This window comes from Stomoxys calcitrans, chromosome 4 (assembly GCF_963082655.1).
Source record: "Stomoxys calcitrans chromosome 4, idStoCalc2.1, whole genome shotgun sequence".
NCBI lineage: Eukaryota > Metazoa > Arthropoda > Insecta > Diptera > Muscidae > Stomoxys > Stomoxys calcitrans.
In genome coordinates this window covers 120,990,999-121,410,900 of record NC_081555.1, presented here as the reverse complement: position 1 = coordinate 121,410,900, position 419,902 = coordinate 120,990,999, and the positions used below count along the sequence as shown (strand labels likewise).

General features: G+C 35.8%; 2 protein-coding genes across 7 annotated transcripts; both read right to left on the bottom strand.

Moving 5' to 3' along the window:
- Positions 1-38,965: 38,965 nt before the first annotated feature.
- On the bottom strand, positions 38,966-165,504 carry LOC106081870 (innexin shaking-B). Of its 4 annotated transcripts, none has more exons than XM_013244124.2 (7): positions 164,579-165,504; positions 77,174-78,518; positions 51,210-51,364; positions 50,939-51,003; positions 40,084-40,250; positions 39,817-39,995; positions 38,966-39,737 (listed from the first exon to the last, which is right to left on the bottom strand). In XM_013244124.2, exons 2-7 carry the CDS (start codon positions 77,531-77,533, stop codon positions 39,545-39,547), a joined length of 1,119 nt encoding a protein of 372 aa, XP_013099578.1. In that variant the 5' UTR covers positions 77,534-78,518; positions 164,579-165,504; the 3' UTR covers positions 38,966-39,544. The 4 variants fall into 4 exon arrangements, with proteins under 4 accessions (XP_013099578.1, XP_013099579.1, XP_013099580.1 ...); XM_013244125.2 differs by having other exon boundaries at positions 77,174-78,515; XM_013244126.2 differs by having other exon boundaries at positions 165,046-165,504.
- Positions 155,364-402,030, bottom strand: LOC131997317 (GATA zinc finger domain-containing protein 10-like). Of its 3 annotated transcripts, none has more exons than XM_059368105.1 (5): positions 401,686-402,030; positions 257,915-258,071; positions 193,617-193,750; positions 187,408-187,597; positions 155,364-155,449 (listed from the first exon to the last, which is right to left on the bottom strand). In XM_059368105.1, the coding sequence occupies exons 1-5, from the start codon at positions 401,991-401,993 to the stop codon at positions 155,423-155,425; spliced, it is 816 nt and encodes a 271-aa protein (XP_059224088.1). In that variant the 5' UTR covers positions 401,994-402,030; the 3' UTR covers positions 155,364-155,422. The 3 variants fall into 3 exon arrangements, with proteins under 3 accessions (XP_059224088.1, XP_059224086.1, XP_059224087.1); XM_059368103.1 differs by having other exon boundaries at positions 155,365-155,502; XM_059368104.1 differs by lacking the exons at positions 155,364-155,449; positions 187,408-187,597; positions 193,617-193,750 and adding an exon at positions 239,483-240,818.
- Between the last annotated feature and the right edge of the window lie 17,872 nt (positions 402,031-419,902).

Sequence of the window (419,902 nt, the reverse complement as noted above, 5' to 3'; positions counted from 1 at the left end):
TCTTTGATATCACAATGGACTGAGTTCTACATACTGTTTGTTTTTTTCATCTTCATTTTGTTTGATTCCCGTTTCGAAGAAACCCATAACTAAGTTTCATCTATAGTGTCTACAATGATAAAAGCAACCTAAAAAATCATATTTTTAAGATATCAGTATCTATTGTCATAATAATATATCAACAGACTTGTAAAGGTGTACCTTATTCGCTTTGCTATCAAATACTTTAACCGTATTCTGTTTTGTTTACCAACTTCAAAATAAAAGCAAAACGTTACGTGTGGTGAAGCTTTTATCAATATGTGACAACCACCTTAAACGAAATTCTTTGGAAATAATCGCTTTAGGCAGAAATACTCATTGTATCCCTATTAAATTTGCCAACCATGCGTCCGTAATAAATCTTGATCGACTACCCTTTTTATTTCTATAAACGAACGAAATGAACGAAAAAATCTTATAACATTAATATGATTGGCGTTTTTTTATGCGGATGTAGAATACAGTGTTGCCTCTGATAAAAATATGTATGTATGTAGTACTTACTAAGTGTTGAAAAAGTATTTACAAATAATTACACTGCGGAACACAACAAAAAATAACAGAGAAAACGGTACAGATTATGAAAAAAAAGGCAAAAAGGGAAGACACGTGTTTCGGCATTTTGAAAGTTCACATCGAAAAGTAACCTAAAGAGAGGAGGTAAGTTCCTCCCTTCTGAACATTATTCTAAATCTTCGGCTTACGATTACTCGTAATCTTTTCATTTAAGGCATATAGTGTCTTCAGCAACAAATACTGCCAAGAATGCAAACAATACTCTTGTAGAGCATTTTGATCCTCAATCTAGTCTCTAAAGGGGTATTTTAAGTCCTTTAAACTCTTTGTGGCTAATCAAAATATTCTAAAAAATGTTCGCCATAAAATTCTACTATAGGCCACTGAATACACCAAACGTTGGGGTAGATGCCAGTAAAAATTGTAGGTAAATTTTAAAATAGTAATTTTTTAAGTTGGTGTCACATTCGCTTATTAATTTTCATTTTAGGAGAATCAATGACAAAATGTTCCTTATCAAATTTGACTATAACTCACTGAACAACAAAAATCAGTATACAAGATATATATCATGAAAATATCTATATCAATATTAATCTAAAATAAGGAAAAGCCGAACTTAATCAGCCGGGCCGAACTTTGGATACCCACCACCTCGGGTATTTATGTAAACCCCCTTTCGTCACTCTCCGATGAATATTGGATAACTTATGCACCAAAATTCGGCACGGACATTAAATGGTCTAATAAATATAAGGCTCTGTTCAATTTTGTAGAACAAAATATTGGTCTTATTGACAGCTATATCCAAATATAAATTCAGGTCCCAAGTAACTTTTTCAGACAATAAATCCGCTTTTTATGGAATTAAGACCGTAAATTGGAAGATCGGTCTATATAAAAGCTATATCTATATAGTCTTATCTTACTCATATTTGGGTTGGATGTCGAGAGGCTTAAAACAACTCACTATTTCAAATTTCACCGAAATCGAGTAATAAATAAAGCTTTCATTAACTCTAGACCCTTAATCGGCATATCGGTCTATATGACAGCTATATCAAAATACAATCCGGTCTTTACCATATTTGGGTCAGAAGGCGGGTGGCTTAAAACAACTCACTGATTTAAATTTCAGCGAAATTGGGTAATAAATTCAGCCTCTATGGGTTTCAGACCCTTAAACGGCAGATCGGTCTATATGACAGCTAAAGGGTAATTTTTTTGAGGTTAGGATTTTCATGCATTAGTATTTGACAGATCACGTGGGATTTCAGACATGGTGTCAAAGAGAAAGATGCTCAGTATGCTTTGACATTTCATCATGAATAGACTTACTAACGAGCAACGCTTGCAAATCATTGAATTTTATTACCAAAATCAGTGTTCGGTTCGAAATGTGTTCAAATTTTGACAAATTTTGTTCAGCGATGAGGCTCATTTCTGGTTGAATGGCTACGTAAATAAGCAAAATTGCCGCATTTGGAGTGAAGAGCAACCAGAAGCCGTTCAAGAACTGCCCATGCATCCCGAAAAATGCACTGTTTGGTGTGGTTTGTACGCTGGTGGAATCATTGGACCGTATTTTTTCAAAGATGCTGTTGGACGCAACGTTACGGTGAATGAACACATTTCGAACCGAACACTGATTTTGGTAATAAAATTCAATGATTTGCAAGCGTTGCTCGTTAGTAAGTCTATTCATGATGAAATGTCAAAGCATACTGAGCATCTTTCTCTTTGACACCATGTCTGAAATCCCACGTGATCTGTCAAATACTAATGCATGAAAATCCTAACCTCAAAAAAATCACCCTTTATATCTAAATATTGTTCGAACTGAAACATATTTGAGGCGGATGTCGGGAGGCTTAAAACAACTCATTGCTACAAATTTCCGCGAAATCGTGTAAAAAATAAAGTTTTTATGGGCTTCAGATCCCTTATCGGCAAATCGGTATATATGACAGCTATATCAAAATATAGTCCAAACTGAACCAAATTAAGTTCGGATGTTGGTAGGCCAAAAACTACTCACTGTTTCAAATTTCAGCGAAATCGGATAAAAATCATGCTTTTATGGGCTTCAGACCCTTTATCGGGAGATCGGTCTATATGGCAGCTATATCCAAATATATTAAGAACTAAACCATGTTTAGGTCAGATGTCGGGAGGCTTAAAATAACTCACTGTTTCAAATTTCGACGAAATCGGGTAATATATAAATCTTTTATGGGCTTCAGACCCTTTATCGGTAAATCGGTCTATATGGCAGCTATATCTAAATATAACCTGATATGCACCATATTTGGGTCACATGTCTGGAGGCCTAAAACTACTCACTGTTTCAAATTTTAACGAAATCGGATGAAAAATACAGTTTTTATGGGCATTAGACCAGTTATCGGAAAATCGGTCTATATAGCAGCTATATCCAAATGTGTTCCAATTTGGACTGTTCAAGAACTTAACCAGCGTGCATTAAAAAGACGTATCTGTGCTAAATTTAAGCTCAATATCTCAATTTTTGAAAGCTCTAGAGTGATTACAACAGACGGACGGACAGACACATGGACATAGTTAAATCGTCTTAGAATTTTACGACGACCCGAAATATATATACTTTGTAGGGTCGGAAATTGACATTTCGATGTGTTGCAAACGGAATGACTTAATGAATATACCCCCTATCCTACGGTGGTGGGTATAGTAAAGCATTTATGGGCATTAAACCCTTTATCGGCAGATCGGTCTATATAGCAGCTATATCCTTAAAAATCCTTGAATTACAGCAGAAGTCAAGCAAAATTTTAGCATACACTTATGCTTATAGACAGCAAACGCTTTTTTCCGCTTTTTAGGTTAGGTTTAAGTGGCAGTCTGCCATCAGACTCACTTAGACGTTTTCGTTCATTGTGATACCACAGGAACAGAATAAGGAAGATGCCTTCTAGTTCCTACCGTTGAACCATCCAGATCGCTTTTAAAAGCCCAATAACTTGCGAATGTTCACGTCCGCTAAATCAGACAGGTTCTCAAAGAAATGAGAACCTAAAGTGGAACTCCTTCTAACTGCTAGTGCGGGACACAAACACAGAAGGTGTTCTATAGTCTCTTCTTTCTCGATGTCCCTACAGCTTTTGCAAAAGTTGTTGCTGACAAGCTTCAGTCTGTCGGCAAGTTTTCCTATTAGACAGTGATCTGTCATGACGGACACAATGACTGAGACGTCAGTTCTAGCCAATACCAACAAAGCAGTAGACCTCTTCAATAAAAAATATAAAATTAAAAGGTCTTGATAACTTTAATTATTAAATCCACAATCGTTGAACGTTATAAATCGTTTTCATAGTAATTTAAGTATTGTCATAGTGTGGGGAGCCATCACTTATTTTGGTGCTTTAGAGTTTTTTCTGACATCCAAGTTAAAGCATATAAAGTGGTTCTAGATAGGGACTATTCAAACTCAAAAACATTTTAGAAGAATTGGGGTCGAAAATGCTTCATTTCATATGGCATTAGTAGTCAAATTTTAGATTTAACACCAAAATGTTATGGTCCTGAAGTGACTACCATTTTTTCCGGACTTAAATACAGTTGAACCCCGATTATCCGGGCCTTTATTAACCGATTACCGGCATGCTGTGTTGTACCTCTATTAACCGTTGTTTACCTCTATTATCCGTGTTAACCCTGCTTTCCCCTATTATCCGTGCACCATTAAAATTTTTTGATGTAAAATTCTGGGATTTTCGTTTTAATTTTTAGTTGAAGTTGAGTATCAAATTACATTCAGTCTGTAATTGAAAGTTACCCAGTCAAGGGGTTTGTTCGAAAAAGGCTCAAACTATAAAAAGAAAGAGATCGCAACGTTCTTTCAATACAGGAAAAATTGGAACAGAATAAAGATCATAGTAAATACATATCGCTGTTGGTTTGTTATCAAAAAAATATGATGTATACAAATTTGATTTTAAATAGTTTTTTGTAGATTTACTTACATGTTGTCAAATAAATATTTTGAAGGATTTTTTTTTCTATCGGCAACTCTGCTTAAATCAAAAATGAGGAAAAAAATTCATTAATATTAATTGTGCATAAAAATTGATTTTTTTACTTTTTTGCCAAAGAAAAAGAGCAATTCAGCATATCGACAATGATGCTGGTTCTCCCGAAAAAGCAACAACAATCAGCAACATGCTGATTGAATTTCGGGTATTGAAGTTTTATGTGATACTTTTTTTCTGACCTCCTCACATCATCGATCCATAAAAAGGGGCTTTATTAAAAACACACATACCCCACGCCATCAGATTAAATTTGAAACAACCGGTCCGTATACATGCAAACTTAATTGTAACCAAGGTGGAAGCTAAACACAAAAAAGGCACTTGAACCCTTACGGCTTTGGCCAAATATTCCAACAAGCTAACAAACTATGTGCGTTGTTGTTGTTTTTTTTTTTCCTTCAAAAGGCCAACAAAAAATTCATACCTGCTGTGCTGGGGCGCAAGACTAAGTAAAGAGTTCGTTTTCCCCCATTTATCGTTTTAGAACGAATGGAGTAATGGTCTGGCATTGTTAGAATTATTGAATTCAAATTGAAATTACCCTTTGGAAAGTTGGGATTGGGCTGACGGGGGAAAAGGCAGAATGGAACCAATTACCAATCAAACCAATGATTAATAGTTGCTGAGAGAAAAATTCCCCAATCACATTATCCGTAAGTAGCTTTCTCTTGAAGTGGATTTGTCTTGGTCTAGGTGCTTGGAAATTGTTATACAGTTACTTAAGGTCATGCTGCGACTCAAAAAACACTTGTTTCAATATTGGCCACTTGCAACAAACAATGATGGCAAACAACGTTTTGAAATAGGGTCATGCAGCATGATGCATTATGTGGAGTTTTTTTTTCCCTTTCTTTATAATTCTAATTAATGAGGCGTTAGAACTGTTGTTAACATTATTAGACCTTTTGTGTACTACTATTGGGGCTACATTAGAAATGATGACCAAGCGGAAATTTTCATTTTGTCTAGAGTGAGAGAGAGATGAGTATGTAAATGTTATGGCAAAAGAAAAATTATGGGCATGAAGTAAGTGAATGGTTGGACCTTTATTTTTTGGGTTGAGGAGGCTTGTCTCAGTTTGTTAAAGTTTGATTTGTTTCGGAACTTTGGCTTTTCGGGCAAAGAATAAAATTGTTGTTTTCATTAATATAACAACCAACATGTGATAGGGGTTATAGTAATCTTAACATTGTCTTTTCATACCCTACTTCGTAGGATGGAAGTTATATTTACTTTGCCCTAACGTTGCACTTTTTCTATGGCGAAAAAGTGTAACGTTAGGACTATACAATAAGTTCAGAGAACATGTTGTCTGTCATAGGCAGAGCGATCTAGAAATCCGACCCATTGACATACATATTAAATATGAGGCAGCCACTGCTGGTATGAGACTAAAGGTGATGCGAAAGTGGATTGAGGATGGCAGCAGCTCATACCATCTCGGTATAATAGAGGCGACGATAGGAAACCTAGCAGTAAGGAAAGAGGTTTTCGATCGGATATCTGAGACGACACTTGAGGTAGAGTGCGAGGCACTGCTGCCAGCGGCACAGTCCGACGGAGCCCTAGTATTGCCGTCTGAAAGGTCACGTTAAACGGATGGATCAAAGCTAGGGGAAAGAGTGGTCCTGAGAGTCTACATTGAAAACCCAGGAACTGAGATCTGCTTTAGTCTGCCTGACCATAATACGGTGATGCAGGCAGAGATTCGGCCGATCGCGGAATGGGTTAGGTGGTGTGGTATTAACGCGAGGACGTTGAATGTGAACATCTTTACGGACAGCAAACTGGCCATAAGGGCAATAACAGCCAAGATGATAAGGTCACGAACAGTCTTGGAGGGTAAGAAGGAGATTAACGCCTTCTCTGAGGATGGCACAATCCACATTGTTTGGGTGTCGGGCCATAACGGAGTAAGGGGGAATGAAAGGGCAGACGATTTGGCAGTGAAGGCTAGAGAACTGTCTTCGATAAACTTGGTTAACCCGAAGCCTCTCGAATCGATGCAGGCAGATTTAAAGGCGTAGGCGACAAACGCGAAACAGTCAGTGGAGAAACTCCTATTGGGTGATCCGGATCGTGAGAGGACGAGGCTATTACTGAAAGGATGTAAGAAGGAGGTCAGTATAGTTTTTGGTGTCATAACGGGACACATAGGACTACGAGCACTCTTATGCAAAATCAGTGCGGCTAGAGATGGCCTGTGTAGGGCATGTGGTGAAGATGATGAGACGTTGGAGCATGTCCTATATCATTGCCCGGCTTTCGCGGCCAACAGACACCGGTACTTAAAAAGTACAGAGTAAAAGATTTGATATCAAAAGTGATTTGATACCAAACGTGCTTCAATACCATACGGTATTGATAGTAAAGCAGCACCGCAGAATATCAAAGTAATACCGCGTTGTATGTATGATATATAAAACAATGAAATGCGGGTTAAAGTTGGGCAAAGCCGACGTTTTGATACCCTTAACCATATAGAGTACGAAGACTAAGTTGCCGAAATGAAAATTTACTTTAATTTTAAATGTAGAAATTCGACCAAAATGCCTGCAAATATGCAGTCATATAGGGAATTGGGGTGCAAAATTATGAAGAGATCGGTTGATAAATGCGTTTGCAAAAGCTCTAAAAGTGCAGGGAGATACATATATACCGTCTTACAAACGAACAACCCTTGCAAATTATTGATTTTTATTATCAAAATACATGCTCTCATATGAAAGTTCATAGTGTTCAAAAGGTGTTCAGCAACAATGCTCTTTTTTGGCTCAGTGGGTACGTAAATAAGCAGAATTGTCGATTTTGAAGTGAAGATCGGCCAGAAGCATTACAAGTGCTACCAATGCAACCAGAAAAATTACAGTTTGGTGCGGTATATGGGCTGGCGGCATCATTGGACAGAACTTCTTCAAAGATGATGCGAATCGTAACGTAACTGTGATTGATGAGATGATATCTAACTTGTTTTGCCCAAAATGCAAGAGCTTGACTTGCATGACATGTGGTTTCAACAAGACGGTGCCACACGCCACACAGCACGCATAACAATGGACTTGTTGAGAGACGAGTTTGATGCACATTTTATTTCACTTTCGATCACGACTGCTTAATTGGCGGCCTAGATCGTGCGATTTAACGCCTTTAGTGTTTGTGGGGCTAAATATTTATACAGACAAGCCTGCTTCAATTTACGCATTGGAAGACAACATTGCAGCATTTATTCGTGAGATACCGGCCGATATGCTGGAAAGTGTATGCCAAAATTGGACTAAGCGGATGGACCATTTGAGGCGCAGTCACGGTCAACATTTGCATGAAATAATCTTCAAACATTAAATTTTATGGACCGTAATATTGATTTTTTTTTTTTTTTTTGTAAAAATTTCCTATAGTTTTTAAAAAATCACCCGTGTGTTAGCATAATTATCCTTTAAAAATTTGGGAGTTAGAAATTGCAGGAGAGTAAGGAATTTTTGCTGTGGAAAAAAACTCCAGCAAATTTGCAACCTTTTATCTACAAAACTTTCCAAATGTTTTTCGGTCTCGTTTTTCGGCCACCGTAGTGCTGAGGTTAGCATGTCCGCCTGGGTACGAATCCTGGCGAGACCGTCAGAAAAATTTTTCAGCGGTGGTTTTCCCCTCCTAATGTTGGCAACACTTGTGAGATACTATGCCATGTAAAACTTCTCTCCAAAGAGGTGTCGCACTGCGGCACGCCGATCGGACTTGGCTATAAAAAGGAGGCCCCTTATCATTGAACTTAAACTTCACAAATTCGAACAGCCTTATTGCTGTGTAATATTGCCATATCTTTTAAGTTACCATACATATGTATATCCCGATTTTTACTTGTAGGGGGTTTGTAAGCGCTTTTATCAACCGATTTTCTCTAAATTTTGCACAGCATTTTTGTCATTACTCCCACAGTATAAACGGATTTTGGGTTAATCCGTGAAAGGATTTTGGATTGTAATGAAGGTTGATTCTACTATTTTCGATATTGGCTCGTGGCATTGTTTTAGTTGGGGTGCATCCAGTTGAATCTGGCTCTGAGTCGAGGGGGTCTGGCTGGGCAGTTAAACAGGTGACATGTATTGTGTGGTCTCTGGTCACAATCGGGGAATATATCTTGCATATCGGCATCAATCCTTCCTCTATAGGAGTTGAGGCGGCTGCATCTGCCGGAACGTAATTGAGCCAGAACTACTCTGGTTTGCCGAGGGAGGTCAATTTCTTAAGGTACAATCTGCAATCGTGTCTGCATGAATGTTATCAAGACCCGCTTGATATGCCGCTTGATCTAGAGGTTTTCTCTTATAGCACTTAATCTCACGATCTACGATCTCAATGCCGTCTGGAGGGAGAGGAATGGAGGATAGAATAGGGGAACTCCCTGTTTCACTCAACGGTGCTTCGACTTCTTATCCCTAAATTCCACCAATGACTGGCAACCACACAAATAATTCGCGACCCAGCGTTTCAAGCCTGGCTGAAAGAACGTGTTAGCGATGTCCGTGCCATGAGGACCGTCCTAGCACATGACCTGGGCTGATTGAAGCCACGGTATATATGTGTGTGCTATGCTGTCTCCGAAATCCATGTTGATGCTCGGAAATGGAATGGAAATTCTACAACGAAGAGTAATGCCTCAAGCGACTTTGCTACTGGTGACCAGACTTTGGTACTTTCCAGGCTTCAGTAGCGGAATTACTCTGCCCATTTTCCAGACATCGGGAACTATAATAGTGTTCAAAGAAAGATTGAGGACAATAGTAAATAATAGTAAATTCAGATTCTTCAGCATCAGTGTAGAGATTCCGTCGGGGCCCAACGGTTGGATGATTTGGCGCGACGGATGATATTTGTAACTTCAGCTCGGAGACCACGAATACGGCATATCTTTCCTTCTTGCCCTGTCAGTCTCGAGATGCACAATAAATTGACGGTTGAACAACCTGGCGCATCTCTTCGGATCGGTCACGTTTTTCTTTTTTCTTTTAATTGACTATGACAGAATATTTGTTCCACTAGCCGAACGTAAAATAGCGTTCCAAGTACTCCATTTTCTGCGCTCATTCTATAATCTCTGACACTAAGTTTTGAGGTGTCTCCCACCACTTGATCTTTCCTCGGGCTCTTGGTCTTCTTAATTTGCGTGTACCACCGTGTTTGCCTTCAAAAGACTCTTTGCTGGAACTTCATCCATTCTGACAACATGACCTAGCCAACGCAGCCGTTGTATTTTGATGCGTGTAACTACGACGCTCGCCTCCAGCCGCCCCTAACCTGGGAACAGACGTTGATATTGGCCATTGGTTATTTGAAGGTGCCAATAACTCGCCTTGTCATCTCGAGTATCATTGGCACTTAGTATTTAATTAAGAGCCAGAGCCACCTGTCTTCTCACTTGACTCCCCTCTCGAAAATCGTTGACTGCCCGCGGCCGCATTTGCAGCTACTCCGCATAAAAACGGAATTTTCCACCCGGTAACCCGGATGCCAGGACGCGCCCGGTTGCTTTCAGCTAAGCTTTCCGTGATAGCGATGGACACCACACAAGTCGGAGCTCAAAGTTCCAGCCTGTGTGGTGCTCATAGTTATCCCGTGTCGGGCCGGTCACGTTTACGTCGCCAAAATTGAATGAGGTCCTGTCATCCCGTCTACTGGGTTTCGAGAGTGACTTAACAGTAGATCACAGTTTGCCTGAACCGGTGCCTATGTTACATTGCTCCAAGTGTTCCAGCCACAAATTCCGCCTATGTTCGTTGACTACCCTGTTTATTTCCAGATTCAGATTCCAGACTTGCTGATTCTGGTTAGTGGGGTTCCACTGATTGCGCGGGGAAATTGGGCCGCACTTGGGGTATTCGACCGGCTGGAATATGGCGAGCGGCTGCTGCGTTAATGATGTCTCGGAATTTTCTCTCGGCAACTAGCACATCCAAGGGGGTGTCAGTTCACTGAAGCGACGATTGGTGTACTCTCTGAAGCCAGCCCAATTGTCCTTCTTCTGATTGATAAACGTTCGGCGCTCAGAGGTTATAAAGTCGGGTGGACGGTCAAAGGTGAGACTTGCCAGGATAAGTCACTCAGGAGATCAGGGGAAATACAATGGAAATGTCTGGCGAGCTGCTACTTCTCCTCGTAGTTCTAGTAGCGGCATCCTCATTTACCATGCAAAACGTGGAGCTTTCAATCTGCTCTGCCAAAGCTATGCCCCGCTGGTCATTACCTAGGAGAGAATGCCATGAAACGCTATGCGCATACTCTCAAAAGCAGTTGGATGTTATTTATTTTAGTTCTACTAGATCTTCGATAAATATTTGGAAGAACTATCTTTTTTGCCTTTCATCCATTCAAACAATTGTCAATTCCAATTCACGTTCACTAATTGAACTTCCATTTAAATATACTTCTCGATAAGAGTTGCGATGCTCATTGAAAGTAAAACGCCATTTAGAAATTCTTACCCATGACTTCACTTGTTTGAAATAAAAAAACCATTTAAATATTTTTTTATGTATATTTTTTAACAAATCGAAAAATTGTTTTTTTTTATTTTTTTATTTTTCTTTTCTTTGATCAAAATCATACAACGTTCTCAATACGTCTTTTATTTTCATCTTGTTTTTAATCATTTTTGTTACGCATTATTATATAATAATATTTTCATTTCTTGTTGTTGTTTTTTATAATTATAATAATTTATAATGTAATTTAATAATATTGTGTTGTTTTTTTTTTGTTTTTATACTTTTTATCGTTACCTTATTAACCATTGTTGTTGTTCTTCTGCTTCGTCTTGATTTTTATAATAGGTATGAGTTTTGTATAATTTTTTTTTTTGGTTTGCTTTTTGTTTATAAGTAATAATAATTGTTTTTGTTGTTGTTCTTGTAATAGTAATCAACTAATTGTATAAGTGTTGTTGTATGTGTGCAGTTTTGCTTTTTTCGTTTTTGTTTTATTTATGGGGGAGAGTTATTGTTTTCTTCCTTAATCTTGGTTTGGTTTTTTTTTTTTTTTGTTTGAAATAATATTTACAAGATACAAGATGTCTATATATTTGGTTTGGTTTTCCTTTAAATTTAAATATATATTCGAATTTTGGTAATTTATAATTGATTTTTAGCGTAAACTCCAGAGAAATTTTCAATGCGAATCCCAAGGGTAACAACAATAGTTGGAAGGCTGTGGAGCCTTTTGTTCTTTGGATACCTAGAAAACAATGATAGATTGAAAAACCAGCCTTGTTTTCTGCTATACACTTGTGTTGTTTTCCATTATTTTAGGATTTTGTGGGAGATTTGAATGGGATATTCTTTACATCTCCAGAACTCGTTTTGAAATTGACTCTTTTGTTTTGATTTTGGTTTGTATTATTTTCCATTATTGGTATTATTTTTGTTTTTGTTTTGTTTAACTGGTTTAAAACTAATTCGTTTGTCTGATTTTTATTTGTCGTTAATTTAAAATTGTTTTTGAATTTTTTATGTGTTGATGTTTATGTTGTTGTTGTTGTAATATTAGTATTGTATAAATAATTATTAATAATAAATACTACAATTTAATAATATGTTATACAATCCTGAAAATGATGTTTCCGTCTTTTATTTTATCATTATAAGTATTTTTATTATTATTTAAATGTGTTTGTTTCAGTTGTTTTTTGGTTTTTTGTAAGTTTTATTTGTTTTTTGGTTTTTGTTTTCGCTATAGTAACTTAAAACTAATCTTGGGGTTTCCATATGTCTGTAAATTTACCTTAAATGGTAAAATGTATAACATTACATATATGTGATGTTCATGATTTTCATGAATTTTCTTCATTTGTATTTACGCCTACTTTCATCATCCATCCACCATTCATCGTTTATTTTTTTTTTTTTTTTTGTTTAATTTTAAACTTATATAATATATAGTTTAAAATATTACTGGGTTTTTTGGTAATTATATTTAATATTGTTTTTGTTGTTGTTTTTTTTTTTTGTATATAAATATTTATCTTATTTGTGGTAATGGAAATATTGATGTCAACTTTCTTTTATTAATCTCACTATTTTTGTTTTAACTTTTTATGAATAAAACTGTTTGTTATAATAGTAATTTGTTGTTTTCCTTTTTGGTTTTTTTTACTTAAATATTTTTTGGTTTGTCACTCATTTTGAAAAATTTATATAACTGAGGACAGATGCTTCTTTTGTCGCTTTTTACTGCTTTTCTTTTAATGTTTCATTAACTATTTATAGCTTCTCAAATTAAAGCTTTATTAACCATGTTCGCTTCGTGTTTGAATATATAAACAAAATCATAAATTTATACTAAATTTTGTATTTTATTCTTTTAACAAATCTCTATAAATTTGAGTTTTATTTATATTTTACATATTTCTTGTCTTTAATAAAAAACTTGTTCTTCTGTTTTTGTCATAATTTACCTAATTGAGTGAGAAAAGTAGGAAGGAGCAGAATTATTGTGATTAGTTAGCTAATATTGTTTTTAATTTTCATTTGTTTCGGTAAGGTTTAGCAACTTAATTTTGGAAATAAAGCAAACGAAAGAGTATCAATACATTTGTTGGGAAAATAAATAGTCAGCCTAAAAGTATGCTACAATAGAAGATAAGGATTTAGTACTAGATGGATAATGACACCTTATAGTACTTGTAGTGCTTTGAAACTGTAAAATATCTAAATCCCCTTTACATGAAAGGAACTTATGAGTCATTTATAGCCTGTTTGTGGACGTCGAACAATAATCCAGACGAACAAACGACAATCGCTCGAAATCGAATCTTTTTCTATTTGTGTATGTCGAATTCAATTGTTCGCCAACACAAACGTAAGCCAATGTTTTCATTTTCACATGCTTACGATTTTGGGATTGTCATATGGTTGTTTCTCCAAATCTACTACCAATTGTGCAATTATGGTATGTACAATTGTGCAACTACGGTATGGTTTTCTTTATTTCAGCACAAAACACTATAAACATATTAAATTATGTTGTGTTTAATAAAAAATATATGGCATCGTCCATTGGCGTTTTCTTTCTTATCGGGTGAACAGGATCCCAAAATTGTAAAACCATCTTTAGATATAAAGCTCATAGAAGCTCTTATTTGTCTAAAAATTTATTTTCAGAAGTATGCTTTGGTGAGAGGTCCGTAAAGTGTTATATACAATCCTTTTTGGCCCTTTATTTTTGTCATAGAATCCGTAGTGGGTTCTTAAATGCTTAAACTTGTGCAATTTTATAATTTTACTTGTTTTTTTCGTTTGCAGGTCGAACAAACCCCAGCGTTCGACATTCACAAACAGGCTATTAACTTTAATTAGACATGAATGATTTCCAGGAATAATTTTTATTAATTTCATATTATTACGTGCTGTTTGACCATGAGAATGAATAAAATTGAAATGAAAGTTTATTATTGTTAACAGAAAGAAATTGTCAAAAGCATAGGCGGACCAGGCACAAAACAAACACACCATTAGTGAATTTCTCAGAGGTTCGTAAGGCCCCCATCTTCGCACTATCATGTTTTCCATGGGCCTTCCGTCCGCCGGCCTACAAAATAATATTGTTTTTTGCAAATGCAAATTTGTCCCCGAACATTCCATTAAGGAACAGGGGCAAACTTCTCACATTTCATGTCCGATTTAAGTTTAAGCTCTATGATAAGGGGCATCCTTATTATAGCCGAATCCGAATTGTGTGCCGCAGTGCGACACCTCTTTATTAAGAATTTTTTATGTCGTTTCCATACCAGATAGTACAGTAACTCACAAAGGTCGCCAGCAATAGGAGAGGATAACCACCGCTGAAAATTTTTTTCTGATGTTCTCGCCAGGATTCGAATCCAGTCGTTCAGCGTCGTAGACGGACATGCTTATCTCTACGCTACGGTGGCCTCCTCCTCAAATTCATCATTGATAGCACCTAACTATTTTGATCCATCAGAACATTTTCAACATATATTTGAGGAAAGAAAAAAAAACTGCCAATCGTAACTGCTTCAAATATATTCAAATAGAAGTCTGAAAACTTGGAATTTGGTTTGGCGACTAGCACTTTATCGAAATATGCTTCCCTAACAGTGACTAGAAATTCGCTGTTGCAGTCCATAATTAAATTTTTGTATTGATTCCCATACCATCTTGGAATATTCACTTCGCATCCAATATGATGAAATTGTCACTATTTTTCTCTCTTAATTCTTTCTCCCAATAATCAAATTTTTTTAAGAAGAGACTATAGAACATCTTCTGTATGTGCGTTTCGCACCGTCAGTCGAAAGGAGATCCACTTCAGGGTCTTATTTCTTTGAGAACCTGTCTGACTTAGCGGATGTGAACATTCACAAGTTGTTGGGATTTTTTAAGCGATCTGGATGGTTCAACGGCGAGAACCAAACTTATCACATTTTCCCTTTTTAATCCGCTTACAAATTTTGAAAGAGGTCAATGTTTCATCAAATTTCACATCTAAAGTCTAGTACTGACTTCGACTTTTCGTCCGAACAACTGTCAAAACGCATTATGAAATAATGGTGACAAAGAAAATGCGCAGAAGTGGTACGCCAATACAAATTTCGCTTAAATTAATTTCGCTTAATGTAATAAAACGCTCACGAAGGCCAAGCAACTCTGTTTCGTAATAACTTTTAGAGTTACTATCTTTGAAAATACATAAGACAATACATATCGTTTGATAGAATCTTTAATAAGGTTGTGTAAAGTGATTTACCGTCATAACATTTTTGACAATACGTGCCATTGCGGATGTGATTTTTATGTCTTCTAATATTCATTCTTTGTTTAGGGTTTTCCCATCTGTGACGTTATCATCGGGTACATTTTGACATCCTCAATATTCATGGGGTATTTCCACTTTTTGTTTTGGGCAAGTGACCCCACCTTCAATTATTTAGCCTTTAGCTGGCAAGATGGCGAGTTAATACCATGTAGTTTGTTGTTGCTGTTCAAATGAGACTACCTTATATTTGAGCGAGTGTATAGCTGCTTGCTTCGAAGAAAATTAATAAATAAACCACCTCTCACACTTTGACATTAGCTTTCACATTCCGACCAGCATTGCGCTATTATAAATTGGTTTTGGTTTCAGCTAACAATTGGATTGCTTTTTGCATCTGGCAACAGATACATTGAGTTATCCGCAAAATGGATCGTCAATGTGAATTAGCTTGGACGAGAACCATCAATTAGAACAATGACATAATTACCCATTATTAACAATATCCTCAACTTATATCTTAATTTTAAAGCATACCCTTAGGCACTAAAATATTAATCTATTAGAAAAAATTGCAGAAAATTAACAGAAAAAAATTTAGATAAACAAAAGTTGAATTTGGAATAAATTTGCTAATATTTTCTTTACTTCTTTTATAAAATGATACTCTCTGTGATTGGGGAAGTCTGTTGTTAGTGGGGGAAGTGGTTTTAATGGTTTCTGTGTTAATCCAATCGATTCAGATATGAATAAATTGGTCCCAATTAATTGAAGTTTGAATTAAAATAAAAGCAACAGGAAATTTAAAATTAAATGTTCGAACAATGAAATTGGTGTATGCAGGTGCATGAAAATAAGCCATATTTGTATTATTTATAAAATTTAACAAAAGAGAAAAGAACAAAATGGAAGATGTTACATTAATAAAAGTCAAATATATATATTTAGTTGATATTCAATTGTAGGTATAACTATTTCGCTTTTGCATATGTGTGTGAGTCTGAACTTAAGACTTTGTTAAGTTTCATTGCGGGCCTTGTTGCTGCTTAAGTTCCTATGTTCACATCAATTTTTCCATTTTGACATGATATCGAATTGATATTTCTATATACGCGCTGCATTTGTTTTTCTTCTATTTTTTTTTTGCTTTTTTGGAATATCCATTGACTTTATGATGACTTTGTTGTTGGTTTTTGTTATTATGGCTTGGTAGTATTAATGCTATTTAAATTCCTTCGTTTAGTTTACTTAATTTGGGGGGAGGGGGAAGAGAGATTTTAATATATTTTTTTTTTGTCTTAGGGGAGGAGTTTGTAGGTATTAATATGTTTTTTTTTTGTTTGTTGTCTTTATGGGTATATAGTGTATATTTGTTTTGTTGTAATATTTTGTAAGAACTAAATGTAGTTTGTTAATTATAATATTTGTGGTTTTAGATAAATATTTGCTGTTTCTGGTTTTGTTTAGTTTTTCTTTTGTTGGAATAAAATCTTGGGGTTTTCAATTATTCAGTTCTCTTCTGGTTTTTGTTTAAATCTCTTTTGTGTGTTGTTTTGCTTTTGAATAGTGTTTCGTTTCTTTTTCTCTTTTTTGCTTTGGGATTTGTTTAAAATTTAATGATATTGTATAAGTTGTATATTGGGAGTTGTTCTTGTTGTCGTTTATTTTATTGTATATGATTTTTTTTAAAAGTTGTGTCATTACTTTTTCTTGGATATTAATTTAAAATAAAAAAAAATCTTCTAATTGAAGGCAATCGGCGAATTTATTTTTGAATTCATTTTATTATGCAATTGGTTGTTATTTCTTTCTTTCTTTTGTATTATTATTTACTTTTTACATTTATTTGTTTTATATTATTTAAATAGTTTCATTATATGCTTGTGTCGGTCAAGTTGTTTGTTTGGTTCTAAAAACGAAATTAAAATTATAGTAAAATAATTAAAATACTTATGTAATATTTTATTTTGGGTTTTTCTATTTTTATATGCCTATTAGTATTTATTATAATTTAATGTATATTTATATATATGTGTGTATGTATGTATATTGTTTTATTTACATAAATTTTATTATTTCCTAATCACTAATTATTATATTTAGTTATTGCTTTATTAAATGTACTTAATTATGTATATTTAATTGAAGTTCTATATACAAATTGAATAAATTAATATGATATTTTAAGGCAGTTTTTTTATGTATTTTGTTTTTTATTCTTAAAAGTTCTCTTAAAATTGTTGAAAATTTAAAAGTTTTTAAGGACAAATGAAATCAAATTTGATTGGATTGGATTAGAAGAAAAAAGAGTGCTGATTGGGAAAATTAGGTGCAGTCATCTTTGTTTGTATTAAAAATATTTTTTTAAGATTTTTTCTTTAAATTTATGATCGATAGTTTGTTTTTTTCTTATTTGATTTTTAAAGAAATGGATTTCTAATATAAAAAAATTAAGCTGTTTTTGCGGTGCTTGGGTTATAAATAATATGTGATTTATAAATTGATAAAACGTTATTTCTAATCGAATGAAAATCATCAAGTTGCGGTTAGTTGTTTAGATTATAGTTGGTTGTATTTAAACTTTGGACATTTTGTGAAAAAAAGTTGCAACACATGGTTTTTAAAGTTCTAGGTCTAACTCACAATAGCGTTAGTTTTCTGAACTCACCTTAAGTTGAATAAGTACTAAACTTCAAAAGAGCAAATGTCTCATGTTATGCGGTTACGATACAAAGAGTAAAGCCACTATTGTTATTGCCCTTATAGTCGAATAAACCAATTTCGTGATTCAATATTACAATTAAGTTGAGGTACCAAAAATAAAGCGAAAATATCAGAAAACATTATAATAATTGAAAACCAGTAAGGAAAGGCAAAAGTCGGGTGGTGCCGACTTTATAATACCCTACACCTACCCTATAGGCACAAATTGGGAGCTATGTCTAATTCTGAACCAATTTTGATGGACCTCGCCGGTTGTTTTGAGGAAAGTTATTAAACAATCCGTATCACATTTCGAGCAAATATGTTCAAACTGTAACAACTACGGTTCACAAATGACAACATTATTGCAAATTACCCAAAATTTGAAAATATGGTACTCGTCGAGAAAAGCGTTATGCTCTTGAAGTAAAAATCGGGCGATATACGTATACGAAAGTTATATCTCAATCTGAACCGATTTCTATGAAATTTATCTATAATGTCGAGAAGCAATCCTTCCTGCCATATTTGGAAAGAATCGATTAACAAATGATCATTTGATTGCAATATTATTGCAAACCGGACGAGAAAAATCGAGCAAACTTTATAGAAATTGTGGAAGTTGTCGAAGAAAGCGTTGTACAAAATTTTGGAAGATTGGTCAATAAATGCATTTGCAGTGGCTCTGGGAGTGAAAATCGAGAAATATATATATATATATATATATATATATATATATATATATATATATATATATATATATATATATATATATATATATATATATATATATATATATTCATGGAAATTGGTCAAGATTTAGATATAGCTCGCATATATATATATATATATATATATATATATATATATGGGAGCTATATCCAAATCTGAACCGATTTCTATTAAATTCACCTGTAATGTCGGCAGAAATAAGAAAAGAAAATCTCTCCTGCCAAATTTCGAGAAAATCGGTTAACAAATGGCCATTTTATTGCAGTATTACTGCAAATAGGACGAACGAATATATATGGGAGCTATATCCAAATCTCCACCAATTTTTTTCCAATTTCAACAGACTTCTTCTCTAGGCCGAAAAACATGCCCATACAAATTAACATGGACAGACGAACATAGCTAAATCGAATCAGAAAGTGATTCTGAGTCGATCGGTATACTTATCAATGGGTCTATCTATCTTCCTTTTGGGTGTTACAAACTAATTCACTATGTTATAATACCCTATACCACAGTAGTGGTATAGGGTATAAATACGAAGTGCAACTATAAGTTTATTTTAGATTCATTCTTTAAAAACTGAATTTTCTTTCTGTTAGTCTAAACTTAAACACGAAGTGTTTCTCTATTATTCAAAATATGAACACGATGTGTTTCTTCTTTTTTTTTGGAATATTGGTGAACTATGAAAAAACTTTGTATGGTATATATCTTTAAATACGTCAGAAAAAAATTTCCCTTCACAATTAAGATTTTTTTTCAGTAGCTTACTTGGACCACAGAATGAGGTCCAAGTAGCTATAACCCGACTAAAGAACAACAAGGCAGCAGGAGCCGACGGGTTACCCGCTGAATTATTTAAGCCGGATGCGACATGCTGATAAGGCGTATGCATCAACTTATCTGCGCAATCTGGCTAGAAGAACGCATATCCGATGATTGGAACCTCAGCATACTATGTCCCGTACACAGGAAAGGAGACGAGACGGGATGTACCAACTACAGAGGAATGAGTCTCCTCCCCATCGCATACAAGATACTCTCGAGCGTACTGTGTGAAAATTAAAACCTAAAGTCAATGAGATATTTGGGCCGTAACAATGCTGATTTAGACCTGGTAAATCCACATAACAGATATTCACACTGCGCCAAATCCTGAAAAAGACTCGAGAAGGACAAATCAACAGCTACCATCTCTTTGTTGACTACGAAGCCGCTTTCGATACCCCTTTACGTTCAAAGGTATTTCAAGCCATGTCTGAGTTTGGTATCCCTGCAGGATGACACTTGCTGATACGCGTTCCTCAGTAAGAATGGGAAATGATCTCTCCGAACCATTCAATACCAAACGAGGTTTCAGACATGGAAACAACCTATCGTGTGGTCTCTTTAATATCCAACTGAAGAAGACTATACGAGATGCAGGTGTGAAATGGAGAAAGTTGGGAATCACAATTTTGAGTAATTTTGAATAACTTTATCTACCTCAGCACCGCCGTAACCGAAACGAATGACACAAGTTTTGAGAAAAAGCGAAGAATAATACTGGTATACAGATGCTATTTTGGACTAAGTAAGCAGTTTAGAAACAAGGCCACCTCTCGACAGACGAAGATTACACTATACAAGATATTGATACTACCCCTGTTGTTATATGATTCTGAGGCATGGGTACTTGTGAAAGCTCATGAGGCAGTGCTCTGAGTATTTGAGAGAAAAATTCTTTGTAAAATATATGGACCAGTTTGCGTTAACAGAGAATATAGGCGACGTATGATCCATGAGCTGTATGAACTGTATGACGACGATAGCATAGTTACACACTTAAAAATACAACAGCTGCGTTGGTTTGGTCATGTTGTCAGAATCGATGAAGAAGCTCCAGCAAAGAAGTCTTTTGAAGGCAAACACGGTGGTACACGCAAACCGGGAAAACCAAAGACCGATGGAAAGATCAAGTGGTGGGAGACACCGAGAAACTTTGTGTCAGAGATTTGGATTTGGATTTTAACCTTGCATTATATGTATAGTTGGCGGAGTCCATTGACCCAAATACTGCCAGAGTATCCAGTAAAAAAATTAAAATCCCTAAAAGTGGGTATCCGATCAATTGGTCAATGTTCACATATAAATTAAAATTCCAGGGTACAAAGTCATTGATTGAATAATATCCACAAATAAATACACTGTTATTTGGAACTGTACGGTATATTGTAGACCAACTTCCAAAAAAAACTTCATCAAACTATAGCCTCACGGCCAGTAAAACGAAAATACAGCCAGTAAAACGAAATTACAGTTATGTAACTGTAACAACACTAAACGAATGCAAACGATCACCAATATTCCAAACGAAATCCCAATGTGAAGTGACACAAATTCACTTTCTAGTTATAGCACGTTTACATTGAAGTTTATATGATTTGTATTTAACTAAATCCAAAAAAAATCCTGCCCGTTAACACTGCGTTTTTTGGTGATTTAAGTGATATACACAAGCGTACATGTTTATACATGAATACACGCTTCCACACACAATTGTTGACAACAGTTTGCATATTTGGGTATTTTATCGATTATTTAGCCATGAAATCGGGTTTATTTGGGATTTAATACTATATCCTGCAAAAATCGGACTAATATTTGTATGGTAAAACCTGCAAAAAACACGGAATTTAGCACTAAAATCTCGAAAAGGCCATAAATCCGGATTTAGTGTCTGATGTAAACGTTCTTTTAGATTTATCAGTCAATTTTACTATGGTGAGGAGGATTTTTTTCAATATTCATTTTTCCTTTTCGTAAGACAATGATTATTGATTCAGCTTTAAATATACAATAAAATCCGCACGGTTTTGAGCAATTTGTTCTACAGTTCTATATCCTTCAGTACATAGAAGATATCCTAAACGGCGACATTCACAACAGTTCTCAATAATTAAAATTCGGGTAAATTTACCATATATGCATGTTCTCGTGATGGTCTATGCATGGATCATCAGGACAACATGTCTTTAATATCTTAACAATATTGATATTATTGTGTTTTATTTCGCCTTGATCTTATTCTTGCACCCTCTTTCCCTTTACTAATGTATCCAGCAAAATCGCTCGCCGCTGCCTCCGCCTTTCTTCGCATCCATTGCAAATCGATCAATGCATCTTGTAAAGTATTGAACTCTTCAAAATAACATCTTTTTTTGTTTGTTTCAAGCAGTAAATAGTAAAATAAAGAGATTATGCCACGCTCTAAACGGATTTTTTTGAAGTTTCAACTTATAAAAGTGAACAATAGAAGGACTACTAAGAAGACTGTAGAACTTTTAAACTTAAGATCTTTTTCACAGTAATTAAAAAGTTTTAATTTTACTACCATTTAACAAACCAAAACAACTAATACCACAACGAATTTGGCCTTATAATTTTTAAATATTTAATGTGGAGTTATTTAATTATATGGAAGAACTTTTGTATTTTGTTCACTCAAGTGAAGGGTGCATTTTCACTGAAACTCACAACAAAACTTTAAGAATTTAAAGAAAAATATAACACACACAAAATTTCCTAATGTTATGGAAGACTGCTAGAAGCTATAAATGAAAATTGTGTTCACAACAGGATTTCAATACACTCATTTTATTTGGCTTCGAAAAGTCTAATCTCAAAATTAAAAACCAAAAAAATTAAAGGCAAAAATAAAAAACTCTAAACTGCCCAAAAATGATATTCTAACTTAAATGGCAAATCCTTGTCTTTGTAGATTTTATTTTTTTCTGGTTTTCTTTGTTCAATTTTTTTTCGTCTAATTATTGTCTTCTAAATTTCTTCTTTTTTCGGAAATTATATAAAACCAAAACTCGAAAGCAAAATATGCTTTCGCTTTATACCGATTTGAGGTTAACCTCATGGCCATGCTATATGCTTCGACTTTCAAATGAAATTAAGCTTTCTTTTCAGCATTAGCATTGCAAGCTTTTTTTTAATTTCAAGTTTGGCTTTATTTTCGTAGTTGCTTCCATAATTTGCATTTCTCCACATTGCTTGAGGGGGTTTGTTGTTCATTTAATTGTTGATGTTGTTGTTGTTTTTAATCTAATTTTTAAATTATAATAATATTTCAGCAAATTTGTTGTAGTATAATTTTCTATCTATAATATTTCATTAATGGTTGTTGTTTCTTGCGTTATTGGCAGTATTTTTTCTGTAATATTTAATATTTGTAATAGTTACTTCATAATGGCTGCTTTTTTTACTCTAATATTATACTATTTTACATTTGTATTCTGTTCGTATTATATGTTTAATAAATATTATTTGTCTAGATAATAAAGAGAAAAATAAAATACCTTGAGTATGTACAATAATTTGTCTTAAAAAATCTATTCTTTTAGGGATTTTTCATATTAAGGCTTCTAAACGAAATCATGATGTTAGACTAAAAGAATGTGTATGCAGTTTAATTTTTAGCTAGATAGATTCGTTTTGAAATGTTTGATTTGTAGTTTATTTTTCATTTAATGTTTACCTTATTTGCGTTTCCATCTTATAAAATTGACATAATTATTGTGTGTATGTATTCTTATGAAAAATGAAAATTATGAAAAACTAAAAGAAGAAAAACTTATTAAAAAGGAGTAATGAAAATATATGATGGGCTTATTGGATTATAATCATTTAAAATCCTCACAAACATTTCAATAAGGAAAGAATATAGGAAGTTCACCGATATGAATGATTGCTTCTCAATTTTAGGATAAAGTAAAGGGAAACCTTTACATAAGCGAGATCGAACGTTATGTTCGTGTTTTCACTATAGCAGGCATGCCAACCTATAAAACACTTTTGACCTCAAAAAACTGAGAAATATGGAAAAATGTTGGATCTTCTTTAATCTTATTACTACTACTACATTTCCCATGAACATTCCACTAAGGAAAAACGGAAACTTTTTTTATATCAATGAGTGCAGTCCGATTAAATTAAATCTTTACTCTTATTAAGGTTAGATTAAGTTAGCGATTGCTTTCATATATTTAGGGTTAAGTGAAACCCTTGTGTGCTGCCGTTGGAGCCTTTTGTTAAACCGTGACCTTGATGAGCACTTAACACAACAAGAACAAACTTTTATAGATACCATCTTCCCAGTAAGCATATGACTGTAAAACAATCAAGTCATTTATCAACATTTTTATAATAGGTCTATTCAGGATTCATTGAATAAGGTTAAGCCAAACGATCAGCCGACATACGATTTTTTTAATTTTTGACAGTATTGGGCGTTGAGGATATCAACTTGTTCTCTTTTTACATTCATTCTTTGTTTACATACCTATTCGATGACACTTTCAATCGCCAGATTTGACATCCTTAATGATCATGGGGCCTATCCACTATATGTTTTTGCGAGTGACCTAAGCTTCTATTAGAGGTCTATTAAAATGTTCTAGTTTTGAAGGACATTTTTCAGGAACATCGTGGAGAAGTTGAGAAAAGTACAGTCTAAACCGGAAAATTAAACGCTAAGAATACATCAATTTGGTCTCACTTATCTTTAATTTTCAATTAAGCGTGGTTGGGATAAGTGAAATTATCTTTCAGTTGAACATTATGAGCATAATTGGCAGTGAATTTTCACGTCAACGTACTAGTTATGTATGAAATAACTTGGGTTGAAAAAGAATACTGCTCAATAGAATACTTTAAAGTTTTAAGCCATCGTAAGCAATACATCAAAATTTATTCTTACGAATTTTATTAATAATGCGAAATTTTAAAATTGTGGATAGTTTACCATAGAAATAACTTTTTCACTTATGCGATTTCAGCTTCATATAAGAATGAAATTTTGGATACAAAACCTTTTTCAATTAAGCGATTTTCACTTAAGAGGATACAATTGTATTAAATAACACCAAAAATGTAGGATTCTGTCCATCAAATTTCACTTATGCGGGATTTTTCACTAAAACTTTTTATAGTTATGCAGTCCCGGCAGCCTATAGCTATGAGCATCACACAGGCTGGAAATTTGAACTTCGATCTGTGTGATGTTACGAGAAACTTAGCTGGAAGCTACCGCGCGTGTCCACAAGTTGCGGATAGTGGAATGCTCCATACGGTGTAGCTGCGACTTCAGTCGCGGACAATCAGCGATATTGAGTGGAGAGTCTCAGTGAGAGGCCGGGAGGCACCGGCACTAGCTTAAATATTGACGGCCATATTCACAAAACTTTATGAAGTCTTTAAATAGGTTATTTTGACAGTTCTATGAAGGAAATATGTCAAATAAGACTATTTCAAATCTACATTAATTTTTGTCAATAAGGCAGTGAGTGCCTATGATGCTCGATACGACATGGCGAGAATTGAATTGCCATCATGTTTCCGCGGCGATCAGTCGTATAGATCGAAACGAGTTTGCTTGTATATAAGAGCTTGATCGCAACTTTTACATGTAATTGTGGCTATAACAACAACAGTTATGCGGGTTTGACTGTACCGCCATACGGCAAGTAGTTGTACCGCAAATGGCAAGTTTGCGGCCATTTTAAAATTCTTGTCTTAATTGAGTGGGGGCACTGGAGCAGAAGTCTTTATAAAATTCCTTGGAATCGGGAAATTCCACAGGCTACTGGACAATGTTGTTGCGGCAGCGACGGCCCGATCACAATGTCACTACCAGCGTTGCCACTATAAAAAAATTTTTCCGACCAAAATTTAAAAAAAAACCTACAAAATTTCTTCCCAACATTTCTACCAACAAAAATTGAAAACTAAATCAGAATACACTCAATATTCTTGTTACTGTTATTATTATTTAACAGTATACGATCGTAAAACTGGCCGCCCCCAACTTTGGATACCACATGTTATCCAAATTTTGTTAATATTTGCGAAGAAGTAGTTTTTTCCGGGATTTGGTCTCTATCAGTTAAGAATGTTAAGGGGACCAAAACTAATCACTATTCGATATTTTGTCAATTTCGGAAAATAAGACAATCCTGATAAAAGACGTGACTTCTATAGGCTCAAAACCTTAAAAGAGCAGCTATATTTAAATTTAGTCCCATATTGACCATAATCGATCTAATCGACTAAATGAATATGCCCCCTATTCTATGGTATTGGGTTTAAAAATACAATTTCGATAAAAATCTACCAAAATCAAAATGTCCCATCCATTCGTTCAAACCCTTAAAATTGAAGTAAATCCTACCAAATTTGGTAGAAAAATCCCAAAACGGCAACGCTTGTCACTGCTGGCATGAACAGTTAAGTGGCGCTGAAGTCTTCTGCGTTAGGTCGTGTGAGATCAATACTGGCTAGAAGAACTTTTTCGAAATAGTGGAAGGCTGTCAGGCTCTGCTGGGTCCCAGACCATCAACGTGTGGTGGGGAAAGAAGCGGCCGACGAGCTGGTCGCGAATAAGGCGTGGACTGGAGCTGTAGGTTGTTAGGTGTCAAAGGTTCTGTAGCCGAGTAAGTCCAGAAACAGAGCGTCGCTCATCTTGGGGCTGACAAAGCATGAATTAGGACTGGTAATAAGAGTTCTGACAGGTCATTGTAACGTCAGGTCTTTAACGTCGCGCTGGGCGCAAGGACAGGCAAACTTCTGCAGGATGTGTGATGACGAAGAGGAGTTGGAGACGTTCGAGCACCTTTTCTCTCACTGCCCTGCAATTGTGAGAATAAGGCACAGGGTAATGGATGAACATCTCATTTCGTGCCAGGATTCTCTATAAGCTATTAGCACTCTTGGAAACTTCTCGCCGCGACGGTCAGAAGTTTTTCTTCTTGTCTTGCGTTAGTTTCGTTTTTCTACCCTTATTTGGTGTCTTGTACCGTTCTGTGGTGTAAGCTTATCGGGTTTGTCTCCTCCTTCTTCTTCTAGGATTAACACAATGGACATACACCCATGGAAGTAATCAAGCACGGTGTTGACACAGTTGTTAATAAAAGTGATTCAATACACAGATGTTATCGGATAAACCACGAATGTTCATTTTTTGTGAATGAAACTTACACACCCGTTCACACTAAAACATCGTCTAGGGAAAAGTTTTTTGAAGAATTGCAAAAAAATTTTGCCTGCTGCTCACTATTGAGGCTGTGTTCCATCCATCCATTGAATGTTTACAAATGATTAACCATATAGCACCGGCTATGTACATCAAATGTTTTTAAAAGTCATTTAAACTTACGGTTGGTATACATGTTGTAGGGATGATGTTCATAACGGTTGGTGCATGAAACAACAACGCGTTTTCACAAAATCATCCACGCTTGTAAACAATTTCCATCAACGTCTGAGCATGATAACGAAAACTTTGGTACTTGATTTTGCAAAGTCTTTTTTCTATCAGTGTAAGGGCTATCAGTGTAAGCGGCTAGTAACCGAGATTGCTAGTCGCGTGCCCTCCTAGCTAACCTTACCTTACCTTACCTTAAGATGTGGAGCAGAGATTAAAAAAGGATAAACACAAGTTTAGCATAATATTCCTAGGCAAGAAGTGAATAGTATGCATCTCACGTGGTCTTAAAAACGAACAGAAGTACAGTGAAAACAACTTCATATGGCTTCGTTCGGTTGAGGCATTGTTGTCATTCCACAAAGCGAAGAGGTCGTTGGAACCCGAATTAAAGAATCTGCAGGGTTTATCAATAAGAAGACAAGACACTAGATCAAGTCTCCTGCTACTACTTGTCGTGTGAGAAGCACAAAGCTATTTGCTTAAGAAGAGTTTAGGGAGTCAATCCTCTTACAAAAAAGTCTTCTATGGACTATAATAAAAGGACTGCCAAGCCGATGATTTCTCCACGAAACTCTGGTTTGGGGTTATACCATATTAGCGACACTTAACTACGAGTTCATGGGCAAAATTTAACTACGAGTATCATTCAGGCAATCAGCTCTTAGCTTCAGTACTGAAATCGTTTATTGTAGATTTGTCACTTTTGGCATTGCTATTTAGGGTTTATCTCTGAATCCACGCATAATATTCCTAGGCAAGATGTGAATAGTATGCATCTCACGTGGTCTTAAAAAAGAACAGAAGTACAGTGAAAACAACTTCATATGGCTTCGTTCGGTTGAGGCATTGTTGTCATTCCACAAAGCGAAGAGGTCGTTGGAACCCGAATTAAAGAATTTGCAGGGTTTATCAATAAGAAGACAAGACACTAGATCAAGTCTCCTGCTACTACTTGTCGTGTGAGAAGCACAAAGCTATTTGCTTAAGAAGAGTTTAGGGAGTCAATCCTCTTACAAAAAAGTCTTCTATGGACTATAATAATAGGACTGCCAAGCCGATGATTTCTCCACGAAAGTCTGGTTTGGGGTTATACCATATTAGCGACACTTAACTACGAGTTCATGGGCAAAATTTAACTACGAGTATCATTCAGGCAATCAGCTCTTAAATTCAGTACTGAAATCGTTTATTGTAGATTTGTCACTTTTGGCATTGCTATTTAGGGTTTATCTCTGAATCCACGACATCGTTTCTTTTAGATAATCCAGAGTGAGTAAATGAGTTTTTTGCAGTTGAGCAATAATGATATAGGTGATAGTGATGAGTAAGCTGTGTTCAGGGCTCTTACATAGTGAAGGTTTTTTGAGGAACCCAGATAACAGTGTTAGAAGAACCCTTAAAGGAGTAGTCGAGTGACTAGAGCCTTTAATTATCACACTGCAGTTTATTTGTAAAATCATGAGAAAGTGGTTGTTTGAGGCTTAATACGCATTGTGGATATAACAACATCGGTCCCTTAAGAAAAAGTCGGACGAAATTCTCTAGCTCATTTGCTTAGCTTAAATCAAATGCTGTTGTTCCATTTACATTGTTAACTCGTTTGCCGTTGTATAGATCGTCTGCGTGCAAATTGTGACACGGTTGGCAATGGCTTGACTTAGCTATCTTAGAATCTTATCAACTGACACATTTAGAGGTGAAAACGATATAATTGGGACACTATCGAATTATAGCCATACGAATTATTAATTAAATTTCAAAGAGTTACAGCTTGCGAAAACTTTTAACAAACAATTGCCAAGAATCCTGAAGAAACACATGAGAAATTTGCTGAAATGTTTATAATAGAAAAAATAATAAGCAAAAGTGGGTGATATTTTTTTGATTTATTTAAAAAAATAATTACATAAAATAAGGCAAATAAATTACATAGAAAAAAGTTTACACCAAACGAATTCTTTTAAATCATAAACAAAAAGAAAGATAATAATAGAAAAAAGAATAATATACAACAAAAACATTTTAAATAAGTAACTACATAGCTATAAGTTTATGATTAAGTTTTTTTTTTTTGGAAAATAAAAAAAAATCATTTTAAATTTAAATGGGGCTAGGTGATTTGTTGGGGTCAAATATTAAACTAATTAACTACATTAGAGTATATTGAGATTTACGTAAAGTTAAAGATTGCTGATAATATTTCGTTGTTTACTATTATTGCTCAAGTTTACTAAGTAATAATGATGAAACATCTTTCGAGTCAAGGTGCAATTGCGAGACAAAAAGAATAAATAGAAAGTTGTTTTTAGAAAAACCATAAACAAAAGACATCAAATGCTGTGAAGAACATATATAGGTGAAACAGAACAAAAGCCAAACTATATTAACAGTGTTAGAAGGGTATAAGGATTCAATTTGGAGTCTAGATTAAGAGTGAGTCATCGATGAATTCCTTAATAATTAGCTACTAAATACTAATGGCATTTTTTGTAATTTGGATTTTTTTGTATTTAAAAACTTTAGGCTTAAGAAAAAACCAAAATTTTATTTTTACTTTAAACCATTTATGAATATTAAAATAAGTTTACCTTTCTTGCTTGAAATCTTTATATTTGTTTACAACTAAGAATTTATGGCTAAAACCTAATGCGTCTTTAATTATCTAAAAATTTAAGTTTTAATAGTTTACTATTTTTTTGGTTTTTTTTTTCTTTCTCATTCTCATTGTTTTAAAACTCTAATTAAAACAGAAAGTCGAAATTAAATATTTTCGAATAATTTCATGTTGTTTTGTTTTCATTTGTTTTTAAGTGAAAAATATTTTATCAGGAACAAATCTAGGTTTTCATTTTTAATGTATTTATACAAATTTTACTTGTTGTTTTTTGGTTTTGTCATATATATAAAAAACTGAAATGATATTAATATTTTGCTTTTACTTTTCATTTGTTTACCCTAGTATATATATATGCATGTATGTATAACTATTTGTATTTTTAAATTATTATTATTAATATTTAAGTTTTAATTGTTCACCTAATTTAATGATATTTTGAGATTATATATAACTATTTGTTGAGGGTGTTTTCTTTAATTATTCTTTTATAATTATTATTTGTTCTATTTCTTCTTCAATTTTAATTTTTCAATAAGTTGCTAATTATTCTTTTTTGTTTGGTTTTACTATTATTATATTTATAATTAATTAATTTTATTTTTTGTTAGCACCTTGCTTTTATTTGTTGTTATATTACTTTTTGGTAAAATGTTTCTGTAAGTCCTGTACTTTGTTTTGCTTATTCATTTGTGAAAAATTAATTTGCCAGGATTTGTTTAATTGTGTTTTGTATACTTGGTTGGTTAATGGTTGCTGCTTGACATGTTGTTTCGATTTTTCTGCTGTATATGGCTTTTTGTCATTTTTATTGAATTTATTTCTACAATATTTATGTTGGCAGTGTTTGTTTATTTGTTGTTGTTTCGTAAGTGTTTTTCCGTTCGTTTATCTACTATGGATTCATTTTGTTTTAACATCGTCCTTAAAGAAAAGAAACTTAAACGAAAAGTTAAAAGCAACGAATAGCTAACAAAATACGTTTTAGCAAGTACCCTTAATTGAAATCTAAATCATAGCTCAGGTATTACTTAAATACAAAAAAAAAAAATTATAAAATCTATGGGAAAAATATTTTTACCATTTATCGAATTATCGTCATTTTAGTTGGTTATGGGATTACTGAAGACTTCGTTAAATATTTCGAAGATATATGGACGCATTGTTTGGCTGCTGAAATATACTTAAAATACGTTTGAAAATCTCTTCTTGTAGCAGGCTAACGCCATTACCTTCTATTTTCATAACATATTCTGTACACTTTTGTCAAGCACTTCTCATGTATGAAAAATTGCGAATCTTGCCCATCACCTCTTTGGAGAAAAGTTTTACATGGTATAGTACCTCACAAATGTTGCCAGCATTAGTAAAGGAAAACCACCGCTGAAAGTTTTCTGATGATGTCGCCAGGATTCGATCCATGCGTTCAACGGGACATGCTAACTTCTAACCTCTGCGCTACGGTGCCCTCTCAGGTATGTATTTCATTGATTTTAAAAGTTAATCTCGGTTCATTCTTTATTCTTCAATCATATTCACATCAACGCCCATCCTTCAGATAGGAAATTGAGTTCCATCTCACAGTTGTCTGAACTTTACTTTAAGTTCTCATTACAATATCTATACATAACTCTTTAGTTCCTATGATATCATTATGATGTCAATTATTGAAGAGAGTATGATAATCCAGCTTACTGTATATCAAAGAAATGTGTTGGAGTATAGCTTTCGCAAACTATTAACTATTACTGGTTATAGGAGGATCTTAAAATAGGTATGCAAGAAGAAACCAATGACGAAACTGAGCCAGATTTTTAGACAAAAAAATCACAAATGTTACTGAAATACTGAGTTTAAATGATTGCTGTGCTCTTGAGTAAGGCTAGAGAACTTGAGCAGCCCTTACCTGAAAATAGTTTCACAAGTTTATCCTAAAATTCTGTTTCTCTATTCATGATCGGTCTACTAGTTCCAAAAAAGTATTCAACTTCTGTTTTCCTAATTCTTTTACTTCTTTGCCACACGGAATTATTGTAGTCATTTTGGAATCCCAGGTTCAGTACAGTTCATTCAATAGTCCGCATTGTGCTTCACCCTTATTTATTATTTTTTTTTTAATTACTATTTCGAATGCTTTATTTTCTTGTTTTTGTTTTCGATTTCACTGGTTTCAGCGCTTATTGAATAACAAATCAATCGGATGAACAATTGTTTCTTTCGTTTTGTTTCGGGTTGAGAGCAATTCTTGCCATGCATGCTGCCGATCCTCCTATTAACTGATTTTTCTTGAACACTTGAAAGGCTTGCTTTTAACAGACCTTATAATCATTCATGGAAGCCAATTTCCAATCCTTCATTTTCTTTCAATACATTGATATTTGCAAATGTTCAAGCAAAAGAATGAAAAAAATGAAGAGTGGTAGAACATCAACTTGTTTTATTTTATAGATTCCATGCGTGGATATGGATATCAAGAAAACTGTCAATATAAAGGATGCTTTAATTTGAATCACTAGTTGCAATAGAAACTTAATGGCTATGAGATCATTGCAATATTGTGCGCCGAGTCACCTTTGCAAACATGTGCATCTTAAGTCTGATACTTTTTGTACAAAAGTAGTAGTAGTATACAGGAAAAGCAACAACAATGAGTTTATGAGGAATTACTAACCTTACACTCTTCTTTTAAACCGCAATGGTTCGGATCAGACTGTAACGTTTTCAAGGAGACTAAGCCTTTACTTACCGAGCTCTCTCGCGCTTAGGCGGAGAGAGCTCGGCATGCTGAAGGAGGATTGTTGCGGCCACAGTTTGATTCTGGGTGTAATGGTAGACTGAGGAGGATCTCCGACTACCTGGGACCAGTGCCGACTGAAGTGAGGGCATTCGTGATTCGTTTTCTTGAGGGGGACGAATGGAGGACGGATGGTTTACTTGAATAGGATGAGACTCAATCTACACAGATGGCTCTAAGATGGAGTCAGGGGCTGGATTGTGGGTTTACTCTGATGCACTCAATATCAGCATGTCTCTGAGACTGCCGGACGAGTGTACGGTCTTTGAGGCAGAGGTCTGTGCCATTTCAGTAGCCATAAAAGAAATTTTGTCAAGGGTCTTACCGCCCTCGAAACTCAGAATTTATGTGGACAGTATGGCGGCGCTCAAGGATTTGGGTTCGAGGATAGTAAGGTCGATATGCGTGGCGGACTGTTTGGAATCCCTGGAACAAGTGCGTCCAGCTACTGAAGCCAGTAGATGGGATGGCCAGTGCGGCGTCGGTGGCGAGGTAGGACACGGTAGATGGTTGCCGGACTGCGAAGGCGTTATGGACGGCCATCGAACAGAGCAGGACGAAGGAGTTGCTGGCGTTCGGTAAGAAGTCGATGAGTACTTTGACAGGGGTCATAACCGGACACTATGCCATAGGCCGCATGGCGGCGCGCATGGGGATACCGCACAATGACTTCGGTAGGAGTTGCCTCGATGAGGATGAGACTATTGAGCACTTGCTTTGTTCCTGTCGGGGTCTGCAGAGACGTAGGCTTTCCTTTCTGGGGAGCCGTTGCTTCTGTGATCTGGGTGAATTTGCGAGAGGATCTCCGTAGCTTCTGTGATCTGGGGGAACTTGCAAACATACCTCTGGTATCTATCCTGAGGTTTGGTGAGGGAACAAGATGGTTCCGACGAGGGGATGCCACAGGCTCCGGTGTGGGTAGATCCGTGCTTGGGTAGGGACGGGCGGTTTTTCACCCCCATCTCGGGTTTCTCCACTCCTCTTGTCTTTTTTTTATACACGAATATAACCTTTCTCTAGGGTACAACAATGGCACAAACTGGCCTCCGAGTGTACTCACCTTTGGTGGGCGACCCATTCAACCTAACCTAACCTAGCCTTTACTTTTTGAAGAGGAGAGCAAGAATGAAAGTTTTGGGATTATTTGTAGTATAAAGAAAGAGCTAGAACTTCTTTAGATGGTTAGTGAGTGGAGACGTTGATATTCCTACAATTTTCTTCACTACACATATCTATTTAAATCAGATTTTTTGTATTTTGTATTGCGAATAACAAATAAGTGCTAAAAATCATTGTACAATTTTGCTACAAATGCAAATTTGCTTATTAAGGAACAGGGGCAAATTTGGCTGTTATTTGAATAAAGGCATTATAAATTTCTTAGTTAGGAATTTTAATAAAGGTACTTGCAAAGCTTAATAGGCGTTTATTTTGAAATACAATTTATAAAATAATTTTTGTAACAAATATATTTTTTTTACCTTAACAAAAATAATTGTTTGACTTCATTTGCATGAAAAAACACAATGACATTATTGATAAAGTTTTCATTTTGTTAAAAGTTTTTTTGGCTCTTAAAGAAAAATCAAGTTTAATATCGTGAATGAAACTTTTTCTTGGTCTTGTTTTGGTTTGGTCTTTTAATTGCAATGCATAATGGTTTTCTAATGGTTTTAAAGTTATAGTGGTGTTATGGTCGATTGTTTCAACGTCATCAACGTCTTTTTTCCAATCATTTCGATCATCTTACAACGATCATCGTGGTTTTGTAGTTTTGTTTTGTTTTTCATTTGCTAAAAAAATGTATGCAATTGTTTATTTGTTGGACGGATATTAAATTTGTTTGTTTTTTTTTAAGTTTTGTATGTATGAAGAAAAAATTAAATATTAACACAATACCTACAAATCTTGGCAAATTTTTTTCGACTCATTAAGGTAGACTCTTCAGCGATGAGAATTGTGGAAAAAATAATATAACTACAAATAATTGCTTATGTTTTTCTTTTGTTTTAATTGTAACTAATTTTACAAAAAAAAAGAGTTCTGTACATTATATTTAATTTCGAAAATTTTTTACGAGATTATTGTTGTATTTGTTTTTGTTGGGCAATGGGGCAAGGTTTTGTTTTTCTTTTTCTTAAAAATGGGGCATACTTCTTCTTGTCGGGGTCAGTAAGGACCGTTTTGTTCGTTTTACTCGCCTTCTATTGATAATTTTAGGTTTTTTTCGTTTTGGTAATTTCTTTAAATATGGCATGAATTCAATGAAGTTGATTTTTTTTTAATAATTAATTTATATTTTATATTCTTTTTTTAAAAAAGGTATTTCTGTAATACTTCTTTTGTTCTTCCACCTTTCTTGAATGGGGTACTTTTGTTTGTTGTTATTTTTTTTTTATTTAGTTAAGTTTTAAGAGTGTATGTTGTATGTTTTTTGCCTATGCATGTATGTATGTTTTCGGGTGTATTTTGGTTTTTTTATGTTTTGTTATCTGAATATGATATATATGTTTATGCTTTTGTTTTTGGGGAGATTCTATCTTTCTTCCTATCTCTTTCAATATTTCTTTCCTTTTCGAATGGTTATTAGATGATGCGCGCTATTTTCTTTCTTTAATTTTAGTTTTCTTTTTGGTTTTTCTTTTGTGGTTGTGTTTGGTTTGTTGTTGTTTCAGTTTTGAATATGTTTTTGTTTTATTTAATTTAATTTTTGTTTTGTTTTTATTTTTTTGGTTTGCTTTATAATGATAAAATGGTTGTATTTCATTTTCAAGGATGTTGTAGTGGTTGATATTTATCTTTGTTCTTCGATTTCCTGTTTTCATTTCTTTTGTGGGGTTATTTATTATTATTTTTCACTTCGTATTGAGGGCTGTACGCTATTTTTTTATTTAAAAAACCTAAGTTTCTCTTATCGTTGTGTGTTCATATATTTCATTGTTTGTGGGCCAAATTGATTTTATTGGTTTTTTTCTTTTTGAATGCTAAGAAAGGTTGTAATAGGATTTTCCTTATCTCATGGAAGATTTTTTTGCTGGAATTATATAGTTTATCTTATATAATAAGCTGTTTTATTACAAAATTTTATAATCGAGCTGAAGAAGTTGTATATCAAAGTTGTTAGATTGAAATATTTACACAAGATAGTGATTTAAATGTCTGTAAAGTGAATAAGAAAGTTAGCTCCAAAGATTTAAATATTTAAGTAAAACATTGCAGATTCTTCCTTACTGGTATCTAGTTCCTATTAAAAATCTTTGAAAAACTCTTAAATGTCAAAAACAAGATTTCTGATTTCTGTGATCAATACTGCAGTGACACATGCTAAAATATTTACTGCTGCATAACTGTATTACTCTAGGTTACATTTCTGTATAATAAAAAAAAATTTGGTATAAGCCTAGTATTGACTCGACTTTTTATCCGAACAACTGTCAAAATGCATTATAAAACAATGGTGACGAAGAATATGCGAACACATTCCGTTGAAGTGGTACTGAGTTCTATAAGCCAAATAGTAAGGACAAGTCGCTGTGCCAATACAAATTTCTCTTCAATTGAACCAATCAACTCTGTTTTAATTATGTTGTCTTTGTTGTGGTGCTGGCAAAGATTGGAGTCTGTCGAATTTCGCATAATTTAAGTGGCATTTTCAATGCGAATGAAAGTCAGTACTAGGATATAAGCAAAATTCGGTTTTGTTTACTGTAGTCCCGGTAGTTTTCCAAACTCGTTGCTGGTAAGATTTTACTCTTAGGCTGAACGGTTACTTTCTACTTGCAGAAGAATCCCTAAATCGCCTTTGAAGTTTAAGGTACACTTTTTTTCGTTTTGCGTTTCAACTAGTGAACTGTTAGGGATAAAATAAAGGTATTCCTGAACCGATCTTTAAGTTGTAAACACTAGGCAACTCCCCAATAAACTGCCACCCTGTAATCCTGAAGGTTTGTCAAACTCGTTGCTGCTAAGATTTGACTCTTAGGCTTATTTCAATTGGAGATGAAATAAAGATTATCCTTTTTCTTGCAGATGAATCTTTAAATTGCCTTGGAAATTTTAGATAAACTTTTTTTCGTTTTGCGTTTTAACTAGCGAATTGCTAATAATAAAATAAAGATATTCCTGAAGCGATCTTTTAGTTGTAAAACTAGGTAACTCCCCAATAAACAGTTACCCGGATTTTTTTGTATTTGATTTACAACCTGCTTTAAGGTTTTTCGCTAGTAAATATATTCTTTCTACTTGCGTTAATCACCTCTTCTAAGCCTTTTGAGCTAAGACGGATGGTAGGAGAATTCTCTCAGAGCAATGATATTCTGCTATTAATACGATCTCCAAATGACTATGTAATATACTTTTTTCCCGAGAAATTTTGTGAAGAAGAATGAATCATGGATCATGAATATAGCAGAAGCTTACAGACTAACCATGCGTAACTCAAATTCTGAATATTACTTGGGAAAATTCTGAATATTACTTGGGAACCAATGGAAGATAACGCAGATTTAGTTGGATAATGTTCAAAATATGATGACTTTTATCACAAGAGGCATTGGCGAGTAATACCAGTAGGCTTAAACTGAATGCATTACAAAAAGCATTACTACAACTCTCAAGCGGGATGTTCCGTTATATACGGATTTACTTATGAAGGTATGCAGGCTTGTTCCGGTTTTCAAATTCTCAAATCGCAAAGAAATGTTTTGGCTATTTTTTCCAAGTCCTACTTTTTAACGAATGAAAGGTTCTTCTTACTATATGGAGCTTTGATAAGGATATGCATTCAAACATCGAAGTTGTAAGGTTCGCAAGGAATTGGGCAAAAAAATTCCTTTGTTTTGTATTTTCGAAAAATGAAACAGGTCTGATTGGATGTGGTTCATTATGATTATGAAAACAGGAACATTTTTTAAATCATGGTCAAAAAAGGGAAAATGAATCTACTTGTTCGAATCTAGAAAATGTAGATCAATTTTGTTTGCAATAAAAAGATACTTCTTAATTTAAGGAATCTGGTTGCTGGCTTTTATTGATGGCCAAACCTTTGGAAAAAATAACGCAATCGTGTAAAGCTAATATCTTTACGTTTAACAGCGTCTGCTAAACGTGTTCGGTAAACAATTGCCTACATTCCAACTATGTAAGTGTGAAACACCGATCATCGTGCCAATTCTGATCGGTTAGAACTACTGTTCGTCGACATCGATTTCTTTAAGTTAGTAATATATCAATCCAACGTTGGCTATAAGATGCATGTAAAATGAGTCAGTAGAAGAAACTTTCTGTAATGACTTCAACGAATACTTACTTACATATGCCCTCTTTAACTACGAATATTTAAGAAATCTGTGTTCAGATCGAATGATTTTTGGCTATAGATATTGTACGTCTTCAGTAGAAGAAACTTTCTGTAATGACTTCAACGAAAACTTAACATATGCCCTCTTTAGGTACGAATATTTAAAAAAATCTGTGTTCGGATCGAATGAAGATATTATACGTCATTGTATAATGGTATTTAATTATGCAGCAAATGCCATGTTGAAATTTTATTTTCGACTTTGGGGACACTTGCAGAGAATATCATGAAAATGTGTTCAAGACCGAAGCAAAAGAATCTAGTGTTTATAATAACTTTCTTTTTGTGTACCTGTTTTGTTTCCAACTCTTTAGGAAAAAATTAAAACAAAAAATTTTTAAAAATTTCCTATATATTTGAAAATTCTTTGGAGCATAAAAATTTTAAGATATTAATAAAAGTGTTGTAAAGTTTAAGTTCTCCTAATGTCCTCAGAAATATATACAAAGTAATGTTCCCTATTTTTCGAGATAATTCCCATCTTAGTACAACTGATTTTCTTGGCATTCAATGGGTTTTTATCATTTATCATTTTCTATAAAAAAAGGAATTTCTTTATTTTTTTTTTGAAATTTTCTCTTTTTTTTTTCTTTTGATAACTTGCAATAATGAACACATATTGTTGTTGTTTGGATTTTGCCTCTCTTTTTGTCATCTGTTTTTCCTTCGTGGTCTTTGTCAAAGTCAATGCGGCCAATACAAAAATGCAATTATACACCTGGTGTTGTCTCCAATTTTCATCATTTTCTTCCATTCCATTTTTCAGTGTGGTAAATTTATTGTTTTCGTTTTAAGCTTAAGGTTCTATCATGATTATAAAGTGTTAAACTACACAAAAGCAGCGGAGCCAGTGTGGTAAAAAAATGTCCTCAATTTTATTATCGTGGTGAATGAATAATGATCGCTGATCGCTAATGCTTCGATGGATCTCAACTAAACCTCTCTGGGGTCTAAGGCGCTGATGATCATGCATGCAAGGTTTGCCTGATTTGTTCTGATCTGATTGGATCTGATCTGATCTCATGATGATTGATCGGTGATTGTGATGGTGTTATTGTTGATCTTAGTACTATAATTGTTATTTTATTTTACACATTGCCTTTGAAAAAATAAAAGACAATTGTATGGTATTATAGATATTTATATATCGATCCTTAGCTTAAAGTGTTGATGGCATTTTAAAAAAACAAAAAACTTCTTCTGATGTGAATTTTCCCGTCATTTTAGCTGGTGTAGGAGCCCTTTGATGTGATGTGACTGTCTGTACTATTTATATATGTATGTATGCTTCTCAAGGATGGCAGGTTTGACCGTTGAAGGACTGGAGCTTGATTGGAGAATTATCTGTGGTCTTGGGGTTTTTTTTGTGCGTTTCATCCGTACAATGATTCTTGTAAGCTCTTTGTTTTTCTGTCCTTAGCCATCCTTGCGGTTGCTGTTGTTGTTGATTACTTGGTTTCTATTGATGTTGTTGAAATTGATGAAGTTGTTAATGTGGCATTCGGTTTCCGTTTTGTAAATTTTGCTAATAAAAAAGCAAGTTGGCAGCATTGTTTCTTATACATATTGATTTATGTTTTCATTTGTGTTTCTGTTTTTTGTGTGTGTTTTTTGGTATTTTTCGTTTCATTGAAGTTTTACTGTTTTTTTAGATGGAGACAACAGTTTGCATTTTGTATGGTTTCTAATACTCCCAATATCATGCATCCTGAATTTCGCCCTTTAGTCCAGGCACCCTGTGGTGTTGGTTATGTCCTAAACGATTGGCTAAATCCTGTACAACATCTCGAAATATAACCGTATCTATGTTTTCACCTAATAAATACAATAAAAACCAATCGCCCATCTTTGAACGACGAACGATTATTTCTATAGCGTCTCGACGCACTAACCTGCAAATATAAAAAAAGTTGAAGAAAAAAAATTAATTTCATAGGCAAATTATTTGAAAAGAAAAACACAACAACTTACCTAAATCTCATACGAAATAAGTACACCCTCATACGTGGTGAAAATATAATAACCACCCTGTATATAATTGTTAATAATGTCAATAATGTTAATAATATAAACCAAAACCAAAGGAAAATATATATTTTTTCATTAACAACATTTAATGGCAATATGCATATAGCATCATGTTTCTCCACCTATTTTTGTGAAGAAAAAAAAAAAATAAAGAAAAAAATATGGGAATTAGATTACGTTTAACTCATGAGGTGTTTGTTAATCACTCACCTCCCCGCTCGAACCATATTTAAAAAATGTACATTTGGTCATTCTAGGGAATATGTATATCATGGGATCCATACGGTCTTCCTGATCGGCCTCCATATATTGTATCACATCTAAGCCAAATGTCATAAATTCGCCATCGAAAAATCGATTCATAAGAAACATTTGACCTGAAAATAAGAAAAAGAAATATTAGTTAAAAGAGTAAAAAATTATTAAAGAATATGAATATAAGAAGATGAAATAATAAGAAATGGTGAAATTCCTCTAACAAATATCACGAAATACACATATTTTACAATATTTTATAAAAATTTCATTAACATCTAGGACCAAATTCCTTTTATTTGAGACCCATATTGTCTCGATACACATGTCGACTAGAGGGTTTTTTCAGTGTCAGTCACAATCCAAATTGAAAAAGAAAATAGAAAATAGACTGCATATTTGGGTTCTTTCGTTACATACTTGGGGTAGTATTTTTATGCCCACCCCCAAACGATCGGTGTATATTCACTCACTTGTCATTCCATATGCAACACAACGAAATATCCATTTGCGACCCTATATATGCCCTTCATTTGCAATTGGAATATATTAAATATATTATTATATAGTAAACTAGCAGAACCGGGCCCGCTCCGCTGCGCCTTCTTTAACTTTCTAATATCTTTTTAGGGTGAGAACACTTCGCCCTAAATGCGGATATCGAATTCGTGCCATTGCCTATGACGTTGAACGCGTTCGAATCCTGGCGAGAACATCGGTGTTTATCCCCTCTTAATGTTGGCTACAGTTGAGAGGTACTATGCCATGCATCCTGGCGAGAACACCGGTGTTTATCCTCTCTTAATGTTGGCGACAGTTGAGAGGTACTATGCCATGCATGGTTATTTAAAAAATTTTCCCCAAAGAGGTGTATAAAAAAAGGTCCTTATCATTGATGTGTGAGAATTTGCCCCTTATCGGTGGTAATGTTCTCATTAGGGGAGGGATGGCACCTCAGACATTTCGACTCAAATATAAATGTCAAATTCGTGCTGCACTTCCAAATCCCTTTAATTTGAGCCCCGTATTGCCATGACCGGTAAATATGAACCGTTTGGAGGGTGTTTTGGGGCTGGGTCGGCCACCGGCACTTTGCACTGAAAATAGATATCAAATTCGTTCTTTATTCCCAACGGAAAAGAAGTTCAGTTTAGGGGGAACTTTAGGGCGTACCCCAAAACACTTGGCTCCATAATTGGATATAAAATTCGTTTTCTACTCTCAAATACCTTTCATTTGAGTCCCATATTGCCATAATGGGTCAAATAACCCATTTGACGTATCTTAAGGAGAAAAAGCTAGGTGGTGCTTTTCCTCCTAAAGATATGTCAAATGACATCTCTTGATCTTGAATGCTAATTTTAATGTCATACTCGTAATCTACTACCTAATACCTTTCATTTGAATCCCATATAGCAATGGTCGGCTAATATACCCATTTGGGGGTATTTGGGGGTGAAGGACGTCCCATTACTTGGACCTAATGTTTTATGCCATATTTGTAATCCACTGCTTTATACTTTTCAGTTGAGTCCCATATTAACATTAACTTCGAATATATCTGTTTAGAAAAGTTTTGGGGTTGGGGGGGCCCGCTGGGGCCTTGGACCCAAATTTTAATACCATATTCGTTTTCTGGTGTCCAAAACCTTTCATTTGATACCCTTATTGTGCCCATCGGACCACTTTCGGATATGGGTGGCGTTTTTGGAGTTAGTGGGAGGGTCCGCCTCCACCCGATGTCTAAAAATTATATAGCCTAAGTTTCCTTCCAGATAAACGTACACAATCTATGAACATTTTAAGAAAATCGGTTCAGCCAAGTATCATATAGTCATAATAGGTCTAAAGGCGTTTGTGAGGGGTGGCGTAACCCCCTATACTTCGATATAATTTTGTATGCCACATTCTAAATCTACTCCCGAATACTTTTCTTTTGAGCCCCATATAGAAATGAACATGCAGTATGTCTGTTTGGGGGAGTTTTGGGGTTGGGGCGGCCCGATGGGTACCTAGACTCAAATGTTAATACCATATTCGTATTCTACTCTCCAATACCTTTCATTTGATACCTATATTGTCCCGATCGGTCCACTTTTGATTTTTGGTTGTGTTTTTGGCGTAAGGGGGAGGGTCCGTCCCCCCTTCCGATACCGAAAAATTATATAGCCTATGTTTCCTTTCAGACCAATCTACACAATATGCGAAAATTTAGAGAAAATCGGTTCTGCCGTTTTTCAGTCTATACGGAACAAACAAACCGTGTCCTATATATCCGTGATTGGCTAATGTGCCCATTTTGGGCGTTTTTGTGGCGGTGGAGTGACTCCCTATACTTCCACATGAATTTGTATTCCAAATTCGTAATCTACTCCCGCATACTTTTCATTTGATAACCATATTGTCCTTATCGGTCCACTTTTGATTTTGGGTGGTGTTTTAGGGTAACGGTGGAGGGTCCGCCCCCTTCCGTTATCAATAAATCATAAAGCCTATTCCTACTTCCCGATTATATTCGAAAAGAAATGTGATGAAATGTGTATTCTTCTCTTGAATTCCTTTCATTTGAACCCCATATTGTACCAATCGGACCACTTTTATTTTTGGGTAGTACTTTTGGAGTAAGAGGGAGGGTCCGTCCCCTTCCCGATATCAAAAAATTACATAGCATATGTTTCCTTCCAGACCAACCTACACAATCTGTGAAAATTTCAAGGTAATCGGTTCAGCCGTTTTTGAGTCTATACGGAACAAACAAACAAAACGGCAAACAAACACAAATTGAATTTTATATACAAGATATATTTGCGACCACATTCCTGATGGTCGTAAAAATCTAAGACGATCTAGCCATATCCGCCCGTCTGTCTGTTGAAATCAAGCTGAAATCTGTTGAAATAATAATAGAAATATTGAACTGAAACTTTGCACAGATTTTTTTTTGTGCATAGGCAGGTTAAGTTCGACGATGGGCTATATCGGACTATATCCGTAGCGCTATGACGATGAATGCCTGGGTTCGAATCCTGGCGAGAGCATCAGAAAAAAAATTTCAGGTGTGGTTTTCCCCTCTTAATGCTGGCAACATTTGAGAGGTACTATGCCATGTAAAACTTCTCTCCAAAGAGGTGTCGCACTGTGGCACGCCGTTCGGACTCGGCTATAAAAAGGAGGCCCCTTATCATTGAGCTTCAACTTGAATCGGACTGCACTCATTGATTTGTGAGAAGTTTGCTCCTGTTTCTTAGTGGAATGTTCATGGGCAAAAAATTTGCAATTTGATGGCAATTTTGAATTTCGGTGTGCCTCGCGGGAAGATATTTTGGAATGTTTTATGCATTTATTATCGGATTTCGTTGAAATTTGAAACGGTGAATTGTTTTGAGCCTCCCGATATCCGAATCAAATATGACCTTTCGAACTTTATTCAGTTAATGCTGCCATATAGACCAACTCTGTCAATTTGGGGGGTCTTTATTACCCCATTTCGCATTTATTACCCGATTTCGATGAAATTAGAAACAGGGACTTTAAAAGGTTTCTCGGCATCTAAACCAAATGTAATCAAAATAGGCTCGAAACTATCGATACAACTATGATAGTGGAGTTATTATAAAACCAGTAGGGAAGGGCAAAAGTCGGGCGGTGCCGACTGTATAATACCCTACACCTACCCTATAAGTACAATGTGGGACCAATATCCAATTCTGAGCCAATTTTGGTGGACCTCGGCGAGCAAATATGTTCAAACTGTGAAAACTACGGTTGACAAATGACAACATTATGGCAAATTACCCAAAATCTGACGAACGTATATATTGGAGCTATATCTAATTCTGAACCGAATCCGAGCAAACTTCTCAGATAATGTGGTAGTCGTCGAGGAAAGCGTTGTGCAAAATTTTGGCAAGATTGGTGAAACAATGCGCTTGCAGTGGCTCTTGGGGTGAAAATCTGGTGATATACATTCACAATGATATTCACCAGTAATATTGAAAGTCATAAGAAAAGGATTCTGCAAAATTTCGACAGAATCGGATAACAAATAAAGACTTATTTGCAATATATCTCAAAATCGGACGAAAAGATTTGAACCGATTTTATCCAATTTCAATAGGCTTCGGTTTTACCTTTTGGTTTACCAAACTTCTTATTTTAAATTATTTTGTATCATTTATGAGCTGTATTACATATATGATTTTGTTTATTTTCGCCCCATTTGATGACTAAAGTTTTAACTCAAAAAAAAAAAAAAAAAAAAAAAATATTCCTCAAACATTGGAATATTTTTTTTTTTAAAATATTTATGAATTTGTTTGTTTGAATCAACGGCCACCCTTACCTACATATACAAACATCTGACGATATCACATTGTGTAATTTATGAAAAAATAACCAACTTGCGTTATTTCAAACGCTTCAAATATCTACCATTAATCATTTTAATTGTCTTGCAAATGGTTTTCACTAAATAAATTAGGAAAAATAGCAAAATATAACAAAAAATATTATCCCTGGAATGTTGTATGTGATTCCTATATTAAAAATATTAATTGCCTATAAAATACTTGATCAATGTTGAATGGATATATGGGAGTATACAAATCATTTTTTTTCAATTTCAATTTTCGTTAATGGCCTGAACATCATTAAAAATCCACAGATGCTGCCATAATTTACAATAATAAACAAATATTGACCGAAATGTTGTTTATTTGCTTATCATCTCATTTATTTTCGTATTTTCTCCAGAATTTTTAGATATATGCTTAGAATTTTCGCTTTTGGATTTTATTTTTCAATTATATGAAATATACTCAGCAGACAAATATTACGAAGATTAAATTCTAAAAGAGGTGAGGGGTGTTTGCAAAGTTTCCTATAAAATAACTACTTAATGAACCGTAAATTCCAAGTATTACCACCAAATAACTACTAAATTTCCCATGAACTTTCCACTAAGGAACAGAGGATACTTCTCTCATATCAATGAGTGCAGTTCAACAAATGCCTTTCAGCTGTAAGATATAATTTTAACTCTGCCGGTTTAAGATCGTATCTGATGCAAAACATACTAGCTGCTTTATAACTTAGGATTCTTTATCACTTCTCGTTTCAACAGTGTTATATGAAAAATCCTCGTCGGAAGTTCAACCCATATGTTATTTTGAAATAAAAGGTAAAGTGTAACTCTTCATTTTCTCAGCTAGGATTTAGTGCTAGTAATTTCTTTATGACTTAACGCTTTTAACGGCTATATGGCTCTTTTTTAATTCCCACCAGCGAAGTACGGGGGTATATTAATTTTGTTACTCCGTTTGAAATATCCATTTCCGACTCTTTAAAGTGTTGATATTTTTTTATTCTAAGACGATCTAGCCATGTCCGTCCGTCTGTTCGTCCATCTGTCTGAACTTATGCTACAGTCTTTAAAAATGAATGTATTTAAGATGGACAATATCTTGATATAGCTTTAGACCGATCTGCCGATTTAAGGTCTCGAGCTTATAAAAGACGCATTTGTTAACTGATTTCACTAAAATATAGCACAGTGAGTTGTATAAGCCACCCACAATATTCTTTCCGAATATGGCAGAGATCGCACTATATTTGGATATATAAACCGATTCCCTGATTTACGGCCTTTAACCCATATTAGGTTCTCTGATTCCCCGCTTTTGCTGAAATTTGGAACATTGGCATGTTTTAAACTCCTCGATGTCCTTCTCAATTTTGTTTCTGACGCAACGTATTTTGAAAGGTGTTTTGGTGTAGAATCGAAACAGATATAAAAATTTGGCCCTTCGAATGAATATGTAGGCCGATGTAGAAACCAAGTACGAGTATTTGAGCGGCAACCAACATTTAAACAAATTTTCCGAGGAACACTCCATTTAGGAAGAGGGGGCACTTAATAATAAGTGCTGTCCGATTCAAGGAGGAGCTTACCTTTTATGGAAAGGTTTTGACATGACTGCCAAACAATTTTTTTAAATGACACATGAACTTACAAATGTCACCAGCATTAGGAGGGAATATCCACAAACAATTTTTTTTTTTGTTTTGGCCGATTTCGAACCCACGCGTACGGTATCATAGCCAGACATATATAACCCTGCGCCACGGTGGCCAACACGACGGACCCCCACACCAAACAAACCTCCAAAGGAAGGGCTCCACTGAATGGTCTATGACAATAAAGTTCGGAGCTGATATTATTTAGGCCCCAGGCAAATTGAATAAATGAATGAATGAATGATCAGGTTATAAATATCAAAATATTTGGGGAGGTCGCCAAATCTATTAAAAAAACGTTTCTAAATGTAGCGCACTTGCCCAGCTTATTATAATGGATTGGTATCCATTGGTTGGACATCTGGGGCTCCATGATACCTCAACTTAAGACCCTCAATAAACCGTTTAAACTTTAGTCATGCACGTATAACTTTATATTGCAAATTTGTCCACGAATTTTCCACTAAGGAACAGCGGTAAGTTTTTCACATCCCTCAGTTGCTTAAGATCATTGATAAAGGTTTAAAAGTTTAAGTGCTGTATGAACAATTTACGGCTGGGCGGTCCCACTTTCTAGAGAGGTGTTATTATAAAATCCTTTGGTCCTCTATGGCATTCGAGGAATCCATTCGGTTCGGAAACCGAAACCAAACGATTTAATGATGTCCGTGTTTCTGTCCGTCTGCCCGTGTGTCCGTCTGTTCTAATCAGGCTACAGTCTTTAAGAATTGAGATATTGAGTTGAAATTTTGCACAGACATATATTTCTTCCATACGTAGGTTAGGTTCCTGAGTGGGAAAATCGGAAAATATTTGGATATAGCTCACATATAGAGCTATCTGGGTATTTAGGGTTTTAAGCCCGTAAAAGCCGCAGTTTATGCCCGATTGAGCTGAAATTTGAAACAGGAAGTTGATCTAGAGGGCCCGATATTCAAACCGACTATGGACCATATTTTCATGTAGCTGTCATGTAAACCGTAACAGGAGCATTTGTTATCTGATTTCGCTAAAATTGGAAAATTTTAAATTTTAGGTCTCCTGACAACCATTGAGCTTAAACTTGAATCGGACTGCACTCATTGATATGTGAGAAGTTTGCCCCTGTTCCTTAGTGGAATTTTCATGGGCAAAATTTGCAATTTTGACAACCAACACAAATATAGTTCAGAGCAGACTATATTTAGATATAGCCGCCATATAGACCGATTTTGTGTAGTGCTCATAAAAGCCGCTGTTACTCCCCATTTCGCTGAAATTTGAAACTTTGAGTTGTTTTACATGGAGTTGTCGGACTATATTTTGATATAGCTGTCATATAGACCGATCTGCCGATTAAGAGTCTTAAGCCCATGAAAGGTCAGTTGTTTTAAGCCTCCCAACATCCGCCTCAAATATGGTTCAGATCGGACTATATTTAGGTATAGCTGCCATATTGACCGATCTGCCGATTAGGGGTCTTGAGCTAATTAACAGCCGCATTTATTACCCGATTTCGCTGGAATTTGACACAGAGACTTGTATTAAGCCTCCCGTCATACGATCAGCACATGGTCCAGGTCAGACTAATTTAGATATAGCTGTCATATGGACCGATTTTCCAATTTAGGGTCTTAATCCCATAAAAAGCGGTTTTGTTGTCCGAATTCGCTGAAACTGTGACTTGTATTAGAATTCTCGGGAACTCAATTAAATACAGTCCAGACCAGCCCCGATTTTCATATCTCAATGGATATGGCAGTGGAGTTGTTATAAAAAAGGATGGTTAATTTTTCCATGATGGTGGGAATCCAAAGTTCGGCACGGCCGAACTTAACACATTTTTACTTGTTTTTATGTAATCCAGCTGAAATTTGGAACAATGAGTTGTGTAAGATCCGTACATATCCTTCCCCAATACGGTGGAAATCGGCCTAATATAATTATAGCCCCATATTGTATGGTGTAAATGGCACCATATTTCGATGTAGTTGGTATGGTTGGTTTTGCCTGATTGGGTTGAAATTTGGTTTGTGAAGTACATGCATGTACCCTTAACGCCCGCAACAAATACAGACACATAAATATATATAGCCCATACATAAACCTATCCTCGGAGCAAAATTCTTGAGCAGCTGTGTATCTTTTGGGATGAAATTTGGAATTTGAAGTACACTTCTGGCCTACAATTAATACACACTAGCGTCCAGTCACCAACCACCATAGGATGGGGAGGTATATTGATTTCATTATTCTTTTGCAACACTTCGAAATATAAATTTCCATGATATGTAGAATACTCTAAACTATACCAAATACGTCAATACCATACCATATTAAGACATAGCTGACATATAAACCACACTTCCGATTAAGGGTCTAAAGCCATAAAAAGCGTATTTTTCACCTGAATTCTCTGAAATATGGAACAGGGGATTGTTTTAGAACCCTTGACATCCGTGCTGAGTGTGATAGAGATCGGACTATATTTGGCGATAACTGCATATAGCATATAGGTCGATCTTCCAGTTTAAGGGTATTGGCTCATAAAAGCCTCTTTTATTTCCAATATTAAGCCTCGGCATTCTTACACGATATAGACCGATACTGCAGTAAAACTTCTTGGGTTCAAAAATCTTAATGAAATTTTCATGCCATATATGTATTACCAATGGTGGTGGATAACCAAAATTTTACACTTAATAAGTTTTTTCTTGCTTTTGCACCCACCATCATTGGATGGGGTATACTTATCTAGTCATTCCGTTTGCAACACATCGAAATACTGGACTGATTCGTCCTTTCGCTGGTCGAAATTACGATATTGTTCGAAGAAATGAAGATATTCACTTGCACCGATACTTCTTATTTATGTAAGTCGTTGAGGATTGCAAATGTCGTTGGGAATCCAAATGCAGAGTTGGATTTTGCTCCCATAAAAACCGATCCCCGGCTTGGATTTCTTGATCCCCTAGTGGCCTCAATTTTCAACCGCTTTGACTGAAATTTACACAATGACTTCCGTCATTACAACCAACGTCCTAGTCAAGAATGATACAAATCGGTATACAGACTCATTTAAAAATCATATAAACTGATCCCCGGATTTGAACTATTGAGCCCCTAGAAGCCTCAATTGTTATCCGATTTAGCTAAAATTTGGTACGTGAAGCACATTTACGCCCTCCAATATTTGCAGCAAATCCAACCCGAATATGTTGAAAAATTTTTATAGTCCCATATTAACCGACCCCCGGACTTGACTTCTTATGCTCGTAGAAGGCTTAGTTTTGCTCAATTTGGCTAAAACTTGGTACGTGAAGTACACTGGCGTTCTCCAACACTCACACCGAATCCTCATAGGTTCATTAATAGATAAAGGCATAAAAACCTTTAAAGACCGATATCCCAATATGTCTTCTTGAGAACATACACCTCAATCAATATCCGATTTGATTGTTACAAAATAATTAAAATACAAACCGAGATTATTTGTGTAAATTAATAGTCCATGGTGGTGGGTACCGGGCGAACATAGCACAGTTTTGATTGGTTTTGTTTTTTTTTTATAGTATCGGCTACTGTTTTATTTATTTTATCTACATCATCAGTATTCTCTCAGTCTTCTGTAAAACAACTGTATCTGCTTCTCTCGCCTTATCCTTCAGCCTATACTTAATAAATAATTTCTCTCATAAACTGTTTAACCTTCTCATTATGACTACTCAAAATATGAATTATGGTGGACACATGGTTATCAGCCAACCTATCTCTGTAATACATTAAAACACCAGGCGTGATGTATTTAAAATTGTACCAAAATTAAAACAAACACCAGCTACAATCGCCTTATGGTGCACAATGCACAAAACAAAAATCAAGAAGATCAATAAATGTTGTGCGGTTAATTATGTTTATTTACATATTGGCTTTTTCGCGTATACAACATTCAGTGGTCAGTTTATAAAACAACAAAAAATTAGCACTAAATTTGTGCGATTGAGATTTGTTTATTTTCGTTGACTTTCAGACAACAGGCGCTGCAACAAAATAAAAACAGAAAATATTTTATTTAATTTTACGGCAGCGCGGTTGGCCAAAGACATTATGGACAAAAGCGAATGGTACAGTGGCATTTTACGAAAACAAATGTGTGAGAGAGAAAAATGCCTCTTTGGATAAACAGCTCGTCAATCGGCGATGGAAAGCTTATAAATTAATTGCTTGATAATGTAAAGGGAAAGTGTTGCCATTTAAGACAAAAATTTAATTTAAAATAAAGCCTTTGAAATTCTACATTTTTATTAAACGAGCAATCAAAAGATTCGAGCTCTAAGAATAACAAGTTATAAGATCAAACAAGGGCTTCAGAAACAGGCTGAATGTAAGAAATTTCATCGAGAATCTATCACATGCAAATAAGATTGAATATTTCCCTTTATTTTTTGTATTAATTCAAATCTGGCTAAAAAACACTAAAATGGCAACACTGCTGAGTAAATAAACAAACTCAATGTTATATTTGTTTGAAAAGCGTTAGTCAATTCTTTAGCGATTTCAAATTGAACACTCTGAGATGTGGTCATTTCAAATGGCTGACACTCAGATTCTCGCGTGCGTTTTTTCTTGTTTGTTATGTTGTATTGTGTTTTGGTGCGTCTTTGTTTATTGTGTACGAGCGATCACGATGGCATGGCAATTAGAATCTATTTTGTGTCTTCTTCGAATGATGAATATTGGAATAATTGCTTTTTCGCCAAATTCTTAGGAAATATAGACGAAAACTCACAAATTAGTGGTAGAAATTATTACTCACCTATCACATTGATGAGTGCTAACAACTCGCAAACATAGTATCTGTACGCCCACCAGTTGTGATATCTGTAAAAATTGATAGGATGTGAGTCGTTTAATGTTTTTTCATTTCTTATGAATGTCTAAATAAAAGTAAAATTTATTGAAAACGGAAATGACATTTGTTTTGGGCCATTGGGTGAGCGTGTGTTTTGATTTTTAATATCTGTTTGTTTTTTTTATTTTAAATAAAATTTTATTTAATAAGATAGCATTTAGGAAAGTCAACGTACCTTAGATTTTCCCATAAATAATCTAAAAGTAATTTCTTTTTTTGTTTTTTCTCGGCTTCGGAACAGATTCCTATATCTAAGTCCATGATAAGTGCATGAATTTTGCCACCTTCCCAAGACTTCCACAGCCATCTTGGTGTATAAAATAATATTGCCTGCAATGAAAAGAAAAAAAGTTATAAGAGTTATTTCAGAACGATTTAAAAGTTTGAAAAGTTTCAAAAGTTCGTTACAAAATCTTGAATAACATATTAAGGTCAACGTTGCGTATACGTTTCAGTGACTGTGTTAGCACTCATACGCATAGGTGGTCCATTAACTTGCTATGAGTATATTAGAATATTATAAAATATTTTACAAATGGGTAAATTGCTGGTTTTATTATTTTTTACCCTTCACCACTATTTTGGTGCAGTGTACTACAACTTAGTGCATTTGTATTTGATACTCAGAAACATGGGAAATAGATCCATTAATAAGTATACGGATCGACTCAGTCCGTTTGTCTGCACAGGTGGCAATTTTCGTCCTATCGCTTTTAAAATTTGTGCAGGCATCTTTTTTGGCCTGGAGATAAAACCTACTATCCTAAACTTGAAAATTGGAAAAAATCGGTTCAGATTTGGATATAGCTCCCATATAAATGTTCGCCCGGTTTACTAATATACGAATAATGTCTGTGTGTAGATCTTATTGTCCATTTTTGGATATTCTTCGGTCATAACATTTCTCTTCTACCTCTGGTGCGAATTACCTCCATGTTTCCTTTAAGGATTTGCTGTAAAATGTTATCCTTAAGTAATCCTTGCTATAAATTTCTGGTTTGTTCTTTTCTGAAATATTTGCAGAAATGTTTTCAAGTATACGTGTTTAGCCCGACTTTTACTTCTATCTCAACCGATCTTTCCAAAATTCCCAGAACGTTTTCTGGGAAGACGATAGACGTTAATGTGAGTAAATCGAGAGTGAATAAGAAGTCTACATAAAGTTCCGAAATTATATCAAGGAATTACACACCGACAAATGATACTTTGTGATGCCAACTATAATTTCCTAAAGGAATACAGCATCGAGAATGGACACGTTGCGATGCCAGCCATAATTTCCCAAATTCTTTAGCGTCAGCGTAGACGATAGACGTAAATGTGAGTGAATAAGGAGTCAGCAAAAGTTTAGAAATTCTATCAAGGAATTAAACATGTGATTCGGATATGGAAAGGACATTTTTCTCAGCTGTAAGATCCAAAACCTGATGACGGTATAAAAAGTATACTGCCTAGAAGGAATGTGGCCTGTGTAACATTAACTGAAAAGGCGGTAGGAGCTGATTGTTTGTCATTTGAGCTATTTAAGGTAGACGTATGCATCAGGCAATACGGCTAAAAGAACCTCAAACTACTATGTTTCGTATACAAGAAAAGAGGCAAAAGACAGAACACAGAAGAATAGGGGTTCTTCCCTTCGCACTTTCGAGCCTATTGTGGGAGGGATTAAAATCTTAAGTCAGCGAAATAATTGGGTGAGGTATTATGCCATGAAAAAAATTCTCTCCAAGAGGTGTCGCACTGCCGCACGCCGTTCGGACTCGGTTATAAGTATGAGGTCTCTTGTCATTGCTTAAAAACCTGAATCGGACTGCTCTCATTGATATGTGCGAACTTTGCTCCTGATGCTTAGTGGAATGTTCATGGGCAAAATTTGCCTCAGTCCGACCTAGACCTGCTTAATTCACCAAAGACCTAGTTTTCAAACTACGCCAAACTCTGGAAAAGACCAAGAGGGGAATATCGGGGTGGCATCATGTGAAGCGAAAGCATAATAAAAAGACTGTTTGACAAAATAATATATAACATTGAGATTTTGAAAATTGAGAATGTGGTAAAACGGATGCTGTGGTAAAAGAAAACGAATCCACTTTTTTTAGTTAACATTTAAGGTACCTGATATTTGTATATATTTATATAAATGATTTATTTGGGATAAGTCATTGCTAAGGTTAAAACATATAACTTTGGACTCTTCAGCAAATTTAATATACCCTCGACCATAGTATGGGAGTATTTTAATTTCGTCATTAGTAACACCCCGAAACATTAGACTTTTACCCCTTAAAGTATATATATATATGAACTACGGAGGCCACCATAGCGCAGAGGTTAGCATGTCCGCCTATGACGCTGAACGTCTGGATTAGAATCCTGGCGTGAACATTATAAAAAAATTTTCATCGGTGGTTATCCCCTCCTGGCGACATTTGTGAGGTACTTTGCATGTAAAAACTTCTCCCCAAAGAGGTGTCGCACTGCGGCACGCCGTTCGGACTCAGGAAGCCCCTTATCATTGAGCTAGAATTAAACTAGAATCGGACAGCACTCATTGATCTGTGAGAATTTTGTCGCTGTTCCTTAATGGAATGTTCATTTGCAAATTTGCATTTGAATTATTGAACGTCGTGACATTTAATGTAAGTCGATATATCCATGTCTGTCCGTCTGTCGAAAGCAAGCTAACTTTCGAAATAGTGAAATTTTGCACCAATTGGGATTGTAAATAAGCCAATCAGTTCATGTTTAGATGTAGCTTCCTTATAAACCGAAATTACTTCTTGAGCCTCAAGAGGCTGAAATTTATCATAACGAATTCCATGACATACGTGCCAAGAATGATCCGAATCGGTCTACAAGCTGTTATAACTGCCATTTAAACCGATCTTAAGATGTTACCTCTTTAACCAATAGAGGGCGTAACTTTTATCTTGATTTGGCTTAATTTTTGCACAATGATTTCTGATATGACCTTCAATGTGCGTGCTAAGTATGGTCTGAATCGGTATAAAACCTGATATATGTGGCTCTAATATAAACCGATCTCAAGATAATACTTCTTGAGACTCTAGAGGGCGCAATACTAATCCAATTTAGTTGATATTTCGAACACTTCTCCTATGACCTCCAGCATACGTGCCAAGTATGGTTTTAAACGGTATAATACTTGTTATAGCTTCCATATAATCCAATGTCCCTATTTTGCTCCTTGAATAAGTGTGGGTCGAAGTTCTTATTTGATTTACATATGTGCGATGTTCTGAATCGGTCCATAACCTGATACAGCTTCCATATAAACCGATTCCTTTACAGGGTGCAATTCTCAACCGATTTGGCTGAAGTTTTGGACAATGACTTCCATAACGACCTCCCCTGTCAAAACCTAGTATGGCCATAATCGGTTCATAATCTGATATAGCTCCAACAGCATAGCAAATAAAGAGATACAAGGCAATGAACTTGATAAGTATACCGATAGGATTAGAATCACTTCCTGATTCGATTTAGCTATGTCCGTCTATCTGTGCATGTATTCTTGGGTTCAAGGTACAGGTCGCATTTTTTGTGCGATTGTCATACCATTGTACAGAAGTCAATTTTTGGTCCAAGGACGAACGCTATGATTTTGAAAAAAATAGGTTCAGTTGTAGATAAAGCTCCCACATTTATCTTTCATCAGATATGGCCTTATAAGTCTTAAGTATCAACACTTTATTTTATAAAAATTTTATAAAATTTTGCGTGAAGTGTTTTTTTTTTTGACGTTCAAGTGTGTGCAACATCGGTTTAGATTTAGATATTTTTCATCCGATATGGCTTTTTAAGGCCGTAGAAACCACAACTTGTGTCAGATCCTTAAAATTTTGCGTGAGGTGTCTTATTTGGCGTCCTAGTATGTGTGCAAAATTTCAATCAAATCGGCTGCAGTAGCCACAATTAAGATCCTATCTTACAGTTCAATTCGATATTTCAATAGGTATTCAAAATTAAAGTCTGACTATGTATTAAGCGTAGTGCTCACGAAATGGGCACCAATCAACTCAGTTACAATGATAGTGTCTTTTTTGTGTGTTGTTGTTTGACTTTTGTTTGTTTTCTGGCAAAGAATAGAGTCCGTCGGATTTCGCAATAATATTGTAGGCATTTTCGCTGCGAATAAAGTCGGTACTAGGCTTAAAAGAAGAAATTTTATTCTAATTTAATTTGAAGTGTCATTGTAAAAACTGTTTCTACGTATATATTTTAGACAAAAATATTGTTCTATAACTCAATAAATTATACAAATAAAATCACAATTTCCATCTATCGCCATAATTTTAGTTCAGCTATCATATAAATAACACATCAAAGGATACTATCGTGACTGTTCTAATGACTGTAGACAGAATGTCTGCTTACTCGCAAGAAAATGTGTTTCCGTCCAATCTCAAAACTGTGACTAAATGCATACCTTTCAATAAATTGTCTACTTTTGACAATTTTATGTGTTTTTACGAAATTTTTGACAATTGTTTGCAAAAGAACTAATTTACGCACAAATATGCTCACTTACTTTAGCTCGAAGAAAAATATAAATATTGCTTCATATATAACGTCTACTATATATGTTTATCTTCACTCTGATTATTCACTCGTCATTATATATAGAATTAAAAATTAATACCGCTACGGTTCATTAATATCTTTGTGCTGTTATTCCTTCGCAACACAATTAGCATCGAAATTAATCTGCATATAGCTTCGTTGTTCCCAAATGTTATAAAAACCCTGAAGAATATCCATGCTATTAAACTTTGATATTTTTTTGGGTGAGGCTAACAGATCAACAGTGATGGCATGTCATAAAAGAAAATCTCTTTCTCTTGGTCATTTAATTGCCGAATAATCTCTTCGGAGGCAAGATATCAACGAGCGTAAAATAAAATATCAGCTGTGACTGCCGAGAAAGACGAAAAAACGATTAACACATATCGCAAATAGGACGTGACAAGAAAATATGACTGTAGGTGATAAATATCGTTGATCCAGTCTCCCTAAAGTGACAAATTAATAATAACTTGTATCGTAAATTTCAAAAGTAGCCAACAGTGTCTTTGGGCAGATGTGTATATGGCCGAATGTGGCTTTCGATTTCGTGATAGCCATAACTTTGATGATTCGTATGATAGTTTGAAGCAGAAAATTGCTGGTTGTTGTGGTTGATAATGGCTCCGTTGACAATGTTGACATTGGTGCTACGTGCTTTTGTTTGTGAAAATTTAATCCTTATGTGTGGGACGTTTAGGTAGGATCAAGTATGTCAAAAGTTGGTGTCATACATCTTATATTTCCTTCTTGAATCACTTTTGAACATAAATAATAATGTGTCTTAGCCTCAATACACAATTATAAAGGGTGATTTTTTTGAGGTTAGGATTTTCATGCATTAGTATTTGACAGATCACGTGGGATTTCAGACATGGTGTCAAAGAGAAAGATGCTCAGTATGCTTTGACATTTCATCATGAATAGACTTACTAAGGAGCAACGCTTGCAAATCATTGAATTTTATTACCAAAATCAGTGTTCGGTTCGAAATGTGTTCATTCACCGTAACGTTGCGTCCAACAGCATCTTTGAAAAAATACGGTCCAATGATTCCACCAGCGTACAAACCACACCAAACAGTGCATTTTTCGGGATGCATGGGCAGTTCTTGAACGGCTTCTGGTTGCTCTTCACTCCAAATGCGGCAATTTTGCTTATTTACGTAGCCATTCAACCAGAAATGAGCCTCATCGCTGAACAAAATTTGTCAAAATTTGAACACATTTCGAACCGAACACTGTTTTGGTAATAAAATTCAATGATTTGCAAGCGTTGCTCGTTAGTAAGTCTATTCATGATGAAATGTCAAAGCATACTGAGCATCTTTCTCTTTGACACCATGTCTGAAATCCCACGTGATCTGTCAAATACTAATGCATGAAAATCCTAACCTCAAAAAAATCACCCTTTATAAAGAAAATTCTCAAGTTATGTCTCACTGTCTGGACTGGATCTTTTTGTTTGAGTCCTTAAGTCGCCCACCCAAATGATTTCTAGTGTACTATATTTAATTGCAGAAAAAAAACAAAAGTCATAAAGTTTTTAATTGCATTTACCCCTGATGGCAAAAGTTGATTTAAAGTCATGCCACTTATGTGATGGCTGTTCTGCTTTGCCCGTATATTTTTTATAAAAAAATACCACTAAAATATCTCTTAAGTTTTATTCCATCAAATGCGGTTAATACTTTTGGCATTGGCTACAAATTAAAAAAATTTTAAATACCCCATGTTTGCAAAAAACAAGCACAGCATATAAAGAAAAATATATTCGTCTGGGGGTTAAAAGTTCATCTGATTTATGCCAAGCAATATGTTTTCTTATTTTAGATACATATACTCTGGTATTGTAGAGATTTCGAATTCATTTTAAAGGATTTATTTTATTGCCCAACGTATGTGAATATTAAATAAACATTAAGAACAAGTGTTTGTTTTCGAAATATTTAAACCAATGTGTTTGTATATTTGTGGCGATTAAAGTAGCACAAATCTAACTTTCTTTCCGAATTATTCATAAGATTCTTTTTTGAAAAATTTGTCACTCGTTATAGTATAACTCGTAGTAAAGGGTGATTTTTTTGAGGTTAGGATTTTCATCCATTAGTATTTGACAGATCACGTGGGATTTCAGACATGGTGTGAAAGAGAAAGATGCTCAGTATGCTTTGACATTTCATCATGAATAGACTTACTAACGAGCAACGCTTGAAAATCATTGAATTTTATTACCAAAATCAGTGTTCGGTTCGAAATGTGTTCATTCACCGTAACGTTGCGTCCAACAGCATCTTTGAAAAAATACGGTCCAATGATTCCACCAGCGTACAAACCACACCAAACAGTGCATTTTTCGGGATGCATGGGCAGTTCTTGAACGGCTTCTGGTTGCTCTTCACTCCAAATGCGGCAATTTTGCTTATTTACGTAGCCATTCAACCAGAAATGAGCCTCATCGCTGAACAAAATTTGTCAAAATTTGAACACATTTCGAACCGAACACTGATTTTGGTAATAAAATTCAATGATTTGCAAGCGTTGCTCGTTAGTAAGTCTATTCATGATGAAATGTCAAAGCATACTGAGCATCTTTCTCTTTGACACCATGTCTGAAATCCCACGTGATCTGTCAAATACTAATGCATGAAAATCCTAACCTCAAAAAAATCACCTGCTAGTATGTAAAGTGTAATACCAATGAAAATTGCTAAAATTTTGTGTGTTGAACTTTTACTTGGCAAATATGTATTTGCCACATAAACCACCACGGTAAAAACTTATTAAGTCGATTTTCATGACTTTTGGAAGATTGATATAAATTTCATCTGCACACCTCGAATATTTTTTCAAATCGGTTCAGATTTTTTTAAAGTTGTAATATAGGCAGATTACTGAGCACTCATTGTACGTGCGGGACCTGGATAGAGTGAACAGGGTGGCATTGAGATATATAAGTGGAACTGTGAATAATACTCAGACCAGATCCTGAGAAGTGTTGCTAGGTAAACAGTCGATTTACATATACGTCAGAAAATCGGTGGAGGGGACGCTGTTAAGGCTGTCGATCAAATTCGGAGTTTTCCTGCCATAAACACGGGTATACACGACGGGGTTATTGCTGACCTGCAAACTGAGTATCTTCAAATGCAAATTTTGCCCATGAGCATTCCACTAAGGAACAGGGGCAAACTTCTCACATATCAATGAGTGCAGTCCGATTTAAGTTTTAAGCTTTTTATAGCCGAGTCCGAACGGCGTGCCGCAGTGCGACACCTCTTTGGACAGAAATTTTACATGGCACAGTACTTCATAAATGTTGCCGGCATTAGGAGGGGAAAACCACCGCTGAAAATTTTATCTGATGGTCTCGCCAGGATTCGACGCATTCAGCGTCATAGGCGGACATGCTAACCACTGCGCTACGGTGGCCTCCTCGACTTACTATCTGACAAGAGTGAATTTTGTGGACAGAGGGTTACATGTGTTGATACCTACTTTGGCGGAGTGGTAGAGAGGCGGGTTAGGACGGCTATTTCCTTATCTACAGATGGATACGATTAGGCTAATTTTTATACGATTAGGCTGCATTTTTGTACAAAGTGTTTTGTTATGACCTGTAACATACATGGGAAGTATAATCTTAAATGGACTATAAATTTATATAGCTCATATATATATCCGCAGAGAACCAATCTGCGGATTTACCTTCACTAGTGGTCCAGAAGTTACTTACCGACGATGGTAATATTGGGATCAAGTAAAAGGAATTAGAGAGTGAAAAAAAAAAGCACAGCGTAACGTCCTTGGTTGAGCCAGTAACGCATAAATATAACAATGCCACATTACCAATACCACGGACGCAATCGAAATCTTACAAAAAAGGATAGAGGTACCTTTAGTCTTTTGGTCATAACATCGAAAGTTTAAACTAAAATTGTACATGTAGCATCTCAAGGCCAACATTGACATTGGAGTAACAAAAACCTTACTTGAAACTCAATTTACTGTCGAGATAACACTACCAAACATACAAATAAAACACTAATTTTAAATAACCTAGGCAACAACTTGACAAACACAAAGCTACCTTATAGTTTAAACCTTTCTTTTCAATATATAATCTGTCATTATAAATTTGATATTTTTTTGTAATTTATATGTTGTTTTTTATACCCACCACCATAGGATGGAGGTATACTAATCTAGTCACTCCGTTAGTAACACCTCGAAATATTGATCAAGGACCAAATAAAGAATATATATTATTGATCGTGTCGAAATTTGGATTCGAACTAGCCATGACCGTTAGTCACGATAGCGGTCGAACGCGTAGAGCTAGCCGCTTAAAATGTTGCACATATATTTTATATTAATAAAGGTCGTGGGGAGTGCAAATGGGCCATATCGGTTCAGTTTTGGATATAGCTCCTATATAAAGCGATCTCCCGATTTGACTTCTAGAGCCCATGGAAGCCACAACTTTTCTCCGATTTGGCTAAAACTTTGGCACATAATGTTCTGTTATGTCTTCCAAAAACTGCGCCAAGTACGGTCTTAATCGGTCAAGAACCTGATATAGCTCCCATATAAACAAATCCCCCGATTTGCCTTCTTGAGCCCATGGAAGCCACAATTTTTGTCCGATTTGGATGAAATTTGCACATTGTGTTCTATTTTGACTTCCAACAACTGTGCCATGTACAGTTTAAATCTGTGTATAACCTGATATAGATTCCATATAAACCGATCTCCCGATTTGATTCCTTGAACCCCTGGAAGCCGCAATTTTCATCCGATTTGGTTGAAATTTTGTACATGATGTTCTGTTATGACTCCCAACAACTGTGCCAAGTACGGTCCAAATAGTCAAGAACATGATGTAGCCCCCATATAAACCGATCTCCCGGTTTGACTTCTCGAGCCCTTACAAGCCGCGATTTTTTTTTCGATTTGGCTGAAATATTGCATATAGTGTTCTGTTGCGACTTTCAACAACTACGCCAAGTCAGTCCAATTCGGTTTATAACCAAATAGAGCTCCCATATTTCAGCAGAATCCATGGTGTTGGGTTCCCACTTACCTCTGAAACCAAGTTATTACATATTTTCTCTTTTGGTGTTATTCTTCAAGAGTTTAGTAAGAATGACTTAATCGCATGTATACGTTTGAGATGCTTAACATCTTAAGAGTTAATGTGTACATATTTAGTACCAAACATTTGACAATGTGCGAACAATGTGCGAAATCCCGATTAAAGGTCCTTGGTCTATGAAAACCTAATTTTTAGCCCTATTTTGCTGAAATTTGGCATAGCGAGTTAGGTTAGGCCCCTCGACACCGTTCTGGCTATTGTCTAGATCAAACTATGTTTGGGTTTAGCAAGCATATTTACCGATTAAGTTCTTGTGCCCATAAAAAGGGCATTAATATACCAATCTCCTAATTAAAGGTTTTGGACCTATAAACGGCATATGTATTACCCGATTTCGCTGAAATTTGGTATAATGATTCTTATTAGACCACTATATATCCTTTCCTTTATAGCTGGAAATTTGAAACAATAAGTTGTAATAGATCCCTAGACGTCTCTACCGATTTTGGTCCATATCGGAAATAATATAAATAAATATATGTATATATATCAAGTTCAGACCCGCTGTAGCCATATCCGCCTGTCCGACCGTCTGTGACTCCATGTATTTTTCGGTCGTATTTGTTGCCCGTTCATCACGAAATTTTGCACATGCCACTTTTTTGGCTCAAGGGCGAATGCTATTGATTTTGGTAAAAATCGGTTCAGATATAGATATTGCTCCCATATATTTGTATCGCCCGATTTGCTCTTTATGGCTGTAGTAACTACAATTTTTAAACCAATCTGCACAAAATTTGCCACGAATTGTATAGTTACTGATTTTAACCTATCTGCACGATCATCACAATCGATTCATCAAAATCGATTTAGATTTGGATACAGCTCCCATATAAATATATGTATCGCCCGATTTGCACTTATGTGGCCGTAGTAACAACAATTTTCAAACGCTCTGTTCGAAAAAAGTTGGTGCAGATTTAGGTATATCTCTCTTATACATATATCTACCGAAATTATAATTGAAGGGTAAGGGTAGGGAATTATAGACTTTTGCCTTTCCTTACTGATTAGTTATTTTAAATGACTTTTGGTTAAAGTTTTCAGGAATCATACTTCTAAAAAAGATTATTACAAACTTTAAACATTATTTTTTTTTTCTTATTTCAGTTTTAATTTGGATGTTTTAAATCAATAAAATTTATTGAATCGTCGCTTTAAAAGCCTAGATAGAGATAAATCCGCATCGTAGTAAAGATAAAAATATGTTATATAAGTCTGCAGGGTAAGTTTACAAAAATGTTTCTTTTCTAAAATAGCAATTTCATCCAAAATTTCTGTTTTTTCTATCCAATTATTACATTTTCATAAAAAATACCATTTTCCAAGGTCATATTGTGAACCCCATTAGCGGTTTCCATTAACTCTATTCCTGATGGTTAAATGAATGCATTAAATGCATGCCCAAAGACATTATGGCCATTATAAGTGACGACCCCCATTAACATTATCGCTAAGAACATCTGTGCGCCACAAGGCAACGATCATTGGTTACGCAGCAAAGCGAGTCCAAAGATCAATCGTCAGAATTTTTTCTGCAATGCCTTGAACAGTTTTATTCAAATTGAGCGTTGAATTTAAAAATTCTTTTTTATTATGAGCACGTACGTATAAGTTTTCGAAGAAAAAAACAAAAGATAAAAGGAATTTTCATTTAAGTTTTTTTTTTTTTAAGAATGTGAGGAATTGTCCCTTGGGGGTTTTTGAGATTCTTTCTAGTGTTCATTTAAATTTCCTTTTAAATATGCATTTTGCACTTCTACGTATGATGCCCAAAGACGGCGTGGTGAAAATAAGGCACACGCAAAATTATTGGCATCTATTCAAAGTTTGGGTGGACGTGTGTATGAAGATTTTCTGGTTCATTTGTAACTTTAAAATTTTTCTATAATTACATAGGGTTGAAGGCAATTACACTAGAGTACAAAACTTGGTATACCATTATCGATAAATTTCATTGTGAACAAAAAATTAAAAAAAATCGAAATTTTTTGAAATGTTGCCAATTTTTTTTTGGTCTGCTTGCGTTTTTTTCGGTCTTAAAATCTTATTGAGATTCCATTGCAGGATATTGTTCGATTCCAGACCACTTTGTTGTGCTTTTCTTCGAATAGAAAAGCAAATAGAACGTATTTGGTGATCTTGGCAATTTGGAGGTAAAATAAAAGGTTTTTTAAAGTGGACGAGGGTGATGATATATTATAAGGGTCAGCCCCCAAACTGGATATATTTACCGACTATGGCAATAATTGGTTTAAATTACACAGATTTGGCTAAGACCTACCATCTCAATACATTTTATTTATATTGCTAAAAACTTGCTATGGAGAAAAAATGGTGCTTATTTTGACAAAAAGTTGTTGTTGAAAAAACACATGACTAAATTTAACATGAAATCAAAATTAGTTAGTCAGCGGTAATTCCTTGAATTCATAAAATGTCATCAAAATTGCATTTTTATTCTATTCACTCTGTTTTCTTTTTCTCAATCTCCCTTGATGCTCTTCATTTCTCTTTTTCTTTTTGGATATGATTTTTAAGAGATATTCGAGCTTCGTAAGAGCTTTATCTTTTCTTACAGCCAGATCTCTTCGATTAACAATCATGCTTTTAATTTGGCTATTGGCCAATTTTTTGCCATACATTTCGTCTGCTTCCGCATGATGTTTTGTTTTTGCTCTTTTTGTGTTTGTTTCATATTCTTTGCTGATACAAATAAAGAAAAAATCATATTTTTCAGTTTCTGATGAGGCGGAGGGGGCAATCTATTTTGTGTGCCTCTCTTGCCCTCAGCCTATATGGACGGACGTATATATCGCATACCCGCTGATTTCCTTCATGATATATTGTTTACTAATTATGTTTAGATTAATGTTGTGCTAGTGATATCTTATTCGGATGTGATTCGTCGATTAGTCGGTTAATAAATTGAGTTGCCATTTAGGGATGTCTAATAGGATTTTTTAATTGAACTACTCGTTAGTTAATTTAGTTAAGAAGAAGATTTCTTAAAAATTGTATTCTGATAAGCATTAAAATAATATTATTATATTACTTATAATGGAGGCCACCGTAGCGCAGAGGTTAGCATGTCCCCCTATAATGCTGAACGCCTGGTTTCGAAACCTGGCGAGACCATCAAAAAATTTTTTTCAGCGGTGGTTTTCCCTCCTTATGCTGGCAAAATTTGTGAGGACTATGCCATGTGAAACTTCTCTCGACAGAGATGTCGCACTGCGGCACGCCGTTCGCACACGGCTATAAAAAGGAGGCCCCTTATTAAACTTGAATCGGACAGCACTCATTAATATGTGAGAAGTTTGCCCCAGTTCCTTAGTAGAATGTTCATGCAAAAAATTTGCATTTGCATATAACAACCTAAATTTAAGATTATAAATTCGCATCAAGTCTTTCAAATTTTAGTTGAAGTCTTGCTTTGTAGTCAAAAAAGTGCAATATTGAATAAAAAATTTTCCTCAACTCAACATTTCCTTATTAACAAGTTGCAAATATACAGTTAAATTCAATAACAAATAAAAACTCGCAAGTTAATCAATCAATATTATCAATACTTAAGAAAATTCTTCAGTAACGAATACATCAATTATAGGATGATAAATTGAGTAACGCGGCGGACAAATAATGACGTGAATGAATCCCCATTCATTATTAACTCAAAAAAGAAATATTGTGTTTGTTTCAAATCTTTTAACAATAATTCACCCACCTATAATTTTGACGTTCTAATATAAACACATGAGCGCTACCGAACACTGCACAAAATGCCTGCATCACCGATAATATTTATTAAAAGGAAAGCCTATGCTATCACCTCATATATAACAAAAATATAGTTTGTTATTGAAGTGCTAATAATCTGGAGAATTTTTAAGAAAATATTGAAACAAACGAAGAGAAATGTTTCTCCTCTTATATGTTTCTAAACAAAATTTTCAAAATAATTAACACCATAATAACCCTCCGAATAAGACGGCTCGAATTGATGGTTGTAAACAGTTTAGATGACAATTCGCTGTGTAGTGTGGCGTAGCAGCAGCAAAACAATAGACGATAGAGAAAATCCAAGCAACCGCATGGATTGAAATCAAAATGATTTTTTATAAAATATGTGTGTTTCGTCTGCGAAGAGTCATTAAGACGTCAAATGTTTGCAGACAAGGAAAAAGTGGAACCTTCCTAAACGATATGACAAGCTTCTCATATATTATTTGAAGAAGTCGAAGAGCGTTAAGTTCGGCTGTGACAAATCTTTGAGGAGGAGGTATACTTAATAAATAACATTTGGCATGGATTTTACCATGGATCGTTTCGCCGGTTTATATGGGAGCTGTATCATGTTATAGACCAATTCAAATCATACTTGGCATATATTTTACAATGGATCTTTGACCGATCTCCCCGAAATTTTCTACAGATTGATTTTTTACTCACTCAACTGATCATCAAAATGGGTTAAGATCCACAAGGGCTCCAAAAAATTTCGCATTTTGATAAAAAAAATTCGAAACACGAAACGTGCATCAGCCCTTTTTACCAGTGTTGTCAAAAAGATAATAGTTAAAAAATCACCCTGTTTATCCAAATCTGAACAGATATTTTTGATATTCATCAAGAATTTTCATTTAATTTTCCTTCCTTCTGGTGCTAAATTTCAATAAAATCGATACAGAAATCAAAGGGCTATTGTAATAAAGGGTGATTTTTTTGAGGTTAGGATTTTCATGCATTAGTATTTGACAGATCACGTGGGATTTCAGACATGGTGTCAAAGAGAAAGATGCTCAGTATGCTTTGACATTTCATCATGAATAGACTTCCTAACGAGCAACGCTTGCAAATCATTGAATTTTATTACCAAAATCAGTGTTCGGTTCGAAATGTGTTCAAATTTTGACAAATTTTGTTCAGCGATGAGGCTCATTTCTGGTTGAATGGCTACGTAAATAAGCAAAATTGCCGCATTTGGAGTGAAGAGCAACCAGAAGCCGTTCAAGAACTGCCCATGCATCCCGAAAAATGCACTGTTTGGTGTGGTTTGTACGCTGGTGGAATCATTGGACCGTATCAGATGCTGTTGGACGCAACGTTACGGTGAATGAACACATTTCGAACCGAACACTGATTTTGGTAATAAAATTCAATGATTTGCAAGCGTTGCTCGTTAGTAAGTCTATTCATGATGAAATGTCAAAGCATACTGAGCATCTTTCTCTTTGACACCATGTCTGAAATCCCACGTGATCTGTCAAATACTAATGCATGAAAATCCTAACCTCAAAAAAATCACCCTTTATAAACTTACAAATTTTCTTTTACTACACCTATAAGTCATATTTGCCGAATGTCATGAAGATCGGCCTATCCGTTGATTTAAACGACACTTTTGAGGTCAAATTCCCCACTGTGCGGAGTGCCGCATAGCGACATCACTTGGTGCAGAAGTTTTAACATGGCAGGATACCTCACAAAGCCACCGTATCGCAGAGTTGAGGATGTCCGCCTATGACGCTGAACGCCTGGTTTCGAATCCTCGCAGGAACATCAGCGGCGGTTAACCCCTCCTAATGCTGGCGACATTTGTGAGGTACTTTGCTATGTAAAAACTTCCCTCCAAAGAGATGTCGCTCTGCAGCACGCCGTTCGGACTCGGCTATAAAAAGTATGTCCCTCATCATTGAGCTTAAAATTTAATCGGACAGCACTCATTGATTTGTGAGAAGTTTACTCCAGTTCCTTAATGGAATGTTCATGGGCAAATTTGCATTTTTGGATACCTCACAAATGTAGCTAGAATAAGTAAGGAGATAACTACCGCTGCAAATTGTTCTGATGTTCACGCTGGGGTTGAACCCTGACCTTTGACGTCATAGGCGGACATGACTACACAAGTTCTTTAAGATACAACGTTTCAGTGTCAAATTGGTGATGTCCTTAAAAAGGCTGGCATGACAAACCATATATCGTCCCATATAAGGATTTGACCTGGAATCTATGGGCCACAAAGTAAATTGGGCATTTCAATTAAAATCTAATTCTTTCCCGGTTTCAGCAGCGGTATAACCCAGCTATTTTACAGACGCCGGGAACTTTAAGAGCATTAGAAAACAGATTGTGGGCCGTGGTCCAGCACTCGACACGGGACATCAATTTTTTTGGCATCTAAATATATATTTCATCGTAACCCAGAGCTGTGGTTCAGATAGTTGTGACTGTGATCTGTGAGTGCAGAAGTTCACCAAGCGGATTAACCAAATTTATTTATATTTCTCCTATTATCGACAAATAGTACATGGTATCAAGCATTAAGAAGATATTGTTGCTTGATGTGAAGTACAATTGTACACATACTATTACAATTGCAATCTTCCAAGTTTATTTCCTGGTTCCACTGTAAACTCACGCACATATATCCAGTCATCATACAAATATATATATTTTTAGACGCCTCATATGCCCACTGCTTCGATGTCTTTTATAATACTCTGATGACACTTACTTTAGAAACAGAGCGAAACAAAGATACTACTCACACTATCCTCACAACGTGAAAGATTGTGGAAAACCTAATTTTAGCCCGAAAACATCATCATGTTTTTTGTTGATTTTCAGCGTTTCTTTTACTTTTTGGGGATGATTTGCCTTCTTTTTGCCATTGTTAGAAAAGGAAAACTAACAACAACTACAAACAATATACCAAAATTAATTTATTGTGTAATTCTCAAAAAATTGTGACATTTTGAACTAGAAAACGTTTACAATGAGTGGGAGATCCCCTTGAGAAAGATTTTCGTAAAGACTTGGCGACACAGACACGAGAGGACACCCTTGCTATCTTTCCACAGTTAGTTAGTCTTTGCGTGAGTGCGTTTATCAGATTTCGTTGATGGTGGCGTTCATCATTAACAAGTGTCAGCTATAAATTTGGTAAATTAAGGAACGGAATTTAGGGATTGATGGGATATGGATTAAATGATCTCCATAATGAGATGTTAAATAGAACATTTGATCCTTATTGAGATCAAATTGAAGTTGAGTGGGACAAATATGCTTTGGTGTGGTATCTATGCAGTTCATATTTTACCAACATTGTTTGGGAAAGCCGAGGGAAGCTAGGGCAAGATTATAGATATAAGGGAACAAAAATATAGGAATGCCGTTTTTTGGAATTTAAAATAGTGCCTTCAAAAATATTTCCATCATATGCTTTATATGAAATAGTTTCAATTGAAAAAAGTTTTTGCTAAGAAAACTTTTAAGGTTTGTTGTGAAAAATATTTGAAGAACTATTTATTTTTGTGTTTTATAAACCATATAGCTGATCATTTATTAGCTGCCAGTGAGATAAACTTCAGTACATGTTATGCCTCCTAGATCTGAAAAGGTGGTGAAAACTACAGGGGACATTGATAAGTGGTTTTGTGGGTCACGAATTTTCCGCACAACTTGCTTTAGTTAGCATGTCCTAGGACCAAACCTAGGGCATCACAGGACTGTGACATTAATGTATTGTATATGCAAATTTATCCATGAATATTCCATTAAGGAACATGGGCAAATTTCTTACATATCATTGAGTGCTGTCAATTCAAGGTTTTAAGCTCATTGAAGACACAACTTTGAAGAGAAGTTTTTACATAGTAGCCATACCATGTTTTCAAACGGTATAGTTCATCACTAATGTTGCAAGGATTAGGAGGAGATAACAACAGCTGACAATTTTTTCTGATGTTCTCGCCAGAATCGAAACCAGGCGATCAGCGTCACGTGCGGACATGCTAACCTTTGCGCTACGGTAGCTTCCATTTATATGGCTGGGTCAAAAAAACAAAGTTTGATGAGAAAACCAGCAAGGAAAGGCAAAGTCGGGAGGTGCCGACCATGTATCGTAAGACCTCGGCAGATGTCTTTCAACAAGTTACAAGTATAAGGTACAAGTTTTGGGAAGAATGAATAATAAATGAGCTTGCAGTATCTCTAGAATTAAAAATCGGCGATTAACATATATGGCGGCTATATCTAAATCCGAACCGATTTATATAAAATTAACTTAATTTCAAAAGAAAAACCCTACTGCCAAATTTCGATAGAATCGGTTAACAAATGAACACATTGTTGCAATATTAGTCCAAATCGGACAAACATATATATGGGAGCTATATCCAAATATAAACCGATTTTTTCGAATTTCATCTCTTGGCCAAACAAGATGCCAGTACCAGAACAGACGATCGGATGAAAATTGCGACCTGTAGTTTGTACACAAATTAAAATGGACTTACGGACAGACAGTAAGAGGGGCACAGCTTAATCGAATCAGAAAGTAATTCTGAGTTAGGAAACGCTTAAACAGTTCCTGGTTATTCATTTCGGATGTTTCGTTATTTCGCTCCGCAAGAATTTTTCTGCAACTCGTAATAGGTCCTTATTATTGGAAAAAAAAATTAAGTTGTGGTTCCCAACTTTCTCCATTTCCTTTATCTGGGAGTTGATACCATGCATTTTGGTTTATCTACAGTTACTGCCAGACCCACTATTACTGATTCTCATTCGATTTTTTCAAGGCTGCAGTTACCACTTCTGGTGACCAGCCCATGTTATAGATGTCGTTAACATAGGCGAATGGGATGTGTTTTCTTGTGAGTAGTAGTGAGTCATATCTATGACATCTGCATCTCGTATAATCTTCTCCAACAGGATATTACAGAAATCACATAAGCTAACTCCCTGTCTCCCTAACTCCCTAACAGAGAGATTGTTTCCTATTTTTAACGAGGGACGCGTATCAGCAATCTTCATCCTGAGAGTCTTGTTAAGTTTGCAGGAATACCAAACCTAGACAGGATTTGTCTACAAAGCGTCTTTATAGATAACGAAGAGATTTTAAGAGTTGATCTGTCTTTTTCGGGTCTTTTCCAGCAGGTTTAGGTTTTAATCTTTCGCATTGTACGCTCGGGAGTACATGAAAGCGATTAGGAGAAGACTTATTCCTCTGCAATTAGTATATTCCGTCTTGTCTCCTTTTTTGTGTACGGTACATAGTATGTTGAATTTCCAATCATTGGATATGCATTCTTCTAGCCAGATAATACGGCAAGCAACTGCTCAGCAACTGCTTACGCCTTATCATCGTGTCGGCTCCGCTTTTAAATAGTTTTGCGGTCAACCCATTGGCTCCTGCTGCCTTGTTGTTCTTCAGTCGAGTCACAGCTACTTGGACCTCATTCTAACAAGGAGGTTAACATTCTTCACTATCATCAGGGATTGGTTGTGCGATATCCTCTACGCCGTCATTGTCGGACACAAGCAGCTAGAAAAAATGTGCTATCCATATCGCAAGCACACTATCAACATCAGTTACCTTCTTTGTCTCTGCAGGAAGGTGTACCTGAACCAAAGCCATCGGTTTGATGTTTGGATCTTTGGTAAAATTTCGCTCACACTCTCGTCTTTCCATTTTCTTTTTCGTTCTGGTGAAAAGACGTTTCTCATGTTTCCTTTTCTCCCGATACCTCTCCTTCATCTGAGGTCTGGCTGCTGATTGCAGGAGTGCTTTGTATGCCGCATTCTTGGTTTCGGTGGAATTTCAACACTTAGTCGTACCCTGAGTTTTTCGGCTAGGTTTTTGGTACCCAGGTACGGATTTCGCGGCATTTTCCATGGAGTGGCCAATGGATTCTCACTGCGCTTTCATCAAGCAATTTGATCAGTCGTGTGGAGTATGCCGTTGCTATCTGTGCAGTGTCAGATCGTCCTTTTCTCGCCATTCTTAAACGTGTGCGATACTTTGCTACAACAAGGTAATGATCCGAATCTATGTTTGCTCCTTGGATTGATCCTGATGGTATTGTGATCAATACATGTATGTTCATATGTGTAAATCACAATAACACGGATTACATATATATATATACCATTCTTTGGTTCAGTAAAATAGTTTTAACATCAATTAATGGGGTAGTCTGCAGAATATAACCAAACGAGGATTACCACTCACAATATAGTAGGGTATCGACCAATCTTCTTACTAATGACGTACACAAGAAACGAAACCAAAACGTATGTAAATTATAATGAAGCAAGATTACATATACTCAGCGAAATGGACATACAAACACACACACACACACACACACTTATAAATAAATATGCTATAGCAGACTAAATATTCGAACGCGACAATTATATGAAAAATATTAATGATCTAAACATTCAATGATAAATGATAAAATTGATCTATTCTTTCGGCACACACCGCTTAGAATAGGCGTCGTTATTGTCGTCGTCAGATGGTTGGCACTGACGGGTTTTCCCATTGCCAAACGGAAATGAATATTCTAAAAATCCATGACAATTATCTGTTTTTTTTTTTTTTTTTGAATATTTCTAACATAAAACAGGGGGATTTCTGACTTTATACAAAATTGTTTTTCTTTTATTATTTTAATTTAACTAAAGCATTTTCACACCGACAGAGAACGTATGTATACATTTTGTTTAATTTTTGGCCACCGTGTGATATATGCCAAAAGATCATCTGGTGCGACGCAAACTGTGGGGACAATGATCATTTTAATCATTAGGATTTGACAAGTTTCAATTTCAAAATTTCAAATTTGTGTGATTTGATGGCGTTTGTCATGCTTAAATATTTTAGCAATATCTTAGTTTGTTGTTGTCAGTTTGGGGCTTTGTCCGTAGGGTTGGCAGTGGCGACGCAAACGGTGCCGGAGATGATATTCGCGTCGATGACCAGTGCTGGCAAGGAAGATGGCAGTTTCATGATTTTCGCCCATCTAATCATGGTGACACTGTGGATCACATTGTTTATTGTGATGATAACAATGACATCAATGACGTTTTTGACCATACACTCTATACAGTAATTTTATGTGTGTGTGTTTGTGCGTGCGTCTGAAGATTTACGATTTTGTGTGTTTTATTTGTTATTTTAACAATGAATTGTCAAATGTTGATATGTGTGGTATTGTTTTCTTTACTAAAACATATGTCCCGTTGACCTTGACTATAAATATCGTACGTAATAAGTGAAATTCTATTCCAAATAGCATTTAATCATTATTGTAAGTTTTATTTGTATGTGTGTAGGTACATACATACTAAAACAATAAATAATATTTGGTATTGGAACCAATAGTTATAATAATTAATTCATTAAATATACTAAGATTGGGCATCTATTATAATTTATTGGTAATATATAGTTTATAGTCATATAAGTGAAGTTTTTCCAAAACTTAAAATGTGGTTTCCATCAGGTCAACGGGGAAGCTCTATATATTTCTAGCCTAACTATGAAAATTCAAATATTTTTCATCAAAAATGGTTTATACTTATTTCGTGATTCCGTTTGTTAACACATCGAAATCTTGATCTAAGACCCTATTAAGTATATGTCTGTTGGTCTGTGGAAAGCACGCTAACTTACGAACGAGTAAGCTAGGCGCTTGAAATTTTGCACAATTACTTCCAATAACTGAAGGTCGATTGAAATTGGAAATGCCATATAAGTCCATATTTAAATATAATTCCCAAGTAAACCGATCTCCCAGCTCTACTTCTTTAGCCCCTAGAAATCGTAATTCTTATCAAAAAAAAAGAAAAAACTAGTAAAACCAAGCAAGAGCGTGCTAATTTCGTCCGGGCCGAATCTTATATACCCTCCACAATGGATAGCATTTGTCGAGTTCTTTGCGCAGTATCTCTTTTTAGGCAAACAAAGAATAATGAATAGGAACTGTTATGCTATTGGAACTATATCATAACTTGATATAGTTCTATTAGCATAACATTCCGATTCGGACCATAAATGAATTGAATGCTGAACATTGTAGAAGTCATTGTGTAATATTTTAGTCCATTCGGATAAGAATTGCAAAAATATAGAAGCAAAATCGGAAGATCGGTTTATATGGAAGCTGTATCAAGCTATATATCGATTCAGACCATAACAGACACATATGTTGAAGGTCATGGGGTAATTCGTTGTAAAAAATTTCTGGCAAATCTTATAAGAATTGCGCCCTATTCAGACTCAAGAAGCCAAGATCCCAGATCGGTTTATATGGCAGTTGTATTAGGTTATATACCGTTTTGCGCCATACTAAGCACGGTTGTTGGAAGACATAACAAAACACCTCACGCAAAATTTCAGCCAAATCGGATGAGAATTGCGCCCTCTCGCTGCTCAAGAAATCAAGACCCAAGATCGGTTTATATGGCAGCTTTATCAAAACATGGACCGATTTGACCCATTTACAATCCCAACAGACCTACACTAACTAAAAATATTTGTGCAAAATTTCAAGCGCCTAGCTTTACTCCTTCGAAAGTTAGCGTGCTTTCGACAGATAGACGGACGGACGGACATGGCTAGATCGACTTAAAATTTCATGACCATCAAGAATATATATACTTTATGGGATCTTAGGCGTATATTTCGAGGTGCTACATACAGAATGACTAAGTTAGTATACCCCTATCCTATGGTGGAGGGTATAAAAATATATCGTGTGAGACAGGTAGCTATATCTTTGAGATTTCAAATAAGAGCTAAGGTATTAACAAATGTGCAAAATTTTAGGGCCCTAGATTATACGAGCTCCTTTTGCCAGGCCCCTGAATTTGGTCACCTCGGTATTTCCAAAAATTGTTCGGGCTGCCAAATCTTGGTTTGTAGTCAGATTTTCAAAATTAAACATCCCGCTTGAGGTGTGCAATATCTTTTTGGCTTTGAGTATATACAAGTTTCAATTGTTATACCCTACACCAACACTGTGGTACAGGGTATTATAACTTTATGTATGGTTATTCCCTAACTAATACTGGTTACATTTGTGAGGTATCCTGCCATGTCAAAACTTCTCTACAAAGTGGTGTCACCTTGTGGCACGTCGTTCGGACTTGGCATAAAAAAGGAGGCCCCTTACCATATTAAGCTTAAACATTAATCGGACTACACTCATTGAAATTAGAGAAGTATCCCCTATTCCTAAATCCTTGAAAGGAAATTTAGAAGTAGTAGCAATAAAAAAACACTACGTGCAAAATTTCAGCCGATCACAATTGAGACAAGAGCTCAAGATTTCAAATCGGGAAATAGTTCTGTTTGGTTTATATGGGAGCTATTAAATATATCATGTTATAAGCCGATTTGGACCATACTTGGCACTATTGTTAGAAGTCGTTACAGAACACTACGTCCATTTCCGCCCAATCGGATAAAAAATGCAATTTCTAGGCGTTTATAAATCAAATAGAGAGACCGCTTAAAATGGGAGCTATATCGAAATCGGAAGCCAGCGTAACGCAGAGGTTAGCATGTCCGCCTATGACGCTGAACGCCAGGGTTCGAATCCTGGCGAGACCATCAGAAAAAATTTTAAGCGGTGGTTTTCCCCTTCTAATGCTGGCAACATTTGTGAGGTACTATGCCATGTGAAACTTCTCTTCAAAGAGGTGTCGCTCTACGTCACGCCGTTCGGACTCGGTAATAAATAGGAGGCCCCTTATCATTGAGCTTAAATTTGAATCGGACTGCACTCATTGATATGTGAGAAGTTTGCCCCTGTTCCTTAGTGGAATGTTCATGGGCAAAATTTGCATTTGCATATCGAAATCTGAACCGATATTGCCCATTTGCAAATGGTTCACAATTTCAAGGAGATAGATACCTCGTGATAGACTAACACCTATGTCCATATTTCCGCACAATTTCTCATCTCGGGAGATACGCTTCTAAATTAAAAACAAGTGAAGCTTAATATACTTTCTATTAAATCAAACTTGAGGATTTTTCTTAATATTTTAACTATGGACACTTTATTATCCTTGATACAATATCCGATGTTCCAGGCAGTATGGATTACACCCTACTTGAGCCGCTTCTTGATAAAAAGTACTGTACCACTATTCCTGATAGAACCGATTGGAACTACTATATCCCTGGTAACAGAAGTTACACATACGGATGGTACCAAACTAGACGACCAGGTGGGCTTTGGGGTGTAGTCTGAAGATCTAAAACTGGTCATATCAAAAGGGTTACCCGACCACTGCAGTGTGTACCAAGCGGAGACCCTTGCAATTAAGGAAGTGAATAATGTCATTACGACGATTGGCATAAATATCTCAGACAGCCAGGCAGCCATTAAATCCCTGGAGAACGTATTTCTGAACACAAAAACCGCCCTCGACTGTCGCAGATCTCACAACGAGATGGCTAATGGATAGTTCAAAATTCACCTGTTCTGGGTGCCGGGCCATAGAGATATCTTAGGGAATTGAACAGCGGACGATCTTGCGAGACGAGAAACTACCCTACACATTCCAGGGATACTGGAAACTGTTGGTATGCCTCTAGCGACATGTAAGCCAAGTTTTCAGGATCAGGCCCGAAGGACAACCGATGTTAGATCGTCACAAAGAGGGGGTGTGAGCATTCGAAAACTATGTGGCCTAATCTACACTCGAAGAGGTCTACCGCTTTGCTGTCATTGGCTAGAACAGATGCCTCAGTAATTGTGTCCGCCATGAGAGGTCACTGTCTAATCGAAAAACATGCTGACAAACTGAAGGTTGTTAGCAACGACTTTTGCAGAAGCTGTGATTACATCGAATAAGAAGAGACTATAGAACAACTTCTGTGTGTGATTCCCGCAATAGCAGTCAGAAGGAGTTCCACTTTAGGCTCTCATTTCTTTGAGAACCTGTCTGATTTAGCGAATGTGAACATTCGCAAGTTACTGGGCGTTTTAAAGCGATCTGGATGGTTCAACGGTAAGAACTATAAGGCATTTTCCTTCTTCTGTTCCATTGGTATCACAATGAACGAAAACGCCTAAGTGAGTATGATGGCAGACTGCCGCTTTAACCTAACCTTACCTAACCTAAATTTGGATTGATTCTTATTTTACTTCATGGATGACTGTCCAATCAATATTTTTTTGAATTTTTTGTTTTTTAAACTAAACATGCTTACCTAAAAAATTATACATTTAAAGACGTTCCTATTTGTAAGGCTATTTTGCGTCTTTAACTACTATTCACTTTTGTCTTGTCCCAAGGTCAATTTCTTAACATTCAACAATATGTTGACCTTTATTTCAGATTTTTGTCTTTTATAATTAACGCAAATTAAGGATTTATCAACCTAAGATTTTTAATAAAAAATCCTTAATATGAAGGAAAATATTTTTCTTCAAATGGAATGTTTCTTAAAAAGTTGGAAAATATCTTTGAATTAAATTGGTTAATCTTTGGCTCGAATCTTTAAAATAAGGACAAATATTTTCTCAGTGTGAGACCAGATTAATATTGTAGACCACAAGCCGATTTTTGTAGGAATTTTTGAGCACTATCCAGCAAAAAAAGGATTTTGGAAATCGGACTAAAAATTAAGAAATATCGAGGTGGCCAATTTGAGGGGTCTGCCAAGAGGCTCCCGTAACATCTAGGTAGTTCATATGATCTCTGTAACACCTTAGGTTGAACCATTTAAAGTTTCAAAGAGATATCTACACTCTTTCTCAAACGGCAGTATAAATAAACTTCAGTAAAGTTAATATTTAGAAGACATGGCGTATAAGACTTTGTACTATACTTTAAATTGCCTTCGATTAATATGAGGTTTTACAAACAGGTGGACGAAATTAGTAAACACTCATTCAACTCATTACAAACAAACATTTTGGTATACACTAAAGACAAAATCTTTATACTCGTCAATGCAGAAAACATTAATGTCTTTTTATTTCTTTAAACTCTTTTTTTTATTACATGCAGCCCTAACGGACGCAACAGACCGATACATAAAAAAGTGTTCCCATATCATATCCACATGTTGCTTGTAGCTAAGCATAAATAAGACCACTTCCATTAAGGTAATTTTAAAGTTACTGCATCATCTTATCGAAAAATGGAACACATAAACATTTCTTCTATGCCCACTTCTTAATATGATTAAATTGCAAGATTTATAGCTGCAAAATTGCTGACTCAATTAAAGGTAATCTTTGCATTAAAAACAACTAAAGTCGTAAACCCCTGAACTCTTAATCTCTACAGAAAGGCATCGTTTGTAAATCTTTTCTCGAATAAACTTTTACCTAAGAAATAAACAAAAATAAAATATTATTTCATCATAAAGAAATAGATGTGACATTAAATGAGTCTGCTTTCGTGTTATCCAAAGTCATTCAAATACCTTAATGATCATTTATCATAAAAATGTCAAATTCCATAGGCGGTGATATATTTTAATAACTTAAGTGTTATTTCAAAAAAGCTAAAAACTTGGAATGAAATGAAAAAAAAATCACAAGAGAAAGAATCAAGGAAAGAGATTATAAGATAAGAACCCACCTGAAAAAATAGGCAAAAACACACCCACTGGTAGTATTTGTAATGCTTCTTCTCGTGCAAATCACCATCGGAATTTCCAATACCCGGATAGGGTACGGATATTCCTTGTTTCTTGTTAAAATAACTTTTGAGCGCATACGTGGAATGAATCCAACAGTATGTGTTGAGAACATCTTCTGGAATATCTTTGGTATGAACACAATCGATGGGATTACCGACATATTGGCGTGTGGTTATGATTAGGGAGAAGGACATCAATATCATCACAGTTATAGAGTAATGCAAGCGAAATACTGGAGAATCGGTTTTAACGTGACTGACCTTTATAAGGTTTTTCAATCCACGGAATATATCTAACATTGTTCGTAGATAGACGTACGGACACACTTACACACGCGATGCAGGAGATTGAGAGCCGGGCGTAGAGAACAAACGCAAGCTCTGTCGCTCCCTCTCACTCTCATACACATACACCCGCTCAAACACAGACACTCGTTGGCAGGGGAAAGCTTTAATAAGTGCAAGTTGTACTCGTTTTAAAGACGTTTTCTTTGGGAATAAATCTAAGCTGGGTTTTAAAAGTCTTTTTGTGATCTTAACCACTTTGGGATTATCGCTGTATTCTCAGGGACTTTGATAATTTTGGATACTTTCTTTTTCTAGGCACTTCCATAGTTAATTGTAGCCAACACAAATATTCGTTTTGGATTTTATTCGCACTATAATCTTTGTTGTCGTTACTTTTAAATCGTAATGCAATTATCTTGCATTTTTCCTTCAATTTCGTTGTTTCTGTTGCTGTTGTCGTTGATTTTGTGTATTTTTCAAATAAACAATTCAAATGGAATTTCAATACGGCAATATTATCGTAGCTGTCGTTGTGGTCGTGTTTGTTTATTATGTAAAAATTTGTTTGTTTGGATTTTATGGACTTTTGCATTTTAGTAAGATTTTCTTTTTTTACGTTTGCTGTTGTCTTCGTCGTAGTTTTGGTGCTGCTGTGAGGTTTTTGCTGATATTCACTTTGTTGTATTTTGTAAAAAGTCGTCTAGTTTCTACAAAATGGTATTCGTTGTAGTTTTTGCGCGTACTTCTTGCTGCTTGTATATGTTGTGTTTCCATGTGAATTTCACATTTTAATTGAGATTCTGTTCTTATTGATGACGCAGAATACTTGAAATTGTATGGCACAAAACAAGTGTATATAAGGCACTGCTATGCTCGTTTATTTCTTGGTTTTCTTTGATTATCACATGGTTTTAGTGTTTCCCTTTTGCAGAGGGGGAAACCACTAATAAACTGTATTTTACATTTATTGTTGCTCTTAAAGTTAATGTCATAACTGCTGAGCTCAAATAAATTTGATAATAAATTAGAACTATATATTTTTTCTTTTCGTAGAAACTTTAACTCTATTGAAGTTTATGGATAGTTTTCGATAAGCATTTTTTGTTTTGTTGTGTAACAGAATATCAAGTTTTGATTTTATTTTTTGGAGAAAATACAACGTCTATTCCAAGAGATTTACGAACATTTATAGGATTTGTTCTTTTTTCATTTATAGGATTGTTTTTTGCACCCACCACAATAGTATGGGGAATATACTTATCTAGCAATTGCCTTTGTAACACATAAATTCTTGATCATCATTCTAAGTCGATCTAGCCATTCTGGTCCGTCCGTTTTTCTCTCCTTTGTCCGCCTGTGGAAAACACGAAAGCGGTCAAACGCGTAAAGCTAAACGCTCGAAATTTTGCACAAATATTTCCTATTGATGTAGGCCGTTGATAATTTCAAATGTGCCATATCGGTTTAGATTTGGATAAACCTTTCATATAAAGTGGACCTTCTTGAGCTTCGAAAAGACGCAATAATTATCCGATGAGGCAGAAACTTTGCAATTAGGGCTTTGTTATGACTTTCAACAATAGTGCCAAGTATGGTCCAGAGAGGTGTATTAACTGATATGCAAATTTGCCCATGAACATTCCACTAGCATTCGGTTACTATTTTCCAACAATCGTGATAAATATGGTTTAAATCTGTGTATAACCTGATATGCAAATTGCAAATTTTGCCCATGAACGTTCCACTAAGGAACAGGGGCAAACTTCTGCAGTCCGATTCAAGTTTAAGCTCAATGATAGGGGGCCTTCTTTTTATAGCCGAGTCCAAACGGCGTGCCGCAGTACGACACCTCTTTGGAGAAAAGTTTTACATGGCATAGTACCTCATAAATGTTGCCAGCATTAGGAGGGGAAAACCACCGATGAAAATTTTTTCTGATGGTCTCGCCAGGATTCGAACCCAGGCGTTCAGCGTCATAGGCGGACATGCCAACCTCTGCGGTACGGTGGCTCCGTATAACCTGATATAGCTTCGATATAAACCGATCTCCCGATTTGACTATTTGAGCCCCCAGGGGCCTCAACGTTTATCTGATTAAGCTGTAATTTTGCAAGCTATATTCTGTTACGACTTCCAACAAAAGTGGTTAGTATTGTTCAAATCGGTGTATAATCTGATATGCAAATGCAGATTTTCCCCTGACCATTCCATTAAGGAACTGTCCGATTTAAGTTTTAACTCAATGATAAGGGGCCTCCTTTTTTATAGACGAATCTGAACGGCGTGCCGCATTGCGACACCTCTTTGTGGAGAAGTTTTTACATGGCTGCCATACCAAGTGATACAAACCTCACAAATGTCACAAGCATTAGGAGTGAATTACCAACGCTAAAATTTGTTCGCCAAGTTCTCGCCAGAATTCGATCTCACGCGTTCAGGTGCTACGATGGCCTCCTCTGATATAGCTCTCATATAATCCGATCTGCCAGTTTGACATTTTGAGCTCCTGGAAGCCGCGATTGTTGTCCGATTTGGCTGAAATTTTGCACCTAGTGTTTATTATGACTTCTAATTTATATGGTAAGAATTGTATAACCTAATATAATTGGTCTAGGTCTCCATGGTGGTGGGCATCTAGTTTGGTACTAGTTTTTTTATATCACCCTAGGATAAGGGTGCACTAATCTCGTCATTCCGTTTGTAACATCTTGAAATACTGATCTAAGACCCTATTAAGTGTATATATCCTTTATGGTTTTGGCATTCTGAGTCGATCTAGCCGTTAGTCCGTCTGTCGAAGTCACGGTAGCGTTCGAACGATTAAAGATATCTGATATTTTGGATATAACCCCATATATACCGATCTCCAGTTTGATTTTTTGAGCCCCTAGAAACCTTAATTTTCATACAATTTGGCTGAAATTTGGCTCAAAGTCATATGATATGACTTCCAATGTCCCTGTCAAGTATGTTCCGAATCTATATATAAACTAATATAAAACCCCATATAAAACCCGATTTGACTTCCTGAGTTTCTAGAAGCCTCAAATTTCATTCGATTTGGCTGATATTTCTGACTTTCAAAAAACGATTTCCGGATTTGATTTCTCAAACCCGTAGAAACCTCAAATTGCATCTAAGTTGGTTGAAATTTGCCACAATGACTCCTGCTATGACTTGCAAATTGACTTCTTAAACTCCTAGAGGTCACAATTTTCGCCTAATTTGGCTGACAGTTGACAAGCTATGACTTACAGTATCCGTATCAAGTATGATCCGAATCGGTCTTTATACTGATGTTGGCCCCCTGAAATACTGATTCCCAGATATGACTACCCGAAACCATAGCAACCGCACCCAATTACCGTTTGGATTGAGGTAAAAAAAATTTAAATACGAACTCAGTTAATAAAAGTAAATTTTTAAGCGGAATCCATAGTGATGGGTACTCCATGTTCGGCCTAGCCGAACTTAGTACTTTTTTATTTGTTTTTTCAAATATATTCTCAGCTTTTTGTGAAAATTAAGCATTATTTTTTTCTTTTTTAAAGCATATCGATATTTAAAAATGCTCAAATTGTTCATTATAAAAAACTAAACCAGTAAGGAAAGGCTAAAATCGGGCGGAGCCGATCATATAATACCCTGCAGTTATTAATTCAGGCGACGGATATAAATGGGATATTTATTTAAATCTGAGCCGACTTTGATGAAAATTTACAGACGTGTTTAGATCGCTAACAAACAATATATGCCGAATTACGTACAGATCGCTTGAAAATTATTGTTACTGTTAAATCGGGCGAAGCGTATATATAGAAGCTTTATTCAAATCTGAACCGAATTTAATGAAATTTCGCAATGATGTGCACAATCCATTTTAAATCTTGCGCACATCTGTTGTTGAGTTCCAAATCTCAACCGATTTTGATGGCATTTTGCACATATGTTTAAATCAAAAACAAAGCAATGCATATTTTGTGCAGATCGTTGAAAATTGCAGTTACTGCGGCTATTTAAGTGTAAGTCGGGCGATACATATATATGGGAGCCTATGTTCATCTGAACCGATTTCTATCAAAATCGATTGGAATACAAATACGATCTGTACCTTGATTTCAAGAACACATGGACTCACAGATGGACAGACGTACATGGCTACATCGAATCAGAAAGTGATTCTGAGTCGATTGGTATACTTTAAGATATGTCTGTTATCTCTCCTTCAAAGTGTTGCAAACAAATGCCAAAGTTATAGTACCCTGTATCACAGTGGTGGTAAAGGGTATACAATTCACAAGTAAATTTAGGTTAAGCGGTCCGACTATAAAATACTCTTTTCGATTTTGATAAACTTCTACAGAGGTATTTAAATGGCTGGTAAACCAAACTGCAACAAATTTTGTGATGTTCGTTTAAAAATCGTAGTAAAAATTAGCTTATAAGTGTAAATCGGAGAATTTATACATATGTATGGAAGCTATATCCAAATCTACAATAAATCGACTTCGATGGTTTAAAGCAATAAATACTGACGAGGAAAAGATCTGTTCGGTATAGAGGATTGCATTCATATTTGGAATAGCTGAGTTTAGTTTACGCCAATTTTCGGTATGGCCCCTACAAAATTTTTTTTACTTCTTAAGGACAAAGACGAAATATTAAATGAATAGGCACAGTATCCATATAAACCGGTCCACCGATTTGACTTAATGAGACCCTTTTAAGGGTGCTTTTGTATGTTTTTACTGAGGTACGAACCGTTTAAAAACCATATGCTTCAAGCAAGATTAATATTTTTCACATCCTCACAGAATTCCACCAAATATTTAACATAAAGCTAATTCGACGACATTTTAGTATTTGTTCTCCCCTAGTTATTTGAAACTTATTGCGTTTCAGTTTAAAATAAAAACTAAATTAAATTGATTTTAACTTCCTTTGAGACATTTCTCATCCATTAGGAAAAACTGTTTATATTACACCCACCACCGAAGGATGGTCATTCCCTTTACATCGAAATATCCATTTCCGACCCTATAAAGTGTATATAATCTTGATCGTCGTAAAAATCTAAGATCATCTAGCCATGTCCGTTCGTCTGTCTGTTGAAATCACGATTCAGTCTTTAAAAATAGAGATAAAGAGCTGAAACTTTGCACAGGCTCTTTTTTTATCCATAAGCAGGTTAAGTTCGATAGTGGGCAATATCGGACTATATCTTGATATAGCCCCCATATAGACCGATCCGCCGATTTAGGGTCTTAGGCCCATAAAAGCCATACTTATAATCAGATTTTGCTGAAATTTGGGACTGTGAGTAGAGTTAGGCCAGTTGACACCCTTCTTCAGTTTGGCTCAGATCGGACTAAATTTGGATATAGCTGCCATATAGACCGATCTCTCGATGTAAGGTATTAGGTCCATAAAAGGCGCATTTATTGTCCAATGTCACCGAAATTTGGGACAGCGAGTTGTGTCTTCAACATATTTCTGTAATTTGGCCCAGATCAATTCAGATTTGGATATAACTTCCATATAGACCGATCTCGCGATTTATGGTTTTGAACCCATAAAAGGAGCATTTATTGTACGATTTCTCCGAAATTTGCGACAGTAAGTTGTGTAAGGCTCTTCAACATATTTCTGCAGATCAGTTAATTTCAGATTTGGATATAGCTGCCATATAGACCGATCTCGGGATTAATGGTTTTGGATCCATAAAAAGCCAATTTATTGTCCGATGTCGCCAAATTTTGAGACAGTGAATTGTGTTAGGGCCTTCGACAACCTTCTTTATGGCCCAGATCGGTTCAGATTTGAATATAGCTGCCAGAAGACCGATCTCTCGGTTTAAGGCCTTGGGCCCATAAAAGGTGCATTTAGTGTGCGATTTCGACGAAATTTGGGACCGTGAGTTGTGTTACGCCTTTTGACATCCGTGTCGTATATGGTTCCGATCTGTTTATATTTGGATATAGCTACCCAAAAGACCAATATGGGGGCATAAATTATGCATTTGTCACCGGATTATGACGCCTTTTAACTTGATTTTGTACAAGATTCGCACTTGTATTCTTATAACGTTTATGACTATCCATCATTTTCGAAATTAATAACGGTTGTAGGATAAAGTTGATACTAACACCAAAAAGGGAAAATGCTTTAATTTAACACAATTACAATTCTTCTCGTTTCCACACAAGTTATATGCCTTTAGAATACAAGGGGAATTTCTAATTTGAATATTGGTTTGAAAATGGTGGACTTTTTTAACAGCACGCGGCACAAAATGTATTTCTAATATCAAAATTTGGACCATGTAGCGAGAACGTTTATACAATTATTTAATTATTAGTACACTCAATATATAGACTTTAGAATAATTGCCGTACTTATATAAATTAACATCACTGTTTTGTTTTTATGTTATCACTCAATGCCTTTTGTCACTCAATGTGTCTCTACTTTTGGTCAATATCTCTTTGTAATGTTTCACCCACTCATTTATTTACATGTAACTGTAGCAACAACAGGAATATGTGTTTATTTTATCACCAGGCTTTGAATACAACAACTAAGTCTAGTTTCATTTTTCATTATTGTAATCTTCTCTTTGACTCCCGTTAATGCAAATATGATCTGAAAATGTTTAAAATAGAGATCCACAAGAAGAATTTTGTCATTCTGGTTTTAGCTATCAAGCAATAAAGACCGAAAAGAAATCTAAGCCTCTGCGTCTTATTTAGAAAGGCAGTACCTTTAAATAAAATAATATTTTCTTTAAAATATAATAAAATTGAAGTAGTCCCGATTTGACGCTAGACGTCTGTCTGGGACTCTTTGGAATTATAATTAAATCGGTAGGCGAATTTGACGATTTACGTCTGTTCTGCCTCCAATAAAAACATAATAACTCCTCGCATCAATCTACAAGCTGAACAGTCTCATGTAACCCTTTACATTGGCGCCCAACAATAAAAATCCACAATTTCAAAATTTGTTTAGTTTGTAGTTGCTGTTTTGAGGAAGATTTAGTTGTTGCTACTTTTTTTCATTGCATTCAGTTCATTGGTTGTGTGTGTTAATTTCTCGTTTGGCATTTAAAAGCCATATTATATTTTGAAATATGATTCGACGAAGCCCTCGTAACACGCCCACGACTGCTAACAGTACGTCATCGGGTCAAAATCTTGGAAATAATCAATCTAATGAGGAAAATTCAAATACCCCAAGAAATATTCCTACGACCTTAAGTAACGCATCTGTAAGTCAAAAAGGTACGCCAAATCGTTCAAAAGGCGAAATTGAAAATTCGGCAGGTTCACGTACCACCACAAGCAATGTACCCTCTGTGAATAATAATATGGGAAATAATCGCCCTGGGGAAGTTTCAGATCTCGCGGTTGTCAATAACTCGATAAATATGTCAAATCAGAATTCTACAAATAACCAGTCGATGAGAGACGTAGTAAATCCTCCACAAATTCCTCAAAATTCAAATACACCTAGCAGTCGTAGTTCACGACCTACATTGTCCGCTCAAACATCAAGTATGTCAACCCACTCCGAAGCTTTTCCTGATAATTTAGAGAGAAATCAAGGCAATTTGTCAAGCTCCTTTAATTTTACTTTCACGCAAGATCAGTTTCATCAAATTATGAGTAATATGAACACCAAGCCCGAATCTAAGACAACTTTTGTGAATTGTAGTGCACGTTTTAATGGAGGACGTAATACTACCAAAGTAGAAGATTTTATAGCCACGATTCTTGTCTACAAAGAAGCAGAGAATGTGTCAGACACTTTGGCTTTAACTAGTTTTCCTTTATTGCTGGAGGGATATGCATCCACATGGTGGCAAGGAGTCCAATACGAAGCCAAAAACTTTGAAATGGCTATTGACCTCCTACGAAAAGCGTTTTCACCTCCTAAGCCCGATTGGCGAATTTTCGCAGAAATTACCCAAGATAAACAAAAAGTTTACGAGTCAACCGATGTTTTTATTTGCCGTAAGCGACGTCTGTTTGCCCAGTTGTCGGAAAAACTTACAGAAAACACAATGTTAAATATGATTTTTTTTCAATTAAATCTTTCGATAAGAGAGAAACTTTCGAGAGACAACGTTAGGAATTTCCAAGACTTACTTCAAAAAGCCAGAGATATCGAAATGTTTTTGGATGAAAATAAAATGTCAAGGCCTCGACAAGAGACCCCAGAGAAAATGAATATGCGTTGTTCTTTCTGTAGGAAAAAAAATCATACCATCGATACATGCTATAAAAAGATCGAATCAGATCGCAGGGGAACTAGTAAAGTGCAGGAGAATACTATCAGCTGTTATGGATGTGGTGCAGCAGGCTACTTTAGAGCCAATTGTCCCAATTGCAATAGTAAAAATCCTAACAATAGCCCAGAAAAACTAGATTTCAATTCGCTACACACCACCATCGTGGGTAGAAATGTTCCTACAGTTGGAGTAAATATAAATGGCATGGAAGGTGAAGCGTACTTGGATACTGCGGCGCGAACGAGTGTTGCAGGATACAAACTTTATCAAAAACTCAAGGAGAAGCAAGTAGGATTTCAACGAGTTTCAGCCGAAATAGTACTAGCAGATGGCATTCCTCATGAAGAAATTGTATATTCAACAATAGTAAATATAATAATAGGAAAGCGCCTAAGGAAAATTCGATTTATATGTTTGCCAAAAGCTATGGGAAATCGTACACTCATCGGCATAGATTTTTTGGAGCAAGCGAATATTGTTTTGGATTTGGCAGACAGACGCTGGTTCTTTAAGGACGAACCAACCAAAATATTTGAGTTTAAAATGAATCAACCAGATTTAGCGCGGTCCATACCTCTTACACAAGCAAACATTCGAGAACATGACTCTATCAATGAATATTTGTCTTGGTTTGAAGATTCAAGCTGTAAAACTCTGCCTAAAGACAATGTATGCCCAATATCGAGTTATTATTCCCCGAGGGGAATTAATAAAATATTTAAGGATAGTGTACCATCAGATTTTCTTCCTCAGGTTGACTCAGGTTTATTTCCACCTATGAAAAGGAAAAAGAGCTCTGAAACTGAGCCAATATTACTCAATTCCATTGATTTTTCGTTAAGAAATGAGGAAGGCATACATTTAAAATGCCCTGAAAGGAGAGAATTGGAGAAGCTATTGGCCAGTGCAAAAGACATTTTTGAAGATAAATCGGAAACAGTACCAGGCATTGAACATTATATAAACACTGAGGCTCATCCACCAATATCATGTCCTCCTTATAGATTGTCTCCAGCAATGAGAGAAAAACTAAAAAAAGAAATTGATGGTATGCTTAAGAAAGGAGTAATTTATGAAGGGGAATCCCCCTGGTCGTTTCCAGTCGTTATCATACCTAAGAAAACAGGAGACGTCCGTATATGCGTAGACTATAGGAAACTGAACGCAATAACAATTACCGACAAATACCCTTTACCTCGTATGGATGACCTGCTGCACGCCGCGAAAGCCACATCTTTTATGTCTACAATTGATTTGAAATCTGGGTACTGGCAAATCAAAATGGCAGACAGAGATAAAATAAAAACAGCCTTTACAACACCATTTGGCATTTTCTTATTTAATAGGATGCCATTTGGTCTTAAAAATGCTCCAGCGACCTTCCAGAGATTAATAGACAGATTAAGAAATAGCCTTCCGCAGGTTATAATATTGGCATATTTAGATGACCTTATTATATGTTCAAGATCTTTTCCTGAGCACTTGAAAGACTTGCAAATGGTATTCGATAAACTGAAATGTCTAAAACTGCAAATGAACCGAGATAAGTGTCATTTTTGCCGACCTGAAGTCAAATATCTCGGCCATATTTTGACAATAGAAGGTCTGAGACCCGATCCAGATAAAACTAGTGCGATTTTACAAAGACCACATCCAAGAAATTTGAAGCAAGTAATTTCGTTTCTGCAAACTTGCTCATGGTTTAGACGTTTTATTCCTGAGTTTGCAGAAATATCGAAGCCACTATCTCTATTAACCAAAAAGGGCATTAAATTTGTCTGGACTGATGAACAGGAAAAAGCTTTCAACAAACTTAAAATAATGTTGACATCTCCACCAATTCTACAACAAATCGACGAAAGCAAGCCCTTTAATCTAAAAACCGATGCCAGTGATTATGCGCTCGGAGCAGTTTTGATGCAGGGGGAGAAGGAAAACGAGCACCCTATAGAATATGCGAGTCGTCTATTGCTTCCGGCAGAACGAAACTATTCTACAACAGAGAGAGAGGCTTTGGCAGTCGTCTGGGCGGTAGAGAAATTTCGAGGCTATATTGAGGGATCGACCATTTCTGTTTTAACAGACCACCAACCTTTGCGATGGCTTTTTTCACTGAAATCACCAACTGGTCGATTGGCAAGATGGGCCTTAAAGCTGCAGTCTTATAACATAGTATTTGGCTATACCCCTGGTAAACAAAACGTTATTGCCGATACCTTATCCCGTCCCCCTTGCAAAAATGAAAATCACACAGATATTAAATGCGAGTGTTTCTCTATTTCTATCGATTTCCCAAGACAGGGAGCTGCCGAAGTTCGATCAGCACAGTTGGAAGATGTTGATATTAAAAAAATTATCGACTCCTTTGAAAGGGATGATGACAACATATTGTTGTATACTAATAGAGGATATCTTTTAGTAGAAGGAGTATTATACAGGTACTGTTCAGACCAGGACTCCGAACAAGGGCAATTAGTGGTTCCAAAGTCAATGCGGGCAAAAATATTAGAAAGATTTCATGACAATGAGCTGGCAGGTCACTATGGAATTGACCGAACCATCCAAAGAATTGCACAGCATTATTACTGGTCCGGTATGCGCGCCGATATCACGAAATATGTGAAATCATGTCTAGATTGTCAACGCTATAAATCGACCAATTTGAAACCAGCAGGCCTCATGCAAACCGTCTCAAGTAACCAACGCTTCGAAGTGATTGCTATGGATTTAGTAGGCCCGCTTCCACGAACGCAAAAGGGAAACCAATGGATTTTGGTAGTAGAAGATATTTGCAGTCGTTGGGTCGAGCTATTCCCGTTAAAAGATGCTACAGCAGAAAATTGTTCGAAGATATTGTTACATGATATCGTGCTGCGATATGGTGTGCCCCGACGCATTCATACAGACAATGGGTCCCAGTTCATATCGGCTATCATGCAGAAGCTAACCTATTGTCTAAATATTAAACAAACCTTTACACCAATATATCACCCTGAAGCCAATCCTGTTGAGCGGAAAAATAGAGATTTAAAAACACAACTTGCAATTTGTGTTGGAAAAGATCACACCGTCTGGGACACGAAACTTCCCATGATACGATTTGCGATGAACACAGTGAAATGCGAAAGTACCGGATATTCATCAGCCTACCTAACATTTGGACGAGAACTTAGAAGCCCTTTAGAAGCACACTTGGACCTGAAAGCCATAATTCTATCAGAAAATTTCATACCACAAATAACACCTCATCTTCTGAAAATGGCAGATGTTTTAAAAAAGGCAAATGAATCGGTAGAAAAAGGTCAAGATAGAAACAAAAACTATGTGGATTCTAAGAGAAGGCAGAACATCGATTTTAAAATTGGCGATAAGGTGCTGATAGACACACATATCTTGAGTAGCGCTGCGAAAAACATGACTTCGAAATTTGTACCCAAAAGAGATGGACCATACATAGTTACAAGTAAAAAAGGTTCATCATGTTACACCATATCGCTAGTAGAAAGTCCAGATACTCCGATGGGTACGTACCATACTTCACAGCTCACCGCATATACGGGACATGAAGATACGCCCATTTACCCGATAAGAAAAAGAGGTCGTCCCAAAGCTATAAACGCAACCACGTCACAAAATATAAGTAGCACAACTAGTAGAAATCTCTCAAAAGATAAGCAACAGAACTATTCAGACGCAAAAACAGCAGAAGATAGAGATACATCAGATAAAAATATCATCAATGGAAGAGTCCTACGACCGAGATCTACAAAGAATTGAACGCTGCCACATCGTCGAGACGTCTTCTGTGGCAGAGGGGGAGGCTGTAGCGAGAACGTTTATACAATTATTTAATTATTAGTACACTCAATATATAGACTTTAGAATAATTGCCGTACTTATATAAATTAACATCACTGTTTTGTTTTTATGTTATCACTCAATGCCTTTTGTCACTCAATGTGTCTCTACTTTTGGTCAATATCTCTTTGTAATGTTTCACCCACTCATTTATTTACATGTAACTGTAGCAACAACAGGAATATGTGTTTATTTTATCACCAGGCTTTGAATACAACAACTAAGTCTAGTTTCATTTTTCATTATTGTAATCTTCTCTTTGACTCCCGTTAATGCAAATATGATCTGAAAATGTTTAAAATAGAGATCCACAAGAAGAATTTTGTCATTCTGGTTTTAGCTATCAAGCAATAAAGACCGAAAAGAAATCTAAGCCTCTGCGTCTTATTTAGAAAGGCAGTACCTTTAAATAAAATAATATTTTCTTTAAAATATAATAAAATTGAAGTAGTCCCGATTTGACGCTAGACGTCTGTCTGGGACTCTTTGGAATTATAATTAAATCGGTAGGCGAATTTGACGATTTACGTCTGTTCTGCCTCCAATAAAAACATAATAACTCCTCGCATCAATCTACAAGCTGAACAGTCTCATGTAACCCTTTACAACCAGATGTATGGTATCTTCAAATCAACGCAATTGAAACAACCAATTTTTTGTTTCCAAAATTTATTTCATTAAATTTTTAATTCATAATATTGTGGGAAAATTTTGTGTATATTTCCATCAATATTTAACTACAAATTTTTACTTTTCTTCCAGATTTATAGATTGTGGTAAATCTTAACTATGTTAAAAGCTGATGCTGATTCTTCTACAATTTACCTATTGTCCTCGAATAGTATGTTTATAAATCTGAGGCTCTATCAAAAATTGAGTTCATATTGAGCCACATATGAAGTTTGGTTGAAGTCGGTAATTGAAGCCCTTTCAAAAATTTTTTAAGATTAAAAGATTATTTCGACATTGTAAACCTAAGATAAATTTTTATTATAGATTAAATAAAGAATAAAATGACATAATATTTATATTAAATGTTATACATAATAAACAATAAACTAATGTAAAAAATATAAAAAGAAATAAATACAATGAAAAAACAAAATTTGTGTTTTATTTGTATTCAAAATAAAAGGCATTTGCACAAATTTGACAAAAGAGTGACACAATTACAAATATACGAACCTTAAAAATTAAAAATATATTCTAGATCAAAAAGGCTGTAAATTCTACGAAAATACGAATTAGGACATCTAAACACTGTTATAAATAAGGTAAGATATACAAAAAATATTCAATGACAAACATTTTTGATAATATCAATTTTCATTTCTTATTTCAGTTTTGAACAAAGGGTATATCTAATTAAAAACAAAGAATTTCAAACACCAAAAATTTGTCTGATTTTAACCAAGATTGGAAACAAAGGCAAAATCAATGGAAGCGGCGATGAAACTCCAAAAATATTATCGTAAAAATTAAAAAAAAATTCGAGTTCGAAAACGCCCTAAATCCTTCGAAAATTCGAATTTCGACAATCTAAAAACTGTTCTGTATAGGGTGCACAATAAGAAATGGATTCGTGGACAAACATTCTTCAAAATCTCACTTTTGATTTTTTGTGTCATTTTTGAGCAAAGGGTATATATAGCCCATTGAAATTTTCGAATTTCGGCCATCCGAAAAATTTTTCGATTTTAACCACCATTGGAAGCCACGGCAAAATTATGCAGATAACAACACGAATTTAGTTATTTTTCGAAAAAAAAAAACGGCGATGAAACTTCAAAAATATTATCGTAAAAATTAAAAAAAAATTCTGGTTCGAAAACGCCCTAAATCCTTCGAAAATTCGAATTTCGACTCACTGAAAACTGTTCTGTATAGGGTGCACAATAAGAAATAGATTCGTGGACAAACTTCTTCAAAATCTCACTTTTGATTTTTTGTGTCATTTTTGAGCAAAGGGTATAGCCCATTGAAATTTTCGAATTTCGGCCATCCGAAAAATTTTTCGATTTTAACCACGATTGGAAGCCACGGCAGAATCATGCAGATAACAACACAAATTTAGTGATTTTTCGAAAAAACGACGATGAAACTTCAAAAATATTATCGTAAAAATTAACAAAAAATTTCGAGTTCGAAAACGCCCTAAATCCTTCGAAAATTCGAATTTCGACACACTGAAAACTGTTCTGTATAGGGTGCACAGTAAGAAATCGATTCGTGGACAAACATTCTTCAAAATCTCACTTTTGATTTTTTGTGTCATTTTTGAGCAAAAGGTATAGCCCATTGAAAATTTCGAATTTCGGCCATCCGAAAAATTTTCGATTTTAACCACGATTGGAAGCCACGGCAAAATCATGCAGATAACAACACAAATTTATTTATTTTTCGAAAAAAAACGGCGATGAAACTTCAAAAATATTATCGTAAAAATTAAAAAAAATTTCGAGTTCGAAAACGCCCTAAATCCTTCGAAAATTCGAATTTCGACAATCTGAAAACTGTTCCGTGTAGGGTGCACAATAAGAAATCGATTCGTGAACAAACATTCTTCAAAATCTCACTTTTGATTTTTTGTGTCATTTTTGAGCAAAGGGTATAGCCCATTGAAATTTTCGAATTTCGGCCATCCGAAAAATTTTCGATTTTAAACACGACTGGAAGGCACACCAAAATCATGCAGATAACAACACAAATTTAGTTATTTTTCGAAAAAAAACGGCGATGAAACTTCAAAAATATTATCGTAAAAATTAAAAAAAATGTTCGAGTTCGAAAACGCCCTAAATCCTTCGAAAATTCGAATTTCGACAATCTGAAAACTGTTCCGTGTAGGGTGCACAATAAGAAATCGATTCGTGAACAAACATTCTTCAAAATCTCACTTTTGATTTTTTGTGTCATTTTTGAGCAAAGGGTATAGCCCATTGAAAATTTCGAATTTCGGCCATCCGAAAAATTTTCCGATTTTAACCACGATTGGAAGCCACGGCGAAATCATGCAGATAACAACACAAATTTAGTTATTTTTACGAAAAAACGGTGATGAAACTTCAGAAATATTATCGTAAAAATTAAAATAAATTTCGAGTTCGAAAACGCCCTAAATCCTTCGAAAATTCGAATTTCGACAATCTAAAAACTGTTCTGTATAGGGTGCACAATTAGAAATCGATTCGTGAACAAACATTCTTCAAAATCTCACTTTTGATTTTTTGTGTAATTTTTGAGCATTGAAAATTTCGAATTTCGGCCATCCGAAAAATTTTCGATTTTAACCACGACTGGAAGCCACGCCAAAATCATGCAGATAACAACACAAATTTAGTGATTTTTCGAAAAAACGGCGACGAAACTTCAAAAATATTATCGTAAAAATTAACAAAAAATTTCGAGTTCGAAAACGCCCTAAATCCTTCGAAAATTCGAATTTCGACAATCTGAAAACTGTTCTGTGTAGGGTGCACATTAAGAAATCGATTCGTGAACAAACATTCTTCAAAAGTTCACATTGATTTTTGTGTCATTTTTGAGCAAAGGGTATAGCCCATTGAAAATTTCGAATTTCGGCCATCCGAAAAATTTTCCGATTTTAACCACGATTGGAAGCTACGGCAAAAGCATGCAGATAACAACACAAATTTAGTTATTTTTTCGAAAAAACGGTGATGAAACTTCAAAAATATTATCGTAAAAATTAAAAAAAATTTCGAGTTCGAAAACGCCCTAAATCCTTCGAAAATTCGAATTTCGACAATCTAAAAACTGTTCTGTATAGGGGGCACAATTAGAAATCGATTCGTGAACAAACATTCTTCAAAATCTCACTTTTGAATTTTTGTGTCATTTTTGAGCAAAGGGTATAGCCCATTGAAAATTTCGAATTTCGGCCATCCGAAAAATTTTCGATTTTAACCACGACTGGAAGCCACGGCAATACCATGCAGATAACAACACAAATTTAGTGATTTTTCGAAAAAACGGCGGTGAAACTTCAAAAATATTATCGTAAAAATTAACAAAAAATTTCGAGTTCGAAAACGCCCTAAATTCTTCGAAAATTCGAATTTCGACAATCTGAAAACTGTTCCGTGTAGGGTGCACAATAAGAAATCGATTCGTGAACAAACATTCTTCAAAATCTCACTTTCGATTTTTTGTGTCATTTTTGAGCAAAGGGTATAGCCCATTGAAAATTTCGAATTTCGGCCATCCGAAAAATTTTCCGATTTTAACCACGATTAGAAGCCACGGCGAAATAATGCAGATAACAACACAAATTTAGTTATTTTTTCGAAAAAACGGTGATGAAACTTCAAAAATATTATCGTAAAAATTAAAAAAAATTTCGAGTTCGAAAACGCCCTAAATCCTTCGAAAATTCGAATTTCGACAATCTGAAAACTGTTCCGTGTAGGGTGCACAATGAGAAATCGATTCGTGGACAAACATTCTTCAAAATCTCACTTTTGATTTTTTGTGTCATTTTTGAGCAAAGGGTATAGCCCATTGAAAATTTCGAATTTCGGCTATCCGAAAAATTTTCCGATTTTAACCACGATTGGAAGCCACGGCAAAACCATGCAGATAACAACACAAATTTAGTTATTTTTTCGAAAAAACGGCGATGAAACTTCAAAAATATTATCTTAAAAATTAAAAAAAATTTCGAGTTCGAAAACGCCCTAAATCCTTCGAAAATTCGAATTTCGACAATCTGAAAACTGTTCCGTGTAGGGTGCACAATAAGAAATCGATTCGTGAACAAACATTCTTCAAAATCTCACTTTTGATTTTTTGTGTCATTTTTGAGCAAAGGGTATAGCCCATTGAAATTTTCGAATTTCGGCCATCCGAAAAATTTTCGATTTTAAACACGACTGGAAGGCACACCAAAATCATGCAGATAACAACACAAATTTAGTTATTTTTCGAAAAAAAAACGGCGATGAAACTTCAAAAATATTATCGTAAAAATTAAAAAAATGTTCGAGTTCGAAAACGCCCTAAATCCTTCGAAAATTCGAATTTCGACAATCTGAAAACTGTTCCGTGTAGGGTGCACAATGAGAAATCGATTCGTGGGCAAACATTCTTCAAAATCTCACTTTTGATTTTTTGTGTCATTTTTGAGCAAAGGGTATAGCCCATTGAAAATTTCGAATTTCGGCCATCCGAAAAATTTTCCGATTTTAACCACGATTGGAAGCCACGGCGAAATCATGCAGATAACAACACAAATTTAGTTATTTTTTCGAAAAAACGGTGATGAAACTTCAAAAATATTATCGTAAAAATTTAAATAAATTTCGAGTTCGAAAACGCCCTAAATCCTTCGAAAATTCGAATTTCGACAATCTAAAAACTGTTCTGTATAGGGTGCACAATAAGAAATCGATTCGTGAACAAACATTCTTCAAAATCTCACTTTTGATTTTTTGTGTCATTTTTGAGCATTGAAAATTTCGAATTTCGGCCATCCGAAAAATTTTCGATTTTAACCACGACTGGAAGCCACGCCAAAATCATGCAGATAACAACACAAATTTAGTGATTTTTCGAAAAAACGGCGATGAAACTTCAAAAATATTATCGTAAAAATTAACAAAAAATTTCGAGTTCGAAAACGCCCTAAATCCTTCGAAAATTCGAATTTCGACAATCTGAAAACTGTTCCGTGTAGGGTGCACAATAAGAAATCGATTCGTGAACAAACATTTTTCAAAATCTCACTTTTGATTTTTTATGTCATTTTTGAGCAAAGGGTATAGCCCATTGAATATTTCGAATTTCGGCCATCCGAAAAATTTTCCGATTTTAACCACGATTGGAAGCCACGGCAAAATCATGCAGATAACTACAGAAATTTAGTGATTTTTCGAAAAACCGGCGATGAAACTTCAAAAATATTATCGTAAAAATTAAAAAAAATTTCAAGTTCGCAAACGCCCTAAATCCTTCGAAAATTCGAATTTCGACAATCTGAAAACTGTTCCGTGTAGGGTGCACAATAAGAAATCGATTCGTGAACAAACATTCTTCAAAATCTCACTTTCGATTTTTTGTGTCATTTTTGAGCAAAGGGTATAGCCCATTGAAAATTTCGAATTTCGGCCATCCGAAAAATTTTCGATTTTAACCACGACTGGAAGCCACGGCAATACCATGCAGATAACAATACAAATTTAGTGATTTTTCGAAAAAACGGCGATGAAACTTCAAAAATATTATCGTAAAAATTAACAAAAAATTTCGAGTTCGAAAACGCCCTAAATTCTTCGAAAATTCGAATTTCGACAATCTGAGAACTGTTCCGTGTAGGGTGCACAATAAGAAATCGATTCGTGAACAAACATTCTTCAAAATCTCACTTTCGATTTTTTGTGTCATTTTTGAGCAAAGGGTATAGCCCATTGAAAATTTCGAATTTCGGCCATCCGAAAAATTTTCCGATTTTAACCACGATTAGAAGCCACGGCGAAATAATGCAGATAACAACACAAATTTAGTTATTTTTTCGAAAAAACGGTGATGAAACTTCAAAAATATTATCGTAAAAATTAAAAAAAATTTCGAGTTCGAAAACGCCCTAAATCCTTCGAAAATTCGAATTTCGACAATCTAAAAACTGTTCTGTATAGGGTGCACAATTAGAAATCGATTCGTGAACAAACATTCTTCAAAATCTCACTTTTGAATTTTTGTGTCATTTTTGAGCAAAGGGTATAGCCCATTGAAAATTTCGAATTTCGGCCATCCGAAAAATTTTCGATTTTAACCACGACTGGAAGCCACGACAATACCATGCAGATAACAACACAAATTTAGTGATTTTTCGAAAAAACGGCGATGAAACTTCAAAAATATTATCGTAAAAATTAACAAAAAATTTCGAGTTCGAAAACGCCCTAAATCCTTCGAAAATTCGAATTTCGACAATCTAAAAACTGTTCTGTATAGGGTGCACAATAAGAAATCGATTCGTGAACAAACATTCTTCAAAATCTCACTTTTGATTTTTTGTGTCATTTTTGAGCATTGAAAATTTCGAATTTCGGTCTTCCGAAAAATTTTCGATTTTAACCACGACTGGAAGCCACGCCAAAATCATGCAGATAACAACACAAATTTAGTGATTTTTCGAAAAAACGGCGATGAAACTTCAAAAATATTATCGTAAAAATTAACAAAAAATTTCGAGTTCGAAAACGCCCTAAATCCTTCGAAAATTCGAATTTCGACAATCTGAAAACTGTTCCGTGTAGGGTGCACAATAAGAAATCGATTCGTGAACAAACATTTTTCAAAATCTCACTTTTGATTTTTTATGTCATTTTTGAGCAAAGGGTATAGCCCATTGAATATTTCGAATTTCGGCCATCCGAAAAATTTTCCGATTTTAACCACGATTGAAAGCCACGGCAAAATCATGCAGATAACTACAGAAATTTAGTGATTTTTCGAAAAACCGGCGATGAAACTTCAAAAATATTATCGTAAAAATTAAAAAAAATTTCAAGTTCGCAAACGCCCTAAATCCTTCGAAAATTCGAATTTCGACAATCTGAAAACTGTTCCGTGTAGGGTGCACAATAAGAAATCGATTCGTGAACAAACATTCTTCAAAATCTCACTTTCGATTTTTTGTGCCATTTTTGAGCATTGAAAATTTCGAATTTTGGCCATCCGAAAAATTTTCCGATTTTAACCACGATTGGAAGCTACGGCAAAAGCATGCAGATAACAACACAAATTTAGTTATTTTTTCGAAAAAACGGTGATGAAACTTCAAAAATATTATCGTAAAAATTAAAAAAAATTTCGAGTTCGAAAACGCCCTAAATCCTTCGAAAATTCGAATTTCGACAATCTAAAAACTGTTCTGTATAGGGTGCACAATTAGAAATCGATTCGTGAACAAACATTCTTCAAAATCTCACTTTTGAATTTTTGTGTCATTTTTGAGCAAAGGGTATAGCCCATTGAAAATTTCGAATTTCGGCCATCCGAAAAATTTTCGATTTTAACCACGACTGGAAGCCACGGCAATACCATGCAGATAACAATACAAATTTAGTGATTTTTCGAAAAAACGGCGATGAAACTTCAAAAATATTATCGTAAAAATTAACAAAAAATTTCGAGTTCGAAAACGCCCTAAATTCGTCGAAAATTCGAATTTCGACAATCTGAAAACTGTTCCGTGTAGGGTGCACAATAAGAAATCGATTCGTGAACAAACATTCTTCAAAATCTCACTATCGATTTTTTGTGTCATTTTTGAGCAAAGGGTATAGCCCATTGAAAATTTCGAATTTCGGCCATCCGAAAAATTTTCCGATTTTAACCACGATTAGAAGCCACGGCGAAATAATGCAGATAACAACACAAATTTAGTTATTTTTTCGAAAAAACGGTGATGAAACTTCAAAAATATTATGGTAAAAATTAAAAAAAATTTCGAGTTCGAAAACGCCCTAAATCCTTCGAAAATTCGAATTTCGACAATCTAAAAACTGTTCTGTATAGGGTGCACAATTAGAAATCGATTCGTGAACAAACATTCTTCAAAATCTCACTTTTGAATTTTTGTGTCATTTTTGAGCAAAGGGTATAGCCCATTGAAAATTTCGAATTTCGGCCATCCGAAAAATTTTCGATTTTAACCACGACTGGAAGCCACGACAATACCATGCAGATAACAACACAAATTTAGTGATTTTTCAAAAAAACGGCGATGAAACTTCAAAAATATTATCGTAAAAATTAACAAAAAATTTCGAGTTCGAAAACGCCCTAAATCCTTCGAAAATTCGAATTTCGACAATCTGAAAACTGTTCTGTGTAGGGTGCACATTAAGAAATCGATTCGTGAACAAACATTCTTCAAAAGTTCACATTGATTTTTGTGTCATTTTTGAGCAAAGGGTATAGCCCATTGAAAATTTCGAATTTCGGCCATCCGAAAAATTTTCCGATTTTAACCACGTTTGGAAGCTACGGCAAAATCATGCAGATAACAACACAAATTTATTTATTTTTCGAAAAAAAAGGCGATGAAACTTCAAAAATATTATCGTAAAAATTAAAAAAATTTTCGAGTTCGAAAACGCCCTAAATCCTTCGAAAATTCGAATTTTGATAATATAAAAACTGTTCTGTGTAAGGTGCACAATAAGAAATCGATTCGTGAACAAACATTCTTTAAAATCTCACTTTTGATTTTTTGTGTCATTTTTGAGCAAAGGGTATAGCCCATTGAAAATTTCGAATTTCGGCCATCCGAAAAATTTTCCGATTTTAACCACGATTGGAAGCCACGGCGAAATCATGCAGATAACAACACAAATTTAGTTATTTTTTCGAAAAAACGGCGATGAAACATCAAAAATATTATCGTAAAAATTAAAAAAATTTTCGAGTTCGAAAACGCCCTAAATCCTTTGAAAATTCGAATTTCGACACACTGAAAACTGTTCTGTATAGGGTGCACAATAAGAAATCGATTCGTGAACAAACATTCTTCAAAATCACACTTTTGATTTTTTGTGTCATTTTTGAGCAAAGGGTATAGCCCATTGAAAATTTCGAATTTCGGTCATCCGAAAAATTTTCCGATTTTAACCACGATTGGAAGCCACGGCAAAATCATGCAGATAACAATACAAATTTAGTGATTTTTCAAAAAAAAACGGCGATGAAACTTCAAAAATATTATCGTAAAAATTAAAAAAAAATTCGTGTTCGAAAACGCCCTAAATCCTTTGAAAATTCGAATTTCGACAATCTGAAAACTGTTCTGTATATGGTGCACAATAAGAAATCGATTCGTGAACAAACATTCTTCAAAATCTCACTTTTGATTTTTTGTGTCATTTTTGAGCAAAGGGTATAGCCCATTGAAAATTTCGAATTTCGGCCATCCGAAAAATTTTCCGATTTTAACCACGATTGGAAGCCACGGCAAAATCATGCAGATAACAACACAAATTTAGTGATTTTTCGAAAAAACAGCGATGAAACTTCAAAAATATTATCGTAAAAATTAAAAAAAAATTTCGAGTTCGAAAACGCCCTAAATCCTTTGAAAATTCGAATTTCGACACACTGAAAACTGTTCTGTATAGGGTGCACAATAAGAAATCGATTCGTGGACAAACATTCTTCAAAATCACACTTTTGATTTTTTGTGTCATTTTTTTCGGCCATCCGAAAAATTTTCCGATTTTAACCACGTTTGGAAGCTACGGCAAAATCATGCAGATAACAACACAAATTTATTTATTTTTCGAAAAAAAAGGCGATGAAACTTCAAAAATATTATCGTAAAAATTAAAAAAATTTTCGAGTTCGAAAACGCCCTAAATCCTTCGAAAATTCGAATTTCGACACACTGAAAACTGTTCTGTATAGGGTGCACAATAAGAAATCGATTCGTGAACAAACATTCTTCAAAATCTCACTTTTGATTTTTTGTGTCATTTTTGAGCAAAGGGTATAGCCCATTGAAAATTTCGAATTTCGGTCATCCGAAAAATTTTCCGATTTTAACCACGATTGGAAGCCACGGCAAAATCATGCAGATAACAATACAAATTTAGTGATTTTTCAAAAAAAACGGCGATGAAACTTCAAAAATATTATCGTAAAAATTAAAAAAATTTCGTGTTCGAAAACGCCCTAAATCCTTCGAAAATTCGAATTTCGACACACTGAAAACTGTTCTGTGTAGGGTGCACAATAAGAAATCGATTCGTGGACAAACATTCTTCAAAATCTCACTTTTGATTTTTTATGTCATTTTTGAGCAAAGGGTATAGCCCATTGAAAATTTCGAATTTCGGCCATCCGAAAAATTTTCCGATTTTAACCACGATTGGAAGCCACGGCAAAATCATGCAGATAACAACACAAATTTAGTGATTTTTCGAAAAAACAGCGATGAAACTTCAAAAATATTATCGTAAAAATTAAAAAAAAATTTCGAGTTCGAAAACGCCCTAAATCCTTTGAAAATTCGAATTTCGACACACTGAAAACTGTTCTGTATAGGGTGCACAATAAGAAATCGATTCGTGGACAAACATTCTTCAAAATCACACTTTTGATTTTTTGTGTCATTTTTTTCGGCCATCCGAAAAATTTTCCGATTTTAACCACGTTTGGAAGCTACGGCAAAATCATGCAGATAACAACACAAATTTATTTATTTTTCGAAAAAAAAGGCGATGAAACTTCAAAAATATTATCGTAAAAATTAAAAAAATTTTCGAGTTCGAAAACGCCCTAAATCCTTCGAAAATTCGAATTTCGACACACTGAAAACTGTTCTGTATAGGGTGCACAATAAGAAATCGATTCGTGAACAAACATTCTTCAAAATCTCACTTTTGATTTTTTGTGTCATTTTTGAGCAAAGGGTATAGCCCATTGAAAATTTCGAATTTCGGTCATCCGAAAAATTTTCCGATTTTAACCACGATTGGAAGCCACGGCAAAATCATGCAGATAACAATACAAATTTAGTGATTTTTCAAAAAAAACGGCGATGAAACTTCAAAAATATTATCGTAAAAATTAAAAAAAAATTCGAGTTCGAAAACGCCCTAAATCCTTTGAAAATTCGAATTTCGACAATCTGAAAACTGTTCTGTATATGGTGCACAATAAGAAATCGATTCGTGAACAAACATTCTTCAAAATCTCACTTTTGATTTTTTGTGTCATTTTTGAGCAAAGGGTATAGCCCATTGAGATTTTCGAATTTCGGCCATCCGAAAAATTTTCCGATTTTAACCACGTATGGAAGCCACGGCAAAACCATGCAGATAACAATACAAATTTAGTGATTTTTCGAAAAAAACGGCGATTAAACTTCAAAAATATTATCGTAAAAATTAAAAAAAATTTCGAGTTCGAAAACGCCCTAAATTCTTCCAAAATTCGAATTTCGACAATCTGAAAACTGTTCTGTGTAGGGTGCACAATAAGAAATCAATTCGTGGACAAACGTTCTTCAAAATCTCACTTTTGATTTTTTGTGTCATTTTTGAGCAAAGGGTATAGCCCATTGAAAATTTCGAATTTCGGCCATCCGAAAAATTTTCCGATTTTAACCACGTTTGGAAGCTACGGCAAAATCATGCAGATAACAACACAAATTTATTTATTTTTCGAAAAAAAAGGCGATGAAACTTCAAAAATATTATCGTAAAAATTAAAAAAATTTTCGAGTTCGAAAACGCCCTAAATCCTTCGAAAATTCGAATTTCGACACACTGAAAACTGTTCTGTATAGGGTGCACAATAAGAAATCGATTCGTGAACAAACATTCTTCAAAATCTCACTTTTGATTTTTTGTGTCATTTTTGAACAAAGGGTATAGCCCATTGAAAATTTCGAATTTCGGTCATCCGAAAAATTTTCCGATTTTAACCACGATTGGAAGCCACGGCAAAATCATGCAGATAACAATACAAATTTAGTGATTTTTCAAAAAAAACGGCGATGAAACTTCAAAAATATTATCGTAAAAATTAAAAAAAAATTCGAGTTCGAAAACGCCCTAAATCCTTTAAAAATTCGAATTTCGACAATCTGAAAACTGTTCTGTATATATATATTTCGAATTTCGGTCATCCGAAAAATTTTCCGATTTTAACCACGATTGGAAGCCACGGCAAAACCATGCAGATAACAATACAAATTTAGTGATTTTTCGAAAAAAACGGCGATGAAACTTCAAAAATATTATCGTAAAAATTAAAAAAAATTTCGAGTTCGAAAACGCCCTAAATCCTTCGAAAATTCGAATTTCGACAATCTGAAAACTGTTCTGTGTAGGGTGCACAATAAGAAATCGATTCGTGGACAAACATTCTTCAAAATCTCACTTTTGATTTTTTGGGTCATTTTTGAGCAAAGGGTATAGCCCATTGAAATTTTCGAATTTCGGCCATCCGAAAAATTTTCGATTTTAACCACGACTGGAAGCCACGGCAAAATCATGCAGATAACAACACAAATTTAGTGATTTTTCGAAAAAACGACGATGAAACTTCAAAAATATTATCGTAAAAATTAACAAAAAATTCGAGTTCAAAAACGCCCTAAATTCTTCGAAAATTCGAATTTCGATAATATAAAAACTGTTCCGTGTAGGGTGCACAATAAGAAATCGATTCGTGAACAAACATTCTTCAAAATCTCACTTTTGATTTTTTGTGTCATTTTTGAGCAAAGGGTATAGCCCATTGAAAATTTCGAATTTCGGCCATCCGAAAAATTTTCCGATTTTAACCACGATTGGAAGCCACGGCAAAACCATGCAGATAACAACAAAAATTTAGTGATTTTTCGAAAAAAAAAACGGCGATGAAACATCAAAAATATTATCGTAAAAATTAAAAAAAATTTCGAGTTCAAAAACGCCCTAAATCCTTCGAAAATTCGAATTTCGACAATCTGAAAACTGTTCTGTGTAGGGTGCACAATAAGAAATCGATTCGTGGACAAACATTCTTCAAAATCTCACTTTTGATTTTTTGTGTCATTTTTGAGCAAAGGGTATAGCCCATTGAAAATTTCGAATTTCGGTCATCCGAAAAATTTTCCGATTTTAACCACGACTGGAAGCCACGGCAAAATCATGCAGATAACAATACAAATTTAGTGATTTTTCAAAAAAAAACGGCGATGAAACTTCAAAAATATTATCGTAAAAATTAAAAAAAAATTCGAGTTCGAAAACGCCCTAAATCCTTTGAAAATTCGAATTTCGACAATCTGAAAACTGTTCTGTATATGGTGCACAATAAGAAATCGATTCGTGAACAAACATTCTTCAAAATCTCACTTTTGATTTTTTGTGTCATTTTTGAGCAAAGGGTATAGCCCATTGAGATTTTCGAATTTCGGCCATCCGAAAAATTTTCCGATTTTAACCACGATTGGAACCACGGCAAAACCATGCAAATAACAACACAAATTTAGTGATTTTTCGAAAAAACAGCGATGAAACTTCAAAAATATTATCGTAAAAATTAAAAAAATTTTCGAGTTCGAAAACGCCCTAAATCCTTCGAAAATTCGAATTTCGACACACTGAAAACTGTTCTGTATAGGGTGCACAATAAGAAATCGATTCGTGAACAAACATTCTTCAAAATCTCACTTTTGATTTTTTGTGTCATTTTTGAGCAAAGGGTATAGCCCATTGAAAATTTCGAATTTCGGTCATCCGAAAAATTTTCCGATTTTAACCACGATTGGAAGCCACGGCAAAATCATGCAGATAACAATACAAATTTAGTGATTTTTCAAAAAAAAACGGCGATGAAACTTCAAAAATATTATCGTAAAAATTAAAAAAAAATTCGAGTTCGAAAACGCCCTAAATCCTTTGAAAATTCGAATTTCGACAATCTGAAAACTGTTCTGTATATGGTGCACAATAAGAAATCGATTCGTGAACAAACATTCTTCAAAATCTCACTTTTGATTTTTTGTGTCATTTTTGAGCAAAGGGTATAGCCCATTGAAAATTTCGAATTTCGGCCATCCGAAAATTTTCCGATTTTAACCACGACTGGAAGCCACGACAATACCATGCAGATAACAACACAAATTTAGTTATTTTTTCGAAAAAACGGCGATGAAACATCAAAAATATTATCGTAAAAATTAAAAAAAATTTCGAGTTCGAAAACGCCCTAAATCCTTCGAAAATTCTAATTTCGACAATCTGAAAACTGTTCTGTGTAGGGTGCACAGTAAGAAATCGATTCGTGAACAAACATTCTTCAAAATCTCACTTTTCATTTTTTGTGTTATTTTTGAGCAAAGGGTATAGCCCATTGAAATTTTCGAATTTCGGCCATCCGAAAAATTTTCCGATTTTAACCACGATTGGAAGCCACGGCAAAACCATGCAGATAACAACACAAATTTAGTTATTTTTTCGAAAAAACGGCGATGAAACTTCAAAAATATTATCGTAAAAATTAAAAAAAAAATTCGAGTTTGAAAACGCCCTAAATCCTTCGAAAATTCGAATTTCGACAATCTGAAAGCTGTTCCGTGTAGGGTGCACAATAAGAAATCGATGCGTGAACAAACATTCTTCAAAATCTCACTTTTGATTTTTTGTGTCATTTTTGAGAAAAGGGTATAGCCCATTGAAAATTTCGAATTTCGGCCATCCGAAAAATTTTCGATTTTAACCACGACTGGAAGCCACGGCAAAATCATGCAGATAACAACACAAATTTAGTGATTTTTCGAAAAAACGACGATGAAACTTCAAAAATATTATCGTAAAAATTAACAAAAAAATTCGAGTTCGAAAACGCCCGAAATCCTTCGAAAATTCGAATTTCGACAATCTGAAAACTGTTCCGTGTAGGGTGCACAATAAGAAATCGATTCGTGAACAAACATTCTTCAAAATCTCACTTTTGATTTTTTGTGTCATTTTTGAGCAAAGGGTATAGCCCATTGAAAATTTCGAATTTCGGCCATCCGAAAAATTTTCCGATTTTAACCACGATTGGAAGCCAAGGCAAAACCATGCAGATAACAACAAAAATTTTGTGATTTTTCGAAAAAAAAAACGGCGATGAAACATCAAAAATATTATCGTAAAAATTAAAAAAAAATTCGAGTTCAAAAACGCCCTAAATCCTTCGAAAATTCGAATTTCGACAATCTGAAAACTGTTCCGTGTAGGGTGCACAATAAGCAATCGATTCGTGAACAAACATTCTTCAAAATCTCACTTTTGATTTTTTGTGGGTATAGCCCATTGAAATTTTCGAATTTCGGCCATCCGAAAAATTTTTCGATTTTAACCACGATTGGAAGCCACGGCAAAACCATGCAGGTAACAATACAAATTTAGTGATTTTTCGAAAAACCGGCGATGAAACATCAAAAATATTATCGTAAAAATTAACAAAAAAATTCGAGTTCGAAAACGTCCGAAATCCTTCGAAAATTCGAATTTCGACAATCTGAAAACTGTTCTGTGTAGGGTGCACAATAAGAAATCGATTCGTGAACAAACATTCTTCAAAATCTCACTTTTGATTTTTTGTGTCATTTTTGAGCAAAGGGTATAGCCCATTGAAAATTTCGAATTTCGGCCATCCGAAAAATTTTCCGATTTTAACCACGATTGGAAGCCACGGCAAAACCATGCAGATAACAACACAAATTTAGTGATTTTTCGAAAAAACGACGATGAAACTTCAAAAATATTATCGTAAAAATTAACAAAAAAATTTCGAGTTCGAAAACGCCCGAAGTCCTTCGAAAATTCGAATTTCGACAATCTGAAAACTGTTCCGTGTAGGGTGCACAATAAGAAATCGATTCGTGAACAAACATTCTTCAAAATCTCACTTTTGATTTTTTGTGTCATTTTTGAGCAAAGGGTATAGCCCATTGAAAATTTCGAATTTCGGCCATCCGAAAAATTTTCCGATTTTAACCACGATTGGAAGCCACGGCAAAACCATGCAGATAACAACACAAATTTAGTTATTTTTTCGAAAAAACGGCGATGAAACATCAAAAATATTATCGTAAAAATTAAAAAAAATTTCGAGTTCGAAAACGCCCTAAATCCTTCGAAAATTCGAATTTCGACAATCTGAAAACTGTTCCGTGTAGGGTGCACAATAAGAAATCGATTCGTGAACAAACATTCTTCAAAATCTCACTTTTGATTTTTTGTGTCATTTTTGAGCAAAGGGTATAGCCCATTGAAAATTTCGAATTTCGGCCATCCGAAAAATTTTCCGATTTTAACCACGATTGGAAGCCACGGCAAAACCATGCAGATAACAACACAAATTTAGTGATTTTTCGAAAATATTATCGTAAAAATTAAAAAAAATCTCGAGTTCGAAAACGCCCTAAATCCTTCGAAAATTCGAATTTCGACAATCTAAAAACTGTTCTGTATAGGGGGCACAATGAGAAATCGATTCGTGGACAAACGTTCTTCAAAATCTCACTTTTGATTTTTTGTGTCATTTTTGAGCAAAGGGTATAGCCCATTGAAAATTTCGAATTTCGGCCATCCGAAAAATTTTCCGATTTTAACCACGATTAGAAGCCACGGCAAAACCATGCAGATAAAAACACAAATTTAGTGATTTTTCGAAAAAAAGGGCGATGAAACATCAAAAATATTATCGTAAAAATTAAAAAAAATTTCGAGTTCGAAAACGCCCTAAATCCTTCGAAAATTCGAATTTCGACAATCTAAAAACTGTTCTGTATAGGGGGCACAATGAGAAATCGATTCGTGGACAAACATTCTTCAAAATCTCACTTTTGATTTTTTGTGTCATTTTTGAGCAAAGGGTATAGCCCATTGAAAATTTCGAATTTCGGCCATCCGAAAAATTTTCCGATTTTAACCACGATTGGAAGCCACGGCAAAACCATGCAGATAAAAACACAAATTTAGTGATTTTTCGAAAAAAAGGGCGATGAAACATCAAAAATATTATCGTAAAAATTAAAAAAAATTTCGAGTTCGAAAACGCCCTAAATCCTTCGAAAATTCGAAATTCGACAATCTGAAAACTGTTCCGTGTAGGGTGCACAATAAGAAATCGATTCGTGAACAAACATTTTTCAAAATCTCACTTTTGATTTTTTATGTCATTTTTGAGCAAAGGGTATAGCCAATGGAAAATTTCGAATTTGGGCCATCCGAAAAATTTTCCGATTTTAACCACGATTGGAAGCCACGGCAAAACAATGCAGATAACAACACAAATTTAGTTATTTTTTTGAGAAAACGGCGATGAAACTTCAAAAATATTATCGTAAAAATTAAAAAAAATTACGAGTTCGAAAACGCCCTAAATCCTTCGAAAATTCGAATTTGGCCAATCTGAAAACTGTTCCGTGTAGGGTGCACAATAAGAAATCGATTCGTGAACAAACATTTTTCAAAATCTCACTTTTGATTTTTTATGTCATTTTTGAGCAAAGGGTACAGCCCATTGAAAATTTCGAATTTCGGCCATCCGAAAAATTTTCCGATTTTAACCACGATTGGAAGCCACGGCAAAACCATGCAGATAACAACACGAATTTAGTTATTTTTTCGAAAAAACGGCGATGAAACTTCAAAAATATTATCGTAAAAATTAAAAAAAATTCGAGTTCGAAAACGCCCTAAATCCTTCGAAAATTCGAATTTCGACAATCTAAAAACTGTTCTGTATAGGGGGCACAATGAGAAATCGATTCGTGGACAAACATTCTTCAAAATCTCACTTTTGATTTTTTGTGTCATTTTTGAGCAAAGGGTATAGCCCATTGAAAATTTCGAATTTCGGCCATCCGAAAAATTTTCCGATTTTAACCACGATTGGAAGCCACGGCAAAACCATGCAGATAACAACACAAATTTAGTGATTTTTCGAAAAAAAACGGCGATGAAACATCAAAAATATTATCGTAAAAATTAAAAAAAATTTCGAGTTCGAAAACGCCCTAAATCCTTCGAAAATTCGAATTTCGACAATCTAAAAACTGTTCTGTATAGGGGGCACAATGAGAAATCGATTCGTGGACAAACATTCTTCAAAATCTCACTTTTGATTTTTTGTGTCATTTTTGAGCAAAGGGTATAGCCCATTGAAAATTTCGAATTTCGGCCATCCGAAAAATTTACCGATTTTAACCACGATTGGAAGCCACAGCAAAACCATGCAGATAAAAACACAAATTTAGTGATTTTTCGAAAAAAAACGGCGATGAAACATCAAAAATATTATCGTAAAAATTAAAAAAAATTTCGAGTTCGAAAACGCCCTAAATCCTTCGAAAATTCGAATTTCGACAATCTAAAAACTGTTCTGTATAGGGGGCACAATGAGAAATCGATTCGTGGACAAACATTCTTCAAAATCTCACTTTTGATTTTTTGTGTCATTTTTGAGCAAAGGGTATAGCCCATTGAAAATTTCGAATTTCGGCCATCCGAAAAATTTTCCGATTTTAACCACGATTGGAAGCCACGGCAAAACCATGCAGATAAAAACACAAATTTAGTGATTTTTCGAAAAAAAGGGCGATGAAACATCAAAAATATTATCGTAAAAATTAAAAAAAATTTCGAGTTCGAAAACGCCCTAAATCCTTCGAAAATTCGAATTTCGACAATCTGAAAACTGTTCCGTGTAGGGTGCACAATAAGAAATCGATTCGTGAACAAACATTTTTCAAAATCTCACTTTTGATTTTTTATGTCATTTTTGAGCAAAGGGTATAGCCCATTGAAAATTTCGAATTTCGGCCATCCGAAAAATTTTCCGATTTTAACCACGATTGGAAGCCACTGCAAAACAATGCAGATAACAACACAAATTTAGTTATTTTTTCGAAAAAACGGCGATAAAACTTCAAAAATATTATCGTAAAAAATAAAAAAAATTTCGAGTTCGAAAACGCCCTAAATCCTTCGAAAATTCGAATTTGGCCAATCTGAAAACTGTTCCGTGTAGGGTGCACAATAAGAAATCGATTCGTGAACAAACATTATTCAAAATCTCACTTTTGATTTTTTGTGTCATTTTTGAGCAAAGGGTATAGCCCATTGAAAATTTCGAATTTCGGCCATCCGAAAAATTTTCCGATTTTAACCACGATTGGAAGCCACGGCAAAACCATGCAGATAACAACACAAATTTAGTTATTTTTTCGAAAAAACGGCGATGAAACTTCAAAAATATTATCGTAAAAATTAAAAAAAATTTCGAGTTCGAAAACGCCCTAAATCCTTCGAAAATTCGAATTTCGACAATCTGAAAACTGTTCTGTGTAGGGTGCACAATAAGAAATCGATTCGTGGACAAACATTCTTCAAAATCTCACTTTTGATTTTTTGGGTAATTTTTGGCAAAGGGTATAGCCTATTGAAAATTTCGAATTTCGGCCATCCGAAAAATTTTCCGATTTTAACCACGATTGGAAGCCACGGCAAAACCATGCAGATAAAAACACAAATTTAGTGATTTTTCGAAAAAAAAGGGCGATGAAACATCAAAAATATTATCGTAAAAATTAAAAAAAATTTCGAGTTCGAAAACGCCCTAAATCCTTCGAAAATTCGAATTTCGACAATCTAAAAACTGTTCTGTATAGGGGGCACAATGAGAAATCGATTCGTGGACAAACATTCTTCAAAATCTCACTTTTGATTTTTTGTGTCATTTTTGAGCAAAGGGTATAGCCCATTGAAAATTTCGAATTTCGGCCATCCGAAAAATTTTCCGATTTTAACCACGATTGGAAGCCACGGCAAAACCATGCAGATAACAACACAAATTTAGTGATTTTTCGAAAAAAAAAACGGCGATGAAACATCAAAAATATTATCGTAAAAATTAAAAAAAATTTCGAGTTCGAAAACGCCCTAAATCCTTCGAAAATTCGAATTTCGACAATCTAAAAACTGTTCTGTATAGGGGGCACAATGAGAAATCGATTCGTGGACAAACATTCTTCAAAATCTCACTTTTGATTTTTTGTGTCATTTTTGAGCAAAGGGTATAGCCCATTGAAAATTTCGAATTTCAGCCATCCGAAAAATTTTCCGATTTTAACCACGATTGGAAGCCACGGCAAAACCATGCAGATAAAAACACAAATTTAGTGATTTTTCGAAAAAAAAAAGGGCGATGAAACATCAAAAATATTATCGTAAAAATTAAAAAAACTTTCGAGTTCGAAAACGCCCTAAATCCTTCGAAAATTCGAATTTCGACAATTTAAAAACTGTTCTGTATAGGGGGCACAATTCGAAAACGCCCTAAATCCTTCGAAAATTCGAATTTCGACAATCTAAAAACTGTTCTGTATAGGGGGCACAATGAGAAATCGATTCGTGGACAAACATTCTTCAAAATCTCACTTTTGATTTTTTGTGTCATTTTTGAGCAAAGGGTATAGCCCATTGAAAATTTCGAATTTCGGCCATCCGAAAAATTTTCCGATTTTAACCACGATTGGAAGCCACGGCAAAACCATGCAGATAACAACACAAATTTAGTTATTTTTTCGAAAAAACGGCGATGAAACTTCAAATATATTATCATAAAAATTAAAAAAAATTTCGAGTTCGAAAACGCTCTAAATCCTTCGAAAATTCGAATTTCGACAATCTGAAAACTGTTCTGTGTAGGGTGCACAATAAGAAATCGATTCGTGGACAAACATTCTTCAAAATCTCACTTTTGATTTTTTGTGTCATTTTTGAGCAAAGGGTATAGCCCATTGAAAATATCGAATTTCGGCCATCCGAAAAATATTCCGATTTTAACCACGATTGGAAGCCACGGCAAAACAATGCAGATAACAACACAAATTTAGTTAATTTTTCGAAAAAACGGCGATGAAACTTCAAAAATATTATCGTAAAAATTAAAAAAAATTTCGAGTTCGAAAACGCCCTAAATCCTTCGAAAATTCGAATTTGGCCAATCTGAAAACTGTTCCGTGTAGGGTGCACAATAAGAAATCGATTCGTGAACAAACATTCTTCAAAATCTCACTTTTGATTTTTTGTGTCATTTTTGAGCAAAGGGTATAGCCCATTGAAAATATCGAATTTCGGCCATCCGAAAAATTTTCCGATTTTAACCACGATTGGAAGCCACGGCAAAACCATGCAGATAAAAACACAAATTTAGTGATTTTTCGAAAAAAAAGGGCGATGAAACATCAAAAATATTATCGTAAAAATTAAAAAAAATTTCGAGTTCGAAAACGCCCTAAATCCTTCGAAAATTCGAATTTCGACAATCTAAAAACTGTTCTGTATAGGGGGCACAATGAGAAATCGATTCGTGGACAAACATTCTTCAAAATCTCACTTTTGATTTTTTGTGTCATTTTTGAGCAAAGGGTATAGCCCATTGAAAATTTCGAATTTCGGCCATCCGAAAAATTTTCCGATTTTAACCACGATTGAAAGCCACGGCAAAACCATGCAGATAACAACACAAATTTAGTTATTTTTTCGAAAAAACGGCGATGAAACTTCAAAAATATTATCGTAAAAATTAAAAAAAATTTCGAGTTCGAAAACGCCCTAAATCCATCGAAAATTCGAATTTCGACAATCTGAAAACTGTTCTGTGTAGGGTGCACAATAAGAAATCGATTCGTGGACAAACATTCTTCAAAATCTCACTTTTGATTTTTTGGGTAATTTTTGGCAAAGGGTATAGCCCATTGAAAATTTCAAATTTCGGCCATCCGAAAAATTTTCCGATTTTAACCACGATTGGAAGCCACGGCAAAACCATGCAGATAACAACACAAATTTAGTTATTTTTCGAAAAAAACGGTGATGAAACTTCAAAAATATTATCGTAGAAATTAAAAAAAATTTCGAGTTCGAAAACGCCCTAAATCCTTCGAAAATTCGAATTTCGACAATCTAAAAACTGTTCTGTATAGGGGGCACAATGAGAAATCGATTCGTGGACAAACATTCTTCAAAATCTCACTTTTGATTTTTTGTGTCATTTTTGAGCAAAGGGTATAGCCCATTGAAAATTTCGAATTTCGGCCATCCGAAAAATTTTCCGATTTTAACCACGATTGGAAGCCACGGCAAAACCATGCAGATAACAACACAAATTTAGTTATTTTTTCGAAAAAACGGCGATGAAACTTCAAATATATTATCGTAAAAATTAAAAAAAATTTCGAGTTCGAAAACGCTCTAAATCCTTCGAAAATTCGAATTTCGACAATCTGAAAACTGTTCTGTGTAGGGTGCACAGTAAGAAATCGATTCGTGGACAAACATTCTTCAAAATCTCATTTTTGATTTTTTGTGTAATTTTTGGCAAAGGGTATAGCCCATTGAAAATATCGAATTTCGGCCATCCGAAAAATTTTCCGATTTTAACCACGATTGGAAGCCACGGCAAAACCATGCAGATAAAAACACAAATTTAGTGATTTTTCGAAAAAAAAGGGCGATGAAACATCAAAAATATTATCGTAAAAATTAAAAAAAATTTCGAGTTCGAAAACGCCCTAAATCCTTCGAAAATTCGAATTTCGACAATCTAAAAACTGTTCTGTATAGGGGGCACAATGAGAAATCGATTCGTGGACAAACATTCTTCAAAATCTCACTTTAGATTTTTTGTGGGTATAGCCCATTGAAATTTTCGAATTTCGGCCATCCGAAAAATTTTCGATTTTAACCACGACTGGAAGCCACGGCAAAACCATGCAGATAACAACACAAATTTAGTGATTTTTCGAAAAAACGACGATGAAACTTCAAAAATATTATCGTAAAAATTAACAAAAAAATTTCGAGTTCGAAAACGCCCGAAGTCCTTCGAAAATTCGAATTTCGACAATCTGAAAACTGTACTGTGTAGGGTGCACAATAAGAAATCGATTCGTGAACAAACATTCTTCAAAATCTCACTTTTGATTTTTTGTGTCATTTTTGAGCAAAGGGTATAGCCCATTGAAAATTTCGAATTTCGGCTATCCGAAAAATTTTCCGATTTTAACCACGATTGGAAGCCACGGCAAAACCATGCAGATAACAACACAAATTTAGTTATTTTTTCGAAAAAACGGCGATGAAACTTCAAAAATATTATCGTAAAAATTAAAAAAAATTTCGAGTTCGAAAACGCCCTAAATCCTTCGAAAATTCGAATTTCGACAATCTGAAAACTGTTCCGTGTAGGGTGCACAATAAGAAATCGATTCGTGAACAAATATTTTTCAAAATCTCACTTTTGATTTTTTATGTCATTTTTGAGCAAAGGGTATAGCCCATTGAAAATTTCGAATTTCGGCTATCCGAAAAATTTTCCGATTTTAACCACGATTGGAAGCCACGGCAAAACCATGCAGATAAAAACACAAATTTAGTGATTTTTCGAAAAAAAAGGGCGATGAAACATCAAAAATATTATCGTAAAAATTAAAAAAAATTTCGAGTTCGAAAACGCCCTAAATCCTTCGAAAATTCGAATTTCGACAATCTAAAAACTGTTCTGTATAGGGGGCACAATGAGAAATCGATTCGTGGACAAACATTCTTCAAAATCTCACTTTAGATTTTTTGTGGGTATAGCCCTTTGAAATTTTCGAATTTCGGCCATCCGAAAAATTTTCGATTTTAACCACGACTGGAAGCCACGGCAAAACCATGCAGATAACAACACAAATTTAGTGATTTTTCGAAAAAACGACGATGAAACTTCAAAAATATTATCGTAAAAATTAACAAAAAAATTTCGAGTTCGAAAACGCCCGAAGTCCTTCGAAAATTCGAATTTCGACAATCTGAAAACTGTACTGTGTAGGGTGCACAATAAGAAATCGATTCGTGAACAAACATTCTTCAAAATCTCACTTTTGATTTTTTGTGTCATTTTTGAGCAAAGGGTATAGCCCATTGAAAATTTCGAATTTCGGCCATCCGAAAAATTTTCCGATTTTAACCACGATTGGAAGCCACGGCAAAACCATGCAGATAACAACACAAATTTAGTTATTTTTTCGAAAAAACGGCGATGAAACATCAAAAATATTATCGTAAAAATTAAAAAAAATTTCGAGATCGAAAACGCCCTAAATCCTTCGAAAATTCGAATTTCGACAATCTGAAAACTGTTCTGTGTAGGGTGCACAATAAGAAATCGATTCGTGGACAAACATTCTTCAAAATCTCACTTTTGATTTTTTGTGTAATTTTTGGCAAAGGGTATAGCCCATTGAAAATTTCGAATTTCGGCCATCCGAAAAATTTTCCGATTTTAACCACGATTGGAAGCCACGGCAAAACCATGCAGATAACAACACAAATTTAGTGATTTTTCGAAAAAAAAAACGGCGATGAAACATCAAAAATATTATCGTAAAAATTAAAAAAAATTTCGAGTTCGAAAACGCCCTAAATCCTTCGAAAATTCGAATTTCGACAATCTAAAAACTGTTCTGTATAGGGGGCACAATGAGAAATCGATTCGTGGGCAAACATTTTTCAAAATCTCACTTTTGATTTTTTATGTCATTTTTGAGCAAAGGGTATAGCCCATTGAAAATTTCGAATTTCGGCTATCCGAAAAATTTTCCGATTTTAACCACGATTGGAAGCCACGGCAAAACCATGCAGATAACAACACAAATTTAGTTATTTTTTCGAAAAAACGGCGATGAAACTTCAAAAATATTATCGTAAAAATTAAAAAAAATTTCGAGTTCGAAAACGCCCTAAATCCTTCGAAAATTCGAATTTCGACAATCTGAAAACTGTTCCGTGTAGGGTGCACAATAAGAAATCGATTCGTGAACAAATATTTTTCAAAATCTCACTTTTGATTTTTTATGTCATTTTTGAGCAAAGGGTATAGCCCATTGAAAATTTCGAATTTCGGCCATCCGAAAAATTTTCCGATTTTAACCACGATTGGAAGCCACGGCAAAACCATGCAGATAACAACACAAATTTAGTTATTTTTTCGAAAAAACGGCGATGAAACATCAAAAATATTATCGTAAAAATTAAAAAAAATTTCGAGTTCGAAAACGCCCTAAATCCTTCGAAAATTCGAATTTCGACTATCTAAAAACTGTTCTGTATAGGGGGCACAATGAGAAATCGATTCGTGGACAAACGTTCTTCAAAATCTCACTTTTGATTTTTTGTGTCATTTTTGAGCAAAGGGTATAGCCCATTGAAAATTTCGAATTTCGGCCATCCGAAAAATTTTCCGATTTTAACCACGATTGGAAGCCACGGCAAAACCATGCAGATAACAACACAAATTTAGTTATTTTTTCGAAAAAACGGCGATGAAACATCAAAAATATTATCGTAAAAATTAAAAAAAATTTCGAGTTCGAAAACGCCCTAAATCCTTCGAAAATTCGAATTTCGACAATCTAAAAACTGTTCTGTATAGGGGGCACAATGAGAAATCGATTCGTGGACAAACGTTCTTCAAAATCTCACTTTTGATTTTTTGTGTCATTTTTGAGCAATTTGAAAATTTCGGCCATCCGAAAAATTTTCCGATTTTAACCACGATTGGAAGCCACGGCAAAACCATGCAGATAAAAACACAAATTTAGTGATTTTTCGAAAAAAAAGGGCGATGAAACATCAAAAATAATATCGTAAAAATTAAAAAAAATTTCGAGTTCGAAAACGCCCTAAATCCTTCGAAAATTCGAATTTCGACAATCTAAAAACTGTTCTGTATAGGGGGCACAATGAGAAATCGATTCGTGGACAAACATTCTTCAAAATCTCACTTTTGATTTTTTGTGTCATTTTTGAGCAATTTGAAAATTTCGAATTTCGGCCATCCGAAAAATTTTCCGATTTTAACCACGATTGGAAGCCACGGCAAAACCATGCAGATAAAAACACAAATTTAGTGATTTTTCGAAAAAAAAGGGCGATGAAACATCAAAAATAATATCGTAAAAATTAAAAAAAAATTCGAGTTCGAAAACGCCCTAAATCCTTCGAAAATTCGAATTTCGACAATCTAAAAACTGTTCTGTATAGGGGGCACAATGAGAAATCGATTCGTGGACAAACGTTCTTCAAAATCTCACTTTTGATTTTTTGTGTCATTTTTGAGCAAAGGGTATAGCCCATTGAAAATTTCGAATTTCGGCCATCCGAAAAATTTTCCGATTTTAACCACGATTGGAAGCCACGGCAAAACCATGCAGATAACAACACAAATTTAGTGATTTTTCGAAAAAAAAACGGCGATGAAACATCAAAAATATTATCGTAAAAATTAAAAAAAATTTCGAGTTCGAAAACGCCCTAAATCCTTCGAAAATTCGAATTTCGACAATCTAAAAACTGTTCTGTATAGGGGGCACAATGAGAAATCGATTCGTGGACAAACATTTTTCAAAATCTCACTTTTGATTTTTTATGTCATTTTTGAGCAAAGGGTATAGCCCATTGAAAATTTCGAATTTCGGCTATCCGAAAAATTTTCCGATTTTAACCACGATTGGAAGCCACGGCAAAACCATGCAGATAACAACACAAATTTAGTTATTTTTTCGAAAAAACGGCGATGAAACTTCAAAAATATTATCGTAAAAATTAAAAAAAATTTCGAGTTCGAAAACGCCCTAAATCCTTCGAAAATTCGAATTTCGACAATCTGAAAACTGTTCCGTGTAGGGTGCACAATAAGAAATCGATTCGTGAACAAATATTTTTCAAAATCTCACTTTTGATTTTTTATGTCATTTTTGAGCAAAGGGTATAGCCCATTGAAAATTTCGAATTTCGGCCATCCGAAAAATTTTCCGATTTTAGCCACGATTGGAAGCCACGGCAAAACCATGCAGATAACAACACAAATTTAGTTATTTTTTCGAAAAAACGGCGATGAAACATCAAAAATATTATCGTAAAAATTAAAAAAAATTTCGAGTTCGAAAACGCCCTAAATCCTTCGAAAATTCGAATTTCGACAATCTAAAAACTGTTCTGTATAGGGGGCACAATGAGAAATCGATTCGTGGACAAACGTTCTTCAAAATCTCACTTTTGATTTTTTGTGTCATTTTTGAGCAATTTGAAAATTTCGAATTTCGGCCATCCGAAAAATTTTCCGATTTTAACCACGATTGGAAGCCACGGCAAAACCATGCAGATAACAACACAAATTTAGTGATTTTTCGAAAAAAAAAGGGCGATGAAACATCAAAAATATTATCGTAAAAATTAAAAAAAATTTCGAGTTCGAAAACGCCCTAAATCCTTCGAAAATTCGAATTTCGACAATCTGAAAACTGTTCCGTGTAGGGTGCACAATAAGAAATCGATTCGTGAACAAACATTTTTCAAAATCTCACTTTTGATTTTTTATGTCATTTTTGAGCAAAGGGTATAGCCCATTGAAAATTTCGAATTTCGGCCATCCGAAAAATTTTCCGATTTTAACCACGATTGGAAGCCACGGCAAAACCATGCAGATAAAAACACAAATTTAGTGATTTTTCGAAAAAAAAGGGCGATGAAACATCAAAAATATTATCGTAAAAATTAAAAAAAATTTCGAGTTCGAAAACGCCCTAAATCCTTCGAAAATTCGAATTTCGACAATCTGAAAACTGTTCCGTGTAGGGTGCACAATAAGAAATCGATTCGTGAACAAACATTTTTCAAAATCTCACTTTTGATTTTTTATGTCATTTTTGAGCAAAGGGTATAGCCCATTGAAAATTTCGAATTTCGGCCATCCGAAAAATTTTCCGATTTTAACCACGATTGGAAGCCACGGCAAAACCATGCAGATAACAACACAAATTTAGTTATTTTTCGAAAAAAAACGGCGATGAAACATCAAAAATATTATCGTAAAAATTAAAAAAAATTTCGAGTTCGAAAACGCCCTAAATCCTTCGAAAATTCGAATTTCGACAATCTAAAAACTGTTCTGTATAGGGGGCACAATGAGAAATCGATTCGTGGACAAACGTTCTTCAAAATCTCACTTTTGATTTTTTGTGTCATTTTTGAGCAAAGGGTATAGCCCATTGAAAATTTCGAATTTCGGCCATCCGAAAAATTTTCCGATTTTAACCACGATTGGAAGCCACGGCAAAACCATGCAGATAAAAACACAAATTTAGTGATTTTTCGAAAAAAAAGGGCGATGAAACATCAAAAATATTATCGTAAAAAATAAAAAAAAAATTTCGAGTTCGAAAACGCCCTAAATCCTTCGAAAATTCGAATTTCGACAATCTAAAAACTGTTCTGTATAGGGGGCACAATGAGAAATCGATTCGTGGACAAACATTCTTCAAAATCTCACTTTTGATTTTTTGTGTCATTTTTGAGCAAAGGGTATAGCCCATTGAAAATTTCGAATTTCGGCCATCCGAAAAATTTTCCGATTTTAACCACGATTGGAAGCCACGGCAAAACCATGCAGATAACAACACAAATTTAGTTATTTTTCGAAAAAAAACGGCGATGAAACATCAAAAATATTATCGTAAAAATTAAAAAAAATTTCGAGTTCGAAAACGCCCTAAATCCTTCGAAAATTCGAATTTCGACAATCTAAAAACTGTTCTGTATAGGGGGCACAATGAGAAATCGATTCGTGGACAAACGTTCTTCAAAATCTCACTTTTGATTTTTTGTGTCATTTTTGAGCAAAGGGTATAGCCCATTGAAAATTTCAAATTTCGGCCATCCGAAAAATTTTCCGATTTTAACCACGATTGGAAGCCACGGCAAAACCATGCAGATAAAAACACAAATTTTGTGATTTTTCGAAAAAAAAGGGCGATGAAACATCAAAAATATTATCGTAAAAATTAAAAAAACTTTCGAGTTCGAAAACGCCCTAAATCCTTCGAAAATTCGAATTTCGACAATCTGAAAACTGTTCTGTGTAGGGTGCACAATAAGAAATCGATTCGTGAACAAACATTCTTCAAAATATCACTTTTGATTTTTTGTGTAATTTTTGGCAAAGGGTATAGCCCATTGAAAATTTCGAATTTCGGCCATCCGAAAAATTTTTCGATTTTAACCACGATTGGAAGCCACGGCAAAACCATGCAGATAAAAACACAAATTTAGTGATTTTTCGAAAAAAAAGGGCGATGAAACATCAAAAATATTATCGTAAAAATTAAAAAAAATTTCGAGTTCGAAAACGCCCTAAATCCTTCGAAAATTCGAATTTCGACAATCTAAAAACTGTTCTGTATAGGGGGCACAATGAGAAATCGATTCGTGGACAAACGTTCTTCAAAATCTCACTTTTGATTTTTTGTGTCATTTTTGAGCAAAGGGTATAGCCCATTGAAAATTTCGAATTTCGGCCATCCGAAAAATTTTCCGATTTTAACCACGATTGGAAGCCACGGCAAAACCATGCAGATAAAAACACAAATTTAGTGATTTTTCGAAAAAAAAGGGCGATGAAACATCAAAAATATTATCGTAAAAATTAAAAAAAAAATTTCGAGTTCGAAAACGCCCTAAATCCTTCGAAAATTCGAATTTCGACAATCTAAAAACTGTTCTGTATAGGGGGCACAATGAGAAATCGATTCGTGGACAAACATTCTTCAAAATCTCACTTTTGATTTTTTGTGTCATTTTTGAGCAAAGGGTATAGCCCATTGAAAATTTCGAATTTCGGCCATCCGAAAAATTTTCCGATTTTAACCACGATTGGAAGCCACGGCAAAACCATGCAGATAACAACACAAATTTAGTTATTTTTCGAAAAAAAACGGCGATGAAACATCAAAAATATTATCGTAAAAATTAAAAAAAATTTCGAGTTCGAAAACGCCCTAAATCCTTCGAAAATTCGAATTTCGACAATCTAAAAACTGTTCTGTATAGGGGGCACAATGAGAAATCGATTCGTGGACAAACGTTCTTCAAAATCTCACTTTTGATTTTTTGTGTCATTTTTGAGCAAAGGGTATAGCCCATTGAAAATTTCAAATTTCGGCCATCCGAAAAATTTTCCGATTTTAACCACGATTGGAAGCCACGGCAAAACCATGCAGATAAAAACACAAATTTAGTGATTTTTCGAAAAAAAAGGGCGATGAAACATCAAAAATATTATCGTAAAAATTAAAAAAACTTTCGAGTTCGAAAACGCCCTAAATCCTTCGAAAATTCGAATTTCGACAATCTGAAAACTGTTCTGTGTAGGGTGCACAATAAGAAATCGATTCGTGAACAAACATTCTTCAAAATATCACTTTTGATTTTTTGTGTAATTTTTGGCAAAGGGTATAGCCCATTGAAAATTTCGAATTTCGGCCATCCGAAAAATTTTTCGATTTTAACCACGATTGGAAGCCACGGCAAAACCATGCAGATAAAAACACAAATTTAGTGATTTTTCGAAAAAAAAGGGCGATGAAACATCAAAAATATTATCGTAAAAATTAAAAAAAATTTCGAGTTCGAAAACGCCCTAAATCCTTCGAAAATTCGAATTTCGACAATCTAAAAACTGTTCTGTATAGGGGGCACAATGAGAAATCGATTCGTGGACAAACATTCTTCAAAATCTCACTTTTGATTTTTTGTGTCATTTTTGAGCAAAGGGTATAGCCCATTGAAAATTTCGAATTTCGGCCATCCGAAAAATTTTCGATTTTAACCACGACTGGAAGCCACGGCAAAATCATGCAGATAACAACACAAATTTAGTGATTTTTCGAAAAAACGACGATGAAACATCAAAAATATTATCGTAAAAATTAACAAAAAAATTCGAGTTCGAAAACGCCCTAAATCCTTCGAAAATTCGAATTTGGCCAATCTGAAAACTGTTCCGTGTAGGGTGCACAATAAGAAATCGATTCGTGAACAAACATTCTTCAAAATCTCACTTTTGATTTTTTGTGTCATTTTTGAGCAAAGGGTATAGCCCATTGAAAATTTCGAATTTCGGCCATCCGAAAAATTTTCCGATTTTAACCACGATTGGAAGCCACGGCAAAACCATGCAGATAACAACACAAATTTAGTTATTTTTTCGAAAAAACGGCGATGAAACTTCAAAAATATTATCGTAAAAATTAAAAAAAATTTCGAGTTCGAAAACGCCCTAAATCCTTCGAAAATTCGAATTTCGACAATCTGAAAACTGTTCTGTGTAGGGTGCACAATAAGAAATCGATTCGTGGACAAACATTCTTCAAAATCTCACTTTTGATTTTTTGTGTAATTTTTGGCAAAGGGTATAGCCCATTGAAAATTTCGAATTTCGGCCATCCGAAAAATTTTCCGATTTTAACCACGATTGGAAGCCACGGCAAAACCATGCAGATAAAAACACAAATTTAGTGATTTTTCGAAAAAAAAACGGCGATGAAACTTCAAAAATATTATCGTAAAAATTAAAAAAAATTTCGAGTTCGAAAACGCCCTAAATCCTTCGAAAATTCGAATTTCGACAATCTGAAAACTGTTCTGTGTAGGGTGCACAATAAGAAATCGATTCGTGGACAAACATTCTTCAAAATCTCACTTTTGATTTTTTGGGTAATTTTTGGCAAAGGGTATAGCCCATTGAAAATTTCGAATTTCGGCCATCCGAAAAATTTTCCGATTTTAACCACGATTGGAAGCCACGGCAAAACCATGCAGATAACAACACAAATTTAGTGATTTTTCGAAAAAAAGGGCGATGAAACATAAAAAATATTATCGTAAAAATTAAAAAAAATTTCGAGTTCGAAAACGCCCTAAATCCTTCGAAAATTCGAATTTCGACAATCTGAAAACTGTTCCGTGTAGGGTGCACAATAAGAAATCAATTCGTGAACAAACATTCTTCAAAATCTCACTTTTGATTTTTTGTGTCATTTTTGAGCAAAGGGTATAGCCCATTGAAAATTTCGAATTTCGGCTATCCGAAAAATTTTCCGATTTTAACCACGATTGGAAGCCACGGCAAAACCATGCAGATAACAACACAAATTTAGTGATTTTTCGAAAAAAAAGGGCGATGAAACATCAAAAATATTATCGTAAAAATTAAAAAAAATTTCGAGTTCGAAAACGCCCTAAATCCTTCGAAAATTCGAATTTCGACAATCTAAAAACTGTTCTGTATAGGGGGCACAATGAGAAATCGATTCGTGGACAAACATTCTTCAAAATCTCACTTTTGATTTTTTGTGTCATTTTTGAGCAAAGGGTATAGCCTATTGAAAATTTCGAATTTCGGCCATCCGAAAAATTTTCCGATTTTAACCACGATTGGAAGCCACGGCAAAACCATGCAGATAACAACACAAATTTAGTGATTTTTTCGAAAAAACGGCGATGAAACATCAAAAATATTATCGTAAAAATTAAAAAAAATTTCGAGTTCGAAAACGCCCTAAATTCTTCGAAAATTCGAATTTCGACAATCTAAAAACTGTTCTGTATAGGGGGCACAATGAGAAATCGATTCGTGGACAAACATTCTTCAAAATCTCACTTTTGATTTTTTGTGTCATTTTTGAGCAAAGGGTATAGCCCATTGAAAATTTCGAATTTCGGCCATCCGAAAAATTTTCGATTTTAACCACGACTGGAAGCCACGGCAAAATCATGCAGATAACAACACAAATTTAGTGATTTTTCGAAAAAACGACGATGAAACTTCAAAAATATTATCGTAAAAATTAACAAAAAAATTCGAGTTCGAAAACGCCCGAAATCCTTCGAAAATTCGAATTTGGCCAATCTGAAAACTGTTCCGTGTAGGGTGCACAATAAGAAATCGATTCGTGAACAAACATTCTTCAAAATCTCACTTTTGATTTTTTGTGTCATTTTTGAGCAAAGGGTATAGCCCATTGAAAATTTCGAATTTCGGCCATCCGAAAAATTTTCCGATTTTAACCACGATTGGAAGCCACGGCAAAACCATGCAGATAACAACACAAATTTAGTTATTTTTTCGAAAAAACGGCGATGAAACTTCAAAAATATTATCGTAAAAATTAAAAAAAATTTCGAGTTCGAAAACGCCCTAAATCCTTCGAAAATTCGAATTTCGACAATCTGAAAACTGTTCTGTGTAGGGTGCACAATAAGAAATCGATTCGTGGACAAACATTCTTCAAAATCTCACTTTTGATTTTTTGGGTAATTTTTGGCAAAGGGTATAGCCCATTGAAAATTTCGAATTTCGGCCATCCGAAAAATTTTCCGATTTTAACCACGATTGGAAGCCACGGCAAAACCATGCAGATAACAACACAAATTTAGTGATTTTTCGAAAAAAAAGGGCGATGAAACATAAAAAATATTATCGTAAAAATTAAAAAAAATTTCGAGTTCGAAAACGCCCTAAATCCTTCGAAAATTCGAATTTCGACAATCTGAAAACTGTTCCGTGTAGGGTGCACAATAAGAAATCAATTCGTGAACAAACATTCTTCAAAATCTCACTTTTGATTTTTTGTGTCATTTTTGAGCAAAGGGTATAGCCCATTGAAAATTTCGAATTTCGGCTATCCGAAAAATTTTCCGATTTTAACCATGATTGGAAGCCACGGCAAAACCATGCAGATAACAACACAAATTTAGTTATTTTTTCGAAAAAACGGCGATGAAACTTCAAAAATATTATCGTAAAAATTAAAAAAAATTTCGAGTTCGAAAACGCCCTAAATCCTTCGAAAATTCGAATTTCGACAATCTGAAAACTGTTCCGTGTAGGGTGCACAATGAGAAATCGATTCGTGAACAAACATTCTTCAAAATCTCACTTTTGATTTTTTGTGTCATTTTTGAGCAAAGGGTATAGCCCATTGAAAATTTCGAATTTCGGCTATCCGAAAAATTTTCCGATTTTAACCACGATTGGAAGCCACGGCAAAACCATGCAGATAACAACACAAATTTAGTTATTTTTTCGAAAAAACGGCGATGAAACTTCAAAAATATTATCGTAAAAATTAAAAAAAATTTCGAGTTCGAAAACGCCCTAAATCCTTCGAAAATTCGAATTTCGACAATCTAAAAACTGTTCTGTATAGGGGGCACAATGAGAAATCGATTCGTGGACAAACATTCTTCAAAATCTCACTTTTGATTTTTTGTGTCATTTTTGAGCAAAGGGTATAGCCCATTGAAAATTTCGAATTTCGGCCATCCGAAAAATTTTCCGATTTTAACCACGATTGGAAGCCACGGCAAAACCATGCAGATAACAACACAAATTTAGTGATTTTTCGAAAAAAACGGCGATGAAACATCAAAAATATTATCGTAAAAATTAAAAAAATTTCGAGTTCGAAAACGCCCTAAATCCTTCGAAAATTCGAATTTCGACAATCTAAAAACTGTTCTGTATAGGGGGCACAATGAGAAATCGATTCGTGGACAAACATTCTTCAAAATCTCACTTTTGATTTTTTGGGTAATTTTTGGTAATTTTTTTGAAAATTTCGAATTTCGGGCATCCGAAAAATTTTCCGATTTTAACCACGATTGGAAGTCACGGCAAAACCATGCAGATAACAACACAAATTTAGTGATTTTTCGAAAAAAAGGGCGATGAAACATCAAAAATATTATCGTAAAAATTAAAAAAAATTTCGAGTTCGAAAACGCCCTAAATCCTTCGAAAATTCGAATTTCGACAATCTAAAAACTGTTCTGTATAGGGGGCACAATGAGAAATCGATTCGTGGACAAACATTCTTCAAAATCTCACTTTTGATTTTTTGTGTCATTTTTGAGCAAAGGGTATAGCCCATTGAAAATTTCGAATTTCGGCCATCCGAAAAATTTTCCGATTTTAACCACGATTGGAAGCCACGGCAAAACCATGCAGATAACAACACAAATTTAGTTATTTTTTCGAAAAAACGGCGATGAAACTTCAAAAATATTATCGTAAAAATTAAAAAAAATTTCGAGTTCGAAAACGCCCTAAATCCTTCGAAAATTCGAATTTCGACAATCTGAAAACTGTTCCGTGTAGGGTGCACAATGAGAAATCGATTCGTGGACAAACATTCTTCAAAATCTCACTTTTGATTTTTTGTGTCATTTTTGAGCAAAGGGTATAGCCCATTGAAAATTTCGAATTTCGGCCATCCGAAAAATTTTCCGATTTTAACCACGATTGGAAGCCACGGCAAAACCATGCAGATAACAACACAAATTTAGTGATTTTTCGAAAAAAAAAACGGCGATGAAACATCAAAAATATTATCGTAAAAATTAAAAAAAATTTCGAGTTCGAAAACGCCCTAAATCCTTCGCAAATGCGAATTTCGACAATCTAAAAACTGTTCTGTATAGGGGGCACAATGAGAAATCGATTCGTGGACAAACATTCTTCAAAATCTCACTTTTGATTTTTTGTGTCATTTTTGAGCAAAGGGTATAGCCCATTGAAAATTTCGAATTTCGGCCATCCGAAAAATTTTCCGATTTTAACCACGATTGGAAGCCACGGCAAAACCATGCAGATAAAAACACAAATTTAGTGATTTTTCGAAAAAAAAGGGCGATGAAACATCAAAAATATTATCGTAAAAATTAAAAAAAATTTCGAGTTCGAAAACGCCCTAAATCCTTCGAAAATTCGAATTTCGACAATCTGAAAACTGTTCCGTGTAGGGTGCACAATGAGAAATCGATTCGTGGACAAACATTCTTCAAAATCTCACTTTTGATTTTTTGTGTCATTTTTGAGCAAAGGGTATAGCCCATTGAAAATTTCGAATTTCGGCCATCCGAAAAATTTTCCGATTTTAACCACGATTGGAAGCCACGGCAAAACCATGCAGATAACAACACAAATTTAGTGATTTTTCGAAAAAAAAACGGCGATGAAACATCAAAAATATTATCGTAAAAATTAAAAAAAATTTCGAGTTCGAAAACGCCCTAAATCCTTCGAAAATTCGAATTTCGACAATCTAAAAACTGTTCTGTATAGGGGGCACAATGAGAAATCGATTCGTGGACAAACATTCTTCAAAATCTCACTTTTGATTTTTTGTGTCATTTTTGAGCAAAGGGTATAGCCCATTGAAAATTTCGAATTTCGGCCATCCGAAAAATTTTCCGATTTTAACCACGATTGGAAGCCACGGCAAAACCATGCAGATAAAAACACAAATTTAGTGATTTTTCGAAAAAAAAGGGCGATGAAACATCAAAAATATTATCGTAAAAATTAAAAAAAATTTCGAGTTCGAAAACGCCCTAAATCCTTCGAAAATTCGAATTTCGACAATCTGAAAACTGTTCCGTGTAGGGTGCACAATAAGAAATCGATTCGTGAACAAACATTTTTCAAAATCTCACTTTTGATTTTTTATGTCATTTTTGAGCAAAGGGTATAGCCCATTGAAAATTTCGAATTTCGGCCATCCGAAAAATTTTCCGATTTTAACCACGATTGGAAGCCACGGCAAAACCATGCAGATAACAACACAAATTTAGTGATTTTTCGAAAAAAAAACGGCGATGAAACATCAAAAATATTATCGTAAAAATTAAAAAAAATTTCGAGTTCGAAAACGCCCTAAATCCTTCGAAAATTCGAATTTCGACAATCTAAAAACTGTTCTGTATAGGGGGCACAATGAGAAATCGATTCGTGGACAAACATTCTTCAAAATCTCACTTTTGATTTTTTGTGTCATTTTTGAGCAAAGGGTATAGCCCATTGAAAATTTCGAATTTCGGCCATCCGAAAAATTTTCCGATTTTAACCACGATTGGAAGCCACGGCAAAACCATGCAGATAACAACACAAATTTAGTGATTTTTCGAAAAAAAAACGGCGATGAAACATCAAAAATATTATCGTAAAAATTAAAAAAAATTTCGAGTTCGAAAACGCCCTAAATCCTTCGAAAATGCGAATTTCGACAATCTAAAAACTGTTCTGTATAGGGGGCACAATGAGAAATCGATTCGTGGACAAACATTCTTCAAAATCTCACTTTTGATTTTTTGTGTCATTTTTGAGCAAAGGGTATAGCCCATTGAAAATTTCGAATTTCGGCCATCCGAAAAATTTTCCGATTTTAACCACGATTGGAAGCCACGGCAAAACCATGCAGATAAAAACACAAATTTAGTGATTTTTCGAAAAAAAAGGGCGATGAAACATCAAAAATATTATCGTAAAAATTAAAAAAAATTTCGAGTTCGAAAACGCCCTAAATCCTTCGAAAATTCGAATTTCGACAATCTGAAAACTGTTCCGTGTAGGGTGCACAATAAGAAATCGATTCGTGAACAAACATTTTTCAAAATCTCACTTTTGATTTTTTATGTCATTTTTGAGCAAAGGGTATAGCCCATTGAAAATTTCGAATTTGGGCCATCCGAAAAATTTTCCGATTTTAACCACGATTGGAAGCCACGGCAAAACCATGCAGATAACAACACAAATTTAGTGATTTTTCGAAAAAAAAGGGCGATGAAACATAAAAAATATTATCGTAAAAATTAAAAAAAATTTCGAGTTCGAAAACGCCCTAAATCCTTCGAAAATTCGAATTTCGACAATCTGAAAACTGTTCCGTGTAGGGTGCACAATAAGAAATCAATTCGTGAACAAACATTCTTCAAAATCTCACTTTTGATTTTTTGTGTCATTTTTGAGCAAAGGGTATAGCCCATTGAAAATTTCGAATTTCGGCTATCCGAAAAATTTTCCGATTTTAACCATGATTGGAAGCCACGGCAAAACCATGCAGATAACAACACAAATTTAGTTATTTTTTCGAAAAAACGGCGATGAAACTTCAAAAATATTATCGTAAAAATTAAAAAAAATTTCGAGTTCGTAAACGCCCTAAATCCTTCGAAAATTCGAATTTCGACAATCTGAAAACTGTTCCGTGTAGGGTGCACAATGAGAAATCGATTCGTGAACAAACATTCTTCAAAATCTCACTTTTGATTTTTTGTGTCATTTTTGAGCAAAGGGTATAGCCCATTGAAAATTTCGAATTTCGGCTATCCGAAAAATTTTCCGATTTTAACCACGATTGGAAGCCACGGCAAAACCATGCAGATAACAACACAAATTTAGTTATTTTTTCGAAAAAACGGCGATGAAACTTCAAAAATATTATCGTAAAAATTAAAAAAAATTTCGAGTTCGAAAACGCCCTAAATCCTTCGAAAATTCGAATTTCGACAATCTAAAAACTGTTCTGTATAGGGGGCACAATGAGAAATCGATTCGTGGACAAACATTCTTCAAAATCTCACTTTTGATTTTTTGTGTCATTTTTGAGCAAAGGGTATAGCCCATTGAAAATTTCGAATTTCGGCCATCCGAAAAATTTTCCGATTTTAACCACGATTGGAAGCCACGGCAAAACCATGCAGATAACAACACAAATTTAGTGATTTTTCGAAAAAAACGGCGATGAAACATCAAAAATATTATCGTAAAAATTAAAAAAATTTCGAGTTCGAAAACGCCCTAAATCCTTCGAAAATTCGAATTTCGACAATCTAAAAACTGTTCTGTATAGGGGGCACAATGAGAAATCGATTCGTGGACAAACATTCTTCAAAATCTCACTTTTGATTTTTTGGGTAATTTTTGGTAATTTTTTTGAAAATTTCGAATTTCGGGCATCCGAAAAATTTTCCGATTTTAACCACGATTGGAAGTCACGGCAAAACCATGCAGATAACAACACAAATTTAGTGATTTTTCGAAAAAAAGGGCGATGAAACATCAAAAATATTATCGTAAAAATTAAAAAAAATTTCGAGTTCGAAAACGCCCTAAATCCTTCGAAAATTCGAATTTCGACAATCTAAAAACTGTTCTGTATAGGGGGCACAATGAGAAATCGATTCGTGGACAAACATTCTTCAAAATCTCACTTTTGATTTTTTGTGTCATTTTTGAGCAAAGGGTATAGCCCATTGAAAATTTCGAATTTCGGCCATCCGAAAAATTTTCCGATTTTAACCACGATTGGAAGCCACGGCAAAACCATGCAGATAACAACACAAATTTAGTTATTTTTTCGAAAAAACGGCGATGAAACTTCAAAAATATTATCGTAAAAATTAAAAAAAATTTCGAGTTCGAAAACGCCCTAAATCCTTCGAAAATTCGAATTTCGACAATCTGAAAACTGTTCCGTGTAGGGTGCACAATGAGAAATCGATTCGTGGACAAACATTCTTCAAAATCTCACTTTTGATTTTTTGTGTCATTTTTGAGCAAAGGGTATAGCCCATTGAAAATTTCGAATTTCGGCCATCCGAAAAATTTTCCGATTTTAACCACGATTGGAAGCCACGGCAAAACCATGCAGATAACAACACAAATTTAGTGATTTTTCGAAAAAAAAACGGCGATGAAACATCAAAAATATTATCGTAAAAATTAAAAAAAATTTCGAGTTCGAAAACGCCCTAAATCCTTCGAAAATGCGAATTTCGACAATCTAAAAACTGTTCTGTATAGGGGGCACAATGAGAAATCGATTCGTGGACAAACATTCTTCAAAATCTCACTTTTGATTTTTTGTGTCATTTTTGAGCAAAGGGTATAGCCCATTGAAAATTTCGAATTTCGGCCATCCGAAAAATTTTCCGATTTTAACCACGATTGGAAGCCACGGCAAAACCATGCAGATAAAAACACAAATTTAGTGATTTTTCGAAAAAAAAGGGCGATGAAACATCAAAAATATTATCGTAAAAATTAAAAAAAATTTCGAGTTCGAAAACGCCCTAAATCCTTCGAAAATTCGAATTTCGACAATCTGAAAACTGTTCCGTGTAGGGTGCACAATGAGAAATCGATTCGTGGACAAACATTCTTCAAAATCTCACTTTTGATTTTTTGTGTCATTTTTGAGCAAAGGGTATAGCCCATTGAAAATTTCGAATTTCGGCCATCCGAAAAATTTTCCGATTTTAACCACGATTGGAAGCCACGGCAAAACCATGCAGATATCAACACAAATTTAGTGATTTTTCGAAAAAAAAACGGCGATGAAACATCAAAAATATTATCGTAAAAATTAAAAAAAATTTCGAGTTCGAAAACGCCCTAAATCCTTCGAAAATTCGAATTTCGACAATCTAAAAACTGTTCTGTATAGGGGGCACAATGAGAAATCGATTCGTGGACAAACATTCTTCAAAATCTCACTTTTGATTTTTTGTGTCATTTTTGAGCAAAGGGTATAGCCCATTGAAAATTTCGAATTTCGGCCATCCGAAAAATTTTCCGATTTTAACCACGATTGGAAGCCACGGCAAAACCATGCAGATAAAAACACAAATTTAGTGATTTTTCGAAAAAAAAGGGCGATGAAACATCAAAAATATTATCGTAAAAATTAAAAAAAATTTCGAGTTCGAAAACGCCCTAAATCCTTCGAAAATTCGAATTTCGACAATCTGAAAACTGTTCCGTGTAGGGTGCACAATAAGAAATCGATTCGTGAACAAACATTTTTCAAAATCTCACTTTTGATTTTTTATGTCATTTTTGAGCAAAGGGTATAGCCCATTGAAAATTTCGAATTTCGGCCATCCGAAAAATTTTCCGATTTTAACCACGATTGGAAGCCACGGCAAAACCATGCAGATAACAACACAAATTTAGTGATTTTTCGAAAAAAAAAACGGCGATGAAACATCAAAAATATTATCGTAAAAATTAAAAAAAATTTCGAGTTCGAAAACGCCCTAAATCCTTCGAAAATTCGAATTTCGACAATCTAAAAACTGTTCTGTATAGGGGGCACAATGAGAAATCGATTCGTGGACAAACATTCTTCAAAATCTCACTTTTGATTTTTTGTGTCATTTTTGAGCAAAGGGTATAGCCCATTGAAAATTTCGAATTTCGGCCATCCGAAAAATTTTCCGATTTTAACCACGATTGGAAGCCACGGCAAAACCATGCAGATAACAACACAAATTTAGTGATTTTTCGAAAAAAAAACGGCGATGAAACATCAAAAATATTATCGTAAAAATTAAAAAAAATTTCGAGTTCGAAAACGCCCTAAATCCTTCGAAAATGCGAATTTCGACAATCTAAAAACTGTTCTGTATAGGGGGCACAATGAGAAATCGATTCGTGGACAAACATTCTTCAAAATCTCACTTTTGATTTTTTGTGTCATTTTTGAGCAAAGGGTATAGCCCATTGAAAATTTCGAATTTCGGCCATCCGAAAAATTTTCCGATTTTAACCACGATTGGAAGCCACGGCAAAACCATGCAGATAAAAACACAAATTTAGTGATTTTTCGAAAAAAAAGGGCGATGAAACATCAAAAATATTATCGTAAAAATTAAAAAAAATTTCGAGTTCGAAAACGCCCTAAATCCTTCGAAAATTCGAATTTCGACAATCTGAAAACTGTTCCGTGTAGGGTGCACAATGAGAAATCGATTCGTGGACAAACATTCTTCAAAATCTCACTTTTGATTTTTTGTGTCATTTTTGAGCAAAGGGTATAGCCCATTGAAAATTTCGAATTTCGGCCATCCGAAAAATTTTCCGATTTTAACCACGATTGGAAGCCACGGCAAAACCATGCAGATAACAACACAAATTTAGTGATTTTTCGAAAAAAAAACGGCGATGAAACATCAAAAATATTATCGTAAAAATTAAAAAAAATTTCGAGTTCGAAAACGCCCTAAATCCTTCGAAAATTCGAATTTCGACAATCTAAAAACTGTTCTGTATAGGGGGCACAATGAGAAATCGATTCGTGGACAAACATTCTTCAAAATCTCACTTTTGATTTTTTGTGTCATTTTTGAGCAAAGGGTATAGCCCATTGAAAATTTCGAATTTCGGCCATCCGAAAAATTTTCCGATTTTAACCACGATTGGAAGCCACGGCAAAACCATGCAGATAAAAACACAAATTTAGTGATTTTTCGAAAAAAAAGGGCGATGAAACATCAAAAATATTATCGTAAAAATTAAAAAAAATTTCGAGTTCGAAAACGCCCTAAATCCTTCGAAAATTCGAATTTCGACAATCTGAAAACTGTTCCGTGTAGGGTGCACAATAAGAAATCGATTCGTGAACAAACATTTTTCAAAATCTCACTTTTGATTTTTTATGTCATTTTTGAGCAAAGGGTATAGCCCATTGAAAATTTCGAATTTGGGCCATCCGAAAAATTTTCCGATTTTAACCACGATTGGAAGCCACGGCAAAACCATGCAGATAACAACACAAATTTAGTTATTTTTTCGAAAAAACGGCGATGAAACATCAAAAATATTATCGTAAAAATTTAAAAAAATTTCGAGTTCGAAAACGCCCTAAATCCTTCGAAAATTCGAATTTCGACAATCTGAAAACTGTTCCGTGTAGGGTGCACAATAAGAAATCGATTCGTGAACAAACATTCTTCAAAATCTCACTTTTGATTTTTTGTGTCATTTTTGAGCAAAGGGTATAGCCCATTGAAAATTTCGAATTTCGGCTATCCGAAAAATTTTCCGATTTTAACCATGATTGGAAGCCACGGCAAAACCATGCAGATAACAACACAAATTTAGTTATTTTTTCGAAAAAACGGCGATGAAACTTCAAAAATATTATCGTAAAAATTAAAAAAAATTTCGAGTTCGAAAACGCCCTAAATCCTTCGAAAATTCGAATTTCGACAATCTAAAAACTGTTCTGTATAGGGGGCACAATGAGAAATCGATTCGTGGACAAACATTCTTCAAAATCTCACTTTTGATTTTTTGTGTCATTTTTGAGCAAAGGGTATAGCCCATTGAAAATTTCGAATTTCGGCCATCCGAAAAATTTTCCGATTTTAACCACGATTGGAAGCCACGGCAAAACCATGCAGATAACAACACAAATTTAGTGATTTTTCGAAAAAAAACGGCGATGAAACATCAAAAATATTATCGTAAAAATTAAAAAAAATTTCGAGTTCGAAAACGCCCTAAATCCTTCGAAAATTCGAATTTCGACAATCTAAAAACTGTTCTGTATAGGGGGCACTATGAGAAATCGATTCGTGGACAAACATTCTTCAAAATCTCACTTTTGATTTTTTGTGTCATTTTTGAGCAAAGGGTATAGCCCATTGAAAATTTCGAATTTCGGCCATCCGAAAAATTTTCCGATTTTAACCACGATTGGAAGCCACGGCAAAACCATGCAGATAACAACACAAATTTAGTGATTTTTCGAAAAAAAACGGCGATGAAACATCAAAAATATTATCGTAAAAATTAAAAAAAAATTCGAGTTCGAAAACGCCCTAAATTCTTCGAAAATTCGAATTTCGACAATCTGAAAACTGTTCCGTGTAGGGTGCACAATAAGAAATCGATTCGTGAACAAACATTCTTCAAAATCTCACTTTTGATTTTTTGTGTCATTTTTGAGCAAAGGGTATAGCCCATTGAAAATTTCGAATTTCGGCCATCCGAAAAATTTTCGATTTTAACCACGACTGGAAGCCACGGCAAAATCATGCAGATAACAACACAAATTTAGTTATTTTTTCGAAAAAACGGCGATGAAACATCAAAAATATTATCGTAAAAATTAAAAAAAAATTCGAGTTCGAAAACGCCCTAAATTCTTCGAAAATTCGAATTTCGACAATCTGAAAACTGTTCTGTGTAGGGTGCACAATAAGAAATCGATTCGTGGACAAACATTCTTCAAAATCTCACTTTTGATTTTTTGTGTAATTTTTGACAAAGGGTATAGCCCATTGAAAATTTCGAATTTCGGCCATCCGAAAAATTTTCCGATTTTAACCACGATTGGAAGCCACGGCAAAACCATGCAGATAACAACACAAATTTAGTAATTTTTTTCAAAAAAACGGCGATGAAACATCAAAAATATTATCGTAAAAATTAAAAAAAAATTCGAGTTCGAAAACGCCCTAAATTCTTCGAAAATTCGAATTTCGACAATCTGAAAACTGTTCCGTGTAGGGTGCACAATAAGAAATCGATTCGTGAACAAACATTCTTCAAAATCTCACTTTTGATTTTTTGTGTCATTTTTGAGCAAAGGGTATAGCCCATTGAAAATTTCGAATTTCGGCCATCCGAAAATTTTTCCGATTTTAACCACGATTGGAAGCCACGGCAAAACCATGCAGATAACAATACAAATTTATTTTTTTTTCGAAAAAAACAGTGATGAAACTTCAAAAATATTATCGTAAAAATTAAAAAAAAATTCGAGTTCGAAAACGTCCTAAATTCTTCGAAAATTCGAATTTCGACAATCTGAAAACTGTTCCGTGTAGGGTGCACAATGAGAAATCGATTCGGGGACAAACATTCTTCAAAATATCACTTTTGATTTTTTGTGTCATTTTTGAGCAAAGGGTATCGCCCATTGAAATTTTCGAATTTCGGCCATCCGAAAAATTTTTCGATTTTAACCACGATTGGAAGCTACGGCAAAATCATGCAGATAACAACACAAATTTAGTGATTTTTCAAAAAACGACAATGAAACTTCAAAAATATTATCGTAAAAATTAAAAAAAATTTCGAGTTCGAAAACGCCCGAAATTCTTCGAAAATTCGAATTTCGACAATCTGAAAACTGTTCTGTGTAGGGTGCACAATAAGAAATCGATTCGTGAACAAACATTCTTCAAAATCTCACTTTTGATTTTTTGTGTCATTTTTGAGCAAAGGGTATAGCCCATTGAAAATTTCGAATTTCGGCCATCCGAAAAATTTTCGATTTTAACCACGACTGGAAGCCACGGCAAAATCATGCAGATAACAACACAAATTTAGTTATTTTTTCGAAAAAACGGCGATGAAACATCAAAAATATTATCGTAAAAATTAAAAAAAAATTCGAGTTCGAAAACGCCCTAAATTCTTCGAAAATTCGAATTTCGACAATCTGAAAACTGTTCTGTGTAGGGTGCACAATAAGAAATCGATTCGTGGACAAACATTCTTCAAAATCTCACTTTTGATTTTTTGTGTAATTTTTGACAAAGGGTATAGCCCATTGAAAATTTCGAATTTCGGCCATCCGAAAAATTTTCCGATTTTAACCACGATTGGAAGCCACGGCAAAACCATGCAGATAACAACACAAATTTAGTAATTTTTTTCAAAAAAACGGCGATGAAACATCAAAAATATTATCGTAAAAATTAAAAAAAAATTCGAGTTCGAAAACGCCCTAAATTCTTCGAAAATTCGAATTTCGACAATCTGAAAACTGTTCCGTGTAGGGTGCACAATAAGAAATCGATTCGTGAACAAACATTCTTCAAAATCTCACTTTTGATTTTTTGTGTCATTTTTGAGCAAAGGGTATAGCCCATTGAAAATTTCGAATTTCGGCCATCCGAAAATTTTTCCGATTTTAACCACGATTGGAAGCCACGGCAAAACCATGCAGATAACAACACAAATTTAGTTTTTTTTCGAAAAAAACAGTGATGAAACTTCAAAAATATTATCGTAAAAATTAAAAAAAAATTCGAGTTCGAAAACGTCCTAAATTCTTCGAAAATTCGAATTTCGACAATCTGAAAACTGTTCCGTGTAGGGTGCACAATAAGAAAACGATTCGGGGACAAACATTCTTCAAAATATCACTTTTGATTTTTTGTGTCATTTTTGAGCAAAGGGTATCGCCCATTGAAATTTTCGAATTTCGGCCATCCGACAAATTTTTCGATTTTAACCACGATTGGAAGCTACGGCAAAATCATGCAGATAACAACACAAATTTAGTGATTTTTCAAAAAACGACAATGAAACTTCAAAAATATTATCGTAAAAATTAAAAAAAATTTCGAGTTCGAAAACGCCCGAAATTCTTCGAAATTTCGAATTTCGACAATCTGAAAACTGTTCTGTGTAGGGTGCACAATAAGAAATCGATTCGTGAACAAACATTCTTCAAAATCTCACTTTTGATTTTTTGTGTCATTTTTGAGCAAAGGGTATAGCCCATTAAAATTTTCGAATTTCGGCCATCCGAAAAATTTTTCGATTTTAACCACGATTGGAAGCCACGGCAAAACCATGCAGATAACAACACAAATTTAGTTATTTTTTTCGAAAAAACGGCGATGAAACATCAAAAATATTATCGTAAAAATTAAAAAAAAATTCGAGTTCGAAAACGCCCTAAATCCTTCGAAAATTCGAATTTCGACAATCTGAAAACTGTTCCGTGTAGGGTGCACAATAAGAAATCGATTCGTGAACAAACATTCTTCAAAATCTCACTTTTGATTTTTTGTGTCATTTTTGAGCAAAGGGTATAGCCCATTGAAAATTTCGAATTTCGGCCATCCGAAAATTTTTCCGATTTTAACTACGATTGGAAGCCACGGCAAAACCATGCAGATAACAATACAAATTTATTTTTTTTTCGAAAAAAACAGTGATGAAACTTCAAAAATATTATCGTAAAAATTAAAAAAAAATTCGAGTTCGAAAACGTCCTAAATTCTTCGAAAATTCGAATTTCGATAATCTGAAAACTGTTCCGTGTAGGGTGCACAATGAGAAATCGATTCGGGGACAAACATTCTTCAAAATATCACTTTTGATTTTTTGTGTCATTTTTGAGCAAAGGGTATCGCCCATTGAAATTTTCGAATTTCGGCCATCCGAAAAATTTTTCGATTTTAACCACGATTGGAAGCTACGGCAAAATCATGCAGATAACAACACAAATTTAGTGATTTTTCAAAAAACGACAATGAAACTTCAAAAATATTATCGTAAAAATTAAAAAAAATTTCGAGTTCGAAAACGCCCGAAATTCTTCGAAAATTCGAATTTCGACAATCTGAAAACTGTTCTGTGTAGGGTGCACAATAAGAAATCGATTCGTGAACAAACATTCTTCAAAATCTCACTTTTGATTTTTTGTGTCATTTTTGAGCAAAGGGTATAGCCCATTGAAAATTTCGAATTTCGGCCATCCGAAAAATTTTCGATTTTAACCACGACTGGAAGCCACGGCAAAATCATGCAGATAACAACACAAATTTAGTTATTTTTTCGAAAAAACGGCGATGAAACATCAAAAATATTATCGTAAAAATTAAAAAAAAATTCGAGTTCGAAAACGCCCTAAATTCTTCGAAAATTCGAATTTCGACAATCTGAAAACTGTTCTGTGTAGGGTGCACAATAAGAAATCGATTCGTGGACAAACATTCTTCAAAATCTCACTTTTGATTTTTTGTGTAATTTTTGACAAAGGGTATAGCCCATTGAAAATTTCGAATTTCGGCCATCCGAAAAATTTTCCGATTTTAACCACGATTGGAAGCCACGGCAAAACCATGCAGATAACAACACAAATTTAGTAATTTTTTTCAAAAAAACGGCGATGAAACATCAAAAATATTATCGTAAAAATTAAAAAAAAATTCGAGTTCGAAAACGCCCTAAATTCTTCGAAAATTCGAATTTCGACAATCTGAAAACTGTTCCGTGTAGGGTGCACAATAAGAAATCGATTCGTGAACAAACATTCTTCAAAATCTCACTTTTGATTTTTTGTGTCATTTTTGAGCAAAGGGTATAGCCCATTGAAAATTTCGAATTTCGGCCATCCGAAAATTTTTCCGATTTTAACCACGATTGGAAGCCACGGCAAAACCATGCAGATAACAATACAAATTTAGTTTTTTTTCGAAAAAAACAGTGATGAAACTTCAAAAATATTATCGTAAAAATTAAAAAAAAATTCGAGTTCGAAAACGTCCTAAATTCTTCGAAAATTCGAATTTCGACAATCTGAAAACTGTTCCGTGTAGGGTGCACAATAAGAAAACGATTCGGGGACAAACATTCTTCAAAATATCACTTTTGATTTTTTGTGTCATTTTTGAGCAAAGGGTATCGCCCATTGAAATTTTCGAATTTCGGCCATCCGACAAATTTTTCGATTTTAACCACGATTGGAAGCTACGGCAAAATCATGCAGATAACAACACAAATTTAGTGATTTTTCAAAAAACGACAATGAAACTTCAAAAATATTATCGTAAAAATTAAAAAAAATTTCGAGTTCGAAAACGCCCGAAATTCTTCGAAAATTCGAATTTCGACAATCTGAAAACTGTTCTGTGTAGGGTGCACAATAAGAAATCGATTCGTGAACAAACATTCTTCAAAATCTCACTTTTGATTTTTTGTGTCATTTTTGAGCAAAGGGTATAGCCCATTAAAATTTTCGAATTTCGGCCATCCGAAAAATTTTTCGATTTTAACCACGATTGGAAGCCACGGCAAAACCATGCAGATAACAACACAAATTTAGTTATTTTTTTCGAAAAAACGGCGATGAAACATCAAAAATATTATCGTAAAAATTAAAAAAAAATTCGAGTTCGAAAACGCCCTAAATCCTTCGAAAATTCGAATTTCGACAATCTGAAAACTGTTCCGTGTAGGGTGCACAATAAGAAATCGATTCGTGAACAAACATTCTTCAAAATCTCACTTTTGATTTTTTGTGTCATTTTTGAGCAAAGGGTATAGCCCATTGAAAATTTCGAATTTCGGCCATCCGAAAAATTTTTCGATTTTAACCACGACTGGAAGCCACGGCAAAACCATGCAGATAACAACACAAACTTAGTTATTTTTTCGAAAAAACGGCGATGAAACTTCAAAAATATTATCGTAAAAATTAAAAAAAATTTCGAGTTCGAAAACGCCCTAAATCCTTCGAAAATTCGAATTTCGACAATCTGAAAACTGTTCCGTGTAGGGTGCACAATAAGAAATCGATTCGTGAACAAACATTCTTCAAAATCTCACTTTTGATTTTTTGTGTCATTTTTGAGCAAAGGGTATAGCCCATTGAAATTTTCGAATTTCGGCCATCCGAAAAATTTTTCGATTTTAACCACGATTGGAAGCCACGGCAAAACCATGCAGATAACAACACAAATTTAGTTATTTTTTCGAAAAAACGGCAATGAAACATCAAAAATATTATCGTAAAAATTAAAAAAAAATTCGAGTTCGAAAACGCCCTAAATTCTTCGAAAATTCGAATTTCGACAATCTGAAAACTGTTCCGTGTAGGGTGCACAATAAGAAATCGATTCGTGAACAAACATTCTTCAAAATCTCACTTTTGATTTTTTGTGTCATTTTTGAGCAAAGGGTATAGCCCATTGAAATTTTCGAATTTCGGCCATCCGAAAAATTTTTCGATTTTAACCACGATTGGAAGCCACGGCAAAACCATGCAGATAACAACACAAATTTAGTTATTTTTTCGAAAAAACGGCGATGAAACATCAAAAATATTATCGGAAAAATTAAAAAAAATTTCGAGTTCGAAAACGCCCTAAATCCTTCGAAAATTCGAATTTCGACAATCTGAAAACTGTTCCGTGTAGGGTGCACAATAAGAAATCGATTCGTGAACAAACATTCTTCAAAATCTCACTTTTGATTTTTTGTGTCATTTTTGAGCAAAGGGTATAGCCCATTGAAAATTTCGAATTTCGGCTATCCGAAAAATTTTCCGATTTTAACCACGATTGGAAGCCACGGCAAAACCATGCAGATAACAACACAAATTTAGTTTTTTTTTTCGAAAAAACGGCGATGAAACTTCAAAAATATTATCGTAAAAATTAAAAAAAATTTCGAGTTCGAAAACGCTTTTCGAAAATTCGAATTTCGACAATCTAAAAACTGTTCTGTATAGGGTGCACAATAAGAAATCGATTCGTGGACAAACATTCTTCAAAATCTCACTTTTGATTTTTTGGGTCATTTTTGAGCATAGGGTATAGCCCATTGAAAATTTCGTATTTCGGCCATCCGAAAAATTTTCCGATTTTAACCACGATTGGAAGCCACGGCCAAACCATGCAGATAACAACACAAATTTAGTGATTTTTCGAAAAAAACGGCGATGAAACATCAAATATATTATCGTAAAAATTAAAAAAATTTTCGAGTTCGAAAACGCCCTAAATTCTTCGAAAATTCGAATTTCGACAATCTAAAAACTGTTCCGTGTAGGGTGCACAATAAGAAAACGATTCGTGAACAAACATTCTTCAAAATCTCACTTTTGATTCTTTGTGTCATTTTTGAGCAAACGGTATAGCCCATTGAAAATTTCGAATTTCGGCCATCCGAAAAATTTTCGATTTTAACCACGACTGGAAGCCACGCCAAAATCATGCAGATAACAACACAAATTTAGTTATTTTTCGAAAAAAACGGCGATGAAATTTCAAAAATATTATCGTAAAAATTAAAAAAAAAAACTCGAGTTCGAAAACGCCCTAAATCCTTCGAAAATTCGAATTTCGACAATCTGAAAACTGTTCTGTATAGGGTGCACAATAAGAAATCGATTTGTGGACAAACATTCTTCAAAATCTCACTTTTGATTTTTTGTGTTATTTGTGAGCAAAGGGTATAGCCCATTGAAAATTTCGAATTTCGGCCATCCGACAAATTTTTCGATTTTAACCACGATTGGAAGCTACGGCAAAATCATGCAGATAACAACACAAATTTAGTGATTTTTCAAAAAACGACAATGAAACTTCAAAAATATTATCGTAAAAATTAAAAAAAATTTCGAGTTCGAAAACGCCCGAAATTCTTCGAAAATTCGAATTTCGACAATCTGAAAACTGTTCTGTGTAGGGTGCACAATAAGAAATCGATTCGTGAACAAACATTCTTCAAAATCTCACTTTTGATTTTTTGTGTCATTTTTGAGCAAAGGGTATAGCCCATTGAAAATTTCGAATTTCGGCCATCCGAAAAATTTTTCGATTTTAACCACGACTGGAAGCCACGGCAAAACCATGCAGATAACAACACAAACTTAGTTATTTTTTCGAAAAAACGGCGATGAAACTTCAAAAATATTATCGTAAAAATTAAAAAAAATTTCGAGTTCGAAAACGCCCTAAATCCTTCGAAAATTCGAATTTCGACAATCTGAAAACTGTTCTGTGTAGGGTGCACAATAAGAAATCAATTCGTGGACAAACGTTCTTCAAAATCTCACTTTTGATTTTTTGTGTCATTTTTGAGCAAAGGGTATAGCCCATTGAAAATTTCGAATTTCGGCCATCCGAAAAATTTTCCGATTTTAACCACGATTGGAAGCCACGGCAAAACCATGCAGATAACAACACAAATTTAGTTATTTTTCGAAAAAAACGGCGATGAAATTTCAAAAATATTATCGTAAAAATTAAAAAAAAAAACTCGAGTTCGAAAACGCCCTAAATCCTTCGAAAATTCGAATTTCGACAATCTGAAAACTGTTCTGTATAGGGTGCACAATAAGAAATCGATTTGTGGACAAACATTCTTCAAAATCTCACTTTTGATTTTTTGTGTTATTTGTGAGCAAAGGGTATAGCCCATTGAAAATTTCGAATTTCGGCCATCCGACAAATTTTTCGATTTTAACCACGATTGGAAGCTACGGCAAAATCATGCAGATAACAACACAAATTTAGTGATTTTTCAAAAAACGACAATGAAACTTCAAAAATATTATCGTAAAAATTAAAAAAAATTTCGAGTTCGAAAACGCCCGAAATTCTTCGAAAATTCGAATTTCGACAATCTGAAAACTGTTCTGTGTAGGGTGCACAATAAGAAATCGATTCGTGAACAAACATTCTTCAAAATCTCACTTTTGATTTTTTGTGTCATTTTTGAGCAAAGGGTATAGCCCATTGAAAATTTCGAATTTCGGCCATCCGAAAAATTTTTCGATTTTAACCACGACTGGAAGCCACGGCAAAACCATGCAGATAACAACACAAACTTAGTTATTTTTTCGAAAAAACGGCGATGAAACTTCAAAAATATTATCGTAAAAATTAAAAAAAATTTCGAGTTCGAAAACGCCCTAAATCCTTCGAAAATTCGAATTTCGACAATCTGAAAACTGTTCTGTGTAGGGTGCACAATAAGAAATCAATTCGTGGACAAACGTTCTTCAAAATCTCACTTTTGATTTTTTGTGTCATTTTTGAGCAAAGGGTATAGCCCATTGAAAATTTCGAATTTCGGCCATCCGAAAAATTTTCCGATTTTAACCACGATTGGAAGCCACGGCAAAACCATGCAGATAACAACACAAATTTAGTGATTTTTTGAAAAAAAACGGCGATGAAACATCAAAAATATTATCGTAAAAATTAAAAAAAATTTCGAGTTCGAAAACGCCCTAAATCCTTCGAAAATTCGAATTTCGACAATCTAAAACAATCGTGAACAAACATTCTTCAAAATCTCACTTTTGATTTTTTGTGTCATTTTTGAGCAAAGGGTATATAGCCCATTGAAAATTTCGAATTTCGGCCATCCGAAAAATTTTTCGATTTTAACCACGATTGGAAGCCACGGCAAAACCATGCAGATAACAACACAAATTTAGTTATTTTTTCGAAAAAACGGCGATGAAACATCAAAAATATTATCGTAAAAATTAAAAAAAAATTCGAGTTCGAAAACGCCCTAAATTCTTCGAAAATTCGAATATCGACAATCTGAAAACTGTTCCGTGTAGGGTGCACAATAAGAAATCGATTCGTGAACAAACATTCTTCAAAATCTCACTTTTGATTTTTTGTGTCATTTTTGAGCAAAGGGTATAGCCCATTGAAAATTTCGAATTTCGGCCATCCGAAAAATTTTCCGATTTTAACCACGATTGGAAGCCACAGCAAAACCATGCAGATAACAACACAAATTTAGTGATTTTTCGAAAAAAAACGGCGATGAAACATCAAAAATATTATCGTAAAAATTAAAAAAAATTTCGAGTTCGAAAACGCCCTAAATCCTTCGAAAATTCGAATTTCGACAATCTAAAAACTGTTCTGTATAGGGGGCACAATGAGAAATCGATTCGTGAACAAACATTCTTCAAAATCTCACTTTTGATTTTTTGTGTCATTTTTGAGCAAAGGGTATAGCCCATTGAAAATTTCGAATTTCGGCCATCCGACAAATTTTTCGATTTTAACCACGATTGGAAGCTACGGCAAAATCATGCAGATAACAACACAAATTTAGTGATTTTTCAAAAAACGACAATGAAACTTCAAAAATATTATCGTAAAAATTAAAAAAAATTTCGAGTTCGAAAACGCCCGAAATTCTTCGAAAATTCGAATTTCGACAATCTGAAAACTGTTCTGTGTAGGGTGCACAATAAGAAATCGATTCGTGAACAAACATTCTTCAAAATCTCACTTTTGATTTTTTGTGTCATTTTTGAGCAAAGGGTATAGCCCATTGAAAATTTCGAATTTCGGCCATCCGAAAAATTTTTCGATTTTAACCACGACTGGAAGCCACGGCAAAACCATGCAGATAACAACACAAACTTAGTTATTTTTTCGAAAAAACGGCGATGAAACTTCAAAAATATTATCGTAAAAATTAAAAAAAATTTCGAGTTCGAAAACGCCCTAAATCCTTCGAAAATTCGAATTTCGACAATCTGAAAACTGTTCTGTGTAGGGTGCACAATAAGAAATCAATTCGTGGACAAACGTTCTTCAAAATCTCACTTTTGATTTTTTGTGTCATTTTTGAGCAAAGGGTATAGCCCATTGAAAATTTCGAATTTCGGCCATCCGAAAAATTTTCCGATTTTAACCACGATTGGAAGCCACGGCAAAACCATGCAGATAACAACACAAATTTAGTGATTTTTTGAAAAAAAACGGCGATGAAACATCAAAAATATTATCGTAAAAATTAAAAAAAATTTCGAGTTCGAAAACGCCCTAAATCCTTCGAAAATTCGAATTTCGACAATCTAAAACAATCGTGAACAAACATTCTTCAAAATCTCACTTTTGATTTTTTGTGTCATTTTTGAGCAAAGGGTATATAGCCCATTGAAAATTTCGAATTTCGGCCATCCGAAAAATTTTTCGATTTTAACCACGATTGGAAGCCACGGCAAAACCATGCAGATAACAACACAAATTTAGTTATTTTTTCGAAAAAACGGCGATGAAACATCAAAAATATTATCGTAAAAATTAAAAAAAAATTCGAGTTCGAAAACGCCCTAAATTCTTCGAAAATTCGAATATCGACAATCTGAAAACTGTTCCGTGTAGGGTGCACAATAAGAAATCGATTCGTGAACAAACATTCTTCAAAATCTCACTTTTGATTTTTTGTGTCATTTTTGAGCAAAGGGTATAGCCCATTGAAAATTTCGAATTTCGGCCATCCGAAAAATTTTCCGATTTTAACCACGATTGGAAGCCACAGCAAAACCATGCAGATAACAACACAAATTTAGTGATTTTTCGAAAAAAAACGGCGATGAAACATCAAAAATATTATCGTAAAAATTAAAAAAAATTTCGAGTTCGAAAACGCCCTAAATCCTTCGAAAATTCGAATTTCGACAATCTAAAAACTGTTCTGTATAGGGGGCACAATGAGAAATCGATTCGTGAACAAACATTCTTCAAAATCTCACTTTTGATTTTTTGTGTCATTTTTGAGCAAAGGGTATAGCCCATTGAAATTTTCGAATTTCGGCCATCCGAAAAATTTTTCGATTTTAACCACGATTGGAAGCCACGGCAAAACCATGCAGATAACAACACAAATTTAGTTATTTTTTCGAAAAAACGGCAATGAAACATCAAAAATATTATCGTAAAAATTAAAAAAAAATTCGAGTTCGAAAACGCCCTAAATTCTTCGAAAATTCGAATTTCGACAATCTGAAAACTGTTCCGTGTAGGGTGCACAATAAGAAATCGATTCGTGAACAAACATTCTTCAAAATCTCACTTTTGATTTTTTGTGTCATTTTTGAGCAAAGGGTATAGCCCATTGAAATTTTCGAATTTCGGCCATCCGAAAAATTTTTCGATTTTAACCACGATTGGAAGCCACGGCAAAACCATGCAGATAACAACACAAATTTAGTTATTTTTTCGAAAAAACGGCGATGAAACATCAAAAATATTATCGGAAAAATTAAAAAAAATTTCGAGTTCGAAAACGCCCTAAATCCTTCGAAAATTCGAATTTCGACAATCTGAAAACTGTTCCGTGTAGGGTGCACAATAAGAAATCGATTCGTGAACAAACATTCTTCAAAATCTCACTTTTGATTTTTTGTGTCATTTTTGAGCAAAGGGTATAGCCCATTGAAAATTTCGAATTTCGACTATCCGAAAAATTTTCCGATTTTAACCACGATTGTAAGCCACGGCAAAACCATGCAGATAACAACACAAATTTAGTTTTTTTTTCGAAAAAACGGCGATGAAACTTCAAAAATATTATCGTAAAAATTAAAAAAAATTTCGAGTTCGTAAACGCTTTTCGAAAATTCGAATTTCGACAATCTAAAAACTGTTCTGTATAGGGTGCACAATAAGAAATCGATTCGTGGACAAACATTCTTCAAAATCTCACTTTTGATTTTTTGGGTCATTTTTGAGCATAGGGTATAGCCCATTGAAAATTTCGTATTTCGGCCATCCGAAAAATTTTCCGATTTTAACCACGATTGGAAGCCACGACCAAACCATGCAGATAACAACACAAATTTAGTGATTTTTCGAAAAAAACGGCGATGAAACATCAAATATATTATCGTAAAAATTAAAAAAATTTTCGAGTTCGAAAACGCCCTAAATTCTTCGAAAATTCGAATTTCGACAATCTAAAAACTGTTCCGTGTAGGGTGCACAATAAGAAAACGATTCGTGAACAAACATTCTTCAAAATCTCACTTTTGATTCTTTGTGTCATTTTTGAGCAAACGGTATAGCCCATTGAAAATTTCGAATTTCGGCCATCCGAAAAATTTTCGATTTTAACCACGACTGGAAGCCACGCCAAAATCATGCAGATAACAACACAAATTTAGTTATTTTTCGAAAAAAACGGCGATGAAATTTCAAAAATATTATCGTAAAAATTAAAAAAAAAAACTCGAGTTCGAAAACGCCCTAAATCCTTCGAAAATTCGAATTTCGACAATCTGAAAACTGTTCTGTATAGGGTGCACAATAAGAAATCGATTTGTGGACAAACATTCTTCAAAATCTCACTTTTGATTTTTTGTGTTATTTGTGAGCAAAGGGTATAGCCCATTGAAAATTTCGAATTTCGGCCATCCGACAAATTTTTCGATTTTAACCACGATTGGAAGCTACGGCAAAATCATGCAGATAACAACACAAATTTAGTGATTTTTCAAAAAACGACAATGAAACTTCAAAAATATTATCGTAAAAATTAAAAAAAATTTCGAGTTCGAAAACGCCCGAAATTCTTCGAAAATTCGAATTTCGACAATCTGAAAACTGTTCTGTGTAGGGTGCACAATAAGAAATCGATTCGTGAACAAACATTCTTCAAAATCTCACTTTTGATTTTTTGTGTCATTTTTGAGCAAAGGGTATAGCCCATTAAAATTTTCGAATTTCGGCCATCCGAAAAATTTTTCGATTTTAACCACGATTGGAAGCCACGACAAAACCATGCAGATAACAACACAAATTTAGTTATTTTTTTCGAAAAAACGGCGATGAAACATCAAAAATATTATCGTAAAAATTAAAAAAAAATTCGAGTTCGAAAACGCCCTAAATCCTTCGAAAATTCGAATTTCGACAATCTGAAAACTGTTCCGTGTAGGGTGCACAATAAGAAATCGATTCGTGAACAAACATTCTTCAAAATCTCACTTTTGATTTTTTGTGTCATTTTTGAGCAAAGGGTATAGCCCATTGAAAATTTCGAATTTCGGCCATCCGAAAAATTTTTCGATTTTAACCACGACTGGAAGCCACGGCAAAACCATGCAGATAACAACACAAACTTAGTTATTTTTTCGAAAAAACGGCGATGAAACTTCAAAAATATTATCGTAAAAATTAAAAAAAATTTCGAGTTCGAAAACGCCCTAAATCCTTCGAAAATTCGAATTTCGACAATCTGAAAACTGTTCTGTGTAGGGTGCACAATAAGAAATCAATTCGTGGACAAACGTTCTTCAAAATCTCACTTTTGATTTTTTGTGTCATTTTTGAGCAAAGGGTATAGCCCATTGAAAATTTCGAATTTCGGCCATCCGAAAAATTTTCCGATTTTAACCACGATTGGAAGCCACGGCAAAACCATGCAGATAACAACACAAATTTAGTGATTTTTTGAAAAAAACGGCGATGAAACATCAAAAATATTATCGTAAAAATTAAAAAAAATTTCGAGTTCGAAAACGCCCTAAATCCTTCGAAAATTCGAATTTCGACAATCTAAAACAATCGTGAACAAACATTCTTCAAAATCTCACTTTTGATTTTTTGTGTCATTTTTGAGCAAAGGGTATATAGCCCATTGAAAATTTCGAATTTCGGCCATCCGAAAAATTTTTCGATTTTAACCACGATTGGAAGCCACGGCAAAACCATGCAGATAACAACACAAATTTAGTTATTTTTTCGAAAAAACGGCGATGAAACATCAAAAATATTATCGTAAAAATTAAAAAAAAATTCGAGTTCGAAAACGCCCTAAATCCTTCGAAAATTCGAATTTCGACAATCTGAAAACTGTTCCGTGTAGGGTGCACAATAAGAAATCGATTCGTGAACAAACATTCTTCAAAATCTCACTTTTGATTTTTTGTGTCATTTTTGAGCAAAGGGTATAGCCCATTGAAAATTTCGAATTTCGGCCATCCGAAAAATTTTCCGATTTTAACCACGATTGGAAGCCACAGCAAAACCATGCAGATAACAACACAAATTTAGTGATTTTTCGAAAAAAAACGGCGATGAAACATCAAAAATATTATCGTAAAAATTAAAAAAAATTTCGAGTTCGAAAACGCCCTAAATCCTTCGAAAATTCGAATTTCGACAATCTAAAAACTGTTCTGTATAGGGGGCACAATGAGAAATCGATTCGTGAACAAACATTCTTCAAAATCTCACTTTTGATTTTTTGTGTCATTTTTGAGCAAAGGGTATAGCCCATTGAAATTTTCGAATTTCGGCCATCCGAAAAATTTTTCGATTTTAACCACGATTGGAAGCCACGGCAAAACCATGCAGATAACAACACAAATTTAGTTATTTTTTCGAAAAAACGGCAATGAAACATCAAAAATATTATCGTAAAAATTAAAAAAAAATTCGAGTTCGAAAACGCCCTAAATTCTTCGAAAATTCGAATTTCGACAATCTGACAACTGTTCCGTGTAGGGTGCACAATAAGAAATCGATTCGTGAACAAACATTCTTCAAAATCTCACTTTTGATTTTTTGTGTCATTTTTGAGCAAAGGGTATAGCCCATTGAAATTTTCGAATTTCGGCCATCCGAAAAATTTTTCGATTTTAACCACGATTGGAAGCCACGGCAAAACCATGCAGATAACAACACAAATTTAGTTATTTTTTCGAAAAAACGGCGATGAAACATCAAAAATATTATCGGAAAAATTAAAAAAAATTTCGAGTTCGAAAACGCCCTAAATCCTTCGAAAATTCGAATTTCGACAATCTGAAAACTGTTCCGTGTAGGGTGCACAATAAGAAATCGATTCGTGAACAAACATTCTTCAAAATCTCACTTTTGATTTTTTGTGTCATTTTTGAGCAAAGGGTATAGCCCATTGAAAATTTCGAATTTCGGCTATCCGAAAAATTTTCCGATTTTAACCACGATTGGAAGCCACGGCAAAACCATGCAGATAACAACACAAATTTAGTTTTTTTTCGAAAAAACGGCGATGAAACTTCAAAAATATTATCGTAAAAATTAAAAAAAATTTCGAGTTCGAAAACGCTTTTCGAAAATTCGAATTTCGACAATCTAAAAACTGTTCTGTATAGGGTGCACAATAAGAAATCGATTCGTGGACAAACATTCTTCAAAATCTCACTTTTGATTTTTTGGGTCATTTTTGAGCATAGGGTATAGCCCATTGAAAATTTCGTATTTCGGCCATCCGAAAAATTTTCCGATTTTAACCACGATTGGAAGCCACGGCCAAACCATGCAGATAACAACACAAATTTAGTGATTTTTCGAAAAAAACGGCGATGAAACATCAAATATATTATCGTAAAAATTAAAAAAATTTTCGAGTTCGAAAACGCCCTAAATTCTTCGAAAATTCGAATTTCGACAATCTAAAAACTGTTCCGTGTAGGGTGCACAATAAGAAAACGATTCGTGAACAAACATTCTTCAAAATCTCACTTTTGAATCTTTGTGTCATTTTTGAGCAAACGGTATAGCCCATTGAAAATTTCGAATTTCGGCCATCCGAAAAATTTTCGATTTTAACCACGACTGGAAGCCACGCCAAAATCATGCAGATAACAACACAAATTTAGTTATTTTTCGAAAAAAACGGCGATGAAATTTCAAAAATATTATCGTAAAAATTAAAAAAAAAAACTCGAGTTCGAAAACGCCCTAAATCCTTCGAAAATTCGAATTTCGACAATCTGAAAACTGTTCTGTATAGGGTGCACAATAAGAAATCGATTTGTGGACAAACATTTTTCAAAATCTCACTTTTGATTTTTTGTGTTATTTGTGAGCAAAGGGTATAGCCCATTGAAAATTTCGAATTTCGGCCATCCGACAAATTTTTCGATTTTAACCACGATTGGAAGCCACGGCAAAATCATGAAGATAACAACACAAATTTAGTTATTTTTCGAAAAAAACGGCGATGAAACTTCAAAAACATTATCGTAAAAATTAAAAAAAAATTCGAGTTCGAAAACGCCCTAAATCCTTCGAAAATTCGAATTTCGACAATCTGAAAACTGTTCTGTATAGGGTGCACAATAAGAAAGCGATTCGTGGACAAACATTCTTCAAAATCTCACTTTTGATTTTTAGTGTCATTTTTGAGCAAAGGGTATAGCCCATTGAAAATTTCGAATTTCGGCCATCCGAAAAATTTTCCGATTTTAACCACGATTGGAAGCCATGGCAAAACCATGCAGATAACAACACAAATTTAGTTATTTTTCGAAAAAACGGCGATGAAACTTCAAATATATTATCGTAAAAATTAAAGAAAATTTCGAGTTCGAAAACGCCCTAAATCCTTCGAAAATTCGAATTTCGACAATCTGAAAACTGTTCCGTGTAGGGTGCACAATAAGAAATCGATTCGTGAACAAACATTCTTCAAAATCTCACTTTTGATTTTTTGTGTCATTTTTGAGCAAAGGGTATAGCCCATTGAAAATTTCGAATTTCGGCCATCCGAAAAATTTTTCGATTTTAACCACGATTGGAAGCCACGGCCAAACCATGCAGATAACAACACAAATTTAGTGATTTTTCGAAAAAAAAACGGCGATGAAACATCAAAAATATTATCGTAAAAATTAAAAAAAAATTCGAGTTCGAAAACGCCCTAAATTCTTCGAAAATTCGAATTTCGACAATCTAAAAACTGTTCCGAATAGGGTGCACAATAAGAAATCGATTCGTGAACAAACATTCTTCAAAATCTCACTTTTGATTTTTTGTGTCATTTTTGAGCAAACGGTATAGCCCATTGAAAATTTCGAATTTCGGCCATCCGACAAATTTTTCGATTTTAACCACGATTGGAAGCCACGGCAAAATCATGAAGATAACAACACAAATTTAGTTATTTTTCGAAAAAAACGGCGATGAAGCTTCAAAAATATTATCGTAAAAATAAAAAAAAAAATCGAGTTCGAAAACGCCCTAAATCCTTCGAAAATTCGAATTTCGACACACTGAAAACTGTTCTGTATAGGGTGCACAATAAGAAATCGATTCGTGGACAAACATTCTTGAAAATCTCGCTTTTGATTTTTTGTGTCATTTTTGAGCAAAGGGTATAGCCCATTGAAAATTTCGAATTTCGGCCATCCGAAAAATTTTCCGATTTTAACCACGATTGGAAGCCACGGCAAAATCATGCAGATAACAACACAAATTTATTTATTTTTCGAAAAAAACGGCGATGAAACTTCAAAAATATTATCGTAAAAATTAAAAAAAAAATCGAGTTCGAAAACGCCCTAAATCCTTCGAAAATTCGAATTTCGACAATCTGAAAACTGTTCTGTATAGGGTGCACAATAAGAAATCGATTCGTGGACAAACATTCTTCAAAATCTCACTTTTGATTTTTTGTGTCATTTTCCGATTTTAACCACGATTGGAAGCCACAGCAAAATCATGCAGATAACAATACAAATTTAGTGATTTTTCGAAAAACCGGCGATGAAACTTCAAAAATATTATCGTAAAAATTAAAAAAAAAAACTCGAGTTCGAAAACGCCCTAAATCCTTCGAAAATTCGAATTTCGACAATCTGAAAACTGTTCTGTATAGGGTGCACAATAAGAAATCGATTCGTGGACAAACATTCTTCAAAATCTCACTTTTAATTTTTCAAAAATATCGTAAAAATTAAAAAAATTTCGAGTTCGAAAATACCCTAAATCCTTCGAAATTTCGAATTTCGACAATCTAAAAACTGTTCTGTATAGGGTGCACAATAAGAAATCGATTCGTGACCAAACATTCTTCAAAATCTCACTTTTGGTTTTTTGTGTCATTTTTGAGCAAAAGATGAGCCCATTGAAAATTTCGAATTTCGGCCATCCGAAAAATTTTTCGATTTTAACCACGATTGGAAGCCACGGAAAAATCATGCAGATAACAACACAAATTTAGTTATTTTTTCGAAAAAACGCCGATGAAACTTCAAAAATATTATCGTAAAAATTAAAAAAAATTTCGAGTTCGAAAACGCCCTAAATCCTTCGAAAATTCGAATTTCGATAATATTTTTGAAGTTTCAAACTGTTGAAGTTGAAAACTGTTCTGTGTAGGGTGCACAATAAGAAATCGATTCGTGAACAAACATTCTTCAAAATCTCACTTTTGATTTTTTGTGTCATTTTTGAGCAAAGGGTATAGCCCATTGAAAATTTCGAATTTCGGCCATCCGAAAAATTTTCCGATTTTAACCACGATTGGAAGCCACGGCAAAATCATGCAGATAACAACACAAATTTAGTGATTTTTCGAAAAAACGGCGATGAAACTTCAAAAATATTATCGTAAAAAATTAAAAAAATTTTCGAGTTTGAAAACGCCCTAAATCCTTCGAAAATTCGAATTTCGACAATCTGAAAACTGTTCTGTATAGGGTGCACAATAAAAAAAATCGATTCGTGGACAAACATTCTTCAAAATCTCACTTTTGATTTTTTGTGAAATTTTTGACCAAAGGGTATAGCCCATTGAAAATTTCGAATTTCGGCCATCCGAAAAATTTTCCGATTTTAACCACGATTGGAAGCCGCGGTATAATCATGCAACTGTTCTGTATAGGGTGCACAATAAGAAATCGATTCGCGGACAAACATTCTTTATTGATTTTTTTGTGCCTTTGTTGGGCGAAGGGTTTAGCCCATAAAAAAATTAATATTTCCACTATGCTTAAATTTTTCGATTTTTACAAGGATTGGAAGATGTGGCGAAATCATGAAAATAGCAATAAAAACTTCAATTTACAAAAAATAATTACTTAATATTTTCAAGGCGGCAAACGCAGTAATTTCCCCATAAGTTTCAAGTTTCGACAATCCAAAAACTGTTTTAAATAGGGTATGCAAGAAGAAATCGATTCGATTACAAACTTTTTTTGGAAATTTCACTTTTGATTTTTAATGGGATTTTTTTATTTTATCACGAGGAAATAACAGTAAAAGCGTTGTTCTACTTTTGATTTGTGCGTTGTTCATTATTTGCTATTTGCACCTATCTGTGGATGTTGTATTTGCTTTTATTCTCAGAGTATAATATTGTTAATTGGTTTGATTGAATGTTGGCAATTTTTCATCTTAGCACCTGTTGCATGTTTATAAAATAACCTTCTGCACAATTGTATATGGTTTCAGTTTATAATTGTAAACGGATTAGCAAACTTGATTACCTTGTGCTCAACATTTTCGAGTCGATCCATATAGAAGTGTGTTGAATGTAAGCACAAGCCTTTACACAATCTCTTTGTTCTGTTGTATAAAACTAGGTTGGTGTGCATTACTAATACATGCATATGTCAATTAGAGCAGTAGTGGGTGCCTGCGAGAAACAATGTTTTTTGTTTAAACAATATTTTTAATTGAAAGCATTGACTTTTGGATTTTTGGTCGAAAAAAAAATTAAAATATTTTAAAATTTTTTTGGCATGTACTCTCCTGGTTCATATGCATGAGTACGAAGTAGGATTCAGCTGAGTGTTCATACGGCGAGATCTAGCAATGATATTCATACGTTGTAGTACATACCATTGGCATCAGTCAGCAGATAGCCACACACTCTGTACTTCACAGATACCCATATTGAATGTTATTGAAATGCTCGAAAATTTATTTACTCAACGGGAGTGAGTTGTACGAATTTTGTGCTAGTTGTTCCTATTGATATGTGTTTCATTCTTCTCTGATTTGAGGCTCGATCGACTGACCGTTTATTTAGTTCTTTACTCTTTTTTTTTTGTTTATTGAAATAGTTTTTTTTTTCTTAAAATTTTGCCTGGAGGTTTTTAAGGCAGTGGGGTTGTTTTGGATTGTTCTAAAATATTTGGTATCTGGAATTGTTGCGTTAAAATGCTATTTTTAGTCATCCATTGTTTAGCTGGTGTTGCTTTGCTTGCTAATGTTGGTCTGTACCATTTATAGCTTATATAGTTGTTGTTTCATTATTATTCGAGGAAAAGGAATATGTTTGAGATATATGTCCATCCCACAAACACTGTTTGCTTAACTAATGCACAGTGTACTGAATTATTGAAGTTTAATAAGAGATTGGCATATTGCATATAGCCTAAAGTTCTAAGTAATCACAATTTCATTGGGATGAGTCTTTTTGGTGCCAAATTCTACTCAAATATAACTTGAAATATATAATGCATATGATCCTTTAACAATGGGATCAACATTTGAAGGATAAGGTCTGTGATTAGAAAAATTTTTTGAAAATTAGCATGACGACCATTGCAGCAGCTGCGAAAGTGAATTATCAGTTGCTTCCCCCGACAATACCAGACATAGGGCATAAGCCGTTCATTTATAACTTTGTGAAGTATTTTATTCAAGATGCTTATTTTAATATTAAGATCGTGTTTAAACTCATTAATTTATGCTTAAGTTAAGAAGTTTTTCTTAAAAAATGTTGCATATGTTATTCCATGCTACTGTGCGATCTCAATAGTCTCCCACACTTAAAAAACTTGCCAAGGTATGACGTGAAAATTGGTAACACAGTTCAATGTTTTCTGCTGTTAGGAAATATTTTTGCTTAAATTTATCTATGGAACACTTTTTACAAAAATAGAACAACGCATATTTTGAAAAAAAAAGCATTTAGGAAAACCAATAAGTTTATCTAAAACTTGACATTAGGATTTTTTACTCCATTTTCATAAAATTAGCAAAAATTATAAAGTAACAATTTTAAATTGATCTTAAGTTTTTATCACCTCCTAAAATAAATAGTTTCCACTATTTCAAATGAGTGAAAAGGAAGCAAATCCATTCAGATTTATGAGGTGTTACAGTTTTTCTGGTTACTCATTATTAGCATCAATTAATTAATTTTGCTTTGTATTTGTTTTTATTCATAATAAAAATATCTTAATGGGATTTGTTTACTTAAATCAATATGGTATTCATGTAGTTGAAATAAAGCAAAAAGTGTTGTATTTTCAATTAAAAGAAGGAAAAAAGAATTTTTCGCATATAAACAGCGATATTTAAAAATTAGATACCATTTTTCATTAACTGTGAGGGAAATTTTTTAAGTAGCTATTTTCTTATAAAGAATAGTTTTAATTTTTAATACTAAACAAAATTCACATAAAAGTGTTTCATTGTTGAGTCAATAGTTTACCTTTTAACCTTGGGTCTACGGAACTGGCAATTAAAAGTTGCTATAATTGTTTTGTCTCCATAAAATGTTTATATTTTATTGTAACTGCATACAAGCGATTTTATTTGTTAAAATATTACAAGAAAAAATAAAATTATAAAAAAGGATTAACACATCACAACATAAAAGTTATTTAATTTATGCATACATAACATTAAATTAATAATTATTTATTTCGGTTATTTATAAACCAAAAGCTGTTTAGTCTAAAAATAAAAAAGAAAAAAGCAATTAAAATTAAAACAATATCAATAAAAATCTGAAAAGAAAAATGCAAAAAAAATAAAAATAGTATTAAGAAATAATGAAATAAAAAATAAAAAGTTCAAATTTTATTTAGTTTACTGTTAGAAATGTAAAGTACAATTAAATATTTTAAAACAATAACCAAAACAAAACAAAAAAAAAAAAAAAACCAGAGCTGAAAAATGCAGCAAATTAAAAACATATGCAAATTCTTAGTTTAACTGTGACAATAACAAAAAATATGTCAAATCTGACCTCCTGTGTAATAAAGAGGTAAAACTTATATAAAATTCCTCTACACAAAAATACTCGCTGAAAAGTTTCTTTTCTGCGTCGACTTTTTGCTGCGTTGAACATAAATTTACTTTGCGTATTTTAAACTATATTTCAACAGTTTTCGCCTAAGTACCATAATGCATAAAAAAGCAAATGTAAAATTTTCAAAAATATATGAGTAACTTTTGGGAGGCCACCGAAGCGCAGAGGTTACCATATCCGCCTATGACGCTGAACGCCTGTGTTCGAATTCTGGCGAGATAATTAGAAAAAAAGTATAAGGGGTGGTTTTCTTTTCCTAATGCTGACATCATTTGTGAGGTACTTTGCCATGTCAAAATTTCTCTCCAAATAGTTGTCGCACTTTGGCACGCCGTTTGGATTCGGCTGTAATAGGAGGCCCCTTATTAAAATTTAGCTTAAAATTTTCTTCTCCTAATGCTGACATCATTTGTGAGGTACTTTGCCATGTCAAAATTTCTCTCCAAATAGTTGTCGCACTGTGGCACGCCGTTTGGATTCGGCTGTAATAGGAGGCCCCTTATTAAAATTTAGCTTAAAATTTAATCAGATGTAAGAAGTTTGTCCCTGTTCCTTAGTGGAATGTTCATGGGCAAAATTTGCAACTGAACTCTTGGGTCTTTGATATAAACTAATAACTCTGTAAATCTTTTCGCATAAGGAGCAATCTGAATGAATATGGTGGTATTAAGATCTTATTGGTCCAATCCTGTTTCAATGATTGAAATGTACTTTGAAAACTGAAATATTCTCCCGAAAACAATTTGTTAATACCATATCGCAAAATGTTAAAGTTAAAAATTTTAAAGCCTTCATAGGTCCTATCGGATCTACTACATATGAATTAGATTCGTACACTCCTCCTAAAAAACTTTTATTTGTGGCCTAAATTGCAATGATAGGTATAAATTCATGTATATCGATTTAAGGCATTTTGATGGTGAGCGGTCCACAAAATTGTTGTACACAATTATAACTGCCGAATTCATACTCTACTCTTTGATACTGTATATAAAAATGATATCCCCAGATATATTACCCCAAATTTGAATATACAATTTGTGATTTAATGTTATTACGGGTATATGCATTCATTGCAAGTTGTTGGAGAAATTGTAGCCGAATTACACATTCTTTGGGCGATAAAAAGTCTCGACTCCTTGGAAGTATCACCTGTTGAATTACAAGCTGTGTCCAATAGTGTGGCTCCTTGGCTTAGGGATATGTACTCTGCTAGTATCAGCATGTCGCATATTCCATTAGTAATTTTCATTTCAAAAGCAGAAAAACCTTACCATACGAAGGCGAATGATTTTCATTCCAAAAGTCTGACATCCTTTAGGCTAATGACTCTAGAGAGGTTGGCAGAAACTATCTTAAGGGAAAGATGCCTGGAGAGCACTGAAATAGCCCTACATAGACGGCTCTCTTGCTGTCAAGGAATACACAATGGTAGAATTTCTTGACATTGCGGGTGCTTTCAACTCTATAAAACCAACGTCAATCATGAGGAAGCTGTAGTTTAAAGGCATCAATACTACTGTAAGAAGATTTATTAATAACTTACTTAGATGAATTATGGGAGGCCTAGAATCTTTAGATCTATTACAAAGATGAGATAGCAATGGGACCACTAAAGGAATATAGCCTTCGCTACTTTGGAATATAGCCATTAACAATATATTATAGTCTCTGGAAGAAAAAGGTGTAAAAGTGGTCGCGTATGCAGATGACGTGGATGTTGCAGTTAATGGAAATATTATCGGCACTCTTAGAGATAAACTTCAGGAAGCGCTTCGCACTACAGCGAAATGGGCTACCGAAAAAGGTCTAGTCGTAAATCCGCTTAATAAGCACGTTGTTCTTTGAATCGGAAGATATAAATTACCCACAGTGGCACCTGTCGCCTTAGGAGGAAAGAATGCTCGACTTATTAAAAGCTCAAAGTACCTGGGTATTTTACTGAACTTACACTGAAAAAATATTTAACTTTAAAGATTGGAGTCAAAGAATAGCAAACTTAATTTAAACATGATAAATTTTCCAACTTTTTAAGTAAACATAGTAGTTAAAGAAGCAAAATAGCCAATACCAAATTGTTATTGGTTTTAGTAGCATATCATTATTAAATATTCCACCCCCTAATGAGCCAAAATAAAAAAAAAATATTGATTTTTTTTTTTGTTTTTAATTCCTTTATTTAAGTTAACAATTCTAATAAAATAATTACAAAAAATAATGATACACCGTGACCAACCTGGATTCTTTGTATTCAGCAATTGATTTTATACCCATTGATTCCCAGAAGACTGGGAAGACTGGAACTGGGGCAAACTTCCCACAAATCAATGAGTGCTGTCCGTTTCAATTTTAAGCTCAAAGATAAAGGACTTAATTTTTTTATAGCAGAGTCCGAACGGCGTGCCGCAGAGCGACACTTCTATGGGGAGAAGTTTTTACATGGCAAAGTACCTCACAAATGTCGCCAGCATTAGGAGGGGAAAACCACTGGTGAAAAGTTTCCTGATGTTCCAGTCAGGATTCGAACCCAGGCGTTCAGCGTCATAGGCGGACATGCTAACCTTTGCGCTACGGTGGCCTTCACCACGTTTTTACGCATATTAATCGTAGTAAGATATTTAATTATATTGAAACATAATTATTATAATATTTTGCGTCAATATTTTTAGTACCAAGCTAAACACTTTTGCTGCGATGGCAATAATACAAATTTGACGCAATTAATTCTTAATAGTTTCCTTCGACTGGTATCAAATTGATACAAAATGATATTAAAAATATTTGCCAAAACAGGAATAAAATAATACCAGGCGGTATTGGCAAACTACCGTCCCTTTTCTATGAGTATATACACCTGCAAGATAGCCATTGCCAACAGTTTGGGCTTAAACCGCGAGTCATTCACTGGTTGTGTACTGCAAATGTCAGACCTATAATGCTATATGGTATTGTCGTCTGGTGGACGGCACTTCAAAAGTCCGTCTACTGTATAATACTCAGCCGGGTCTTAAGGATGGATTGTTTGTGTTGTGTATCACAGCCGCACTGAGAACAACGCCATCTGATGCACTGAATTAATTGCAGCTAATGTCTCAGTTCTTGGTGCATATATACCTCGGGAATTATCGAGCAGAGGAGCTTGCGATATTAGGTACTACCGTAAACATTGCAGATGAACTGGAATCTGAGGGTATGCCTCGCGACAATTAAGCTAAATCTTGAGATCAGCGACGACTTCTAGGTCTGATTCATTGCTTTTTTCGTATTCTCGAGACATGGTCTGCAAATTTTAAGTTCATATCTTTGCAACATTGAGTGACATTGCGAGGTTAGTGCTTGCCTTTCGCGATAACATTTGGCTTTAAGGACAGAATTACTGCTAAAAAATATCAGAAGTTCAAAAGACATTAGCATTTATACCATATATTTTATGAGGTACATCAAAAGGAACACATAAAGATGGTAAAGGCATCCCTTGTCAAACTTTTAGAAGTTGTACGATAGTCTTGTTGGACCCTTAATTTTAGAAGACACACGATCCTACTATTGGAATGCCTTGAAGCCCTGTTGTTAGAACTGATTTAAGCAGGCCTTACTAGATTTCCCACTGGTAAGTAAGTCCCCATCCTATATTGGTTAGTATAAACAAGTAAGAGCGTGCCAAGTTCGGCCGGGTCGAATCTTATATACCCTCCACCATGGATAGCATTTGTCGAGTTATTTGGGTGGTATCTATTTTTAGGCAAACAAGGAATAATGGAAAAGAACTGAGCTTTATCAAGTTATAGTCCGATTTGGACCATAAATTAATTGAATGCTGAACATTGTAGAAGTCATTGTGTAATAATTCAGTCCATTCGGATAAGAACTGTGCCTAGTAGGGACAGAAGGAGCAAAATCGGGAGATCGGTTTATAGGAGTTGTATCAAGCTATAGATCGATTCAGACCATATTGGATACGTATGTTGAAAGTCATGGGAGAGGCCATTGTACAAAATTTCTGCCAAATCGGATGAAAATTGCGCCTCTAGAGGCTCAAGAAGTCAAGACCCCATATCAGTATATATGGCAGCTATAGCGGGTTATGTACCGATTTGCGCTATACTAAGCGCAGTTGTTGGAAGTCATAACAAAGCGGCTCAAGAAGTCAAGATCCAAGATCGGTTTATATGGCAGTTGTTCCAGCTTATTAACCGATTTGAGCCATACTTACCACAGTTGTTGGAAGTGACACCAAAACACCACGCGCAAAATTACAGTAAAAACGGATAAAATAATTGCGTCCTCTAGTGGCTCAAGAAATCAGGACCCAAGATCGGTTTATATGGCAGCTATATCAAGTAACGAACCGATTTGAACCATATTCAGCACAGTTGTTGAAAGTGATACCAAAACACCACGTACAAAATTGCTGTCAAATCGGACGAGAATTGCGCCTTCTAAAGGCTCAAGAAGTCCATATCCTAGATCGGTTTATATGGCAGCTTTATCAAAACATGGATCAATATGACTCATTTACAATCCCAACCGACCTACACTTATAAAAAGTATTTGTACAAAATTTCAGGCGCCTAGCTTTACTCCTTCGAAAGTTAGCGTGCTTTCGACAGACAGACAGGCGGACGGACATACCGACGAACATGCCTAGATCGACTTAAAATGTCATGACGATCAAGAATATATACACTTTATGGGGTCTTAGACACATATTTCGAGGTGTTACAAACAAAATGACGAATTTAAAATACCCCATCCTATGGTGGAGGGTATAAAAATTGGAAATTTCTATTATTCATAAACAGTATATCCTTAAATAATAGACTGACCTATTTGTTGTAAGCCATAGAAATTATTCAACTGCTGTGTTTATTTTGCAGAATTATTTGCAAATCATTGTATTATCTGTCCATAAATTATAAATAAAATATATAAGATGTTCCACATTTTCTAATATTTCCTCAATTCATGAAATTCCATCGTTAGGTATTATTTAAAAAAAAAACCTCAACAACACGCGCGCAACTCACTTAGATATATATTCAATTGAACCAATTCGTTTTAATGAAAAATGCACACACATATTGACCAGATATAATACAAATTAAAATTGTTGAACACTAATTTAGTGTGTTCTGTTTAATAACAATTTCCAATTGACATGGGAAAATAAATTATTATTTTTTATTACAAAAGAGTACACTTTGAGATGTTTAAAATATACAACAAAAACTCCGGCTACTAAATGCATCCAATTGGAAAATTAAAATTTTGATTTAAATAAAGAAAAAAAAAATAAATCATAACAGAAGCCTGCATACATTTACGCATAGTAACCATAACAAATATTCCCAAAAACAAAGTAGAAACCAATGGAAAAAAAATGCTCAGGTTCACCTACATTTGGGGTTGTCTGTGTATCATTTATCTGTCTGTTGCGGTCTTGTTAACTTAATATTTATACAATAGAACTTATTGTATAAAGCAATAAACAGTCGCTTAATGAAAAGTTTCATGATGATGACTAATGGTCTTTTCCGCAGCATTTTCCGAGTCAAAAATGAAGCAATCACAACAGCACAGAGAAAAAAAAACCATCATATTTATCATAATTTTTTGGTCCATAAATAACGTTAACGTAGGTGAATGGGACAACATTTAGTTAACAATAGTCGGCAAAAAAATATATTATTGTTTTCCATTTAAAAATACATACATACGCATGCATTAGATACCATTTAAGAAAACGTTTCTTTAAGAAATTGGGTTGATGGAATAGGTGAGCAACGTGTTTGCAATTAAATGTTGAAAATGTTCACACCTTTTGTTGATGAAAGAAATTAGTATCGAACTTAACCCATTGTGAGCTTAATGCTCTGCTATTAGAGCGATATCAAGATATGGTCCGGTTTCGACCACAATTAAATTATATGTTGGAGACCTGTGTAAAATGTCAGCCAATTCGAATAATGTCAGCCCTATTTATATGGGAGCTGTATCAGGCTACAGACCGATTCAGGCCATAATACACACGTATATTCATGGTCATGAGAGGATCCGTCGTACAAAAGTTCACGCAACTCGGATAATAATTGCGACCTCTAGAGGCTTAAGAAGTCAAGATCCCAAATCGGTTTATATGGCAGCTATATCAGGTTATGAACCGATTTGAATCTTGTTTCGCACAGTTGTTGAAAGTCGTAATAAAATACGCAATTCCAAATCGGATAGGAATTGCGCCCTCTAGAAGCTCAAGAAGTCAAGACCCAAGATCGGTTTATATGGCGGCTATATTAAAACATGGACCGATATGGCCCATTTACAATCCCAACCCACCTATACTAATAAGAGGTATTTGTGATAAATTTCAAGCGCCTAGCTTTACTCCTTCGAAAGTTAGCGTGCTTTCAACAGACAGACGGACGGGCATGGCCAGCTCGACTTAAAATGACATGACGATCAAGAATATATAGACTTTATGGGGTCTGAGGCGCATATTTCGATGTGTTATAAATAGAATGACGAAATTAGTATACCCTCAGAAAAAAAACTGTTGACGATGTATAAGTTCGTCAACAGTTTTTATTTCTTGATCATCATAAAAATCTAATACGATTTAGCCATGTTCGTACATCTATCAGTCCATCTGTCCGTTGAGATCACGATAACCTTTAAAAATGGCGATATTGAGCTGTTCTTCTGCACAGACCCTTCTTTTGCCTATAGGCAGTTTAAGTTCGAACATGGTCTATATCTTGATATAGACCCTATAGAAAGATATGTCGATTAAATGTCTTAGGCCATTTATTACGCTGAAATTGGCATAGTGAACTGTGGTAGGCCGTTTGGCATCAGCGTTTAACATAGTTCAGATAGATCTATATTTAAATATAGCTGCCAAAGTATATACCGATCTCCTCATTTAAGGTCTTCCCATAATGTAGCAGAGTGAGTTGTGTTAGGCCCTCTGACATCCGTGCTCAGTATGATATATAGCGGACTATATTTGGACATTGCTATCATAAAAAGCGAATAGCCATTTTAGGGTCTAGGGGCCATAAAAGGCGGATTTACGAGTATAATTCGATTTCGATAAAATTTGGTATAATTAGTTGGGTTAGGCTCCTCAACACGCGCGCCGAACGCGGTTCAGATCAGGCTTTATTTTGATTGAACTGTAAATTATTCATTTCCACTGTTTTTTTTTTTAAGAAATATGGTTAATACATTAGTCGAACTTATCTATAATCGATTTCCCTACAACGAATTGTTCTTTATGGCGAATAAAAATTAAAAACCCATTTTTTTCAGTCATTTTCACCTATTTTAAGATCTCTTTATCGAAATTCTCAATAACAAGTACTTTTCTGTAACGAATTATTTCTAAAACGCAAGTTGAAAGTCTCACAAACTAATTTCTCTATAACGAATTTTAGGAAAACTATTTTTATTGAAGTTCACACAAAAACGGAGGAAAAAAGCAACTTATATCTGCTTATAATGGGTGAACATTTGATTTTGAATTATGTAATAATATTACATTACAATTATGTAACAACATTACATAAAGACGAAGCCTATTGAAACTGAAAAAAACGGTTTAGTTTTGGATATAGCTTCCATATATATGTTCGACTGATTTTTAATAGTAATGCAATATAATCTTAATGTCTAACCGAATCTCAGAATATTTGTCACAAAGTATTCCCTTTTGATTTCCGACTAAGCTAGTGGATTTTATACAAATCCATTTCATCAAAATCGGCGTCGTCATAGCGATATTGGCCAATTTCCACTTAAAGGGTAGATGTAGGGTATTATATAGTATTTGCCCGATTCTCGCCATTCTTTACTTGCTTCATTTTATAATTGTTTTTATCATACATAATTTGGCGAAAAAAAATTAAAATTTTTCTCAAAGTTTAAATTCAAATATGATGGATTTAGAAAATTCTATTCCTATCAAAGGCTTTTGGTCTGTCTCTACTGTGATGAGTCTGATTTCAGAGTCTGTCACTATAGCCTGAACTAAGCTTCAAAAAATCAAAAGTAATATCAATGGTCTTGATTTAATATTTTAAATAATTGCACCGGTATTAAAAAAGCCTAATATAGATTTGAAATATGTTTATTTGACAGCTTTCCTTTATTGAACTGTCAAATATACCTAGTTTTAGGCTTCATTAAGTTTTGTGAATACGCTCGTTAAAGTTCAGAACGAACGGACACGGAAGTTAAGTAAAAGTTTGATTATTTAAGATATTTTTCGCCGTAAAAATACTGTCCATATCTTCAGTTACTGCTTGCTCCAGACCTTTACATACAAAGTACATTTCAATAACAAAATCACAATAATACTGTTAAAATATAATTATATGCCTCACATTTTAAAAACTTAAAAAATTAGTCAAAAATAATTTAGATCTTTCTGCTTCACTTCACAAACATCATGGTTAAATTGGTTTAGAAATTAAAAATGTTTTGTTTAACCGAATATATGACGTAAATTGAGTTCACTGAATGCAGGAATACATTTTGTTTCCTACATTCCGGCAGATTTTCTTTTAAGTTGAAATTTTTTGCCTCTTATTTTTTTGACATAAATGGGTTAAACGTTTTGTTGCCATATCCCGATTTTTTCTCTTTTTATGATTTTTAAATATATGTACCAAAAATAATTTACACAACAAAACATAAAATGCTTATGAACAAAATCGGTTCTTTCTTGTATTTTGATTTTTTTACGATGCACTTTTCTCCCATCACATGAATACCTCTCAAACATTTTTCCGTTGACGACTTTATGGTGTATCTTCTTTTGAACATATACATATTCTTTTTTTGTTGTATAATTTGTTTCATTTTTTGAGGGCTTTGTTGGTGCGGCCACTTTATTTTGTTTTTGATTTAAGTGCGAAAGCAAGGAACATTATAATTTTTTTAGAACAATTTTCGTACAGAAAATAGAATTTCGATAATTATACTCCCGCATTTTGGTAGTTGGGACATAAGGCACGCACCACAAGCGAAACGCACAGGGCAACGCACATGCATACGCACTCACATACACTCAATAGGCAAAGCAAAATCAAAACAAAATAAATGGAAATTAAAACAATTTTTCGGAAAGCAGCTGAACTTTTCCGTGGGGCGGCATGTTGTGTAAATAAAGAATTGTTGGAAGAGGAGAAGAGAAAAAATTCACGATCGTCACGATCGACACGAGTACACATGTACACACCGTATGCACACCTCCGCCGTCTGGTCTTCTTTGTATTTCGTACTTTTTTAGTGCTACGTCTGTCTGGCTGTTTATTTGGGCAATTTTCTCAAGTTTTTCACTTTTCTCGGCTGTTGAAGGCTGGGTGTTCTGTTCTTTTTGGATAAAATGCTAGCAGCAGGCAGGCGTATGGGCACCACGCATGCAAGATGGTTTTTCTCCTTTTTTATCTTCAATTTCAATGGAACACACCACAGCCAGCACACATGCGAGTTTTTACGCGCTACTCTGTTGTACGCCAACACAATAAACTTTCGAAAAAAATACACCAAAAAATAAACTGTTCCACTTTAGTTCATAAAACTTATGAATGCGAGTGTGGACGCCGAGAAGTCAAAATAAAACAAACATTTAACGCGACCCAAGCACGGCAGAAAAACAATCTAGACCAGACGCGCCCGTTCACAATGCCGCCAATTTAAAGACTATCGCCAAACCAGCAATGGCCAAATCATCTCAGCCCAAAATAATTCTATGGTCTCACGAAAAATCATCTCTTCTGACGTTATATTTCACTCTTTTTCCGGCCGCCTTTTTATTCTCCATTTGTAGTGTATGATGGTGATGTGGCGTTATTAATTAGCGCCTTACAAAGTTTTCCTCCAACAAAAGAGGATTCATTCACCACTCTCTATCTCACCCACTCTCTCTGACGATCTCTTACGTTTGGTTTCTTAAACACTGGTAAACTTAGCATCACTAACACTGTCCACCTTCCGTTAGCTCGGATTTTCCGTTATCGCTCACAAATACAAAAGTAGCAACCGCCACATGCGAGATTCCACTTCCGGTTTTCTATGCGTTTGCCATATAAATGAAGAGCTGTCGCTGCCATCGCCACATCTTGGGCCGGCAAATGTGCACTTTCTTTGTTTGTTTTGATGCTTGGTTAGAGAGAAGCATTTCTGCTCTTTGGCTGAAGTTGATACGGCATTTTAACACTTTGTGGCTAAAAGCTGTCCACACTGCCGTGTCACAGTGGGATGAGTTGTTGAGACAAAATTTATTAGATTGCGAAACTGTGCAAAACGACTGCAGATTGTTGTAATGCCAACATTAAGTTAATAATTTAGCAGGATAGCTCAATAATTTTATTTTGTAGCTTTGCGACAAAGATTGTTGTTTCTTTGGGAATTACACATTGTAGCTAAGATTTCACATGCTTAATCAAAAATCATGTGATAGAATTATGACACTTAACAATTAAAGGAGCTGCAATTTTTAAATGTTAATTCAAAAGGTTTTTTTTAGAAAATTTTACCCATGAACACTCCATTAAAGAGCAGCGGTAAACTTCTCACATGTAAATGAGTGCTGTGCGATCCAAGTTTAAGCTCTATGGTAAGAGACTTCCTTTTCATAGCCGAGTCCGAACGGTGTGCCGCATTGCGATAGACATTTTTACGAGAAAAAAAATTCTTTTACACCCAACCAAATTTGCTATTTAATGCAGCAAAAATGTTTGCTAAAACAGCAGTTTTTGTCTGCATAAAATGGGAAAGTAGACATTACTGCTGTTTCAGCAAACATAGGGCTGCTGTATTAGCAAACATTTCTTACTGCTATTCAACTAACAAAATCTGCTATATTGAGTACACAAGTCTGCTGAAAAAAATGTTTATGCTACTTTTTATGGTTGCCTGTTAATTTTTTGATTACTTTAGACATTTTGTAAGTAGCATGGAATTCCTAACTGAAAATTTTCTTTTTGAGAGGTTACTTTATAGTTTTCAGAGCGCACAACAAGCCGATTACTGGCTTAGGTGTATGTCTATAGTGGCATGGGGCAGATTAATATCTGCACCCTCTTTTCAACCTAACCTAACCTTTATGTCTGAAAGGAAATCGCTAGATCGGCCAAACAATGTTAAATATTTCGACTTTGTAATTAATCTTAAAAAATCACCCTTTATATATAAACCTGTCATATATAGGGTGATTTTTTAAGAGCTATAGGAAAGTTTTACAAAAAGGAAACATTTAGACAAATGCATGGAATCCTTATTTGAATCGATAATATAATTTAATGTTTGAAGATTATTTCTCCCAAATGTTGATCGTGACTGCGCCTCAAATGGTCCATCCGCTTAGTCCAATTTTGGCATACTCTTTCCAACATTTCGGCCGGTATCTCATGAGTAAATGCTTCAATGTTGTCTTCCAATGCGTCAATTAAAGCGGCTTGCCTGTATAAACATGAGCTTTAACATATCCCCACACAAAATAGTCTAAAGGTGTTAAGTCGCACGATCTAGGCGGCTAATTGACCGATCCCGAACGTGAAATAAAATGTTCTCCGAACTTGCCTCTCAATAAGTCCATTGTTGCGCGCGCTGTGTGGCATGTGGCACCGTCTTATTGAAATTACATGTCATGCAAGCCAAGCTCTTGCATTTTGCGCAAAAAAAAAGTTGGACATGATGTCACGGTAGCGCTCACAATTCACAGTTACAATTCGCATCATATTTGAAGAAGTTCGGTCCAATGATGCCACCAGTCCATAAACCACACCAAGCTTTGGAAGCTCTTGCAATACTTCTGGCTGATCTTCACTCCAAACTCCACAGTTCTGCTTATTTGCGTACCCATTGAGCCAAAAATTAGCTTTGTCTTAAAATGGAAGAAGCGCGATGAACTTTCTTACCAGAATACGCCTTTTGATTATAAAATTCAATAATTTGATAGCGTTGTTCGTTTGTAAGAAGATTCATGGTTTAATTATAGATCAAACTGAAGATGTTTGATAGTGAAACAAAACACGAAACATGCGTGAACTGTTTAAACCAGTGTTGCCAGAAAGATAATAGCTAAAAAAAATTACCCTTTATTTATACCACGTACAACTTCTATTGAAGAGCCGTCGATTTTTGGTTCACAGAATTTTAGCCAAGAATCTGAACCATATTTAAAGATAATTGCCAAAAAATCTATTTTTGGCATTAATTCTACTGTTTATCTGGCCTATTCCGCAATCATGTAATGGCAGCTCGTTTAAGGTCTTAATATATGAATATATTTTTCGAAATCGTAAAAATAATAGAAGAATAAGTTAAGTAATAGTAACAGAATCGTACAGACAATTTATAGTCCATTGTGATACAGCAGGTCGACAGACGGCCGAGGGGCCACCGGTACGTTTATCTTTCAAGAAAATGCTCGCATAATGTAAATTAAAACCAAAAACTTTTCCAATTATAGGAAAGGTTTATGCCGTGATTCAAAGTATTGTCCTATAAGTTGATAAAAATCAAAGCAAGTAAGTTAAGCAAAGTTGGGCGGTGCTTGCCGATGTAACACCCTACTACATCTACATTATGAGTGTAAATAAATTATACTATAATATGGGCGCTATGTTAAAATTTGATAATCTAAACCCAAAGTATTGTAGTTTTGATGAAGATTTGCAGTTGAGTAATCCGAACTATGCAGATACCAGGAAGAAAATCATTCATATACAATGGAAAATAATCGTTTGTATGGTAAAGTATTCTTCACGCTGTTTTTGAGTTAAATGAGTCTTACAAGGTTACCAATGAGCAACTACAAAATAAACAATTTTTATGTTTTTTTAGAAAATAATGTAGAAAGGGCTTATTCGACGTGCCATTAGAAAATCGGACAAAAATATCGTTACGTTTGTCTTTACAGCCGAAAATTGGATCATGTGAACCATGGCAAACTTTCCAAATCTGGTTGACAAAATTATTCTATTAAGGTGGATATAAAAATGTGTGTAAGTTTAAACGTTTATTTTTGGTTTTAAAACTTATAAATGAGTTTCTTTAATCCATATTAACTTTTCTTTACTTGAAATTGTTATTTTAAGCCCATTGTGCAACTATCAACTGGATGCTGTCGCTGATGTTTGATATTGCTATTATAATTCCTTACTAGCTGCCTATATCCTTATTTTGTGTTGTTATTATTGTTGTAAATGCTGCTATTGGTGTTGTAAATAACGTTGCTGCGCTTTTCTCTGTTGTATGTTGTATTGGTTTTTGGCGCTTTTGTGACACTTTTCTTTAATGTGTCTGTTTGAACAAACAATACATTTACATTATACGGATATACTCACATATTACGATTGCAGCGATTATGTGGTAGTAACCAAAATGTAACAGAAGCGAAGAGTAAGAGAGCAAACAAATGAAAAGTGTTAAAAATCCAGAGGCGGGGGTTTTGAGGAATAACTATCTTTTCCTATGACGCGAAAATGAAAAAATGGCTGAGGCTATTGAAGTTCTTCTCATTAAGCTATACCCTCACAGAAATGAGAGAAGTTATTTGCGGAAAAAAACAACAAGTATTTGATGTTTTTAAATAAAATATATTTTTTTTAACGGATTAACTATTAATTTATTTTTTAATAAATTTTCTTCTTAATATAACACACTTACTCTATGTAAAATTTTATGGTTATTCGATTACTAATTTGTTTGAAAGCTCATTTTTGCCTAGAAAATAATTGGCAATATTTTCGCTGTTTTAAAAAATTTCAGAGATTTAAATATGTATCTTCTGGCATTACTTTTCCATTGCAAAGAATTCTTCGATCTGTAAACTCGTCTCGAAAGAGAAATGAAATGAGAATTACAATATAAAATAAAAAATAAAACCTCCGCCATAACAGACAAAAAAACTTGAAAAATAAAATTCAGAATTCGTCTTCGATCTCGTCCAGAAAGAGGAATAAAATGAGAATTATAAAAAAAAATTGTATTCACCTTAACAGTCAAGAAGACTTGAAAATAAAATATTTACCGCCAATTAACATCGTAGTTTACCTTAAAAGAACATAAAGATTTCCAACTAACATCCTTTTAATAAACTAGGAAATTTTCTCTCACATCCAATTCAGCCTTTTTAATGAGAAGTTTCATATCGTAAATCAACTGGCTGTTATCTGAAGCATTTGAGAGTGGATATTTATTGCAAACTAAAGGTTTTTAAGTTTTCAAAGTATTTCAACCAGAGTGCTATATGGACGTACTAACTTGCGATTCTCAAACCAACAGAACTTCCTTCAGTAAACCTCCGCTCCTGTCATTTAGCATTATGTCAAAAAAAAAAAATATTTTCCTACATTGTTTGCCATTATAAATATTTCGATTGTCTATAATCTTTAAGAAAAAGTCCATTGAGTGTTTTTTCTTCGTTCTTTGCAAAAATCCCAAATAAAAAAAGTCTGCAATAACTTACACCCGTACAAGAGATAATACAAAAAAAGTGCAACCTCCCTTACTCTTGTCCTCTTCTCATTTCACAAACGACAACTTTATAACACATGTTTTCCATGTAGTTAAAGGCCTATGATGCACATGTAGTTGTTGTATGCTGCAGATTATTTGTTGTGACAAATCGACGACAACCATCATCAGCATTGATGTACAGTGGCGTGCTATGTCAAGAAGAGGAGTGGCATGGCCCGGTCGCCCAAGCCAGCATGGCAGCAACAAGACATTGATATGTGTGACATATGTTGGTCGACCAGTTGCGATGGATGATGTCCACAATGGGAATTGGATTGGAATGTTAAGAGATTTAAATGGTGGGTCCCAATATTGTTTTATGCCTATGAACAACTACGTTTGTATGGCCCCATGCTTTAGCAGGATGTTACAAAAAAAGAGGACGTGAACTCAATTTGTAAGAAGGAGGTTTATTAAAAACTAATTTGAAATGTTTTGAAGTGAGGATATGAATACATTTATTAGGCTATTGTGATATGAATATTATGTTTTTTATAGTTTCATTTCAGATTTAAGGGGACTAATGGAGAAAGGCGAGCCGCATATATTGACAAAAATTTCCTTTTTGCCACAGACAAAATAAATTTAATTGACTTTGATACTAAGACGTGCCATAAATTCAAGTATATTTGCACTCGCCACAAATGGGAATAATATTAAATAAAAAAACATCTTTAAATGAATATGAAACAATAACCACAAAGCTTCATAGCTTAAATATTTGGCAAACATATTTTTTGCTAATAAAAATATTGCCACATGTTCAACATTTAAAAGCTTGAGAACAATATCGATTTTCTAGCATCCATATTTAAAATGCTTCTTATATATTGAAAAAAATTTTTGGAACCCCAATTCTAAAGCAAATTAAATTATTTAACAAGTAAGGAAAGGCAGAAGTTGGGTGGTGCCTACTACATACTACCCTACACCTATCCTATAAGTGGAAGTTGGAAGCTTATCTTTTTCTGAATTGAATTTAATGGACTTGGTGGCCGCCTTCAGATGAGTTATGAAACAATCCGTACCAAATTTAGAGCAAATGTGTTAAAAATTCTACTAACTATGGTTCTATATGCGTACCGAGCGGTTTATACCTATACAGAAGCTAAATATGAATCAGAACCGATTTTGATAAAATTTAATAAATATATCTACAGTGCCAATTTTGGTAACAATCGATTGACAAATGACCCCATTATTACAATATTATGCAAGTCGAAAGGACATATATACAGGAACTATATCTAAATCTGAACCTATTTCCACCAAACTTTTTAGATTTTGTTGTAGGTGTCGAGAAATGCGTTGTGCAAAATTTTGGAAAGATTGGTGAACAAATGTACCAGCAGTCGCTCTTGAAGTAAAAACCGGGCGAATTATATATGTGGGAGCTATATCTAAATCTGAACCGATTTCTATGAAATGTGTCAGTAATATGGAGAGTCATAAGTAAATCCTTACTGCCTAGTTTCAAGGGAATTGGTTAACAAATGATCCCATTATTGCAATATTACTCAAAATCAGATGAACATATATATGGAAGCTTTATCCAAATCTGAACCGGTTTCGACTCCTTAGATATTGTAGTAGGTGTAGAAAAAAGTGTTATCCAAAATTTTGGGAAGATTAGTCAATTAATGCACTTGCAGAGTCTGTAGATGTGAAAATTGGGCGATATATATAGAGTTATATATAGGGTTATCCCTTCCTAATGCTGGAGACATTTGTGATATACTATTCCGTGTAAAAACTTCTCCCCTAAGAACTGCCGCACTGCGGCACACCGTTTGGCCTCGGCTATAAAAAGGAGACCCCTTATCATTGAGCTTAAACTTGAATCGGACAGCACTCATTGATGTGTGAAAAGTCTGCCCATGTTTCTTAATGGAATGTTCTGGGCAAATTTGCATTTGCATATCTAAATAAGAACCGATTTCTTTGAAATTGACCAGAGTCATAAAAATAATCCTTTTGAGTGAATTGGTTAACAAATGATGAAGGTTTTGCAATATTAGTCCAAATCAGACGAACATTTATAAGAGAGCTATACCAAAAACTGAACCGATTTTTCCAATTTCAATCGGATAGTCGGATGAAAATAGCAAACTGTACTCTGTACACAAATGAACATCGACAGACAAACAGACAGTTGGACAGACAGACGGACAGAGGGTCAGACAGACGTACATAGCTAAATCGAATCAGAAATTTATTGTGAATCGATCGGTTACTTATCAATGCCTAGTTCTCTCTTTATGTGTGTTAGAAACAAATGCACTAATTTACAATACCTGTACCTGTGTTGTAGGCAATAATAACAATAAACACCAATGGCTCCATAGAAAAAATTAACCAATATTTGATTTTTGTGGTACACAAGCTGAGCTGTTGTGCTTCATTACAGCACATAATAGCTTTTTAATAAAAGATAAATCTTAAAATATTTTAAGGCTGGTGCCTAGAAGAACAAGCCTTTAAGGTTCATGAGTCTTTCGCTGATCAAAATTTTTACTCATTTGAGTACCATATATTCTCAATCAATCTTCATATCCGTTTGGGATATATACTTTGTTGGACCCAATAAAGTAAAGGGTGATTTTTTTGAGGTTAGGATTTTCATGCATTAGTATTTGACAGATCACGTGGGATTTCAGACATGGTGTCAAAGAGAAAGATGCTCAGTATGCTTTGACATTTCATCATGAATAGACTTACTAACGAGCAACGCTTGCAAATCATTGAATTTTATTACCAAAATCAGTGTTCGGTTCGAAATGTGTTCAAATTTTGACAAATTTTGTTCAGCGATGAGGCTCATTTCTGGTTGAATAGCTACGTAAATAAGCAAAATTGCCGCATTTGGAGTGAAGAGCAACCAGAAGCCGTTCAAGAACTGCCCATGCATCCCGAAAAATGCACTGTTTGGTGTGGTTTGTACGCTGGTGGAATCATTGGACCGTATTTTTTCAAAGATGTTGTTGGACGCAACGTTACGGTGAATGAACACATTTCGAACCGAACACTGATTTTGGTAATAAAATTCAATGATTTGCAAGTGTTGCTCGTTAGTAAGTCTATTCATGATGAAATGTCAAAGCATACTGAGCATCTTTCTCTTTGACACCATGTCTGAAATCCCACGTGATCCGTCAAATACTAATGCATGAAAATCCTAACCTCAAAAAAATCACCCTTTATATATGTATTCATGATCGTCTCGACATTCTAAATCGATTTATCCATGGCAGTCGAGGCTAGGCGCTTGAAATTTTGCACAAAGGCTTCCCATTGTGGTAGGCTGGTTGCGATTGCAAAGGACGATATTGGTTAATGTTTTGATTTAGCTGCCATATAAGCCGATTTCGGATCATGGCTTCATTAGCCTCTAGAGGCCGAAATCCTTATCCGAGTTCGCTTAAGGTGCTTCTGCTTCAGGTGTTTTGTTTTGACTTCTACAACTGACAGCTGTGCCAAGTATGGTCCAAATCGGTTCATAACCTGATATAGTGCGACATAAACCAATCTTCAGATTTGATCCTTAAAGTTTTGCTATGACATTCAACAATCGTGTTAAGTATGGTACAAATTGGACTATAACTTGAAATAGCTGCCATATAAACCAATCTTCAGATTTGACTTCTTGAGCCTCTAGAAGGCGCAATAACGAACTGATAATTTACACTTAAAATTATGGTATGAATTTCAATAGCACTGCTAAGTATGATTCAAATAACAGTTCAATGTGTATGTTTGAAGAAGTTATGCAAAGAACATACATGATGGACGGCATATAAGAATCAGCCCGACCTAACTTAATGCGTTTGTCTTTTGTAGTTTTTACTCACAAGTTGTGGATGACAGGGCACCTTAAGTCCTTTGACAAATCTCGTTTATAACGGTCGTGACTGGCTAGAAAAACTCACTTTAACATCAACACAGCCTTCCTGAATCTATTCTGTATAAAATGTCGTTGCTTTAAAGAAATGAAATTAAGCAAAATATATCAATCGATTAAAAAGACTCGAGTTTCCTTGTTTCTCAAAAGAGGCTCGTAAACCATGTACTGAACATCCCCTTATGATTTATCGCCAATGTAAACAAAACATACGTAATGCAATTTTGCTACTCCCAAGGAAATGGCCATCGGATAAAGGAAACATCCTAGAAAATATTACGAGCAATACCATAATAATGAGTAGATACTCATTACCGGAAATGATGAAGTTTTATGCATAAAGCATACGCAATTTTTTGCAAAATGTAAGCAGAAAACTAACATACATATCCACTCTGCTGTTAATACTGTATATGAGTGTACAGCTCCTTTCATTGCAAACTTTGATATACTTGTATATGCATCCATATACTCACTCCCATCTCTTAGCAAATGCTGCGTAAAACTGAAAACAAAAGAAATATTTTGGTCAATGAACGCATTTTTACCGCATTCACACTTGTGGGACCTGCGGGCCCGAATTGTGGCAACAAACCAAGAGAGAGAGAGAGAGGTCGGATAGGAATAACATTGCTATGGCCCTTAAACTTCAAATATTTTGACAATGAACTTTTGGTGCAAAATAATAAAAAACGGATACGTTGACAAAGAGAACAACTTGACCGCATTGTCTGTGTGTTTTTGTAGCAGTGTGAAAAAGAAAATATCCCAAGAGGTCAAACTATAAATTTACTGGCAGGGAACAAACGGCACAGGCTAGACCAAAAAATTTAAATTAAAACAAGAGCATTGCAATCGAGCTAAGTGAGTTTTCGTCGAAAAAGCACCTTGTGATAATGCACAGGAATATAACCAAAGATGTTACATCTTTTTGATAAGAAAATTTCTTAATACTGCTGTTTTTTTGGTACAATCTTATGCGTGTGTGAAAATCTTTTCAAAATATAAATATAATGTTGCCAAAGTTTTCAATTACATTTTCAGCTCAACCTATTACGAGTATCATGCAGCCTTAATTGTATGAGCCAAATTATAAAAGCATTGCATACGAAAGAGGTATCTAATAGCCTTTAGTCTAGTCTATTGGGCTCCTCCCAAATGAACATGTAAAAACCTTAGAATTTGTTCTTGAAAATAATTAAATGATGAGCATCGCGGATGAGCGCTTTTTTCTCAATTTCTTATGCCAACTATACAAATTATTTTACTAATAGAGGCTTTTATGTACACTTATCACAAAAATCCTTGCAATAATGTAAACATTTTATCAAACCCTTTTTGTGGCATATCAATATTAAGAGGTTTTCAAGGAACATCCCCAAACCAAATCCTTCTACAATAATTTCCTTTTATGGCGACTTTGCTCTTGCACTTGAAAGCGTCTCCTCTTGGTAACAGGAAACAAATCAAAATGATGTTTTTTCCTTCTATTTGAATACTTGTATAACATGCCATTGTTTTGCCATCTTGGCCAGGAACTTCAATGTCGTGTTAAGTTGAAAACAAATCACGTACATATCTGTGCCTCATATGCGACTAACTGTGACCGTCTGTTGGTGCATGTGTTTGCTAGATTTTTGCCACATGTGAAGTCGCACAGTCTTTACATCTGTTGATCTATGCGGTACAAAATGTACTAGACATTTGTTGAGGAGGACAAAGGCTTTCAGGAAGATGGCGTTTTTGGTCTACAACTTTAATACAGGGCGTCAAAGTTGACCACTTTCTATGTTTCCAACCTTCTAAGGGCTATAACCGATTTGCATGATTTGCTATGTACATAAAGCTTGGCAAGATTAGGAATGCAGATTTTTATGGCATCAGTTTGATATAGATACCATGACGACCGATCTCTAGAGCAAACATTTCAAGCTTATAAAATGCATATTGTTTATCCGATTTGGCTGAAATGTGGATAAAGCAGTTTAAGTAGACATATCTGCAATAGGGTAATGACATTTTTTGTTTTTTTTTTTTTCAAATAATTTTTCAAATCATATTGTGCGTGAGTTTTTTATGAAATCGATTTGTATTAAAAATGTTCTCTAATCTTTGTTTTAAAAAAGTCATCACCCTTATCAACAACCAGGCCACATATGGTGCAGATCAGTTCAACGGCGACGTTTAAGGCAACAACTGACAAAGATGTACTCTACGATTCTATTATAATTTTTTAAGTTGTATATCAACGAAAAGGATGATATATTGGATATAATGAAACGTTTGTTTGTTTTTTTTAAGCCAAAATAACTCTTGGCCCTGAACTTGAAGTTTCAGTTAAATAATCTGAGAAATGATAATGTTTTGAATGCAAAAGTTGACGAAAACTTGAAGGAAATGGGGGTAACTTTTTCGGAAAATTTTGCGAATTTTTGAAGAAAACATATTTTTTATATAGAAAACGTTGCCATTTTAATTTAAACCGCTAAAGATATTGACATTTTCCTATTTTGTATATACATATGCTGACACAATATGTGTAGTTTTAAGCTTAGTTTGTAGTTTAAAAATTGACAGAGTCATTAAGAAAACACTTAAAAAAAAACCCAGCAAAATATTGATATTTTTAATTTAACTATTCATATCTCGTTAATGGTAACCGATTCTATGATCAATTATGCTATCTCGCGAAGCTCTTTCAAAGTCCAAAATCATGCAAGTCGTTTCAGTAGATCAAAAGTTGTATCCCCTAGAAGGTTAGACAAGTGGAAAGTAGTTAACTTTGACTAAAGAATTAGAAAAACAACATTTTCCTGAAAGCCTTTGTCCTCCTCTAAAACCTTTTGCACCGCTCAGATGAATACATAAAAATTTGTGGACTCAATTCTTAATATTTTCAGCCGTTTTGGATCACTGTGCGTAGCCCATAGGAAAAAGTCCAATCTCCTGGGAATTATTTGCAAATGAGGAAAGTATAGAAATGCGAAAAATACTTGTTTGCCTTCAGTTTATTTAAAAGTATAAACCTAAGAATTGAACATTAACATTGCTGACAAAATCGGTCCACCGGATCGATCTCCAGACTATCCTTCTCGAGCCTCTACACTGAAAAAAAATTCTGGCCTAATTTTTAACATTCGAGCCAAAGATTAACAACTTAATTTTAAGATGATAAAACGTCCAACATTTTAAGTAAACATTCCCTTTGGTGGAACATATTTTCCTTCATAGTAAGAATTTGTTATTTTAAAGGGTAGGCTAATAAATTCTTCACTTGGCGCCTTGTTATTAAAGACAAGAATCTAAAAGGAAGGTCAAAATATCGTTGAAGGTTAGGAAAATGACCTTGGGACAAGACAACAGTGAATCGTAGTTAAAGACTCAAAAAAGCCTTTCAAATAGGAAAATCTTTAAAAGCAAATTTTTTTTAGATTAAGTTTAAAAAAAAAATTTTTCAAATCTGACACGGATGGGCATGTCCGTTAGTAAATAGGAAATTAAATTTAAAGATTGTAAAGATTTGGTACTTTGACTCGTTTGCATTGCTATCCTATCCTATCGAAAGAAAGAAATATCCTACGAAAAAGGAAAAATCTTAAATTTTGAGCTATTTTTTTTTTTGTTGTAGCGGGAGAAGTTGTTATTCGATTTAGTTGAAATTTTGCACAATGACTTCTGTTGTGACCAACATCTGTATCAAATATGGTCTGAACCAGTTAATAACATTATATTGCTTCTCACATAAACCGATCTTTCGACGGCTCAATTCTTTTCCTATTTAGCTGAAATTTTACATTTATTTATTAACCGATTATATTTACAATTAAAACAGTGATTTTAACCTTAGGTGTAGGTAAACTTTTGGCTTTGGTGCAGGCACATCCTCCTGCAGAGACAAAGAAGGAAATCTGGTAACTGACACAGATAACATGCAGAGGATATGGAAACAACATTTTACCCAACTGCTAGTGTCCGACGTTGGCGGCGAAGAGGATACCGCAAAACCAATCCCTGATGATGGTATAGAATGTTTACCCCTCGTCAGAATGAGGTCCAAGTAGCAGTGACCCGACTAAAGAAAAACAAGGCAGCTGGAGCCGATGGGTTACCCACTAAACTATTTAAGACCGGAGGCGACACGCTGATAAGGCGTATGCATCAGCTAATTTGGCTAGAATAACGCATACCCGATGATTGGAACCTCAGCATACTATGTTCCGTACACAAGAAAGGAGACAAGACGGAATGTACCAATTACAAGATACTCTCGAGCGTACTGTGTGAAAAATTTAAACCTAAAGTCAATGAGATAATTGGGCCCTATCAATGCAGATTTAGACCTGATAAATCCACCCTAGACCAGATATTCAACACCTACCATCTCTTTGTTGACTACAAAGCCGCCCCGATACTCCTTTACGTTCAAAGGTATTTCAAGCCATGTCTGAGTTTGGTATCCCTGCAAACCGGGAAGACCAAAAGCCCGATGGAAAGATCAAGTTGTGGGAGACACCTCGAAACTTGGTGTCAGAGATTTTAGAATGAGCGCAGAAGATCGAGGCGCTTGGAACGCTATTCTACGTTCGGCTAGTGGAACAAATATTCTGTCATAGCCAATTAAAGTAAAGAAAAGTAGATCAGCTTAGGTAAAGTGGTAGTCGTTTTCAGACTCCCTTAGTCCATTTGTGATACCACAGTGACGATAGACGAAAGCCTTTGGTGGGTATCGAACCCACTGCTACCAACTCGGCTACTTTCTTACACCATAACTCGTGCCGAATTCGACCTAAATCGAGACCTCGGTTTCCTATTTGCTTTACTCACTTTTGTTTTAATGTCTAAATTTTTAATCCCCCCTCGATCATCTGCTTGGTTGCATATGTGTTCCCTTCTAAGGAAAATGAAAAGAAACGGACGTCAAACAAAAACACAAATCTTTATTAATTTCTTAACAATAGGACTGTTCAGCTGTGTGTTCTCTTCTCGTTTGCCATTTTATTGTTGCTGCCGGTTACAATTTTCTCTTTTTTTGCCTGTACATCACAAGCGACAGCATGCTGTTGCTCTGTTTATAATGAAATGCATTTGGATTGTTGCCCAAATACATCAAGTTGTTGGGAAAAAGAAAATCTTTCCCCAACCAACACATAGTGCACCACATTTGCAATAAGTCTACTATTTTAATGATGATAGAAAAAATTTTAGTTTTCTTTAGCTAGCTCTGTGGCAGAGCTCTAAAGAGCTCCAGCCATCAATACGAATGGCCACTGAATGGGATTGACGTTGGTGCATACACTGGAATAAGACGATGTTAGGGCGATACTTTCGGAGCCTGCCACACAGGGTTTTGGCGATTGCTATTTGCCACTTCTGTAGCGTGCAGTACTCAATTGTTGAGGCCACAGTTTAGACGAACGATAACCACGTCCAAATTAAACAATGCCATACATGAAGATATCATCTTCAAATAACATCAAAAACTTTAAAGTTTCCCTTGGACATCCATCTATTTGTCTGTCCACATAAACTCGTATGTATGGAAATCAATGCATGACGCTTCTCTCTGCTTGTCTGCCTATTAAACCAAATATGAAATGTATACAAGATACAAGCATTGTGAATATTTATATTTTTATTTTACATTTCCGGCACAGACGTCTAAATGGACATGCATAATCCGATAGTCTTTCCCTATCAATAGTTGCGATGAGATCTAAGGAGGATCTCTTTTTATACAAAATCAGGAACTTGAACATTTGTGAATATAACATTGCTTCTAAGAAAAAATTTGTTATTGTTGCTAACCTACCGCACAAATGTTCATTCAATGAAGTACGTATTTTATACCATATAATAATTGTAAGCCAAATATCGAGGAAATTTTGCCAAGAGAATCTAAACCTAATTTTTCAATAAAAATTATTTTTTTACAATTTTTATGAATTTAATTTTGGGCATAATATTCTTTCATAATATAAAATAGAATAGAAAAACAAAACCACAAAAACCCACTAAAAAATCAAGCAGAAATGGGTGTGCAAAATGCATTGGGCAGGCTACCTACTAGATGGTGATTTCGGCCTTGCCAGGGGCCACGGCGGACAGCTTTGCCACTAAAAAAACTTCTAAGTTCTTGTAAGAATTAATTTTTTTTCCAAAAAACTTAATTTTAGCAAGTAAAAATTTACTAAGTTCGGCCGGGCCAACTCTTGGAAACCCACAACCGTGGATTATACTAAAAATACATCGAAGCGTTACAAACGGAATGACTAGATTAGTATACCCCACATGCTATGGTGGTTGATATAATAAATCTTTTTGCAAAACATACATTTCGAGCATATCTCTAAAATTTTTCTAAAAACAAAATCTTAAGTCAATCTGTTTAAAGTTCGATAAAAATTTCTGTCAATTCACATTAAAAAAATTCTCCAAAAAAAACGTTAAGGATAATATGAAGATGATTCAAATTCAAAATAATATTCATCAGTTCGGTGTTTGAAACCCGGTTTTTTGGATTTTTAGTCTGAATACACTAAAAATAATGTAATGTAATTTCTTACCATATTTGGTGCTAATTATCACTTTCATTTCATTGAAATTTTGTCTTTTGAAAATGTTTCCATGAGGTTTCGAAAATATCTTCAAAAACAAGTAAAAAGGCGTTAAGTTCGACCGGGCCAAACTTTGGATACCCACCACCTCGGGTATATATGTACACCACCTATCGTCGAAATCCGGTGAAAAATACGTACCTTATACGTCATGGCAGTTATATCGAAATATGTTCCGATTTGGATCTAATACCAATAAGTAAAAGTCGTTGTTCAATTGTGTATAACAAAATATTGGTCTTTTTAGTAGCTATATCTAAAAATAAACCGAACTGAACCATATACGACATGGATGTCGAAATGCCTAATATAAGTCACTGTTTCAAATTGCAGTAAAATCGGATTATAAGATTTTAAATCGAGATATCGGTTTATATGGCAGCTATATCCCAATCTGCACCGATTTGGACCAAGTTGCAGAAACATTTCGAAGAGCCTAACACAACTCACTGTCCAAAATTTCGGCGAAATCGGACAATAAATGCGCCTTTTATCGCCCCAAACCTTAAATCGAGAATTGGGTCTATATGGCAGCTATAACCAAATCTCGACCAATCTTAGCCAAATTGATGAAGGAAGTGGAAAAGCCTAATACAACTCACTGTCTTTAATTTTGTCAAAATCGGACAATAAATGCACCTTTTATGGGCCCAAAACCTTCAATCGGCGGATCGGTCTATATGGCAGCTATATCCAAATCTAGACCGATCTAGGCCAAAATGAAAAAGGATGTCGAAGGCCCTAACAAACTCACTGTCCCAAATTTCATCAAAATCGGATAACAAATGTGATTTTTATAGGCCTAAGACCTTAAATCGGCGGATCGGCCTATATGGGGTCTATATGAAGATATAGTCCGATATTGCTCATCTTCGAACTTAACCGTCTTAGAATTTTAAGACGATCAAGAATATATATATTTTATAGGGTCGGAAATGGATATTTCGATGTGTTGCAAACGGAATGAAAAAATGAATATACCCCCACCCTTCGGTGGTGGGTATAAAAAAATAAATATGAATTCTGTCTTTAGAGAGATTCCAACAATATTTTTTCTATAAACATAATTTTATAAAATTTTTGTATTTAGAGAAAATTTAATAAAAATTCTTTCTTTGGAAAATTCTCATCAACATTTTTATAACAAATGAGACAAACAGTTTCGTCAAAATCTGGCTTGAGAATTTGAAAAACAAAAATTTTTTTTAGCTTACTTAATCGATTTTTTAATAGCCAATCTCATTAAAAATGTCTTCTTTTAAAAAAATTTGATGAACATTTTTAGAAAGTATCTCATTAAAATTGTATTCACTCGATATAAATCAATGTTGTCACAGAAACTGAAAAAAGATATGCAAGTCGACTTTTGACTTCATCCATATGTCAATTTATAAAACTTTAGAAGGGTTCACTTTTATAAGAATTACGCAATTTATTTAAATATCAAAAGCGTAAACCGGATATTTAAGAAGAAAACCATTCAAAATTTTCGAAAACCTGTTTTAGGGAATAGTCGGTTCAATGATCACACCTCCAAATGCTGTCGACATTTAGGAGGTACTTCTCCTCAATGAGATGTTAACTTCGATCTGATAAACCGATCTTGAATCTTGACTTCTTGAGCCTCTAGAGAGCGCATTTCTTAACCGATTTGGCTGAAATTCCAACAACTGTGCTAAATAAGGTTCGAATCGGTATATAACCAGATATAGCTGCCATATAAACCCATCTGTGATCTTGACTTCTTGAGCATCTAGAGGTCGCAATTATTATGCGATTTGGCTGAACTTTTGTACAACGACTTCAACATAGTTTAACATACGTGTCAATTATGGTCTGAATCGGTCTATAGCCCGATACAGCTCCCATATAAACCGATCTCCCTATTTTGTTTCTTAAACCCCTTAAGGGCGCAATTTTTATTCGAATTGGCTGAAGTTTTATACAACAACTTCTACTATGGTCTCCTACATTCATTTCAATTATGATCCGAGTCGGACGATAACTTGATGTTATAGCCCCAGTATCATAGCAATTATTTACTTTTATCATATGTTTGCCTAAAAAGAGATACCAGGAAAAAAACTCGACAAATGCGATCCATGTTTTTTTAAAAAAATCTATGAAAAGATAACATTTTATGGGATCTTGTTTATTCTAAATCTTGTTGGAACTTGCTATGAAAATTTTATATTGTCGTTCCTTTTGTAAAAAAATGTTTTTGTCCAAATTTTCGCAAATATTTAACTTGTTGGAATCTTTTTTAAAAAATTTAATTTAATTTAGAATTTAATATGAAAATAATATTTCTATGAAAATTTGTGAACGCTAAGATTTAAAAAAAAATATTTTTGTCAAAGTTTTCATATGTATATATATTTGTTTTACCGAAGTGTATAAAAAAAATTTAGAATATGGAAATGAAAATAAAATTTCGTCACTACGATCTTAAATATTTCTTATTTTATCTATATTGGTACATGTCATTGGACTACAAAAACAAACTTGCTAACGCTCACTTTATACCAATGGACCAAAATATTAAAATATTCCATTAGGCATTTATCTAAGCCAACTTTTACTTATAATGTACACAATTTCCCTCACGAACAGAATTATTTTCAATAATGCATTCTTCATTGTTTGTTTTTTCACTTTTCACTGCGCTATTTACTTAACACCATGTAAGTGGTTCTGATGTATCCAGAAATGATGTCTTCCTTCTCAATGTTTTCTTTTCCTAGTGTCTGTCGGTCTGTACATAAAAGTGGCTGTTCCACTTTGCTTTCACAAAATACATTGTCTCTAAATGCATAGAGCTCCAATTAGTGTCCCAAAGGGTTGACGGGTGAGCATTTAAAATAATGGTGAATGACTGCCTCGATCGTGCATCACCATTAGGAGCACTCCATTTATTTTTGGAAGCATTTAAATGTTTTGTTTAACTAAAAATACCTTAATCAGCACATCGTATGTATCTCAAACAATGAAAGTTATTGGAAAATAAAGATGTAGTATTTTTTATAGAAAAACAAATATTGTGCTCGAGTGGTTACCATTAAATTGAATCAGCTTAATAATATGTTGGACAAACGAATTAATTTTTGGTGTTTACTGGTTGCACATCAGTTGAAGTTAATGAAAAATATTCATTTGATTTGTGTATAACACTTTAAAGAGCTATTGACACGAATATGAGTTTAGGTAAACGAGTGCCTTGGGGAAATATAAATTTACATTTGGATAAGTACATTTGCACTGTCCCTCCAATTAGTCAAAATGAACAATTAGTTTCTTACTGCCGTATGCACAAAAAAGGGAAATCTGTCACCTGAATCTATTTCAAATCTACCTTAAGCTTTGTGATTACCGGTGATAACCTAAAACAAAAACACAACTGATTAATATACCCTCCACCACAGGCTGGGTGCATACTAATTTCGGCATTCCGTTTGTAACACCTCGAAATATTCTTCGAAGACCCCATAACGTATATACATTCTTGATAGTCATGACATTTTAAGTCGATTAAGCCCCGCCCGTATGTCTATCGAAAGCATGTTAACTTTCGCAGGAGTAAAGTAAGGTGCTTGAAATTTTCCACAAATACTTCTTTTTAGTATAGGTTAGTTGGGATTGTGAACAGGCCCTATCGGTCCATGTTTTGATATAGCCATCATATACGATCTTGGATCGTGACTTTTTGAACCATTAGAGGACGCAATTTTTATCCAATTTGGCTGAAATTACGCATAAAGTATTCTGTGTTGTCTCCCAACAACTATTCCAAGTATGTTTCAAATCGGTTCATAACCTAACCCATAACCCATCTCCCGATTATACTTCTTAAGCCTCAAGAGGGCGCAACTGTTATCCGAATTAATTGAAATTTTGTACAACAACTTTTTCATGACCTTCATCATACGTGTCAAATATGGTCTGAATCGGTCTATAGCCTGATGCAGCTTCCATATAAACTGATCTCTCGATTATACTTCTTGAGCCCCTAAAGGGCGCAATTCTTACCCAAATTGGTTGAAATTTTACACAATGACTTCTACTATTGTCTCCAACATTCATTTCAATTATGGTCTGAATCGGAGTATAAGTTGATATAGCTCCAATAGCATAGCAATACGTATCCATTGTTCTTTGTTTGCCTAAAAACAGATACCGGGCAAAGGACTCGCCTTTGTCCATAGTGGAAGGTATATAGGAAGACCTGGACGAAGTTAGCAAGATTTTACTTTGTTTTTTTTTTTTTAATTGAAATATATCGTGCTAGCCAAAAATGTTCCTGATCGGAACAGTAAGCTTCAAAATTAATACTTTTTATCACAACATAATTTTAGGCGCTGTCAAAATTTCTTGCCTAAACTAAATACATCATTTGACGTTATTGGTATTCATCACCATGGCTGCCGAACATGACGGTTTAAATTCATTATCATTTGAGGGGAATCGGGCCGGCTAGACCATTCTAACTCTCTTTGGGTTAAATAAAATCTGTTTATGTCCCAATAAAATCTGTTTATGTGATCTTTAGTCCAACAACACACTCATTAGCACTGGAAGGAAGATGTAGCCTTCAACGCCCAGCCAACCTTGGTTTTACAATTCCGGCAGATATAACACACCTGACCTCATTTTTATAATAATTTTACCTCTCGAAGTTTGACGATTTTTGCTTTTAATCCCTTACGGTTTCACGAACTTTTTTTATTGGTGCGTAGTATTTTGCAGGAAATTCAAAAAAAAAAAAAAAAAAACAATCTGGAATACGGTGCGACACACGGTGCTAAAAAGATTTGGTCCAAACTATTATATTGGGATTGAAACGATTGCGACAATTATTCGATGATTTGCCACCAGCATATTTGCAGGTCATTGTAGCGCAGAGGTAAGCATGTCCGCCTATGACTCTGAACGCCTGGGTTTTAAGAATTTTAGAGAATTTTTTTCTGAGTTTTTGTCTTTAGAGTCGTTATTTTTTTCGAAATTTGCCTTCTGAGAAAATTGACGATAACGTTTTTTGTGGATATATGACAATATCCCACAGCATGAAACTACAAATTCTAAAAGCGGCCGAAAAAACGCACAAAATAGCCTACAAAACTGTTTGTCTCAAATTTAGGCAAATACTAATAGAATGATAGCATTACTATCTTTCCTTTATCTTTCCATTTGTATTAATTTTTAAATAAAAAGTTTTGTAGGTTATTTTAAGTGTTTCATCTCAAAAAAAACTATTTCTACAGTTTTGTTGTATAAACTGGTATTTTTGGTTTATGTCCTTGTTATATCTTTGATACCACCATAATATGAAATAATAATTACCTTATGGTGAATAGTAACTAGTTTTAGATACTGTAAAAATTATCTTTAATATTAGGCATTTTCTTATTCAACTCACTATACACAGTACACGTTGGTTGTTGTACGTGCTTCACACTATTACCAAATATTTAGTACAATGGGTGTTGTACTCGCTAAACGCTATTGCCACAAGAAACGATGTCAACAATGGGGTACCTTATCACCGATAGTAATACTATTAGCGCCATCACACTGTTATCAGTAGAGTACACTATTACCGCCAAGTTACAGTATAATCGTATAACACACTGTTACCAAATAGTACAATGGTTGTTGTACTTGCTAAACGCTATTGCCGCGAGAAAATATGCAGGGTAATACCTTATGACCGATATTATTACATTTACCGACATCACTCTGTTATCAAAATAACACATTGTTATCGCTATGAACAGTGTTGTCGGCTGATCACTATTACCTTAATGAAACGACCGTATCGAAGTGTAGCCGTAAGATACACTATTGCTTGTAGCTAAGCTATTTGCAGTTTGGTCAAATACTATCGACAGAATTATCATTACTATAAGTTTGATTTATATTATCACCAAGTTGCACTATAACCTGAATATGAACAATAATTATTGATATATAACAAACAAAATCATCATAAAATACACAACTACCGTTGTTGTTATTTCTATATTACATTTTTACCATTATAGATCGGTATTACCAGACCATGTCAGCAACATTTGCCGTCGATAATCGCACTATTCGATATTTCAAATTATAAATATCGATACTATCGTGAATTTCCCATCACCAATATTATAAATGAAAATGAGAAGTACAAACTGGAGATCGATGGACATAGAAGCAATATCAGTGCACAGACTGAATAAAACCAAATTTAATAAAGTCAATTGGAAGTTATGAGAGAAATCATGGTACCAAATTTCAGCCAGATCGGATGAAAATTGCGCCATCTATAGGCGCAATGTTTCTTATAGGATACATCCAGTGACGGATCGCTTATTTCCGTTAAATTTTGCAAAAAATTTAACTTTGCCGATAGTATTGATACCAAAATATCAATCGACATTCAAACAAACCATGAAATATCGATAGTGCCATCGAGCCAGCTCTACGGCTGTGTGTATGTTTTTCAAGATTTTGTAGCAAATTTAAATATAGATACATAACTAGATATATAAAACTAGAAAATAATTGTTTTTGTTGTACTTACCTGAAAAAATAGCGTAAACGCCACCCATTGATAATATTTTGTATGTTTTATTGTTAGAGGTCCACGTCCCTGTGAATTATGAACCCCAGGAAAAGGCACCTCGGAACCTTGCTTTTTCATGAAAGCATCCACCACTGTATATGTTGAATGTATCCAACAATATGTATTAAGTACATCTTCCGGAATGTCTCTGCATGATGTTTGTTGTTGTAGTTCGAAGTTGAAAAATGGAAAATAATACAAATGCCAAATGTAAATGAACATAAAATAAAATACAGGTTTTTTCTTCGTTTCTCATCAAATCAAAAATCAAAACAAAATAACAAAATGATAAAACATTAGGGGTGTTTTATTTGTCAAACCGCTTAGTTTCCTGCTAACTGCTTTTCTAAAATATTTTTAATATGTACTGTGGTTATAATTTCTAAATGTGGCTTTGATCCAGTAGCAAGTAAACAAAAACAGAAAATTATAAATATAAAAAAGACTATAATAAATATTACAAAAAAAAAACATTTTTCACATTGAATGTTTAGGTTAAAAAAGTACTGACATAAACATTTTGTAAATTTATCAAACTTTTAAGGGAATTGGGTAATATCTCAGAAAAATGAGAGCAGGGGTATAAAGTATTGCTGTTTGTTGAGTCTATATGAGATTTTTCACCACTTGGGGTTTAAGTGCAAAGAATATACGATGAGTGCTTTTGTAGAAAATTGTCAATTCGGCTTGTGTTTTTAGGATTTAATTATACAGCTGCTGTATTTGTTGAAGGGAAGCCAGCGTAGCGTAGAGTTTAGCATGTCCGCCTATGACGCTGAACGGCTGGGTTCGAATCCTGACGAGACCACAAGAAAAAATTTCAGCGGAGGTTTTCCCCTCCTAATGCTGGCAAAATTTGTGAGGTACTATGCCATGTAAAACTTCTCTTCAAAGAGATGTCACACTGAGGCACGCCGTTCGGACTCGACTATAAAAAGGAAGCCCCTTATCATTGGGCTTAAGCTTGAATCGAACTGCACTTATTGATATGTGAGAAGTTTGCCCCTGTGCCTTAGAGGAATGTTCATGGACAAAATTTGCATTTTTGTATTCATTGAAGCCAAAGGACTTTAGGTTAGGTAAGAGTGGCAGTCCTTTACAGACTCACTTAGACAATTTTAAGTCCATTGTGATAACACAGTAGCGTCAGACCAAGGTTTCTGGCGAGAATAGAGCCCATGACCCCTGCACTGGTAATCCAAGCAAACCCAGCTACCGGGGCCAAAGTTTTGTTGGAAATATATTTTTCTTGGATGAACCAAATTGGTGAATTTATTGTGAATGGAATTCGTTATTTGATTTGATTCAACATAGCAGAGATCCTAAAAGTACATCGTCTTCAAATTTGTCGATTTGGAGAGATCCACACGTGCATGGGTATTTTGAGCCATGTCTAAGTTTAGTATCCCTGCAAAACTAGTAAGTCTTTGCAGAATGACCTTAATGGACCTTCGATTATTGGTAGGAAGAAGGAAGATTCAAGGCGAACAAATTGGTACAAAATAAGGTTTCTGATAAAGAGATAACTTGATGTGTCATCTTTTTAATATTTATCTTGAGAAGGTTATAGGATTTCGAGATCCAAAGCTGAAAAATGATGGCAGTAAACTGAGGAGTAGAAAATAAAACCACCTCTTAAGAGACAAAATCATGCTTTACCGAACACTGATAGCGCCTATTCCAAAGGACAGGTAAATGCAAACGTAGTTGAGGTAGTGCTTGAGGTATTCCAGAGCAAAATCCTTCGTAAAATATATGAATTATATCGCGTTGGGTTATGTTGTATGAATGGAAAAAGATACTCCAGCTAGAATCCCCATATAAACCAATGAAAGTCTACATAAGCTAAAAAGACCGAAATTTTCATAAAAAGATCAAGTGGAGGAGAAATTTTCTTTGTTCGGCCATCGAATCTTCCACCTCAGCATGGGCATTCGTTGGGGCTACCAGTATTGCATTATTTGTAGTCTAAGTGACAATGGACAGGGGATCTGTGGATCTAAAAAGATGGGTCAGCAGAGGTGTACTGTCTCCTCTACTTTGGAATATAGCCATTAATAATATTTTATTGTCTCTCTGCATTCTAAGAGATATACTTCAGGAAGCTCTACATGCAACAGCAAAGTGGGCTACCGAAAGTGGTCTGGGTATAAATCCGTGCAAGACAAAAGTAGTTCTTTTCAGCAGGAGATACAAGTTGCCTACAGTGCAACCTGCCTCCTTGGGTGGAGAGAATGTTCTATTTACAGAAAGCGCAAAATACCTGGGTGTTTTGCTGGACAGGAAATTGAACTTCAAATCCAACATATTGGAAAGGGCAAGAAAGGCCACTCTTGCCCTATACACCTGCAAGAAAGTCATTGGTAAAAGTTGGGGATTTAGACCGCGTGTCATGCATTGGGTATATACTGGAATTGTCAGACCTATATGGTGTTGTGGTCTGGTGGACGGCGATTCAAAAATCCACCTACTGCTCAATACTTAACCGGATCGAAAGGATGACTTGTTTGTTCATCACAGTCGCACTGAGGACGACACCATCTGACGCCCTTAATTTAATGCTACATCTTATGCCTCTGGACATTGTGGCTAGCCAAATTGCAGCGACCACTACCGTGAGGTTAAGGGAGCTTTCTCATTGGTCATGTGGCTACTACGGGCACTGTGTTATCATTGATACAATATCCGGCAGTGTGGATTACACCCTACCTGAGCCGCTTTTTGATAAAAACTACTGCACCACTATTCCTGATAGAACCGTTTGGAACTACGAATTCTATACAAATGGTTCCAAACCAAACGACCAGGTGGGCTTTGGGGTGTACTCTAAAGATCTAGAACTAGTCATATCGAAAAGGTTACCCGACCACTGCAGTGTGTATCAAGCAGAGATCCTTGCAATTCAAGAAGTGGTGGAATCGCTAAAATATTATGTCATTACGACGATTGGCATAAATATCTCCCAGAAAGCCATTAAATCCCTGGAAAACGTATTTCTGAACACAAAAACCATCCTTGACCGTCGTAGACAACGAGATGGCTGAATAATTCAAAATTCACCTGTTCTGGGTGCCGGGCCACAGAGATATCCCAGGGAATTCTAAAGCAGACGACTTTGCAAGTCTAGGAACTACCTAACACATTCCAGGGATACTAGAGTCTGTGGGTATGCCTCTAGCGACATGTAAGCTAAGTTTTCAGGACCAGGCCCGAAGGGCAACGAATGATAAATGATCACAAAGAGGGGACTGTGAGCATTCCAAAACTATATGGCCTAATATAAACTTGAAGAGGTCTACTGCTTTGCTGTCATTGACTAGAACAGACGCCTCAGTCATTGTGTCCGTCAGTACAGGTCACTGTCTTATCGGAAAACATGCTGACAGACTGAAGGTTGCCAGTAACGACTTTTGCAAAAGCTGTGAGGACATCGAAGAATAAGATACCATAGAACACCTTCTGTGTAGGTGTCACGCACTTGCAGTTAGAAGGAGTTCTACTTTAGGTTCTCATTTCATTGAGAACCTGTCTAAATTAGCAGATGTGAACATACGCAAGTTATTGGGCTTTTTAAAGCGATCTGGATGGTTCAACGGTAGTAACTAGAATGCATCTTCCTTCTTCTGTTCCTATGGTATCATAATGGACGAAAGTGAGTCTGATGGCAGACTGCCACTTAAACCTAACCTAACCTGGATATGAACCAGAGAACTCAAATAGCGGGGAAGACTGCAAGCTATTTATGGAGTTTAATTCAGATGGATGTGCTGTTGTCAACGAATGGATGATGCAATTCAAATGCCTATAGCTACAAATAGCTTACCCAGCTGTAAAGAGCGGCAACTTCGAGGCCTGATATCATAACTTGTTTTACATCCGTGGAGTCTGGTCTCCAAATTTTATGTTAATATCTTTTTTACAATGAGTGACATTGCCAGGTTAGTACAATGCCAAACATGAACCAACTTAGGGCGTGGTTTGGAAAACAATAAAGGATTTTGTAAGCAGCACGAAATTCCTAACTAAGATATCTTTTTCGAGGTTATTTTTAGTATTTAGGGCGCACCACAAGCTGATTACTGGCTTCGATGTATGTTCATAGAAGCATGGGGCGGATAAATATCCGCACCTTCTTTTCAACTTAACTTGCCTTTTACGGTAAATAAATACATGGCTTTTAATAGGACAGATTTACTGCTTAAAAACATCAGAAGTTCAATAGAAAATCACATGTGTCCTATTTATATTTTACGGGGTACTTCAGTAGGAATACAAGAAGTGTTTTAACTGATGTTGTAAAGGAGCTGATAACGCTGTATGTGGAACCCTTCAGGAATACATCTGCATTAAGCATAGCTAGTATGTTGCCATACATTGCATGTGTTGTAACCCCATAACTGAAAGGAGTTTTATATAGAACTTTTCATCAATAAGTTCAACACGGGAGAATATTGATAAACTTGTATAGGTTGAATATTCGGTCAAGCATTACAGTGATATTTGGGATTGGACCATAAAAGTGGCGTTTTAATTGTAGGGATTTTTGGATTTCCACTGCAGGCCGCCGTAACGCAGAGGTGAACATGTCCACCTATGACACTGATCACTGTGTTCCAAACCTGGCGAGAAAACCAGAAAAAAATTTCGGCGATGGTTATCCTCTTAAGGCTGCAAGTAACGATTTCTGCATAAGCTGTGAAGACATCGGGGAAGAAGTAACTATAGAACATCTGATGTGTGTATGTACCGCACTGGCAGTCAGAAGGAGTTCCACTTTAGGCTCTTATTTCTTTGAGAGTTTGTCCTTTTGCAGATGTGAACATTGGCAGGTTTTGGGGTTTTTAAAGCTATCTAGACAATTCAACGGTAGGATTTAGAAGTCAACTTTCACCTCCTGTTACTGTGATATCACATTGGACGAAGACGTTTAAGTGAGTCTGATGGCAGACTGCCATATAAACCTAAACTATTTCAGCGATGGTTATCCTCTGAAGGGTGCAAGTAACGACTTCTGCAGAGGTCCATTATCATTCAGCTAATACTTGAAAGGAAGAGTGCCGTTATTACTGAAGGGATTTTTGGAATTCCACCTGAGCCCACCGTAAAGCAGAGATTAGTATGTCCGCCTATGACACTGAACATTGAGTTCAAATCCTAGCGAGAACATCAGAACAAATGTTCAGCAATGGTTATCTTCTTAAGGCTGCCGGTAATGATTTCTGCAGAAGCTGTGAGGACGTTGAGGAAGAAACAACAATAGAACATCTGCTGTGTGTGTGTACCGCACTGGTAGTCAAAAAGAAATCCAATTTAGACTCTTATTTCTTTGAGAGCTTGTCCTATTTAGCAGATGTGTTCATTGACAGGTTTTTGGAATTTTTAAAGCTATCTCAACAGTTCAACGGTAGGATTTAGAAGGCAACTTTCATCTCCTGTTACTGTGATATCACATTGGACGTAAACGTCTATGTGAGTCTGATTGCAGACTAAACTAACCTCTAACTAACATGCCATGCTAGGTTACCAATACCCCAAAGAGGTATGGCACGGCATGTCATTCGGACTCGGCCATAAATGGAGGACCCTTATCATTCAGCTTAAACTTGAATCGGACAACAGTCATTGATAAATGAGAAGCTTGCCCTGTTCCTTAGCTTTGCACGCGTAGCAAAGATAGCTAAAAATTCAACCCTGGTAGGCAACTTAGCATTTGCCGTTCCTAAAAATGCTGGAGTGAATATTCCATGCTGTCGAGAGCAACTTGTGCGTAAAAAAATTGCGGAAGTTTATTTAATATCTCAAATGCCTATTTTACCCAATTCTATAAATTTTCTATTTTTTTTATCTAAAAAATTTCAAATTATCAAAGTTTAAATGAAATTTTAATTAGGAATAATAATAGTAAAATAAAGGAAAATTAATACAAAATTAAATTTTTTTGAGGAATATATAACCATTTTTAGAAAAAAGGCACAATACACTAAAAAATACCTTAGAAAAATAGTAAACGGGAACCTAGGCCACTTGGCAACTAAAACACGGCCCTCTTTTTTAGGAAAAAGTGCTCAATAACGTGTCAAAATACTAAGGAATTCAAATAGTGCTAAAGAGAGCGGGTGGGAGTTGTTTTTTTTTTTTGTTGTTGTGGGCAAATTACACATACTTACCTCGTATGTACACAGTCTATTGGATTTCCTACGTATTGACGCGTTGTAACAGCAATTGAAAATGTTATTAATAATATAACGGTTGCATTTGTGTGTAGGCGAAATACAGGTGAATCGATTTTGACATGAGACACCTGATTATTTGAAAACGTCGTAGAGGTCGTAGTGGAGCGCGAATTTGATTTTGAATTTTATTTTTTATTTTGTGGTTTTTGGAAGATTTTGTTTAGAAGTGGTGTTTGGTTGATTTTGTCGTGGGCATGGTCGTGGTCATGGTCATGGTAGTGGTAGTAGTAGTAGTAGTAGTAGTGGTGGTGGTGGTGGCAGTAGTGGTGGAATGTTTGTTTATTTTTTTTTTAAGTTTTGTAAGTGTTACAAAGGGGAGGGAGATATAAAAGAAAACTTGTATTAATATCATTTAAGTGATGGTAGATAAAAATTGTCTTATCCTTAAAAAGAAAATTAAAATAAAATTAATTAAAAAATTTTTATATTTAAAATACAATTAGAATAAAAGCTGGCATTTTTTCCATTTCTCCTATTAGTATTTAGTATTTAAAAGTATTTCATAAAAACTAGAGCTATGGCAATTATTTTCGGGTTATGTTTATTTTGGTTATGTTTGTTCGTCTGACAATTCCGCTCTTACATGAATTACCAATATGTATGAGGTATATGAAAGGATTATTAAACGATTCAATTGCTTAGTGGCACCCTTGTGGCCAATAATTAAACAAATATAAACATTTTTAATGATCAACTATTCATATATTTAAATTATGTATTTAATACATAAAGCAGAAAAGGCTAGATAAACACAACTGTTTGCTGTTTTTGTTTGTTCACTTTTTGTTAATTCAATATTCTACTAGGGTATTGTTTGCAATTTTGTTAACATTAAACCAATAACTAATATTAACATTTCAATTTCCTGTTATGACATAATTAATTTGGATTTTTCTCCCCAACTTTTTATTTTTGTTTTAATTATATGTATTTCCTATTAATATACACAAGCAAAACACACACTCACACATTTTATGTCAAATGGTGGAAACTTTAGTCTCATACATTGTCGTTTATATGTCTCAATTCCTGTGTCGAATTTAATTAAGCAAAGCAAAGCTATTTATAATTGAAATCTCATATTGTGGGATTTTTTAATTATTTCCTTTTGTTTTTAGATTTTATTATGAATGAATGAATGAATTCCTTGAATAAGTTTTCTGAAAAGCAATTCATTCAAATTAATTGACATTTTGCATACAAATCTTTGTGTAAAATAAATTAAAAATTTTCGCGAACAGGCAAACTATGTATTTAAGATATAACTTTACATATAATATTTACTTTAATTTAAAAATTTTTATGAGGAGATGGTTGCTGGAATTGATTAACTGTAGATATCTTTATTATGTAGCGGTATGGGGTCTAAAGGATAACGTCCAGATTAGATGCCATAATCAAACTTTGATAAGCTCAATTGTTATTCTCTAGAAAACAACTCCACTCCATAAATCCGTCATGACGGGGAACTATTTGAAACATGCTAGGAGATTGAGTTTTGTTTTGCAATGAGTTGTATCAATGGATAGCAATTACAATATTATTACTTAAAGTCCTTTTTAAGGCATTTTGATAAATAGGTTCAATGAATCAGTTGTGTTTCTTGCCGACAATTTTCCACAACTGATGTAATTTTTTTCTTATTAAATTTGCAATTCCTTTTTTCGAAATGAATTATTTGTGTCAGTGATTGAAAATTCTGAAATTCTGAAATGCTGGCAACATTTGTGAGGTACTATGCCATTTAAAACTTCTCTCCAAAGAGGTGTCGCACTGCGGCACGCCTTTCGGGCTCGGCTATAAAAAGCTTAAACTTGAATCGGACTGCACTCATTGATATGTATGTAAATAATTTGCCCCTGTTCCTTGGTGGAATGTTCATGGGCAAAATTTGCATTTGTAAACGAATAACTATTGATTACTTGAAATGTTTATTCTAATACAAATTGAGATTTTGGTATATTTGTTGAAATGAACGTTTTTTTTTTGCCAGTAAGGGTGAAGATCATTTTAATTTTACAGTTTTCGCTTGATTCTCTTTCGAGACGAGCTCAATGATCGGAGATTTTTTTTGCAATGGAAAATCCAAAAGATATACAGAATCATGCATATGCCATGGGAGTAGTGTAATTGTGTAGACAAAAAATCTTTCATTACACAAACATATGCATTGGTAAAGGAACAACTAAAAGACAAGGGTTGTCGAGCGTGGAAAATGTGGTATTTATATCAAAGAGGCGTTTTCACAATTAATAGGATAAAAGTACATCATGCTAAACGTACGGCCTTTGAAGCCTTCCACACCTAATATGGGCGATGAGTTATTCGAATCAAATTATAAAACGCGGTTGGTGTATGTGGTTATCTCTGGATATCGTTGCAAGGAATTGTAGAAAGTCCAGGCAGATAACATATAAATCCGAATTTGTGTACTGACACCTATTAGACAATCGTAAAGAACCGTCTTATATGATCAGCTTTGGTGACTTTTTCGTCTTGATTATTTGTAACTGTGAGAATCGGATTTGAAAGTAAAAAACGTCGTATGAATTGCTTTCGTAAAATCAACATCAAGAAGTCATAAAGAAGTATGTGGTGCCCGAGGATTTAAGCCCACAATTTAAGCACAAGAGAAACGAGACCTTTTTTATATGGCAGCTATGTGCAAATCTGGACCGATCCAGGCCAAATTGTAGAAAAATGCCGAGGAGTTTAACTTAACTTACTGTCCCAAATTTCGGCGACATCAAACAATAAATGCGAAATGTAAAAGAGAAAATGTATAGCTGTATATACCAATGCTGAAGTAGTTGTAATATTTTCGTAAACTAAAATTAATGTTTAAATAATTGTCAAATATTTATTGGCACACACACAGTGGGTGATGTGATCTTTCGACCTTTTGAAGAAATGGATTTGAAAAATTCTGAGTTTAAGAAGTGTAAATTTTAAAATATCCATACTAAAAAAAAAGTAAGGACGAAATTGCTGCTGTATAGGCGTAAGTTAAGAACAATAGACATTAATTAGGAAGAATTTCAAAGTTTTTTGATACAACCCATTTGAATTGGAATATCTTAATTAATTTAACTTAACTGCATCGTATTTATTTAAATTTGTTATTTATTAGCCTACAAATTAAATTAGCTTTAATAAGTTTATTTTATCTACAGCATTTGTGGTTTGAGCACAAAAATATATGAATGCTCGTAAAAACCCTTGCTCAAATCTACTCACTTGACCCTAGAGTGGTATGTGTGTGTGCATAGGAATATGTTTTGCGATATTAATGCGGTTTATTTTCCCTTATCAGTTGATCATTGCAAAATGTATTTGTTTAATTATATATGGTTGTAGTTACTTTTTTTTCTGTTGTTAATTTAATTTTTTTTCTCATATACTATTGGCTTATCATACGAACAATTACAATTGGAAAAATACATACATATGTAGTAGTAGTATAAATCAACAAAAATTAAGTTTAAAATATAGTAAAAGTGTAGTAAAAACTTTTGCATAATGATAATTGCTTTGAAACTGAAAAAGTTATTAATTTTGATAGGTAGTAGGTAGTATATGTATGTAAGTTATTCTCTTCTGTTTGTTTTTAGTTTTGGTTTTCTGTTTTTCTGCATTGAATTTTTGATTAATAAATTTGAGAAAATAAACAAAGAGTTGAATTGGTTTCCTGGTTTTTATGTAAATATAAGTATACAAATATACTTAACCTAAAAGGATGGGTGGGTGGAGGGTAGAGAGAGAGAGAATAAATTGTTGATAGGAATGCAAATTTGTTTTTTTTTTATTATGTTAAATTAAATTGTAATCATATTGTTGTTATTGTTCAACTATTTTCAAACAAATGTTTATGATTGTAAAAGCAATATATAAAATGCTGGAGGGGAAAGGTAAAGCGGAAAATTCGATAAGAACCATTTTTTGGGTTCTATAATGTTATTTTAAATCTTCCCCTCCCCTTTTTCATTTAAGATATTGCTTTTAGGTTCCGAGAAAAGTTATGAATTTTCTACAAGAAAAGCGAAATGTTCGAGAAAAAATGTCACTTGTTTTAATGACTTTCAAATTTTGTAACAAACTATTGTTTTTAGTTTGTTAGGATTTTGCTGAATAACGATGACCACTGGAATCGATATTTTATAGATTTGTTGTTAATTTGGTAAATCGATCGATTGATATCATATTAAAAACTTTATGAAATTGAGGTACGAAATACGAGATAGAGAATGTTTAGTATTTTTTATGAAATTTCGATAATATCAGTTTTAAATTGGTTTAATACATTTTTTTATAAGTTGTTAAGTTTTTTGGGTTTAGTTTTCATCTAATTAAAGTGAAAGAAAATCAATTCAATTGAGTTAGTTTTTGGTTTTTTAATTTGTGGTAGGTGAAAATCGAAAATTAAACAGAAATTTAGCATCGGTGGAGGTGATGTTTATTTTTGGTATTTTGTGGTGGAAAAGTAGTGGTGAATCTTGAATACTTGAAGTGAAGTGGTGAATTGATTTCCAACTGTTTTTTAATTAAAATTTCATTGTAACTCAAAATAATTTTAAAGTGAATTGAGCTGTTAGTTCGATTGAAAAGTTTTAAATTTAGTTTTCGTTTGACAAGTGGTGGTATTTTAGCAGTGAAGTGACATAACTTGTGGTGAAATTGAAATTTAAAAGGTGGTGAGTTTTTAGATTTGATTAATTTGAAAATCGTTATCGACAAAAAAAAAATAGTTTTAGCGTTTGAAGTGAGAGCTAATTTCCAGCAATTTGTGATTTTAGTGGTTGTGGTGGTGGGTGGTTTTAGTAGTAGTAGTGATGTGATATGTCACTGAAAACAAGTTTGTTCATTTTGTTAAGTGAGATTTAACATGGTGAGTTTTCGAAAAGTGGTGAATTCAATTTGTTCAAATTCATTGCGGTTAATTTGGTTTTGGCTTGTTTTTTCTCTTTCCTTAAGGTGGTGAAGTGAAAAACGCACACACGTTTACTGAGTAGTACTGGTGGTGGAAGTGATAGTGACAGTGGCGGTAGTGGATTGAGTGAGACAAATCAATAGGTTTGTTTTCAGAGCATTTGAAAGTATTTAGCTGACAAGTGAATAGTGAGTTTTTGTGAGATTTTTTCTACTTTTGTTAAAAGGTGAAATCGAAATTGTGATCATTAATGTTAATGTTTTTCAGAATGTTTGTTCACATCAGTGGTTGGAGCAGATGATTTATTTCTAAATGTGTGACAGTTACTTAAATGAACTAAATGAGTTTGGAAAGTTGGAAAATTTAACAAAAAACGATAAAATGAGTTACGATACTGCTTTGGTTTTAGAGGAGTTGGTTTAGTTGAAGTTAAACTAGCTTTACGTCTAAAAGTTAGTTTATGCTTCATACTTTGATTTAAAAGTTAGTTAGAGATTAAGAAAGAGACAGAGAGGAAGTTGGACTGTTTTCGTGGCTATTATATAACAATAATAACAAAGAATATGCACTTTTGAGCGTATTCACAATACTTTAAGCCTTACAATAGATTTATAGGAAATCTGTCAAATAAACCTGTTAGCGTTAGTTTTTATTTCATAATTAATTTTTATAATAAACAGTTGGGCAAAACGGATAGAAAACAAAGTTATGATAAAGTGACTTATAGATATATATAATAGTTTAATCTGGCATTTTAGTGTAAATTAGCATCTTTAAATTACTTTGCAAAGCACACCGCTATGGAAAGTTCAAGGACATGAAGCTATATCCAGTCCTTCAGATGCCAACATGGTACAAAGATTGTTATATATTCAAATTTATTTTTACGTCATTGGTTACCCTTCATAAATGCGGGCGACGATTGTAATTATATTAGTTTTGAATAAGTTTGTCCGCAGATCAGTATCGCTCTGGGCACGCCTTTCACACAGTAGGCAGCATTTTTTTGTTATAGTTTGGTTCCGGCACTCATTGGCATGGGCAAAGCTTTCATATGTTCATTATCCTTATATCAGGAAGGCCACAGTGGCGCAGGGGTTAGCATATCCGCCTATGATGCCGAACACCTGAGTTCAAATCCCAACGTGAACATCAGGAAAAAATTTTCAACGGTGGTTATCCCCTTACAAATGATGGCGAAATTGGTAAGGTATACAGCCCAATTAAAATTTCTCTCACAAATGATGTCGCTAAGCGGCACGCCGTTCGGACTCGGCATAAAAAAGGAGGCTCTATATCATTGAGCTTAAACTTGAATAGGACTGCACTCATAAATATGTGAAAAGTTTTCCCCTGTTCCGAATGTTTATGGGAAAATTTGCAAGTATATTCAAGGTAGATAACATTAGTTAGCATTTATATTTAACGGATAAGCAGTTTTTAACTATAATTAAGCGACTTTAAAAAAAATAATTATGTATCATAAGTTATGACAATTGAACTATTTATTCCCTAAAGGATATACCCTGTGACAGGTAACTAATTTTCCAGTTAAGGACCGGTATATTTGGGGCAATTGACTACATATTTCCCGTAGGGTTGTTATAGCTAAAATATCATAGGAATGCTTATCCATCATCTTTTGTTTTTATATATAGAGATATCGGTCAAAGAACTTGACAAATACGATCCATGGTGGAGGGTATATAAGATTCGGCCCGGCCGAACTCAGCACGCTTTTACTCATTCTTTTTTAAGAAAAAACTCGTTAAACAAAGGAATTTTGCTTGTTTTTTGTTGTTTCCTTGTTGTTTATATGTCCTCTGCGCCGTAAAAAAAATAAAATTAGGTAAAAGTCTACTTGAGGCTATATTGAAAAATGGACCTTTATGCAGCATGTTTACCTTAGATGTCAGAGGGGTAAATACACATCACCAATCCTCATTTTATAGAAAATGGATGAAACAAAATTTCTGAGGCGCTCGTGTTATTAAGGAATAAAATCGCGATATCAGTCTTTAAGCAAGCTTTATCTACAATAGATGTTGTCCAGCATAGTCTATGCTCTAACTCGGACTGTGTAAGGACAAAAACGTATGTTAATAAAGTGAAATGTCTTTTACTTTCTTCTATGACTAAATTATCTTAAAATTTGAATATAGCCCATGCTTCAGCTCAAGTTGTCTATGGACTACAATGTTTGTGCATCAAGATTGCTGGTGGTAACTTCCTTTGTAAGGCTGAAGCACGAATGGCCGATAGACGGCCATGGCTAAATCATCTCATAATTTTAAAATGTTTATGAATATATGTCCGTCCGAAATAAATATTTTGGTATGCTGTGATAGAATGACATTCTAAACACAGTTTTAGAAGGGGCTATTACAAACCGAATCCAAAGAAAAATATGACTTCTGTGGTATTTACAAGTAAAATCGAAAGACGGGCCTATATGGTGGCTAGATTCAAAATTGAACCTATAGGCACTATTCTTGGTGTAGATATAGAAAAAGCTACTACCCTGCGCCGTAAAATAAAAAAAATAGGTAAAAGTCTACTTGCGGCTATATCGAAAAATGGACCTTTATGCAGCATGTTTACCTTAGATGTCAGCAGGGTACATATAAATTACCAATTCTCATTTTATAGAAAATGGATGAAACAAAATGTCTGAGGTGTTCGTATTATTAAGGAATAAAATCGGTATATCAGTCTTTAAGCAAACTTTATATAGATGTTGTCCAGTATAGACAATGCTCGAACTTGGACTGTGTGAGGACAACAACGTATCTTTATAAATTGAAATGGTGGTTGCTTTCCTCTTTAAGGCTGTGACGGATTACAACACAAAGGTAGACGGTTATGGCTAAATCATCTCAAAATTGGGATATAGCTCATGCTTCAACTCAAGTTATCTACGGATTACAATGTATGTGTATGAAGATTGATGGTGGAAACTTGCTTTGCAAGGCTGTAACGATAACGATAACTGTAACTGTAACGATAACAACAAACAGTTAGACGCCCATGGCTAAATCATCTCATAATCTTAAAAGGTTTAAGAATATAAGACCGTTAGAAATATATATTTTGGTATGCTGTGATAGAATGACAAAACCTTAACAAACACCATACGGCGTTGGCTATAAAAATACATAACTCCTGGGTAAAGTTATTTAAATGCAATACGATCTTATAGCCAGAGAATTATATGAATACGCACCTGATTGTTTATGCAGATAAACTTCAATGTAAAGATCCGTTGAAGGAGGTATATCGAAAATATATCTTAGAAATTTACTTAAAAGAGCCCGGATCGAAGTATTTGGATCAGTTTTCTGCCTTGAGCTTATAACCAAGAAATTAACAAAAATTATTAAAGCGAATGCAAAAGTTCCTTCACCAGAAATTCAATGATAAGATATATGAAACAAACTAATTTTCAATTAATGATGAAAGTTTGCTTTTAATTAAAATATATTTCGCAAGTTATGAAATTGCGATTACAACAATGTGTTATACAGGGTGGCTGATGAATATTGCTACAATGATGAATATTGCTACATTTTTTTTTCGGTGTATGGAATACATTTTTCTTTTATTCATGTTAAATTAAATTATTAAATTAATTATTAAATTATTATTAATTAAATTAATTAATTAATTAATTAAATTAATTATTAAATTATTATTATTAAATAGAAAAAAAGTTATTACATTTTTTTTTTGGTAGCGGCTTTCATCAGCCACCCTGTACAACTTTCTTTCTTTCTTAAAATGCTATGTGTGAACAGTCTAACTTTCTCTCTCTCGACTTTTTGTTTAGGTTTATAAATGTTTGCAGGATTTAAAGAGCTTTTTGATTTAGTTAAGATCAATCGGGAAAAAGATTCCTAAAGTAATGAAATTAAAAATTTTCTTCATGTCTTATGAAAAAAAAACATACATTCAAAGCATAAAAATTTTGTAACAATTTGAAATACACTTACATACATTTTCAAAAGGATTTTGTTTTTAGTTTAGTTTTTGATATTAGAAAAAATTACATACTAATACGATAATTTTGGAAAAATTGTTTCAGGTTTGAGATACTTAAGAGTACATTGATAGTAAAAAAACACACACATAGTAGGTTTTTGGAAAAAATATTATTAGGGAATATTCAAAAGCATTACACACACATTTTGAGGATGTCAGATAATAATTGGTTTACGTTTTTTTCTGATTTAAGTGTAAACATATACGATTTTATTTAAAAGAGATTTTTTGGTTTTATTAGTTTGGTTTTAAGAAGAAGGGTGAAAAATGAGTTTAAAGTTAAAAAAAAAATTATTTAGAATTTGGTGGATTGGCTATAAAATCACCAACGAATAAAAAATTGGAAGGAGCTTGTGTATATAGATTTGCCTTGTTTGGGGTTTTTTCTTTAATATTTGTCTTTGGTTGTTGCAACATGTGTGATGTGGTGATGAGTCAAAAAACAAAAGAAATAACAAAATTCATGTGTTCGTTACAGAAAATAAGTTCTAACAAAACATTGATTTCAACTTTAAACTAAAAAATTTAGGTTTTTTGTTTATTAAGTTTTTTTCTTTATTGGTTTGGTTGTTACAGTTAACGAGTATATGCGAGTACTTTTAGCAAAAGTTTGTACTTTGGTTTTGCTGGGTGTAATTTAGTGGCTTTTTACGAGTTCATTTTTTTTCTTCGAGTGTAATAGCAGATGTTGAAGGTGAGAAAAGAAATCAACACAGGGGGCAAAAGGAAACTAAAGTAGGGGAAGAAGGTGGGTGTGTCATGAACTTTTTGTTGTTGTTTCTTTAAGACACTACATTTTCTTGCGTATTTTGTTTTAGAAGTGGTGGCGGTGATGTTTCTCAGTGGTTGTGATAGTGGCTGTGATAGTGAGATTGTGTGTAAGTGTTTTCTTGTGGCTAAAGTAAGTTTAATTTTCTTTAAGTGTAGTTTTTCATCTAAGTATCATGGTGTAGAGTTCACTTAGCCTTAAAAATTGCTTGGCTGTTTGCTTGGTTGGTTGGCATAAGTAACATAATGTAATTGTTGGTGTTGTTTTAATTTTTAGTGTTGGTGGGAGAGTGTGTTTATATATGAATAAATATATTTATATAAAAGAAATCCATTAACTTTTTGAACGCGTGAAACGAGCTTGATTTTTTGGTTGGTTTACTTTTAAATATCATTCCCAAACGAGTGTTAAAAATTTTTCAAAGCGGTTTTGTTTTCTTTAGCACAGCTTTTGCTTTTTAAATCATTTTTTGTAATTATGTAGCAAATGTATGGATGTTGATTTCATGACAACTCGATGAATATTGTGATAGAGACGATACAATGAAAATGAAATATTTCAACTCTTAGCGTAGTCAAGTTGCTTTATTTTATTGGGGTTTTTTTCTTTTTTCTGGAGACATGGTTTTGCTTTGTGATATATGATGTTGTTGTAGGGTTCTGAGGTGAGTTTTCGATCAAAAAAAAAAAAAAAAAAAAAACAATAATTGTTGATTTATGCTGTGGTCCAAAGGATTCAAACATAATATGATGTCAGAATGTTGTCTTTGTTGTTTTATTGTTAAATATTGTGATGATGCTATGTTACTGTAAACTGTTGTTTATAAAATGTATATATTCTGCATATAAAACCTTTCAAAGCATTTTATTTTTTTATCAAAGTATTCATGTAATATACCTTCGAATTTCTAAAATTGTTTCAATATATGAGTTATATTTCCTTACATTGCATAAAGAGTCACAATTACTTGCTGCATAGCATAAACAATAAACTATCACAGATGGAAATCTCAATAATAGTTTTACTATATTGTTATAGGTTTGTCAGTATGTGGCATTGATTAAATACGATTTAAATGCAAGGGCTTCTATCATTACTAAAGCCTCTGAGAAAGGTATCTTGGCATAATGTTTGTCACCTTCGCTCCAAGTACAATTTATTTCCTTCTCATGTAGTTACAATGTTTGTAGGTACATAAATTTTTATGAGAACTTAGGTGACAGGAAGAGCTGTAAATGCCTTAACATTTTAAACGACCTGCATTATTTAAGACGCTCTTTTTAAAAGGGATAAAATAAACATTTCCCATTGCTTAAATTTAATGTTAATAGTGAAAAGTAACAATACATAGTTCATCGGGAGAACGGACAACAAATTACCCTCCTGAAGGTTGTGTCTATGTAGACTAAGGTCATCGCCCATAGTAGGACCATTCATAAAAAATTATGTTTCTCTTTTATTTGGTAGTAGAAATACAATCAAGGGCTCAAGTGTGTACAGTGGCACTATATTAAAGGGGTTTTTTTTTAAGGGTAAAACCGCACCGAACTTATGTTGAAATCAAGTCACACTTTTTAAATGTTCATACCTTTTAAATCATTGAATATAACCTTGTAAGATTTTCTTATGATAGGACCTAAACTGTATCTACTACAGCCTCAGAGGGTCATATCAGATGAAAGATATGGACCGATATTGATGAAATTAAGTACACGTGCTAGGACTTCAAAAAAACACCTCACGCAAATTTTTAAAGATCGAACCAAAATTGTGGCTTTTACAGACTTTAAAGGTTACTTCGGATGAAAGATATATATGGGAGCTTTATCTAAGCCAGATCTGATTTTTATGCAATTTTACACACGTATTGGGATGTCAAATAAAACATCTCATGCCAAATTTTGTAATGATCGGACCAAAATTGTGGCTTCTACAGCCTTTAAAGGCCATATCGGATGAAAGATATATATGGGAGCTATATTTTGCAAACCTATCGTGGTAAATTTTGTAAACATCGGACCAAAATTGTGGCTTCTACAGCCTTAAAAGTCCATATCGGATGAAATATACACGTGAGAGCTAAATCTAAATCTGAACCAATTTTCTTACAAAATGTGTAGCTTTCGTCCTTGGACTAAAAAAGCTATTCAAAGTTTTATAATGATCGGACAACAAATGCGATCTGTACCTTGATTACAAGAATACATGGACTCACAGACGTACATGGCTAAATTGAATCAGAAATTGATTCTGAGTCGATCGGTATACCTATCAATGGATCTAGCTTTTTTCTTCTTTGTGTTGCAAACAAATGCACAAAGTTATAATACCCTGTACCACAGTGGTGGTGTAGGGTATACAAATGGACGATATAAATATGGTAGATTAGGTTAGATAAGGTAAGAGTGTCAGTCCTTTGCAGACACACCTAGAAAATTATAGTCCATTGTGATACCACAGAGGCAACAAAGCAAAGTTTACACCTTTGTTGTAACTCACAACATCTAAGGCCGAAAGGGTCTTGGAGATGGCATAAAACTGGAATAGACCTAGGGACCTGAGTTTTAACCCAGAGAAGACTGAAATTTGCCTGTCCACGTTTTCTCATCCGAACGATTGCGATATATAACTGTGAGATGGAGGGAAACAAATGTAATTTTCATTCCATGTCATCCTTCATGCTGAAGAATCTACAGAGGTTGATAGACACAGGCAAAGCACCCCTGGAGATCACCTCTCTCGACAACAGCATACAGTAAGGGCAAGTGGACTGAAACGGCCCTCCACAACCTGGTCGGATATATCGAAGGCTCTCTCACTGTTAAGAATTGTATAATGACATAGAGGGTGCTTTCAATAATGTTAAACCGACTAGAGTGAGCAGGTGGTGGTTTAATTATATGGTGGCCCAACAACTGGATCTCTAACTCTGAAATATATGGAAGGTGCAACCAAATTCAAATTGAGAAAGAAATGGCTTGCAAAAAATGGAGATGGATTGGACACGTACTACGAAACTCCCGAGATAAAACAGCTAGAAAAACGTTAAATTAGAACCTACAAGGTGCCCTTTGTAAGGGACGGTCTAGAGGCTCATGGGAAACAAGTTTAACTAATGACGTAATAATATTACCGTAAGAAAATTCATTAATAACTTACTAACTACAAGATACATTACGGCAGGCTTGGGATCTGTAGTTCTACAAACATGAGTTAGCAAAGGGACACCTCAAGTAGGTGTACTCTCTCCTCTACTTTGGAATATAGCTTTTACATTAAATTATTGTCTCTGGAAGAAAAAGGTGTAAAAGTGGCCGTGTATACAGATGACGTGGCTGTTGCAGTTAAGGGAATGTTTCCCGGTATTCTTAGAGATATACCTATGAAAGACGGCGAAATGGACTACCGAAAGTAATCTAGTGGGCGAAATTCGTATAAGAAAAAAGACCTTCTTTTCAGCAAGATATACCAGTTGTCCACAAAGGCACCTGTCTCCTTGAGAGACAAAATATTTGGTTGTTTTCCTGGACAGACAAATAAACCGAACATTTAGAAAACGGCATGAAAGACAACTCTTGCCTTATACATATAGAAGAGAGCCATTAGCAAAAGTTGGTGGATAAACCGCATGTCATCCACTGGGTGTATGCTGCATTTGTCAGACCTATAATGCGCTTCAAAAGACCATCTACTGTTCAATACTTAGCCCGATCCAAAGGATAGCTTCTTTGTGCATCGCATTCGCACTGATTACGATACCATCTGATGCACTGAATTTAATGCAACAACTAATTCCTCTAGAAATTGTGACTAGACAAATTTCTGCGGCCAATGAGGCTAAGGGAGCTGTGCTATCCTTGATACATTGCCCTGATGTTCCAAGCAGTGAGGATTACATATAGCTTGAACCCTATTTTGATTAAAAAAAAACTACTATTCCTGTCAGAACCGATTGGAATAACAATATTCCTGATAATAGAAGAACATCTGAAAAAAAAAAAAATTTGAGCGGTGGTTATCCCCTTCTAATGCCAGCGACATTTTTGCGGTACTATACCATTAAGTATGCTAGCCATGTAAAAACTTCTCCACGAAGAATAGTCGCACAGCGGCACGTTGTTCGGACTCGGCTGTAAAAAAGAAGGACAGCACTCATTGATATGTGAGAAGTTGCCTCTGTTCATTAATGGAATGTTCATGGGCAAACTTGCAGTTGCAGAAGCTACATATACTTCTGCACGGATGGTTCCAAACTAAACGATCACGTGGGCTTTGGGGTATGCTCTGAAGAACATGGATTGGTCATATCGAATAGGTTATAACGGAAGTGTATATCAAGCGGATATCCTTGCAATTAAAGAAGTGGTGAAATGGTTCAGATATAATGTCATAACGACGATTGACATAAATGTCTCGTCAGACAACTATGCAGCCATTAAATATCTGGGGAACATATTTATGAACACAAAAACCGCCTTCGACTGTCGCAGATGGCTGAATAGTTAGAAAATGCACCATTTCTGAGTGCCGGGTCACAGAGATAACCCGGGGAATTTTAAAACTGACTTACATATTCCAAGAGAACAGGAATCTGTGGTTATGCCTTAACCACATGTAAGCTTAGTCTTCAGGGTCAGGCCTGAAGTTCAATGAATGACGGATGATCACAAAGTGCTAGATTTGAATAGGTCTACCGCCTTTTGGTTTTAAAATGTTATATGCAATCTGGTTACTATGATATGTTTTTGAAAGCAGAAGTAAGCGCGATAAACAAATAAAATAATGTGGAGCCGAAAAGACCCAGATATTATCTTCGACACACCAGCTATGATATATTTAAAGAAATCGCTGTTTTCAGAAAGCATGTTTTGAGTGAATTGGCGAATGTCCTATGGTGGGGGCTTTTCCAATTAAATTGCAAATGTTTTTACCATTAACATAGTAGCTGAACGTTGAAACACTGATATTAAATTAAATTAAAAGAACATTTTACTAAATTTTTTCTCGAAGATCATGTTACACGGATGTATCTAGTGGACAGAGTGGGCCTGGGGGTTTACATTCAGAACCCAGGGACTGACATCTGTTTTAGACTGCCTGACCATAATACGGTCCCGTAGGCGGAAATCAGGGCGATCGCGGAATGCGTGAGGTGATGTGGTGCTAACGTGAGGACGTCGAGTGTGAACACCTTTACCGACAGTAAAATTCCCATAAGGGCAATAAGAACCAGGACGGTAAGGTCACGAACAGCAAAATTCGCATCGTTTGGGTGCCGGGCCATAACGGAGTAAGGGAAATGAAAGGGCAGACGATTTGGCAGTGAAGGCCAGAGAACTGCCGTCAATAAACTTGGTTGACCCGAAGCCTTTCGGGTCGACGCAGTCGGAGTTAAGGAAGTGGGCGACGTATGCGTATGCAACATTGTGGAACAGCGAAACGGGACACATAGGACTACGAGCTCTCTTATGTAAAATCGGTGCGGCAAGTGATTACATGTGTATGGCATGCGGGGCAGATGATGAGACGTTGGAGCATTTCGTTTGTCATTGCCCGGCTTTCGCGTCCAACAGATTTCGGTACTAAGGTACCGGTATCAGACGTGAACAAACTTAGGGGAGTGGTATTGAACACAATTGAGGTTTTTGTAAGTAGCACGGAATTCCTCACTTAAAATTTTCTTTTTAGAGATTACTTTATAGTTCTTAGAGCGCACAACAAGCCGATTACTGGCTTAGGTATTTGTCCATAGTGGCGTGGAGCGGATTAATATCTGCACCCTCTTTTCAACCTAACCTAACCTACTAATTTTTTTATGGTTTTTTCTATTGGCAGCGCAACTGTAGTTGAGCGACAGTCCAATATCGACCCCCTAATTAATAAAAATAACAACAGTTTCTCTTATAAAGATTGATTTCTTAATAATGTAAAAAATATTTGTTGCTGTTTTTCAGTTCAAAATGTATTTGATTTTGTAGTGAATTAATGAATACTGTGTGGTAAAATACTATAAAGATAACATAGTTAACTACGGCAGATTTATCTGTGATTGTTTGATGTTTATTTTAAAATTTTTGACCCATTTCTTGAGCAGATTAACGATCTTCCCGTAAAACATTTTTAATTAAATTTTTGTATCAAGTTTTTAAGACTCCCAAGAACCCATTGACTCTAGTTGTTATCTATTGCTGTCCTAACTAAATAATACCCTTCAAAGAAAAAAAGTTTTTTTTAATAATTATTTCAAGTGAAATATGTCACTTATATTAACTTTTCGTCTTATAAACTGTAGTTTATTTATAATGATTATAATTTGGTTGTTCAGAGAAATTGTTATGATTTTTTCTAGATATGGATACTGATATGATATCACTGGTTTGGGGGAAAAGGTGATGATAATTTGTTAATTTGTACTACTTTTGTTGCTGTAACTGTGTGTTGGTGAGAATGATGGTGGTGTCGTTGTAGTAAAATTTCATATTGCATGATCTAAACTTTGTTTTGTCTTTATTTTCTGAGGTGTTGACATTTTTTTAATTGACTGTATACTGAAGAGAGCTTTGATGATAGATAAAAACGCGAATGGCTCTAATTTTTGTAATGGTATGTTGTGCTTTTCCGGTTTTTGTTCTTGTTTTTGGTATTCTCTTTTTCTGTTTTTTGAACATGGTCTTGATGAAGGTGGTTGCTGTTGTGGTGGTGGTGGTGGTGGTAGAGAATTGTGACATTTAGGTATATATCGCGGCTATCTTGTCTTCTTTTTTGGGTTTTGGAAAATTTCTAGTTTTTGTTTGCTTGTTTGGTTGTGATAAATTTGATATCTATCCTTTTTTTGATGATATGGTTTTTTGTGTTAATTTTGATTTACTGAATGTTTTCATTTCGATAACTGATTTTTTGTGGTATGAAATGAAATTTAAACTTTGTTTTTGGTTTTTGAGTAGGGTTTTCATTACTTCCAGGTTAGTTTCTTATTTACTTCTTAGTTTATATTTTGTCGAGATGATGGTGGCTTTCGGGAGTTTTTTGAATGTTGATGATGATAGAGTACGCTTATGGGTGTTATTCTGTTGTTTAATTTTGCAAATGCATTAAAATTTTTGGCAATTGTTTCTCTTATTTTATTATCCAGAAAAAAAAGAGATTAAAATTTTGCTTCAAACATATAATTGAGATATTTTGGTAAAACTAGAGATGTAAATGATTTTTTAATTGGCTGGCAGGTTGATTGGTTGATTTGGTTTTTGGTAGAGAACTTTTAAGAAGTGGTGCTAAAGGTGGGATAGTTGTAAAAAAGATTTTGGCATGTTGATTTAGAAAACCGCATTTTTAAGGGTTTTAATTTAAAGATAACTTTGTGAAATTTAGCGTGAAGAGAAATGGTGAGAGAAATAAAATGATAGCTGAATTATACAAAAAAAAAAAAAATAAAATTTAAATAAAATTTAAAAATAACTAGTTGAAAAAGTTTAGAATAATATGTTAAAAATTCAACAAAATCATAATAAGAACATTAACGATATTTTCCTGAAGTTGGTTATTATTTACAAACTGTTTTCTTTTCGGCTTATAGATTTAATTGTGGTAGCCCGTTTCATGGACTTAAACCATAATGAAACTAAATTCATATTTGTAAATGATTGCTGTTCTTGTTGCCGTAGTTTTCTGTTTTTTTTTTTGCTCGTGTCGTTTTTATTTTATTAGTCATTGTCATTAACTTTATGTGTGTGCGATTACCCAACCCCCCAATAGCAAGCACAAGAATCATCATCATCAGCAGGACGAAGCTTTGGGAACGTCCTTTACAAGTTAGTTAGTTTGGTGGGTGCTCGAGGAAGTGATGGTGTTGGTGGTAGGGGGTGGAGGTGAAGCTAAGGACATTTGCGAGTGAGGAGACTCCTTGTAGTTAGTTACATTACATGTTATATGGCCATAAGCCTGTAACATAAACAATATCCAAGAAGTTCAGTACGTTTTGTTTTTGTACTTTTTGTGCACACAAAGCCAATGGGCTATAAGTTCATAGAGGATCCTTTCTTTGCCTTTGTAGTTTGTTTTGTTTTTCTTAATTCTTTTTTTTTGTTTTTTTTTTTGGTAATAAAATGTAATAATGCATAAAACAAAAATAAGACGACAAAGTCAAAGAAATCAGAGATAGACAACAGTAAGAGGATAGACGGACGTTAAAAAGACAGAAATGGGGAGGGTGAGAGAGATAGAGAAAGAGTAGAAGGAAATTGGTTGAAGAAGAAACACAAATGCTTAATATAACACGTTTTTTGTAGTTTTTCTTTTTGCTTTCTTCTTCTTTTACTTTTCCGACTTGTGATACTTTCGATAGTTATAGGTCCCATAAAATGTTGTCTTTTTTCTCAGTCTAGTTAGCTTGTTTAAATGGATGGGAGAAAAACTGACTACCACACGCTTCATTAGCTTCCTCCTTGTAGTTACACTTTTTTCTGTAACTTTTCTTTTCGTTTCGTTTTTAGTTGGTGGTAATAGGCTGCTGCTTTGTTATCATCGAAGAGCGAAAAAATCTACTTTTTTCTTTGCTTTTACTGACTTATAAGACTCATTATACGCTACCAACCACCCACGCCTGACAAAGCTTGTGGCCATGGGACCAAATTCCCTTCCAACCATGGCAGCCCAGTTAACCCTTGTCATAATTGCAAAATGGCAGTTAGTTAGACTATAAGATTTTGCCATTTTTATGTTACAGACTTTTGGAGGTGGGGCTTTGGAGGTGAAACCCCAAAACTATAGACAAAACCCTAAAAAACCACCCGTGGTGCGCAAAACATGCAAAATTCCATTATAATTCTCCTTAGGAAGCACTCTGCTTTACATTCCTTGCGAGCTGCCATAGCTTTATGTGGTCCCAAAAAACAGTGAAACTAGGTTAATATTATATTGTGAGGAGGTGGACAAGGGGAGGGAGTAGCTTTAGGCTTGTTTCGCCTTCTTTTTTCCTTTGTTGTATACATTATTATGGAAATAATTGCAATTATTTTACTTTGAATCACTACAACGCTGAGGAAATGAGAAACTTGTTTGAACAGATTATTTGCCTTTTACCAGGTTATGGGTCAACCCTTATTTAGACATTGTGGTAGACACTGACCAGACCAGAATGACATGTCGTAGGTGGGCTTGAAATATATTTTTGTTTTGTTGATAGGGTACTGCAGTGCATTTCATTGCATTGCATGTCTGTTTAGCTGTTGCTTGGCCAGTCGCCATGCCATGTACATAAATATGTAATCGAGGTCAATTTAAAGGTCTTCATAAACTCAAAATTTTCATTTCAAGCCAGACAAACATTGGAAGTGGGAATCAAATTAAATATTTACAAGTATTTCAAATGGAGGACGGCTTTGTAGACAAGACATGGATTCATTTGAATTGACAGGGTCTGGAAGTCTGACTGTGTAGACAGCGTGTGTGTATGAGTGCGTTAAGCATTTTGCTCACACATGGAACTTTGTGAAAAGAACTTAGACTTGAAAGCATGATGTGAATCACATCAAAACATGGAATATAAATTTAAGAATTTCAAGCTCAATTACTTTTTTAGGGATACAATAACATTATTTTGAATATTGCGTGAGTGATTGAAACAAAAAATTTGCTAAATTTTTTTTCTTATTTTGTGTCCTTAGAACAACCGATCAGCCATTAATCACTTGGCTGCGCTTGACATGCCCGTAGCAGTAATGAACTGAACATCTTTGGATCAAAAAAAAGATGTTTATACTTCTCTGAGATATTCAATATCCTGCTGGTAGAGATTATATACAGATGTGAACAGTCACAATAATTAAAAACGACACATTATGCACGGATATAAGAAAATTTTTCAGAAATCTCAAAAATCGACCAGAGCCGACTCAAGCCGTTAGTCTTCCTACCAATAAATAGCTTGTGCAAAATTGCATGGCTATCGAACAAAAAATGCAATCTTTATCTACAATAAATAACAAAAATACATCTAGCTGATAGAAAGTAAATCAGACGGACGGTAAATCGGTTAGAAGGTATATCAGACAGATGGTAAGCAGACAGACGGTAAGAAAGACAGAGGGTAAGAAAGACAAAGGGTAAGAAAGACAAAGGGTAAGAAAGACAGAGGGTAAGAACGACAAAGAGTAAGATAGACAGACGGACATAAATCCGATTTAATGGAGGCAATTACTATCTTATGTTCTATGGTGGTAAGTGAAGACATCGAAATGAGTGCCTTGTTTATTAAATTTTGCACAGTTCTCAAAGAGGTTTTAGATTCAGGGATCTTTCTATGTCGAAGCTATACTACTACAGATAGCATTTCTTGAAATACCGCACAATCTGACTTTCGATTTTATATCGAATTCTAGCCAATCCGTTCTAGCCTGAAGGTTGAGTTAGCTATTTGCTTAAGAAGATAAATCGGTGAATGCTTTGAGCTCCTCGGCAGCTGAGTTGGACTTCGATTCCCACCAAAGGCTTTGGGCTGGTGTGAACATATAATAACGAAGTTTTCACCATCTCAATTGGATATTGAATTGCAACAGCCAGATTTTATCAGAGGAACAACCAGCTTAACCCTATGTTTCGTTAATTATTTTATGTTTTTTTCCATGTTCCAATAGACCCAAAAAAGAAATTCCTATAAATTTTCATAGACGGTGTTCGTTAGTCCTGAGGTACTCGTCCTTAAACTTTTATGTCTGAAAGAGACAGCGGTCCAACTCCGGTTTTCCAAATATCAAACAAGTCGAGCCTCAAAATTTCCAGGTGGACTTCCTATCTATAAAATGACGTTAAACTTATGTGTTTAACATGTACTTTGATAGCCCCATATATTGGTCGATAGGCGGAATAACATGTTTATTTTAAATGTTTCAATTACAAGGAAGATATCAGAAGAGATTTTCTGTAAATCTGAAATTTTTTCTTGGAAAAAAAAATGGTTTTGTCTTGGGCTATTGTATATTACAAGTAATGTCTTGATACCTTCTTATCTATTAGTCAGGATTTTAACAGAATGGTTATGCCAACAAGCAGATTTGTCCAATTTACACATTTTGGTGTTTTTTTTATAGCGATATGAGGTGTTTCCAACAAATTTGAGGATCCTAGTGGGTCTAGAGTCTAATCCATGGGGCTGGAAAGTTTATCATATCGATAATGTCTAAATTTGAATTGCTTGCCAATAAGTCATTTATACACTAATCAGCGTGATTCTTTTTTTTTAACATAACTCATAGAACCCTTCCAAAAACTTGCTTAAAAGTCTGTATTATTTCTAAAGCGATGGTATGAGCTGCTCCCATCCTCAATCCATTATCCCATCGCCTTAAGTCTCATAGCCGCAGTGGCTGCCTCACACTTAATCTGTATTTCAATGGGTCGGATATCTATTGTAGATAAGTCTCCAGTGCCCTAGTGGGCGTGGTTCTAATCGGTTCGCCTATGCCAAGACAACATGTTCTCTGAACCTGTTGTATGGTCCTTATGTTGCACTTTTTATCCAGTCCACCAAACTACTGAGGCGTAAGTAAATATTGGTCTAATCACGCTCCTGTAGAGCCAGTGAACTATCCTAGGATTCAGGCCCCGTTTCGAGCCTACCGCCCGTCTACATAGTGCCCAACATCTGTGAGCCTTTTCAGAACGCTTCTGAATGTGATACTTCCAATTCAGTTTCCTGCCCAATATCACAACTAAGTATTAGAACTTGTCAGATATCGAAATCAACTTATTGAGAAAGTTGATTTCGATATCTGCCTTCCTCGTGAACAGGCATATTTCGGCCTTCACAGGGTTAACATTGAGACCTCTGGGTCTAGCCCAGTCATATGCCATATGCAAGACCCTTTCGGCCCTTCTGCATAGCTCTTTCGGATCCTTACCCTTAACAAGTATTATAACATCGTAGCAGACAGGTTCAAATCCCTCCTCAGCCAGCATCCGTAATAGGTCATTTATGGTGGTCACCCATGCCGTATATACAAGTCCTAGGAATGCTGTTAAAATATTGGCCAGATGAGGCGCCAGATAGTCTGCCTCTTTCTGTAGTAACGCCGGAAATATTCCATCAGGTCCGGGTGACTTAAATGATTTGAAGTCCCTTAAGGATTCCTTTACCATAAATTCCGTAATTATAAACCTTCGATCAACATCATTATTCCAAAATTCCTGTGGTTCCGTGAGTCCCGTCGTATACAGTGGAAAATTCGTTTTCACCAAAAGCCTCAACATGTCCTCCGTTGCCTCTGCTTTCACTCCCATGTCGTTTACTAAAGTTTCACTTTGGACATGGGTTTTTGAGAGAAGTCCCTATATCCCAATATTGCAAATCTCCCTGGTCATGCAGGGTTTTTCTTGGGCTGATGATATTACTAACCTAAGGTGAAAATTTTCTCCGGAGATGTTCAAGCGCCTCTAAAAATTTTGTAGTATTTTGTGATTTGCAAACACATTTTATTGAGAGAAGTCCACGATGGTAATTTTCTTATTAGGGCCAAGTGTCTGGGGCATCACCTCACTCCCGAAAACACCCCTAAATCGGACATAATGAGCATATTGGACTGAAATAAAGTCTTTTAAGAATGGAGTACATCTAATATCCAAACTTAAATGACATTAAACCCTCCGAGTAAAATTTATAGTCCAATAAGGATCAAATGGGATTCAGATAAAGGCACTTATATGGTTATACTGTTAGTCAAGCGATATGAATGTGCTATTTTCGTAGCATGATATTTCACTAAAAGCTCTTTAATTGTCGAAAATAAATATTCAAAGGATAATTTTGTTCCATATAAAGTAAAAGAAGACGCTGCGGAGCGGGCCCGGTTCAGCTAGTTTTATATAAATATTCAGATTGCTTACAAAATGTTCAATAATTTTGCTGTATAATGTTTTGATATTCAAATCTTCAGTCAATAGTTATGCGGGTTATGTTTTAAAAGTAGAATCAAACCGATCGGCCTGTAAATGAGTGTTTGGTAAGCAATTCAAAATTTTACATGCTCGGGGTAATCAACTTTCAAGCGCCACGAATCAGCCTCTGGGCTCAGTAGGGTCCCCAAATTTCCCAAAATTTAATGGGGAACACTTCTTTATTTACAAAGTTAGGTTTCGTGTATTTATCTTTTTTCGATCAAAAGTTCTAGTATTATTTCCTAGATTTTGTGATTTGGCAACATCATGCAACAATCCGGTACGTACAACCGTAAATACTCCGGGCCACAATATAAGGACCATTTTCAATTAGGTTGATTATTAAGTCGAATTTATTCAAATTGCACATCTGGTAGTCCCTATACTACCTGCCTCAATGTAGTTGGAAAGTAATGTGACGACATCAGTTAAATACATATCGACATCCAAAAGGACATAGCACCCTACCAACTGAAACACAAGGGCGTGGTAAGATCAACAAAATACAATGGATGGAATATCAAAATTGATACGGAAAATATGTAAATAAGGAATAGGGATTGACAAACAAGCACTTTACTGAACTTTAATTTTTATAATGTCTGCATTGATTGTGAATATTTATAAACTGTTGGGTAATTTAAAATTAATCTTTATTCTCCTTTGCCTTGGACATTACAATGTCAAGAGCTTATGTATAAACTCAGGAGAATGTGAATTGGCTTTGTAATGAAAAGTGTAATCTTTATGCATACAAAGGGGGTGGTAGCGATTTACTAGAGTCTACTTTATTCTATTCCTTATAACCAAAAGCACACAAGTCACCTGCGATGTGTTTCCATATATCTGAAATCGTCAAAAATCTTGCCATCTAAGTCCAAAATATAGAAATTGAAAAGAAGTATACGCAAAATAAAAATCAAAATTCAAACAATTAATATACCAACAGTTACTTGGGGGGATGACGTTATTAGTTGTTTTTCTTGTTTACATTCATTCCAAGAAATCACTATCGAATGAATGTCAATTTTAGGGGATAAATGTTTAAGTCAACATCATTTTGTGAATACAATTTTTAATTAAAACAAAACACACAATCTTTTAAATGTTTTCTTCTTGTTTTGCATGATTGTAAGCAAAGCGTTTTGATAAAAAATTCGGGTGAAAAATATGTATATATATATTTCTTTGGTTTTATTGTCGGTTGCGGGGGAAAATGGGGAAGTTTAAGTAAATACATTGGATATGTATAAAACAATTTATTTAAAGCAGCTTGTTATTATAGGAGATTATTTATTACGAGTATGTTTTCATTAGTTATGCAAAAAGCAAAATAATAAACAAAACTTGTAACTATACAAAACGGTTAAGATTAAATTTTTTTTAAATGAAATTGAAACATAAAAACGGAGTAAAACCAACAGAGAAAGCAAAAACAGAATCAAACAAACAAAATGATAACAATAACAATCAAACTAAAAAGGCACACAAAATCAAAAAATATAATTTACATTTTTAACTACTATTTTACCAACATGTTATATACAGTTTTTCATTGGCGGAAAGGGAGAGGGGAATGTTTGGTTGCGTTGAAGGGGTTGCGATTTTAGTTAATGGATGGGAGCGACTGGCAAACAAATAGTGAGAGGGTATTCCAAGGACTTGGCGAGGTACACATTACCAAACAAAGCATACAACGTAGATGCGCCATATTCATATATCCTTGCACAAAAAGGCGTTTCAAAATTATAAAAAAATTTTCAAAATCATACTTTTTTTTAAAAGCATAGAGTACGAGTAGTTTGATTAATTCATTTTTTAGTTTTTTTAATTCGTTAACCATTTATTAAACATTTGCATTTTGTAGTAAATAGTGTAGGTGTTTTTGCATTAGTGTTTGAGGATAGTGTAGAAAAGTGTTCTCTTGCCGTTTGGTGTAGTTAGATATAGTGTGCCATTACCTAAAATAATAAAGTTTTTAAAGGCTATTATCATAGTGACGTTCGTATAGTTTATAGTGTTCGGTCATATGCTAAAAAGTGTTTTTTTTTTAATTTGTTATTTTGTGTAGAACCCTAAACCAGGTGTATATTATAGTGTATTAAGAGATGACTATATTCGGTGTCTACTGAAATGTATACTATTGTCTTATTTTTTTGTTTTTAAAAATGAAAACCTCAGTTTGGGATATCATTTATTTTACCCATATAATTCAGAAACTTTTTTCAAAATAATATCTTTTTACTTTTCCAGTTTAACGCATTCGCTATGATAGAGTTCCTTTCCATTATACACCAATCGCTATAAAAATTTGGGATTTCTTACAAATCAGGGAAAAATGTGGTCATGAATATCGAAATGGGGTTTTCTATTTGGTATGGTATGGTTTTCCTCAATTTTTGCAACTCCTGTCGAATACTTTTTGAGTTAAAACTTGAACCGGCTAGTTCTCATATTGTTAAATAGCTTAATAGCCTATGAGTAGAAATCGAAGATAGAACAACATGACTTATTCATGGAACCGAACGCTATTCCATCAGATGTACCGCGATACTATCTCTAAAATATCCAAATGGAACTTCAGCAGCTGTGGTAATTCTGGTTATGTTGTCTGCCACGTGAATTATTTAAATGATTGCTTTGGGGAATGCTATACACTTGAGAAAGCTATATCGAAAGGGTCTATTTGAAGTTCTAAAGCATAGGTAGGAGAATATAGGCGACGTATGAACCACGAGCTGTATGACGACGATAGCATAGTTACACGCATCAAAATACAACGGCTGCGTTGGCTAGGTCCTGTAGTCAGAATGGATGAAGAAGCTGTAGCAAAAAAGTCTTTTGAAGGCAAACACGGTGGTACACGCAAACCGGGAAGACCAAAGCCCGATGGAAAGATCAAGTTGTGGGAGACACCTCAAAACTTGATATCAAAGATTTTAGAATGAGCGCAAAAGATCGAGGCGCTTGGAAAGCTATTCTACGTTCGGCCAGTGGAACAAATATTCTGTCATAGCCGATTAAAGTAAGTAAGTAGACTCTTGTACTTTTGGAGGTGGTTATGATAACAGCATTTTTATTTATACTATGAGCTGTGAAACTGTAGGCCTTTCACACGGATGGATACAATTCACGAGGGTGCTGATGAAAAAGACAATGCTTTCAAATGGGACCAATCATAGTGAAGATATGAGTTGATTCATATGACCAGTGTTGTCACAGACCAAACAAATAAACAGACAAAGTATAATGTTGTTAACTTTGGACTTTGGACTTTTATACTAATAGATATTATGAACTAATATTTATTTATTTTTATGCAGATTGGTATATACGTATTTATCACAATAACGATATCTTTGACAAAATGTTCTCGTGTTGCGACATGAAGTATGCGATCTCTATTAGATAATAAATTCATGTCCGATTTAAATACTGCAAGCTTTTTTTTGTGACAGACTGGTATCAAAAACGAAAGTTTTTTAGAGAGAAAAGGAACTATAATATTGCACTATACATATGATATTTATATATTATTTTATAAAGGTTAATTTTTTGTATTTATCATTAAACTTGTTAATATCCTGGAGAAAGCTTAGATTGGAAGTACTTGCTTCAAAATAATAGAATTAGAAATTTTAAAACAACTTTACAAATTTATGTAGTTTTAAGTTATTTTTCCAGATTTCGTTCACAAAAAAATATTGTTGCACAATAATTACTCTACAAAAACCACCCATTAATAATCAAAGAAAAACCTAATAAGGGGCTTCACTAAAAACTCTGAGAAAATTGCCGCAGAACAATATCTTTTACAGAAAAGTTTCAAAAACCAAATACCCAAAAATGCCGAAACATATATTGCTTGAAAGTATAAAGAAATAATTATTTTCACCGCGCAAAAAATATTTACGCACAAAAGTAGGGGGTTCTATGAATGTGACGTTATTTATACCTAACAAGTTTTTACGCTACCATATAACATCAAAAGCAAGGTCGGAATAGAGTGGGTTGATAAAAGCCCTTTAATGTCGCTTGGTATTGAATAATATAATTGATTTATAACGAGAAGTATTAAATATGTACCGCCCATTTTGATCAATATAGTTACCAATTTGTAAACCGCTGTTGGGTCAAATTGGGTAAACGAAATTTTCGGGCAATGATTGGCATATTTGGTAAGAACTCACAAAACTCAACACATAAAATGTTAAGCTTAGAATCACTCTTGGCGATCAAGATAAATTCGGGATTGTAAACTAAAGTGGCAGGTCGGTTGACTACATTTGTAGCAATTATATTTTTTATTAATTATTGAACGAATACATGCGTCAATATTTTATTTAAAATATTACTATTTTCAATATTAAATTTTGAGATGTTTTCCAATAAGTATATAAAGTTTGGGTTCCAGTTATTAGGGGCGATAGTTGGCTATTTCCTGTATGTCAAACTTTGAATTACTTGCCAAATAAACATTTATAGGCCATCGGTACGCTTTTTCCAGGAAATAAAAGCAAAATTTTGCCACACGAAGGCGAAAGATGTCATCTTTTATACTCCAAAGAGGTTGATAGAAACATATTTTAGGGCAAAGATCCCTGAGATCGTCTGTCTCATCAATAGTACGTATATAAAGGGTGTTTTTAGCTATAATCTTTTTAACAGCTCACGCACGTTTCGTGTTTTGTTTCATTATCAAATATCTTCATTTAACCATTAATCTTCTTACAAACGAACAACGCTTGCAAATTATTGAATTTTATTATAAAAAGGCGTGCTCACGAGCTTCATCGACGAAGGGACGAAGCAAATTTTTGGAGAGAATATCAGCCAAAAGCATTGCACTGGTAGCATCCTGAAAAAGTCGCAGTTTGCTGCGAAATATGGACTGGTGCCATCCGCAGTTCTTCAAAGATGAATATTGCGAGATGATATCCAACTTTTTTTTGCCCAAAATGCAAGAGCTTGACTTGTTTGACATGAGGTTTCAACAAGACGGCGCCATAAGCTACACAGTACGCGTAACAATGGACTTATTGAGAGGCTAGTTCGGTGAACATTTTATTTTACTTTCGGGATGGGTCAATTGGCCGCCTAGATCGTGCGATTTAACGCCTTTAGATTATTTATTGTGGGGCTATGATAGAGCTCATATCTATACAGACTAGCCCGGTTCAATTGACGCATTGGAAGATAACATTGAAGCATTTATGCGTGAGATACCGGTCGAAATGTTGGAAAGAGTATGCCAAAATTGGACTTAGCGGATGGACCATTTGAGGCACAGTCACGGTCAGCATTTGCATGAAATAATCTTCAAACATTAAATTATATGGACCGTATAATCGATTCAGAAAGAGATTTCATGGATTTTTCATGAATTTTATGTGGTTTTTTAACTTTCTTATAGCTCTTATAAAATCACCATTTAGTAAGGGGAAGTCCACTGAAACAGCCTTTCACGACGTAGTCGCCATAATAAAAGAGGCAATACGGCAGGCTTGGGATCTTTAGCTCTTAAAAGGTGGGTCAGCAAAGGAACACCTCCATGAGGTGTACTCTCAGCTCTACTTTGAAATATAGTCATTAACAATATATTATTGTCACCGGAAGAAAAATGTGTAATGCTGATGACATGGCTGTTGCGGTTAAGCGAAAGTAAGACGACACCATCTGATGCACTGAATTTAATGCCACAAATAATGGCTCTGGACAAATTGTTGAGAGTACTGATGTGAGCCTAAGGGAGATTTGCAGGGAGAGGTCATACGGTGGCGGAGTTCACCGCAGCGCAGAGATTCGCCTGTGTTCAAATTATGGCGAGAACATCAGAAAAAAATGTCTGCGGTTTTCCTCTCCTAATGCTGGCCACATTTAAGAGGTACTATGTCACGCATAGAAGCCATAATTAATTTTAGCGCAGTCGAGCTTACTTGACTAGGATCTACCTTACACATTCCATGAGAACTGAAATTTATGGATATGCCTCAAGCGACATATAAGCTAAGTCTTCAGTATCAGGCCCGAAGAGCAACGAATGATTTATGGTCACAAAATGTTTGTCCCAATTTAGACTTGTAGATGTCTACCGCTTTGCTGTTGTTGCCTAGAACAGACATCTCAGTCATTGTGTACGTCACGACAGGTCACAATATGATCGGTAGCGGTTTTCCCTCCTAATGTTGCCAAGATCTGTGAGGTACTATGCCATGTAAAACTACTCTCCAAAGAGGTGTCGAACCGCGGCACGCCATTCGGACTCGGCTATAAAAAGGAAGGCCATAATCATTGAGCTTAAACTTGAATCGGACTACACTCATTGATATTTGAGAAGTTTGCCCCTGTTCCTTAGTGGAATGCTCATGGCCAAAATTTGCAATTTGTAAGCGGATGCGAACAATCGCAAGTTGTTGAGCTTTTCAAAACGATATGGAGGGTTCAATGGTAAGAACTAGAGGACATCTTCCTTCTCCTGTTTCTGTCGTATCACAGTAGATGAAAATGTCTAAGTGAGTCCGATTGCAGGCTGCTTGTAACACATAGAAGGAGGAGAGATGGATCTATTTACAAGTATACCAAACGACTTAGATATGTCAAGTTCTTTGTCCGGTATCTCTTATTAGGTAAATAAAGGATAATGTGGAGGGTATAAAAAGTATCTCCATTTAATATTAAATAGGAAGTTAGTAAAACAGGTCAGAACGCAGTCGAAAACAATAGAAGCAAAAGTTGAAACTAAAATTCAATAAAACCACTTGGGATAAAATGGAAGCGACAGTGACGACTTATATCGTAAATGGTAAGAAAAGACCGACATTCGACGTTTGATTGGATACTATCATGCATTGATCTAATATTATTTATTTATTTGTTTGTTGTAAGCCTAGCAATAAAGTTATAAAATTTAATGCCAATTTAACGCTTATTAGATTTGAATTTTAAATAATTGGATACATTTTAATAATCAAATGTATAGTGCAACTTGGTTTCAACGTAGCATTTGTCTTGAAAATCGCAAAAAAGTGTCTGCAGTATATCGATCGAGTAATTTTAGCTAAGCATTCATCACCTTGAAGTTAATAATAAATAAATACATCCCCTTGATGTATACTTGATAAATGCATTTTCCCCAACATTTGAATTATCGTCAACAGATTATTTTGTGTTTATTTGCATCAGGAGTGTTTTAAGAAATGAAACCATTCATAAGGAGTTTAGAAATAAAAAAAAAAAACACAAATTGTTAATACATTAGCAACTTGTACAAAAAGCCAATCAAAATTACAAACATTATAAGATTTAATTTAGGGAGGGAGTTTGTTTTAGATTTTTATAACATTGCCATAAAGTGCACATACACTTGCTAGAAATTACAACATTTAAGTAAGTATTATTAGTAGGTAGCGTATACATATATGAATATAATATTATATATAAATATATATATGTATATGTGGTTAATTGCAGAAATAGGAATGTATGTAAGTATAGATATTTTATTATTATAAGTAGTGGTATAGGTGTTAGTATAATTATATTTATTATATATTCTATAGCGGTGGAGCATACGTTCTCAGTTTATACGTATGTACGTATATACATATGTCTGCTATATGGAGATATGTAATTATTAATGTGTTTGATAATCAACAACTTGTAAACATTTTGTTGATTAATTAGCATTAAAAAGAATATCAGCACCATTATAGAGACACATATACATAGGCAGTCCACATTCTTTTTTATTGCTTGCCTTTTGTAAAGGGAAGTGGTAGACAGACACAGACACATTCACGTAATACAAACTAAACGCATAAAGGATAGTACAAAAGTAACACGTACGCACGCACACACACATACAACGTATACTGACTGAAGAGTATTACTTCATTGTCAGTAGAAGTAGTAGTAGTAGAAGTAGTTTGAATCATAAACAACAAAAAAAAAAGGTTAAATTTTTTATATAAAGTATTTGGTTTTGTTTTCACTGGGAGTAAATAGCATATATTTAAGGTATACAACGGAAAATTTTTGAGTATATTTTAAGTGTAGAGAGGTTATACATAGACACATAGAGGTGTAGGTGTATGTGTATCAAGTGTTGTGTACTTTGAGTTATTATTTAGCTTGGTTCATAAATTTACGCAATAATTATTCTTAAACCGAAAAAAATAAAAAAAACGAAAGAAAAATCAGTACAAGTGTTGGGTTCATAAGTGACACACCATCTGGCGATACATATTTATATAAGAGTTATAATAGATAGGTATGTCTGTATGTGTGGGTGTAAGTTGGAAAGGTGGTACTAGTGTAAGTGTTTTTGTTTTGCTAAAGTACTTTGTTATATTGAGGATTATATTATATTCACTTGTGTTTAAGGGAAAGGGGGGGAGGTGGTAGATCAAATAATATTCATATTCAAATATATCTATATAAAGTGTATGGTTACTTGGTTAGTATATATTTTGATATTAGTAATATTTGTATATATTTATGTGTCATTAATATATTTTGTCTTATTTTACGTAAAATTTTGCTGCTGGGTTAGTAGTTTAGCATAAGAAAATAAAAATAAAATTTAAAACAGAGTTAAAACAATTCGTAATCAACTAAACACAAGTAGTGGTTATTTAAACACAAAACTAAAATTAGTTTAAAACAAAAATTTACTTTTGTTTATTTTTGTTTTACTGTATCTAGGATTTGTTTTTGTTTTTTTTTTTGGTTTTATTGCATTGTTTTTGGTTTCTTTTTTTAAAAATTATCGAAATTTCAATCGGAAAATATATTTTGTAGCAAAAAAATTACAAAATTTTTCCGCCTTCATTTTCTTTTTGTTTTATTAATTTTTTTGGGTTTTTTTTTGAGGAAAAAAATCAGTTGCTCGATTGCCAACATATATGCTGTCCGTTTTGAATTAAAAGTAATAAAGAGAAATAGAGAATGGAAAATGCCATTTATTTCTGCATTTTCATTTGCGGGTTTTCAAATTTCTTTTTTCTTGTTCTATGTTTCAAAAAACAAACATAAAATACGGCTTTTGTTTTGATTTTCTTTTGGTATACAAAAAGTTTACACAACACTTTGTGAGAGTACGATACTCTGACGCTTAGCGGCTTGCTGCGTTATTCGTTTTTTTTTTGGATTCGCTATTATTGCAATTGGCTGGATTATTCAAATTTTAATGATAACGATATACATATATTGGAGTTTAATAGAGTTTGTATTTATAAAAAAAGGATTATTGCACATTTATTAAACAACATCAACAACGACAACTACTTCTTGTTATCTTATGATAAATTTAATATTTTTAATTTTGGATAGTTTTGCTATTCTCATTTTTTTGCTTGTTTGCTGGTTAAATTTAATCGATTATACTTTGTATGGTATACCATATATTTGTAGCGTTTTACTGAATAAAGTCCATTAAACACATACATATGATGCATAAATAAATACGTACCTGTTGTGTGTTCTGATTTATTTTTAAATAATTTTTTGAAATATTTTTTTTTGTTTTGATTATGATTAGAGGGGATGGGGATGAATTCGATAGAGTTATGCTCGCACACAAATACACCCAAAATTTTATATGCAGTTGGAATAATATTCTGAATGTGATAAAACATCTGCCATTGAGAATATTTGCTTGAAGGTTGCCGGCAACAATCTTGAGTAATTTTTTTCAACAACATTCGTGTAGTATTGATGGTAAAAACATATTAAATGGGATATTTGTCATCAAAAATAGTTAAAATCCAGTTCACTTAAGGTACTGATTTAATAGACTATGCTTTGGCTAAAAGCTTTCATCAAAAGTTCACGGATAGAGAATTTTGTGTTGAAAATTATCTGAACGAAATCAACATATTAATTACCCCGCTGAAGAAACACAATTTTGTAGAAGACTATGTACTAGTATGCCAGTTATTTAATATCGAAGTTAGCATGGGCTCTGAAATTTGAGCACTAAAGCACTTACATAGTGGAAAATTTCTGCATGGAACCTCTAGTCAACCATACAATTGGTTTTCAGGATTTTTGACATGGGATATAAATTTCACACCACCAAAATGGTATCATTTGAACTCACTCTATGTTTATTCTTCACACCGCCTTGTTTGAATCGCAGAGAATGGAAAGAATAAATAAAGAGTGGGAAAAATTATACCAATTGTGTGGTGTGCAATTAATTTATATGAGTTAGATAAGATCCTGTCCTTATATCTTGTGTAAGTGGTAAGATAGACTGAAACAAATAATTTTTTTTCTTCGATATTCTATTCACGAAATATGTTTAATGGGATATTTGCTATCAAATAAACAATCGATACTATCCTAATATTCTGTATATTTTATTGTACCCTGGTGTCTTAAGTTCAGGAATTAAGAATCTGGAGCTTCTATACCACGTAACACGTAAATAACCTGTCTAAAGAACAATAACGCTTCAACAGCTGCTGTACTACATAAGCAGAGCATAAGCAGAGCACTTTCAGTCACTTCTGGACAACAAGATATTTAGGGTTAGTCTTGGATTTAGGTTTTATGACATCGGATAGTTGGAATGGAGGCTTGGATCAACTGATATGATCACGACAAGGCAATGATTAATGTTTATACGAGTTTGTATGTATAAAGGAGTTACAAAGGGAATAATAACTTTAATACCTCAAACTGGCATGAAGCCCAATAATAAAAATCGTGATTTAAATGAAAAGGTTTTTAAAAGTACGTTTATATTGGCCACTAAATCCGGATTAATGGCCTTTTCGAGATGTAAGTGCTAAATCCTGTGTTTTTTTTTTTTGCAGATTATATAGATACGATAAATCCCCGTTTTGCAGGATTTATCTTTGAATCCCAAATAAAACCGATTTGGTGACTGAATAATCGATAAAAGCAACAAAATTTCCTACTATTTTCAAGAATTGTGTATGGATGTGTGTGATATTCCCATTTCCAATTTTTTTCAAGAATTGTGTATGGATGTATGTGATATCCACATTCATGTACATGCAAGTACGGTTGTGTATGTCACTTAAATCCCCAAAAACGCAGTTTAAACGGACAGGATTTGTTTTTTAGATTTACTTAAATCCAGATCATAAAAATTTCAATGTCAACGTGCTTTGAGAGCAGAGCACAAATGCAATATCTAATTTGGTATAAAGTATGACAACATGGAACACAAATTCAGACTAATTTTAGTGAAACTAGCGCCGCCCCGACCACAAACATTTTTCAATAAGACATGTACCCAGTAAATTGGCCAAATTGGGTAGGTTAGGTTAGAATAGATAATACTGGCAGACCTTTATAGACTCACTTAGACAATTTTAAGTCCATTGTGATACCACGGCAGCGACAGGCCAAATTTCAATCCAATCGGATAATAAATGCACCATTAATGGCCTTAAACCCCTATACCGGTAGACTGGTAGAAAGGTCTATATGACAGCTATATCCAAATATGGTTCCAGGAATGGGTAGGGGTCAACAGGAACTCATTTTAGCAAATTTCAGCGAAATTTGATTAGAAAAGAGTAATTTATTGCCTCAAGACTTTAAGTTGAGAGATCGGTCTATATAGCGGCTATATTTTACTATAATCCATTTTTATGAAAACAGTAAGTCAATTTTATGTACAAAGAATAAGAAGTTATAAGAAATGGTTGTTACAAGTTTTAGTTACCAATCTATATGAAAAATTTTAAATTTTCAAATAAATACCCATGCATTGGGAATTTATTCCCTGGAATCCCATCGATATGTAGTCCGATTATGCAATAGAAACTTCGAATAAAAGGGTTTTAGAAATAGAGTACGAACCTGGAATCCTATTTCGAACCATGTGATTGTGATCCAAAAGACCCCACCTATAGTTTTTAGGAAATGTATCCTTCTTTCACAAAACACAATGCATGATTCAAAGAAAGAAGAACATCAACAACCAAACTTGGGAATAAAATTGAAACTGTTCATAGTCGAGTTTTGAAATGTTTTTGAATATAGCACTTCATCAAAAGAGTTTGACTTGTTAATTTCAGCCATGTAAAGCAGTCGGAATGGAGTAAGAAAGGAAATTGACACCCTCACTTTCAGTTCAATGAATAATAATTAAGACCCAATAAAGAACCGATAATTCAGACAAGATATGTGTCTGTGTCCTTAGGAAAAAAAATCAGTCTAGCTGAAAAAAAACTATGGCAAATCTGGGGCCTAGTTATGGTATCCGATAACCTATTCGCTTTTACTTCGAACAAATTGTCGATACGATAACATACTTGGATCACGGCATTCGACCTAAATTTGCTGTTATATTGTACAGCGTTGCCAGCATCAAAGAGAATTTAAATCAAAACAAAAAGTAAAAGTTAGTCGGCGGCAGTGAATAAAAATAAATATTAATTTGTTTTGTAAACCTAAATGCAAAAATTACTTTTTATTGTGCTGTAGTTGGTGGATATTTCTTTGAGAAAAGCAGAATCAACGTTTTTATGGACGAACGGAATAAATTTCCCGCAGCGCTTCGATATATGCAGGTGGTTGCTTTTGGAAATCTATGGAGAGGTGCAAAAAACAACGGCAAATATATCAAGTTATATACCGATTTGCGTCATATTTAGCACAGCTATTGGAAATCATAACAAAACACCTAGTGCAAAATTTGAGCTAAATCAGTTGAGAATTGCGTCCTCCAGCGGCTCAAAAAGACAAGATCCAATATCGATTTATATGGCAGCTATACCAGATTATGAACCGATTTGAATCATACTTAGCACAGTTGTTGGAAGTGATACCAAAACATCACGTACAACTACAGCCAAATCGGATAAGAATTGCGCCCTCTAAAAGCTGAAGAAGTCAAGACACATGATCGGTTTATATGGCAAATTGCAAATTTTGCCCATTAACATTCCACTAAATAACAGGGGCAAACTTCTCACTTATCAATGAGTGCAGTCCGATTCAAATTTAAGCTCAACGATAAGGGGCCTCCTTTCTATAGTTGAGTCCGAACGGCGTGCCGCAGTGCGAGACCTCTTTGGAAAGAAGTTTTACATGGCATAGTACCTCACAAATGTCGCCAGGATTTTCTGATGGTCTCGCCAGGATTCGAACCCAGGCGTTCAGCGTCAATGGCGGACATGCCTACCTCCGCGCTACGGTGGCCTCTGGTTTATATGGCAGCAATATCAAAGCATGAACCGATTTGGCCCATTTACCCAATCCCAACCGACCTATACCAATAAAAAGTATTTGGGCAAAATTTCAAGCGCCTAGCTTCACTCTTACGAAAGTTAACGAGCTTTCGACAGACAAAAGAAATCTTTCTCGATGACAGCAGAGCAATCGAATATTATTTCGAATAAACAAAACTCGATATCGACTCTCGTGATTCGAAAATGTACAATTCGATTGTAAAAATCTCGAAATCAAATGCCGTGACTAGGCTCCTGATGCGTGTGTAAAAACGTATAACGTTTTAAGGACTATTTGATGAGAACAAAGCATTTTCAACGAAATTGGATAGAAAATATGCTTTCTGTGAGTTCAAAAAGTATCATCGTATTTAGTATAGGTTTCGATAGCAAACTTGGGAAAAATCCTTTACAGACAAGAACTTTAATCGGATAATTTTATTTAAATGGTCGTGTACCAATATAAAGTTAGATTATGACGGTATCGCCAGTATCCAGCTAATAAAATAAGATTATGCATCAAGAAGTCGAAATCTAGATCAATTTTATTATTAGAGGGCGTATGAACGGATGGAGTTGCGTAACCGACCTTTCTTATGGAAAAAAAATCTAACTAACTGTAGAGACATGGGTATGACTACGGGCTTAGAAGTTTTACAATGAGTTGATGAGTGGCATACTAAATGGCAAAATAGTGTCATATAAAGGGTTTTCACTAGGGACATGACAACTTTGACTTTAATTTCCGAAGGCACTCTTACTCTAATCAACGAACCGTCACTGCCAATTTACTCAGGAAACTTAACATATTCATCATGTTAGCTATACGAACTAACAATTTTAACGAAGCTGATTTTTGGCTTAATGGGTTCATCTTTCAGCAAAATATGCGTTATTGGTCAGGTAACTGTTTAGTGCGGTGTGTATGCCGGCGGCGTCATTGGGCCATACTTCCTCGTCGACAATACCAATCCTCACGTTACTGTGAATGGGCAATGCTACCTTAACATGCTCCCTAGGATGGGGGGATTTGAACATCTTAAGCTTCCCTTTGCGTTTCTAATTCTTGGGAGTGTACTGAGCAAAAAAGTTCACTAGACCATTCGTCTACGGTGGAAATTTATCCTTCTGGTTTTTACTTGCGATGTCAACGTCACTTTACTTGAATGGACAACGCTACACCACCATGCTCACAAGGGTGGTGCGATTTGAACATCTTAAGCTTCCCTTGGCGCTTCTGATTCTTGGGATTGTACTGGGCAAAAAAGGTGGAAATCTAGCCTTCAGGTTTTGACTTGCAGGTTTTTCGCAGACTTTTGTCGCTGTTTTTTGGATTTTCTGGCTTATAACAGCCAAACTATTAAGATTTTCAATCCAATACCAAGGAAAAAATTTTAGCCGAGACAATAAGTAATAACTATCTAGCACAATGCAAAAGCATTGAAACGCACTTTCAGGCAGTGTTGGCCTTGCGAGTGTGAAAATTGTTCGTGAAAATATTAATAAATTACTATGAACAACTGAAAATGGCATTTCAGTAGAAGTCTTACATAACGACTTCTACTAAGGTCTCCAATATTCGTCCAATTCGATTAAAAATTGCGCCCTTTAGTGGCTCAATAACTAAAATAGGGAGATCGGTTTATATGAAAGCTGTATCTGGCTATAGACCTATTGAGACCATAACTGACACGTATGTTGAAGGTCATGAAAGAAGTCGTTGAACAAAATTTCAGATAAATGGGATAATAATTGCGACCTCTAGAGGCCCAAGAAGTCAAGATCCCACATCGGTTTATATGGCAGCTATATCAGGTTATGGACCAATTAGTCAAGCTCCCAGATCGAAGTCAAGAAGTCAAGATCCCAGATCGGTTTACATGGCAGCTATATCAGGTTATGGACCAATTAAAACCATATTTGACACATCTGTTGGAAGTAACAAAACACTTCTTGCAAAATTTCAGCCAAATCGGATAAGAATTACGCTCTCTAGTGGCTCAAGAAGTCAAGATTCAAGATCGGTATATTTGGTAACAATATCAGGTTATGAACCGATTTAACCCATACTTAGCACAGTTATTGGAAGTCATAACAAAACCTCTCATGCTAAATTTCGGCCAAATCGGATAGGAATTGCGCCCTCTAGAGGCTCAAGATGTCAAGACCCCAGATCGGTTTATATGAAAGCTATATCAGGTTGTTGACCGATTAGAAATCATTAAAAAACACCTCATGCCGAATTTCAGCCAAATCGGGTAAGAATTGCACCCTCTAGTGACTCAAGAAGTCAAGATCCAAGATCGGTTTATATGGCAGCTATATCAAAATTCGTGCAAAATTTTAAGAGGCTAGCTTTACTCCTTCGAAATTTTGTGTGCTTTCGACAGATAGACGGACATGGCTAGATCTTAAAATGTCATGACGATCGAGAGTATATATATCCTATGGGGTCTCAGAGGAATATTTCGAGTAGTTACAAGCAGAATGACGAAATTAGTTGTCAAGTCCATATTGGAAAACCCGATACAAAAGTTTGTTGTCTTTTTGAATTGGCATTCTAATAAACAAGAATTCCCTTGTACAGAATTGGGTAGTAGATGTAGAGAATTATTTATTATTTTCGGCTCCGTGGGTTTACAGCTTTCTTTGTTGATTTATATTTGATATTGAGCCGAAACTAACTTAATATTAAAAATAATTTTTATTAATCTCCAAAAAAAAAAAAAAAAAACTGAGAACTTCAGACGACCAAGGTATGGAAAAGCTGTAAGAAAATAACTGGTGGGACTAATCGTTGGACGGTAACCTGAATAAAAATATCCTAGGCCTTTAATAGGCAAATGAATCCCTAGCAAAAAATAAAAAAAAAATACAAGTACGTACACAGAGCAGTCATGCATACAGAATTCATGTTATTATCAAAATTATCATAATGACAAAATCACATTGGTTAGAAATTATTTGTTAATTATCTACCATCATACAATCCGATCATTATAATTTACAACAAAAATACTGATGGGGTATTGTGGTAATTTTGTTCTGTAACTACAAAAGAAATCCAAAAATAAAAAAACAAACCAAAACATAAATGTAAAGATAGAAAGACAGACACTTTTGAGGAAATCATCACAAAGGGAACACCAAATAAATATCAAAAACAAACAAACAAACACAAGAAGAGGAAAATGAAAACAACAATTAAACACAAATTGAAAATCAAGAGGAAAAAATCAATTTTGTATTGCTTGTTGCTGTACGATATACTGCAATTTACGTGCACAAATACGAGTACTAGAATTCCACTGCGTTGATAGTTGAATAGTTATAGATATTTATATATATATACGAGTATGAGATAGATAGAAGGTATATGTAGATGTATGTACTGGATTATGAGTAAATGTATGTTTGTAGTAAATATTTGTTTTAGATAGTATGTATATGTATGTATGCAAGTTCCAATAATTAATCACCATATACTTTTACAGAAGACACACACACGCACACGCACAGAGAATTAGAATATAGATATAATGTATGTATAGATTGGATAATGTAGTAGTAGTAGTAGTTTGAGTAGATAATTGATAATTTATAGTTGATTATGTTTTCTTGTAGGCCCATACGTACAAACTTATGTAGTTGCAAATTGCCTATACGCAAGTTGTTGTAGTAGTTGAAACTACTACCACATACATATGCGCTAATATCCTGCTGCTTTAATTGTAGTGGTAGTAGTAGTTATAATAGTACAACATACATACATACATGGTTATAGATTATGCTTAATACGAGTACAATAATGTGCAAATACTATTTGCAATTGCTTTGGTGTATGATTGGCTGATTGATTGTTTGGTTGGTTTTGGTTTGATTGTTTGGTTGTTAGGTTTGCTGGGTTGATTGATTGCTAAGTTGAGTATAGGTTTGCAAATGTATTTGAGATTTTGTTCTTTTTTCTTTCTCCCAATTTATCAGCATTTTAATAATAAAATCAACCGGTCACATTTAAGCCGGGATTTACTATTGCAATTCAAAATATTCAATTTGCTTGATTAGGAGAATATCAAAAATTAAAAACAGACATACATATACGCGGCAATAGAGCTATTATGATTTATTGTATTTCACATTTTTGGAATTTCATTACAACTCAATTAAATAGGAAAATAACAAAAAAATAGTCATCGTTATTGATTGTTTTGTTTCGGTTATGGTTTTAGTTTTAGTTTTCTAGGGTATGGTTTATTGTTTGCAGCTAAAGGCTAGTGCAAAGGTCTTAAATAAAGTGCCCATTTTCCTCCTTTTAGGTTTGGTTGTCGTTTCTTTTGTATTTTATTTGATTTTCTCATAAAGCCAAAGAGGAACCTTTAAAATTCAAATGAAAAACATATAAAGCAGAAAGACTAATACAATTTCTCCATAAGAAATTGTCTAAGGAATCGTATATTTTCGTAATCCCCTCTGAAAGATTTTACTAAACCCTTACTATATTTTTTGACAAAGGAATTGTGTAAAACTTATTGTATATTTTTATTAGAATTATTGATTTTGAAATTTATTTTACATAAGTTATTAACATAGACAGCATATTTTTGTTACTTTGTTTTTTCTTTAATGTATTTTTCTTCTGCAGCATCCGAGCAAATGAAATTTTTATTTTCAAATTCGATTGGTTTTGGTTTGTTTGGCTACTTTCGTATATATAAATATATATTGCATATTAGTGTTTAATATGTTATATATTTTATTTAAATAGTTATATATTCTCATATTGTAGAGGCGAAGCGAACGTTTCTCATGTAGGCGTTTTTGAGATTATTTGGTCATGTTCTATATTTTTCTGGTTTTGTTTTTCTTTTTTCATTCATGTTGAAAATTCGTAATAAAATATCGATTTATCTTTGTATTTCGTTGCTTTCACGAATATTTCTTTCGTTTTTCAAAAAATTTGTATTTGCATCCCCACAGTAGGTGCTGTTGTTAATCAGAAATTAAATAAATTAAATTTTGTTGTAAAAACAAAAAGATTTTTAGCTGTTGGTTAAGAGACAGAAATGAAAGTGGAAATGTGGAAACAAAATTAGAAAAGTAATCTCTATTTGGTGGGGAAGACAAGATAAACTAAAAAATAGGCTTTAAGAATTGTAGGATAAAATAAACAATGTTGAAAAAAGTTCTGTAAGATTTTCCCTCAAGATCGATGTTTAAGTTCTTACTGTACATAAGAAGAGAAAACGGTTTAATAGAAACGCATAGTTTTTGTATCTAAGTATTAATGAAAGTACAGAAAAAGCAACTTTATATCATTTGGAAGAAAGGTAGTATGTAGAGACATATTACCGGCTTCAAATTAAAAACCGTTATTATAACGATTTCGTTATAATGCCTTAAGACCCTAAGTCGGCAGACCCGGGTATATGGCAGCAATATCCAAGTGTGGTCTAATTATGACCATACTCGGTTCGGACATCGATAGGCCTAATTAAACTGACTGTTATAAATTCTAGAGCAATCGGGTGATAAATGCTGCTTTTATCCCTAAGTCTCTAAACTGCAGATAACTCTATATGGCAGCCATATCAAAATATGCTCCGATCTCGACCATTCGGATTGTGGTAAGCTACTGCAACTCACTGTTCCGAATTTCAGCAAATTGGATAATAAATGCGCCTTTTATGGAGCTATGTCTAAATGCGCTCTGATGTGGACCATAATTAATGTGGATATCGGGTCACCAAATCCAACTCTCAGTTCCAAATTTCACCGAAATCGGATAATAAATGCGCCTTTTATGCGCTTAAGATCCTAAGTCAACAGAAGCTTCTAAAGGTTGGCTACACCAAATGTGGTTTGATGTGGACCATACTCGGTTCGGATATTGAGTGCCTTTGTCTAACACACTGTTCCGAATTGTTTAGAGAAATCGAGTGTTAAATGCGGCTTTTATGGGCTTAAGTCTGTGAATCGGCATATCGGGCTATATGCAATGCAAATTTGCCCCTAAACATTCCATTAAGGAACTGGGACAAACCTCTTACAAATCAATGAGTGTTGTCCTATTAAATTTTAAGCTCAAGGATAAGGGACCTCCTTTTTATAGCCGAGTGTGAACGGCGTGGCGCAGAGCGGCACCTCTGTGAGGAGAAGTTTTTACATGGCAAAGCACCTCACAAATGTCGCCATCTTTAGGAGGGTATAACCACCGCTGAAATTTTTCCGATGGTCCTGCCAGGATTAGAATCCTGGCGTTTAGCAGCATTTTAAGACGATCCGAAATAGTAGTAGGGTCGGAAATTGATACGCATTTCGATGTGTTTCAAACGGAATGATTAAATGAATACACCCCCCGATCATATGGTAGTGGGTATAAAAATGATGGATTGTACTGACTGGAAAAGATGCCGAAGATGTGGGTTGTCTAATATTTTCTGGAAATCCTTCTTTAATAGGAAGTAGCGATTTACTAAAGGTATAAAATACCTTGGTGTTTTGTTGACCAGAAAATGGAATGCGATATCCTGTCTTAATGGTAAAATTTCGGATTTAAAAGGCGATTCATCGACTGGATGTATTATACGGTCGCCAAAATCTTTTATTGTTATATGATGTTTTGATCTGGTGGAATGCGACTGTGATCTGTTACAGCGAATTTAATGCCACAATAAATGTCTCTGGACTTTATAGCTAGAGAAATTGCCGTGACCACCATCAGGTTAAGGGTGCTTTCGCTTTGGTCAGGCAACAAATATAGGCATTGTGTTATCATTGAAATAATTGTCTGAGCCGTTGTTTGATATAAAGCACTGTGCCCACTTTGATAGAATCGATTACAACTTGAATGACTCTGAGAATGGAAGGTGTGTAGTTTTTTATGTTTTATGCTCGATTAGATGAGGCCACCATAGCGCAGAGGTTAGTATGTCCGCCTATAGCGCTAAACGCCTGGGTTCGAATCCTGGCGAGATCATCAGAAAAAATTTGCAACGGTTGTTGCAACATTTGTGAGGTACTATGCTTCTCTACACCCCATTCGGACTCAGCTAAAAAAGGTGGCTCCTTATCATTGAGCTTAAAAACTTGACCGACTGCACTCATTGATATGTGAGAAGTTTGCCCCTGTTCCTTAGTGGAATGTTCATGGGCAAAATTTGCAAAATTTTTGATTAGATGACCATGGAGGCTTTGTGGCTAGCTAAATAAGGGTATATATAGAAACTTTCATTGTAACTGTAATGTGTATCAAGCGGATATCATTGCAGTTAAGGAAGTGGATTGGTGGAATGTCAAAGACAAAATGTCTCAACTATGGTAGCCGTTAAATCTCTGCAGAACGTGTTGTGATTTCAAAAAACAGCCGTCGACATGGACTTATTAACGAAATGGCTAAACAGTTAAAAATATACCTATTTTGGGTTTCGTATTGTAGAGCAAAGAACCTTTAGGCATATAACCTACCTAACGCTCATGGTCATAAAATTAAGACTTTGAACTATTTAAGATTATGTGGACCTTTTTCATCAGTCTATTGATGGGCTTCTGCCTTGTACTTCTCATCGTAGTAAAAACATTGAAAGTATTTTTTGTTCAATACACTTTGATAAGTGAAATACAGGTTAAAGACAGCTTTTACTCAATCTAATAAAAGGTTCCATATTCTTAATGATTAGTGTCTCTTTTTTAATTTTTCGGCTTGAGATTGCTGTACACCAATTCACTTCAGCAACAGCTATTCAAACGAGAAGGAGCGAACATCAAGAATAACAAAATTATAATGTATTTTATTTCGTTGCTTTGTGCATACTATTGATGAATGCATTTGAAATATCCAAATTACGATACCGCCAAGACTTACGTTAAAACAGACCTTTTTCTTCTTCCCTGGCACAAATTACATTAGTGAAAAAACCTCGAATTAAAAATCGTTTTGATTTGATCATTTTAAAAAATAAAATGTGTGAATTAGGTTAGGTTAGGTTGAGAAGAGGGTACGAACATTAATCCGCCCCACGTTACTATGGATTTATATCGGCTTAATGTGCGCTCTAAATATTCAAAAGTAACCTCGAAAAAGAAAAGCTAAATCAAGTATTCTGTGCTACTAACAAAATCCGTAAGAGTTTTTTATACCACGCCGATAAATCGATTCATGTCTCCATCTAAGTGCTGGTGTCTATTGGTCGCGAAATCCGAGCTATGACATAGGAAATGCTCTAACGTCTCATCATCTTCCCTGCATGCCCTACACACGCACCTATTCTGCATAAATGAGCTTGTAGTCCTATGTGTCCCTTCATAATATCGAAAGCTATACTGACCTCATTTTTATATATTTTCAGTAATAGCCACGTCTTCTCACGATACGGATATCCCCATAGGATTTTCGTCGTCCTACCGACCGTTTCATTGCACCACCGTTCGTCACCCATGTTCTTAACTTGGACTGTGTCGCTTTGGGCTTCGGAGTAAGCAAGTTTATTGATCGCAGTCCACTGGCCTTCACTGACTAATCATCTGCTCTTCCTTTCTCCCTTATTCCGGCAACCATTGTGCCATCCTCAAAGAAGGCGTTAATCTCCTTGTTACACTTTAAGACCGTTCGTGACCTTAATGAACATTTTTGCATTGTGCTCGGGTGCGTATACATTATGTTGAATACAAGACACAAAACTCATACGCACCCAAGTCCTTAATAAAAAATATTCTTGCAATAACATCGATCTTAACGAAATGCTCACAAACACTGTTTCTAACATTTATTTTGCATTTTCATCCAAATAATTTTCCTAAGCAGAGGACTTTTTATGTGATACTGTTAATGAATGAAATTTCTTTCACTAATTTTCCCTTGCAGTTACACTAACATCAAACCGAAAGGAAAATAAAAACAAAGCAAAACAGATTTTGTGTTTTTGAAAAGGAGCAGAAAGAAGTCGAAAATCAATTGGAAATAAAGTAAATGTGTTGTTGATATTTCTATAAACCTTTTATATGTAATTGATGGTATGACAGAAATAACAAAGGGAGAGGAGAAAAAATATATTTAAGGAAAAAATTAGCTTGAGAGGAAAAAGGGAAAGGCCTTGCAAAAGATGTATGTACGCATATCGTTGCGTATAATTAGAGACTACTAGTATGAGAAAGTGGGAGAAATAGAGAGAGTTAGATTTGACTCAACAAAAAATTAAACCATGTAATGATTGAAATGACGAAACAAAACGAAATAAAAAAAAAAACAACAACGACAGTAATACGAAGACGAAGAAGAATAATAATAACGATAATAATAAAAATGAAATAGAAAGAAAAGTTTGCAATTAATTACCATTTTCTTCTAATATGCGTACGAAAAAACGTATTTCTGTAGTTTGCAATGTGGCCGATTATCGGTTATAGGCGCACACACAAACAAACACAGTCTGGCGTGGGGGGAGAGAAGTAAGTAGAAGATATGGTAGATGGTGGTGGTGGTGGTGCTAGATGTAGTTAGATTCGTAGTCGTAGTAGGTAAAACCTAGGAGAAACCACTTTGCTATTGTTTTTCTATGCGTAGACCTTATGGCAATGAATGGAATTTTAAAGGTGAAATGCGGCGACGACTATCAGTATTTTTGTTTGTTAAGTTTTCTTAAAGAGAGTATGGGTTGACGAAGACGCTGTTGTGGTTGTTGGCTTTCAATTTGATGTTATAGATAAGTTGTTGTTTTGTTTTGTTTTTTTTTTTTACAAAATATACAAAAAGCACGATAAAATTTTGTAAAAAGGCACGGCTGACTGAAATTTATCTTTTTTATGTATTATTATTTATATTTTGTTTTTCTGTATATATATCGCTCTTTCTCTGGTTACTTTCAATATAGGTATGTGAGTGTGTATATATAGAGTTTTGATGAGTTTCTGTTGCTTTGGAGTTTGCTTAGCTGGAGTTTGGCTTTTCTGTAGCTTAGCTGCTATTTTAGTTTTTCGTTTTTATATTACAAGATTTTTTTAGGGAAAATCGCTTTTGTTCTTTTGTATATAAATATATGTATATATTATCCTTTTATTTGTTTTGTTATATATACAATTTATTTGCAACAATTTTTTTAGTTTTACTTCCTTTGTGTTTTTTCGGAACGCTGCAAACTACTTCTTTTCTTTTTTATTCTTGGTTTCTTTGTACATAAATATTTATAAAAGTAAAGTAGTTTCTTTTTCCTTTAGTTGTTTTGGTGTTGTGGCTTTTGGGCCTTTTATTTATCCTAGGCCAGGGCAATAGCTTTGTGATGAGCCAGCGTTTGTAATATTAAGAGCTCAAAAACCCACTTAGTTGAGGGGCAATTTAGTTATCCTTTTATATTCTGCAAGGATGTTTTCTTCCTTTGCCCAAGTGTTGGTGATTTGCCTCCTTTTGGTTTGGGGAGGTTTATTGTTAATGATTTCTCTTTTTTATGGTAATAAAGATCTCACTCTGTTTCCCTGTGTTGGTTTTTTTGTCTTCGATTTTGTTTCTTAGGAAAGGAAGGGTTTGATTTTTTTTGTATCTCTTACGTTCATCTATTTGGGGTATAAACGCTGTTTCGCAAGTTAGAGCCAAACTTTGATTTGATTTCAGGACTCGTTTCTTTTTGATTTGAAATTGTGTGAATGTGAGTGTGAGAGTGTTTTTCTTTTTTTATTTAATATATAATGGTAGCTCTATTTATATGTATGTATAGACGTAGTATTGCTTATCCTTATACTTAGTGATCACATATTATTTGATTTCGTCCTATGCGTCGTGTTCTTGGTGATGTTCTTTTTCTTATTTTCGCTTTATTAGAGGGTTTTTTCTTCTTTTTCCTTCGTTTGGCTTTTGCTAACATTTAATCAGTTTGTTATTGTTGCTGTTGCTTATGGTGTTTACGTTTGTTCAGCATTTTCTGTTGATGATATTGCAGTTGATCTTTTGGCGTTTGTTGTTGTTGTTGTTGTTTTTGTTGCCTTTGATGCTCCTCTTCTGTGAGAGATTCTTTGATTTTCTTGAGGGGAGTCTTGCTAGAGCTACGTTTCTTTTTCTCCTCTAATCCTGAATTGGTATTAAGAGATGATGATTCCAGCCTTCGGTTGCTACTGTTGCTGTTTGCGCTGCTTGAAGCCGTCGTCAATGCTATATTGTTGTTGTGTATTCCTCTAGCTGATGTTATTGTTGTTACTTCTGTTGCTTGCTGTTCGCTTGCGTTTGTTTCGGCCAAAGGTGAAGTTGTTGTTATACTTTCATATCCTTGATGGTAGTCCACCTTTATAGCAAACATATTTTGTTTGTGTGCGTGTAGGGGAGATTATTCAGTTTCGAGTTTGGTTGTAATTTTGTTTTTGAGACCCAAGAAAAAGATTTTTAAAATTTGCTTTTATTAAATTTTCAAAGGCTTGTTTGTTGTTGTTTTTTATTTTAATTTTTGTTGTTGGTGTTTTTGATTATAAAACTGTTTGTGTATATTATTCCATTAGCTTTGTTTTTTTTTTCAACAAAATATATATAGACATAATTTCCTAAGTAATTCTGAAAGTCTAAAGGTAGGAGGGTAGGGAGAGAGGGATGAAGGTTTTCGCTTGCAAGCATGAAGTAAAATATACTTCCGCTTTCTTACCTAGAATATAAGGGAGCTACGGATCCTGGGGTGAATTAGGACAGTGTAGGAGTTTTTTTGTGTTTTTAGGAAAAAAGGTTGCAAATTATTTGGTAACTCTTGGAGCATATTATCATCAACGGTGGTCAGCACAACATGCTCACAATAATACACACGCTAACACTCGCATACACAGACAGACAGATCCTAATTTTTCCGACAATGCATAACGCACACCAAAGAAAACACTGAGTATTATTGACAGAAGCTGGCTTTGCCAAATATTGATGAAAGGGGGGGAGGTTTTATATTGGTGTCTGTTTCTTCTTTCTTCGTTGATTTCTGTTGTAGTTGTTGGCATTGCTACACTACACTTTGTAAGGTAGCACATAACAATAAGACCTGTGTTCTCTCTATGTAAATGTGTGTAGTAAGGATATTTGTATTAAAACTGTTAAGTGTTCATGTAAACGTGTATAATACAAATGTATGTACAAAGTATGCAAGTTTGGTTGTATGCGTTATAGGACCTATGAAATAAGATATTCTTTTGTTTTTCCCCAGATTTTTTTTTAACTTTACTTCGCTGTTCACATTATTAACATTTGTTTATGGTGATGATCATCATTTCATGTCGGAACAACGAAAAAAAAAAATTACTCCGCAAAGAGAAGTTTTTTTTTGTGTTTGTGATTTCCGCTTTATAAAATAACTTGGTGTTGGCATGTCAATATGTAAAGGAGCTGGTGTGGTGTACAGTAAATATATATATGTAAACGTATGCATGTTGTTTAATGTAAGTACGTTTGTATGTATAAATGTGTCTGCAGTTTCCGTTATCATAAAATATTCATTTTTTAATTTGCTTTGTTTTATTTACCCCAAAACAAAAGTCGTAGAGAGTGGGAGAGGAACAACATTTTGTGCGATTTTTTTTGTTTGTTTCCTGTTTGTTGTTTTTACTCATATATAATAAATGTTTGGTAATAAGTTTATATGTATGTATAAAATATATATGTGGTTTTTCTTCCGGGTCTCTTTGTGTGTGTGTGTATGTATATATGTATGTGTGTGCGTTTGTAAACAAAGATTTATGAAATTCGGAAAATTTCTCTGTAACAGCTGAATGTTCCGTTTGACTCTACTACATTGTTATTCAGGTCATTGTAATTTCTTGTCCAGTTTATTTATTTTATTTTTGTGTTGGACTAATGAAGGGACTTTGAGGAGGATGCTTTAAAAAGTATATGCTTTCTTTTCTATTGAATTTGTTTGCTTTGCAAAAAAGTTATTATTTATAAATGTACAGAAATTTCAAACAATAATATACAAACGGAATAAATGGTGAATACATATTTTAAAATTTTTATTAAATTAAAATTTTGATATTTATTTTGCACTCTTCGTGGAAAAGCTTATGGAGAATACCTCAATGTAAATGTTAGAACAATCTGTAACCGATTTGGCTGAAACTTGACATGTGACCTATAAACTACACTTCCTATGGTTGTTGGGAGTGATAACAGAAAACTTCGTGCAATACATCAGCCCAATCGGATAAAAATTGCGCTCTCTAGAGAATTTCGAAATAACACGGAACCTTGGTCTTTATGGGAACTTTATCAGATAATGGGCCGATTTAAACAATACATTACATGGTGTGCCAAATTTGAAGATTGATTTGATGAAGATTTTCCGTATGTTCTCGACAGGATTCTAACCCAGGCGTTGAGCGTCATAGGCGGATAAGCTAGGTTTTGGGTTACGGTGGTCTCTCTGTGGTGGCGCTTTTTAAAGCGTTTGTCCTCCAGTCAAAAAAGTGTGATATGTTCCAAATATGATGACAATCGGACAAAAAATTGCGATCTGTGACTTGATAACAATATACGGATAGACCAATGGACATAGGTAATTCGAACCAGATAGTAATTTTATGCCCATCGGTATAACAGTACGTCAGAATTTTTTATTTTGCAGCGCATAATTTTACCTACACATAATTGTAATAATTATCACCACAGAAATGGTGTAGGGAATACCTAGTAAAGAGACGACTTCATGTAGTTCAGTGAAATTTTTAGCGTCTCTAAATTTGACGATAAACTACTGAGGTTGGTTATTTGAACATATCAAATGGACCTGACATGAAAAACCGCCCCGTATTCACACATCGAAAAGAGAACTTCTGTGTATTTGATGTAAGAGGGGCTCATAAAATGGGAAATGTAACATGAAATATTGGAGTTACAATCCTTATTAGTATAATGTGTGAAAACAGTTGTGGACTGAGACAGCATACGGAGAGAGACACATGCATGGACGAACGGATCTGCTTCAAATATACAAAACTTGCTGCACAAAAGCAGGAACCTCGAAACATGATCTAGTTAGTAGAAAAGTTTTAACATGGCAGAAATATAGCCAGCATTGATAAGGGGATAGTCACCGCTCAAATTTTTCTGATGTTCACGCTGGGATATAAGCCCAGGCGTTCGGCGTCATAGGAACATGTTAACCTCTGCAGTGGTGGCCTCAGGATGTAGATATAACTTATACAAAGTGTAATTTTAATACGTGAGTACAAACACAATCTGTGAATGTGAAAAGTGTTCGGTATACTCTGCCATTTCATCATAGACAAGCCCTCAAACGAGCAAAATTGCAAATGTTGCCCATGAACATTCCACTAAGGAACTGGGGCAAACTTCTCACATATCAATGAGTGCAGTCCGATCCAAGTTTAAGCTCAATGATAAGGGGCCTCCTTTTTATAATCGAGTCCGAACGGCGTGCCGCAGTACGACACCTCTTTGGAGAGAAGTTTTACGTGGCATAGTACCTCACAAATGTTGCCAGCATTAGGAGTGGAAAACCATCGCTGAAAATTTTTTCTGATGGTCTCGCCGGGATTCGAACCCAGGCGTTCAGCGTCACAGGCGGACATGCTAACCTCCGCCTTGCTGTGGCCTCCAAACGAGAAAATTGTTGAAATTTATTTTCAAAATTCGTGATCTAGAATATATGGCAAAATCAAATGTTTCTTAGAAAAATTGTGTTCAGAGATGAGCTTCATTTCTGGTTAAGTGGATAAATAAAAACCCGAATTTGCCGCAACTGAAGTGAAGAACATTCGATGCACCCCGAAAAAACGAAAATTTTGTGTGGTTAATGGGTTGGTGACACCAACCAATTGTCTATTGACAATTTCTTGAGGGGTTATGTTTCATAAAAGTCGGTGATCTATGTGGGCTAGCCATATACGATTAATGCCTTAGAATATGATATAACATATGTTATTCGTGGAATACAGGCCGAACTGTTCGAAAAATTTGTTGGACCTTACAAGTCTCCACTTTTAACTCAGTAGTAGGAAAAACTTTGCCAGAAACTTGGTACGGTTTATAGTACCATTCACATTAAACGCCCCTGCTAAAGTCTATCAAAATGGTTTCAGATTCCTCCATATAATAATATCGTCACCTACACTTATAGTGTAGGTGTAGAGTATTGTATAGTCGACACCGTTCGACATCTCCTTTCCCTTACTTCTTTTTCGGAATATCATCAGTACTGAGACCCACTTTAGTGCTTTATTTTGAGCTCAAAGTATGTTCAAAGATTCTATTCATTCTGCTGTACAACTCAGCCTAACCGTCCAACGAATTTAAGTCTGTAAGCCCTGCTAAACCATTGAGGATGGTCTTTCCCATGTCATACCGATATCAAGTATATCGGATATCTCAATCTTGAAGGCATGAGTGACGAACGAGTCTTCTTCGTCATCAAACACAAGGTATCCATAGTATTCAAAATACAACTATGCCCACCATTCTGTATACTGAGTTCACCTTTCTGTATGTGAGTGCAACTTCAGCGACACAGTTGGGAATAAAGACCTCTTGAGTCCAATAAAGACCAGTTTTAGGACCTTCGAATTCTCTAGTACGAGTTCTCCTATCCGCAGTCTATCGCTATATCACTACCCCTTATGTAGCACTAATCTTACGATGACATTGCACAATCGATTATCATTGGTTTAACTTTCAATTCCCTTTGGAAAAGATGAAGAACCGTAAAGGCTTCCGGTTTCTTTTGTATGTATTCCTTTTCCAAGGTAATTTAAAATGGAGACGGAGTGATGTCGCAAAGTGAGATTTGCATCAAGTCCTCTTGACGGTACAGTGAGCCAAATAAAAAGTGTTAGGTGAAATTTTCTCTATAGAGACGAAACAATGAAATTACCTTTTTTTGACGATTTGTTTGACTTGTAACTCGCATAACTTTTGACTGAAGTATAGTTAATTTGATCAACTTTTCATATCAGTCAAAAACAAGAGACTAGCCTGTCCCAAACAAGGGACAAGCCATCGGCCGGGCCGATCTTTGGATACCTACCACCGAGGATATAATAATCATCCTATTTTATTATTTTCATAATTATATTTAAATATGGTCTTGATCATATTTTATTCAGGTCCCGAGAACTCATATACAAATAGCAGTTTCTGCGATATCAGGCAAGAAATCAGCTTTTTATGAGACAAAGACCCAAAATTAGAAGATCGGTCTATATGACACAGCTATACCTGTATAGTCTGAACCGATTCATATTTGACTCGTCCGATCTTTATAATATCTTGGTCAGCTGGCGGGAGGCATAAAACAACTCACTGTTTAAAATTTCAGCGTATCGGGTAACAAATAAAGCTTTTATGGGCTTCAGACCCTTTATTGGCGGATCGGTCTATATGACAGTCCGATCTGAACCATATTTGGGTCGGATGACGGTAGGCTTAAAGCAACTCACTGTTTCAAATTACAGCGAAATCGGGTAATAAATAAACTTTTTATGGGCTTCAGACGTTTTATTGGCAGATCGGTCTATATGGCAGCTGCATTCAATCTGAACCATTTATGGGTTCCAGACGCTTTATCGGTAAATCGGCCTATATAGCAGTTATATCCAAATATGGTCCCATTTAACCCGTTCAAGAACTTAACCAATGTGCATTAAAAAGGCATATCTGTGCAGCTCAATATCTCTATTTTTGAAGGCTGTAGAGTGATTACTACAGACGGATGGACAAACTCATGGACATCGTTAAATCGTCTTAGAATTTAACGACTATCCGAAATATATATACTTTGTAGGGTCGGAAATTAATATTTTGATGTGTTGCAAACGGAATAACTAAATTAATATAACCCCTATACTATGGTGGTGGGTATAAAAAAAATTAGTAAAATTTTCTGAACACTATTAAATATATCCTTCACATCAATGAAAATTTTGGAATGCGCTTTTGGCAGATGCACAAAATTTTGTAGGGCCGAGGTGGCCAACTTTGAAGGACCACCAATGGGCCCCCAGACCTTATAGGGTACTGAAATTTTGCACTGGTTGAAACCTCAGCTATAACTATCCAAAATTTCGTTATGATATCCATATCTGTTCAAAAATGGCAGACTTATTTCCACAAACTTTTTCTCCATCCCACTGTGCGTTGTCTGGAAACGAAAGTCTAAATTTTAAGAGCTTATGCACTTATATACAATTTTCTATTAAATAAATCGTGTTTTAAAAATAAATTCAATTATTTACCTCCTAAATTTATTTTGAAAAATGTACTCCCTCATTTGTGGATCAAAGTCTAATTGTTTTTCTATTGACATACATATCTTCTCAGAGAAAGGAAAAACACAAAATAATAGCCTGAAGATATTAAATTACCATTATAATGTTGATTCTTCCCTAATTTGGTGTTGATGTGAAAAGTTTACTTAGGCACGTTTTATGTTTCCTTGCGATTAGCCCAATTCTTGAGAAAGAATTGAATTTAAATTTAAACTATACAAAATAAGCCAATAAGCAATTTCTATAGCAATAACAAATGCAAATAATTATCGTTTTGAAGTATTCTCCACATTGTTTACCATACAGAGAGTGTATCGTGTTGTTGTTCTAATGCTAATTTTAAATTGTATGAACCAATGGATGAGACCCTTATAACAAAATGAAGAAACATATACAAGGAGGAAGGATACTTCAAACAGAAATTATACATATAAATAAGATAAATATTAACATTAATTAACAAACAACTAAAATGCATTTAATGTACACAAGACAACCGAAATGGAATAAAACAAAGAACAAACATAAATCCTATAAATCACAGACAGACCGACACAAAACAAAGGACACTTAAAATCACAACAAGAACGACATATATTACGTTTGCTTCACTAGCGCTGGCAATGGCAATGGCACTCAACCATTCGCACACACACACTCACACTCACGTAATTAGGAAGCTATACACAATAAACCTTACTGACGAAGAGCATCCTCCACACACATACAATGAAATACCGATCTTAGCTTGGACTCTAAGGAAACGGAAGTACATAAAATAAATTAAAATGATATACAAGAAGGTGAAGAAAAGAAGAAGAAAGTATTATCATGGGATGGATGCTGGTGGTTGGATATATTTTTGAGGGCCAAAAAGGAAAAGTGTTCAAAGGATAGGGGTTAAGGGGGTATGGGGGCAAGACTAAGAAAAGGAAATTAAACACGTAGTGTTTGTATTCATTTCTAAATTAACACTTTCATTATTTATCATTTTGTTTTGGTCCCTCCTGGTTAGAATTGTTATCCACCCATTCATTCTTCATTTCATATCGGAACATAATTGTGTGTGTGTGTGAGTGGGGGTGTGGGTGTGTGTTTTATTGTTTTTGTTTGCTGCTGTTGTTATTGTTGTTGTTGTTTATGCTACCGCTGCTGTTATTATTAATGTATACATTTTCTTAGCTTTTTTCGTTCTACACAATTTTTCTTTACTGTTTCTTTTTTTTATTTAAAAAAAGGACAAATAAATAAAAACAAATTTTCAGAATAATACTCTATACACGATTTCATTTCCTTTTTAACCACGCAGACGACGTTTGGAATTCAGTAAAGGAATAAAAGAGTGAGAAAGACACACACACACACACATAAACCGACAAACCAAACGAGAAGGAGCATAAGAAAGCAACACAGAAATTAAATTGAAGATTGACAAAAAGTAAAAATATCAACATAACACCACAGAAAACTTACTTAATTTAATAGAAGAGCAAAAAACTAAGCACAAAAAAGAAAGCATAACTGCTGCTGGAATGGCATGGAAAACTTAAAAATAAAATTCATTATTTAAAACGAAAGCAGGGACATCTACCCCCATTTGTTTCGCAATCCTGCTGCTTGCCTTTCGTTCGCATTTTCTTCAACTAATTGGTAATTTTATGAATAGAAGAAGGAAAATGCTGAGGTAGCATGTATAAATAAGAAAACAAAATGGTGGCGGGGTTTAGAGTAGGGGGGTTTGTTGTATTTTCCTTATTTTGCAAATAAATTAAGGTGTTTATTTTCTTTTTGAGCAAAAGCCAATGGTAATGCCAAGGATTACCATGTTTGGTGCGGCTACCACAAGCGATTTCTTTTTCTTAACTTTTTTGTCTTTCTTTTTGTTTCTTTGCTTATGTCGTTTTTGCCTTGGGTTCATTTTTAGACAAATGAAAACCGCAAAGTAAAATTAGCATAGATTTTTTTTTTCTTGTGCTGGAAAATATTAAAATAATTAAAAAAATCAACACAACAATTCACATTATGCCATATAATGCAAAACAGTTTGTATTATTTTTCTCCAGTGACATTGGTAAAGAAACTTTTGAAAGCAGGCATGTCCAACACGTTCTTAAAATCTAATAAAATATCAAGGATTTCAATTGTTATTCCTATGTAATGTCAAATTTCCCATAAACATTTTATTAAGTAACAAAGGATATTTCTATAATGGCAATGAGTGCAGTCCGCCGAGCCCGAACGTCTCTAATTTCATGCCGAACCCGAACGGCGTTCCGCTTAGAGAAACCACTTGGTAGAGAAATCTCAATATTGCAGGATGCCTCACAAATGTCGCCATCATTAGGAGGGAAAACCACCGCAGAAAATGTTTTTCTGATCTTCACTTCGGAATTTTAGCTCAAGTGTTCGGTGTAGAGGCAACGGGCTAACCTCTACGCCACGGTGGCCTCCGATTATTGCTGTTTTTCTAAAAATTGCGCTAGGTTTGTGTAATTGCATTAGTATAGGAGTTTACAATGCTTAAAGCCTAAGCACCAATGTTGGAGAAAATAAATTTTTCTGCATTGGTCATCAACTTACTAAATACCCAAATGGAATATCAGACTGACAAAATTCTTCTTAAAGGCCGCATTGCTATACGGCCCACCTTACTCCTAAACAAGCCGGTAAGAGAGTAGATACTACGGAGGTCATGATCAAATTATTGAATAATCAAAAGTTCGTCGCCACGAAAGCGAAACACTGCATCAAAAAAGTTTGAAAAGGGTTTCGCCTTTAAAGTCAACATGATCTGATGAAATGTTTGCGGGATAACTGAACAAGGAGGAAAACTATTTTGCGGCCAATTTCCAAAGCTGTAGTAGAAGATAATAGTTCTACTAGATCCGCGAAAACTGCAAAGTCACACGAGCTACTTTTTGATTCTGAGATGTACTTATTATCTCATGCCATATATGTAAGGAAAAGAATAGCGCAGAGAATCCTTTGTAAACACTCCAGTTTATGACCAATATAAAAGATTCACTGAGAGTCCTCATCAAATAACAATCTGTAAAAGCTCGTATAATCAATTTTACAATAAGGAGCTAAAACGGTAATATGACATTTAGATGCATACTGCAGAAGGCTAAAAAATATTGTCAACTATGCAGAAAATCTCGATATGGGAACTAAATCCGTACATAATTATTTTTTTCATTTAACCAACACGCAGGGGATGTTCCCTATGTATGGAAATGCATTGTTTTGGCGGAAGAAATGTTAGGAATCGGAGGAAGGAAAGAGGGGGTGGTAATTATTAACATTTGTCTTGAATTTCTGGATGTCGTAGTCGGTGGGAAAGATATTTGCCGGAAATCGATTCCACATACGTACAGTTATGGCGAAAAAGAAATTACCTCTGTAGTGCATTGTTCGGTCAGGTGGCTAATATATCTATTAATTCCTGGAGAATTTCGAATTTTTGACGAACATATTTATGTTAGGAATAAGTAGGCGGATATCAGTGGAACACACACCATGAAAGTAACGATAGAACAGAGCCACGCAACCCACGTTGCGATAGTGTTCAAGTGGAACCTTCTCTGAACACGGTGGAGTTGTTCCAAGGATGTCTTCGGAGCACCGGGCAATTTATGCGAGTTTTATTCCATTTTTGGCCTGATGTAGGTAGTATATATATTAAGAAAATCAGATGAACTGATGTATTTATTGCACCGCTTAAGAAAGCCCACGCACATACATGTTGTGCCCAACGGCCCAACGTTGTATTCTCATACCAGAACATCAAGAGCATTTGATTGCCCAATATACATGCCGTCGATAATTATTGCCGATTGTAAAGAGTCAGCGTATCGACTGTAATGAGTCAGCACTGAGGCTTGAGTGCATTAAAATATACTCTGTTCATTCGACCCCACTCAGAAATGATCAGCAAGTCCTGACAGAGTGCGTCATCCATAATCCGCCTCCTGTCTCCAATCTCATGGAAATTCGGCCTATGGTCGAATGAATATAAATGACAAATATAACTGTCATCCGCAAATAAGTAGATTGGATTCGAAGCCTTACTCAGTAGATCGTTAATAAGTAGCTTTTTAACTTATGTTAGAAAAGGTACGTCTTATGCATAGTGTGATTATTCATAGGCCTGATGGCTTCGCATTGCATGAAATGAAATAAATAAATAAAAATAGGAACAAGTAAGAGCGTGCTAAGTTCGGCCGGGCCGAATCCTATATACCCTCCACCATGGATCGCATTTGTCGAGTTCTATGCGCGGTATCTCTTTTTAGGCAAACAAAGAATATTGAATGAGAACTGTTATGCTATTGGAGCTATATCAAGCTATAGTACGATTCTGACCATAAATTAATGCTGAACATTGTAGAAGTCATTGTGTAATATTTCAGTTCATTTGGATAGGGGCTCAAGAAGCAAAATCTGGAGATATGGGAGCTGTATGAAGCTATTGATCGATTCAGACCATATTAGAATCGTATGTTTAAAGTCATGAGAGAAGCTGTTGTACAAAATTTCTGTCATATCGGATGAGAATTGCGCCCTCTAGAGGCTCAAGAAGTCAAGATCCCCGATCGGTTTATATGACAGCTATATCAGGTTATGTATCGATTTGCACCATTGCACGCTCTATTGGCTCAAGAAGTCAAGATCTTAGATTGGTTTATATTACAGCTATACCAGATTATGAACCGATTTAAATCATACTTAACACAGTTGTTGGAAGTCAAATCGGACTAAAATAGCGCCCTCTATTGGCTCAAGAAGTCAAGACCCAATATCGGTTTATATGGCAGCTATATCATAACATGGACCGATATGGCCCATTTACAATCCCAACCGACCTGCACACATAAGAAGTATTTGTGCAAAATTCCAAGCGGCTAGCTTTATTGTTTTAAAAGTTAGCATGCTTTCGACAGACAGACAGACGGACGGACGGACATGGCCAGATCGACATAAAATGTCATGACGATCAAGAATATATATACTTTATCGGGTCTGAGACGAATATTTCGAGGAGTTACAAACGGAATGACGAAATTAGTATACCCCCATCCTATGGTGGAGGGTATAAAAAGAGAGGGAAAAAGGAGGGTATAAAAAGAGAGGGAAAAAGCCTTGTGGTACACCTGCGGTTAATTTGTATTCATCTGAAGAGAACCCATCAACAACATAGTACGATTCTCTGAAAAGCTGGATATAACTCTGGCAAAATCCAGTCCGTGCCAGACCCTATCAAATACCTTGGATATACCCAGCACCACGATCTTACTCTCACCAAACTGGTGTACAAATCGACTTCATCGTTCCGACAGAAACGCCATCTGGTCGCTCGTTTCTGTCGATTTACGATTTCTGAGGAACCAATATTATCGGTCACTAAGAAGGCCTTTGGGCTCTAAATACATCAAAAGATGATGGTTGATCAAGTTTCAATTTGTGACTGATATGACAGAAATTTGGAACGTAAAGTATACATATTCCATGGTGGCTGGTTCCCGAGATTTGCCTCGGCTGAACTTGTCCATGGTGGCGGGTTCCCGAGATTCGCCTCGGCTGAACTTGTTTTTAAATAAACTCAGAAGAAAATACTTTTGGTGGGGTGTAAACAACATGTGAACTGTCAAGTTTCAGAGAGATACCAGCGGGATACCAGTTCGTGTCAGCTATCCTGTATATACACCTGAGTACTAAGATCAATAATTGAAAGTGTTTCTCCGCTCTTACTAAGCGGAATGTTTGTGGTGTTACAGTCCATCATATGGTGGTGAGCATAAAAAACCTTATGGTGGGTACTGTCTGATGTCTGTCTAAAACACAAATTATGTTCGGTGCCCCTAAAATTAAACCTCAACTGAGCAATGGATTAAAAATCGCAATTTAAATTAAGTTGCAAATGGCCATCTATTAATCATGCTGAATATACTCATTCTTCGAAAAAGGTAATGTTGTACCGATGTTTTGTATCTGAATAGCAGTTTTTGTGGGATTTGCGTAGTTGCTTTACAACATTTCTGCAGTGTTCTTTTTGTTTTATTTTGGAGTAACCTTTTCGCATATAATGAGCTTCATAGAATTAAATTTCCCTTCATTTTTTTGTGTGGTGGAAAAAGGTTAATAATCTCTTATTGATGCTAATGTTACGCCCTGTTGGTTGGACATGCCTGGACGGAAAATCGTTTTGGTTTTTTGTTGTTGTTGGGAGGGGAAAAAAGTAAAGTATGCTTCGCTTAGCATAAGCTAAAGTTAAATTAAAAACTGGAAACGGATATAAAACAAATATCCCAACTAAATGAAGAGAAAATGGCAAGGAGAAAAAAATCGCATTCAGGTAAATATGCGTAAAACAGAAGAAGAAACCCCAAACCATTCAAAATCAACTAAGAATAGAAAGTAGAAGAAAAAAAAGACACACGGAGAAAACTTACAAAAAGAAGTCGGATAGAAAAACCAAGGCAAAGCTTTGGGAAAACAACAAAAAAGTAAAGGTACGAATGAGATTCACCCAGAAGTTGGAATGTTAAAAATAATGAGGTGTTGGTGGGGACATGGCTGGCGAAGTAAAACGAAAAGGCGAAAAATAAAACCCTATGATATTGTGGTGTCTTTTGGAATTCTTGTTGTTGATGCTGTTATTATTGTTGTTGACAAACGAAACGAAAGACAAAAAAAAAATGCTAAGGATGACAGAATGAGAGATTTATACGAGTCTAGAGTTTTTTTTCCATTCGCCGGGAACGAGATTTGTTAATGAGCTGTGGCAACATGAGATACGGGCGACAACGTTGATTTTTCTTAAACATAATTCGGTGTTGTTGGTTGAAATGTATATGTAAGTATGTAGGTTTGAATGTATGTTTGGGCATGGGTGTTGTTAACTTTTTCGTTTTGGTGGATGTTGTTTTGCTGTCCCATATTTTCTTCTTGATTTTTTTCGTTTGGGTGTGTTTATGGTTTGGAAACGGGTGAAATGAATAAAATTAAAAATATTACCCCCCTGACAAAAAAGGAGTCACTTCATCTTTTCTTGGTTTTGCGTTTATGGAATGGATGTTTAATTAAATTTGAAATAATTCTTTTTCTTTGCACTTTTTGTTAATTTTTTTCTTTTGTGGGAGTGTTGGTTTTTGTTGCTGGTGTGGTGTGGTGTGGTGTACCGTAATGGATGACAAGCCTGCTTTAAGATTCATTTGTAGGGCTTGTTTGTTTTGCTTGTGGGTGTATGTGTGTTATATTAGTTGTTGTTGTTGTTGATACTTATTATTGTTAACGCTGTATGATTAATGTTTGCATATTAATTTCCTGTTTTCCATGCTTTTTTGTCTTTTCTTATTCACTTTTTCTTACACAAGAAAAAAAGAATACACAATGATTATGGGAATTAAAAATTATTCAAACTGAGTTGAATATCATGTAGAAGGATAATAATTCTATTAAAAAAAAAACAAGTTAAGAATTAAAAGAAGGAATACATGATGAAAGAAATGTTTCTGAGCAACTAAGATTTACATTTCGTTTCTATTTTTATTTTTGCTGTTTTTGTCGTTGGTTCCTTGCTTAATGATGTCAAAACGAGAAATGCTTACTACACATTAAAATGAGTCCTTTAGCTGGATGGATTGATCGATTGATTGATTAGTGGAGGGGGTGGTGGGAGAATTATCGATACGATGTTACGATTCTTTACGGATTTTTTTCGATGATTTTTTTTTGCGCTCAATGTTTTGTTGTGTTAATTATATTGCTGTTCATTTCATTTGGAAACTTCGCAATGGTATTGAGTTTCAGTTGGGGGTTTCGATTTCTTTCCTTATTATTTGTTTGTTTGTTTTTTTTTTGGAAAACTTTATTATTGAAGTTTGTTTCTAATACCATCATCGTTCGCTCGCTCACTCGCTCAGGTTTTTGTTAATTAAAACGTAGTTGTCTTTTATGTTCAATTAACGAGAATTTTGCATTGCTCTTGATTTCGTTTCTGCAAAATGTATAACTTTGGTTGGCGGACAAAATTGCTAGTTAGCTTAATTAAAAGAGATCACAGGAAAGCAAATAATTGCTATTATTTGCACAAAATATGACAACGCTACAAAAAAAGATTCCAGAAATCTATAAGAGGGCTCAAAAGTATTGCAAAATACATAAACACTGTCAACCTTATTCACTTATCTTTCACGAACTCAGGACACCATGACGTCAATACAGACCAAGGCCTATGGTGAGAATCGAACCCATGAAACCCGTACTGGCAACCAACTCGACTAGCAGGCGCCTTTATCCCATGCTAACTAAAAATCGAAATACAATGGTAGTTAGTGGCGCCGAGTTCCGGATGAAACAAAGAAAACCTGATAAGTATTCCATTTAAAATAATATTGCGCAGATTAATTCGTACATTTGCTTCTGGAATTTTGAATCTCCATAACGAGTGGTAGAAGTATGAAAGCAACCAGTATTCCTGATAGAACCGATTGGAACTACGATATCCCTGGTAAGTTACATAGACTTCTATACGGATGGTTCTAAACTAAACGACCAGGTGGGCTTTGGGGTGTACTCTAAAGATCTAGAACTGGTGATATCGAAAAGGTTTCCCGACCACTGCAGTGTGTATCAAGCGGAGATAGTTTCAATTAAGGAAGTGGTGGAATGGCTAAGATATAATGTCATTACGACGATTGGCATAAAAATCGACAGCCGGGCATTAAATCCCTGGAGAACGTATTTCTGAACTCTGCCCTCGACTGTCGCAGATCTCTCAACGAGATGGCTGAACAGTTCAAAATTTGATTTGATTTGTAATGTAGATGAGCTTGCGAGGATGGGTATGCCTTTAGCGACATGTAAGCTAAGTTTTCAGGACCAGGCCCGAAGGAGAACGAATGATAGATGTTCACAAAGAGGGGGCTGTGAGCATTCCAAAACTATGTGGACTTGAAGAGGTCTACAGCTTTGCTGCCATTGGCTAGAACATACGCCGCAGTTATTGTGTCCGTCATGACAGATCACTGTCTAATCGGAAAACATGTTGAAAGACAGAAGGTTGTCAGCAACGACTTGTGCAGAAGCTGTGAGGACATCGAAGAAAAAGAGACTATAGAACACCTTCTGTGTGTGTGTCCCGAACTAGCAGTCAAAAAGAGTTTCACTTTAGGTTCTCATTTCTTTGCGAACCTATCTGATTTAGCGGATGTGAACATTTGCAAGTTATTGGGAGTTTTAAAGCAATCTGGATGATTCAACAGGAGAAACTAGAAGGCATATTCCTTCTTCTGTTCCTGTGGTATCACAATGGACGAAAACGTCTAAGTGAGTCTGATGGCAGATTGCCACTTAAACCTATACCAATCTTGCTGCTGAGCGCTTGCAGAACCAGGATTCGCCTGGGCACTACATATGATAGTACTATGATCATTGCAATGCAACCTAAATTGACATCAATGGCATTCATCGTGAAAAATCTGCAAAAAAGGAGACTGGGACACGTTTGTAAAATTAGAAGAAAAAGAATATGGAAGAACGTAAGTGTCAGCAGGAATAAAAATTAAGTCAGAAGTAGGACTTTGGTACTGTAACATGCTCCCATAGAGATGAGAAGGACGATCCAATGAGAAAAGATGGGATAGAGGAGACGTTGATAGCACACATTTAAACTTTGAAAATGGGTTTGGCATCAAAATATAACCCATCCGGCTATGAAATAAGAATGCAGCAGGAGACGATGGGTCACACGTATTCAAAAGTTTATTTGGAAAGTGTGGTACGTTGCCACGTATTTATTATTGTGCTTGGCAAATGATGGTGCACTATTTAGCAGAGTGAAGCCTTATGCGAAAAAGGCGATCAAATCACAAAGTGTTTAATGACGCTAGATAAAAACGAACTTCTTGTTGCCCATCGTTGAACTGGATCATATTCAGTTCCCAAAGGATGGTGGCAATTGACTCATAGACAACGAAACAATGATTATTTTGCATGAAAAAATTCAATGACTGTGTTTTTCATATTGTGACGATTTTAACATGCCACTCATTCGTTTGGTCCGTTCTTTGGTGATATTAAGAAATTCTATCTCAATTCTGTCCCAGAGCTATCGGGATCTATAACCTCTTTGGCGATTACAAGCCAGCTTTGGACTGCCCCATACGTTTGAAAGAGTTGCAAGCATTGTTTTGCTTTCATAATCCTTAAAAATTACTAATCCTTTACCAGAATGCCCTTTACTTATTACAAAATAAGAACTTTCTGAACCTTTTAGTACCAAATAAGACTTTGGTTTACCTTTTTTGATAAGACTTTTAAGTTTTAAAAATGTGGCTTTGTCCCGAAAACCAATGTTATACATTTCCTTAGCAATGTTTCTCAAAGACCAATATTGTGACCAATTTATTTAGATTTTAATTTCTTTTTTATGGTTATAAAATTTCGTAATGATCAGATGCTGTTGTAGTACAAACGTGTTTTTTTAGTTTCTTTCTTGATTTTCTATTCTTTTGTTAAACCAAGTACACAGAAAAAAAAAATTATGTACATATCGTTTAGTTCGTTAAAACGAATAATAAATAAAATAATAAATAGAAACACATTATGTAGATTGATGTATGATGACTTATAATAGTTGGAGTAGTTAAATCATTGCATGTTCCTTCAATAAAAAAAAAAATAAAAAAAAATATGGGTGGTACGAGTTTTCCTTAGTTTCTTTGATTTTTGTTTTCATTGGCAAACTCATACGAAAATCGTTTGTTTAAATATTTGTTGCAATATCGTTATGATTTTGAGAGAATATGGTTTTTTATATGTTTTGGTTTGGTTTCGTTTAGTTAGAAAGTTAATATGTAGATAATAAAGATAATTGAATTTGTTTTGAAATTTATATGTGTGTTATAGAAAGTATTTAAGAAAAATAATTTATGGGTTTATCATGGGGATTTGTTGCATTATTTTTGGTTTTTGGCAAAAAAATAAGCAATTAATTTTGGTGTTTTGGTTTTTTTTTTGTAAATAGAGATTCCAAAATCATTCAAAGGACACAACAACCAACAAAAAAAGTATAAAGAAGAAATACATGGATTAGTACAGTTGTTAAAATGGCATTAGCGACACTCACCGATGATCTACTCACTTGCATAAACGCATAAACACCACGTAAAAACTCCATGTTAGGCTGCTGCTCTTGAGATCCTTTGGCTGGCCGCTGCGCTCGACTGATATACTGTTTGACGGTGTCGGCAACTAAATGAGGTTTTAGTTTACGTGATAATGCTCTGCAAGAGAGAAACAAAAAACAGATTACTAACTATTAAAAAAAATCTACAAAAAACAAGAACAGTTCTAAGAGCTCATTTTGAAAATGTAATGTTGACGACTTTTTCTATGAGTCAAATTTTTTTGCAATTTGCTAAGAAGTTTAGGTGGAAATGAGATTAATTTAGTTATTATACCCTACACCAATACTGTGGTAAAGAATATTATAAATTTGTGCATTTGTTTGCAACGATAAGAAGGAAAACAGCTAGACCCATTGGTAAGTGTACCGATCGGCTTAGAATCATGTCCTTTTTCGATTTAGCTAGGTCCCATGTATTCTTGTGATCAAGGTACAGTTCGCATAAGTATCTTTTTTGACCCAAGGACAAACGCTATTGATTTTGAGCAAAATCGGAACAGATTAAAATATATCTCCCATATATAACTTGCATTCGATATTTTAAATCTGTAATAGCCTCAATTTTGGTCCGATCTTTACAAAACTTTGAGTGAGATCATTTATGTGATGTCTCAAAATTTCATTAAAATCGGTGCAGCTTAAGACATAGTTTTTGTACATATCTTTAATTCGATATCACCTTCTAAGGCTGAAGATGCTACAATTTTTGTACGATATTTACAAAACTAACTAATATGTGACTATAGATTTAGATAGAGCTTACATATAGATCTTTCATCCGTTATGACCTTTTTGGTCTGTAGTATCGACAATTTTGATCCGATCTTTATAAAATTTAGCATGAGACGTTTTATTTGAAGTCCAAAATTGGCTCAGATTAGGATAAAGCTCCCTGTAGGCTGTAGTAGCCACCTTGGCGAATAGCATTCTCTTATGACTATTGAATATTCTAGAGACTTCCATTAAAGTCAGTTAAGTTTAGGATGTAGCACCTATATACAGTGGTGGATAAAATAATCGGGACAACAGATATTTAGATTAATATTGAACGATAAGATTAAGAAATGGTGTTTACTTCTGCAAACACAACACAAGACTCTTCAAGTGGATATAAAATTTTTTTTTCTCTACCACATTTCGTTTCAGTTCTAAATTGTCATGATTGGTCTATATACCCATTTGGCGGGTTTTAGTCGGCCGCCGAGGCACCAGACCCCAATAATAGAAACCATGTTTTGTTTATGGTGACTGTAAAAGTGCAAAAATATTTCGAAGGAATCGCAACACCAATCTCCGAGATCTGGTGTTTTTGAAAATTATGGTAATGAGAATTGCTTTTTAGGGGAGAGATGGCTACTCAGACATTTCAACTCAAATATGGATATCAAATTCATGCTTTACTCCAAAATCCCATTAATTTGAGTCCCATATTGCAATGGTCGGTAAATATGAACCGTTTAGAGGGTGTTTTGGGGCTGAAGCGGGAACCGGCGCTTTGCCCTGAAAATATATATCAAATTCGTTTTTTTACTCCCCAATTCCGTTGATTTGAGCTCGATATTGCCATACTAGGAACTAAGTTTCAATTCATAGGGTGCTTAAGGGCGTACCCTCAAAAACTTGGCTCCAAAATTGGATATGAAATTCGTTTTCTGCTCTCAAATACCTTTCATTTGAGTCGCATATTGTCATAATGGGTCAATTAACTTTTTTTGACGTATTTTTAGGAGGAAAAGTGCCATCTAGACTTGAACCCAAATTTTTAATGCGATATTTGTATTCTACTCTTCAATTCCTTTCATTTAATATCCATATTGTTTTTATCGGTCCACCTTTTGATTTTGGGCGGTGTTTTTGGGGTAAGGGGGAGGGTAATCTACTCCCGAATGCTTTTCATTTGAGTCCCATACTGTCATGCTTGGCTAATAAACCAATTTTAGGGTTTTTTATTTAAATATGAAGTTCGTACTCTACTCCTGAATACCTTTTATTTGCGTCCCATTTGTCCTGATCGTTAAAATTTTATTTTTGGGTAGTACTTTTGGGATGAGGGGAAGGGTCCGTCCCCTTCCGATGTCGAAGAATTATATAGCCTATGTTTCTATCTGTGAAAATTTCAAGGTAGTCGGTTCAGCGCATTTTTGAGTGTATGCGGAACAAATAAACAAACAGACAAACAAACACAAATTGATTTTTATATATAAAAAAGAAGATATAGGTTCACCGTTCAAAATTCAACAGGCCTACGAGTAATGACGTTCTTTTTACAGAAGTACACTCGTAATCACACTAGAGCCTTCAAAATTGGGATATTGAGCTGAATTTTTGCACAGAGTCGTACTTTGTCCATACGCAGATTAAATTCTTGAAAGGGTCAAATAGGACAATGTTTGAATACAGCTGCCATATACAGCGATCTTACGATATAGGGTCTTAAACCTACAATACCCACATTTATTGCCCGATTTCGATGAAATTTGAAAAAGTGAGTTGGATTAGGTCCCCGATATCCAGTATGAAAATATTTAGGAATAACAGCCAAACAAAAGAAGCATACTTGTTTGAAAGCACGTTTGTGCATTTTTTATTAATTATTTTTGCATGTATCTTGAATCACTAGTCATTGACATTTCTTAGTCTTTCTTGCGCATCCAGAATACGGAGAATGGGAGTGTGGTCATAACATCCCTTTTTAAGCATTTCTCAGCCTAAGTTGCGGCCCATGTGTTCCGGGCCAAATCATTCTTTGCACCTTTTAGAACTCACTAGTCCGAGACTTTTTATTCACAGCCTTTACCTGCGCCCTATAATTCAGCACTATTCCCGAAATCCCAGTCAAAGTCAATAACCATGAATTTCAAATACATAATAATAATTGAGAGATTATCATGCCGAAATGCAAATGTGTTGTACCATATGGTCACTATTACACTTCCTCCGGTGTAGTGTTCGCTGGTTTTTTTGTTTTAAAGCTCCCCTCAATAATTTTTCCGTTCAAGTGCCTACTCGTAACAATTGTCTTATTTTGTTTGTCTACGTTCTGCTTTGTTGCTCTCTTTTTTTTTCGTCCATTTTGACATTCGGTTTTGTAAACCACAGCAGCCCGCCCACAAAAACGCCTTTCTTATGTAGTTGTGTGATATGCAATGGTAGGATTGTGCAGTACACGTGTGTATCATGTGTGTTTGTGTTTTGCCTTAAACAATTGCATTGTTCTTAATTTACCTTAACTGCCTTTTTAGTGCTCTCAGCCAACAACTCTCAAAGCAATGAGAAAGAACAATGATGCAGAAAAAATGTAAATATAATGCCAACCACCTACATCTCTTCACATATCCGAGCAGATGCACACACTCCCATACTTACCTGGGCTTGGGTTTTGAGAATTAAAAAAAAAAAAATACCTCGCCAACACCTATGGCAAAAATACACACAAATAACTGTTCATTCATATAGCCACCCAAGTTGAGATAAAAAAAACAACAAACAAAACCCTCACAAATCTGCTATTCTACCCCAGTTATACCATATACCTCAAAATATGTACGTATGTGTGACATGTAGGGCACATTACTGCCACCTACGTAAACGAGAATTGGCGTTGTTGCCGTTGCTGGCATAGGTGTCGGTTTTGCCGGTATGGCTCTTGTTTGCATGTATTATAGCACAACAACTACAACAAAACAAGCTTATGTACATTTACAATGCAAGTAGCTTTTTTGTTGATATCGTTGTTGTTGCCGCACCTACTGTCATAGGTGCAGCTGTTTTTTGTGTGTGTTGGGGGTTTGCATTGCAATTTCAGCAAAGGGTTGATGCGTGTTTGTAAGAGAGGGCATGAGAGTTTAGGAGAAGGAGGAGAGACAAGAATTCAACTTAAGCACCAAATTGCCACTTTGCTTTTTGTAAAGTGTAAACGGAAACGCTTTTTGTGTGTGAATGTCTTCTCTTTATAAACATTTGTTTTTTGTTAAGTATATATATGTGTGTGTGCGTGCGAGTGTTTGGTTGCACACCATGTATATGTGCATGTATGTATATGCAAGTACGGTAGGTGCTAGTGTTTTGAATATATATTACAATATGTAAGCTGCTTGCTTAAGGGTGAACGCTTTAATGCAAAATTTAACTCGAAAAAACTGTTCCTTTGTTGCATATTTTCATTTGCTTTTTTTTATTTATTTTTAAATTGGAGGAAACCTTGAATAAATCTAAAAGCAATGCTTTATTTAACCTTTTTTGTGTGATATAACAAAACAATAACCAAATGAAATGTGGAACACCGGCCTTTTGGTGGAACAAATAAAAAAACGAATTTCCTCTTATGCAAATATGTTGACAATTGAAAATTGTGGAAAAGTTCTGTCTAGATTTAATGGCAATATGGCGAAAATCCATTTTATTGTTAGCACTCATGAACCTGAAGACTTTTTTTGGAGCAATAGACCCTATATAGGGTAATTGCTTCAAATAACCGATATGGATATCAAATGAAAGGGATTTTGGGGTAGATAACATATGTGAAGGAGAGAGGAGAAAGTGGACCCTAGATTAAGCTAGAAGCTATTGTTGTCGTTTGCCCTACCAAGCGATAAGGAAAAACAATCCCAACATCACCGAAGGGTGACTGCATCAGCAGCAGGATATGTTACAAAAATATCGAGCCATTTTCCAAAAAAGTAATAATTTTTGAATTTATTTGCTAAATTTTGTTAAAACAACCAAGCTAAGCAAAAGTCGGGCAAAATTCGGTTTGATCCATATCATTGTAGGGGTGCTGTATCTAATTCTTTACAATTTATGACAAAGATGGCATAACGGATTATATTTGGATATAGCTGCTTATAGATCGACATGTCGCTTTAGGGCCCTAATCATTATCGGAACATATTTCAATGGAATTACTAAATAAACTGATCACTAAGTTAGTGTGCAAAAAGGCGTATTTTCTTCACGTTTTCGCTGAAACTTGCAACAATGAGTTGAATTGGACTCGTCCATATACATTCGGAATGTGTTTCGATGAAATTAGAACTTTTTAACCGATTTCAATTCTATATAAAAAGATATTCTGTTAAGCTTATTTTAAGTCGATTTCTTTAGCAATTGGAATAAAGGGTTGTATTGAGCATCATTGTTTGTGCAAATTTACCCATGAACATCCCAATTAGGAACAGGGGCAACTTCTAACATACCAATGAGTGCTGTCCGACTCAAGTTTAAGCTCAATGATAAAAAGCCTCCTTTAAATGTTCAGTCCGAACAGTATGCCGCAGTTCGATACTCTTTAGGGAGAAGTTTTTACTTGGCCATTTTTTTCAAATGGTATAGTACCTCAAAAATGTCGCCAGCATTAAGAGGGGAGAACCATAGCTGAACAAATTTTCTGATGTTCTCGCCAGGATTTGAACTCAGGCTTTCAGCGTCATAGGCGGACATGCTAACCTCTGCGCTACGGTTGACACTAAGCTGAGCATCTATGTACCGATTTTCAATTTAATCCAAAAAGGGGTAATAGGTGTTTATTAAAATTTGGATTCAGTAGATATGTAGGTTATTTTTATGGCTGGCTGGCTGGTGTGCTTAGCTACACCCTAAAGGGGCTTTTTGGCCAGAGCTATGGTTTTTTCTCAGATCTACAATACTTTACTAAGTATACCAACTACCATACAATAGGGTGCAAACTAAAGTTATTCCATTTGCAACCCCTAGAAATATTGATCGGATGCCACCGTGGCGCAGAGGTTAACATGTTCCCTTACTAATGCTGGCTACATTTGTGAGGTATCCTGCCATGTTAAAACTTCCCTACCAAGTACTATCGCTAAGCGGCACGACGAGGCCCCTTATCATTGAGTTTAAACTTTAATTGGACTGCACTTATTGATGTGAGAGAAGTATCTCTAGTCCCTAAATGGAATTTTCATGGATAAATTTGTAATTTGGAGGAGTTTTACTGCGATTTACTCAAAATCGGATATTAGATTCGTACATTAGTCCTATAGTTCTTTCATTTAGGTCCTAAATTGTCTCGTTTGGTCAACATGAACTTTGGGGGTATTTGGAGGATCATAGACACATGGTTCCTAACATATGTACACTACTTTAAAACACCTTTCTGCCTTGTCCTTTTATAGGCCGAGAAGTGGAAGCAAGTTTTGATTTCAGGTTCGTATTCTGCTCTTAAATGTCTTTAATGACATGTTGTTGTAATTGGTCTCCATGTCCATTTGAGGGGATTTGATCTGATGGTTTCAACAGTGACGCGGCCCCCTGAGGGTGGGTTTCCAAAGTGCAGGGTTCGCCACAGAAACTAACTTATTTGTAAGAGCGTGCTAAGTTCGGCCGGGTCGAATCTTATATACACTCCATCGTGGATCGCATTTGTCGAGTTCTTTGCGCGGCAACTCTTTTTGGGCAAACAAAGAATAATGAATAAGAACTTTATGCTATTGTAGATATATCAAGTTATAGTCCGATTCGCATGATAAATGAATTGAATGCTGAACATTGTAGGAGTCACTGTGTAATATTTTAGTTCATACGGATAAGAATTGGAAGGGGCTCAAGAAGCAAAATCTGGAGATCGGTTTATGTAGGAGCTTTATCAAGCTATAAATCGATTCAGACCATATTGAACACGTATGTTAAAGGTCATGGGGGAGCCGTTGTACAAAATTTCTGCCCAATCAGATCAGAATTGCGCCCTCTAGAGGCTCAAGTAGTCAAGATCCCAGATTGGTTTATATGGCAGCTATAGCAGGTTATGTACCGATTTGAGGCATACTTAGATAGTTATTGGAAGTCATAACAAAACACCTCATGCAAAATTTCAGACAAATCGGATGAGAATTGCCACCTCAAGCGGCTCAAGATATCAAGACCCCAGATCGGATAATATGGCAGCTATATCAGTTTATGAACCGATTTGAGCCATACTTAGCACAGTTGTTGGAAGTAATATCACCACTTGCAAAATTTCAGTCAAATCGGGTGAGAGTTGCGCCCCCTAGAGGCTCAAGAAGTCGAGACCCAAGATCGGTTTATAAGGCAGCTATATCAGGTTATGAACCGATTTGAACCATACTTAGCACAGTTGTTGGAAGTGATACCAAAACACTAAGTGCAAAATTTCAGTGAAATCGGATGAGAACTGCGCCCTCTAGAGGCTCAAGAAGTCAAAACCCAAGATCGGTTCATACGTCAGCTATATCAAAACATGGACCGATTTGACCCATTTACAATCCCAACCGACCTACATGAATAAAAAGTGTTTGTGCAAAATTGCAAGCGCTTAGCTTTACTCCTTCAAAAGTTAGCGTGCTTTCGACAGACAGACGGACGGACAGACAAGCAGATGGACGGACGGACAGGCGGAAGAACATGGCTAGGTCGATTTAAAATGACATGAAGATCAAGAATATATATACTTTATGGGGTCTTTGACGCATATTTCGAGGTGTAACAAACAGAATGATGAAATTAGTATGCCCCCATCATATGGTGTGGAGGGTATAAAAACTCCTGAGCGGTGAGTTGGGTGGGGAAGGTGTCGGCAGGAGCGCATCTGGAGGGCGAAGTCCCAAAGTTTGTTTATCTCTTCAGACAGTTGCCATCATGCTCTGGTCTAGAGAGCAGAGGGACTTCGCCATCGATAACTTTTTTTCTAATGGTTGCTCACTCGTTGCTACGCAGCATGGCTGCCGCGCTCGCTTTGAAATTCCGCCTCACAGACTCGTTCCTGGCCGTAGTTCGATCTTGTCGTGGGTTAACTCATTTCGGGAGTGTGGAAGTGTCGCTAAATCCAGAAATGATCGAGTTACTGATCCTTATTAATTTTTTTTAAGAGAATGAACTCGACGTTATTATAAATGCAGCTCGTTACGGGAACATGATCGAGGAATTTTTCTTCCCAGTCACGGAGAAATTAACGATACAAACATCTGGTTTTAGCAAGAAGGAGTCACAGCTCACATATCTTCGACTTCCTCCTTTCTCTCAGGATCTTCGATGGCCGCGACGCTCTCCAGATTTTAGTCCGCGTGATTTCTTTTGATGGGGTTATTTAAAATTTCTGGTTTATGTCGATCGACCGCGGACCACAGCACACCTCAAAAATAACATTCGCGATACCGATTGATATGTTGCAAAAAGTGAACACGAATTTCAAACCACATTGACCTGTACCATCCGAGGGTTTAGATAACGGGATTCTGCCCTAACTAAATTCAAATTTGGTTTTTATTCACTTCGGATTCGGGGGAGCGCCCTATACAATACAGTTTGGCATATTTTCCTTGCTCTTCAGGTATTATTAAATACCAAAACAAAAGCATTTCGAAGGAAATACATTCAACGAATGTTTAAATATTTGTTCTATTTTGATAACATTTCACATCAATAAAGAGGAAATCTTCGGTCAATTTGTTTGATTGAAAGTGTTTTAAGGATGCAGGGCGACACCTGACACTTATCTCCAAATTTAGTATTTTGGCCCCAATTAGGGTCCAAACGATAATTCGCTTGAAGTTTCTCTGAGATTTAACGCTGTTGAAATTTGGGCTATTAGGAGGTATCAAAAAAAGCGATTTGAACTTTACTTGTCTGGTTTAAGTTTGATTTTTACCAAATTTAAAAGAAACTCACTTCTAGATATGTTCAACTAACTTTCCAAATATGTTTTACTAACTATAGAAGATTTTGCTATTAATTTTTCTTAGATAAGCTTGTCCGTATTGATTTTTGTAGGAAAATTTCTAATTGGCAGAATCCCAATCAAGGTTTACACCAAATAAGGACGTGTACAAATTTATGCTTTTGTAAAATGTGTAACATTTTCTATCCCCACGGCATCATGTGGTTTACTCTAGAATTAACCACCATTTCAAAATCCAAAATTTAAAAGGACTGACAGAAAGTAGTGTGTTGTTACAAGATTAATTTTTTTTTGTCCCATAATTTTTAAACACCTTGAATTTTTATTGGAGAAAAATATATCTCATTATTTATAACGGCTAAACTTTTTGTGATTTTATTTCTAAATTTACACATCCAGATTGTGTCAAAACAAAATGTACAATCACTAATCATCTGTGGGTGGTGCGGTAGCAAAAACTAAGCGATTTTAAATTCACCGCATTGCGGAAACAATCATTCATATTTTATTTGATGGCACGCATTTAACACTCTTCGCAACTTTTCTTGGGATGATGTGGGTAGATAGGGCAAGGAAAATGAAAATAACACAAAGGAAAATAAATCGCATGAATAGGATAAAACAAAAACCATGTGTTATATAAGAAACCCAAAAAAAAAACACAAGAAGCAAGAAAATAAAAGACGAGAACTTTGAAATTCACACACTAACACTTCTTGGTTTTGTCACCATAAATTATAAAGTCATAAAATTCTCCATTCACCTCATATCGCCGTTGTTTGAGATTACAATAGCATTTTGCGAACATTTACGATTCAAATGTAAACCACACTTGTGACCCATCCTGCCAGCATGTGGGAGGTGATGGAGAACACCTAGAATATTCACAAGGGCCATTCATATACTCACACAAACACACAGTTTCAAGCTTTTGAGCAGACATCTGCGCTCGAGTAGATGTCCTGGGCAAACACACACACATACTTGCATATATATGTGAAACACAGATATTTACTAACTTCCAGTCGCAATCAGCTGTCATATGTAAGCAATAAAATTTAAGAATATGTCGCGTTTGGGTCGTTAGTCTTTGGTAGCATATCGTCTGGTAAAACGTGCTTTAGTCAAAAGTTACACCCGTACAAAAATGTTACACAAGCACGCACACGTACCGATATAAACGGAGCAATATACATGTGTATGGGCAAGGTGAATGGAACAACAGCATACAGTCAGTGGATGGTGAGGGAAAGCATTTATAGACAGTTTTTAGTCACTTGCAAAGGTACACCGATTGAGACAGTATGAAATTTAATCACGGTATTTGGGAGTAGGGTACCAATCTGATATCAAATTTATAATGCTTTGTACTTTGTACATCAATGGTGTGTCCAACCAACAAAAAATAACCTAGTTGGCACTTAGAACGATCAAGGGCGCTAGGGTGCTCAAAAGAAAAAAACTTTCAAAGTACTTAAAAATTTCAGATTTTCTTTTTTTAAGCAATAAAATCTTACCAAAATTTTCTTTGAAAATAAAATTAGGACCACATTTTTAATATTATAAAATCTTTTTTAATACCCACCACCATGGGATATTTAGCCATTCCGTTTGCAACACATTGAAATACCCATTTCTGACCCTACAAGTTATATTTATTTCGAATCGTTGTTAAATTTTAAGACGATTTAATGATGTCCGTGTGTCTGCCCGTCTGTCCGACCATGTGTCCGTTGGTTGTAATCTCGCTACAGTTTTTTAAAAATAAGATATTAGTTGAAATTTTGCACAGACTCACATTTCTTATATACGCAGGTTAAGTTCTTTAATCGGCCCATATTTGGATAAAGCAGCCATATAGACCGATCCGCCGATTTTGGGTCTTAGGCCTATAAAAGGCGCATATATTACCCGACTTCGCTGTGATTTGGAAGAGTGAGTTGTATTAAGAATCCCAACATCTGTCCCGAGTATCGTCCAGATCGGGCTCCATTTAGATATAGCTGCCATAGAGACCGATCTTCAGCTTTAGGGTCTGAAGACCAAACAAATAAAAGCGTGCTAAGTTCGACCGGGCCGAATCTTATATAACCTCCACCATGGATCGCATTTGTCGAGTTCTTTTCTCATCATCTTTTCTTAGGCAAAAAAAAGGATAAAAGAAAAGATTTGCTCTGCTATTACAGGGATATCAGAATATGGTCCGGTTCGGACCACAATTAAATTATATATTGGAGACCTATTTAAATGTCAGCCGATTCAGATGAGAATTGTGCCCTTTGGGGACTCAAGAAGTAAAATAGAGAGATCGATTTATATGGGAGCTGTATCAGGCTATCGATCGATATAGACCATAATAAACACGTATGTTGATGGTCATGGGAGGATCCGTCGTACAAAATTTCAGGCAAATCGGATTGGTTTATATGGCAGCTATATCAAAACATGGACCGATATGGCCCATTTACAATTCCAACCGACCTACACTAATAAGAAGTATTTGTGCAAAATTTCAAGCGGCAAGCTTTACCTCTTCGAAATTTAGCGTGCTTTCGACAGACAGACGGACGAACGGACAAACGGACGGACGGGCATTGCTAGATAGACATAAAATGTCCCGACGATCGAGAATATATATACTTTATGGGGTCTCAGACGCATATTTCGAGTAGTTGCAAACAGAATGACGAAATTAGTATACCCCCATCCCATGGTGGAGGGTATTAAAAGGCGCTTTTATCCACCGATTTGCTTACATTTGAAACTGTGATTTGCCAATTTCTTGCATAATCTTTCTAAGAACGTGGAGAATCTCTCGATGCCAAGACGTATACATTGGCGGTTTGCATTGACATCGAGGGGCGTTTAACAATGTGTGGACATTGATAATCCAATCTAGTACCGGGTGGACCTGGTTCTTAGAGACTGGATAAACCATATGCTAAGGAACAAGTGGATAAGTTGCGAGTCCCATGACATAAATATAAGGGAGAAAGTTGCACAGGGTACGATGCAGGGGGGCATTTTAACGTCACCATAAATAACCTATTACGCATGCTGACTGAGGAGGGATTTGAACCCCACGATGTTATAATACTTCTAAGGGGTAAGGATTCAAACTACCTATGCAGAAGGGCCGAAAGGGACTTGCATGTGGTATATGACTAGGGTAGACTCAGGGGTCTAAATGTTAACCCAGAGAAGACTGAAATTTGTTCACGAGGAAAATGAACGTGGACCAATTCGACGCACCACGTTTACTCAATAAAAAGATTTCGATATCTGACAAGGAGTGATCTTGGATATGAAACTTAATTGGAAGTGTAAGATTCAGGAGCGTACTGAGAAGGCTCCCAGATGTTGGGCGATATGTAAACGGGCCATTGGCTCGGAATGGGGCCTGAATCCGACGATAGTCCACTGGCTCTATAGGAGTGTGATTAAGTCGATACTTGCTTACGCGTCAGTAGTTTGGTGGAAAGCTATGCAGAAAAAGTGCAACATAAGGACCATACAACAGGTTCAGAGAACACGTTGTCTTGGCATAGGCGAATGATGAGGACCACATCCCCAAGGGCACTGGTGGGTAAAGAAATGTTTAATTAAAAAAATTTATCACAGATTTCTATACGTAAAATTTGCTCATTCTATTAAGGAACAGGAGCATTGAGCTTAAACTTGAATCGGACAGCACTCATTGGTGTATACGAAGTTTGACCCTTTTTCAATTTCTGAACGTAGAAAAGAGATATTTAAAAAAAAAAGTTTAATAAAATTTCATTCAGGCAAAATTTTTGTTTAGCAAAATTTCTTACTTGTTTACTTTTCCAGAAAAAGTTCTTCTAAAACGTTTAAGGATGAACTGTTGATTTAAACAAATTCATTTAAAAATTTGTAATGTCTTCGAGATAGTAGTTTGTCGTAATTTAAGAGGCTTCTGCTGTTGGTACTAGGAGACGTGATTGTCGTACCACCTTCTCTAAATGACTTTGTGATTGTGTGTCTAGCATATATGAACACTTAAATATGTATTTTCCTCATGTATTTTTTCCGGTTCACCCACTTGTACTTTCCATACCTTGGATTGGTCGTGGCTGTTTGTTTTCTTTTTTGGTGTGCTCTCAACTTTTTGCCATTAGTTTCAGTCACGTGTATTTACTGCATTAACCTTACACCGTAGGCATACGCCACCATACATGTAACGCGAAGACACATATGGGCCTTTATTTTTTGGTGTTGGCTGGAGCAGCGACAGCATTTGGACAAGGAAAGGTAGGTTATATCTTGTGGTTGAAATTTAATTTCATGTTTTATTGCCTTTCTGAACTTATCGTTATAGAGTTTTCTTTTTTTCGATGCTGTTTCTTCACCGTTGAGTGGCTTGTATGTAATTGTAAGTTTACTTGGTACATCTATATCCTGTATCCCGTATCCAAGGTTTTACACAAAAGGCTTTAAAGCTAAAAGAAATGTTGTTTGTATGGCGTTTCTGTTTGTTTTGCCTTGGTAACCATTCTCAATTTTCTTAACTGGTTTTAGTTGATTTTAATATAGAAATATTTTGAAGAAATTCCATAGAATTTTATTACGTGCCACACATATGGTACATGTGGCACTTACAATTGGTGGAACATGTCGGTTAAGAAAATTACATTTTAATTTACACATTTTGAATGAATGCGAAATAAGAAATTATTTTGAAATGAAACACGTTTAAGATATTTCTTTGTTGGGCTTATTTCCTTATTTGGGCCTTACTTTTGAGTGAATTCAAACGGTTATTATTGTTACCACATGTGGTTGTAAAACTCATTCCCGAAATATTAAAGGAAACCAATAAATGTTCTTTGTTTTTTTTTTGCGAAAGAAATTTCTATGGGATATTTCAATATGACGAATTATGTGCAAATTGTTATCGCAAGTGATTAATGGTGATACTCTGTAACAGAATGGAGGAATTTATGGGATGGGTTGACATGTAGATTACGGCAACGACATGTGGAAGAAATATGATCTAAATAAAAGGCTTTCATGTTTGGAATAAGCAAAATGTGGCTGTGGAAAATAAGAATAGCGGATTTCAAAGAGAGAATGGCTATAGTTTGGAAGGGCCTCCGAAGAAAGACAACGAGAGAAACCTCTTCCCATACAAATCACTATACGAAATTTTAGATAAATCGCATAATAGATACACCATTTATGAATGAAAGTCTTTCAATCGTGAAATTGGTCTATATGGGACTTTAATTCAAATATGATCCAATCTGAACGAAACTCTGCAGGAAAGTGTCGGATACAATTTACTGTGTCAAATTTCGGTGAAATCGGGTAATAAAAGTGGAGCTAAGATATAAATCGGGAGATCAATATATAAGGCGGTATAGCAAAATATAATCCGATAAATAAATCCCATGGCAGTTGGTTATACGTACCGGATTGGCCCGATGAAGTTTTTCATCGGCAAGGGCTGCCGCCTCAGTGTGCAACACACGACTAGAACAACTTAATCCGATAAATATCATAATGGACCTTAAATAGGCTATGTAAGATATCAAATAGTTAACCGGTCTAGAATTTACTCAACAAGAATTTTGAGAGTCTTAACAAAACTCAGGGAGGCAACTTTCAGCGAAATTGCGTAATAAATACGCCTTTTATGAGACTAAGAACTTGAATAGTGAGATCAGTCTTTATGGCAACTATATAAATATATTGACCAATCTGGACTATATTCGGAACGGATGTCGATGGTCTTACCACAACTCAGTGTGACAAATTTCAGAGAAATCGTCGAATTTAACCTGCTTGGGGAAAAGCTAAATATCAATATTTTTAAAGACCGTAGTGTGATAACAGCAAACAGACAGACGGATATGGATAGATCGTCATAGATTTTTTTGACTTTCAACAATCGGGCCGAATCTTATATACCCTTCACCATGGATCGCATTTAACGAGTTCTTTGCGCGGTAGCTCTTTTTAGGCAAACAAAGAATAATGAATAAGAACTGTTATGCTTTTGGAGCTATATCAAGTTGTAATCCGATTCGGACCATAAATAAATTGAATGCTAAACATTGTAGAACTCGTTGTGTAATATTTCAAAATTGCGCCTTGCAGGGACTCAAGAAGCTATAGATCGATTCAGACCAAATTGGACAAAATTTCTGCCAAATCGAATAAGAATTGTGCTCTCTAGAGGATCAAGAAGTCAAGAACCCAGGATCAAGGAGTCAAGAACCCATATCAGGTTATGTGCCGATTTGCGCCATACTTCGCACAGTTGTTGGAAGTCATAACAAAATACTTCATGCATAATTTCAGCCTAATAGGATGATAGGATCGGATGAGAATTGCGCTCTCTAGAGGATCAAGGAGTCAAGAACCCAGATTGGTTTATATGGCAGCTATATCAGGTTATGTGCCGATTTGCGCCATACTCCGCTCAGTCGGTGGAAGTCATAACAGAATACTTTATACATAATTTCAGCCTAATAGGATAATAATAATGCCCTCTCGAGGCTCAAGATCCCAGATCGCTTTATATGGCAGCTATATCAGATAATGAACTGATTTGAACCATGCTTAGCACAGTTATTGGAAGTGATATCAAAACACCACGTGCAAAACTACAGCCAAATCAGTTAAGAAATGTGCCCTCAAGAGGCTCAAAGCGCCAAGACCCAAGATCGGTTTATATAGCAGCTATATAAGGTTATGAACCGATTTCAACCATACTTAGCAAACACATTTGTTGGAAGTGATATTAAAACACCACGTACAAAACTTCGGTCAAATTGGATAAGAGTTGCGCGCTCTTGAGTCTCAAGATTTAATATCGGTTTATATGGCAGCTATATCAAAACATGGACCGATTTGGCCCATTTACAATCCCAATCGACCTACACTAATAACAAGTATTCAAAAGTGTGCAAAATTTCAAGCGCCTAGCTTTACTCCTTCAATAGTTAGCGTGATTTCGACAGACAGACGGACGGACAGACAAGGCTTGATCGACTTAAAATGTCATCAAGAATATATTTACTAGCCAAACCGGTCCCGGTCCGCTGCGCCTTCTCTCTCTACTATCTTTTTTGGGTGGGGACACTTCGCCCGGAATGCGGATATCGAATTCGTGCCATTGTAGCCTATGACGCTAAATGCGTTCGAATCCTGGCGAGAACATCGGACAAAGCGGTGTTTATCCCCTCTTAATGTTGCCGACATTTGCGAGGTACAATGCCATGAATGGTCATTTTTTTATTATCACCAAAGAGGTGTCGTATTGCGAGACGCCGTTCGGACTCGGCTATAAAAAAAGGTCCCATATCATTGAGTTCAAATTTGAATCGGAAAGCACTCATTGATGTGTGATAATTTGCCTTTTCTCGGTTCCTGGTGGTGATGTTTTTCCTCAGGGTGATGTCCTCATTAGGGGAGGGATGGCATCTCAGACATTCAAATTGCAAATTTTGCCATGAACATTCCACTAAGAACAGGGGAAAACTTTTCACATATCATTGAGTGCAGTCCGATTCAAGTTTAAGCTCATAGATAGGGGGCCTCCTTTTTTTACAGCCGAGTCCGAACAGCGAGCCGCAGTGCGACATCTCTTTGGAGAGAAGTTTTTGATGGCATAGTACCTCACAAATGTCGCCAGCATAAGAAGAGGAAAACCACCGCTGAAAATTTTTTCTGATGGTCTCGTCAGGATTCTAACCCAGGCGTTCAGCGTCATAGGCGGACATGCTAACCTCTGCGCTACAGTGGCCTCCTCACCTCAGACATTTCGACTTAAATATGGGTCTATGGGAAGGTCTGCCCCTTCCGATATCAATAAATTATAAAGCCTATTCCTACTTCCTGACCATATTCGTAATCTACTACCGAATACCTTTCATTTGAGTCCCATTTTGTCATGGTCCTCAAATAAACCAATTTTAAGGGGTTGTGGGGCTGGGGGCCCTACAGGTACTTGGATCCAACTTTTATTATGAAATTCGTACTCTACTCGTTACTACCTTTGATTTTAATCCCATATTGTCCCGATGGGTCCACTTTTATTTTTGGGTAGCACTTTTTGGGTAAGGGGGAGGGTCCGCCCCCCTCCCGGTATCAAAAAATTATATAGCCTATGTTTCCTTCCAGACCAACTTACACAATTTCAAGGTAATCGGTTCAGCCGTTTATGAGTCTATACGGAACAAACAAATAAACCGACAAACAAACAAACACGAAGTGAATTTTATGTATAAGATGGGGTCTTTGCATATTTGGAGGTGTTACGAACAGAATGACGAAATTAGTATACCCCCCATCCTATGGTGGAGGGTATAAAAAGTAAGTAAGACATTTTCATCGCAGTTGAAACTTAAAATTTTGGGAAAGTTTCTGCATAGTCGGTTCTCCCGTCTCTCTATACGAAACAGACTTCATAAAACCCGAGACAAAAAATTTAATTTTCTCGTTCTGAATATGGTTCGTAGGTTATTGGTCAACATTAAGTTTAGTTTGAATGGGCACCATAAAGCAGAGTTCTCACGTAATCCAGTTTGGCCCATTGTGATACGCCAGCGAGAAAAGCAGTATAGGTGAGAAGGTAAAGAAAAATTGTTTGTCCCCTGATTTGATCTACAGACAAGATGGGGAGTTGAAAATGAGTGAAAATAGAGTTCGGGAGGAGCACCGGTCCACGGCCTTCTAAATGTCTACTCCAGGGATTAAAATAATGAAAGAGAGTAACTCACACATACTATCCCATTTTTATTTTGTGCATCTCTGGTCTGCTCACTGTGTGCCAACTCACACATGGGTTCTTGTAGGATTTCACTGCGTCTTCTGTAGCCAGCAATAGGTACTGTTTCGGTTAAAACATAATTTCTTTGTAGACTTACATTTCATGGTAATGCCATAAAAAATTTTATTACGTAAATTTTTTTGTCAAAATTTCATGTTTATAAAAAAGTAGTTTAATGTTTCATTATCGTACATTTTTTTGTAAACATTTGATCTTTTCTGAACATTTCCAGCAAATTTGCTTTCAAATCAGCAATTTTGCATTAAAAAGCTCTTATTAAAAGTTTAGGTTTCATTTTCATATTCCATTGCTAAATTTAATTACAAAATATTTCAAAAGAAGACAAAAAACAACTGATGATTACCTGCAATAATTTAACATGTCTGGCATTAAAATATAACCCTTTCCATGTCAAAAAAACGAAAAATTTTAATGATACCTCTTAATGCAAAGTCCTTTTTCGCCTTTCACTCACACACAGACATTACCTTTCATTTCGGTTGTAAAGCAGATAACAAAATTGAAGTCTACAAACGCTGCGGAGAATTACAATGGCATTAAATTTACATTCGCAAATTAAAAAGCTACCAAATAAGAGGCGAAAAATCTACCGAGTCATTACTAATACCACGATACTGAAAGACAAACAGACAGACGGACGGACGGACGGGCGGACGGACAGCCAAACAGACAGGTTGAACGACAGACCCAGTCTACATTACAGCCAAACTGACAAGAGTTTTAATTTTTAAATCATTCACCAGGCGTTCCTTTCGGTTCATCTACATTTTCTTTCTCGCGTGGTGGAAAGGGGGCGTATGATTGCTGTTTCTGAGGCTCTTTTTTACTCTTCCGAAACCTCCAAAACAGTACTACTGTCGTGGCCTTATTTCCATCATGGATGCCAGCGTGTACAGGACTTGGCTTGGCTTGTCAAGTTGAGTCCATGGAGGCGATGCTGTCTGTGCACCAGACACACGCACACAAACAATATTCAGGTTTTTGTTGTATTAAGTAATGCGGTCGACGGTGAAGCTGCGGCCGGATAAGGGCATGAGATGAGATATTCTGCGATATAGTATGTAGGTAGAATTCCTTCATCGTCAGTGGAATTGTGTGCATAATTTAAAATTTATTAGCTAAGCTTTTGAGCTTCTACAAACAAGAAAACATTTAACCGTGGTTTGACTCGCATATCTCGTCTTCAAATGTCAGATGGTGTTGATGTTTGTAGCTGGCTTCTATGTTGACTTTGTTTTTGTGTTTTTGGGGGAAGAGAAAAGGAAAGGGCGTTTTGAGAAAATGATTTCGGCGATGATTTTTTCCTTCTCAGCTTTATACTCATCAATGTCGAGTGAGTCAGTGTGTGTGTGTGTGTGCGTATGGCTGGAGTCTTTATATCCATCTTTATTTACACAATGCAAGCGTAGGATTTAATTGAATCCTCCGAGAGTACCCAAAGAGATATAAACTGTGAAATGTTGATATGAGGGTTTTCTGCTTAGAAACAAAAATAAATTTAAGGATAAACGATATGCGTGTATGCTTACTCGTATGGATGTGTGTGTGTGTGTGTGTGTTGGAGAGAGCATATCTTTAGCCTGGGAAAAACTGAGAACGTATGCATGCATTTCCTTTAATCCCCCTTGGGAATTAAGCGGTTATGTGTGCAAAAGTGTAAATTGAAAAGTGAGCATTAAAAGATAAGATTGTAAATTATCTAGTGTAAATGTTAAAGTGGCTAATAAACACTGTGTTGCTTTTTTCGTATGGAAGTTATTCAAAAGTGATACCATCAAGACGGATCTATTTTTTTGAAGTCAGCAAGTGATTTTAATTTATGTGAATGCTTTAAAAAAACGCTTCATGATTTGTGATGTGCGAAAAGAGCTGTAAAGAGTGTTATTGGGGGAACTGGGCTGCACACCAAATGATTCTCAACATTTACAAGGAAGTTTTGATAGCTTAATATGAAAACTGTCAACTATGGGTTGGTTTTTGATAAGATATTGAAAAAAACCTAAATTGAAAATAAAGTCTACATTAAAAATTACCTAACCCAATTTTTAACTTGTTTGCCTGAAGACTTTTAGATCAGAAGAAGGTCTAATTGATCTCACTGTCAGCAAGTGTCAGCAAAATCGGGTGTAATATGGGAAATTTGTGGGCTAAAGACAGTCAATGGCTATATCGGTCTGTATGGCAGCTATATCGAAATATGCAATCCATTGTTTCAAACTTAGGTTATAAATGCGCCAGTTATGATCTTAAGACCCTATATCGGGAAATCGTTCTGTAAGGCAACTATACATAAACAAAGTCTGATCAGCACCAAATTTGGCAAGGATAAGACCAAATTTTGATGAGGAAAATTTTGTCGTAAGACAATATTTTGATTTCTTTAGCAAAATTTCAATAAATTTTTTAAGAATAAACTCAAGCAAGAAATATGCTTTTTATGGGATTAAGACCCTACATTAGAAGACAGGTCGATATGACAGCTATATCTGTCAAGTCTGCTCCGATTCATATTTGGGTCGGATGTCGAAAGCTTTAAAACAACTCACTATTTCAAATTTTAATAAATAAGTAAATAAAGCTTTTATGGGCTCCAGATCCTTGATCGGCATATCGGGCTATATGACAGCTATATCTAAATATTGTACGATCTTTACAATATCTAGGTCAGAATTTCAGCGAAATCGGGTAATAAATGCAGTTTTTATGATCCCAGACCCTTAACCGGCAGATCGGTCGATATGGCAGTTATATCTTAATATAGTCCTATCTGACAATCCCATGGCAGCCGGTTGTACATACCGAATTGACCCGATGAAGTCCTTCATAGGCAAGGGCTGCCGCCTCAGTGAAAAACACACTGCTACAACAACAACATAATCCGATCTGAACCATATTCAGATCAGATGTCGGGAGGCTTAAAATAATTCACTGTTTCAAATGTCAGCGAAATCGGGTAATAAATGCAGTTTTTATGGGCCTTATACCTTGGTATTAAAATATAGCTTAGGGCCATAGATTACGATTTTTTCCCAAATTTTAATAGTTTCTGATACAAAAATTATTTTGTTGCTAATTTTCGATATGGATTTGTAAAGGAGTAGTTTTTGCTATATTCGTAGTGAATGTATATTTAAAAAATATTAAAAAAACATCTGTATTGGACTTCAAAATTTCTTATTACCTTAAAATAGAATTACGTCATCAGGACAAGCCCTGATTTCCTCATTTTATATGTTTAAAATTCGTGATGTATCTGTTATAGTGAAAGAAGAGTTGCCAAAATGTCGGTAACACCCGTGATTTGGCGATTTGATAAGCAAGTAATTTTCAGGTAAGTATTTTTGTTTGGAAGTGAGTGAACTATGTGGCGTATGACGAATGTCACATAAGGGCATAATTATCGAAAAGTAAACATACGCACCCATGTCCATAAACTTAACATTGAAATGGTTGGTGTTGTGCAAAGGGTTCTCGTCAAATCATGGAAGTTAATAATATAACACACCTCTTTCTCCATTGGTTCATAACTGTGGACATACCACGAATTTCTGACATACGATACGAAGAACCCGTGGCTTACTCCAATGACGTTATTCTATTTGCGCAATAATTTTGCCGTAGTGGAATTCAGCCTTTTAATATTTTTAAAATATAAAGGCAACATAACTAGAGCAACAACTATTCTGATCGAGCACACAATATATTTTATATCGAAATACAAGATAAAAGAGTAAAAGTCGTAAATTACTTACAGTCACGTTCTCGGAATATAAGAAAATCAGTTCAGCCGTTATTGAATCCCGGCTGATTATATGTAGAAATATAAATTTCTAAAGTCTTGTTCATTTTGGATGAAATTTGTTATTTGAGTGACGCACATTTTACCCTCCGGTTACCACCATAGCGCAGAAGTTAGCATGTCTGCCTATGAGGCTGAACGACTCGGTTCGAACCCTGACGAGAACAACAGAAAATAATTTCCAGCAGTGGTTATCCCTGTAAAAAGTTATGTACCTTTATTCCTGATAGAAGCTATTGGAACTACAATATCGCTGGTAATAAAGGGTGATTTTTTTGAGGTTAGGATTTTCATGCATTAGTATTTGACAGATCACGTGGGATTTCAGACATGGTGTCAAAGAGAAAGATGCTCAGTATGCTTTGACATTTCATCATGAATAGACTTACTAACGAGCAACGCTTGCAAATCATTGAATTTTATTACCAAAATCAGTGTTCGGTTCGAAATGTGTTCATTCACCGTTCAGCGATGAGGCTCATTTCTGGTTGAATGGCTACGTAAATAAGCAAAATTGCCGCATTTGGAGTGAAGAGCAAACAGAAGCCGTTCAAGAACTGCCCGAAAAATGCACTGTTTGGTGTGGTTTGTACGCTGGTGGAATCATTGGACCGTATTTTTTCAATGATGCTGTTGGACGCAACGTTACGGTGAATGAACACACTTCGAACCGAACACTGATTTTGGTAATAAAATTCAATGATTTGCAAGCGTTGCTCGTTAGTAAGCCTATTCATGATGAAATGTCAAAGCATACTGAGCATCTTTCTCTTTGACACCATGTCTGAAATCCCACGTGATCTGTCAAATACTAATGCATAAAAATCCTAACCTCAAAAAAATCACCCTTTAGAAGTTACGTAGACTTCTATACGTTTGATTCCAAACAAGACGTCCATTTGGGGTGTACTCTTAAGAACTTGGAATGGTCATATCGATAAGATTACCCGGCCACTCCAGTATGTATCAAGCGAGAAGTCTTGGAATTAAAATATGGCTAAGATGACAATGATGATGACTGTCAGACAATCAGACAGCCAGGCAGTCATTAAATCCCTGGAGAATGTATTTCGGAATTCAAAAACGTCTTCGACTGTCGCAGATCTCAGAGAGATGGCTGATCAGTTTAAAATTCATTTGTTCTGGGTGCCGGATCACAGAGATATTCCAAGGAATTGTAGAGCGGACGAGCTTGCGAGATTAGAAACTACCTTACACATTCCAGCAGGACTGGAATCTGTGGATATGCCTCTAGCGATATGTAAGATTAGTTTCAGGATCAACCCGAAGGGCAACGAATGACAGATAGCAGCAAAGGGAGTGTTGTGAGCATTCCAAAATAATGTGGCCTAATCTAGACTTGAAGAGGTCTAACGCTTTGCTGTCGCTGGCAAGAACGGACGTCTCAGTCATTGTGTCCGTCATGACAGGTCACCATCTGATTGGAAAATATGCTGACAGACTGAAGATTCCTCCTCTTAATGTTAGCAACCATTGTGAGGTAGTATGCAATATAAAAACTTTTGCTTAAAAAGGTGTCGCAGGCCGTTCGGGCTCGGCTATAAAAAAGAGGTCTCTTACCCTTGAGCTTAAAACTGGAATGGAGCAGCACTCATTGATATATGATAAATATGCCCCTGTTCTTTTATAGAATGTTCATGGGCAAATTTGCATTTTTTACGCTTTGCCCTCCGATACTCTCATAAAATCAGATTTATTTCGGTCCAGAAACTTTTATAGTCGCCAAGCAAAATTCTACGATTCTAATATTTCACTTTTGATCTCTTTGAAGTTTCAATCTTCATCAGTTTTCCCTATTTGATATAATTTAATATTGGCGGGAATCTGGTGGGCGCATAAACTCAATAATTTTATACAAACTTTTCGTAGAACCTAGGGTGGTGAGCAGGTTCACCCCATCCTAATCATTCTTAAAATATTCTATTTAATTGCAAATTTTAATATTCGATTTTACTTTTTTGAATCAGCAGTTCTATAGTTTAGTATAATGCATTACATTTTAGCTTCAACCAATGTTTTCTGTAGCATGCCTATATATTTGACTATACATCAAAAGTAGTTTATTTTTCACTTACATTCATTTACATTCTGTAACTGGACGTGAGCTTTGATATATAATTTATTCCCATTTGATTCATATTCATTTTGGAACCAATTTCATATCATTCAATTTGCTTTGCAAACATTTTTTTTAATTAGCTATGAATATTTTATGTTCACATTTTTCGCAATTCATTTCACTTTGTTTCTTTATTAAATCAACACATGTTTATTTATTTTGACACAATATTTATTCCACATTCATTTCTATTTGAATTGGTATTTAGTTTGGCATTGTTATTTTTTTTTTTTTTGTTTTTTTGTTCTGTTGCTGCCTACCATTTAAACATGATATTAACCATGCATGGCAGTATGATATAGAAACGAAAGGAGTGTGTTGCGCTCTGGCATCGATAAATAAATGGTAGGGACGAAAAAGAATGAACCAACAGACGAATAAAATGCAAACAAATGCGGTTTTATGCTATGATGCATCGTATTGTCAATCACTTGGAAAATAAATATAAATCACAATGTTGCTCTTTTTTTGCATGTTGGAATATTTCACTTTTGTTGTTGTTATTTTTGTTTATGGCAAGTAGTTGTGTTTTACTTTATGTTTTGGCCTGTGTTATTAACACACTAAAACCAACAACAAGAGCCAGTAGTTGTTGATGTTGCTGCAAACAAACAATTTGAAATCGTGCAAAGAAAACGAAGAATTGGAGTAGAAATGACTCTCTTTCTACAACAGCGAATGAATGCATCCTGGCATTTTTGTGTTGCAATTTAGGGGAAAAAATTCCAACGAAACATTAACGAGGGTGTGGGCGGGTCTCGACAACTTATGTTGTGTGTGTGGCGTGGCGGCTTTGAAATAAAACTGAAATCGAAAAAATCGTTGCCTGATGACAAGACCCCATCATGTTGACTTTTATTGCAGACGGGAGCAATAATAACAAAATAATGTGCAACTCAAATAAAACAGAATGGAAAACTATGAAGAGAAGCATATAAAATAAAATTAGATCGAAACAAAAGGCCATTGTAATAAAACTAAATAAAAACCGTTTTACACTCGAGGCAAAATGTCAGAGCACTACGGGCAATTGTGTGCAATAGTTGTTGTTGAACGTCAGACGTCAAAAATATAATTTCAAGGCTACAAATTATCATGCTATGAAATGTTAGCCCGACAGACAGGAGGGTAGAGAGCAGCACTATTGTACTGATGATTAGACTAGCCACCTAAGAAACGTTTACAATTGGCGTGCATGTGATCAAATCCCATATGTTGTCTGGCAAATTCTTTTCAGTAAAAAATCCTTCATTTCCTATGATATTCATACCCTAGGTCAAATTAGCTCCACTCTTCCCCCTTTGGGGAAAAAAAAGGTAAATAATAAATTCATTGACCAGCCATCCCACACACAAATTATTAATGAAATTATTTTTGGTTTTAAAGTCGGGATAAGAGGGCCTTATTTGAAGGGATCACTGATTCCGTAGCTAGATATGCGGCAAACAGCGATTCGTGCCCGGACAGGCCGTCGACTACTTCGTTCCCCGCCATACCTTGGCCCGTAACTAGATCTGCGACAAACATTGTTTCGTGCCCGGACAGCTCGTCGGCTACTTCGTTCTCCGGCATACCTTGACCCGGGTCGAAGAAAAATTTTGTAACTTCTAACTAGTCTCGATTTTAGATGAACCGAAGTTAGAGCCTTCAGTGCCGCCTGACTGTCCACGTATATCGTGGCAATTTAATCGGGCCGTCGCTCCCACATCACATATACAGTGCTTTCAAAAATGTAGCTAGATCTGCGGCAAACAGGGATTCGTGCCCAGACAGCTCGCCGGCTACTTCGTTCTCCGCCATACCTTGGTCCGGGTCGAAGAAGATTTTTGCATCTTCTAACTAGTCCCGATCTCAGATGAACCGACGTTAGAGCCTTCAGTGCCGCCTGACTGTCCACGTATATCGTGACCATTTAATCGGGCCGTCGCTCCCGCATCGACATTGTATACAGTGCTTTCAAAGCCGCGAAGACCTCCGCCTAAAATACGCTGCACCCGTCCAGTAATGGCTGAGTTCCCCCAGCCAAGAGATTCCTTTTCAGGAAAACGACGTCCAGGTCATCAACAAGGAAGGAATCTTTATCTTTGGAAATTTGATTTTTATTTTTTTGAAAATCATAGAAATATATTCTTTGTCACGTTTATTTCATCTTATAAAAAAATACATTGAAATTGTCTTTACAAAAATTTTCTTGAAATTTTGTCATTAGAAAAAATTTCATTGAATTTTGTTCTAAGAAAAAAAATTTATTAAAATATTTATTTTTGTTTGTTTCTCTTTTGAGACGAGTTCAATGATCAGAGATTGCAAATGGAAAAGGACACACATAAATATATTCGTTATGGTGCTGTGGGGTGTGGTTGCCAAACAGTTGGTTGGCAGCGAAAATCATGACCGATTGGGAAGTGTTTTAGGGGTGGGTGGCCTTAATACAGTTGGACCTACAATTGAATATCAGATTCGTTTTCTACTCTTAAATATCTTTCATTTGAGTTCCAAATTGTCATGATAGGTCTATATAACCCTTTGACTGGTTTTGGGGGGCGGGCGGTCCCCCAGGCACTCCACCCCAAATTTGGGTGCCAAATTTTTGTTTTTAGGTAACTAAAAAAGTGCAAACACAATTTCGCTTGAATCACACCGCCCATCTCCCAGAATCTTGGTCAGGAGGAGGGTCCTAACCCGCTTCAGATATGGAAAAATTAAGTATCCGTTTTTCAACAAGTGTTCATTCTACACCTTCTGTAAACATTTTAAGCAAAACGGTTCAAGCAACGGTTCAACAAACAAGCACAAAGTAATTTTTATACCCGACACCACAGGACAGAGGATATATTCATGTTGTTCTTCCGTTTCATTGAAATTTAGTTTTAAAAAATTTTCATTGAAATTTCATTAAATTTTGCAGAAAATGTGTCCTTAGAATTAAAATTTCAATGCAATTTTATCTTAAAAAATGACATTCGAAGTTTGTTCTTTCAAAAAAAAAAATTTTAAAAGGAATATATTCTTGACATTTGACACTAATTTATTTCTTGAGTGTAAACTAGACTCATACACGAGGATGCAATTTTACGTAGCAGTAAATGTGCGCGACTGTGTGGGTGTGTATATGTGGTACTCTGATTAATGTCTGTTTGCGATTTGGGGTTGTAAGAGTTCGACGTTGGACGATGTTTTTTTTTGCACATGGCTCGTGGCTCGTGCCACTTATACAACCGCAATGTTTGAACAATGATATGTGAATTAAAGGTTGGTAGTTTTTAATTTTGAGCATTTTGCTGTTATTTGTCTTTACTTTTGTTATTGTTTTAAAAATTTACAGATGCATACCATTCTTACTCTCTCTTCTGTATATTATGAGCACTATGTTTATGATTTTGGCTTAATTCAGAAGACTGTTTATTAGAAAAGCTTGAGGTTCATAGAGAGTTCATAGATGGATGACTTTGGGTTTTAGTTGGGCCACTTTGTTGGCAAATTGTGGTGGGGGAAAATAAAAAAAAAATTATTCAGATTTTTGCGTTTCATGGGCAGTGGCTGAAATTCTTAGGTTAAAAGAGTGAAATCAGTAATATGTGACCGGTTGAGGAAATATTTAGAAGTTTTCAAAACATAAAACAAAGTTTTTATAGCTATTAAACATTGTTCCCTTTTTATTTCTTGAAATACAATGGCTTTACTAGGATGTTTAAATTCGACAAGAAAATCATGTAATATTTTCCTAATGTAAAAAAGTTTTTTCTTAAAACTTAAGTAGGAGATTCAAACTAGTTTTGAAATTTAAGTATAAACAAATAAATTCAGTGTGACTGTGAATCTAAAAATATTTTTTATTGTTTCAAAAAGTATTGTGCCCCTAATTATTTCATTTTAATCATTTTTATAGATATAATAAAAATTTTCAAATAAAAATTTATTTTTCTAATTTTAAAGAAAAACATTTCATAAGTTATAAAGCCATTCGCTAGACTTTATGACTTTATTTAGTTTAATTTATTATTTAATTTATTTTTAGTGTTGCTATTATTTAATGAATTTATTCCGTTTTTCTAATTTGTATACCCACCACCGAAGGATGGGGGTATATTCATTTTGTCATTCCGTTGGCAACACATCGAAATATCCATTTCCGGCTCTATAAAGTATATTTATTCTTGATCAGCGCAAAAATCTAAGACGATCTTGTCATGTCCGTCCCCTGTCTGTCTGTTGAAATCAGACACACGGACGGTCTTTAAAAATGGAGGTATTGAGCTGATACTTGGCACATATTCTCTTTTTTGTCAATAAGCAGGTTAAGTTCGGAGATGGGCTTTATCGGACTATATCTTGATATAGCCCCCATATAGACCGATCCGCCGATTTAGGGTCATAGGCCCATAAAAGCAACATTTATTGTCCGATTTTGCTGAAATTTGGGACAGTGAGTTGTGTTAGGACCTTCGACGATCTTCTTCAATTTGGCCCTGATTGGTGCAGATTTGGATATAGCTGTTATATAGACCGATCTCTCGATTTAAGGTTTTAGGGCCATAAAAGGCGCATTTATTGTCGGATGTCGCCGAAATTTGGGACAGTGAATTGTGTTAGACCCCTCGACAACTTCCTGCAATATGGCCTAGATCGGTCCAGAATTGGATATAGCTGCCATATAGACCGATCTCTCGCCGAAATGTCGGACAGAGAGTTGCGTTAGGCCCTTTAACATTATTCTTTAGTTTGCCTCAGATTGGTCCAGATTTGGATATAGCTGCCATATGGACCGATCTCTCGATGTAAGGTTTTGGGCCCATAAAAAGCGCATTTATTGTCCGATTTCGCCGAAATTTGGAGCAGTGAGTTGAATTAGGTTCTTCGAAAACATTCTGCAATTTGGCCTAGATCATTTGGGACCGTGAGTTGTGTTTGGCCCTTCGTCAGCCCTCTTCAATTTGGCTCAGATCTGTTTAGATTTTGAAGTCTTGGCCCCATAAAAGGCACATTTATAATCCGATTACGCTGAAATTTGGCACAGTGACTTTTCGACATCCGTGTCGTGTATGGTTTAAATCGGTCTATATTTGGATATGGCTACCAAGAAGACCAATATTTGGTTCTATAAAATTTTACAATGACTTGTACTTAATAGACCACTCAATATCCATGTCGAATTTCGTCCAAATCGGACCATATTTCGACAAAGCTGCTATGGAAGCATATGCATTTTTCATCGGATTATGACGAAAGGTGGTTTACATATATACCTGAGGTGGTGGGTACCCAAAGTTCCGAACTTAACGCCTTTTTACTTGTTAATATAAAATTTTTAAAAATTAATTTCTTTCAAGCTTGCCGTCTTTAAAGATTATTTTATGCCCTACGCTTAAATTCTTAGTTTTTTTTTTTTTTTTTTGTTAATTTTTGTTTTTTTCATTCCCCTTAGGCTATAAACTTATGCAAAGAAAATAACAATAGACAAAAATAGAGCAATTTCAGTAACTGCTTAGAGATTCCATAAAAAAAAACTCTCTAAGCTAGCAAACCTAGTCTTATATACCTTGAAATGTAAACCACTTCGCGAGAAACTTTTTTTTTTATTTTATGCATGTTCTTTGAGGTATTGCTATACATACATAGGCACACATAAGCATACAAACACTCATACAACATTAACATATCATAAAATTCACTTTAACATTCTATGATTACGAATGCTCTTTTTTTACTGCCTCTCCTCAAAAAGTGACTGTTAATGTTTTACTGGTTTGATGGGAGAATAAAACAAGAAAAACATTATTCTTGCAAGTTATTGCGGTACGTGTAATAAAGATAATTGAAGATAAACATGAGAGAGCAAAGCCCTGAAATTACACTAGTTTACAGTTGGGACTATGAACGATAAGTGCGGAATTTTTCAAACAATGATATCTTATATTTACATATCTTTGACCAGGATGTCTAACAATAGCAAGACATCTTCTGAACGAATTTAGTCGTATACTCCAAATTTTTAACAACTTTCTAAAGTAGTTTGGTTGAGATAGTAAATGGACAAAATCAAACATATTTATATGTAGCATCTATATGAACCAATCTCCCGAGTTGACTTCTTAAGATCCAGTACGTTTTAATCGATGTTCAATTTGGGTAGATTGAAAAGACTATCTGTTCGATTCGATCGGTTATTCTACCAAAAAGGGGGTGACATGGGGAAATTGGAAACCAAGGAGAGGTTCTGATTGGTTTTGACTTGGCAAAATCCAGGCGTATCTTGGTCTTCCTTTATCTCAAATGTGTACACAAACTCCTCGCGGTGTCACCTGGGTAGCTATCTTTTACATCCGTTAAAGGTAGTAAGCTAAAATGTGTCACGAGTTCTCTAATAGAACGATAAAAGGATAGGTTGGAGCATCGGGCTAGTAGCCCATCACCCGGAAAACCCGAAGGAATTACTTTGAAAAAACTAAAAAAATACGCATTACCCTACCGGCCACCTCAAAAATTTTAAGGACTATGATTTGCACATCAGCTCCTGAAATGTCCGCACTCTTTACAGAGAGGACGGATGTATTTTATAGCTGACTGAGGCGAGGCATGAATTTGGCTGTGAATTTGTGATTAGTCGGAGACTGAAACACTTTATAACCAGGTTTGCTTCGGTGGATGAGAGGCTAGGCACAGTTCGCATAAAAGCCAAATCAGCCTTCACAGTCAGCCATATTTGAGCCCATGCCCCAACGCATAGTTGTAGAAAAGCGCAAAACCTTATAAAAAATATGCTGTGTGAGAACGGGTAGAGATATCTCTTTCAAAGCCCTAGGTGGTTCGGGAGCCACTGAGCAGGCATCTAAAGTTGGTTACCTCGATACTCCGAAAAATTGTTTTGGAGATATTCAACTTTAAATTTAATTTCAAAGAGATATCTCTACCCGTTCTCACACAGCATATCAGTTTTTTTTCGATTTTCTCCCACTGTGCAACGGAAGACAAGGACGAACAAACCAAGGATATTTTCTACGAGTGCCTCGAAAGAGAATATGACCGCAGTCCCATCCATGATATTAAAATCGTTCTGGGAGTTTCTAATGTAAAAATAGGAAAGGAAAGCATCTTTGGCCCAACAGTCGGAAAACTTAGCCTTCTCGAAGAAACTTCCGACCACGGAATAAGGCTAACAGGCTTCGACGCGGCAAAGAACATGGTAGTTAGCAGAAACAGATTCGAAAATCGGAGGATTCACACGGTCACATCGCAGTCACCGGATGGAGACAGGAGAAACTAAGTAGATCATGTTGTGATAGATGGCAGGCATTCAGCCGATCCGAGGAGCGAATATCGATTCGGATCATTACATTGTTGCAGCGAATAAGTCTCCTCCCCATCGCATACAAGATACTCTCGAGCGTACTGTATGAAAAATTAAAACCTAACTCTATAAGATAATTGGACGCTATCAATATGGCTTTAGACCTGGCAAATCCACCATAGACCAGATATTCACACTGCGCCAAATCCTGGAAAAGGCTCGAGGAGGAGAAATCAATACCTACCATCTCTTTTTATTGACAACAAAGCTGCTTTCGATTGCCTTATACGTTCAAAGGTATTTTAAGCAATGTCTGTGTTTGGAATCCTTGCAAAATTAATAAGACTCTGTAGGATGACACTTGCTGATTCGCGTTCTTCAGTATGAATACGAAAGAATCTCTTCGAACCATTTAATACCACACGAGGTTTCAGACAAGGAGACAGCTTATCGTGTGATCTCTTTAATATCCTGTAGAAGGAGATATTACGAGATGCAGCTGTGAATAAATACGGCACACATACGCAAGAGAACACATACTACTCGCCTATGCCGACGAAATCAATATCATAGGTCGGACACCGGAAGTAGTAGATGCAGTCTTTGAGAGAAACGAAAGAGAGTCAGTAAAAATGGTTTTGGCAGTAAATGGAGATAAGACGAAATGGATGGTTTTAACTCCCAAAACGCCTTGTACAAACGAGCAGATAAATTAAATTGAGAAAGTTGAGAACCACAACTTTGTGATAGTCAGTAACTTTATTTTCTTCGGAACCGACGTAACCGAAATGAATGACACCAGTTTTGAGATAAAGCTAAGAATAATGCTGACAAACAGATGCTACTTATGATTAAGTAGGCAGTTTAGAAACAAGGCTTTCTCTCGACAGACGAAGATAACGTTATACAAGACGCAGATACTACCCGTGTTGTTATATAGTTCCTATGCATTGTTATTTGCGAAAGCAAATGAGGCGGTGTTTAAGAGAAAGATACTTCATAAAATATATGGACCAGTTTGCGTTAATGGAGAATATAGGCATCGAATGAATCACTAGCTGTATGAGCTGTATGAAATAAAAGAAGAAGCTCCAGCAAAGAAGTATTTTGTAGGCAATCACGGTGGTACATGCAAACCGGAACGACCAAAAGCCCAATGAAAAGATCAAGTGACGGGAGACACCTTGAAACTTGGTGTGAGAGATTATCGAATGAGCGCAGAATATCAAGGCGCTTTTCTACGTTCGGCTTATGGGCAAATGTTCTGTCATAGCCAATTAAAGTAAAGTTAGGAAGTATTCTACCAAAAAGGTAGTATTTCGATATAAACATAGAGTTGTCAATGTCAGCTCATCAAAAGTTTCTTTTTCGACATTGAGAAACAAGCTTTAAAACGTATTTTTGAATACATGACTTTGGCACATCTCTCAACGAGATGGCTGATCAGTTTAGACTCACCTGTTCTAGCTACCGGGCCAGCAATTGTAGAGGAGGCCAGCATACAAGACTAGAAACTATTGTCCAAGATAGCAGGAATCTATGGCCACGTCTATAGTGTTATGCAACCCAATTCTTTGGGATAGGTGATAGATGGAGTTTATAAACACTCTTGGATTGTGGGTGGGTTTTCTTTTTCGTCTCGTAAGCTCGTCTCAAAAGAGAAATAAACGAACGATTAAGAAAACATTATCTTCGCCCTAATGCAAGTTTGCCCATAAATGCAAGTTTGCCATTAATCTGCCCCATGCCACTATAGACATACACTTTAGCTAGTAATCAGCTTGTTGTGTGCTCCAAAAACTAAAAAGTAACCTCGAAAAAGAAAATCTTAAGTTAAGAATTCCGTGCTGCAGACAATGTTTGCTGATAAAAGCATATTTCTTTATGTGGGTGATTAAACCGTTTTTTAATCCCAGTAAGCTTTACCAAGGGCGCCCCGGCAGCCGAGTTGGTAGCGTGCTTGGATTACCATTGCAGGGGTCGTGGGCTCGATTCCCGCCAGAAGCCTTGGTCTGTCGCTGCTGTGGTATCACAATGGACTAAAACCTAACCTAAAGCTTTACCAAATTCAATTTGGAAAATAACAATTTAAGCATTTTCATTTCGTTGTATTCAATGCAAAACTGTGGCCTTGAGTTAACACAAACGTATACAAACCCATTCCCATTCCGGAGCCTTGACAAAAGCACTCAGCCACTTTAGGGGCATTCTTGATGCCTTTCACTTTGGTTGGCTTTTGTCTTTAATTTTCCTGATGATTATTAATTATTCAGAACAAAATTCAATAGTTTATGATACTGCAATAACTTGACCTAACATAACTAAAGCTATGGAGGCAACCATCACAGTTATAATCATAGTCACAGCCACTGCCACCACGTCAAGAGGCAACAGCAGAACCAGGAAAATGAAAGAACAAAAAATGCAAGAACAACAGCAGTGGCTATAACAAGTGCTGTAGCACCGCCATCAAAAGGGAAAAGTTGAAGCAAATTATAAAAGGAAATGACATGATATCTACCATAAAAAATCATTAAATTTTGCATAACAACAACGACGACTATGAGGGGCTAAAACAACAACATCAACCTTTATTTCAACTACGTACAACTATAGCAGCAACTACTCTGTCTATGACTATGACTTCGTAGTACCGCAATCCAAGCATAGCAAATGAAAGCAAAAACCTGCCTTCTCCTTTTTTTTGTTTTGTCGTGCATAAACCATGAATTGGATTGAATGGATCCATGGAAAGACATACAGCAAAGCGGATATATAGAGTCAGTAGGTTAAGAGTTTAATAACAACCCAACTCGCATACACATACACACCCATACACACACAATAATAAACGGACTAGGAGGCAGTTGAGGTCCTTTCCCTGCCGTTTTCATTTTCCTTTCACATCGGCGAACTAAATACAATATAAGCGTATAGACCCCAAAAGAAGACAAAACTCAGCAAAAACCAAAAACAACAGAAAATTCCAACAACAAGTCAAGAAATATAATACCTGTAGAACAACAATAAGTACAGCGGCAACAACTGCAACAGTGAAAAGTGGACTATAACAAGGACATTACAATACAAACAACAGATGTAGGAAAGGATGTCCGGACATTCGCGTTTAAAGTACAAAAATTAAAAAAATAAAAATAAACACACAATCCGATAGGGCATTCAACTAGAGAAGGTATTTAAGTTGAGAATTAAAGAAAAAATTAATAAAATAAATATGATGGGTGATTGGCCAGTGTTAAGTTTTCTATATTTCAAGGTGATACAAACGGAATGAGGAGATCAGTCTACCAACATTCTTAAAGACCTCGATATATTAGGTTGCCCAAAAAGTAATTGCGGATTTTTTTAAAGAAAGTAAATGCATTTTTAATAAAACATAGAATGAAATTTAATCAAATATACTTTTTTTACACTTTTTTTCTAAAGCAAGCCAAAAGTTACAGCTGATAACTGACAAAAGAAAGAATGCAATTACAGAGTCACAAGCTGTGAAAAAATTTGTCAACGCCGACTATATGAGAAATCCGCAATTACTTTTTGGGCAACCCAATAATATTAATTAAAAGCAATTATATAAAATATATAAACAAAGCGGCATAGACAGACATGATAACCCCTTTATCACATTGACCGCAATGATCTGAAGAGTAAAATATAGTTTTCTCTTTTCTTTTATCTTTGAAACCTAATTGATCATCATACCCTCGTTGCAGGAATGACATAGTCTTCAGAAGCAAAAGGACGATCCAAAAAGTTTCATAGCGTTACGAGTAACAATTTCTATGTAGTTACCATATAAACAACACAAACAAAAGCTGGTTTGTTCTTTTTTATACCCACCACCGAATGTTGGGGGGGTATATTCATTTTGTCATTACGTTTGCAACACATAGAAATATCCATTTCCGACCCTATAAAGTATATACATTCTTGATCGTTGTAAAAATTTAAGACGATCTACCCATGTCCATCCGTCGGTCTGTCTGCTGAAACCTTCCACTGATATTTTTTTGTCTATAGGCAGGTTAAGTTCGAAGATGGGCTATATCGGACAATATATTGATATAGCCCTCATTTACACCGATCTGCCGATTTGATGTCTTAGGCTCTTTAAAACCACATTCATTATCCTATTTTGCCGGGCTATATTTAGATATAGCAGCCATATAGACTGATATGGGTCTGGGACCCATAACAGGCGCATTTACTATCCGATTATGCTGATAATTGGCACAGTGACCTGTTTAAGACTTCCGTGCCCTATATGGTTCCAATCGGTCTATATTTGGATATAACTGCCATAGATGGCGTTCTCCCGATTTTAGTCCTTGTGCCCATAAAAGCAACGTTTAATACCCGATTGTGATGATAATTGGCACAGTGGCCTGTTTAAGACGTCCGTGCCCCATTAGGTACCAATCGGTCTATATTTGGATATAACTGCCATAGATGGCGATCTCCCGATTTTCGTCCTTGTGCCCATAAAATCAACGTTTAATACCCGATTGTGTTGCAATTTGTCACAGTGAGCTATTTTAGGCCCTTTGACATCCGTGTTCAATATGGCTCCCATCGGTCAATATTTGGATATAGCTGCCATAGAGATCTAGCTCCCGATTTTAGACCTTGAGCCCATGTAAATGCAAATTTGCGCATGAACATTCCATTATGGGACTGGGGTAAACTTATCACAAATCAACGAGTGGTGTCCGATACAATTTTAAACTCAATGATAAGGGACCTCATTTTTATATCCGAGTCCGAACCGCGTGCCGCAGAGTGACACCTCTTTGGGGAAAGTTTTTTTGGAGCCCATGAAATGCGCATTTATTATCCGATTTCGCTGAAATTTGGCATAGTGACCTATGTCAGCCATTTCAACTTCAGTGCCATATATGGTTTAGATCGGTCTATGTTTGGATATTGCTGCCATAAAGACCAAATAATATGTTTTATTAATATGTTTTATTAGGCGACTCGACGTCTGTGCCGAGTTTGGTCCAAATCGGACCATATTTCGATATAGCTGCTATGGTTTTATTAATGATGTATTTTTCACCGAATTATGAAGACAGGTGGTTTACATATATACCCGAGATGATGGGTATCCAAAGTTCGGCACGGCCCAACTTAATGCCATTTTATTTGTTTGCTTTTGGATTGGTCTTATTCGCTTCCTACCAAGCCAAGCCATAGTCATAGTCATGGGCTGTTCGGTATGAACAAAATCAAGCAACCCACGAAACACACAAAATCTTCAACGAAACCACTACTACTACTACAACAACAACAACGTATGCTGGCATATCTAGGGCAAGGTATGCATATTAGTATAACGTAGTGGAAAATTGTTTTTATCTCTCTTTGTAGCCTACCGTTCCTGTGTTTATTATTACGAAATTTTGCTGAAGCACTGTCAATGTTTTGGTATTGTTTCCAGTTGCAGTTTTTTTTAATATTTTTGTAGCATACTGGAAGTCATTGCAATTTTTGAGCGATTTAATAAAAACAAAGCAAAGATTTGTTATGAAATAGGGGTTTAAAGACATCGTTACAAGCTACAAGTATGGAAAGTCAAAAGTCGAGCTGATTCTTATTCTGAACCGCATTTAATGGATTTCGGTGGAGATTTTCAGATTGGTTATAAAACAATCCGTATCAAATATGGAGCAAATGTGTTCAGAATTGTAATAACTACGGCCTTTTATGATCAAATAGGGCGGTATATATGTATATCTATGAAAGCTAAACGTAAATTTAATACGATCATGACAAAATTTAAAAAAATTTCAACGTCTATAAGAGGAATATTTTCTTTACTTTAATTGGCTTTGACAGAACATTTCTTCCACTAGCCGAACGTAGATTAGCAACTCTCATTCTAAAATCCACCAAGTGTCGAAGTGTCTCCCACCATTTCATCTTTCCATAGGGCTTTTGGTCTTTCCGGTTTGCGTGTACCACCGTGTTTGCCTTCAAAAGACTGCTTTGCTAGAGCCTCTTCATCCATTCTGACAACATGACCTAGCCAATGCCAACGTTGTATTTTGATGCGTGTGACTAGGCTATCGTCGTCATACAGCTCGTGGTTCATACTTCGCCTATATTCTCCATTAATGCAACCTGGAGAAGAATCTTTCTCTCAAATACTCCAAGCACTGCCTCATATGCTTTAACAAGTACCCATGCCTCATAACCGTATAGCAACACGAGTAGTATAATGTAATCTTGTATAGTGTAATCTTGGCTTGAGATGGCCTTGTTTCAAAACTGCTTACTTAGTCCAAAGCAACATCTGTTTGCCAGCATTATTTTTCGCTTTATCACAAAACTGGTGGTATTCGTTTCGGTTACGGAGGTGCCGAGGTAGATAAAGTCACTGACTATCTCAAAGTTGTTGTTCCCAACTTTCTCCATTTTATTAATCTGCTCGGTTATACAAGGCGTATTTGGAGATGAAACCATCCATTTCGTCTTATCTCCATTTACTGCCAGACCATTTTCACTGACCCTCTTTCGATTCTTTCAAAGGCTGCAGTTACTACTTCCGTTGACCGACCGTCGTCGGCATAGGCGAGTAGCATGTGTTCTCTTGTGATTAGTGTGACATATCTATTCACATCTGCATCTCGTATAATCTTCTCCAGCAGAATATTTAAGAGATCACACGATAGGCTGTCTCCTTGTCTGGAACCTCGTTTGGTATTGAATGGTTCGGAGAGATTCTTTCCTAATCTTACTGAGTAACGCGTATCAGCAAGTGTCATCCTGCAGAGTCTTATAAATTATAGGTATACCGAACTCAGACATGGCTTGAAATACCTTTGAACGTAAAGGGGTATCGAAAGCGGCTTTGTAGTCAACAAAAAGATGGTAGATGGAAGTGTTGATTTGTCCTTCTCGGGTCTTTTCCAGGATTTGGCGCAGTGTGAATATCTTATCCAGGGTGGATTTACCAGGTCTAAAGCCGCATTGATAGGGCCCAATTATCTCATTGACTCTATGTTTTAATCTTTCTCACAGTACGATCGAGAGTATCATGTAAGCGATGGGAAGGTGACTTATTCTTCTGCAGTTGCCACATTTCATCTTGCCTCCTTTCTTGTGTACGGGACATAGTATGCTGAGGTTCCAATCATCAGGTATGCGTTTTTCTAACCAGATGGCGCAGATAAGCTGATGCATACGCCTTATTAGCGTGTCGCCACTGGCCTTGAATAGTTCAGCGGGTAACCCGTCTGCTCCTGCTGCCTTGTTGTTCTTTAGCCTCATTCTGACTAGGAGGTAAACATTCTATACCGTCATCATTTATTGGTTCTGCGGTATTCTCTTCGCCGCCAACGTCGGACACTAGCAGTTGGGTTAAGTGTTCTTTCAATATCCACAGCATGATATCTGTGGTAATCTGGTAACTGATACCAGATTTCTTTCTTTGTCTCTGCATGAGGATGTGCCTGCACCAAAGCAATCGGTTTGATGTTCAATTCTTTGGTAGAATTTCTGAAATTTCTCGCGTTTCTTGGCTTATCACTTAAATCGGAAGATCGCCAAACCAAATAGGACTTTATGAAGTGGAGATTTCTTATCGGGAGATCTATGTTAAAGGTGTTATATTAAGATATAGCCCATCTTTTAACTTTAGGCTGTAGAGTGATTTCAACAAACAGACGGACGGACATCCCCTCCAGACGGCATAGGGATCGTATCATATGCGGACGATTATACGATCATGGCATCAGGCCTCCCACCCATTGTTGACATCTCCGATAGGTTGAACGTTTACCTCAACTCACTTGCCTCATATTCCGCTGCAAGTAATCTGAAGATATCCGCTAACAAATCTTCAGCCACATTGTTCACTACAAAATCGCGTGGGGTGAATGTCGAGCTGACTGTGATGGTCGATGGAGAAATAATTCCGACGATCATGTGTCCCAAAATACTTGGCGTTACATTTGACATCTCTTGTACATTCTCCTCACATGCCACAGCAACTTGTGGTAAAGTCAAAAGTAAAAACAAGGTCCCCAAGTCACTAGCCGGCAGCACAGACAAAAAGTCCTTGTTGACCACGTACAAAGTAATTGGCCGGTCTGTGATAAGTTATGCAGCGCCAGTGTGGTCTCGTGAGCTCTGTGACATACAGTGGAATAATATTCAGATCTGTCAGAATGCTGCCCTCCTCACTGGACGGGCTGTCTCCACAGTTGTCATATGGACCACCTCCATCAGAAGACAAAGATCCTACCAGTGCGAAGATGTAACTACATGCTGTCTAAGCTATACCATTTGGATATCCACCCAACAGCCTTAAGGTAGATCTCCATGATCTGAACATTCATGCAGACACGGTAGCAGATGTGATAAATTGCTACCGGATGAATGTAGTCCTTGGAAAACGACCGCCTCCCATTGCACCGGACCGTCTATATTACGACGAGCTAGTACTTTGTAGCGTTGAAAATGTGTATTTTAATGTGTTGCAAATGGAACGGCAAAATGGCGAATTCTTCGGCGATGGGTATAAAAACATATAAAGCATTTTTGGTTAGTAAAACGTTTGGTAGGTTTTGAACAGATTTGGCAGGATTTTTCTTAAATTTTGGTAGGAAATAATTTTCTTGAGTGCCAACACTGGTTCCTTCTACAAACTATTGAGAAACGCTGAAACAGCATGTCGTGATAAAAGGAGGTTATATTAAGAAATGAAGACTTTTGTATTTTGGAAATGGAAATTTTAACATTCTTCAAAATTTCTATGGTATAGTAGTATAGTAAGTAAGAATAGTGAAACCTAGCATATGAAAAGTTGGAAAAAAAAATCTGTTAAAATTTCAGGTAAATTAATATTTTATTGACAATCAATGTTAAAAAATCATACCATGTTTTTGGTTTTCATCGCTCTTTTAGCTAAATCAATTAAGGATAGGCTAAAGTCGGGAAAACCCAACCTTTGATACCCTACACCACATTGGATATGCAGGCTAAGTCGTCGAATTTAAAATTTGATATGTAGAATGTCGATCAAAATCCGTACATATTGTAGGAGCCATAGAGTAAATCACTGTGCAAATTAATTTAATGCGTTAGAAAGTGCCTTAAAAGTAAAAAGCGGGAGATGCAAATGTATGGCAGCTATATCTATCTAAAACTGTATAAACTGCTATGAAATTCATTAGTCATCAGAAGATTTCTAAGAGAAACCTTCGTGCCAAATTTTGTGAAGATCGGTAAACAAAGTATTTATTGAGTATTATTCAAAAACGGACGAAAATATATATGTGAGTTATATTTAAATCTGAACCGATTTGTATTAAATTCAATAGCAATACCGAGAGTCATAAGGGAATCCGTTGTGACAATTTTCGTATGAACCGGTTAACAAATGACCAAATTATTGCAATACTAGTTTAAACCGGACGAACATGTATATGGGAGCTATATCTAAGTCTGAACCGATTTCTATGAAATTCAAAAATAATGTCGAGACTTATAATAGAATCGCTCGTGTAAAGTCGATTTACAACTGACGCCATGAATGCAATTTTAGTCCAAATCGGACGAGCTATGTACAAATCTGAATCAATTTTTTACACCCACCACCGTAGGATTAGGGGTTTATTCATTTAGTCATTCTGTTTGTACACATCGAAATATCAATTTCCGACCCTACAAAGTATATATATTTCGGATCGTCGTAAAATTCTAAGACGATTTAACTATGTCCATGTGTCTGTCCGTCTGGCCGTCCGTCTGTTGTAATCACTCTACAGGCTTCACAAATTGAGATATTGAACAGAAATTTGGCACAAATACGTCTTTTTGATGCACGCTGGTTAAGTTCTTGAACGGGCCACATCGGACCATATTTAGATATAGCTGCCATATAGACCGATTCCCGATAAAGGGCCTAAAGCCAACAAAAGCTTTATTTTTTAACCGATTTGGCTGAAATTTGAAACTGTGAGTAATTTCTGGCCTCTCAACTTTGAACCTAAATATGGTTCAGATCGGACTATATTTAGATATAGCTGCCATATGGACCGATCTGACGATAAAGGGTCTGAAGCCTATAAAAGCTTTATTTATTATCCGATTTCGCTGAAATATAAAATGGCGAGTAGCTTAAGGCCTACCAATATGTGACCCAAATATGGTTCAGATCGGCCCATATTTAGATATAGCTGCCATATAGACCGGTCTGCCGATAAAGGGTCTGAAGCTTATAATAGTTTTATTTTTTATCCGATTTTGATGAAAATTTAAACAGTGAGTAGTTTTAAGCCACCTAGCATAGGACCCAAATATGGTTCAGATCGGACTATATTTAGATATAGTTGCCACATAGACCGATCTACCGATAAAGGGTCTGAAGCCCATAAAAGCTTTATTTTTTATCCGATTTTGCTGAAATTTAAAACAGTGAGTAGTTTTAGGCCTACCAACATATGACCCAAAGCTTAATTTATTACCCGATTTTGTTGAAATTTGAAAAATTTTATAAGACCACTCAATGTCCGTGCCGAATTTGGGTTCATAAGTTATCCAATTTTCATCGGATTTTGAAGAAAGGGGGTTTACTTATATACCCGAGGTGGTGGGTATCCAAAGTTCGGCACGGCCGAACTTAATGCCTTTTTACTTGTTCTATATTCAAAAGGCTTTGTCTTTGTCGGATGGACAGACAGAAAGACGGACAGACAAACAGACCGACATAGCTAAATCGAATCATAAAGTGATTCTGAGGCGATCGGTATACTTATCTATGGGTCTGTATCTGCATTCTGGGTGTTACAAACAAATTCACTTAGCTATTGTATAATAGCCTGTACCACAGTAGTAGTGTAGGTATTAGTACTGCATTTAGCCCTTCAAATATATCACACATGGTGCATTGCCTTTGATATAACCTCCCTCAGCTTATGCGCACATAATCAGCAGCTAGTAATCATCTGCAATTTACAGAAGGACAGTGTTTGGCTGTCACCATTCAGAATTCCATACATATAGAATGTCATGTACTATTATTACAATATAGGTCTTGGTCAGTGGCTTTGTTCTGTTTATATCGAATGTGTATAGAAATCAGTAATAAGGCAAAGGGAACAAAAAAAAATATAAACTATGAAAATGTCTAGAACAATGGGAAAATATAGAGCAATTTAAAACTTCTATTTACTGTTGAAAAACAATGGTTGACAATGACAGCATTTCCGTGATTTGGACTCGTTTTATTACAATTTGTTCCCTCTTTTTCACTCTTCCTTTTGGTGCTCCTATTACAATAGCACTTGAGGAAGGGCGGTGGGAAGGGAGTTTTGCATTACTGCCTTTATAGTTTTGGATTTTTGTTTTTTTTTTTTTGCTTTTGCCCTCTGCCTTTGGATTGCTTCATCTGTTTGTAATTCCTTCCCCATTTGGTTTATGCTTATCATCCTATTTAAGTCAAGTCTACTTCTGTTTGATTGTAATAACAGTAATTAGGTGGTGGGAACAATACCATGATGTAGTTCATTTGTTTGGGTAGTTTTATTTGTTTTTTTTTTTTTTGTTTGCTGAATTTTCCCCCCTTTTATCCTTCACCCATTTGCCGGTATTTCGTTTATTTTTTGCAATCAACTGTTAGTAGCCCTTTTAGCTGCTTTTTCCTTTCTATAGACCTTATTATTTCGCTTTTTTGTAAATAGTTCTTTTTTATAGAAGGCTTTGATGTTAATGTCTAAGCCAGTAATAACCACAATGACAATAATGATGATGACAATCATGTCGATGAGGACGATAATGATGAAGATTTTGACTTTAAAAAACAACGAGGGAAAAACACAAAACGTTTATTGATATAACTTTTGTTTTTGTGTGAAAGAGCAATCAGCAGAGGCTTGATTAAGACAAGTGGCACATTTATGTCAAAACAAAAGCAAATTGCAAGATACCAATTACTCTGTCTAAATCGGTTAAGACATTTTCTTTTAGATGATATCGTCTAGTACATTAAGAGAAAATTAAGGTCATGCGGATTTTTTGCACATCAAATGAGAATGACTGTGAAACAAGTCGGTGAAGCGAATTTAATTTGTTAATTATTTGTTGCCAACTTTATGGGTAATGAAGAAAACCACCGGCTTGCCATGAGATAAAGTTTAGCATACCTAATAAAATAGGATCCAATCAACTGTGACTATGCTTCCAAAAAACGGATGTCAAATATGGACTTTAAATAGGCACAAAGTTTAAGCGATTGCCATGGAGTTCCACAAAAGCACTTTTATTTTGGGTATAGCATGCCGATCTAAATCATATCGAACTGTACGGATCCCAAAGGGTCCATTATAACTCCAATTGTTACAAATTTCAGTAAAATCGGGTAGGTTAGGTAGGAAGGTTAGGTATGGTTGGTAATAATCGGCTTGTTGTATATCACGCCCTATATCGGTTGTTGTCCGGTATTTTGTTCCCATTTAAGTGCAGACACCGGCACATTGGCTGGTGGCATCATCGTAATGGAAGGGCGAATGGTGAGTGCTATCGTAAGATGATGTCCATTTTTTTTGCCCAAAATGCAAGAGCTTGGCCTGCATGGAAAGTGGTTTCAACAAGACGGTGCCGGTGAGATACCGGCCGAAATGAATGCCAAAATTGGACTAAGCGGATGGACCATTTAAGGCAACATTTTTATCAACATTATTATATTGGGTTGCCCAAAAAGTAATTGCGGATTTTTCATATAGTCGGCGTTGACAAATTTTTTCATAGCTTGTGACTCTGTAATTGCATTCTTTCTTCTGTCAGTTATCTGCTGTTACTTTAAGCTTGCTTTAGAAAAAAAGTGTAAAAAAAGTATATTTGATTAAAGTTCATTCTAAGTTTTATTAAAAATGCATTTACTTTCTTTTAAAAAATCCGCAATTACTTTTTGGGCAACCCAATATTTTTTCACGTAACCAACACGCAGGGGATGTCCCCTATATATGCAGTGCTTTGCGTTGGCAATTAGGAAAGTTAAGGGTTGGAGGGGGGAAAGAGGGAGTAGTGTTTATTGATATTAGTCTTAAATTTCTGAAAGTCAATGTCGGTGGGAAAGACATTAGCCGGAAGTCGATCCCATTTACGAATGGTTCGGACGAAGAATGAATTTTCTTGGCCAAAAGATTACAAACGGGTGTGAGTTCCTGGCAAGTCTTGTATTCCTGGTGGACATCCTATAGTCAGGGATAAGAAGACGAATATCCCTGGAACACACGCCATGAAAATAACAATAGAGCAATACAACGCTACCCACATTCCGACGATATTCAAGAAAAGCAATAGAGTTGGATACCCTACTGTCCCCAATCAACACCAATGCTCTCCTTTGAACATGGTCAAGTAGCTCCAAGGATGATTTAGGAGCTCCGGCCCATATATGAGAGTTATATTCCATCCTCGGCCTGATGTAGGTAGTATAGATATTGAGAAGATCAGAACAGGTGAAATATTTCTTGCACCGCTTAAGAAAGCCCAAACACTTGAATGCTTCTTTCGACACTTCGAGTACGTGTTTTGACCAACGGACATCACATTGTATCATCATGCCCAGAACATTAAGAGCATCTGATTGCTCAATATCTAAACCGTCGATAGATATCGACGATTGAAGTGGGTCAGTGAATCGCTTGTTAGACAAGAAACAGCACTGCGTCTTCTGCGCGTTAAAGTCCACTCTGTTCATTGAAATGGCCAACAAATCCTGGAAGAGCGTCTCATCAATAATGCGCCTCCTGTTGACAATTTCTTGGGGACTGGGGGTATGGTCGAATGAATATGAATGACACAGACTACAGTCATCGGCAAATAAGTAGACTGGATTCGAAGTCTGACCCAATAGATCGTCAGTGAAAGTAAAAAAAAGAAGAGGATAGGACAGAGCCTTGTGGCACACCTGTGGTCAATGTATACTCATCGATTGAGAACCCATCTAATACAACAACTCGTATAGTGCGATCTCTGAGAAAGCTCGATATAAATCGAACGAAGTTATTACCGACACCAAAAGCGATGAGCTTTGATAAAAGTGCACCGTACCAGACCCTATCAAATGCTTGGAGATATCCAGAGCCACGACCTTACTCTCACCAAACTGGTGGATTGAGCGTAACCAACGTTCCGACAGAAGTGCCATGAGGTCGGCCGTAAAGCGATTTCTGCGGAACCCATACTGTCTGTGGCAAAGAAGGCCATTGGACTCTAAATATCAGACAAGATGATGGTTAACCATACTCTCCATAACCTTGGAGAGCGCGGAACATATCGCAATTGGCCGGTAATTCGCAGGGTTGTTCGCCCCACCTTTCTTGGGAATGGGCTGAACGTCGAAGAACACTTACAAAGGACATGTGTTGATATACCGTCCAGGCCCGGAGATTTATTAACGTCGAGATCCGAAAGATTTGAGATTTGCATGAAATAATATTCAAATATTAAATTATAAGGACTGTACTTTCGATTCAAGTAAAGATTTCATGAATTTTTTTGAATTTTATATGTTTTTTTTTTTTGTGAATAACTATCCTATAGCTCTTAAAAACTCAACCTTTATAATAAAAAGATTTCGTCAAAATCCGGTGAAAACCCCACTACTTTTGAATCCTTAGCAACTTCATCGAAATATTATACGATCTGTACCAAACTCAACACGTACGTCGAAAAATCTAATAAAACTCACTGTATCAAATTACAGCATATTCGGGTAATAAATGCGAGTTTTGTGGTTCCTTGATCTTGGATCGGGAGATTAGTATTTATGGCACATATATCCAAATATAGAACCATCGGGTCCATATTGGCCACGGATGTCCAAGGACCTATTGTGTATTAAATTCGCCTTTTATGGGATAACCTCTCACCAGCTCACCTTCCATCTTTACCTGCATATGGCCAAGGAAAAATCTCTGCAAAGTTTTAGTTGTTAATCTTTTTTTTAATGCCCTCCACTGTAAAGTTTTAGCTCAAGATTCCATTTTTAATGCCCTCCATCGTAGGATGAAGGTTTACTAATTCCGTCATTTCCTTTGTAACATATAGAAATACTGATTTGAGACACCACAAAATATATAGACTCTTGACTGTCTTGACATTCTAAGTCGATTTAGCCATGACCTTCCGTCTGCCCATCCACTTGTTCGTTCGTATATCCGCCCGTCTGTCCATCCACTTGTTCATTCGTATATCCGCCCGTCTGTCCGTTGGTCTATCTGTTCGTCCGTATGTCAGTCCGTCTGTTCGTTTATATGTCCTTCCAACTGTTTAACCGTCTGTCGGACCATCTGTGGAAAGCACGCTAACTTTCTAAGGAATAAGGCTAGGCGCTTGAAATGTTGTGCAAATACCTCTTATTAGTGTAGGTCGGTTAGAATTGTAAGTGGGCCATATCGGGCAAATATTTATAAAGCTGCCATATAAAACGATCTTGGGTGTTGACTTTTTGAGCCCCTAGAGGGCGCAATTCTTATCAGAATTGGCTGAAATCTTGCACTACCTAACACCTATATTGTCACGTTTGGTCAAAATCGGTTCATAATCCGATATAGTTTGCATATAAACCGATCTTCCAATTAAACTTCTGAGCCTCTAGAAGGAGCAGTTCTTGTCTGTTTTGGCTGAAATTTTGCACAACGACTCTCCTGCGACCTTCAATAACATACGCGACAAATATCGTGCGAATCGGTCGATAACCTAATATAGCTTCCATATAAACCAATCTCCAAATTGTACATCCTGAGCCCCCTATAGGGCGCAATTCTTACACGAACTGACTGAAATTTTGCTCAATTACTTTTTCTATAGTCTCCAAAATCTAAATCAGTTATGGTCCGAATCGGTCCATAACTTGATATAAGTCCAAAAGCATAGCAATTCTTATCCATTAGCCGACTAGGCTGACATTTTGCACAATGACTTTTAACATTATCTCGAAAATCCAAACCATGCGATCCAGGAAGGAGGGTATATAAGATTCGATCTGGCCGAACTATGGTCTCTATGATCTCCATCAACCAAACCTAGCATGATCCAAATCGGTTCATTACTGGATATAGTTCCAATAGCATAGCAATTCTTATCCGTTATCTTTTGTTTGCCTATAGACAGATACTGGACAAAAAACTTGACAAATGCGATTATGGTCTCCAATATCCAAGTCAGTTATGGTCCGAATCGGTCCATTACCTGATATAGATCTAATAGCACAGCAATTCTCATCCGCTATCTTATTATGGCAGAAATTGTGCACAATGACTTCTACCATTTTCTCCAATATCCAAACCATGTATGGTCTTAATCGGTCTATTACCGGATATAGCTCCAATAGCATAGCAATTCGTATCTCTTATCCTTTGTTTGCCTAAAAACAAATACCGGGCAAAGAACTTGACAAATGCGTATATCCCTCGTATATCATATTTGATCTGGCCTGTAAACAAATACCGGGCAAAGAGCTTGACAAATTCGTATATCCCTCGTATATTAGATTCGATCTGGCCGAACTTCGCACGCTTTTAATAGTTTAAGTCTGTAACGTGATTTCAACAGACAGACGAACGGGCCGACAGAGGAACAGACGAACGGACATGGTGGGAAATGAAAGTGTCGATGTGTTGCAAATGAGATGACAAAATGAATATACCTCCAGACTTGGAGACATTAAATAGTGAGATCGGAAGCTATGGCAGCTAATCCAAACATAGGGCCAATCTGAAGCATATTCGATATTAACGTGGAGGGGCGTAACACAACTTATTGTGCCAAATTTCAGTGATTTTTCAGTTTTTTTCAAATCGGATAACTAATTCACTTTGGTGGATATAAAATCTTAAATCACGAAATCGGTATATAGGCAGCTATATCGAAATATGGACCAATCCGCACTACATAGGATGTTAAAGAGCCTAACACAGCACACTGTGCCAAATTTCAGCGAAATAGGTTAGCAAATGCGCCTTTAAATGGGCCAAAGAACTTAAATCAGGTGATCGGTATATTTGGCAGCTATATCCAAATATCACCTGATCCAGACCTTACTCGGTACGAATGTCGAGAGATCACAAGCCACTGAGCCAAATTTCAGCGAGATCGGGTAGTAAATGCGCCTTTTGTGGGGCTAAGAAGTTAGATCGGTAAATCGGTGGGACAAAGCCCATCTTCAAACATGACTTGCCTATACTTAACTAAATCTATACAAAATTTCAGCTTAATATCTTTATATTTAAGGACTGTAGCGTGATTTCAATGTACAGACGGACGGACCGACGGACATGGCTAAATCGTCTCCGATTTTTACGACGATCAAAGATATATACATACTTTATAGGGTTAGAAATGAATATTTTAATTTATTGCAAACGGAATGAGAAAATGAATATACCCCATCCTTGGGTGGTGGTTATTAAAGTTGAAAAGTTAACTCTCGCTCTCTAAAGGTAGTTTAAAATTTAAGGTATTATATTCAAATCGTTCCCATTTTTGGCGAAATATATTACCACAAAAATTCAGGTTAGATGGATTTGAGAAACACTTCTTATCTCAACTCTATGGCTATGATGAAAACATCACAATGCTTCCGCAACATCCCATCTTCATTAGTATACGACAACCTAATTCTCAAAATTTACAACAACAGGGATATTTTTTCATAGAAAATAAAATATGAATTGCGACTACTTATTAATATAAATATCCTTTTTATGTTTTAAGGATGCCCTCAACATAAAACATTGTGAAAAACGACAAGAAGAAAACGGAACAACGAAGGGAACAAAAGACTGGAGACAAGAAGAAGCAAAAAAAAAAAAACGTTAAAAGTAAAACTAATCTGAACTAGATGTCAGAAATGCAAATGAAAGCATTGCGAACAGACACACAATCTCTCCCACTCTCACACATAACTCATCCAAATTTACAATTCCTAAGAGTTTTGTTGGCATTTTTTTATATTTTGTTGTCTAGCTGTGTTGCTGTTTATATTTTTTTTGTCCTTATTTAGGTATTGAAGTCATGAAAAATGACACGAAAAACAAAGGATGGTTGAATAAAAAAAAATAAGGACCTACCTTTAGGAACATAAAGGCGCAAACAGCAATGCAAAGACAATGGGAAGTGTTTGTTTGTTGACGAGTTGAATTTTACTGCTCCTTGGCAACTTAATACTTTGGATAGACAGAAGACGTAGGAAGACTCCTCGTGACTCCTGTATTTCGTGCTATCAACATAATGATGATTCCCTAAATACAAGCATTCAACATTAAAATAGAAAACAGGACTAAGAATGAGGACAAGGATCACAGGTGTGTCGTAGTGCTTTTTTGCCAAAGGAAATGCCTACACTGGTCTACAATAACTATGCTAAATGTAAGTGGCAGCAGAATCTTGTTTTAAACTGTGAAATTTGTAACAACCAGAAAAGGTCTAGTAACAATTTGGATTATATACCAAAATTCTTGGGAAACACTGTATTGCTGATTCTTTGAGTTCACTTCAAGATGGGATGATCCACAACCAACCAGAATATTTAAAATACTACAGTGATATTACAGTATGGTAAAACTAGAAGCAGGTGAAATCCTATATTTCCCTAAGATCTGAGATCTGCCCTACATAATTATTGTTGGCCATGACAGGTCTTTGATTACAAAAATCACAGAATCCACTGGAAATAATGATAACACTATTCTAGGACATCATGACACCCAATTAAAACAAAGCTTCTCGTCGTCTTTTTGTTTGGCGTAATGTCTGCTAGTGACGAGATCAGAACGCACACCAATCCAAATGGCGAAAAAATTGGAAATAAATTCACAACTTTTTATCTGTTGATGTGAGCGGTACAAAATGTCCTAGATATTCCTAGAAATGTTTTTGTTGATCTATATCTTTAATACAAGGTGTCAAACTTGACCACTTTCCTTTTCTTAAATCTTCTAGAGGCTAACATTTTGGATCTTCTAAGGCAAATTTGAACAAAGCAAAGTTTTGATATTTAACCAGTAGAGATTTGCCTTTCTCGGGCAGTGCCGACTTTATATTAAACTACAAAGTGGGAGCTATATATAACCAATTTTGATAGACCTTGGTGGATGTTTTCAGATGGTTTATTAAACAATCCGTAACAAATTTCGAGCAAATATGTTCAAACTGTATTAAATACGTTTGACAAATGACAACATTATCGCAAATTACCCAAAATCTTACGAACTATATCTAAATCTGAATCGATTTTGATGAAATTCACGAGTAAAATTAAAAATTATAAGAAAATCCTTCCTATCAAAATTCGAGAGAGTCGGTTAACAAATGAACACTTTATTGCAATATTTCTCAATAAACGGACGAACATATATATGGTAGCTATATTTAATCCGCATGCCCTGCACATACTATGCCCTGCACGGCAGTCATCTGGCCTTCATCGCCAAATCGTTTGCCCTTTCATTTCCCCTTACTCCGTTATGGCCGGCAACCAAACAATGCGGATTTTGCCATCCTCAGAGAAGGCGTTACTCTCCTCCTTACATTGCAAGACTGTGACCTTACCGTCCTGGTTGTTATTACCCCTATGGCAATTTTACTATCGGTAAAGATGTTCACCCTTGACGTCCTCGAATTAGCACCACACCACTTCATGCATTCCGTGATAGCCCGGATCTCTGCCTGCAGGACCGTAATATGGTTAGGCAGTTTAAGACAGATCTCAGTCCCTGTGTAGACTCCAGGCCCATTTGTCCTCTAGCTTTGATCCATCTGTGTAACATAATCTTGCAGATAGCAATATTGGGGTTCCGTCAATCCAAGACTGTGCCGATGACAGCAGTGCCTCGTACTCGACCTCAAGGTTCATCTCAGGTATCCGATCGGAAACCCCTCCTGGCCGCAGTGGCTGCCTCATACTTAATCTGAAAGTCAATGGGTCGGATATCTAGAATAGTCTCCAGTGCCCTAGTGGGCGTGGTCCCCATCGCTCCGCATATGGCAAGGCAACATGTTCTCTGAACAATATGAACTCCGACAACATGAACTCCGACGCACTCAATATCGGTATTTTTCCGAGAGCAGTGGTCGAATGTTCGGTTTTTCAGGTAAAAGTCTGTGCAATTACGTTAGACGCAACAGCAACGTTGCGAAGAGATATACTCTACTCAAAACTCAGGATTTATGTATGGCGGCGCTCAAGGCCCCGTAGCGCATTGTTAACATGTCAGGCTATGACGCTTATGGTTCGAACCCCGGCAAGCACATCAGAAAAATGTCAGCGGTGGTTATCTCCTTCTAATTCTGGCGACATTTGTGAGTTACTGTGCCACGTAAAAATTTCTCCCCCATTCGGACGCAGCTTTAAAAAGGTCTCCTTATCATTGAGCTTAAACTTTAATCGGAAAGTTCTCATTGTTCCTTAATGGAATGTTGATGGGCCCTAGGTTAGAGGATGGTGAGGTCAAAGTCTGTGGTAGATAGTTTGGAGTCCCTGTTGGCTAATGTGACGTATTCCAGAGAATGGGAGGCGGACGAACGAGGGGTTCGTCTGCGCCAAGCAAACCAGAAGCCGGTCTTGCTTAAATGCCATTTCTGAACAGAGCAGATGAAATAGCCATTGCGGGGTGGTTACGAGATGGGACTCAGTGCATGGGTGCAAAACCATCAACCGGAGGATTATGAAGTAGTTACTGGCATTCGATAAGAGGTCGCTGAACACCTTGACAGGGTCATAACCGATCACTGTGCTATAGGCCGCATGGCGCCGCGGATGGAAATACTACACAAAGGCTACTGCAGCAGTTACCCTGATGAGGATAAAGAGGATACTGTCGAGCATTTTCTCTGATCATGTCCAGGTCTGCAGGTGCGCCTGCTCTCCTTTCTGGGGAGATTGTTTTTCTACGATCTGCGAAAGTTCCTCTGGAATTCGTAGAGGGGACGGAATGATTTCGACGGAAGGTGGAATAAAATCCGGAGAAGGCATATATGTACGTGTTAACATGAAGGAAAGACTTTCACACAACGTTCTAGACATCGTTTCTTCCTCTTTCTTTATACGTGAAAAACCTCTAGATATGATCAGAGGTCTTACATCTTCTTCTCTTTTTTTCTTTCTCTCTTGGGTATCACAATAAGTAAAACTGGCCTCCGAGTGAACTCATCAATCGTGGGCTACCCATTTAGCTTAACTTAACCTATCATCAACCTGAACGAATTATTGGTACGAGTGCCTCCAAAGTCTGTCCTTAAAGAAGTAATTTGGCCAGTATAATCCATAAAAAAAATTATACTCCACTATGTCTTAGTTTGCCATTACAGAAAACTCATCGCATATAAAATACCTCAATTCTACGCAACTTAGATGGACTCACCTCACAGGCAGGCTCTATAGATGGCAAAAACATTTGAAAATAAGCTCGGACTATCTTCGGGAGATGCGTAATGGGTTTACCATGATATTTTTCATAACCAATTGCTCGCCGATAGTCATACAACAAAACGATATCCTAGGACTAACGGACTCCTGTCATACTAGACTTAATAATAATTATTGTGCGAACTGATAACTATTCAGTTACCTCAAAAATCGTTGTCTGCACTGAAAAACCCAATTTTTAAGATTTATACAATTATGAATATATTTGTCCGCTACTGTTTGTGGCAGTTAGCAGTGCCAACTTAAGCCCTGTTCTTAATTCGGCAACGCTCACCCATGGCGCTTGTATTTGGTTTGCTTGCCAATGGTGGGTGGGTAGAGGATGGACGAATGGAAGTGGCCCGCTTCCATTTATTTGTTGTTCAGCCTTATTTTCCAGAAGAATGAAAAGGTGGAGTAAATATTAAATAAATGACAGTGCACACAGCATGTGCACTAGCTGTGCTAGCCTATTTCCTTATTATGATATCACAACAAAAAAAATTGTTTTCATTTCAGTCCCTGTCATTGGTATGCTGTTGTTGTGTCTGTTGTTTGCATGCTTTCTTTCATTTTATAAAGTAGTTTTTGTTGTAACGTTCATTATTATGAAAATAATCAACCAACAAGGCAAATGACAAAACTATAAATGTAGAATTCCAGGTAATACAAGTGTGAGATTCATTTTACACAATTCTATGCAACCGATTTATACTAAACATAAAACTTTTGTTGACAATAACAGAGAGACGTATTGTAAGTTCTGTGGTTGTTCTCTTTTTTCACTGTCAACTTTTGCAGTGTTCTTACTTTCTTTCTCCATTCCCCTATTTAATGCCATAGAATTAAGGCTAATATGAAATTTAACAACGATGAAAATGAGAAAAAACTTTTTGTTTTAAGAAAAAATTAGAAGAGTAATTTTTAGTACAAAATGTCGGTTGTGTGAGAAAATGAGATTGCATAAATTTCTTGGATATGTGAAATATGGACAGTTAATGTTTTTTTTTTTGGTGTTAAATATTTACGTATAGTCCCTTGACTAGCCTTTTTTGTACAAATCAAACAATGCCACCTAAATACAATATGGGTATAAGAACTTACCGGGACAAGGACCCTTTGCCAAATTGTAATTAGTTAAACTTACCTGAAATGGAAGAATTAAAATTAATCATTAGTAAAATTTTAGCAAATATTTATATATTACAAAGATAATTTTGTAACAAAATCACAACATTGGTACAATGGATTATAATATGAATTTGAAGAAAATTAGATAGACGGCAGAACAGAACAGGTGTCATTATACAGAACGCGATTAAACAATTTGCTCGATCGATTTTGTGCACTTAAGTGAGAAGGTTTGTTGCATGCAGCTTTAATGATTATATAAATCGTGCACGTTCTACACCACCACTGTGGTATATAGTAAAGGGTGATTTTTTTGAGGTTAGGATTTTCATGCATTAGTATTTGACAGATCACGTGGGATTTCAGACATGGTGTCAAAGAGAAAGATGCTCAGTATGCTTTGACATTTCATCGTGAATAGTCTTACTAACGAGCAACGCTTGCAAATCATTGAATTTTATTACCAAAATCAGTGTTCGGTTCGAAATGTGTTCAAATTTTGACAAATTTTGTTCAGCGATGAGGCTCATTTCTGGTTGAATTGCTACGTAAATAAGCAAAATTGCCGCATTTGGAGTGAAGAGCAACCAGAAGCCGTTCAAGAACTGCCCATGCATCCCGAAAAATGCACTGTTTGGTGTGGTTTGTACGCTGGTGGAATCATTGGACCGTATTTTTTCAAAGATGCTGTTGGACGCAACGTTACGGTGAATGAACACATTTCGAACCGAACACTGATTTTGGTAATAAAATTCAATGATTTGCAAGCGTTGCTCGTTAGTAAGTCTATTCATGATGAAATGTCAAAGCATACTGAGCATCTTTCTCTTTGACACCATGTCTGAAATCCCACGTGATCTGTCAAATACTAATGCATGAAAATCCTAACCTCAAAAAAATCACCCTTTATTATAACTTTGTGCATTTGTTTGCAACGCTAAGAAAGAAAATAGCTACATCCATTGCTAAGCATACCGATCGGCTTAGAATCACTTCCTGATTCGATTTAGCTTTGTCCGTCTCTATGTCCATGTATTCTTGTGATCAAGGCACAGGTCGCATTTATTGTCCGATTGTCACAAGACTTTGCACATGTCACTTCATTGGCCGATTACTAATGATTTTGAACAACATCAGATCACATACATATCTTTCTTCGAATATGGACTTTTATTATTAATTTTTCTTTAAATCACGAAGGAGAAAGTGGCAGAAGGAACGCCACAGGAAGGCATTCTATCGCCACTCCTTTGGGTGACCACTTAAATAGCCTATTACGGATGCTGACTGAGGAGGGATTTGAACCAGTCTACTACGCAGACGATGTATAACATTCTTCTTAGGGGCAAGGACACGAACCAGCTATGCAGAAGGGCCGAAAGAGTCATGCCTATGGCATATGACTGAGCTAGACCCAGTGATCTCAATCTTAACCCAGAGAAGACTGAAATATGCCAGTTCTCGAGGAAGATGAAAGTGGGCCAATTAGACACATCACATTTCTTCAACAAAACGATTTCGATATCTGACAAGGTCAAATACTTAGAAGTGATCTTGGACAGAAAACTGAATTGGAAGGGTCACATTCAGGAGCGTACTGAAAAAGGCTCACAGATATTGAGCACTATCTGGACGGGCCGTAGGCTCGAAATAGGGTCTGAAACCGAGAAGAGTCCACTGGCTCTACAGGAGCGTGATTAGACCAATATTTACTTACGCCTCAGTAGTTTGGTGGACTGCTATGGAGAAAAAGTGCAACATAAGAACCATACAACAGGTTCAACTATCTGGAAGGGCCGTAGGCTCGAAAAAGGGTCTGAAACCGAGGATAGTCCACTGGCTCTACAGGAGCGTGATTAGACCAATACTTACTTACGCCTCAGTAGTTTGGTGGACTGCTATGGAGAAAAAGTGCAACATAAGAACCATACAACAGGTTCAGGTTCTTTGCATAGACGGAGTGATGAGGGCACTGGAGACTATTCTAGATATCCGACCCATTGACATACAGATTAAGTGTGAGGCTGCCATTGCGGCTAAGAGACTTAAGGCGACGGGAGAATGGATTGAGGATGGGAGCAGCTCATACCATCGCAGTATAATCGAGGCGACGATAGGAAACCTGGAAGGAAGGGAAGAGGTTTCCGATCGGATACCTGAGACGACACTTGAGGTCGAGTGCGAGGCACTGCTGCCAGCGGCACAGTCTTGGACTGACGAAACCCCAGTATTGCCATCTGGAAGATCATGTTACACGGATGTATCAAAGCTAAAGGACAGAGTAGGCCTGGGGGTCTACATTGAGAATCCAAGCACTGCGATCTATTTTAGACTGCCTGACCATAATACGGGCGATCACGGGATGCGTGAAGTTGTGTGGTGCTAACGCGAGGATATCGAGAGTGAACATCTTTGCGGAAAGTAAAATGGCCATAAGAGCAAAACAAAGGAGATAAACGCTATCTCTGAGGATGGCAAAATCGCATCGTTGGGGTGCGGGGCCATAACGGGATAAGAGGGAATAAAAGGGCAGACGCTTTGGCGGTGAAGGCCAGAGGACTGCCGCCAATAAACTTGGTTAACATCAAGACGCAGTCCAAGTTATGGGCTTGGAAGATGAACGCGCATGTTATACAGTGGAACAGCGAAACAGTCGATAGGACGGCAAAAATCCTATGGGGTGATCCGGATCGTGAGAGGACGAGGTTATTACTGAAAAGAAGTACGAAGGAGGTCAGCATAGCTTTTGGTATCATAACGGGAAAAATAGGACTACGAGCTTAAAAATTGCAAATTTTGCCCATGAACAATCCACAGGGGCAAACTTCTCACATATCAATGAGTGCAGTCCAGAGTCCGAACGGCGTGCCGCAGTGCGACAACTCTTTGGAGAGAAGTTTGACATGGCACAATACCTCACAAATGTTGCCAGCATTAGGAGGGGGAAAACCACCGCTGAAAATTTTTTTCTGATGGTCTCGCCAGGATTTGAACCCAGGCGTTTGCGTCATAGGCGGACATGCTAACCTCTGCGCTACAGTGTTCACCTTTGCAAAATCAGTGCGGCATGTGTTAGAGCATGTGGGAAAGATAGTGAGACGTTGGAGCATTTCCTCTGTCATTGCCCGCCTTATGCGGCTAAAAGGCACCGGTACTTAATCTCGGACATAATACCAGACATTTACAATTAAGGATTTTGTAAGTATCACAGAATTCTTAACTTACAATTTTCTTTCTCGAAGTTACTTTTTAGTGTGCTCAACAAGCCCAATACTGCCTTAGGTGTATGTCCATAGTGGCATGGGGCGGATTAATATCCGCGCCCTCTTTTCAACCTCATCTAATCTAACCTACCACAGACCGTTCAATTGCTTTGCACGTGGTCAACAAGGTTTCTTGGTCAGCAATCCCAAGTGCTGCCAGCAAGTGACTTAAAGACTTTGTTTCTACTTTTGACCTTATCGCAAATTGCTATCGCATGTGGGTAGAATATGTAAGAGCAATCAAATGTGACACCAAATATTTTGGCACACTTGAGGGTCGGAATTGCTTCTCCAACGACATTCACATTTTTTTAATCACGTGCAGCGAAATGAATGGCAAGTTCGTTGAGCTAGACGTTTAACCTATCGCAGCTGCCGACAATGGGCCGAATAAATGAGGGTGGAATGAAGGATAGGTAGAGTTTAAACAGTGCCGGAGATATCACACCATTTTGGGGAACTTCCTGTTTTAATCTACTGTGTTTAGACTTCTTATCCCAAAATTCCACAAAATACTGGCGACAACACAGATAATTCATTCCAGGTCTAGCTGTAGGAACGTATTAGCGATGTCCTCACAAACTAGTAGTTTAGCATGGCTGACGAATGCCTATGATAGGTCCAATGCCACTTTCTACCGCTATCTACAAGGAGAATAAAAATATAAGAGGATTATAATTTCTCTAAAAATTTTACACCAAGTGTCAAGCTTAAAGACGCATTTCACTTTTTGAGTTTTCTTGAAGGGAAGCAAAAACGTTTTAATATCAACCGTGCCGAACTTTGGATTTTATTATAACTCCACCTCTATATCTAAAGTTATATCTAAATAGGGGATGGTCCTGATCATATTTTACTCGGGTCCCAGGAACTCATATACAAGAAACATTTTCAGCGAAATCAGGTAATAAATACAATATTTATGGGATTAAGACTTAATTGGAATTCGATCTATATGACAGCTATATCTATATAGTTTGATCTGATTCATATTTGGGTCGTATGTCGGGAGGCTTAATACAACTCACTATTTAAAATTTTAATACAAATCGGATAATACTATATATATAGCTTTTATGGGCTTCAGACACTTAACCGGTAGATCGGTATATATGGCAGCTATATCTAAATATCGTCCGATCTTTACCATATTGGCTCAGTTGGGTGGAGCCCTAAAAAAACTCACGGCTTCAAATTTCATCTAAATCGGGTAATAAGTTCTGCCTTTATGGGATCAGACCTTTATTCGGCAGATCGGTCTACATGGAAGCTGTTTGAGTATCTAAATATAGTCCGATCTTTACCATACCAAGTTCTTAAAGAAATGAGAACCTTGTGACTGCCAGTGCGGGAAACACACAGCAGATGTTCCATAGTCTCTTCTTCCTCGACATCCTCACAGCTTCTGTAAATGTGGTTACTTGCAACCTTCAGTCTGTCATCATGCTTTCCGATCAGACAGTTACCTATCATGACGGACACAATGACTGTGACGACAGTTCTAGCCAGCGACAATAAAGCAATAGACAAGTTTGAAAATCCTTAAATTTTTTGTTGCAGTCCAAGCCTGCTTCGTCCTACTAAATATGCCAGGAATCTGTAAAAATTCCATTGGTTTATATAAAGGGTGATTTTTTTGAGGTTAGGATTTTCATGCATTAGTATTTGACAGATCACGTGGGATTTCAGACATGGTGTCAAAGAGAAAGATGCTCAGTATGCTTTGACATTTCATCATGAATAGACTTACTAACGAGCAACGCTTGCAAATCATTGAATTTTATTACCAAAATCAGTGTTCGGTTCGAAATGTGTTCATTCACCGTAACGTTGCGTCCAACAGCATCTTTGAAAAAATACGGTCCAATGATTCCACCAGCGTACAAACCACACCAAACAGTGCATTTTTCGGGATGCATGGGCAGTTCTTGAACGGCTTCTGGTTTCTCTTCACTCCAAATGCGGCAATTTTGCTTATTTACGTAGCCATTCAACCAGAAATGAGCCTCATCGCTGAACAAAATTTGTCAAAATTTGAACACATTTCGAACCGAACACTGATTTTGGTAATAAAATTCAATGATTTGCAAGCGTTGCTCGTTAGTAAGTCTATTCATGATGAAATGTCAAAGCATACTGAGCATCTTTCTCTTTGACACCATGTCTGAAATCCCACGTGATCTGTCAAATACTAATGCATGAAAATCCTAACCTCAAAAAAATCACCCTTTATTTTGTTTTTTGAGATTGATAATATTCTGCCAAACAATTCTTCAAGATTCTCTGTTTTTCAAGTTTGTGTCACGTAGCACACAAACCTCTGGGGCCCGACACCCAAAATGATTCTTAGACCAGCAACAAATTCGAAAACATTCCGGTAAACCTTCTTGTTCAAATAAAGATTTTTAAACTCAAAATGTGGCAATTTATAGCAAATCTCACATACGACAAAAGTGCCCTCCGCTAATGTTGTGCAACATGCCTCTTACATATTCTCCATTAACTTGCTCACAACAATTTCGAGTCAAGCTCACACATAACACGGTCTTAACCCTTTTTGTGCTTGGCCCTATTTTCCTGAATTTTTTTTTGTTTGTAATTATATTTTGCCTGAAATTGTTTCTTGAGTTCCTGTTATTCATGCGCAATTATTTGTTAAATAAGGACATCGCACTCTATATTACGCGCACTCAATTCCATATGAGTGTCCAAGTCGTTTTTGCATTGTTGTCGTTTATATTTCCATATTGTTTATCACATTTTGGAGTACAGATACAGAGATGCTGCCGAGCAATACGATGTCATCTCTATATTTAAATACAAAGCCAGCAAAGGGAAGAGAGAGAGAGAGATAGTGTGAGTGGAAGTAGAAAAGGAAATGTGAGGTGGTACTCTTGTGCCATGGGTTCATATGTTAAGAACTTTTCTATTGTTAATGTTGGGGTGTCACATAAGTGGATAGAAGCACTCGCAGTTGTTGTTCAAGACATATGGAAATTATTGTAATTTAACAGCAGAACACAATGAATGGGCAACAACAACAACGTCGAACGGAACAAAGAAGATAGTAATCTGAGCAGTTATCATATCGTTTTGTTCAAAGTGTTGTAAGTCATTACACCAACAAGAAGCATTTCTGATGCTGAAGAACAGGAAGCAAGTGAGCAACTATGAGTGTTCTCATTCATTCAAATTCAGATTCACATTCACATGAACAACTAGAATACTAGAATTAGAAGCTAGTGGCGAGCAGGTATATAAATCATAAGTACTTTATGCTCCCATTATTGTCAAGTCGCTTGGCAAAAGACAAACAACCAGAAGGAATTTACGTTGACATTTATGGCAAAGTGTAAGAGGTGGGGGTGGTAGTGTTCTTGGTGTCTGGGTATGAGGGACAAATTATTTAGATCGAGATGTGTAGACAGAGTGGAATTAAAGACGAACATATAGCTTTCTATGATAAGCGATTTTCTTCTGTTCTTGTTGTGCTCTTTTGGGTACTTCTGTTCTTTTACAGAGTTTTGTGTGATGGTGTTGATGTAGGCTTTGTGGCACCATTTTTGTTGTCTGTTGTTTATCTCACTTTGAACTCTTTGTTTTAAATATGGCATGAAGTGTGGGTTTAAGTTTTAAGAAAAGTTTCTATTAAATTGGTGATTTAATTTTACACGCATCATGTGGTTAGAAGAAATCGTATGTAAAAGCATCACGTTAGAATGGTTTCCTAAAACTTTTGGGAAATGTGGTTAGAAATTTGTAATTTTATTTGCAAAAACACTTTAGAGAATTTATTTGCAAGTATTATTTTACTTTATACTTAAGAAATATTTGTTAAAATATTTGATTCAAAGGTTAACAGAAAATGAGGCTTCTGTAATCAGAGACCTTAAGAATCTGAACCTAGTTCTATGGGAACAGAAATGAAGAGGAAGAATATATATAACACCCTATACTGACCATAGAAACGCAAAGTGGGCGAAATCTATATATGGACGCAAAATTTAGGTGTTTAGATAGAGGACAACTATCTTCGAAGGACCCCACCAGTGCAGTGGTAATCCTGTTGACATTTTTGTCAATGTCTTCTATGCTTGGACAAGCTGAATTATGTTGCCCAAGTATTTTTCTCATAAGACATCCGAATTTTGTCTAGTTGGTTTCCAATTTATTCCAGAACCTTATCGGTTTCGGCGCTGGCCGTGCTATTTTAAACCTAATGTATCGATGGTCAGTGAAAGAGTCTTCCATGGAGACCCTCCAATCTTGAACCTCATCGATTAGAATTTCCGAACATATCGTAACTTCTAATACCTCCTCCCTAATCCTATTAACAAAGGTAGTGGTAGTGTTACCAATATTAAGTGTTATTAGGACGTTAGTATTCAAGAACTCTGCCAGGGCTTGGCCCCGCTTATTAGTGTAGGTACCACCCCACGTATATGGTGAGAGTTCGCATCGCACCCTATTAGTACCTCATTTCCTGTCTGTTTTGCTATCCTCACTAGCTGTTGCAGCTCCGACGTGGGTGGCGGTGTCGGAAAGTCAAAAAGCAGATAAAGTGATGGCAGGTATGCTCCACCGTCTCCCTATTAACAAAGGTAACGGTAGTGTTACCAATATTAAGTGTTATTAGGACGTCAGTATTCAAGAACTCTGCCAGGGCTTGGCCCCGCTTATTAGTGTAGGTACCACCCCACGTATATGGTGAGAGTTCGCATCGCACCCTATTAGTACCTCATTTCCTGTTTGTTTTGCTATCCTTACAAGCCATTGAAGCTCAGACGTGGGTGGCGGTGTCGGAAAGTCCAAAGGCAGATAAAGTGATGACAGGTATGCTCCACCGTCTCCCACTGTTCCATCCGACGTTGACAACTCTGGGGAAAATATATTATTAAAATTTTCTTTCACTTAAGATCAATATTGTCCTCATTGAACGATATGCCCGCTCGAGTTCTAAATTTCAGGCAAATCCGTGCACAATTCTAATAACTTCGCCTCTTATAAATGCAAATCTGAACTGTTTTGCAAAATATGAAGAACATGTGTCCAATTTCATATAGATCGGTTATAAAATGGACATACACATAGTGCTAGTTATGGAGAAATACCTTGTGCAACATTTTGAGAAGATAGGTTAATAAATACGCTTGTAAAGACTTTAGAAGTGACATGTTGCCGAATCTTGGGAACCCACCACCAGGAATTCAAATGAATTCAGTTGAAGGGAATACGTCTCAGAGAATGGCCTGAGTGCAATTTTCACTGCCTATGAATTAATTCGAGGCCACCGTAGCGCAAAGGTTAGCATGTCCGCCTATGACGCTGAACGCCTGGGTTCGAATCCTGGCGAGACCATCAGAAAAAAATTTTCACCGGTGGTTTTCCCCTCCTAATGCTGGCGACATTTGTCAGGTACTGTGCCATGTAAAACTTCTCTATAAAGAGGTGTCGCACTGCGGCTCGCCGTTTGGACTCGGCTATAAAAAGGAGGCCCCTTATCATTGAGCTTAAACTTGAATCGGACTGCACTCATTGATATGTGAGAAGTTTGCGCCTGTTCCTTAGTGGAATGTTCATGGGCAAAATTTTCAATTTGCAATGAATTAATTCGTGAAAATAATGCATATTGTCGTCATCACACAGCATTTCAAAACAACAGCATTCAAAAGAAAGAAAGAGATCGTGACGAAAGCCGCATATTGCATTGCATGTTTTTTTTTTATCTCACCTTACACTCACAAAAGCAAAGAATATGCAGCGAATGGTGTGAATCATTTTAGTGTCGATTGAAAAAAGCCTCATAGCTTTCAAAGGGAATATTTTTAAATGCTTCCTTAATTTCTATTGTACCCAACACCATTAAAGGGGTAAAGGTATTGGGAAAGAAAATGCCAACATAATTTTGGACCAAATTATGTAGGTTGATCTGACAGAAGCAAGAGACAATATTATTGTTAATTATCGGGAAGGGGTGGACCCTCCCCTTACCCCAAGAGCCTGGAACCCGCCTCACCCTTATATTGTCGTGTTTGGAGGTGTTTTGGAGGTCCAAATGCCATTCCTTTGAACCCCATATTAACATGGTCAAAAAATTTCCTATTCGGGGGTGTCTTTTGAAGTGGGTCGGCTTTTATATATAGCCTACTGCTCTTTACAGTCCAACTTACACAATCTGTGAAAATGTCAGCTTCTGTAGGTTTGTATGTTAGGTTCGCATTCTACTTAAATTATACATCACTTGATCCGCACATTGTCATGATTGGACAGTTTTAGGCGTAATAGCGCCACCCAGATACTTTGACACACATTTTACTTTCATACTCGAAGTCTAAACCCAAATGCCTTTCATTTTAGTTCCATATTGGCAGGATCGTCCAAAATACCTGTTTGGGGCAGTTTTGGGCTTGGGCAGGTTCCTTTGATTCTTCAACCGAGTTTTTAATGTGATTTTCGTACTCTACTCTCAAAAACCATTCATTTGAGTTCCGTATTGTCCCAATCGGTCCATTTTAAAACTTTGCGAAACATCGAGTTAGAAAAAATTCTAACTCGATGTTTTGCACGACACCAAAATGTCAACGAATACTGAGCGAATGGTGCGAATCATCTCTTATTTTTAGTACGGTATCGTTCATTTTGTTTCATTGCGGCTTCCAGAGGGTTAAGGTGTCAAACGGGAGATCCGTTTTAGACCGAACTTGGCACAGCCATAAAAAACACTCCGTGCGAAATTTCAGCGAAATCGGATAACAATTGCGGCTTCTAGGGGCTCAAGAAGACAAATCAGAAGATCGGTCTATACGAGAGCTAAATCCAAATCTGTACCGATATGGCCCATTTACAATTCCTAAAGACCTACACCATAGCATAACACTCCGTGCAAAGTTTCATAGTAGGACCATAGTGGGACCACTTAATATGGGAGCTATACCCAACTTTAAGGCACCGTGGCGCTGAGGTTAGCATGTCCGCCTATGACGCCGAACGCCTGGGTTCAAATCCCGGCTTGAACATCAGAAAAAAATTTTAGCGGTGGCTTTCTCCTTACTAATGCTGGCAAAATTTGTGAGGTATCCTGCCATGCTAAAATTTCTCTACCAAGTGGTGTCGCTAAGCGGCACCCTGTTCGGAGTCTGCATAAAAATAGCGGCCTCCTTGTATTTGAGCTTAAACTTTAATCGGACTGCACTCATTGGTATGAGAGAAATATCCTCTTTTTCTTAATGGAATTTGGAAATTTTAAATATCCAAATCTGAACCGATATAGCCCATTTGCAATCCCCATTGACCTACATCAGTAAGAAGTACATGGCTTGATCGACCTAGAATCTAGGAATGATTAACCATTATCTACTTATTGGGTTGCAAATCAATATTTCGTAGTGTAATAAAGAGAAAGACTAGAAAAGTATACACCCATCCTATGTTTGTGGATAAAAAAAAGTAAAGACATTTAAAATACCTAACATTTTTGAAAAAAAATTTGGTAAAATATTTATTTTATGTGCATACCCTTGTCGAATATCGTGCAGATCTCCTGTTTTTGGTCTATAGGTTAGGTTGAAAAGAGGGTGCGATTATTAATTAGCCACATACCACTATGGGCATACACTTAAGTAGTAATCGGCTTGTTAGAGCGCACAACAAGCCGTTTACTGTGCGTTCGTGAATGTCCATTGTGACACCCTCTTGTCAACCTTTGGTCCATAAAAACCGCAATAACTACCCTTCTTCGCTGAGATGTGCAACAGTGAATCATAAAAAACTTCTAGTCATTTTTATTGCCGAATAAATTCCAGGTTGAACCATATTTAGATACACCTGCCATGTAGACCGATTTCTCGAGTCATTTAAATTTCCACTTCAACAGCAAATTTTGTAAAAATGTTATGCCCATAAAAAGTTTTTGTCAAAATTTTATTTTCATTTGGTCAACATATAATTTCATATAATATCGCGAATTTTCTTAAAATTTAATATCAATTCGACCTCAACATTAGCGCTAATACCAATTACCCTTCTTTTGAGTCCTATACCACCTTGATGGGGCAACATGTAATTTTCTGGGTTTTTTCCGGATACCCAGAGTCAGAGAATAAAATGCTAATGTCAGTTTGTTGCACTATTTGAAATATGCTCGGTCTGCACCATAGCAGCGGAGTTGAGCAACATTTACTAATTTTTTTAATATTTCATGACCACTTTGCGAAGAAACGTAGTTTTTAATGACTTTGACATAAAACCGCACCTGCTTTCAAAAGAAGTAGGCTTATAGCCATTAATATATTTTTTTATTACGGAAACCATCAAATGCAGCAAGATTCTAAAACCCTTTCCATAAATCTCACTCCTAAGAATTTTGAGAAAGTTTTTTGTTTGACTTTTTAGGTATAAAAATTGCCGACTTTCGACATGCCAATTTTCTCCAAAATATGACGTTTTAAGGAAATCGATTCAGATTTGGATATAGCTTCCGATCCTCGTGAAATTAGAAGCGGAGGTTCCTCTTAGGGCTCTTCCGATCACTAGTGAATTTAATAAAAATCAGTTCAGATTTTGATATAGCTCTCATGAATATGTGTAGCCCGATTTTCACATTTAGAGCCTTTGCAAGCGCATTTGACAACCGATCTCCCTAAAATTTTATTTAAATTTTCGAGATCAACCATTTCTGAAAATTGGGGTTGCCCCTTCTCCTGGCCACAAGGGTTTCGATTCGACCAACCCAATATTTTTAAACATGATTATTAAAAGCTGCATAAACGTGTCCTTAAACTATTAGAATTTTTAACAAATATTAAGTATTTGCAGCGATTTCCTCCTCAACGTTCTGTATTATGCTATCATTTTATTAGAGACAATTAACTTGTTGTTGTCATTTTGTTTTGCATGGCGCCTATTTAAAATCTGAAACATTTTATGTGGATATAAAATATTAATTACTCCAATAAAAAAATACGATACATTATGCTGCTTGGCCCATAATTACAACGATAATATTTTTATTTCGCTACGTTCTTTTTGTTTGTGTCGTACTTTTTAATTACACAAATAATGTATCCTTAACGATTATCCTTGCATTAATGAACGTACCTATCGGAATGACAAACAGCATTTGAGCAGAAATAAGAACACAAGAACAAGAACGACCCACCGAGCGATACTGGCACAAGTCCCTACCTTACTATGGGCTTTATAAATGCCTTATAAGCAGACGTATATACAAACATATAAACAAACTCGTACTCGTGCACACTTAACCATACATAACTTTGTAATTTACATAACCTAAAGTTGAGAGTAAGTAAATGAAAGTGCACACACAGCAAAAGGTACCGGTATCAGAGCTATTAAAATCTTTGTATGTATCGGGTGTATGGTTTAGGGTGACAAAAATTTAGGGGATCGCAATTGTCAAGTATCTTTTTAAAGTTAACAAGTAAAAGCGTGCTATGTTCGGCCAGGCGGAATCTTGGAAACCACCACCATGGATTCTGCTAAAAGTTTATACAAAATAAATTTTGTTGTAGGGCATAATTTTATTCTACATACCAAACTTCTGTCAAACCAGCAAAAATTTAAGCATTTACAAACCTTACAAAGATGATCGAGAGACCGGTTTATATGAGAGCTATATCAGGTTATAGACTGATTTGGACCGTATTTGGCACAGTTGTTGGAAATCGTAACAGAACGCGGCGTGCAAAATTTCAGCCAAATCGGACAAAAGTTGTGGCTTGTAAGGGCTCAAGAAGATATATCGGGCGATCGGTTTATATGGGGGCTATATCAGGTTATAGACCGTTTTGGACCGTACTTAATACAGTTGTTGCAAGTCATAATAGAAGAACAAGTGAAAAATTTCAGCTAAATCGGACAAAAATTACGGTACGATCGGTTTATATAGGGGTTATAACAGGATATGGACCATACTTTGCACAGATGTTGGAAGTCATAATAGAACATTCAGCCAAATCGGGCTAAAATTGCGGCTTCCAGGGGCTCAAGAAGTCTAATCGGGAGATCAGCTTATATGGAAGCTATATCTAAAACTGAACCGATATCGCCCATTTGCCATCCCCCAAGACCTACATCGATATTAAGTATCTGTGCACAATTTCAAGTAGCTAGCTTTACACGACCTCTATCGTGATTTCTACAGACGGACGGACATGGCTAGATCGACTCAGAATGTCGAGACGATCATATACTTACTCTATTGGGTCTTAGACGAATATTTCAAGGTGTAACAAACGGAATGACTAGTTTAGTATACCCCCATCCTATGATGGTGGGTATAAAAATTAAACAAGTCAAAGCGTGCTTAATTCGGTCATGGATTCTGCTAAAAATTAGCCCTTGTTAATTCAGTTCGTATTTTAATTACAACAATCTAATCGGGTAATGATTGAGAGGTATTGGAGGACACAAGTGCACTTCACGTACCAAATTTAAGCTTTGAAGGCTTCTAGGTATCATATCCGGAGATCTGTCTACTTGGGGTCTATATATATTTATGAACCTATCATGTTGCGATTGTCGTGATTTTCAGCCAAATTGGATAAACGTTGAACTCAAATCCAGGAATTGGCTTATATGGGGTTTACATCAGTTTATAGACCGATTCGAATCATACTTGGCAGGGATATTGGAAGTTGGAAAAGAAGTCTTTAAACAAAATTGCAGCCAAATCTTGGCACAAATGTTGGAAGTTAGAACAGAAGTCCTTGTGCTTAATTTCTTCCAAATTAGATGAAAATTGAGTCTCTGGGAGATCAAGAAGTCTTTCAGGTAATAGACCAGTTTGGGCTATATTAAGGATAAATGTTGGGAGTCATATGAGAAATCACTGTGCAAAATGTCAACCAATTCGGATAAGAATTTCGATCTCTAGAGGCTCGGGAGATCGGTTTCAAAGGGAAACCGGTAAAGGGTGAATTTTTAGCTATTATCTTTTTGGCAACACTAGTTTGAACAGCTGCCGCATGTTTCGTGTTTTGTTTCACTGTCAAACATCTTCAGTTTGATCTATAATTTAACCAGGAATAGTCTTACAAACGAACAACGCTTGCAAATTGTTGAATTTTACTATCAAAATGCGTGCTCTGTTAAGAAAGTTCAGGGCGTGCTTCTTCTTCTTCGGCGACGATGCTTATTTGTGGCTCAATGGGAATGTAGGTAAGGAGAATTGTCGATTTGGGAGTGAAGATCAGCCAGAAGTATTGCAAAAGCTACCAACACATCTAGAAAAAGTCACAGTTTGGTGCGGTTATGGGCTGGTGACATCATTGGACCGTACTTCTTCAAAGATGATGCGAATCGTAAATTAACTGTGAATTGTGAGCGCTATCGTGAGATGATATCCAACTTTATATACCTTCTACCATAAGATGGGTGGCATACTAAAGTCGTTATTCCGTTTGTAACACCTCGAAATATGCGTCTAAGACCCCATAAAGTACATATATTCTTTGTCGTCATGACATTTTAAGTCGATCTAGCCATATCCGTCGGTTCATCGAGTAAAGCTAGACCCTTGACATTTTGCACAAATATATCTTATTAATGTAGGTCGGTTGGGATTGTAAATGGGCCAAATCGGTTCATAACCTGATATAGCTGCCATATAAACCGATCTTGAATTTGAATATCTTGAGCCACTGGAGGGCGCAATTTTCACCCGATTTGAATGAAATTTTGCACGAAGTGTTTTGTTATGACTTTCAACAAGAGTGCTAAGCATGGTTCAAATCGGTGCATAATCTGATTTTACTGGCACATAAGCCGATCTTGGATCTTGAATTCTTGAGCCACTAGAGGGCGCAATTCTTATCCGATTTGGCTGAAATTTTGAACGAAGTGTTTTGTTATGACTTCTATCCACTGTGCTAAGTATGGTTTAAATAGGTGCATAACCTGATATAGCTGTTCGTATCCGATTTGGCTGAAATTTTGCACAAAGTGTTTTGCTATGACTTCTCACAACTATGCCAATATGGCTCAAATCGGTCCATAACCTGATATAGCTGCCATATAAACCGATCTGGGATCTAGACTTCTTAAGCCCCTAGAGGCCGCAATTCTTATCTGATTTTGCTGAAGATTTGAATAACGGCTTCCTCCATGACCTTCAACATGTCAAAAATTGTCTTAATCGATATATAGCCTGATACAGCTGCCATATAAACCGATCTCCCGATTATGCTTCTTGAGCCCCTACAAGGCGCAATTCTTATCCGAATGAACTGAAATATCACCCAATGACTTGAACTACGGTCTTCGATATTTAATTCACTTATGATCCGAATCAGAATATAGCTTGATATATCTCCAATAGCACAACAATTCTTATCCATTATTCTTTATTTGCCTAAAAAGAGATAGCGCGCAAAGAACTCGACAAATGCGATCTATGTAAAATTCGGCCCGGCCAAACTTAGCACGCTCTTACTAGTTTTTACTCAAAATTCAAGAGCTTAACTTGCATGACATGTGGTATCAACAAGGCGGCCACACATCACTCGTAACAATGGACTTTGAGAAGGGAGTTCGGTGAACACGTTCAGATGGCCGCCTAGATCATGCGATTTAACGCCTTTTTTTGTGGAACTATGTTAAAGCTCATGTATATACAGACAAGCCCGCTTCAATTGACGCATCGGAAGACAACATTGAAGCATTTTTTCGTGAAATACCGTTCGAAATGTTGGAAGGAGTATACCAAAATTGGACTAAGCGGATGGACCATTTGAGGCGCAGTCACACAGACGCAGTCACATTTGCATAAAATAATCTTTAAACCTTAAATTATATGGACCGAATTTTCATGAATTTTTCAAAATTTTATGTTTTTTTTCTGAAAAATTTTCCTACAGCTCTTAAAAAATCATCCGTTAATTCCAGTTAATGTAGGTCGTTAGGATTTGTAGGGGTAATATCGGTTAAAATTTGGATATAGCTGATATATAACCCGATCTCCAAGTCGGTGTATATCCTGATATAACTCCCATATAAACCGATTTGACATCTTGAACCCCTAAAAGCCGCCATTGTTACACGATTTGGCTGATACTCCGCCCTATGTGTTTTGTTATGACTTCCAACATCTTGAGCATCTGGAAGCCGCAATTTTATACGATTTAGCTGAAATTTTACATATAGTGTTCTGGATCGTACTTGGCTTATGACTTCCAACATCGTGAGCATCTGGAAGCCGCCATTGTTACACAATTTGGCTGAAACTTCGCACGTTGTGTTTTGTTATAACTTCTATCACTCATGGAAAGTTTTGTTCAAATAGGCTTACAACTAGAAATTGGCGATGGGTAAATACTCAAAAGGTATTTACCCGGTAAATTGGGAAAAATCCGGGTATTTAGCCATATATACCCAAAATCTAGTTATTGATAACTTTGCAGATATCTTGGCTATATAAAAAATTTTTAAAACAAATTTGATGACTTGGAATCTTTGTATATAAGCCTGATCTCCTGATCTCATTAAATCGGACATTAGTCACTATTTAGACCGATTTCCTGACTTAAAGTTGTGATGCAATAAATTGGATATAGCTGCCATATAGACGATCGCCCGATCTCCCAATAATAGGTATTAAGGCCATAAAAGATCCATTTATTACTCGATTTCGGCGAAATTTGACACAGGTAGTTTTAGAAGAGCACTACTTATTCTAGTCAAATTTGGACCAGATCGAACGATATTTGGATATCGCTGCCATTTAGACCTATCTCCCGTTATAGAGTATTGGGACTATTATAGGAGCATTTTTCATCCGATTTCGATGAAATTTGGCACAGTGACCACTACACCATTTTGTAGAATTTTGTTCAGATCGGATCATATTTGGATGTAGCTGCCATATCGATCCGATCTCCCTATATATGGTATTGAGCTAGTAAAAGGAGAAATTTCAACCGATTTCGATGAAATTTGAAACGATAAATCTTAGTTGACCTCTACATCTTTTTGTTGAATGTGGCTCAAATCGGACGATAATTGGATATTGCTGCCATATAGACCAATCTCCCGATATTGGTAACTAAACACATTAAAACTTCAAATTATATAAAAAAAAATTTTACAAAATATTTTCATTTTTATACTAATCTCTTCGCTATGGTAGCCTCCTAATAATACCGGCCTTAAATGTTGCCACTCTAAAACAACTCACCCTGATTTATAAAAATGGAATGTCTGTAAACGCACAACCATGTGCGATACCATACTCGCTGTCCTTAATGCGTAAACACCATAATATAGGAACCATTTACGTATATCACAAGAAGCCCAAAGAATATTTTAAAAATATTCCCTATGAAATGCATAAAATAATAAACACACAGACCTACAAGTCGCCACAATACCACTACCACGACTGTCACCACAACATGCTAACAGAGATGCAATGCTTTCGAAAGATGATGGTCTGTTGTTCCTTTGGTCACATGGGACAAGACAAGAGACCAACACAAATACAACACAACAGTAGAAAGTAGAAAATAGTGAGGCGGCTGAAAGCTTTTATTGAATAACACAGACTTATGAATAATATATTATTCTTGACATAAATTAAATGACCCTTATGGTATAGAGTATTTTAATTTCAAGGATATATAGTAATTTTTATGAATTAATAATGTACACAATAATGGCGACACTCTTAAATATTTAATGGCAATCTCTTTTTCTTACTCTTGTGATTTCAAATATTTTATCATCATATTAATGGTTGATGCCAATGGCACACGAATGGCTGTAGGATGGTTGGGCCAATGGATATGGGGAATTTTTTTTTGCACACCCCAACATCATACTCATCATCATCAATATCAAAAGACAATGAAATCATGGTTATGAGCCTAAATTTATGCTGATGTTTTATATCTGCTTGTGTTATGTTTGTTCGTTGACTTTGTAGCCTTAATTATTAGCCAGTATATTTTCTTCGCTACTTCAATATGAATTATTTGTCATACAAGATTTTCACGAAAAAGTGATGAGTAAAGACAAAAAAAAAATAAATTGTTGCTGTCCTCATATTTATCGATTTGTCTTTGAAACAGATATCACATAAACCCTAAAAGTATGCTATAGTTTTGACATAATACGTTTGATGTTGAGATCTATTTTAGTTTTTGCGATTGGATTGAAGAGACTTTGCCGCATAACTACACATACACATACACATTATGCTCAAAGGCATTGCTGAAGTTTTTATTTTTAGTAATGAATAGAAAGAGCGAATGAAGTTTATTTTATTGGCAATAAATTTTTGTATATTAGAAAATCGGGCGCGTTCGAAGGCCAGTCTATATCCTAATATAGTCCGATTTTGACCATACTCGATAGGAATGTCAAGTACTCTAACGCAACACATTATGCCAAATTTCTGCAAAATAGGCTAATAAATGTGGCTTTAAAGAGCCCAAGACATAAAATCGGTAGATCGGTATATATGGGGGCTATTTCAATATACAATCCGATATAGACCATCTTTGAACTAAATCTGCCTTTGGACAAAAAAGTATCTGTGCATAATATCAGCTGAGTATCTCAATTTTTAAAGACTGAAGGTAGCGCGATTTCAAAAGACAGGCGGATGGACAGACGAACTACACACTCTCACACAAGTCAGAGCAAAAAGCTGCAAACAAACCACGAGAGCAGAAAACACTCCTTGATGCCCACTATTCCCAACTTGGGACATACAGATTATCACTCAGGAGAATTATTACAAACGCAGATACACTCTTGAGATGCTGCACATTATTGGCTTTCCTCCGAGACGAGAGAATAAACTACAAGAAAGACGTAGAGAGTTTGCATATCGATACGCCGTCAGTAAATATCGAGATGAAGTGCAACACTTCGCATGTGACTCATATATTAAAATTTAAGCAATTGTTTTAACATGATTGTGATTTCTTGTAATTAATTGTTTATAGTTCAGTATTTTGTTAAACAAAAAAAAAACAGCCAATGAAAACGATTAGACGAAGGCAACTGAAATATCGAAAATAAGTTGAAACAACACCCCAAACACTTTGTTTTAACTGAACTGTAGCCGAGACCATCAAATCGGACAAAAATTGTGCTTTCCAAGGGATATCGCTTTATATGGGAGCTATATCGGGTTATATACATATTCAGGCCGTACTAGGCACAGTTGTTGGAATTCATAAGAGAAAATCACGTGCAACATTTCATCCAAATCGGATGAAAATTGCGGCTTCCAGGGTCTCAAGAGGTAAAATCGAGAAATCGGTTTATATGGGAGCTATATCATGTTCTTGACCGATTTGAACCGTACCTGGCACAGTTGTTGAGAGTCCGTCCGTCCGTCTGTCTGTCGAAAGCATGCTAACTTTCGCAGGAGTAAAGCTAACCGCTTGAAATTTTGCACAAATACTTCGTAATAGTGTAGATCGATTGGGATTATAAATGGGCCATATCAATCCATGTTTAGATATGGCTGCCATATAAACCGATCTGGGATCTTGTCTTCTTGAGCCACTAGAGGGCGCAATTTTTATCCTATTTGGCTGCATGAGGTGTATCGTTTTTGCATGAGGTGTTTTGTTATGCCTTTCAACAACTATGCCAAGTATGGTTTAAATCGATCCATAACCTGATATAGCTGTCATATAAACCGATCTGGGGTTTTGACTTCTTGTTCCTTTAGAGGGCGCAAATCCTATCCGATTTCCTTGAAAGTTTGCATCAGGTGTTTTGTTATGGCTTTCATCAACTGGGCAAAGTTTGGTTTAAATTGGTTCATAACCTGATATAGCTGCCATATAAACCAACTGGACAAAATTTTGTTTAAATCGGTCCATAACCTGATATAGCTGCCATATAAACCGATCTGGGATCGTGACTTCTTGAGCCTCTGAAGGGTTCAGTTTTTATTCGATTTGGGTGTACTTTTGTACAACGGCTTCCTCCATTACCTTCAACATACGTGTCAAATATGGTCTGAATTGGTCTATAGCCTGATACAGCTCCCCTATAAACCGATCTCCCTATTTTACTTCTTTATCCCCTAAAGAGCGCAATTCTTATTCGATTTGGCTGAAATTTTACACAATGACTTCTACTATGGTCCCTGGCATTCATTCCATTATGATCCGAATCGGACTATAGCTTAATATAGCTAAAATAGCATAGCAATTCTTTTTTTTATCCTTTCCTTTGTTTGCCTTTAAAGAGACACCGCGAAAAGAACTCAACAAATGCGATCCATCGTGGAAGGTATTGGGTTGCCCAAAAAGTAATTGCGGATTTTTCATATAGTCGGCGTTGACAAATTTTTTCACAGCTTGTGACTCTGTAATTGCATTCTTTCTTCTGTCAGTCATCAGCTGTTACTTTTAGCTTGCTTTAGAAAAAAGTGTAAAAAAAGTATATTTGATTAAAGTTCATTCTAAGTTTTATTAAAAATGCATTTACTTCTTTTAAAAAATCCGCAATTACTTTTTGGGCAACCCAATATATAAGATTCGGCCCAGCTGAATCTTAGCACGCTTTTACTTGTTTTAAAATAAATTGACAATTTTTTTTGTCCTTAAAAAGGATTTTTAAGGATAATTTTTTTAAAGTTTTTTTTTATAATTTTGATCAAATAAGAATTTGCTGAAAATTATAATTCGGTAAACATTTTATCAATATTTTATTAATAAAGCACAATATGAATTTTCTTTGACATTTCTCTTTAATTCAAAATAAATTTGGCCGAGTTTTTTCACTACTCAGTTTTATCAGTAATTACTTAAAAAATTTGGGCCATTACAAAACTGTCTGAACAGTGCTGTTGCTATTAGTCATCCTCACAAAGCAAGTTGGCCGAACTTTGTATAATTTGGCTCAGCAACCTGCTTTATTCGCACAAAAATGTCTGCAAATGATAAAAACCTTTTGAGTGATCAAAAGGATGAATTAATTTGGAGAAATATCAAAGGTAAAGACATGAATGTATTATCCACAAAATGGAAAGCCATAATATTGGCGCTCTGTTATTTAAAGGCAAAAAATAAAAGAAGACATGTGAAAATCTTTTTAAGTTAATATGTACCAAAAAATCTACACAATACAGTGTAAAGATGTTTCAAATATTTTAAACCTCTAGAAGGCCACACAGTTTTCGCATAAATATTTAATTTTTATTCCCACCACCATAGTATATCCACTTAGCCATTCCATTTGCAAGACATTGAAATATCCATTTCCGAACCTACAAAGTATATATATATATCGGATTCGGAAAATTCTAAGGCGGTTTGACGATGTCCGTGTGTCTGTCCGTCAGTTGTAATCATGCTACAGACTTCAAAAATAGAGGTATTGAGTTGGAATTTGGCACAGATACGTCTTTTTGCAGCACGCAGGTAAAGTTCTTGAACGGGCTAAAATGGGACCACATATGCATATAGCTTCTATATAGACCGATCTGCCGATAAAGGGTCTGATACCCATAAATGTTGCATTTATTACCCGATTTCACTGAATTTGACTGAGTTGTTTTAAGCCTCCCGTCATCAGATAAAACCAGTAAGGAAGGCAAAAAACGGGCGGAGCCGACTATATAATACCCTACACCTACCTTACAATTATAAATTCGGGCAATATATAAATATATATGTATATGAGAACTATATCTAAATCTGAACCGACTTTTTAACAGATAATTTGAAAATTGTTGTTACTACGGCCATAAGAGTGTTAATCCGGCGATAAATATATATGGGTGCTACATCCAAATTTGATCCGATTTTCATGAAATCTATCAGATATGTTGAGGTCAGTAACAAAACAATCCGTGCCAAATTTTGTGCAGATCGGGTACAAATTGTGTTTAATACAGCCTTATAATTGCAAATCGGGCGATACATATATATGGGAGGTATATTTAAATCTATATACTATATAATACCCTATAAATATATATATATATACTATATATATATATAATATATATATATATACTATATATATATATATATATATATACTATATAATACCCTACACCTACCTTACAATTATAAATTCGGGCAATATATAAATATATATGTATATGAGAACTATATCTAAATCTGAACCGACTTTTTAACAGATAATTTGAAAATTGTTGTTACTACGGCCATAAGAGTGTTAATCCGGCGATAAATATATATGGGTGCTACATCCAATTTCATGAAATCTATCAGATATGTTGAGGTCAGTAACAAAACAATCCGTGCCAAATTTTGTGCAGATCGGGTACAAATTGTGTTTAATACAGCCTTATAATTGCAAATCGGGCGATACATATATATGGGAGGTATATTTAAATCTGAACTGATTTTGATGAAATTGGGCAGATAGGTTAAGATCAGCAACAGAATAATTCATGCCAAATTTTGTACAGATCGGTTGAAAATTGTAGTAACTACGGTTATTTAAGTGCAAATGGGGCGATACATATATATAATAAAGCGATATGTGCAAAATTTCGTGATGATCGGACAACAAATACGACCTGCACTTTGATTACAAGAACACATGGATTCACAGAGGGACATGGCTAAATCGAATCAGAAAGTGGCTCTGAGTCGATCGGTATACTTAATAATGGGTCTAGCTCTTCTCCTTCTTAGCGTTGCAAACAAATGCACAAACTTATTATACCCTATACCACAGTGGTGGCGTAGGGTATAAATATAGTTCAGATCGGATCATATTAAGATATAGCTGCCATATACACCTGTCTAAAGATTTAGGGTCTGAAGCCCATAAAAGCTTAATTTATTACTCGATTTTGTTGAAATTTAATTTAATGCCTCCCGATATCCGACCCGATTACAGTTGAGGTCGGACTATAACTAGGTCGAAAGCCCATAAAAGCTTAATTTATTACTCGATTTCGCTGAAATGTTGAACAGTGAGTTGTTTTAAGCCTCCCGTCATCTGACCAGAATATGATCCATATTAGACTATATTTAGATATATAGCTATCGTATAGACCGATCTTCCAATTTAGTGCCTTGATCCCACAAAAAGTGGACTTATAGCCTACTCTCACTGAATCTGTGACTTGTATAAAGTTCTCGTAACCTAAATCTAATATGATCCAGAGAGCGTCCCCATCAATAGAATCCATGTTTTTTTTTTTTTTTTTTGATGATTGTTAGAGTGCAAAAAATTTCGAACTATTCGCATTACCAATCTCCGAGATCTGGTATTTTTGGACCGTATTTTTTATGCCATATTTTTGTAATCTACTTTCGAATACTTCTCATTTGAGTCCCATATTGATAGGATAGAACGTCGAATATTTATGTTTAGAGGAGTGTTTGGGTTGGGGCGGCCCCCTGGGTACTCGAACCCAAAATTTAATATGATTATCATTTTCTAGTCTTCTAGTCTTTTTTATCCATATTGTGCCTATCAGTCCTCTTTTGGATTTGGGAGGCGTTTTTGGTGTTAGGGGGAGGGTCAGCCACCATCAGATTTCTAAAAATTATATAATCAATGTTTCCTTTTTTTGATTCTACCGAACAAACAAACAAACCGAGTCCCATATAGTCACAATGGGTCATATGCCCATTTGGGGAGTTTTTGGAGGGTAGGGCGACCCCCTACACTTCGATCTGATTTCGTATGCCAGATTCGTAATCTACTGCCGAATGTCATTCATTTAAGCCCCATATTAATATGGACAAACAATTTGTCAGTTTTTAGACTTTTTGGGGTTAGGACGACTTCCTGGGTACCTTGACCCAATTTTTAATATCATATTCGTATTCTACTCTTTAATACCTTTCAGTTGATAGCAATGTTGTCTTTATCGGCCCACTTGTGATTTTGGGTGGTATTTTTGGGGTAACGGGGAGGGTCCGCCCCCTTCCGATATCAACAAATTATAAAGCATATTTCTTCTTCCTGACCATATTCGTAATCTACTCCCGAATACCTTTCATTTGAGTCCAATATTGTCATGATCGTCAAATAATCCTATTTTATAGGGGTTTTGGGGCTGAGGCGGCCCCCCAGGTACTTGGACCCAACTTTTATTATGAAATTCGTACTCTTCTCTTAAATACCTTTCATTTGAATCCCATATTGTCCCGATCGCGCCACTTTTATTTTTGGGTAGTACTTTTGGGGTAAGGGGGAGGGTATCAAAAACTTATATTGCCTATGTTTCCTTCCAGACCAACCTACACAATCTGTAAAAATTTCAAAGTAATCGGTTCAGCCGTTTTTGAGTCTATACGGAACAAACAAACACAAATTCAATTTTATATATAAGATTATGTACCTTTACTCCACCATAAATCTAAGACATGCTGATACAGCAAATTTCATTTCGAACCGGTAAAACATTATCAGGTCCTGGTAACGATCTAACATTACAACCCATCTTTAGTTAAACAAAACTTCTTGGCTCAGACATAATTTTTTTAATATTTCTCGATTAACACAATGTGTGACATCCTTTTCTTTTAAAAATGCATTCCAGCAATACTAAATTTTGTTAAGGTTTTCAGTTATAAAATTTGTTTTAAAGCTAATTTGTAATAACCTAACCTTATAAATTAGTTTTAAGGACGAAGATATATTAAATTGTGTTGTGTCTTTATTATATCATAAAGTTTCAAAAACTCGGTTATTTTCAATAATAGAATTTATTTTCACATGACACTTTCTGAAGTTAATTTGCAGTATGCAAATTTGGAATTAAGTCAATACTATTTCATATTTTTCCGTAGTACATATATATCTATTCTCCTTGTACTACATACACATTTATGTTTGTTGTTTACTTCCTTATATGTTGTTATTGTGTTTCGCTATATGCTACATTTGTGTAAGTAGCACAAATGTTAAACAAATGACCTAAAGTGTTATGTCTTCGAAAGGAAACAAATATTCTTTCATCATGACTCTAATACTTAATAACAGATAGAAGATTTAAATACATGTATGCCTGTGTGTGTGATTCATTATTTTAAACAACGATACATTTGAACATGTCTATGTAAATTAGGATTATGCCTTGAGATGGTCATTGTTGTATGGTTGATATTATTTTTATTCATATCGTTTGTGTTGTTTTGGTCCTTTGTTGATGGCAAAGTTGGCCAGAAACAACACAACCACCTCTACAACCTCTGTCATTATAATGTTGGTTTAAAGGGTTTATAGCTCTAGGACAAACTTCCCATTGTTTTTCCCATGATGACGACCGACCGAGCGACCAACCACTTCATTCTACCTTACATGACTGTGGTTGGGACCTCTCCCTACCCGCACAGAGTAAGACAATAGCTTAACTTTCTAGCATTTCTTAAGCGCCATTATTTATATTTTTGCTACGACTTCGTTTTTGTTTCCTTTTTTCTTTCTCGCTTCATTTTTCTATTTATTTTTTTGGCTGTGCAATTTCATATTTTTCAGTGTCCTTTGACCGTACTCTGCCTTGCTGTGGCACATTTAGTTGCGCGTTTGGGTTTATGTCGCACTAAATGGCACAACTTTATAACAATACAAATACATTGACTTTATTTTTGCTTCTCGTATAGTTGCGATGTCTTCTTTTAATACACGTTTTATATAAAACATGGCTGTGGTAGGTTCCAAGCAAAAAAAAAAAAAATAGACTTATGAAAAATAATTTTCTGAAAAAAAAAAATGAAAACATGACAGTCACATTAATCAGTATTACCGACAGTTGTTTATAGCTCGAATAACTGGATGGGACAAAGTGTGCAAAGTTGGCCTAAGTGGACAGCTAAAATGCAAATGCAAATTTTGCCCATGAACATTCCACTAAGGAACAGGGGCTAACTTCTCACATATCAATGAGTGCAGTCCGATTCAAGTTTAAGCTCAATGATAAGGGGCCTCCTTTTTATAGCCGAGTCCGAACGGCGTGCCGCTGTGCAACACCTCTTTGGAGAGAAGTTTTACATGGCATAGTACCTCACAAATGTTGCCAGCATTAGGAGGGGACAACCACCGCTGAAATTTTTTTCTGATGCTCTCGCCAGGATTCGAACCCAGGCGTTCAGCGTCATCGGCGGACATGCTAACCTCTGCTCTACGATGGCCTCCAATCTAGTTTTAACCAGGGTTGTTGAGTCGGAGTCTTGGAGTCAGCGTTTTGGAGTAGGTGAAGAAAAAATTTGCTCGCCTCTGACCCCGTCCAACAGAACCTTTTTTTTAAGAACAGAATAACTGAGATATTGCGCTGAAATTTGGCACATACCCCTATTTTTTCAAACACAGGTTTAGTTCTTTATTGGGTAAAATCAGATCATGTCAAAATATATCTGCCATTTAGATCGATCTTCCTATTTAGGGGCTCTGAAATTAAAAAAAGGTGAATTTTTCAGAGCCCCTACATGTCCGCGCCAAATATGGTCCCGATCGGACTAAATTTTGGATATATCTGTTATATGAACCGATATCCTACTATAGGGTCTTTAGAGCATATCACGCAAGTATTATTCAAGCGGTAGAATTGTACAGGAGGGTCACTAGAGGGACAACTAAAGGATGCCTATAGTGACCACTTCTGATTACATGTGCTAATGACTAATGACACTTTAGGTCAAGTGCGAGACACTGCTGCAGAGGCACAGTCTTCGATTGACGGAACCCTGGTATTGCCATCTGGGAAATCATGCTATACAGATGGATCAAAGCTGGAGAATAGAGTGGGCCTAGAGGTCTACATTGAGAATTAGGCGACTGAGATCTGCTTTGGATTGTCTGACCATAATACGATCCTGCAGGCAGAGATTCGGGCGATCACGGAATGAGTGAGGTGAAAAAACAGTAAACTGGCCATCAAGGCAATAACAACCAGGACGGTAAGGTCACGAACAGTCTTGGAGTGTAAGAAGATTAACGCCTTCTCTGAGAATGGAATAAATAGCATCGTTTGAGTGCCGGGTCATAGCGGAGCAGGGAGAATGGAAGAGCAGACGATTTGACAGTGAAGTCCAGAGGACTGCCATCAATAGACTTGGTTAACCCGAAGCCTTTCGGGTCGACGCACTACGAGTTAAGTGCGTGGTCGACGAACGCGCACGTAACACTGTGGAACATCGAAACGGTTGGTAGAACGGTGGAAATCCTATGGGGAGATACAAATTGTGAGAAGACGACGCTATTACGAAAAGGAAGTATGAAAGAGGTCAGTATAGATTTCAACATCATAATAGGAAACAAAAGAATACGGGCAAACTTATACAAAATCTGAGCGGCAAGCAATAGCATGTATAGGGCATGTGGGAAAGATAATGAGACGTTGAAGCATTTTCTTTGTGATGACCCGTCTAATAGAAGCCGGTACTTCGATGGGGACACAATACCAAGCATGAACCAACTTAAGAACGTGGTATGGAAAACAATTAGGGATTTTGTAGGTAGCAGGGAATTCCTAACTTAGATTTTCTTTTTCGAGGTTACTTTGTAGTATTTAAAGCGCACAACAAACCAATTACTGGCTTAGTTGTATAGACATTGGCATGGACCAGATTGATATCCGAACCTTTCTTTTCAACCTAACCTTACAGAGGGTCATTCATTGGTTTTAGATTGCAGTCCTTGAACCTAAAATGCTATATGATGTTGTGGAGTGGTGGAGAGCACTTTAAAAGTCTGCCTTCTGAACTTTCTCGTTGGCCTGGCAGAAGGCAACAGGCATTTCGTTATCCTTGGCACAACGCCCGGTATCCCAGACAGTGTGGTCTACATATTGTCTGAGCCTCTATTTGCTAAAAAGTACTTTACGACTATACCTGATAGGGCCAGTTGGATCTATTCATGGTAATAGAAGGTTTGTAGGCTTCTATACGGATGATGAACTGAACGGCAATATGGGCTTAAGGTTGTACTCTGATGAACTGCGACTCGTATATCGATAATCTTAGCCGATAACTGCAGTGCGTATCCGACGGAGATATTTGCATTAAGAGGTGTATTGGAGTAGCTTCTCAGAAAGCTAAGTTCGCACTTCTGAATTCAAAATCCGCCCTTTACTATTACAGGGCTGTTAATGGGATGGCTAAACAAATTAAAACTCTCCTGTTCCCTGGACAACAGAGATATGCCAGGAAATTGAAGCGCAGAAGAGCTTGCAAGTCTACGAAATACCTTACACATTAAAGGCTTGTGGGTGTAAAAAGTTAAAATCTAGCATCAAACAACTCTTCAAAAAGACATCTAGCATCAACATCACACAAAAAGCTAAAAACATGTTATGCAGAATTTGTTTTTTTTTTTAATATGAGCACAGCTACATATTTTTCAACGTGCTTTTTGGTATTCATCCGTTTTTTTGCGTTTCTTTAGTTTAGTCACAAAAATTACCTCATTTTATTTTTCGATTAACCAGCCTAGGCCAATGTGTTTTTATTTCTGGCTTCCACTTAACATTTTTATCGAAATTTTTTTTTCGATTGGGAAGATTTTAAAAAAAATGTTGTTTTTTAAAAAATATTTCATTAAAGTTTTTCTTTGCGAATTAAAAAAATTATTTTATTAAGTAAATTTGATAAACATTGAATTTTAAGTGAAAACTAATTATCGAAGTACTTTTTCCACCCCGAGGCGTCTCAACCTCCAAAACGTGGTCATTGAATGCTTTAACAGCATTCTCCGGCTACGAAAATCATTGACTCAATTTTTTATCTTAATTTTTGGGAATAAAAGGAAATCATTGGGTGCCAAGTCAGGGCTGCAGGGCCAATTCGACGTTTTGGACTTTCAAAAAGGCACTGGATGAGTGAGAGCCCGCGTGATGTACATGATTTGTCTTCTCTTGTTCGTTTTTGAACTTCCCCCAAGACTTCAGGCAATCAAATTGTGGTACCACTAAGAATTGACCGTCCTTCGTTGCTCGAGCAGAACAGTCGCTAAGAGGCCAGTTTTGCCAACGAAACAGGTGAGACCACTTCCATCGAAATGCTTCTTCAACGAACAACTTTCGTTTGATTTGTCTCGTCTTCGAAGGCCCACACGGCCGATTCCCGTTTTGTTTGGGGCCCATACGCAAAAATCCACAAAATTGTGCGGAATCCAATGAGAACAACCCTTTTCTACCGCAAGGTGTTTATGCATTATCGTTATATGCTGGTGGAAGAAATTTCCATGAATGCCTCTCTCTTAAGGCATTTCCCATGACGATCTTGCATGAGGAGCTCGCGCACGGCATCAATGTTCTCTGGTACAACAACCGTTTTTAGACGCCCTCCACGGAATCCTACTATAAGCGAGCGTCCGCCACGGCTGAATTCATTTAACCAGTTTTTCAAAGTGCTATATAGATGGCGCTTCATTGCCATACACAAATTTAAGTGCATCAATGCACTTTTGTCGTGATAATCCACATCGAAATGTAGATTCCTTTACATATCTTGAAGTTATTTTGGATGGTGTATTACGTTTTAATTAGCACACTGACTCGTGCATCAATAAGACAAAGTCGTTGTTGGGTTTAATAAAACGGTAGTCAATTATGTGGCCAAGAGTTTGTTTACAAGCTTTGCCCGGCCTACATTGGAATACGGTTGTGCGACTTGGAACCCATTCTACAAGTGCTACTCAGATAGGATTGAATCAGTCCAGGTACAATTTCATCTTTTTACGCGTAGGGGCTTACCATGGAATTCGGCTTAATTTTCCCCTCTACGAGAACCGCTTGAAACTTATTGACTTACCAACGCTCGAAAGGAGGCGCTTGATGCTTAGGGCCACATTTATTGTGAAATTATTGCGTGGTCAGATTGATTCGCAATTCTTAACTGGCGAATTAAATTTCAATATTTCTCGCCGAAATACTCGGCATTACATACCTCTTAGACTACTTTTGGTGAGATCTTATTACGAATTAAACAATCCGTTTCGGTCTTTGTGTGATGTATATAACAAATTGTATAGTAGTATATTCTCCACCGATGCCATTCATGTAATAAAGAATTCTATCCTTCACCTGCAGTTTGTTGCAGAAGTTGCCTTTCATTGTCGTGTAATATCTACGTTGCTTTATATGTTGATCTAAGCATCGTATTTATATGGCTTTGAAATTTCTGTAGCCAGTATTACTCCAACCCTCTACTAACCCTCCATAATTCGGAATATGGGGTGTACGCATCCCTAAGTGATGGGAGATAGCCCCCTTGGTCGGCAGGAGCGCGTGTGAGTTGCGTGGGAACGAACGAAATGGTCACACGAAAATGTTCGCGTGTTCTTATTCCAATTCTATTTTTTTTTACCAAATCAAATCATTTTAAACAACACAAATGATGATCGTTTTGTCAAAACGTTCTGCATAAGATTACGCAGGAAAATCTCAAACTTTCCAATGGAAATCTCTGATTGTACATGGCAACATTAAGTGTTACCTTGGCCAGAAACTTATATAACAAGGTTGTTATACGATTCAAACTTTATTTCCATGACAATAAGGGACCTACTTTTAATACCCAAATCCGAAAAGAATTCCACTTAGCGACATTTCATTGTAGAAAAAATTTTACTTTGCTGAATACCTCACAAATGTCAGCATTATTAGTTAGATAACCATAGCTGAAAAGTTGTTAACCTCACATGCGAATATGCATATGCTTCACGATAGCCTCCGGTAACCAGTGTTATTGACTTTTGAAATTATATGTCAATAATGTTAGCTTTAATTTAATATTAAATTTCTGGCTAAATCTGTTCTTGTTCTCGTTCTAAAAATTAACTTACCAATCAATATAGAAAAACAATTGAGCAATACGTACCTGCAATTAAGAAAAATACATTTATTTAGTCAAATGCTAGTAAAAACTAATCCATTTTTTTACATTACTTCATTAAAAATGTATAATAATAAATAAAATATATATTTGCATAAATCCCCCATAATCCATGACAAACACTGTAGCTTTTAATTTTCAAATATAAAGTGAAATAAAAAACCCCTAGGGTCATGCCGATGTTCATCAACTATCAAATGCTTCAAATTTCATAACAAATTTAACATAACCCACAAATTTTGTTGAGAGAAAAATAAAATGGCACCCAATTGTGGTAATGGAAAACGCACGTTGTGTGAATATTTACACACACACAAAAGCACAGCCTAATACCAATGCAGAAAACTAGCAAATATGTACTGTTAATATGGTGTGGTGGTCTAAGTGTTACATTTCTGTGTCATTTCCTATTTGGGCTATTCGACAAAACGACATTGCAGCCAACGGAGAAAAAAGAAATGTAAAAATAACGCTGGGCTTGACTTCTCAATGAACTTTTTTTTTTGCCTTGTTCATTTGTTGCAAAGTTTTTGCCATTGTAAAATGCGCTGTTATCGTCATCGTCCTTTAACCATGTCATGAGTATGGGTATGGGTGTGTGTGTGTGTTTGTGGTCGTTTATATAGTTGAGTTTCTGAAAAGGCTAGTCTTTTGGGTTGATTTTAGTTCATACTCTATTTTTTTTGCTCGCACTTTTGCTGTAAGTCTTTATTCCTGCACGCTATGTCCTCTTTCCCAGAACTTTTATGTGTCAGTATTTCAGATGACAATTTACGTATATAGTTTTTTTTTAGGTTTTATGTGAGAAATCATTGTTGTGGCTTTGAGTTTCAGCATTTACTCGTTTTTTTTTTTCTTCCAATAGTTGAGCCCTTAAGTTCTGTGTCGGAAGGGCGAGTAGTATTCCATGGCGCATGGTTTATGTAAATTTGTACTAAATGACAAATAGGTTGTGTTTAGTGTTTAATATCATACTCTGTATATTAGTTTTGCTGATTGAGCACATTTTGTTGCCTGGACTCGCCTCCTTTTGTTTTTGTCAATGCTAACGTGGTCGTCTGTATGGTATTGACCTTTTAAGAGCCTCCCAAAATTCCCATCCAAAACAAAGGGGGGAAATTCAACATTCCACACTTTTATGGAAATTTTTTGCAATAGCTTAAATTTCGCTTTGAAGACTGTTTATGCTGAATCTGTTTGAAGTAACTCAAATACATTTCTGTATTGTGAAAGATGTTTATAAATTATTTATGTGTATAAATTAATGCTAATAAAAACCCTTACGAAATTTAAGCATTTTCGGGTTTTTTATTTGATTGTGTATGTTGAATAATCAATTCATAAATCAGACAAGTTTTTATGCCAAAGTATCAAAAAATTCATAAAACTTTAAATAAGATCAAATGGTGCGTGAAAATTACAAATCAGCACAGTTTTTGTGAAATTTAAATTTTGATACCACTATGAGAAATTTGAATAAATTTCAAATTTTATATGAAATCGATAAGGAAAGGTCGGGTGGTGCCGATTGTATAATACACAACACTTACAATATAAGTAGAAAGTGGGAGCTATATCTAATTTTGAACCAAATTTGATGGACCTCGGCGCATATTTTCAGATGGCTTATTAAACAATCCCTAACAAATTTCGAGCAAATATGTTCAAACTGTAACAACTACGGTTGAGAAATGACAACATTATTTTAAATTACCTAAAATCTGACGAACATATAGATGGGAGCTATATCTTAATCTGAAACGATTTCGACTTAACTTCATAGTAGTTGTCGAGAAAAGCGTTGTGCAAAATTTTGGAAAGATAACCCAATAAATGTGCTTGCAGTGGCTCTAGAAGTGAAAATCGGACGATATACATATATGATAGCTTTATCTAAAGCTGATCCGATTTCTATGATATTCACCAGTAATACGAGGGTTGCCTTTTATATTTCGGATTAGAGAACAAAATTGCAAAATTGCAAAATTTTGCCCATGAACATTCCACTAAGGAACAGGGGCAAACTTCTCACATATCAATGAGTGCAGTCCGATTCAAGTTTTTAAACTTAATGATAAGGGGTCTCCTTTTATAGCCGAGTCCGAACGGCGTGCCGCAGTGCGACACCTTTTGGAGAGAAGTTCTACATGGCTTAGTACCTCACAAATGTTACCAGCATTAGGAGGGGAAAACCACCGCTGAAAATTTTTCTGATGGTCTCGCCAGGATTCGAACACAGACGTTCAGCGTCATAGGCGGACATGCTAACCTCTGTGCAACGGTTGCCTCCTTAGAGAACATCTTAGAGAACATAAAAAAAAATTAATCATCGAATTTTTGAAATATTCCCCATTAAGATCTACACACTTTTGCATGCGTTTGAACCAATTGCCGAAGCACTTTTGCCACTCCGATTGAGTTATCTCCAAAACATGCATTCTCAACACATCAACCGCTTCTTTAGGTGTCGAAAAACGTTGACCTCTCATTTTATTTTTTACGTACGGGAATAAAAGAAGTCAGAAGCCTGCCAAGTCAGGACTATAAGGTGGATAACTTATCAAATCGATGTTTTGAGCGCTCAAAAATGCAGTTGTTTCGTATTTTTGGAGCATTTCTTTTGACCAACCGACAGGAGGCCTTTTTGAGCGATTGACATATTGTATGGGATCCAACGCGAACAAATTTTTGTGACGGTCAAACGTTCATGCAATTATGAATGCATGCTGGTCCCACTAATGCCGCACAGAATCAATGGTTTTTTTTTAAACAAAAACTGATTTTGGACGACCATTACGAAATTCGTCCTGGAATGAACTATGACCTCGGTTGAATTCACCATACCATCGACAAACGCTGGTCCTTGATGGAGCTTCATCGCCAAAAATTGAAGTAAGTTCATCGATGCATTGTTGTTGAGTTAATCCATGTTAAAAGTTGTAAAAAAGAATCGCAAGAAAATGTTCACGATTTAATTCTTAATTAATTAATTAATTTTTTGGGCGAGATGAATCTTTTAAGTTACTGTAAACAACACAAATAGCGCTCGTATGTCAAAACGTTCTAAGTACGTAAAACCTCAAAAAAGTCAAGCTGTACGATAGAGCTGTCAGTTGGCAGATTCCAACACAAGGTTTGTTTAATCACGAAATTTGAAAGGCAACCCTCTTATTTGAGAGTAATAAGAAACATTTTCGAAAGAATCGGGTAACAAGTGAGCAATTTTTGGTAACATTTTTCAAAATCGGACTAACAAATATAAGGGAGTTATATCTAAATCTGAACCGATTTCGAACAAACTTCCTAGATATTGTGATAGTCGTCGAGGAAAGCGTTGTACAAAATTTTGAAAGATTTGTCAAAAAATTCGCTTGCAGTGGATCTATCAGTGAAAATCGGGCGATATATATATATGAGAGCTATATCTAAATCTGAACCGATTTTCATGGGAGTAAAGTTATGTCGAGAGTAGAGAGAATCAAAAAGTGATGCTGAGTCGATGGGTATACTTATCAATGGGTCTATCTCTCTTCCGGAGGCCACTGTAGTGCAGAATGTCCGCCTATGACGCTGAACGCCTGGGTTCGAATCCTGGCAAGAACATCAAAACAATCTTCAACACTACCGTAAAAATGTTTATGGTGATTTTGATTCCGGGTTAAAATTTTACACTTATATAGGGTTTTTAAACAGGGACGCTACAAAGGTAGATCGATAGGGACAGCTAACGACGCTGTATTTATTGCCTCTCTTTTGACCTTTCTCTTCAGAAAGGTTTGCATTTTCATAATGGAAATATATAAGAGCCAACAACAAGTCGAATGAATGGCTTCGTCAATAAGCAAAATATGCGTTATTGGTCAGACAGCAATCCACACGTACTCATGACTCATTTCCGAATCCCGAAAAAAATACGGTTTGCTGTGGTTTGTGGGCCGGCGACGTCATTGAGCCGTATTTCTTCCTTAATGATAAAGACCGGCACGTTACTGCGAATGGGAATCGCTACCGTTCAATGATAACAGAATATTGTTGGCCCCAATTGGTTGGACTTGGAGGACATGTGGTTCCAATAGAAAAGCACCAATTTATTGAAAACCAAGTTTGGAGAACGTGTTATCTCACGAAATTGTCCAGTCAATTGGCCGTCTCGGTCGTGCAATTTGGCGCCGTTAGACAATTTTCCTGTAAGACCTATGCCAACAAGCCAGCGACGATTGATGAACTTCGTTCGAATATCGAATGTAAAATTGCAGCAGGCCAATTTATGCTTGAAAACAGTCGAAAATTAGGATCAGAGTCTGGACTTCTGTAGGCGAGCCTGTGGTGGTCATGCAAAGGAAATTGACATGTCGAAAAAATGCTACACCTTTTTGGACAATCGAAATCACTATTACTTACTAAACGGGGGCTTAGGATCTGTAGATTTGAAAAGATGGACAAGTTAGGTTAGATTAGGTTTAAGTGGCAGTCTGCCATCAGACTCACTTAGATGGTTTTGTCCATTGTGATACTACAGGAACAGAAGAAGGAAGATCGTCTGATCGCTTTAAAAAGCCCAGCCCTGTCGTGACGGGCACAATGACTGAGATTTCTGTTCTAGCCACATAATTTTGTGACCATATAAACATTATCATATCGTTGCCCTTCGGGCCTGGTCCTGAAAACTTAGCTTACATGTCGCTAGAGGCTTACGCAGAGATTCCAGTATCCCTGAATTGTGTAGGGTAGTTCCTAGTCTCGCAAGCTTGTCTGCACTACAATTCCCTGGGATATCTCTGTGGCCCGGCATCCAGAACAGGTGAATTTTGAACTATTCAGCCATCTCGTTAAGAGATCTGCGACAGTCGAGTGCGGTTTTTGTATTCAGAAATACGTTCTCCAGGGATTTAATGGCTGCCTGACAATGACATAATATCTGACATTATATCTTAATTGCAAGGATCTCCGCTTGATATACACAGCAATGGTCGGGTAACGCTTCCGAAACCTTTTCGGAAACATAGGCTATATTATTTTTTGATAGCGAGAGTTGGGCGGACCCTCCTCCTTACCCAAAAGTACTACCCAAAAATAAAAGTGGACCGATCGGGGCAATATGGGATTCTTATGAAAGGTATTCAAGAGTAGAGTACGAATTTCATAATAAAAGTTGAGTCCAAGTACCTCCCAGGTACCGCCTCAGCACCAAAACCCCTTAGAATAGGTTTATATGACGATCATGACAATATGGTACTCAAATTAAAGGTATTCGCGAGTAGATGACGAATATGGTCAGGAAGTAGGATTAGGCTTTATAATTTATTGATAATGGAAGGGGACGGACCCTCCACCCTTACCCCAAAAACACAACCCAAAATCTAAAGTGGACCGATAAGGACAATATGGGTATCAAATGAAAAGTATGCGGGAGTAGATAACGAATCTGGCATACAAACGCCCAAAATGGGCACATTCTTTGATCCGTATAGACTGAAAAATGGCAGAACCGATTTTCTCGAAATTTTCGCTTATTGTGTAGATTGGTCTGGAATTTTTCGGTATCGGACTTTATCCGAAAGTGGTCCGATGGGCACAGTAAGGGTATCAAATTTTGGGTCCAAGCATCCAGGGGACCCCCCGTGCATGACATTGTACCTCGAAAATGTCGGCAACATTAAGAGGGGATAAACACCGCTTTGTCCGATGTTCTCGCCAGGATTCGAACGCGTTCAGCGTCATAGGCTACAATGGAACGAAATCGATATCCACATTCAGGGCGAAGTGTCCCCACTCTAAAAAGATATTAGAGAGTTAAAGAAGGCGCAGCGGAGCGGGCGCTGTCCTGCTAGTTTTTTATAAAAATTACACTTCTGTTTCCACAAAATTTCATTCACAAAATTCAAACAGTTCCCTTTGAATTTAAATCCAGAAAATCTTCTTAATATTACTTTCCCAGCCATCTTGTTGTTATTTCAACTTATAACGTCCCCAATATGTTTGTGTGCACATCAGAAATTGAAATAAAAAGTGGCATATGGTAACTGAAATTTTTAAAACCCTAAATTAAGGGTAATAAACTAACACCCTGTTATGGGGATAAATGCTGTGTATTTCAACCATAAGTACTTCTTAACATTGCAATAAATACCAAGAAAAGTGCACACTTAAATCGCAGAAATGGCATCGAAAAGCAAGAAAGGAAATAAAACTGAAACTGGAAACGGATGCCAACAAATGCAAGTAGCACAGTTAATGCAATGTGCTGCAAAATGCAGTAACCCTGCGATGCATTTGTAATAAACCGGCTTTAAAGTTCTTTTGCAAACATTACACAAAAGTACAGGGACTTGCTTGATAAGTTAGGGGTAGTAAAATACGCCCTTTTTTGGAGGAATTTATAGTAAAAAAATCAATAAGCATTGTTTTACGGAGCACCGAGAATAATGATTAATGTGAGTAAGAAGTTAAAATTATGTGAGGATCACAAAAATGTTTTCTCTTTACAAGTCAGCTAATTTGAATGAGTTGGCCAAAGAATTGAGTAACAAAATGTAAATAATCCTGGCCATAAGCCTGCGTAAGTCAGGTTAAAAATCATTGGTTTTAGAAACAATTCTAGCAAAAATTTTAAATAATTTTAACCTTGTTTTGTTAGTCCTTTTAAAAGTAATTAAATTTTTGGAAAAGCATCAAGAATGGCAATTTTGAAAACAAAAAAAAAAAAAAGGTTTTTATTTAACACTAGCTGGACAGGGCCCGCTCAGCTGCGCCTTCTTTAACACTCTAATATCTATTTAGGGTGGGGACACTTCCCCTGAATGCGGATATCGAATTCGTGCCATTGTACCCTATGACGCTGAACGGGTTCGAATCCTGCCGAGAACATCGATCAAAGCGGTGTTTATCCCCTCTAACTGTTGGCGACATTTGCCAGGTATAATGCATGGTCAATTAAAAATTTTTCCCCAAAGAGGTATCGAACTGCGGGACGCCGTTCGGGCTCGGCTATAAAAAAGGTCCCTTATCATTGAGTTTAAACTTGAATCGGAAAGCACTCATTGATGTGTGAGAACTAGCCCCTTCTCGGTTCCTGGTGGTAATGTTCTTCTTTAGGGTAATGTCCTCATTAGGGGAGGGATGACACTTCAGCTATTTCGACTCAAATATGGATATCAAATTCGTTCTTTATTCCCAACGGAAATGAAGTTCAGTTTAGGGGGTGCTTTAGGGCGTACCCCAAAACACTTGGCTCCAAAATTGGATATCAAATTCGTTTTCTACGATAAATATCATTCATTTGAGTCCCATATTGTCATAATGGATCAAATAACCCATTTGACGTATCCTTAGGAGGAAAAGCGCGACCTAGACTAGAACGCAAATTTTAATGTCATATTCGTAATCTTTGAGTCCCATATAGCCATGGTCGGCTAATATTCCCTCCCACTACTTGAACCTAATGTTTAATACCATATTTGTAATCTACTGCCCAATACTTTTCATTTGAGTCCCATATTGACATGAACTTCGAATATATCTGTTTAGAGGAGTTTTGGGGTTGGGGGGGAGCCCGCTGGGTACTTGGACCCAAATTTTAATACCATATTCGTTTTCTGGTCTCCAATACATTTGATACCCTCACTGTGCCCATCGGACCACTTTCGGATATGGGTGGCGTTTTTGGGGTAAAGGCGAGGATCCGCCTCCAACCGATATCTAAAAATTATAAAGCCTTTGTTTCCTTCCAGACAAACGTACACAATCTATGACAATTTTAAGAAAATCGATTCAGCCAATTATCATATAGTCATAATTGGTCTAATGGCGTTTTTGAGGGTTGGCGTGAACCCCTATACTTCGATTTTGTATGCCAGATTCGAAATCTTCTCCCAAAATCCTCCATTTGAGCCCCATATTTTGGAGTTGGGGTGGCCCGATAGGTACTTAGACCCAAATTTTAATACCATATTCGTATTCTACTCTCCAATACCTTTCATATGATACCTATATTTTCTCGATCGGTGCACTTTTCATTTTGGGTTGTGATTGGCAAATGTGTCCATTGTGGGCGTTTTTGTGGGGGTGGGGTGACCCCCCTATACTTCGACATGAATTTGTATGCCAAATTCGTTATCTAATCCCGCATACTTTTCATTTGATACCCATATGTCCTTATCGGTCCACTTTAGATTTTGGGTGGTGTTTTTGGAGTAACGGTAGAGGGTCCGTCCCCTTCCGTTATCAAAAAATTATTAGATTATAAAGACTTTTCCTAATTCCTGACAATAATCGTAATCTACTTCCAAATGCCTTTTATTTGAGTCCCATATTGTCATGATCGTCAAATAAACCAATTTTAAGGGTTTTTGGGGCAGGGGCGGCCCCCCAGGTTCTTGGACCCAATTTTTATTATGAAATTCGTACTCTACTCTTGTATACCTTTCATAAGAATCCCATATTATTCCGATCGCTTCACTTTTATTTTTGGGTAGTACTTTTGGGGTAAGGGGTAGGGTCCGTCCCCCTCTCGATATCAAAAAGTAATATAGCCTATGTTTCCTTCCAGACCAACCTACAGAAGCTGTGAAAATTTCAAGGTAAGCGGTTCAGCCGTTTTTGAGTCCATACGGTACAAACAAACAAACTGACAAGCAAACACAAATTGAATTTTATGTATAAGATTTCAAACTGGTGGTTAATATTTGAAATTTAATTCAATCTACTTTTTGGCATATGGACAACCAATTCCTTAACTCTCTGAACTACGCTCTTTTATTATTTCTTTATGAAAATTGGAACAATTCTTTAACTCCTATCGCATGTGCCAGCTATTCAATATAAAATATAAATAGACCTCACTTTGGTTTTTACTTTGCTACCTTACCCTGGGCCTTCCCAAGCGCAGTTCTTAATAATCGATATTCTTTTTTATAGCACATAAGTAATTTTTAATGTTGTTTTTTTTTTCTTTCACTCCTCGGAGTCGGAATAAAATTTATTACTCTGTCATGCATTATATTTTTCAATGCTTTTGTAATAAATGTTTATGTATGTAGGTAGGTGCTATAGGGGCAAAGTGAAGTAATATTGTGCGAAATATTCATCCATAGGAGGATGTATCGAGAGTGAAACAGTTTGTGTTTGTGCAGTTTGAGGTTTAAAACCTCACAAAGGCATAATGCTAGAGAGCTATAGAGTCATATAAACATTCTGCATTCATCGTACCGTACAAAACCAACTCCAACATACACATACATCTACTGGGAACGCAGAAATAAGCATTTTTGGTATATATAGAAATTCCCATTTGTATTAATTTATATGTATATATAAAAGAGTTGATATGCATATACATTCAAAAAGGACCTTTCAAAACAGAGATATTTTTAGGAGTGATGGTGAAAAATATTTCTCTCCATTGGAATATATAACGTAGTACAACATTTTCTTTAAAAATCATATTTTTTAATACTTAACAAATAATAGCTCAGCCAAGCACGCTTCCTCGTGCCTTATTGTATGATACACAGAACAAAAACTTCCTTATATTTTTGTAATCCAAACTTCTAGGTCTTTAAAAGTTTAAATATGTTCCACATTGTTAACATACACAACTTGCCTAGGTGCTGGGGGTGCTGCCCTGCACACACTTGGACCAAAATGTCAATACCAGATTTCTACTTCAATTCTAAATGTCTTTAATTTAAGCCCATATTGTAAAAGCCATGTTATATGTCCGTTTCTGAAGTAACACTAGAACTACTCGTCGATAAACATTACTCGGGAAACTCTCGAATGGACAACGTGGTCTAGAAAAGGTTGTCACTGGTATGCATTAGTTGGAGGTTATAGGAAAAATCGTGTCTGAGCCGCAAATCTTTTAGGCGATACAATGTTTCGACTCCTTTAGGTCGCCAGGGCGTGATGATGTATCACCGCTTGAATTAAAAGCTGTTTCCGATAAAAATGGCTTCTTGGCTTATATACTCTGCTGTGGGGATATATTCTGCTTGTTTCAGCATGTCGTATATACCAGAGGGACAAGGGGCAACAAAGGTCATTTTTAACCCAAAACCGGAAAACCTCCATCACACAAAGACGAAAGATCTTATCTTATACTGTGTGATATCTTTTATGCCGAAGGCTCTAGAGAGGTTGAATGAAAGATATCTTAAGGCAAAGATCCCTGGAGATTGATTGTCTCATCAACAACATGCATATAGTGAGGGCAAGTCCACAGAAACAGGACATAGTCGCCTACACAGAGGGTTCTCTCGCTGTCAAGGAATATACAATGGTAGCATTTCTTGACATTGAAGTCGCTTTCAGTAATGTAAAACCGTAATCAATCATGAAGGAGCTGGAGTATCTAGTCGTCCACACCACCGCAAGAAAATTTATAAATAACTTACTTACTAAAAGATGCATTACTGCAGGCTTGGGATCTGTAGCTCTAAAAAGATTGGTCAACAGAGGAACACCTCCAGGAGGTGTACTGTCTCTTATACTTTGGAATATAGCCATTATCAATATGTTATTACCTCTGGAAGAAAAAGATGTAAAAGTGGTCGCGTATGCTGATTACTTGGCTGTTGCGGTTAGGGGAAAGTTTCCCAGCACTCTTGGAGATATACTTCAGGAGGATCTACGTGCAATAGCGAAGTGGGCTACCGAAAGTGGTCTAAGCATCAATCCGTGTAAGACAGAAGTTGTTCTTTTCAGCAGGAGATACAAGCTACCCTCGTTGGTATATGATTGCTTGGGAGGAGAGAAGGTTTCACTAACAGAAAACGCAAAATTACTGTGTATTTTTCTGGACAGGAAATTGAATAACAAATCCAACTTTTTGGAAAGGGCAAGAAAGGCAACTTTTGCCCTATAAACCCGCAAGAGAGTCATTGGAAAAAGATGGGGATTTAGACCGCGTATCATGCAGTGAGTATATACCGCAGTTGTCAGACCAATAATGTTGTATGGTGTTGTGGTTTGGTGGACGGCGCTTCAAAAGTCCACTACTGTTCAATACTCAACCGAATCCAAAGGATCCAAAGGATGACATGTTTAAGAATCACAGCCGCCATGATACACCTTAAGCCTCTAGGCATTGTGGTTACACAAATTGCTGCGATCACTGCTGCAAGGCTAAGAGAGCCTTCTCTTTGGTAATGTGGCAGCTACATACACTGTGTTATCCTTGATAAAATGTCCTACGTTCCAGGCAGTGCGTATTACACACTGATTGAGTCTCTTTGTGATAAAAAGTCCTGTACCACTATTCCTAATAGAATCCATTGGAAATACAATATCCCTGATAATAGAAGTTACATAGATTTGTATACGGATGGTTTCAAACTAAACGACCAGGTAGGCTTTGGGGCATACTCTGAAGATCTAGACCTGGTCATATCGAGAAGGTTACCCGACCACTTCAGCGTGAATCAAGAGGAGATCTTTGCAATTAAAAAAGTGGTAGAGTGGCTTAGATGTAATATCACAACGACCGTTGGCATAAAAATCTTCTCAGACAGCCCTGGAGAACGTATTTTTGAATTCAAAAACCACCCTCGAATAACGCTATCTCCCAACGAGATGGCTGAACAGTTGAAACTTCTCCTTTTCTGGGCACCGGACCACAGACATATCCCAGGAATTTGTAAAGCGGACGAGCTAGCGAGACTAGTAACTACCTTATACATTCCAGGAAAACTGTAATCCGGAAGGGCAACGAATGATAGATGGTCACAAAGGTGCTGAGGAGGTTCTAAGCATTCCAAGATTATGAGGCCTAATCTAGACTTGAAGAGGTTTACTTTGTTTTCACAATTACTGATAGAAACAACTCCGATCCGATTTTGTTAAAATTTTAAACAGTGAGCTGTTTTAAGCCTCCCGGAATCCGCCCAAAATATGGTTAAGATAGGACTATATTTAGATATAGCTGCCATATAAACCGATCAGACGATTTAGGGTCTGAAACCCATAAAAACTGCAAATTTTACCCGATTTCGTTGAAATTTGAAACACCATCCGATACAAATATGATTCAGATCAGACTACTTTTAGATAAAACTGCCATATAGACCGATCTGCCGATTTTGCTGAAATTTTAAATAGTGAGTTGTTGTAAGCCTCCCGGCATCTGACAAAAATATCTGTCATATAGACCAATCTGTCGATTAAGGGCCTGAGGACCATAAACTTTATTTATTACTCGATTTCGCTGAAATTCCTGAGTTCCTTTAAGCCCCCGACATCCGACCTAAATATGGTTTAGATCGAACGATGTTTAGAGATAGCTGCCGTATAGACCCAGCTGGGGATATAGTTCTTATTCCCATAAAAGACCCATTTATTATTATCTGATTTCGATGGAATTTGACACAGTGACTTGTTTTAAGCCTCCCGTTATCCAACAAGAATATGATCCTGATCAGACTATATTTGGATATGATTGCCATATAAAGCGATCTTCCAATTTAGGGTCTTAATCCCATAAAAGTGGATTTATTGTTTGAATTTGCTGAAACTGTGACTTGTAAAAGAATTCTCGGGACCTGAATCAAGTATGATCCAGACCAGTACCCATTTAGATATAACTATGGATATTGTAGTGGAATTTAGATAAAAAAATCATAGTTTTTGATTTAGTGGCCACCTTATTCCTTTTCAAATTTCTATCACCCATAATCTACAGAAAATAAAGAGTAACAACATCGACATTTCGCTTTCCAAACGCAGGAGCTACGTCCAAAAAAAAAAGAAAAAAATATATAAATGAAAATAAAATGAAATGGAATAAACACAGAAAGGAATAAAAATCTACAACGAGAAAATGGCACTACAACTGGCATCGGACCAGTGAAGGACCAAAAGCCGCCGCTGGCCGCTTTCCTATGGTCCTGTTAAAGTCTTATAGCTATGGCTGTCCGGTAGTAGGGTTGAATTCGTTGATGACTTTGCCAATGTTGATGATGATGATGTTTATGTTGATGTTGCTCCTGCTGCCAATGTTTTCGGAGTAATGGTAATGTCCGACCACGCCTGTAGTTTGTGAATTAAATGCACAAACACAAAATAGAAAGAGGAAAATAGCCAAAAAAAAAAAAAATAAAAACAACACCGAAACACTACACATTTAGTCTTAGTCACACACCCAAACAAGAAAAAACAAAAAACTCCCTACACTCATAAGCACGCCGCAGGAAAATGGTGTACATTCAAAATCATTGCAATGAAATCTCAGCAGAAAAAAATATATTTTATTTATATATACACAATCTACACAAAACTAGTTTTGCTGAAGTGGTTAACGCCGTTCGCAATAAGGGAAGAATAATAAAAACAAGTTAGTATTAAATATAAACACTCAATATTTGCAGCCACAAAAATTTCGGCGTTTGTTCAGGTCAAAATCTGAGTTTGATGCGTGATCAAGTGTCACTGAGTCCCTTTGTGACTCCCACACAGTGGGATAAAATAGACAAAACGAGTAAAAATCTTATTTAATTTCAGAACGGATAAGGCTAAGGCTTTGAAATTTTGAATGGTTAGACCCAAAGGGATATAAAGATCAAGTGCAAAATTTAAAAAAAAAAAATCTTTAAAAAACAAAGTGCGGTTGATGCCAACAATGGCACTCCTGGTTTCGGCAATAATAAACTTTTTTTTTAATTTTTAATTTTTATTTTTTGGTATTTTGGCTGAGACCGACTTTGTATTATGCGATTTTTGAAAGCACTTGTGGTTCAATTTCGATGACGCATTTGATTTGGTGACAACATTTACAACGATTTTGCTGATAAAAGTGTCCATGTTTAATAATTCAGTTGACAGTTATACAGTTTGGAAGTCAAAAAATAAAAATAAAAAATATTTCTTTTTAGCAATTGGAAAAATTTGGATTTGGACCATAGTTTGGGGGAGTACACCAATATAATCATTCCTTTTGTAAAATCTCGAAATATTGACCTGAGTCGCTCTCAAGAGCATATATTCTTGACCGTTTTGACATTCTGTGCAGACGTAGCCAAGTTCGTCCGTCTTTCTAAATCACGATAGCGTTCGTTCGAATAAAGATATCCACTTGAAATCTTACACAGATACTATTTAACGATGTAACCCATCGGGTATTGTAACTGGGCCATATCGTTTCAGTTTTGGATATAGCCCCCATATAAATCGATCCCAAGTTTTAACTTCTTGAGCCCCTAGAGACTTCAATTTTAATCCGTTTTGACTGAAATTTGGCACAAGGATTTTCGTTCTGAATTCCAACATCAGTACCGAGTATGATCCGAATCAGTCTATAGACCGATTTTGCCTCCAAACAAACCGATCCCTAAATTTGTCTTCTTGAACCCCTAGAAGCCTTAATTTTCATCTAATTAGGCTTAAATTTGGCACAAGGACTACTGACTTTTAACATCATTGCCGAGTATGGTCCCAATCGGTCAATTAACTGGCTTACACCTATGTAAACCGAACCGCAGATTTGAATTCTTGAGCTCCTAGAGGCCTTAGTTTTCACCTGATTTGGCTTAAAATTCGACACATAGACTGCTGCTATGACCTCCAATATCCATGCCAATTATTATCATAATCGATCTATATACTGATATAGGCCCATTAAATACCCTGATATGACTATTTAAGACCATAACAGCAGCAACCAATTCCCTATTTGATTGTTGTAAAGTAATTTAAGTACGAACAGAACAAGGGCAAATTTTTAGCGGATCCATAGTGATGGGTACCCAAGATTCAGCCCGGTCGAACTCTATCTAAGACGAGATACCCATGTCCGTCCGTCTGACTGTTGAAATCACGATATAGTCTTAAAAAATTAAATGCGTGCCAGATAGGTCCAGATGTAGATATAGCTGCCATATAGACCGATCTCTAGATTTAGGGTCTCGGGCCCATAGAAGGCGCATTTATTGTCCGATTTCGCTGAAATTTGGGACAGTAAGTTTTGTTAGGCCTTTCGACATCCTTGTTCGATACGGCTCAGATCGGTTTAGATATAGCTGCCATAAACACCGATCTCTCGATTTAAGCTCTTGAGCTCATGATAGGCGCATTTACCGTCTGATTTCGCAGAAATGTGGTATAGCGAGTTGTGTTAGGCTTCTCGACATCACTGTTCAGTGCGGCTCAGATCGGTTTAGATTTCGATATAGCTGCCATGTATGCCAATCTCCCTTGTTCACCAGTACAAAGTAAATTTATTTACCGATTTTGTTGAAATTAGGCAAAACTGGTTGCGTTAGAACCTTCGACATTCGTACCGAGTATGGTCAAGATCGGGCTTTATTTGGAATATTTAAATTTGCAATCTAAATCATGCATCACTATGAAAACTGAACCACAAATGCCTTCGTAAATCGTCAAATACGAAGCCAGTCTCGGCCAAAATTTCAAAAAAAATAAAAGTAGAATATTCACGAAAGCAGAAGAGGCAGTGAAGACCTCAAACGAAATGTTTTGTAGGGATTATTGAGCACTATCCATTTAAAATGATTTTGGAAATCGAACACATAAAGACTTGGCAGCTCGAACAATTTTTGAAAGCCGAAGGGAACAATTTTGAGATTTTGTACTTGATCTCGATAAAATCTATGCTATAACCATTCTGAACGACTTGTTTGTTTCAGATTGTCCTAGAGTTAAACCAAGGAACAACTAGTAAAGGCGTGCTAAGTTCGGCCGGGCCGAATCTTGGGAACCCACCGCCATGGATTCTGCCAAAAATGTATACAAACTAAATTTAGGTGAAGGGCATACTTTTATTCTACATACCAAACTTCGGTCACACCAGCAAAACTTAAAGCTTCTACGAGCCGAACAAGGATAATCGAGAGATCGGTCTATATGGGAGCTATATCAAGTTATAGACTGATTCGGACTATACATAACACAGTTGTTGGAAGTTATAACGGAAAACCACATGCAAAATTTCAGACAAATATTGCGGCTTCCAGGGGCTCATGAAGTCAAATAGGGAGATCGGCTTATATGAAAGTTATATTAGGTTCTCTACCGATTCGGACCGTTCTTGGCACAGTTGCTAGAAGTCATAAAAGAACACTACGTGCAAAATTTCATACAAATCGGACAAACATTACGGCTTCCAGGGGCTCAAGAAGAAGCTATATCTAAATCTGAAACCATATAGCCCATTTGCAACGACCTACATCTTTACTAAGTATCTGTGCTAAATTTCAAGCAGCTAGCTTTGTGCGTTAGAGCGCTATCGGACATGGCTAGAACGAATCAGAACGTCGAGTAAACATGCTGGCAGACTGAAGGTTGCAAGTGACCACTTTTGTAAAAGCTGTGAAGATGTCGAGGAAGAAGAGACAATAGAACATCAGTTGTGAGTGTGCCACACTGGCAGTCAGAAGGAGTCCTACTTAAGGTTCACATTTCTTTAGGAACTTGTCTGATTTAGCGGATGTGAACATTCGCAAGTTGTTGGGCTTTTTAAAGCGATGGGGATGGTTCATTCAACAGCTGAAACTAAAAGGTATATTCCTCCTCCTGTTCGTGTGGCATCACAATGTATGAAAACGTCTAAATGAGTCTGATGGCAGACTGCCACTTCAACCTTACTTAAATCTTGCTTAGATTTTGTTTTAAAAATAATCTAAACAAAAATTCATTTAATCTGTCTTCCATTACCGAGGCTTGACGTATTTCAAAACCATGGTAAAGGGAAGAATTCGAATTTTCTTTTGGACCTCTAAGCGACAATGATTTGGAAGATTGAACAAATTTTATGACGTTATATTCTAATAATTTTGTGAACTTTTTCAATTTGATTCTCTTTAAATTTTAAATTCATTGATTCAGAGTGTTCGTCCCATAAAAGGAACTCAAAATCACTTCCCTGCAATTGTTGACAAAGAAAACATTGGTTTCATATTTTTATTATGTTTTCTTTTCATTTTTCGGCGCAATGTGTTGTTGGTGAAGTATTTGCCTTGTACAGCATTTAACACTTCGTTGATTTGGTAAACATACAAATTGAGGTCAATGAACTCCCTTTTTCTATAACAAAATTGGGGGAAAGTAACACCCAAAACTGAACAAAATTTAATCAAGATTACATTAAAGGGGTACAAATTATTTCATTTTTGATGTTCTTATCATAAGAACAACTCTTTAAAATGCTTTCAAATAAATTAATATTATTTAAATTTAAACCTCCCAGTACTTCTAAAATTTTCCTTTATTTAACTTTGCGGCCTCCGAATTTTTGCTATAATCTATCAAACAACAATCGTTTATTTATCTTCTTCCTTGACTTTTGTTGTTTTGCTGTTACGCTTTTGTGTTTACTCCTCCCTATCCCTACCCCCACTACACGAAATTCATGCTTCCAAACATACCAAAAATAAAAAGAGGCGGCATAAGTCAATGTTGACTTGGAGGTTGGTGTAAATTCCTGTTGGGGTTTCCGTGGGTAATTGTGTTTAAGTTTCGTTTTATTTTATGTACACTTTTCCTTTTCCGTTTGCCAAAGGACTTATGGGCAAACATTTTGTTTTTTGTTGATTTTTTTTTTTTTTTTGAGAACATTTTGTCTACAACAATTGCTCCTCCCTGCTCCATGTGAAATATAGGCCAATGGTTTGACTTTAGTGTTGGCGGTTGGTTTCGTCCGACCATTTTTTGTCAGGTCGCTTTGTGGGCTCTTGCGAACTGAACAATGTATTTGATTAACACTTGTTTACCGTTTTCTAAACCTTTGAAAAATAAATTTTAATTAAAATTAGATTTTACATAAACTTCTCCCCTTTGCTACACCAAATACCCTTTATTTGATTAAGGACCACTTAAGAGTTTTTGTCATTTGTGTAATTAATATTTGTTTTATGTCTCAAGAGAGTGAGAAAGAAAGCGAGTGAGAGAGAGTGAAAAATCCACCAACAACTCCACGAAGTAACAACACCTTTGTGCATTTGTTGGCCATCAACGCCGTAGCCGTCACCGCTGCCGCTACTCTGTGGCATCGTAGGTAGGCGGCAATATTAAAATTTAATGAATTTTATATTAATCATACCCTTAGGCCCAGTCGCGGGTGATTTAAGGTTATTTGCATGAAGTAGCAGTAAGTAATACAAGGGCCTGTGATGCTATTGAAACGAATGGAATCGAATATTTATCGATTTATTTTCAAAGGCCATTAAGGTAATTGCTTTTGTTTGGCTTTTTCTTGGAATTCATCTTAAATAGCCCGCAAAGGAGGGCTAATAAATTAAAGTCATCATGATATGTTGATACTTTGCATACAATTCAAAAGTCATACTCGTTATTTTCGGTAATCAATACTTAAAAAATAATATTTACTTTAAAGTTATATATAGAAGAATATAACATTTTCATAGCGTTTTAAAGTTTAAACAGAGAATAGATAATTTTGTTAAGGTAGGTTAGGTTGTAAAGAGGGTGCAGATATTAATCCGCCCCATGCCACTATGGATATACACCTAAGACAGTAATAGGCTTGTTGTGCGCTCTAATAACTAAAAGGTTACGTTAGATTGAAAAGAGGGTGCAGATATTTATCCGCCCCATGCCACTATGGACAAACACCTAAGCCAGTAATCGGCTTGTTGTGCGCTCTTAAAGCTATAAAGTAACCTCTAAAAAGAAAATTTTAAGTTAGAAATTCCGTGCTACTCACAATATCCTTAATTGTTTTCAATACACCTCCCCTAAGTTGGCTCATATCTGGTATTGTGTCTCCACTTAAGTATCAGTATATGTTAGGTGCGAAAGCCGGACAATGATAAAGCAAATGCTCCACATGCCCTACCCATGCTATCATTTACCGCACCGATTTTGCATAAGTGAGCTCGTAGTCCCATGGATCCCGTTATGATACCAATAGCTATACTGACCTCCTCTCAGTAAAAGCCTCGTCTTCTCACGATCTGGAGCGCCCCATAGGATTTTCGCCGTCCTACCGACCGTTTTGCCGTTTCAATGTTGCATGCGCATTCGTTGCTCACACCCTTAACTCGGACTGCGTCGACCCGAAAGGCTTCGGGTTAACCAAGTCTATTGACGGCAGTCTTCTGGCCTTCACCGCCAAATCGTCTGTCCTTTCATTTCCCCTTACTCCGTTATGACCCGGCACCCAAACGATGAGGATTTTCCCATCCTCAGAAAAGGCATTAATCTCCTTCTTACACTGCATGACTGTTCGTGATCTTACCGTCCTGGTTGTTATTGCCCTTATGGCAATTTTACTGTCTGCAAAGATGTTCACACTCGACGTCCTCGCGTTAGCACCACACCACTTTACGCATTCCGTCATCGCGCTCATCTCCGCCTACCGGGCTGTATTATGGCCAAGCAGTCTAAAACAGATCTTGGTCCCTGGGTTCTCAATGTAAACCCCCAGCTCCACTCTGTCCTCTAGCTTTGATCCATTCGTATAACATGATCTTCCAGATGGCAATATTAGGGTTCCGTCAATCTAAGACTGTGCCGATGGCAGGAGTGTCTCGCTATTGACTTCATGGTTCATCTTAGGTATCCGATCGGAAACCCCTTCCATTCCTTCCAGGTTTCCTATCGACGCCTCGATGATGTCGCAATGGTATGAGCTGCTTCCATCCTCAATCCATTCTCCCATTGCCTTAAGTCTCATAGCCCTAGTGGCTGCCTCACACTTGATATCCGACCCATTGTATGTCAATGGGTCGGATATTTGGAATAGTCTCCAGTGCCCTAGTGGGCGTGGTTTATTTGTTAAGGTAACTGATATGGGATTGTTGAGTGAGGAGCTCACTGAGTAAACCAAACAAAACAAAAAAAATTAAAAATGCATTAAGTTTGGCGGTACCTAACTTAGTAATTGATTGGCCAGCTGACTACCTCTGTAGTGCATTGTTTTTCGCCCGAACTGTTGGTATGAGCAATCGACTTCCAGCTAATATCTTTCGCACCGACTACGACATCCAGAAATTCAAGACAAATGTCTACAATTAATACTCCATCAAATGTCTAAAATTACAACTCATGCTTAGTTCGGCCGGGCCGAACAACATGGATGGAAGTTGTAAAGTTCTTTGCTCGATATCTTTTTATAAGAAGAAAATGAGAATGGATAAGAATTGCTGTACTATTGGAGATATACCAAGTTATAAACCGATTGGGGCCATACTCGGTTTGGCTGTTGGAAACTAAAGTAGAAGCCTCGTTGGTTTCTCAAGAAGTTAAATCGGGAAAGCTGTTTACATGAGACTTATATCAGGTTATGGACCGATACACACCATATCTAGCTCGCGTGTTCAAGGTGAAAGAAGAATTCATTGTGCAAAATTTCAGCCAAACCGCATTGCGCCCTCTAGAAGCTTAAGAAGTATACGCGGGAAATCGGTTTGTATGTTAGCTATATCAGGTTTTGAACCGATTAAGGCCATACTTTACACAGTCGTTGAAAGTTAGAACAAAACACCAAAATGTCAGCCAACATCAAAACTTTAGCCAAATCGGATAATAATTGCGCCCTGTAGCGGCACAAAAAATCAAAATCCGAGTTCGGTTTATATTAGAGCTATATCAGGCTATGAACCGATTTTGACTACACTTGGCATAGTCTTTGGAAGTCCAAACAAACCGCTTCGTGCAAAATTTCAGCCAAATCAGATAATAATTGCGCACTCTAGAGACTCATGAAATCAAGATCCGAGATCGGTTTATATGGGGGTTAAATCAGGTTGTGGACCGATTTAGACCATACTTGACACAGTTATTGGAAGTCATAACAAAATACATCATGCCAAATTTCAGACAAATCGGATAAGAACTGCACCCTCTAGAGGCTCAAGAAGTCAAGATCCGAGATCGGTTTATATGGCAGCTATATTAAAACATGAAGCGAAATAGCCCATTTACAATTCCAACCGACTTACACCAATAGGAAGTATTTATGCAAAATTTCAACGGGCTAAATCGAGAATGTCAAGATGATCAAGAATATATAAACTTTGTTGGGTCTCAGATTAATATTTAGATGTGTTTCAAACAGAATGACAAAATAATTATACTCCCCATCCTATGGTGGAGGGCATAAAAATATATAAAAAATCTGGTCTAGACAATATTCGGCTCTGGTTTCGCTAGGAATTGAGAGAAGAGGACAGCAGGACGACGGCTTGAGTCTTCTCAGAGGATTGGGACATCCAAAAGGATGACGTAGCCATCACGGAAGGGGAAGATGGTCGCTGAGGAAGGTAAGAAGCCGCCCTCTTACGCCGGAGTGGCAAGGAAGCACAATAGAGATGAAATGACTTATGCAGTTATCGATATCGGCTGTGCATTCGGTAGGATTCCATAAGATCGTCGGTCCCTGGCATTTGGTTAACGATGGAAATTTCGATCAAGTGTGGAACTCTGTAGAGGGTCGACCCATACAAACGATGAGCTGCGAGTATAGAGGTGACATCTTTACGATGCGCTTTGCGTCAGCAGAATGTATTGATATCCACACTACCTGAGGCGCAGAGCACGACCTGGTGTGAAAAATGGACATCCCCCAGCTCACAAAGGCAACCAAAACCAAGGTTAGGTCGCTGAGAAATGGGAGGTATTCTACAGAGAGGAAAAGGAGGAAGGAACTCTCTTTGTGGTGGGAATTGATCAAGTCTCCATGGCAAGTTTTGTCAAGACTGGGAATTCCTGACTTAAATTTTTTTCGACATTACTTTTAGTATCTAGAGCGCACAAGGTGACTAACGGCTCAGGTGTATGTCCATAGTGTCATGGAGCGGATAAATATCCGCACCCTCTTTTCAAGCTGACCTGACCTCACAAACCCGGTGAAAAATTTTTTCCTGATGTCCTCGCAAGGATTCGAAACCAGGCGTTCAGTTTCATAGGCGAACATGCTAACCTCTGCGATGCGGTGGCCTCAACTAATACTCACGAAATTTAGCACATACGATTTTTTTGACTTTAACCATTATTATTGAATTTCCTAGAAGTCCGTTTGTATTTTGATATATGTTATGTATGTGTGTTTGTCAGAATGTGAGAAAAATTATTGGGTTGCCCAAAAGTAATTGTCGGTAACATAGTAGTAATATAGTCGGCGTTGACATATTTTTTCAACGGCTTGTGACTCTGTAATTGCATTCTTTCTTCTGTCAGTTATCAGCTGTTACTTTTAGCTTGCTTTAGAAAAAAAGTGCGCGAAATTTTGTTTACATTTGTTTGTTTGGCGTCAATTTTAATATGGGTACCACATGTATTGAAAGAAATTCATTTAACAAGCCGAATCAACGCTTGTGATATGCACCTTAAACGCAATGAATTCGATCCGTTTTTAAAACGAATCATAACTGGAGATGAAAAATGGATTGTTTACAACAATGTTAGTGAACCAGCTCAAACCATTTCAAAGGCTGATATCCACCAAAAGAAGGTTATGCTGTCTGTTTGGTGGGATTGGAAGGGTGTGGTATATTTTGAGCTGCTTCCAAGGAACCAAACGATTAATTCGGATGTTTACTGTCAACAATTGGACAAATTGAATACAGCCATCAAGGAGAAGCGACCAGAATTGGTCAATCGTAAAGGTGTCATATTCCACCAGGACAACGCTAGACCGCACACATCTTTGGTCACTCGCCAAAAACTGAGTGAGCTTGGCTGGGAACTTTTGATGTATTCATCATATAGCCCTGACCTTGCACCATCAGGCTACCATTTATTTCGATCTTTGCAGAACTCCTTAAATGGTAAAACTTTCGGCAATGATGAGGCTATAAAATCGCACTTGGTTCAGTTTTTTGCAGATAAAGGCCAGAAGTTCTATGAGCGTGGAATACTAAATTTGCCAGGAAGATGGCAAAAGGTTATCGAACAAAATGGCAATTATATATTTGATTAAAGTTCATTCTAAGTTTTATTAAAAATGCATTTACTTTCGTTTAAAAAATCTGCAATTACTTTTTAGGCAACCCAAAAAAAAAATTGGGACATAGGATTATCTTTCAGTTATGGATGTATTTCATTAAAATCGTTTCCGATTTAAAGACTATACACACAGAAAATTTTTCTAGATGATACAGCAAAAATTTTTGCTGAAACAACAAAAAGTCTGCTGAAAATGGTCTGCAGTAAATTTTTGATAAAAAAACAAACATTTTCAATTTGGCCTAAAATCAACCATAAATCGTCTTACAAACTAAAAAATCATGCAAATTATTGTATTTTATTATCAATATGCGTGCTAAGAAAGTACATCGCGCGCTTCTTCGATTATGCGACGTAGCTCATTTTTGGCTCAATGGGTACGTAAATAAGCAGAATTGTCGAGTTTGAACTGAAGATCAGCCAGAAGCATTACAACAGCTACCAAAGCATCCAAAATTTACAGTTTGGTATGGTTTATGGGCTGGTGGCATCATTGGACCGTACTTCTTCAAAGATGATGCGAATCGTAACGTAACGTTCCCACAGTACAAGAGCTTGACTTGCATGACAAGTGGTTTCAATAAGATGGTGCTACATGCCACACAGCAAGCGCAACAATGGACTTACGGCTGCGATTGTAAATGGGCCATATCGGTCAATGTTTTGATATAGATGCCATATAAACCGATCTTGCATCTTGACTTTTTGAGCCTAGAAGACGCAATTACTATCCGATTTGGCTGAAATTTAGCATGCCGTGTTTTGTTGTGACTTCCAACTATTGTGCTAAGTATGGTTTAAATCGGTTTATAACCTGATATCGCTGTCATATTAACCGATCTGGGATCTTGACTTCTTGAGCCTCTAGAGGGCGCGGACCGTCAACATACGTTTCAAATATGGTCTGAACCGGTATATAGCCTGAAACAGCAGAACAGAGATACCGGGAAAAGAACTGAAAAAATTGATCCATGGTGGAAGGTATAAAAGATTCGGCCCGGCCGAACTTGGCACGCTTTTACTTGTTTTTTTTTTAACTTTCATATAGCTCTTCAAAAATTACCCTTTACATCTATCGACCAATTTTCGCTTGTAGAGTAAGTTATTCTTATTTATCCATAAATCTTCCAAAAATGGTACAGGCCGTAACTTTTAATGATTAATTTCTAATATTTCATCGCCAGATTTTGAAATTAAAATCTTCAACAAGTATTTAAACCAAAGAAAAACCTGTTCCCATTATTTCCTGCGGATGTGATGGCCAATGTACTATACGGTTTCCACAATATTATTATTAGATAGATTCTCCATTATACACACAACTACATGCATAAAATTCCTCTTGTTTACCAATGAAATTCTATTTCCCTGCCTGGCATGTCAAATGAGCTGCTTCTGTGCCCAATCCGCGAAACCAATTCGTGTTGTTTCTTTGTGTAAGCAACAATATTTGATTAAAAAATAATATGTATGCAAAAGTATGTGCATACATACATACTTGTATGCAAAAGTATGTGCATACATACAAAGGTAATAATACAAAGGATTTCTGCCTGTTGTTGCTCTGTTGCAATTTCATGTTGCTCTTTTATGTTTTGGAGTGTTGTCATAGAAACGGGGCCAAGAATAGCAAAGAGATCCACATATCAACACGTAATAATGTATGTTTTTTCTTATAGGGGAAAGGACTAAGGGCTAGCAGAGAAAAAAGAGAGAGAGAGGGAGCGAGATAGTATGAAGGAAACAACTAAAATTAATACCCAAACCAATTAAAATATGTATGCACACGCACATGGTCCGTATTGTCGACGCCCCTGCTGCTGCGACTGATGTTTTGTGTCGAAAGGAGTGCAATAATTTGATGAGCAGAGAATGAGGGAATAAATCATACTCAAAGGATTTCTTTTTGCGTATGAGGGTAACACGTACCCTCACAAGCGACGAGACACACTAACACAGTACGTGATGTTGGACACTAACTCATATAAGATGATTCAAAATTGAGTTCGTGTTGGGGGTAATGCCGCATAATAATCTTTAATAAATTGATTTTGTTCCGCTTTGTTGTTTTCCACTCTCTGTTTGTTCCAAATAATTTATTATCTGGGCAAAACACAACAACTAAAATGGCAACAATAAATGCGATTGGAAGTTTGAGTTTGTGTGAACTATATACTATAGGCTCATATTTTGTTAATCACATCTCTTGCCCGGGCCCTTTGAAAAGTTGGCCAAAGCGAAGCACATTGGTTTTCAATAACAATTTTTCTCTTACAACTCAAACAAGCTAGGACCGGCTAAAGTTGGGCGAAGCTGACCTTTTGATAACCTACACCATATTAGTCCAGCTAATGACGAGGAGAATGAATATCACCAGAGACTGAAGGATTAAATTGACTACTGAAAAGAAATTCCCAGACAACAGATGAGTTTGATGACAGATAATATATGCCATACGTTTCTAGATCGTCTATTGCTATCTTCAGCACCACAGTATTGCTCTCAAACCTCCCGTCTGTCGGACGTACAGTTCATAGCCCTATAATTTGCAGCTTCAAACATAAATCCAAATAGAAAGTTTTGTTAATCGAACATTTTTTAACTCTTGGTCAAAAATTTAAGCTAATCTAAACCAATGTGCTATATGCCTAGCCGCTCATCTTGCACTTGAAATGAATGGAGGAGAGGAGTTAACTTGGCAAATGTGTTATAATTACAATTTGTTAAATTAGAGCGTTCGAGTGTGAGTATGAGTATTACTGTAATGTTGAACTTTGGCGTTTATATATTTTCTCTATCATTTATTTAATGTCTGTCTGTGAAAGTATACGAGTATGCTGCGTGAGCTAACGTGACTGACTGTGGCTGTGTCTGTTTCTGTGTGTTTAAGTCTATGAACAACGTTTGTTTGAGAGTGCGAGTGTGTACGATGGCTTTTTTAATTAAAACATGACCATCAATTAAGACTTTTCTTTAATTCCATTCGCTTTGCTCTCGTGCTTGCTGCTCTATATCGTCATTTCCCACTCCTTCTACCCATTATTTTCTTAAGTCTTCTACCTCTCCATTATTTTTCCTGCTGCCATAACAACTCAATTTGTGCCACATCTTTGCCTCGTACATTCCTGTTATAACACTTTCTGCTTGTTACTAATGGCTTTTTTCCTTTGGTTGGTTTACAAAGAGGAAGTTGTGCTGGGGTTTGTTTTCGGGCACCCTATAACATGTATTGCCTTATGTTACGTATAGGTCGCATGGAAAAGAATGAGACATATCTATGACTACATGAAAAATGATTTAACCATTTTTCTGCGTTTTCCAGGAAATATACAGTATTAGAAGCATTCCCTTATGGCGTTTAGGTTGAGTAAGGAGCATTAATGGCATATGATGACATATATGTATACAAAATAATTTTAACAACTCCACTTGGGTTAAGACTACCTCTTAGATGGAGGGAGAAATTTAAGCGAAATTTTAAATTCATGCTGAATCCTCCCCAAAATATGCAAGCGAACATTTGACGAACCAACCAAAAGGTGCAATACTTTGAGGTATACAACGAAAGTGTGAAAGGCATTCAAATAAGAAAGCAAACACCGCAATTTACCTAACGTAGGTAATTTCTTTCTGCAGCTACATAAGTTAAAATATCTTAATATCAGTTGAATTATATATCCGGTAATACGAATTATATACGATTCAAATGTGCTGTGTTAATGGAGTTTTTCTCTAAAATATTCCATCCTTCAGTACTGGAGAGACCAAACATGCAAATTTTCCCATGGACATTCCACTAAGGAACAGGGGCAAACTTCTTGCAAAGCAATGAGTGCTGTTCATTTCAAGCTTAACCTCAATTATAAGGGCCTCCTTTTTATAGCCGAGTCAGAACGGCATGCTTAGTACGACACATCTTTGTCGCCAGCATTATGAATGGATAGCCACCGCTGAATTTTTTTTTCTGCTGCTCTGGCCATGATTTGAACTCAGGCGTTTAGCGTTATGGGCGGACATGCTAATCTCTGCGCTACGGTGTAAAAGACCATCGGTCTCATTATTCAATTGTAATGATTTACGTAGCAGCATTGATGTGATCGTGAACTTTATGAGTGCGTTTTAGTTAGTGGTCACGGTGATAAATGAGACAAAGCCGAATAACAACGGCAGCCTGCACTGTTGGCGAGCATTCAATATGCTAACTAAGGATCTCATACGAAGTTATCGGATTGGCTTTCGTGGTACACCATTCCATACAGTACAGACCTATCACGTCGGCGTCTGGCCAAAGAGATATACGCTTGGTATGTAAAGAGGAGCCAGTTAACTCTGGAATAGAGCTTTACAGTGTTAACAAACTGTCAGTTAGTAAAGGGTGATTTTTTTGAGGTTAGGATTTTCATGCATTAGTATTTGACAGATCACGTGGGATTTCAGACATGGTGTCAAAGAGAAAGATGCTCAGTATGCTTTGACATTTCATCATGAATAGACTTACTAACGAGCAACGCTTGCAAATCATTGAATTTTATTACCAAAATCAGTGTTCGGTTCGAAATGTGTTTCGCGCTTTACGTCCGATTTATGGTCTACATAATCGACCAAGTGAGCAAACAATTAATGCGATTGTGACCAAGTTTCGCACTCAGTTTACTTTATTGGACATTAAACCAACCACACGAATGCGTACAGTGCGTACAGAAGAGAATATTGCGTCTGTTTCTGAGAGTGTTGCTGAAGACCGTGAAATGTCGATTCGTCGCCGTTCGCAGCAATTGGGTTTGTGTTATTCGACCACATGGAAGATTTTACGCAAAGATCTTGGTGTAAAACCGTATAAAATACAGCTCGTGCAAGAACTGAAGCCGAACGATCTGCCACAACGTCGAATTTTCAGTGAATGGGCCCTAGAAAATTTGGCAGAAAATCCGCTTTTTTATCGACAAATTTTGTTCAGCGATGAGGCTCATTTCTGGTTGAATGGCTACGTAAATAAGCAAAATTGCCGCATTTGGAGTGAAGAGCAACCAGAAGCCGTTCAAGAACTGCCCATGCATCCCGAAAAATGCACTGTTTGGTGTGGTTTGTACGCTGGTGGAATCATTGGACCGTATTTTTTCAAAGATGCTGTTGGACGCAACGTTACGGTGAATGGCGATCGCTATCGTTCGATGCTAACAAACTTTTTGTTGCCAAAAATGGAAGAACTGAACTTGGTTGACATGTGGTTTCAACAAGATGGCGCTACATGCCACACAGCTCGCGATTCTATGGCCATTTTGAGGGAAAACTTCGGAGAACAATTCATCTCAAGAAATGGACCGGTAAGTTGGCCACCAAGATCATGCGATTTGACGCCTTTAGACTATTTTTTGTGGGGCTCGGTCAAGTCTAAAGTCTACAGAAATAAGCCAGCAACTATTCCAGCTTTGGAAGACAACATTTCCGAAGAAATTCGGGCTATTCCGGCCGAAATGCTCGAAAAAGTTGCCCAAAATTGGACTTTCCGAATGGACCACCTAAGACGCAGCCGCGGTCAACATTTAAATGAAATTATCTTCAAAAAGTAAATGTCATGGACCAATCTAACGTTTCAAATAAAGAACCGATGAGATTTTGCAAATTTTATGCGTTTTTTTTTTTAAAAAAAAGTTATCAAGCTCTTAACAAATCACTCTTTAGTTGTGATCTAGATTATAAGCCCGACATCAGTCCGGCTCCAATCGCTGGGTTCTAGGAAACTTCAACGACCATTATTAGTTACGGCATTATCTCCTAGGTAATTATCATTTTAGTCAAAGCAGATACACGGCTCCATGTTTTGCATAGTTTATAAGAATAAGCTCAACATAATTATGGGTGTCCGCCGGACTTTTCAATTGCAGCAACTAATCTTGTAAGAGACATATGTGACAACCCCTCATTTCATTAGGATTAGATCACCTCCCCATAATTTTATTCATTTGGCGATCACCCGACATCATAACCTTTGGAATTCAGACGATCATTAAGCATGCGATAGTTAATTAAAATAAACAAACTAAACTGTCCCCCAATTTAATTCTGAGTAAAATTCTAAGATTTTTTTAACGCTACAACCGATTGATTGAAATCAATTGATCAAGCACCTCAGATGAGACCCAGTGTCTTAGTGTAAACTGTATTTGTGACTCTAGAAGCAGGGAAATGAATCAATGAGGTGGTAATTAAAAATAAGCGAATTCTGTGGCAAGAAACCTTGAAGTTTTTTACTGAAGTGCTGGTATAGGTAAGTGTTTTATACCTTGAAGTCTCTCTTGGCCCTCAGTCACTAGCACTTCCTTTAATTTTAACGACGCATCAGTGACTGATCTGAAGAAATGCGCTCCCATGGTCTTCGGGCAGATAACCAACCATAACATATTACTGTTAACGAAGTTAAGAACGTCACCCTCAGCGTCAAATCCTACAATTTATCCTAAAGGGTGATTTTTTTGAGGTTAGGATTTTCATGCATTAGTATTTGACAGATCACGTGGGATTTCAGACATGGTGTCAAAGAGAAAGATGCTCAGTATGCTTTGACATTTCATCATGAATAGACTTACTAACGAGCAACGCTTGCAAATCATTGAATTTTATCACCAAAATCAGTGTTCGGTTCGAAATGTGTTCAAATTTTGACAAATTTTGTTCAGCGATGAGGCTCATTTCTGGTTGAATGGCTACGTAAATAAGCAAAATTGCCGCATTTGGAGTGAAGAGCAACCAGAAGCCGTTCAAGAACTGCCCATGCATCCCGAAAAATGCACTGTTTGGTGTGGTTTGTACGCTGGTGGAATCATTGGACCGTATTTTTTCAAAGATGCTGTTGGACGCAACGTTACGGTGAATGAACACATTTCGAACCGAACACTGATTTTGGTAATAAAATTCAATGATTTGCAAGAGTTGCTCGTTAGTAAGTCTATTCAGGATGAAATGTCAAAGCATACTGAGCATCTTTCTCTTTGACACCATGTCTGAAATCCCACGTGATCTGTCAAATACTAATGCATGAAAATCCTAACCTCAAAAAAATCACCCTTTACAATTTGACATTGACATTTTAAGATGTGTCAAGAAGCCAGCAGCAGGGTCCTCAAGCTCTCTCCCTCACCCTGAGCACTCGTTTAGTTGCCACTATCTGGAAAATTGAGAAAGTGATGTCTAGAAAATTGATAAAGGAAAGGACTTGAGTAAGGGAGAATAATTGCTCTCGTTAGTAGCCGAAAAACTTGAGGTACTACTCTAGCCTAGGTTATTTAGAGTAATTCTTCTGAGTACCATCATAGTCTTTGCTAATTGCATGGCACGACACTTTTTTTCACGCCCTCGCATATCTGCCGAGGTCTTAACCAAGTTATAGTTTGAATAGGCCTCTTGAATTATTACACTCCACTAGCTGTAAGAGCCAGAGCACTGCCGATAACGTTGATGAATACGAAGCCTTTCAGGGCGACGCAGTTCAAGTAATTGACTTGCAGCCGCAAGGGCTAAATCTGTGATGACCAAAATAGTTTGAAGAAATTCGGATCGTGAGAATAGTAGACAAATACTGCAAATCCATATTTGCCCCATTAACAGGTGCAAACTTCACACATATCAATGAGTGATGTCCGATTCGAGCTCATCATCATTGCGGAACACATAGGACTTTTGTGCGTATTTTCCGAACATCCTAATAAGGAAAAATCAGAGGGAAACTAACTTCAGAGTGCATCAATTAAGTGCTGCCCGATTAAAATTCAAGTTTAATGATAAGGGGACCTCCTGTTTTCTACCAAGCCCCAACGGTGCGTTACTGAACCGCGACACCTTTTTTGTTGAGAAGTTTTACATAGCTAAGATACTCACAAATTCTTGTGATGAGGCGATAGCTAGTATTAGGTGAGGGGAAAGGTTAGGGAATAATCCCCAATGAACAAAGAATTGTGTTCTCGATTTGCTAACTAATGGTGGCTCCGGCACTTCATAGGACTATCAACGTATGTATGTAGAAATGGTGCGGTAAGTGATAATGTGTGCACTGCATATGGGAAAGGCAACGTGTTGTTGGCTCAAGAAGCAAAATCGGGAGATAGGTTTATATGGGAGCTGTATTATGCTCTAGATCGATTCAGACCATATTGGACACGTATGTTGAAGGTCATGGGAGAAGTCGTTGTACAAAATTTCTGCCAAATCGGATAAGAATTGCGCTCTCTAGAGGCTCAAGAAGTCAAGATCTCAGACCGGTTTATATGGCAGCTATATCAGGTTATGTACCAATTTGCACCATACTTAGCACAGTTGTTGGAAGTCATAACAAAACACTTCATGCAAAATTTCAGGCAAGTAGGATATAAATTGCTCCCTTTAGAGGCCCAAAAAGTCACGATCCCAGATCGGTTTATATGGCAGCTAGATCAGGTAATGAACCGATTTGAACCATACTTAGCACTGTGTTTGGTTGTAATACCAAAACACCACGTGCAAAATAACACCCAAATCGGATAAGAATTGCGCCCTCCAAAAGCTTAAGAAGTCAAGACCCAAGATCGGTTTATATGGCAGCTATATCAAAACACGAACCGATTTGCCCCATTTACAATCCCAACCGACCTACCCTAATAAAAAGTATTTGTGCAAAATTTCAAACGCCTAGCTTTAGTCCTTTAAAAGTAAGAGCGCTTTCGACGGACACACGGAGGGACGGACGGACATGGCTAGATCGACTTAGAATGTCAAGACGGTCAAGAATATATATACTTTGTGGGATCTGAGACGCATATTTCGAGGTGTTACAAACATAATGATTAAATTAGTATACCCCCATCCTATGGTGGAGGGTATAGAAATGCGGTACCTATTGGTGGCAAATAGCTTGCCAGTTTAAAATTAAATAGGTGCAGTATGAAACTGTCCGTTGAGATATACACAGTGGAGTTGAATTCCGACCGATAAAGAGCAATCGAGGAAATCTTTGGAAACCATCCCCCTATTATAGCATCTGCAGAAGTTTGCCTCTCACGATAAATCAGAATTGTTCTATTCTTGGTCCCATTATGACTCGGAGGTGAATAAATAAGTTTAGACCATTTTAGTCTATAGGAAAAATCGATAGGGATGATCATGAATATAATATTTCATAATTATTTACTTAACGCGACCAGTAAAAACGTAATCAATTCGGCCGGATTAACATTCCGATAGCCACAACATCAGATATTTGTATATCTTATCTGTACTTCGTATATATCCGTTGAAAAATGATCCCAAAAAATTTATTCGGGACCATATTCGGCAAGGACGTTTAGAGCTTTAAAAAACTGACGCCTTTTAAGGGAGTGAATCTGAAAATTGATCTTTGGCAGCTATTTCCAAATATGATCCGATCTAGACATTCACAGAACAAAGGTCGGGTAATAATTTCGAATTTTTGGGGCTCAGGGCTTAGATCAGCTCCTATCTAAATCATCTATATCCCATACAAATATGGGTCGATGTGAACCATACTCGGAAGGAGCTCCCCTAACAAAACTAAGCGTGCTAACATACAGCGAATTCAGGTAAAAACTGTGCTTTTTATTGGCCCAAGACCCTTAATCGGGAGATCTATGTCCAATCTGACAATTTTTTTATGCAATTTTCAGTTTTTTACGGAAACAAGAACTTAAATCAGGCGACTTGTCTATATGGCAATTATACCCAATACTAATTAGAAAATACGTCTCCTATGGGGCCAAGACCTGAAATGAGATGTTCAGTAATAAAAGGGCATAAGATCTTAAATCCGCAGATCGGTCTTTATGGGAGCTATATAGAGATATTGTTTGATAACACTCCTTCCAAATTTTGCTGGAAATGATAAAGATTTTAAGAATAGATCAGCACGGGTATTTATATAGAAATGGTCATTCCCTCTGTAACACATGGATTGAAAAAATAAATATTTACCGGTTCTACGAGGTTGGGTATAAAAACTTTACGAGTTTTTTTTTACCTTTTCTCTATCGTGTGAAGTTAATATATATTGTAACAATATAATTTAAACCTTTTAAGACCTCTGGATTTCATTTCATCCATATAATTCGGTATTTGTTAATCGCAAACGTAAGTAACTTTATACACAATTGTATTTTACTTAAGGCAAGGGCAAATTTTGCACGTAAATATTTTACTAAGGAACAGGGGCAAAATTCTCACATATCAATGAGTGCAGTTCGATTTTAGCTTTAAGTTCACGATAAGGGGCCTACTTTTTATAGCCGAGTCCGAACGGCATGCCTCAGTGCGACAGCTTTTGAAGCTGGAGAGAAGTTTTTACATCACAAATGCTGCCAGCATTAGGAGTGGAAAACCACCGCTGAAAAATTTGTTTGATGTTCTCGCCAGGATTCGAACCCAGGCGTTCAGCGTCATATGCTGACATGCTCACCTCTGCGCTACGGTGGTCTCCTTTTTTGTTGAATGAGTAGGATCATTTGTACACACTATAAGTCTATAATTTCTTTGGGAATATATCTAGATTTGTCATCCTATCCTTGGTAAGGAATGTAGATTTTACATTCTTCTCTTTTTTGACATAGGCACTTTGCAATTCGTATTACACCGAAACCCACAACAAAAGCACGGCCTACAATCTTATTTTACTTCATTCGCATTTTCTTAATCATTAAGGATATGTTATCTCAAGACAACACATGTGTCTCTTACGTAGGTATATGTTTATACAGTAGGAAAGCAATATGCAAACTTCCAACCCAACGCCCTTCAATCATCATCATCACCATCATCCACGCCATCTCTCGTGTCAGATTGTTGTTACGTTACAGAGCAATGAAATGAAAGAGTTTGAGTTATTTTCTTAAATTTGTTATTATCCCAAAGACGATAATGACAAGAGGAGGTTGAGTATAAGGTCGGAGATAATAATGAACATTTTTCCTACAAAGTTTGCCTTTTAATGTTAGACAAATTCAGTTGTAACTGTACATCGTTGGCGTTTAACTTGCAATTTTGTGATACCTTGTTTGGTGATCACCCTAACCCGTACTCCCTAATCAAGGCAAGCTGGCGAAAATCAACTCAAGTTCTTGTATTGTTTTTTTCTTGTATGTGTGTGTTTGTTTTTTTCTTATTTCCCTTGGTGTTGTTTTCATCACATCTCCGGTAACTGATTTAGTGAAGTCTATTCATGCAAAAGTAATGCTAATTTTTATTTCGTGTACTTTGGGATTTGAACTTGACATGCATGGGTTGGGGCAACCATCTCAGAACACGAGCCAGTTTGACTGTTGTTGTTGGCGGTTGGTTGGTTGGTTGCTCGGTTGTTTGGTTAAGTTAAGTGTGATGAAGTGTGATTTGTATTTGTACTGCAAATGTGAAAGTAGTAATTAATCACCGAAAAATTGCCGGGGGAGTGTTGATTTATTTCCGACATACAACGTAGCTGCTCAAAGTGTTATTTTTTACTTCCTTTCACATACACACATACATACACCTCAGCCCCGAAGGCGCTCTCGTGTGCGCGCTACTCTATATGGATGATGGATAATTATATTTAGATTTGTCTTCACCACCGACAAGATGATACAAGAAAAAAAACGAAACCAGGAAATCTTGAAGACAAATTTCTATTACTGAGTGAAGAGATTTATTGTGGAGTGTATTACTTGAAAATAAGGGCCAAATGAACCAAACCAAAATCCACAGATGGTCTTCTAATGGAATTATCTCTAAATATCTATAAATCTGTTGCAATCACTTAGACATACAGGGTGGCTGATGAATATTGCTACAATGATGAATATTGCTACATTTTTTTTTCGGTGTATGGAATACATTTTTCTTTTATTCATGTTAAATTAAATTATTAAATTAATTATTAAATTATTATTAATTAAATTAATTAATTAATTAATTAAATTAATTATTAAATTATTATTATTAAATAGAAAAAAAGTTATTACATTTTTTTTTGGTAGCGGCTTTCATCAGCCACCCTGTATATATTGTCTTATAAATTGACTTTAGAAAGAATACAATTATGGGGATTTCGAGATTTGTTTTTAATTGACAGAGGGATGAAGTTATTATGTTTGAGATAAGCATTTTCGAATAGAAATACATAAATAGTACATTGTTACGAATTGAAATGCGAAATACGTAATGATTAGTTGATAATAAAACATTAAATTTTTCCCATATTAGAACTGATAAACACTTCATTTTATTGGGTTGCCCAAAAAGTAATTGTCGGTAATATAGTAGTAATATAGTCGGCGTTGACAAATTTTTTCAACGGCTTGTGACTCTGTAATTGCATTCTTTCTTCTGTCAGTTATCAGCTGTTACATTTAGCTTGCTTTAGAAAAAAAGTGCGCGAAATTTTGTTTACATTTGTTGGATTTTTTAATATGGGTACCACATGTATTGAAAGAAATTCATTTAACAAACCGAATCAACGCTTGTGATAAGCACCTTAAACGCAATGAATTCGATCCGTTTTTAAAACGAATCATAACTGGAGATGAAAAATGGATTGTTTACAATAACGTTAGTTGAAAACGATCATGGTCCAAGCATGGTGAACCAGCTCAAACCACTTCAAAGGCTGATATCCACCAAAAGAAGGTTATGCTGTCTGTTTGGTGGGATTGGAAGGGTGTGGAATATTTTGAGCTGTTTCCAAGGAACCAAACGATTAATTTGGATGTTTACTGTCAACATTTGGACAAATTGAATACAGCCATCAAGGAGAAGCGGCCAGAATTGGTCAATCGTAAAGGTGTCATATTCCACCAGGACCACGCTAGACCGCACACATCTTTGGTCACTCGCCAAAAACTGAGTGAGCTTGGCTGGGAACTTTTGATGCATCCACCATATAGCCCTGACCTTGCACCATCAGACTACCATTTATTTCGATCTTTGCAGAACTCCTTAAATGGTAAAACTTTCGGCAATGATGAGGCTATAAAATCGCACTTGGTTCAGTTTTTTGTAGATAAAGGCCAGAAGTTCTATGAGCGTGGAATACTAAATTTGCCAGGAAAATGGCAAAAGGTTATCGAACAAAATGGCAATTATATATTTGACTAAAGTTCGTTCTAAGTTTTATTAAAAATGCATTTACTTTCATTTAAAAAATCCGCAATTACTTTTTAGGCAACTCAATAATATGTAACGTTCTACAACAAAGTAGGAAAAGTACTACATTCTATACACTTCGGTTAAAACAAACAAAAACAAGCATAAAATCATTTAAGTTTAAATTGTTGTAAAATTTTCTATTTCAAATCTAAATTTAATTTAGCTACATCCTGTCCATGGCTGTATCGCCATGTATTTTCTTAATCAAAACACAGGTCGCACTTTTCCCTTTTCCTAACCGCAATTTTAGTTATATCTCCACAAAATTTAGCATGATATGCTTTATTTGTGTTTGCCTACGTTTTTAATAATGGACCATATCGGTCCATGTTTTGATATAGCTGCCATATAAACCGATCTTGGATCTTGACTTCTTGAGCCACTGCAGGCAAATATTTATACGATTTGGCTCAAATTTAGCATGAGGTGTTTTTTATGATTTTTAACAACTGTGCTAAGTATGGTAGAAATCGGACCATAATCTGATATAGCTGTCATATAAACCGATCTGGGGTCTTGATTTCTTGAGCCTCTAGAGGGCGCAAATCCTATCCAATTTCGCTGAAATTTTGCACGATGTGTTTTGTTATGATTTCCAACAACTGTGCCAACTACGGGTGAAATCGATGCATAACCTGATATAGCTGTCATATAAACCGATCTGGGTTCGCAAATCCTAGCCGATTTCGCTGAAATTTTGCACGAAGTGTTTCGTAAGGACTTTCAACAACTGTGCAATAACCTGATATAGCTGCCAATCCGACCCATTGTTATACAGATTAAGTGTAATGCAGCTACTGTGGCTATGAGAATTAAGGTGAAGGGAGAATGGATTGAGGATGGGAGCAGCTCATACCATCGCGGTATAATCGAGACGACGATAGCAAACTTGGAAGGAAAGGAAGAGGTTTCCCATCAAATACCTGAGACGACACTTAAGGTCGAGTGCCAGGCACTGCTGCCAGCGGCACAGTCTTGGACGGACGGAATCCTAGTATTGCCATCTGGATGATCATGTATCACGGACGGATCAAAACTAGTGGACACAGTGGGCTTGGAGGTCTACATTGAGAAGCCAAGGATTGAGATCTGTATTAGACTGCCTGACCATAGTACGGCCCTGCAAGCGGCGATCCGAGCGATAACGGAACGCGTGAGGTGGTGTGGTGCTAACGCCATTGAGTGTGAACATCTTTAAGGACAGTAAAATGGCCATAAGGGCAATAACAACCACGACCGTAAGTTTAAGAATAGTCTTACGAATAGTTCCATCCTTCTCTGAGGATGGAACAATTAATTTGGGTGCCAGGCCATAGCGGAGTAAGGGGGAATGAAAGGGCAGACGATATGGCGGTGAAGGCGGTCGTTAATAAACTTGGTTAACCAGAAGCCTTCCGGGTCGACGCAGTCCGAGTTAAGGACGTTGGCGACAAAAATGGGGTGATCCAAATCGTGAGAGGACGAGGCTATTATTGAAAAGAAATAAGAAGGAGGTCTTGGGTGTCGGGCCATAACGAAGTAAGGGGAAATAAAAGGGCAGGTGATTTGGCGGTGAAGGCCAGAGGACTGCCGTCAATAGACTTGGTTAACCCGAAGTCTTTCGGGTCGACGCAGTCCGAGTTAAGGGCGTTGGCGACAAATGCGCATGTAACACTGTGGAACAGTCGGTAGAGCGACGAAATTTTTTGGGGTGATCCAAATCGTGAGAGGACCAGGCTATTACTGAAAGAAAGTAAGAAGGAGGTCCGTATAGCTTTTGGCATCTTAACAGGACATATAGGACTACGAGCTCACTTATGCAAAATTGCGCCAAGTGATAGCATGATAAGATGATGAGACGTTCGAGCATTTTCTATGTCATTGTCCGGCTTTTGCGGCTAAAAGACACCGGTACTTATGTGGGGACACAATACCAGACATGAACCAACATAGGCGAGTGGTATGGAAAACAATTAAGGATTTTGTTAGTAGCATGGAATTCCTAACTTAAATTTTTCTATTTCGAGGATATTTTTTAGTATTTATAGCGCACAACAAGCCGACTATTTGCTTAGGTATATGTCCATAGTGGCCTGCCTGCCTGTCTGTCCATCCGGCTGTCGATTTTAATGTGTGTGCAAACTACAGATCACAATTTTCGTCCGATCGTCTTAAAATTTGATACAGGCATGTTTTTCGGCCTAGAGACGAAGCCTATTGAAATTGGAAAAAATCGGTTCAGATTTGGATGTAACTCCCATATATATGTTCGTCCGATTTGCAGTAATAATGCAATAAAATGGTCATTTGTAAACCGATTCTCTCGAAATTTGGCAGGAATGATTTTTTTATGAAACTCGAGAGTACTGGTGAATTTCATGGAAATCGGTTCAGATTTAGATATATTGGGTTGCCCAAAAAGTAATTGCGGATTTTTCATATAGTCGGCGTTGACAAATTTTTTCACAGCTTGTGACTCTGTAATTGCATTCTTTCTTCTGTCAGTTATCAGCTGTTACTTTTAGCTTGCTTTAGAAAAAAAAGTGTAAAAAAAGTATATTTGATTAAAGTTTATTCTAAGTTTTATTAAAAATGCATTTACTTTCTTTTAAAAAATCCGCAATTACTTTTTGGGCAACCCAATAGCTCTCATTCGTACATATCGCCTGATTTTCACTCCTAGAGCGACTGGAGGCGCATTTATTGACCAATCTTCCCAAAACTTCGAACAACGCTTTCTCAGCGACTGTCACATCATGTGAGAAGTTTGCTCGAAATCAGCTCAGATTTAGATATAGCTCGCATATATATGTTCGACCGATTTGCAGTAAAAATTTAGTAACATAGTCATTTGTTAACCGATTCTTTCGAAATTTGGCAGGAAAGATTTTCTTATAATTCTGAAATCTGATGGATTTCATAGAAATCGGTTCAGAATTAAATATAGCTATCACATACCAATTTACCAATATTGCCAAAATTTTGTATAACGCTTTCCTCAACGACTTCCACAAAGTCCATAGGTCGAAATCAGTTCAGATTTCGATATAGCTTTCATAAATATGTTCGTCAGATTTTGGGTAATTTGCAATATTGTCATTTGTCAACAGTTTGAACATATTTGCCATGCCCGAAATTTGATATACGTTGTTTAATAACCCATCTGAAAATATCAGCTGAGGTCCATCAAAATTGGTTTAAAATTATATGGTATTATAAAGTCGGCACCGCCCGACTTTTGCCTTTCCCTACTGGTTTTTATACCCACCACCATAGAATGGGGGTAATCTAATCTAGTCTTTCCGTTTGCAACACCTCGAAATATTGATCTAGGACCCCATAAAGTATATATATTTTTGATTGTCTCGAAATCCTGATTCGAACTAGCCATGTCCGTCCGTCCGTCTGTCGAAATCACGATAGCGGTCGAACGCGTGGAGCTAGCCGCTTGAAATTTCGCAAAGATACTTTATATTGATGTATGTAGTTGAAGATTGCAAATGGGTCATATCGGTTCAGATTTGGATATAACTTTCATATAAACCGATCTGCTGATTTGACTTCTTGAGACCCTGGTAGCCTAGGTTTTCATCTGATTTGGCTGAAATTTTGTACATGGTGTTCTGTTATGACTACCAATAACTGTGCCAAGTACGGTTTAAATCGGTCAAGAACATGATAAAGCTCCCATATAAACCGATCTCCCGATTTGATTTCTTGAGCCCATGGAAGCCATAATTTTTGTCCGATTTGGCTGAAATTTTGCACATAGCGCTCTTTTATGACTTCCAATAACTTTGTCACGTAAGGTCAAAATCGGTCAAGAATCTGACATAGCTTCCATATAAACCGATCTCCCGATTTGACTTCTTGAGACCTTGGAACCCTAGGTTTTTATCTGATTTGACTGAAATTTTGCACTTAGTTGTCTGTTATTACTCTCAACAATAGAGCCTAGTACCGTTCAAATCGGTCTATAATCTGGTATAGCTCCCATATAAATCGATCTACCGATTTGATTTCTTGAGCCCCTGGAAGCCGCAATTTTTATCCAATTTCGCTGAAATTTTGTACATGGTGTTCTGTTATGATTCTGAATAACTGTGCCAAGTTCGGTTTAAATCGTTCAAGAACATGATATAGCTCCCATATAAACCGATCTCCCGACTTGACTTCTTGAGCCCTTACAAGCCGCGATTTTTATCCGATTTGGCTGAAATTTTGCATATAGTTTTCTATAATGACTCTCAGCAACTGCGCCAAGTACGGTCCTATATGGTCTAAAACGAGATATAGCTTCCATATTTAAGCATGGTGGTGGGTTTCCAAGATTCGGCCGGCACGCTTTTACTTGTTTTTATATAAAAAAAACCACAAATGCTAATGGACACCATAAAGGTTTATAGAAATCTCAGTATGTGTTGGTGTTTTGACTTTTTTATACCCACCACCGAAGGATGGGGGTATATTCATTTTGTCATTTCGTTTGCAACACATCGAAATATCCATTTCCGACCCTATAAATTATATATATTCTTGATCAGCGTAAAAATCTAAGACGATCTAGACATGTCCGTCCGTCTGTCTGTTGAAATCACGCTACAGTCTTTAAAAATAGAGATATTGAGCTGAAATTTTGCACAGACTCTTTTTTATCCATAAGCAGGTTAAGTTCGAAGATAGACTATATCGGACTACATCTTGATATAGCCCCATATAGACCGATCCGCCGATTTAGGGTCATAGGCCCATAATAGCCTCATTTATTACCCGATTTTGCTGAAATTTGAAACAGGCAGTTGCGTTACGTCCTTCGACATCCTTTGTCAATTTGGCCGAAATCGGTCCAAATTTGGATATAGCTGCCATATAGACCGATCCTCCGATTTAAGGTCTTAGGCCCATAAAAAGCGCATTTATTGTCGATGTCGCCGAAATTTGGGACAGTGAGGTGTGTTGGACTCTTCGATGTTGGTCTTCATTTTGGCTCAGATCGAACCAGATTTGGATATAGCTGCCATATAGACCGATTTCTCGGTTGAACAATGACTTGTACTTATAAGCATTTGGTCTAAATCATTTGATATGTCTATATAGCTGCTATGGGGCATAAGGTATGCATTTTTCACTGGATTTTGACGAAAGGTTGTTCACATATATACCCGAGGTGGTGGGTATCCAAAGTTCGGCCCGGCCGAACTTAACGCCTTTTTACTTATTTAAATTTCTACTTCTACATATGGCGAGAAAGATTTCACTCTGCTATTCCCATTTGCCCACTTTAGAAATATCTTTTACCAAACTCCAGCTAGAATTTTTCTTAGACAGCTAAATTTGTTGGGGTCTTTTGTAAGTTCTGAATGTTTTTTTCCCCTTTTAAATGCATATTTCAACTTTATCTGCTATTCAAATAAATTGCGATAACATCAATGCCAAGTTGACAGATTTCCTTGAGCGCCCGCCATAATCAATGAGTATGTAGTGGGTATATGAAATTTTGCCGAGCAGAACTTAATTAATTTAAATTAAAAATTAAATCTGTGTCATTACTTTAAACCACAACATGCTTGTTATTATATTTTTAATATTACCCAGACTTTTGACTAAAAAATCTTTAAAATTTTGTTTTAAATAGCATTTCTTTCAACCCCGAAAGTTGTAATATAAAAGAACAAAAAAAAGAAAATGAATATACAGCACTAAAAAGGCGCCATAATTTTAAAAATAAGGAAATTAATCTCAATATTTCGCAAGAAAAATGATTAAATCTAGCCACACAACAAGGATCTATGACACACCATGAACTTTAAACATTATCAAATAATCTTAATGGCCGTCATAACTACCCCTGGCTCACCCACCAACCATTCACTCACGATAAAGTATAAAACTCAGCCCTCATACTCTCACCGAGCTAGCTAGAGCTAGCCAGCCCCAGTTGGAATTAACGCATCGTCGCATTTGGCGTGTGAAGTTAATTAATTATTCAATTACCATAAAGCAAGATTTAAATTATTTAAAACTATAGAGGCGAACGCACACACAGGCATACGGACACACACACACACACATAGGCACTTCTGCACTGGGCTTTAAAGCTTTAAATGTTTTTGTATCCAGAGAATGTAAACCATAAGTCACTCCCCTTGGAGGCGCCTAACGCCGACGGCATACATTTGCAGCCACAGTCACAGCCATTCAGTCAGTAGTAGACGGAGGCAAAGTCCATGGGTATTGATGCGTACGTAGCTGATGATTTCTTTAAGTGGATAAGAAAATGTTTCCGCTTCATCAACATTAACGTGAAACATTCCAGCAGCCCGCCCGCCAGGGCATGGGTCTCAAGCTGGCTCTCAACGGTGTAACGGCATTCGAGGGTGTGGTAGGGGGAGAGCGCCCCATGCCGCAGAATGCTGCTGGCTAAGGTAAACGCATAATATCAAATAATATGCGGCGTTTCGTTGAAAATTCTTGCCTGGATGATGGCTTTGGATGATGTCAGGGAAAAAGACAACACCACTCTTGAGAGAGAGATGCGAGCAGAAAGGACTGGGCTACAAAAAAAAATAAAATAAAAAAATACAACAAAGTAAAGTAAAGCAAAGGCAACGTATTTATTTGCTTCATTGACAATAACATTAAATTTCGTTACGATGGGGATTCTTTTTTCATCTTAATTTTTTTTTTTTTGGTTCTTTGTTGCCTTTTTCATTTGTTGTTGTAGTCGGGCGCTTGCAAAACTTAATCATAAATGCGAAATACAACAACAATAAGAAAGCAGTAGGATACCATCCTCAACAGGATGGACAAAAAAAATCGTTTGTTTGTTTGTTATCAGCCTTGGGTTATATCGCATCGTATCGTACTTAATGGTCTACGTGACAAATTTTTTCGAAAAGCCCTACTCCCGGTAATCCACACAAAAAATACAATATTCATACATAATAATGATCTTTTTTTTTTTTGCTTCTACTGGCTGGGTTAGCTGGGCGGCATTTTTTCCTCTTTTGGTCTCTGTAAACGCCGCCGCGCATAACCAGCTCTACGCATTTCAATATTCCACATCAATTGAAGAGGGACTTCTTAGGTTTGTGACACTTGGCCATAAGTATACATTCGGGAATGACTCCTCACGTGGAATATCAAAATGTGATAGAGGGTAGGTAGTTAGGCGGCAGCTACCTTTGCTACGCTTAACGATAAAAGGGTTGCGCAAAATTATAATTTAATTTAAAATAATCGTAATGACTTCAGCGCCATCCATGGGGGATTTGCTTTGGATGGTATGAGGGAAAAAAAACATAACCAAAACTTGCGTGAACAAGGAAAGGGGGCATTTAAAAAGGATTAGACTTTCAAATACCATTCGTTTTGGGATCTTATGACTGTCTCTTAGGTGGTTTATGTCATTTTTGACAATCGTGGCGATGATGATGTTGATGATGACAAGAAAATTGAGGATTCTTTTAATCTGACATTAAGCGATAGAAGTCTTAAAAGAGGTTTTTCCAAACGAATAAACAAAGATAAACATTCATAATGTCAATTATAAAAAAAATTTGTTGTTATCTGTCTTATTCTCAAATGGGATTTGCTTTCGTTAGCAACCAAAAACAAAGTCATTTGATGAAATATGTCCCATAAAAACGTTAAGACATCATTTTAATGCTTGCTTATATTGTCGGTTTTTTTTAGGCAAGTCCCTGGAAATTTCTTGGAATTTTGCTTACATAAGAATTTTTTGTAGGTAATTTTTTTTTTAGTACAAAATAAAGACAGAGTTAGAAAGGTTAAGATATGGCAGGGTATGCATTTATTTTATGTTGTTCACACGTTTAACAAGAAAATAAAATCAGTCCTTTATGGTGGTAGCTGACAGATTATTGCTTCAGATGTGTTTTATGCAACAAATTGTATTGAAGACGAAGGGATTGTAGGTTTAGTGGGATGAGAATAGCCTTTTGCCTTACACGAATGCTTTGCGAAAGGCATCAGCTGATAAAAAATACCAGCGGCATTGGTTAATTGAATGTGGACAAAAATGGAACAAACCCAACGACTCTTCAAAGGTAATAAGGCAGAAATACGTTTGCAGTTCTTGTGTATATTAAAAGTTTCTAACAAGTTAGAATTTAAGAGAGTATGTAAACATAAGTTGTTAATATTTCATGCAAATGCAAATTTTGCCCATGAACATTCTACTAAGGAACAGGGGCAAATTTCTCACATATCAATGAGTGCAGTCCGATTCAAGTTGAAGCTCAGTGATAAGGGGCCTCCTTTTTGTAGCCGAGTCCGAACGGCGTGCCGCAGTGCGACACCTCTTTGGAGAGAAGTTGTACATGGCATAGTACCTCACAAATGTTGCCAACATTAGGAGGGGAAAACCACCGCTGAAAATTTTTTTGTGATGGTCTCGCCAGAATTCGAACCCAAGAATTCAGCGCCATAGGCGGACATGCTAACCTCTGCGCTACGGTGGCCTCCGTTAATGTTTCATACTCATTGCATATTTTAAGTAAAGTCGAGAACAACACCATCAACGACGTAATTGAAGAAAATACAGGTTTCAATGTTCACCAGCATTGTGGTGGAAATGACATAGTTTTTATCTGAAAGGTCAATGGATTGAAAATTAACACATGAAGAAGAAGCTTAGCTGAGAGCTACCGGGCGTATCTACAGGTTGCAGATAGTGGAGTGCTTTATATGGAGTAGCTGCAACTGCAGTCGCGGACAATCAGCGGTATCGAGTGGACGGGTGGCACCGACTCTTGCTCAAATACTGAGTGCCTACGATGCTCGATACGACAAGGCTAGATATTGGCGCCTTTAAATAACCAATGGCTAGAGCTGGGCGATGGGTAAATACCGAAAAGATATTTACCCGGCAAATTGGGTAAATACCCGGGTATTTACCATTTATACCCAAAAGATGGGTATTTATAGTTTTGCAGATATCTTGGGTATAAAAATATCTTCCAAACCATTTTTGATGATTTCGTATTCTTTGTATATAAAACTGATCTTATGAACTCATAAATTCCGATTTTAGTTAAATATAGCCGCTATATAGACCGATTTCCAGATTTAAAGTCTAGAGGCAATAAATTCGTCCTTTTTCTTCCGATTTCGATGAAATTTGGCATATTGAGTTCTGGTAGATCCCTACCCATTTCTGTGAAGTGTGGTTCAGATCGGACTATATTTAGATATAGCTACCCTATAGACCGATCTCCCGATGTAGGGTATTGAGGCCATAAGAGATCCTTTTATTATCCGAATTAGATGAAATGTGGCACAGTGAGTTCTGGTAGACCCCTACCCATACTTGTCAAATGTGGTTCAGATCGGACCATATTTGGTTATAGCTGCCATATATACCGATCTCCCGATAAAATGTAATAAAAAAGCCAATAAAAGGAGCATTTTTCATCTTATTGCGATGAAATTTGGTACAGCGAGTTCCGGTATCACTCTAAACCTCTTTGTTGAATATCGTCTAGATCAGAATATATTTGTAAATAGCTGCCATATAGACGGATCACCCGATATAGAGTATTGAGCCCATAAAAGGAGAATTTTTCATTCGATTTGGATGAAATTTGAAATAGTGCGTTTTGATAGACATCTACACTTGTTTGTTGAATATCGTCCAGATCGGACCATATTTGGATATAGCTGCCATATAGACCGCCTGCACCCAAAAACTCCCCAAACCGTTCATTTTTACTGACCACGCCAGCATGAGGCTCAAATAAAAGATAGTTGGGAATGTAGCACGGAATTGGTATCCATTTTTAGGACCAAGTCCAAGTCCAAGTCCTCCAAAAGACCCACCAAACCGGACATATTTAGCGACCATGGCATTATGGGGCTCCCAAGAAAGGTATTTGGGAGTAAAGCACGAATTTAATATCCAGACTCGGGGCGAAATGTCTAGAGTGCTATCTCACCCGCAAAAGTTCCATAAACAAGACAAAACTACCGAATAGAGGACTCAAAAAAAGATATCTGAGAGTAAAAGAAGCCGCAGCGGAGAGGGCCGGGTCCAGCATAAAAGTGAAACAACACACAGATGTTGTCTGTTTAAACACCATCGTTTTCATCCTCCCTTCCTAATGCTGGCGACATTTGCAAGGTACCATGCCATTTGAAAAAATGATATGACAGCCATGTTAAAACTTCTCCACAAAGAGGTGTCGCACTGCGGCACGCCGTTCGGACTTGACTATAAAAAGGAGGCCCCTTGTCAATAAGCTTGTAATTGAATCGAAATCATTCATTGATATGTGAGTTCCTTTGTTCATGGGCAAATTTGCAGTTGCAATTTTCACAACGGTTAGTGCATGAAACAACAACGCGCGTTTACATCAATCCCAATATTTTCAACAACTGCTGTATGATAATGACACTTTTTTAGGCATAGAGACGAAACTTGTCGAAACTTTAAAAAATTGGTTTAGATGTTGAGTAATGCTGGAGTTAAAGTGTTATTTTGTAAACGATTCTCACGAAATTCAGGTTATAGCATTCTCTTATAACAAATTTTGCTCCTTTTTTTGAAAATCTGAACAAAAAATATTGTATTCCCCACAAATTCTAGCATTAATTTATCTTGCAATTTTTATCGTAAACACAGCGCCAATGTTTATTACAGAAGAAATTTACTTGTCGAAAATTTCGTTTGTGGCTAATGAATTATGTTTTTCACGTGTAGGTGTAAGAACCTAAAAACAAGTTTTGAATCGTATTTTATCTAAGCAAGTTCACGTTCTAGTATTTCGGAATAACACAACAAAAACTCTCATTACAAAGTAATCAGAAAGGTAAGCTCATTCAAAAAAGAATAACTACTTATTTTTAGGCATCGTTTCTAATTACTTTTACATAGCGATGTCCTAGGAGGAAAGTCCTCCCTCCTAGTGCTATTAAGTTGTGTCTCTTTGCGGCAAGCCATTCGGACTCGCCAATAAAATGGAGGTCCCATATTTCTGAACTTAACGTTGTAACGGACAGCACTCATTGGTATGAGATGATTTTGTCCGCAGTTTCTTAATGACATTTTTACTACCGATAACATAGATGGTATTCCTTTTGATAACTCGTTATATTACTAACTGCTAAGTAAATCTAAGGATAATGAGTTATCCATTATTGTACATGCCGAAAATAATGACATGTACTTACCAAGTTTTGCTGGGAATTGACTGGTAAGGAAATAGTTTCGAGGAAAACACTTAAATTTGTTTAATTTCAAACTTAAAAATCTTTATAGGAAATATTTTATTTTACAGTAACTATACTTTTCTTTACTCAAATTTATTTCTTTTTAAAAGCGGTTTGGTAAAGTATTTGTGAAAATTCTTTGAAATTGAAGATAGGCATTTGCTGATTAGACCTCTATCAGTTTAGGCTGCTACAAATAAAACAACTCAGAAGAGAAAAACCAAAGAAATAAAAATATACACCAAACCCTAAATCTTCCAGATAAAAATCGCTCTTGCCGCTATTGTTCTGTGTTTTGCCTTACTTTTATAAGAAAATTTAAAATTAAACTTGCAATTTACCACAATCAAGTGTTCCATTTTCCCTGACACTATTTTCTCGACAATATGTCTACTTAAAGAGCCAAATCTCAAATGTTGAAATGTAATCAGTTTAAAGAATCACAACAATAGTTATTGTTCTTTTTTTCTGCTCCGTACTGCTTTCTGTTTTTTGTGTTGTTGCTGTTGTTGTTGTAAATGTTTCCTGATACAATCTTAACAAGATAGTATTTGCTCGCAAAGTTACTACTTTCCTTGGCTTTTCCGTAACAAAAGAGTCTTTCTTTTTATTAGTTTACATGGATGGTATGAACCTTCTTGCCTCGTTCCTACGTTGGCTTCCAGCTCAATTGGTGATATTAAATAACGATTTTCCCCCGATACGACATAGAAAACTACGACGACGAGAGTTGTATATAAACAAACAAAGAGGCGGTCCACAAGATAAACAAACAAACAAACAAGGGAACCGAGTTTTTTCTTTTACTTCGTAAGCCGCTCGTCCTGCCTTAGGGACATTTCAAAATCAACATTTCTGAAAGCCGATCAGCCACAGGACACTTAGTTATACTTAACTCACGCACATACACACATCTATAGTTATACAAAAACTGACTTGAATGGTGGACATTTATATGTAGGAAAGTAGTTGGCAGTTGGTAGTTTAAAAATGAAAACATTAAATTGGAAGTCTTTAAAAAATAGTTTTCTATATGAATTTTCCTTAAAAGGGCCCTTTGTGGTTTATGATTTCTATTTGGTAGGGGAGGCCCAAAGGAGGGAAGAGAGATAGTTGAGAAAATATTTTGCTCCATCATGATGAATTCAAGATTCCAAAAGATTAGTGGTTGGCTGTCATATGCAAATATTGGTTTGTCACTTAGGATTTAAGGACTCAGGTGTATTTTTGTGACAAAACAGATACCGCAAATATTACCTGTGGCAAGCCTTAATATTTTATGAAAATATTAATTTTGAAATACACGCACTTTGTGAAATAAATGTCATATGAATACAGAACCTTCAAGTTAAATAATGCTGTTCAAAAGCTGAGAAAATGTAAAAAATGGGATTTCAACAGATGCGTACATATATGAAACAAGGAAATCGGAAATACGAATTTGACATTTCTTGAAATAGAATATGTTCATTTAATTCGCATTCGATACAACTTGTATCCTTTAGCTGCTCAAGGAAAAAAATACGGTTGTACGGGGGCTACATTAGTTTATGTGGGGCCCCGTTAGATTGGAATTAAGTTGGAATAACACATACGGCCTTATTCACAAAACTTAATGAAGCCTTAAAATAGGTTTATTTGACAGTTCTATTTTTCTGTTCTGTTCTATTTTTCTGTTTTTCTATAAAGGAAATCTGTTAAATAACCCTTTTTCAAATCTACATAAAGTTTTGTCAATAAGGCCGAATATGTAGAGGGAACAGCGGTTTATATGGGAATTTGTATTAGGTGAAAAAGGAATTGCGCTATCCAGTTGTTCAAGAAGTCAAATAGGAGGAGAGTAAGATGCAAAATAATTTTGTAAATATTTAACACATACAAACGAAGAAAAATTAAATTGAAATTGTTTTAAATGATTTTTTTAGTAATGTTATAACGAGATAGTAAAACAATATCGGTTTGGTATTAAAGCCAATTACATTTGATAATAAGAAGCAAAACCTGTTTGGTAATAAGTCTAATTCCTAGCGGTACTTTTCGTTTTATATTTTATCCAAACCAGAGTATAATTTGGTACCGAAATATCCACGTTTGGCATCAATTTTTCTAGCAATGTTTTCTCAACCGATATGGCTATATTGAAATTTTCTAAAATAAGATGATGACGAAATTTTCCATGAAACTTAAATTTTGTTGATTTTATTTTTTGAAATTTAATATGAAAACCAACAGAAAAAAATTTCAGCGGTGGTTTTCCCTAATGCTGGCAACATTTGTGAGGTACTTTGCCATGTAAAACTTTTTTCCAAAGAGGTGTCGCACTGCGGCACGCCGTTCGGACTCGGCTATAAAAAGGAGGCCCCTTATCATTGAGCTTAAAACTTAAATCGGACTGCACTCATTGATATGTGAGAAGTTTGCCCCTATTCTTTAGTGGAATGTTCATGGGCAAAATTTGCATTTGCAATATTAAAATCAAGATGTATGTGCTTACCCTCCCCCTTACCCTAATTTTCAAAAACGCTAGATCTTGAAGATGATTGAACCGATTTAAGCGAAGTTTGGTTTGCACACTTATGGTAACCCAAAAAAACTTTGGGGTCAAATAATCTGGTGGAACGCCCTACACCAGAACCCACACAAGCGTTCATGTTTACACAGTGGGCAAAGAATCAAATGAAAAGTAATTGGAAGTAGAATACGAAACTTAAATAAAAAAATTGGGGTGAAGTCTCAGGGGGCACGCCCCACCTCAACAACCACCCCAAACGGACATGTAGGCCGATCATGACAATATTGGATGCAAACGAAAGGTACTTGAGAGTAGAAAACCAAACTCTTATAAAAATTTGGGTTAATTTCCGGGGGACACCCAACTCCAAACTTATGCCCCAAATGGACGCCAAACGGGACAGTATGGAACTCAAACGAAAGATATTTGAGAGTAAAATACGAAATGAAAAATAATTGAGAAAAAACTAGTAAAAGAGTGCTAAGTTCGGCCAGGTCGAATCTTGGGAACCCAAACACCACGGATTCGGCAAAAATTTATACAACATATATTTAGTTGAAGGGCATAATTTTATTCTACATATCAACCTTCTGTCATACCATCAAAAATTAAAGCTTCTAGGAACCGAACAAGGATGATCGAGAGACGGGTTTACATGTGAGCTATATCAGGTTATAGACTGATTAGGACCGTATTTGGCACACAGTTATTGGAAGTCATAACAGAACACCACATGCAAAAATTCTGCCAAATCGGACAAAAATCGCGGATATAAATCTGAGCCGATATGACCCATTTCCAATCCGCAACGACCAACAGCAATAGTTAGTATATGTGCAAAATTTCAAGCGGCTAGCTTTACGAGTGCGACCGCTATTGTGATTTCGACAGACCGACGGACGGAAATAACTAGATCGATTTAGAACGTCGATTCAGAAAATATATGTACATTATGGGGACTTAGGCGAATATTTCTATGGTATAAAAATTATTAAATACGAATATGAATTATTTTCAAATTATGACCATGTCGGTTCCACTTAAGAGAGTAGCGAAGCTTTACCAATAATTCTCCACCACAGGGTGGAGAAATATTTGTCTAAGACCCTAAAAAGTATATATACTTTTGATCTTTATGACATTTAAAGTCGATCTAGCCACAGCTATCCGTCTGTCTGTCTATCCGCCTAACTGTCTAATTTGGCTGAAATTTATACTATGATATTTTGAATGACATTCATCATGTGCCAAGTATGGTTCGAATCGGTGTAAATCTTAATATAGGTCGCATATAAATCGATCTACCAATTATATTTCTTAAGCCTCTAGAGGGCGCCCCTAGTGGGCCGATTGAGCTGACATTTTGCACAATAACTTCTACTATGATCTCCTACATCCAAACCAAGTAAAGCCCGCATCGGCTTATAACCTGATATAGCTCTAATAGCATAGCAATTCTTATCCATTATCCCTCTTTGCCTATAAAGAGATACCGGACAAAGGACTTGACAAAAGAACACGCTTTTTCTTGTTATGTAGCTCAGAAATAGATTTTTAAATACTTTTCCGAAATGGTGTTTTCATACCCACCACCATAGGATGATGTTATACTAATTAGTCATTACGTTTGAAATACCTCGTAATATTCGTCTAAGACTCCAAAAACAATATAAATTTTTGATCGTTTCGACGTTCTGAGTCGATCTATCAATGTCTGTCCACCCGTCTGTCGAAATCACGATAAGGATCAATGGGCCATATCGGTTAAGATTTAGAAATAGCTCCCATATAAACCGATCTCCCCATTTGATTTCTTGAGCCCTTACCAGCCGCGATTTGTATCCGATTTGGCTGAAATTTTGAATATAGTGTTCTGCTATGTCTCTCCAATGGTCCAATTCGGTCTATAACTAGTTCATTATTAATGGTATACCTTTACCTCTTTACTATGAACTAAACATTTATAATGTCTGTTTTCTTTGAATACCAAAATAAACCCTTTTATTGGAAAACCCTATAGTACCCATGAAGCAAAATTGTACCTGCAACCAAAATATGGGCATATTTCAAGCAAGAAAAAAGTTTTACGAAAATCTATTTCCTAACGTGTTTTGAGCTATTTATGTTTTAGATATTTGCTCCTTGCTAATTTACTTATCTTTAACTGACGACGTCTACTCTATTCAACCTTTGCAATTTCTATTTATCCACTATATGCCTACCTTGCACTTAAAGCTATCTAAAACATCTCTAATAATGGGTATCGTTTTACCCATTCGTCGCTAAAGGGCTTAACGAAAATTTCAACGAAAAAATGTTAAACAATTTTGACATAAAAAAAAGATTTTCTTCTTTCAAAACTTTTATATGGAAATTAACTTTCATCATGATTTCTAAAATAATAAAATTTTGCGAAAGTTTGCAATAATAAAATAAAATCCCTTTCAATTATTTTAAGGAGATTAGGTTGTTAACATCTTACAACGGTATTCGAAAAACTTATTGATGGCTTTAAGTACATCTATTTGTGAAAATTTCTGTATGGAACTTTCAAATAAACCTACTTTGAAGCTGCATGAAGTGTTGTGAATACGGTCATTATTATTTACAAATTTTCTGAAATTTTTTCATTAATGTCAAAAAATTGTGTTGAATTTTTAGCTTTAACCAGTTGACCAATTTTTGCTCATTCACATATACATATATATTTTTGGAATTCACATATACGAATATGAAATAAATAAATAATTGTAAATGAATCTGTTATTGCTGCAGTCAGCATCAATCAAGCTTTATAAACTAGACATACGAAATACTGTAAATAACAGAAACAAACTCACCTCAAGTGCGTTCCCCTACAGGCAAATTACAATACAATGCAAATATCTCTTAGTACACCAAACACTTAATTCTGTTACCATCTCTTGCCAGTGGTTTGCTATCCTCCATCTCCCACTTTTGATCCAAAGCAAGAGAATAAACAATGTGCTCTCACTAAAATAATTGTGCATTCTCTTCATTCTACACAGCCATAATACTCAAATAAAGAGAAACAAACTACGTCACTTGATAATTGTTGTTGTATAGATTCCGTTGTTGTTTGCATGGTAATTTTGTAATATTCAAATACACAAAATGTAAAAACATTTGCAAAAACACTTCTTTAATAGTTAAAGAGTCAAATGAAAGCCAAATATAAGTTCGAAGGCACAATAAAGGGTTTGAAAAATAACGAAACACACACACATATACTTTATTAAAGCTGCTTAACGAAAGACAAATCAATGAGAGTAACAGATCAAGCAGCAGTCCGATTTAAAGCACACGCGTATTTAAAAACAACCGAACGATTGCACTCCCGCTTAAGAACTAAATTTGAGTTCGATTAATGAGTCGAAGAGAAGTAATGATTTGATGTGTTGTTATGGGAGTATGTTTGCAATATTGGAAAGATAATTGCACTTGTGTAGGTATGTATTTGAAGTGTATTTATACATACTTATGTATTTCGCATCACCTTTTTTTCTCATTAAAGTGAATTGCAACAAAAATACAAGGTTGAAATGTTTTCAAGTCTACTCATTAACGGTTTTTCATGCCTTCAAGTGCATGAGGCTCCGGCCGTGATCACCGTAACATATTGTGAGTTGTTTATTGAATTATGAACTAGCCCCTACGCAGCAAATTTTGTTGAAATTTCCCAGAAAAGCCAATTTATATTTTTTTCTTTTTATTTAAAAATAAATTGTTAGAAGATTATTATTAGATTATATTAGGCAGTGGGATGAGAGCAAACGGATAAAGATATCATCATAAAATTTTATGTGCTTATAACTGAGGTGTTATCCAGACTATAAGGAAATTTTTAGGGCACTAGAAGGTCCGGGCGCCAAATTTGATCACCTCGGGCTGCCAAAAGCGCATTTACGGTCTGATTTTGAATATTTTTTATTTACTGTAAAGTGCTCAAAACCCTACGAAAATGCTTTTGTGTGGGGAATATCTTTTATAGTTTCCTAGAAATTCGTCTTCAAACTATTTTTTTTCTTAAATTTTCCCAGAGACTGGTAAATTGTTGTTTGTGAAAGCATTTCTTAACTGATTTGCAATTTTTTTAACTTATTTGGATAGCTGACTAAATTTGCTATATTTTTGCCGCAAATTACAGATAAAAAACTGTGAGAGTAGGAGAATTTTTGGAATTGCGTTGCTTCGTCTCTACAAAGAAAATTTGACGTAAAGGTGTCAATTTAGCTTGCTGTACTAACTGTAAAGAGTACTTAATGTACCCGGCATGGAACATCGCACTGTCAGGAACTTTCAGCTTCAATCTGTGTGGTGTGTTTCCTTATCACGAGAAGCTTAGCTGGAAGCTACCGGGCGCATCCGCAGGTTGCGAATAGTGAAATGCTCCGTACGGAGTAGCTGCAACTACAGTCGCGGACAATCATCCGTATCGAGTAGAGAGTCTCAGTGAGAGACCAGATGGCACCGGCTCTTACTTAAATACTGAGTGCCTAAGATGCCCGATATGACAAGGCGAGATATCGGTCGTATAGACAGGAACGGGCTTGCTCGCCTATAAGAGCTTGACGAGGATCGCCATCTCCACATGCAAATGTGGCTACAACAACATCAACAACAACAGTACTTGAAGTAGATACGCGTTAAATGAAATTTTTATAATTTGTGTCGACTGAGGAGATTTATGGAATACAATATTCCCATTTTATAAGAAAAAAATGGGAAAACCAGCAAAGCTGAAACCCCCAAGTCGAAAGCGCAATATTTTTTTGCGTCATCTGAGGATTGAAGCCTTATTGCTGAAAAATTCATCTTTCCCCAGTATTCGTGTTGACTCTAGGGGATATGTGACATACAATATTGTCATTTTGTTACAAAAAAAAAAAAAAAAAAAACTGTAAATACACGCAAAGTTGAAACCCCCCAAGTTGATAACGGAAACTTGTTTGCGTTGATTTGAAGTCATTTTGGGTGTTTGCGTCAAAAAATTTGGCCAAAATTTATAGTTATTTTTATATACCCACCACAGAAGGATGGTATCAAAACACCCCGTATTGATTTTGTCATTAAGTTTGCAACACATCGAAATATCGATTTTCGACCCTATAAAGTATATATATTCTTGATCAGCGTAAAAATCTAAGACGATCTAGCCATTTCCGTCCGTCTGCATGTTGAAATCACGCTATAGTCTTTAAAAATAGAGATATTGAGCTGAAACCGTGCACACATTCTTTTTTGTCCATAAGCAGGCTAAGTTCGAAGTTGGGCTATATCGAACTATATCATGATATAGCCCCCATATAGATCGATCCGTCGATTTAGGGTCTTAGGCCCATAAAAGACACATTTATTTTCCGATTTTCCTGAAAGTTGGGACAGTGAATTGTGTTAGGCACTTCGAAATCCTTCTTTATCATGGCCCAGATGGGTCCAGATTTGGATATAGTTGTCATATAGACCGATTCTCCGATTTAGGGCATTAGGCCCATAAAAAAAACGCATTTATTGGCCGATATCGCCGAAATTTAGGACAATGAGTTGTGTTCGACCCTTCGACATACTCCTTCAATCTGGCCCAGATCGGTCCAGATTTGGATATAGCTACCATATAGATCGATCTCTCGATTTAAGGGTTTGGGCCCATAAAAGGCGCATTTATTGTCCGATGACGCGAAAATTTGGGACAGTGAGTTAAGTTAAGCCCCTCGATATAATTCTACAATTTGGCCTAGATCGATCAAGATTTGCAGATAGCTGCCATATAGACGTATCTCTCGATTTAGGTTTTGGGGCCATAAAAGGAGTATTTATTGTCCGATTTCGCCGAAATTTGGGATAGTTAGTTGTGTTGGGCTCTTGGAAATTTGTCTGCAACTTGGCCTAAATCGGTCCAGATTTGGATATAGCTGCTATTTAGACCGATCCGCCGATTTAGGGTCTTAGGCCCATAAAAGACGCATTTATTATCCAATATTTTTTATACACAATTGAACAATGACTTGTACTTATTAGTATTTGGTTCAAATCGGAACATATATGCATTTTTCACCGAATTTTGACGAAAGGTGGTTTACATATACACCCGAGGAGGTGGGTATCCAAAGTTCGGCCCGACCGAACAGATTTATGATAATCTCGATTTGATGTTTGGTTTTAAAAAATGTGAACATTTTGGGCACATTTTGTATTTTACCTAAATAATCCAGCCAAAAATTTAGCATTTCGATTTCAGCTTAGACATTTTAATGTAAAGCAAGTCCTGATTTTTCCAAAAAATTATATTTTTCATGTGAAATATTTTGTTCGTTAGAAAACTGGCAATTTCTTTTCTTCAAGACACATTTAACAATCTCTCTGCATTCGCTTGGTCATTAAGATCGACTTCAGAAACAATAAAACAGAAATTATTTTACAACTTTTGTAAATTTTTGGTTTTTGTTAAAGTTAGTTTTTAGGCAAGTGGTTTCAATCTGGCCGAAATTTTTCGGGGTTGGTCTTTTTAAAAACTGTTATTTGATTTATGCCCAGTTTGGTTTGCCATTTCCGAATGAATAGATTTACACAAAAAGATTACGTTTTTCTTGATTACTTTTTTTAGATAATAGATTTTGAACCAAAAAAACTTGCTGATTTCATTCAAAAGGACATTCCCTCATAACTTATGAAAAATATTTATAAGAGTAACAAGTTTTCATTGAGATTTTTGTATGTTTCATAAAAGCAATCGTAAAAAAATTGTGTTTTCAACTATGAAAAACTAATAAAGTTCCAGCCTTTAAATGCTGCAAAACGTGTTTGACAATAAAGCCTGGAATTATTTCGAGTAAGCCTCTTGTCCCTTGCGTGTTATCATTTTTAAAACATAGTGATAGACTCATATTTCTTTAATGAAACTAAACTTTTGGCCATAACATTAAATAAAGACCTTTTTGAAATCACTAGATTCTATGAACTTCCAATAGCATAATGTTTTGCTTCAAACTCACTTGCACAGGCAATTAAATAAAAAAAATCAAACTATTCAATAAGCTCTATGTACACACGCGAGCACTTATGTTTACTATTCCTATACAATAGTAATGTTCTCCTGTCAGTCGTTGACTACACCACCTCTCACTTTGGATCAGAAGCAAGAGAAAATATCATGCTCACCCACTGCAGTAATTACTTGTTCTCTCTGTTGCAGATCCAATCAGACGAGAACCAAATTATGGCACCATGTTGTTTTTGTTGTATATGAACACACGCGAGCACTTATAAGCACAAATGTTTACATTTCCTATTCAATAGCAATGTTCTCTTGCAAGTGGTTGGCTTCACCAACTCTCACTTTGTATCAGAAGCAAGAGCAAATATAGAGCTCACCCACCCACTGAGGTAATAACTTGTTCTCCCTGTTGCAGATCCAAGCAGGTGAGAACCAAATGATGCCGCCATGTAGTTTTTGTTGTTTTATTTGCGAGTTTCTTTGTTTTAACCATACCACAGTGACTGACAACAACACCTCCTACTTTGCAACAGTAAGAGAAATATCAAGTGCACTCATTGAAGGAATTGATAGCTCTCTTGCTTGTTTTATTCTCTGCTAATTTCTAAGCAGAAGAGAAACAAAATACAAAAAGTACAACAAACACTATCAGTATGTCTTTATATAATTTTTGGAAGTTTCTTTGGTTTCGGCCTGACTAATCCCGCTCATTTACAATTTAATTGATTATTTTTATAGCTTCATTGAGCAAGTATACAGTGGTAGAAAATATAATAGGGACATCAGTTACTAAGAATGTGGCCTTAAATTTAAATTTCTTATTAAACCTCATAAAAGTCACGGATTCCCGTTATGGTAATTTTTCTTTTGGTAAATTTCCTTAAAGAAAATAATAGGAGCACTTATCTAAAAGTAATTACCTATGAATTCTATTGGGTTGCCCAATATTATTTTTTTAACTTTAAAAGGAGAGAAAAACAAATGGTTACTGCTCATTCACATGCTTTATTGCCATATTCATTTTGTAAAATGCAGCATTAGCACCCCAAATGGTTCGGAGTTCACACAATTGAAGAAGAGAAAAATGTGATTAGAATATAAAAAAAAAAAAAAACTAAATTCGGCCGGGCCGCATGAAGGCGAAATAATTTTGACCTATGCATCACAGCCGCACTGAGGACGATATCATCTAATGCACTGAATTTAATGCTACATCTTATGCCTCTGCTCATTGTGGGTACCCAAATTGCAGCGACCACTATTGTGAGGTTAAGGCAGCTTTCTCATTGGTCATGTGGCGGCTACGGACACTGTGTTATCCTTGATACAATATCCGATGTTCCAGGCAGTGTGGATTACACCTTACCTGAGTCGCTTTTTGATAAAAAACGTACTGTACCACTATTCATGGTGGAACCGATTGGAACTACAATATCCCTGGTAACAGAAGTTACATAGACTTCTAAACCCTTGCAAGTGGCGGAATGGCTAAGATATAATGTCATTACGACGATTGGCATAAAAATCTTCTCAGACAGCCAGGCGGAGATCTGGATGGTTCAACGGTAGGAACTAGAAGGCATCTTTCTTCTTCTGTTCCTGAGGTATCACAATGAACGAAAACGTCTAAGTGGGTCTGATGGCAGACCACTTAAACCTAACGATGATCGAAATCAGTCCATAACCTGATATAGCCACAATATAAACCGATCTCTCGATTAAACTTCTTGATCTTCTAGAGGGCGCAATTCTTATTCATTTTGGTATAAATTTTGCGTACATCGTTTTGGTGTAACTTCCAAGAACTATGCCAAGTATGGTCTAAATCGGTTGATAACCTGACATAGCTGCCATATATACCCAATTTTACACTCTGAACCACTGGAGGGCGCAATTTGTACTTTTTCATATGATTTCTTACAGTACGGTTATACGGTACGGTCCGTATCGGTCAATAACTGGATGTAGCTCATATACATATTGAAAAAGTCATTCAAAGAACTTGGCAAAAGCGATGTACGATGGTGCTTTCACCGTATATTTGATTCAGCCCGGCCGAACTTACTACGCCTTTACTTTTTTCGATTTAATTTCTTTAATATAGATTATAATTTCCACCTAAGTTTTAAAATGGAAAATTTTATCTCTTTTGCATTAAAAAAATTACTACCATCAAGCTTAGAAAAAAGGTATTTCAAATAAAATGGAAATTTATGAAAATATTAAAGTTTTATTACAGCTTTAACATATGATTGCACACATCCATTTAGCACTGATGTATTGCAAACAACAAAAATGCTCACTAATAATACTTAATTGGCCATATACATACTTCATAAATTTTTCGATTTTTTTTTTTTTTTGTTTGCATTCACTCAAAAAAAATTATGCAAAATATTTTCAGCTTAGTTTCCCCATAGAGGATGTATATACAAGGATTTGCTTCTTTTTTTTGTATTCTGTGCAATTTCTATTGGTTTAGAGTATGTGTGTATATAGGTTTGTGTGCGTGTGTGCGTGTGGGGGTGTGTTGTTTGTGTGTTAGTCAATCATTTACATACCGTTGCGGTTGTTTGCTACGCTTAGTTTCCCTCACTGAAGCCTGGGGTCCCAAGCGTGTCTGTGGTGGTGGAACAGTTGAACCTGCGGTTATGGTAGCTATGCCACGCAAGGATGTGCCCAATTCACGACGCTCATGTATTATGGCCGATTGCGATTGTATGGCATAATCAAGTCCGGGCAATTCCAATGAGGCAATTGGGTGTATGCGCGTCAAGGATAGGGTGCTCTCTAAGACGGTACTAAGTAAAGGAGCACTGCGTAAGGATCTCAAACTACCGCGGCGACTAAACGGTTCCTGTTTATACATTTGAAATCCTCACTGAAAACAGGATTAGAGTCAAAGGGAAAATGGAAATTCGTTTGCTTTTTTGTTTTCCGTGGTTCTTTTTTTTTAATTTCACTTGTGGTGTTGCCTATTTGGTAGAGGGACTTTTCTTTGTCGTTGTGCTTTGTTTTGGTATTTTCTCACTGTTGTGGAAAATCTTTGATTTCCCCCGATGGTTGCGATATTCTGAAAGTCACGTTATATTGCGTGGTGTAGCATTTACGGCTTGCTGTGCTATTGTTTTGTTGTTGAAGTCGTGTTGGTGTTGTTGTTGTTTTTTGCTATTGTGTGGTATTTCAATGTTTTGTTAAATGATTACAGCATTTAGTTGTTGTAATTATTAAATATTTTCCTTTTGTTAAGGTCTCTTTATTTCTGTGTTAGTATATGTCTGTATTTGTTTGTGCATGAAATATTGTTTTTGCTGTGTCATTTGTTGTTGTTGTTATTTTGTATGTGTATATATTTCCAATGAACAGCGCGTGCTATTATTAAATTAACGCTTTTTATTAAAGAACCGCCCCTTCTGGATGCCCACATTTACACAAAATAAGCCCAATGCAATGTGTTGTTGGACTTATTTGCCCGAGGATCAAGGACCTTTGTTTGGATTAGGTTATGTATGCTTTGGTGGAGGGAAATTGTGTAAAGTTGTTCATTACTGTTGGTCATTGTTGTAACATTGTTATGACCAATTACAGCGATGTTTATCGTTACAGCGGCACATGATTTCACATTTAACATACATGGACATGTGCATTAGGGAGGGTTATCATTTAAGAGCTTAATGAAATACCATGGCAAGTTGTCAGAATTGAAAATGTCTGAGGACTGCTTAAACTGCTTGTAAAGAAGAATTTTTTTAACCAAATAAAATTTTGAGTAAATTTTCTACAAAAAAATATTTTCCAAAAATTTTCTACGCATTTTTAACTACTCGAAATACTCTGCAGAAATTTCTTGGATATTCTCGATAGTAAATTTTCTACAGATTTACAATCTAGAAAACATTTTTTATAGAAATGAAATTGAGAAGAAATTTTAGAGATTTAAAATTTCCAGGAAATATTTAATTAGAATCCAAATTTTTCTGAAATGTTCCCTAGAAATTAAATTTCAGACGAAACTGTGATGGAATAACCGATGCTGAGGATTTTCGTCGCCGGCTCTCGGAATCCGACAGGTCCACGAGGATAGGACGGTCCTCGGCTGATTGAAGCCACGGCCACAACGTGAGGTGATGGCATGCAAAGCAGTTGTTGTGCTATGCAGACTTCGAATTCCATTCTGATGCTCGGTGAATGGAAATTCTCCAGCGAGGCTTGGGAGAAGTAGTCTCTCAAGCGTCTTGGGTACTGGTGAAAGAAGGGAGATCGGTTTTTACGACTCCCACTTATTCGGGTCCTTTCCAGGCTTCAGTAGCGGGATCACTTTGCCCATCTCCCAGTGTTTTCAAAGATAGGTTGAGGAGAGTTGTAAAGTAGAGCTTTACGCTTTATGGGCCCCCTTTTTATAGCCAAGTCAGAACAGAGTGCCGCAGTGCGATACCTTGTTGGAGAGAAGTTTTCACATGGCATTAGAAACCACCGCTGAACATTTTTTTTCTGATGGTCTTGCTGAGATTCGAATCCAGGCGTTCAGCGTCATAGGCGGATATGCTAACCTCTGCACTACGGGGACCTCCGTAGAACTAGTAACAATTGAAAACTTATTGAATTTGGCCATGCCTAACTTTGGATACCCACCACCATTAATATATTAACTATGCTGGTTTATTATTCCTTGTCCGCATCATAATTGAATCAGGTCCCGGCAATTCTAATCAAGTAACAGTTTCAGCGAAATAGAGCAATAAATCCGTTTTTAATGTTATTAAGACAATAAATTGGAAAATCGGCTATTATAGCTATATCTAAAAGTAGTCCAGATTCGGTTTGATGACGATAGGCTTCAGATATCTAACTGTTTCAAATTTCAGCGAAATCGGATAACAAAAGCGGCTTTTATATACACAAGACCCTAAATCGGCAGATCGGTCTATAAAACATATATCTAAATACAATCCGATCTAGACCATATTTGGGTCGGATGTCTTAAAACAACTCACTGTTTCAAATTTCAGCGAAATTGGATAATAAATCCGTATTTTATGGGCTTTGGGCTCATGTCGGCAGATCGGTCTATATGGCAGCTATATCCAAATTAAGTCCGATCGGGACCATATTTCGGTCGGATACTAATAAATGCGCTTTTTAAGAGCTAAGATTTCATGTTGGCAGATCGGTTAATATACCAGCTATATCTAAAAAGGATCTGTCTGGACCATATCCATTTTTTGGTTGGATTCGAGCTGTTCAAGAACTTAACCAGAATAGAAACATACGCAGCTGTGCCAAATTTCAGCTCAATAACTAAATTTTTGAAGCGAGATTACAACAGACGGACGGACAGACACACGGACGTCGCTTCCAGGGGCTATATCAGGCTACAAGCCGATTTGAACGTACAAGTGTTTGAAATAGTAACAGAACACTAAGAACAAAATTTCGGCTTAATTCCCGCTTGTAAGGGCTCCAGAAGTTAAGCCGAAGGGAGCTATAGCCAAATCTGAACCACTTGCAATCTCCAACGACCATCATCAATAAGAAATACATTTGCAAAATTTCAAACGGCTAGCCATACGCGTTCGACCACCATGGTGATTTCGACAGACGGACGGACCTACGGACAATACGATCAAGAATATGTATACTTTATGGGCTCGCATATCAATATTTCGAGGTGTTACAAGCAGAATGATTAGAAGATTACTATAACGCCCATCCTATGTTGGTGGGTATAAAAAGAAAGAAAACTAGAGGAAGAGGATCAAGCCCCTTTGCCGCGCGCTCACATTTATAAGCACTGGTTTGTCAAATTGTTTGTCACAAAGCGCTTTTTAAAAACCGTAATTAAGAACGAACTCTAACACGTCTTGCCGAAGAAACCAAATAGGTCTAATACAGAGGTGGGCACACTAACACACATGCTCATTATTTCCAAGCCCATGGGCTTATATCCTTGCGCACGTACACAATTATGTGCAAAAGTGTATGTGCATTTTCCCAACACTAGTTTCAAATCAATATCTAATTTCCCACTTTTAATTGAAAGCATTTATTTTCGTCCTTGAACATTTGCGGTACGAAGCTTAAGCTATAATCCTTAGTTGTAGTACATAATATAAGTCCTACATACCGTCCCATCGGATAGCCGGAACACTCCGGTCTGTTGACGATTGAAAGAGCTATAGCTCTTAAAAAATCACCCTTTGGATAGGCTATATTCGACCATGTTTTGATATAGCTGCCATATAAACCGATCCTGCATTTGGCCTTCTTGAGCCTCTAGAGGGCGCAATTTTTATTCGATTTGTCTCAAATTTTGCCCTCTAGAAGGGGCAATTCTTATACGATTTGGCTGAAATTTGGTGTGAGGTGTTTTGTAATGACTTCCAACAATAATGCTAAGTTCAAATCGGTTCCTAACATAATATATCTGCCATATAAACCGATCTCGGATCTTAACTCCTTCGGACTCTAGAGGACGCAATCATAAACTGATTTGGCTGATATTAAGCAGGAAGTGTTTTGTTTTGACGTATGGTCTAAAATGGCTCATAACCTGATATAGCTCCCATATAAACTAATCTCGCGAAAATACTTTTTGAGCCTCAAGGAGGCGCAGTTCCTATCCGATATGGCTGAAATTTTGAACAATTTGGTATGAATCGGTGCATAGCCTGGTATAGCTCCTATATAAACAGAAACAGTTAGTTGTATTAAAACACCCGACATCTGACTTAGATACGATTCAGATCGAACCATATTTAAAAATACCTGCCATATAGACTACTTGCTGGTTTAGGGTTTTAAGTCATTTAAAGGAGAAATTTGGATCCGATTTCGCTGAATTTTAAAACTGTGAGGTTTATTTTGATTCTCTGCTTCCGACCTAAATATTCTCCAGATTGGACAAATTAGGATATAGCTGCTATTTAAACCGATCTTTCGATTTGGGGGTATAAGCCCATAGAAGGGGAATTTATTTGCAGTAATTTTAATTTCGTTATATTTGCCAAATAGTTCCCAGACCTGACTATTGCTGAACAAAGCTGCAGATCTTCCGATTTAGGGTCTTAATCTCATAAAATGTGGATTTATTGCCCGACTTCGCTGAAACTGTAACATTTCTTGGAGTCGAGGACTCGGCACCTGAAACAAATATGATCATTATCAGCCCATATTTGGATATAGTAATGGAGTTATGATGGAATAGGATGGTGAATATAACCATTTTGGTGGGTATGCAAAGATCGCCCAGGTCAAACTTAATGACTATTTATGTGTTTTTAATATTTTTTTATTGAAATGAATTTTTGGACAAGAAGTCTTAAAAACTAGTCTCTCGATATTCTTCAGTGAATAAGAAGTTGACCAGCTCTATCTGTATACCTTACGATAGACAAGCAGACAATGGATATAATCCATAAGCGTTTAGATAGCAAACATTGACCTTAAGTTGAATAAGGTAAGGTAACAGTGATACTTTAAAATCAGACTCACTTAGAAAATGTTTGTCTATTGTGATACTAACCAACTAATGATTTCGAATTGAACCCACTAACTCAGCACTGGTAATCTAATCTGGGTACCAACTCAGCTATCAAAGCGCTCATGATGACGCAATGTCAGTGCAAGGAGAATTTAATGCATACAGTCGAAACCGCTTAATTCAACGCCTATTTGGTTTCAAGGGCTATATTGGAAGGTTAGGTTAGGTTTAGGTGGCAGTCTGCCATCAGACTCACTTAGACGTTTTCGTCCATTGTGATACCACAGGAACAGTAGAAGGAAGATGCCTTCTAGTTCTTACCGTTAAACCATTCAGATCACTTTAAAAAGCCCTATAACTTGCAAATGTTCAAATCCGCTAAATCAGACAGGTTCTCAAAGAAATGAGAACCTAAAGTGGAACTATATTGAAAGCTTCGCTATATTGAAAAACCGCTTACTTGAAATACATCTCAAAAAGTCACAATTCAACGATATCAACTCCGCTTAATTGAAAACATTTATTATAAAATTGTTACGTTTAGTCAATGTTACGTTCTATCTAATTGCACTAGATTCTAACTAATTCTAATTCCAGATCTTTAATAACAAAGCCTTTAACTTGCTGAAGTTCTGTTAGTTATGGAAAACATTAATAAATCTACAAACTTCTGTTTATTGAAACGTATTTCAATTATCCGTACTTCGCTTAATTGAAAACATCGGATAATCGAAATTTCGTATGTTTTACTGAATTCAATTAAGCGGATTCGACTATATATAGAAAGCATAGTAATTTTGATACGACCATCGTTAAGTTTGACCACTATGAGGAAACATCCTATAATGTCTTCCAAATCGAATTAATTGGGACAAAAACCTATCTAAACTCACAACCAATATGACGGCAAGATTTCATTATGAGGAAACAGATGCTACAATCATTAATTTATTTGTAGGGAAATTTTTGGTAAAATTCGAAGATTGCGATTTAAAAAGAAAACACAAGACCAATAGTTTTAAAGAAATTTTCTTTTCTTCTAAGTTATCAAGAAATGAGGATTTAAGCAGTCAAAAACAAAAAAAAAATTATAATGAACAAAACAAAAATAATCCCACTCTGTTTTAATAACCCTAACGTTGCAAGTCCAGTTACTCCGAAGAGCAATATTTAAACCAAAAAACGAATGACCGTTTTGCTAAACATTTAACTGTGAAATCACGCGATATACTTGTCAGCCACTTCCTTCAATGGTTAATTATTATAATATCATTTGTCACTTTAGATTAAAGTTAGAAGTATTCGTAACGCGTGTTAATCACATGACACTTGATCAACTTTATGGGCTATGAACGAACGGCATTCGAGATCTGAAACAATGATTGTAAGAGTCATTTCACAAAACAAAAAGTAGAAATAACCAACAAACTGTAACTGCAATGGGCCGCCATCATGAAAAGTTAACTCAAACCTTGATCTGAGAGATACTAAAGTAATGGGCTAACATATTAAAAGAATTAAATTTTCTTTATATTACTTGAGAACACGAAATTAGATTGAATTTTAAAGAAGGATTAATACACACACATATCCTTATTTAAAACATTTTATCTTGGAGATTGAGTTTAAAACATTGTAATAAGATCAATGTTATCTTTTTTTTTTGTAATTGTTAAAGACTTTGTGTCAAAACTGGAATTGTCTCAAAAGGAATAATTCTGTAAAATCCAAACCCTCTATAATGATCGCAACAAAATTTATCAGGACGTCTTAAATATTGTTACTTGTTTCCTTTCTTTTCTCTTACTTATTGTGAAATGACTCATATCAACCATCTCAAGCTGGTATTCATTACATGTATTGTTTTTTTAACTTCTTTTCGGTAAATTTTAATTTGAGTTTTCTAACTTCATTGTGTTGTAAGTAATAACAATGTTACATGTAATATTAAGACATTTGTTGACATTTTTGGTTTTTGTTTGAACTCAGCTTGAAATAATTAATATGTATGTACTTTTTGATGTTGCTGTTGTACAAGATTGCTGATGGTTTTGCATATTTGCGTGTTTCTTATGAGGTTTTATGTAACAAAAATTAAAAATGACAGCAGTAATAAACAAAGTTTTGTCGACTACCACAACTCATAGGTTTGTTTTGGTTCTACATAATATATATTGTTATCCTTTGGATGCTAGATTTCAAAGTGTGGTATATACAAGTTATTTGCCCAACGTATATGAAAGTGTATAAAAATGTGATAGCTATAATATTACAAACTGCCAAAGTTCTATTAAGCGGTTTGAAGCTATGATCAACTCAGTGTAATTTGAATTTAATATTTGGCTTTCTAATGGTATGGTTGAATAAGCTATCATATCACTTAGAATTGGCCAAGTGCGATAAAATAATAAATAGCTAAAAAATAAAGCAAGTAATGTTCTTGCTTTATTAAACAATGAAAAAGTTGGCTGGTTTAAAAATGTATTATTTTTGTTAAAGAATCGACGCTTAAAAAAGCACTTCACCTCAAAACAGAACTTCAAACATAACATCAATCAATTTTTTTTGTCAGCGAGGATAAACAACTTTAAGGGCATGGTATCGATCTTAAACCGGGTATCATGTATTGACTGTATACCGTAGTTGTTACAGCTGAATGCTTTATGGTGTTGTGATCTGGTAAAAGGCGTTCTGCCAAATCGAAAAAATGTCTAGTTTGTACATCACAGCCGCATTGAGGATGATACCATCTGATGGACTGAATTTATTAATACACTTAACTCATTAACGCTTGAACCTCGATTAGAGCATTTTTAAAGATGCAGTAATTTTTAATATTTTTTAAAAAAATTAATTTCTTAAAATAAAAAAAGTATATATATATAATTTTGGCATAAAATCGCATATTCAGTCAAAAGTAGGCTTATCGTCATAGTATTATTTTTTAATATAAAAACGAGGAGCAAACTTCTCACATATTAAGGAGTGCAGTTCTATTCGAGTTTAAGCTCAATGATAAGGGGCGTGCCGCAGTGCGACACCTCTTTGGAGAGAAGTTTTACATGGCATACCTCACAAATATAGCCAATATTAGGAGGGGAAAACAATCACTGAAAATTTTTTCCAACCCAGGCGTTTAGCGTCATAGGCGGACATGCTAACCTCTGCGCTACGGTTTGCCACTGTTCCTTGGTGGAGTGTTCAAGCCGCTAGAGGGCGCACCTGATACAGCACCTATATAAACCGCACGCAAACTTTCGAAGAAATAATGCTAGACCCTTGAAAATTTTCATTAATACTTCCTATTAGTATAGATTGGGGTTGTTAATGGGCTATATCGGTGCATGTTTTGATGTAGCTGCCATGTAAACCGATACCGGATCTTGACTTCTTAAGCCTCTAGAGGGCGCAATTATTATCCAATGTGTCTGAAATTTAAAACGAAATGGTTTGTTTGACTACTAACAACTGTGCCATGAATGGTCTTAATTGGTTTATAACTTGATACAGCTCCAATATAAACGGATCTCGGATCTAAACTTCTTGAGCAGCAAGAGGGCGCAATTATTATCCGATATGGCTGAAATTTTGCAAGAAGTGATTTGTTTTGACTTCCAGAAAATGTGTCAACTATGGTCGAAATCGTTTCATAACCTGATACAGTTCCCATATAAACAGATCTCGGAACTTGACTTCTTGAGCCGCTAGAGGGCGCAATTCTTTTCCGATTTGGCTGAAATTTTGCAAGAAGTGGTTTGTTTTGACTTCTAGAAAATGTGTCAAGTATGGTCGAAATCGGTTCATAACCTGATACAGCTCCCATATAAACTGATCTCGTGATTAAAATTTTTGAGACTCCAGAGGGCGGAATTTACATACGATTTGGCTGAAATTTTGCACACTGACTTCTACTTTGGTCTCCAATAGCCAAAGTATGGCTCTAACAGCATAGCAATTCTTATCCATAACCTTTTGTTTGCCGATAAAGAGATATCGGGCATAGAACTTGACAAATGCGATCCATGGAGGAGGGTATGTAGGATTCGGCCAGGCTGAACTTAGCACGGACGGACAGACAAACATATCTAAATCGAATCTGAGTCAATCCGTATGCTTTCTTAGGGGTCTATCTCTTTTTCTTGTACAACAATCGCGGTGTAGGGTAAAAAAAATTTTAAAAATTTGCACCCGTTTTTTAAATACTCGTAAGATCACTTTTTTTAAAAGTTTGAAAGTCCGTACTCAGAAACGTAGTGCAGGACAATTTGTAAGTTTTTTTAAAATGGTTTAGTATTATAAACTAAAATCAGCTGGATCATATTACCCAATTGCAACAGCCGTCAATAAGAAGTATCCATGAAATATTGCATGCGGATGCCTTTTTCGTTCTAACCCTATCATGATTTCGGTTATCTGTTAAAATGATGCAAGAAAATGGGTAAACTTACTTAAACCAATTGACGAATGGGTACACAAACATCCAAGAATAGAACCCTTTTGAGAAAAATTCTAGATCGAGTTAGGAAAGACGTAATCTAATGAAATTTGGAATGGTGTAAAGTGGACATTTTTGGGGCAAATTGGCTTATCGAAAGTCTGCAATTTTGTATACCTCAACAAAATTACACAGAAAATGTTCTCAAAATTCGTAGTCGTGAGATTTCTGGAAACATTCTTAGAGACTTGTTGCATTTAAATGGTTTTTATATTAAAACCGAATCGTGGGAACCCACCACCAAAGATTCTGCAAAAATATGGGAGCTATATCTGGATATTTGGACGGCACTTGTTATTGGAAGCCACATTGGAACACTATGTGCAAAATTTCAGCCAAATCAGATGAAAAATGGGGCTTCCAGAGGCTCAAGAAGTCAAATCGGGAGATCGGTTTATATGGGAACTATATCTAAATCTGAACCGATATGGCCCATTTGCAATCCCCAACGACCTACATCAATATAATGTATATGTGCAAAATTTATCAACATCAATTTTCCCTATGACTCCCATAATATGTCGAGATTCTTCAAAATTTTGATTTCATCGACATAGGCTACATACTTCATGTGGTGTAGGGTATCAAAAGGTCGGCTTTGACCGACTTAGCCCGTCCTTACTTGTTTAACATCAAAACGATAAATCGATTCAAAGTTCTTAATTATTCGATTTTCACGAATAATCGAATAATGATTAATCGAGTGTACACCCTCATCCACACCATATGTTATTGTATTAAAAAATGGGGGTAATTCACTACCAATACGAACCAATTTTTCTCTCAGTGTACAACTAGCTAAATGTAGAAACAAATTTACGATTCACCGATTATGTACAGTACGCAGAAATATTATTGGAAATGTGCAAGAACGTTCATGTTTCAGTACAATCGAAATCCACTTTGGATTTGGATTGGTACGAATGACAAAATATAATCAAATTTGATATAACACAAACTAAGTGCCCATTACTATGTTGTGCTTATTCGGACAAGTTTCATCATTGTTACAAAATGTTATATGTACAAGAAAACTAAAGCTAAGGAAAAAAGATGATTTCTACATACTTGTGAAATGCTTTCCACTCTAGTAACTATTGGTTAAAGTTTCCAAAATGCAGCTGGTTGAAGTTGAATCGTTGGCGTCTCCTTTCAAAGTTCCCGTTGCGCAAGTTGAATGTCCTGTCTGATCCTTGTTTTGTAGTTGTTTTGTCTTAGTTTCTTCGCTTCTGCTCAAATCACTTGTGTTGTGCGTTTCGATGATTGGGATGAGTTATAAAGATGAATTATATCTGGGTTTTTATTTCTGGTTGTATGTCACCGCTCTTCTCACTACTCTCACTCTCGTTCTTACTCTCACACGTTTTCCCACACTTGGCCGTTGCTGTGCTCTTTCTTGCTCTCTCTCACACTCGGCCAACGGTTTGCCACCAGCTACTTGGCCGTTTCTGTAGAGACGACAACGATGACGTTGCTTACGTAGCGGCACGTAGACGTTACGTTACGTTCGCTTTCAGTGTATTCTCAGAATCATGACGGCGTCTATGATGTTTGTGGCGGTTGTGTTGGTAGTGGTTTTGGTGTAGAAGATTTGAAAGTGATTTTGTGCTTTGGGTCGTTTCTGTTGTTGTTTTTTTTTTGTTTGTCTTACTTTAACGTTGAGTATGAGTAATATACATATGTGTTGGTGTTTTGTTATGTATGTATGTATATATATATGTGACGTATATGTGAGAATGCTTTGATTTTGGTATAAAAAATAATGACGCTAAAGTAATTGAATTGATATCGATCGTAAGTCTAGTACTGCTTTGGTACTATGGCTCGAGTCACTAAAAGACTTGTCTGCTTGTCTTCTTCGACTTCTCCTCGGTTCGGTTGATTGGTGTGAGATCTCAACTCTAGGAGTGCATTGTAATGTTATGTTTTATATAATACAAATGCTTCTTTGAAACGGTGATGGGGGGACTTTCAACTTCTTTGTGATGTTCAATGGAGAGTATAAAAAAATTGTTTCTTGAGAGTTTTTTTTTTGGTTTGGTTTTGGATAATTTTTGGAGGAAGATCGATGTTTATAGTTAGCTTAAAATTGTATTTCGTTTCTTTGCTTTGATTTACTTTCACTAGCTCGAGAATGTGTTGGCTGTTGAATGCAGTCACCCCACAGTCTTGGGTTTCAGACATTTATAGCGAAATGCCAACGCAGATACATGATAGGACTAACCAATGAACACTTATTCTGTGTGGCTATGTGTATAAAGGTAGCCATTCATGTATGCTTCCTAGACGTCCATCACCAATTGTAATGATGGTTGAGTTCGGTTGGCTTTGTTGACTGATTTCTCTATGATGAATGGCCAATTATGGCAATTATGGCGCGCGTCGAACTGTAAATATCTGCCTACAATGAAATTTCAATTGTATGTTGAATGGCGTATGGCTAGCAGCATGCTGTTTTCTCGTTGTGAATTCAATCGACTGAAGAGGGATGTGTTTTCTGTTGAATTGCAGGAGCTGATTTCAATTTTCAGCTTTACGATTTTTTTCAGTTCGTTGCTATTTAACACTCTTTGCTGAAATCATATAGGCAGCCACATTATGCTGCCCGATTTAAAAACAATCCATAGAAATGTATTCTGCCAACGAGTCCAATCCATTTTGGCATATATCTGAAGTAATGTTGGAAATTGTTGTTATGTCAACAAATACTATATTGGCAGCAATAGTTTTGGGCCGTAATGAATCCACGTTTTATTTGAGCATTGGTAATGATGACAAATGAGTTAATAACTGTTGTATTGATGTCGTTGTTGCTGTTGTGGAAAATGGGACTATGGCTGTTGCTACTTCCTCTTTTTAATGTTTGTTCATTCACCCGCGCACATTTATTGCTATTCAGCTGTCCGCCATTTTATTTGATCTGCAAAATTAAAATAGATGAGAGAAAAAATTAAATTATATTAATTATCGAATTATGGCTTGTTGGAAGAACATCATTTACTTAAAGCTATGAGGCAATTTCAATTCAAATGGATTGATTTTAAATTGTAAATGTGTTACGCCAAAATCGGAAGCATGGAATCCATTTAACACGTAACACTAGTTAAAATGAATTACATTTAAATGAAATTTGTCACTCCATATACTGAAGAACTTTTTACTAATTTTAATAAATTATTCTCAAGGATATGGAGAAAATTTTACACAATTTTGGGTTAAATATTGATTTTCTAAGGCGGTATGTAATAGAGCCCAATGTAATAAAGCCGCAAATGAAAAGTGAAATAAGCACCCAAACGTTTATACATGAAACAAAAACAACGATATTTGGGGCTTTATTTAATTTTAAAAATTCGGGCTTTATTTCATATGAAACAAAACCCCAAATTTGGAATTTAAAAATAGACCCAAATATAACTTTTGGAACTCTATTTCGTTTTGACAAAATTGAGGAGTTTCTTCACACAAGCATTAAAAGATTAATTTACTGTAACCACTAATGGGGGCATTATTTCATTTTAAATTTGGCCCTTATATCACATGAAACAATGCCCCCAATTTTGGGGCTTTATTTCATTTTAGTTTGGGGTGTTTTTTTTATTTATTTGCGGCCTTATTTCATTTTTATACCCACCACCATAGGATTTGCAACACATCAAAATATCCATTTCCTACCTTACAATTTTTGTTTGTTTCTCTTTCAAGACAAGCTCAATGATCGGAGATTTTCTTTGCAAATGGAAAAGGAAAGCCAGAGAAAGCAACACACACCAACCACTATGGGACGCGTTTCGTCTTTGCTTAGGAGACTTTTCAACCATATTAGGTGTGATGGCTTTAAGGCCTTGGTATGTTGTATTTGAATCGTATTTACTGCGAAAACGCCTCTATGATACAATTACCACAGTAACCACACTCGACAAGCCTGTCTTTTAGCTGTACTTTTTCCCAATGCATGTGTTTTCGTGTAATGACAGACTTTTTTTCTGCGACAGTTCCACTATGGTACATGATTCTGTGCATCTGTTGGAAGTTGTATGGATGGCGTCGTACGCTAGACAACGGCAACGGCTCTCATTGTGCTCCGTCTGCCCAGCATCGAATCCCAGCCGGGCTCTGCCAAATTTTTTATATTTATATTCTGATCGTGGTAAAAAGACGATTTAACCATGTCCGTGTGGCTGTCCGTCCGTGTGTCAGTCAGTTGTAATCACTCTTCAGTCTTTAAAAATTGAGATATTGAGTTGAAATTTCGCACAGAGTCGTATTTCTTCTATACGCAGTTTAAGTTCTTGAATGGGCCAAATCCAACTATATATAGATATTGCTGTCTTATGGACCGGTCTGCCGATTTAGGGTCTTAAGCCCATAAAAGCCACAATTATTATCCGATTTCGCAGAAATTTGAAATAGTGCGTTGTTTTCTGCCTGCCCGACATTCGACTTAAATATGGTTCAGATATGTCTACATTCAACTTAAATATGGTTCAGATCCGTCTATATTCACATGTAGCTACCGTATAGTGCGATCTACTGACTAAGGGTCTTGTGATCCCATAAAAACTGCACCCGATTTCGCTGAAATTTGAAACATTATGTTAAGGCTTAAGGTCTTTACTCTTAAATATAGTTCAGATCGGACCATAATTTTATATTGCTGCCATATAGACCGATCTGCCGATTTAGGGTCTTAAGCCCATAAAAGCTGCAACCATTAACCAATTTCGCTGAGATTTGGAATGGTGAGTTGATTCAAGCCTTCCGATATCCGACACAAATATGGCTCAAGATCGGCCTTTATTCAGAAATAGCTTCCATATAGACCGATCTGCCGATTAAGGGTCTTAAGCCCATAAAAGCAGCATTTACTACCCGATTCCTCCGGAATTGGACATATTGAGTTGTATTATCCTCGCGATATCCGATTCAAATATGGATCAGATCGGTCTATATTCAGATATAGCTGCCATATAGACCGATCTGCTAATCCGATTTCGCTGAAATTTTAAATAGTGAATAGATTAAGGCCTCCCGATATCAGAATCAAATATGGTCCAGATCAGATATCATATTAAGATATAGCTGCCTAGAACGATCTTCCAATTTTGGGTCTTAATCCCATCAAAAGCTGACATGTTGCCCAACTTCGCTGAAACTGTGACTTGTATGAAAGACCATATCGGTTCAGATTTAGATATAGCTCCCATACATACCACTCTCCCGATTTGACTTCTTAAGCCCCTGAGAGCCGCAAGTTTTGCCCGATTTGGTTTAAATTGAACATGAAGTGTTCTGTTATGACTTTCAACAACTGTGCCAAGTACGGTCCGAATCGGTCTATAATCTGATACAGCTCCCATATTAACCGATCTCCCAGTTTGACTTCTTCAGCCATTACAAGCCCCAAATTTTGGCCGATTTTCCTGAAATTGAACACGTAGTGTTCTGTTATGACTTCCAACAACTGTGCCTGATAAGGTCCGAATCGGTCTATAACCTGATATAGCTCCCATACAAACCGAACTCCCGATTTGGCTTCTTAAGCCCCTGAAAACCGCAAGTTTTGCCCGATTTGGCCTTAATTAAGCATGAAGTGTTCTGTTTTTACTTCCAACAACAGTCCCAAGTACGGTTCAAATAGTTTTATAACCTAATATAGCTCCCATATAAACCGATCTCCCCATTTGACTTTTTGACTCCTTACAAGCCGCAATTTTTATCCGATTTGGCTGAAATTTTGTCTTTGGTCTTCGCCGGGGCTTAAAATATGGTAGTGGGCAGCACTTAATTTTAACATCGTGATATTCTCTAGGCCATTATCCACTCCTTGAAAAAGGCGTTGAAATCCGTACTTGGGTATCACAAATCTTGCCCAAAACAAACCAAGATTAGCAGTAAGCTTGCAGTCACTAGCAAAGCGTCCAGATGAAGGAGAGGTATTGGGAGAAAAGTACCAAAAGGTTCCTCTAAGCAGCCCTTGCTATGACTAGCATTTCTGCACTGCAGCCAAGGAGATATATTGGGAAAATAATAAAAGAAATGTCCATTCTGCAGAAAGAAGACAGAAATGCTTACACGTAGGCATGAGCTTATCGAGCTAGTGGCTAGTCAAGATAAGGTCCGTTAACAGCAATTAGGGAATTTGTTATTAGCATCCAATTCCAAGCTTAGATTTTTTTTCAGATTACTTTTAGTATTACTAGGAACAGGTAGATAAATTTCTTGTCCCATGCAAAAGGCACGCCACATAGGCGCATTTTATCGAAACTCGTTTGGGTGACCACCATGAACGACCAATTACGGATGCTAACTGAGGAGAAATTTGAACCCATCATAGGGGTAAGGATCCGAACCAGCTATGCAGAAGGCCCGTAAACGTCTTGCATATGCCATATGACTGGGCTAAACCCAGGGGGTCCCAGATTAACCCAGAGAAGACTGAAATATATCTGTACACGAGAAAGACGAAGGTGGGCCTTATTGATGCACCACGTTTACTCAACAAAGCGACATCAATATCTGACAAGGTCAAATACTTAGGAGTGATGTTGGATAGGAAACTTAATTGGGACTATCACATTCAGGAGCTGAGATGGCTCACACATGTTGAGCACCATGCAGACTCGAAATGGGGTCTGAATCCGAGGAAAGTCCACTGGCTCTACAGGAGCGTGATTAGACCAATACTTACTTTTGCCTCAGTAGCTTGGTGGACTGCTATGGAGAAAAGGTGCAACATAAGGACCATACAACAGGTTCAGAGAACATGTTATCTTGGCGTAGGCGGAGCGATGAGGACCACGCCCACTAGGACTACCCCATATATCCGACCTATTGACATACAGATTAAGTGTGAGACAGTCACTACGGCTATGAGACATAAGACGATAGGAGAATGATTGAGTACGGGAGCATCTCATACCATCGCGGTATAATTGAGGCAACGATAGGAAACCTGGAAGAAAGGGGAGAAGTTTCCGATCGGAAACCTGAGACCACACATGAGGTCGAGTGAAAGGCACTGCTGCCAGCGGAATCACTTGGACTGACGGAACCCTAGCAATGCCATCTGGAAGATCATGTTACACGGATGGATCACAGCTAGAGGACAGAGTGGGGCTGGGGGTCTACATTGAGAAACCAAAGACTGAGATCGGTTTTAGAATGCTGGACCATAATACGGTCGTGCAGGTGGATATCCGGGCGATCACGGAATGCGTGAGGTGGTGTGGTGCTAACGCGAGGACGTCGAGTATGAACATCTTTACGGACAGTAAATGGCCATAATGGCTATAACAACGAAGACGGTAAGGTCACGAATCGTCTTGCAGTGTATAAAGGAGATTGAATTCTTCTCTGAAGATGACAAAACCCGCCACGTTTGGGTGCAAGGCCATAGTGTAGTAAGGGGGAATGAAAGGGCAGACCTTAATAAGAATTGCTATATTTTTGAGCTCTTTAAATTTTGGGCACCATATTCTCTCTTATATACTGAATACTCATATATCAATGAGTGCAGTCCGATTAAAGCTCAATGATAAGGGGCCTCCTTTTTATACCTAGTCCGAATGACGTACAATGTTGTCTCTTAGTGTATTCGTTAGAGTTAACATAGAGTTCAAAATTTTGCACAGAGGTATATTTGAGTGAAAGAGTGGAGTATAATCCAAAGCGATCTAAAACCTGATATAGCTCCCATATAAACCGATCTCCCGATTTAACTTCTTGAGCCTATTATTACCCGATTGGATTATGACATCTGCTTAAAGTCTCTACAACCACCTGAATTATGGTTCAAATCGGTTTATAAGCTGATTAGCCCCCATATAAACAGAGCTCCCGATGTAACATCTTGAGCTTCCAGAGGATGCAATTATTATCCTATTTGGTTGAAATTTTGCACAATGACTTGGGTTATGACTCTCAAAATAACCTGATATAGCTGCCATATAAACAAACCTCTTAATTTGAGTTCTTAAGCCTATAGAAGGCGATTATTTGAACTTACGACTTTGTCCCTGAACTGTTTTACTAATATCCGGTGTTTATCTAAAGTTTTGGGTTCTGGTGTATTCAGGGAACTATAGTAGAATTTTCGGCGAACATTTTTGTAGAATATTGCGATATGCTGGAATACCAATTTAAAGGAGTTGTTAACCTTGCTTCAAAAAAAGGGACGAATAATAATTTTTTACAAAATAATCAAGAATATTGAATTGGTGCAAGTTCGTGCAGCTGAAATGTAGCTTTTTTGATACAGCACACTTCATTGAGGAGCCCTGAAAAATAATTAGGGCCGCCCAAGTCGAAGTTTTTCAACAGATTAGTAAAAAATTTCATAACAATTTTCATTTTCGACTTTCGCATTTTTGTCTACAGGGACAACATTGTGCGGCGTGCCGCATAGCGACACCACTTGGTATAGAAATTTTAACATGGCAAAATACTTCCAAATGCAGCCAGTATTATTAAGGGTATAACCACCGCTGAAAATTTTCGTGTGTTCACGCGAGGCGTTCGGCATCATAGGCGGACATTCTAACCTCTTCGCCTATATATAAAAATAAATATATGCTTCTTTTCTGTAAAATTTCCCCCTTACATGAAACTCAAGTAAATCAGGTCATAAAATCTGCAATAGAGTGTCACAAGTGAAGTTAATTTAATTTTATTCAATCACTTTTTTTTCTACAGCTGCCGCATTCACATTTCCGCAGTGTCAGCTATTTGCATCACGTATGCAGGTGATGATGTGCAACGGGAAACTGCTATGTCAAACATTTAAGGCCGACATGCAAAAAAG

Bases quoted from the DNA above. Each gene is read 5' to 3' on its own strand.
- LOC106081870 (XM_013244124.2), bottom strand. From the start codon at position 77,533: ATGTTAGATATATTCCGTGGATTGAAAAACCTTATAAAGGTCAGTCAC. The intron at 40,251-50,938 runs GTGAGTAATAAT...TCTTATTTTCAG, and splicing joins AGCACTCATCAATGTGATAG to GTCAAATGTTTCTTATGAAT. The intron at 39,996-40,083 runs GTGAGTGATTAA...TCACAAAAATAG, and splicing joins AATATGGTTCGAGCGGGGAG to GTGGAGAAACATGATGCTAT.
- LOC131997317 (XM_059368103.1), bottom strand. From the start codon at position 401,993: ATGTATAAACAGGAACCGTTTAGTCGCCGCGGTAGTTTGAGATCCTTA. The intron at 193,751-257,914 runs GTGAGTGTCGCT...TCAAATAATCAG, and splicing joins TGCAAGTGAGTAGATCATCG to GTGTCTCATGTCAAAATCGA. The intron at 187,598-193,616 runs GTAAGTATGTGT...AACATCATGCAG, and splicing joins ATAGACTGTGTACATACGAG to AGACATTCCGGAAGATGTAC.